Below are 576,716 nucleotides of genomic sequence, written 5' to 3'. Positions count from 1 at the left end.
ACTTCATAGGTGGTGTTGTGTATCCCATATTGCTTTCTATCAAGGGTAGACAGTGACAGATTTTTCTATTACGGATCAGTGGGATAAAATGATGACTGCTTGATCTCTCCTTTGGAAAGGTCCTTCATTAGTGTTGTTCACGCATATTCCAGTTTTCCTCTTCTGAGCACAAGCAGAATTGAACCTCCAAAACTCTCTTGAAATTAGATATAACCATGTGAATTAATTTAGCCAAAGAAACATGGCATTTACAGGTGGAAGCTTTTAAGAGCCAGTCTGCAAATCATCACATAACTTTTTTGCTTCAGAATCAGGGAACAATGTTCTAGATGGATCTCTGAGTGAGTCCGAATGGAGAGGTCCTTTTGTCAGCCAGCATTGGACATGTATCATGAGTGAGAAACCAAAATTATTTGTTTTAAGCTGCTGAAATTTTGGGGTTGTTCATTACTACAGTGCAGCATAGCCCTTCACGATTAGTATACTTATCTGCCAAGTCTCAATTGGTTTCATCCATTATTGATCATTGTCTGAATCAGTTATTTCATTGGGAATTATAAAATGGTGCTCTTTCCCCCTCCCCTAATTCTGGTATTCATTTTACATTAATCAGCGAAAATTCTTTTGCACAGAAGAATTTAATACCATTGATTAATCCTCTTGGATTGGAAAAAAAGAATGAGTGTTTCTATACACTTGTATTTAATATTTTCTAACTTGTTAACAATTACATTTTACTTTAATTCTTGTCTTTAACTCACAGGGTAAGATAATCTAATTTTGGATATTTACTTCTTTGGGGCATAACTTACATGGATTTAATCTTCAGATTTCATTTCTTCTCTGAGAGCTTTATAATGCAAGAAAGTTTACATTAAAATTGGGTATCTAATTGTTAGCACTGAAACATTTTATTATTGCAGTATCTGGTGCTGTCAATTAATCTCAGTGAAGAAATTTAGATGAATTATTTGGCAAGAAAATTTGAAATAAAAATAAAATAGAAACTAGCTTTTAGTCATAAGAAAAGTCTGCACGTTATGCACATGTACCCTAGAACTCAAAGTATAATAATAATTAAAAAAAAAAAAAGTCTTGTCAGATTACTACTAATTCATTTCAGAACATTTGCCAGGGCTAGAGAGATATGGCATCTAAATGATCCATTAATAGACTTGGAGTAACTCAAATAACTAGGCAAATAGTTTTCTGAAGATGGGAGTAGGATTGTGAATCTGTTCCCCCAATTTTCCATAGTTAGCACCTGGATTATCTAAACCCGGCATGTTAAGATACAAGTTGGTGGTGAACTATTATTACTGCTCCTCAATTAATTCCCAACCCTGCAGGCTGACTCTGGAAATTAACACCTGGTCAAAGAGTGGACCAAAATGTTCTCTATATAGAGGCAGCAGATCCCAAAAGCGAAGGGAAGGATTTGCTAAATATTCCCATATTCTTCCAAGCTCATCAATCAGATTCAAGTTTTTTCTGTTTGTTTGTTTGTTTGTTTTGGTGCAAGAGAAGTTAAGGGTGAAGAGACAGCTTAGGATGGTAATTTCTATTCAGAGAAATGTTAGCATGACCATTTTATTGAAGACTTACGCAATGTCCTCTAATTGATCTTTAATTATATTTTAAATTAATAATGAAAAAGACATTTTAATGCCCAAAGTCTAATTCCTAAATCTATCCTTTTATTAATTCTGAGCTTGCGTTTGCTTATTGACTTTTGAAAACCAAAGCAATGTTCTCAGTGAAAGATGATATTCTAGGTATGCTTCTCTTTCTCCTTGATACAATTCTCTACTTTTCTCTCCTTCCTGTCTTAATTTTTCTTTGTCATAAAAACTTTAATAATTATTTAAAAATGTATTTAAAACATCATAAAATGATACTGAGGAAGATGAGGTATTCTGTTTTGCACATATTAATTTGAGATGACCAGGAGGCATCTATCTGGAGGAGATTATGCAGATTTGGGTGACATGAGAAAGGTAGAAGCAGAGATTAGCAATTGGGAAGTCATTCCCATGTAGAGCACAGTTGAAGCTATGGGTACAGAAGAGCCTGCCTTGAGCCAGTGTATTGGTAGATGTCTGGAATACTTCAGAAAACAACACTTAAGATTTGGGAGAAGAGAAACAACCTGATATTCATATTAACTCAGTGTCTCTAAATCATTTATGGCATGTACCCTTCCCTGTAGAGCTGACATCATCAGACTTAATCATTAAAAAGTCAACTGCAAGTCCTGGTAGAAGCTTATGGCAGTTTTCTATCTTTGAGGTCAACGGAGGACTGTAACAGCACTGAATGAGCAAGCCATAGGAATTCAAAGTCAACAATGACATAAATAATAAAGAGATTGAGGTTCAACATGGAATTTACTTGAAAGTTCTTAAAGCTTTCTGCATACAGATAAACATTTCTATCAAAACTGTGGGCTTCCTCTGCAGAATTAGTAGGCTCATCAGATTTTTGGTTTTTGTTTCTCCATATCATGCTATTCCTCTGACTTTCATTGAAACAGAGACAATGGTCTACCTCAACAGCATAGCATTATAGTCTCTGTAAGATGTCATTACCTAGACAGTAGTAGACAAGAAAAACCTACAAAAGGTCCAGGCTGGGATTATGAATGGATGTGGAAAAGTTGCTGGAGCCTACCTGGTGAGAGGGAAGCAAGTTTAGAGGGTGAGGCCTTACTCAGGGCCTTTATACTTCTCCCTGGCTGGAATATCTTTCTCTTTGATATCACTGTGAGTGGATCTGAACAGTGCATGGGGTAGACTGCAGCAGACTCTGCCAGTGCCCCACTTCTATCTCGTCAGCCCTGCTATTACCTTATACACAATGCTTTCTTTCTGTAAGACCCTGCAACTCTGAGGGTTTTGTCTGTGAAAGCAGAGTAGGTAGGAAACACCAGTGAGTTGCTTCTCAGGAAGTACTAAGTTGGTGCAAAATACTTGTGGTTTTTGCTGTTAAAAATATGGCCAAAACCGCCATTAGTTTTGCACCAACCTAATAGCTCTCACAGCCAGTGATGAACAGGAGTGGGAGGATAAACTCCCATCTTCCATACTCCTGGGTGTGACATTTCTGAGGAATAGTTACAAAGACTACACCTACACCCAGCAAGATTGAACCCCTGGTGCCCATAGAGTTCATATGTTCATGACTGAACCCAGTGTTGGCTTTCTTCCCTTTCTTGTTGCACTTCTCCAATCTCTTTCTGGTGCTTCTTGAATCTGCTGCTAAATAAACTTGTATTCACTTTGTCTCGAGGTCTCCTTCTGGGGAAACTAAAGACAGATAACTTGGTTAAACTGAAACAAAATACATCCTTACAAGAAAGCTTGAGCCTTAAAGGGCAAACTTGACAGATATGAAAGGAAAAATGCAAACTTGAAGTCCAATATATTCCTTGAAACATGAAAAAGAGTGATGACTAGAATTGTCATTGTAGATGGAAGAAGAAGGAAATGAAAGGACCAGAGAAGTGGGGATGCCAGAATGGAAATGTTACATAAATCCAGAAAACAAAGCAGGTGATTTTATTTCATGGGAAGGTTCGGAAGATACGCCATTTACTAGGGTTTGAGGGAATGGTCTGGTGAGAGGGGCACTATTGACACTAAGAAATTAAGCTGTGGCTCCCCTCTGTAGGCCATGGCTGATGGTGGGAGGAGCAATTACATTTTAATCTCACTGATCTCAGTTGGGATGATGATGCAGGGACCTTATGTTTGAATTATTCATATTCCTTTACATTTCTACTGCATACTAGCCAATTCTCTCTTGAGCTCATGTCTTTCTTTTTAAAAAATAACACTTTGCCAAATGCAACAAGTCACCACCACCACACCATACTAAGTTATGTTTTTCAATGTTTATGAGTAGAGTTATAAGCTTAGTATTCATGTTGTGTGCCTTCAAAATTCTCTTAGGCAGTCATTTATCAAATGCTATGGTATCACATAACATGGATTTCCAGCCATCCAGCCTGCTTTCTTACCCTAATATAGACAGCATTTTTGAAGATGGGTGCTGTCATAACAAAAAGGCTAAAAAAGGGGGCATCAGGCCATGGATAGTGTAAGAAAACAAAAGTTCAAAATCTCAGTGGCTTACCAGAATCCATGTTTATTTCTCACTTACACCATAATTGTTAGGTCTTTCCTGTGTTTTAGGGATCCAGATTCTTTCCACTTGGTGGCCTCATGATCCTCTAGGAATCCATCACTGGGCTCCTGTTTCCATCAAGGAGATGAAGAAGAAGGGGCATGGAGAGGATCATTGAGAAGTTTCTGATGCCAGACTTGGAAAATAATTTAAATGCTTTTGTCCTCATTTCATTGGCCATTAGTTACTTTATCCCCACTTTGTGGGCTGCAGCTTCAAGGGGGCTGGAAAATACAGACTAGGTACTGTGCCCAAGAAAAGGCAAATCATGGGTATTGACGAGCACTAGTATCCTCCAACACTCTGAATATGGATTGTTTATTTTATTTTTTACTAAATTAATGCTAATTTTCCTTATTCTAAGGAAAACTCCATGAAGGCAGAGACTACTGTTTATCATTATGTCCTCAATATCTACAGCATGATAGGCACACAGTAGGAACTCAGATATTTGTTGAATGAATGCTTTACTGAGTGAATAATGAATGAATGGATGGATATGTGTCTATGAATGCATCAACATGTTAGTACAGTAGGAAAAATCATATCCAAGCAGGGAGGAACAAGTGTTGAAGCCCACAGGGAAATTTAAGGTCAAGTTTAACAAGTTTAACTAGAGACAAAGCAGACATCCTAAAGCTGGTGTTTTGTTGCTCAGGTGGAGGAGGAAGTATTTTGAAGGCCCTCTTAAATGTATTATTTTTGAGGATAAAGTCTTAGGAAATATAGTGAATTTATGCGTTCAATATTATAGCATACAGAATTACTTAAAAGCTGTATTTTTATTGGAATGGGCTATTGGGAAAGTTTTTAGCCTTAAAAGTCATTGTTTTGTTTAGTCATAAACACCATTGTTTCTAAATTTCTAAAAATTATTTAGAAAATGTTTACTTTAAAAACCTTAAAATACATTTGTATAAGACCACCCTTTTGAATTTTGCAGGTTGAATATATAGATGTTTTGAAGATGTGTGCTATTGAAAAATATTTCTTTGAGTTGATTTATAAGTACTTTCTTATCACCTGTTATGATTTAATGGACTTAATATAAAATTCATTACAGCACATTCAAGGGTTAAGTTTGAGAGCAATTCAATTTACTCTAAACTTATAATAGGAGTTAGTATTTGATTGCTAAAGAAATGGGGACGTGGAAAGAGCCAGGATCTGGAGTCAGTAAAACCTGGGCTGAAATCCAGGTCCTGCTACTTCTCAGCTAGAGATCCTTAACTATGTTATGTATCTTCTCTCGGCATTTTATAAAAATCATTAGTAAAATGAGACTAACATTTCTATGCTAACATTATGGTGTGGATCAAATGGGAGTGAAGATGCACAAATCTTAGCAGTGTCTGACATTTTGCAGGTTCTCAGAAAAGAAATAAACCCAAAACCTAGTTTGGCCTCTCTCTCTCCTCCCCAGGTGTAATAGTATTCTCCAAACAGAAAATTCTTTTCCCTACTCCTCCATCAGTACCCATAAACTAAAATTGACTTATCAACCTGAGGCCATGTTACCTAGTAGAGATAGGCTGTCCCTAATTCTCTCCTCCCCATGTGTTAGGGATGGCCTAACATTGCCCTCCAATGGGTAACATGGCCTCACTTATGCTAAATCAATTTCAGCTTATGGGTACTAATTGAGGGGTGGTGAAAAGATTGCCAGCTTCTTCCAGGTTCAGTGGAAAAGAGCACATGGGTTGGCTGACTGGAGTTCTCTCTTCAATGTCTTGTATAAATCCTACCTATAGGCCTGGCATGGTGGCTCATGCCTGTAATCCCAGCACTTTGGGAGGCCGAAACAGGCGGATCACCTGATGTCAGGAGTTTGAAACCAGCCTGGCCAACATGGTGAAACCCTGTCTCCACTAAAAATACAAAAATTAGCTGGGCGTGGTGGCACATGCCTGTAGTCCCAGCTGCTCGGGAGGCTGAGGCAGGAGAATTGCTTGAATCTGGGATATGGAGGTTGAAGTGAGCCGAGATCATGCCACTGCACTCCAGCCTGGGCAACAGAGTGAGACTCCATCTCAAAACAAATCCTACCTATAATACAGCATTTGCCATCTCCTGTTTCTGCTTCCTTATAAGTGAAGTAACTTAAAAGAACTATACTGCAATGCATTTTGAAAGTGAAACTTTCTTAGGTTTTTATTATTTTGTTCCCAAAACATTGGTCATGTTCTGATGACCAACATCAATTTTACATTAAATTTTATTGGTTTTCCGAAGTAGTCAATGAATTTTTCAGAGAAACAGTTTCCCTTTTATACCCCTACTGCTTCAGTTTACATGATATTTAATCAAATTTCATGCTAACTATACAATAAATACAACGGTCATAGGCAGTTCTGGGAAGAAGCACAACTTATTCTTGTTTGGCACACAACTCGGTGGAGCAGAAGAGCAGGCACACATCAGAGATCAGAACCTACGAACACAGCTATTGATAAGTTTTAAAGCAGGAAAGAAAACTTTTGATGAGTCCAGCGAGTCAGTTAAGAAGAAGTAGGTTAAAAGAGCTTATACAAACTGAATTGTAGACTACTACATAGCTTTCTCTTGCAGAAAACACAAAGTGAATATAAATATGAAATGGGGCTACTTCTGTGCAATACTAAACATTCAGAAAAAAATTGTAAGTTAACATCAGCCATCCAGATGTTTTAGTTTGTAAAGACATAATTTTAGTGATTGGATATTTCAGCTTGCATCTGAATGTTCCTATTTTAAACAAAATGTCACTTCATTTTAGGTGCTCAATAAATACTTGTTCAATTTTAAAAGTAAACCCAGTGAATTGAAGCATTATCACCGTTTTCTGATCTTAAATAGCTGTTCAGCTTTGGGATTGTTGAACAAAAATGTCCTGTGTGATGTGCTGCCACATGCTGGCTAGATGAGACTCTCAGATATCCCATGGTTAATAGTTTACAAAGTAAATTTAAAAAAGGAAAAAAAAAAAAATCTAAGGGGCTCAATTGATTGAAAAGTACGTATACCCAAAAGACATGGAGCTGTTTCAGTGAAAGGACTTCAAGAGACCTTGGTGGTATAGACAAGGCAAAGAGAAAGTAGGCTATATTTTGAAAGATAAAGAAAGAGGCTGAATTTGAAAGATGCAAATACAACCTCCTGGGCATAGCATGAATATTTCCCGGTGTTCATTAAAAAAGGCAAAAAAGAAAGAAGGCTGAAGTCTAAGCCAGAGGCAGTGAGAAACAAAACAAAGGTGGAAAGAGTGGAATGCATAGGCAAGTTGTTGCTTAGGCCAGCAGCCAGGGCTACTGACCTGAGACCACATTTCCCTCCTGAAGGGTCTTGGCCATATTTGGGGGTCTTAGTTTTGGAGAGCTGGGTGTTTAGTCTACACATCCTAGTTCTAATATTGTTAGTTGCCCAGGAAAATGCAAACTTTAATGGTTTTGCAGGTTTTGCCTCAGTGTTTTTGTTTGTTTCTCTCTTGCCCATAGAGATTTCACTTACTTCCTGAATATCTCAGTGATATATCTAAAAGCACAATTGTTATAGAGGACAGCAACTCATTTCACAGTAGAGGAGTTTGTCCGAGTATCCTGTCCATAATATTGGGGGAAGCTTGCCTGATAATTTCCTAGGAACATCAAAAATGAGAGTGGAGCAGATGTCTAATTAGAATACATATATAGATCTGAGCTTGCATTAAATGAAAAGAACGGTTTCTGCATTTTGCTTCAGTCTTTTTCTTCCAATGCCACCTAGCATCTTTCTTCTCAGGGCTCTTTTGTGAAGATAATATCAATGTAATATATTTTTTGTGAATATAATATCAACGTAATATATTTTCTTATCAATATTATATTTGATATTAATATCTAGGTATTATCAGACAACAAAATATTTCTAATATTAATGTGATTGTAATTGTTTCTTCTTATAAAATGGCATTTATAGTTGGTAAGAATACAACAAATTGAGTTCAGTGCTGCTAAATTTCAGATAACAGAAATTTTCCAAAGCTCTCAGATAACCTTACCATAATTTCGGAGATATAATAGGATCATGCTTTGTAAATGGTACTTTTTGGATGATTGATAACGTATCATTCAAAATAAATAACTTTTCTTTTGTTTAGAAAGAAAGTAAAATCATGATATATTTAAAATATTTAGGCTTTTTCTTGGGTCATAGTCCCTTGACCCAAAACTTTTTTTACATATTTCAGATGAACAGCTAAATATTAATGTGTGCATAAGGTAATTCAAATAACAGGATAGTGTATATTAATTTGATATGGGATGGAGGAGGCCTCTCTGAGATAATAAGAAAACATTAGAAAACTACTTGGTAGGCTGAAGTGAGGGGATGGCTTAAGCCCAGGAATTTGAGGCTGCAGTGTGTTATGATTGTAATTCTGCATTCCAGACTGGGCAACAGAGTGAGAGCTTGTCAGTAAAAAATACTAAAACAAATAAAACCTAAAAAGATCATATTGACTGTATAAAATTAAAATATTCTGTACATAGAAAGTACTATGTTCAATCAGAATATGAACTACAAATTAGAAATAGAACAAATTGTGACAAAAGCTAAGTTAAATATCTAATGTATTCCTGTAGAATAAAAAATTTAAACACCTCAATATAAGAGTTTTCAAAAATACAATTTTACTTTTCTCAGAGTTGAAGTAACAGAACTTTAAATAATGTTATAATATTTTAGCAGAAAGTTTAAAAAGATTATAATGCCCAATGCTGGAGAGATGAAGTATGGTGGATTTTTTTTTAAAGATACGTACTTTTATGAACTACTTGGGTCAGCTTATACTAGTACATGCATTTTGTAGGACAAAATGGTAACAAGTGTCAGAAATCTTAAAAATAATATTTTTGATACAGTAATTTTACTTTTTGAAAGTTGTGTTTAAGAAATAGAAATATATATGTAAGATTTAGCTAAAATAGTATTTACTTCAGCATTATTTATAATATAATTGAAATAACATCAAATGTTATTTCATAACATCAAATGATACATTTCATAACATCAAAAATGATATTTTTGATACAGTAATTTTACTTTTTGAAAGTTGTGTTTAAGAAATAGATATATACATAAGATTTAGCTAAAATAGTATTTACTTCAGCATTATTTATAATATAATTGAAATAACATCAAATGTTATTTCATAACATCAAATTATAACATCAAATGTATGATATATCGATATTATGGAGTATTATGCCATCTACTTAATTTAATAGGCTAGAACGTTCGTGGTGTATATTTAGAGAATAGAAAGTTTCCAAAAATATATATAACACACTTCAATTTTATATGTGTAAATTATACAAAAGATGAGAGAAACATCACAAAATATTAATAGTGACAGTTTTGGATACTGAGATTATGGGTAGGCTTATTTTTATGTATATTTTTTCCATAGATAACATTAAACATGACATACTTCGCAAATACTCTTTCATATTCACATATTTCTGTATTATCAATCTCTTAATGTGATAGTTTTATAGAGAAGCTTCTCAATTGCACCAGGCAGAAGTTTGCTTTTTCTTACAGGGTGGAAAGGAGGAGGGAAGTACAGCAGGGGTAGATAAGAAAGTATGCAAAGGAGATGTTTTCTTTGCTCTTTAGCTTCAAAAAGTGCCCTGTACCATGTTTCAGTGGCAGGTGTGAGTGAAAAAGAAAATAGAAGAAAAACAGATAAATAGATGGATTTTGTGATCCATTTAAATATATCATTGATATGTGTGATGATCCATTGCATTATCTATTCATGGACAGAAATTATTCTTTTAATAAAAATGCAAACAGCCTTTTATTTTTGCTATACATTTGTACCAAATACAAAATACTACTTTGTTGTCATTTCAATTTCCTCTGGTTGCTGAGGATGTACTCTTTGAATTCAGTATATTTTGACAGTCCTTCAATTTCTCAAAGTTTAAAATGTGAGATATTTTCTAATAGAACGATTTGTTCTCATGCATAACTGTGGTCAGGAAAGAGGAAGTCAGTAACTCAGAGTGTAGTCTTGCCTGAGACAGAGGTCACAGGACAGCACAACACAGCATGTTATTACCCCATGTAGTTGAGTTACATTGTTTTGTCATAAATATACGTGGAATATACATTTTTTCTATGTATCAGCAGCCCTTGAACTATCGCTGTCCTTTTCCTGTCTTCACTAGGATCAGATCACAAATGCAGTCACAATCTCCCTCGTTATAAGAACTTTTGCAAATTTCTATGGAAGACTCACCTTTTCGTTTCGACGTCCTTGTCTCTAATGCAATTTCAGATACGTTGGGTTTTCTGAATTCCAGACTTTAATTAATTGCAGGCATTAATTGCGTTATCTGGGCTCCTGGACTTTCTTTTCTTTTCTTTTTTTTTTTTTTTTTTGAGACGGAGTCTCGCTTTGTCGCCCAGGCTGGAGTGCAGTGGCCGGATCTCAGCTCACTGCAAGCTCCACCTCCCGGGTTTACGCCATTCTCCTGCCTCAGCCTCCCAAGTAGCTGGGACTACAGGCGCCCGCCACCTCGCCCGGCTAGTTTTTTTGTATTTTTTAGTAGAGACGGGGTTTCACCGTGTTAGCCAGGATGGTCTCGATCTCCTGACCTCGTGATCCGCCCGTCTCGGCCTCCCAAAGTGCTGGGATTACAGGCTTGAGCCACCGCGCCTGGCCGGCTCCTAGACTTTCAACATATTTTTGATGATGGTAGACTGTTGACTCCCTCAGTACTGCTTTTGTTTTCATGGCTTCCGGAATTTTAGCTTTACACTGTCCCTGGCCTCACTGAGCTATTTCTAATCCTTCTACTTGCCCCAGGACTCTGTTACTTACTCCAGTGTTATTAAAATGCTTATCTCAAGGGTCTCTTCTTTCTATTTGTTCCATCTTAATGTAGTTTTGGTTTTCTATATAAATGGAAAGGTGTTGTGTAGAAATATATATTTTCCAACTAAAAGTATGATTTGGTGATCTTTCCAGCCTGATGAATATGGATAAATTTCATTTTTTTTGAGTTGCTACAGAGGAGCATCACAGTATTGTATCATAATATTTATTCTTCTACTGATAAATAATGGATTTCTACTTCTTTTGTTATAAACAATGCTGTGATGAAAATACTCACATATTTCTGTGCATGTGTTAAAAATACAAAACTATGTGACAGAGCAAGACTCCGTCGCAAAAAAAAAAAAAAAAACAAAACTATGCAATGGATAAATAAATTTGAATTCTTAGATCAAAGCTTATATACTTTTGAAATTCTGGTAATGAGTTACTTTTAATCAATACTGTCAAATTATCCATTAATATGGCTATATTAGTTTCTACTCTGTCAATCATATTTAAGAGACTGTCTGCACCAGGTGTGGTGGATCACACCCGTAATCCTGGCACTTTGGGAAGCTCATGCAGGAGGATTGCTTGAGGCCAAGATTTTGAGATCAGCCTTGACAATGTAGAGACACCCCATCTCTACAAAAAAATTAAAAAATTAGCTGGATCCAGTGGCACATGGGTATAGTCCCAGCTACTCGAGAGGTTGAGGTAGGAAGAATACTTGAGCCTAGGTGTTCGAGGCTGCAGTGACCTATGATTGGGAGCCTGTGTGTAAAAAAGAAACACAAACAAAAACAGAGGGTCTATTTACTTACATTTTTATCCACTTTGACTGTAATCACCCTCCTTAATTTTTACCAGTTGGATGATGAAAAAAACCTCTTCTTTAAAGTTACATAGTAAAGGGGAGCATATTTTCATCTGTTTATCGGTGATTTGTATTTCATTTTTGTGACATTTATGATTGATGGCTTATTTTTATATTTAAAAATTTATAAAAGTGCTTTATGTATTACAGAAGTATTTTCTTCTTTTGTTATTTTTAGAAGTCCTTTTCTTATTATGAACTATAATACATATGCAGCCCCAGAAAAACGTATATCAACTTACTAGTAGAGCAAACAACCATGTATCCACTCAAGTTAAAAAAAAGCTTTCAAAAAGTTTTAAACAATTCTTCCTGTTTTTTCACTTGTCTGTAGTGGAAGGGTTAACCTAAATCAATTTGTTTGCTGTAACCACAAGCAGAAGCCTTTTATTCCTTTTTAAAAATTTTTTTACATATTTTATGTATTTCTATGGGAATGATAGTAGTTTTATTCACATAGTTTGTTAGACCTATAAAACCTACAGATAAATCTTCTGTCAGTTTAACAAGTGTTGTCTGTGTAGTGAACAGCTCATATTTTGTTTGCCTATCTCCCATTCCTCTGGGAATGGGAAAATCGCTGCCCCCTGACCACAGAGGGTTGAAGTGATGGACTGGGAAATGAAAATATGAGGTCATTCTCTTTCTGGTGGCTGAAAAGGAAGCCAAGAAACGGAAACAAACAAACGTGGGCAGAGGAAGAGAGATTATAGAAGGAATAATATTTGAGTTATTTTTCAAGTTTTATTCTGAGGCCCTGTAACAGTTCTGTACTTAAATTCCATGACAGTATTGTTAGGATGACTTTCTTTTACGTTTAAGCTGGCTCAGGATGGGTCTTTTCTATGGCATGGGACGGAAACATGTAATGCATATAGAATAACTGCCTGATTTTGAGATAGATTAATTTACTTCCTTTCAATAGAGTTTGGATGTAAATTTCTAGGAAGGGCATTAACACACCACAGAAGCTATGTGCAGGTAAGTTTATTGATGAGATGTTGTTATCCTTCTTCCTTTTGTTTCCATATTTAAAAGTTTAGTAAAATTGAGGGAAGATTAGGTGATAGAATTACAGGGAGAAAGAAAGGATAAGAATTTGTTAAAGGTTGCTAAAAACACCAGATAAAATGCATAATAGGGTTGTACATTTCACTTACTGTGTTTTCTGATCTAGAAGTGCTAGTTAGCTCTCTGTCATATCACTTCTGAGACTGGGTGCGTTGACTCATGCCCATAATTGCAACATTTTGGGAGGCCAAGGTGGGAAGATTGCTTGAGCCCAGGAGTTCGAGACCAGGCTGGGCAACTTAGACCCTCGTCTCCACAAAAAATTTAAAAAATTAGCCAGGCGTGGTGGCGCGTGCCTGTAGTTCTACTTACTTGAGGGGCTGAGGTGAGAGGATTGCTTGAATCCAAGAGCTCAAGGTTTCAGCGAACTGTGATCATGCCACTGTACTCCAGCCTGGGTGACAGAGTGAGACTCTGTCTCAAAAAGAATTGTCACATTACTTTTTGTAGTTTTTAGTTTCTTTCAGATATTTTAAAGATTTTAAAAATTTCTTTTATCATAATGATTTCATAATAGGTTTGATAATTCTAATATAGGAAGTCTTTATGACTCCATTTCAGTTGTGTCTGATTTGTCTGGATTTGAGCTCAAAGTATCTTGTTTCCTTGCATGTTGGTGGTCTTATACACCACCTTATCCAAGTCCAAAGATTATCCAAGTCCAAAGATTTGGTTATCCAAATCTTTGCTTATCCAAGTCCAAAGATTAAACTTTTCTGTCAAAGTTTAATTTTAAACTAGTAGTTTATTCCAGTTTACTCTTTTTCAGACAGCCCTAATTAAAGAAGGGGTCGTGGTGCTTGTCAGACTTTCTACTTAGGTAGGTGCTGGCTTTTACTTTAGTTATTCACATTCTAAGAAGCTACTAAAATGTCAGATCTCTTCACAGCCATATCTTCAAATAGACAAATACTCTCTGTACCAAAACAGTTTTGCAAGTTGTTCTTATTTTATTGGGCTCCCCCAATTTTCCTAGATTTTGGTCTGGTAATTTTCATCCAAATTATAATTTATATATATATATATGTATATATATCTCTCTCTGCATATATCTATACACACACATATATGTATATCTAATACATTATGCATATAATATAGAGTTTTTTTTTTTTTTTTTTTTTTTTTTTGAGACGGAGTCTCGCTTTGTCGCCCAGGCTGGAGTGCAGTGGCCAGATCTCAGCTCACTGCAAGCTCCGCCTCCTGGGTTTACGCCATTCTCCTGCCTCAGCCTCCCGAGTAGCTGGGACTACAGGCGCCCACCACCTCGCCCGGCTAGTTTTTTGTATTTTTAGTAGAGACGGGTTTTCACCATATTAGCCAGGATGGTCTCGATCTCCTGACCTCGTGATCTGCCCGTCTCGGCCTCCCAAAGTGCTGGGATTACAGGCTTGAGCCACCGCGCCCGGCCATAATATAGAGTTTTAGCTGCCCTCATTAGGAGAATTGATCTGTCTTACCTGATCCAGCATATGAGAAGTGGAGGTCCTTTCTAGCACTGAAAGTGGAGCCGTGGTTGCTAGAGCCTGAGATAGGAGTGAGGATTAACTTCAGATGGCTGTAAGAAAATGTTTTAGGTTGATGCAAGTGTTCTGAAACTACATCCTGATCATGATTGCACAATAATATAAATTTACTAAAATGCAATCATCTGTATCCTTAATACGAGGAAGTTTTACGGCATGTGAATTATACCACACTAAAGCTGTTTAAAGAAGAAATTCAGAGGTGATGATTAAAAGAGTGACAGAAATCTCAGCTAGACTGAGAGGAAGTATGAAAGTGCAGAGAGCTTATACTCTCATTCCCTGTTGCGTTTCAGGAAGGAGATCTGTGCATAGGGAGCTCCAAGGCCAACATGGTGACCATAGCAGAGGAGAAACGTGATTTGGCATGTTTGGGCTGGGAGAGTGCTGAAGATTGTTCTTCTCTCTTGAATACTGTGTTAGCTGGGTGGCATGGAGAGAGATACAAAATTTCACACTTGCTTCTTGTAGAGGACTTGGAATGTAGCTGAGGAAGAACCAATGGCATCCCTGTGATGAGAACCATGTTGGGGAGGCCATGGCATGGGCAGCTGAGGGAGAGGCCAGATGGAGAAAGTAGAGGAGATCCAGAACATCTCAAGTGCATGCAGGAGTTGAGGCTGGGACGTTCAGGTGAAAGGCAGCAACCACATGATGCTGAAAGAATAGACCACGAGCTACACAAGCTGAACGTTCTAGAAGCAGAGGTGGTAGGGACAGGAACTGACAGATCTGCAAAGATAAAATTGCTTTTCAATAAACCCTACACTGCCTCTCCATCTGGACCTCAACCACAGATGGATGGGAGCCCCTGCCCGTCCAACTCCCTGAGCATGTATGAGCTTTACCTTGTTCCCAGAAACTGTCTTACAGAAAAGGAAGATAGTCCTTTTGAGAGAGGAATGACAGCCTTGATAAATAGTTCGACCTTTGAATTGGCTGAATATTTTTCTAAACGGGACTTTTAAATAAAAAAGACGATTTTGAACCAGAAGAGAATGATTCACCTCTAATTGGCATTTTAACACTCTGCCTCCACCCAACCCCCAGCCATATGCCTGAATGGGTGTTTGGCAGCAAACTCAGTGCATTTGTTTCAAAATGAAGACACTTCACTTTTGTTATACATCTGAGCTATAGTGTGTAAATGTTAGTTCCCACACCACTGCATCAGCTATCATCTATTAATAACCAAACACATTTTCCATGTAGGGAGATGATTGCCAAATAATATGTGTCCATATGAATAAACAAGAGGTAGTTTTCTTCTTGTAGATGAGAAAGCCTCATGGCTCTGTGTGAAAATTTGCAGCCTCTTTGTTTTCTTTGTCAATGCTAGTATATTTCACTCTGCTTAAAAGAGATCATCAAACTGGTTAAGATGGTGCAGATTTTCAATAGTGTGGGTACTGTTTCCATTTCTCCCAGTTTCAACCAAGTTGGTCAACTCTCTGCACTAGAAATAGCATGCTAATTTTTGAAACTCTAAGACCTATTTCTGTTGTTGCTACTGCTTTATATCCTCTTGCTCCTCTCCACTTAGTCCAAATGCTCCCCTTTCTACTAGGCTCAGCTTGTACTCCCTCCCCCACAAATTCTTCTCCAAGCACTTTAAATCATACATATTTCCTAACCCTCTGAATTCACAAAACATCTAAATACAGACATTTGGTTCCCCACCACACACTGCCTAGGATAGTAATGTAACCATCTTTTATGTGTTGATCTAAAATCTCTCTCAAGCTTCATGAGGTTAGAGCCTATAGCCTATATTTCTTTGTATATACTCAGAGTGTTTATTACATTGTTTGGTGTCAATCAAATCTGAGCACCTCTGCTGCTCTTTTACTTTATTAGCTATATGCCTCTGAAGCAAATATCTCAGCTTCTTTTAGCCTCAGTTTCTTTGTGAGGTTGTTGAGAAGGCTAGTGAGATTAGGTATGCAAAGACTTTAGCTTGTGTATGTATAAATGATGGCACACAAATACTCAATAAATGTCAGCTGTCATTGGGAACGATCCTTGAAGGCAGAAATTGCATCTTCTTTCTTCCTTCTTGTTGACTAACCTTCAAAAAGGATTCATGTCCAACCAGTTCTCATGTCCTTCCCAGCTACAAGCCTCCACTGATCCTGGGCCCTGTCATCTCTTGCCTGGATGGTGGCAGTACCTCTTAACAACTCTCCCTGACTCTCCCCTTACCAGCCTGAAGTCTGTCCTCCATACAGAGTCCAGGGTGACTCTACTGAACTGAAGAGTCATGGGATCTCGGATAAAGTTAAAACCTTTTGTAGCTTCTTATTTCCCTTTGTGTAAAATCCCAAGTCATTGTAAGGACTGCTTCCATCACCAACTCCCTGTCTTCATCTTCTACCTCTCTCCTCCTCAGTCACTCAACCCTGGTCAAACTGGTCTCCTTGTGTCTGTGGACTGCAGCAGGGATTTATCAATCTCAGGACCTTCATTCTTACCTTTTCACCTGCATGACTGGCTCCCTCATATTTTATGGGTCTCTGCTCAAATGTCACCTTATCAGAGAGGCCTTCCCTTACTACCCAATGTAAATACCATAACTTACGCCATCCCCCAAAACTCTCTATCTCCCTTACTTGGCTTTATTTTTCTTTGATTCACTTATTCTTGGAGGTATTATATTTCCATCTATTCACTTGTTTTCTGTCTTCTTCCACTGGAAGGTAAGCTTCATGTGGATAAAGTTTTATGTTGTTCTCTGCTCTATTTCCAGTACTTTAAAAAGTACCTGGCATAGTCCATAAAAAGAATGAAGACATTAATGAAAGCATAATTAAGTAATGGCGTATGTTTAACAGCTATATGTTGAAAAGTCATCTGAATGGTGTTAGCAATAGGAATGATGAAATTTTTTAATATACAAGTTTACTCTATAACCTCCAAAGTTTCAGCATTATTTTTTAACTGAATAGGTTCCAACAGTCTATAAATTTTGACTGTGTTAGGATGGCCATATTCACTCTATCACCCTATATCCTATATTGTTTATTGTTGCACTGTATCCTTTTCGTGGTGAGTGTATTGTTATTTACTGTGTGGCGATCATACGATTTCTATTGTGAGCCCAGTCAGACACTGCTGCTATAATTGTTGGAATCCATTACTCACAGAGTTGCCAAATTTAGCAGATATAATACATGATGCCCAGTTACATTTGAATTTCAGATGAACAACAACTAATATTTTAGTGTAAGCGTGACCCAAATATTGTGTGGGTCATACTTATACTAAAAAGTCACTGTTCATCTGAAATTAAAATTTAACTAAACAGCTATATTTTATCTGGCAACTATAATTAGTAGCTGAATTTCCTACCTGTTTATCTTATAGTTCTGGATGTTTTCTACCTTTTCGAAATCCAAATCAAGCAACTTTAGCTTGGCCACCTTGGTCTGTGATCTCTTTTACCACTAGAAGGATTATTTCACTTTTGTTTTTGGCTATTTGTAGAAAGCAACCAAAAGACAAAAAGGATTAGATAAGAATCCTTCTTTTCCCCTGATTCTAGTAAAACAGAATATAGAGCACACACAGTTCAATTAGAGCTTCATTTTGAGAGGGAGCTTTGAATAATGAGTTGCTTTCGCTTGTCTCAACCATCTATTAACTCACCATCATGAAATAACAGATGGCCTGGTGTGAAATGTGCCTACAGGGCTCTCTTTATGGGAGAAACTTATGCCAAGGGCTGCATTTGTTTCTCTTTTCTAATTACCCATTTGGTGGAGATATTTTTGGAATTTCCAGCAGTGAGCATTACTAGGCTGAGGATATGATTGGAACCTGTATCACTTGTATGCGATATCTAGCATCTAAGCTCTTGCTTTTATATGATTTCAGGCTTTGTGTATTATTGTTCACTGAAACCTGAATAAAATATTTTTGGCCATGAATGAAGAATTCATAAATTAATTCAAGTTATTTATTTATTTATTTATTGAGACAGGGTCTTCCTCTATTGCCCAGGCAGGAGTACAGTGGCGCGATCTTGGCTCACCGTGAACTCCACTGCCTGGGTTCAAGCGATTCTCCTGCCTCAGCCTCCCGAATAGCTGGAATTACAGGTGCCCATCACCATGCCTGGCTAATTTTTTTGTAGTTTTAGTAGAAACGGGGCTTCACCATGTTGTCCAGGCTGGTCTTGAACTCCTGACCTCAGGTGATCTGCCTGCTTTGGCCTCCCAAAATTCAGGTTTATCTATACAGTGATGGTAATTATTTCCTGAAGGTTGTACAAAAATATGTAGTTTTTCTGATAAATTTCATTTTGTTTAGCTTTAATACTCCTCAGTTAATAGATTGTTCTTACTTTTTAATCCCAGAACAAAGCATCATCAATTGATGTATGTAGGAGTCACTTTATCTAACAAGCTATTTCACCTTACCCCACTTTAAGAGGTGGGCTAGTGGATTTCAAAGGCCATTTGACTCAATAAACAGAGTTCAAATCTCTTATGTTATAGGTTGCTTTTCAGGTCTTCTTTTTGTCCCATAAACTACTTCTAGTTTTGATTTTCTAAAGATATGTAGAACTCTGTGAGGAAATTGCATTCTTAGAATTATTAGACTAAAGTGTAGGGCAAATATTTATAAAGAGAGTAAATATTGATAGAACAGGCAGTATGGTGTAGAGCTCAGATTAAATAATATTTGGTTTGCTTTGTTCTCTTACCTTTCAAATTTTGCTTACTCAAAGGCGCCGTGTGAAGCAGAAGCATCCATTATTGTGTACCCATTGGGATTTACTTCTTGAAGAACATCGAGTGCTCCGTGTCCATGTCCTCAGGGCTGTTTTATTCCAGCTCAAATAATAATAATAATAGTAATATTAAAAAATATAGGCCGGGCGCGGTGGCTCAAGCCTGTAATCCCTGCACTTTGGGAGGCCGAGACGGGCGGATCACGAGGTCAGGAGATCCAGACCATCCTGGCTAACATGGTGAAACCCCGTCTCTACTAAAAAATACAAAAAAACTAGCCGGGCACAGTGGCGGGCGCCTGTAGTCCCGGCTACTCGGGAGGCTGGGGCAGGAGAATGGTGTAAACGCGGGAGGCGGAGCTTGCAGTGAGCTGAGATCTGGCCACTGCACTCCAGCCTGGGCGACAGAGCGAGACTCCGTCTAAAAAAAATAAATAAATAAATAAATAAATAAATAAATAAATAAAAAATATAGTTAATTTTTAAGCACTCACTATGTGCTGGTGGCTTTTCATGCAATATCTTACTTGCCCTTCCTACTCGTGGAGAACTGTAATCAGTTGTTAAAATTCTTCCACTCATTATGTTTCTCAGTAAGGGGAGAATAAATAATAAATAGGTGAACAAGAAAACTATTACTTAAAATGTTAGAGGAGGAGTATAATTACTGGATCACTCATAGTAGTCAATTTTTTAAATAATATATTTAAAATTATATTTATTTTACCTTTATTTTTAATATATTTGATATATACTAAAGAATATATATATGTGTGTATATATATATATACACACACACAAAATAAAGCATGATATAATGACTAATCATGACCTACCATCCAAATCAGATCCTAGAGTATTACCAATTACCTACCTATGTATTCCTTCCTTTACCCACCCCCACTGCCTTCCCTACTATGGGGTAATGACTGTTCTGAAAAGTTTGTTCATCATTCCACCATTTTTGTTTTTTTAAATATTTGTATGTATGTATGTATGTATGTGTGTGTGTGTCTAGAGATTATATTGTTTAGCTTTGCTAATTCTGTGCCTTATAAAATACGGTGTCATACTATACAAAGTCTGCAGAAACATGCTTCTTTCACATAGCATTATGCTCCTAAAATTCCTCTATATTGTTGCATGTGGCTGTAGTTCATTCATTTTATAAACATATAATATTGAACTGTGTGAATAAACCACAATTTTTAAATTTCTTCTTCTGTAAGTGGGCTTTCGGGGCTTGATTTTTTTTACTTTTTTGCTAGTATAAGTGATACTATCCACATTCTTGGACACATCTTTTAGCACTTGAGCTAGAAACTCCTTCAGGCATATACCTACAATGAATTGCTGGGATGAAGGCTATGTGATTGTTTGACATTACAAGATAATGCCCAATGATTTAAGAAGGCAATCACCTTATTTCCTGGGTGAACCAGAATTGAGAACCCAAAGTTAATCTAATTCAAACTACTTACCTTGTTTTCTATTTAGTTTTATGTCCTAGAGACTGAATATCTGTTAAGGAGCAAATTCCAGTCAAGACAACATTTTACTAGTTATAACTGAGTTCCTGATGAACAGTATATGGTCTACAAAGGTTACTTATTGGGTAAAGTCTTTGAGAGATGATTCTGTAAACTAAAAGTCTAAACTCTGATGGTTGCAAAAATATAGAATGTTATAAGTAGAAGTCCTGAATACTGTAATTCCCAAGAGCTACTTCACTGAAATCCCTGGAAAGCAAAAGTATTATTTTGAGAAAATAAAATGGGAAGCAACCTTTTTATCCCTTCTACTGATATGGAGAATATCTTGATACAGGATGAACTCAATGTGTTTAGTTAATTCTTTCTGGAATATTTTTGTTTTGCATAATTTATCCTTCTCTATGTTATGTGCTGGTCTATTGCAGGAAATACAAAAGAAATCTTAGTTGAGTGTGATTTACTGCTAAAAGTGTATTTTATCCATATATACAGTAAGAAAAAGTATTCACATAGTTAATTATATGTAGTCATATCTTTATTAGACATTTGTATACATCTGCTACAAATTGGAAATTTTTGGCTGGAGAAAAATCTAATACGTTTCCATCTCACCTAAAAGTCTTCTGATCCATTTGCAAGATTACTTCCCAATAGATTCCAATATAATCCAGATTCTTAAATTGCACACACTATTTAAGATTCAGACACAAAGTTACACGTTGTAAATGTTACCAGAAAATAGACCAACTATATAAGAAACTATTGATGTTCTGCTTGCATACAGAGATTAATCCCTCAAATGCTGTGTCCATGCTTTTGAACTGATCAAATTACCAATCTTTTGTTTGAAATCTGAGCTGTTAAATTTCATACTCTTACCATTTGGAAAAGGTAATACAGTTGAATAAATAACAACTACCCAGTCTTCAAAATTATGTTTTTTGAGCACATACCAATATGCGTTGTCCTGCACCAGACAGTATGGGAGCTGGCAGAAGCTCCCATTCTGTACATAGCCCCATTCTGTATTGTGGAGCAAAGGAAGAAATTTATATTGTAATAAATGATGAACTTTATAGGGTAGAACATTAAATGTTGAGTGAAAATTGTCATAACTTTTGGGAGAGAGCTATCTTTGGAGCAACTTATTTCTTGTTGTATTTATAAATTGAAAGTCCAATTTATACTGGATCTTTTTTCACTCTATAATTTTTTTGCTTTGAGTAATTAGAGTTGTTAATATTAAAATTTATTCACTGAAGTCAGATGTAGATTTGTAATTAGTATAAACTTCTTTTTCATTTGTTTCACATCTTTATTCTTGTTGCTTCTAAATGTGTTGAGCACACAGTGCTAATTCTATGAGCTATTGCACACATTTTAAATAATTATAAAAACCAACAGAAAATATATTAAGCCAACACAATGGTGGGTGTTCAATATCTAGTGATCAAATTGAATGGCCAAAGCTCAAATAATGTTTGAAAACATTGCTTATGTGATAACCAGAGTTTAGCCAACAGAGTCTAATTTGTCTATCTTTACTATAGACATGCTCAAGATATTTTATTATAAACTGTAGTCTCTGAAATAATATTGGTGATGAGAATTTGGTGACATGCAGTCTATGAAACACTGAATTGTTTCACTTGAGATGTTTGATTTTCCTTAAAGCAGTTTGCTATGTTTCCACTTGGCAGCAGGGTTATGACTAAATTTTGGCTTGAAATGCATTATTAGATACAGCCATGACTAATGTAGTCTAAATTTCTTACTCACATTTAAGGAGGAAATAGAAGATGGTAAATGATAAACTAAAGATGATAAATAATAAGCTAAAAATGGTAAATGATAAACTAAAATATTATATATATATGTGTGTGTATACACACATACATTAAGTGACACATGACTGTGTGTATATATATGTGTGACACACATATAAGAACATATCCCACATCGTTAAGTCACACACACACACACACACACACACACACACACACACACACAGTCTTGTGTCTTTTAATGATGATGGGGGTATGTTTTGAGAAATGTGGTGTTAGGTGACTTTGTCATTGTATGAAAATCATAGAGTGTTCTTACACAAACTTATGTGGTATAGCCTACTACACACTTAGGCTATAGGGTATAGCCTATTGCTCCTAGGCTACAAACTTGTACATCCTGTTACTATACTAAACACTGTAGGCAACTGTAATACAATGGCAAGTATTTGTTTAAACATATAGAAACATATAAAAGGTACAGTAAAAATTTGGTATAAAAGATGAAAAATGCTACACCTGTAAAGGGCACTTACCATAAATGTAGCTTGCAGGAGTGGAAGTTGCAGGAGTGAGTGGTAAGTGAATTGTGAAGGCCTAGGACGTTACCGTACACTGCTGTAGACTTTATAAACACTGTGCACTTAGGCTACACTAAATTTATTTTTTTAAAAGTAATTGCACTGTGACATTATGATGGCTATGACATCGCTGGACAATAGGAATTTTTCAGCCCTGTTACGATCTTGGACTACCACTGTATGCGTGGTCTGTTGCTGACTGAAGCTCGTTGTATGGCACGTCTCTCTCATGTGTGGGTATAAAATCTTCCTTTCCTTTCTTATAAATGTTCGTTCATATTTTTCCAGGGAAATCATTAAGCCAAAGAGGAAATAGTCACTAATTTACAACATATAAATACCAGTAATCAGGAAAGATCATAATTAGTGGTGAATCATGATAATTCATACTTAACATTTATGAAGGTCTTTGTAATTTGTAAAATGGTTTTATCTTACTTACCTCTCCCTATAAAGTCATATGCATGTAACACATCAGGAAAATTAGGCCTGTTTGGGTTATGACTTCTCCAGCATTTCATGATTAATAATTCACCATCATCCTCTCACAGGTGGACTTATCCTAATACAGTTTCTTCTGCTATTTTTATATGCATATGTATTTTTACTTAGTTTAACCATAATACACATAAAAGCGACATATAATTTATATCCTATTTATTACTGTATATATTCATGTTTTGGCATTCTGTTTTTAGAATTATTATGCTAGATATCTGTGTAATATTTATTAAAAAGATGTGAATCTTCACATCTTTTCATAAGGGACCCTTATTCATTTACTCAAAAATATTCATTAAGCCCTTACAATGTGTCAGGTACTAGACACCGAGAATATAGCCCTGAACTAGGCAGTCAGTTAATGTCAAAAAATTTAAACTTTTTTTGGATATTATTTTCTAATATGTCATAAGTATATAAAAAACAGAACTGCATGCACTGGTCACAATAATTAGTCCGTTCCCTAAGAAAATTAGCAGGATTTTTATATGACCCTTGATGTATAAATTCCTTTTAAATAGACTATAAAAATTTATATAATCACTGAGTCCATAGTAATGTCTAATTTCCCCAAATTCTTACCAGGATATTACACACACACACGTACTCATGCATGTGAAATGTTGTGTATGTGTTTAATTTTGCTAATTTGATGGGGGATAAATGGTATCTTACGTATTCAATTTATAAGTGTTGATAATTTATGAAAATATTAACTATATAATTATTTGTATATATAGAAACATCTGTTCATATCTGTTTTTTCTCATGTGAAACATCTGTTTATATTTTGAGGTACCAAGTTCAAGATGGAGAGGCCCAGCAACATTCATGGAGAATCTGTTTTACCCACTGATTTTACCACCTTTTTCACACATTTAACTTCTCTATATACTTAGGTATAATTCTTAGTTATATATGTAGTCTAGTAATATCTGATTAAATTACATTATACTTAAATGTATTTTAACAGCTGGTAATGCATTTTGCTCATTATTACGCTTTCTATTAGAAAGTTCATTAGCTTTGCTTGATCATTTACCACCTTACTTCTTTTAGTGAAGTGTTATAATTTTCTTCATAAAGGTTTTGTATGTGTCTTGTTAAGACATTTCTAATCATTACATACACAATATTGACTTTTTCATGCATTTCATTTCATTTCATTCATTGACTTTTTCATTGTTTTGGTATTATTAATGGACTTAGTTCCTTTATGATTTCTTACTAGCTAGTGATGATAATTTCTAACTGGCCAATATACTGAATACTCATATTATTTATAATTGTTTTCCAGTTAAATCTATTGACTTTTAAATGTATTAAAACTGTTAGAAATTAAGTGTTTTCTACTAGTTTTCAATATCTACTGGTCTTATTTTACTTTCTTATTTGCTTTGGCTAAAAATTCATGAACAGATTTCCAATTCTGAGTAGGATGCAACAGCTTGTGATATTCCAATGTTTTTGATGAAAACACTTGGAAAAGATGAATAAACTTTAAAAAATTACAACAGTAGATTGCTGCTAAAGCCATGAGGGCTGGAGGGCACAAGTTCAGTGAGGGGAGAGCCATAGAGAGGTAATCTGATGTTTTGTAGGTGTTTTATTCAGTTTTTTTTTTTTTAACTGATTTGTGATATATGGCAAGAAACTAAGAACCTGGACTTTGGGAAGAGAACTGCTACTAGGTGCAGAGAAATCCGTAAATATTTTAAATGAAAATATATTATGGGGTTGAAGACACAAAACTGAGTATCAAGGGGGCTCTAACTACTTTTTGCCTAAAACCTTTTGCTGAATTTTGAAATTGCCTGTGGCAAGAGGAAATATATTTTTCTCTCAAGAGTCATGGTATGTAGTAGCAAATTAAATGCTTTGAGAAGTCTCTCAGAAACAAAGCCATTTAAGTTTGCTATCCTATAATTTTTTCAAGCTTGTTTAAGAGGTTCTTTATTCATAACAAAAACATTCTGTTGAATGCAGTTCGGAAAATGCTGAACTATACTGTCATTGAGTACACCATGTCAAATTTGTATCCATATTGACTGACATGGCTTGTCTGACTGTAACTCCTAAATTAAACTGATTTATTGAATTTGATATCAATTTCAACACTAGAGAAAAATAATTCGGTTATCAGAACAAATGCACACTATGTTAAATAAGAACACAGTGTGTTTTGACAATACAGCAGGTATATATTTAAGTTTTATAATGATATCTAATGTCAAAGAACCGAAATAAACTTTTATGTTTTTTCCACATAATTTCAAGTGAACTTCTTGGAGAAAACAAGGAGAAAGCCACTATGAAGCATACATTTGTCTGAAAAAAGTATAGTACATTAAAATATTGTACAATTGTGTGGAAGTACATTAACTTAGTTCTAATAAAATGAAGTATGGTTACATAACAAAAATCTGTGGCAAAAACTAGCAGTAAAATAAATACAAAACTAATGAGATAAAATATAATTTAATTTAAATAGAACCATGTAATTCATCAAAACAGACTTTGAGGATGCAAGGTAAGTATACAAAGAAAAATTGCACTTCTATACACTGGCAATGAAAAAAATCTCAAAAAGAAATTAAGAAAACAATTTTATGCACAATAGCATCAAAAAGAATAAAATACTTAGGAATAAATAAAACAAAAGAAATGGAAGACCTCTATACTGAAAACTATAAAATACGAGCTGGGAGGAATTAGGGAAGAGTTAAATAGAGACATTTCATGTCCATGGATTGAAAGATATATTTTTAATATGGCAAGTCGTTGAAATTGATCTGTAGATTTAACACAATCCTTATCAAAATCCTAGTAGGATTATTTATGTATTTTTGGTAGAAATTTACAAGTGGATTTTAAAATATATATGAAAATTCAAAGACCTAGATTAGCTAAAACAATATGGAAACAAAGAGTTGGAAGACTTACTGTATACAAGTACAGACATCAAGACATGTGCTATGGGCATTAGGATACACCTTTATGTCAATAGAACGGAATACAAAGTCCAGAAATAAGCATTTACAATTATGGCCAACTGATTTTCAACAAAGTTGTCAAGGAAATTCAATGGAGATAGAATAATCTTTTCAAAAAATTGTACTTAAAGAATTGGGTGTTCATGTGTTAAAAAAATACTTAGCACCTTTCCTCACATCATATACAAAAATAACCCAAAATTGATTATAGACTCAAATGTGAAAGTGAAAACAATAAAACCTCTATAAGAAAACATGGAAGATCTTTGTGATCTTGGAATAAGTAAAGATTTCTTCGATATGACACCAGAAGCATGCTTCATAAGAGAAAGCAATTGATAAGTTGTATCTCATCCAAATGAAAACCTTTTGCTCTTTAAGACATCATTAAGAATATTAAAAACAGAAAAGCCAAAAACTGGGTGAATATATTTGCAAATGATGTAACTGATAAAGAACTTGTACCTATAATATACAAATAACTTTTACAATTGAATAAAAAGACAAACAACCCAATTAAATAAATTTTGTTTTAGTAGGCAAAAAATGTGAACAGACATTTTACAAAGGAGACATGACTAACAAACTCAGGGGAAGATGCTTAACATCATTAGTCATTGGAGAAATGTAAATTAAGGCTACAATGAAGTATATCTTCGTATCAACTACAATGGATACAATTAAAACAGATACAACTGACAACTGGAACCCTTTATACAATACTGGGAAAATGTAATCCTATAGCCATGTTTGAAAACAGTTGGCAGTTTCTTTAAGATGTTAAACATAACTTCACCATATAACCTAGGAATTCCACTCCAAGGTATCTGCACAAAAGAAAGAAAAACATAGGTCCCTCCAAAGACTCATATACTATATTAATAGCAGATGATTCCTCAAAGCTCCAAACTGGAAACACCCAATGTCTATCAACTGGTGAATAGAATATATTATATCTATGCAGAGTGGCATGCAACTTAGAAATAAAAAAAGAACAAACTACTGGTAAATACTACCACATGGAAAAACCTCAAAAATATTGTGCTATGTGAAAAAGCCAGACACAAACGTCTATGTACTGTGATTCTATTTATATGGTATTTCTAAAAAATTCACATCTATAGAGATAGAAAGCAAATCAATGGTTACCTAAGAGTGGCAATGGGGATTAACAGCAAACAGGCACAAGGGAAACTTTATGGTGAAATGTTCTAAAGTGCATTGAGGTACAGATTGCACAATTCTATGAATTTACTAAAAATGATTGAACTCTAAATGTGCAATGAATTGTATGGTATGTAAATTGCATCTTAATAAAGATGTTAAAATAACCTCTGCCACAACAAAATAGACTTTGGAAATCAGATATATTTTTATAGTAAAAATTATGGCAAATATAAAGCACGAATCTCATAAATGGGCATTTCAGTATTTGTATAACCTTGGGCTGATTACTTCATCTGTTGGGAGCTCAGAGATTACCCAGTTGAAACTCTCATTTTATAAATGAAGAAGCTAAAATGTATTTTTACATAGGTCTGCTGTAAGCTCTCTATTCCACTATTGGTCAATTTTGCTCTTCCTGTGCTGTTTTAATTACCATAGCTTTAAAATGAGTCCTATAGCTCTCTGAGCAAGTGTCAGAAGATTGCATGTAGTAGAATATACTTTCATTAAATTAGTAAGCTATTATTTCTCAAAGCATAGTTGTAAAATATATTTTTTTTCAGTTTCAAGAACAGTGATCCAGAATTTATGACTTTGCTACAAACTAAGATAATTTCAGATCTCTTGACTTTCCAAAGGACTCTTGAGTATCATGCTAATCTGCTTCCTATTTATAGTTAGTTGTGATATAATCTTTGTTTTTTTTTTTTTTTATAGATGAAGTCTTGTTCTGTCACCCAGGCTGGAGTGCAGTGGCACGATCTTGGTTCACTGCAAACTCCACTGCCCTGGTTCAAGCAATTCCCCTGCCTCAGCTTCCCGAGTAGCTGGAATTACAGGCGCACACCACCATGCCCGGCTAATTTTTTTGTTATGACCATGTTTTTTTTTTTTTTTTTAAAGAAATTAAAACCAACTTGAACAATATAGTCCTAAGAAATATATACATGATAAAATGATATTAAGAATAAAACAAGCTTGGATGATGAGATGGTGAGATGCTCAGATGAGATGGGGAGGAGGGAGATGGCAGATGCACAGATGAGGTATTGCTTTTTTTTTTTTTTTTTTTTTTTTAAGACAGGATCTTACTCTATTGCTCAGGCTGGAGTGCAGTGGCATGATCCTAGCTCACTGTAACCTCAAACTCCTGGGTTCAAGTGGTCCCTTCAACCTCAGCCTTCCGAGTAGCTCGGATTACAGGTGTGCCTCACCATGCTCAGCTATGCTTTAATTTTTTGTAGAAATGGGGTCTTACTATGTTGCCCAGGCTGGTCTCGAACTTTTGGCTTCAAACAATCCTCCCACCTTGGCCTTCCAAAGTGCTGGGATTATAGTGCAGTAATTGTTGATGCTCCCATTCTTCTCTGGAATAGCAGATTCATAGTATTCATTATATTAATAAATAAGCAAATGAATACCTAAAGAAATGAAGTTTCTTTTCTGAAATCTACTAAGATGTGTAAGATATTGTGAAAGTTATAGTCTTGTAAAGAATATAAGCAATATACATAGTTGAATTCTTATGTTGAAGCACAAAATAATTTATAGAATGTAGAGTTTACAAAGCACACATATTTTTCAAATGATTCCTTGAATCATGGTATAATACAGGAGAAATATGTACTATAATCCCAGTTTTCTTAATAGCAATTGGAATTCTGATAGATTAAGTGACATTCAAAGTAACACATCCAAAAAGTAACAAACTTGGCTCAAATCCTCACTTCAGGTTCCTAGGTCATTTCCCTTGTGGCTGTCATCTCTCAAAATACAGAGTATGAAAGTTGTTATGTGAGAAAAAGTTAAGTGTTAAAATGAAATATATGTCGTTTCTGCCTCTTTATCTTATTTTTATTGTTTTTTTATCTTAAGGTTTTGGATAAGCTGAACTTACTGAAAATGGAACTGATTTTACTTGCAACGTGTTTTTCTTTGCCCTTTCAGTTTTAAGGCTAAACTTAACTCTGAATAGTTACTACTAATCAGCGGGTTGAGTGACTTCCTTTTGATTGGATTTTTTATATAAAACACAACTTGGTTATTGAGATATTTGGGGCATTTTTTCCCCTAGGACATATGAACTAATTTAGGGTGAATGTGTTTTAAATCTTCCGTTTGTGATCTGTTTGTGAATATGCAATTCAGCAGGATGTAGAGGCCTTAAAAACAAACGAGGAATTTTAATTGCAGTTCTCTGGACAATTTGTGGCCAGTGGGCCTGTGAACAGAGAGGTCACTACAGGCACTGCAGTTTCCTTGCCAAGATTATAACTATTAACTGTTAATTTATGGAACATGTTTCTGCCTACTCTTCAATTGTTGAGAATATTACTGGTTTAATTCATGCCCTAGGATAGGGTTGGGTAGGGAGTAAATGACAAAATAGATGTTTTCTTGGCAAGTTATGATGAGGAGACTTTTCCAGACCAGACTTTTACCAGGATAATAGATCTAGACTTGTAGTTCAGTTGCATTAAGTTCTTTAACAATAAAATAGTTTCAGACCAGATTTAGCTTAAAGAAGATAAGTTTCTGTAAATCTTAATGATTTTAAATAATAAATATACAAATTTATACTTATTCAAGTTTATAAGAGTGATTTTCTGCTTATTTTTGGAAAAAAATTTAGATAGAGCTAAATTTATACGCCATTTTTTTCCCTATGTTATCCAAAAAAAGGGCTGTTTTCTACTGTTGTAAATTAGTGGTCACTTTATAAATGTTTATTCACAAATAATAGATTGTTATGAAAAGTACAAATGACTTTTGAGTCAATTTTCTAGCCAAATGTTCTCATTTACAAATAAGGAAATTAAAGTGGAGAGGTTAAGAGACTTGTGCAGAAGTCCTTAGCTAGTTAGCAACTGAGTACTATAACTTAGATCACAAGACCCCATCCTATGTTCTTTCTACTCTGCCACAACGCAGATTAAACCTAAAACTTTAACAATACCACAACATGGTCATAGTCCTATTACTCTTTCAGTATTAGTAGACGATTAAATGAAAAGTTTGATCAGGGGACTCAGAAAAAAAAAAAAAAACTACTCACAGATTTTAAATATTTTGTTTTACATTAAAACCCTAAATAAACATTTTTCACCATCTTTTGGTGTAGGATCCAGGTCGTATCTTTTGGTGTGTGCCCATTGATTAGGTTATCTCTGCTTTTTTTTTTTTTTTCCATAAATCACACTGACAGTACAGCATTTACTATTCTAGCATCAATTTCTTTAGGTTATTAGGGAACTTAAATACACTTGCAAGTAATTTGAGTCCTGAATCTTTCTAGATTTTTATCATTTCTTCCAATTTAAATAATTTTTAGTCCAGCAAACATATAGGCAATCCTTCCTCCCTCCCTCCTTCCCTCTCTTCCTCTGTCCCTTCTTCCCTTATTTTCTTCCTTCTTTTCCTCTCTTTGTCTCTTTCTTTCCCTCCCTCCTTGCTTCCCCCCTTCCTATTTCCCTCCCTTTCCCCTCTCTTCTCTCTCCTCCTCCTCTCCTTCTTTCTCTCCTCTTCCTCCCCTCTCCTCCCTACTTTCTCATTCTTCTCCCTATCTTTGCTTTCTGAGTCCGTCTCCTATCTCTCTCTCTCTTTCTTTTTAACTGACTGGACTTTATGGAGTCTTTTCTAATCTTTAACTTGGTTCTTAGAAACAACATCTGTTTCCCTGCTCCTATTGCATGTATTTTCATGCTAGTTAATTAAATTATAGTATAACAATAATAAGTGTAACTGGCATAAACAGGCTTGGGAAACAATAATAGGCCCTTGATAAACATGATTTAACTGTTGGAGCATTAGTGCTGGAATGTCTTGGAGAGCATCATCCTAACTCCAAGTCCTCAGCACGGATGGGAATCAGAAGAGGTTTAGAGAAGGAAAGGAGGGCGCATTAAGAGAGCTTTTACTCAACATAATTACAGCGCTGAAATAATGATTTAAATGTTTTTTAAAAGCTTTTCTGATGGGAAAAAAAGTATGTTTTCAAAAAGATTAAACAAAGTAAATCTACTTTGAGATTACATTACTATGAATAATTTAATATAGTACCTTCTAGTCTTTTGTGGTCATATATATTTTTATTTATAGATAGGATCATGTTGGACATATAGTTTACTATTTGTACTTTCTATCATTGATTTACACTATGAGTATTTCCCATATTAAATGTTCTTTCAAAGTGTACATTTTCAGTGATTTACTGGATTTCATCTTATACATTTACTAAAATTATTTACGTAATTGCCTATTATTGTATGTTTAATAATTTCTAAGCCTCTTCTCCACTTTTAAAGGAGAAGTTGTATACCAGAGTGAATACAACATGAACTTTATAGTCAGCTGTACTAATTATAGAAAATGGCACATAGTAAGTATCTAAAAATATTAGTGATAAATAGCAGTGCAAATTGTCTTCCTTATTTTTATGTTTTAAAGAAACTTCTGATTCTGTGTGTGTGTGTGTGTATGCGTGTGTGTGATTTTTTTATACAGTTTTCCCAACCATGTACTTTAAGTAGTAATTGGATTTGTACTATTCTTATAAATGAGTTTGACAGGACATAATATATTGTCAGGTATATTTCACTGAGACTTGTCATCAAGGAACACATTTCAAATTTTCATCTCTTCAGGTTTTGTTTTAGATCCCTGCATTAAGTTCCATGGTTTCTGTGATATAGGTGATGCATATTTCTTTTAAAATCTATTTCTTGGTATTTATATTTTTGTCATTATTGTAAAGACAATCTTTCTTTACTATAACATTCTGAATCACTAAATTTTAGAGTTGTTAAACTGTTCTTAGTTCTGAGTTTCTTCATTTGTTGACTTTCAAAGGTCTATTTAACACAATTATTCATTTCAATTAAATGTAGACTAATAAAAATTCCTAGAAGAAATGAATGTCCATACTAGGAATATTTAATAAAGACACCACTACCTAGGTTGTTTTCCCTATAATTGAAAAGGTCTACATTTTCATAATCATCTCAATTTCATAGCCATATTGTACCTGACTAATGAGATCATAACAATGAATGTCAACACTGTCAGATCAATGATGTCTCTTTTATAATGAATAAACCTTTAGCCCCCAAATTAAAATTATATGCATATAATTATACATTAAAATATCTGTTTCAAAAAATATCAATTTCAATATTTAGGCAGATCGAAACTGTAATGAAGTAGTCAGATGCTTTCACCTATTTGTAAAATATAAATGTGAATTTAAGGGAATAAAATGATCAGAAAACATACCAAAGTGGGAAAATTGAAGAGTATAGACACCAAAGAAGGTTAAAAACTGAGTTAATACTTGACCAGATTTATTTATACTTAAGAAAAAAAGATAAAAGGAAAGAGTTGGTAGAAACTAATTACAGATTTTAAAGTGGAAACCGATGGACGTTTGCTAGTCTGGTAAGTGAGCTCAGCCTTCTTTTACTCCTCCCACTTCAGGCCTTGGATGCAAGTTCCCAAGTATTCTCTTCCTCTTGCCTCTTGCCTAAACCTTTACAAATGGTCCCTCTAAATTCTCCTTAAGTCAGCCAATCTGAGGGTGCCGTTTATTTCTCACTGGAGCACTGAGTAATATAGTACTTGGTATTCAAAATGGCTCCATGAAAGACATACTCAAAGTGGGAGTGGATTGCTCATATAATTAAGGAGCAGGGAAAATCTTCCTGATTGATTGGGAGAAATAAGGCACAAGTAAGACATGTCATGTGGTGATACCAACCTTACTTCAGTGGTGCTTGATGTTGGCATGGGGTGGAGGGCAAATCATTGGCTGTCAAATATCTGTAGAATTTAGCAACTAAGTCAACAAATATGACTACAATGATTGTGGAGTTAGTTATCTGGTGCCCTAGTTTTGTTAGTGTCAGTGTATACATCACCATTTGTGGCTTCTCTACTCCTTAATGATGTCTTAGAAAATTATTTATTGAATGTTCCTTATATCACTTAATTTGAATGTGCATATATTTATACTGGCTGGGGCCCTATGTAGTAGGAGAGACTATATCTGTCATTAGGTGACAGAATAAATGATGATCTTTCATAAAAGCATCCATGTGAGAGCTGCCTTAGTCCCTTCAGGATGCTATAATGAAGTACCACAGATTGAGGGGCTTATAAACAATAGAAATGTATTATAATCCTGGAGGGTGGAAGAGATTGGAGGGCCAGCACAGCAGAATTTGGTGAGGGTCTTCTTCTGGACTGCAGACTGCTGGCTTCCCCTCGTGTCCTCACATGGTAGAAAAAGAGTATGAGAACTCTCTGTGGTGCTTCTTATAAGGGTACTAATTCCATTCATGACGGATCCATGCTCATGGTCTAATCACCTCCCAAAGGCTCCACTTCCTAATACTATCACATTGGGAGTTAAGATTTCATATGAGTTGTGGAGGAGCACAAACATGCAGTCCATTGCAAGAGCAATATATTTTCAAATACGTTTCTTTAAATGTATTCTTATCTAGCTGCTGTAAAAATAGAAACTCAAAAATACTCTCTGTCCAAAGTAATAATGTCTATGCTTAAGTCCCATAATAATTCTCATCACTTTTTGATACTGATTTGATCTTTGCATCTTAATAAGACCCTCATTAGCTTTTCAAATATATATGAAAGATGTATATCATGTCATACTATTTCAATTTTTAATATTTAACTTTTCACTGGTTGAATGAAAACTTAGTATCAAATAGTAAACAAAATATTTTTAAACAATTTCCTTTAGAAGCCATCATCTTCTCTGTTTAGGATGAAACATTCAAACTCTCCTTCATTGTTATTGCATAGTTCAGATACAACTCTTAATTGTATTAATAGCATTGAACAGCACTCAGTGATTTGTGGAGCTTTTTCCCAAGATACTTGGTGACCAAATGTGGCCAAAGAACAATATGATGAATTTCTAAAGAACTTAGTGCTACTTTTAAAAAGTTGGCTATACATATACATTGTTAAATATTGATGACATTCCATGTTTTTCCATGTAAAGGCATTAGAAAAAGATTTTTTCCTCTGAAGTAATTATGGTGGTTTCAAGCATCTAATTTTAGATGACACTTTTGTATTCATTTCCAATAATTTTGAAAATAGTATTATCTCAGTTCTTCATTTCACTGGTAAGAACCAAGATATGCGTATAGTAAGACTATTATTCCACAGAACATGTTCATCCTATTGAAATGAAAACTCAGTTGATTGCAACTCATTTTCAGTTGCTTTTGGCAACTTTTATCAAATCGTTTATTCTTCTTGAAATGTCACCATTGTTCAATGACATAGAAAAGATAATTTATTAAAATGTTTCCATCATCGCACTAATCTTTTTTGAAGCTGGTATGACAAATTTTTATACAAAATCATACGGTTTAACACACTTTGTAATCACTTAAACTATTTTTCAGAGACTTCTCACATCCATTGCACCTGATCACTAAAAACCAATAGTGTCTTTCTAACCTTTGTGACATGCAGAAACACTCATACATGTTTCCAAAATGCCCCTCACTAGGAGGAAGCATCATTCCCTTGAAAAATCACTGGGCTACAGTAACATTAAGCCAATACTTTGAAAGTCATTGAGAAAGATTGATTTCGGGTTATTGAAATACATTATACCATGAGGTTGCAAATTTATTCCAATAGAAAACATTTTAAGGTATCTTGCATTCTTACAATCTCACTCTTAATTAGTGAACACAGCACCTTCACAAACCTCTCTGAGAAAAAAATCAATTTCTGACTAATTTTTCTGAGGCCTAAGGGCCCAGTACCTTAAAAGGCAGTCCATCTACTCTCAAAGAATCATACCTTTAGAAAGTCTTTTCATAGAGCGAACACGTGCCTGCCTGGAGTGCCCAGTGTAGAATGAGGGAACTGAATGAATGTGGAGTGCTTCCTAGCACTATTTGTTTTCCTGTCTAGAACATGGCCTGTTCCATTGACCTGATTTGGGCTACTGAGAATCAGACAGGTAAGTGTTTCTATCTAAACAATCAGACAAATAAGTGTTTCTATCCAAACAGCTTCTTTCAGGTCTGATCTGTCTCTTTTTTCTTTAGGTGAAGTTCAAAATCTTATTTCTTCTCCCTCCCTCACGTGTGAACTGCAGAACTATTCTCCAACTGAATAGGTATTACATTTTCCAGGGCAAGAGTCCACAGCGGGGGCCTGTATTTCAAGCTGCTCTTTCTTCTTTTGCCTTCTAAATGTCATATTCCCCAAGCCTCCCTCTTCCCCAGCCCTGCCTCCTCCACATGTAGGACTTCACTAGCCACCAGAGTACTGGTGACTGTTGAGTCAATATCCACGCTTGGGCCCCTCATTTTTGCTCGAGATCTGTTCATCTTCTGTTCACCAATAACCGAGGTATATATGTTCAAAACCTAGCTCTCTTCTACCTTGCTGAATTATCCCACCACTCCTTCCATCACCCAAAACAAAAGCCTACAAATGTATGAGTCATCTTGAACTCACAATCCATATTTATTTAATTGGTAAATGCTATCAGAAATCTCTCACAGTTGTTCAGTGTTCTTGAGCATCAGTCTCAGTGCCTTAATAATAATGGTTCTCCGCAAATGAGAGCTGTGGTTTGCCAGGAACTGTGCTAGACTTCTCACATACATTCTTATTTAGTCTTCTTAAAACACTGAAGGAAAGTAATATCATTCTAATGTTACCTAGGAATAAACTAAGGCTCAATTAGGTAATATAATTCTCCCAAGGTCACGTAGCTGTTATCCGATGAAACCAGGATTAAAACTTATTTCACACTTTCACCAAATCCCATATTTTCAACTTTCTCATCAATTTCTTTCATGAAAATTCTTGAAAGTATTCTCTTGGTTTCCCTGCTTCCACGTGTTTTTCCTCTAATCTCACTTCTATACGGCTGCCAAAGTAAACTTTCTCAAATACAAATTCAGTTGTGTGACTCCTGTCCTTAAAATCCTTCTGTGTCTCTGCCTTCCTTGTATTTCAAGACAAAACCCAGACTCCTTGGCTTAGCCCGCAAGATAATTCATGAGGTGGCCTCTGTCTACCTCTCTAGCTTCATTGTCTGCCATTTCATCCAGGACAGGCACACTTCCCTCTAGTCACAGAAGCAACTTTTAGTTCTCCAAATACATCATGCTGTTTCATCCTTTAATACCTTCTCATGTGCTTTTGGGTCTGCTTGGGTGCCCCCAACCCACCTTCTCTGCCAGGCCAATGTCTTCAAGGCTTGCTCATGTTACCTTCTTTAAGAAGTTTTCCTTGATAATTCTGTCTTTTATTTAGACAATTTCATTTTCGTCTATGATGCCCTGTGCATGCTTCCATTTTAGAGACTTCATTTTTTCACCTGTACTTTCCCAAAAGCAAACCCCTGAGTCAAGGATTCAAGTATAAGTAGTTTATTTGGGATGTGCATGGAACACTGGCAGGGAGAGGGGCAGTGACACAGGGAAGAGAAATCAGAAACAAAAGGGTATGTGATTAACCACTGTGGGACAGTAGATCTTAAATCTGACCAGAAAACTTTTAGGAAGGCAGAGACACAGAAGGATTTTAAGGACAGGAGTCACACAATTGAATTTGTATTTGAGAAAGATCACTTTGGCAGCCGTATAGAAGTGAGATTAGAGGAAAAACACATGGAAGCAGGGGAAACCAAGAGAATACTTTCAAGAATTTTCATGAAAGAAATTGATGAGAAAGTTGAAAATATGGGATTTGGTGAAAGTGTGAAATAAGTTTTAATCCTGGTTTCATCGGATAACAGCTACGTGACCTTGGGAGAATTATGCATGGAACACTGGCAGGGAGAGGGGCAGTGACACAGGGAAGAGAAATCAGAAACAAAAGGGTATGTGATTAACCACAGTGGGACAGTAGATCTTAAATCTGACCAGAAAACTTTTAGGAATTGGCACGAAACACACAACTCAGAATTAAACCACCCAAGGTGGGAGGGGGCTGAAATATTTATACACCAGCACTTGTGTATAAATTAAGAGTGTCTGGAAGGTGCTGCTTCTCAGATTTGGGGGGATTACTGTTCTTTGGGCAGAGCAGACTTCTGTGGTTCAGAGTAAAGCAATCAAGCCCAGAGATGTAGATTACGGCCAGGGGTTAGGGTTAGGCAGCTGTAAGTCATCTGGAGCATGTCCAAAGGGTATGGACTGCATAGTGAGTGGTCTGCATGGTAGCCTTTACTATGGTCCTTTGTTTACTTGTCTGCATTCCCAACTAGGCTATAATGAGACTATAATGAGAGCAAGTATCTTATAGTTACCTCTACTTTCTCCACAGCTAGGAAGGTTGCTGCCACAGGGTAGATTACTCCCTAAAAGATAGTGGGATAAAAGACTGAATAATATGAGGCCTGTCAGAAGTGCAAGTAGGTACAGGAGTCCCAGGTGCAGAGGGGTAGTAGACTGGAGTCTTTCCCTGGAGGTTAGGTTGGGGAACATCTTCAGTATTTGAAGGTGTTTCCTGGTGGCTTAGCTATTGGATTTCCTCCTTAGTTTTGGAGACTCAATAAAATCATATCCTAAAATAGTTGTGACATGAATTCACTTATTCATTTATCCACAAATATTTATTAGCCATTACCATGTGCCAGGTACAGTACAAGAATCTAGCATGAACTCTTTCAAAATTTTGTGTCCACTGAATGGAGTTCTTGTTGTTTGTGGATATCTGTGAAATATGTGAAATTCTGTGTAAAAGTATCTGAGTATGTGCATTTTTATGCATGTCATGTTCTTTCACGATTATGACTCATCTACTGAAGACATTAAATGGAAATTTTGCCTTGAGAATAGCAATACATCACAAGTATTTTGCAAAACCCTTTCATGAGCACAACTACATTAGACTGTTGCAACACTCGTGTGAGATAAAAAGAACAGACAGTATGTCTCTACTATATATGTGAGGAGTGACGTTCAGGGACGGTAAATCACTTGCTCATGGTTATTCATATAGTAACTAGCAACCTTGGCTCCAAATTTTTAGAGTCTAAATTTAGTTCCACTATGCTTTATTATTTTTAGCTTTATACAGAAGCCTTTTATTAGTCACTTAACATTAACTGATGACTAAGAAATGAACATTAACTTATAAATAGATACATACATGACAAAGAAATGAACATTTTTATTGTCTAATTATTACTGGTAATAATCTCCAACCACTTAAAAGATTATAATTTAGCTTATATGCTGAAGTCCACCCTCTGATACAAATTTTTACTGCAGTGGCACAGAACAGTGTCCACATCTATTTGCATGTTCAGGAAACGCTCTTTATTATCTATCTCCTGCCTACCTTTCTGACTTATTTCCTATTATTTTTTCCCAAAAGACATTAGACTTTAAACACATTAGACAGTTTCCCAAACACAGGATACAATTTCATTTCATTCTGTTTTAGCTCATCTTCTTTCCTCAGGCTGGAATGATTTTGGCCTAATTAATGAATCCAAGAATAAACAAACTCCAAAGTCCCCTCCTTTCAGCAGCTTTCCCTGACTGGTCTAGGCAGGATGAATTGCTCTCTTATCTGTATTCCCACAATGCATTTTGTTGGGAATGTGTCACAACTTTTACCACATTGTCTTATAGTGATTCATGTGTTTCTCTTCCTAGTTACACACAATTTCTTGAGGGCAAACACCATGTCCTATTCATCTTTGCATTCTTAGTGTTTTGCTCTGTCCCTAGCATGGCATGGTGCTTCAATAATGTCTGTCAAATTAACTGATTATAAAGAGCATTGATTATAAACTGCACTCATTATAAGTGTTAATGTTCTTAAACTTGCCTTGGTATCTCTTATTTAATCTTGTTTAATGACATTGCTTCTGCCATGTATTTTGCCCTGGAAAACTGTGGTTTTGAGTCTCTACCTTTACAAATAGTGATTCCTAATTTATTATTGAGTTTTATTTGTAGTTAGTTGATTAAAATTTAGATCATAAATTAATTTCAATTTTTGCTTTTATGACTGTGCTTAAAATAGATATCTTAAAGAATTTATTAGCTCACTGCTATTTTTGAGAATCAACTCCATTATCTTTAGAGACAGCTTTCTTAACATCAATGTTTGACATGTTATAGACGTTTAGCATAATGATTTTTAATTCTTCTTCATATATCCCTACCATCTGACTGAATATAGAGTGGAAGGCTGTTTTCCTGTGATTTTAGATTGTGAATTTTCTGAAAATAATTCCAATCATTACTTTCTAAAACACTGTTTTTTTGTTTCATGGTTCAAATTTTATTCATGTTCTTTATATCAGTTCTCTTTTCATATTAAATTGAACAAATTGAAGTAGCTCTGAATGCTACAATGGTGAAATATAATTATCTCATAAAGTACTTTGATTTTGCAGGATAGAAACAGTGGACAGAAAGATAATGAGAGATAAACTGAGCTATTATACCATTATTATACTTGTGAAACAGTGAATCAAGCTTTGTTGGGTTCAACCAGAAAAACACAAATCACCTCTCCACATTTAAATCAAGAGAATGGAATAAAGCATCAGTTACACAGGTGTGTAACAAAGAAGTTATAAAAGATATGTTGAAGCAACTCAGAAATTAGCAAAAGCAGGAAATGCTATCACTCCTTGGCTGGAGAAGGATGTTTTGGAGGCCCAAGGACAGGGTTCTGCAGCAAGCACTGGATCCACTGCAGTCTAACTACTAGGAGCTGGAGCTACAGAGTGGACACAGACTGAGTCAGAGGGAAAAGGCAAAAAAGTACTCTGGTTTCTTCTTTCCTTCCACCCTACAGTCTCCTGACAGTGCCTCCTAGTGCACAAATCCAGTCGGATGTCTGTAAAATAGGGCCTGAAGGGGTGACCTCTATGATGCAGAGTAGAGGAGAAGGGAGAGGAATGAATATGAGATCACATAGGCCAGTACTGGCACCCACATTATTTATTATTTGGTGCCTGAATCGACACGCTCCTAATGTCTTATGGATCATTTAAGCTTGGAATGTTTGGAAGACCTGTGATTGGCTGAGGTATTGGATTAGCTGGTTGCTCAGTCTAGACAAAATATTACTAGACCCTACTGCTTACAATTTTATACTGCTATTATGCACTTTAGCCCCATTTTCTAGTGGCCATTATGAGGTTGTAAATAATGCATCTTAAAAATAGTTTCATTGTGATATAATTCACATATTGTAAAATTCACTCCTTTTTTTTTTTTTTTTTTTTGAGTCAGAGTTTTACTCTTGTTGCCCAGGCTAGAGTCCAGTGGCATGATCTCGGCTCACTGCAACCTCCACCTCCCAGGCTCAAGTGATTCTCCTGTCTCAGTCTCCTGAGCAGCTGGGATTACAGGCATGCACCACTATGCTCAACTAATTTTTTGTATTTTTAATATAGATGGGGTTTCACCATGCTGGCCAGGCTAGTCTTGAACCCCTGACCTCACGTGATCCACCCACCTCGGCCTCCCAAAGTGCTGGGATTATAGGTGTGAGCCACCACGCCCAGCCAAATTTTACTCATTTAAAGTGCACAATTCATTTTTTGCATATTCACAGATATGTGATATTATCACCACAGTCAATGTTTAGAATATTTTTATCACCTCAAAAAGAAACCCCTTACTCTTTAGTTATCGCCCCTATACTCCCCCATTTGCCCTGCCTCCTAGTCCTAAGAAATATCTAATCTCCTTTTGTCACTTTAGATTTCCCTGTTCTGGACTTTCATATGGATAAAATCATATAACATATAGTTTTTCTAACTTTCTTTCGCTTAGTGTAATGTTTTTGAGGTTCATTCATGTTATAGCATGTCTCAGTATTTCATTCCTTTTTATGACTGATTATTATTCCATGTATGAGTGGTTATACCACATTTTATTATTAGTTTGTCAGTTGATTGAGGTTATTTCCATCTTTAGCTATTATGAATAATGTTGCTATAGACGTGTGTAAATGTTTCTCTGCGGATATATGTTTTCATTTCTCTTGGGTATATGCCTAAGATAAAACTGGCAGGTCATGTGGTAAGTCTGTGTTTAACTGTTTTGAGAAACTGACTGTTTGCCTAAGTGTCTGTAACATTTCACATTCTATTAGCGGTGTGTGAGTGTTCAGATTTCACTTCATTTTCACCAACATTTGTTATCTAGCTTTTTGATTCTAGCCATTTTAGAAGGTGGAAATAAAACATTTTTATATTAAAGCACAACTTTATGGCAGAAATTGTTCCTTTGACATGAGACAGGAACATATTTCCCAAGCAGGGAAAAGAGCACTGTAGTGCTCTCTTTTTCAGAGATATAGTTAGTTCAAGATCTGCTATTTAAGAACTGTTATATGAGCAAGGGTTCAATATTAGATGTGTTCTTTTTTGAGTTTTAATTGCATTTCATTACAGTATCTGAGAGTGATATACTTAGAGCGGTGTTAGCAAAACTGTATGTATTTTTACATTTATTATTATGTTTGATACAAATGAATTTATCTAGTATATTTTTACGTTATAAAGCATAACAATAAAGTCAACACTTCTGAAACAATTGCCTACACTGAGAGACAGAACATTGTCTTAATCACTAATGTTACCCCATGTGCATATTCTAGATATCAAGCTATTGACTCACTCCCCAAAATAACTAATTCCCAGTATCTTGTGTTTAAAATGTGTGCTTTCAAAAACGCATTTTACCTCATATGTGTGTGTCCCTAAATAATATATTGTTCAGCTTGTTTTTGAGCTTTGTAAAAGTGGTATCATCTTATATGAAGTGTTTTGTGACTTTCCATTTTTCATTATTTCTTTTATAGGATTCATGTATATTGTGGGATATAGCTAGAGTTCCTTAATTTTTGTTTTCTACAATAATCAAGTGTGTGAATATGCCATATCATTTAGTATCCCGTGTTTAAACACTTAGGTAATTTTGTTTTTGTTTGTTGCTTTTATGACCAGTGCTGATATAAACATTCTTGTGTATCTACTGGGGTGTATGTGCAAGGCTTTCTCTAGAAAGTGGAGTGGAATTGCTGAGTGGTAAGGTAAGTGCATATTCAAATTTATATTATAATGCCAAATTGCTTTCCAAAGAGTTTAAACCAAATTATTAGAGTTGTAGGGCCTTCTACATAAAACCTACTTTAGCTGACAGTAATACTGCTATACTAGCTTTACTTGGTTTAGTGTTTGACAGTATATAATTTTATCATTGTACATTCTATGTTTTGAGCATGCATATTTAAAGAAGATATAGGTGGATTTTTCCTAAATTTTTATTTGAGATACAGGGGGTACGTGTGCAGGTTTATTACCTGGGTATGTTATGTGATACTGAGGTTTTGGGTATAAATCCTGTCACCCAGGTCATGGGCATAGTATCCAATAGGTAGGTTTTCAACCCATGTGATATGGTTTGGCTGTGCCCCTACCCAAATCTCATCTTGAATTGTAACTCCCACACTTCCCACGTGTGGGAGGGACCTGGTGGGAGGTAATTGAATCATGAGGGCAGGTGTTTTCCGTGCTGTTCTCATGATAGTGAATAAGTCCCTTGAGATCTGATGGTTTTAAAAAGGTGAGTTTCCCTCCACAAGTTCTCTTCTCTTGTCTGCCACCCTGTGAGACATGCCTTTCACCTTCCACCATGATTTATGAGGCCTCCCCAGCCACATGGAACTGTAAGTCCATTAAATCACTTTCTTTTGTAAATTGCCCAGTCTTGGGTATGTCTTTATCAGCATCATGAAAATGCACTAATACACCATGCTCCCCTCCCTCACTCCCCCCATTTAGTAGTTTATACTGTCAATTGTTCTCATGTTTATGTCCTTGTGTGCTCAATATTTAGCTCCCACCTATAAGTGAGAACATGCAGTATTTGGTTTTCTATATTATTTCCCATATTATTTTGCTTAAGATTATAGCCTCCAGCTGCATCTAGGTTGCTGCAAAGAACATAATTTCATTCTTTTTTATGGCTGTGTAGTATATCCTGGTGTATATGTACCACATTTTCTTCCAATCCACTGTTGATGGGCACCTAGGCTGATTTCACATCTTTGCTATTGGTAAAAGCACTGTGATGAACATATGAGTGCATGTTTCTTTTTTCATAATTATTTCTCTTCTTTGGGGTATATACCTAGTAATGAGATTGCTGGGTTGAATGGTAGCTCTGTTTTAAGTTCTTTGAGAAATCTCCAGACTGTTTTCCACAGTGGCTGTACTAATTTACATTCCCATCAACAGTGTATAAGCATTCCCTTTTCTCCACAGCCTCACCAGGATCTGTTATTATTTGACTTTTTGATAGTTGTTCTGACTGGCGTGAGATGGTATCTCATTGTGGTTTTGATTTGCATTTCTCTGATGATTGTGATAAGAGCATTTTTTTTCATGTTTGTTGGCTGCTTGTATATCTTATTTCGAGAAGTTCCTGTTCATATCCTGATATGATTTGGCTCTGTTACCACTCAAAATCTCTTCTTGAATTGTAATCTCCATAATCCCTGTAATCCACATGTGTCAAGGGAGAGACAAGGTGGAGGTAACTGAATCAGGGCGGTGGTTTCCCCCATGTTGTTCTTGTGATAGTGAGTGAGTTCTCACAAGATCTGATAATTTTATAAATGTTTGGTAGTTCCTCCTGCATTCATTCTCCTTCCTGTTACCTCTTGAAACAGGTGCCTTGCTTCCGCTTTGCCTTCCGCCATGATTGTAAGTTTCCTGAGGCCTTCCCAGCCATGCTGAACTGTGAGTCAGTTAAATCCTTTTCCTTTATAAATTATCCAGTCTCAGGCAGTTCTTTATAGCAGTGTGAAAATGAACTACTATATGGCCTTTGCCCATTTTTTACAAGGTTATTTGTTTTTGCTTGTTGAAGTGTTTAAGTTCCTTATAGCTTCTGGATATTAGATCTTTATCAGGTGTGTAGTTTGCGAATATTTTCTCCCATTCTGTAGGTTGTCTATTTACTCTGTTGATAGTTTTTTGTTTGTTTTTGTGCTGTGCAGATCTTTAATTAGGTCCCACTTGTCAATTTTTGTCGTTTTTTTGCAAGTGTTCTTGAGGACTTAGTAATAAATTCTTTGCCAAGGCAGATGTCCAGAATGATGTTTCCTAGGTTTTCTTCCATGATTCTTATAGTGAGGTCTTACACCTAAATATTTAACACATTTTGAACTGGATTTTTGTAAGTGGTAAAAGGTAGGGATCCAGTTTCATTTTCTTGCATATGGCTATACAGGTATCCTAGCACTATTTATTGAATAGGGAGTCCTTTCTCTACTACTTGTTTTTGTTGGCTTTGATGAAGATCAGATGGTCACACGTGTGGCTTTATTTCTGGGTTCTCAATTCTGTTCTATTGGTCTATGTGTCTGTTTTTGTACCAGTACTGTGCTGCTTTGGTTAGTGTGGCCTTATGTTGTTGTTTGAAGTCAGGTAGGTAGTGTGGTGCCTCTGGCTTTGTTCTTTTCACTTAGGATTGCTTCGGTGTCTATTTGGCTTTTTTTTTTTTTTTTTGGTTCTTATAAATTTTAGAATATTTTTTCTAGTTCATTGAAAAATGACATGAGTAATCTGATAGAAATATCATTGAATCTGTAGGTCGCTTTGTGTAGTATGGCCATTTTAATGATACTGATTCTTTCCATCCATGAGCATGGAATGTTTTTCCATTTGTGTTGTCTCTGATTTTTTTCTGTAGTGTTTTGAAGTTCTCCTTACAGAAATCTTTCACACCCTTATAGAAATCTTTCACCTTCTTGATTTATGTATTACTAGGTATTTCAACTTTTTGTGGCTATTGTAAATGAGACTGTGTTCTTGATTTGACTCTCAGCTTGAGCATTATTAGTGTATGGAAATGCTACTAATTTTCGTACATTGAGTTTGTATCCTGAAACTTTACTTTGAAGTTGTTTATTAGTTCTAGGAGCCTTTTGGTGGAGTCTTTAGGGTTTTCCAGATATATAATCATATGATCAGTGATGCAGGATACTTTGACTTCTTTTCGTTTTTGGGTGCCTTTTATTTCTTTATCTTCCCTGATTGCTCTGGCTAGAACTTCCAGTACTTCGTTGAATAGGAGTGGTGAAAATGGACATCCTTGTTTTGTTCCAGACAAGGGAATTGTTCCAGCTTTTGCCCATTAAGTATGATGTTGGTCTTGAGTGTGTCATAGATGACTCTCATTATTTTGAGGTATGTTCCTTCAATGCCTAGTATGTATAGGGCTTTTATCATGAAGGTATATTGGATTTTATCAAAAACTTTTTCTGTGTTTATTGAGATGATCTTACATTTTTTGCTTTTAATCGTAAGTGGTAGATCACATTTATGATTTGCTCATGCTGAATCAGTCTTGCATCCCAGGAATAAAGCCTAATTGTGGTGAATTAACTTTTTGGCATGCTGCTGAATTTATTTTTTTTAGTATTTTGTTGAGGATTTTGGCATCTTTAAAATCAGGGACATTGGCCTATAGTTTTCTATTTTATTTTTGTCTCTGCCAGGGTTTGGTATCAGGCTGATGCTGGCTTCATAGAATCAGTTAGTGAGGAGCCCCTCCTCTTTGATTTTTTTGGGCTAGCTTCAGTAGAATTGGTACCAGTTCTTTGGACATATGGTAGATTCCATTTGCCTGTGAATCCATCTGATCCAGGGCTTTTCTCTGCTGGTAGACTTTTTATTACTGATTCAATTTCAAAACTTGTTACTGGTCTGTTCAGGGTTTCATGTTCTTCCTTGTTTAATCTTGGGGGGGTTGTGTGTTTACTGGAACTTATCCATTTCTTCTAGATTTTCTGTTTTGTGCATAGAGGTGTTCATAATAGTCTCTGAAGATCTTTTGTATTTCTGTGGAATCAGTTGTAATGGCATCTTTGTTATTTCTCGTTGCACTTATTTGGATCTTCTATTTTGTTTTCACTGTTAATCTAGCTGTGTCATTCTGTAAAAGTCATAGGTATTTTCTGCTTCAATATTGCCTCTCCTCCATTCTTTCTATTATCTCTTCTAGGGTTCTGATTAAATCTTATTTATTCTTCATTTCTTTTATCTTGTCTTTCATGATTTTATTTTCCTTGTTTTTCTCAGTAATTTCTTTTTCCATTGAATTTGCATTTTAATTACTATGTATTTTTTGTTTCTTAAGTTCTGTTTGGTTCTTTTTTACCCGGTCATTTTTATAGTTTTTTGTCTCTTATTTTCATTTAAGATTTTAATTTGTTAAAATTTCATACTTAGTTTTTAATGTTACTTTTCTAATAATTTTAATTTTCCTTATCTATATCACTGACGATTTTTTTTTTGTAGTTGTTTTGTTTTGTTTTAACTAATTGTGGCTTTTTCTTTGTAGAGTTAATAATTTTTATTGTGATTTTATGTTTGGTTAAACTTAGTCTATGGAAATGAATTTTCTCCAAATTATGGAGATTTATGTTGGTTTCTTCTTGTTTCCAGCAAGTACTACTGAGTTAGTATTCCTTTCTCCCTTTCTGAGGCTGCCAAATTCATGTGCCTCAGGTGTAGCTCCTTGACATTGCATAGAGCGTATGGATATGTCTTCAGTCCCAGTGATTCAGTAATGGTAAGGCGATTGTCCTTGGGATCCTTAGAGCTTACCTTTCTGATTTCAGTTTACCATTTATTATGATCTTTACTGTTGTTATTATTAATCTTACTAGCTCATAGATATTTTCTTTATTTACTTGTCGGTATGATTTGTATTAGAAAGCTTTTCTAAATTTACACTACATCTAATTTTTTTTTGTAGAAGAAAGACCTTTAGATCTAATCTTCCTTATTGCTAGTAGAAATCTCTAGGGTATCTTTAAACAAAATAGCCTTTTATGGCCTCAAAAGACAGGCTCATTTCCTGCCATTTTTTTAAAACCACCTTACACTGCATCAGCTGGTGAAAACAATTGAAAAGTGTTTATTATGGTTGTTTTATGTGTTAAATTGACTGAGCCAAAGGATGTCCAGATAGTTGGTTAAACATTATTTCTGGGTGTGCCTGTGAGGGTGTTTCTGAATGAGAAGAACATTTAACATTTGGATTAATAGACTGAGGAAAGTCGGTTGCCCTCCCCTATGTGGGTGGGCCTCACCCAATCTGCTGATGGCCTGAATAGAATAAGAAACTGAATAAGAAGGAATTCTGTCTTTCTCTCTGACTGTTTTGAGCTGAGACATCAGTCTTCTCCTGCCTTTGGCCTCAAACTGAGACTGGAGTTTACACCATCAGCTCTTCTGCTTCTGAGGCCTTTGGACTCAGACTGCAACTATCCCATCAGTTTTCCTGGTTCTAGATTTAGTCTCTACAATCATGTGAACCAATTTATTATTAATAAATGGTACCTACCTACATGCTTACCTTTTGGCCCTCTTTCTCTAGAGAACCCTGACTGATACAATGTTCTAGAAAATATTGGCAATAGCAGACAATGTAAATCCTGTCCCAGCTTTTACTAGTAAGCACTTGAATATGGTTGTTGTATTAGTTCATTTTTACACTTCTGATAAAGACATACCCAAGACTGGGCAATTTACAAAAGAAAGAGATTTAATGGACTTACATTTGCATGTGTCTGGGGAGGCCTCACAATCATGGTGGAAGGTGAAAGGCACATCTCACATGGTGGCAGACAAGAGAAGAGAGAGCTTGTGTTCTCAAAAGCATGTTTTTAAAAACTCCTGTTTTTAAAACCATCAGATCTCGTGAGACTCACTGTCACGAGAACAGCATGGGAAAGACCTGCCCCCATGATTCAATTACCTCCCACCAGGTCCCTCCCACAACACATGGCAATTCAAGATGAGATTTGGGTGGGGACACAGCCAAACCATATCATTCCATCCCTGGCCCCTCCCAAATCTCATCCTCACATTTCAAAACCAATTGTGCCTTCCCCCAAATTCTTAGCTCATTTCAGCATTAACTCAAAAGTCCACAGTCCAAAATATTATCTGAGACAAGGCAAGTCCCTTCTGCCTATGAGCCAGTAAAATCTAAAGCAAGTTAGTTACGTCCTAGATACAGGGTGTATACAGGCATTGCATAAAGACACCCATTCCAAATGGGAGAAATTGTCCAAAACAAAGGGGCTACAGGCCCCATGCAAATCTGAAATCCAGCAGCATGATCCAATCTTAAAGCTCGAAAATGATCTCAGTTGACTCTGTGTCTCACATCCAGGTCACACTGATGCAAGAGGTGGGTTCCCCTGGTTTTGGGCAGCTCTGACCTTGTGGCTTTGCAGGGTACAGCCACCCTCCTGGCTGCTTTCATGGGCTAGTGTTGAGTGTCTGTGGCTTTTCCAGGCATATGGTGCAAGCTGTTGGTGGATCTACCATTCTGGGATTTGGAGGACAGAGACCCTCTTCTCACTGCTCCAATAAGCGGTGCTCCAGTAAGGATTCTGTGTGGGGGTTCCAACCCCACATTTCCCTTCTGCACTGCCCTAGCAGAGGTTCTCCATGAGGGCCCTACCCCTGCAGCAAAATTCTCCCTGGGCATTCATGTGTTTCCATACATCTTCTGAAACCTAGGCGGAGGTTTCCAAACCCCAATTCTTGATTTCAATGCACTCACAGGCTCAACACCACCTAGAAGCTGCCAAGGCTCCTCTAAAGCCATGGCCTGAGTTGTACCTTGGCCCCTTTTAGTCACGGCTGGAGTGACTGGAAAGCAGGGCACCAAGTCCCTAGGCTGCACACAGCACTGGGACCCTTGGCTGGGCCCATGAAACCATTCTTTCTTCCTAGGCCTCCAGGCTGTGATGGGAGGGGCTGCTGTTAGCTGTTAAGACCTCAGACATGCCCTGGAGACATTTCCCTCATGTTTTGGGAATTAACATTTGGCTCCTCATTACTTATGTAAATTTCTGCAGTGAGCTTGAATTTCTCTTAAGAAAATGAAATTTTCTTTTCCATCACATTGTCAAGCTGCAAATTTTCCAAACTTTTATGCTCTTTTTTCCTTGTAAAACTGAGTGCCTTTGACAGGACCCAAGTCACATGTGAATGCTTTGTTGCTTAGAAATTTCTTCCTCCAGATACCATAAATTATCTCTCTCAAGTTCAAAGTTCCACAAATCTGTAGAACAGGGGCAAAATATCGCCAGTTTCTTTGCGAAAACATAACAAGAGTAAAGACTTGGAATCAAACCAAATGCCCATCAGTGACAGACTGGATTAAGAAAATGTGGCACATATACACCATGGAATACTATGCAGCCATAAAAAAGGATGAGTTTGTGTCCTTTGTAGGGACATGGATGCAGCTGGAAACCATCATTCTCAGCAAACTATCGCAAGAACAGAAAACCAAACACCGCATGTTCTCACTCATAGGTAGGAACTGAACAATGAGATCACTTGGACTCCGGAAGGGGAACATCACACGCTGGGGCCTATCATGGGGAGGGGGGAGGGGGGAGGGATTGCATTGGGAGTTATACCTGATGCAAATGACGAGTTGATGGGTGCTGACGAGTTGATGGGTGCAGCACAGCAACATGGCACAAGTATCCATATGTAACAAACCTGCACGTTATGCACATGTACCCTAGAACTTAAAGTATAGTAATAAAAAAAAAAAAAGAAAATCTACAAAGCTGTGGCCCAAATTTTTATTATTTGGTTTTCTGTGTAGTTAGAAAGAGGCGGCATCCTTAGTAAGGATTATTGGTTTATTTGTGTTATTTTGTAGTAGATTTTCTAATATTATTTTAAATAAAACATTGTATAACTATTATAAGGCCTGCTAAAACAACAACAACAACAACAACAACAACAACAACAAAAAACCATAACAAGAGTCACCTTTGCTCCAGTTCCCACCAAGTTCCTCATCTCCATCTGAGACCACCTCAGCGTGGACTTTATTGTCCATATCACTATCAGCATTTTGGGCAGAGCCACTCAAGTCCCTAGGAAGTTCCAAACTTTCCCACATTTTCCTGTCTTCTTTTGAGCCCTCCCAACTGTTCCAACCTCTGCCTGTAACCCAGTTCCAAAATGGCTTCCACATTTTCGGATATCTTTCCAGTAATGCCCCACTCTACTGATACCAGTTTACTGTATTAGTTTGTTTTCACACTACTGATAAAGACGTACCCCAGACTGGGCAATTTATGAAAGAAAAAGGTCTACTGTGAAACCGGCATATTTTTTTTGTGGTCAGATTCACTGAAGAAAATCCAGGAATGTGGAAGAAGATAAATGGTAATTTAGTGTTCATTAGTTTATGTGATTCTATACTTAAAAGGAGATTACCCTCAATTTTTCCAGGGAAGCGATTTCAGTGCTTTTCTACATGTGGTTCTTTAGGAGGCATTCTATTATTAACAAATAAAATGCAGTGAATCAACAAATGCTGGAGTGTTTCTCTGTTATGCATACTAACAGACAATAAGCAATATGACTAATGACAAGAACTATGACTAAGGTATGCTGTTTCTTAATGTTTTCTCTCTCTTTCCTTTCAATCTCTCCTCCCCTGATAAATACAAATATTGTGTTAAGAATTTAAATAGCTTATATACTTAGAATCTTCACTGAGATATTAGATTTATTAAAATTGCTGCTAATTCAATATGTTTTAAATATTTAACATAAAAACTTTTAACATGTTAAATTTAAATCGCCAAGCCAATGAATTGAGGGTGATTGTGAGGATAATTAGATTTCAAAATTGTCTCTTAAATTAAAAAATAATCACTGTCCAGAAGAAATTCTTAGGAAATGAATTTAATTGACTTGGCTCTTGCCAGGCAACCCCTTTCTACTTTTCTTGTAAATGACCTCAGCTTGATAGAACTTGACCACCTGTTCTGTGTATTGGTTACAGGGCTCAACTTCAGCTTATTACACTAGCCAGGTTGCTTTGATATGAGTCCCAGGTTTCATTCCTGCAAATGTTCCTGCCTCCATAACAGCTGGCCCCTGGTTTCCTAACCCCCCTGCCTTAGAAGTCATAGTGGCAAGTCTCAGCCACTCTGACCCCTTCATCTGCTCTGCTTGGATGAATTTATTTCAGTTTAGGATCTCCTGTTACAACTCCTTTGAAATCTACAAGGAGCGAAGGCAGTCTAGTCTTGCTGCCTGAAGTCTTGGCATCTAGTTATACCATTAGGATGCTTTAGGGTCCAATGAAAGAAACCGGAATTTAAACTGGGGTGAACACAGGCATATGTTATTTTATAAGGGGAATCCCGGGGGGATAGCAAACTCCAGGATTACTTAATTGGTGAATGACACTAAATATTCAAGAGCCAAGTTTCTTTTGTTCCTCCGTTGTGTCCTCTGGGGCAGAGACTTTATCCTCAGGCTGATACCAAATTGCTGGTAGCAGCGCCAGTCATCATTTCCAAATGTAACCATATCCCCAAGATGAAGAGAAGTATTTCTTGCTTTTTTTCTCTGTCATACTGAAACCCTGTAGACTCCAGTGGGGATGGCACCAGGTTCAAGAGGCTGAGGAAGAGACTCAAAACCAGCAAACAACACATGGGGTTTCACTGGGGGCTTACATACGGGGGAGAGAGTCCACTGGTGGCAGGCCAGAGAGAATAATTGCACAGCTCGGTGGGAGCAGACTGGGCAGAAGAACTACAACTAGTTGCAAAAAACATGAGGTTTATATAGTATTTTTCTCAACACTCTTTCCCTAACAACCTCCACCTGGTAACCTTCATGCAACCCAAAATGTGGGCCTTGATCCTGTGTGTGGCCCATATGCCACGGGATGGGCTAAGGACTCAGAGTTTCCCATAGACAAGGAACGAATTTGCTGGGTGGCCACTCCTGGATTCCCTAGCTCAGAACACGTATTCAGGTATGTCTGCTATACAGGGCAATTCTCAGGGTATGCTTAAGTTACTGCTATCAGGTGCATTTACTATATACTCTCTAAAGAGAGAGAAAATAGTTGTTTTTTTTTCCCCCCCGAAGTGCTATCCATCATCTGCCCTTCCATGAGCAGATTTCCCCTTATATGAAATTGGCTAGAATTAAGTTACATTCGAACCCTAAAGCCTTCACGGCAAAGGGAATGGTAATGACCATTCCAACAGGCACCCCTTGAGTAGGGGATGAGGTCTCATCCTCTGAAATACACAGTGATGTGTGGGAGGATGGTTATCTTAACATTTGGATTTTATTAAGATGAAATAAGGGACAAAAGATGCTGGGTAGGCACCTGCCATGTCCCTTTGCACCACTTACTATGTTATGCATGGATGCCTGGGCTGTGGAACCAGGTAGATCTGGATTCAAGCCCTAAAGAAACCTTGGTCTCTCCAGCTGACCTTGATCAAGTTACTTAACTTTTATGGGGCTCAGGATGTTTTTATCCTTAAAGTGGATATCAGTACCTTTCAGGGTTATTGAAATGATTAAATAAGAATAGCAATAACAACTGTAAAACAAAAAGGGTTTATAGCGTTCTGGACTTACTAAGTTTTTTTCCCTTCTACTTCATTAACCTGTCAACTCCCCATCCCTGGCAAAATCACTTAAAATTTTACAAACTGTATTTATTGCTTTTCTGACAACGATTTTGCTGGAGAAACACAATATCAAAGTTCTTCTACATCAAGTATATGTTATCTTATTATGTTTCCTTTCTGAGTATGGAAGTGTTTGTTGAGCCACAATGTTAGCAAAAGTTTTATTTATAAAATGAAATGTTAATGGTTATACAACCTGCCTAGCCCTAAGACAGTGCCATGTTGTTCTAACTGAGGGAACTCTATATTATGCAGAAGGATGAGAGTCAGATACATTAGACATAAAATGTTTGTCGACTTGTCAGAAAACCCCAAAACCCCAAACAGACAGGTGGACAATGACCCGACTGCCGTGAAATCTCATCTGACCTAGTTTCAAACAATGTTTTGAATCAAAGCCAGTTGGAGGCCAGTGATACCCAAGTTGGAATTGAGTGGTAGCCATGCAGTTAAATCCCACACCAATTTACCATTGCAAATGAATTGGATGGTTGTCCCTAAAATATTTGAATTCCCTCTTGATGAGTTCAGTTTCATTAGGTGGAAGGATGTAATGTGTGATGAGTTATGAGAGTTGATTTAGGGGAGAAAATTGACACAAGATTCAGAGCTGCATTCCCTGTGTTGATGATAAGTTCACCAACTGTTGATTTACAATTTGCTAGTAAATATGTCTTGAGAGTATTACTTCCCCTCCTTTCTCAGTCTATAATTTTTACCTTTTTCTCTACGGTAGCCAAACACAGACAAAAAAATCTGACTTTCCCCATTTCCTGCCTTAGGGGGTGTGGGCATCTTGAGGCTATGAGGAGGAATGCATTTCCCCTGCATGGGGAGCCATGGCAGAGAGGGAGCAGCCTATTTGAGCTGTAGCTGATTCTTGACACTATCTCCTCACTGGTGTGGGAAGTAGCTGCCTATAATGAAGTGCCATGTTCTCCAGGCCTAGGATATTCTCTAGATACTTGGCCTCACATTTCCTGCTTGGAACTTCTATTCTTATCTAATTTCTCCAGATTTTGCCCTGCTCCCCGTCTCTGTAGAGCCCTTCCAGACCCACAGCTTGACTGCACGTTCTGCCCAACTTTCAGTCTCTGGTCCTCTTAACAATACCAGCTCTCAGTTGCTGCACTCAGGGCTGGAGTGCACAGCCATGGCAAGACACCCTACCACCAGGCTCCACCTGGCTCCCCAGAGGGCAGCCCTGCAGTCCAGACCCTGCTCCAGTGTTCCTATTGTCTTGATGTGGGGACAGGGCATAGCTAAATTGCAATCGATCATGGATATGGTGTTAGATCTAGTCTTAGTCTCAGTTCTGCTGTTTTCTGTGTGGTCTTCGAGTCACACCTCTTCTATAAGCCTAGGTTTCCTCATCTAAAATGCTAATTTATTTACCTCAAAAAGTCTGCTTTATGCAACTTTATAAATATTTTCTTATTTTCAAAAGTAATATGAAATTAGAATGTATTACTTGACTTATAGAATAAGGACAAAGTAATCCCTAAACACTTTCACTATTATCCTCTTGTTATCTTAGAGTATATGGGTGAATGCTTGGAAATTTGGATATTAAAACTGTACTCTGAGCCAGGCACGGTGGCTTACACTTGTAATTCCATTGCCTTGGGAGGCTGAGGTGGGAGGATTGCTTGAGGCCAGGAGTTTTAGATCAGCCTGGGCAACACAGCAAAATCCCATCTCTACAAATAATAATAATAATTAGCCAGGTGAGGTGGCATGTTCCTGTAGTTTCAGCCAGTTGTGAGGCTGAAGTGGGAGGGCCACTTGAGCCCAGGAGTTCAAGGTTACTGTGACATATGATTGTGCCACTGCACTCCAGCCTGAGTGACAGAGTGAGGACCTCTCTCTAAAAAAGAAAATGGCAACAAAAAAACTGTACTTTATTCTGAGTGTAAGCATCCTTACTGCTTGAAACATCCATGTTTTTATCCATGTCAGCATTTACTGTATACAATTTTTCCTCTGTGTGAATGTACACGGCATAGAAGAAAAAAATCATTCTAATGTATATTATAATTTGTTAATGAATCAGCAAGTTATTACCTGGAGCCAAGACACCTAAAGGCAACAGCTTTCCATTGGTTTGTGTCCCAAAAGCCTGCTTTGTTTTGTCTGTGGAAAGAAATCACTCCTGGTTCCGCAGATAAGGATGACACTGTTGAAAGGTAATAGCAGACATGCAGTATATATAGTAGCATTGGTTATTCTTGGAGGAATTAACTTTTTAAGCCATTTATTTAATCCGTTGACATACGTTTATGAACATCTACGTTACCTCTGGGACTGTGGTTACAAAGACAAGGATCCCACCTTTGAGGATTTGGAGTTCATCCAGAAAGTTAAAGTAGCGTGTTCTAAAATGGGAAGATGCATATAGTAACTAGATTTTTGACAGGTGACAACGATACAGAGGGATAGAAGGCTCAAAAATAGCACAAAGACAAGTATTTGCTGGGGCGTGGAGAATAATAATAATAAGTTGTTGTAGATTTAGGTTTTTGGAAGTCATTTTGAAAAAGTCTGAGATGAAGGGAGCAATCAGGTCATATCGGAGATAGAGCCAAAGTTGTACGGGACAGGGGCTTATCTTTTGATTGGACAAAAGATGACAAATTGATGTCCCAGTAATTCAAAAGCCACTTCTATCTCATACTGTATAATGATTAGGTATATTTCTGAACTCTCTACAAAATTGCATTAATCTATTGATAACTGGTACAAAGAGAGAGTGTAGCTTAATGGTTAAGGATGAGGCCTCTCGGGATGGGCAGCCTGGGTTTCAATCTTGGCTTTGTCTTTAGGACCTGTAAACTGCAGCAAGTAGCTCCGCCTGTCTGAGCCTGAGTTTTTAATGTATTAATACCTTAAACAACATACATTTATTATCCCACAGTTTCTGTGGGTCAGGAATCTGAGCACAGCTTAACTTGATCCTTTACTCAGGATTGCACATGGCTGAAATCAAGGGGCTAGCAAGGCTGCATTCTTATTTGGAGGTTTGATTAGGGAAGGTATGTTTCCAAGCTCATTCAGATTATTGACAGATTTCATTTATATTCTAAGTTCCTTATATTTGTTGCAGTTGTATGACTTAGGTCCTATTGGTCAGTCTTAGTTTGAGCTGCTATAACAAAATACCATAAATTGGGTGTCCAATAAACAGCAGAAATTTATTTCTCACATTTCTGGAAGCCAGGAAGCCCAAGATCAAGTTGCTGGCAGATTCAGTGTCTGGTGAGAGCCAACATTTTGGTTCATAGACAGTATCTTCTCGCTGTGTTCTCACATTGTGGAAATGGTGAGGGGTCTCTCTTTAACTTATTTCATAAGGGAAGTAATCTCATAAATGAGGGCTCCACTGTCATGACCTAATCAGCTTCCGAAGGCCCCATCTCCTAACACCAACACCTTGGGTGTTAGAATTTTAACACAGGAATTTTGGGAGGACATAGACTGTAACAGTCAGGGACCACTCTCAACAACTAGAGTTGCCCTCACATCCTTGCTGTGTCTCATAGGCCCTCTCGCATCATGTGAATTTACATCATCAGGGCCAGCAGGACAGTCCCTCTTACTTCTAGTCTCCTTAAGGGTGGCCTGGGCCTTTTACAAAATGCTAGCCTGATTAGGTCAGTTCTACTAAAGATAATCTTTTTAATTAGTTCAGTCAACCGATTAGAGACCTTAATCAAAGAACAATCTCTTTATCTTTTCCAGGTAGTATAACATAGTCATGAGATTGAAATTCCATCATATTAACAAGTCCTTCCTACACTCAAAGGAAGAGCAACGTACAGCATATGTATGCTAGACGGTAGCTGCCTTGGGAGCCATCTTAGAATCCTTCCTACCACATGGGACTATGAAGAAGACTCACCCTTCTTCCCCACCTGCCACCACCAAAAAGGCAGAAAAAAATCAAAGTAACCAAAGAAGAGATGAGGCAAATAGAAAGCAAATAGCATGATAGTAGATTTAAACCTAATCATATTGATAATCATATTAATTTCAAATGGTACAAATATCACAATTAAATAGAAGAGACTATGAGCTTGGAGAAAGAAAAAAGGCCCAACTATGTACTATCTTTAATAAACCCACTTTTCATATAAAAATGCAAATAACATCAAAAGTAAAAGGATATAAAGAGATAAACCATCCTAACACTAATCAAAGGAAAGCTGGAGTGGCTGTATTTATAACAGACAAAGGAGATGTCAGAATCTTGCCAACAATAGAGAGAGTCCTTTGATAATGATGAAAGTGTGAGTTCATCCAGAAGGCATAAAAATCCTAAATGTTTATATATTAATAACAGAGTTTCAAGATATGGGAAGCAAAAGCAAATAGAACTACAAAAAATAGATCTCTAATTATAATTGAAAAATCCAACACCCATCTTTCAATAGCTGAAAGTGCAGTAAAAAGAAAATCAGTAAGCATATAGAAGCCTGAAGTAACACTGTTGATCAATGTGACGGATATGGTTTAGCTGTGTCCCCACCCAAATCTCATCTTGACTTGTACTCCCATAATTCCCACATGTTGTGGGAGGGACCTGGTGGGAGATAATTTGAATCATGAGGTCGATTCCCTCATACTGTCTTTGTGGTAGTGAATAAGTCTCATGGGTTCTGATGGTTTTATCGGGATTTCTGCTTTTCAATCTTTCTCATTTCTTCTTGCCACTGCCATATAAGAAGTGCCTTTCACCTCCTGCCATGATTCTGAGGCCTTCCCAGGCCATATGGAACTGTAAGTAAAATTAAACCTCTTTTTCTTCTCGGTTTCAGGTATATCTTTAACAGAAGTGTGAAAACAGACTAATACAGTGACCTAATTGACATTTTAAAAACACTCTACCCAACAATAGCAGAATACCCAGTCTTAACTGTTGACATTTTAGGCTGGATAATTATTGGTAGGGGGTGTCTTGTGAATAGTGGGGTGCTTATTAGCATATTTGGTCTCTATCCACTACATGTTAGTAACATCTTTCCTCTGGTTATGACAACCAAAATTGTCTCCAGACGTTGCAAATGTCCTCTTGGAGGCAAAAACATCTCCAGTTGAAAATACCCAGTTTAGAAGATAGTTGTGTCATGAAATGTGTGTTTGGGGGAAAAGGAACACTAGCTGGTTTTCTAATTAAGACAGTTCCTGGGTCACAGTGGTCACACGCTGCCTTTTTTTGATACAAATTTAAGGGGTACAAGTGCAGTTTTTTTACATAGATATCTTGTTTAGTAGTTAAGTCTGGGCTTTTGATGTAACCATCATCAAAATAATGTGCATTGTACCCATTAAATAACTTCTCACCCCTAACTGCCTTGCACCCTCTCACCCTTCTGAGTCTTCAGTGTCTATCATTCGATACTTCATGTCCATGTGTATATATTATTTAGCTCCCACTAATAAGCAAGAATATGCAGTATTTGATATTCTGTTTCTGAGTTGTTTAATGGCCTCCAGTTCCATCCATGTCACTGCAGAAGACATAATTCCATTCTTTTTTTATGGGTGAATAGTATTCCATTGTGTAGATATACCAAATTTGCTTTATCCAATCATCTGTTGATGGACGCTTAGGTTGATTAGTGGGCATTTTGGAATTTACTAATAGTTTTTTAAATTTTCATTTCAAAATGTGGGCTTGGGCTATGGTTTATTCATGGATCTTCATTGATACATTAGTTAGATATTGGCAAATGATGTATCCAGCACTCCTAGTCTTGTGCCATTATTCATTAATTTCATTCAACAGGTATTTATCAAGTGCCTAGTATTACCTAGTTACTGTTCTTGCACTGAGAAGTTATTAGAGAACGAAAACAATGTACTTGCTTAATAGAGCTCACGTTCTAGTAGTAGGAATCAAGCAATAAATAAGAAAACATTTATATGTTTACATTATATGTTACATGGTGATAGAGCTATGGAGGTAAACAAAGCAAGATAAGAAAGACAGGGAGTTGAATGGGAGAAAGTATTCAGGGACCATTCCAATAATAACATAATACTTGAGCTGACAACCTGAAAGAAGTGAAGGAGTAATGTAGATATCTGTGTTTTCATTTAAGGTAGAAGAAAAAACAATTGCAAAGGCCTTGAGGCAAGAGTTTTCTTGAGAATGTTCTAGAAGGAGCAATGAATCTGGTATGGGAACAGAGTGAGTGAGTTAGAGTGGTAGGAGAGGAGGTCATAGAAGTAGCAGAAGAATCAGATTATAAAGAACATCTAGGTCACTGTAAGGGTTATGCCTCTTGAGTGAAATGGAAAGTCATTAAAGGGTTTTAAGAGAAGAGATATGACATTGAAAATATTGAAAGAGAATCACTTTGGCTCCTGGGTTGAACCTAGGTTGTTGGGGGCCAAGGTTAGAAGCTAGGAGAACAGTCTGAGGCTGGTGGAATATTACAGGTGAGCCATAATGGTGGCTCTACCCTGAGTGGTAGTTGGGGAAGTGTTGAGAAGTGCAGGTTTATTATCAGATTGGATTTATTTTGGAGGTTCAGCAAACAGGATTCTCTGACAGATATGATGTGGAGTGTGAGAAAAAGAGAGGCATCAAGGATAACTGAGGTTTTTGGTCCATGAAATGGGAAGAATTGAGCTGGAGCTGCCATTTACTGATACAGGGAAGATAACAGAAGGACTGTGCATTGGAGGATATGTTAAATTAAATTTGAAATGCCTTTTAGACACTTAAAGTGTCAAGTGAGTTGTTGGCTATAGCCAACAGAATCTGGAGTTTAGGGAACCCTGATTCAGAAAAATAAATCTGGGAGTCATCAGTGTTTAGCTGGCATCTTAAAGCCTTGAAACTGGGTGAGGTATCCTAGGTGCTGGCATAAAGAAGGCGAGAGGTCCTAGGGATGAGCCCTGGGGCAGGTCAATGTGTAGAGTTTCTTTGGTGAGGAGTATATTAGTTTACTCTTGCTTCTATAACAAATTACCATACATTTAGTGGCTTAAAACAATACCAGTTTTTTTCTTACAATTCTAGAGGTCAGATGTTTAAAATCAAGATCTCGTCAGGGCTTCAGAATGGTGTTCCTTTTAGAGGTTTCAAGGGATAGTTTAGTTTCTTGGCATTTTCAGTTTGTAAAGGCTGCTTGCATTCTTTGACTCATGGCTCTTTTCTCATGTTACTCCAATCTCTTGTTTCTGTCAACACATCTCTTACTACTGACTTTGATCCACTTTGTGATTCCATTGGGCCCACTTGGATAATCCCTATCCCCAGATCTTAACTGAACCATATATATAAACCCCTTGTTATCACATAATGTAACACAATCACAGGTTTTTGTCCCCTCACGTTTGGGGGACCAATATTCAACCTACCACAAGGAGGAACTGGAAGATAAAACTAAAGGGAGCAGTGTCCATTGAGGTAGATGGAGAACAGAAGTGAGTTCTGGAACTGGTTGAAGACATGCTCCAACAAAAACACAGTGATCACTGCTAAATATCACTCAGGGATTCAGTATGATGATGGGGAGAATTGACTATCAGATTTGTTCTATGGAAAGCAGTGCAGACATCAAGAAAAATCGTTTTTCTTAGTAGAATTGGTGGAGGATGAATGCCTGATTGGCGTGGGCTCAGAAGACAGTGGAACAGGGCCAGCTCCAAGGCCCTATGCTTAGAAGAGGCCACACTGAGATTAATGCTCTGCTCTCACTGTCTTGAAATTAATAATAATTTTCAACAAGGGTCTTACACTTTTATTTTGCACTGGACCCTGTAAATTATGTAACTGGTCCTGCAGTGGAGGAACAGGAACTGGAGACAGTGATTATAGATAATTCTTTTAAGGACTTTTATATAAATAGAATCAGAAAAATGGAGCCAGAGGAGGAAGTGGGGTCAAAGGAGAGTTTTTAAATTTAGGATGGTTACTTTTTAGTCTGGTGCTTACTATGTAATAGTAGAGAGTCATGGCTGACTGGGACCCATTTTCTCTACTGCCAGATGTCCCACATGCAGTCTTCGTTGATATTACAGTATAATTTGACTGGAGCCCTGTGTAGGAAGACATGACTCTGTTTCCTGAGTTCACCTCCATTATTTTTCCTGTGGGTTGGTGGTGTCATGCACAAAGAATCAAAATCCTTATAAAGTCAAATTTTAATGTGTCTTTGTAATCTACTAAGCTCCTGTCACTCTGAACTCAGAATTGGCAGAAGAGATTAGTTTTCCAGGCTTTGTTCTTCAAAAAGCCATATTCCTTTAGAAGAATTTGCAGATTGATTTTATCAGAATTTGTTCAAACATTTTCCCAGGCATGCCAGTTAAACTGACTCAGACCCAGAGTCATTCATTGCTGTCTTAAAGAAAGGCACAATGTTGGCATCTGTCCAAGCTGCAGGCATTTCTCCATCTATCATGATCACTGGAAACAAATTTTACTGCGAAGGGCTCGTAACCACACTTAACAAATAATCATCCAAAGAACTGTAGGGAGCAGCCAAACACACCAACCCACCCTTCCACCAAGAAAGCAAAATGTAACACACACACACACAAACACACAAACACACAAACACACCTCCCATGGCCCCAGGAAGTAAACTATCTTTGACATTATGGGTTAGAAACTTTCAGAAATCCCTGAGATGAGTACTTTTGAAACTATTCACTGCAAAGAAAAACTATCACTCTCAAACCATCTTTAATACTTATCTACAATTGTATAACTTGTCGGAGCAAATTATTCTTTTGTATTATAGCTTCAATTTTGCATCACAGGATAACAAATCTTTAATGCAATCCATATTAACAATTACAATAAAATTCAGATAAAACGCTGTTATCTGATATTGAAAATTTCAAATTTATGCAGGACTTTCCTCTCTCTTAACTGACAGCACTTACCTGCAGTGCCCAGTCCTAGTACTTGCTCAATAAATGTCTGAAGATTGGAAGGCAACAGGTGAAGAAGTATGAAAGGATGGACAGGTGGATGAAAGGACAGGTCTCAAAAAAATTGAAACATACTTTTCTTCACTGATTTACGCAGTTTTTGTTTGCCAATTATATACTGTAATACAAGCTTAGGAAATATAATTCTTGCAATCAAGGTGCTTATATTTTAATCAGGAAGACGCATACATGAACAAGAAACTACAGCATATTGTGAGAGGTGACATGTAATCAAGGTGTAAGTTTATGGGACCCCCCCTTTCCTTTTTTCTTCCCAGGTTTCCTCAATCTTGAGTATTCTCATGGTGCTCAAACTTCTTGCCTTGGTTTAACTTTTATCTTTTTCTTCCTTTTCATTCTTCCATCAACACTCATTCTTTCTGTTTTATTTGTCTAGAATCTCTTTACTCTAAACTGATAAAAAGTCACTCCTAACATGTTAGTAACTGAATAGTTTACCCTATCCAGATAACACGTTAAGAAATATTAGAGATTTTAATTATGAATCTCAAAATACATTTTCCCCTTCTGATTTTATTTGAAAATAAGTTTTAATAGTGACAACTGCAGGCATTTTGGTAGACAAATGCAACACCCTAAAAATTATAATAAAAATTTTTAGAGTATTTTCAGGTACAGCTTATTTAATATTTATGACAAAAATTTGTTCTTTTCATTTTACACGTGAGGAAACAGAGGGCCAGGCCAGAATCACACAGTTGGTAAATGATAGAACTTCAGTTGGTATCTACTTGTGATTTTTAAACCCAGTGCTCTTTTCAAGACATTTTTGCGACCTTTCTAATTGCAAAGTCAAGTTTCTGAAAGTGCTCAGTCATGTATTTGATTTTGAAAGAAAGGAAGGCAGGAGAGAGGAAGGGAAGGAGAGAGATAAGAAGAGAGAAAGAAGGGAAGGATGGAAGGCAGTAAGGAAGGAAGAAATGTAATGTAAGAATAGCAATGGCAGGTGGAAGTTGAGTCAGGGATTGAAGACAGCTATGCTAAGTATAAGACACCTGTGCTAAGTGTGGTACCAAAGAGGAGCTATAAGTTTCTTCCATATACTCCTCTGTTATTGCCCTTCCAAGCAGCAAGTGAAAAGTAAAAAATCCAACATATTAAAAACGTATGCGTCAGTCCAGAAATTCCTTTGTCATATTGAAGTTTGAATTAATAAATAAGTAACAGCTAGAGAGGCATGTTTGTCAGATGATTAACGAGGTATCACCTATACAAAAGATTCACTCTATGCTGTTTGATGATCTTTGATCAGGATACAATAGCTTTAGCTCTGAAAGATAACATTAACTTAAAGTAGGTTTAATATATTATTCGTATCTATAAAAAGAACAGATCAGAGGTAGAATAATTCAGTGACTGAGTACTAACCTAGAAGGAGGGTATTTGCAAGCAAAGTAGCTCAAACTAATTTCTCTTCTTTCTTGTTTTCTGTATTAATTATTGAATGTACATTTTAGATTTCAGTATTTTTTTGTAGTTTCCTATGTTAATCTTACATCCCTAGATATTTGTCTTGATGTCAATGATGTGACATGTTTTTTATGAATGAATGATAATATCTAGCAGGGCTTACATAAAGAAATTCAAAAGTACCTATTTTAATTAAAATGGATTGAAATTTTTTTCAAAAGAACTTCTTTCAGGAAAAAAGATCAAATAAAATCTAGTATTTTATTTCGTTTCTTACATAAAGAGAAAATTTCAAGTGAAACTGTCCACAAGAGTTATCTTCAGCCATCTGCTCGCATTCACAAAACGTTTTACACAGTGAAACCTCTTTATGCTAATATTGCTACCTCAAATAAAAGTAGAAAAGGTGTATTGTTAATTTTTCCTAGTGCTTTTTAATTAAAATATTGATAATTTAAATCTTAAGTCTAAGTATGTCTTTTTTATTCCCTTGAATTTTCATCATTGTATTTGTTGAAATATGTTTTTGAAATGGTCCTTCCCTGAAAATGGCTTATTGCTGTGGAAATAAGCTACAACCTGTGAAATAGATATTGCATTTCATAGTGATAAAGAAAACAAAAATAGAAAGTGACTTGAATAGTCAAATTTCCTCTGAAAATTAGAAAATTTTGTTAGTTATATTTTACCATCTTGCTGAGTGATACCTTAAACATATGGAAAAAGTCTCCTTTAGGAAAATAATACTTCTTTGCTTGAACATTTATATTTTTCATGTATCTGTGTGAAAATAGAAGCTTAAAAGGAGATTTATCAACTTGGACTTAATTCTAAATTTAATTCTAAATCCAAGTTGATAAATACATAAATATTTTAAGTAACAACCTGGAACCACTGAAAGGAACAGTTGGGTTGGTCCAAAAAGCATCCATAAAAATGAATCAGTTATTTATTTATTCAATATTGTCTTGTCAAATAACTATTTATCAATGCTTTGCTTTTAAAATGTTTTTTTGTCCTAAGAGAAAGAAAAATATTGTTCTATAATGTACCTACTAGATTATACAAGCATAAAATGTAAATATTTTTAGCGTTTCTCCATTTTAGGTAACATCTCTTTTTAAGGCTAATTTATCTTGTGAGCTGAAGGGTACATTCATTTTAAACAAGACAGATTTCCATTCTAAGTAGAAAAACTGGGTCATAAATTTAAAAATTATTAGCTACTAGAACATTTTAAAATCAAACTTCTGATTAACATCAGCTTAGCCGGCTAAGAGGGAAGAGCTGTGGGCTCTCGCACCAGTTCTGCACACCCTGTGGTGTGAGATGATGGCAGCACGACTTGGTTCTCTGACTTCACTAAAATGCGAAGCTCTTTCCTGTGCCTGTGGCCACAGCATCACCATTTTCCCCTTCATCTCCCGTTTGTCCTTATTATGCGTAGTCTAAGGTACTTTCAAAACAGCCCTCTAAGTTCAATCCAAACAACCAGACTACATAAAGCATATCTTAAACAACCATGGCTCATAAGTTCTAATAGAAACATAATTTATGCCTCTCACTACCCCCTTTAAAATGTATTCAGCAGGGTGGATTTTGTCTTTGTGTCAGGATGAAATCTTTGTCTCAAGCAGGCCCCATACTGTTCTGGAACCTTGAGGTCGTGTCAGGAGCTCTGGGTGAGGAGTCCCAGAATCAGAAAGCTGTGATCAGCCCATTCACTTGGGCATACAGCTTCTATTGAATCACTGTGTCTTGGTGGAAACCTTGATGTTAACATCTATTACACTGCTTTATTACAGATGTCCGGATTGATAAAGGTGGCAAACTATAGCAGATGGGTAATAAGAGGTAGAGAGTTTCAGCTCCACATGAATCATGAATCTTGAGTTTTACTTAGAGGTGCTCTCAGGTCTTTTCAATTCTGCCTCAAACCCCAGCCTCTTCTCAATTCAGAACTTGCTTCCTATTTTCCTGAATTCCATCCTACTTCTCCACTATGGTACAGGATAGATACCAGCTGTGTTCTCTGGATAGTCAAAACAATCAGCTCAATTTTTATTTGGAAACATTTTTTATTTCAATTTTCAGATTGCATATATTTTATGTTCCTAGCTATTTAGGAAATAAAAAGCTTATTTGACATGGACTATGCCCTTCAGATTTTTACAATGTATTTTGCTTATTCATTAACAAAACTTTACCAGCTACTTTGTTGATGTACATGAGAAAATAGAAAAAAATGAATGCACACAAAATACGATATCGTTAAATAAAATATTTGGTACAAATATCAGTAGCTATGGAAGAGGAGAGGGGAGTGTACTGTAATAGAAAAAGCACTATATCTAGCCTTACACTTTGCTAATCAATCTGTGGTCCATATGAACCAGCCATTTCGGCACCATCTACGAGCTTGTTAGAAGTTCAGACTCTCAGAATCTACCCTATATCTACTACATTACAATCTGCATTTTAACAAATCTCAATTAAACTTTGAGAAGCATTACTCAAGAATATGTGGACTTAGTTCTTTTGGGGCCACTTTTGAGTGTATGTCCATGAACTGCTGTATGATGGGAATGACTAAAATCAACAGGATTACTATGAGACTCAAATTCAAGATGATGGATATGAAAACTAAAAACTACCAAATGATATAGAGATGAAAGTTATCTGTGTTTTTAGAAATTTTTTTTTTCATGGAGAATGTGTAACTTCAGGATGATCTGTGTGATAAAATGCAACCTGAAGATCTCTTACTTCTCAGCTTCTCCTTGGCTGACAACACTTTCTCTCATAAAGATACACTCTTTGATCTCTATTCCTGAATTCTTTTTTGAGGTGTTTTTAATTTTGTTGCTGTTTTTTATTCTACTCTAGAACTCCTGAGTCATTCTACCCCCAAAAGAGTCAGCATTATCATTTTTTCAATCTTTTTCAATTAACAGTGAACTATTCTCAGTAATATGAATACTTACTTAAACAGTCATACCAAAAGGTGATCAAACACCTAAACTTAGGAAATTAGAGTAATATGACATGAAATACTTAGGGATTATATGTATATCATTTGTTTGAAATTCAGAAGCATGTGGAGATTTAATTGTTTAATATTAATCTTATATCCCATTGATATGTGACAAACGGCAACTAATTCAGTCTGTCAAATTCTTTCCCCTTTGCTTTCCAATATACAACTCCCCTGGAAGATATAAAATGTTATCAACTCATACCATTACCAACAACTACGAGTGACAGTCATTCTATTGCCAGAACATGGAGGGATTTCCCCTAACCATAAGGCTTATTGAACAGAATTAAGATTTACAATTGCTGGCCAAAGTAATTTTCCATTTGAATATTTCATTTCCAAAAGTCATATGGAATATCTAAGGATCACAATACAATTTTTTTCTAGTTATTTGTTGGTTTTGGCGGGGTTGGGGAGTGAAGGAAATGTCAAAGACTGCCATGTGTCATACATTTGGGGCAAGCTTATAGTTGATAGGATTCTTAGTTTGAAAAGAACTTTATATCCAGATAATTAAGCCACATATCAAAAGATTTATTTCAGTTGTAGGTATTGGAATGAAAAGCAATACATCACATATTTTGTCTGTAATGGGGACATAGTAGAAGTAATTAACATACTTAGAACTTCCACTTCTGGAAAAAAATTTTAAAAGTATGTTATAAGCTCTCATTATTCTAATCCATGCCCCACCCCCAAAAACAGCACTTAGTGGGAAAACACTGACTCACAACTGCTTTATTAACTGGTGTTGATCTATTGTTTAACACAAAAGAAAGTTAATGAAACTCTTTTATCTCTGACCCTTTCTATGACATTTATGTTATCCAGTTATGACACAGAACAATTATGTTTGATGTAATGCATTTGAGCATGTTGATATTGTTAGAAGCTTTGTATGTTTATTAAGTCATCCATTGTTTTTCAGTACCCCTGACTGAAAGGTGGAAGGCTCTCAAATTGGATTATTCATATTTGGCAGATTGAAGAACGTATCCAATGTTTTGTATTCTTAAGATAAGTGTTTATTTAATCTAAACGTCATACAATGAATTTCATAATTGCTTCCAAGATTTTTTTCTTCTTGGAACCTGAGATTTTACAACTATGTTAATTAATAATAATGTTTTGCAGTTCCGTGGCACTCTTTTGTCTGAAAAAATCTCACTACTTAATCTTCATCATATTTTTGGGCATGTGTGAATCTGCAATATTTACTTTTCTGCTTCTTTTTAAGTATAAAAATGTGTATTAATCTCAATGTTTACTTAATCTTCATCATGTTTTTGGGCAGATAGGAATCTTTTCTGCTTCTTAGGAATCTTTTCTGCTTCTTTCTTTTTATATATAAAAAAGTGTATTAACCCACTTTGTGTGGCTCATTGTACAAGTAAGAGGAGGGTCTCAATCAGTTGTTGTGTTCAAGGAGCCTGAATGAGCCCTAACTAGTCTCCTGCCTGCCTTTGATGAAGGTGCCAGTGAAGGCAGTTAATGAGCATGCAAAAGTACTTAACAGACTTCTTGGAGGTAAAGACTATACCTTTACTTTTTGATAATCATTCAATGTATTTTGCATTATAGGTGAAATCAGGTAACTATGAACTCCACACGTACACACTCCACAGAATAACAGAATGGTAAATTTGTAGCATAAGGTGAACTACAGCCATGGAAAATTTGAGATTAAGTTCAGATTCCTTGTGTTAGCAATCTACCTTGGCATAACAAATTATCACAAATGCTGGAGCTTAATATGGCACACATTTATTATCTCACAGTTTCGGTGGCTCAGAAGTCTGGGCACAGTGTAGTTGATTTCTCTGTTTAGGATCTCAAAAGTTTGCAAGCAAGGTGTTCACTGGGCTGTGTTCACATCTGAAGGCTGACTGGGAAGAACTCACTTCCAAGCCTCTTCAGATTGTTGGCAGAATTCATTGCCTAGTGGTCACAGACCTGAGGACCCTGGTTTGTTGTTGGCTCTTGGATATAGAGACCACTCTCAGCTCCTGAAGGCTGCCCTCAGCTTCTTGTCATGTGGACTTTCAACCTGGCTATTTCTTCAAAGCCAACTAGGAAGACAGAGTCTCTAGAATCTGCTAAGAAGACATAGTCTTACATACATAAACATGGGAGTGACACCTCTTTGCCTTTGCCGTTTCCTGTAGTGAGAAGCAAGTGATGGGTCCTGCCCATGCTGAGGGGAAGGCGATTGCCCAAGGGCATGAGCAGTAGGAGGTGGAATCATGGAGGACTACCCTGGAGTCTGTCCACCTGACTCCTCCACTGTACCAACTGAGATTAAGGGAATCTGTATATAATAGAGATGCCAAGTTGATAGTGACTAAAGCAGAATAGATCTTTATTTCTCTTGTGTAAAAAAAAAAAAAAAAAAAAAAAAAAAAAGATAAATCCAGCCAGCTGCAGTGCCTCATACCTGTAATCCCAGCACTTTGGGAGGCTGAATAAGGAGGATTGCTTGAGTCCAAGAGTTCAAGACCAGTCTGGGAAACATAGGGAAACCCTGTCTTTACAAAAAATAAAAAATTAGCTTATTAAAAATAAAATAAATTAGCCTGGCATGGTGGCACCCACCTGTAATCCCAACTACTCAGGAGGCTAAGGTAGGAGGATTGCTTGAGCCTGCGAAGTTGAGACTGCAGTGAGCCATGGTTGTGCCACTGCACTCCAGCCTGGGTGATAGAACAAGACCCTGCTTAAAAAAAAAAAATCGGCCGGGCGCGGTGGCTCAAGCCTGTAATCCCAGCACTTTGGGAGGCCGAGACGGGCGGATCACGAGGTCAGGAGATCAAGACCATCCTGGCTAACACAGTGAAACCCCGTCTCTACTAAAAAATACAAAAAACTAGCCGGGCGAGGTAGCGGGTGCCTGTAGTCCCAGCTACACGGGAGGCTGAGGCAGGAGAATGGCGTAAACCCGGGAGGCGGAGCTTGCAGTGAGCCAAGATCCAGCCACTGCACTCCAGCCTGGGCGACAGAGCGAGACTCCATCTCAAAAAAAAAAAAAAAAAAAAAAAAAAAAATCCAGAGGAGTGCATGCCATGACTGGTACGGCAGGTTCATTTGTTCATCTGGGACCAATACTCTTTCTATCTATGTGATGTGCAATTTTTAGTTAATCACTTCTAGTCATGGCATCTGGTCTCACTCAAGGTTACCTCATGGTCTAATACGACTGTTAGCATTTATAGTCATCACCGACAGAAAGGAGGAACAATAGACATAAAGAAATTAACACTGGCTGAAGCAGCTCCCTTAGTCTTCCTGGATACCTCACAGAACACTCCATCTCTTTGACCAATTCTTTTTTTTTTTTTTTTTTCTCTTTGACCAATTCTTAGTTACATACAGCTGAAGGTTACATACAACTTAGTTACACATAGCTGAGAGGGAGGCAGAGAGAAACATGATTCTTAACTAAAGGTATTCTTGCCGAAAAGAAAAAATCATGGTTCTTTTACTAGGAAAGGAAAGAATAAATATAGATCATAACTTGCTGTTTCTGCCATGCTGGCATTCAGAGCCCCTTACAATCTTGCCCTGACTAAATGCTGACTCTTATTATCCAATATTGACCTCCTCATGGAAACCATTCACCTGGACCCACCTCTGCCCTAAACAGAAAAACAATATGTTGATCCCTGCCTGTGCTAGGCTAGTGTCTTCACCAGGGAAAGCCCCACACATTGAGTTTTCCATCCTTGCCAGAGTTCCTGCATTGGTAACATGCTGGGAATCAATCAACAGCACTTGGGCTGTGCTTTGTTTTTTTACTAATCCTGCCCTTCATCTCCACTCTTTAGATCCCCAAATTCTTGGGTTAGAGTCCTGGATCAGTCCTCTCTTTCACTTGGTGATTTATTGTCTGTTCTGGAATCCCCATCACTGTTCACTGTCTACATTTCGGGACTTCGGATTATATTTTGCATCTTTGATGCCAGGTCCTTGTTCGGAGCAGATCCTGTTCTCTGTCCTCATGCTCCTGGTTATGAGCTGCTCTATGATCTATGGCTGGAACTAACTTCATGCTTGACATCTCTCACTGTCTGGACCTTGTTCACATTTTATCTACCCTCAGCCTCAGTCTTATGACAGTTATCTAGGCCATGCCAGAGGTAGAACAGCTGGTGATACTAGTTTAAGTGTATAGTAAGTACTTGGTGAATATTTGATTGATTGGTTTGATTGACATATTAATTAAACTGGGCCTAATGAGTATTGTATTTTAGAAAAAGATTATTTGATCTTACTGATGCCAATCTCCCTCACATACTCAGGTCATGCTCTTCTCAGAGAACAATTCGGTGCAGGCCTAAGACCATTTAAGTTGCAGATAGTAGACTTGGGTCCTATCTTTGTCAGTGCCAAAGGCAGTTTGGGTGGGAATCTTAATCAGTGGTGAAATATTTGAAATATTTGGGAGCTTTTTAAATGCTTTGAGCCCCCTGTGACTTGGATGCTAAGTTTAGGATTGTCAGGAGGAAGAGAGAAAGGAAAGGTAGGTTAGAATTTTGCTGAGCTGTCTGGGACTTTTGCTGCCACATTTATATTTGCCACTGTTGCTTAAAACCTCCCTCCTTCCACTTCCACCACTGTTGTTGGAGATCTTACAAATGTTAGTAATGTCGTCTTATAAAAATTATCCTTTTTTGTCAGGTGATTGCCCTAGGTCATCCCACCCACCCTCCAAGCTCATCTTTTTGCCTTAGTGTATGACCTACTTTGAACCCTAGGTTTCTAGTATGAAGTTGCAAGTACAGTGGCCAATATTCTCACCTCTCCAGTAAAAACAACATCACAGTCTCAGTTTTTCATTCCCCTTACTATCTTTTTGAAGCTCTTCTTTGAGCTGTGGTTTCTTTGAACCACTGTTCCTGGTGTTTGGGATACAATGTTTAATAAGAGAATATTCTTACTCTCATGTTGTTTATATTGTAGAGAAATACACAGACAAAGAACAAGCAAACTAAATGAATAAACATGAAAAAATTCAAGGAATGACAAACACATTGTAGGGAATTAAACTATTGTGATAGTAGGTGACTTGGGTTTAAGCGACTAAGAAAGGCCTCTGAAGATCCAAAAACTAAAAAAGAGCTAGTTATGTGTTGATAAAAGTGAGGTTTTTCAACCTTCCCACTGTTGAAATTTTGGACCAGATAATTATTGGTTGTGGGCAGCTATCCTGTGCACTAGAGGATGTTTAACAACATCCCTAGTCTCTAGTATGAGAAGCTAGTAGCACCTCCCCAGTTGTCAAAAAAAAAAATGTCTGGGCATTGCCAAATATCCCCCTGGGGCAAAATTCCCTCTGATTTGAGAACCACTGGATTAAGAGAAGAGCATTCCTAGCTAAGGGAACAGCTCGTGCAAAATTATATCATTGGAGATAAGTTTGATATTTTGAAGTAGCAGAAAGAAAAGTAGTATATCTATAGCATGGTGGTCAGGGGAGAGTGGTACCCAACGCAAAAGAAAGGCAAGATCCATGTAATGAGGGGATTGCAAACTGCGTAAGGATTTGAATTTTATCCTAAATCTGCTGGGAAGTCATTGACAATTTCAAATTATGGTGAGATATAATCAGATTTATATTTTCAAAGATTATTCTTAATGTTATATAGAGAATTGGTTATGGAGAGAGTTGGAGTGGTTGATACATGTGACAGTGGCTTGAGCTAAGGGAGTCATAGTGAAGACAGGGAAAAAAGAATGGATTTGAGATATATCTCGGAGGTACAGTAGATAGAAGCTACTCATAAAATGGATGTAGAGATAAAAGGAAAAAATAAGAAATCATGTGAACTCAGATTTTTGGTCTGAGCAACTTAGTACTAGTGATATCATTTACTGAGATGTGGGAGACAAATGAGGAACAAATTCAGGAAACTATGAATTCTGTTCTGGCCATATTAAATTTGAGGTGCTGATTAGACCCTGCAGTGGTATTGGGAAGGCAGTTAGATATATGAGCCCAAGGAAGGGTCAGGACTGTAAATACAGTATGGGAATCATTGTTTTTTATGTGATCTCTAAAGTGACAAGACTGTGGGAGGTCACCTAAGATATAGTGTAAAAAGAGAAGAGATCAAAGCCCAGGACTGAGCTTTGAGTACTGCACCATTAAGGAATTAGATGGAAGAGGAGCCAGCAAAGGAGTTAGGAAGGAATTGCCCATGAAATAGGATGGATGCCAAGAAAGTGTGGCATTCCAGAGGCAAGAGGGGAAGTTGCAACTTTTCTCACACCAAGGGCTTTATGCCACTTTTTTAGTTATGCCCAGCTGTTTTTCCTGAGACTCCATTAAAAGTTCAGCCTGTGAAATCGGACTACTTGAGATTAAATCTTGGCATTACCTCTATGACATGTTGACCTGACTAGTTGTTTCCTTGTGCTTCAGCTTTTCATCTGTAAAATGAGAATAATAATCACAGCCCCTACATTATAGAATTGTTTTAAATGTAAATAGGACCATGAATTTAAAATGCTTGTGAACAGATGCTGCTCTGTAGCAAATGTTTCAAAAAGTTAGATTTTGCTATAACTTGTACTCAAATTTTTAGTACACATAACATGTGTCTCAGGGTGAAGAAAATTCTCACATGATAGTGGGAGTAGATATTGGTATGTTCTATCTGGAAGGATGCATGTTAATGTCCATGAAAAGCTTTAAAAATGCCTATGCCCTTGATACGACAGTCTTCTGTAAACTTATAGAAATAACGCAAAACAATACATGTATAAGGATACTCATCATATCATTCAAGAACAAAATAAACTAATAAACTGAGCACCCATTAGTAGAAGACTGATAAAATAAAGTTTAAGTTTAAAAGCATGTACATCCACATAATATACTGCAACTAAATGTGCATTTAGGTAAAGAAGTGAATGGTGCTACTTTGTGCAAGTTTATACAGCAAAATGTTTATAATAATTAGAAATATTTTTTACACTATGTAGTGAGGTGAATTGTGAACTAAAAATTTTTCCCTTGTTGTTGTTGTTTTTTTTTTTTTTTTTTTTTTTTTTTTTTTTTTTTTTTTTGAGACAGAGTCTGGCTCTGTTGCCCAAGCTGGAGTGCAGTGGCCGGATCTCAGCTCACTGCAAGCTCTGCCTCTCGGGTTTACGCCATTCTCCTGCCTCAGCCTCCCGAGTAGCTGGGACTACAGGCGCCTGCCACCCCGCCCGGCTAGTTTTTTCGTATTTTTTAGTAGAGACGGGGTTTCACCGTGTTAGCCAGGATGGTCTCTATCTCCTGACCTCGTGATTCGCCCGTCTCGGCCTCCCAAAGTGCTGGGATTACAGGCTTGAGCCACCGCGCCCAGCCAATTTTTCCCTTTTTACTTTCATGTGTTATGTGGATTTTTTTTTTTTTGCAGTGTATAAGATTTTCTCTTATATTAAGAAAAGAAAAGCATAGAAGCACTTAATAAAATAGAAAGAAAGGAGTACAGACAGGCTGCCCCTAAGCATCTCCCCTCTGCAGTCAGAGGTTAGTGACTCTTCATCATTACACCAAGGAGCTGCTCTTCTTATTGTTCCTTACACTTTTTTTTTCTTTTACACAAGGTGAAGTACTACCCAAGACTAGATTTATTTGAGATCCAGCTGAACAAGGATGAAGCCATGTGCAGCTTGTAGTTGCAAAGAAATGAAACTTCAGACAGGTTAATGAGAAAAGAAAGAAACAGGCCACTGAAGATGTCTGCTTGTTACTGAGCTATAAATCCTTTCTCCAATTACTTTTCTTCAGCCAGCTGTGCTATGTGACCTGATGCTTTGCCCAGGAGACCATCCATGTTCAACAGATTGTGCTAGAGCAATAGTTTACCCATCCAGAAACATGAATATATTTTCAAAGAGAAGCAAAGTGAAAGTTCAGGAACAATATAAATTCTATACTGTGCTGATTTCTCTTTTATATATAAACACATTTTATAAGCATGCCCCATTAACTTAAATAAAGTTATTTATTTTGAAGGTGTATAGCTGGTTCTGAAAGAAGAAATCAGATAAATTTTTATACAGCTACATTTGTCCTATTTTTCTGTTTTACTATACCCCAGTATTATTAATATGCTATCTAGAACTATAGTCAGTATGCATTGAATACTGTGCAAATTGTACTAACATGACAACTTATAACTCTTTCAATTAAAATAAACAGATTCATTTCTATGTGTGTTGTGATCTACCTATTGCTCAAAGGTGTATCCAAAGCTCTTAGAGTAAGAATGTCCCTTAGAAATAGTCTTGTCTAGTTTTGCCACTGTAGAGGAGGAGGAGTTTGTTTCAGAAACTTACGAGTACCAAAAAGCAGGCCAGAAACTGTGAAGGATGTGACCCTTAAAGGAGGAAAAACTTCACTGGATAAGGTACACTTTAACATGGCTTTTTCTCTGTGGGAACTATCTAGCCTGAAAGGCACAGAATAGCTACAAATAAGATGAAAGCTGTTGTGTTACTGACTTAAGGTGCCAGAGAACAGAATTGAGGTCTGCCTGAGAAGTTGGAAATCGAGTGGGAAATCCTGGCAAGGAGGAAGCCATAGAAGAAAGAACCTCCAAATCTTTATGTAAGCAGTCCTCGAATCTTGGCTGCCCTCTGATATGCATATAAGGCGGGAGATTCTAAGGAACCCAGCAGAAGGCAACAGTTGAAATCCTGAGAGAGATTTCAATTGCTGCCCTTCATAAGGGAGACAGAATTTGGAATTTGAGTCTGGCTATATTGAAACAGTTTGGTAAACTCAAGCTCTTCATGGAAACCCTATTAATTTCATGTTGCAGGAGTAGAGTATCCCAAAATTTAAACCTTAAGGATTCATACTAGATCTATGTATAAGCCGTGAGACACTCCAAAAAGTGTGAAACCTCCAGAAGTTTGAAGTGATCATCCAATAATTTAACTGCCTGTTAGAATAAAAACCAACATTATCCAGACGATAACAGAATCCAGAATCTCTACAAAATATTATCTACAATGTTCAGTACAGATTAAAAATCAGCAGGCATGCAAAGAAACAGAAAATTGTGACTCATAGTCAAGAGAAAAATGAGTCAAAATAAATCAACCCTAAGATAACATACGTGTTGGAACTAGCAGACAAAAATTTTAAAGCAGCTGTTACAACTATGTTATCAGTTTATTGTCTCTCAGCTCCAAGTCTACCATTTTTTTCCCCTGCCTTATGATCTATAGCTAGAGTGAATACACTTTTCTCTTTTGTCAGCACAATATTAAGATTTTTAAAATGTTATTTGGATACAAGGTCTTGCTCTGTCACCCATGCTGGAGTGCAATGGCATGATCCTAGCCTGCTGGAATCTCACACTGTAGGGCTCAAGCGATCCTCCTGCCTCAGCCTCTCGAGTAGCCAGGACTACAGGCATGTGCCACTATGCCTGGCTAATGCCTTTTTGTAGAGATTGGGTCTCACTATGTTGCCCAGGCTTGGCATGAGCCCTGAAGGCTTGGTAATAGGAGGTGCTGAAGGAACATTACAGGAGAAGGGCTTCTTTCTCTTCCTCATTCTGATACGCTTTTTATTTTTTATTTTTTTGAAAATTCTGGTTGCTGTGTGTGAGGTAGCCTGTAGAATATGACACCCAGAAAGTGGCTTTCCAGTGAATTTCAGCAACACCTGATCAGGCAGCTTCTCAGTAGTACATCACTGGGCTGGGCACTTCAGGAGGTGATTTTGTTTGCCATCCCTAGATTAAACACATCACTAGCTTTCCTACCATCCAGGGAGCCATAGCCACACCCCCTCCAATCACATCTGAATCTCAGCCCTGGGAATAGACGTAACTTATTTTATATTTATTTATTCCTTAGTTACTCTGCTTCAGTCCTAGAAACAGTGGCTGCTCTATCTGTAATTTAAATATGGCTTGGAATTATTTTTATTTCTTAGTAGTTAATAATTATTTTAATTACATTTTCCTACTCAAATTTTTGATGAGTTTTCTACTTCCTGACTGGGCTCTAGAATACAGCAATAAAATATGTTCCAAAAGAATAGAAAATCTGGGGCAGAGCAAGATGGCAGAACAAAAGCCTACACCATTTGTCCTGTCTCCAACCCCACCGCTGGAATGCCGAATTTTCACAACTCTACACAGAAAAGCACCGCCACAAGAACCAAAAATCAAGTGAGCAATTACAATTCCCAGTTTTAGTCTTGAATTGCTGACACACCCCTGACCCCAAGCCCTTAAGCAATGACCATGTGGCACAGAGTCTGTGTGCTTGGCAAAGGGAGAATGTGGTGACTGAAGGATTGACATTGAACTCAGTGCTGCCCTGTCATAGCGGAGAGCAAAGCCATGCTGGGCTCAGCCAGCACCTGTGCAAAGAGGGAGCACTTGAATCAGACCTAGTCAGAAGGGAATCACCCATCCCAGTGGTTGGAACTCGAGTTTCTTGTCAAGCATCACCGCTGCAGGCCAAAGTGCTGTAGGGTCCTAGTAAAGATAGTTTAGGACACAAGGACTGCAATTCCTGGGCAACTCCTAGTGCTGGGCTGGGCTCAGAGGGTGGCATTTTATTTAGGGAGACATCAGGCAGCGTTGCTACTGGAGTGGTTGTGCTATGCCTCCCACAACCACAGGCTACACAGCTCACAGCAATGAAAGTAACTCCTTCCTTCTGTCTAAGAAGAGGAGTAAAAAGGACTTTGTCTTGCATCTTGGATTCTAGGATAGGATAGGGCACTGGGCAGAGTGGTGAGGTCCCCATTTCAGGCCCTAGCTGCTCGATGACATTTCTAGAAACACCCTGGGCCAAAAAAGAACCCACTACCTTGAAGGGAGTGACCCAGACCTGACAGGAGGACTCATCACTTACTTACTAAAGAGCCCTTGGGCCCTAAATAAGCAGCAGTGATATCCAGGGAATACTCCATGGGTTCTGGGCTCTGAGACATGCTGACTACAGGTATGACTTAGCACATTCCCAGATGTGGTGGCTACGGTGAAAACTCCTTTTGTTTGAGAAAAGCAGAGGGAAAAGCAAAAGAGATTTTGTCTTGCACCTTAGGTACCAGCTTGTCCACAGTGGGATAGAGCAATAAGCAGGGATTTGGGGTCTTGAGTCCAGGCGTAGGCTCTTGGACAGCATTTCTGGACCTACCCTGGGTGAGAGGCGAGTGCACTTCCTCGAAGGGTGTGTCCCGGGCCTGGCAGCATTCACCACAAGCTGATGGAAGAGCCCTTGGGCTTTAAGTGAACATCAGTGGTAGACTGGCAGAATTCCCCCATGGGGTGAGGGCAGCAGTGGCCACAGAAAGAGGCCTGTCTGCCTGTGGAAAGGGAAGAGAAGAGTAGGAAAAACTTAGTATTGTGGTTTGAGTGCCAGCTTAGCCACAGTAGAATAAAACATCAAGCAAATTACTAAGGTTTGTGACTCAAATTCTGGATCCCAGATAGCATCTCTGGACCTGCCTCGGGCCTGGAGGAACTCACCACCCTGAAGGGAAGGATGCAAACCCGGCTGGCTTTGCCACCTGCTAATCATAGAGTACTAGGGCCTTCGGTGAGCATAGGAAGTAGCCAGATAGTGGTTACAGCAGGCTTTGCGCAAGACCCAATGCTGTGATGGCTTTAAGTCAGACCCAGCACAGTCCCAGTGCTGGTGGCCACAGAGTTACTTACATCACCACACCTCCAGTTCCAGTTAGCTCAGCATAGAGAGAAGGCGCTGTTTGTTTGGGAGAAAGAAAGGGAAAAGAACAAGAGTTTCTGCATGGTAATCTGGAGAATTATTTCCTATCTTATCCCAAATCCCTAAGATGGTACTTCTTTGAGTCTGCAAAAACAACAGTGATATTGGGCTTGTGGCCCAAGGTTCTTTCAAATACCTGGAAAGTCTTCCCAAGAAGGATGGGCACGAGCAAGCCCAGACTGAACACTACAGTAAATACCTAACTCTCCAATGCCCAGATGCTGATGAACATCTACAACATTAATATCAACGCAAAAAACAGGACCTTACCAAACTAAGGAGCCAGGGACCAATCCTGGAGCAATAGAGTCGTGTGACCTTTTAGAGAATTCAGAATAGCCGAGGAAACTTAAATTTAAGAAAACACTGAGAAAGAATTTAGAATTCTATCACATAAATTTAACATAAAGATTGAAATAACTACAAAGAATCAAGCTGAAATAGTAGTAATAACAGAGAACTTCCCAAACCTAGAGACAGATATCAACATTCAACCACACGAACGTTATAGAACACTAAGACGATTTAACTCAAAAAAGACTACCTCATGGCATCTAATAATTCAACTCCCAAAGGTCAAAGATAAAGAAAGGATCCCAAAAGCAGCAGGGGAAAAGAAACAACATACAATGGAGCTCCAATACATCCGGCAGCAGACTTTTCAGTGAAAACTTTACAGGCCAGGAGAGAGTGACATGACATAATTAAGGTGCCACAGGGGAAGAAATAAAACTTTTGCCCCACAATACTATATCTGGTGAGTATATTCTTCAAGCATAAAGGGAAAATAAAGATCTTCCCAGACAAACAAAAGCTGAGGTATTTCATCAACACCAGACCAGTCATACAAGAAATGCTAAAGGGAGTTCTTTAATCGGAAAGAAAAGGATGTTAATGAGCAAGAAGGAAGCCACCTGAAGGTGCAAAACTCACTGGTAATAGTAAGCACACAGAAAAACATAGAATATTATAACACTGAAATTGTGGCATGCAAACAATCTTTATCTTAAGTATAAAGACTAAATGAACCAATCATAAGTAATATATTACAATAACTTTTCAAGCCATAGGCAGTATAATAAAACATAAAGAGAAAACAAAAAGCTAAGCAGTGGGATGAAGTTAAAGTACAGAGTTTTATTAGTTTTCTTTTTGCATGTTTGTCTGTTTATGCACTTAGTGTTGTCATCAGATCAAAATAATGAGTTATCAAAACTATAAAAACCCTGGAAGATAATCTAGGCAAACCATTCAGGACATAGGCCTGGGCAAAGATTTTATGACAAAGATGCCAAAAGCAATTGCAACAAGAGCAAAAATGACAAATGGGATCTAATTAGAGAGATTCTGCACAGCAACAGATACTATCATCAGAGTGAAAAGGCAACCTGCAGGATGGGAGAAAGTTTTTGCAATCTGTCCATCTGACAGAGGTCTAATATCCTGCATCTGCAAGGAACTTAAACAAATTTACAAGACAAAAAAACCATTAAAAAGTGGGCAAAGGACATGAGTAGACACTTCTGGAAAGAAGATATACATACAGCCAATAAACATGAAAAAAACTCAACATCATTGATCATTAGATAAATGCAAATCAAAACCATAGTGAGAAACCATCTCACAGAACAATGGCTATTATTAAAAAGTCAAAACACAACAGATGCTGGTGAGGTTGTGGAGAAAAAGGAACATTTTTATGCTGTTGTGGGGAGTGTAAATTAGTTCAACCACTGAGGAAGACAGTGTGGCAATTCCTCAAAGACCTAGAGGCAGAAATACCATTTGACCCAGCAATTCCATTACTTGGTATGTGCCTGAAGAAATAGAAGTCCTTCTCTTATAAAGACACATGGACACATATGTTCATTGGAGCACTATTCATATTAGCAAACACATGGAATCAACCTAAATGCCCATCAATGATAGACTAGATAAATAAAATGTGGTACATATATACCATAGAATACTGTGTAACTATAAAAAGGAATGAGATCATGTCCTTCACAGTGACATGGATGGAGCTGGAGGCCATTTTCCTTAGCATACTAACTCAAGAACAGAAAACTGAATACCACATGTTCTCACTTATAAATGAGAGTTGAATGATGAGAACACATGAATACACGGTGGAGGTGGGGATGACACACACTAGGGCCTGTTTGGGGGTTGGTTTGGAGAGGAGGGAAAGCATTAGGAAGAATAGCTAATGGATGCTGGGATTAATACCTAGGTGATGGGTCCCTCTGTACAGCAAACCACAATGGTACACATTTACCTGTGTAACAAACCTGCACATCCTGCACATGTACCCCAAACATAAAATTTTAAAAATTGTCTATATTTGTATTCAGTATTATCAATAAATTTATTTGAGGTTATAAGCTGGTATGGATTATAAGCTAGTATTTGTAAACCTCATGGTAACCTCAAATTAAAAATCATACAGTGCATACACGAAAAACAAAAAGCAAGAAATTAAATCATACCACCAGAGATAATTACCTTCATTAAAAGGATAGTGAAAGTGAAGGAAGGTAAGAAAGAAGATAAGATCACAAACAACCAGAAAACAAATAACAAAATGGCAAGAGTAAGTCTCTAGGTATCAATAATAACATTGAATGTAAATGAATTAAACCTTCCAATTAAAAGACATAAAATGACTGAATGGATGAAAAAACACCCAATGTTCTGTTGCCTACAAGAAATCATTCCACCTATAAAGATACACACAGACTGAAAATAAATGGATGAGAATAGATATTCCATCTCAATGGAAAACAAAAAAAAGCAGGAGTAGCTGTACTTAAATCAGACAAAATAGATTTCAATACAAAACCTGCAAGAAGAGACAAGATCATTATATAATGATAAAGTTTTCAATTGAGCAAGAGGATACAATGATTATAAATATATATGTCTCCAGCATTAGAGTACCCAGCTATATAAAGCAAATATTATTAGAGCTAAAGGGAGAGAGAAATCTTATTATAATAATAGGTGGAGATTTCAACACCCACTTTCAGCATTGGACAGATCTTCCAGACAGAAACTCAACAAAGAAACATTGGGCTTAATCTGCATTATAGAACAAATGGATCTAACAGATATTTACAGAACATTCTATCCAGTGGCTGCAGAATACACATTTTTTTCCTCAGCATATGGATCATTCTCAAGGAGAGACCATATGTTAGGTCACAAAACAAGTCTTAAAACAAACAAATCTGAAATAATACCAAGCATCTTCTCTGACTACAATGGAATAAAACTAGAAATCAACAACAAGAATAATTTTGGAAACTATACAAGCATGTAGAAATTAAATAATATACCCATGAATGACCAGTGGGTTAATGAAGAAATTAAGAAGGAAACTGAAAAATTTCTTGAAACAAATCATAATGGAAACAACATAGCAGAACCTATGGGATACAGTGAAAGCAGTAGAGAAAACCTTACAGCTATAAGGGCCAAAAAAGAAGAAAAACTTCAGCTAGGCACAGTGGCTCATGCCTGTAATCCCAGCACTTTGGGAAACTGAGGCAGGCAAATCACGAGGTCAGGAGTTCGAGACCAGCCTGGCGAAACCCCGTCTTTACTAAAATACTAAAATTTAGTAAAAATTACTTTAAAAATACTAAGAATTAGCTGAGTGTAGTGGTGGGCACCTGGAATTACAATCCCAGCTACTTGGGAGGCTGAGGCAGGTGAATTGCTTGACCCCAGGAGGCAGAGGTTGTAGTGAGCCGAGATTGCACCACTGCACTCCAGCCTGGGTGACAGAGTGAGACTCCATTAAAAAAAAAAAAAAAAAAAAAAAAAAAAAAAAAACCTTCAGGCTGGGTGTTGCTCATGCTGTAATCCTAGCATTTTGGGAGGCTGAGGTAGGTGGATTACCTGAGTTTAGGAGTTTGAGACCAGCTTGGGCAACATGGTGAAACCATGTATCCACTAAAAATACCAAAAATTAGCCAGGCATTGTGGTGTATGCCTGTAATCCCAGCTACTTGGGAGGCTGAAGCATGAGAATTGCTTGCACCTGGGAGGTGGAGGTTGCAGTGAGCCAAGATTGCATCACTGCACTCCTGCCTGGATGACAGAGTGAAACTCTGTCTCAAAAAAAAAAAAAAAAAAGTAAAAAAACGTTTATATAAATAACCTAATGATGCCTCTGAAAGAACTAGAAAAACAAGAGGAAACGAAACCAAAAATTAGTAAAAGAAAAGAAATAATAAAGATCACAGCCAAAATAAGTGAATTTGAAATGAAGAAAACAATACAAAAGATCAATTAAACAAAAAGTTGGGATTTTTGGAAAACATAAACAAAATTAACCTTTAGCCAGACTAATAAAGAAAGAGGGGAGAAGACCCAAATAGGTAAAATCAGAGATGAAAATGGAGACAGTACAATTGATACCACAAAAATTCAAAGGCTCATTAGTGGCTACTATGAGCAAGTATATGCACATAAATTGGAAAATCTAGAGAAAATGGGTAAATTACTACCTACTAAGACTGAACCATGAAGAAATCCAAAGCCTGAACAGAGTAATAACAAGTAATGAGATTGAAGCCATAATAACAAGTCTCTCAGCACAGAAAAGCCCAGGATCTGATGGCTTCACTGCTGAATTTTACCAGAGATTTGAAGAACTAATATCAATCCTGCTCAAACTATTCCCAAAAATAGGATAAATGCTTGGGAGGATAGATACCTCATTTTTTATAATGTACTTATTTCACATTGCATACCTGTATCAAAATATTTCATGTACCCTATAAATATATACGCATACTATGTATGCATAAAAATAAAAAATAAATTTTAAAAATAAAAATTTGCATGGGAAATCTCAGTGGAGATTCTGAAGCTAAAAATAAAAGGACTAAAATATGAAATACATACAATGAAAATAATATAAATAATATATAAAATATCCAAAATAAAAATGCATGGCATGGGCTTACTTAACAGCAGATTAAACAGGACAAAAAACAAGTATGAACTTAAAGATTGGTTAATATCTCTGTATATCTCAGAAGAAAGGAAAGAATAGAAAACGAAAAAAATAAGTTAGCAGGGCTTTACGGACCTGTGGAAGATGGTAACAAAAATATAACAAACATGTAAGTGTAGTTTCACAGAGAAAGGAGAAAGAAAGAGAAAATGGGACCAATTTTTTTTTTTTTAAATAATGGCCAAAAACATATAAATGTACAGGTTCAAGAAGTTCAGTAAACTCCAAAGAAGATAAATATAGAAAATATAATTCTGGCTGGGCACAGTGGCTCACACCTGTAATCCCAGCCTTTGGGAGGTCGAGGCGGGCAGATCATGTGGTCAGGAGTTTGAGACTAACCTGGCCAACAAGGTGAAACCCCGTCTCTACTAAAAATGCAAAAATTAGCCAGGCATGGTGGCGCGTGCCTGTAATCTCAACTACTCGGGAGGCTGAGCCAGGAGAATTGCTTGAATCCAGGAGGCAGAGGTTGCAGTGAGCCGAGATCATGCCACTGCACTCCAGGCTGGGCGACAGAGCAAGACTCTGTCTCAGAAAGAAAAAGAAGAAAATATTATTCTTAGGCACATCATAGTTAAACTGCTGAAATCTAATGATAGAAAATCTTGAAAGCAGGCAAAAATGATTTGTTGTATAAAAGGTAACAGTAATATGAATGGTTGCTGCTTTCCTAGAACTAATGGAGAAGCAGAATATTAGGAACTGCATCTATAAAGTACTGAAAGAAAAGAAAAAGAAAAAAAGGTCAACTAAGAGTTGTATATCCCATGAAAATATACTTAAAAATAAAAATAAAAGTAAAATAAACAATTTTCAGATAAGTAAAAACAGAAAATTCTTCACCAGAAGGTCTGCACTATAAGAAATACTGAAGGGATTTCTTAAGCAGAGAAACAGAGAAAATCACATCTATAGTTGGAAATGAAGAGCACTGGAAATTTAGAAACTTATTTTTCTTTTAATTTGCGTAAAACACATAAAATCAAATGAAACAAAGTTTATAATGTATGAAGATCTATAATATATAAAAACCATAACACAAAGACATGCAGCAAATTGATAATGTTGTAACATTCTTATATTTTACAAAACATGGTACAATATTAATGCTAATTAGCTCAATATTGTGACAGGTTAAAGGTGCATAGTGTTAAGGCAGCAATTTTATTTTATTTTATTTATTTTTTCTTTTTTATTATACTTTAAGTTCTAGGGTACATGTGCACAACTTGCAGGTTTGTTACATATGTATACATGTGCCATGTTCGTGTGCTGCACCCATTAACTCATTTACATTAGGTATATCTCCTAATGCTATCCCTCCCCCCTTCCCCCACCCCACAACAACAGGCCCCGGTGTGTGATGTTCCCCTTCCTGTGTCCAAGTGTTCTCATTGTTCAATTCCCACCTATGAGTGAGAATATGTGGTGTTTGGTTTTCTGTTCTTGCAATAGTTTGCTGAGAATAATGGTTTCCAGCTGCATCCATATCCTTACAAAGGACATGAACTCATCCTTTTTTATGGCTGCATAGTATTCCATGGTGTATATGAGCCACATTTTCTTAATCCAGTCAGGCAGTAATTTTTAAAAAAGAGTTATGCCAAAATAGTCAAAAGGAATACAACTATTCTGTTAATCCTAAATAAAGGGAGATGGAGGGGAGAAAACAGAGTGACAAATAAAAACAAAAAATATAACCCTTTCTCCTACTTTTTTGTTTTGTTTGGGCTCTCAGTGAAAACATGCTCACAGATACACTCCAAAATAATGTTTTGGAGCTCTCTGGGTATCTCTTATCCCTGTCAAGTTGTCACATAATGTTAACCATGACAGTGGGATATTTTTCCATTAATTTATGTCTTCTTCAGTTTCTTTCATCAATGTCTTACAGTTTTCAGTGTACAGATCTTTCATGTCCTTGGTTAAATTTATTCCTAAGTATTTTATTTTTTGATGCTATTGTAAATGAGATCATTTTCTTAGTTATTTTATTGAAATAGTTCATCGTTATTGTATAGAAACATGACTGATTTTTGTATGTTAGTTTTGTATGCTGCAACTTTACTAAATTCATTTATTCACTTAACTGTTTTTTGGTAAAGTCTTTTGAATTTTCAATATATAGATTATGTCATCTGCAAATAAACAATTTAGCTTCTTTCTTTCTAATTTTTAAGACTTTTGCTTCTTTTTCTTTCCTAATTGCTCTACTTAGAACTTCCAGTGCTATGTTTTTTAGAAATTGCAAGAGTGGGCATCTTTGTCCTGTTTCTTACATAGAAGAAAACCTTTCAACTTTTTAGTGTGGAGTATGATGTTAGCTATGAATTTTTCTATATCTAATTTGTTGAGAGGTTTTTTTAAATTATGAAAATGAATAGAAAATGGATTTTGTTTAATGGCTTTTCTGCATCTGTCGATATGACTGCATGGTTTTGTCCTTCATTCTGTGAATGTGTTGTGCCACATTTACATATGTTGAACCGTCCTGCACCCACTTGATCATGGTGCATGATCCTTTTAATGTGCTGTTGAATTTGGTTTGCTTATGTCTTATGGAGGATTTTGCATCTATCTTCATTAGGTAAATTGGTCTGTAATTTTTTTTTCGTGTAATGTCCTTGTCCGGGTAATGCTGCCCTCATAAAAAGAGTTTGGAAGTATTTTTCCTCTTCAATTTTTTGGAAGAGTTTGAAATGAATTGATATTATTTCTCCTTTAAATATTTGGTAGAATTCACCAGTCCCTCTGGTCCTGGACTTCATTTGCTGTGAGATTTCTGATTACTAATCCAATGTCCTTACTTTTTATGGGTATATTCATATTTCAATTTCTTTTTTTTTAAAATTTATTTATTATTATTATACTTTAAGTTGTAGGGTACATGTGCATAACGTGCAGGTTTGTTACATATGTATACTTGTGCCATGTTGGTGTGCTGCACCCATCAACTCGTCACTTACATCAGGTATAACTCCCAATGCAATCCCTCCCCCCTCCCCCCTCCCCATGATAGGCCCCGGTGTGTGATGTTCCCCTTCCTGAGTCCAAGTGATCTCATTGTTCAGTTCCCACCTATGAGTGAGAACATGCGGTGTTTGGTTTTCTGTTCTTGTGATAGTTTGCTAAGAATGATGGTTTCCAGCTGCATCCATGTCCCTACAAAGGACACAAACTCATCCTTTTTGATGGCTGCATAGTATTCCATGGTGTATATGTGCCACATTTTCTTAATCCAATCTGTCACTGATGGACATTTGGGTTGATTCCAAGTCTTTGCTATTGTGAATAGTGCTGCAATGAACATACGTGTGCATGTGTCTTTATAGCAGCATAATTTATAATCCTTTGGGTATATACCCAGTAATGGGATGGCTGGGTCATATGGTACATCTAGTTCTAGATCCTTGAGGAATCGCCATACTGTTTTCCATAATGGTTGAACTAGTTTACAATCCCACCAACAGTGTAAAAGTGTTCCTAATTCTCCACATTCTCTCCAGCACCTGTTGTTTCCTGACTTTTTAATGATCGCCATTCTAACTGGTGTGAGATGGTATCTCATTGTGGTTTTGATTTGCATTTCTCTGATGGCCAGTGATCATGAGCATTTTTTCATGTGTCTGTTGGCTGTATGAATGTCTTCTTTTGAGAAATGTCTGTTCACATCCTTTGCCCACTTTTTGATGGGGTTGTTTGTTTTTTTCTTGTAAATTTGTTTGAGTTCTTTGTAGGTTCTGGATATTAGCCCTTTGTCAGATGAGTAGATTGCAAAAATTTTCTCCCATTCTGTAGGTTGCCTGTTCACTCTGATGGTACTTTCTTTTGCTGTGCAGAAGCTCTTTAGTTTAATGAGATCCCATTTGTCAATTTTGGCTTTTGCTGCCGTTGCTTTTGGTGTTTTAGACATGAAGTCTTTGCCCATGCCTATGTCCTGAATGGTACTACCTAGGGTTTCCTTTAGGGTTTTTATGGTATTAGGTCTAACATTTAAGTCTCTAATCCATCTTGAATTAATTTTCGTATAAGGAGTAAGGAAAGGATCCAGTTTCAGCTTTCTACTTATGGCTAGCCAATTTTCCCAGCACCATTTATTAAATAGGGAATCCTTTCCCCATTTCTTGTTTCTCTCAGGTTTGTCAAAGATCAGATGGCTGTAGATGTGTGGTATTATTTCTGAGGACTCTGTTCTGTTCCATTGGTCTATATCTCTGTTTTGGTACCAGTACCATGCTGTTTTGGTTACTGTAGCCTTGTAGTATAGTTTGAAGTCAGGTAGCGTGAACATACCATGCTCATGGATAGGAAGAATCAATATCGTGAGAATGGCCATACTGCCCAAGGTAATTTATAGATTCAATGCCATCCCCATCAAGCTACCAATGAGTTTCTTCACAGAATTGGAAAAAACTGCTTTAAAGTTCATATGGAACCAAAAAAGAGCCCGCATCTCCAAGACAATCCTAAGGCAAAAGATCATATTTCAATTTCTTCATGATTTAGTTTTGGAAGTTTGTAAGTTTCTAGGAATGTGTCATACAATTTGTTGGCATCTAGCTGTTCACAGTAGTCTCTTATAATCTTTTAATTTTCTGTGGTATCAGATGTAAGGTTTCTTCTTTCTTTCCTGATTTTACTTGAGTCTTCTCTTAGCTAAAGATTTGCTAATTTTATCTTAAAAAACAAAAAACAAAACTAACTTTTAGTTTCATTGATCTTTTTATTGTTTTTGAGTTTTTTAGTCCTTATTTTAATGATTTCTTCATGGATATGTATTATTTTTTCTTTAGGCTGACTTTGGACTTAGTTTGTTCGTTTTAGTACCTTGTGGTTTAATATTAGATTGTTTATTTGAGAGTTTTCTTTTTTCTTAATGTAGGTGTTTATCTTCATAAACTTCCCTTTCACTGCTTTTGCTGCATCCCTTATGTTTTGTTCCATTGTGTTTCTATTTTTATTTCTTTCAAGAACTTTTAAATTTCTCTTTTGATGTCTTCTTTGACTTATTGGTTGTTCAGGAGTGTGCTGTTTAATTTCCATGTATTTGTCAATTTTACGGTTTTCTTCTTCATATTCATTTCTAGCTTAATACTATTATGGTCAGAAAAAATACTTGATACAATTTCAATCTTCTTAAGTTTAAGACTTGTTTTGTGACCTAACCTATGATCTGTCCTGGAAAATTTCCATGTTTGTTTAAGAAGAATGTGTATTCTGCTGCTTAATGGATGGAATGTTCTGTATGTCTTTTAGGTTCATTTGGCCTAAAGTGTAGTTTAAGTCCAATGATTCTTTATTGATTTTCTGTCTGGGTTGTTGAAAGTGCAGTGTTGAAGTCCCTTACTATTATTGTATTGGTATCTGTTTCTCCTTTCAGTTCTGTTAATATTTGCCTTATGTATTTAACTGCTTCTAAATAGATACGTTGGGTGTATATATATTTTCAATTGTATCTTTTTAATGAAATGGCAATTTTATCATTATTTAATGACCTCTTTTGGAAGTCAACAGTACTTTAATGTGAATATGTTTACTCATTATATTAGTTATCATCTATAGATGTGCAACAGAACTTAAGTGGCTTAAAACAATGAACATCTATTATCTCATAGTTTCTGTTGTTCAGAAATCTGGGTGTAACTTAAGTGAGCGTCTCTGGCCTAAATTGTCTCACGAAGTTACAGTCAAGCTGTTGGCCAGGTTTATGGTCATTTTAAGACCTGACTGGAGCTGAAGGATTCACTTATAAGATCACTTATGTGTTTGTTGGCAGACCTCAGTTCCCGGGCTGTTGGCCAATTCTTTACCACATGAACCTCCCATTAGGCAACCCAAGTGTCCTTATAAATGTCAACTAACTCCTCCCAGACTGAGCTGTACAAGAGGGAGCAAGGGCATGTGTGTGCAAGAGCTCCCAAGATGGCAGTCACAGGCTTTGTATAATCAAATGTTGGAATTGATATACTGTCATTTCTGTCATATTCTATTTATTAGAAGACAGTTTCTAAGTCTTGCCCAAACTCCAGGAAAGGGATTACACAAGGGTGTGAATACCAGGAGGTGGGGATCGTTGGAAGCCATTTTAGAGCCTGCCCAGCACATTCATATTTTACTCAATAATAGGCATTATTCATTAGGTAGCCGGGCCCTGAGTACTGGCTGGTAAGGTGAATAATAGACACATATTTGTGTTGTGGTTAGAAATGACAGCCTTGCTGATTAAGTGCCAGCTCTGAAGTGAATCCTATAACGTACCACTATAGAGTCATTATAATTCAAATGATACTATAAATTTGAAAACACATTGAAATCATGGACATAATCAAATTTGACTCCAAAATTAACTCATACAATCTAAATTCTCATACCGATATAGATTTTCAAAGGTTTCAGAATGCATACAGAGATTATTTTTTTAAATTGCCATGACAAAATATTTTATAACTAGAAGTTGCAGAAATACTTCTTAGATTATGAATAGCTTAAAGTAGAATATTTTGAATACATACAGAGCTTACATGACTTACTCTAATATCAAATATTAATAAAAAGAATATTAACTATAAATTTTTCTTAATGCCTTATATTAATATTAAATATTTAACATTAAATATTAATATATGACAGATACTAAAGTAATACTTCTTAATTAATTGACATTAATATTAAATATTAATAAAGAGAACACTAATTCTAATTTTTTTGTTAAATCAACCTTCTAAGGTAGTATCAGCTTAATAGGTACTATCACAGTGTCAGCAGCTTTGGTTCAAAATAATACCACTAAAATAAATAGTCGTGCCTTGTTCATTTCACATTTAATGTCTAAGAACACTTTTAGCAAGGAGCTAGATTACACAAGCAGTAAGTTATGCTGGTAGTTAACTGTGAAGTCATAAAATTTGTCTGTTTTTCCTACAGCTTCAGGGACTAATCTTTCTCAAACTCATTTGCTGGCCCTTTCTCTTTGGCTTGATTGCTGAATGTTGTAGTGCTTCAGGGCTGGGTCATGAGCTTTCTTCCCCTCTTTACTTAAATCCTCTCCAGAGTAAGTCTTAGTAAACTCCCTCACTTCAAATATCCCTATATTATAATGATTTCCAAGGTAAATCCTCACACTGAACTGCTCCTCTACATTTTAGACTTGTGGGCCTAATAGCCTACTAGACATCTGTATTTGTATATCTAGTAGGAGTCTCAAATCTCATTAGGCAATGTAAAATTCTTAATTACTTGTTCCCTAATACCCATTGCTTTCCCATGCTTCCCATCTCAGTGAATGACCTCATTCACCTAATCACTCAAGCCAAAAATCTAGTTTTTTTCACTTCTCACATCCAATACACAAGTAAGTCATGTTAGTTTTGTCTCCAATACTACCCGTAGATAGACTTGAGCAGACACTTGCCCTAGGCTTTTGTCTTTGCAGACCCCACTAGAAGTGATTGCCTGGGGAATTTTATAAGTCTTTCTGCAACATCTGAAATATGTTTGGGTTGGCAGTGCCATTTTAATAGGCTATTCCAATCCCAGAATGGGAGGTATATAGGTCCCAGTTCCTGTTTCTCTCTCTTGTGCTCTTCTCTTATTTTTCCTCCCAAAACACATGGGCTTTATCAGTTGCTCCTGGAATCTCTGGAACTTGCACCTATGAGGTTATTCCATTGGTCCCTGGCCAGGCCTTGATTCCAGTAGACTACCCCTGATTCTAGTCTAGTGAATGGATTTCTCCCATTGGCCCAGAGATTGGGCCACCAGAATCATGTTGAAACATTGATTTGATTCCCAGTCATGTTGGACACAAGACAATTTAAGGGTTTGAGTTGTATTTGTAGGCTTGCGCATGGGATCTTGCTATCTGTGTACCAAGGTACCACTTCTGGTCTATAGTACTTGAATATATCAGGGGTGGCAATAGGTATCATTAACCCTATATGTCCCCACTGCTGGAACCTAGGGTAATCACCCACACCCTCTGCAGACTCTGCAGCACAAGTCAAGTAGTTCTCTAGGGGTGGCTATGCCTGTAACTTCCATTGCAGGACTGTTGTCCTGCAATGCCAATGACTTAATGTTCTTTCTTGCCTTCAGTTAACGCAGAGAATCTGTGCTTTCCTAGGTTGATCTGTAATCAGGCTGGATAAGGGATGATATTTTTTACAAAATTAAGACAACTGTTATATGTGTGTATTTAAGACATCTTTTCACTTTCTTTCTACTGTCTTTTGATAAACTAAACTTGTCTCTTTACTTTCTTAATACTGTTATTTGATAAACAAGTTATTACATTTAATGTATTAGAATATATCAAATTTTTGTTTAAGGTTAATTCTTTTTCTGTCCTTTCTAAGAAGCATTTGCCTGTCCTCAATGCCATGAAGATATTCATGTGTTTTTCTCTAAAAGTTTTATAGTTTTACCTTTAAAATTTAGATTTACAGTCCATTTGGAATTGACTTACATGCTTAGTATAAAGAATAGTCAATATCTGTTCTATTTTTATATGGATATCCACTTAACTCAGCACCACCTATTGCAAAGAGCATTCTTTTTAGAAAATATTTTCAACCTTTATTCTGAGTTCAGGATACATGTGCAAGATGTGCAGGTTTGTTATGTAGGTAAACGTGTGCCATGGTGGTTTGCTGCACAGATCATCTCATCCCCCAGGTATTAAGCCCAGCATCCATTACCTATTCTTCCTGATGCTCTCCCTTCTCCCACCCCGCACTCTCTGACAGGCCCCAGTGTGTGTTTCCCCCCATGTGTCCATGTGGGAAAGAACACTATTTCCCATTGCTTTGCAGTACCATTTGTATCATAAATCAAGTCTATATATATATATGTCTGATATATATGTGTGTCTGATTTTGGACTCTCTATATATGTGTGTATATACATATTATAAATATATGTCTATATATTATAGACATATGCCTACATATACTTATTGTAAATATATGTCTATATATACAGATAAATATATCTATATACATATTATAAATCTATGTCTATATATACATATAAATATGTGTATATACGCATATTATAAATATGCATATATATGCATATTAAAATATGTGTATAGATGCATATTAAAAATATATGTATATTTATATACACATATTATATACACATAAATATATGTATATATACACATAAATATATAATATATATTTATATATTTATTATATATATTTATATTTATATATTTATATTATATATTATATATTATATAATATATTATGTATGTATAATATATATTATGTATATATTATATTTATATATTATATAAATATATATTATGTATATATTTACATCTGATTTTTTATTTGAATCTATAAATATATATATAAATACATAGATACATAATATGTATATTATGTATATATGTAAATATATGTATATACACATATTATATGCCAATATAAATATATGTATATATTTACATCTGGTTTTTGACTCATAATTATATGAGTCACATAAATATAAATATATGTATATTTACATCTGATTTTTGACTCTGATTTATTTCATTGGGCTATTTCTCTATCTTAGCAATAACACTATATCATCTGATTGCAGTAGCTTTCTATTAAGCCGTGACATATGGGAGTTTGAATCCTTTAACTTTGGTATGTTACTTTAAAATCATGACTACCATTGGCCATGGGCATTTTCTTGTAAATTTTTGAATCAGCTTGTTAATTTTTTCAAAATAATCTGTTGGTATTTTTAAAATTTTGAGCTTCCAGCTAATGTATATATTGGTTTGGGGAGAATTACCATCTTAAGAATATTGAATCTGCTACTTCATGACAATGTTATAACTATGAATTCATAAAAGTATTTGTTTTCCTAAGTAATGTTTCTTAGTTTTTGGTGTTGCAGTCTTGAACATCTTTTGTTATTTTATTCATAGGTAATTGTTGTTTTAATGCTGTCTTTAATGGTCTCATTTAATTTTTAAATTGTGCATTGATATTATACGAATTAGAATTAATTGTTTTACATTGGCATCACATCCAGCAACCTTTCTAACTTCCCTTGCTAAGTATAATGGGATTGTCTTTTGGATTTGACTTTTTATTGACAAAAATAATGTTATCTGAAAACAACCACAGTTCATTTCTTTCCAATTTGTATAACTTTCATTTATTTTAATTTTTGTGTATTTTTTTTTCCCTATTGCATTGGTTAGAACCTCCAACACAATGATAAATAGAAGTGTCAATAACAAGTATTCAGTGTCACTCCTGATTGCAATGGGAAGATTTCAGTGTTGCATATTAAGAATGACTGCTCAGATTGTGCCACTGCACTCCAGCCTGGTTGACAGAGGGAGACTCCATCTAAAAAAATAAAAAATAAAAAAAATAATTTTGCTATTGGTTTGTGTGAATTTAAGATGTTCCCCTATGTTCTAAGTTTCCTAAGAGCTTTAAATCATGAACACGTATTAAATTTTATCAAATACTTCTTTGCATCATTTGAGATTGTTGCAGACACTCCTTGACATACTATGGAATTATGTCCTAATAAATGCATCATATGTTGAAAATACTGTAAGTCAAAAACGCACCTAACCTGCTGAATATCATAGATCATCCTACCTACCTTAAGTGTGCTCAGAACACTTATATTAGCCTACAACTGGAAAAACTTACCTAACAAAAAGTCTACTTTATAATAAAGTCCTGAATATATCATGTAATTTATTAAATACTGTACTGAAAGTGAAAAACAGAATGGTTCCATGGATACTTAAAGTATGGTTTCTACTGAATGCATATTGTTTTTGCATCACCCTAAATGTGAACCATCATAAGTTGGGAGCCCTAAGTATGATTTTTCTCCGTTATTATTTTAATGTGATCAAACACATAGATTGCTTGCTGAATGTTAAGCCATCCTTGCATTGATGAAATAAACTTAATTTGGGAATATGAATATTATTTCCTAATATTTATTTATAAGTTTACATCTATGACTTTTAAAAATTATTTTATTTATTAAGTTCTGGTGTACATGCAAGATGTGCAAGTTTGTTACACATATTTATGTGCCGTGGTGGTTTGTTGCACCTATTAGCCTATCACTTGAGTATTAATTCAAGCATTCATGAGCTAGTTTTTCTGATGCTCTCCCTCCCCACCAGTACCCCACAACAGGCCCCAGTGTATGTTGTTCCCCTCCCTGTGTACATGTATTCTCGTTGTTTGGCCTCCACTTATGAGTGGCAATATGTGGTGTTTGGTTTTCTGTTCCTGTGTTAGTTTGCTAAGGATAATGGCTTGCAGCTCTATCCATGTCCCTGCAAAGGACATGATCTCATTCCTTTTTATGGCTGCATAGTATTCCATGGTGTATATATACCACATTGTTCTTTATCCAGTCTATCACTGATGGGCATTTAGGTTGATTCCATGTCTTTGCTATTGTGAATAGCACTGCAATGAACATACATATGCATGTATCTTTATAACAGAAGGATTTATATTCCTTTGGGTATATACCCAGTAATGGGATTGCTGGGTCATATGGTGTTTCTAGTTCTAGGTCTTTGAGTAATCGCCATACTGTCTTCCACAATGGTTGAACTAATTTACATTCCCACCAACAGTGTAAAAGCATTCCTATCTCTTAGAAGCATCTCCAGCATCTGTTATTTTATTTTATTTTCAGACAGAGCCTTACTCTGTTGCTTGGGCTGGAGTGTAGTGACACAATCTTGGCTCTCAGTTCACTTGAACCTCCGCTTCCTGGGTTCAAGCAATTCTCCTGCCTCAGCCTCCTGAGTAGCTGGAACGACAGGTTCATGACCATACCCGGCTAATTTTTATATTTTTAGTAGAGGTGGAGTTTCACTATGTTGGCCAGGCTGGTCTCGAACCCCTGACCTCAGGTGATCCACCCATTTTGGTCTCCAAAAGTGCTGGGATTATATGTGTGAGCCACCATGCCTGGCCTGTTGTTTCTTGACTTTTTAATAATCCCCATGCTGACTGGCATGAGATGGTATCTCCCTGTGGTTTTGATTTGCATTTCTCTAATGATCAGTGCTGTTGAGCTTTTTTTCATATGTTTGTTGGCCACATAAATGTCTTCTTTTGAGAAGTGTCTGTGCATGTCCTTTGCCCACTTTTTAATGAGGTTGTTTTTTTTCTTGTAAATTTGTTTACGTTCCTTGTAGACTCTAGATATTAGACCTTTGTCAGAAGAATAGGTTGCAAAAGTGTTTTCCCATTCTGTAGGTTGTCTGTTCACTCTCAGATAGTTTCTATTGCTGTGCAGAAGCTCTTTAATTTAATTAGATCACATCTGTCAATTTGTGCTTTTGTTCCAATTGCTTTTGACATTTTCATCATGAAATCTTTGCCTGTGCCTATGTCCTGAATGGTATTGCTTAGATTTTCTTCTAGGATTTTTATAGTTTTGGGTTTTATGTTTAACTCTTTAATCCATCTTGAGTCAGTTTTTGTATAAGGTCTAAGGATGGGGTCCAGTTTCAGTTTTCTGCATATGGCTAACCAGTTCTCCCAGCACCATTTATTAGATAGGGAATCCTTTCCCCATTGCTTGTTTTTGTCAGGTTTGTTGAAGATTACATGGTTGTAGATGTGAAGTCTGATTTCTGAGTTCTCTCTTCTGTTCCATTGATTTATGTGTCAGTTCTTGTACAAGTAGCATGCTGTTTTTGTTACTGTAACCTTATACTGTATAGTTTGAAGTCAGGTAGGGTGAGGCCTCCAACTTTGTTCTTTTTGCTTAGGATCATCTTGGCTATATAGCTCATTTTGGCTTCATCTAAGATTTGAAATAGTTTTTCAGTTTCTGTGAAGAATGTCAATCGTAGTTTGAAGGGATAGCATTGAATCTATAAATTACCTTGGGCAGTATGACCATTTTCACGATATTGATTCTTCCTATCAATGAGCATGGAATGTTTTACCATTTGTTTGCACCCTCTCTTACTGTCTTGAGCAGTGGCTTGCAGTTCCCCTTTAAGAGATCCTTCACATCCCTCGTTAGTTGTATCCCTAGGTATTTTATTCTCTTTGTAGCAATTGTGAATGGGAGTTCATTCACGATTTAGTTCTCTGCTTGTCTGTTGTTTGTGTACAGGAATACTTGTAATTTTTGCAATTGATTTTGTATTCTGAGACTTTGCTGAAGTTGCTTATCAGTTTAAGAAGCTTTTGGGCTGAGATGGTGGGGTTTTCTAGATATAGGATCATATCACCTGCAAACAAAGATAATTTTACTTCCTCTCTTCCTATTTGAATCCCCTTTATTTCTTTCTCTTGCCTGGTTGCTCTGGCCAGATCTTCCAACACTATGTTGAATAGGAGTGGTGAAGGAGGTCATCCTTGTCTTGTGCTGGTTTTCAAGGGGAATGCTTCCGGGTTTTGCCCATTCACTATGATATTGGCTGTGGGTTTATCATAAACGGCTCTTATTATTTTGAGGTACATTCCATCAATACCTAGTTTATTGAGAGTTTTTAACATAAAGAGATGTTGAATTTTATTGAACACCTTTTCTGTGTCTATTGAGATAGTCATGTGGTTTTTGTCTTTAGTTCTGTTTATGTGATGAATTATGTTTATTGATTTGCATATGTTGAACCAGCCTTGTATCCTGGGGATGAAGCTGACTTGATTGTGGTGGATAAGCTTTTGATGTGCTGCTGGATTTGGTTTGTCAGTGTTTTATTGAGGATTTTTGCATCGATGTGCATCAGGGATATTGACCTGATGTTTTCTTCTTTTGTTGTATCTCTGCCAGGTTTTGGTATTAGGATGATGCCTCATAAAATAAGTTAGGGAAGAGTCCCTCATTTTCAACTGTTTGGAACAGTTTCATAAGAAAGGTTACCAGCTTCTCTTTGTACCTCTGGTAGAATTCAGCTGTAAATCCATCTGGACCTGGGCTATTTTTGATTGGTAGTCTATTTATTAATGCTTCAATTTCAGAACTCATTATTGGTCTAATCAAGGATTCATCTTCTTACGGGTTCAGTCTTGGGAGGGTGTCTGTGTCCAGGAGTTTATCCATTTTTTTCTATTAATGGATTTTCTAGTTTATTTACATAGAAGTGTTTATAGTATTCACTCATGGTTGTTTGTATTTCCATGGGGTCCGTGATGATATCTTATTTATCATTTTTTATTATCTGCTTGACTTTCTCTCTTTTCTTCTTTATTAATCTAGCTAGTAGTCTATCTATTTTATTAATTTTTTCAAAAAACCACCTCCTGGATTCGTTGATTTTTTTTTGAAGGGTTTTGTTGTATGTCTGTATCTCTTTCAGTTCTGTTCCGATCTTGTTATTTCTTGTCTTCTGCTACCTTTTGGGTTTTTTACTCTTGTTTCTCTAGTTCATTTAGTGTGACTTTAGGATGTTATATATGAGATCTTTTTGATGTGGCCGTTTAGTGCTATAAATTTCCTTGTTTTACTTTTGTTTTTAAATCTTTTTTTTAATTATACTTTAAGGACTAGGGTACATGTGCACAACGTGCAGGTTTGTTACATATGTATACAGGTGCTGTGTTGGTTTGCTGCACCCATTAACTCGCCATTTACATTAAGTATTTCTCCCTTTGCTATCCCTCTCCCATCCCCCCACCCACAACAGGCCCCAGTATGTTATGTTCCCTGCCCTGTGTCCAAGTGTTCTCATTGTTCAATTCCTACCTATGAGTGAGAACATATAGGTTTTGTTCTCTGTCCTTGTGATAGTTTGCTCAGAATGATGGTTTCCACCTTCATCCATGTCCCTACAAAGGACATGAACTCATCCTTTTTTATGCCTGCATAGTATTCCATTATCTATATGTGCCACATTTTCTTAATCCAGTCTATCATTGATGGACATTTGGGTTGGTTCCAAGTCTTTGCTATTGTGAATAGGGCCGCAATCAACATACATGTGCATGTGTCTTTATAGCAGCATGATTTATAATCCTTTGGGTATATACCCAATAATGGGATGGCTGGGTCAAATGGTATTTCTAGTTCTAGATCCTTGAGGAATCGCCACACTGTCTTCCGCAATGGTTGAACTAGTGTACAGTCCCACCAACAGTGTAAAAGTGTTCCTATTTGTCCACATCCTCTCCAGCACCTGTTGTTTCCTGACTTTTTAATGATCGCCATTCTAACTGGTGTGAGATGGTATCTCATTGTGGTTTTGATTTGCATTTCTCTGATGACCAGTGATGATGAGCGTTTTTTCATGTGTCTGTTGGCTGCATAAATATCTTCTTTCGAAAAGTGTCTGTTCATATTATTTGCCTAGTTTTTGATGGAGTTGTTAGTTTTTTTCTTGTAAATTTGTTTAAGTTCCTTGTAGATTCTGGATAATAGCGCTTTGTCAGATGGGTAGATTGCAAAATTTTTCTCCCATTCTGTAGGTTGCCTGTTCACTCAGGTGATAGTTTCTTTTGCTGTGCAGAAGCTCATTAGTTTAATTAGATACCATTTGTCTATTTTGACTTTTATTGCCATTGCTTTTGGTGTTTTAGACATGAAGTCCTTGCCCTTGCCTATGTCCTGAATGGTATTACCTAGGTTTTCTTCTAGAGTTTTCATGGTTTTAGGTCTAACATTTAAGTCTTTAATCCATCTTGAATTAATTTTTGGATAAGGTGTAAGGAAGGGATCCGGTTTCAGCTTTCTACATATGGTTAACCAGTTTTTCCAGCACCATTTTTAAATAGGGAATCCTTTCCCCATTGCTTGTTTTTATCAGGTTTGTCAAAGATCAGATGGCTGTAGATGTGTGGTGTTATTTCTGAGGCCTCTATTCTGTTCCATTGGTCTTTATGTCTGTTTTGATACCAGTACCATACTGTTTTGGTTACTGTAGCCTTGTAGTACAGTTTGAAGTCAGGTAGCTTGATGACTCCAGCTTTGCTCTTTTTGCTTAAAATTGTCTTGACAATGGGGGCTCTTTTTTGGTTCCATATGAATTTTAAAGTAGTTTTTTCCAATTCTGCGAAGAAAGTCATTGGTAGCTTGATGGGAATGGCATTGAATCTATAAATTATGTTGGGCAGTATGGCCATTTTCACAATGTTGATTCTTCCTCTCCATGAGCATGGAATGTTCTTCCATTTGTTTGTGTCCTCTTTTATTTCGATGAGCAGTGGTTTGTAGTTCTCCTTGAAGAGGTCCTTCACATTTCTTCTAAGTTGGATTCCTAGGTATTTTATTCTCTTTGGAGAAATTGTGAATGGGCATTCACTCATGATTTGGATCTCTGTTTGTCTGTTATTGGTGTATAAGAATGCTTGTGATTTTTGCAGATGGATTTTGTATCCTCAGATGTTGCTGAAGTTGCTTATCAGCTTAAGGAGATTTTGGGCTGAGACGATGGGATTTTTGAAATATACAATCATGTCATCTGCAAACATGGACAATTTGACTTCTTCTTTTCCTAATTGAATACCCTTTATTTCTTTCTCCTGCCTGATTGCCCTGGCCAGAAATTCCAACACTATGTTGAATAGGAGTGGTGAGAGAGGGCATCCCTATCATGTGCCAGTTTTCAAAGGGAATGCTTCAATTTTTTGCCCATTCAGTATGATATTGGCTGTGGGTTTGTCATAAATAGCTCTTATTATTTTGAGATACATTACATCAATACCTAGTTTATTGAGAGTTTTTATCATGAAGTGCTGGTGAACTTTGTCAGAGGCCTCTTTTGCATCTATTGAGATAATCATGTGATTTTTGTCTTTGGTTCTGTTTATATGCTGGATTACATTTATTGATTTGCGTGTGTTGAACCAGCCTTGCATCCCAGGGATGAAGCCTACTTGATCATGGTGGATAAGCTTTTTGATGTGCTGCTGGATCCGGTTTGCCAGTATTTTATTGAGGATTTTTGCATGGATGTTCATCAGGGATATTGGTCTAAAATTCTCCTTTTTTGTTGTGTCTCTGCTAGGCTTTGGTATCAGGATGATGTTGGCCTCATAAAATGAGTTAGGGAGGATTCCCTCTTCTTGTATTGATTGGAATAGTTTCAGAAGGAATGGTACCAGCTCCTCCTTGTACCTCTGGTAGAATTCAGCTGTGAATCCATCTGGTCCTGGACTTTTTTTGGTTGGTAGGCTATTATTTATTGCCTCAATTTCAGAGCCTGCTATTGGTCTATTCAGGGATTCAGCTTCTTCCTGGTTTAGTCTTGGGAGAGTGTAAGTGTCCAGGAAATTATCCATTTCTTCTAGATTTTCTAGTTTATTTGCGTAGAGGTGTTTATAGTATTCTCTGATGGTAGTTTGTATTTCTGTGGGGTCAGTGGTGATATCCCCTTTATCATTTTTTATTGTGTCTATTTGATTCTTCTCTCTTTTCTTCTTTATTAGTCTTGCTAGTGGTCTATCAGTTTTGTTGATCTTTTCAAAAAACCAACTACTGGATTCATTGACTTTTTGGAGGATTTTATTGTATCTCTATCTCCTTCAGTTCTGCTCTGATCTTAGTTATGTCTTGCCTTCTGCTAGCTTTTGAATGTGATTGCTCTTGCTTTTCTAGTTCTTTTAATTGTGATATTAGGATGTCAATTTTAGATCTTTCCTGCTTTCTCTTGTGGGCATTTAGTGCTGCAAATTTCCCTCTTCACACTGCTTTAAATGTGTCCCAGAGATTCTGGTATGTTGTATTTCTGTTCTCATTGGTTTCAAAGAACATCTTTATTTCTACCTTCATTTCGTTATATACCCAGTAGTCATTCAGGAGCAGGTTGTTCAGTTTCCATGTAGTTGAGCGGTTTTGCTTGATTTTCTTAGTCCTGAGTTCTAGTTTGATTGCACTGTGGTCTGAGAGACAGTTTGTTATAATTTCTGTTATTTTACATTTGCTGAGGAGTGCTTTACTTCCAAATATGTGGTCAATTTTTGAATAAGTGTGATGTGGTGCTGAGAAGAATGTATATTCTGTTGATTTGGGGTGGAGAGTTCTGTAGATGTCTATTAGGTCCACTTGGTGCAGAGTTGAGTTCAATTCCTGGATATCCTTGTTATCTTTCTGTCTCATTGATCTGTCTAATGTTGACAGTGGGGTGTCAAACTCTCGCATTATTATTGTATGGGAGTCTAAGTCTCTTTGTAAGTCTCTAAGGACTTGCTTTATGAATCTGGGTGCTCCTGTATTGGGCACATACATATTTAGGATAGTTAGCTCTTCCTGTTGAATTGATCCCTTTACCATTATGTAATGGCCTTCTTTGTCTCTTTTGATCTTTGATGGTTTAAAGTCTGTTTTTATCAGAGACTAGGATTGCAACCCCTGCTTTTTTTTCTTCTCCATTTGCTTGGTAAATCTTCCTCCATCCCTTTATTTTGAGCCTGTGTGTATCTCTGCATGTGAGATGGGTCTCCTGAATACAGCAAACTGATGGGTCTTGACTCTTTATCCAGTTTGCCAGTCTGTGTCTTTTAATTGGACCATTTAGTCCATTTACATTTAAGGTTAATATTGTTACGTGTGAACTTGATCCTGTCATTGTGATATTAGCTGGTTATTTTGCTCGTTAGTTGATGCAGTTTCTTCCTAGCATCGATGGTCTTTACATTTTGGCATGTTTTTGCAATGGCTAGTACTGGTTATTCCTTTCGATGTTTAGTGCTCCCTTCAGGATCTCTTGTAGGGCAGGTCTGGTGGTGACAAAATCTCTAAGTGTTTGCTTGTCTGTAAAGGATTTTATTTCTCCTTCACTTATGAAACTTAGTTTGGCTGGATATGAAATTCTGGGTTGAAAATTCTTTTCTTTAAGAATGTTGAATATTGGCCCTCACTCTCTTCTGGCTTGTAGAGTTTCTGCTGAGAGTTCTGCCGTTAGTCTGATGGGCTTCCCTTTGTGGGTAACACAACCTTTCTCTCTAGCTGCCCTTAACATTTTTTCCTTCATTTCAACTTTGGTGAATCTGACAATTATGTGTCTTGGAGTTGCTCTTCTCGAGGAGTATCTTTGTGGCATTCTTTGTATTTCCTGAATTTAAATGTTGGCCTGCCTTACTAGGTTGGGGAAGTTCTCCTGGATGATATCCTGCAGAGTGTTTTCCAACTTGGTTCCATTTTCCCCCTCACTTTCAGGCACCCCAATCAGACATAGATTTGGTCTTTTCACATAATCCCATATTTCTTGGAGGCTTTGTTCATTTCTTTTTCCTTTTATTTCTCTAGACTTCTCTTCTCGCTTCATTTCATTCATTTGATCTTCAATCATTGATACTCTTTCTTCCAGTTGATCGAGTCAGTTACTGAAGCTTGTGCATTTGTCACATATTTCTCGTGTCATGGTTTTCATCTCTGTCAGTTCGTTTATGGCCTTCTCTGCTTTGATTATTCTAGTTATCCATTCTTCCATTCTTTTTTCAAGATTTTTAGTTTCTTTGCACTGAGTATGTAGTTCCTCCTTTAGCTCTGAGAAATTTGATCAACTGTAGCCTTCTTCTCTCAATTCATCAAAGTCATTCTCCGTCCAGCTTTAATCCGTTGCTGGCGATGAGCTGCGTTCCTTTGGAGGGGGAGATGCGCTCTAATTTTTTTAATTTCCAGCTTTTCTGCTCTGCTGTTTCCCCATCTTTTGGTTTTATCTGCCTTTGGTCTTTTATACTGGTGACGTACTGATGGGGTTTTGCTGTGGGTGTCCTTTCTGTTTGTCAGTTTTCCTTCTAACAGTCAGGACCCTCAGCTGTAGGTCTGTTGGAGATTGCTTGAGGTCCACTCCAGACGCTGTTTGTCTGGGTATCAGCAGCAGAAGCTGCAGAAGATAGAATATTGCTGTAGTGCTGCTGTCTGATTCTTGCTCCGGAAACTTCATCTCAGGGGTGTACCCTGCTGTGTGAGGTGTGAGGTGTCAGTCTGCACCTAGTGGGGGATGTCCCCCAGTTAGGCTACTCAGGGATCAGGGACCCACCTGAGCAGGCAGACTGTCCATTTTCAGATCTCAGCCTCCGTGTTGGGAGATCCACTGCTCTCTTCAAAGCTGTCAGACAGGGTCATTAACATCTGCAGAGGTTTCTACTGCTTTTTTTTTTTTCCTATGCCCTGTCCCCAGAGGTGGAATCTACAGAGACAGGCAGGCCTCCTTGAGCTGCGGTGGGCTCCACCCAGTTCGAGCTCCCTGGAGACTTTGTTTACCTTAAGTCTCAGCAATGGCGGGCGCCCCTCCCCCAGCCTCGCTGCTGCCTTGCAGTTAGATCTCAGACTGCTGTGCTAGCAATGAGGTAGGCTCTGTGGGCGTGGGACCCTCCCGGCCAGGTGTGGGATATAATCTCCTGGTGTGCCGTTTGCTAAGACCCTTGGTAAAGCCCAGTATTAGGGTGGGAGTTACCTGATTTTCCAGGTGCTGTATGTCTCAGTTTCTAAAGGGATTCCCTTCCCCCTTGTGCTTCCCAGGTGAGGTAATGCCGTGCCCTGCTTCAGCTCTCACTGGTCGGGCTGCACAAGCTGACCAGCACCGATTGTCTGGCACTCCCCAGGGAGATGAACCTGGTACCTCAGTTGAAAATGCAGAAATCACCCGTCTTCTGTGTCGCTCGCGCTGGGAGCTGTTCCTATTTGGCCATCTTGCTCGCACCCCCCTCTTGAGTCAGTTTCTTAATCTTGAGTTCTAATTTGATTGCACTGTGGTCTGAGAGACTGTTTGTTATGATTCCAGTTCTTTTACATTTGCTTAGGAGTGCTTTATTTCCAACTATGTGATCAAGTTTGGAATAAGTACCATGTGGTGCTGAGAAGAATGTATATTCCGTTGATTTGGGGTGGAGAGTTTTGTAGATGTCTATTAGGTCCGCTTGGTCCAGAGCCAAGTTGAAGTCCTGGATATCCTTGTTAACCTTCTGTCTCATTGATCTGTCTAATATTGGCAATGGAGTGTTAAAGTCTCCTATTATTATTGTGTGGGAGTCTAAGTCTCTTTGTAGGTTTCTGAGGACTCGCTTTATGAATCTGGGTGTTCCTGTATTGGGTGCATATATATTTAGGATAGTTAGCTCTTCTTATTGAATTGATCCCTTTACCATTATGTAATGGCCTTCTTTGTCTCTTTTGATCTTTGTTGGTTGAAAGTCTGTTTTATCAAAGATGAGGATTGCAACTCCTGCTTTTTTTTGCTTTCCATTTGCTTGATAGGTCTTCATCCATCCCTTTATTTATGTGTGTCTCTGCATGTGAGATGGGTCTCCTGAATACAACACACTGATGGATCTTGACTGTTTATCCAATTTACTAGTCTGTGTCTTTTAATTGGGTCATTTAGCCCATTTACTTTTAAGGTTAATATTGTTATGTGTGAATTTGATCCTGTCATTATGATGTTAGCTGGTTATTTTGCCCATTAGTTGATGTAGTTTCTTCCTAGCCTCGATGGTCTTTACTATTTGGCATGTTTTTGCAATGGCTAGTACCAGCTGTTCCTTTCCATGTTTAGTGCTTTCTTCAGGAGCTCTCATAAGGCAAGCCTGGTGGTGACAAAATCTCTCAGCATTTGCTTGTTTGTAATGGATTTTATTTCTCCTTTACTTATGAAGCTTAGTTTGGTTGGATATGAAATTCTGGGTTGAAAATCGTTTTGTTTAAGAATGTTGAATATTGGCCCTCACTGTCTTCTAGTTTCTGGCGAGAGTTCTGCTGTTAGTCTGATGGGCTTCCCTTTGTGGGTAACCCAACCTTTCTCTCTGGTTGCCCTTAACATTTTTTCCTTCATTTCAACTTTGGTGAATCTGACAATTATGTGTCTTGGTGTTGCTCTTCTTGAGGAGCATCTTTGTGTTGTTCTCTGTATTTCCTTAATTTGAATGTTGGCCTGTCTTACTGGGGTGGGGAAGTTCTCCTGGATAATATCCTGCAGAGTGTTTTCCAACTTGTTTCCATTCTCCCTGTCACTTTCAGGTACACCAATCAAATGTAGATTTGGTCTTTTCACATAGTCCCATATTTCTTGGAGGTTTGTGTGTTTCTTTTACTCTTTTTTCTCTACACTTCTCTTCTCACTTCATTTCATTCATTTGGTCTTCAATCACTGATTCTCTTTCTTCCACTTGATTGAATCGGCTACTGAAGCTTGTGCATGCGTCACGTAGTTCTCATGCCATGGTTTTCAGCTCCATCAGGTCATTTAAGGGTTTCTCTACACTGTTTATTCTAGTTAGCCATTTGTCTAATCTTTTTTCAAGGTTGTTAGCTTCCTTGTGATGTGTTCAAACATCCTCCTTTAGCTTGGAGAAGTTTGTTATTACCAACTCTGTGAAGCCTACTTCTGTCAACTTGCCAAAGTCATTTTCCATCCAGCTTTGTTCCGTTGCTAGTGAGGTGCTGTGATCCTTTGAAGGAGAAGGGGCTCTCTGGTTTTTAGAATTTTCAGCTTTTCTGCTCTGGTTTCTCCCCATCTTTGTGGTTTTATCTACCTTTGGTCTTTGATGATGGTGAGTTACAGATGTGGTTTTGGTGTGGATGTCTTTTTTGTTGATGTTGATGCTGTTCCCTTCTGTTTGTTCATTTTCCCTCTAGCAGTCAGTTCCCTCACCTACAGGTCTGTTGGAGTTTGCTGGAGGTCCCCTCCAGACCCTGTTTGCCTGGGTATCACCAGCAGGGGCTGCAGAACAGCAAATATTACGGAATAGCAAATATTGCTGCCTGATCCTTCCTCTGGAATCTTCATCTCAGAGGGGCACCCGGCTGTATGAGGTGTCAGTCAGCCCGTACTGGGAAGGTGTCTCCAAGTTAGGCTACACAGGCGTTAGGAACCCACTTGAGGAGGCAGTCTATTTGTTCTCAGATCTCAAGTACCGTGCTGGGAGAGCCACTGCTCTCTTCAGAGCTGTCAGACAGGGACGTTTAAGTCTGCAGAAGTTTCTGCTGCCTTTTGTTCAGCTATGCCCTGCCCCCAGAGGTGGAGTCTAGAGAGGTATGGGGGCCTTGTTGAGCTGCGTTTGGCTCCACCCAGTTCAAGCTTCCCAGCCACTTTGTTTACCTGCTCAAGCCTTAGCAATGGTGGACACCTCTCCCCCAGCCAGACTTGCTGCCTGGCAGTTCAATCCTGGACTACTGCACTAGCAGTGAGCAAGGTTCCATGGGCATGGGACCCACTGAGCCAGGTGCGGGATATAGTCTTCTGGTGTGCCATTTGCTAAGATGGTTGGAGGAGTGCAGTATTTAGGTGGCAGTGTTCCAGTTCTCCTGGTACAGTCTGTCATGGCTTCCCTTGGCTAGAAAAGGGAAATCCCCTGCCCCCTTGCACTTCCCAGGTGAGGCAATGCCCCGCCCTGCTTCAGCTCACCCTCCATGGGATGCATCCACTGTCTGACCAGTCCCAATGAGATGAACCAGGTACCTCAGTTGGAAATGCAGAAATCACCCATCTTCTGCATCAATCACGCTGGGAGCTGCAGACCAGAGCTGTTCCTATTCAGCCATCATCAGATTTCCTTCTTAACACTTTTTTAGCTGCATCCCAGGGATTCTGGTACATTTCCTCTTTGTTCTCATTAGTTTCAAAGAACTTCTTGATTTCTGCCTTAATTTCATTATTTACCCAGGAGTCATTAAGGATCAGGTTGTTCAATTTCCATGTAGTTTTGTGGTTTTGAGTGAGCTTTTTAATCTTGAGGTCTAATTTAATTGCACCGTGGTCTGAGAGACTGTTTGTTATGATTTCAGTTCTTTTGCATTTGCTGAGGAGTGTTTTACTTCCAATTATGTGATCAATTTTAGAGTAAGTATCATGTGGTACCAAGAAGAATGTATATGCTATTGTTTTCAAGTGGAGTGTTCTGTAGCTATCTATCAGGTCCACTTGACCCAGAGCTGAGTTCAAGTCCTGAATATCTTTGTTTATTTTCTCTTGAAGATCTGTCTAATATTGACAGTGGGGTACTAAAGTCTCCCACTATTATTGTGTGGCAGTCTAAGTTTCTTTGTAGGTATCTAAGAACTTGTTTTATGAATCTGGGTGCTCCTGTATTGGATGCATATGTATTTAGGGTAGTTAGCTCTTCTTGTTGCATAGAACCTTTTACCATTATGTAATGCCCTTCTTTGTCTTCTTTGATCTTTGTTGGTTTAAAGTCTGTTTTGTCAGAAACTAGGATTGCAACCCCTGTTTTTTTTTCTGTTTTCCCTTTGCTTGGTAATTTTCCCTCCATCCCTTTATTTTGAGCCTATGTTTGTCTTCGCATGTGAGATGGGACTCTTGAATACAGCACACCGATGGGTCTTGACTCTATCCAGCTTGCTGGTCTGTGTCTTTTACTTGGGGCATTTAGCCCACTTACATTGAAGGTTAATATTGCTATGTGCGAATTTGATCCTGTCATTATTATGCTGGCTGGTTATTTCACAGACTTGTTAAAGTAATTGTTTTATAGTGTCATTGGCCTATGTACTTCAGTTTGTTTTTGTAGTAGCTTTTAATGGTTTTTCCTTTCCATATTCAGTGCTTCCTTCAGAAACTCTTTCCAGGCAGGCCCAGCAGTGACAAAATCCCTCAGCATTTGCTTGTCTGGAAAGGATTTTATTTCTCCTTTAATTATGAAACTTAGTTTGGTTAGATATGAAAGTCTGGGTTGGAAATTCTTTTCTTTAAGAATGTTGAGTATTTGTCCTCCAGTCTCTTCTGGCTTGTAGGGTTTCCATTGAGAGGTCCACTGTTAATCAGATAGGCTTTGCTGTGTAGGTGACCAGACCTTTCTCTCTGGCTTCCATTAATAGTTTTTCCTTCATTTCAACCTTGGAAAATCTGCTGATTATGTGTCTTGGGGTTGATCTTCTCAGGGAGTATCTTACTGGGGTTCTCTGGATTTCCATAATTTGAATGTTGGCCTGTCTTGCTAGGTTGGGGAAGCTCTGGATGACATACTGAAGTATGTTTTTCAACTTGTTTCTGTTCTCCTCATCTCTTTCAGGTACCCGTCAGTTGTAGGTTCAGTCTTTTTTACAAATTCCATAGTTCCTGGAGGTTTTGTTCATTCCTTTTCATTCTTTTTTCCCTAGTCTTTCCTGCCTGTCTTATTTCAGCAAGATAATCTTCAAGCTCTGAGATTCTCTTCTCTGCCTGGTCTATTCAGCTATTTATATTTGTGGTTACACTGTGAAGTTCTTGTATTGTGTGTTTCAGCTCTATCAGGCCACTTATTTTCCTCCCTAAACGGTTTTTCTGGTTAACAACTCCTCTAATGTTTTGTCATGGTTCTTAGCTTCTCTACATTGGGTTAGAACATACTCCTTTAGCTCAGTGAAGTTCATTATTGCCCACCTTCTGAAGCCTGCTTCTGTCAATTCATCCGTTTCAACCTCAACCTAGTTCTGTGCCCTTGCTGGACAGGTGTTACAGTCATTTGGAGGAGAAGAGCCACTGGCTTTTTAAATTTTCAGCATTTCTGTGTTGATTTTTTCTCATTTTCATGGGTTTATCTCCCTTTAATCTTTGAGACTTTTGACCTTTGGCTGGGGTTTTTGTGGGGTCTTTTTTTGTCGATATTGTTTTTTCTTTCTTTTTCCTTTTTTTTTTTTTTTTTTTTTTTTACATCCAGGTCCCTCTTCTGCATGATTGCTACAGTTTGCTGAGGGTCTATTTCAGACCCTATTTTCCTGGGTCTCTCCTGCACCTGGTAGTATCACCAGTGGAGGGTGCATAACAGCAAAGATGATTGCCTGCACTTTCCTCTGGGGCCTTGGTCCCAGAGGGCTACCAACCTGATGCCTGCCAGAACTCTTCTGTATGAGGTGTCAGGTGACCCCTGTTGGGAGGTCTCACCCAGTCAGAAGGTACAGGATCAGGGACCTGCTTAAAGAAGCAGTCTGGCTGCCCTTGGCAGAGTATGTGTGCTGTGTGTGTGTGTGGGGTGGGGGGGGGGGGAGGCGGAGTTCCACTTGCTTTCCTGACTCCTCAGAGCCAGCAGGCAGGAAAGACTAAGTCCACTTAATCAGAGATAGCAACTGCCCCTCCCTCCAGGTGCTCCATTCCAGGGAGATCAGAGTTCTGTCCATAAACCCCTGGCTGGAGTTGCAGCAATTCCCACAGGGAGGTCCTTCCTGGTGAGGGGGGATGAATCTGGGTTCCACCCAGAAGCAGTCTGGCCACAATCTGCCTCAGTCACTGTGCTGTGCTGTGAGGAATTCTTTCCAGTCCAGACCACCCAGCCTCCCTGGTACTGGCAGGGGAAGATGGCTGGTTGGAGTTGCAGTGATGGCTGCTGCCCCTCACCCCTCTGGAATCAGTGGTCTTGGGCAGTCTCTAGCCTGCTGCCACTGCCCAAAACCCAAGCAGCTGCCAAGAGTCTGTACAGTTTTGTGCTCAGGACCCGAGGCCCAGGTAGTATGGGTTCACCAGCGGATCTCCTGATCCATTGGTTGCACAGATCCGTGGAAAAAGTATGGTTTCCCTGGTTGGGTAGCACAATCACTCACCATCTCCCTCGGTTAGGGGTGGGAGTTCCCCTTACCCTGTGTAGCTCCTGGGTGGGCTGTCACTACACCTTGTTTTTCCTTGCTTTCCATTGGTTGCACCAACCACTTATTTAGTCCCAGTGAGAGAAGTTGGATACCTCAGCTGAAGGTGCAGAATTCACTTGCAATTTTCATTCTTCTTTTTGGGAGCTACAGTTGGCAGCTGCATCTAATTGGCCATCTCAGCCTCTCCCACATCTATGATTTTTGATCTTAGAAAATCACTCTATATTAATTTTCCTTTCTTTTTTGGTTATATTGGTAATATGTATTCCTTTAGTGTTTGGGGAAATTAACTTTTAAAGCCATTAGATCCAGAATTTTCTTTATAGTGTGGTTTTTCAGTGACTTCAACATCTTTAGAACTATCCAGATTTTTCAGTTTCCTCCTAAGGTTTTTCAAAAGGTTTGTCTCTATGAGAATGACTATTTTTTTTTGCACTGTTTATATTGGTTAAATTGTGTTTTGTCTTTTTCTCCTAGGGGTTTATGAATTTTACTAGTCTTTTTAAAGGAACAGGTTTTGGCTTCATTAATGTTCATTTATTTTCTATTTCATTAAGTTCTTATTTTACTATTTTTTCTTTCTAGTATTTTTGAGTTTATTTTACAGTTTTCTTTCTAGCTTCATGAGAAAAATAATTAGGTCATGAATGCTTAGCCTTTCTTTTTATCTAGTATATGGAATTTAAGGCTGGAAAATTTCCTCTAAGCACAGCTTTAGCTGAATTTAATTTTTTCTATTGTCTGTTTTTTTCTTGGTTATCAGTCCAATCTTATCTTTTCAATGCTGGATGTTTTTTTCTTTTATTGAATGATAACCTTTATGTGAAAAAATAAAACAGAGAACATTTGAGGTTCTGATAATAGTATATACAAGTAGAAAGAATTTACTTCTTTAAGTATGCTTTTAGACATTAGTGGCAGATCACTGTAATTCAATTGGGAATTAAACTGATTTGAGCCTGGAATTTAGTGTTAGTGAGAGTGCAGATTATTTCCAGTGCATTCCTATTCCTGGGGTAAATAGTCCTTTATGTGTTCTTACTGAAAGCCAAAGATGTTCACCAACAGTTCTTCACTTTAACAAGCCCTGAGCATCGATGTTTATTTCCCTAGTACAGTGAGATTATTCAAAGCTCTGAAAGGTCTGTTAGTCTCTAGATTGCCATTTGCGGACTGAAAAAATGCCTAGAGGAGAGAATCAACACAGAATGTTTGGTTCACCTTTCCTTACTGTGTTGCTCTTTTGAATCTTGTTCACTCAGTGTTGGTTGCTTTGTGAGTTTTCTTTTGCCCTCAAAAATATATTTAAAAATATTTTATACTCATTTATTAATTGTGATTATTTTCCTTGAACTATATTTAATGACATGTAAACATGCAAAACTATTAAAAGATAAAAATCAGATTACAGTTATTACTCTTTTGAAATCATGTACATTTGTGTGTATGTGAGCACATGCATGGAACATATTCTGGCTGATGGATAACAAGATATTAGTAGTAACTGTCTCAGAGTGATGGAAGTATAAGTCATTTTTAGTTTCTCTGTCTGTCTCTCTCTCACACACACACACACACACACACACACACACACACACACACACTCATACATACCCTCACCCCAGAGATTCTTGTGGTGCTTCTCGGTTCCAAAGGGTCCAGATCCAGAGTTCAGGTTCTCAGATTTCCTACAGTCAGATCATATGTACACGTGTGAAACATGTGAAGGAAAGTTAAATGGTTAAATAGTACCTCTTAGTCTCCATCTGACACCAGAAAAGTCACTGGCAACTTTACCGCTAGGCAAGACCTTGATTCCTCAAAGCCTGTGGTTTCCCTCAGGTTCTGGCACACCAGAAATATGTATATAAGTGATTCTTATTAGATAACAATGAATTTGGTATGGTTAGTTTGGGGCAAGGGGGAGTTAGTGAGCAGAGATACATGAAGTTATCTATGTTCCTATGTACATTTTTATTGATACATAATATTTATATGTATTTGTGGGGTACATGTGATATTTTGATATATGCATACAATCTATAATGATCAAATCAGGATGATTGGGATATTCATCACCTAAAATATTTATCATTTCTTTGTGTTGAGAACATTCCAAATCTTCTAGCTATTTAAAATACACAAAAATTTATAGATACCTATAGTCACCCTTGTAGTCACCTATAGTCATTCTTTTTCCTTTTTTTTGTCTGAGTAAGTTATTTTAAAAGTCCTGTTTTCAAGTTCAGAACGTCTTTCTTCTGCTTAATCTAGTCTATTGTTAATGCTCTTGATTGTATTTTTTATTTTAATGCTTGAATTCTTCAGTTCCAGGATTTTGTTCTGTTCTTTTTTATGATACCTCTTTGTTGATTTTTAAATTCTGGTCATGAATTATTTTCCTTATTTCTTTGTAATGTTTATCTGTGTTGTTTTGCATTGCACTGAGTTTCCTTAAAAGCAATACTTTGAATTCTTATTCAGTTATTTAACAAATTTCCTTTTCTTTGGGGTCAGTTACTAGAGAATTATTGTGTTCCTTTGGAGGTATCATGTTTCCTTGCTTTTTCATGTTTCTGTGTCTTTATATTAATATCTGGTGTAACTGTTGCTTCTTTTAATTTTATTGAGTAGCTTTCATAGGGAAAGACTTTTTCCTATAGATGTATCTATAAGGTCAATTGGGCAAGGTTCTTGGGCTTTGATTTTGAGTGGGCAACATAATGTAGTCTCCATATGATTACTTTGGTTATAATAAGTGTCAGTGGTGTCCTTAGTGGGTTACGCTGTGGTAGGTTGTGGAGGCTTTTCTGAGGATAGAGGTGCCGGGCAGACTGGTCTTCAGGCACCTATCTAGGTGGTTTGTGCAGTCACCAGATGTGGTCGAAATATGCCCTTAGCTGGCTATTCTTCAGGCCTCAGGTGAAGTATGCAGTAACTGGTGGTGGTAGTGTTGGGCACTGAGTGGGGCATGTGGGCATGGGCAGTAGCAAAAATGAGTCAGTCATCAGGCACCTATGTGGGCCTTGTGTATGTCAATGGCATTAATGATGGGTCAGCTGGACTAGTCCCCAGGTCCCTAGGCAGGGCGTGCAGACACTGGAAATGTCCATGTCGGGTCAGTCCCCAGACTCCTAGTGAGCTGTGTCATTCTGCAAGGGCTGCGGCTTTGAATTCAAGTGGGGTCACTGTTGGTAGCTACAGCCTTGGACAGGTGGATCTCAGGCTTTGGGGAGTGCATGCTTTAGTTCCCTATGTCCCAGGGCAGCCTCCCTAATGTACTGGACTGTATATTCCCGAGGGTACAGGGCACTTTGCTGGCTCCGGTGTTGGTGATGTGATCATACCACTAGGTCCAACTGGTACCACAATGCTGTAACCCTCTAAGTAGATGTGGGGGAATGTTGGTGGGGCTCCAGGGATGTGGAAAATGCAGGGGCTACTGGGCTCCCAGGCAGGTTGTAGCTTGGTGTTGGCTCCACACTCAAAATGGTGCTGTGCTTCAGCAGCTTGAGTCCCAGGGGTAGAACCCAACATAAATTCCTTCTCTGGAATAATACCATCATGTGGACTCCAGGCAGCCCCTTATATTAGGCTCAAGGACTATGAGGGCTGAGGGACTTTCCTGCAGTTAGAACTGTCAGAGTCTGCAGTGGAAATGTGGACTGCTGAGGACCTCTTACCTTTTCCCCTCATTGGGGAGTCCCTCTGGGCTCTGAGCCAATCTGGCCAGCTCCCTTACTTCCCTCTCTATGCTGTCATGTCAAGCTTCTGTTCCTCATATAGTACCTGTCACTTCCTGCTGGATTCTAGAATTCCCCTCTAGAACATCTACTTGATGTGCAGTTATCTCTGCTATTTTGGTCCTTGTTATGGAGGAGGATAGTGCTGGGTGCCTCTAGTCAACCATGTTGATGATGTCTCCTCCTTAGGTGAATTTTGATATATTCCCCTGGAGGGATTTATCGCAACGTGACTATTGATCATGGTAGTGTGTGGTATCCCATAGGGATGGTTGGGTATAAATCATAGCTAAGAGTAGTTCATCACTGTTAAAGTGGAGTTGTTCTTATTTTTAAGGTAAGTCTAATACAAGATAATCCTCCATAGACAAAAGCAGAAATCCCTACCAGCCAGCCTTTTTCTACAGAGAATAGCCAAAGGGATCTTTTCAATTCAAGATCAGTTCAGATCACTTTTCTAATTAGCACCCCTGGAAGTTTTTCAGAGCGCTTAGAGTAAAAGCCATACTCTTTACCATAACTAGCAAGGCTTCACATGGTTTGGCTCCTGCTTGCCATCCAATCTCATTTAACATGATCTTCACATTTTGCTATGCCAGCCACCAAGGTCTTCTTCCTGTTCTCAAAGTCGCCAAAACTCCTACCTGCCTTGGGATTTTTGGTTCCTTTTGCCTGAACACTTCTACCTCAGAGAGTTATATGGATGATAACTTTTTATTAACCAGGACTCCACCCAAATGTCATCTCTTCAAAGAGGCCCTTCCCCGAACACTTAGGGCTGCTGTGTAGCACAGTTGAGGGGACATTATTCATATTAGGGACTATGGAAATGGCACTGGAATTGGGCAGTGCACAGCCTGTTGTGGCTCTGTGCTTTCTTCCTGGACCACTCTATTTAAAATTCCTCCCCCATTACTCCCAAGCACAGAACCTTACCATTATCTAAAATTGTGTTATTTATTCATTTACTTTACAGAACACATGCTTGCATGCTGCCACTTACATCCCAAGAAGGCAGGAACTTTGTCTCTGTTGTTCACTCCTATATTCACAGAGTTTAGAGAAGAACCTGGGACAGAATTTGGTACTTCCTATGTATTTATGGCACTTCCAATATATTTCCTATATAAAATGGATTGTAGGGGTATCTCAACACAGACCATAGGAATGGTCCCTGGTTTCATTTGTTCTTTTTCTTTAGGGGTCCAGGGGACCATATTGGCTTCTTGTTCCAGATATGAAGTATTTAATAAATATTTATGAATAAGATTACAATAAAGATACAATAATTAAGATGGCATGATGGTCATACAAGAATAAATGAATAAATCAATGGAACAGAATAGAGACACGAGAAATAGAACACACAAATGTGGACAATTGATTTTTGAAGATCTCGCCATGTAATTAAAAGCAAATTAAATGTTTTATCAATAGTGGTCCTGAAGAAACTGAGCATTCATATGGAAATAAGTGATTATTTACCTCTAGCTTATACCACATATAACAATTAACATAAGATGAATCATAGACTTAAATGTGAAAGCTAGAACTGTGAAGCTTCTAGCAGAAAACATAAGAGAATAGTTTTAAGACCTGGGTCTACAAAGATGTTTTAAATAGGAAGCCAAAAACCCTTGCTATAAGATAAAAATAATAAATCAAACATTATCAAAATTAAAATTTTCTGCTCATCAAAGATACCATTAAGAATGTGAAAATGCAAGCCACAGGCTGGAAGAAAATGATTATAATACATATATCTGTCAAGGGTGTCATATCCAGAACAGATAAAGAAAAATAAAAACAATCCTATTTTATAAACATAAATAAAAGTACTTTAAAAGTACTTCACAAAATAAAACATCCAAACAGCTGATAAACACATAAAAAGGTGTTCAACATTATTAGCCATCAAGGATATACAAATTAAAAACACAATAATATACCAGCACACATCCACCCTAAATGACTGATATTTAAATGGCTGACAACGCAAGTATGTTTTTCTAGAATTTTGAGCAAACAGAAACTTTTTTTCAATAAAAGCCCATCAACTGAAAACAACACTAAATGTTCATCATCAGGATAATGGATAATGATGTGAATGCATTACAAACTGATACAGACAACAATATGAAAGAATCTCAAAGCATGTGGAGTGACAGAAGTTGAAAGAGTAATAGTACGTGATTCCTTTTTTTTTTTTTTTTTTGAGACAGAGTCTCACTGTGTGGCCTAGGCTGAAGTGCAGTGGTGCGATCTCCACCCACTGCAATCTCCGCCTCCTGGTTTCAAGTAATTCTTCTGCCTCAGCCTCCCAAGTAGCTGGGACTACAGGCGTGCATCACCATGCCAGCTAATTTTTTGTATTTTTAGTAGAGGCAGGGTTTCATCATATTGGCCAAGCTGGTGTTGAACTCCTGACCTCTTGATCCACCTGCCTCAGCCTCTCAAAGTGCTGGGATGGTGGCGTGAGCCACTGTGCCTGGCCTATGTGATTTCGTTTATATGTAGGTCAACAGCAGACAAAACTGATCAGTTAAGCTTATTGACTGAGAAGGTGCACAAGTAAGTAATAGAAATATATATATATATATATTTAATGGGGTGGTAGTTACATGGATGTTGTGATGGTTAGTAATGGGTGTCAACTTGGTTGCATTGAAGGATGTAAAGTATTGATCTTGGGTATCTGTGAGGGTGTTGCCTAAGGAGGTTAATATTTGAGTCAGTGGACTGGGAGAGGCAGACCCACCCTTAATCTTTGTGGGCACCATCTAATCAGCTGCCAGCCTGGCCAGAATATAAAGCAGGCAGAAGATCATGGAGAGACTAGACTGACTTAGCCTCCCAGCCTACGTCTTTCTCCCATGCTGGATGCTTCCTGCCCTCGAACATCCGACTCCAAGTTCTTCAGCTCTGGGACTTGGACTGACTTTCTTGATCCTCAGCTTGCAGATGGCCTATTGTGGGACTTTGTGATTGTGTGAGTTAATACTTCTTAATAACCCCCCCTTTATATATAAGTATATATAGCAGCCTCTCTCTAAGGTTGTCATTTTATATATACATATATCTTTAAGGACATCATTATATCATATATATTATATAGTATATATAATATATATAAAATGACATCATATATATATAAAGGGGAGTTTATTAAGGAGTATTAACTCACACAATCACTATATATATATATATATATATATATATATATATCCTATTAGTTGTGTCCCTCTAGAGAACCCTGACTAATACAAATTTATATGTATTGCTTATACAACTGGTTATACAATTAAGATCTGTTCATTTTCCTACATTTAAATTATAATTTATTAACAATTATACTAAGAAAAATGGAAAATATATGTTGAATGAAAAAACGGAAATTCTTTACTATACAAATATAAATGTTCAGAGAAGGTTGTAATACATTTTTCCTTCAGAACTACATTTATCTCCATTTATTTCACTTATTAATATTGCCTATTATTTTAAAATATTATATAGCTAAATAACTAATATAAATTGCTATTCAGAATTTCCAGCCAGAAGTTTAACTTAAGAAAGAAGAAAGCCATGATTTTAGTTTTACAAATAACAGAAATTTCCCTCATGTCAGACTACTGCCAACAGACGATATTATACTCTGGACAGCAGTTATGAACCTATAATTGACAACAAGATGACCTTCCCTGATGGTTTCATGAGACAAACAGTTTAACATCCTAAATAAGTTACAGAATGCTTATCTCAGATAGCAGCAAAAATAGAACATATTTAATAACCATACTTTGTATGTTTCACATTCTTCTCCATGGTTTTCAAATTCTGTGATTTTTCTTCTCACTGTATCTCTCATATTCACCGCCGCCTTCTCAATCCCAGAAACACACCATAATTCAAGATCTTGAGCATTTCTCATAGGGAGTGAAGATGGTACAGTAAAGGTGACATTTTTGCTATATTATTATTTGATTCCAGTTTTAACAATGACATCTACAGGTTGACAGGCTTTTCAACTGACTGAATGAAGCTTATATTATGACCTCTGTTACTAAATATTATCCCCATTTTATTCCCCATCTTTTTCACATGTGTTCTCCTTTATGTGCTCATGATGTTATTTGCCCAACTTTTTTCTCCATCACTTTCTCATGATCCACTCAACCATACTCTATCATTCAAGGCAATGAGGCAAAGACTTCCTGTTGTATTTTCCACTGGTGCCTTTTGCTGGCATTCTTGATCTGTCTTGCTTATGTCCTTCATATGTTCACATCTTCACACATAATATATATAGAATCACCGAATGTTCTGGAAATTTCTGTTTCCTTCTCCAAGTTCACAGTCCACCTTTTCCAGTGGGTTCTGTGCCTTAGGAGCCTGACGTCTTTAACTGCATCACTCACATTCCCTCACTTTCTAGTTTGTGGGTGGATTTTGCAGGCGACTCTTATTGGCTAGATATTGGTGAGTCGGAGCAAAGAAAGATGGAGGTGTTTGCTTTTGAGATTCTGCAGTGGTTGCACCCTGTCTCTACGGTCATCATTATTATTGGGTAACTCCTCTCCCACAACTGTAATTTTGCTGAGTTCTGTTAATATTTACCTTCTCTTACCCCATTAGACTAAAGGAGTGTAAAAGTTTCTAGCCATTTCTAGTCCTAGAATTCTTAATCCTTCCTGTGTGTTCCTACAACTTGCCTACAGCTTTTCAAATGATCTCTTCATAAAATTCTCTTTGCTTTCCTCTTTTGGTATGACTTCTCTCAAGACCTTGATGGATACCCGTGTTTGGCATAAATAAATGAGGCTTGAATATGTGACCACCTCTGAGGACACATATGCTACTTTTCCAGCTAGCCATCAAGATTAAACCCATGAGATTTTCATGCTCAGATTCGTGAAATTATCTCAGGAGTCACACAGATTAGGTGTGGGGAATAATCTTGCTATTACCTAGAAATTCCTGGGATTACCATTAGTATGGAAACTTGCTAGGCCTCCTCCTGGAAGGAACAGTGCGTGCAATGAATTATGTCAGTTAAGGTCCTCTGGACACAAATATTATAAAAATAGTTAACAATAGCTGACATTTATCAAATGCTTAGTGTACATTGGAATAATTTCTTTATATTCATTATGTCATTTAGTTATAACTCTACCACCACTACTCCAATAAAACATAATAAAACTCATCTCAGTCTCTGGGGATTTTACTGCATTTGAGTATATAACTCTACACTGTAATGTTTGGCCCCATTAGTTGACAGCTGTCAAGATGATGAGAGGTTGAAAGAGTGTATACCAAGATATCTCTTTTTCTCATTCATTGAAAACATTTTATTTCTCTAATTACATCTGTCACCTGAAACAGTACAATGAAAACTGATGAATTTTCTTCATGGTGAAATGACTTAGGAGGAAGATTCCTTTAATTAGTATTTACTGCATATCTGCTATGTGTAAGATACTGTGTCAACATAGGAAGATGAACTAGGTACAGCCTGTGCCCACAAAATGCTCATAAACATGAACATAAACAAAGTGACCATACAAATACAAAGTGTGACCTAGGTCGCCAGGTTGTAGCACATGAAACACTCTTTGAAAACATCTAATCCGTCCTCCCCATCTTATACGTGAAACCCAACTATAAACCCAACTAGTGTATGCACTTCCCAGGTCTGAATTCATGGAGTCACTCATTAGTTTAATAATTAAAATTTAAATTGTTACAGGGCTGTATTCCATGTATTGGAGGAGTAGAATGCCTTGTACAATGTTAGCAATTTGGCAAGGATTTAAATTTTAATAGTTCTATCCCACTCCAGTTTCATATTTCTAAGAACACTTGATCCTATTCAGGTCTTCCCCACCATGGCCATTCTGTCCTCTTGTCTCTGAGATGTTTAAGTCATTTATCATAGTCCCTGCCTGTGATGTCTCTGAAGCATCATCCACAGAAGTCAGTCTGTAGTTTGGAGGGGAAGGGAGAGATACATTGTAGCATGCCAAACCCTGTACAATTTAATATTAAATATCCTCGTTCATAAATAGCAACTGGACATCCCCTACCTGAGGAATTACATGGAAGAGATAGCATAAGTTGGGCCCTGAAGAACAATAGAATTTTTTGAAGTTAGAAATTGGGGGTAGGGACACATAGAGAAGAAACATTCTAAGCAAAGGTACAAGTCAAGGATGGGGCATGCACAAAAATTTTTTCACAAAAATGACTTCCCTGCTTGTCCACCACTGCTCTGACATACACACCATTCATCTGGCAACAATAGTACCCTGAACTGTCTTAGGGAACAGTGATTTTGCTAAATGGAAGATGTGTAAGTGAGTACTGTGGATAAAACCTAGAGAGGTGGCTTGGGTGAAATAATGGAGAGTTAGCTAAATGTGATGTGTATGATGGAAGCCTGTGAAGGTTTTTGAGCAATGGAGTTGCATTACCAAACCTGGGTTGTTGGAAGATTAATATGGGAATAATGTATGTGCTAAATTACAATAGGGAGAGGTGAAAAGAGGAAGGCTAGCTGTCACCAATAGAGGGATGTGCTGCCCAAGTGGGGCAGTGCTCCTGGGAGTGTTGATCATAGACAGCCTTCTGTTGTCAGACTTGCGGTGGATTGGCTCACCTACCGAGAGTTCTCTCAGCCAATGGCAGACCCCTTGGAGTAGTGGCTCACTTCTGGTGACTGATGTATGTGTAAGCATAAAGGCCTGGACATACTGGCCCAAATCGGGACGACCCTGTAGTGTCTATCTAGCTTCCGAGCTTCTCCTGGGGTGGGTGGTGGGCTTGGGCTGACCTTAGACCTGATTTTATCTCTATGCACACAGGTTCCTTCCTCTCCCTTCCACAGGTGTTGATCCCAAGGGCACACTTTAATCAATATTTGGCACCTTAAACGACATCTCAATCTCTTTTCCAGATAAGCCAATCTGAGACATTGGTTAGAACATGATTATCCTAGTCTAGGTTAGGGGCAGTAAAGATCCGAATTAGAACTGTGTCATCTGGAATAGAAAGTTCAGATATAAAGGAATCGGTTCCTCCATGGTATAACTTTGCTGCCATGTAGATGTTACTGGGGATTCTGTAATTAGGATTCACTAGGACCAAGTCCATGTGACTACAGAAATGATTCAGCCTAGTCCATTCAAAGCATATGTGAAAACACGAATGAGTGAATAATTCCATGAATGAATTGGTAAGCACAACAGATGTGGTAACTTCATTTATCATCTCATGAATAGAGTGGGTCCAGAAATACTTATTCTACTGTTTGTAGAGTAACAGTAACAAGCCATAGAGAAGCTGACTGGCTGTCTATGTTGTTGCATCTGATTCGGCTGTACTTGTATATACAAAGACTGTGATCAGAAAAGCAGCACAGAGCATTTTCAATGAGATATTTATTGTACTACAATTGCAAGTTCCACACATGCTAATCAGGAATTTGAGATATCCTAAACAGGTATATCTTACCACAGTCCACTGCCAGCTGGGAAACATAAAATGACCTTTTGTTTTGCATTCAAGGTATCAGACTTAGAAAAGGATACACTTGAATTTCACCCAGTATTTGTTAACTGTGAATCAGCCAGGAAATTGTTTTTCAACACTTTCATTTTGTGAGGTAGTAAAAAATAAAATAAGACAAATTTTACGGTAAATGAGCTTGTTCTGTTGTAATTTGTCTCTTTCTCCTAAACATAGAAAGAATAAGACCTGGATAATTTTACATACTATCAGTTAGGTACTTGCTAATTGGGTTTTTATCCCATTAAGAAAAGACAGTTTAGGGGATGGCCTAATGCAGTCAGATTCCTACCCTAAGTATGTCCATAGCTCAGACACACTAATCCTTAGACACTAAAACATACCTACTATCCAGATAACATGTATTGTTGTGTAATGTATTATTCTTATCAAATGTATTTTTATTCCACAAATACTTATTGAGGACTAACAATGTACTAAATAACACACTAAGCAGGGGGATCTAATATTATAAGAAATAAAAGCACTCAAGGAGAAAGGGAGGAGGGGAGGGAGGAATGGAACTCTTGACAGTGTCACTATTCCTGAGGATTAAAATAACATAAAAACCAAAAAACATTCCTTAGATTTAATATCTTGTACATTATAAGCAACTTTTGAAAAGCAGTTTCTACAGCGTAGAGGACAAAATGTGGTAGGTTCATATTTTCACATCGGGAGAAGGAAGTGGACACAGCAGATTCTTTGAGTTTTTTGTTTGTTTGCTTGTCTGTGTGTTTAAGTTCTGTCACCCAGGCTGGATTGCAGTGGCACAGTCATAGCTCATTGCAGCCTCAAACACCTGAGCTCAAGTGGTCCTCCTGCCTCAGCCTCCTGAGCAGCGAGAACTACCAGCATGTGCCACCACGCCGGGGTAACAGCAGGTCTGAGTAGATTTCAGGGAACTCTATGTGAAGAAAAGGAAAAATGCAGGGTAGTGACTTTGGAAGAGGAATAAAAGCAGAGAAAGAAGCTTTTTTACAGATGTGAAATAATTGATCTTATATGCTGAGAGGAAGAAATAAAAACTACTAGAGAGGAAAATGCAGAAAATACAGGAGAGTGAGGAGATAAATGAAATGGGATCCCTCAAGAGGCAGCATGGGATGGAACTGTGAAGACAGGTGTTGAGGATACGTTTCAACAACCACCAGAGTCATAGCAATAATGATAACTAATAAGCATTGATCTCTATGTGCTATGCCTGCCTAAGGATTATATATGTTATTTAACCTCCCCCATAACATTGTTAGATGTATGTAATTATTATCCCATATTTTAATGATAGCTTAGGAAAGTGAGACACAAAGAGGAGTGGTGTAGATGCCAGGCAAGTTTTTAGGTGGAGAAAGAAATTGAAATGTTTGCTTTGGTGGGCCTCACTTTGGTCTGTAAGGCAGAAGGTGAGTCAATCTGCTGAGAATGAGGAGGAAGCTGATACAGCTTGTGAATTGTGAAGGTTGGAAATGGTTGTGAATGAAACTGGAAATCATATGAGACTTCCTTAGCAGGTCTGAGTAAATGAGGTTCAAGATCATGGATTTTCACAATTCCAATCAACTTAATTGTGCAATCTGCTCTAGGAGCAGAGGAGGAGCTCCCAGGAGCAGAGGAGGCAGATGCTTAGTGTTGACACCAGGATCACAGTCTTTCTCTGTAGCTCCAAGAGCTTTTAGCATCTTGAGGACATCAGTGTCCACATGATGGCCATAAAGTATCCCATTATTAAAGTTCCTTGACCCGCTCCATTCCAATGACCTTCCTTCTCACTCCATTTCATCCACTCATTTCATGGACATTTCATGAACTCATTATGAACCTTATTTGCACAATATATATTCGGAGACCTCATTAAAACTAGCAGTGCTTAAGTCCTCCATCTTTTCCTAAGCTATGAGATTCTTCCTATCCAGCCCGGATCCAAACTTTCACGATTTTAATTATTTATTTTTAACTTGCTTTCTTTCTTTTCTTTTCCTTCCTTCCTTCCTTCCTTCCTTCCTTCCTTCCTTCCTTCCTTCCTTCCTTCCTTCCTTCCTTCTTTCCTTCCTTCCTTCTTTCCTTCCTTTTTCTTTTCCTCCTCTCCCTTTTTCTTTTCCTTTCCTTTCTCTTGCTCTTTCTTTCTTTCTTTCTTCCTTTCTTTCTTTCTTTCTTTCTTTCTTTCTTTCTTTCTTTCTTTCTTTCTTTCTTTATCTATCTATCTATCTATCTATCTATCTATCTATCTATCTATCTATCTATCTATCTATCATCTGTCTATCTATTTAGAGACAGAGCCTTGCTCTATCAGCCAGGCTGGAGTGCAGTGGGACAATTATAGTTCACTGTAGCATCGACCTCCTGCTTTGGCTTCCTGAGTAGCTAGGACTGACTACAGGCATGGCATGTGTCACCACACCCAGATAATTTTTTTTTTTTTGGAGGGATGGGGACTTGCTGTGTTGCCCAGGCTGATTTTGAACTCCTGGCCTCAAGCAATCCTACTTTAGCCTCCCAAAGTGCTGGGATTACAGATGTGAGCCACTGCACTCGGCCTTAATCATTTATTGATACTGTCCAAATTACTGCCTCCCTATTTGTTGTCCTTGCACATGCTCCTCTCTTTGTCTAGTACATAGTTTTCTGCTTTCTTTGCCCGGCAAAAGCTGTCCTATATGTCATATGTAGTATATGTCTTATATGTTCTCTAGGAAACCTTCCTTGGCTCCTCTCATCCCTAAGGATTTTTTAGTTATGTGTCTCCCATAGGCTTCCTCTTGGAGCACTCTGCATGACTCCTCCAGTTTATTTTCTGGTCTCTCATACAGTTAAATCATGAGGCTCTTGAAGCCAGAGATACTGTTTTTGTTTAATGTCTATGTGCATATAATTTACTGTAGTGACTTAAATAGAGCAATTGCTTAATAAACCCTTGAAAGATATAATCAATTTCTTTTTATATTAATTCAAGACTGCATAAATGTTCTTCTACTCATCATTTCCCAAGAACATGAAAATAAAATTCTGAATACAGATACATATTCACTGTGTAAGAATTTAATGAGGCTAGACTAATATATACTAATTTTCAGTAATCTACATAAGCATTCAGAAGTCTTGATGCTGTGTTTATCCTTTTATTATTTCTTAGACAGTGATGCATCACATGCTTATTCCTAAGAAAGTATCTCAATAACAACATGAGTGATATTAGCACTGAGGGGCTGACAAAGTTACTATACTTCAAGGAAAATATTTTTTAAAAGGGAATAAATTTTATATTTCTAAGCTTTGTGCTATTTTTACAACCACAGAGAAATTAAATGAGATCTGATAGGGCCTAGCTTTATTACTTGTATTACGCCTCATTACTTGCATTTTGGAGTAGCTCAAATCTGTCCTCACTGGAGATAGAATATTATTTTTATTTTGATATGTAAAAATAGTGATAAACAGTTGATCTTTAAACATTTGAAGAGTTATATATGTTTTTAAAACACTGGAGATTTATGTAGAATTTCTAAGACAAAAGTGACAGAATAGGAGGAATGATTTCATGTAAAAGTGCTGAGAAGGTTATGACGCATCATCCAAATATGGAAGTTTATGATGAAGCCACACAATATTCCTCTGCTTCGCTCCATAACAGGCTCATAAGATGGAGCACCCCTTGCTATTTCAAGCCAAGGGCCTTGGCTAACACTGTTCTCCAACACATACCTCATGGCTTGCCTCCTTCAGGAAGATTTAATTCCCCTTTTCTGTGATCTCGTGGGACCCAGGCATTACTTTATCTAGCCGAGCACTCAGAGCTCTGTATTTTGATTTTAGTATATTTGTTGGTTTCCCTCCTGGACCATGAGCTTCTTTAGGTCATGGATCATGTCTTATCTGATTGTTCATCCCCTCTCTTTCTTAACAGGGAGCTTGGCACAGAGTAACTGCTGAATAACTATTGATTGTTGGATGGATGGATACATGGATGGATGAGATGAATAAGTACAAAATACTAGATCTTTGCCTCTTTCCCTGCTTGTAATGCAGACAGGGGATATGTTAGAGCTAGAGAGTGGAATATGGGAGATTTCTGGTTAAGAGTATCTCTCTTTTCTCTCACCACCAGTTGTTTTTAATGAGATTTATACTTCCCATATATAGTTAACTTCCTAAAACAATTAGCTCTACTGTTGAATTCCATCCTGCGAAGATCACGCATCCATCAATCTATGCACAGAGCTCACAGAGAGATGACCCTTTTGACACACACAAAAAATCCAATTCTAATGTCACTGAGCTGCCTGCAGATGTCACTCAGAGATAAAGCCAGTGTCTCTGTACCTGTCTTTCTTTTCTTCATTCTGGGCCACTGTCTCTTTAGATAAAGAGGAAGAGATGAGGATTCTGTTGTCTGTTATGTGCCAGGCCTTATTCTAAGTGCTTTACTTTGTGTCATCTCATCTCACCTTCACACAGTACTGCAATATAGGTACAGTTTATAGACAAGAAAACTAGGGGCTAGCTACATTCATTAGAAGCAATGGGACCCATCGAAAAATGCACCAGCTTTAGATTCAAACATTGACCCAACCATGTACCAAGATATTACCTTAGGCAAGCCATTTACCTTTTCTAATATTCAGTTTTTTAGTCTGTAAATGGCAATAATAAATGCTTTCTTTAGAGAGTGGTCATAACAGTTAAAGCAACTAGCACAGTGTTAGGCACGTAGTGTTAAGCGGATCTACATTATTATACAAATAGTCTAATATCATTCTACTCAATAGTAAAATTAACTCCAGTTTCAGAAGCCCATGTCCCCAGCCTGTTTAATGTCTATGTACATATAATTTATCATAGTGACTTAAATAGAGCAATTGCTTAATAAACCCTTGAAAGATATAATCAATTTCTATTTAATATTAATTTAAGACTGCATAAATGTTCTTCTACCCAACATTTCCCAAGAAAATGAAAATAAAATTCTGAATACAGATACACATTCACTGTGTGAGAATTTAATGAGGCTAGACTAATATATACTATTTTCAGTAATCTATACCCTGTTAAATGAGATAGTGTATGGAAAACTCGGCATGGTTGTAGAAGTATAGGTACTAAATATAGAAGTAATGATAGCAGTAATAGTAATCTTTGGAGGACACTAAAATATTACAAATATTTTTCATAAATTATCTCGTTGTATTATCGCCATCTTACACATGAGAAAACAGAAACTTATAGAACTTTAATCACCTGCCCAAGACCAGGTTAAGTGCCAGAGACGAGACTCACATGTCCTCAGATTCTAAATTCTCTCTGCTTTCCACTATAACAAGTGGCCCCAATGGGAAATGTGTTCAGCATTGGTCATGGTGTGGTTGATGAGGTCAGCTTATTATTGAAGTCAGCTTATCGCCCCATTTGCAGCCTGGCCCCTCCTCTTCCTGTGTGTGGAACCTGGATTCAAACGGCCAGAGGGAAGCACTCTAACAGGGGACTCTGGCCTTGTGGAGAGTCCCTGTTTCCCCCTTTTCTTCCTTTTCACACAATAAAACCCTGCATTACTCACCCTTCAAACTGTCTATGAGCCTAAATTTTTGTGGCCGTGCAATGGACAAGGAGTAACAAATTTTGCTTCATCTTCATCTTGAGACAGGAATACTGGGTGGTCACAGAAGCGAGAAAATGTCAAGCAGCAATTTCATATGGCAGCAAGAAAGGAGCTGTTAAAATTAGCTACAGGCTGGGCGTGGTGGCTCACGTCTGTCATCCCAGCACTTTGAGAGGCCAAGGTGGGCATTTCATGAGGTCAAGAGATCAAGACCATCCTGGCCAACATGGTGAAACCCTGTCTCTACTAAAAATACAAAAAACAAACAAACAAAAATAGTTGGGCGTGGTAGTGTGCACCTGTAATCCCAGCTACTTGGGAGGTTGAGGCATGAGAATTGCTTGAGCCCGGAGGCAGAGGTTGCAGTAAACTGAGATCACGCCACTGCACTCCAGCCTGAGCAATACAGTGAGACTCCATCTAAAAAAAAAGAAAAAACAATTAGCTACAATGACAAGAATGAGCCTAGGCTGATAAGACCCTAACAGAAAGGCTATGGGATAACCTGGTTGAAACTGGCTAAGTCCAACATGGTGGTGAATTTGACCCATGCCTTCCAGACCTAATTATATGCTCATTACTATACTAAATTACACCCACCAGCACCACGACAGATCCGAGCATGCCCATATTTAATATAAAAATAGATGCCACCCCAATTCTAAGAAATCACCACCTTTTTTTTTCCTAGAAAACGTCATGATTATTCCACCCCCTAATTGAGAGGAGCACATTAAAATAGAAAACCCAAATTCCTTTGTGTGTGACTTGTTCTCTTGAGCATGCCTGCACTTCTCTCTCACGTGCGTACTTTCTCTTCGCAATACAAGCTTCTTGTCTTTCGCATCATTCTGACTCATTCCCAAATTCTTTCTTGTGACAGTGTCAAGAACCTGGATACTGGCTGGGGCTAGGGTTTCACTAGCATCCGGGGACCTTCCTGAACCCTCCAACAATAAGCTGACCTCATCAACCACACCATGACCAATGCTGAACACATTTCCCACTAGGGCCACTTGTTATAGTGGAAAGCAGAGAGAATTTAGAATCTGAGGACATGTGAGTCTTGTCTCTGGCACTTAACCTGGTCTTGGGCAGGTGATTAAAGTTCTATACGTTTCTGTTTTCTCATGTGTAACATGGTGGTAATACAATGATACAATGAGATAATTTATGAAAAATATTTGTAATAATATTTTAGTGTCCTCCAAAGATTACTATTACTGCTATCACTACTTCTATATTTAGTACCTATACTTCTACAACCATGTGAAGTTTTCTATACATTATCTCATTTAAACCTCACAAAACACTTGATGTGCTGATATATATCATACAATAGTTACACCTGGAGAAATTAAAGTTTAGAGAGTTTAAGTCACTTTCTCAAGGTAAAAGAGCCATCAAGTGGCTGAGTTGGGATTTCAACATGTATCTTCGCACTCCATGACCTAAAAATGCTACTCTATGGCTTATAACATGGTAGACAAATGCCCTATTCAAGCTAGTTTACCATATGATATGATGGCAGCAGTTAATTGTATCATGTAACTGAATGCTTAATACTTGTAAGAAGGCATTTGAAAATTTTCTGTAGGATTCATTCTCAAATTACTTCCTTCTGAATTAGCAGGAGCTGTGGGTAGTGCTGCACATCTTGCCACTACTCATCCTGGAAGGTCTATTGCTAAGACAGAAGGAGAGGAAATGTTACACACATTTTCAGAGTATTGAGGGCTCAGGCATTGATGAAGATGAGCCAGTAAGATGGGAGTGGGTCCCTGGCAAACTCCTACTGGCCTGTGCACTGGGAGAAACGCTCACTGAGGTGGGTCCTTGGGAAGTTTGCTCCGTTTGCAGCCTGGCCCCTCCTCTTCCTGTGTGCGGAACCTGGAAATCAAACTGCCGGAGGGAAGCTCTCTAACAGGGGACTCTGGCCTTGTGAAGAGTCCCTGTTTCCCCCTTGTCTTCCTTTTCACCCAATAAAACCCTGCTTTACTCGCCCTTCAAACTGTCTATAAGCCTAAATTTTCATGGCCGTGCGATGGACAGGGACCCTGTCTTTAGCTGAACTAAGAAAAATCCTGCAACAAAGGCAGTGCCAGGTACTGAAGAGAGCTCCTGGTTTGATTCACACACACATGAACTAGAAACCAGCTTTGCCATCTTGCAGTTTTAGCAGGCAAGCATTCTATACCTCATTACCCTCATTCACAAAATGGGAATAACTATACTTCAATTACTTCATTAACCTGAAAGCACAAAAGGTGATTCAAAAGCCAAAGATTTCCAAGAAGATAACTAGAAGGGCAGGGCAAGTCTGCAAGCCTTTGCCAGACAGATAGCATTAAAAATAAATAAATAAATAACTCCTCAGTGTGGGACACCTCGTGATCCAAATATCCAAGTTGAACTGGGATTTGTTTCATGAGAAGCAGAGGAGCCAACATGAAGGGGAAAATACAATAGAATGTATGTTGTAATGTGAAGAATGTGATTACAGAGCAATATTTGTTACTCAAAACCCCCCACAAAGTGTGGCGTACTTGCAAAATGCCCATAAATGAATACGCTCTGTCGGGATGAGACACTATAGGACAAGTTTTAGCTTCGTCAGCATGTCAGTGCTTATAAGCCCAAGTCAGTTTCATTGCATGATGGAGCCACTGCCTTGCAGAGTGCAGGGCAGGGAGAGAGCCTTCTGAGAAGCAGACTTCAGTCTCCTTGCCATAAGTCAAGGTTCACAAAGGAACATCTCAAATCACTCATAGGTCTGCCTACAGGGAAAAGTGTGTGGACATTCAGGCTTTCAGATATTTCTGGGCTCTGAGGCAGGCACTTTTCATGGTTTCTCAACAACTTCCCATGTTGCTTACCACAGGAGAAGAGTGTGCTTGTCCTACATCTTTTATTGCTGTGACAGTTGTTTTTTCTCTGGCTAACACCAGTTCTTTTGTGCATTTTACTAAGCATGAGTCAGGTTCACAGGATCTGACCACCTTGAGGCATTGACCCAATTATGTCTCTGAGCCTTCACAGAAAAGGGCTACATCCAGTTGCATTTTCTTAGAAGGTGCTGCTTCCCCACGCATAAAAGCACAGTCCCACACTCAGAGCATGCACATTTTAGATGAAAGAAATAAACATAGTTAGAGACCTGCTTGGCTGCCATGGAAGGGAATCTTGGACACTAAGGTCAGCATGTGATTTACTATAAAATTACAAGAGAATGTGCTCTTAAAAAGAAATGTAGTCTTCTTCTTCTTCTTCTTTTTTTTTTTTTTGCCTGAGGCAGGTCATGGAAAGTGACTGATGCCAACAATTGCCATCATCCCTTTTTGTGACCTTGCTCCCACTTCCTGATTCCTCAGATCTGCATGAACCAGATTGAAACTCGGTAGTGCAATAAAACTTTATGCCATAAAATTCAAAATTCACCCGAATGTTTTAGCCTTAGTTCGTCATTTTCCAACTCTAGTGTGTGAACATTGAACATGCTCAGTGCACATATGTTAACACCACATCCCAGGACAGGAGATGACCATATGGATGAATGAGTGAAGTGTTCCACTTAGCAGCATTCTGTATCTTCAAATTCAGAAGAGCACAAAGTGCACAATACATACATGGAAACTCAGTTAGACACATTTTTCTCTTAAAAACCATCCCCTCATTTACCAACTTTCTTCTATCAGCCTCTTTGAATTCACTTACATGAAAGCATGAGTCAAATACATAAAATTCTCTAAAGACATCATAGAGGAGACAGAGGAAATTCTCCTCATACATTCCACAGCCAAAATTTTGGAAGAAAATACATGACAATAGATTTTTGTTTGTCCAAGTTCTTTTTTAGCCAGGGATGCTGGGCTACAGAGGAGCATTTTTCTTAAAGTAGAATCACTGGTACCTCAATGATGCTTGCTCCCTTTCCCCCAGATTTTCTTCCAGGAATTTGAAATTGCCCAGTCATTTTTGGAGGACTTATTGTCCATCTCGAGAGTCTTATAAGCAGTTTCTCCACGGAGGATAACCTACTGTGTGAGGAATTCTTATACTAGCTTCTAAGAGACAAATATCACAGTTCCTTATTATGTAATAATATAAAGAATACTCTTATTTTTACATGTGTGTCTGTTAATATGCTACAGAGGTGAGGATATTTCTTTTTGAAACATTTAGAACAATGGAAATAAAAATAAACTACAGACTTCTATATTTATAGATTAGAGAGCTATTTAAAAGTAGTGTTCTATACTCTTCTGTGGAACAACTGGTTAATTATATTTAATGACTGAAAAATAGACACATTGAAACAGTACACTATATCTCATAAATATATACAATTAGTATGTGTCAAAAATAAAACTTTTAAAAAGCTAGGAAAAAAGCTAGTCTACTGTGTTAAAACCATTAGTCATTAATAGTAATTATGAAAAAGGAAATATTATCATAGTGGTCTGTATTTTGGAAAACTTTGGCTGTAGTTGAGTATGTTTCTCAGAAAGAAGACATATGATTGAGGAAAGTCTACTGCAATCACACCTTCCATGTGGTTATATAAATGATTTGGAGGGATAGTTGCTTTATCAGTCAGGTTCCAGCTGGGAAAAGAGAAATCACTCTAGCTCTTTCAAATACAGTTAATTTGATACAAGAAATGGTGGTACTGGGGTAGAAAGGATGAAAAGCTAATGTGAGGTGGTGAGGCAACCTAGAGATTTAGCAGCACCAGTAAGACAATAGGGTGATGCCAGACCTTGGACACCAGGGCTGTGTAGAAGGTGCTAGAAGAAGAGTGGGTACCTGGATGGGAGCTGGGAACCCAGCTTGGTCAGATTGTGAGCCATGGTGAAGGTGTAATTGCTGCCAGACACCATAGGAAGCAGACAGAAAGAGGGAGGGAAAGACACATTATAAGCCCAAGTTAGTTTCATTGCATGATGGAGCTGCTGCCTTGCAGAATGCAGGGTAGAGAAAGAGCTTTCTGAGAAGCAGACTTCAGTCCCCTTGCTGTAAGTCAAGGTTCACAAAGGAACATCTCAAATTACTCATAGGTCTGCCTAAAGGGAGCACTGGTTGCTCCCTTCCTTCTCTCCTCCCATCTTCCACAATTGCCACCAAGTACCCAAACTTACCGCCAGACCAAAAGAAATGGCCTAGGCAATGTAGCTTCTTATAATTCAGGGCATAGGAAAGGAAGAATAAGAAATGGATCTGAGAGGAAATGGAATTTTGACATGCATAAATGCTCTTCTCATAATCTGTGTTTGAACTAATAAGAAACTTACAAGATATAATTTTATTGGACAAGTAGTTAGAGGAAACCTAATCATGCACTTTCTCCACTACCCTTCACCAACCTATTGAGCTCTTCATTGAACCCATCCTTACTCTCTTACCTCCTTTATCAAAGGACTGTTCTTCCTTAAGTATCACAATCTACCTAGGCTCATGTCATCCCGCCATGACTATGTTCCACCAACTAATCCATGTGTCCTCAAATATGTTACATCCCTCTCTATTCTTTCAGCCAAGATTCTTTGCAAAAGAGCATATACATGGTTTTTACACTTTTTATTATTCACTTTAATCTGATTTCTGCTGTTACAGTCTTTACATCTGACAAAGTCTTCCAATAACTCATCTCTCACCAAATTGAATGGGACTACCCCTTATAAAACTTTGAAGCTGACTTTGATTCTATTTATCTCTCCCTCCTTTAAATTGTTTCCTAACTTGTCTCTGTGAGACCAGTTCCTGTAAGTTTTCCCTTTTCTTTCTTAAATAGGGAAGGGTGACATTTCTCCATGGGAAGAAGAAACCGAGGAGAAGGCAATGCTAGGCTGGGAAAGAATAGATGACTCTTGGAAAGAGTCTTGGAAAGAAGTTAGAAGATGAGTTTCAACATCCCCAACAATCTCCCTGGCCTAACCCCCTATTTTGTGGCAATTAAATGGATACCAATAACTGTGGAATCCCTGGTAAAACTACCACCATTTTTCTGAAAAGGAAAGGAAATCTTGTAGTTCAAATAGTTCCCAGCAGAGTGGATTCTTTCAGCTTCCACCCTCAGGCCTAGCTACCAGCCAGTTGCCATATGCAAGCTGTCCTCATAATGCAAGGAGGCTGAGCTGGGCATATCACCCTCACCAGTGGTTGGAAAGGCTCCTGTATAGCTTCATACCCAAGGGCTAAAATATAGAGAAAAATTAAGTTCTTCAGCGTGAGCACAGCAACACTAACAAATGGCCACTCCATGGAGTCCAGTCTATCCAGTGTTTTAGGTTCCAGGATTTCTCTCTCTCTGCTTGGACTCTATCAGGCCTCTCATACTGTATCCAAGCCAGCTGGCTGGGGCCTGCATTCCTCTCTCATTCCTACCCAGCTCTGCTTCTTTGGACTCAGCCCAATTTTGAGTATTCCAGGGTTCATCTCAAAAAGAGATTATCCAGGGCATATCTCTGACATCCAGTTGCCGTGTCTGTCTCTGCTCTGCCCTCCGGAATCAAACTTTTGTTCCTTCCCCAAACCTTGAGGCTCTGCCATTGGATATAAATCTTGTGGCTACACTTTCTTAGGATCAAACATTTCTGCCCCTGGTGGTGCCTTCTTATTCCTGTGAATTACCTTTCCCTTGATGTCTTCCTGTGTCGGATGACAGAAAATGGATGGGAGCAAACAACTGAAATGGTTAAAGCTTGCTCTTAAAAGACAGGTCTCTCATGACTGAATACTTCTTATACAATGAATTAATTAGTTAATCAATATTATTGAGCCTCTACCCATACTGTTCCCAACTGTGCCAAATAGCACGGAGGAGGCAAAAGGATACTCTAAAGAGTGTATGATCTAATCGAGTAGATTAATAAAAAGTGAATACAAGTAGTGAATGATTAGACCCTAGTACCAATCTGGGCTCTCTTACTAGTTGTGTAACTGTGAGGCTTAGAAAGGTAAATCACTTTCCCTTCCTATAGTATAGGAATTTAAAACATATCCTTTTGGATTATTGTGAGGATCAAATAAGAAGATGAAAATAGAACGTGTGGCACACACTGAAAAGCTCCTATTTTTTGAGCACTGCTTCAGTAAGTGTTCAATAGGGTAAACAGAAAAGACTTTGAGTATTTGAAACAGGAAATGCAATGCTCACAGTTAGTTACACAGGTGGTAGAAAATGTACAAAGATCACAGGAGGTGAGGGAGGCAGCCCAGAGATTAGCAGCAGCAGGAAGTCGCTACCATCCTTAGGCTGGGGGGAGTGGGGAAGATCTGGGTTATAAGCAGGGTCACCCATCGAAAGTTGGAACCACAGTGACATGTGGAGTAGGAGCAGGAGCCACAGAGCAGCTGCCCCTACTGCTGGAGAACAAGCCCTTGGCACTGAGAGAGGGAGAGATACTTTGTTTTCCCTTTTCCTCCTTCTTCCTCTACCTGCAGTCTTCAGGAGATAATTTTCATTAGCTGAATCCAGCTTACTCAGAAATAAGGAGAGCAACTGCAAAGATTTATTGCACCCCACCAACTATTCCTTGGCTCCCCTTGCAAAACAGGCACACAAAGGTAAGGACAAGGAAAAGATTTAAGGACCAGCCTGCCCAGCATTGGCACAGCACTTGCCTTGGGTATGCGTGTGTATGGTGGGGTGTAGGGTGGGTGGGGTGGCAGATGGGGTCACAGATGTATGGTGTTTGTGCTGGAGAGATGCCTGACACGACTAGCGTGAGAGATCATGTAGCGGTTCTAGAGAGAGTAGGCCTAGGCCAGCAAGCAGGTGGTCTTCTTCTTCTTCTTTTGTTTTTTGAGATGGAGTCTCACTCTGTCACCCAGGCTGGAGTGCAGTGGCATGATCTTGGCTCACTGCAACCTCCACCTCCTGGGTTCAAGCGATTCTCCTGCCTCAGCCTCCCCAGTAGCTGGGACTATAGGCACATGCCACCATGCCTGGCTAATTTTTTGTATTTTTAGTACAGACGGGATTTCACTGTGGTAGCCAGGATGGTCTCAATCTCCTGAACTCGTAATCTGCCTGCTTCAGCCTCCCAAAGTGGAAAGTGGCAAGTGGCAAGTGGCAAGTGGCAAGTGGCCATATTTAAGAAAACCAGATTGAAGGGGTAGGCAGTAGGGAGTCATTGTGGATTTCTGAGTAAGAGCAATAGCAAGATAAGTATAATATCTAAGCCAGGGCCTTACAAGCAGCGATTGCACTGATAGCAAAACAGATTATTTTTGAAAACATTTTATTTACTCAATTGCTAAATAAAAATTGTATACATTTATTGTATATGATATGTTGTTTTGAAATATGTATACACTGTGAAATGGCTAAATTGAGCTAATTAATATATGGATTTCCTAACACATGTTATTTTCTGGGGTGATGCAAACACTTAAAATCTACTCTTCTAGCAATTTTCAAGAAGTAATTACATTGTTATTAAATATACTCACCATGTTTCACAATAGATCTCCTGAACTTTCCTCCTAACAAAAATTTTGTACCCTTTGACCAACATTTCTGCTTTTAAATACTTTTACATTCAGTGTTTAAAATGTAAATGATGGCTATTCTTAATAATTCTACCTGCTCATGCATATGGATAGTAAGAAACTAAAACTTGTACTTTTCAAGGGAATAGCATATGAATGCAAAGGAGACTCATTTCAAGTGTTCTCATGATTTAGTTGTAATTAAAATATACCTGATTTTATTCAAAACTTATATAACAAGATTAATCATCTTTTTTTTTTCTTTTTTTCTTTTTTGAGATGGAGTCTTGCTCTGTGACCCAGGCTGGAGTACAGTTGCGTGATCTTGGCTCACTGCAACCTCCACCTCCTGGGTTCAAGAAATTCTCCTGCCTCAGCTTCCCGAGTAGCTGGGATTACAGGCATGCACCACGATGACTAGCTAATTTTTGTATTTTTAGTAGAGATGGGGTTTCACTATGTTGTCCAGGCTGGTTTCAAACACCTGACCTCAAGTTATCCACCCACCTCGGCCTCTCAAAGTGCTGGGATTACAGGTGTGAGCCACTGCGCCTGGCCTGATTAATCATCATTTTTAATTCAAAGATTACTTGCAAAATGTTTATACAGCTTCTTTGAAAATTTATAGTCTCATAAAATTCCACTCTCTTAATGAATTTTATTTGAAGCCTTTGTGTAATATAAATCTAGTGATCCATGCAGATTACGATGCAGAAAGATCTCTTTCTTTCCATGGAGGAAATTGACAGTGGTGAGTTCATACCCCAGGAAACTACCCCACAATGTTGTCTCTGCTTATTTGCTGCCAGGCACTGATCTCCTCTGAGGCATTATGTTTCTGAAATATCTTCTTATGCCCTGGACCTAGCACACTGCCTGGCACATGGCAGGAGCCAAGTTCATGTTTGCCAATTTGCTCTCATTAAATTCACTTCAGAATATCCTTACTAAGGAGGCCACAAGAGGATCCCATTTCTATTCTTTCTGTTACTCTAATGTCACGCAAATGAGGCTTGAAGTAGTGCTTCTGAGGAAGGGCAGACTTCTTGGGCCTCCTCTGATGTTCTCTGACCTGTATTCAGATCTTCATTGTACCAGTCTTGGGTCATGGGAAATTAGCTTCTCTGAAAATAAGCTTTTGCATTTGCAAGGTGGACTACCCATACCCACATTTAGTGAGTTCTGAGGGTTAAAGAAAATCATGTAGCTGGGAGTGAATAACAGTTATTAGCCACCTACTATGAGTCTGGAGTGGTTTCACTTAGCTACTAATCTGCTAGGACACTACTTATTCTCAGTGGGGCTGCCCTGAGATAGTTTCCTCATAGTGACGTGAAGTCTCATTGAATTGAAGCTATGAGGTTAATTTCAAGACAACTGACTAGGTGCATTCCAGTTGCTTAGCTAATCATATCATCATTACATGCCTTTAACACCCGTTCTGTTCTGTTTCCTATGGCACAATATCCTTGTGGTTCTTCCTCTGAAATATGCCTTATATCCCAATTCTTCTATCTTCATTGCCACCATACCTATAGGCTCTAGACCCCAAGATAAATTACTGCAATAATTTCTTAACCATTTCTTCAACTCCTGTATTTCTGTCTCTCTATTTCTATATACACCTGCTGGATTTATCTTCCTGAATCCTCCCCTCTCAACCTTGCATCAATTAGAACTGTGATAACAAAACAGAATTTCAAAGAGTATTTCCAACTAGCCTCAAAAAGCAAAACAAAATAAAAGCTAAAACCTAATTTTCCTTTAACATTTTTTAATGCAATCATTTTGAAGATAGTAGAATAGATGTCTTTTAGCATATAGGCTATTACATCAATGTGGTACTTTTAGCTTTATATAGGATTCACTAGATAGTGTTATTATTTTTACTTTTTAACTGAGATCATTAAAAATTTCACATTGGTTGGCAAAAATAAAAAGAAAAATTTCACCACAAGCATTCAGAAACACTAAAATATACATCTCCTCTAATAGGTATTTGGAGCCAAAAGCAATCTCTAAAACCAAGCCCCAATGAGTAGTTGAGGATGTGAGAGTAAAGGGCAGTATAAGGAGTGGAAATAATTTCTTCCATTAACTCTACTGAACTAGACTCTTTGCTGTCTTTCTCCCCTCTCACCTCTCTAACCTAATTAAGTGTCCCATTGCACCATTCACCCATTGCTACTGGGGAGGGTTTCAGTCCTCACAACCCTGATCACACCCATTCTGCATAGTTCATCACTTGGATTGGGGTAACAAAATGCAGAGTGGCCATGTACACCAGATCATGGGTTTCGAACTCAAGAAGCTCTGCATTAGAAGTCTCAGGTCTACTGCTTAACTGTCTGACAAACTCAGACAAGTTTTTAAAAATTTTGGTGTAAAAATGTCTGGTACATTATAGTTCCGGATATATCACAGTTGCTTAATGATTGGTGGTTACATTTTTTTTTTTTTCGAGATGGAGTCTTGCTCTGTTGCCCAGGCTGGAGTGCAGTGGCATGATCTCGGCTCACTGCAACCTCCACCTCCGAGGTTCAAGCGATTCTCTTGCCTCATCCTCCCAAGTAGCTGGGACTACAGGCACATGCCACTACACCCAGCTAATTTTTGTGTTCTTAGTAGAGACAGGGTTTCACCATGTTGGCCAGGCTGGTCTCGAACTCTTGACTTCGTGATCTGCCAGCTTCGGCCTCCCAAAGTGCTTGGATTATGCACCCCACCCCCACCCATAACGGCCTGGTGGTTACATTTTAATTTTATTTTAGGACATGAGAACAAGAATGGAATAGGTTAAAGTGTTTCAGAACTGTTTGTAGGTTCTTAGTCATGAACAAAATGGAATTAAAATTTCTGAGTCATCTACTTCCTTTATCTTAAACCGTTTTAATACTATTCACTTTTTTCTACTATTGTACATAGCAGAAACTACAGTCATGTGCAACATAATGACTTTTCAGTGAGCAAGGGGCTGGCTGCGTCTACAATGATGGTCTCATAAGATTATAATGCCATATTTTTACTGTACCTTTTCTATGTTTAAATATGTTTAGATACACAAACCAGTGTGTTACAGTAGCCTACAATATTCAGTACAGTAACATACCATACCGGTTTGTAGCCTAGGAACCACAGGCTATACCATATAGCCTAGGTGTGTAGTAGGATATACCATCTACATTTGTGTAAGTGTAGTCTGTGATGTTTGCACAAGGACATCACCTAATGATGCTTTTCTCAGAATGTCCTCTTACCAATATGCAGAGAATGAGTTCCTAATTTTTCCTGAGATCTACATTAGTAGTCATCAGAGCTCAACTTATTAATAGAATACGTCACATCCTTTCAGAGAAACAAAAATTAATCAAAATTATTCCCTGAAGTATTAATTCCATGTATATGAAAAGGCAAGCCAAGGAGTATGGGAGCAGGTAAGTACAGGAAATAAGGATCATTGAACCTGTGGTGGAACGTCCAATAAATCCTCAGTGAGAAGCTCAAAGGAAAGAGTAGGTTCTGTTTAAGCAGAATAGTAAAGGTCACCCTTGCTTATTTTTGCTGCTTCAGGGAGAGAAGAGGCAGACCTAAATATATTTAAGAGCTTAAAACAGAATGAAGTTGAGACTGTCTGGGTTATCTGACTGCTGGACTTTTTCAGTTCCATTAGATTCTAAACAGAATCCATCTGTGTTTCCAATGTTCAAAATCCGTACTGAGAAAACAGAGGACATAGAATCACAAAGACTCATTAGAAAGCAAATCATATTGAAAAGAGCTGATGTGCAGTGCTTATGACCTTCCACATGTCAATATCCCCTGTAAATAATTGTAAAACAAGGTACTGATTCATAACCCCAGCACTGTATGGAAATTCACTTAACTTTCTTCCTGAAAAATTTGTAAATATGTGAACTTTGACACAAAATTTAAGAAAGGGAATTTTGATACACAGCACCAAATTTCTATTTAAAATTCTTTTTTTAGAGTGAAGAAACATTAGTATAACCAATCAAGTATTGATTTGTCTAGTATCTACTTATCCAATATTCAACATATTTACATAATTGTATACTTCTTTAAATGTGCGTGTGTCCTATGTGTTATTAAAGTGCCTGATGAGGAAGACTGGATGGCAAGAGAGCAAGATAGTACTGACTTGTTTCCTCACCAGCGGGAAAGCAGCCAGGTGTAAAAAACAAACCAAAGGCCAGTAGTGACAATCACTCAGATCTGATCTGAGCTGAGGTAGTGCATGCCTGGGCCCTTTACTCTCCTGGAACTCTAGGTTCTTTGGATGAAAGATGGGGTTCTAGGTCAAACCTAGGAAGAATGAAGGCAGGGAACAACAACAAGAAGAATACAGAACAATAAACAGTTGAGAACATTGCACTGGAGTCAAGTGATTTTTAAACTCCCAAGGAAGTTGTGGGTGATGCAGAAAGGCCAGATGGGGTTAGAAACATTTGCGATGTTTGAGTTGCCCTGGATAGTTGTCCCTGGTGACTTGAAAGCAGCCTTGCAGCTTCTCCATCACTTTTGGTCATTGATGGAGGACTCTGCTCACCAGACACCCATTCCTGCCCAACAGCCAGTAAAGGCTATCCTTACATCTTTTCCACTTTGGAATGAGAACCTATATTTTCATGCTAAAATTTAGTTATTAAGAGAGAGTAAACAAAACCTGGGATAGGAGACTACAGAATGAAAATTTGATAGAAAGTTTTTGAGAGAGTCCTGTATCAGCAAAATGGGAACTTGTTATCAAGGCAGGTTAGATAGCTAGTTCTCTGCTTGTGGTACACATGTAATAAAAAATACATAAAAATTTTATTGATTAATTATCAATTTCACTTTGCTCAAAAGGGTTTAGTGTAAGGATAGAGCTCTAGAGGGCATTCTTAGCTTAGATCATGCAATTTTAGAGTTTCAGGGATCTTAGACATCAGATAATCTAACATTTTCATTTTGGAAATGGAGATAAAGAAGGCTGAAAAGGTTGGAAGAGAGTCGAAATCACATAACCCATTCATTTATTTTTAAGTATTTTTATGGTCTACAATGTACCAGGCATGTGGACCAGATAGTGACAAAACCAGGACAAGAACCCAGATATTCTCTGCTGTATCCCAGGGGCCTCACCACTGAACCACTGGTGCTGAGTACAGCATGAAACCCCCAAATCTTTCCAGTTACACTGTTTTCTTCAGAGGAAAATAGAGTCAAGTAGTTCTTTTATGCATAAAGAATCAAGTAATTATAATCTTCCCCTCTGGCCATTGGAGAAGGCAAAGAAAACCTGCACCACGTTGCTGCAATGCAATATGAAGTTGCCCTGACCTTATCGTATTTGCTCTTTGGCAATAGTAGATACTAGGAAAAAGTAGGTTTGTTGCCCAGTTTCGATAGCACTGGGCTCAGATTGACTGAATGGTAGGTGAGCCAATTCCTTGGGTTATATGCATTTTTGTTATTCCAGTACTAAATCCAGGGTGAAACAGACTTGATGCAGATAATGCATTACATTGGAGACTAAGGGCTATGAGGGACCTGTATAGATACATTCAGTGGGAAGGGCTACAAATTGAAGGAAGGTGTACAATATGATGTTGAAGAAGTATAAAGAAGCAGGAAGACAGCCAGGCATGGTAGCATACACCTGTACTCCCAGCTACTCAGGAGGCTGAGGCACAGGAAGATAGCTGGAGGCCATAATGTGCTATGCTAGCACTTGTGAATAGCCATGACATGCCAGCCTGAGCAATATAACAAGACCTTGTCTCAAAGCTACAACAACAAAGAAGCCATAAGAGGTAACGTGGAAAGTTTTCGAGCCACAGTAAGGAGTTGGAATTTATATTGCCAAAGAATTCCAAGATTAATTTATAGCTTTGAAAGGTTTCTTAATAAAATCTAACACAATATACAACTTAAATATTTAGCATTAAATTTTTCTAATATATTAAGCAATTATTATTGACTATATATGGGGAAGATGGAATTCCATTAAATGTAAGATCAAGATGAAAAAGCAAAAGTGTTTTTCAAGCAAATGTGAGAAAGGTACAAAGGGAGATTTTGATGTCTCATGACCTCCTCTAACCCAGCAAGGTCCTCTGGGATCCAGCTTCAGCTTTTCAAAATAATGTACCCAAAGTTTTATCAGTAGCAGTTAGAATATAAAAAAAAACATTTATGGGAAAAGCAAAAAGGTTATGGCTTCAGTTCACATATTATCAAATAAGCCTAATTTATGACAAATAGTATGTCTCCTGTCTATAGCACTCGGTGGAGCTGCACTTAGCAAGGTGGGTCAAAGAAGGTGGAGAATAGAGGTTCATGCCACATCCTGTGTTAAAAACTCCTGAGATAACTATACTCTAAGTCTTCACTTAAATTCCCTCTCTGATGAAAAATGCGTATAGTTAATAATGTTGAAGTTTTTCTGCCTTGTTGGAATAGTGAGGAAACAGGTAGACCTTCAGAGACCTAAATATTTCATGATATTTGGGGATTATTTAAGTTCTGCTTGAAACCACAGGCAGATCTGACCCTCTGCAGAGAGTTTTCTGGTAACATGGGAGGAGAAATTGGGAGAAAGGAAATTTATTATTCCTTATCAGATTTCATTTAATTTTCTTTCTGATGGGATTGCCAGTAGATCAGGAATCCTTTAGATTACTGCAATTAGTAAGACCACCATGATAGCTCTGTGAGTTAACAGGGAAATACAGGAAAGAGTTTGGTACACTTAGTTTTAAAACTAAGCAGTTATGTCCAATGAGTGCTGATAAGTGAACTGGTGCCAGCTTGGAAGGTGGTATCTGGTAATATGTCAAACATCAACATGAATTTGAAAGGGCTTGAGTCCGAAGATTCAAGTGAGTATTCCTATTCTTCCTCAGTATGCTTTCAAGTTTTGTTTCCTTCTAGCCCATCCCCATCCCACACTCTTACCACAGAAATAGAGCACTATTTCTAGAACCTCACTCTGTCACTTGCCACTTTAAAACTTTTCAAAGATTCATCCTATACTTCAGGATTATGACTCAACCTCTAGGCATGGTTCAACCGTTTGTATTTTCACAGTCTCATCTTTCTTGTCCCTGTCCTCTCTTTTATACTTTAAGAATAATTAACCAGTTTGGGGGTTTTGGACATAATGGCTTTCTCTGTCTGAAACGTCACTTCCCCTCACTCTTCAACTGGCTAACACCAAATCACCCCTCAAAATTCAACTAAAGCGATTCTTCATCAAGGTTCATCTCTGAACCTTTCTTCCACAAGTAGGGTTAGAGTTAGAGTTAAGAAGGTTAAAATTTCTTCACAATCACATAACTTTGAATCAGAAGACTTATTAAATGTATTGGTCCTTTTTCTCATTAATCCTAAATAATGCCTGGCACCTAGATAAAAATTTTTAAATGTTTACTGAACGAAGAGAGAATACTATAACCAAAATTCAAATATTTAAGCACTCTAAGATAGCTATTGTTCAAACATTTCTGAAAGTTTGAGCTCACGAATAAACAAACAATACAAAATTAATGAAACCATACAATGGAACCCTATACAGACATAAAATGTTATTATAAAAGAATATTTAAAGTATACAGGTAAATATTTACTACTTGTGGTTAGATAAAAGAAGTAGGATACAAAGTCAAATTTATAGATTTTGTAAAAGAGAAAAGTAAAAATAGAAAGAAAATTTTCAGAAGAACCTACATCAAATGTTAACAATGGTTGTTTTGGAATGATAGAAGTGGTATGATTTTTACTTTCAGTGTTTCATCTGTTTATAATTTGTAACATAAATGTTTGGTCTGTAATATAAAAAGGAAAATATTTTAGGAAATAGAATTAACTGGCTGAGAAGCTCATGATGAGGAAGGCTCTTCAGGGACACTCCTGCATTGCTGATTCCCTTGGGTATGAGTCAGTGGAGACATAAATGTGCATCAGGGCACACTTCCTTTTGCTCCCCACATTATCCTCACATGGGGTGAAATGACCAGCTTAACAAAGTAATGATATGGTGTGTGCTTGGTGGAAAGGGGCCACCACAGTTTTTACCATGTATGCTTCATGAGATAATCTCTATCATCCTTGAGAAAACCACACCAAAAGTTAAGGCCCTACACAAGAGTTTCCTTATGGTGAGCTTCTGGAACTTAGCCATGCTAACATATTCTTTGCGCCATGTTTCTCTTGAGAGTGTAAATCTTCCTTCAGACCTCCAGAGTGTGAATTCCCACCCACACAATAGCTGCCTGAGCTCTGAGAAATGCATCATTCATTCCCCAGCCAGAGACTTTGCCAAATAGTGTCAGGGACAGAGCAATCTTTAGGAGATGCACCCTACATTAGAAGAACATTATATAGGAATATCAGCAGAATAATTCAGGACTCCAGTTTGGCCTAATTTCATACCTGACATCCTTTGAGGTCTCCTTGCCATATATACACACACACATTGAAATGCTTCCTTCTTTGCTGCTGAGCCAGGGAAATCTTGAGAACACATTTGCGGGGCATGCTCTGTTATCTTCTGTATATGAGAAGGGAAGGCAGTGTGAGGATCTGTTACCCCCAGGTTACGCTAAATGGCAGGAGATGAGAGGGTGGGATGGAGTGTCTATTTTGTGGAAAACAAATTTTCCTAGGTTTTCAAAGTCTGTTAAGATCTTAGGATAAACAGAGTGAATGGAATCAAACTTCACATAGGAGGGTGTGAGGAAGAAAGAGAGATTTTCAGTATAAACAATATTCAAAAGGAGACAATTGTGTGTGTGTGTGTGTGTGTGTGTGTGTGTGTGTGTGTGTGTGATCATAGTTTTATTATTGCTCAAATCAGTCTACCTGAGCATTCAGGGATCAGAGTTTTCAAAGACAGCTTGGTGGGTGGGGGTAAGCCATTGGGCCAGGAGTGCTGATTGGTCTGGTCAGAGCTGAACTCAGGGAGTTGAAGCTGTCTTCTTACAGAGTCAGTTCCTGGCAGGGGGGCCAAGACCAGATGAGCCAGTTTATCAATCTAAGTGGTGCCAGGTGATCCATCAAGTGTATACTCTGCAAAATATCTAAGCCCAAACCTGGGCTTAGGTTTTACAATAGTGATTTTATCCCCAGGAGCAATTTGGGGAGCATCAGAATCTTGTAGCCTCCAGCTGCATAACTCCTAAACCGTAATTTCTAGTCTTTTGACTAATTTGTTATTTCTGCAAAGGCAGTCTAGTACCCAGACCAGAAGGGGGTTTGTTTTGATAAAGGGCTGTTATCATCTTTGATTTAAACTAGAAATTTCCTCCCAAAGTTAGTTCAGCCTATGCCCAGGAACAAACAAGGACATCTTGGAAGTTAGAAGCAAAGTAGAATTGGTTAGGTCAGTTCTCTTTCACTGAAGAGACAATAATTTTTAGGAAGAGAGGGGAGATACTTTGAAAAGAGAACTTAGATTTCGCTTAGGAGTGAGGTAGCCTCTTCTCACTCCATTTCCTGTTTCAATTTTGTGTTCTAATCATGAAGTCTGCAGCATCCCTGAATCTTCCACGCTGCCTTTCACTTCAGATTATTCCCTCTTCCTGGAACATGACCACCTTCTCCCCTAACTCCTAGGGTTATCAGTCTCCTGATGTCAGATGCTATGATGTCTCTTCCGACGCTCAAAACAAAGTAAGTCTCTGACCCAAGCACCTCCATACCATTGTGTTTATTCTTATTTTAGGTGCTATCACAGTGCATCCATTCTGCCCTCAAGACAAAAAGTAGACAGGGTTTTAGAGTCGGTGCCATATAAATTTTCACCATTGTATTCTTGGTGCCTCCAACAGTGCCAAGCACCAACTGGAACTCAATACATTTTTTAAAGATATTAAAGAAGAAATGTTGGACTGAGAATAATCTAGACTTAGATTTGAGAGGGAGATCAGAAATATTCAGAAAAACAAAATTAACAAAAAGAATTTTTTCCACTACAATCATTGTGTAACTTACACATGTTTAATGTACTCACAGAGTTGATATCCCTCTCTATTTCCATTGCCTGTAGTATTGCAAAGCAATTACCCTGGAGAGGGCCACTGGAGGAAATGTGTTATAAAAATAAACTTTCCACCTATTTTCTCTATGACTGATAGAAGCTGAGTTATCTTTGGAACATAAAGCCTTTTTAAATGTATTTCAGGACTATCTCAGTGTCATTAACCTGGGAAAAAACAAATTTTTTCTATCCATATTTCCCTCCAATTCTCAAGGGCCTACTAGGGCAGAATCACAGACTAAAAATAGATTAGACTAATTTAGGCTCCGTTAGGCAAGCTATTTCTTCTTTTGTACATAGTTGAGTTTTTTTCCTTCTGAAATATCTAGTTTATTCTATTAATGCTATGAAAGCATCTATGTGGTATGAATAAGACTGACAAGACTGCTGTACATATTGAGTCACTTCCCTGAAAGTAATTCTCAGAATTCAACTTTTGTTGAGCATCTGTTATTTCTCTCTTCAATTGCATTTTGTTACAACTTATGTTTCCGTATTATAGCCACAAATTCTTTATTATCTGCCTGATTATTGACAACACATTCAACTATGCAAACAACCACATTCTCAACACCTAAATATTTTGGTTATAAAAGGAGAAAATTAGTTTTATACATTTTCATTTCTTTGACTTCTGGATTTCATAGGTTACTTTATATTGAGTACCTGAGTCCTTGTAGTTTATATATATATACACACACATACATATACATATATATATATATTTTATACAAGTCAAGATATTTCCTTCATTTTCTTCCATGCACACTGTGATCATCATTCATTAATGTTTTATCCATATTTATGTTTCTTACTCATTATATCTTTCAAGTTCTTCCTTTAAAGTTCCTTCATGTTCTCCAAGTATATCTATCATCTTGTTTCCTTCATGTGGCTTTTTATGAAGGTTCAGTTTGTGATTTTCTCAGTGTATGGGATTGCTGGAAAGAACAAGGTCAAAGGCAGTATATTTCTAATATTTCTGTCATGTTAAGAACTCTCAAAGTATTGAGTATTCCATCTTTAGGCAATTTCTAACTTCCACCTCACTTTATCACCTCCACCCCCAGCATGTGTGAGGTTCCAGTGCCTTGCATTTTGCTAAATTAATAAAGATTGATTGAGTCAGTAAGACCCAAGGCATAGTCCTGATATGGCAAATAATTATTGAATACGGATTTGCTATGTACTCTTCTAGGCACTAAGAATTCAATGGTAAAATAGAAAAGGTTCCTGCACTGGTGGATCTCATAATCCAATCATGGAAGATGGCCAATTAATACATGAACATTCTATATGTAATGAGTGCAAAAAAGAAAACCGGAAAACAGGATAGTGATGCCCTGTACTTATTTTGCTAGGATACATTATTTAGTTTGTATATTCTGAGAAGGCTCCTCTGATGGAGTAGCAATAAGCAGAGACAAGAATGAAGGCGAGGAGTCAGCTGTGCTGATAACCACAGGGAGGATCATTCCAGATGGAGGCAGCACACACAACTAAGGCCCTAAAGCAGAAGCACTCTCTGCCTGTTTGAGAAACAGCAAGAAACAAGTGGAAATGTAGAACCACCATGTTTGCAAGTTTCTGCAGGGTCCATATCTGCTAATACCACAGCCAAGCAAGTTATACAGCCAAACTCAGAGTCAAGGGTAAGAAAATCAGCTCCATCTTTAACAGGAAAAACTGCAAAGTCACATGGCAAAGAACACAGAAAGAGAAATGGGTGAAAAACTGGGACTTGGAATATTTTTACCCATATCCCCACTTATTCTAAGGAATAAACGTCAAAAGTAGGAGTTATGAGACAAATGATCTTTTGAGTTTTTTCCTTTATGTAATCAATGTAACAAATAACTTGTTTGATTTTTTAATATTAAATTCCCCGTATGTTCCTAAGATAATATCAACTTGTTCATGATGTGCATAATTTTTAGGTATTTATGTAGTGCATGGTAATGAGTGAAACTGGCTTATAATCTTATTTTCTTACATTTTCTAGTCTGCTTTGATATTAAGACTATGCTGTTCTCATAAAAATAATTGGCAACTATTACCCCTTTTATTATTCTGTGGCTAAGTTGGTGTGAGATTGGATTCATTGCCTCTTGAAATGTTTGGTAGAATTAGGCTAGTGAAGTGATTTAACATTGTTTTCTTTATGAGACAGTTTTAAACACTGATTCACTCTTTTAATCAGGAACTAGAAAGATTTCTTATTTCTTCTTGTGTTAGTTTTGATGAGATGTATTTTTCTAGGAATTTTTCAGCTTTCATTTGGGTATAACTTTGTTTATAATATCTTTCCATTATTAATGGAACTGTGCACCTCTAAGGTGTACAGTGACATTCTATTTTACAATTCTAAAATTGCTTTTTTTTTTTTCTCTTCTTGGTAAGCTTGCAATAGGTTTATCAATTTTACTAATTCAAAATATATCATATTATCTATACTACACTACTATTTTGCATTATACTGGTGGTATTAACCAATGCAGTTAGAGAAAAGAAAACAACTAGGCTCATAAGAATTTGAAAAGAATAGAAAAGCTGTTTCTAGTTGCAAATGGTATGATGGTACTCCTAGAAAACCCTGAATAATCAATGACAGAAGTAACTGAAACAAAGAAGTTGGTAGGGCAACAGGATATAAAATTAGCATATAGAAATCAGTGACCTTAATGTAAATAAAAATAACTATGCGTATAACATAATGGAAAATAAAACTGTATTTAAATAGATTGATACAAATTTTAAAAATTAAAAATGTGCTTAACAAGAAATATACAAAACCTGTGTGAATAAAACTAAAGCAGTTCTGAAAGATGAAGACATAGATTTGAGCAGATAAAAAGGACATCCCTTGTATTTGGATATAATGACTAAACACATAAAGATGTGATCCCAATAAAAATACCACCAGACACTTTTTCCAGTGTCAGGAATTGTGATACTAAAATTCATATGAGAAAATAAGCATACAGGAATAGCTAGGAATATACAGAAAAGAAATGCTAAGAGCCTAGTCTTACCTACATTAAAATATAAACCCTCTACAATTATAACAATGTGGAACTCACAAGTGAATAAACATATAAATGAAATAGAAAACCAAGTCTAGAAGTAGACCCAAGTACATGTGGAAATTTAATATGTGAAAAAGATGCTACCTAAGAACACTGGGACAGAGGTGAAGTTTTTAATAAATGCTGTTGGGGTAAGTAGATAGTCATTTGGAAGAAGACAAAATTGAATCCATAACTCACACCATACACAAGAATAAATTTCAAAATGAATCAGATATATAGATATAAAAACAAAGCCATAAAAGCTCTGGGAATTGTATTGTCTCTTATACCTTGGCTGTAAGGAAAGGAAATTTATGACTCAAAATTCAGATTAGATAAGATTTGAAGAAGTTATATCACTACGTTCTGGTACTTTAGAGAGAAATCATTGGTTAATTGAATTGTTGTTCACCTTTGTATATTTTGTGTCTCTACTGGCTTCTTTCAAGATTATCTCATGGTCTTCAGTTTTGCAGTGGTTAAACTATGTGTCAGCTTCTATATGGTAAATTAAGTCTCTACAAGACTCACACCTGCCATATATAACAACTATTAATTTTGGGGAAAAAAGCAAAAAAAAGAAATAATACACAAAGGCACTTGAGAATGAAAGAAAGCAGAATAATTCTTGAGGGGAGTGAAAACTTGAAAGAAGAGTCTTATTTGGAGTACATTTCTCTTTTTTTGACTTTTATGGGAGGCCAGGCCAAAATTACCACCAAATCTTCAGTAGAAAACTCGTAACCTTTATGGCATGTAGACAAGAGGACAAAATTCAGGGCAGTCTCAGCTGCTGGGAGGTCAGGGAAGATTCCTAAAAGAAGAGAGCCAGAATGGGGGTGATTTTCAAATTATGTAAACAACTCTGGGCAAGTCTGGCTGGAACTAAGCATACATAGGGGCAGATTCAAAGTAGCACATCTAAAAATAAAAGAACTGCCTTGAGTGGCCACCCCAAAGAAATATTTTGCAACTTAAGTTTGATCAAAGGAATTGTTTTCCAGTAAAAACATAAGACTTTTGCAGAGTCTTCAGAACCTTATGTTCACTTTGCTCAGGTTACAGTCTCATATATATGTGTATATATATGTATATTTAAATTTTTATGGGTACATAGTAGGTGTATATATTTATGGTATACATTAAATATTTTTATTCAGACATACAATGCACAGTAATCACATTAGGGTAAATGGAATAACCATCATCTCAAGCATTTACCTTTTCTTTGTGTTACAAACAATCCACTTATACTCTTTTACTTATTTTAAAATGTATAATAAATTACATTTTATTTATTGTTGACTGTAGTCACCCTGTTGTGCTTATTCATTCTATCTATTTTTGTACCCATTAACAATCCCTCCTCCATGCCCACTACCCTTCCCAGCCTCTAGAACCACTATTCTACTTTCTAGCACCATGAATTCAATTGTTTTAAGTTTTGGCTTCCACAAATGAGTGAGAACATGGGAAGTTTGTCTTTCTGTGCCTGGCTTATTTCTCTTAACATAATGACCTCCAGTTTTATGTTGCTGCAGATGATAGGGTCTCATTCTTATTAAATGACAAATAAAGAACTAGGTGGGGAAACCCCATCTCTACTAAAAATACAAAATTAGCCAGGCATGGTGGCACATGCCTGTAATCCCAGCTACTAGGGAGGCTGAGGCAGGAGAATTGCTTGAACTGGGGAGGCAGAGGTTGCAGTGAGCCGAGATGGTGCCATTGTACTCCAGCCTGTGCAACAAGAGCAAAACTCCATCTCAGAAAAAAATAAAAATAAAAATAAAATAGGGAAATGTGACCTTTTTATTTTTTTGAGAAAGTAGTAAGAATTTGTATTGTTAGACAAGAGATTATAACAGAAGATGCAAATAAATTAATTGTTCTGATAATTCTAGATTCCAGGCCTCTCTATGGAAAGGTCAATTTCTTATGCAGATGAGATACTATCCAAAACAAAAGTGGGTGTTTGAGACAGTGTTCAAGACAATGACTGAAGTTGTACACAGTGAGGAGAAATAAAAAGGCAGTTTCCCTATTTCTTTTCCTCAGTAAAGTTATGTGTTGCGTAAAGGAATGAGGCACATTTTGGTGAAAAATGCTTTCGTACAAAAACTTTTGAATTCTTTCACCTCCCGGTGCAGACGTTTCAGGCCCTGACTTGAACAAGGATATCAAAATAAGGTAACACTGGTTTCACATGAGCCTCAAGACTGTAATCTAACTGTACCTACCATCTTACTTTACGTTACTTTAAAAAAGTTTAACATCCATTTACCAATGCCAATTCAGTGGACTGTATTTTCTCTCTTAGGAAGTCTTCGACCAAATTGGAATTAAATTAATCTCACTTTAAAGTGCAAGAAAGCTTTTGACAGACTAGTGTTTGTTCTGTGGCATAGAAAGAGAAGCATGCCTCCCCCAGCACTGGCCTAAGAGGCCCCACATGAAGAACTGGCTGCAGGACAGTGATCCGTTAGGTCTATCAAAAAGAAGGGGGAGTCAAGGTTCAGCCTAGAAAGAGGGGTCCATGCCAAGTGTGGCTTTTTCCTGTACCCAGGTTCTAAACAGATCTTGGGTCCTCTAACTGACAAGGCGGGGAGCACGGCACATGTAGTCAAGAGGGTCACAGTCCTCTCAACGAGTCAGTGAATACCTCTATGCCATGATTTGTCAATGCTCATATGGATAGTGGTAAAGGAATCAGGAAGCCTGGGTTTCAGAACAGCACAAACATTCTTTTCCTAGTAAGCAATGATTAGTAAGCAATGATCGAAGTTCTTATCTAGGGTAAATGATGAAAAAATAGGTAATGAGATCCCCCATACATCACTGCTGAGATTATTTAGTTCAACTTTAAAGCAGTACAAAATGGCTTCTTGCACACAACAAGGGCAAGCTTTGTACTAATGTTTCTCAAACACCAATTATGTCTCCAGCGCTAGCCTCAATTTAACAGGTTTTAAAAAATGTACATTTCCCATGTCACAGCCAAGGTAGAGTCCCTAGAATAGAAAGGGCTCTAGAAGCCAGTGGGTGTGAGCACATTCAAGTGAGGCGGTTTGAGCTTATGGGTCCGTGGTGGCTGTTTCTTCCCTTCCATCACTAGGATGTTCGTCTTGGGCAGCTTCAAGGTTACTGCATCTTCAGCCATTCAGTTGGCCTGGGCATGGATCAATTCCATTGGAGAAGGCTTCTGGGCTCTTGGTAGGCCTGGGTGGCAAAACTTCCAGAATCATACTTCTGAAGGCATCTTGGTCCAAAGAGGCTCCACTTATCTGACAAGTTTCTGTCCTTATCCCCACTTCCAGAATCCATGGTGCTAGGATTTGGGCCAGGTAAGGCTGTGGAAGAACCAGAAGTGAACCAGCCTCTGGGCTTCTGCCTAGGGGAGGAATGAGGAGTGGTGCTTGGGGTGACTGGGCTGATACAGGCTGCCTCTCTTCTTTTGTTATCTGTCCACTCTATAGCTTTAGTTTGTGGAGTGTTTCTGCCACTGGAAGGTAGTTGGTCTCCTTGGTGGTGAGGCCCCTGTGGGGTGTGTAGCCAGCATCTCTCAGCCCTGCCTGTCACCCAAAATGCTGAATGCTTTCCTGGGTCTGTTTTGTTATCAGATAATTCATGATGACATGGGTAGCTTAGCCTTCACCACTGGGACTTTGTCCACACTGTCGATGGCCAGGGTCATGGCTGGGGATGGTAGGCTGGCCTCATCTTGCTCCACCTTGGTGAGGCACCGATATTGTGCTCTGGAATAACTGGCTTCCAGGGGACAGTGCCTATGTCCGATGGAGGAAGAGTCATGGGCGCAGGGTCCTTGAGGGCATCATGATAGCTGGATGCCCAATGGTGTATCCTGATGAGCAGGAACGTCTTGCCTAGAGACCCACTAGCCTCAAGAGCAGGCACTCCTGGTTGTCTTGAAGCCATTGAAAAACTGGGATCCAGGTGCTTTTTCTATCTAGAATTCCGAGCTGCCACCACAGTGAAATGATGTGATGACTAAGCTGACAGATGTTAAGGAGAAACACGATCCAGCTGCTGCAAATTAGCAAAACTTCCCAGGAAGTATCCATCCAGAGGTTCTGTTATCCTGCTGCCACGGGGCCGCCTGCAGCCTGGAATTTGGCACTAAAGAGGTTCCGAGGGCCCAGGTCTCCTGAGAGGATGTGGCGCAGTCTGGACCCAAGCCATGGTGAGAGCAGCAATGACACAGAAGGTCTCCAGTTCCCACCAGACAACACTGCCCCAATGCGACCTATTGTTAAAGGAAAAGATAATGAACAAAGATGATGCAGTTGTTGGAAGTAGAAGATAAGGGCTTTAAAGGAGTTGTTATAACTATGTGCAATGAAGTAAAATAAAATATTAATAGAAAATGTCTAAAATAAAGGAAGATATAGCTCGCATATATATATAAATAAAGAATAGATGTGCTTCTATATTTATTCTTAATATCTTATCCTTTATGTATAAAAAAGTATCCAAATTTTGGAAGTAATATCAAATTTAAAAATTTATTTCATCATATTAGCAGAATCAAGATGGGAGAGGAAAATAACGGAGAATTTAAAGATGACCAATAGAAAATATCTAATACGTAGTGGTGTTTGTAGTATTCTCTGATGGTAGTGTGTATTTCTATGGGATTGGTGGTGATATCCCCTTTATCATTTTTTATTGCATCTATTTGATTCTTCTCTGTTTTCTTCTTGATTAGTCTTGCTAGCGGTCTATCAATTTGTTGATCTTTTCAAAAAACCAGCTCCTGGATTCACTGATTTTTTGAAGGGTTTTTTTTTGTGTGTGTCTCTATCTCCTTCAGTTCTGTCTGATCTTCGTTACTTCTTGCCTTCTGCTAGCTTTTGAATGTGTTTGCTCTTGCTTCTCTAGTTCTTTTAATTGTGATGTTAGGGTGTCAATTTTAAATCTTTCCTGCTTTCTCTTGTGAGCATTTAGTGCTATAAATTTCCCTCTACACATGCTTTAAATGTGTCCCAGAGATTCTGGTATGCTGTGTCTTTGTTCTTATTGGTTTCAAAGAACATCTTTATTTCTGCCTTCATTTCATTATGTACCCAGTAGTCATTCAGGAGCAGGTTGTAAATCTAGAAGAAATGGATAAATTCCTGGACACACACACCCTCCCAAGACTAAACCAGGAAGAAGTTAAATCCCTGAATAGGCCAATAACAGGCTCTGAAATTGATGCAATAATTAATAGCCTACCAAACAAAAAAAGCCAAGGACCAGATGGATTCTCAGCTGAATTCTACCAGAGGTACAAGGAAGAGCTGGTACCATTCCTTCTGAAACTATTCCAATCAACAGAAAAACAGGGAATCCTCCCTAACTCATTTTATGAGGCCAGCATCATCCTGATACAAAAGCCTGGCAGGGACACAACTACAAAAAAGAGAATTTTAGACCAATATCCCTGATGAACATCGATGTAAAAATCCTCAATAAAATACTGGCAAACCAAATCCAGCAGCACATCAAAAATCTTATCCACCGTGATCAAGTGGGTTTCATCCCTGGGGTGCAAGGCTGGTTCAACATACACAAGTCAATAAACATAATCCAGCATATAAACAGAACCAAAGACAAAACCCTCATGATTATCTGAATAGATGCAGAAAAGGCCTTTGAAAAAATTCAACAGCCCTTCATGCTAAAAACCCTCAACAAATTAGGTATTGATGGGAAATATCTCAAAATAATAAGAGCTATTTATGACAAACTCACAGCCAGTATCATACTGAATGGGCAAAAACTAGAAGCCTTCCCTTTGAAAACTGGCACATGTCAGGGATGCCCTCTGTCACCACTCCTATTCAACATAGTGTTGGGAGTTCTGGCCAGGGCACTCAGGCAGGAGAAAGAAATAAAAGGTATGCAATTAAGAAAAGAGGAAGTCAAATTGTCCCTGTTTGCAGATGACATGATTGTATATTTAGAAAACCCCATTGTCTCAGCCCAAAATCTCCTTAAGCTGATAAGAAACTTCAGCAAAGTCTCAGAATACAAAATCCATCTGCAAAAATCACAAGCATTCTTATACACCAAATAACAGACAAACAGAGATCTAAATCATGAGTGAACTCCCATTCACAATTGCTTCAAAGAGAATAAAATACCTAGGAACACAACTTGCAAGGGATGTGAAGGACCTCTTCAAGGAGAACTAGAAACCACTGCTCAATGAAATAAAAGAGGACACAAACAAATGGAAGAACATTCCATGCTCATGGATAGGAAGAATCAATATCATGAAAATGGCCATACTGCCCAAGATAATTTATAGATTCAATGTTATCCCCATCAAGCTACCAATGAGTTTCGTCACAGAATTGGAAAAAACTACTTTAAAGTTCATATGGAACCAAAAAAGAGCCTGCATTGCTGAGACCATCCTAAGCAAAAAGAACAAAGCTGGAGGCATCACACTACCTGACTTCAAACTATACTAGAAGGCTACAGTAACCAAAACAGCATGGTGCTGGTACCAAAACAGAGATACAGACCAATGGAACAGTACAGAGTCCTCAGAAATAATACCACACATCTACAGCCATCTGATCTTTGGCAAACCTGACAAAAACAAGCAATGGGGAAAGGATTCCCTATTTAATAAATGTTGCTGGGAAAACTAGCTAACCATAGGTAGGAAGCTGAAACTGGATCCCTTCCTTACACCTTATATAAAAATTAATTCAAGATGGATTAAAGACTTAAACATTAGACCTAAAACCATAAAAACCCTAGAAGAAAACCTAGGTAGTACCATTTAGGACATAGGCATGGGAAAGGACTTCATGTCTAAAACACCAAAAGCAACGACAATAAAAGCCAAAATTGACAAATGGGATCTAATTAAACTAAAGAGCTTCTGCACAGCAAAAGAAACTACCATCAGAGTGAACAGGCAACCTACAGAATGGGAGAAAATTTTTGCAATCTACTCATCAGACAAAGGGCTAATATCCAGAATCTACAAAGAACTCAAACAAATTTACAAGAAAAAAAAAACCCATCCAAAAGGGGGCAAAGGATATGAACAGACACTTTTTTAAAAAATTATGTTTTATTTTTATTTTTTTTTATTATACTTTAAGTTCTAGGGTACATGTGGATAACGTGCAGGTTTGTTACATATGTATACCTGTGCCATGTTGGCGTGCTGCACCCATCAACTCGTCAGCACCCATCAACTTGTCATTTACATCAGGTATAACTCCCAGTGCAATCCCTTCCCCCTCCCCCCTCCCCGTGATAGGCCCCGGTGTGTGATGTTCCCCTTCCAGAGTCCAAGTGATCTCATTGTTCAGTTCCCACCTATGAGTGAGAACATGCGGTGTTTGGTTTTCTAATCTTGTGACAGTTTGCTGAGAATGAGGGTTTCCAGCTGCATCCATGTCCCTACAAAGGACACAAACTCATCCTTTTTGATGGCTGCATAGTATTCCATGGTGTATATGTGCCACATTTTCTTAATCCAGTCTGTCACTGATGGACATTTGGGTTGATTCCAAGTCGTTGCTATTGTGAATAGTGCCGCAATAAACATACGTGTGCATGTGTCTTTATAGCGGCATGATTTATAATCCTTTGGGTATATACCCAGAAATGGGATGGCTGGGTCATATGGTACTTCTAGTTCTAGATCCTTGAGGGATCGCCATACTGTGTTCCATAATGGTTGAACTAGTTTACAATCCCACCAACAGTGTAAAAGTGTTCCTATTTCTCCACATCCTCTCCAGCACCTGTTGTTTCCTAACTGGTGTGAGATGGTATCTCATTGTGGTTTTGATTTGCATTTCTCTGATGGCCAGTGATGATGAGCGTTTTTTCATGTGTCTGTTGGCTGCATGAATGTCTTCTTTTGAGAACTGTCTTGAACAGACACTTTTCAAAAGAAGTCATTCATACAGCCCACAGATACAAGAAAAAAATGCTCATCATCACTGGCCATCAGAGAAATGCAAATCAAAACCACAATGAGATACCATCTCATACAAGTTAGAATGGCGATCATTAAAAAGTCAGGAAACAACAGGTGCTGGAGAGGATGTGGAGAAATAGGAACATTTTTATGCTGTTGGTGGAACTGTAAACTAGTTCAACCATTGTGGAAGACAGTGTGGCGATTACTCAAGGATCTAGAACTAGAAATACCATTTGACCCAGCCATCCCATTACTGGGTATATACCCAAAGGATTATAAATCATGTTAGTATAAAGGCACATGCACATGTATGTTTATTGTGGCACTATTCACAATAGCAAAGACTTGGAACCAACCCAAATGTCCATCAATGATAGACTCGATTAAGAAAATGTGACACATATACACCATGGAATACTCTGCAGCCATAAAAAATGATGAGTTCGTCTCCTTTGTAGGGACATGGATGCAGCTGGAAACCATCATTCTTAGCAAACTATCACAAGGTCAAAAACCCAAACACCGCTTGTTCTCACTCATAGGTGGGAATCGAACAATGAGAACACCTGGACACAGGAAGGGGAACATCACATACCAGGGCCTGTTGTGGAGTTGGGGGAGGGGGGAGGGATATCATTAGGAGATATAACTAATGTAAATGATGAGTTAATGGGTGCAGCACACCAATATGGCACATGTATACATATGTAACAAACCTGCACGCTGTGCACATGTACCCTAGAACTTAAAGTGTAATTTAAAAAAATATATATAATACGAAGAAGAACCAGAAAAATAAGATCGAAATAAAGTAAACAAATAACATACATGTATTTATTTGGAGTCTGAGAAAGAGACAAAAGAATGGGCCAGAAAAAGATATTTGAACATATCACCCAAATTTTATCCAAATTTAGTTAGGCACAGGTTTTCAGATTCAGGTAACTCTTGCTTGCTTTTGATCCATCAATTCCACTTCTAGGAATTCATCCTAGAGATTTACCTCTGTATTAGTCTGTTCTCCACTGCTAACAAAGACATACTGGGTAATTTATGAAGAAAAGAAGTTTAATGCATTCACAGTTCCACATGTCTGGGAATCACAATCATAGGAGAAGGCAAAAGAGGAGCAAAGCCACATCTTGCATTGAGGCAGCCAAGAGCGAGCATGCGCAGGAGAACTCCCCCTTTATAAAATCATCAGGTCTTGTGAGACCTATTCACTATCATGAAAACAGCACAGGAAAGACCCTCCCCCATGATACAGTTACCTCCAACCAGGTCCCTCCCATGACGTGGGAATTATGGCAGCTACAATTCAAGATAAGATTTGGGTTGGGAGACAGCAAAACCATATCAACCTCCAATAATATGACAACACACATGCACAAGACTATTCATTATAACATGATTAATAGTTAAAAATATTGGGTACAGTTTCAATATCCATGCATTGGATATTGTTTGAACAAATTTTGATTAATTTTCACTAAGGGACAGCAAAATTTTCTTAAAAACCAGGGAGGAATTTTTGGCTCACAGTCTCTCATTTCAATTACTTAATTCTGTGGTAGTAATCCAAAAGCCACCATAAAAAAAAAAAAGAAAAACATATAAACAAATGTGCATGGCACATCAATGAAAGATCACTTACAAAAACAAATGCTGGGTCAGATTTTACCTGTGGGCCTTAATTTGTAAATCCTTGATTTACACAATGGATTTATACAACAATGCATCAATTTAAAAAGATTGAAGAGGATCTCTATAAACTGATATGGAGGGATTTTCAGAGGCTGATCAAAAGTGCCAAATCTAGAACCATTTGAGCAGCAAAATAAATTATGATGATAATGGATTATAACCACTTCAATTAAAGATCTGTCCATGAATCCATGGATAATGAATGAGTGGTAGAAAAAGAAAAAACTTTTCATTCACTAACCATGCATTCATGGATATAAATTTTATGTATTTATACATATTGTTGTATACATATATTTATGTATTCTTCACAGATTACTCATATTTTTATATTATATATATAAAAATAATTATTATGTGCAGGGGAACTCCCCCTTTACAAAACCATCAGATCTTGTGAGACTTATTCACTATCATGAGAACAGCACAGGAAAGAAAATAATAACAGCACAGAAAAAAAAATTATTATTTTTTTTTCTGGGCTCTCTATTCTGTTCCATTGGTCTGGGTGTCTGTTTTTATGTCAGTACCATGCTGTGTTGATTACTATAGTTTTAGAGCAGATTTTGAGATCAGGTAACGTGATGCCTCCAGTTTTGTTCTTTTTCCTCAGGATTGCTTTGACTATTTGGGGTTGTTTTAGTCAGGGTTCTCCAAAGAAACAGAGCTGATGGAATATGTAGAGAGATATATGAAAAAGGATTTATTAGACTTGGCTCACTTGATTTCACAGGTTGAGAAATCTTGCAGACCATCTTTAAGTGGGAGAACCAGGAAAGACAGTAATGTGTCTGAGTCCAAGTCCAAACTGCAGAACCAACAAAGCTGTGGTGTAATTTTCAATCCTGAATGCTGGTGAGCGTGAGGGCTACATGTATGAGTCCTGGAGTTCAAAGACCAGGCAACCTGGAGTTCTGATGTCCAAGGGCAGTAGAAGAAGGGTGTCCTGTCTCAGGGAGAAAAAGTGAGAATTCTACCTTCCTCTGCCTTTGCTCCATGAGGTCCAAAACTGATTGGATGATGCCCACTTACATTGAGGGTGGATCTTCCCCATTCAGACCACCAACTCACGTGCTAATCTCCTCTGGAAACATCCACACAGACACACCTGGGATAGCCTGATCATCTAATCAAAACCACAACTACCTGGGCTTCCCTTTTAGCAAAAGAGGGATCAGTTCCTCCTGAAACATTAAGAATAATGCCTTACCTGCTATCCGAGTATGCCTTAATCAAGTCAACTCCAAAGTTAACCATCACAGGGTTTTTTGTGGTTCCATGAATGTTTTAGAATTCTTTTTCTTTCTGGGAAAATGTCACTGGAATTTTGATGGAGAGAATCTGCAGATAACTTTGGGTAGTGTAAACATTTTAACAATATTAATTCTTCTAATCCATGAACATAAAGTATCTTTCTATTTATCCATGTCTTTACTTTCATTCTTCAGTGTTTCATGGTTTTCAGTGTCAAAGTCTTTTGCCTTCTTGGTTAAATTTATTCCTAAGTATTTTTTTTTAAATTATTGTAAATGGGATTGTTTCCTTGATTTCATTTTTGGATAGCTTTTTTTAAAATATAAATGCAATTGACTATTGTATATTGATTTTGTATCCTGCAGATTTACTGTATTGTTTATTAGGTCTAACAGTTTTTTTTTGGTGGAGTCATTAATATTTTCTAACTATAAGATTATATCATCTACAACAGGGACAATTTAACTTTTATAAGATTTAACTTTTTTGAGATTTGTAAACTGCCTTTTCTTTAACTATTGAGATGGTCATATGGTTTTTGTTCTTTATTCTGTTAATGTGGTGTATGACATTTATGGATTTGTACATGTTGACCCATCCTACATTCTAGGGAAAAATGCCACTTGATCATGGTATACCATCCTTTTACTGTATTGTTGAATTCAGTTTGCTAGCGTGTTGTTGAGGATTTTTACATCAGTGTTCATTGAGGATATTATAATTTCGTTTTCTTGTAATGCCTTTGTCTGGCTTTGGAATCAGGGTAGTGTTGGCCTCATAAAATGAGCTTAGAAGTATTTCCCCTGCTTCAGTTTTTTGAAGTAATTTGAAAAGGATTAGTACTAATTCTTTAAATGTTTGGTAGAATTCACCAGTGAAGACATCAGGTCCTGGGCTTTTCTTTGAAAAAGACTTTGGTTACTGATTCAATCTTCCTAGTTGTGATTGGTTTGTTCAGATACTCTATTTCTTCATAGTTTAGTTTTGGTTGATTGTAAGTTTCTAGGAATTTATTTCTTCTAAGCTATCCAATTTGTCGGTATATAGTTATTTGTAATAGTCTCTTAAGATTCTTTGTATTTCTGTATAAGTTATAATGTTCCCCTTTTCATTTCTGATTTTAGAGTCTTCTTTCATTTTTTTGTTAGCCTAGATAAAGGTTTATCAATTTTATCTTTTCAAAAGACCCACTCTTAATTTTGTTGCTCTTTTATATTGCTTTCTGGGTCTCTGTTTTATTTATTTCTTCTCTGATCTTTGTTATTTCCTTCCTTCTACTAGCTCTGGACTTAGATTGTTCTCTTTGTTTCTAGTTTTTTTGAGAAATGATGTTAGGTTGTTTATTTGAGGTTTTTCTTCTTTTTTAATGTAGGTGTTTATTGCTACAATCTTTTCTCTTAGAATTGCCTTTGCTGCTTCCCATAATTGAGTAAGTTGTGTTTACATGTCATTGTCTCAATATATTCTTTTATTTTCCCTTTGATTTCTTCTGGGATCCATTGGTTGTTCAGAAGCATGTTTTTAAATTTCCAAATACTTGTGACTTTTCCAGTCTTCCTCCTGTTATTTATTTCTAGTTTCAGGCAATTGTGGCCAAAAAAGATGCTTGATATGATTTTAATCTTCTTAAATGTGTTGATTATACGCTTTAAAAGGCTCACCTGTATCTTTCTTTAGTAGGTTTTACAACTTCTTGAATTACATTTGACTTATTAATGCATGCGATTTTTGACAAAAGTATGATATAAATCTCTTATCCAGTTTGATTTATTCCACGTTCCTTCACATCTCCCATTGACTTAAGATGTGCTCTTTATCATACCACAAAATGTTTTGTATCCTTTATTCTATTACATTCTTTATATATTTCTAGTTTGTGAGTACTAATTTATATTATTTATTGTGTTTTTATTAAATCGTTTGATTTTTTTTAGACCCAAGTTTCTTTCATTTATTTTCTTTTTTGAATTTTTCTTTTAGATATTTATTTTCCATTCTGTAGGTTGCCTGTTCACTCTGATGGTAGTTTCTTTTGCTGTGCAGAAACTCTTTAGTTTAATGAGATCCCATTTGTCAATTTTGGCTTTTGCTGCCGTTGCTTTTGGTGTTTTAGACATAGAGTCTTTGCCCATGCCTATGTCCTGAATGGTACTACCTAGGTTTTCCTCTAGGATTTTTATGGTATTACTCATCTGACAAAGGGCTAATATCCAGAATCTACAAAGAACTCAAACAAATTTACAAGAAAAAAACAAACAACCCCATCAAAAAGTGGGCAAAGGATATGAACAGACATTTCTCAAAAGAAGACATTCATACAGCCAACAGACACATGAAAAAATGCTCATCATCACTGGCCATCAGAGAAATGCAAATCAAAACCACAATGAGATACCATCTCACACCAGTTAGAATGGCGATCATTAAAAAGTCAGGAAACAACAGGTGCTGGAGAGGATGTGGAGAAATAGGAACACTTTTACACTGTTGGTGGGATTGTAAACTAGTTCAACCATTATGGAAAACAGTATGGCGATTCCTCAAGGATCTAGAACTAGATGTACCATATGACCCAGCCATCCCATTTCTGGGTATATACCCAAAGGATTATAAATTATGCTGCTATAAAGACACATGCACACGTATGTTCATTGCAGCACTATTCACAATAGCAGAGACTTGGAATCAACCCAAATGTCCAACAGTGACAGATTGGATTAAGAAAATGTGGCACATATACACCATGGAATACTATGCAGCCATCAAAAAGGATGAGTTTGTGTCCTTTGTAGGGACATGGACGCAGCTGGAAACCATCATTCTTAGCAAACTATCACAAGAACAGAAAACCAAACACCGCATGTTCTCATTCATAGGTGGGAACTGAACAATGAGATCACTTGGACTCAGGAAGGGGAACATCACACACCGGGGCCTATCATGGGGAGGGGGAAGGGGGGAGGGATTGCATTGGGAGTTATACCTGATGTAAATGACGAGTTGATGGGTGCAGCACACCAACATGGCACAAGTATACATATGTAACAAACCTGCACGTTGTGCACATGTACCCTACAACTTAAAGTATAATAATAATAAATAAATTAAAAAAAAAGATATTTATTTTTAGAAATGTGAAAAAATAAACAGTAGAGAAAAACCTGTCCTTAGGAAGATATAAGTATTGAAACTACTACATTCTAACTAAATGTATAAATTTAATACAAGTATAATGAAACTATCAATAAAATGTATTATATAATTTGATACAGACCTTTATTTTTCAATTAGGTCTTAGTGAAGATTTAGAATTTTCATAGGTTTTACAATTCTCTGTTAAATATATTTGTACTTTCTATTTTATGGCTTTTATTGTATTTTGGCTAGCTATTGCTAATATAAGAGAAAACTACTGAATTTTTAATATTTACTTTTATTATCTGGTACTGTACCAAACACATTTCTTACTTCTGAATCTAACTATTTTTCATTAAAAATCTTGAATTTTTTATAGTAGACTATTAGATAACCTGTAAAGTAATAGATTTATGTTCTCATTTCAAACTTTTTCATCTCATTTTTTATCACGTTTTATTTTACTTATTGTTGAAGTTCTTAGCTATGTAAAATAGTAATGATAATGACAAACATCTTTGATTTCTTACATTAATGGAAACATCTCTGGGGTTTCTCCATGTTGTTTTTATCTAAAATAGTTTTCTTCACCATGTTAAAAATTTGTCTGTTACTCTTAGTTTACTAAGCTTTTTCTTATTTTCTTTTACAAAATGAAGAATAGATATTAAATATTATCAACTTTTTGGATCCATGGAGATGATGATTAGTTTTTGAATTTTAGACTTTTTCTTAAAGGACCTTAGTGTTCATTTAATTTTCCATAAATATATTAATTTCCTTTGTAGTATATGTGGAAAATTGAGGTCCAGGTTGTATTTGAACATGTTCAGTGAAAAAAAAAACCAAAACAAAACAAGGCAAAAACAAAATAAAACAAAAAACCAAAAGCAGCTCAGTCCATTCTTGATATGTCTTCATTTATTTAACTTGGGTGACATTGATCTATAAAACAATCTTTTCAACGGTCTTCTAAACTATTTATGAATCATTCCTTTGTTACCCAGTTCTTATTTTTCAATCGCGCTGACAAACATATCACACAATTGTTCTCTAAGTGAAACCATATTAATCACAAGTGCTTACAAAATAAGCATATGATAATGTCAGAATTTTGGACAACATCTATGTCAAGCTCAAATTAGAGCAAAAATGAAATTGGCAATCCATAGATTCTTCTATTTGTTTCTGATGATTAATAACATAACATTTTAGCTGCAAGAGAGATACCAAATGTAAATTACTATAACCTCTTTATTTTAAACATTAAGAAATTGAGGTTCAAAGATATAGCAGCACCTGCTCAGATTTTACTCAAACTGGAGTTGGCAGAGCACTTTCATTCATAGAGAATCAGCAGCCCCTCTGAAGCTTCTGAGGTGTTTGTTTTCACCTGGTCAATTCTACACGTGATAGGAATCAGGGCTCAGGGTTTCCATGGTTTAAAATATCCAGATGAAATCGTGACTAAACTTTTATCTGTACTTCTGGCCAACCAGAATTACATTTCCCAGAGAGACTCCTAGGTTAGTGATTTTTCATCAGCAACAGCAACTCACAAACTGCAGGTTTGTGTAACTTTTGAGCTTCTTGAGTCATTAAGCATTTAATGTTTTCTCAACCTTTTGCTCCTGGTGGCAATTTATTTTCCTTTCCCTTTAGGTTCCTTGCCTGAGACTTCCTAGAACAGCGGTCCCCAACCCCCAGCTATGGACTGCTATCCATCTGTGGCCTATTAGGATCGGGGCCACACAGCAGGAGGTGAGCAGTGGGCAGGCCAGCAAAGCTTCACCTGTATTTAGTATTTACAGCTTTTTCCCATCACTTGCATTACCGCCTGAGCTTTGCCTCCTGTGAGATCAGTGGAGGTATTAGATTCTCCTAGGAGCATGAACCCTATTGTGAACCATGCACGTGAGAATCTAGGTTGTGTGCTCCTTACAAGAATCTAATGCCTGATGATCTGTCACTGTCTCTCATCACCACCAGATGGTACCACCTAGTTACAGGAAAACAAGCTCAGGGATCCAATCAAGTCTACATTATGGTGAGTTGTATAATTATTTCATTATATATTACAACGTAATTGTAATAGAAATAAAGTGCACAATAAATTTAATGTACTGAAATAATCTCCAAACCATCCATCCCACCCCACAGGTCTGTGGAAAAATTGTCTTTCACGAAACCAGTCCCTGGTGCCAAAAAATTTGGGGACCACTGTTCTAGAGGACAACGCTTTTCCTTTACTCATTTTTCTTCTATCAGCTTTTCAAAACACTGTGTTACATATATTATATGTATAATATATATACACATAATATATATATCCCACATGTATATATGTAAAGTATCAATTTTTGTAAAATCAAACTATTAATCAAACAGTGCAGATGTATAATGAGGCAAAGGTCCTCTCTCAGTAACATCTCTTCCTCCGCCCACAGAGACACATAACTCACCTTCATCCTCATTTCTCAGAATGAATGAATGTTTTTTTATTTCAATAGCATAAACATACTATATAAACTTACATAACCTATAATTGCATAGCAACTTCCAACTCTGTAAGAACTATCAGTCCTGCATTCACCCAACAATTTTTTTAACTTTAAAAACTATCGTTTCTTTGTTCACTCAGCTTTCTTCATGACTCCAGATCTACTCAATACTTCCATACTTGATTCAAAAATACATTATTTAATCATATTTGGTCTTTTTAAAAAATTGGTTTCACCATGTTTTTAATGTAAAGTGATAAAACTGCATAGGTAACTACAGAATGCAGGAAGTTAGAGATTGAGGTGTAATCGTATACCAGCTTATTGATGAAAAAACTGAGGCAGAGAGAGATTTAATGACCTCTCTGAAATCATGCAACTTCAGTTAGGGAAGTGGCCGAAATAAAAATCCAGGCTTTGAGACTTCTGATCTAATGATTCCACTTCATCATGTCATAAGCTCTTTCAGAATCTTGTAACATTTGTACACCACCTTATTCTTTCTGGGTACTCAATAAATGCCTGGACTTGTTGGTCCGGTACTCACTATACTTCAAAAACAAAACAAAACAAAACAAAACAAAAAACAGAAAAACATGTCTTATCTTCCCACATGATAAATTAATGTCAGAATAAAAGTTTACTGTAGTAATTTTTTCAGTGTGAAGGTTGTTACCTGTGAATGAAAAACAGTGTTATGAGAAAAGGCACAAACAGCTCAACTAACTGTAACAACAGCAAAATAAATTCTGTCTCAATTTTTGTTTTTTTCCTTTTACATGAAAGGTTAACACTTCAACTGACACTACAAGTGTTTACTAATTTGGCTTTAGCTCACAGAATTTGAAATGGGTAGAAAACCTTTGAATATTACTTTTCCCATGAATGTTTTCCCCATACTTGGTGTTGCCAAAGAGATTACCTTGGCACTGTGTAACTTAACATTTATTGACTAATTCATTCAAGCATCAAAGCTTATGAATACTTACAGATAGCAGTTGCCACAAACAAATATTAGGCAGAATATCTTATTGCTAGGTATAAAAGCTAGAAAATTGTAAGAATTTTAAATCATGGCTCCGCATGTTGAGAGATCAAAAAGGAAGACTCTAACTTAAATCAGAAAGAACAGACTTCAGAATGATACGGGGGTTGTTTGTTTCCCCAGGAAAAATGTTCTTTCCAGGGCCAAGAGCATTTTCTTATTGTTTCTATATTCCTTCCACCCACCCATACAGGCATGCACCCTACACACCTGTGTCAAATACAAAGCTGGATCCTCAGGACCCAGTGGCTTCTGCTCTGAGTTTCAGTTTTAAATTTAAAGGCAAACTCAGAAGTTTCTAAATGTGTGGCCTCTTTTCCCCTCTATCAAATCAATTGCTTTTTCCCACACTTCCAACATTCATTTTGTTGTCCACCTGTTCATGGGAAGCAAAGGCACCTTTGCAGACAGATTTCGGTCTGGCTTTCTTTCATCCAATTGCAATGGGCCTCTGATCTTTTCATGGCTGGCTGCTTGCCATGCACGTCTCAAGGAGCACCTCCTTGGAGGGGCCTCTTTTAACCATCTCATCTGAAGTAGTCATTCACCAGCTTCCATCACATCAACCTGTTTTATTTTCATTGCAGCATTTGTCCTTGATATTTTTTCATTTGCTTATTTAATTGGTCCCCCTTTCTGCTATGAAAGCTCTATGAGGGCAGACAGGTGCCTCATCTGCTTGTTTGCCTCCGAATTCTGAAATGATTTGAAACGCAGTTGGCATTCATTAAATATTTGTTAACTGAATGAATGGATTCTTAATTGGCTACTACTGCTTGAAGGTCTACAAATACTGATTCATCCTTGTTGACAAGTTTTTACTTCTCACACGTGTGCATATTAATCAGACTTTAAAACTAAGTCTTAAAAATAAAAACAGCTTGGAAACGTGGGAAACATCTGGCAGAGAAATCATTGTGGCATTCGCAGTGATGGAAGGGAAATTTTTTTCTCTGAAGTAAGCAGGTTGTTGGCCTCTTTATCGGTATCGTTGGAAAATGCTTGCCTATTTTTGTTGATTTTCTCAGGAACTGGGAACATCTGACGTTGGGAACATAAAAAGTTCATTTTTAAAGCAGAGTCATAATAACTTTAGTAGTTGAGAGTAAGAGAGAAAATGCCCAAAGAAAATGAAGGCAGTCTGGAGAAAGAAGAGGCTCATGTCCCTTTTAAGGAACAGGTTTCCCTGGCTTTTCGAGAGTGATACTTAAAGGAAGCTTCCTAGAAAGTCCGCAGTTGGTATCCTTACTAAATAAGCCAACTAAATAGTAGAGGGGAAAAAAATAGTGCGTGCCTGGCTCCTCCTAATTCAGGCTTATACCGCCTCCTGAAAGTTGTGGCTACAGCACAGGCTTTGGCTGTTTTCTAGAACGTCGTTCGGATCCCTTTAAAGGTGGGGATCTTGACGGAGAATGCCGGGGGATGAAGGCGGGAGCTGAGGGCTGGAGAGTCTCTGTTGACATAGTAACTCTTAAGCTCTGTCTCCCTTGCTCTTCGCTCTTACGCTTCGCTACCACCAGCGGCCCCGCCTGTGCCCTCTCTGCCCGGGAGTCCCGGACGCATCCTCGCGGGGTCTCCTTGGCCTGACCCGCTCAGGTCAAGGTCCCCTTTGCACCCCCTTAAGTGGTGATTTCTCCCCGGGCCAGTGGGCGAGCCACTTGCGGCGGGCGGCTGCACCCCCTGCCTCATCGCCGTTCCCTGGGCACCGGTCTGCCCAGGACCAGTTCAGCCGCTGACGCGCGCCCTCGGCACCGGGTGCCCGCTGGGACTGCCCACTCGGCTCCCCCGGGAGCGGGACCCAGGCCAGTCGGGCGTTCCCGCCATGAGCCAGAGCCCGGCGTTCGGTCCCCGGAGGGGCGGTTCTCCCCGGGGCGCTGTCGGAGCCGGTGCGCGGCGCAACGAGAGCCAGGACTATCTGCTCATGGACTCGGAGCTGGGAGACGACGGCTGCCCGCAAGCCCCGCTGCCTTGCTACGGCTACTACCCCTGCTTGTGAGTGCCGGCGATGCGGGGCGGATAGGGCGCGGGCGGCGAGGAGGGAGGCTGTGCACTAGCAGGAGTGGCCGAGCCGGGTCCGCGCGCGTTCTGAACCCGCGTGTGTACCTCCTAGGACGGTGCTGGGAGGTCAGCGAGAGCCAGGGCTGGGACCTGAGTGAGTGGAGGGGCGCGCGGGGAGTTGGGGGAAGGGGGTGTCTAGGTTTGCTCCTCGTAGGTACGCATGGATATGTTTGCCCACGAGAGTGAGACCGCAGAGTACCAACACCATTGCAGGTGATCAGATGGGTGGTCGATTTCTCCAGACCCGTTCATCCTGTGCTCTCCAAGAGACAGGATCGCTGCGTAACAGGCGTGATCTGAACACGGGGCTGATTCAGATGTGCGCTCGGATGACTCTTAGCTTCCGTGGGAGAGATGACTAGAACTCCAAGGGCTGGAGCCGCCTGGGTGCGTGCGGGTAACTCCTGAACTCGTGCGCCCAGCGGCGGTCTCCACGCTTGGCTTAGCGTTTCGGGCTGAGCGCTCAAGTCCTTGGACCGTGGGACAGCCAAAGTTAGACCAGGACCTCTCCCCGCTCCTGGGGCCTTGGGGTGAAGACAGAAGTAGAACCAATAGGCCTCTCCACCGGCGGCGCGAAGCTTTTTACCAGGGGCGTCTGGGGAGACGAGGCTGTTAGGGGTGTGGGCTGGGAGACTCACGGGCTGTAAAAGTGAGGGTGTCGGGGTCGTTTGTGTTGGGCTATGGGTAACTACAAGCTTTTGTTTATGAATCTAGGGTATTTTTTTCTTGTGGCTGGGTGGGTGACGGGAGGGGAGGTAGGGAGTAAGCAGAGTGGACTCCAGAAGAAAAGACTCTGCTTCCCCAACACTGCTGTGACCACATGTGCAGCGGGCAGATAGCATTTCTGTCCCATTGCCCCTTTGGGTGATTGAGTAGTTAAGTTTCCTGACTTGTCACATCCACCCGCAGGCGGTTTCCCGAGGTTCTCAACTCTATAAACAGCTTTAGTTGTAGGGAGGATTCCTCCCCATAGGTGCCTGGCCTACCCTCTTGATAGATGGGTGCTGTGTCAGGGCTGCCCAGTCTCAAGGCCTGCGGTGCCCTTCTGAAGTAAGAGGTGAGCCCCAGTAAAGGGAGCACCTAAAAGAGGTGAGCCCCAGTAAAGGGAGCATCTAACTTTTCTCAAAGATAAAGGAAAATAGTTAGAACTGGTTTCATTCGTCTTTGTGCTGTGCAAGTTAAGACCTTTTACAATTATGTATATATTTTTCTTTTTAAAAGTTCAAGACATAATTCCGTACCATACAATTCCCCCATTAAGCTGTACAATGCACTATTGTTTAATACATCCTTAAAGTTGTACAGCCGTCGCCAATATCTAATTCCAGAACAATTTCATCGTCCTTCAAAGAAATCTTATACTTCATGTGTTAAATTAGAAGATATTTTTATTTCTCATAGTACAGACTCTTCCAACTTTAATGGGTAGCATACAGATCATCTGGAAATCTTGTTAGAATGCAGATTTTGAGAAGGCAGGTCTTAGGTTACAGCCCAAGATTCTCCATTTCTGACATCCCTCAGATGATGACAAGATTGCTAGTCCATGAATCACCTTCTGAATAGCAAGGTGATATATGACAAGAAAAAAGAGTGGAAAAAAATAAATTAATCCTGGATATTCTGAAATGCTATTTTAAAATTTGCTTTGAAGGTGTAAGTTTAAGACATAGATGGAATTTTTATTGGCTTAAACTTGAGATCTCTGATGTCTGAGGGTTATAGGTTTGGCAACATTACCTCCTGGCTAAACTAGGTGACTAAAAATTTATACTGCTTTTTAAAAATTAGACTGGCCCATGAACAAAACCTTTTTTCATTCTGTAATCCCTATAATCACTTGTCACTGTGTCTGTCAAAAAATTATTTGATTAAAAAAACTTGTGGTTATATATCAGTAGTGAGAGAGACTAAATAAAGTAATAATGCCAAGTTGTCCTGAAAACTTTCCCTAGTGCTTTCTTCAAATGTGTCTTACTGCCTAATTTGTCTAATTATTGTCATTACGTTTTTTAGCTATAGGTTCTCACTGTTACCCAGGCTGTCCTCAACATGCAGTATTTAGTGAATATGTATTTTTCTCCCTTAGTTCAAGAATCCTGGACTATTAAAAAATAGAACTGAGCAGCAGAGTGATCAACAGAAATATTTTAAAGTGCTTCAATTCATAACATCCACCCTCTGCATGACGTCAGAGGTACTATAATACATGTAAGAGTGAGCCATGCTCTAGAATTTGAGCTTGGTTTTATGTGAATCTATTATTTCCAAAAGGTTCTATAGCTACATTTCATCCACTGTTTTCTCTGACAAGGTTTTAATTTTTTTCCAGTTGAATAATCAACTAACAGAAACATTTTAACCAATAAACAAAAGTACTTCACACCTATGATGTATAAGAAAGAGCTAAAGAAAATTACTCCCTCTGGTAGAGTAGAAATCAACTTTTCCATATGCTTTTGACTTGTGAGTTACACAATTTCATTTTTTTTTCAGAGTAGGGGGTATACCATTTCTGAAAGTGGCAATCACTAGTACATTTTAGATATGAATATTGCCATTTTCTCAAATCACTGAGATTTTCCCTTATGAGATTCCAAGTCTTTGTAAGTTGTCATTTCTGTGGAATGAATTATATGACTCTTGCCAAAAATTTCTCTTTCAGTTTTCTTATTTAGAAAGATTTTACATATATTTACGGGGCTTTTACTGCTGAAAATTGTGGTAAATTATCTTATTTGTGAGCAATTATGTGTTATAAGGCCTTAATTGTTAAAGTAGTAACAAACTGAAATGGTGTTCAGAAGAAAATGACTCAGATTTTCTCTTTGTTCAATGTTCAATAGCAAATCAATTAATACACTCTATTGTTTTCAATTTGTAATGGCGATTAGCAAGAAAGGCCCATGTCCTGCCAAGGTCCCAGGAGGCATTTCAGATTTCCTTTATTTAGAACTTTAAAGATATGTCTATAGTTCATCACTTCTGAACTTGGGGAAGAATCCCAGACATTAAAAAAAGTTAAGCAGTTCTAAAATCTCAGGATCTGGAAACACAGTCCAACTAAACTTCCTACTTGGGAAGGAGTAATTGATTAATTATGAATAATGAAACAGTAAACTGTAAACTAAAGCACTGGCAATGCAGTTGACTAAGACAATCTGAAAAATTTATGGTTACAGACACCTAGCAGTACTGAATAAAAGATTTTAAATGATTTTAAAACATTTCCCAATTTTGTGAAAAATAAAAGGGTAATCTACCATGTGCTAAGAACAAAGACAAAGATTGTGAAGTGACGATGTGGTTGTCCTATGAGTTATGCATCTCAGTGACCAAGGAGCCTGGAATCTAATGTCCATATGAGACAGAAAGAAGGCAAACTCTTGGTGCCAGATGAGGCAGAGAGCTGGAACTGAGATATCTCTGTCCCCTGCATAAAACCATTAAATAAAAATAGGCTAGAAATATATGCCCACCAGCATAGAGTGAGAACAGGAAATTTTATTAGTAAGAAGAACTCTCCCCCTTGAGAATATTGTTTTTGGGATTTTTGTTTTTATATCCTACCTAACTAGCCTAGAAATTCTCAACCTGGAAAATACTCCTGAGGCTCCTGTAAGAGTAAAACATAAAATCATTATGAAAGACTAGTACCAAGCATCTAGATTGCCTAGGCTTTTCAAGAAGAAAGCAAGTCCTGCTAAAGATATGCTTGCTATAATGAATAACAAAACACACAAGGAAATAGTCAACCAAGAGTGAGAGTCAGTGGACGATACCATCTATGAGTGAGAGGCAATATAAGACATGCAGTAGCGAGTGGATTTTTTAAAAAGTTGAGATAATCAACAACATGAAAAAGAATATTTAAAAGTATGTATAAATATTGACAATATAAAACAAGAAATCAAACCTTAAGAAAAAAATGACATTTTTAAAGAAAAGCACAAATAGAACATCTATAAGTAAAAAATACAATTCTTACAAAAATTCAATGGAAGGGTTAAATGCAGATTAGAGCATAATTGATAATACTCAAAATGCAGAGACATAAAAAATATTTTATATGAACATTGTTAAGAGTAATGGAGCTAGAAGGTAAGAATTCCAGGAAAAGATAACATGTAGAAGTGGGAGAGGCAACACTTGAATAGATAATGGGTGAGGATTTTCCAGAAATAATGAATTTTCATGTTCATGAAGTATACCAATATTACTGTAAAACAGAAAAATAAACCCATTTAAACATACCGTTTGAATTGCAGAACACCAAAGACAGGAGGAAATACTAAAAATTAATCAAAACATAGAGATTTGGATGAGAGTTTTAAAATTCAAAGTATTTACAGTGGAAATGCACTCATAATTATTTTGATATTACCTTGGTTATAGAATATATAGCTTGTAAGAACAATGGATTTGCCATTACATAAAAGGTTTACTTTCTAGTTTTTAATGGAGTCAGTGCTCCACTGCTGATAAGGTCTCTGATGGATATGTACTAAAAATTTTTTAAAGGTGACTTATTGAATCACAGTCTTAGGGGAAACTGAAAGGGATTCTTAATTTTATCCTCTATTTCATATGAAAACACAAAAAATGACTTTTTAAAAATGAGTCACAGATCCTTTAAAACTTTATTGACTTCAAGAGGGTTTTGGATGACTTGAACCCCATTTATGAACCACAAGATCCAGAGTTTGAATTACCAGTTTAAAGTAATGTAATATCAGAGACCACAAATAAATAAAATACCCCACATAGTGCTTTCTTTTCTCCAGGCAAAAAAAGTTAGTATTGAACACATTGATAAATAAATAAGGGAATAAAACATTCAGACTATAGGCTAGAGAATCTTTCCTGATATTACTTGCCAATAGGGTAACTTACTCTTTTAAAGAAGTTTAAGATTGAAGAACATGGACTCAGGCCTATGCATCATATTACATTATCATACCCTTGTTATCTCTCCCTTGTTTTTGGCAACCCTGATCATTGAAACATCTGCTACACATTTCTACACTTATTTGTTCACATGTCCTTTTCCTCTTACTAGAGCGTAGGCCATAAGAAGTGGGTCTGTCCTTCATCCCCCTATGCTTAACACAGTACCTAGCAAAGAGAAGGTGCCATGTAATTTATTCCTCAACAAAGATATTTCCTCCTCGGTATTTATTCTAGTAAGAAATACAATGATGCCAGCTGCTTTAATAAAATAGCATCTGGATCAGCTAAGTTAGGTAGAAGAGTGAATGTCCATATCAAAAGAGATACCTTTATCTTATATTCCAGCTGCCTGTCACAAAGACTCGTCTTTCAGGGAATCTTTCACAAATCACTACATGCTTCTTTTAGCTTTCTAGCCTGAGGCTCTTCCCTTAAAGTTCTCTCTGCACACCTGAGGTGAGGCTATATCTTTACCAGAGAGAATTACTAAAAAGGGAAAAATTCCTGGCTGGCTATAACTGCTCTTCCAGCTCATTTATGGAGTCTCCTAGGGACTGACCCTTGCCTGGACACAAGCATCATCTCTCTACTCTCTGGCAGTGAGTGTTCTTGCTTTCCCTCTGCAGACCGTCCTCAATTAATCTAGTCCTTAGTCCTAGCCTAGACTGAAGAATGACTGCCTTCCCACCTCCCACCACAACCTTTTTCTTTGGTGTAATATCTGCTTTCCAAACTTTGTCTTTTAAAAATTCTCCTTCTTTCCTAGATGATTGACATTAGATATGTCTACTGCTCTGAGCAAAGATACCACCACTGATCCACAGAGGTGTGGCTTTACTCTCTGACCTCAAAGGGGCAGTCACATCAGAACACGATAGCCCAGCAGCAGTATAAGGTATTTCCAAATAAAATTAAAGGGCTGATTTTCTTACAAGACATATTTATTGAATGATACGTGAAATCAATAAAAGAGAACATGCACAACACCATGATTTCTTATACATACGTAGTGGTTTAGAATGCAGAAAGAATCCTATAATCTATTACACCCTTTGAAATAGCATCTATAACCATAAAGCCAAGACCTGGACTTTGGTGAAAGATTTGCAGTGTGGAAGCTTGCTCTTCCAGGGGAAAAGCACGTGTAAAAACACCTTTGAATCTGGCTCACCTTCTATTAGGAGTAATCATCTCCCCCAACCACTTGGATTAATGGTGGGTCTCATAGCTGATGACTTTGAAGCTCTGTGTTCTGCATGGAAACGACCTGTTTTGTGTTGAAACCTCCCTTGGCTTGAAGTAATCAACTCCACTGGTAACACATTATTATCGTGAAACGTTTTTAGGATGCCAGCATTGTAGGTTGTGGAATGATTGCCAGATGTTCTTAAAAGACCACATTTATTCTGTAACAAAATGTTTGCCTCCAGGAAGACATTGCATAATTTTTTTTTCTCTAGACAGTTATGCTCCTTGAGTTGTAAGAAGTAACTTCATAATGCAATTCATCTTAAAGAAGGTAAAAGTCATAAAAGGAAAACATTTTCTTGAGTCCATTCTTATTTTTCTCCCGCTTTCATAAAAAATGCCAAATATAATTGGTTCCAGTTGGATACAATTACCATGTGTGATTGCTCTTTGTTTAGGAATCTTCTGATGGCTTTCAATACATGCAGAAGTGCTCATCCATATGCCAAATTTCAATTAAACTTTGGCATCTAAAATTTGGTATGCTGCTCAAGAGGCTTTAAGCCATTGGAACTGACTGAATCACAGTTCTTATGGAATCTCTGTTTAGAGCAGAATACAGAAATGAGTGTTACACATACTCAAACAACCTATATGATTGCAGCATAACTGTTCTCCACCTAATTCAGCTCTCAGCCATGACAAAGAGGAGAAATGATGTTAACCAGAATTAGATACAGTTTAATGTAAGTTGCTGTTTCTGTGAAGGACTAATCCAAAATATTTATGTATATTTGGGGCAACTAACATTTTTTGAATACCTATTCTGTAGCAGGTTATTTTCTAGTTGTCATACAAATGTAATTAGATCTTCAGAGCATCCACTCAGCTATTTTTAGCATCCATGTTATAAAGAACAATGTTGAAATTTAGAAATGTTAAACAATGTGCAGAAAGTTATACAGCCAGTAAGTCGTTGTAAAGTGGGCAAAACCCAGTATATTTTGGGCTGGAACACGTGGACCGAAGGGCTGGCAGGTTGCATGGAGTCCTCTATTCTCTCAGTATCCCATATCTCAGTCCTCTATTCTCTCAGTATTCAGCCAGGCACAGCTGGATACAGGTGGATTATGCTCTTCAAAAGTGCACTCACCCCCATTCCTTCTCTTCTCCCTTTTCATAGGAATTTGGAGAGCCACACATTGGCTCTGATCTACTGAACTAACATTCCTTGTGCTGTGCTCATTATATCTAAGTTATATCCTGGGTGCAGGCAGAGGACTGGAAGAAAGGGGCATAAATAGCAGTAATAAGTATGTTTAACCCTCACTTTCTCTTTCTGTTGAAATCTTAGCCATCTTTGAAGGTCAAGCTTTATATCTCCCTTATTTCATTAATTGATTAATCTATTTATTCATTCACCTCTGTTGATTTTATATGATTATGTCCAGCAAGCATAGAAATGATAGCTAGATTTGTTAGAGATTTCTGTGTGCTAGGCCATTCTCCAAGTGCTTTGTAGGTATTAACTCATTTAATCCTTATAACCTATGAGATATGCATTTTTATAATCCTCACTTTACTGATAAGGAAAAGGAATCACAGTAAAAAGAAGGTAGGTGACTTGCCAAATGCTACACAGCTAGCAGTTGGCACAAATGGGAAGAAAGAAAGGGAAGAGCAAAGGATTTCGTTTTATCTCTTATTTCAATAAAGAGTGAAACTAGGTTTTGAAAAATTGCCAATCTTTGTCACCAAAGGAAGACTATGAATGTAACAAAATTGTGTGTCGATTGCTAATGTTACCAAAGATCCACAAACTGATCATGACTAAAGATTGTGAAAGGCAAGGCTTTCTTTTACTTTTCAATGCCATCATGTGGATAAAATTGCTTCTGTGCTATAATGCAGGTTGTTTTAGAGACATTGACTCACATGACAGTGTGAAACTGGGGATTTCACCACAAGATTTGCATAATTTTAAAGCATTTACATGGTATTCATCTAAAAATATAAGTTGCTGGGAATCAATTATAGTGTGGATAGTCATGTTAAGATTGACTGCCTATTCAAAGCAGAGTTCATGTTTCAATTGCAGCAGCTTTGGTTTTTGACACAAAAAGCATTTTTTTGTCCTGACTTGCAGTAGCACAAAACCTTAAAAAAAAAAAAAAAAAAAAAAAAAACCAACACAAAACAAACAAACAAACAAAAAAAACTAGGAAGAATTCTTTTCATGGGAATCGCTAACAAAACTATCTTAAGAGTTATGAGTCGTAATAAGAATTATAAATGGCAATTTCTAAAGGTAACTTAAAAATTCTTTTAGGGAGTTAAACTGTTACAGATAAAAATCATTTTTGTTGTTACTGTGTTAGCCTTCTTGAAACAGAATTTTGCATGGAGTAGATTGAAGGGTGGCAGAAGCAGCTATAAAAAGCTGATCCCTGGGCAGTAAGAAAATCCTCACACTTACCTAGAGGAAGGATTTCTGCAGGAACCCTTTTCTTGGAGGGGCATTGAAGGCCAGACACTATATTCCGTCTGGAAAGATGCTTAATTTATTTCAACAAACATTTGTTTAAGTTCCTTTGGTACATTAGGCACCATGTTAGGGTAACCATGAATACCATATAGCATGAAGTCTAAACTTCTATCAGTTGTAACCTGCTCTGACATTTTATGTATCTTTAAGAAGTAAGCAAAAAGAAGGGTTATCAGTTAAATTATATCTTAGATTTTTATTTTATACTTCTTAAAACAGTTCTTCATACTCAATTAGATATAGATTTGGATCATCTATAACTCAAGCACATAATAAAAAAATATATAAACAAAATACATTTGTTATGGTATTCTTAAGTTCCTTCACATTTAGGGATGGAGTCTTCAGAATCGCTTTTCAACTCAGAAGCTTCAGTGCTCATATTTTTTCACAGTGCTGTGCTCTGTGCCAAAAGGATATTGGTGATGAAGGATTTCTTTAAAACAATCTAAAGAATCCATAATAGACCAAAAGCTTTTGGTGCTAGACAATTAAACTGACTTTGCAATTACATATAACTAGCCTATTTCGACTAACAGTTCCAGAATGTTGCTAAACAAATCTGATTCCACACTGTTCCTCATGTATTCTCCACCCTTCTCAACACACACACACACACACACACACACACACACACACACACACACACATATTTGTTTCTCAGGCTTGAAAGGAGCTTCACTACTGTTCCCAGGATTTTTTTCAAGCCATGCCATTCATTCTGAAACTCTGGATGCTATTGTTTTTAATGTTGGCACATGCACTGATGATGAAAACTATGTCACGGTAATGACTGACACTTGACTGACAGTGATTGCAAGAAGGCTTAGATTATAAGACATGTTGTATCTAGAGAAGTTAAAATGGGAGAAATATGTGTCTTAGAATCAATGAAATATGATGTTCAGTGTGCTAGAGTTACTGTAAATGAGGAAGAAGAGGAAACATGGAAGATTACAAAGCAAACAGTATTGTTTATGATCTGTCCAAAAGTTAAGAAGTTTGGATTTTATTCTCTAGCTGACTTTAAAACACAGATAAGACTATGCCAGGCCCTTGCTTTATTTACATTAGCTTATTTGATCCTCACAACAAACCTGGGTGGTTGGTAATATTATTTCTACTTGTAAATGCAGAAAAAGAAGTTCAGAAAGGTAAAATAATTTGCCAAAGAATTAATGGTTCTTAAGTATCTCAGGATTTGGGCTCATATTTGACTGTTTTGTTTATTTGGTTGTTTGCTTTTACTGGTCTACGCTTCCTCTGAAGTAGAATACCAGTTTGATGAGAAAAGGATGTATGTACTCTGCCAAAAATGACTAGCATCTGGTAGGGACTCAAGACATATTTGTGAAATGAATAAATCAATGCCTGCCTTATACAAAATTATTTCAGTGTATTGGCCTTATCTCTACAATTCTTTCTTCTACGGACATCATACGGTATCACCAGACTTTGCCTTTAGGGTATCAAGTTTTCATCTTAACATTTTTAGAAACACATTATTGGAGTTTTATATTCTTGAAGCTTAGGTCATTTGACAAGTTGCATTTTTTAAATTAAACTTTAAATTCTGGGGTACATGTGCAGAGCGTGCAGGTTTGTTACATAGGTATACGCATGACATGGTGGTTTGCTGCACCCATCAATCTGTCATCTGTATTAGGTATTTCTCCTAATGCTATCCCTCTAATAGCCCCTCACCCCCTGACAGGCTCTGGTGTGTGATATTCCCCTCCCTGCGTCCATGTGTTCTTCTTGTTAATCTCCCACTTATGAGTGAGAACATGCGGTGTTTGGTTTTCTGTTCTTGTTTTAGTTTGCTGAGAATGATGGTTTCTGGCTTCATCCATGTCTCTACAAAGGACATGAACTTATGACTGCATAGTATTCCATGGTGTATATGTGCCACATTTTCTTTATCCAGTCTATAATTGATGGGCATTTGGGTTGGTTCCATGTATTTGCTATTGTGAACAGTGCTGCAGTAAACATATGTGTGCATATGTCTTTATAGTAGAATGATTTATAGTGCTTTGGGTATATACCCAGTAATGGGAATGCTGGGTCAAATGGTATTTCTAGTTCTAGACACTTGAAGATTGCCACACTGTCTTCCACAATGGTTGAACTAATTTACACTCCCACCAACAGTGTAAAAGTGTTCCTATTTCTCTACATCCTCTCCAGCATCTGTTGTTTCCAGACTTTTTAATGATCACCATTATAACAGACATGAGATGGTTTTGATTTATGGTTTTGATTTGCATTTCTCTAATGATAAGTGAAAATGAGCATTTTTTCATATGCAGTTTGTTGACTGCATAAATGTCGTCTTTTGAGAAGTGTCTGTTCACATCCTTTGCCCACTTTTTGATGGGGTTATTTTTTTTCTTGTAAATTTGCTTAAGTTCTTTGTAGATTCTGGATATTAGCCCTTTGTCAGATGGATAGATTGCAAAAATTTTCTCCCATTCTGGAGGTTGCTTGTTCAATCTGATGATAGTTTCTTTTGCTGTGCAGAAGCTCTTTAGTTTAATTAGATCCCATTTGTCTATTTTGGCTTTTGTTGCCATTGCTTTTGGTGTTTTAGCCTTGAAGTCTTTGCCCATGCCTATGTCCTGAATGGTATTGCCTAGGTTTTCTTCTAGGCTTTTTATGGTTTTAGGTCTTATGTTTAAGTCTTTAATCCATCTTGAGTTAATTTTTCTATAAGGTGTAAGGAAGGGATCCAGTTTCAGTTTTCTGCATATGGCTAGCCACTTTTCTCAACACCGTTTATTAAATAGGGAATCCTTTCCCCATTGCTTGTTTTTGTCAGGTTTATCAAAGATCAGATGGTTGTAGACGTGTGGTGTTATTTCTGAGGCTTCTGTTCTGTTCCATTGGTCTATATATCTGTTTTGGTACCAGAACCATGCTGTTTTGGTTACTGTAGCCTTGTAGTATAGTTTGAAGTCAGGTAGAGTGATGCCTCCAGCTTTGTTCTTTTTGCTTAAGATTGCCTAGGCTATGTGGACTCTTTTCTGGTTCCATATGAAATTTAAATTAGTTTTTTCCAATTCTGTGAAGAAAGTCATTTGTAGCTTGATGGGGATAGCATTGAATCTATGAATTAACTTTGGGCAGTGTGGCCATTTTCATGATATTGATTCTTTCTATCCATGAGCATGGAGTGTTTTTCCATTTGTTTGTGTCTCTATTATTTCCTTGAGCAGTGGTTTGTAGTTCTCCTTGAAGAGGTCTTTCACATCCCTTGTAAGTTGTATTCCTAGGTATTTTATTCTCTTTGTAGCAGTTGTGAATGGGAGTTCAATCATGATTTGGCTCTCTGTTTGTCTGTTATTGGTGTATAGGAATGCTTGTGATTTTTGCAGATTGATTTTGTATCTGAGACTTTGCTGAAGTTTCTTATCAGCTTAAGGAGATTTTGGGCTGAGACAATGGGATTTTCTAAATATACAATCATGTCCTTTGCAAACAGCGACAATTTGACTTCTTCTTTTCAAAATTGAATACCCTTTATTTCTTTCTCTTGCCTGAATCCCCTAGCCAGAACTTCCAATACTATGTTGAACAGGATTGGTGAGAGAGGGCATCCTTGTCTTGTGCCAGCTTTCAAAGGGAATGTTTTCAGCTTTTGCCCATTCAGTATGATATTGGCTGTGGGTTTGTCATAAATAGCTCATTATTTTGAGACATGTTCCATCAATACCTAGTTTATTGAGAGTTTTTATCATGAAGGGCTGTTGCATTTTGTCAAAAGCCTTTTCTGCATCTATTGAGATAATCACGTGGTTTTTGTCATTGGTTCTGTTTATGTGATGGATTACATTTATTGATTTGTGTATTTTGAACCAGCCTTGCATCCCAGAGATGAAGCCTACTGGATCAGGGTGGATAAGCTTTTTGATGTGCTGCTGGATTTGGTTTGCCAGTAGTTTATCAAGGATTTTTGGATCAATGTTCATCAGAGATATTGGCCTGAAATTTTCTCTTTTGTTGTATCTCTGCCAGATTTTGGTATCAGGATGATGCTGGCCTCATGAAAAAAGTTAGGGAGGATTCTGTCTTTTTCTATTGTTTGGAATAGTTTCAGAAGAAATGGTACTAGCTCCTCTTTGTACTTCTGGTAGAATTTAGCTGTGAATCCGTCCGGTCCTGGACTCTTTTTGGTTGGTAGGCTAATAATTGCGGCCCCATTTTGTTATTGGTCTGTTCTGGGATTTGACCTCTACCTGGGTTAGTCTTGGGAGGGTATATGTGTCCAGGAACTTATCCATTTATTCTAGATTTTCTAGTTTATTTGTGTAGAGGTGTTTATAGTATTCTCTGATGGTAGTTTGTATTTCTGTGAGATGAGTGGTGATATCCCCTTTATCATTTTTTATTGCATCTATTTGATTCTTCTCTCTTTTCTTCTTTATTAGTCTGGCTAGTGGTCTATCTAGTTTGTTGATCTTTGCAAAAAACCAGCTCCTGGATTCATTGATTTTTTGAAGGGTTTTTCATGTCTCTATCTCCTTCAGTTCTGCTCTGATCTTACTTCTTGTCTTCTGCTAGCTTTTGAGTTTGCTTGCTCTTGCTTCTCTAGTTCTTTTAATTATGATGTTAGGGTGTCGATTTTAGATCTTTCCTGCTTTCTCTTGTGGGCATTTAGTGATATAAATTTCCCTCTAAACACTGCTTTAGCTGTGTCCCAGAGATTCTGGTATGTTGTGTCTCTGTTCTCATTGCTTTCAAAGAACATCTTTATTTCTGCCTTAATTTTGTTATTTACCCACTAGTCATTCAGTAGCAAGTTGTTCAGTTTCCGTGTAGTTGTGCAGTTTTGAGTGAGTTTCTTAATCCTGAATTCTAATTTGATTGCACTGTGGTCTGAGAGACTTGTTATGATTTCCGTTCTTTTGCATTTGCTGAGGAGTGTTTTACTTCCAGTTATGTGGTTAATTTTAGAGTAAGTGAGATGTGGTGCTGAGAAGAATGTATATTCTGTTGATTTGGGGTGGAGAGTTCTGTAGATGTCTATTAGGTCTGCTTGGGCCCGAGCCGAGTTCAAGTCCTGGATATCCTTGTTAATTTTTTGTCTTTTTGATCTCTCTAATATTGACAATAGAGTGTTAAAGTCTCTCACTATTATTGTGTGGCAGTCTAAGTCTCTTTGTAAGTCTCTAAGGACTTGCTTTATGAATCTGGGTGCTCCTGTATTGGGTGCATATATATTTAGGATAGTTAGCTCTTCTTGTTGCATTAATCCCTTTACCATTATGTAATGGCCTTCTTTGTTTCTTTTGATCTTTGATGGTTTAAAGTCTGTTTTTTCAGAGACTAGGATTGCAACCCCTGCTTTTTTTTTTTTTGCTTTCGATTTGCTTGGTAAATATTCCTCCATCCCTTTATTTTGAGCCTATGTGTGCCTTTGCATGTGAGATGGGTCTCCTGAATACAGCACACTGATGGGTCTTGACTCTATCCAATTTGCCAGTCTGTGTCTTTTAATTGGGGCATTTAGCATTTAGCCTGTTTACGTTTAAGGTCAATAATCTTATGTGCGAATTTGATCCTGCCATTATGATGCTAGCTGGTTATTTTGCCGGTTAGTTGATGCAGTTTCTTCATAGCGTCGATGGCCTTTACAATTTGGTTTGTTTTTGCAGTGGCTGGTATTTGTTGTTCCTTTCCATGTTTAGTGCTTCCTTCAGAAGCTCTTGTAAGGCAGGCCTGGTGGTAACATAGTCTCTCAGCATTTGGTGGTCTGTAAAGGATTTTATTTGCCCTTCACTTATGAAGCTTAGTTTGGCTGGATATGAAATTCTGGGTTGAAAATCGTTTTGTTTAAGAATGTTGAATATTGGCCCCCGTTCTCTCCTGGCTTGTAGGGTTTCTGCAGAGAGATCTGCCGTTAGTCTGATGGGCTTCCTTTGTGGGTAACCTAGTCTTTTCTGTCTGGCTGCCCATAACATTTTTTCCTTCATTTCAACCTTGGTGAATCTGACAATTACGTGTCTAGGCATTGCTCTTCTCAAGGAATATCTTTGTAGTATTCTCTGTATAACCTGAATTTGAATGTTGGCCAGCCTTGCTAGGTTGGGGAAGCTCTCCTGGATAATATCCTAAAGAATGTTTTCCAACTTGGTTCCTTTCTTCCCATCACTTTCAGGTACACCAATCAAACGTAGATTGGGTCTTTTCACAAAGTGTCATATTTTTTGGAGGCTTTGTTCGTTTATTTTCACTCTTTTTTCTCTAATCTTGTCTTCATGCTTTATTTTGAGTTGATCTTCAATCTCTGATATCCTTTCTTCCAGTTGATCTATTTGGCATGTATGATACTTGTGTATGCTTCATGAAGTTCTCGTGTTGTGTTTTTCAGCTCCATCAGGTCATTTGTGTTCTTCTCTAAGCTGGTTATTCTAGTTAGCAATTCTTCTAGCCTTTTTTCAAGGTTCTTAGCTTCCTTACATTGGCTTAGAACATACTTCCTTTAGCTCTGAGGAGGTTGTTATTACCCAGCTTCTGAAGCCTACTTCTGTCAGTTCATCAAACTCATTCTCCATCTAGTTTTGTTCCCTTGCTGGTGAGGAGTTGTGATCATTTGGAGGAGAAGAGGCATTCTGGTTTTTGGAATTTTTGGTCTTTTTGCGCTGGTTTCTCCCCATCTTTGTGGATTTATCTGCCTTTTGTATTTGAAGTCGGTGAGCTTCAGGAGGGGTCTCTAAGTGGACGTCTTTTTTGTTGATTTTAATACTATTCCTTTCTGTTTGTTAGTTTTGCTTCTAACAGGCCTCTCCACAGCAGGTTTGCTGGAATTTGCTGGAGGTCCACTCCAGACCCTGTTTGCCTGGGTATCACTAGCGGAGGCTGCAGAACAGCCCAGATTGCTGCCTGTTCCTTCCTCCTGGAAGCTTCATTCCAGAGGGGCACCCGCCAGATGCCAGCCAGAGCTCTCCTGTATGAGGTGTCTGTCGACCCCTACTGGGAAGTATCTCCCAGTCAGGATACACGGGGTTCAGGGACCCACTTGCGGAGACAGTCTGTCCTTTATCAGAGCTCAAACACTGTGCTGGGACATCCACTGCTCTCTTCAGAGCTGCCTGGCAGGGACATTTAAGTCTGCTGAAGCTATGCCTACAACCACCCCTTCCCCGAGGTGCTCTGTCCCAGGGAGTGGGGGTTTTGTCTCTAAGTTCCTGACTAGGGCTGCTGCTTTTATTTTTCAGAGATGCCCTGCCCAGGGAGGAGGGACTGTAGAGAGGCCGTCTGGCCTCAGGGGCTTTGCTGAGCTGTGGTGGGCTCTGTGCTGTTAGAACTTCCCCACAGCTTTGTTTATAACTGTAAGGATAAAACCGCCCACTGAAGCCTCAGGAATGGCAGACGCCCCTCTCTGCACCTAAGTAGAGTGTCCCAGGTGATCTCAGACTGCTTTGCTGGCCATGAGAATTTCAAGCCGCCAGATCTTAGCTTGCTGGGCTTCATGGGGTTTGGACTGGCAGAGACAGCCTTCAGCCCCCTTTCCAGGGTGTTTGCTCAAACAGCTGCCCAGTTTTGTGCTGGAAACCCAGGGCCCTGGTGGTGTAAGTACCCAAGGGAATCTCCTGGTCTGCGGGTGGCCAGGATCGTGGGAAAAGCTCAGTATTTGGGCCTGAGTGCACAGTACAGTCCCTAATGGCTTCCCTTGGCTTCGAGAAGGAGTTTCCCGACCCCTTGCGCATCCTGGGTGAGGTGATGCCCCACCCTGCTTCGGCTGGCCCTCCTTGGGCTGCACCCACTGTCCAACCTGTCCCAGTGAGATGAACTGGGTTACCTCAGTTGGAAATGTAGAAATCACCCGCCTTCTGTGTTGATCTGCTGGGAGCTGCAGACCGGAGCTGTTCCTATTCTGCCATCTTGCCAGCAACCTTGATGAGTAATAAGAGTTCTGTGATACATTCTTGATCTCTAAAGTGGTGCTTGTTAAATATTTTTTAACAATCCTACAAACAAGATGTGTATATAAACAATTTTTCTTTTCATCTTGATAGAATGCCTGTGAGGATACATCTTTTTTTTTTGTTGTTTTTGTTTTAATAACAAGAGGAAAGGGGTATAAATTTTTATTTAAGTTGAAAGAATTTATGAAAACTAAACTTCCTGAGACCAGAGCTCAGTATCTCCAGGAAAAAAATCTTAAATACTGAAATGAAGAAATCCAACTTAAAATCAAGAAAGTTAGAAAAGAATGGGTAAGCAAAAAATGGTCTAAAAGTTACACATTATTGATAATATAATTTTGATTTGTACCAGGTTGTGCCTAGGCAAAACTTACAAAGTTATTTAGTTGATTTTTATTGTAATCTGTCTTCTAGAAATTAGGTCGATCATTTTCAAATTAGATTACAATATGCCCCATATACCCAAAGTGGCTTAGAAATTATCCGCATGTCACTTCTTACCTGCAAGAATCTAATATCCTTTTACTAGAAACTTACGGCGGAAGATATCACTGAAGAAAGAGTGTTGTGTGTTAAGTGAACATAGAGAAAATATTAGCAAGCCCTTGTCTAAACATGTACGCCAGATGATGGGGATTAACAAATGTTTTAATTAGTGGTTTTCACATCTGGTTATATTTCTGAATCACTTAAATGATTTTTAAAAATATAGATTCCCTAAGACTGACTCCCAACACTTTGGGAGGCCGAGATGGGCAGATCACGAGGTCAGGAGATTGAGACCATCCTGGCTAACACGGTGAAACCCCGTCTCTACTAAAAAATACAAAAAACTAGCCGGACGAGGTGGCAGGACGCCTGTAGTCCCAGCTACTCGGGAGGCTGAGGCGGGAGAATGGCGTAAACCCGGGAGGCGGAGCTTCCAGTGAGCTGAGATCCGGCCACTGAACTCCAGCCTGGGCGACAGAGCGAGACTCCGTCCCCCCCCTCCCCCAAAAAAAGAGTCCAAATAAATCAGAATTTCAGAAGACAGAGCCTAGCAATGACATATTTTTTTTAAAATTATCCAGATGATTCTAATATGTAGGTAGTTTTGGAACCTATTATTTCAACTATTTTAGATTCACTATGAAAACCAGAGTTGAAAATAAACCTAGTTTCAACCAAGGAAGCTGTTACTGTGTATTTATCCAAGAAAAAACATATGAGATTAAAAATTATGCCATTTAGGATCCAATGATCAGATATTGTCAAATAAATTAGAAAATAATATATTCTAATTTAGAAAATTTTCATCAAATATCTATTATATAAAAGGTGCTATTGTTAATATATTTTAGGAGCAGAAATGATGGGTCTCTATGATATGTTTGATAAGATGTCAGGAGAGTAATGTCAGAGAGTTGTTTTTTGAGAAAGTATATGAAAAAAATTCCCTTTCCAGTTTGTTTCTTAAATAACCGCCTGTTGGAATAATTTTATATTTGAATTAAAGGATAAAAGAATTTCTCAGAATTTTATTTTTATCTTAATATTGACTTTTTTCCTTATTTGGATTCTCAGTGTAAACTTCAAGTTCTGTAATTTCAGAAAGTATTGAGGAAATTTGACCTTTTTCAAATCACTCAAGATTTTTAGGGTAAAATTTCCCAAAGGATGAAAATTTTGCTAGTAACTAACCTCATTATCACTTAGGTGGGTTTCTTCTTTTTCTGAATATTATGTATTTTTGAACACTTCTTTTCATTTGTTGTTTTCTTTGCTGTGCAGAAGCTTTTAGTTTGAAGAAGTCCTACTTGTTTACTTTTGCTTTTGTTGCCTATGCTTTTGGTGTCATATCCAAAGAATTATTGTCAAGACCAATGTCAAGGAGCTTTTTTCCTGTGTGTTCTTCTAGGAAAAGGTCTTATGTTTAGGTCTTCAATCCATTTTGAGCTGATTTTTGTGTATAGTGTAAGAGAAGGATCCAATTTAATTCTTTTGTGTGTAGCTATCCAATTTTACCATTATCATTTATTGAAGAAACCATCTTTTCTTCCATTATGTCCTCTTTGTACCCTTGTTGAAAATTATTTAACTCTATATGCTTGAGTTTATTTATGGACTCTCTGTTCTGTTCCATTGATCTATGTGTCTGTTTTTAAACCAGTACCATATTGTTTTGATTACTATAACTTTCAAATATAATTTGAAATTAGGTTGTGTGATGCCTCCAACTTTTTCTTTCTCAAGATTACTTTGGCTGTTTGGAGTCTTTTGTTGTTCTGTATACATTTTAGAATTGTTTTTCTATTTCTGTGAAATATGCTACTGGAATTTTGATAGAGATTGTTTTGAATCTCTGCATCACTTTGGGTAATATGAAAGGTTTAACAATATCAATTTTTCTAATCCATGAGCATGGAATATCTTTCCATTTGTGCCTTCTTCAATTTCTTTTGTATTGGAAGCATCTCTTTTTAAATTCAGGAGGAAGACAATGATGCCTACACTGCTGGTTCTATAACCATGTACTGGAACCTTAACTAGCACAGTAGAAAGTGAAAGAAATAAAAATGATAAGTTTGTAAAGGAAGAAATAAAAGTGCCACTATTAGCATAAGATTGTATAATAAAGCTCAAAAATTCCATGGAAAAATTATTAGATACAGTAAGAGAGTTTAGCAAATTGTTGTATATATGGTTGATATATAAAATCAATCATACTCATATCAGCAATGAACTGTTAGAAAACATATGGTTCACATAAACAACAAAACTTAAGGTCACTGGGAATAAACCTAGCAAAAAACATGGCTTTAATGGAATAAAATTTAAAATTATATTGAAAGACATTAAAGAGTATTCATGCAATGCAAAAGTATACAGTATACACCATCTTCACAGATAATAAAACTCTGTATTAAAGATGCCAGTCTTTTTCTTTATGAACTGATGTGTCACATTGGATTCTTTATTGGGGAGGTGGGAGTAGGAAGGACAAGTCTGTTAAATACTGCAATGTGTGCAGTAACATTCTCTGTTTCTGTAGCTTTATGCAGTTAAACATATAACCCTGTTTTCCTCTGGCCATCTCTTTCTCACTCTAAATGTACAAATAGAAATGGAACAAAGAAGGGAAATACTTAATATGAAACTAGTTGGGTGATTCTTGGGTAGAGGGATGCAGAGGCCTGTACTGCCCTCACCTTCGCTCTATACCCCCTCTGTGTGTTCACTTCCTCCTTCATGCTCTGCATACCCAGTTGTGCACAAACCCCCAGTGTCTCCTCCCATCCTGCCCCTCTCTTTTCTTCTCCTTCCAGTCCCATTTTCAGATATTCCCATCCTCTCTATCCTCACTCCATTCATACTTGACTTTTAAAATTTATAAATTAAATGAATGTATGGTGAGTACTATTAGGCAGTAATTATTGTACTAGGAACAAGAAATTAAAAAAAAAAGATTTACAGGACATACACAGCCTACAGACAATAAATAGCTTTAACATTTTTTGTGATGTTTTCCTATCTAAAACCTATTCACTCTTCAAGACTCCTTAAGCTTCAGTTTTCCAACATATCAGCCCTGCCCCACTCTTGCAGACACATGGGAAAAGACAGACACGTGCACATATAAGCATCCTCAGCACTTCACGCAGCTTCTGGTCCAGAGTAAACACTCACTCAGTATTTTCACAACTACCTGACTCAACAACACATTCTTATCCTGTTCTAGTCCCTTGGGTCTCTGTTATTCTTGTAATCAATCTCATAATCAGTTTCTAGTACAACACTATGTGGTAGAACTTTTTGAAGTGGTGGACATGTTCATTATCTGCTCTGCCAATGTAGCCACCACTGGTATTGAGCACTCGAAACATGGCTGGTGCAACTGAGGAACTGCATTTTCAGCATTAATTAATTTTAATGAATTTAAATTTTTATATATGGCTAAAGGTTACCATATATACTGGACAACACAATTCTAACCTCTTTACATGGATTGGTTTTCCAGATTACTGGCAGAAGAAACGCTAATAAAGGACATACTATCTGCCAGGCATGATGCTAAGCGTTTTACACATAGGAATCCATTAATACCTCATGACAGCCCCATGAAGTAGGCCTATTATTTTCTTCATTTTTGCAGCTTAGGAAGTGAAAGCCCAGACATAAACTAACTTTCGCAAAGTCATGTAGGTAATTCGGAGAACTGAGATTCAAATCCAAGCAGTCTGACTCCAGAGTTAATTCTTAGGGCCTATTCTTTACCCTCTTGGACAAGGTGTTTTTAATACTTTCAATGTCATATTTCACAGGGGTCAGAAAGAAGGATAAAGGCATTTTACCTATTATGCTTCAACTCACAACAGTAGGTAGCTACTACATATGAGTATGGCTCAGATTATTTTATTATGTATACTAGGATTTTTGGTATGAGGTCTGTAGAGCAAAATTTAAATGACTAGTTCTACAATTTCAGGTGTTACAGAAACAAGCATTTTCATATAATATATAAAAATTATCCAGTGAAAAAGAGAACAGAGACAGAATTTTAAAACATGGGATTTGCAAAGGGATTTACCCTGGAAATATTCTGGAACTCAAGATGAAGCCATAAGCTTTTTGAATTTAGGGACTGTCCCGAATTCATAGGTACTAAATAGTTAACTAAATTATGTACTAAATACATAACCGCTCATTTAAGTCCTTGCAAGTCCCACTGAAATTGGATTATTTCCCCTAGTTTTGTACCTTCCTCTTTGTATTCCTTTCTTCTGTTACCATCTTTATTTTTAAGTCAATTGTGTCTCTTTCTCTTCCATTTTATGACCAGGTTTATCCATTTTCAGGAGTATTAGAAGAGGACAAGAGCTGAGAAATAAGAACCATCCCCAATCAAAGATAGTTTGAATTTTTAGTTTCCCAGGATATTTATTTACCACAGGTTCACTTCACTCACCCAGGCAACCAGCACCATCTTTTTGTGATCCTATGGTATATCTTAGGCATTTGTGAGCTGTGCCCCAGGCAACTTGTTAGTAATCAGAATAAAGAACCAAACTCTTAAAATGATTTACTTTTAAAAGCATTGTAATGTATATTCTTTAATATCCTTGTATTAATAAATATATATGTAAACTAATATGTATAAATACATAAACTAATATATGTATATTTAATATATATTATTTAATGTCTTCCTATCTATATTATATATATTTTTAATGGGGTCATACTATGCTTACTTATATTGCAATTGTTTTGCTTTCCCATTTAACATGATTATGAATTTTAGGAGGTTTAAGTTTAGCCCTGGAACTCTGATATTGGCATGCTCTCTCACATGTTTCCTGAGTAGAAGAGAGAGGAATCAGGCTTTTGAAAGTCCCAGCCTACACTGTCAGTGCCTCTATATAGCACTATAGCCTCTATATAGTAAGGGAGCTCTCTCTCATTAGATATCCACCAGGTCAGATGTAGAGTAGAAGGATATAAAGGATGAAAACCACCGTTCTCAAATGTTCTTGACAGTTTCCATGAAAATTTGAAATAAAAAGTATGGAGAGGCTTCTAAGTAAATAAAAGAGTTGGCATGGAACTCAGGTATACAATTTATAAGGGTGCTTATTCTAACTGAAATAAATGGCTTACTTTGTATACATCTAATGAACTTGCTCTTTTAACTTATAGTATATTAGAACAAATGAGAAGCAGAGGACAGTACTTGAGACTGAGATTTTGTGGTTGTCAATTTGCTTAATGCTTTATATTTAAAAAGATGAGTTACTCAAGTGGAATATTATTAGTGTAGGAGGAAAAGTCCCGTAACCCTCAAACCCACTGATAGCATTGATACATTATCAGCAGCGTGCTATAATGATTGACATTCATAATGTATTCTTGAGTCATCCAAAGAAACTTAATCTGATCATTGTGAATACAATTTAAGAAAAGAGAGATGTATCCAATGTATTTTAGAAAGATTTCAAATCCAATACAACAAAAATGTTCATGCTGTAAGACATCGTATTAAACTGGGATGCTCTTTTATACGGATTAACTCACTGACAACAATCTGAGACCCTATTGTGGGTAGTTCAGGTTGACTTCTACTCTGACTTCTGCATTCCCTCATCAACATTAACTCTCCTTACGTTCTTCCCCATCTTTGTGCTCAAATAATAAATGATCAGTGCTTCTGACTGCTGTGCCATTCCTACACTGTTCTCTGCCTAGATTACCTTTGACTCTGAGTCTTTTTTCTTCAGGAAGAGCCCTTCAGAGAATCCTTCCCTGAATTTTCCTCTGCACCCTGGGTTGCTTCTTAGAGCTCTCATAATGTGCTGGACAGATCTATGCTATTTTTTTTTTTATCACACTGTAGTACAATGATTTATTTCTGTGTCTGCTGTATGGGGCTTTCGGGTATTTGAGGGCAGTGGCTATGGCTTAGTGATATACCTGTTAGTTATAGAACAGTTTGCCACAAACATTATCTAAAAACGTTCAATGCATGGAAGGATGGTTGAATGAATCACTCCTGCCAACTCAAATGCGTAAGTGCAAGAAATGAAAACAAGTAAAGCACATCTGTTGTAAAGGACGGTTGGGGATGTTGTGACCTTGAGAGGAGCCTTACATAAAATTGATAGTGTTCATTCAACTCTGATCAGTTGTTGCCTGGAGACTCTAGAGGCTTGTGTTCCAAAATTCTCTCTCTATTTTTTTTAAAGAGAAGCCAGAATTAAGGTTTTATATATGAAGTGTTCTGATTTTTTCAAATGCTAAATGGTCCAAAAGAAGTATACACCAGGCTCACCCACAGACTAATCATTTTTAAAAGATTTAGAATGAATAATAGGTCAGTTTCCATGAAATTCTAATTGGAAATTGAATACATTTTGCCCACTCTTATGCCACCATAATGAAACCTAAAACTTTGTTGATCCAAAACAAAATTGAAGTTATCTTGTTGTCAAACAGGTTTTATTTTTATTTCGAAACTTGATCTGACAGATGTTACTTTTTCACAAGATGGTCAGCTCTTGCTTTAAAAATGAACTGTAAGAAAAGACATTATAGTAGATGCTTTTAGGTGTAGAGAAAAATAAATTTTGAAAAATCACTGAAATAACAATTCTTTCAAATTGCCAATAAATTCTCTTAGCTCCCTATGAAAAAAAGTTCACTTTTATTTAGAAGTGTATTCACGATATGTCATGATCATTATTTGTTTTGTTAAAATCTATGATGATAACTTCATGGAAAATAACTCCCTGGGGAATAGCTGGGATAGTGCTCCTCAAACTTTTTAAAATTGTAAATGGGCAATTTATAATTGTATAATTTTATGGGGTACAAAGTGTTATGATTTATGAATACGGCGTGAAATTAGGGATTTAGGCTAATCACTAAACAGACTAGCTCAACAGATTAGTGATGTTGAACATTTAAAAATACGTCTGTTGGCCATTTGGATGCCTTCTTTTGAGAAATGTCTATGTAAGTCTGTTGCTCATTTATTAGCTATGTTTTGTTTTGTTTTGAGTTGTTTGAGCCCCTTATATAGTATGGATATTAACCCCTTATATATATGGCTTGCAAATATTTCTCCCAATTCATAGGTTGTCTCTGTACTCTGTTGTTTCTTTTGCTGTGCAGAAGCTTTTTAGCTTGATATAATCCCATTTGTCTGTTTTTGCTTTTGTTGCCTGTGCTTTGGGGCTTAAATCCAAAAAAACATTGCCTAGATCAGTGTTGTATAATTTCTCCCCTATGTTTTCTTCCAGCAGTTTTACAGTTTTTGATTTTATGTTTAAATATCTAATCCATTTTGAGTTGATGTTTGCATATGGCATGGGATAAAGGCCCAATTTCATTCTTCTGCATGTGGATAGCTAGTTTTCTGAACACCATTTATTGAAGAGACTATCCTTTTGACAGTTACCATTGTGTATTCTTGGCACCTTTGTCAAAAAATCAGTTGACCATAGGCTGGGCATGATAACTCATGCCTGTAATCCTAGCACACTTGGAAGCTGAAGAGGTAGAATTGCTTGAGCCTGGAGGTCAAGGCTGCAGTGAGCTGTGATTGCACTGCAGTCTGGGTGACAGAGCAAGACCCTGTCCCAAACACACACACAAAAAATCAATTGACCATACATAAATCAGTCCTGGGCTTTCTATTCTGTTCCACTGGTTGGTGTGTGTGTGCATGTGTGTGTGTGTGTGTATATGTGTGTGTGTGTATATGTGTGTGTGTATATATACTTATATATGTATACACACATACATGTATATACATGTGTGCATACATGTATACACACATACACGTATATGCATGTGTGCATACATGTATACACACATGTATATACATGTACACACATGTATATACATGTATGCACACATACATGCATATACATGTGTGCATACATGTATACACACATACATGTATATACATGTATACACACATACATGTATATACATGTATACACACATACATGTATATACATGTATACACACATACATATGTATGTTTATATATATGTGTGTGTGTGTATTTGCCAGTACTATGCTCTTTTCATTACTATAGTTTTGTGCTAGATTTTGAGGTCAGGTATTATGATAACTTCAGTTTTATTCTTTTTGCTTATGAATTGCCTTGGCTATTTGAGGATTTTTGCAGTTCCATATGAATTTTAGGACTGTTTTTCTCTTTTTATGAAAAACGACATTGGAATTTTCAAAAGAATTCCATTGAAACTGTAGACCACTAATCTGTAGATCACTTTGGCTGGTATAAACCTTTAATAATATTAATTCTTGTAATATATGAACATGGAATATCTTTCCATTTATTTGTGTCTTCCTCAATTTGTTTCATCAACATTTTATAGTTTTCCTTGTAGGAGACAGTCACTTCCTTGGTTAAATTTACTTCTAAATAATTTACCCTTTTTGTAGCGATTGTAAATGAGATTGTTCTCCTGATATGTTTTTTCAGATAGTTCTTTGTTAGTGTATAGAAATGTTACTGATTTTTCTGTTGATTTTGTATCCTACAACTTTACTGTATTCATTTGTTATAACAGGTGTGTGTGTGTGTGTGTGTGTGTGGGTGTGTGTGTGGAATCAGTAGAGTTTTCTGTATGTAAAATTATATTATCTACGAGCAGAGAAAATTTAACTTCTCCCTTTCTAATTTGGATGCCTTTTATTTTTTTCTCTTGCCCAATTGTTCTGGCAAGCTCTTCCGGTACTATGTTGAATGGAAGTGGTAAGAGTGGGCATCCTTGTCTTAAAAAGCTTTCATTTTTTTCACCATTGAGTATAATGTTAGCTGTGGGCTTCTCATATTGGACTTTTATTTTATTTTTTGAGACACAGAGTCTCACTCTGCCACCCAGGCTGGAGTGCAGTGGCACAGCCTCGGATCATTGCAACCCCTGACTCCTAGGTTCAAGCAATTCTCATTCATTAGCCACCCTAGTAGCTGGGATTACAGGCGTGTGCCAACATGCCTGCCTAATTTTTGTATGTTTAGTAGAGACAGGGTTTCACCATGTTGACCAGGCTGGTCTCAAACTCCTGACCTCAAGTGATCCGCCTGCCTCGGCCTCCCAAAGTGCTGGGATTACAGGCATGAGTCACCATGCCCGGCCATCTTTATTTTATTGAGGTACCTTTCTTCTATATGTAATCTGGTAAGAGTTTTTATCATGAAAGAATGTTGAATTTTGTCAAATGCTTTCCTGCATCTGATTAGATGACCATATGGTTTTTTGTCCTTTTGTTTTTCAATGTAGTGGATCACATTTATTAATTTGTATATGTTGAACCATCCTTGCATCTCAGGAATTAATCCCACCTGATCATGGTGGATGATCTTTTTAATGTGTTGTTGAATTTTGTCTGCTTGTATATTTTGTTGAAGATTTTTGGATCTATGTTCATTGAGGATACTGGCCTATAATTTTCTTTTCTTGTAGAGCTCTCTTCTGACTTTGATATCAGGGTAGGGCTGGCTTCTTAAAAAGAGTTTGGAAGTGTTCCCTCCTCTTTAATTTTTTGGAATAGTTTGAAAAGGACTGGTATTATTTCTTCTTTAAATGTCTGGTAGAATTCAGCTGTGAAGCCATCAGGTCCTAGGCTTTTCTTTGATGAAAGACTTTTAATTATTGGTTATTTATTCAATCTCCTTACTTATTATTGGTCGTTCACATATTCTATTTCTTTGTCTTGGCAGGTTCTGTGTGTCTAGGAATTTATTTCTTGTAGGTTATCCCATTTGTTGGCATATAATTATTTCTAGTAATCTCTCTTAGGAGCTTTTGTTTCTATGGCATCAGTTTTAATGTCTCCTTTTTGTTTCTCATTTTATTTGAATCATCTCTCTTTTCTTAGTGAACCCAACTAAAGGTTCGTTGATTTTATCTTTTCAAAAAAATACTCTTCGTTTGTTGATCTTCTCGATTGTTTCCCTAGTCTCTATTTCATTTATTTCTGCTCTAACGTTTATTATTTGCTCCCTTCTGCTAACTATGGGCTTATTTTATTTATCTGTTTCCTTGAGGTATAATAGTAGGTTGTTAATTTGAGATCTTTCTTCTTTTTTGATATAGGTGTTTATTGCTATAAACGTTCCTCTTAGAACTGCTTTTGCTGTATTCTGTAAGTTTTGGTATATTGTGTTTTCACTTTCATTTGCCTCAAAACATTTTTTAAAACCCCCTTTTAATTTTCCTTTCACCCACTGGTTGCTCAGGAGCATGCTATTCAGTATCCATGCATTGGCAAATTTTTCCAAAGTCGTCTTGTTACTGGTTTCTGTAATTTCGGTCTTTTGAAATTTGCTGAGGTATATTTCGTGCCCTAACATGTGATCTATCTTGAAGAATGTTTTGTATTCACTGTTCTTCAAGTTCTATAAATAAATTTTATTTATATAAAATTCTCCACATTTTATGTTCCTGACTACAGAAAAAAAAAAAAAAATGACTGGTTCTCGTAGAAATCTGGTACAGTCCACCATAAACACAGATATTCTTTGACATCTGTTTTACATTAAAAGTTTGCATTCTATTACATAATGTTCCCATGTTCATCTAAAAATAAAATTGTTTTTCCACCATCCCTTCTTCCAAAAAGATGAAATATGTTTATCCATAGCTTTGTGTGTCCTTAGGTCACACCGCATGCTCGGGGGTATTCATACCAGGATGCGGAAAAGCAGATGACTCACATTGATAATTATGAGCAGAATATATCAGCTCAACCACCTACCAAGCTCAGGTCATGAGCAAATATATTGAGTACACAGGACCCTTCCTAGACAGGAAAAGGAAGCCTTTTTGTGGTCGTTGTTAAATAATAGAAGAGAAGTCCATTGCAGGATGGTGAAAGAGTAGGATGCCATGTGACAAAATTGAAAAGAAAGGTACAGCCTTTGGAACGGAAGAAATAACGTGGAGTCCTCATATGTTCCATGACCAGTTGACACCAAGCCTAAAACATCCTGCCTTTGAATAATAGGTGAAGGCTGATTTCATCAAAAAGAGATTTAGGTGTATAGTCATCTAGTGAATGTACACTTCACAAGGATGAGTTCCCAAAGCCTGAAACTCTCCTGCTCATGGCAGTGTCCCTTGGCCTACCACAGAGTGAGGGCTCAGTGACTATCAGACTGCACTGTCGTAGCACTGAACATTATCTAGGTAAGAAGAAAGAGCAAACACGCATGGAACCCGGAAAAACCTTAACCCATGGAGTGGCATCTTTGTGGCCTGTTTTAAGACTCAGGCATAGAGAACAAGACAAACTTAGAGAGGACAGAGAGGGAAGGGAGTCAAACGGGTGGCATGCCTACACCCAGCGGGAGGACAAGGTAGGGCGAGGAAATAGGGCTGGGATTGATTGAGGGTGTTACTCAGCTTTGAACGAAGATCAGCTGCTATCCATCTTAGAATGGAGTTTACAATAACTTTCATTAACTTTTAGTTAATATAGAATTTTGTTGATTGGTTATTTTTCATTTTTGTTTTTTAAATTTTTTCCTCACTTTTTGGGTGATGCAGGGAAAGGAATATAGTGAGGCTGATAACTTGCTTCTTCCCATTGCCTGGCACTGGGCAACCACCACCTGAAACTGGCCAGGACACTGAAGGATACTGTAGAGGTCAGTGTCTCACACTGAAACCAGGAAAACCCACCATATTCCCAATTTATATATATGTTATATATATATATTCATGCAAACATGGGAAACATTAAGGATTCCAACATAATCAGGTTACTGTTTATTCTCTTAACAGGTTATTATTTATTTATTTATTTTTTACTATTGCTCCACTTTGAAATAAGCTTAGATGCCCAGTTAATATTTGTTGTTAGATGCCCAGTTAATGTTTGCTGTTCCAGCTTCTCTGCTACTGGCCTCTTAATGAAAAGCAGAAGTGAAAAGGAATATACACAGTATAGAATATACTGTCTCACACATCCATGTCACTGAATGTGCTGGTCTGTCTGCCTGGAGCGCCGATTTCTCCTTCCTCTTTATTTATGGAACCCTTTTGCATCTGACCACGCGTGCTTTAAAAGTCACCGGCCGGTGAATTCAGTTTCAACTGATGCAGAGTCCATTGTGTCTATATCCGTATTTCCATGTGCATTGTGCATACCTCTAGCATAGCATTTAAACCATGTGTGAAATGTGTTCACATGAACGTTTTCATCACAGAACTATGAACACTTAAAACAGCATCTAGTATAGAGCAGGGACTTAATTTTTTTTTTCAATTGTCTCATTTTCCTTTACATATACCCTATTACTGAGCTTGGTATCTGGAACATGATACATCTTAAGACCCTTTTTGTGGAGAGAATGATGTATGAGTGCACTTGTTCTTCTAAAAGTAACTATGGGAGCCAAAAGAGACGTAAATAAAATAGAGGAGCTTATCCATACATGTGTGCTAGAATATGTCATAATTCTTAGCGAAGGAGATCCACTATGTATGCTAAGTTCTCAGTAGGTGAGCTGGTTGAGAGGGAGGAGAGCTGGAAACTTTTAGAAACACAACCTGGTGGATTCTAAAGTATTGATCAGCAATCTAGAGTATGTTGTCCAAAGGCATGGGACTAACATTACTTGCTTTAAACTAACATTGGTATCCAAGAGGGGCTGATGTGACAGGTGAGGAAGGCAGTAGGAGGTAATAGGCAGGGAGATATTTACATTTAGCCTATGGTTTCATCTCAATTACTCTTTTGTTTATCCAGTTTGAAATAGAATACGAGCTATGATAAAGGTTCAGGGAGAGGGTTACAAAGTCTAGTCAGGAGGAAACAAAAGCAAAATTAAAAAAAAAAATAAGGCTGGTATCAGAGTAGGCAGAGATGGGTTAGGTTACAGGAAAGAGCTTAGAATGGCATTTGGCTTCTGCAGTAAACTTCAGTGTTTCAGTGGTAAACTTCACTGGCTAGAGTTATTACATTTATCAGAGTTGGCTCAGGTTCACAATCTTGAATCAGACAAAGAAAGAGGGGACTGGCACTGACTCTTTGATTACATCACCTATCTTACTTCCCATTAATACTCTACCTCACCCCATCTTACTTCCCGTTAATACTCTACTTCCCAAATTTCTGCAAACCCAGACTTTAAGGAAGCTTCTCTTTTCATATTAGCCAAATGCCACATATTTCTTTGCCATTATCTGATGAAAGAATAAACATTTATTGGTTCTGATATTTTCACTTAATTTCTGCTGCTTGAAACAGAAAAACCACACTGGATAAAGTCTGACAATGTTTGTCACTGTCATTTATATTTATGCCATATCATTTACTCATGTTATTCCAAACACCAGAACCCAGAATTAGACCTGATCCTCAGCTGCTATAAGATGTATATTTTAGTACCAATTGAAAAATAATAATGTAGGAATTATAGAGGAACTTTGTGGAGTTTGAGACATTTATCATCTTAATTAGATGGAGAATTTTTTTTTTTTAATGGGTAATCTAATAGCTAAGACTAAACTTCTTTTAGGATTTGTTGTTGGATCCTAAACCAGTGTTCTCTTTTTGATTTGGGCAACAAATAAACAAGCCTAAATAGAAGAAAGATGTCTGAAGAGCAAAACTTGAACTGTCTGACTCACCTCCTTAGTTTGCCTTGTGTCAGAATGGATTGACTAAAGCTTTATTATTTGGTACAAATACTTTCTGGACCATTTTGTTTCTTGACATACAAACTGCTGAGACAGAAGGTGATGAAAATATTTAGAGCCAAGTAATTTTGGGTGATTAGAAAAGCCAGCCTCAGGTGGCTTTGTTACTATGTTTTCAAATATAGGCCACTGTGTGTTTCAATTGTGGGTTACCTTGATTTCTCCTCTTCGTCATCTTTCTTGTTTCTTACAGCTAGGGGTGACCTGCTGCCCATTGGAAAATGTGCACTGAATGGCCCTGGCTTCACTTAACAAAAGAAAACTATAAGTTTCTAAGTTCTGAAAATAACTTATAAAGGGTAAATAAAGTATATGATCTTATTGGTGTAAAGAACTGTGAGGGGTCTGAGATTTTTATTTGCAAACTGACAAGATGGCCTGACACAGTTTCATGGATGCTGATAAAAGACACAAACCTCCTGGGCAAAGTTGGACAGCCTTTAATCACAGCAATAATTGGAGCTAGTGTATTCTCATTTTTGTATCAGTTCCCCAAGCCGCAATTTCTACAAGGAGACACAACAGGATGGGATGGTACCTGCACTCACAGTGAGTTGCGTTACAGAAAGGATCTCTGAGCTTAGAGAACCTAAATCTTTTGTAATGAGCAATAACCATGATGGCCCTGAGGCTCTGGTGGGAGACATTCTATCTTCCAAGGCTGTTTGTTTGCTTTAGAGATGTCCTTGAAAATATAGTTTGGATCAAAGGGCAAACATTGCCTTGCACACAATATGTGTAGAAACTCTAGACCCATCTGTAAATAATGGAATTTTAGGAAAGTTTTTGAATCATTAATTGGCAGAGACAATTGTTGGTGGGGGAGGGGGAAGTTGATTTAAACCTTGTTTAGAACTACAGAAAAAATGTACAACTTTATGACTGTATGAGAGAGTAAGAAAAGCAATTTCATGGAGCACTGATGAATCAAGATTTTTTTCTAGAGAATGTTATTTCTTAGAAGAATAATTTGTATTAAGTAATTTTTAAAAAGAGAAATTATGCCAACAAATAAAATACTTTCAGTGGTCAAATCTAAGGTATTTTTTGGCCTTCTTTTTGACGAACAGTTTATAAAAATATTTTGTTACTAAGATTGTTACTCCAGATTGGCCATCAATACTGTTTATTCTTTAATACTTTATGGTTGCAGTTAATGACTGCCAGTTCATAATATTGATTTAGTCCTTTGAATTCATTTAGTAGTTTCACTGACTGTATTTAATGATTAAATGTTAAATACTCATTTCCAGGAAGTTTGAAATTGAACTATTTATTTATAGAAGGATGTTGACTTGAAGATATGCTCTTATATGGAGAAACTATTTTCTGATTCCTAAAGTACAGAAGCATTTTCTCTAAGCAAACTAGACTAGGGATACTGACCACTTTGTCCTGTGTACTTATGTATTTGTAATCGTATAGTTGCTCTTAATGAAAAGATTATTTTAATTTTGGTCAATGCAGCACCAAAATTAAATATTTCCTTATTAAATCACATGGTTCAATTTACTTTAAATACTATGATCTAATAAACTATGGGAATCATCTTTTGTATTACAATGATATTAGGTGAGCTCAATGAATGTATGGTTAAGCACATATATTTTTAAAATAAAAATGAAATATAAATATGCAATATTTCAAAGTACTACATTTGATAAGAATACATTTTTTTCAGTACAGTGAGGTCATACCACATACTCTCCATGTTGTGCGTATTTTTTACTTAATCTGTTTGTGTTTTATAATGTATCATCCTACAAAGGCCTTAGGCAACATTTATATATAAAGAATAATACTGTTATTCAATTGCCCTTTATCCTTATTTATTAATGCTTATTACAAATATTACAGATTTTGCTGTTGAAATTATTTTTTCTTTATTTCTGTTGCTTAAAAACACTACTGTGTGTTTTAAGGTTATGAAAATTATCAGTTGAACACATATTTGTATAATAGCATTAGCAGAAATAAAATTGAAATTAAGAAAAAGTATCAATAAATCTGCACTCTAACAAATCAAATTATATTTCTCTCAGTTACCTTACTTTACCTCTCCATATATATGCGTGATTTTACATCCATAGTTTATATACTTGTGTCTTTTTAAATTTAATGTAACATCATACTTGTGTTTTCATATGTGTAATATGTATTCTTCATAATAATTATGATAAAAGGCAGATAAAATTCTGTCAAGGAACTTTTTGTTGAGGAATTAATTATATGATGATTTTGTAACTGTTGGGCATATGTAAGTTGATTCTAAAATTTTATTCTTATACATAATGTTGCAAAAAAATCTTAATTTAAAAAAATTTAGATTCTTTTTAGACTAAATTTCATCAATAATAATCTTCAAAGCAAAAAACCTGAATAGAATTATTTTCATGAGTCTTAGATTATATTATAATTTTCAAAAAGACTGTTCCAATTTCTGTGTCATCAGAAAAATGTGAGGTTATAATTTTGTATCAGTCTTGTATACTTTCGGTATCGTTCTTTAAACTACTAACTCAGCATGGAAAAAATAATACCTCATATTGTTTTTAATTTGTATTTATCTGTCTATTCGTTGAATAAATATTTTTCTAAGTATTGCTTTATTAATTATATTTTTAAAATTATATTTACAGGAAATTTACCTATTTATCTATTAGGGCCATACTAGTTCTTTCTCAATTTTATTTTATTTATTTTTTGGCATTTTTTATTTGTGTTTTATATTTTTATTATTTAAGTTATTTTGTGATTTTCATTTTACATACAAGAGTTTTCTTTTTTATCCCTTTTTTCTTTGTCAATTTTTCTCTCAATTTTAAATATAACTCCTCTTTTCTATCTTATTCAATGTAATGTTTTGCTCTCTGCCACTTTTTATTGAAATGATTTTATCATAAAGATTTAAATATTTCTTTTTATTATAGCCTCTTGTAACATATCAAAGTTTGTAACTACCAATATAAGATCTGATAAATGTTGACTTGCCTTTTTGCTATTTTCTTGGATTTGTTTTTATTTAGCTAGCTAAATAAAACATGTATAAATGTTTTATTCACTTTTTTTTTGCTTTATGGTATAATATGAGGTGTGGATATATAATTATTTTTCCATATAGCTGACCATCCTCACATTGTTTCAGTAATTATTTTTCAATTTTACAGTATCTCCCTTTTTTAAATCAACCTATTGAATACGTTAGATGTATTTCTAGGTTTTGAGTTCTGTTCAACTTACAGAAGTATTTGATTTTGTACTTCACTTGCTCTTAAATCACTTCAGGTGATTAAAGCAGGCATATCTAGTATTCAGCTCCTCCCATTAGTAGGCCTTCGTTCTGATCTGTACATCTCACAATCTTTTCTAGAATTGGATTATCTTTTATTTTAGAAAGTGATATTTGAACATGAAACATCAAAAAATACAGAAGGATACAAAAGGAAAATGTCAGTCTCTCTGCATGAACTCTACCCTTGGTACTACCCCCAGAGTTACCCACTGATATTTCCTTGCACATTCTTTCAGAACTTGTCAATGCATATGCAACCCTATATACTTTTTGACAAAGCTAAATTATATGATATCTTCATACTCTTCTACACCATGATTTTTTTTCACTCAATAGTATATCTATTTTGTAAAATTTTGCATTTTAGCAAATATACATTTATTGTATTCTTTCTAATAGCTGCACTATATTTCATTGTATGGAAATATTCTTAAAAGTTTTAAATAACCATTTTATCTCAGTTTTCTTTTTATAAATAAGCATGATTGTTTATGGATGCAGCATCTCCTCAAGTCAGAGTGGTATGAGCTTTGCTATCACACAGAATTGGTGTGAATAAAAAAAATAGAATTGGATTCTTACTGTGGTTAAAGGGCTTGATGCTTCTTTGGATAAGTTACTTAATCTCTTTCAACCTCACTTTCCTAATCTGTGTGTGTGTGTGTGTGTGTGTGTGAGAGAGAGAGAGAGAGAGAGATCTCAGTATATATAATTATAATATTATATCAGTATATATAATTATATATATAATTATATATTATACATGATATATTTATATAATTATATAATTACATATAAATTATATATATTTTATATATGTGATCTAGTTCTTAGGCTGTTGGGAAGATTAAATGAGATGGTAAATTTTAAATGCCTAGCATACAGTTCAAGAAGTGAAAGGAGAGAATATTTCAGGAAACCTTATTTGTTGAAGTTCTCTTACAGTTGGTTGAATAGAAATCCTATTTTAGCCCCATTACTGAAATAATAGATTCACTGTACGTGGCAAGACTTCCATACTCTCAATAGTCTTAGGGAATCTTAAAGTCATAATTGGCATCTCCTGGAGACAGTTTATATGTGAGAAGTATGTGTGAATATATTTGCAGCATATTTATTGACATAACAGTTACATTTTGGTGTCAGAATTGTCTAGTAGTCTTATTTCAGTGTTCCTTAGTTTGCTATATGATTCTGAATGTTGGGAATTAATGAGTAGGAGGAGACAGGCAGCAGGCTAGGAGCATATAGTACCTACTGGGATTAAAGAAGATACACACCTGTGTGCACCTGTTCCATTCTCCATGTCCATTTGTTAGTGTATGCTGGACCTTCAGGCAGTTTTCTAGGACATAAGTCAGAAAGATTACTACCTGGCTACCTGTTAATATAGTATGTCTTCTACACAAAATTTCTGATAACTTGTTGCTTTCTAAATTACAGACAGGAAGAAATATTCGTAACAGAAATTGATGGTCTCAATTGATATACTGGGGGCATGGTTGACGTAATTGATGAGGCTTGTGCTAAACACACAGGGAATGTAAGTTCTCCTTAGTTTGAACCAAGAAGGTTTTGGGAATTTCTAAATAAGCTATTAGATTCCTACAAAATGTTCTTGGCAGCAGAGCCTTTGTTCCATGCCATGCCATCCTATTTGTGCTTTAGAGTACTTGAGATGCTTTGTTATTCTCATCAAAAAGGAAATATTACATTAATGTTTGTGAGTACATGGGAATCTCAGGGCCCATATATACTTAGATGTCATGTGTTTGTGAAAGAAAAGGAACATTAATTAACTAAAAATAATTAATACTTTGTAATAATAATGACATTTTTGTTCTCATTCTATATTGGGAGACACAATGCACACGTAGAAAAGTAAATACATATAAAGTTTAATAATTATAAAATGAATTTCATGTAGCAATGGTCAAGATCAAGGAACAAAATGCCACCAAACCCAGAAGATTCCCATGGACCTCTTTCTGACCTGACTCTTGTGAAGATCATTTGTTTTTCATTATCACTTAACGTTTATATGTTTATCCTTAAACAATATAATGTGTTTGAACTTTCTATAAGTGGATGATGTCATTTGTTTTTTTTTTATTTCTTGCTTATTTTGTTCACCTGATAATTTTTTTTTTTTTTTGAGACGGAGTCTCGCTCTATTGCCCAGGTTGGAGTGCAGTGGCGCGATCTCGGCTCACTGCAAGCCCTGCCTCCCGGGTTCACACTGTTCTCCTGCCTCAGCCTCCTAAGTAGCTGGGACTACAGGTGCCCGCCACCATGCCTGCCTGATGTTTTGTATTTTTAATAGAGACGGGGTTTCACCGTGTTAGCCAGGATGGTCTCGATCTCCTGACCTTGTGATCCGCCCACCTCGGCCTCCCAAAGTGCTGGGATTACAGGCGTGAGCCACTGGGCCCGGCCCATCTGATAATTTTGACATTCATAAAATGTTAGTGTCTCTCTAGTTCATTCATTTTATTACTGCACAGTATCTCTTGTATAAATATACCATCATTTATTTATCTCTTCTATTATTGATAGATATTTGTGTTACATGTATATAGTCTCTGTTTTGTAAAAGACATCTTTATTAAAAAAATAATGAATAGAAGTAAAATTTCATCAGTTTTCCTGCAGCTGCACTTCACTTTTTTTGAAAGCCACTGCTTCCCAGATGATGTGATAGATGCTTTATATACATCATGCTTAAAACTCAGATCAGAGTTACAAGTCAGTGTTACAATTCCCATCTTGTACATCAAAAAGCCAAAGCTCAGAAAGGCTAAGTAGCTTGCCCAAATTTCTAGGTACTAAGTGGAAGAGCTAAGATTCAAAGTCAGGTTTCTCTGGCCACTTCATTCACTCATTCATTAATTTATGCATGTGTTTATTCACTAACTTGTTACCAAGGAACCTCTATCTTATCTTGAAATCTTTGCAGTGCTTCCTTTATCTCATCACACCGGTCTGACGATAAAGAGTTGTAAATGTGATACTAGATCCATTATTTTTCTGTTTTCCTGTGAACTCAGTTTATCTTCACTCTCTCTTGTTCTTTATAGCCCTATTCACAGAATGAAACAAGTTGAACATCATAGGCAAGCAAATAAATGAAGGGCCTATCTGTGTGAAAACCAGAAAACACCAGGAATGCTACATGTGTAATTAGGTCAGACAAAATCGATGCCTATGTTTAGTAGCTGATATGAAAAATAAAGTCTATCTCAAGCAAGAGGGAAGATGTCTTAATTAAAGGAAGGTAAATGATAAAGGCCTCTCCATAATCTACCTAAAAATTATTTTAAGGAATAGGGGGAAGCTCCTAATGTGTTACTTAGAAGAAATGTATTAAGCCTGAATCCAAATGAGTGCTTTATCCGACTATTCGGTTTTTATCGGAGACTTCATGATGTTAACAGAGTATTGGATTAGCAGTCAAAAGACGCAGACGATCTAATAATTTCAAGAAAGCTATTCTATGGATTACAAAATGAGCCAATGTGCCTTGTAAAACAGAAGTTTATTTCAACTGTTGTGGCAACGTAATGGATATATATACAGTTGTTCCTTAGTATCCATAGGGGATTGGTTTTGGGTTCCCCACTCCCCATGCAGATAGCAAAATTTATGGATGCTCAAGTCCCTGATATAAAATGTTGTAGTATTTTCATATAACCTAGGCACACCCTCCTATGTACTTTAAATAATCTCTAGATAACTTACAAAACCTAAAACAATGTAAATACTGTGTAGTAGTTGTTATATTGTATTGTTTATTTGTAATATTTTTATTGTGTATAGTTATTATTATTTCAAATATTTTGGATCCACAATGGGTTGAATCAGTGGCTGACTGTATATGGTGTGTGTGTGTGTGTGTGTGTGTGTGTGTGTGTAAAGACTAATACAGACCTATTTCTCATTCAGAACAGTAACTCTTATAGGAGTCTCACACTTAAAGGCTAGGTGATCTTCATAAATTGAACGAATTCCTACAATGTTATTTCACAGGGCAGGGTTTCTACATATAGCACTACTGGTGCTCCAAGTACATTCCTAGAAAAGTTAACAAAGTGTCAATTAATTTGAAGACCACTGAACAAACTTTAAAAAAAATTATTATTATACTTTAAGTTCTAGGGTATATGTGCAGAACATGCGGGTTTGTTACATAGGTATACATGTGCCATGGTGGTTTGCTGCATCCATCAACCCGTCATCTACATTAGGTATTTCTCCTAATGCTATCCCTCCCCTAGCCCGCCACCCCCAACAGGCCCCTGTGTGTGATGTTCTCCTCCCTGTGTCCATGTATTCTCATTGTTCATCTACCACTTATGAGTGAGAACATGTGGTGTTTGGTTTTCTGTTCCTGTGTTAGTTTGCTGAGAATGATGGTTTCCAGCTTCATCCATGTCCCTGCAAAGGACATGAACTCATCCTTTTTTATGGCTGCATAGTATTCCATGGTGTATATGAGCCACAATTTCTTTATCAAGTATACCATTGATGGACATTTGGGTTGGTTCCAGGTCTTTGCTATTGTGAACAGTGCCACAATAAACATGTGTGTATGCGTCTTTATAGTAGAATGATTTATAATCCTTTGGGTATATACCCAGTAATGGGATGGCTGGGTAAAATGGTATTTCTACTTCTAGATCCTTGAGGAATCATCACGCTGTCTTCCACAATGGTTGAACTAATTTATACTCCCACCAACAGTGTAAGTGTTCCTATTTCTCCACATCCTCTCCAGCATCTGTTGTTTCCTGACTTTTTCATGATCATCATCCTAACTGGTGTGAGATAGTATCTCATTGTGGTTTTGATTTTCATTTTTCTAATGATGAGTGAGGATAAGCATTTTTTCATATGTTTGTTGGCTACATAAGTGTCTTCTTTTGAGAAGTGTCTGTTCATATCCTCTGCCCACTTTTTGATGGGGTTGTTTTTCTCTTGTAAATTTGTTTAAGTTTTTTTGTAGATTCTGGATATTAGCCCTTTGTCAGATGGATAGATTGCAAAATTTTTCTCCCATTCTGTAGGTTGCCTATTCACTCTGATGATAGTTTCTTTTGCTGTCAGAAGCTCTTTAGTTTAATTAGATCCCATTTGTCTATTTTGGTTTTTGTTGCCATTGCTTTTGGTGTTTTATTCATGAAGACTTTGCCCATGCCTATGTCCCAAATGGTATTACCTAGGTTTTCTTCTAGAGTTTTTATGGTTTTAGGTCTAACATTTAAGTCTTTAATCCATCTTGACTTAATTTTCCTATAAGGTGTAAGGAAGGGATCCAGTTTCAGCTTTCTGCATATGGCTAGCCAGTTTTCCCAACGCCATTTATTACATAGGTAATCCTTTCCCCATTGCTTGTTTGTGTCAGGTTTGTCAAAGATCAGATGGTTGTAGATATGTGGTATTATTTCTGAGGGCTCTGTTCTGTTCCATTGATCTATATCTCTGTTTTGGTATCAGTACCATGTTGTTTTGGTTACTGTAGCCTTCTAGTATAGTTTGAAGTCAGGTAGCATGATGCCTCTAGCTTTGTTCTTTTTGCTTAGGATGGTCTTGGCTATGCTGGCTCTTTTTGGGTTCCATATGAAATTTAAAGTAGTTTTTTCCAATTTATCTTGGAGTGGGACTGCATGGTCATACAATACATGTAAGCTGAACTTTATAAGAAATTGCCAAAGTGCTTTTCAAAATGGCTACACCATTTTGCATTCCCATCAACAATGTATGAATTCTAGGTGTTCCACATCCTTGCCAAACTAGATGTGGTCAGTCTTTCTTATTAGCTCTTTCCTGATTAATTATGTAGCACCTTTTCACATGCTTAAGGACATTTGCATATTTATGTTTTCATTTTTTGCCCTTTGTTTTGGGTTGTTTGTCTTAATTGAGTTGTAATAATTCTTTATATATTCTGGATAGAGGTTCTTTACTGTGCATATATTTTGTAAATATTTTCTGTCTATAATTTGTTTTTAGCATTTTCTTGAATATCTATCAAAGAGCAGAAGCTTATAATTTTAATGAAGAACTGTTTACCAATTTTTAAAATAGTTAATGTTTTTAATATCCTGTCTATGAAACCTTTGTCTAATCTAAGGTCACAAAGATTTTCTCATGTTTTCTTAAGGTTTTTCTCTTGTGTTGAAGTCTGAAGTTCATAGAATTTTAATCTGTTTAGGTGTGTCTTTTATTTTCATTTAAAAATTATATATATATATCACATTCACTAGGCATAATAGATTATATAAATCTAACTATAAAGATAGTCAGAATTTGTTTTATTCACTGGTCTTCATAATGGCAAAGTATGCTTATTTTTTAGTAGACACTATTCTCTCTTTAGTTTTCTTTTGTGTTTTTTTTAAATGTAACTTTTTAGGATTCATAATAAATGGTTTAAACTTTAGACAATTATTTACTCATTCTGAGTAAAATGCAGGATGCAAAACCCAAATATATCATTTGGTTTCCGCATATGAGTTGGGTTTGACTGCTGACTTTAGTGGTGACTATCAGCTAGTTGAAATCAGCATTTACACAATACAAACTTGCAAAACTACCTAACAAAGCTAGATTGATCCCAGAAAGATGTATTTTAGATTTTTACTTAAGGGGACTATCTTTATCAGTGGGTCTGAATAGCGTGGCTAATGTACATTTTTTCAGTCATGAGGAGTTAATTGGCACCCTATTTATAATTGATCCTGGTATTCATTCATTACATATTTAGATAGGCTGCCACAGGCAGGTGCCCAACAGTCCTTGCACTTCTCTTTTACTCTGTGTCTCATCTGATTCCATACTTGAAATTACAATGGTCAAAATTGTAGATTAAGACACAGTAAATATGCTAAGTACAATTATGGCTCTAATTTCAGTTCTTTCAATAATTAAAAAAATTTAGGAATCCTTCTTTTTCTCTTCCAGTAGAGAATGCACCAGCCATTCTACCGATTACATTTTAGACCTGACAATTGCTGATTTCAGCTGAATTATCCAAGAGTTGCCTGATATTTTCCAGATATTCCAAACTTCTAGACATAGCATATATTTCAAGATAATAGGGTGGTTCTTGGTTGGAGGCTCTCTGCTTGACTCCTCCCTGTAAGCCTCTTGAGAACCCATTGTCATTACTAATGCTAAACATGCATATACATTAGCATGCTCTGCGCCTTAGCTCTTGAATTATTAAGAAAATTAATAATGTAATACTTTTTTGCTTTTGCGCTGCATAGCAATTGAAGAAGGCATCCTCCAGCCTGACATCCTCCAAGGTGTTCTTCAGCCCTTGGCAAAAGTAGGCATGAGTGGAGCCCTTAATCAGAAATTGCCCATGGAGAATTCCCTCACCATATCCATCTACTGCCTCTGGCCTAAGCTTTCTGTCTTATATAGACTATAAGAAATGCAGTAAAACGTCATTTCTACTAAAAATACAAAAATTACCCGGGTATGGTGGCAAGTGCCTGTAATCCCAGCTACTTGGGAGGCTGAGGCAGGAGAATCGCTTGAAACCAGAAGGTGGAGGTTGCAGTGAGCTGAGATTGCACCAGGCCACTCCATCCTGGGCGAAAGAGCAAAACTCCGTCTCAAAACAAAATTAAAAACCAAAAAATACAGTCACTTTAAGAAGAAATTTATTTGTTTAAAGCATTATAACTCTTCTACCCCATTTTGTCAAAAACCTCACATAATTGGATGATAGATAACCAGCAAGCTGAATGAGTTTAAAAATTTGAGATATGTTTTCATCATAGAAAATTTGGAATGAAATTCAGTAGACTCCAAGCGTGTAGGATACGACCATTTAACACTACATATGCCTAGGAAATGCAAAGGAAAAAATACTTTATGGTGTGAAGAATATCACATTGTTCTTTTCCTCCATGTCTTTAAGAAAAATTAAAACATCACAAGATAATTTAATTTGCTGTAATTTAATGTCCTGCTCTGAGTACCTAAGTCTGCTTAACTCTCCCAATGTTCCTTAGACCCTGCGTTATTTTGTTTCCTCATCTGCTCTTGTTCTGCCTGTGCCCTTCCCATCACAGCTGAAGAGCAGAGGCCTCAGGCAGTCTTCTATGTGTCTACCCCATTGGTGTTGCCTCATTTCCTCTGCTGATAATTGTTTCAGCATTTCCTAGAGAACAGGAAATTTTACACATATGTGTTGTTCACAGCTAAGAGAAGCTAAAGAACTTTTGAATAGCTTTTTAATCTTATATAACTCGCTCAATTACTTGTTGTATTTTGACATAGCTAGAGGTTTAAAAATGATTTCGTATTTCAAATCTATAATTAATTACATAATAAAAACAAATGCTCCCATTGAAACTTCCATGATTGACTCTGAATGGCTGTTCCTTCACCACCTGCCAATTCTCCAGCATTGGTGTCTAGACAGGTGGGCTTCATTTCACAAACACTCCCAAATTCATAAAACAGATGGCCTAGGACTTAAATAAATTTTAATGTCACTCTCCTTATGCAGAAACTTATTACTAAATTTCTTTATAAAGACAACTGCCATTAGAAGATTGAAATATGGCCTGTTTTAAGAATAATATGAGTAATTTTTCTAAAGTATGTTTAGATTAGGCCCAGGATTCTGGAAAGATGCTTATGGCAGAAGAAGCATAGTTTTAAAAAATGTCTTCAAACTCCCTCCTATAAACAGCCAAGGCAACTCTTTAGTAAAACCAAAAAATGATGGACAATATTTATGACAAAATTGGTGACAAGGTTTCTCCACAACGCCAAAATGTACGTTGATGAGGCAAGTCAGCAATAGCCAAAATGTCTGCTTAGAATAAGTGCCTTCAGAGGAAAACTCAGAGTGGCATCTGAGAAACTGAGAACAGGTTAGCTCCACACAGAAACAGATATTTAATAGAAAGCCCAGGCAGTCTGAGAACAGCAGCTGAAAATGGGAGGGCTTTCCTCACTCTAATAGCAAAGTGCACAAGGCTTACGGTCATTTCTAAACGTAAGAGCAGTCTAGCCTCAGAGGTGGAGCAGTCTAGCTCCAAGGAATCTGAAAACTGAGACTTTAGCGCTGCTTTCTAGGACTAGACCTCACAGTGAGGGTTGGAGTCAAAATTGAGCGTAATAAAGATGATGGAAAGAAACGAAAAATATTCAAATACAAGTGGATATGTTTGTTTTCAAATTACTAGTGTAAAACACTGCCACAAATTTAGTGACTTGAAACAACATAAATGTATTTCTCGCGGCTCTGCAGGTTAGCAGTCTGGATGGGCATGGCTGATTTCTCTGTTCTGAGTTTCACGAAGCACAAACCAAGGTATCAGCTGTCTGGGCTCTTGTTGGGAGACTTTAGAAATCGTTCACTTCCATGTTCATTCAGGCTGGTGGCAGAACGTTGTAGTGTGTAGCTGAAGGACTGAGGTCTCTGTTTCCTTGCTGTCTGTTCTGGGGATCATTCTTAGCTTCTAGAGCCTGCCAGCATTCTCCGGTTCATGGCTCTCTTCATCTTCAAAGCCGACAACAGTGGCCTTCTCACATGGGTCCGGTCTTTATCATGTCTCAAATCTCTCTGATCTCTCATTCTGCCTTATGTCTCCTGCCTTCAGTTGGAGAAAGTTTTCTCTTTTTAAGGGCTCATGTGATTAGATTGAGTTTACATGGATAATCCAGGAAAATCTCTCCAGACTATTTCATAGTCTATAACTTTAATTACATCTGCAGAGTCCCTTTTGCCATGTAACATAACATACTTACAGGTTCCGGGGATTAAGGCATAGACGTCTTTGGGAGACCATCCAACCTCCCACACAGGATTTGGTTGAGGGGATAAGGTAAGGGGCCACAGAGCCAGGAAGTCTTGGGAAGCAAAGCTGCTGTACAAAAATGACAGAAGAGGGAGCTTTGTGACATTAGAAGGTTACCCTGAACTATATACCTCCTAAAAACTCAAACTAATTTCATAGAAAAATAGGCAATAGAAAAGTATAGAAATAGCTTTTTCAAAATAAGCTAAAATACTTTAAAAAGATGATATAAGAGCAATATTCATCAGAATGAGAAAAATTCAGAAAGGAGGTAACAGAACTGAGGTATTAGAAATAACAAAAATCCACACAAGAGAGAAGAAACACACTAGAGAGTGCTAAGTAAAAAATTTTTTAAAAATGAAGAAAGGGATTTTAAAAAGAATTAGAAAGTTAACAATTGTGAATAGGCAAAGAAGAATCAACGTAAAGGTAATTGAGATCTCTGGAAAAAAATTAAAAACAAAGCAAGCGGACAGAAAAATATACTAAGAACTGCAATCCAAGAAAACTGCAAAAAATATGTATACATTTAAAACTATATATTGAGGGTACATGGAGTACCTAATAATATCAACCCAAAATGACCAACATCAGACACATTCTAGTAAAATTATTCATTTTAAAGAAAAAATAATTTGGCATCTAAGCAAAACCAGTAGGTGAATTATAAGGCAAAGAAATGTAAATTATCATCAGACTTTTTTTTTTGACAGCAATTTCTTTTTTGCTAGCAGAAAATGGAATAACATGTTTAAGATACTCCAGGAAAGAAATATTAGACAGTGATTTTTATATTCAGCAAACTGACCTTCAAGTAGAAAGGGTGCAGTTTAACTGTGAACAACATACAAGAACTCAAGGAAATAGTTCCCAAGATCCATTCCTGAAGAAGTTTCTAGAAAATGTGCCCCAGACATCCAAAATGACTAGAGGAACATCAACATAAGGCCGTGTGGCAGCATTAAAGAATTCTATAAGTTACTTATAGAATTCAGACAAGTGTTTTTGAAAGAGAGAGAATGTAGTATATATGGCCAAATGTTCAGACAGAATATGGTGTAACTCCAAAAAAAAAAAAAAAAAATACAGGGAGAAAAAAATAAACCCATTCTCAGTAACTGCATAGGCAACAGTAGCATTAGTGTAACAGTGAGACTTAATGACTGTAATGTGGGATAAAGTAAATGAATATATATGGAATATTCTATCATCCCTTGTGTCCTTGGGAGTCAGGATTCTTGGTGTAGTTGAATAAAAGATATAAAAGAGATTAAGTGAAAAACACTGTAGTCTTGAATTTGGATTTAAACCGGAAGTACTATTTTGAATATTATCTTAAAATTTTCTAAAGGAAGTGAGGTTCAAAGTCTGCATTATCTTATCCCAAAGTGCTCCAAATGTAGATGGCAGCACTGTAACCCAAGATGTTCAGTCCTGACACTTGACACTTGGTAAACGCATTTAACTTTTTACATCCTTAACTCTTTGCTCACAGCCAGTCTGTAAATCCTGTTTATTCTACCTTTCCAAGATTTCTCAAATTCATCAACCCCTTTCCATCCTAATGGTGCCATCTCTCACCTGGAGTACTGCAATAGTCTCCTAACTGGTCTCCTTGCATCTAGTCTTGCCACCCTCCCATCTGTTCCTCAGATTGCAAAGTATCTCTACAAAACAAATCTGATTGCATCACTCCAGGTTTTAAACTCATCAATGACATCCCAAAATCCTAAGAATGGTACAGTGGCCTGAATGCTCTGGCCCCTGACTAATGACTGAGCCCAGAGAGGCATCATTCTCCTTTCAGCTCTCTGATCCCCCAGACCTACTGGACTTTTGGCTCCTCAAACATGCCAGGATCTTAAGGGCCATGATATTTGTTATTTTCCCTCTCTGGAATGCTTTCTTCTCCCCTCTACTATGTCTTACTTTTTCTTTGGTTTTCATCTTAAAAATCATTTTCTCTGGGAAGATTTTCCTGATTCCTACCCTGGACTAGAGAATATACCTGGGAGTGTATTGCATTCTGCAGTTCTTATCACATTCTGAGCACTTGCAGTGGCCTTTTCTTTTCTTCACTTTCTCTTTCTCTTTCTTTCTTTTCTTTTTACAGGGGCGGGGAGGGGTAGGGGGCCGAGTCTCGCTCTGTTGCCCAGGCTGGAGTGCAGTGGTATGATCTCGGCTCGCTGCAACCTCCGCCTCCCGGGTTCAAGCGATTCTGATGCCTCAGCCTCCTGAGTAGCTGGGATTACAGGCACCCACCACCAAGCCTGGTTAATTTTTGTGTTTTAAGTAGAGACAGAGTTTTGCCATGATGGTCAGGCTGGTCTCAAACTCCTGACCTCAGATGATCCGCCCATCTTGGCCTCCCAAAATGTTGGGATTACAGGCATGAGGCACTGAGCTTGGCCTGCAGTTACATTTTCAATGGCAGTTTTTCTCATCCACATGGAAGTTCCATGAAGAAAATCTGTCTGCTTATTTCCCACAGTTTCCCCATTTCCTAGCACATAGCAATGCTGATTAAATAAATATTTATTGAATGGATAAGGGAATTACTGTCTGAATAGACAGTATTGGAGCATTTTAAACAGTCTTCCATTTTGCTTGTTAATCTTTGCATTAATTAAAATCAAGCATGATGTCATCTATTTTATTTATAGGAATATTATTTAAAGGATATTCTCACATTCTATAGCCATTAATCTGGTTACAAACTTTTTTGTTATTAAAATTTTTCCAAGCAGGTCATTTCATTTATCTACAGAGCATTTTATTATTTCCATCCTAACTTCTAACTTCAATAAAAGCTGATTGGCATGCCTAATCAATAATGCTTTTATGCTCTGCTGTGATCACACTAGACAAATCACAAAGGAGAAATAGTCTATTATCAGGGATTTTACTAACAAGTAAACAAAAAATCTATTAAGTCATATCCTAGTCAGCCCAGTTTTCTGTATGTTCTATATTTGAGGTAAACATAAATGTTCAGAATAATGACTCTGTAGTCCTCAGAAGTTCTGTGTCATTAAAAAGATTCAGAAAGTTTCAAACAGAAATAGACAAATATCTTTTATGAATACTTTCAGTAACAAAGGTTTAAAGCAAAAGAAAAAAAAGATTAAGGAATTAGTTGGCGAGTAACTAAGGTATCCATAAAAATAAGTTAACGAGAACATGGTACTTCTGAGCATTCTGGAAAGTGTTTACCTTTACTTTTATGTTATGATACATTTCTTAATCGCGTTGGCTCCTCAAAGACTTTGTGTTTGTGTCCTTCCTTTCTTTTTCTTTTCTTTTCCTTTTCTTTTCCTTTTTTTCTTTTGCTTTTGTGACAGAATCTTGCTCTGTCACCCAGGCTGGAGTGCAGTGGTACGACCTTGCTCACCGCAACCTCTGCCTCCCAGGTTTAAGCGATTCTTAATCCTCAGCCTCCTGAGTAGCTGGGATTAGAGGCATGCACTACCATGCCCGGCTAATTTTTTTTTTAATTTTTTTTAATTTTTTATTTTTAGTAGAGACAAGGTTTCACCATGTTGGCCAGGCTGTTCTCGAACTCTTAACCTCAGGTGATCTGCTCACCTGGGCCTCCCAAAGTGCTGGGATTACAGGCATAAGCTACTACGCCCAGCTTGGTGTGTGTTTATTTTCTCATATAAATCTTACAGGTGTATATGAACCATTTATGTTTCTGGTGTTTAGAAATCTCCTAATAAACCTTTTAAAATTTTTTCTGAGATGCAGATTGGATGGAAACCTCACTCAGCTGTGAAGTAGTTGTGTTAAAAAGATGTGAGCCATCTCTTGCTAAATGAACCACTAATTCTAAATATGTATCAGTTGTTATTTAATCTTTCTTTTAATTAGGAATACATGGAGTTATTAATCTTTTTTCTATAGTATTATTTAGCAACCTGGGTTTTTTTTTTTTAAATAAACATCCTGGACATTTTTCAAAACATAATTCTAGGTGAATTCATTTGTTTTAAGATTATGTTTACACCAAATCCTTACTATCATACCTTGAAATGATACTTTAGTGTGGGCAGTAGTAGTTCAGATTATATAAGAAGTGAAGGGGTGCCAGTCACGGTGGCTCATGCCTATAATCCCAGCACATTGGGAGGCTGAGGTGGGTGGATCATTTAAGGTCAGGAGTTCGAGACCAGCCTGGTCAATATGGTGAAAGTCCACTTCTACTAAAAATACGGAAACTAGCCAGGCATAGTGGCAGGTACCTGTAGTCCCAGCTACTTAGGAGGCTGAAGTAGGAGAATCACTTGAACTTGGGAGGCAGAGGTTGCATGGAGTGAGATGGTGTCACTGCACTCCAGCCTAGGCAACAGAGCGAGACTCCATCAGAAAGAAAAGAGAGAGAAGGAAGGAAAATAAGGAAGGGAGGAAGGAATCGGGGCCCAGTTCAGTATCCATCATTGAGGAAGGATCAGAACAGAGGGACCTTCCTGATGGCAGAGCCTGATTTTGGAAGAGCTGCCTCCTGAGCTAGATGGAATGGGAGCTTCCAGACAGGCATATAGCACACAGCATCAAGGAACCTATTAATAGCTAATGTGGAGTTACAGGAGTGGATGATCATCAGCCATAAGCCAATATATTATGGAGCCCTCAGTTGCCTGAGTGGGGCTGTGAATACATCAAACTGGCCTTTGATATTGGGCTGAGGTTCAGGGTAGGATTAAGTCCCAGAAAGGAATGGAATCCTAAGCAGAAAGTAAGTTAGAATAAAGGAATGGTGAGAAAGATAGAAGTCCCTGTATATAAACTGAAATACCATTTAAAAAAAAATGGCCAAAGCTTAAGCAAAGCCCCAGTTAAATTTAGGAGTGACACCAAGATCCCAATATGGTCAAGCTCTTTCTGCTGTGACTCCCTGAACCTGACACTTGGCACTTCAGACCTACAATTGCTGATATGGTTTGCATATTTGTCCCTGCCCGAACCTCATGTTGAATTGTCATCTCCAATGCTAGAGGTAGGGCCTGGCAGGAGGTGTTTGGGTCATGGTGGCAGATCCCTCATGACTTGGTGCCATCTTTGTGACAGTTCTAGTGAGATCTGGTCATTTAAAAGTGTGTGGCACCACCACCCCCCACCCCTTCCAACCCCTCCCCACAACCAAACTCTCACATTCCCATTCTTGCCATGTGATGTGCTTATTCCCGCTTTGCCTTCCACCATGATTGGAAGCCTCATGAGGCCTCCCCAGAAGTAGATGCCACTATGCTTCCTCTACAGCCTGCAGAACTGTGAACTAATTAAACTTCTTTTCTTTATAAATTGCCCAGTCTCAGGTATGTCTTTATAGCAATGCAAGAACAGCCTAATACAAACTCTTACTCCCATCTTTTTCATCCCTGATCACCTCCCAAAGACTGAAACTTATTCATTGTTCATTTTCTGTATTCTCAAGCCCATTTTTCTAAGTGCTTCCTCTACCCTGACCTTCTTGGTTTGTGGCTCACCATGGCACTGTTGAATGTCTAGCCATGCAGCTCAGCCAGCACTGAGGTTTTGTGATGCTTTTTTTCTGAGGAGCTCAGAGTGGCTGCTGGCTTGGCAATGAATCCTCGGGGAAGCTGGGAGGAAGAAGGATCTGAGGCTGCCACATGGTCTCAAGAACCTTTGTTGTTGGAAATCTGATGTGCCTTCCCATACACTGCCTCACCCTCTTAACTGCCACCCCCAAGTGACATGGAGGGGAACAGCTTCTCCCTTTCTCCCACACTCCTCTGTCATGCTACTGGGTGCTCTTGGCTAATTCTTTCTCCTCCTCAAAGCATCCTTCTTAGCAGCCAAATTTCACCAGCAAAACAATGTTGGCTGAGGGCTGGAGCCACACTTTTCATTAGCCCTCTTCTTTTTTCAGGAGTTGGTTAAATTCACTACATTGTCCTCTCCCAGTTACTTCCACCACTTGGACAGTCCTGATGAACAGGCCATGCATCTTTCAGTTGTTCTCATGCCATGCTATGAGTGACCCTCATGCATACTGACCCTAGGCTAGGACTCAAAATGCTGGCAAATCATTTTTATTCCTGGATGCTTTTAGGAAAAGAACAAGATCTATCTCAAACTCAGGTTAGCTTCAATAATTTATAAAACAAATTAAGAATTCCTCAAAGGTAGGGTGAAGCAGACTGTAGGACACCAGATACACATTTTGTCTGGTTTCCAATTTTCTAAATAGCTGAACCAAATTCCACCTTGACGGTGTGATTAAAGCCATAGCTTCAATGAGAAGATTTAGGTTTTGTGGATTCTTGCACTTATATAATTTTAGGGACCTTTGTTAGAGTCTTTCCCAAGACTTGGAAAGAGACCTGTACCATTGAGATACTCTGAAGACTGAGTTACTTCGTTTCAGGATGCATGTGCCCTTGGGTTCAACTGTATGATGTTGTTGCTTGATCTAAACCCTGGACTTGCTTTTGCTTTAGCACCATGAATGATCTCATTTTGGTCCTTGTCCATCTAACTGTGCGTCTGCCTCAGGACACTTCTTGCAATGCCCAGGAACTGCAGAGCCGACACCTTCCCAAGTCTCCCAAACCTGCAATCTCTGTTATGACTAAAACAGGCAGACAGGAGAGGGAGAGAATGCTTAGGGCAGTTCTGCAATAACCCGGGAATGGGCTTTTGAACCTCAGTGGAGCAGAAAGAATGGGGAGAAGAGACAATGAACTCAACTGATTATAGAAGATGCAAATAAAATGTAATATATAATGTCAATACTAACTGGAAGAGGGGACAATAGATGTGGAAAAGCTGCTGATTTGGGCCTTGTATATTTAGATTGGGTGAAAATACGGTAGGTAGTAAAATAGTATTAAATACAAAAAGTCTCAAATTATGCCTGCTTCATTCATCCTATTCATAAGATTTGGGAAGAGTAATTAGCAAATAATCTTCTTTCAGTAAAATCAGATATTCCCAGAATCAAGATTGTGAGTCAAATTCTTTTTTAGAATAAATGCTATGCATGCTGTTCATACACACTAACACAATCTTTCATATCTAGAAAAAGTAATACTGAATGCCTACCAAGGTAAAAGGCAATGCATTTGAAAGGCTTAGGATGCAGACTTTGGGTGCAGACCTCCTGGAGTCAAGTCTCTGTTCCACCAGTAAGCAGCTGTGCTACCAAGACCAAGTTATTTATACTCTTGTTCTTCAGTCTTCCCACCTGTAAAGTGGTGGTACTAATATTATGTACCTCATAGAGTTCTTACAGGGATTGAATTTTTCCCCAGATGTATTAGGGTGTAATTGACAAATAAAAATTATATGTGTTCAAGGTATACAACATGATGATTTGATATATGTATGCATTGGGTAATGATCACTACAATCAAAGTAACCAACTCATCCACCACCACACATTGTAACTGGTGCGTGTGTATCTGTGTGTATGCGTTAAGCACACATTAGGTTACTCTCTTAGCAAAGTTCAAGTCAACAATACAATATTATTTACTATAGTCACCATGCTGTACATTAGATTCTAAAACTGAAAGTTTATATCCTTTGACCAACACCTCCCCATAGGCCCCAACTCCAGGCCCTGGCAATGCTATGTGTTTGACTTTCTAAGATTCTACATTATAAGTGAGATAATACATATGTCATTCTGTTTGGTTCTTTTTTTGGTTTCTATTTATTTATTAAATATCTTATTTTGTTGATGCATTGGTTTTGTGCTTGTTTGGGTCCCAGGGCTGATGGGATTGCCTCCAGATCACAGTTTGTGGTTGGCAGGCCTGTTACCAGGGGCTCGAGCTGGCATGAATATTGTCTGGTCCCTGGGCAGACTGGACTTCCAGGATCTTGGTCAGTAGGGCTGGTATTGATACAAGGATCCACTTCAGGGTCTGCAGACAATGGGCCTGTTACCAGGTCTGTAGACAGGCGTGGCTTCTTCTGGGTCCTTGGGTGGGTAAGACTGACCCCAGGCTGCAGATAAGAGGAGCTAGAACTGAGTGAGTTCCAGCTGCTTCAGGGTCTACAGCCCAGCCTCATGTCTCAGACCTGCCTCTGGAGGCACAGATGGACGTGTCTCCTGCCAGGTTCCTGGACAGGCAGAACTGACCATGGATCACAATTGAAGGACACTGGAGATAAATTTCTGGGCTGTCTTAGGATCTGCTGTGGGATGGAGTTCCGCAAGCCTGCTTTCCAGGGTACATACAGGTGTGACTCCTGGCAGGTTCCTGGGTAGGCAGGACTACTTTCAGATTGCAGTTTATAGGGGCTACAGCCAAGTTAGAGCTTTTTCAGGGTCTGCTGTGGGACTGAGGGTAGCAAGCCTGCTTTCCGCGGCACAGATGGGTGTGTCTCCCAGCAGGTCTCCGGGCAGGCATGATTGTTCTCAGACTGTAGATGAGGGGCTGGAGCTGAGTTACAGGGGCACTTTAGCATCTGCTGCCAGGCCTGTGGTTGGTGGACCTCTCACCCCAGGCATGAATGAGCACGACTCCTTAGAGGATGGTTCTGGTGGCAGGACCAAGGCTAAACAGGATTGTAGCTGGGTCCACAGGGGATGGGTTCATTTTTGATCAATGGCTTATACCATAGTCAGCAAAATGGCCACCCAAGTGTGGGCCTGCCCTATTAAAACAAGCCCACTTGGTTTTGGCCTGTACCAGAGTTTTAAAATCTCCCGGGATCCCAAAGCTCCCACTGAGGCACTTTTATCAGTGGATGGCTGCCAAATCCTTCCTGCTGTGTGGGTATGTGAGCAGGGGGCCTCCTATTCCATTATCCTGCCAACTGTGATTGACTTATCATTTATAAAATCATGTTGAAAATTGTACCTGGCATGTACATAGGAAGCAGTATCTGTAGCTCATAAATAAGTGCATGTTTTTTAAAGTCCCTCCTAATTCCGAGATTATCAAATTCTGTAGGACGATCTATTCTAGCCAGGCTTTAGCATTGGTTTACTTTGCATTCAGATGATTCTGCATTAAAACAAACAATTTTGAAGTACTACGTATGTCCGAAGTCCTAGTTAAAGGGCAAGAGATGACTCAGTGCATGCTCATGCCTTTATCCAGGCAATTTAATTCCTTTGATGAAGCAGCAGCATCTACTGTTTCCCTTAGGGGAGTGCTCCAAAAGCAGGAGCTTTCATTGCCAAGATGCCGCCCTGATATTTAGCGTAGACCTCTCATTTAGTCTATGTCTCACCATCCCTCCTAATCGACTGTATATGCATTATCCTACTCCCATCCTCAGGAGTAGAGTTCACTGCCCAATCCCTGGTATTGGGCAATGAACTCCCTTCATCCTTTCTGATCTTTCTAGGTTTTTAGTGAAGTCTGAAGCTTTTTTGAACCGTTTGATCTGTGAACCCATGTGTCACAACATGAAGTCTTGTGGATCCAGAAGTCTTTATTTAAAGTATGTGGGAATTCCTTAGAAAACGTACTTATTATTTCTTATTTTCAACTAATGTTCAGTACATGAGTTGTTCAAAGGAGAAAAATGGTGCCTATCCACTGTTCATGTCTCCTGCTTGCTAATGCGGCTGTGTGCTCATTAGTTGGAATTTTCCAGAATATATGGCTTGGGAAGAATCATTAATTTCATGATTCCAGATGCCAATTGGCCTGTAGTATTTTTTACAAATTATTTCTTCATATGCATTCTTAGGTCAACTCAGCCTTCCAGAAATCATTTAAGAATCTTTCAGTCTGTTGAAATTCCGTTTGGCCCAATGAATTTTTATTGATGCAATTAATTCTTACCTCATACTGCTAAGCATGTTTATGTTTTTCAGATATGCACAGACTAAGAAAGTACCATATGGCAAAGGTGATGGTCCTGCATCTGCACAGATTTCTGTAAGAGAAAGCAGACTACACATAATATAAACAATAATACAATAGTAATAAGCTCATTTATTGAGTGCATATTATGTGCAACTCTTTATAACATGTTGCCTCATGTAATATAGATGCCAACAACCCTCTGAAGTAGTATTGATTTAAAGATAATTTTAAGTATTTCATAATAGATCATATAAAAAAATAAGATCATATTGCATATATTAAGCTTTATGCAGTGACAGTGCCTATGAGGTTTGCAATGTGTAGGCAATGAGGTTTATCCAAGGCACAATATTGCTGATTGAAAACTCTTCCCATATTGCATATACCACCTTATGATCTACTTCATTTTTCCAGGTCCCATGTGGTAGACAATTTTCCATGTTAGTAGCTTAAGTTCTAATGATTAGATAATGCTCCAGTAATCTGACTTTTACCTTTCCCATTACACATTCTTTAAGATAATAAAGAATATGTAAATATAATATAGATTTATTTATTCATATTGATAGAAATAAATCTGTTTATAGATATGGATATACAGACATAGACATATATATATATATATATTTTTTTTTTTTTTTTTTTGAGACGGAGTCTGTCACCCAGATTGGAGTGCATTGGCATGATCTCGGCTTATTGCAACCTCCGCCTCCCAGGTTCAAGCGATTCTCCTGCCTCAGCCTCCCGAGTAGCTGGGATGACAGGTGCCCACCACTATGCCTAGCTAATTTTTTAAATTTTTAGTAGAGACAGGGTTTCACCATGTTGGCCAGACTGGTCTCAAACTCCTGACCTCATGATTCGCCCGCCTTGGCCTCCCAAAGTGCTGGGATTACAGGCGTGAGCCACTGTGCCTGGCCGACAAAAATATTTTACACTCTATCACATTCCAAAAAATGTTTATACTATCATGAATTTTATCAGAACTATAAAAAAAACTTAATCAATTATTTAGTTGCTTTATTTTAAAATGTCTTTCTGCAAATAACTTTATAAAGTCAATTAGCCACATTCAAATTTTATACCATTGTTTTTATAAAGGCTTCAAAATGTCCATGAAAAGAATTAAATAAGGTGCATGTGTGCACACCATCCACCAACTACACATACTTCACGAATGCATATAATCTCCTGTTAACCTAGGATACAGTATTGGAATTCTGTCATCAAAAATGTAAATTTTGAAATGCGTATTTCCTTGAATGTTATATAAAAACACGTACTAGCCCAGTCAAATCATGATGGGCATAAAATGATCAAGCAAAAGACTTGCTTCATAAAATTATTAAGTGTCCTAGAGGTTTCTATTATGATTATAGTGCTTTCAAGTATTGTTTTTCAAACTTCAGAGTAATTAGTGAAAACATAAACGTATTTAACCAAGACTTGGAGGCAGTAATTCAACAGAGCCTTGTCAAACCAAGAAACCCTATTTAGTATTTAAGAGGAAGTATAGATTTCAGAGGCAAATAATATATTGCAGTAAATGATTTAAAAAACAAATTTTATTCCTGAATAGTCATAAATAATTAAAACTGTTCATATTTCCAGCATGTTTTTCTTCTCCAGTGTTAGTAGTGTGCTGTATAAAATACTACACAGCCTTGTAGCTATACAATAGTTTTTGAAATTGTAGCCTTGTTCATTCATTTAACATGTATGTAAACAGTGAATAGTATTACTCACCAGAAACATGACCAAATCAGATATACTTTAAAAATACATTTTCTATTGTCCAGGAACTAAGACTATTTAATTTTTTGTTGTTGTTGTTTTGAGACAGAGTCTCCTTCTGTTGCCCAGGCTGGAGTGCAGTGGCGCCATCTCAGCTCACTGGAAGCTCCACCTCCTGGGTTGACGCCATTCTCCTGCCTCAGCCTCCCGAGTAGCTGGGATTACAGGCGCCTGCCACCATGCCCAGCTAATTTTTTGTGTATTTTTAGTAGAGACAGGGTTTCACTATGTTGGCCAGACTGGTCTCAAACTCCTGACCTCATGATCCACCTGCCTCTGCCTCCCAAAGTGCTGGGATTACAGGTGTGAGCCACCACGCCCGGCCAAGACTGTTTAATTAAATCATCTTCTAATCAGAAAATTTTGGAAAGAATTTATGTACAGAAATAAAGAGACAGTTTAGGAATAACACATCTGAAAAGATTCACTCAGTAAGAAAACAACTATACTTACTGATCTTGACTTTAATAAAAGGAAGAGAAACTATGCCAAAATGTATTTTTTTAAGTTCAAAGCAAGTATCTTATATAAAAGTTTCTGAGGTCAGAAAATGTGCCATATTTAACTTAATGTTCAGCATGTAATACCATTTCACATGGATATTAGCACTGAGAGTTTCTGTAAGAATGACAGCGGTCTTCTATCTATTGGAGGAAACAGTTCCATTAATTAGAGGGGTCTGCATCATGCGCATGAGTGGTCATTGTTAAAAAGAGAGGAACAGAGAGAGATTCATATTTACACCCTTTCATTAATGTACATGTATGGAACTCTTCAGGTGCCAGAAATCACATGAGGGACTGGAAACAAGACACATCTCTTGTCTTGTTGGAATCTGTTCTACCATGTAATTAAAATATACTGTGATAAGCACTCTGCAATGAGGGCCATGAGTACAAAGGACTATGGATCACGGAAGAAAAGGAGCTGCCCCGCCCATTCTATGGAATCAGGGAAGGTTGTCCTGATGTGTTCTCTTAGTTCCTGCTGGTCCTCCTTTAGGCCATCACTGCAGCTTATAGCCATAGTCTCTTGCCTGGTCATCCTGCTTCCTGACCCTTCTCCTCTCAACTTCAAATATGATGTAGAAGTTTTCAGTGTCTCCACATTATGCTCGGGATAAAGTACAAACATTGCATCATAACTCAAAAGTTTCTTCATGACTGGCTGCCCTTTCCCTCCATCTTAATCTCTAGCTATGCTGTTGTACTTGACTGTCAAAGTATATCAAATTACTTTTGAGTTCCAAAAATGTGTTATGTTCTCTCTTACCTTCTACCTTTTGTTCATGCACTCCCAAGTTCTACAATAGTCTCTTTCCTTACTGAACGTTTACCTGGCTGATTCATACTCATCCTGTAGGTCTCAGTTTGTATCTGTTCATCCAAGCCAGAACTATGAGTGTTGTCCTAGTCTCTTCCCTTTACTTCCTCCTTTCTGTTCAATTCATCACCATGTCTTGGAAATTCTAAGACTAAGCATCTTTGCTGTGGGTTACTTTTTAAATTTCCCCTACTTATTAAAATAAAACCGCACAGTTGGTTTTCTTGTTCCTCTTTCAAAGGTGGTGAAACTGAAGCTAAGAGATACTAAGTTAGTCACTCAAGATCACACTCTTAATAACTCATAAGCTAAGATTCGAGCCAAAGTCCATTTGACTCCAAAGCCAAAATGCTCTACTACCTTGCCTTTCCATTGCAAGAGATATGCTAATGACCATTACGTGCTTGTTCCAAAATAATAGTACTTTGATACTTTTCATTTTGTTTAATTGTTTCTTCTGTGGTTATGCAAAAATCAGTGGCTAATGTAACTGGCACCAGATTGTTAAACATATTCATCTCTTCAACAGTTCCTTTAAGATTTCTACTTAATTCAAAGGCTATTTCAAGTGAGGCAATGAGACTTGATTGATTGTTGCTTAGGTATTTCTAAGGCATAGAAATGGAGAAATACTTGGAAAGTGAATTGAAGCAGCATTTCATTTTGTATCAAGGAAAAAAGTATTATTTAAAAAGTATTGCAGGCACACCGTGGGAAATTCATAAAATAATGACAAAAAACAAGTGAAAGATAAAATCACCTGTACTTATTCCTTCTATGGATAACACTGCATCAAATTTTGCTGTCTGCTTTTCTTAAATGAAGTCTATGTATCACATTGTATACATACCACCTACTACCTGCTACTCACTATTTTGATAAATGGAGAATATTGACATAGAAAAACAAAAAACAAAGTGCTGAAATCAAAGCTCTTGCAGCATGGTAGAATTATATTTAATGGTAGAATTACATTTATGATTTAAATACATTTAAATTTAAGGGATAAAAATGGCCTGAGGCTGAAGCCCCTACCTCTCCATTTGTTGGTAAATTCACTTAAGGGACCTTGATCAACCTATAATCCCAAATTTGAAAACGGAAGACTGTTGTAAAGTAAAATGCATGAGAGGCTACTTTTAGATTGGAGGAATATGGACTAAACAATGGGATGTAGGCAGCTGAGTATCTATGGGTAATCCTATGTTGACTTTGACAAAGACAATGGCTGTTCCTTTCAGAGGAATGTCTTCTAAATTAACAGCCATTATAATTTTAAAACCACAGAAGAATCAGGGTGGGAGAAATAACGGGACAATATATTTTACTAAAATGTAGGCAGGGAAAAGAGCAGAAAATTTCACATGAATCACCATCCCCATTCTGAATCATTTTATGCAATAATAGAAAAATTTTAAAACAACCTTGTTTCCTACTTGTATGCACATGCCTTAAATCATCACTGTAAGTGGAGCAAAGTGTTTGAGTAGAGATTAGATACATTTCATCTCAAATGTAGAACCACTGAAATGATTTAGTCTTTTTCAGTTTACTCTATTCGGTTTCAGCTAACAATAAGTATCTGTGAAATGAACTCCTTTCTAAACTAAAAGAAAATGTGGAATTTTTGCGTTTTTACTCTCCAGTGAAGTTTGAAATTGGTTTCTTCAAAGATTTAGTCTACAAAATTTAGTGTAATCTATTTTATTTCTGCTATTATTGATTTAAAATGTTTTATGAGAAAGATAAGAGAAAATTACAGATAGTTGAAGACAATGACAACTGTTCAGTTCCATTTTCTAATATATCTTAGAAATGATATAGACTAAGAAAGGAGAAATAAAACTTCACAGATGTCATGCCCATGGCATAACTTGAAGACAGAGAATCACCAATTTCAAAATAACTCTGACCAGTAAAAGAAAAAACTCTACTAAATCCTAATGCAGGTCTCTCATCCTCCTGCTCCCTGCTTTCACTCTGACCTGTTTTGGGACAAGCAAAGACAGCTGGTGAACAGCCACAAGTTGATCTAAAACCACTGCCAGAAAGACTCAGTTGACCTTAAGTCTGAAGAATACTGAAAAAGTGCCTTGGTAGATCAGAGCATGAAGAGTAAGGATTCTTTCTTTTGATGATGCCCAATTTGTCAAATTTTTAAATTCATAGAATCATGCTTTTGGTGTCATATCTAAAAGTCTTTTGCCAATTCAAGCTGTCAAGTTTATAGGCATAAATTAGTCCACAATATACTATAATCCTTCTGACATCTCTAGACTCTGTAATGCTATCATATCTCATTCTTGGTATTGGCTATTTGTATTTTCTAACATTTTTGTTTCTAATTAGTTTGATAGAGCTTTACAAATTTTATGGGTTTTCTCAAATAATTCTATTATAATGCTGGCAGTGAGGCTATGCCTAACATTTCCTTGCAGACATAGATACCTAGGTTATTTCTATGCATGCTTTCATCCATTCAAAGATATGTGCTGAGTACCTACCAGGTGTAGGCCCTGTTTTATGCACTGGGAATACTTTGGGGGAAAATAAATGCTTTCATAGAACCTACATTCTTATGAAAGAGACAAACAATAAACAAGATAAATAAGTAAAATGTATAGATGTTAGTGATAAGATGAAAAAAATAAAGATGGGAATGTAGACCTTGAATGTTAGAGGTTGAGATTTTACTTTTAAATAATAACCAGGGAAGGCCTTAGTGAAAAGGTGACTGTATTAGTCTGTTCTCACATTGCTGTAAAGAACTACCTAAGACTGGGTAATTTATAAAGAAAAGAGATTTAATTGACTCACAATTCTGCAGGCTGTACAGGAGGCATGGCTGGGGAGGCCTCAGGAAACTTACAATCATGATGGAAGGCAAAAGGGAAGCAGGCACATCTTACATGACCAGAGAAGGAGATCTTGTGAGAACTCACTCACTATCATGAGAAGAGTAAGGGGAATATCCACCCCCATGATTTGATCACTTCCTACCGGCCCTTTCTTCAACACTGGGCATTAAAATTCAACATGAGATTTGAGTGAAGACACAAATCTAAACCATATTATTCTGCCCCTAGCCCCTTCTAAATCTCATGTCCTTCTCACATTGCAAAATACAATCATGCCTTCTTAATAGTCCCCAAAGTCTTAACTAATTTCAGCATTAACTCAAAAGTCCACTGTTCAAAGTCTCATCTGAGATAAGGCAAGTCCCTTCAGCCTATGAGCCTGTAAAGTAAACAACAAGTTACTTACTTCCAAGATGTGATGGGTACAGTCATTGGGTAAATACATTTGTTCCAAAGGGGAGAAATCAGCCAAAGGTAGGAGCTATAGGCCCTGAACAAGTCTGAAACCCAGCAGGGCAGTCATTAAATCTTAAAACTCCAAAATCTCATTTAACTCCATGTCTCATATCTAGGCCATACAGATGCATGGGGTGAGCTTCCAAGGCCTTGGTAGCTTTGCCCCTGTGGCTCAGCAAGGTTCAGCTCTGATGGATGCTCTCAAGGGCTGGTATTAAGTACCTGTGGCTTTTCCAGGTGCACAGTGCAAACTGTCAATGGATCTACCATTCTGGGGTCTGGAGGACAGTGACTATCTTCTCACAGCTCCACTAGGCAGTGCTCCAGTGGGGACTTAGTGTGGGGGCTCCAACCTCACATTTCCCCTTACCACTGCCCTAGTAAAAGTTCCTCATGAGGGCTCTTCCCCTGCAGTAGACTTCTGCCTGGACATCGAAGAGTTTCCATACATCCTCTGAAATCTAGACAGAGGCTTCCAAGCCTCAACTCTTGCCTCTTTGTACCTGCAGCCTTACCATGACATGGAAGCCACCAAGGCTTATGGCTTGCACCCTCTGGAGCAGCATCCTAAGACATATCTGGGATCCTTTCAGCCACAGCTGGAGCTGGAGTGGCTGAGAAAGAGGGATCAGTGTTCTGAGGTTGCATAGGGAAGCTGGGCCCTGGGCCTGGCCTACGAAACCATTCTTCCCTCCTAGTCCTCCAGGCCTGTGACAGGAGGGGCTGTCACAAAGGTCTCTGAAATGCCTTTGAGGCATTTTCCCCATTGTCTTGGCTATTAACATTTGGCTCCTCTTTACTTATGCAAATTTCTGCAGCCAGCTTTAATTCCTTTCCTGAAAAATGGATTTTTCTTTTCTACCACAGGGTCAGGCTGCAAATTTTCCAAACTTTTATGCTCTGCCTCCCTTTTAAATATAAGTTCCAGTTTCAGATCATTCCTTTGCTCATGTATATGAGCAAATGCTGTTAGAAGCTGCCAGGCTACATCTTGAATGCTTTGCTGCTTAGAAATTTCTTCCATTAGATACCCTAAATCCATCACTCTGAAGATCAAAGTTCTACAGTCCCCTAAGGGAGGGGCACAGTGACTCCAACCTCTTTGCAAAGGCATAGCAAAAGTAACCTTTACTGCAGTTCTCAATAAGTTCCTCATCTCCATCTGAGACCACCTTAGCCTGGACTTCATTGTCCATATTGCTATCAGCATTTTGGTCACAACAATTTAACAAGTCTCTAGGAGGTTCCAAACCTTTCCTCATCTTCCTATCTTCTTTTGAGCCCTCCAAAACAATTTAACAAGTCTCTAGGAGGTTCCAAACCTTTCCTCATCTTCCTGTCTTCTTCTGAGCCCTCCAAACTGTTCCAACCTCTGTCTGTTACCTGGTTCCAAAGTTGCTTTTACATTTTTAGGTATCTTTATAGCAATGCTCTACTTCTCTGGTACCAATTTCTATATTAGTTCGTTCTCACATTGCTCTAAAGAACTACCTGAAACTCAGTAATTTATAAAGAAAAGAGGTTCTGCAGGCTGTACAGGGAACATGGCTGAGGAGGCCTCAGGAAACTTACAATCATGGTGGAAGGCAAAGGGGAAGCAGGCACTTCTTACATAGCCAGAGAAGGAGGAAGAGTGTGAAAGGGGAGGTGAGACACACTTTTAAACAACCAGATATCATGTGAACTCACTATCATGAGAATGGAAAGGGAAAAATCCACCCCCATGATCTAATCACCTCCCAGTAGGCCCCTTCTTCAACACTGGGGATTACAATTCATCATGAGATTTGGGCAGGGACACAAATCCAAAGTATATCAGTGACTTCTAAGTAAAGAAGTACCCTAATGAATTGAGAGTGTGTGCTCAGGTATCAGGATAAGAGCTTCCAGGCAGATGGTAGAGAAAGTGCAAAAGCACAAGCATGCTTGGTACATTGAGGAAGAGCGAGAAGATCAGTGTGGCTGGAGCAGAGACACTGAGTGAAGGGGTCAGAGAGTTAAGAGAATTAGTACAGGTGAGATTGTACTGATTCTTTTAACTCTCTGACACCCTCGCTCAGTAAAGATCAGATTGTGCCAGGCCTTCAGGTCATCGAATCTAGATCTAGTATCTAGATGCCTGGACTGTGGTGGTAGCAAGAGGTGTTCAGATTCTGGATACATTTTGAGATACAGCTCAGAAGTTTGAAAAATAAGCAGGATTTCCTGATTAAATGGTTTTGGAGTATGAAAGAAAGAAGCCCAGGACACCACCATGATTTTTTTTTCCTGAGTAACTAGAAAATTGGGGTGCCACTAACTTACATAAGGAACAAGATGGGTGAAGCAGATATGGGAGAGAACATTGTTTTGCAGCATGTTTTCACCAAGTTCTCACCTGACTAGGTTATTTAGCTTAGTCTTTGTCCTCAAAGCTGTTGAAAATGAAGGTAAATGTTCCACTTAGTTAAAACAGAGAAATAGAATTCAATGTTGTATTAACTGGAAGGGTCCTTAGAGGTTGCTTTATTTATCTTACTTTATTTTTTAAAATTATTTTTAAAAATTTTTGTGGGTACATAGTAAGTATATATATTTATGGGGTACAAGAGATGTTTTGATAGACATGCAGTGTGAAATAAGCACATCATGGAGAATGGGGTATCCATCCCCTCAAGCATTTATCCTTTGAGTTACAAACAATCCAATTACATTCTTCACATTATTTTTAAATACACAATTAAGTCATTATTGACTATTGTTAACCTATTGTGCTATCAAATAGAAGGTCTTACTCGTTCTTTCATCCTTTTTGTACCCTTAACCATCCCCAACTTCTCCCAAACCTCCACTACCTTTCCCAGCTTGTGGTAACAATTCTTCTACTCTCTATGTCCAGGAATTCAATTGTTTTAATTTTTAGCTCCCACAGATGAGTGAGAACATGCAAAGCTTGTCTTTCCTTGCCTGGCTTATATCACTTAACATAATATCTCCATTTCCATCCATGTTGTTGCAAATGACTGGATCTCATTCTTTTTTATGGCTAACTAGTCCTCTACTGTGTATAAGTACCACATTTTCTTCATCCATTCATTTGTTGATGGACACTTAGGTTATTTCCAAATCTTAGCTATTGTAAACAGTGCTGCAACAAACATGGGAGCGTAGATATCTCTTTGATATACTGATTTCCTTTCTTTTGGGTACATACCCAGCAGTGGGATTGCTGGATCATATGGCAGCTCAATTTTTAGTTTTTTGAGGGGAACCTCCAAACTATTCTTCGTAGTACTGATTTACATTCCCATCAACACTGTACAAGGGTTTCCTTTTCTTCACATCCTCAACAACATTTGTTATTACCTGTCTTTTGGATGTAATCCATTTTAACTTGGGTGAGATGACATCTCATTGTAATATTGATTGGCATTTCTCTGATGATCAGTGATGTTAAGTATCTTTTCATATTCCTATTTGTAATTTGTATGTCTTTTGAGAAATGTCTATTCAAATATTTTGCCTATTTTTTGATTAGATTATTAATTTTTTTCCTATATGATTGTTTGAGCACTTTATATATTCTGGCTATTGATCCCTTGTCAGAGGGGCAGTTTGCAAATATTTTCTTTGATTCTGTGGATTGTCTCTTTACTTTACTGATTGTATCCTTTGCTGTGCAGAAGAGAGATTACTTTAGAAGCAAGGAAACAGAAGACCAAAGAAGGCAAATGATGCTTTTCTTTCAACTGAAATGGTGGCAAAAATCTGGCTGATTCTATTGATTAAGTTCCACAATAACATCTCATGAGCAGATATACTGGTATATCACAACTCGGGGCTCCAGCTAAGATCTGAGAAATATTGACTCAAACAAATTCTTAATCTAGGCCAATTCTTCTGCTTTTATTTGGCCACAGTATAAATGGGAACAAATTTAACACCAGCTATTGGAATATGTAAGGAAGAATATGTTGTTTATTGAATTGGATCTTCATCATAAGAAAATTCTCCTTAACAGGACCAGAAACTAATTTCCTTTCAATAACATTTGTTTTTAGGTAATAGCATTTTGGAATAAAAATGAATTAACAGCTCAGGGGTCTAAGCAGCTGTTTAACATTGGGCAAGTTAGTTTGTATCTTGGTTTCCTCAGGTAGAAATTAACTATATAATTAATAATTTTTATATACTCCCTCCTCTAGGAAAACTTAAAGAGGTACTTGAAAAGTGACAAGGTTGAAACAGACAATTTTAAGTACCCTTCTGGTACTTACAATTTGTAGGTTTATCATTATTACTTTGGTGGGTAAAGTGGAAGTAATGTAGAAATGTATTCCATGCATGCAAACACTTAAATAACTAGCATTCAGTCAGTGACTAATGGCAGTAATAAAGAATCACCGAGTAGGATGCATAGAGGAAATATAAGCCTTCGGCAGAGTTCTCAAATTTAAATTTACTAGCATAGGAATAAAAATACAATTAGTAAAAATGGTTTGAGTTATATCTGTAAAGACTGAAAACGGGAGTTCTTACCATAAGAGAAAAAGGGTAAGATAAGAATCACTTGTCCATGGAAAATCAAACTTTTTTTTCATGTTGTACCAAAACACCAAGGCTTTAGTCACTATATTTGCTTTATGGTGTACCAAAGCAATGGCTTCACTAGTTTCACTGAATTTGTTTCCCGTTTCACCTTCCTTTAGGGAAGTCATATAACTTTTATAGCTTGAACACACTATTCTAAGTAGAGGCACATTGATCACATCCCTGAAAGTTGAATACAGCTGCAAATGGATATAGACAAATTCCATTATTGGCTCAACATAATGGGTAGCTTTCCAGCTACTGGCTGCTCATATTATGTAGCTTTCAGTGTTTTGCTTTTGTAAAATTGATTTTTTAAAATGTGGGCAAAAGGGGAAACATGGCAAAAAACCTTGATTGACAACCTTACTCTTAAAGGCAATGTGGAAGAGTTCAATGAGGGTGAGCCCTCTCTCGCCTCTGAGGTAATGTGTTCTGACCTGCTCTTTTATAGCGGAGTAGGGAGTAGAGAGCAGCAGATGCATGGCCAGATGCCCTGCTGGCTACCCTGCCAGCTGCTGCAGCTCTGAGGAGCCCTGTGTTCCAGGATGAAATTCATGGTCAGCCTTTGACCAACCTACAGGGGCTCTTACAAACTCTCAGGGAAGCTGGAGCCAGATAATGAACCACAGACTCTGCTCTGCTTATCTTATTTTAAGAGCCTTCCTCTAAGAGTGTAGCAGTCCCTTCCTTATTCTACCAAGTTTGTGCTAAGTACTTACTTTTTTTGAGTTAATTTGTGTTGTTTAAGGCATGCAAAGCTGGAAAAGCTATAAAAAAATAAGAGAATTCTTAACATAAAAACCAGATAATGGTTGGTTGTTGGGGTTCAGGGGAAGATAATAATTTAAACAGGCACACAGAGGTCTTCAAAGTGATCAGTGATCATGTTCTTAAGTGGAGATGGGTAGGAAAATGATGTTAATTTTGTTATTAATCTTAAAACTGTAGTTCTTTTCAGCATGTGTGCTTCACAATAATAAAAAATAAGATTAAAAAAATGAAATAGGACATCTGCAAACCTAGGTTTACAGTCTTGCCTTACCACTCATTGCCAGCATGAACTTAAGAGGGAAGTTTCTAGATATCAACCAGTTTATAACCAATTCTAGGTATTGTTGAAATCCACAAATGTTCACAGTTTTGGGGGAGGGGATATTGAAACTCTGCTTTTTTTTGTTTTCTTCAGCTGCATTATGAAAGAAATTCAGAAAACAAAGCCCCCAAACGTTTTTCCTTATATTGCCATGCCTGTTCAGGAGTGATCTCCAGACATTTCTTCATGTAGCGAAATAACAAAGCCAGCCTCACCAAATGCTGTGAAAATTAAATAAAATAACACCTATAAAGTTAATTGGTCATAGTAAAAACTTTCAATAAATACCAGGTTCCATCCTCCTAGCCTTAGTCAAATTAATTTAATATATGTGTACTTACAAGTTTATATAATATTTTTATTGATAAAGCTAGAGAAACGGGTAAATATATAGTAAGCTTATAATTTACTTGACACAATTAGTATGCTCAAAAATCAAACTCCATCGAATTGCTGTATTTCATTTTTACTTAGGGTGGATAAGTACATTTCACTTTATGACAAGTAAAAATTAGTTTAAAATACTGTGAAAAAATACAATTATGACTACTGAGAAATTACTTGGTAAATACAGGATACACTTCCTTGCAAAATTTAACTCTGACAGTAGAGGTAGTTTGTGTAGTAGTATGTTGTTATGCATTTGATTATTGATCGATAAGCGAAATTCTATCTAATTTTTAAAAACGTTTTTGATAGGGAGTAAAATAGTTTGAGAAACTCCTAAAACTGTGACAAACTAGGGTGCTCTCCACTCATTTTTCTTTTCATATTCTTTTTTCTATTGCTTTTTTATTCATTTGTAGATGCATAAAACATTTTGTGCCTGGCTCTGTGCTTGGCACTGGAATTCAAAGATAAGTTCAGGTTTAAAGAATACAAGTTAGAAGGGAAAGGGAAATATATAGTCAGAGATGAAGGTATAAGAATAGAACACACTTTAAGAACAGTGGTAGCAAAACAAAACACAGAGTATTCTGAAGATTAAAAACATAATGCCCTTTTGGCCATGTTGACATCACAGCAAGGGAAAATACAAAAACAAAAAAGAGGGATCAAACTGTGTTCTTTGGACACATGGTGCAGATTTAACAGCTGGCATTAAAGGAAGAGAAGCCATTTAATGATTTCTTAGTTTCTATCTCATTTATAAGCAGAGCATCTTCAAACTGGAAAGTCTTGAATAATTATGATTAAGAAGGATTTGAGGTCCATGACAGATGAGGCATTGAATTACCTTAAGCAGAATTCCACAAATCACCAATTTCATAGTAACGCTAACAGGTAACTGCCATCCTTGATGCTGTTCTCTTTCCAGTTTTACAGTTAAGGAATCCGAGGCTGAGAGGGATGACACAGGTAGTACCTGACAGAGTAAGGATTCCCAACTCAGTTTATCTTTCTTTAAAGCTTTGTTCTTCCAAATATTTTGCAAGGTTCCCCAAAGTTTTCTCAAGTTTAGGTCCCCAAGGACTCAGTTCTCGGTTTCCCTCAATTTGTCCACAATTATTCTCAACTTGAGATCTTGAATTATAAAAGCTCCAAACCCCTCAGAACAAAACCTTGTGGGGTGGCAATCCAGTCTCCGAGTTTTGAAGCTTGAATCTCCTAAATCGGAATCCTGAGCTGTTAAGGAATTACCTAAATGTTTACCTTTCTGCCCTATGGTGGAAGTGCTAAGTGCTAAACTGTGAATATCAATGGATGTTTCGCTTCTAAACCTGAGTGCTAGACCTTTAGTTAAACTGAGCCCGGAACCCGAAAGCATGTTGGGGATGGGAACTCTCATGTGTTCCAGCCATAATAAACATTTTTCAGGGTTTTTTCTGGGCTGCTGACTTATACAACTGTGATTTTCTCTGCCTGCAGGCTGAGTCTCCTCTTCCCTCCTCTCAACTAACTCTCCTTCATTCCTTAGGCTAAGTGACATGTCCTCAGAAGGCTTTCCCTGACCTTCCGATTGGGTTGAAAAATGTTTGCTAATCATTTATATGCCACACTACTTCCTTTTTGGTAACATTCATCACCCTGTAATCTTTTGCTTATTCTCTTTTTTTCTGCCATACTCTATTTTTTTCTGGCTGTACCCCCATGTGCCTAACACAGTACCTAGAACATGTTGAAGCTGAGGTTCAGTAAATATTTGAATTGACGAATGAATGAATGAATGAACTGTCACGATCCCAGTGGTGGTGGGTATGAGGGTTGATAAAGATGTCTGAAATCATACCACATCAGCAAAGAAAAGCATTTCACAATTTTGGTTTCAATAAATGAAAGCTATGTGCTGCATGGTCCTGCCAATTTCTCTGTCCATGTACTCTATTACACATAGCAGTCTCATACAGACTGAAACCTGTCCTGTGAGCATTTGGAGCTGTCCCCCATTGTGGAGATTTAGAGCATGTTCCAGACCTATTATTTAAAATCTTTCTTCAGCACCATTATCTCTGGTAATCAGCAGCTTCAGCGTGTGCTCTTCACATTTTGAATGTTTCTATGACATCAGATTATCCTTCTTCTCACCCTCCACATCAGAGTTGTTCATCCTAAGCCTCATATGAACATCAACTTAGAATTTCTATGGATGAATCTTAGTTACAGATTAATTTTTTAAGATAATGGACTGCATGAACTTGAATGTGGGTGTCTTTCCTGACAGCTTAAAGAAGGGGAAAATAAGCTCAGAAAGGTGTGAACTGATGATGCCATAATTACTCATCATCAAAAATACACTTACCATTTTTTTGGTGCATATGTTTTCATCAGTAATTTCTTTTCCTCTCTCTCTCTCTCTCTCTAGTAGTTTAAAATCTTTTTAAAAATTATTTCAATAGGTTTTTTGGGGAACAGGTTGTGTTTTACATAGATAAGTTCTTTAGTGATGATTTCCGAGATTTCAGTGCAGTCATCACCGGAGCAAGGAGTTAATTATGGCAAAGTCAAATTATCATATATACAGCACATGCTGAGTGTTGTTGACTTGGTCCTCTTGGCCTACTCTTCATGCTTTGCATACTGTTCTCTGACTGTGGCAATATCACCAATGCAGACCTGTGTGAACTGCATCAATGGGCTTCTTTGTCCCCCAGCACTGGGCTGAGTTCAGCCCATCAGAGGCACTTGTGAGATATCAGAGGGCAGGAGAGTGAGGTCAGAGTATCAGTTCCCTTGGCTCTCTCCTTGATGGTGGGCTGTCAGCCTTTATAGAAGGTCAGGGGCCACTGTCAAGTGTCCCTTGTCTTATAGTTATCCTGTTCTGGTAACTGTTCCCTCCTTATGCCCCTTCAGACTTAAGCCTACATTGTCCTAGATGTGAGCACTGCATGGTGCCATGTTGGATTTCCCTAACTTCAGAACACATACTCCTAGAGTTCCTTCATTAACTTTTTTAGATTGTCTTACAATTGAAGTATGTTTTTTCCTCCCCGGAATCTATCTTATGCACAGGATATTTGTGGAATTGGAAAATGCTTGTGTAATACACATGATTATGGCAGTCATTGATAATAGAAGCAAAGAATTTAAACCTCTTCTTTGATGAGATAATTTGGATATAGTTTGCTAGTATTACACAGAAACTTTTTAATATTCCCAAGAGTACTCTATTTTGTTCTTAAAGCTTTGTTCTTCCAAATGTTTTGCAAGGTTCCCCAAAGTTTTCTCAAGTTCAGATCCCTAAGGACTCAGTTCTCAGTTTCCCTCAACTTGTCCTTAATTATTCTCACCATAAATGTCTGGTCCCCAGAACTCTTCCAAAGAGCATTTCAAAGTAGGAAGACATGACACATGAAATAAATTAAACCACCAAGGAGAAGCTAAAAGGGAACAATGACATTTCAGACGTTGTTTTATAAAAAGGCAAGTTCCTATAACTTCCATTATTTACTCACAATTTCATTCTGTCACACAGTTTGAGTTCTAATTTATACAAAAAAGATGTCAATTGATGATACAGACAAACCAAAAATTTGTTACATGCACCTGACATTTTTCAGTCATACTTTAGCTGGCTCCTGACTGAAAGTGACAAGCAGCTCAGGCTCTTATCATTTCATTCATAGAATACTAAGGCAGGGTGTGATGTAGTGTGACTGATCAAACAGGAAGTTCGTATTTGAAGAAATGAGAAGTGTTCATGGGGAAAATTGAAACTAATTGAATCAAAACGAAGAATTGCTATCTAGAAGACTATTTGGAAGTTCAAGGGATTTGGTAGTGCATTGTGAAGATGGATGCTCACACTCTATGTACAGTGTAAACAAGAGGGAGAGAGAACAGGGTAAGAAAATATTAGTTCTGGCTTTATTTTTGTTTTTTTTTTGTTTTGTTTTGTTTTGTTCTTTGAGACTGAGTCTTGCTCTATCACCCAGGCTGGAGTGTGCAGTGGTGTGATCTCAGCTCACTGCAACCTCTGCCTCCTGGATTCAAGCGATTCTCTCACCTCAGCCTCCCAAGTAGCTGGGATTACAGGCGCCCACCACCATGCCTGGCTAATTTTTGTATTTTTTAGTAGAGACAGGGTTTCACCATGTTGGCCAGGCCGATCTCAAACTCCTGACCTCAGGTGATCCACCCACCTAGGCCTCCCAGAGTGCTGGGATTACAGGCGTGAGCCACCGTGACTGGCCCTAGTTCTGCCTTTAAAGTCAAGAAAATCTCTGCTTCTGGATCATGAACAAGTCACAAGGATGCCATTAAAAACATGGCTTTCAACTTCCTTTCTCCCCTGTTGAGCTCACTACTTATTTGAAATGAATATAAAATATTATATATACACTAGAACACACTGTGGCTCAACCTTTGTATTTTGTTCCTTTTTTTCTGTGTAGGGTTGTACTTTGTCGTCATTTGCAGTCAGGTTAATAGGGAACAAACAGGCTTTAAACTTGACTCCTTTGACAGGAGGGATTAATGTATTCCGCAGTTATGTTCTGAGAGTTTACAGTGTGTCCCTCTGCAAAGAGGGGTGGATTCAGTGTGAATAAGGCAAAGTCATCATTGCTCTCATAGGACTAAGGAAAACCACTTTAATTGTTTATTGCTTCCTCAACCTCAGAGGAAGGGCCTAGGGTATGTGCCCAGAGATTAAGTAGTCAGGGCAAAAACAGTGTCAGTGTTGTAAAATGAGAACCAATGACTTATTTCATTCCTCTCCCTAAAGTGGTTTGCAAACTTGCTAGTTGTGTATAATGTTAATCTCTAAATATCTGAGTCTAATTATTCCCATTGATAATTGCGCGTGTAATAAAATGCAAATTCTGGAATTTCTTTTATTTTTACTTTCCTAGGATGAATCTATATTACTCTTGTGGCTGACCACACTGCCTGGAATAGTTACATTCCATTTACAATTTTAAAACTTCTGCTGTAATAGAATTGTGCTTTAAAATATTTGTAAGGATTTTTAAAGCACAAAGTCAAAGTTAAGCTGAGTACTTAATATGGAGCTTAGTTTGTATAAAAGCAGTTCCATGTGATAAAAGTGTATCGTAGTTGAACAGGAAGTAGAGAAAATTACTACACATGCTCTGGACTCAAGCATGCAATCCACTCTACTCAGAAGCTAATTTACATTGCTGGCATTTTCAATAGAGATGGATTATTCCATCTCTCACTATGTGGGGCAACAAGCACTAAAGGGATCAGGAAAATGAGGTATGTAAAAACACGGTTTTCATGACCTAATCTATATTTGAGTGCCATAGGGGTGGTGGCTAGTTATATTCTTTCTTAGAACCAATATTTATATGTTGTGATAAACACCTTATAAAAATACAGACATGAAAATGTAGGTTACTAAGCTTTTAACCATGCTAAATGTGGCTAAATGGGTGAAGAAAATTTCTTAATAAATATTTTCATAAGTAGAAGAGCTGTATTTGAAAAGTGCGCCCTTGAGCTGAAATGAACAGGTCTTTTGTTGAAGTAGTGCTATGGAGCTATGGGCTGAGTTGTTCCTCTTTTTAATAGATGATTTTGCTGGGTTTCATTCGCTATTAATGTAAAATTCTACAACATAGTTTTATAAAAACCATTTGCAGAGAGGTTTGTAATATAATCTGGTAACATCTAGTATCTTTCTTGAATTGCTTTCAAATACCTATTACTTAAAAAGTTGTTTTACACATTTTGCTTTTGCATAGGAGAGGCAGGGATTAAGCGACACCACTTGTGACATAAAAATACAAATAGAATCTTGTATTGCTTCTGCAGGCTGCAGTTAAGAAAGCTAAGGAGAGCAGCAAGGCATGCGTTTTGTTCTGTCAACAACATTCGAGCAGCTTTTACTGTGTTCACTGCTCATGCAAGGGGTGCTGAATCCATTGTGCCTGCATTTGTAATATGCCTAAAACAATAAAAATTCATTGTGCCTGCAGTTGTAATATTCCTAAAATCAGCAAAAACAAACAAAAATGTATCAGATACATTCTGGCTTTTCAGATACAGAATGACAGAGTTGTAATTCTGTCACAGACTCATATATAGTTGACAGAGTGCTAAAGAGATTATGATAATCCAGGACTTTTTATAAAAATGTATCTGAAAATTATATGATTGCATATGATTAATATGTGTGGTCACAACAACTAAGAAGATGCTTTAAAACTGAAAAAGAAAATTCTACTGAAATATCTTTGCTGTTCCTTCAAGAAGTTATAAGTAAAAAAGCGATAGTAATTTAGAAGGAAATAGGACACATCATTAGGATTAGTGGCTTGCCAAGATAGCACTTGTCATTTTTCAAATAAATGGGAAGGAAAATCATAGATTGTTATTTTTAAATTTTAGAATAAAAGATGTCATAACTCAGATATTCTATTTAGCTCAATGTAAACTTAGTATTGGATGAAAAAATAAAGTTTTGTAAACCAGATTAAAAATTGAGATATAAGTAAAGTTGCTAATTATTATTTTTCTTTCTTTAAAAAGACAGACAAAGGGCAGGTGTGGTGGCTAACACCTGTAATCCCAGTATGTTTGGAGGCTGAGGTGGGAGGATCACTTGAGCCCACGAGTTTGAGACTAGCCTGGGCAATATGGCGAGACCCCGTCTCTACAAAAAAATACAAAAATTAGCTGGGTGAGGTAGCATGTGCCTTTAGCCCAGCTTCACAGGAGGCATAGTCTGTTGAGATAGGTCAGAATAATTGTTTCTCCCATTTTAATGGATGAACAAAATGGAGGCTTGTTCTTGATGTTTTAGTATGTTACTATTTTGTGTCAGTTTTGTGTCATTTTTTTAGTTACATGAGAACTTATCTTGCAAGTTCTCAGTCCCAGTTCTTTCATCTTACTTTTATAGATCCCTGATCCTATTTTTTTCTCCCTTAATTTTACAGTTTTTCCTTTTCAAAGCATTCTTCATGTTTGGAATATATTGTCTCTCCCCCTAATTTTTGAACTTCCTCTTGTCTACAATAGAAACTATGCAAAGCAATAAATACAGAAGATAAGAGAGAGGAAGTGAAAACCTAAAGAGGTTAGTAGAAGCCAGAAAAGTGACAGAGAGAAGGGAAGAGGGTTAAGAATTTCAGCAGGAAGATGATGGATGGTTCCTCATGTAACAAACCTTGATGATCTCCTGTCTCTTCTACCTCATCCATCTTGTTAACTCAGAAATAATGTGATTCTTCTAGAAACTCACCCCTTACTCAGGAATCACCTTTTGCCAAAACCAACATTAGGCTCAGTCTAGTTTTTATAAGGGGAAATTATACTCTCTTAGAAAAGACATTATAAGGAATATTTCTTTAAAAAGAAGCAAAGAATAGCTACTAAGAATCACTAGCTATATGAGGAAAAATTCTATGAAATACAGAGACCAAACCAAACAAACACAAAAAAGCAACTCAGGAGTAAGTTCTCTGAATTGTGATCTGTGCAGTCTTTATCATTAACATCCCCAGAGAGAGAAGAGAAAATTTTTGTGCCTTTAAAAGCAGAAAAGTCTTATAAAAAGTAACATTTGAAAATAAGGTTTTTTGAAAATCAAAAATATAATTTTCATAGATATAATCTAAAGTTGAAGAAATTTCCCAGAATATAATAAATAATATTGAACATAAATAATTGGAAAGAGAAAAGATAAGAAAATTAAAGGACAATTCCAAGATGTCCAATCCAAAAAGGAGGAGTTCCAGAAATGGTACATTGGAAACAGGAAACAAAATGATCAGATAAATAGGGCAAGAATATTTCTCAGAAAAGGACACATTTTTTTTCCAGATTAAATGGTCAGCACTGTGGAGAAGAAGAGACTCCTTTCAATAAACAACCATGTAATTTTAGAACACCAGAGACAAAGAAAATATCCAGAATCAAAATTGCATCATGCTTCTCAGTAGTAGCCATAAAACTATAATTTATTAGAGCAAGCCCTCCAAAATTATCCTCAACTTGAATTCTCTACCCAGCCAAACTATCAGTTAAGTTTAGAGGTAGGACAAAGTCAGTTTTAGATGTACACCTTCTTTAAAAATTCACCTATGCATGCTTTATTAGGCAGCTGTCAGAAGATTCGCTGTACTAGAACAAAGAAGTCAACTCATAAGAAGATCTGGGATACAGAAAACAAGGACTACAATACACAGCAGCAAAGTAAAGAGAATCCTGAGAGTGATACTGTAGGAAGATTCAAAGACAACATACATGCATAAAGTCTAAACAGCAACTGGTCCAGATTTTCCAAAATTGAAAAAAAAAAATCCACATAATATGTCAAATGTATTAAAATAAGACTTACACTGATGGAGAAGAGAGTTTGATTGAATTAGTCATATGTATATAGAGCACTGAGAAAATGAAGAGAATTTTTATCTACTAGGTTTGAGGTTTTAAGGAAGCTGTACCTGAAAAGACACTATAGTTTACCACTTAGCTGTGATTAGCACTTGCATTGTCATATTTTAAACAGTAAATAGTTATCTAAAAAAAGTCATGATATAATGATTCTGGAATGATACGGCATCATGAAGGGGGTCTGTGTGTGTGTGTGTGTGTGTGTGTGTGTGTGTGTGTGTGTGTGTAAGAGAGAGAAGTGTGAAGATATGGTGTAATGGGAAGTCCATAGGTAATGCCAAACCTGAAAAATCAAGAAGTAACAATATAACCAAAGCTATGTGGTTATAACATTTAAAATTATAAAATAGCCAGCGAAAATAGTTAAATTGAAATGTATTACCTCTGGAGATCAAGACATGGAGAGAATAAACTAAAATATGCACATGTATAACTTTACTAAAATTAAAAATGGAATTAAAAATAAAGTAATAGCTACAGGACAAAATAGTCACAGATGCTATCCCTTTATAATAAAAGTTGCATATATATTATCTACTGACCCATTTTGGAAATTATTATATTGTATAATTTGATATTGGTCCTTCATGTCATTTTTGAAACTTACAAATTATCTCTTTAAAAAAACATCAGTTTGGTTGATTTTAAATGGGCCTTGGGTAGCTAAAGGAATCACTGTTGAATGAAAATCTATGAAAAATATTTGTGAATATCGCAGCATACTCTTCAAGCTCCTCCAAGAAGTAAAATTTGTTTGTGAGTTGCTGAAACTTTACTGTCTTCCTTTCTATTCCTGGCCATTACACTGCCACAGACAGCATTGTCTGGAGACGTGGAATCAAGATTGATAAAGGCCAGTAGGGAAAGCAACTAAGATTCTCCAGACCTGAACATATTGGAGGGAAAGATGGCTTATGAGGTCCTTGGATCTTTTTATTGTCCTCTTTATACTGGGAAGTTTGTGACAGTTTTTAAAGAGGGATGAATCTTGGAACATTCATAAAGAGAAGAAACAATACTCATTTATCACACCTTTTACTTTCTCTTTAGCCTCCCCTATAACCTGGCCCTGTCCCAGTTCTGCAAAAGCATGCCTTCTTTGGGTTCAGTTAGTGATTCCAGTAAGAGTTGAACCTCTAATTGTAATGAGATCCCTTCAAGCTCAGAAGACCTTAAGACACAAAGTTATGAATTAATAACAAAAAAGTCTTCATTATAGCATTTTGATCAGAGGAAGAATCACATCCCCTCCCCCCCGCTTTGATACAGGATTTTGTTCTATCATCCAGGCTCGAGTGCAGAGACAGAATCATGGCTCTCTATAGCCTTGACCTCCTGGGTTCAACTGATACTCTGCCTCAGCCTCCTGAGTAGCTGGGACTACAGGCATGTGCCGCCATGCGCCGCCATGCACCGCTAATTTTTCTATTATTTGCAGAGATGGGGTTTTGCCATGTTGTCCAAGCTGGTCTTGACCTTGTGGGCTCAAGTGATTTGCCCACCTTGGCCCTGCAAAGTCCTGGGATAATAGGCATGAGCCATAGCACCCGGCTCACTTTCCCTTCTTATAACAGATTGAAGGACTACATTGAAGGCTGGCCACTGCTCTGACCACTGCCTGCACCACAAAAGTGTTTTTTCCTACCTGACACCTTGATCGCAATTTTCTCCAGTTTGCAGTGATTTTTAGGACAACAGAGTTCAAGCATTTATTGCCCTTATTAATGAAACCTATACTCTAACATCTAGCTGATATCTCTGCTAGAGAAAACTTTCTACCTATACTCAACCCCTGTCTCACCCTCCCGAAAAACACTCTCACCTGACTTCTACTCATACTTCCATTTTCAGCTTGTCATTTTCCCTCAGAATCTGGGATAGATGCCCCGCTATAGGCTTATCATTATAATTAAGCAACTGATAACAAATCAATATGCTGATTGCCCATCTTTCCCTTTAGTCTATAAGACTTGTAGAGGCAGGAAACCCATCTGTTGTTTTTTTTTGTTTTGTTTTGTTTTGTTTTTTGTTTTTTTTTTACAATTATCTTTCTTGGACCTAATATAGTTCCTGGACCTGGCATCAGAGGGACTCAATAAATATTTGTTAGCTTGGCTGGATTTGTTATTGTCTCTACTTCTTAAAATGTAGTCTTATATTCTCTATCACATTGTGACTGATTATGGATAAGAGAGTCCATCTTTCCTAAGTCTATACCATCTATAGTACATTAGTTTCTATTTGAATGGCACAGAGTAATTATAGCAATTGCTAGGCTCCATCCCAAATTGGAATGTTAAAATCTGTAAAGTGCTTGGCTTTCTTAGACGTGAAGTTCTTGGAATCCATTAACAAATAAATGCGTCTTCATTTTATAATATAGTAGGTCTAGAGATGATGAGACAACATCTAATATACTTGAGGATTGTATTAGATAAATGGCAAGTCATTTGGCACACTAAAATCCTCTTAATATGATTTGTTTACAATCTTTCTGTTTTATTGCAGCCGGGGATCTGACAACAGACTGGCTCACCGGCGGCAGACAGTTCTCCGTGAGAAAGGGAGAAGGTTAGCTAATCGAGGACCAGCATACATGTTTAGTGATCGCTCAACAAGCCTATCGATAGAGGAGGAACGCTTTTTAGATGCAGCTGAATATGGTAACGTCCCAGTGGTGCGGAAGATGTTAGAAGAATGCCATTCACTCAACGTTAACTGTGTGGATTACATGGGCCAGAATGCCCTACAGTTGGCAGTGGCCAATGAGCATCTGGAAATTACAGAACTTCTTCTCAAGAAAGAAAACCTCTCTCGAGTTGGGGATGCTTTGCTTCTAGCTATTAGTAAAGGTTATGTTCGGATTGTGGAAGCAATTCTCAGTCATCCAGCTTTTGCTGAAGGCAAGAGGTTAGCAACCAGCCCTAGCCAGTCTGAACTCCAGCAAGATGATTTTTATGCCTATGATGAAGATGGGACACGGTTCTCCCATGATGTGACTCCAATCATTCTGGCTGCCCACTGCCAGGAATATGAAATTGTGCACACCCTCCTGCGGAAGGGTGCTAGGATTGAACGGCCTCATGATTATTTCTGCAAGTGCAATGACTGCAACCAGAAACAGAAGCATGACTCGTTTAGCCACTCCAGATCTAGGATTAATGCCTATAAAGGCCTGGCAAGTCCCGCTTACCTGTCATTGTCTAGTGAAGATCCAGTCATGACGGCTTTAGAACTCAGCAATGAACTGGCAGTGCTGGCCAATATTGAGAAAGAGTTCAAGGTAGGTCATTAACAACAGAGACTTCACCCTCCACAAGCCACAGTCAAGGTGTATTTACCAGCTTCCACCATGTGCTCAGCACTGTGCTAGTTACTGTGGACACTAGGTAATTTTATAAGTTTATTCAACAAGCTTTTTATTATAATCATTGTAGCAAAAAGTTGTGATCGCTACCATTTAGTGATGCTCTACTGTCTGCCAGACATTTTACATTTATTATGTCTAATCTTTATCCCTCCCCCTTGAGGAGACATTATTAGTTCCTGTCTAGATGGGTAAATGAAAGCATAGAAAGTTTTGGTAATGCCCAAGATCAACAAATGGGAAATGACACAGCTAGGTTCAGAATCCAGGTATAGTGCTCTCTGAAAAGTCCAGGCATTTTCCTCCCAGAAAACACTATTTCTATGTTCAGAGCACAGTGATAGATGCTGTTGAGGTCAGAAAGAAGAATAAGCTTAAGGAAGTCACAGTTGACTTGAGAGACAAATAGACACATGAATAAACAATAAAACTACCAGGTAGAGGTAAAAGCAACATACTGTAGAAATTCAGAGAAAACAATATTTAATTCCTATTAGGCTGCAGGGAAGTTATGTGGAAGATGGCATTTCAGCTGTATGTGGTGGAACAAGTAGGATTTTGGAAGGCAGAGAACGACAGAAAAGATATTTTAGGCCAAGGTACCAGCAAAAGCAAAAGATTGGAGATATAAAATAGTAGGAAATTAGAACTTTGACCAGTCAATCTCTTAATAAGAGGTATATGGAGAGATAAATGGTGTCAGATGCTGCCATTGTCCACATGGGCTGTACTACATGTGGAGAGGATGAAAGCTTGCATCCCTAGCCAAGATCTTCCCCACGGGTATCTCTAAACTCCCTCTACCTGTTTGAGGTAGTTCTGATCTGTCTTCTAGTGCCCATCACCTTTTACCATGAATTATTGTTATTTATGATGTGCTTATCTCCTTTACTAAATAATGCAGGTTGGAAACAGGTTTGATTCATCAAGTACAATGTTTTACAAAAGTGAATATTGGTTTCATTTTTTTCTATTCTATATGCTGTGAGAAGGCTTGTTTTTCTATACTCTGTTCTTGAGGTATTGCAGCCCAGGCTTTCCTGGGCAGCTTCTTGGTGCCACTGTCACCGATGTTTCATCCCAGTATCGGATGTCATGTGTCCATCTATCCTCAGGTCCAGTCTATCCAGAAAGGATAGAAGGAGGAAATGGCTACGGAAACACTCAGTATGTGCTTGGCTCTCAAGGTAGAGGAAGGTGTTTTCCTGCAGCTACCTGGCAGCTAACAGGGCAAGACAAGCAAATGGTCCTTTTCAACCCTGTCTCAGAGTCTTACCTACTTTTTGCTTGCCTCCTAGGACACAGAGAAATTCACCTGATTCAAATTAAAGCATTTTGAACTCTGATGAATATTAATTATTTTCAAAATCTATATTACTAAATTTGCCTAATTTCAACATTTCTGTTTGCTTTACTGTATCCCTGTTTACATGCTTTCTCTAAACCACTGAAGGCTATTATATTCTCTATTTGTTCATTAATTCACTTGCCTACATCTTTTGAGTCCCTGCTCTTTTTTATTGGGGATAGTTGAGGATGAGGATGGCGAGGCGGTACAAAATACAAAGATAATTCAGTCAGCAATCCTGTCCTCAATTAGTTTATAATCCAATGTGATAGAAAAGATCTGTGTGTAGTAACTATCATATTAGGCATGACCTTATGAAGTGAGGAAGGGGCTAGTGGCTCAAAGGTGGGAAGAATCACATTTAACCAGGATGTAAACTCTTCATGGTCCCTAAATGCATTGCAAAATGTTGAGGTCTCCACATGATGATGAAGACGTAAAGATCTGGACATTCTTCTCTTTGTTCATCACATCCTTCTTTCTGCTCTCATCAGTGTGAAGTGTATGGATTAGCCACTTTCTTCCCATTTATGCTTCTCTATTTGCTCCATTGTCTTCAGCAGTTACCCAGAACCTCTGAACATGCATACCTTTCTCTAATGCCCTGCCTCTGTGAAGGTTTCAAGGCAAAGAAAAGATAAATCTAACCAAAAACATGAATGTATTTAGGAGTATGTTATTAATGTCTTTTAAAAATCACTTTCAAAAATTTGATTACTGTTAAACAAGAGTAGCAGTTTAAAAAAATGCTTTTATAAAGTATATCCTAGAACTTGACAATTTTTATAATTAGAAACCTGACTCAAAATTATTGCACAAGGAGAAAGGGCAGTTGTTGGCTTGATTTTTAAGGCCTTTTTACAAAAACAAACAAGAAAAGATTTCTTCCCTGCCAGGTATCACGCATTAAAACAAATACTCTTTTTCTCTGAGATTAGTTTGGACAGCCTTGCCGCATACAGGGCTGAGCCTCCCTTGCCTTCACGTGTAAACTAACAGAGAAATCACATTCCCCCACCACCCATGGCTACTGCGACACTCACTCTTGTCCCAGCATCCCAGCCTCAGTTTACAGCAGGGTGGGACCTTACAGGAGTAGAGAAGTTGATGTCTCAGAGGTGAGCTTTGCTGCTGAGTCTGCTGCTTCTGCCCTTAAAAATAACTTCTTTTTTCTTACTTTAAATAATATATCGCCATGTTAGAAAATAATAATATCAAAATGAAGGACGCTTTAAAAATCATTCCTAATTTTGGCCCTCAAGAAATAAACACTGATATACTACAAACATGCCAGCACATACCCTTTTGGTCTTTTTTTTTTTTTTTCTTTTTAATAGTCAACTCCCTTAGAGTCTCAGGAAATAAATGTCACTGAGGCTGGATAGCTTAGGCCTGGTCAGCCTCACAGGGACCTGAGAGATTGTATTGGCCACAGGAGATCCTCCCTGTTCATGGTTGGTAGGTAGGTAGGTAGGTATGTATGTATGTATGTATGTATGTATGTATGTATTTTTCTCCCTTTCCATCTGAAAGATGTTTGAAAAACTCTGTGTTCATGTGTTCATTTGCACAGTTTAAAATTAATATCTATTTTTTTGTCTTCTGTAAGTATAAATGTTTTTAAGGGATATGATTTCTGCATGGCATACATATTGCCATTTAAGAATAGAACTCTTCAATTCTCCTTCAGATACATGCAAAGGACTCTAAATGTTATAATGATTTCATGCCCACCATCAGCTAAGCGAACAACATCTTTAACGTTCAGAATAGCTGCATCTTTCCTTTTACTCCTGAGGTTATATTTTCAGTCCAGTTTCCTTCACAACTGTGATTCCTCATATTATAGCTTTTTATTATTGTAAAGTCTCTTAAAATTGCTTTATATAGATATCAACATATATATCATATATAAATAAAATACATATAACACACATATATATGAAATTGTAGAATTTGTTTCATTTCCTCTTGCTAAAAGGCTCTGGATATTGAAAATACTCTGGAAAGAGTTGTCATTATATCTATTATTAGCATATTAGATCAAAAACTACAAAAATAAACCCAGTTGTTAAAATTAATTAATATGGGTCAAGCGCAGTGGCTCATGCCTGTAATCCCTGCACTTTGGGAGGCTGAGGCGGGCGGATCACGAGGTCAGGAGTTTGAGACCAGCCTGACCAACATGGTGAAACCCGTCTCTACTAAAAATACGAAAAAATTAGCTGGGCATGGTGGTGGGCACCTGTAATCCCAGCTACACAGGAGGCTGAGGCAGGATAATCGCTTGAACCTGGGAGGCGGAGGTTGCAGTGAACTGATATCGTGCCACCACACTCCAGTCTGGGTAACAGAATGAGACTCTGTCTCAAAAAAAAAAAAATTTTTTTTTGAAAGATAAATTTTAACTATGTGACACAATTCTTATTGGATGTATTTTTTAGTGGTATTAATCATGTTCACGCTTTTGCTATATATTTAAGGAAAGAAAAATGTGTGTGTATATATACAATATAAAATACGTATATATACACAATTTATATATATTTATGTATATGTAGCTAAAAATTAGTTGGTATGGCAGCCGGTATGTTATTTTAGTCTTTGTTAATAGGATATATAAATTATTAAAGATTTTATGGAATAAAATTAAAAGAGGATAAATAGTAGGAATAAATATTTCTAGATATGATTAGATAACAATCTTACTGGATTAAAATTCTAAATCAGAAAGAAATCACATAAAATTTCATCCATGGATTTTGACCATTTTCCTGTAAAAATTTTGAGTTCTGTAAACCATTCCAAGTCACATTTAAAAGAATCACTCTCACTAAGATTTTCTGCCTTACCTGTTTGAGATACTTTTCTTTTCTAGCCAATGATACATCTGAAAGATATTAAGAATAATATAAGGAATCATTTACATTTCAATACTTGACAAAGCATTGTTTGGTATTCGGTATTCCCTACTGATGCTGTCTTTGCCTAACTCTTTCTGGACTCTCACTCAAGAAGTGTTCATTCTTTGACAATTGTTGGCAAATGAAGGGGAAAAGTCATTAAAAATGGCCTTTGTTTCTGTCTCCACCCTGCACTCGCCATCTGAAATCAGAACATCCTAACATGAGCCACGGTGCTGCATTTCTATCACTAAGCGTCATCTTCAGCAGAAGTGTGTATTTATTCAGGGAAATACAGGAAGCCCTTCAGGGTTTATGGTACCTGGATATTATGCAAGGGGGACTGTCTGTTGTTTAAAGGGGGACTCTCTCTTGTTTGCTACATGGGTGGGTGGGTGAGCAAAAGATGCATTTTCAAGGAAATCCATTTTAGGAAAGCGGAAGATCTGCAAATTGATTCCCTAAAATTTGTCCATATTCTACAGCTCCTTGGAAAGTATTCATGTACCTCTGTTTGAAGACGATTCATCTATTTTATGACAGTCAGAGAATGAGACTTTTCATAAAGATTTTATAAGCTCCAATATATAGCTTGCTTTTCTAAGCACCTTCCAAACTGTCCCCTACTACAATAACCCATAGTCCATTAACAAAAGAGACCATGGGAGATGTTACTGGGTTTCCGAGGCAGTTTTATCCTGTGCCTTGAACCTTCCAAGCCTCAGTTTTTTTGTTACTCATATCACCACATGTATAGCTGGTTCCAAGCAGACGTGACACCAGACCTCAGCAGAGAAATCTAACAATTAGATGGAGCCACAGAAACAAGAAGAAAACCAAGAGATGTTGGGGAGTTGCAGGTTTTAAAAGAAACTGGGGGAAATATAATAAATATTTTTACCTATTCAAATTCAATTTTTATACTGAATCTTTATAAATAGTTTTAGGTTTTGGTAGCGTTTTAGGTTTTGGAGACCTTAGTCATCTTAAGCTTAAAATTGGATTAAGACAATTTTGGCAACACACACAAAGTCAGTAAAAAACAGAAAACCCAAAACTTTGACTGGTTTTGATACCAAAGAAGGACAGCAAAAACTCTCGGTTTCTCTCGTTGACTTGAGTTTTCATTCAAATAAGGGACAACAGACTTAAAGAGATCAATACCAGGGATGGTCTTGTCCACAAATACATTCCCCAGCATTCTTAATTTCTTTTTAGTTCTCAGTATGTGTCTATGACTTACATCTCTAATTCTCTCTTTTTTTGAATCTATTTACCTTTTAGGTTTGTGTCTTTGTAGTGACACACAATGTTTCCTTTTATTCCCCTTAAAAATCCTCTCTTTTGGGGAACATCACACACTGGGGCTTGTCAGAGTATGGGGGACAATGGGAGGGAGAGAAATAGGACAAATACCTAATGCATGCAGGGCTTAAAACCTAGATGACAGGTGGGTAGGTGCAGCAAACCACCATGGCACATATATACCTATGTAACAAACCTGTACGTTCTGCACCTGTATCCCAGAACTTAAAATAAAAATTAAAAAGGGGAAAAAAATCCCCTCTTTTATACAGCAGGAATCGTCCTCTTCTCTGTCATTCTGGATAGAGAGCTTTTCTGGAGGTCTCCCAGCTCCTTTACATCTTCCTAGAGGTCTGCGCACGGATGTGCACATGGCCCTCCAGATGCCTCTGCTGCTGACTCTGAGAAAGAGGAAGGGTAGAGAAGCTCCCGCCGTATCTGTTTTTAAACCGTTGCTATGTGTATAATATTCAAAAAATGCCTGGCATTGTTTCAAAGATAACTATCCTCCAAGAAAATGGCTGCTTTCAAAAATACTTTTTGTTGGGACAAAGGTTATGTGACTGTTATCAGGCCTTAACAGGCTGACAAAGGGTGTCACATGCAAAATAGTCTGTGAGGCAGAATCACAGCTCCAGAAAAACAGGGCTTGGATCCTGACCAAAGAGGAAGAAGAAAGTGTACCTTAGCTGAGCTTTATGAATTATTCTGTTATTTACACTCTATGCTATAGCAAAATTTAAGTTGTGCATAATGACGTGAAATTAGGAGAAGGCCAGCAAATGAAATAATCTTTTCAAGGTCATATAGTTATTTAAGTGGCAGGGCAGAAATTCAAATCCAGGTATGCTTTCTACTCAGCTATGTTCCTTTAGTTACATCAGTTAGCAAAATGTGTTGATTACCTACTATGTACCTCACACCATGCTAGGTTGGGAGGATTCAAAGATGAGTAAGATATAATTCTTGTCTTGAAGGATACTGAGTCTATTCAAGAGAGGCAGAAACATAAACAAATAAATGCAGTAAAGTGATATGGGGGTGTGTGTGTATGTGTGTTCTTGTCTTTGAATGTCCTATTGTTGTTTGAAACAGATGGGCAGAGAAAATCTCATTCTCATAGGACTGTAGGTCTGTGACAAGTCAACAGTTAGGGAGGGAGTTAAGTGCAACAGTTTGCTTGATGAGCAACCCCAGCCCCTGAAACTGTTTACCTTCATCACTGCTCTCCAAGCTTCGTAGCTTCAATGGGACCTGAAAATTCTTATGCAAAGGGAAGAGTGAAAGCTAATCAGACATTATACTAAGTGTATATAACCAGACACTATATTAAGTTAACTAAGCAGCCACTGCTGATGGCAACAATCAATAGAAAAAACCTGACATATCTAGGAAAATGTTTTTTTCCAATTCTTGTTTTGAAATTGTATTCCATTTCTTTTTATTTTCTATAGAATAGTGCCTGATTAACTTTTATATCCTCAGAATCCCACGTAGTAGATGCTTTATAAATGCTTGTTAATCATCACCACAGAGCTCCATGATCAGTGTGCCATCTGGTGACATTTATCCTGAGGAACAAGAGAGCCCCAGAGTTACACTTGGTCCCAAGAAGCATGGCTGGCCAATGCAACACTGTATATATCAGTATTATACACTCATCTTACTGATATGGTTTGGATTTGTGTCCCTGCCCAAATCTCATGTCTAATTGGAGGACGGGCCTGGTGGGAGATGACTGCATCATGGGGATGGATTTTCCTCTTGCTATTCTCATGCTAGTGAGTGAGTTCTCATGAAATTTGATGTGTGTGAAGTGTGTGGCACTTCCCCCTTCACTCTGTCTCTCTCCTGCTTCCACGTGGAGAAGCTGCTTGCTTCCCCTTTGCCTTCTGCCATGATTGTCAGTTTCCTGAGGCCTCTCCAGAAGCAGAAGCCTGTATAGCCCATAGAACCATGAGCCAATTAAACCTCTCTCTTTTTTTTTTTTAAATTTATTTATTATTATTATACTTTAAGTTGTAGGGTACATGTGCATAACGTGCAGGTTTGTTACATATGTATACTTGTGCCATGTTGGTGTGCTGCACCCATCAACTTGTCATTTACATCAGGTATAACTCCCAATGCAATCCCTCCCCCCTCCCCCCTCCCCATGACAGACCCCTGTGTGTGATGTTCCCCTTCCTGAGTCCAAGTGATCTCATTGTTCAGTTCCCACCTATGAGTGAGAACATGTGGTGTTTGTAAACCTCTCTTTTTTATAAATCACCTAGTCTCAGGTAGTTCTTGAGTGTCAGTGCCTCTGTTGCTGACTGAGAAAGAGGAAGGGACTAATATGCTTACTCTTCACATATATAATCTCATTTTACAAACTCCCATCTTAGTAAGAGAGTGGTATCTATCACAGTGCTGTGCATAAACTATTTGTTGTGAAAATACATGAATAATTGTTTTATTTCCAACATTTGCAGATGATATCCAGGAATTCCAACATGACTTGATATTTGATAGCATAGCTTTGTGATGGGGACTGCAAAGAGCTAGATACTGTTTGTGAAATAATGAAGACAGTAATAATTATAATTACCATTGATCTGCACTACCCTGTGCCAGGAAGTTGGCATTCATTGTCTTGTAAAATCTTCACAGCAACCCTAATTCATGGGTACTAATATTATTCCCTTTTTAAACATGAGGGTTAGAAGCTTTAAGAGATTAAATCATTTATCTAAAGTCACATAGCTAGTAAGTTTCAAACCCAGGTCTGCCATCTCCAAAGCCCACATAGTAGATTACTGAGAATCAAGGCATACATTTTTCTCTACCCTGTTAATTTCTATGAAGTAAACTTCATTCTTTATATAGAAAGAAGAGCCAGAGATTAAAATCACACATCATAACATTTATTATTTAAAATCCAGCTAAGAGAAACTTTCGAAACGATCATTTTAACAGGGGTATTTTTTTGTAGTTTCTAAACTGTGTTTCATTAGCCCACTATGAGTTATCTCTTTTCAACTTTTCAAAGGTTAATAGGCAAGCACCCATATCTGATTAATGAACGTACGGTGTAGGTGTGTGATCCAAAGACATGACCCAGAATTAAGTTAACCCACCAACTTCACTTTTCCTCTCACGGAACCAACATCATAGTGCTGCATTCTAGCTAATGAACTACCACCAACGTTGTATTTGAGGAGCTTACATGTCAGTTACTGAAAATATGAATTAATAGTAATGTCAATAACTTAAAATAGGAAAATATTTGTAAATGATTTCCCAAGTAGAAAAAGTACATATTTCTGAAATCATAGTCTTATTCTTTCTTTCTCTCTCTTTTTCAATAGGTATTTTTGCTTAAGAAAATGTCTTAGGAATTAGTGATGAATTGGACAGAAATTTATAGATTAAGGTATTAAATACCACAAAACTCTTGCACTTTACTTTTTCAGTCCATGTGGTTTCTGCTTTAAAAAAGTGTTACCTACATTTGTAAGATCATACCTTCTTTTCCAATATCTAAATATATCTGAGCTTTCTTAGAATTCTAGAGAGCACTGATTTTGACAATTACTTTGTTGCTTTTAAAAGGACTAAGAATTCACTATACTTGAACTCTACATTCCAGAGAAGCCAGGTGCATTAAATTTTGTCTTAGCTCCATGGTATGTTTTGAATGTCAAGTGATGGCCTGTTTTCAGATCTTCTCTTTGATGATGTAAAATAAAGTAGTTACCCTTTATCGAATGCTTGCTAAATGCTCACAACCATGCTAAGTCCTTGGCATGCATAATCTCTTTAATACTTATTTAATCTCACTAAACCTCACTGTTCTTATCTGTAAAATGAGAGTAATAAGAACCCCTACCTGATAGACTGCTTCTGACTTATTAAAGGTTACATAGCTCATAAGTAAAAGAGTTGGGATTTGATTACATGTATCCAGCTCTAAGCTACCAAGTCGTAACTACTATAGTATAGTGGACACGGACAAATATGTACCTCCGTGTCTAAGAGTTTGTCCCCAGGGCCCTAACAGACTATTTTATAAAATGGGCAAAGCCATTTCCTTGTAACACTCTATACACTATCTGCCTAGATGTCTGTTTATAAGTAGTTTGAGCCATTTTCAGCTAGACATTCTCAAGTAAGACACAATTTGCTTTATTAATTTGCTTTTCTGGAATCTTTTTGGACCTGCATTTTAGCGAATTGTAGCCTGTTTAGCAGTTACTAAACTGCACTGATACTCACTTTTGGCATGATTTACAGAAAGGAGCCCAAGCAGGTACCTTACACATACCTAGTATTAAGCTGTTCTCCATGCTGACACCCCCTAAATATGGCCTTATTGACTGACATCCAGAATCACATATATTTCTCTGGATCTTTCCAAAGAAATCTTTTCATCCTACAACACACTGGTTTCAGGAAGAGGAGACAATTAACTTTAAATCTGCAGCGCTGGGTTTAAGAGAAAAGTCTGTCATTGAAGCTGTGTAAGAACCTTAGTTTTTTCATGTGCAAAATGGTAACAGTATTTGCTCTGCTTGCCCCCTCTGTTGTTTCAAAAATCAAAGTAGAAAAGCACTCTGCAAATAAGAGAGAGAAAGTGGCATTATCCCAAAGGCAAAAGGCTTGGGGCCAAGAAGATTTAGGGTTAAAGCTTGATTTTGGTGCTTACTAGCTGCATGATTTTGGACACACAATTCAACCTGAGCAATTGTAAAGATTAAATGAGATAATACCATCCACCTGCAATACAATAAGCTCTAGCTCAAGCTTGTCCAACCCACACCCCAGGGACATGTGGGTTGAACATGAGGCCCAGGATGGTTTTGAATGCAGCTCAACACAAATTTGTAAATTTTCTAAAAACATTGTGAGATTTCTTTGTGAAAATGTTTTAAGTTCATCAGCTATCATTAGTGTTAGTGTGTTTTATGTGTGGCCCAAGACAATTCTTCTTCCAATGTAGCCCAGGGAAGCCAAAAGATTGAACACCCCTGCTAATAGGCTTTCTTGATTAGCATTTAGTTATAGGTGGTCTTAGTGTAAGAAAATAGAGGGAGGAAATGTTAGAAAGGCATGAATGAAGATGTAAAATGATGCCATATAGAAGCATGACATGAGTTTATGGTAATCTGAATGTGACCTGCACAATTTAAGTCTTCCCAATTGAGTATTAGGTCATCAGCAGCAAACTACAAAACTACAACAGTGTTTCATTAAACTTTCTTTTCTCTAAAGAGATGAGTCTCAAATTGCAGACTCTGTGTCTAGATTTCATCTTTTGAGGCTGTGCCTGCCATACAAAGTTCTTCAATTAAAATCTGTTAAATAGACATGTACTTGCTCTTCTCTGGAAACTTTCCAAATGTTCTATGCTTCTCAAGTTTACTAACACAGTTTACAAGGTCTTCCAAAGACCTATTAAATGTATATTGCATGCCTAACTGATGAAGTTGTGCCCATGAAGGAGATGATATGTGCAGAGGTCCTATGATCATGCTGTGGAAAAAGTTGGTTATTTTTTATTTCTTCTGAATCAATAGGTGAGTTTGGTACACCATACTCTTTTTTTTTTTTTTTTTTTTGGAGACAGGGTCTCGCTTTATTGCCCAGGCTGGAGTGGCAGTGGCACAATCATGGATCACTGCAGCCTCAACCTGCCCGGGTGATCCTCCCATCTCAGCCTCCTGAGTAGCTGGGACTACAGGAACACACCACCACTCATGGCTAATTTTTTCTGTATTTTTTAAAAATTATACTTTAAGTTCTAGGGTACATGTGCACAACGTGCAGGTTTGTTACATATGTATACATGTGCCATGTTGGTGTGCTGCACCGATTAACTCATCATTTACATTAGGTATATCTCCTAATGCTTAGAGACAGGGTTTTGCCCTGTTGCTCAGGCTGGTCTCCAACTTCTGGGCTCAAGTGATCTGCCCACTTCAGCCTCCCAAAGTGAGGGGATTACAGGCGGGAGCCACCACACCTGGCCAGCATACTCCTTTTTAAATAACTTTGATTATGCTTTAGATAAATTTCCTTTTTGAGGGTATGAAGAAAATCTTCATGTGCTAAAATATTTTAGAGGTCAGCAGAAACTGCAATTGAAATATGATAAATGAACAGTAAAACTAAAGATGGAATGTTTCTCGGGTGCGGTGGCTCACGCCTGTAATCCTAGCACTTTTGGGAGGCCAAGGCGGGCGGATCATGAGGTCAGGAGATCGAGACCATCCTGGCTAACACGGTGAAACCCCGTCTCCACTAAAAATACAAAAATTAGCCAGACGTGGTGGCAGGCGCCTGTAGTCCCAGCTACTCTGGAGGCTGAGGCAGGAGAATGGCGTGAACCCGGGAGGCGGAGCTTGCAGTAAGCCGAGATCGCGCCATTGCACTCCAGCCTGGGCGATAGAGTGAGACTCCGTCTCAAAAAAAAAAAAAAAAAAAAAAAAAAAAAAAAAAAGTAGAATGTTTCCCCTGAAGTGTAAAATCCTTCAAGTCTCTGAAGCATAGTAAAACGAGCTATTCTCCATTATTGCTTTTGTTTTGCTTTGTCTTTCTTAGAATGACTACAAAAAACTGTCAATGCAGTGCAAAGACTTTGTTGTCGGACTCCTTGATCTGTGCAGAAACACTGAAGAAGTCGAGGCCATTCTGAATGGGGATGTTGAAACTCTCCAGAGTGGTGATCACGGTCGCCCAAATCTCAGCCGTTTAAAACTTGCCATTAAATATGAAGTAAAAAAAGTAAGGTCAGGCATGAAGCCTATTTACATTATTTTGGTTCTTGTTAGTGCTAAATAAGGATAAAGGGTTGATATTTTTAGATTAAGCTGGGATTTACTTTTTTCTTTCTTTTCTTTTCTTTTTTTTTTTTTTGTTTTGTTTTGTTTTTTGAGACGGAGTCTCGCTCTGTTGCCCAGGCTGGAGTACAGTAGTGCGATCTCGGCTCACTTCAAGCTCCGCCTTCTGAGTTCACGCCATTCTCCTGCCTCGGCCTCCCGAGTAGCTGGGACTACAGGCGCCCACCACAGTGCCCAGCTGATTTTTTGTATTTTTAGTAAAGACGGGGTTTCACTACGTTGCCTAGGCTGGTCTCCAATTCCTGACCTCCTGATCCGCCCACCTCAGCCTCCCAAAGTGCTGGGATTACAGGCGTGAGGCACAGTGCCCGGCCGGGATTTTCTAACAGTTGCACTAGGCAGATTCTCTAACAAATCATAAGCATCTATACTAGTTGTGAGGTACTTTACCTACACTAAATGCCAGTCGTCTTTAAAATCTGGACGTATTTATGTAGAACCTTACAGGGATTGCCACTTTCTTTGACTGGGCTAATGATATAACAATGACTTTATGAATCCAAATTCTAAAACATTTGTTATAAGACAGGAACATCATTATTTGAGACTCAATTCCATTTTCCCATTTCTTCCTGTTTTCCAATAATGCCTTCAATTCCTTCTTTGCCACATTAGACTTTCCACCAGCTGCATTTTTATTTGTGAAATATTTTTAGTCTCCGTCTTCAAGCATTGGTCCCATTCTCTTCTTTCTTAGATTATGTGAGGTATCTTTTAAAAAGCTGGCCGGGCACAATGGCTCATGCCTGTAATCCCAGCTCTTTGGGAGGCAGAGGCGAGTGGATCACTTGAAGTCAGGAGTTGGAGACCAGCCTAGGCAACGTAGTGAAACCCCGTCTCTACTAAAACTACAAAAATTAGCTGGGTGTGGTGGCATGCACCTACAGTCTCAGCTACTAGGGAGGCTGAGGTGGGAGGATCACTTGAACTCTGGAGGCAGAGGTTGCAGTGAGCCAAGATCATGTCACTGTACTCCAGGCTGGGTGACAGAGCGAGACTCTCTCTCAAAATAGATAGATAGATAGATAGATAGATAGATAGATAGATAGATAGATAGATAGATAGATAGATAGATAGCTTTTAAAGGTAGGTTTTTCTAATAAAAGTAACATATGCTTATGGTAAGTTTTCAAATAGTATAAACATGTTTCCTCCCAATTTTTCCAGTTCTGAAGGGAGAATAATGAACCATTGTTATGTTTCTATACACAAATTTCTTTCTTGGATAACTTTACATTACAGTCAATAAATGTCCACTTTATCTTTTTAAAGGTTGTATTGTTATCTCATTATATTCACATCTGTTTACTATTTAGGGATGTTTATTATAATTTTCAGATTTTTGTTATTAGATTTTTATTTATTTTTTATACAGTAAACATTTGTTCATATAGCTTGCTTACTTGCATGACTTTTACTTGTAAACAAAAATTCTTAGATGTGGAATTAATATGTCAATTTTTATTTTTAGGTTTCCAAACATTTGCTAGGTTTCCCTTCAAAAATGATGTACCAGTTTCCATAAACACCAAGAGTGTGTGACAGGGCCTATTTCTTCCACCCACAGTGGGTTTTATCTAACTTTACCATTCTGAGTAGATAAACATTCTATCTTGTTTTAGACTTAACTCCGTTTTCTACCTACCTCTCAAACTGTCTTTGAGGTTAATCACCCTTAAGAGTCACTTGTAGTTCTTTTATATAACCTGCCCTTTGTCATATTTTATATTAATATTAAATATTGTAACTTTTTAATATCTTTACCAATTTTTATTTTGGGATATTGCTTTTTGTATATTAAATAACTCTGCCATATGTATGTTTCAGTTGTAAAAATAAATACATGAGAATTTAAAGATTCCCTCAAAAAATAAATATTGAAAATTTAAGTCTTCTTAATTGAAAGAGTTCTTGGCACAAGAATAAAAGGAGAGATCAATAGAATAAAATAGGCAGTCCAGAAACAGACCCATATACAAATGGGAATTTAGTATTAACTGTGTGACATTGTAGGTCAATGCAGGAAAGGTGATATTTTTAAAAAAGTATTTAGGCACCTGAGTTAATATGATCTCTTTCTAGATGAAAAACTATATAATCATAAGAGCTCTACATAAAATGTAGATTAATCTTTTTATAATCCATTAAAAATTTTTCTGTGCTTTGAAAGAAAGCTTGTTTGTTATAAAGGAAAAGCTTGATAAATTGGAATCTTCAAATTTATGTAAAACATATTAGAACCTTTTCCCATTTGCTTGTTGCCTGTTAATTTGATGTTTTATGTTTGCTCTTTAATTCTAACAATATATTTCATTGGAAAGCATGGAACTATTAGAACACATGAAAATCATTTATGCTGAACCTTTCTTTAATCAAACTTAAATGTTTTGTCACTTCCCTGCTAGTTTGTAGCTCATCCAAACTGCCAACAGCAACTTCTCTCCATTTGGTATGAGAATCTTTCTGGTTTACGACAGCAGACAATGGCGGTCAAGTTCCTTGTGGTCCTTGCTGTTGCCATTGGACTGCCCTTCTTGGCTCTCATTTACTGGTTTGCTCCATGCAGCAAGGTATGTATGTGAAGCCTACACCTCTATTATCTACTAGAAGAATGTCTTAAGTGGGGAAAAAAACTTACCTTCAGAGTGAAAATTTAAGGAATTATAGTTGAGTTTCAGTAGTCTTTATTGTTTTTAATATTATAAAATAACTCCTGTTTGGGCTTAAATAATTTTCTTGCTTTTATTGTCATAAAATAATACATGTTTGCTATAGGAAACAAAAAAATGGAAAAGATAAAATTCACCTGTAATATCACCACTGTTAATGTATGAAAGGAAACTCAGTAACTATATTAGTTTATTTCCTTTTACTCTTTTCTCTATGTACATCCATGCATATACTTTTATATTTCTTAATGAGGTCATAGTACCATTGAGCATATATTTCAAATGACATCCTAAAAGATGAAAACTTTTTCTGTTTCTCCTCTGGAAAAAATTGAGATGAAAGTTTTGTCTTGTATTTATTTTAGCTAATATGACCAGATAAATCTTAAATCAAAGGCAGTCATGTAAATACTAGTGTAATACTTGTTTCAGTAAAGAATATATATATATATATATATTAGGGACTAAGTACACCAGAGCCTGAGAGCAAAAATAGCCTATTTTCTTAGCAAAAGCTATCTACCCATGCTTTGGTAAAAATGCTATGCTCAGATGGATCTAGCCTTTCATTAGCGTGACAGGACAGGTTTGAGAAATATTGACCTATTATTCTGTTAACAAGTGGAGAAATTTGTGTCCTGCTAACAAGCCTATTCTTTATGTTTTTGAAGCCACATTTCTGGATCTGTTGAACTCGGAGAGGCAGATTGAAATAAATCTGAAGCTTAGTGGCTAAATGTCTGCTGGACCATCTATTAATGTGCTATGTAGAAAGAACTATCAGTTGGGTTACTTCCAGTGCTTACACATGGGCATGATTCATTTTCAAACATCTGTAATATGTGGGCGCAAACACAAACATCACCATTACTAACATATTGTTTTCTAATTACTTTGTCATATTTTTGGTGTTTTAGCCATATAAGGACCGTTCAAAATGACTCATGCTAGAAAGCTTGTGCAAAGCCTTTTAGACAGTGGAAACATCCTAATTATTTCTAGTGATGATGATAGGAACTACAGGAAACTGGACGTTTTTCTCATGAGAGTAAAATCCATCATCATAGACATTTGCCCCTTAAAATATATAAGGCCAAAATTTGGTATCTTAGATACGTAAAATATAAATGAAGAACATAAAATGAAAATAGTGCAATTTACTAGAAATGACATCTATAGTACAGATTTTCATCTAGAAAGTTGAAATTTTTCCCCTTTTTACTAGAAATGACAGATTTTGCCTGGAAAAATAATGTGTGTACATGGACATGGAGTGTGGAATGATAGACATCAGAGACTTAGAAAAGTGGGGGCTCAGAACAGGGACAGGTGGCGACACATTATTTAATGGGTACAGTGCATATTATTTGAGTGACTGGTACACTAAAAGCCAGGACTTCACCACTATGCAGTATATTCGTGTAACAAAATTGCACTGGTACCCCTTAAATTTAGACAAATACATTTCTAAATGTATTTCCCTAGAACATGAGTTATATCTATGTAGGTAGTCTCTTTCTTCTTCTTCTCCTTATATTTCCTGAGTCATCCGAGATTTAAACTGAATTAAAATAGGGGGAGTTTTTGAATTATCCCTGTTCTCATTCTGTGACCAGTTAAATTATAATCTCTTTCCTAAACTGAATAATTTTCCTTTTCTATAACCAGTGTGTTCGAAAGCATAATGTATTCCAGAGTGTCTGGTGCTTTGACACAGACTATTTTTGGCAGTCCTTAGAGTTACATATTTCTTAAATTTTGATTGAATTCTAATTAAACTGATTTCCTTTACTATTTCTTCTTCCCTGGCCATATTTCTTTCTGGCATCTGTTTTCCATCCTCGTTTATGAACATTGAGGCAAATAATCAAATTAAAAGGACATTGTCAAGGTATTTTTTTCTCCTATCCAATACCTATTTTACTGTTTTTATCCTTTGAGTCATGATGATAAAATCTATTTTACAGTTTTCCATTTGTAATGAACATAAATATGCTTTACAGGCCACAGGATTTTTTTGTGGGAGGAGATTGCTTCAGCTAAATTGGTGCTTTTATTCCAAATTTATTTTAAAAATTTTGGATTTTCCAATATATCCGTGAACATCAATAAGATCAAATTGCAGGCCTATGCACTGTGACTGAGTCCCCATTTCTGTTTAAAGTTGATTTTGCTATAGGAAACAAAAGTTGATGTTCTTTTTTCCCCTTTCTGAAATCCCTTTTGTTTTTACTTGCCCTCTTTCTTCTACTGTAATCCAAACATCACTTGTTTTTGTTCATTATAATAAGAATAGTCACACTGCAATTACAAATCATTTTAGTTTAAGGAGGTCTCAACCTTTTTCATTTCTATGTGGTGTTGAGTAGCTAGGTATTTAGTCATCAATAAACACCTAAAAAGAGTCTGACATATAATATTTAAAGACAAGTATTTATTTCAATGCTTACCCTCAGTAATTTTCCAGGTACATCAGTTGTTCAATTTCTTCATCTAGCTCTCCTCCTTTACGATTATTTTTTGGAAATTTGTCTATATCCCAGAGTATATAGATGGCAAATCTTACTAAAAAGGATAACTCACTTCAATTCCTAAAGTCTAGTGAGAGATGCCAAAATCTCCCTCAGTTTAAAGAGAAATATAATTCTCAACCTTTGTAAGAAAAATAAAGGCTATGAGGTTTCAAACATGCCCATTTTAGTTTCTAGGCAACCAGCTTTTTGTTTGATTGTTAAAACAAAACAAAACAAGAAAACACCAACAAACAAACCTAAAAATACCCTAAGACTTTTAGTAAGCAGAAGAAGATGCCTGGATTGACACTCCCTTTAGAATAAAATAAAGGAAGAGTAATATTATGTAAAGGTCAGTAGGCCAGTGGAGGAAGAAGGGAAGCCAGGTAGGGGCCAGGCACACAGATCAGACACCTTGCCCTGAAAACTGAAGATTGACTTTAGAGGTGTTCGGGACAGTTAAACTAAGGTTCCAGAGTTTTCAGATATCAATAATGTAGATAGCTTTATTTCAACTCCATTTTATGTCCCCAACCTCATGTTTTCTATTTGTTATTTATTTGGTTCTATTTTAACTTATGCTCTACTGTATGATGTCCTTGAAAGCTGCTTCTCATTCTTCCTGTAACCAGGCAGGTGATAAATAACATTTTCATGAATTTCACTAACAGTCATTGCCTCTAATCCCAGTTTTCCCCAAACAGTCAAATAAATTGAGAATTTAAAAAGAAATAGTTTAGGATTTATAATGGATTTTCCCATGAGATAGATATGGATTCCTGCAATAACTTTAATACACAGTTAAAACAAATCATACATAAAACATTATAGAATTAAAATTTTATGTATAACACATCATGGAAATATAACATTGATGTTTATTTTTAACTGTTTATATTTAAAAAGAAAAATAGCAAAGGACAATAGAAGAAAATCAAACTTACTTTTTCTACCATTTGTTTTAATTTTGCCATCATTTGATTACTTGAGAGTTAGATTTTAAAAGGATCTTAAAAAAAAAAAAAAAATTTAAATCAATTCCATAGGTGATAGTATCTAAGCATTTTTTTTACAGCAAATTTTTACAAAGTAACTTTGGATTGGCTCTGCAATCCTAGAATCTATTGGCTTAAAACTGTGTGTGTGTGTGTGTGTGTGTGTGTGTCTATGTGTCTATGTCTATTCTTTGGCCCTCTGTAACTGTGGGTTCTGCATCTGTAGATTTAACAAACCACAGATTGAAAACATTTGAAAACAATTGTGTCTGTGCTGAACAGGTAGAGACTTCTTTTGGCATTATTCTATGAACAGGATATTGAATATTCTCAACACAAAGAAATGATAGATGTTTGAGATGATGGCTACGCTAATTACCCTGATCTAATCACTATATGTTGTATGTATTGACACATCACTGCGTACCCTCCATAAATATGTACAAATATATGTCAATTTAAAAATGTATAACAAAAATTTACATAGCATTTACACGATAAATTATAAGTAATCTCAGTATTAAAGTATATGGGAAGATATGCCTAGGTTATTTGTAAATATTATGATTTTATATCAGGAACGTGAGTAGCCTCAGAGTTTAGTATCCATGGAAGGACCTGGAACCAATCCCTCATGGATACCTAGGGACAACTGCACACACACACACACACACACACACACACACACACACACACACAGCATGAGAGAGAGAGAGAGAGATACAATACAATATCTCCTGTTTCTGGCCTAACATTCAGAATGTCAAGATAAGTTAATTGGTTCCAGCTCTAAGTTTTATTATTTTGAAAACCATATAGACAAATAAAGTTATGGAAATAGAGAACACCAATTGTTTTCCTTCCATGATAGCATTTATCTTTTCCGAGTCTTAAAAGATAATTCCTAATAATTTACATATGTAGGCCCATTGATGAGAAAGTATGAAATTATTCTGTAAACCAAATAGAAGTATTAAGTTAGGGACAAGAATGCCTGGGTCCAAGTTCCAGCTCTACCACTTATGAGATATGTGACCTTGAACAACTTTCTTGACCTCACTTCCTCAGTTTCTTCATCCAAAGTGGGCATTTGAGGGCATCTACCCTTTTGAATTGTTGTAATGATTACAAGTTAACAGTGTAAAGCACTTAAAAGAGTGCCAACTAAGTGTTGGTTGCATTTTATTAGTTTGTAAAGTTTTCTGTGGTAATAAACTCATTTGAAAAGCTGTTGAAAGCTATGGACCATCTTCTAAAGGGCGGGGGAAACTGTGCACACAGTTTGAGTTTTGTTCATTTCAGAGGATGTCCAGACCCCTTAGTCATATCCTAGATCCTCACTCTGCCAAAGTGAAGATCTGTACATCTTAGACAGAAATTAATCTTATACTATAAAAGGCACACTAGCTTTTATTGTCCCCATATTTCATATAAGAATCTGGTTTTCACATAATTTAGGAAATGTGCTCATTGTCACTCAGCTAATGAGGGAATGAAACTGGAACCTGAACTTAAAATGTTAGACATTAAATCCAGTGTCCTTCCAGGACATTGTTCCAGTACATTATAGGAACTGCCCTGCTGCCCTGTCCTCACTTGGGAGTTCTCTTCTTGGTACTCATGACTTTTACTGCATTTACAAGATCACCAAAATAGCAACATCCACTCAGGCCTCAATTGCATGCCTGTCAATGGAGTATATGTGAGGACACCCACCAAGGTTCTATACCTTGCAAAGTAGACTCAGTTTCATATTTTCATTGCCACTTCCTCAATACCTCAGGCCCACTAAATTAGTTGCTTTATATGAATAATGCTGACATTATTATGCTCCATATTTTGTCAACAATATTATATATTTTAAGAATTTAAATATCGTTTATTAGAAAAACACATGTATTTCGTTATTAATCAAGAACATCAGCACATGTAGGTAAGGAATGTGAACAAAATTTTATAACAACATAAAGATATTACTCTATCAGGAATTGCATAAATATAGACAATTAGGAGATGGTTGGAATATGCAGATGTTTATTCTTGCATGTATGTATGTGTGCTTTGCAAAGCGTACAAAACAAAGTTAAGATTTTCTTTTGGTGTGTGTTGTGGCAGATGGGGAAGATAATGCGTGGACCATTCATGAAGTTTGTAGCACACGCAGCCTCCTTCACCATTTTTCTGGGACTGCTTGTCATGAATGCAGCTGACAGATTTGAAGGCACAAAACTCCTTCCTAATGAAACCAGCACAGATAATGCAAAACAGCTGTTCAGGATGAAAACATCCTGCTTCTCATGGATGGAGATGCTCATTATATCCTGGGTAATAGGTAAAGACTGATTTTCTGTCATGTTTTTTCTTTGCAGTCTTAGCAGTTGGACTGAATGACACTGATTCTTTCACACATCAGTTATACAAATGTATGCAGCATGATACAATGCACCGCACATCATAATTTTCTTTGTGTTCTTAAAGTACAGTTCCTTGGGTTCATTATCGGTGCCATAGTCTTCTCACATGCTGTGCGTTTTTTTGCATTTCCAAGGAAAACCCAGGAAGAAAACCAACAGGATATTATCAATCACACCCCACCAGTGACACAAAGCTATTATGCCATTCATATTTCGAGAGATAGCTGTGATTTCAAGCTTCAACACAACCACAATTTTACATTGAGATTTGACAGGAATTGAAGCTAATAGACACTTGCATTTATTGAACATTTATTATGTGCCAAGAATTATTCCAAGCACTTTATAGACATCAAATCACATCATTTCTCTGCACCTCAGTTTTCTAATCTATAATGTGTAATCACATCTGTTTTATAGGATTTATCTAAGGATCCAGTAACTTTCTTTAGGACTCCTGGGTGGTAAGTGGAAGAGAAGGAATATGGTCGTAGTTGCTATACTATTTGTCTTAAGAATCAATCGTACATGTAGCATTAAATATAATACAAACAAGAAAGATATTTCAATTCGACATTTATGAATAAATAAATCCAGTGACTGTTAAGTGCCTTTGTTAAGTAATGAGGATACTAAAGTGAATGAGACATAGTGCCTGTGCTCAAGGAAGTTAAGTCTGGGAGGCAGGTCAGTAAGTAAATCAATAATTAAAATTCAAGGTGACAAATGCTATAATTGAGGAGTTATTGGGGTATTATGAACATACACAGATTGGGAGTATCTAAATCTGAGGTGGGCTGTGAAGTGGAGGGGGCAAGAAGAACTTCCTGGACAGTACCTTCAATTTGATACTTTGAGGATAAGAGAATGTTAACTAGACCTGTTTGGGGGACAAGGATACTACAAGGCATGGGAACATTAGAGATGTGAGACTACGGCAACACCTGGCACACTTGGAATATGATGAGTTAGGCAGAGAAGGAGTCAAGGTGCATTTATGGATGTGAGTGATGGGAGATAAGGGTGGAGAAATGGCTAGAGGATGCTTTTCAGCAATTGGTGATCTGATCTGATCATGTTTTAGAAAGGTCACAGTGGTTGTGAAATAGAGGGTGGCTTAAAAGAGTCCAGAGGCTGAGACTCAGTGGAAGTGCTCCCTGCTAGGAGGATGAGGCCTGGAACTCAGGAGCTAGGGGAAAGGACTTGAGAGCACCCTAATAGGTAAACCCCAAACAACTTGGTGATTATTGCACCTCAGAAGGGAGAGCTGTGGATTCTGCCTTGGATCAGTAGGTAGTGACTACAGTCTCTAAGAGGGAGAATACAGAAGGAAGACCATGCCTGGGACTGGAGGAATGAAAAGCTGATAAAGTTTAGGTTATGATTGACTTTGAAGTGCCCACGGAATTTCAAAGTGGAAATGTCCATTCAGTAATATAAAGTATGATCCCTGGGAGTATTTGGGTTTTGAGTAAAGTTCTAGCAATCCTCAATCCAGATGGTACTTAAGGCCCTGACTATGCATAAAACTACCTCGGGTTAACATATGTAAGATGTAAAGAAAATTAGGCTCAGGGGTTTTCATATAAATCCTTTAATAATCCATAGACTTCTCCATTCCCCCCATAACATCCCATCTCCCTCTTTAGGGACCTGGAGAAGCATTGTCAGTTTTGTATCACTTCTAAGGCAGGACATGTCTTCTTGGTTTCATGCTGGAGCTTGATGAGATGATCAATCAAAATATTAAGAAGCATTTTTCAAATTACCATAGGAATATTTTAAATGTAATTCAATAGCATTTGAGTTATTCAAAACTTTCAAATCACTTCATTTCCTGGATATGTTTTACGGAAAAATATGGATAGTGGCATAAAATGTGAATTGTATCACCAAAGTAATGATAAATCTTGGACACAGAAGATGGCTTTGATTTTATTCTAATTCTTTTCTAATTTAATTGATGAGGCTATAAAAAGAAATTATATTTCACTTCTAATGTCTGATTTAAAATAAGAATAAACAATCACTTTTGCATGGCCTTTATCTTATTAAACTAAAAGTCCATGTCTCATAGTTTATTTTTTACGTGTTAGCATATGTAAGGTAAATAATACAGCACTTGGCACGATGGACATGTTCAAGAAATTTCAGAAAATTATAATTATTATTCAACTTTTCACTAAGCGTTTATATGTCACTTTTACATAGGAGTGCTATTTCCTATTAGGCAAAACATGACTGTTTTAGGACAAGATGAAACTTTGAAAAATTAAATTTTCCATAAGGGGTAAATAATTTTAAAAATTAAATTTTATATAGAGGGGTATGAGGAGAATGATTTATGGCAAATAATAAATTGAACATATTATATTTTACATATAAAAATACATATAAACTTGAGAGCACCCTAAAAGGTAAACCCCAAACAACTTGGTGATTACTGCACATCAGAAGGGAGGAGCTGCTAGTTCTGCCTTGGATCAGTAGGTAGTGACTACAGTCTCTAAGAGGGAGGATACAGAAGGAAGACCATGCCTGGGGCTGGAGGAATGAAAAGCTTTGAAAACAACTAGACTGCACGAGTTCAGTGAGTTATGTTTTATATAACATGTTCATTTTATTCTTTACCATAAATTATCCTCCTCATACTAGTCTTAGTTTTATTTATTTTTTATTTTATTTATTTTGAAACGGAGTTTCATACTAGCTGCCCAGGTTGGAGTGCAATGGCGCGATCTTGGCTCACCGCAGACTCCACCTCCCGGGTTCAAGCAATTCTCCTGTCTCAGCCTCCCGAGTAGCTGGGACTACAGGCATGCACCACCACACCCGGCTAATTTTGTATTTTTAATAAAGACGTGGTTTCTCCATGTTGGTCCAGCTGCTCTGGAACTCCCAAACTCAGGTGATCCACTCACCTCAGCCTCCCAAAATGCTGGGATTACTGGCGTGAGCCACCGTGCCCGGCCGTCTGAGTTTTATTTTAAACTTTATATATATTTTTTCCTTTTTCACTTAGAAACCTAATGCGGGAATATTAAATGAGGCTTTAATCAAAAGCAATTTCCTTGTAACTTTTGTCCCACCAGTCTTTGTATTTGACTTCAGAGACTAGCTAACAGTGTTTATTTAAAGGGAAAATAATGAACAACTCAGGACAGCTGATGCTTTTGTAGCATATGTTAGATTCCTGGTTCCGTTTCTGACACTGGTATTTTTTTTAAAGTTATTCTTGAAAGAAAGTTGTTGTACTTTCTGGAAATGTTAGTAAGAAGTGGCCTACTTAGATGAGGTGTTGGGTGTGTTACGTGGGCTTGAGGGAGAGGACAACACTGTTAGTCACAAAGCAGATTTATCTAATGTTTAGTTGACAGAAAGTTGAAAGGCTAAACGACAAAACTGATGTGTCAGGAGATGTTGACAAGGCAGAACAGTGAGCTCAAATCAATGAGAGGACGTATAGCAAGAACACAGGGAGGCGGACATGCTTGAAGACACTTGTGAAAAGGGCCTTAGGAGCACTTGTCACTTACTTAATGGTCAGTCTGAGCTGCTGAGAAAGCAGATGCAGTCCTGGGCTGACTCTTCAACAGAAGGAGAGGATGGCAGTTGAGGGCAGTAATTACCCAATGGCCAGACCACATCTGCAGGCCCCGGGTGCCCCGTGCAGCCAGTTGGCAAACTAAGGAGCATTTCAAGCACCACAGCAGTTTGGAGAGTGAGTCATTCTCAGAACAGCACTTGAGGCGCTGGGGAAGCTTACCCTAGAGGGTGAGGCATGGGGTAAGACCCAGTGGAATCTGAGGCTTGTTTATTCAGAGGGCCCCGTTTAGAGAAAAAGACGACAAAGGGAGGACTTAGAAGAAGCCTGGGCACGTAAAGACATCTTGAAGCTTCAGTTTCATGTTTAACCTGCCTCTGCTAGAGAAAAACAGATTTAATGAGCACACAGGTAGGTTTTTTGGTTGTTTTTTTGTAAAAATAAATTTGAAGGCAGAGGGAGCTGACTCATTTGCTACCTCTCTAGAGGGCAAAAATAGAACCACTGCATCCACGTTGAAGGAATATTCTGAAAATTCAACAGTGGGATGAGCAGCCTTCAGAATTAGCGAAGCACCTTATCGCAAGATCTGTATGAGCAGAGGCTTGATCCCTGTGAAGTCTCCTGCTTGCCGTGAGCTTGGACTTGATGCGGGATTTCAAACTCTCCTTGGCAGCTCTCAGGGGTCCTCAGGACAAATGAGACAGGAACTTTTCCTTTGAGCAGAATAGCTCACTTACTTGTTTTAGTTTTTAAGCTTCAGGAAGACATCATTTGTGCCACGAATTCTACTTCTTAGAGAAAGAGAAAAGAAGATGGAGAAGTGGGAGGAACAAGAGGAAGGGAAGTTTTGAAAACTAGGCTGCATGAGTTCAAATGTCCCTTTAGTCCCCAAGCTTGTTACTCTGCACCATCCTCATCTCCTAGTGAGGCTGACAGGAACCTGGTGACCACAATGGGGGGAAAAAACTGCCGTATTTCCTGTCACAAATTTGATCCCCCAGATTTTATATTAAATCAATCCTAGTCCCCTCTTAACTTGAAACAACTCAAAATAAGTAATGAAGTCTTCTCTTAAATCCGTGTCTTCTATGTTGCATTGAATACTGGCTTTAAGAAAAGGCACATGATGTGCTCTTGGAGATTAGAGATGGGGTGTTTCCTTAATCCCCACAGGGCTCTGCAGCTATTCGTATAGCAGGTTCTGTGATTGACATTTAGGACCAGTGTGAGAATTTGAGGCAGGTGGTTGCTGAGAGTAAAAGATTAATTTCAACTCGAGGCTGTGAAGGACTTCTTGATGGAGACAAGTTTTGATCCGTTGTTGGAGTTTGGGTTGTATTTCTCCAGATGGCTGCAGAAGGAGACAGGATGTCAGAGTAGAGTATCTTAATAGGGATAAAGCAACTTCTTTTTAATTAAAAAAGCGGGATTCTTCAAATTAAGAAAAACATACATGTGCCAATCGTGGAAAATTTTAAATAGTAAGCACTCAGTAAACGTTAGTCATAATTTTTTCCAAGTGCCAGACACTGAGCTGTGTATTTCACATGAACTATTTTGTTTAAGGCTCATAACAATCCAGTGAAGCGGGAATGAACCAATATCATTTCCATTTTACAACCTGAGTTTTAGATAGTTTAAATACCTTATCAAAGACTTCATAACTGACAAATGGAAGAACAAATTCTCAAATCCATGGTAGCCTGTGTACCTAAATTCCTCAAATCCAGTGTTCCTAAATACTACACTAAAATTTTGAAGAAATAGGCAGTACTATTAATAATTCCACCAGAAAAAGGCAACTACTATTAATAAGTTCGTGTCATCCCATCTAGGCTTTCACTGTGCTGGTTTTAAATATAAACCATACATCATAACATAACATTTGAAACATTTTTACTTAGCATTACAATATAAAGGTTTTTGCAATGTATGTTAGTCCAGGTCCTCCAAGAAGCAGGCACAAAGATGAAATGTTCAACAGGTTTATTAAGGGAAATGGAAATTTTATTAAGGAACATTTCTTGTGAGAGGAAATGGTGAGAAAGCTGAGAAAGGTCTCAAAGGCTCTCAGGCAGGGATATAAGTCAAACCCCAAGGGACAGAGAGAAGGCAGGAAGGTTGAGTAGAAGCATCCTAGATATTTACACAGTCTAAGGAAAGCTTGGCAAGACTGTCATGAAATCCTTGAGCCAAAGTCAGCCATCAGAAGAGTCCCATGTCTCCCAAGAAGAGGTAACCTCAGTAATTGGCTGAGATCAGTCTGGGGGAGACATGGCCTTGGACAAAAATGGCAATGGTTTTCAGAAGACAGTAGGTGAGGCCTGTGACCAATCAAATTCCTATAGTTGGATGTCACTGAGGCACATTCTCATGGTCACTGTCCCATGGTAATTAATAAAATATCACATTAAATGGCTTCATAATACTCCATCTGTGGAAGTCCCACTTCCATTTTACTTCTATTGAGTGTGTGGGTGTGTTTGGGTTATTATAAAGTATCCTACAATAATCATCTTTTAAATATATTTTTATGTGTGGAATTAATTGATCAGCAGGACATTTGTTATTTTAAGGTGTTCAATGAACTTTGTCAAATTGCTTTCAGGTATGCACTGATATTTCTGGACTATGATATTTGTGAGGATATGGGAATTATGGTGGGACGGCAGGCTGGGGCCAAATTTTGAAGGGTTTTGTAATGTCAGGCTGAGACCTTTCAAACATATTTTGTTTTAAAGAACAGCTAAGACTGAATGCAAGTGAATTGATATTTTAACCCCTTTCTGACACAGGCATGATATGGGCTGAATGTAAAGAAATTTGGACTCAAGGCCCCAAGGAATATTTGTTTGAGTTGTGGAATATGCTTGATTTTGGTATGTTAGCAATTTTTGCAGCATCATTCATTGCGAGATTCATGGCATTTTGGCATGCTTCCAAAGCCCAGAGCATCATTGACGCAAATGACACTTTGAAGGACTTGACGAAAGTAACATTGGGAGACAATGTGAAATACTACAATTTGGGTGAGTTTACAGTAGAGTCAATATAATTAAAAGTGTAGAATTTTCTTGTAAAACAGGCGTCAGTAGTAGTTTGGTTACTGCCCAATTCTCATAAAATTGTTCGTTTCCAACATCTGTATCTGAAGAATGAGCATCTATATGTGAGGAAGCATGCTTTCCGCTTCTTCCTTTGATTTTTCTACTCCCTGGAAAACTCTCTTAATCACAAGAGCCATCTCCCTTTATCTCTTGGATCAATTGGCTAGTTACCAAACTTCATTGAGAATACATGTCTTATGTCCTGGATTTATTTTTCCCTCTTTTTTTTTTTTTAATTAAAAATAGTTCACATTTGATCTAGCTAGCTAGCTATCTGTATCTCTCTCTCTGTATACATATATATGTGTGTATATATGTATATGGATATATACGTGTGTATATATGTATATGGATATATACATATGTGTATATATATGTATACGGATATACACACATATATGTGTGTGTGTGTATATATATATGTGCAATGGAATACTATTCTACCTTTTTTTTAAAATTTATTTATTATTATTATACTTTAAGTTGTAGGGTACATGTGCATAACGTGCAGGTTTGTTACATATGTATACTTGTGCCATGTTGGTGTGCTGCACCCATCAACTCGTCATTTACATCTATTCTACCTTTTAAAAGAAGAAAATCCTGTTATTTGTAACAACATGAATGAATTTGGAAGACATTATGCTGAGTGAAATAAGGCAGGCACAGAAAGACAAATGGTATATGATCTTACTTATTTGTAGAATCTAAAAAAAGTCAAACTCAAAGAGATAGAAGGTAATGGTGGTTGTCAGGGGCTGGGTTAAGGGGCACAAAATGGGGAGATGTTGGTCAGAGGTACAAAGTTTACAAAGGGTACACGGTTAGGGTGAATAAGTTCTGGAGATATACAGTATGGTGGCTAGAGTTAATCATCATGTACTGTATACTTGAAAATTCCTAAGAGAGTAAATTTTAAATGTTCTTACCACAAAAATGTATGCGAGGTGATGAATATGTTAATTAGCTTCATTTAATCTTTGCACAGTGTAGACGGACACATATGAAAACATCAAGTGGTGCCCCATAAATACATATAATAAAGTTCACATTTGAGTGCCATTTGCATTTAAGATATATAAAAAGTATTTGAAAACAAAGGAATTGTTGGGATCTCTGAGAGGTTCCCCAGTCAATAACACCACTGCTTCCCAACCAGTCTTAGAATTAGTTGAGAAATAAAACAAGACATTAATATGGAGGCCAGATCATCACCTCTAACACTGATAAAATCCGGGGTGGATGACATAGGTCTGAGTCTATTAGCTAATGGGTTCAGTAATACTGAACCCCAGAATTAGGCAGACATATCCTCCAATTTCTAGATAGCAATGGACCAGGGCAGTCCTCCCCACTAAAAGAGGATGACAGCTCCATGGAGGACCAGAGGAGAATTCCCAGGACAGAGAAGGCAATGCTGAGCCAGCTATGCCCAGTTATTCATCCCAATTGAGCAATCAGATAAGTCGTTCCAGCTTTCCAAGAAGAAACTGACTAAGGGATGGAAACTGGTTCAGTTATTTACTTAAGGAGACTACCACCTCGTAGAAACCTGGATGGGGAAAATATATTCCCTTTGAATACTCATTTCAAACCCTCTGATAAGAAATTAGTTAACATTCACTTGTGAGTTTATTGGCAATATCACATAAGGGCTCCATTATTATTAATGTTTATTTTAATGAAAGATTTTTAAAAATGCACTTAATTAAAAAAATTCAAAGCTATTTGTAGATAATACTTATATTCAAAGCACTATAAAAAAGGAAACTGCTTTTATTAGTTTCTTGTTGTCCTTTCCTAATTCCACTTCTCAACAAATAAGCAAATTCAAATTTGTAATTATGTTTTTCCCCTTTCTTACACATTGTTTTGTGTTTTTCTTCATAATGGTTTCTTAATTGCATTTTTGATGACCTGATGTAATAATGCCAGAAAAATTCATAAGTGAATAATTGCTACATTTTATGGTAAAAATAGACTTGAGTGTCCAATAAAAGTTACTCCTAATAAATTTAAATGACTACAAATATGCTACAAGCCTAAAATTATAGTGTAATTATAGTTTAAGACTGAATAATAAACACTACCATTTATTAAGTGCCAGGCACTTGCTAAACATGGAACATATGCTGACTTATTGAATTCTCACAAAGACAAGAGAGTTAGAGGGGACATTGTCTCATTTTCAAAAATCGGGAAACAAAACTAAGAGAAGTAGTTTTGTAAGTTCTTTGATATATGTGTATGTGCATACATATATATACATGAACTTTTACAGATACTGAGTCTATAGTCTGAACTCTTAACTATTATGCTATCCCCTTATGGGAAATTGCTAGCAAACCAGGAGAGTCATGTTCTCAATAAACTAAGAAGCTCAACTATAGCAGATACTTAAGAAGCCCTTTAAGATAGGAGACTTCCATTCAAAAACTGGATTCTAACGTAACTATATTTCTTTTGCAGAAAAAGAAGTTACCTAAATAAACAATTTGAAGAAACTCACACAACCCTTTATCTTTGCTTTTTCCTAGCCAGGATCAAGTGGGACCCCTCTGATCCTCAAATAATATCTGAAGGTCTTTATGCAATTGCTGTAGTTTTAAGTTTCTCTAGGATAGCTTATATTTTGCCAGCAAATGAAAGCTTTGGACCTCTGCAGATATCACTTGGAAGAACAGTCAAAGACATCTTCAAGTTCATGGTCATATTCATTATGGTGTTTGTGGCCTTTATGATTGGAATGTTCAACCTCTACTCCTACTACATTGGTGCAAAACAAAATGAAGCCTTCACAACGTATGTGATCTCAGATGTTCTGATGATAGTTACTGCAAATTAAATAAATATTAGTTTAACAGTGTTTATGTAAGTCCATGGGATAAATAATGTTTTGGTAAAGATTTCATCTCTAGTTCCTCTTTTGCAAAATGAGGGGATTTTAAAAATGAGTTAGAGGGACTCTAAAATGTAGGAACCTTTCTAATATTAAATAATAACTAACATTTTTAGAGCCAGGTAAATACCTTGCATGCCTCCCTTTATTATCTCTATTTCACCAAGAGGAAACTGAAATTCGCAAAAATTAAGTAATTTGCTGAATATTCCATAGCTGTATGTGGAACAGCCAGGGTGTAACCCTTGCTTGCTGACTCTAGGATCTGTTGCTCTGAACTCCCTTACCCTCCTGCTTACAGGGGACTCCTGGGGACACTAACTATGAAAACAGCTGCTTTCCTAATTGAATTGCTCAGATCTTATTACTGAGTAGATCTGACTTATCAATAGTGACAAGAGTTTTGACTTATGTTCACCATGGACACTTTTTTTTTTTTAATAAAGAGTGTTTGGAATAGATTATTTAAATATTAGGTCTGCAGTGTTACAATGAGAAGCAACAACTGAAACATAAGCCTACTGTTTTCCATATTTCTCTGAAATACAGTTTGTCAGGGAAATGTAACCACCTAAGTTAAGCAAATTGCCTTAGCTTTGGTCAATAATTAGACCTACAGCATTGAAATTCCTACCTAAGACATGTCAGTGATTTTGGTAACATTGTCTGTTTATATTGTTGTATTTTCCATTAAGATGTATATGATTATTATCTATTTATTGGGTATGAGTAGAAGTATAGATCAGCAGGAAAACTAAAAGGATTCTAACAAATTATGTTATTTTTAAGTAGTACATTTAACAATTCCATTGCCAAAGCTATGGATTATTTAAGTGTTCATATCTGTGGTTAGAAATTATGTTAATAGCATTTATTGAGTGCTTTTTATGTGTTTATTGAGTTATGATTATGTACTTCATATGCACAATATTACCCCATCCTTGCAGCAATCCTATTGTAACCATTTTACAGAAAAGAAAAGTGAGCTTCCGAGAAGTGAAGATTTTTTTTTAAATAAATAGTAATTTGCAAAGACACTAAATCAACTCACTTTTATTATGGTAATATTGTTATTTACTTATACACTTTATTTCTTTTCTTCTTTTATTTTTCCCCAGAGTTGAAGAGAGTTTTAAGACACTGTTCTGGGCTATATTTGGACTTTCTGAAGTGAAATCAGTGGTCATCAACTATAACCACAAATTCATTGAAAACATTGGTTACGTTCTTTATGGAGTCTATAATGTTACAATGGTCATTGTTTTGCTAAATATGTTAATTGCCATGATCAACAGTTCATTCCAGGAAATTGAGGTATAATCTTCAATACATTTTTATCATTTGTGCCTACATGTTTTAATTATTCCAAGGACTAACTCAGCAATGAGGATGAAAGTATGAATTGCTCTTCCCCCTTTGTTCATTCCCTGTTTTATACACTCGTTTGACCAGTAAACTGGAAAATTTTAACTCTTTGCTTCTACATGCAACATCAATAAGGTGTCATGGGGCAGTAAGGCATAAGAAGCAGAAATGCTGATTTGATATCGATTTAATAAAAAAACTTTAGAAATACTATATCAGCATGAATTTATATTTTATTCAAAAAATTACTACTTATGAATACTATTATTCTCCAAGTCTTTTTTGAGTGATTTTCAAAATTGACCTTTTCTCAAGTTGAGATTAATAGTGTAAATTTTTATTCCAGAAATCTTTCTCTGTGTCCCAAATAAATGAGTGGTATATTGTGGGATAAAAGAATAATTTTTCATAGCGTTTTTCAGAACGTAGGAAAATACATTTATATCTATCAGGTATTTATAAACACATGGGAACTTGGAGATTCACAGTCTTGTACAACTGTCAAAATTTTAGACAAATTTAAGAAAGAGTGTGTGAATAGAATGTTAACGTTTTGAAAAAATCTTGGAATGATCATTGGGGTCTGGGAGTGTTTATAGGCATTGTCCTCCATCTAGCCACACAATGGTAAAAGCATCCCAGTAATTCTGTTTATGCATTTCCTTGCTGACCTGTCATGTGTATTTGTATAGGATGACGCCGACGTGGAGTGGAAATTTGCAAGAGCCAAACTCTGGTTCTCCTACTTTGAGGAGGGGAGAACACTTCCCGTACCTTTCAATCTGGTGCCAAGTCCAAAGTCCCTGTTTTATCTCTTACTGAAGCTTAAAAAATGGATTTCTGAGCTGTTCCAGGGTCATAAAAAAGGTTTCCAGGAAGATGCAGAGATGAACAAGGTAACTTAGCTTGATAATGTATAATTGTATTCTTTAATGCTGAGACTACTGTAACCATTGTGCCACATCCCTTTTTTTTTTTTTTTTTTAACTATTATTATACTTTATGTTCTAGGGTACATGTGCACAACGTGCAGGTTTGTTACATGTGCCATATCCCTTTAAAGAGAATCGGTTCCTGATGACTTGTCCATTCATTCCCACATGCAGTCACTTCACACAGCACAGTCCTTTGGCTTGTGTCTGTTCAACATGAGCACACTGGACATTTCCTACTTAAAAGAATGTAAGAAAAATTCATGAAATATAACTAAAATAATATGTTATCTGGAGCGAGTACTGAAAGAAGAGCTATTCTGGGCTGCTTTTTTGCTGTTGTGGCTACATGTCCCTCACTTCTCCTTCAATTTATAGAGCCGGGTAAATCAGCAGCAGCTCGTTATGACTGGGGGGCAGCTTGATTAACTCTTAGATAACTTCTATGTTGAAAAGTTCAGAAATCAGTTGCTCACATGTAATTTAGGGGACCAGACTTGGCAATAAGTAGTTCAAGAAAGAAAGAGCTAAGGATATTGATTGCATCGCCTTGTGGGATTATTGTTTTCAATCTTTAAAAAGAATAAAAAGATTTAGTGCTTAGATGAGGCAGTAGGGCGATCACAGCATGTTCAGATATGTTTAGAGAACATGTGGAATTTTGTCTAACTGGAGGTGGAAGGTGAGGGGTTATGCTGTGCAAAGATCTCTGCTGAGCACAGACCACTATACTCAGAAGGAACACTGAGATACCAGGTGCCTCCAGAGGAGGAAGACCAGAATGGGACACATAGGGATACGGTGTCATATGAGGGAGAACTGAAGGAGCTGGCTGTTTCTTCTGAAAAAGGAAGATTGAAATTGACTAAAAATATCTTTGTAATTTCCATCTTTAGGAAGTATACTTGTTTTTCAAAAATGGGAAGAAAAGCAACGAGCAAAAAATTTAAATAGTTAATTTTTTTTTTTCAGACGGAGTCTTGCTCTGTCATGGTTCACGCCATTCTCCTGCCTCAGCCTCCCCAGCAGCTGGGACTACAGGTGCCTGCCACCACACCTGGTTAATTTTTTGTATTTTTTAGTAGAGACGGGGTTTCACCGTATTAGCCAGGATGGTCTCTTATCTCTTGACCTCATGATCCGCCCGCCTCAGCCTCCCAAAGTGCTGGGATTACAGGCGTGAGCCACTGTGCCCGGCCTCAAATAGTTAAATTTTAATTCGATATAAGAACAAACTTTTAACAAGAAAATCTGCCCAACAGAAGGGTGGGCTGCCTTTCAAAGTAGTGAGCTTCCCACCATTGTAAGCAGTCAATAAATTCCAGATGGCTGACAGTGGGAATTTATTGAAGATCTTTCCTTTTTACACTGCGTGGGCAATTGGACCAAATGATTATAAGTTTCCTTGCAATAAGATTCTATCATTAAATAAAAGGAAAATGTTGTAATTCCTGCACTGTTTACCATTTACTATTTAGGGTTCTCAAGTATGTAACACATTCTCTGAGTTCTAGTTTCCTCAACTGTAATATGTGAAAAAAATTATATCTACATCCTGAAGATCAACTCAAATAAGTATATAAAAGTACTTTGAGAATTTTAAAGCTTTCTTTAAATGTAGTTATGATTAATTTGTATAGTAATTTTTGGGAAAAATACCATCTATGACATTCTTCCAGAAGTATAACTTGTAGAATTCAGTGGATTGAGTGGCAAAAATTTCCTTTCCTTTTTTTTATGTAATTAAATGAGTGGTTTACAGGTCTGGTTAGAACTGCAACCTGAGGGAATTCAAAGTCCAAAGGAAATGTCCAAGCACTTGCAAAGGGAAGAACCCCGTATGAATATGTTTCTCTCATTAAAACTTGTGGGGAATTAGACGAAATGGCTTTTAAAATACAGAATGAAGAGTGAAATTGGTTATGCAGTTATACTCATTTTACTATCTATCTTTAAAAGATAAATGAAGAAAAGAAACTTGGAATTTTAGGAAGTCATGAAGACCTTTCAAAATTATCACTTGACAAAAAACAGGTAAGCTCATATTTGAAAATATGAAGTCATGCACATGATCGGGCTCATCTTTTCAAAGAAAGGGACAGATGTTCAGAAGCAATTTTAGGAAGTAGAGAGCAGACACATTAAATAATTCAACTACTTTAACAGTTCTCAATTCTGTTATTGAGAGGTAGAAATAAGCTATATTTCATAAGCAAAAAAGAATAGCATGTATATTTAAGACATATACTAAGCAAATACTTACATATACTTATGGTGATGGAATATAAGATTAGTGATATACAGAAGGGAATATTAAGAGATGAATCTGTCAGGAACCTGATGGAGGTTATGATTAACTTCACTCTTTGCAGCTCAGGTAAAGAGCAGGCATAGTCCCCAGTGCCTCCCAATTTGTCAATAATCAAGAAGTGATGGAAAAAGGCACTGTGGGACCTTAATGGCTATTGTGGTTGACACTGTGTATAATGAACAATGTGCGCTAGAGATCTATCAGCTCCATAACTGAGAGTAGCAAAATCCTCAACGATGAGGACATGTTTCCTTTTTTGTGGCATGTACATAGTAGGGGTACAATAAATGCTTGTTGCTAAAAGGAAATGATAAAGGAATGAATCAGGAAAAGGGCAATATATCAGGTAGGACCTGCATTCAATTACGCACAGTAATATAAAATCCACATCATGGTGGTTTAAACAAGACACGTGTTTGTTCCCCGCCTCATTTAACTCTCCAGATTTAGGCAGTATGGGGCTGTTACCAGGCATGAGTTTCTGTGATTCTTCTGGATTTTTGTCATAGTCAGATGCAAGAGGACAGCTTTACCTTTAGCTATTATACCTACTTTTCAGGCATGTAGGAGTAAGGGCAATGGAAAAGTAGGGGATGCTAGCTAAATCTGCCACCACCTTCAGAAGAATCTCCCAACAATTTCTGTTGTTATAGCTCATTGACCAGAACTGTGATACATGGCCATCCCATGGAATACAAATGACAAGGAGGGAGACCATTTTTTTTCTGTTTTTTAAGCTGGTTATGTTACCTCCCCCAACAACACAGGAATCCTGTTAAGGCCTATCTGATATCCAACCTCCCAGCTTCCTTTCTAACCATCCCTTCCACTAGCATGTCAACCATTACCCGGTACATATCAGAAAACAGGAGAGCTTTAGGTAAGGGGAACCCTAAGCCATTAGCCCTAGTAAGATTGGGAAGAACTTCCAAAGAACAATATCACAGGTGAGAAGGGCTTCAATGGGAGGTAACATGTGGGTGAGAGACCTGTGCATGAATTCTGCGAGCCCTGCCACAGTCTGGGGCTCGGTCACAGCAATGGGGCTGCATGAGCTGAGAGCAAGACAGCAAGAAGGCAAGTGGAAATTGTCCCTGGTCATCCAAGAGAGTCAGCAGATTAGGGTCATTGCAAATTGGCACATTCTTGCTGTTCAGCCAAGTTTTGTTTGGGTTGCCTATCCAGGTGAATCTAGATTGCGTTTAAAAATGATGCCAATAAAGGAAATTTAAGAAATGGAAAATAAGGAATGTAACAGAGCTACAAAGTCATTTCACTCTAGAAAGGATAGTTTAGTGGTTAGGAGGCTAGTGTATGGGGGTCAACAAATCATAGCCCTCAGACCACATTTAGTCTTTAGCCTGTTTTCAGACTGAGAGTTAGAGATTTTTTTAAAATTACATTTCTAAATAGTTGTGAAAAAAATAAGGATATGTGAGAGAGACCATATATGGCCCACAAATCCTAAAATATTTATTATCTGGCTCTTTACAGAAGAAGCCTACCACCCCTGTTCTCATGATGATGGTTATGATGAAGAGAATACATAGGAAACACAGAATTAAGTTCAAATATTTTGTGAGCAATTTCTATGATTCTAACGCATGCCTGTGTGTATTCTACTTAGAATGTTGTCTCATTAAGACTCTACTTGTTCACAGGTTGTAGGCAGTAATCACACCAACACCCAAATGTTCTTTTGAATATTAAATTACTTAATACTGTAAAGTTCTGACAACAGGGCCTGGCACATAGTGGGTATGTAATAGCTACTTATTATTTTTATTGCTATTACTAGAGAGCAGGAACAGTAAGTATACCACATAATTTGGTAGTGATATTAATCCAGTGAGGACAGAGAAATAATACTAAGCCTAAAAGCCCTATAAAAAGAATGCAAAAAAATGAAATAAATGAAGCAGTGAGTGGAAGAAACAAAAACAGGATTTCTGGCAAGATGGCTGAATAGGAACAGCTGTGGTCTGCAGCGCCCAGGGAGATCGACGCTGAAGGCAGGTGATTTCTGCATTTCTAACTGAGGTACCCAGTTCATCTCATAGGGGCTGGTTGGACAGTGGGTGCAGCCCACAGAAGGTGAGCCAAAGAAGGGTGGGGCACCACCTCACCTGGGCAGCACAATGGTTTGGGGAATTTTCTCCCCTTCCCAAGGGAAGCCATGAGGGACTGAGCCTGAGGAACCATGCACTCCGGCCCAGATACTGCGCTTTTCCCATGGTCTTCACAACCTGCAGACCAGGAGATTCCCTCTGGTGCCTACCCCACCAGGGCCCTGGGTTTCAAGCACGAAACTGGGCGGCTGCTTGGGCAGACACTGAACTAACTGCAGGAGTTTGTTTGTTTGTTTGTTTTCCATACCCCAGTGGTGCCTGGAATGCCAGTGAGACAGAACCATTCACTCCCCTGGAAAGGGGGCTGATGCCAGGGAGACAAGTGGTCTGGCTCGGCGGGTCCCACCCCCATGGAGTACAGCAAACTAAGAACCACTGGCTTGAAATTATCATTGCCAGCACAGCAGCAGTCTGAGATCGACCTGGGATACTCAAGTTTGGTAGTGGCAGGGGCATCCGCCATTGCTGAGGCTTGAGTAGGCAGTTTGGCCAGGAAGTTCAAACTAGGCAGAGCCCACTGCAGCTCAGCAAGGCCACCGTGGCCAGACTGCCAGATTTCTCCTCTCTGGGCAGGGCATCTCTGAAAGAAAGGCAGCAGCCCCAGTCAGGGACTTATAGATAAAACCCTCGTGTCCCTGGGACAGAGCACCTGGGGGAAGGGGCGGCTGTGGGCACAGCTTCAGCAGACATAAACATCCCTGCCTGGCGGCTCTGAAGAGAGCAGCGGATCTCCCAGCACAGTGTTTGAGCTCTGCTAAGGATCAGACTGCCTCCTCAAGTGGGTCCCTGACCCCCATGTATCCTGGAAGGTGCCCCTCTGGAACAAAGCTTCCAGAGGAAAGAACAGGCAGCAATCTTTGCTGTTCTGCAGCCTCTGCTGGTGATACCCAGGCAAACACGGTCTGGAGTGGACCTCCAGCAAACTCCAGCAGACCTGCAGCAGAGGGGCCTATTAGAAGGAAAACTAACAAACCAAAGACCAAAGGTAGATAAATCCACAAAGATGGTGAGAAACCAGTGCAAAAAGGCTGAAAATTCCTAAAACCAGAATGCCTCTTCGCCTCCAAAGGATCACAACTCCTCGGCACCAAGGGAACAAAACTGGACGGAGAATAAGTTTGACAAACTGACAGAAGTAGGCTTCAGAAGGTGGGTAATAACAAACTTCTCTGAGCTAAAAGAACATATTCTAACCCAGTGCAAAAAAGCTAAGAACCTTGAAAAAAGGTTAGAGAAATTGAATAACCAGTTTAAAGAAGAACATGAATGACCTGACGGAGCTGAAAAACACAGCACAAAAACTTTGTGAAGCATACACAAGTATCAATAGCCAAATTGAACAAGCAGAAGAAAGGATATCAGAGATCGAAGATCAACTTAATGAAATAAGATTAGAGAAAAAAGAATGAAAAGGAATGAACAAAGCCTCCAAGAAATATGGGACTATGTGGAAAGACCAAGCCTACGTTAGATTAGTGTACCTGAAAGTGAAGAGGGAGAATGGAACCAAATAGGAAAACACTCTTCAGGATATTATCCAGGAAAACTTCCCCAATCCAGTAAGTCAGGCCAACATTCAAATTCAGGAAATACAGAGAACAGCACAAAGATATTCCTTGTGAAGAGCAACCCCAAGACACATAACTGTCAAATTCACCAAGGTTGAAATGAAGCAAAAAATGTTAAGGACAGCCAGAGAGAAAGGTCAGGGTACCCACAAAGGGAAGCCCATCAGACTAAGAGCAGATCTCTCTGCAGAAACCCTACAAGCCAGAAGAGAGTGGGGGCCAATATTCAACATTCTTTTTTTTTTTTTTTTTTTTTTTTGAGACGGAGTCTCGCTCTGTCACCCAGGCTGGAGTGCAGTGGCCAGATCTCAGCTCACTGCAAGCTCTGTCTCCTGGGTTCACGCCATTCTCCTGCCTCAGCCTCCCGAGTAGCTGGGACTACAGGCGCCCACCACCTCGCCCGGCTAGTTTTTTGTATTTTTTAGTAGAGACGGGGTTTCACCGTGTTAGCCAGGATGGTCTCGATCTCCTGACCTCGTGATCCGCCCATCTCGGCCTCCCAGAGTGCTGGGATTACAGGCTTGAGCCACTGCGCCCGGCCTCAACATTCTTAATGAAAAGAATTTTCAACCCAGAATTTCACATCCCAACTAAGCTTCACAAATGAAAGAGAAATAAAATCCTTTACAGACAAGCAAATGCTAAGAGATGTTGTCACCACCAGGCCTGCCTTACAAGAGCTCCTTAAGGAAGCACTAAATATGGAAAGGGACAGCTGATACCAGCCACGCAAAAACATGCCAAATTGTAAAGACCATCAACACCATGAAGAAACTACATCAACTAATGGGCACAGTAACCAGCTAGTAAAATGACAGGATCAAGTTCACGTATAACAATATTAACCTTAAGTGTAAACAGGATAAATGCCCCAATTAAAAGACATAGACTGACATATTGGCTGAAGAGTCAAGACCCATCTCACATGCAGAGACACACATATGCTTAAAATAAAGGTATGGAGGAATATTTACCAAGCAAAAACAAAACAAAACAAAACAAAAAACAAAAACATACACAAAAAAACCAGAGTTATAATCCTAATCTCTGATAAAACAGACTTTAAATTAACGAAGAACAAAAGACAATGAAGGGCACTACATAATGGTAAAGGGATCAATGCAACAAGAAGAGCTAACTATCCTAAATATATATGCACCCAATACAGGAGCACCCAGATTCATAAAGAAAGTTCTTAGAGACCTACAAAGAGACTTCGACTCCCATAAAATAATAGTGAGAGACTCTAACACCCCACTCTCAATATTTGACAGATGAACAAGACAGAAAATTAACAAGGATATTCAGGACTTGAACCCAGCTCTGGACCAAGCAGACCTAATAGACATCTACAGAACTGTCCACCCCAAATCAACAGAATATACCTTCTTCTCAGCACCACATCACACTTATTCTAAAATTGACCACATAATTGGAAGTAAAACACTCCTCAGCAAATGGAAAAGAACAGAAGTCATAACAACCGCACAACTACATGGAAACTGAACAACCTGCTCCTGAATGACTACTGGGTAAGAAATGAAATGAAGGCAGAAATAAAGATGCTCTTTGAAACCAATGAGAACAAAGACACAACATACCAGAATCTATGAGACACATTTCAAACAGTGTTTAGAGGGAAATTTATAGCGCTAAATGTCCACAAGAGAATGCAGGAATGATCTAAAATTGACATCCTACATCAAAAATTAGAAGAACTAGAGAAGCAAGAGAAAACAACTAAGATCAGAGCAGAACTGAAGGAGATAGAGATGTTTAAAAATGCTTCAAAAAAATCAATGAATCCAGGAGCTGGTTTTTTGAAATTATCAACAAAATAGATAGACTACCAGCCAGACTAATACAGAAGAAAAGAGAGAAGAATCAAATAGATATAATAAAAAAATGATATAGGGGATATCACCACTGATCTCACAGAAATACAAACTATCATCAGAGAATACTATAAACACCTCTACGCAAATAAAACAGAAAATCTAGAAGAAATAGATAAGTTATGGACACATACACCCTCCCAAGACTAAACCAGGAAGAAGTGGAATCCCTGAATAGACCAATAACAAGTTCTAGAATTGAGACAGTAATTAATAGCCTACCAACTAAAAAAAAGTCCAGGACCAGATGGATTCATAGCCAAATTCTACTAGAGGTACAAAGAGGAGCTGGTACCATTCCTTCTGAAACTATTCCAAACAATAGAAAAAGAAGGAATGCTCCCTAACTCATTTTATGAGGTCAGCATCATCCTGTTACTAAAAACTGGCAGAGACACAACAGAAAAAGAAAATTTCAGGCCAATATCCCTGATGAACATTGATGTGAAAATCTTCATTAAAATGCTGGCAAACCGAATCCAGCAGCACATCAGAAAGCTTATCTACCATGATCAAGTCGGCTTCAACCCTGAGATGCAAGGCTGGTTCAACATACCCAAATCAATAAATGTAATCCATCACATAAACAGAACCAATGACAAAAACCACATGATTATCTCAATAGATGCAGAAAAGGTCTTTGACAAAATTCAAATTCAATAGTGCTTCATGCTAAAAACTCTCAATTAACTAGGTATCGATGAGATGTATCTCAAAATAATAAGAGCTATTTATGACAAACCCACAGCTAATATCATACTGAATGGGCAAAAACTGGAAGCATTTCCTTTGAAAATCAGCACAAGACAAGGATGCCCTCTCTCACCATTCCTACTTAACACAGTATTGGAAGTTTTGGCCAGGGCAATCAGGCAGGAGAAAGAAATAAAGGGTATTCAATTAGGAAAGGAGGAAGTCAAATTATCTCTGTTTGCAGATGATATGATTGTGTATTTAGAAAACCCCATCGTCTCAGCCCAAAATCTCCTTAAGCAGATAAGCAACTTCAGCAAAGTCTCAGGATACAAAATCAATGTGCAAAAATCACAAGCATTCCTATACACCCATAACAGACAGAGAGCCAAATCATGAGTGAACTCCCATTCACAGTTGCTTCAAAGAGAATAAAATACCTAGGAATCCAACTTACAAGGGATGTGAAAGACCTCTTCAAGGACAACTACAAACCACTGATCAACGAAATAAGACAGGACATAAACACATGGAAAATCATTCCATGCTTATGGATCGGAAGAATCAATATCATGAAAATGGCCATACTGCCCCAAGTACTTTACAAATTCAATGCTATCCCCATCAAGCTACCACTGACTTTCTTGACAAAATTGGAAAAAACTACTTTTTTTTTTTTTTTTTTGGTAAGAGCAGATTTTAATCAGTAATAAACTGTTGCAATAGGGAATAAGACGCTTTTGAACTGAATTCAACTTCTATGTGCACAGAGGGAATTGGGTACTTCTAAGGTAAGAGGGCATTGGAAGCAGGATCTGTGGAGGCCTTAGCAGAGCCAGGGAAGTAGACATTTACAAAAATCAAGAACAGGGTATGAGTCCTAGTGAAACCCATCTGAACTGGGCCTATGTGAAATTAGGCTACTACCCTCCACAGAGGGCAGGAGATTGGGGCCCTTTCTCTAGATGTCGATGGAACAAAATAGCAAATTCTTCTAGCAGCCTTGAGATTTCTGAGGCAGGAACTTACAGAAGTTGCAGTCGTCATCCTAGGGATGCAGTACTGAGCTGTTAGAAAATTGTTCATGCTTTTTAATGGGAGAGAGGGAGCTAAATTATTTGTACGAACAGCCTACAGTTGCCACAGGTCAAGGTTGAGGCCTAGTGGAGAAGAAGGCTGAGAGGAACCAGCCTCAGGTCTAGTCAGAGAGTCTCTGTAACTGTATTTTGTCTTTTTATTTCAGAAGAGAAGTCTCATGTGTTAGAAACGCAGCATATGGCTATCCACACGGCTGTGAATTGGCATTTTTCTCATCTATAGAGATATAAACTTTATGAATATTTATTGGACATTGAGTGTTTTTTAACTGTTGTATTGTTTGTTACTGTTTTTACTAAATGTCTTCACATCCAGAATGAGGGTAAATATTTTCAACACATAAAAACTGTAATCTAGATCACACATAGAGAACACACTTATATGATCTAAAATGTTGTATTGTAAAAAAGGAAACCTGGCCAGGCGCGGTGGCTCATGCCTATGATCCCAGCACTTTGGGAGGCTGAGGTGGGTGGATTGCTGTAGGTCGGGACTTCAAGACCAGCCTGGCTAACATGGTGAAACCCCGTCTCTACTAAAAATATAAAAATTAGCTGGATGTGGTTGCGTGCACCTGTAATCCCAGCTACTCGGGAGGCTGAGGCAGGAGAATCGCTTGAACCTGAGAGGTGGAGGTTGCAGCAAGCCGAGATGCACTCCAGCCTGGGCAACAGAGCAAGACTCTGTCTCAAAGGAAAAAGAAAAAAAAAGAAAAAAAGAAAACCCAACAGAAAAACATGTGCAAAGGAAAAAACTACTTTAAACATCAAATGGAACCAAAAGAGTCCACATAACCAAGATAATCCTAAGTAAAAAGAACAAAGCTGGAGGCATCACACTATCTGACTTCAAACTATACTACAAGGCTACAGTAACCAAAACAGCATGGTACTGGTACCAAAACAGAGAGATAGACCAATGGAACAGAACAGAGGCCTCAGAAATAACACCACACATCTACAACCATCTGATCTTTGATAAACCTGACAAAAACAAGCAATGGGGAAAGGATTGCCTATTTAATAAATGGTGTTGGGAAAACTGGCTAGCCATATGCAGAAAACTGAAACTGGACCCCTTCTTTACACCTTATACAAAAATCAACTCAAGATGGATTAAAGACTTAAATGTAAGACCTAAAACCATAAAATTTCTAGAAGAAAACCTAGGCAATACCATTCAGGAAAATATGCATGGGCAAAGACTTCAAAAGCAATGGCAACAAAAGCCAAAATAGACAAATGGGATCTAATTAAACTAAAGATCTTCTGCACAGCAAAAGAAACTACCATCAGAGTGAACAAGCAACCTACGGAATGGGAGAAAATTTTAGCAATCTGTCCATCTGACAAAGGACTGATATCCAGAATCTACAAAGAACTTAAACAAATTTACAACAAAAAAACAACCCCATCAAAGTCGGCGAATGTCTCAAAAGAAGACATTTATGCAGCCAACAAACATATGAAAAATGCTCATCATCACTGGTCATTAGAGAAATGCAAATCAAAACCACAGTGAGATACCATCTCATGCCAATTAGAATGGTGATCATTAAAAAGTCAGGAAACAACAGATGCTGGAGAGGATGTGGAGAAACAGGAACACGCTTCACACTCTTGGGGGGAATGTAAAATAGTTCAACCATTGTGGAAGACAGTGTGGCAATTCCTCAAGTATCTCAAACCAGACATAACATTTGACACAGCAATCCCATTACTGTGTATCTACCCAAAGGATTATAAATCATTCTACTATAAAGACTCATGCACACGTATGTTTATTGCGGCCATATTCACAATAGTAAAGACTTGGAACCAACCCAAATGTCCATCAATGATAGACTGGCTAAAGAAAATGTGGCACATTTACACCATGGAATACTGTGCAGCCATAAAAAAGGATTAGTTCATGTCCTTTGCAGGCACATGGATTAAGCTGGATCAGCAAACTAACACAAGAACAGAAAACCAAACACTGCATGTTCTCACTCATAAGTGGGAGTTGAACAATGAGAACACATGGACATAGGGAAGAGAACATCACACACTGGGGCCTGTCAGGGGGTAGGGGACTAGAGGAGGAATAGCATTAGGATAAATACCTAATGTAGATGTTGGGTTGATGGGTGCAGCAAACCACCATGGCACATGTATATCTATTTAACAAACCTGCACCTTCTGCACATGTACTGCAGAACTTAAAGTATAAAAAAAAAGGAAACAAAAACAATAATGGAGAATTGTAATATCAGAATGCATTTGAATGTCAGTAGACATTATTTGCAAAATGGCAACAAAATTAGCATTTGTCAGGTATGTTTGGCAGCAACACACACTTACATAGTACACACACACAGGGTCATGTTGGTTTCCCACCACTTTCCAGCAATGGATGTAGATACACTTTATGGTCTTCACAGGCCTGAGTTTCCTCACTTGTCATTACTACAGCCTTGAAGGGTCATTAAATTAATGAAATAACATACCTAGTAAGGAACATGGTAGGAAGTATATTTTACTACTCACATGCCCGTTTCTTCCTCCCATTCCTCTTCCTTGGTGAAATCATATAGGTCATGGTGTGTTAACCAATCCCCCAGACCAGGAAGAGGCAAACGAACTGATGAAGGTGTGGGTTCTCGAAGATAGAGCCCATGTCTTAGTTTAACTCTGATCCTTAATACTTCTTTAGTTTTGGTACCTGCAAGTGTCTGTGGAAAGAAAGAATGCATGAATGTACAGAGGGAAAGGTATATGGACAGAAAGATGAAGGGAAAAAGTTACTGAAAGAATATGAAATAGCTTATCTCCAAAACGTGTTCAACTCAAAACATTTTATTTTTTTTTTCATTTTATTTTTTGAGACAGGATCTCCATCACCCAAAGTGCTGGGATTACAGGCATCAGTCACCGTGCCTGGCCCAAACAATTTTATAATTTGCTAGGACATTTTAGTAAATTATTTTGTGTGAATTAAATTATCTGCACATATCACATAAGAAAACTGGAGTAAGGTGAAATGATTTAATTTCTCGAAGCCTTCCCTAGTTAGTGGATATATTCAGAAAAGAATTCAGTTATTCCTGGTGACATATTGTTTGGTCTCAATCATTTGTAACATGTGTACCAAGCATTATATAATCAAGTCTATCTTACAAGTTTAACTTCACTGTATGTATTTTAAATATTGAAATGCTTAAATATTTAAGCATTTCATGGCACCCCTTAATGGCATTAAGGGGTGTCATTTCAGCTAGTCATATTATTTAGTCTTTCTTATGAGAGTTGTGTTATAATTGACAATGTGGCCCATTATGTTTTCTTACCGATAAGAGGTTATGGATTATTAATCTCAAGAATAACAGTATCCCTCTCTAAAACCTAAATATTCATAGCAATCCTTGGAGTTGGCATATACAGGCAACTGACTTCTTTTTTATATTTATTTTCATTGTTATAAAATATATATAGCATAAAATTTACCATTTTAACCATTTTTAAGCGTATGGTTCAGGCGCATTAAGTACATTCACAATGCAGACAACTAATTCTTAATTGAATATTCCAAGGAGATGGTTCTGGCTCTTTTCCACCTACCTCCCATTTATGAGCTATAAAATGTGTGATATGACAAAATTGTTTTACAATTTTGCAAAGGGCATTTCAATTAAATATCACACACGCACACGCAGTCCACTCTCCATGTCCATATGTTCTGCATTCGCAGATTCAACCAACTATGGGTCAAAAATATTAAAAACATCAAAAATAATATGATCATAAGAATAATAATTTTAAAAACAGTACAGTATAACAATATTTGTATTATAGTTACATAACATTATATTGGGCATTGTAAGTACTAGAGATGATTTAAGGTATACCAGTGGCTATGAATAAGTTATATGCAAATAGTACACCATTTTTTATAAGGGGTCTGGGTGTCAGTGGATTTTGGTGTGCTCAGAAGGGTCTTGGAACAAATCCCCCGTGGATACCAAGGGGTACATGTACTGACTTTATATAATATGCAATTGACTGCATATAACATATATTATGGATCAATATGAATATATAAAATTCAGCTTGTTTGATCAATATTTTATATTCACTACTTTTCCTTCCTTATCAAAACTGCACTTTGGAAATTGATATAATAAGAGTACTGAACCAAGTACTCAGAAGATTGAGATCTTATAATAAGTGTACATCTCTGCCCCTTCAGCAATTCATTTAACTTCTCTGAACCTTAGTTTCCTCATCTATAAAACAGAAATAATCAAGTTGTACAACCCATCACACAAGCATATTGGAAAGATTATATTGGTACTTTGACAATCACAGACACTATGCAAATGTAATATACTCGTATTATAAAGAAATGGCTCTTTTTGTTATTTGGTTGTAAAAAACTCAATAAATTTTTTGCAAAGATAGGTCAGTGTAATTGGATCTTATATTTTTATGATCTTATATTTTTATCTTATATTTTATTATGAGTAAGAAAATACTCATCCTGAAAGCGTGAAGGATGTATAAGTCACTGGACAGATAAGAGAAAAATTCAAATAGATTCAAAATGCCTTTTCTTTATGATAGAAACTATGGTATCTATCAAATGAAATAATTTTATTTTCCCTGTAGCTTCTCTAAAAATGTGGAAAATTAAAATTTATTTTAATCATCAGCAAAATATATATGATATATTGTAAACGAGTTACAGTTTTCAATAACACATATTTTAATCATAGCTTAAAACCAATTGTAGAAGAAATACTAACCCTGTGATGTCCGACCTCAATTGTAAAGTTTGGAATAAAACGTTGATTCCACTGTCCATTTAAGAATCTAGAGAGCCTTTTGTGTAATTGTGTATTGTGGTAGCCATGGAGATGTGCCGCTCCCCCGTGGGCTGACTGACTTTCCCAGACAATCTTCTTACCTCTCTCCCTTTCACAGGTGAGCAGAGCCTCACAGTGGAGAGGCTTTCTCTGCCTTCTCCCGCTCCCACATATTATACCACAGTGGTTAATATATAATATACCATATGTATAATCCTGGGTACATCTCATACTTCCAACTCAGTCTTGGCATTTGATTCTTGAAGGCTTAAATCAACAAAAGTATCTCTTTTCCCTTGCCATATGAGCCTGTGGTGAGCAAAACTTGAGATACATTTCACATGGTTTGGTTTTACTACATACATTACACTGTATTCCTGAGAAAAAATTTTAAGGCAATCATTTATATTTCAAATAATTTTTGCCCATTGCTAATGAGATGGTTTGGCCCTAGTGTATACATACTAAGAAAAACTCTCATGGTTCATTCTTTCCTACCCAACTCATATGGCTTATGCTTAATCTTATTTTCATAACATCTATATCTAAGATGGTAAGTGAATTTCTGATTCACTCAAGTCTTCTCTCTCTGACCTCTTGAATTTTAAAGTATTTAGTTAGCTGCACAAACACTGCTCCAGGTGCACCACAGATATAAGTAGGATGAACCATATATAAAAATACATTTTGAAACAAGGTAAGCAGACCTATTCATTATCTCTGACTGTATCCTTTAACTCTAAAGGTCACTGACTTTGGTGGTTGCTAGCATTAGCTTTTCATATAATAAGCAGACCTATTCGTTATCTTCAATCATATCCTTTAATTCTAAAGGTCATTGAGTGTGGTGGTTGCTAGCATTAGCTTTTCAGATATACAGTCTGAAAGGATAGCATAAATTAAAAGTTGATCTCTTCCATAGTCTATTACGTGTGTAAACCTGAAAATGCCAGATAACTTCTTGAATAACTGCCCTGTTCCAACTTCTGAACAGATCACATTCCAGTTGTCGTCTTAGGGTAGGTGTTTAAACCATGTAGGGTAGAGCTTAGGAGATTTTAATGCTCATCTGAATGTGGGAATCACTGTTCATTCCCTGAAGGACTTAGTCATGGACTTGGGCACATCAGTAAAAAGTAATATTTGGCAAAATATCTCTAGGATGAATTAACTACAGACAGTCCCAGACTTACCATAGTTCAACTTAATGATTTTTCAACTTTATGATGGTGTGAAAGCAATATGTGTTCAGTAGAAACTGTACTTCAAAGTTTGACTGTTGATTCAAATTTTGTGTAATAACTTTAATATAAAATAGGTGTTGTGCTAGATGCTTTTGTCCAACTGTAAGCTAAGGAAAGTGCTCTGAGTATGGTTAAGGTCAGCTAGGCTAAGTTATGATTTTCAGTAGTTAGGTGTATTCAGTGCATTTTCACCTTACTTACAATGGATTTATCAGGACATAACCCCATCATAAGTAAAGGGGTATGTGTAGATTAAAGTTAACCATGAAATAGACCTAAAGCCACATAGTAGATATTTATCTTTCTTCAAAATAATAGCTATTGACAGTTATAGAATGTCCAGTGTATTTCAAGCTATATATTCTCTATACCTCATCTCTTTAATTGTAATAGCTCTGGGAGGTGGGTAATACTATTTTCCCTGTTCTATATCTGAGGATCCTAAGGATATAGAGGTGAAATGATTTGCCTACAGTCCCATTTCAAACAAGTGACAGAGCCTGAAGTTGAAACAACATCCACTTGATTCAGAGCAGTATGTTTATAAGCCCTGTATAACACAGCTTCATTTCATATCTACATTCACTGCTGACTGAATATATTGTCCATACCTTTTCAGTTCATTGCTCTGTTCCTGGCTGCAGGACATTTAATGCTTGTGGGAAATAGGTGACTCCATGAACTCTTCCTATATCCAGCAATATAAGAAACTTTAAAGACTTAAGATTACTTGTTCTTTTTAATGAATTAGAAACAAATTATTAGTGTCGCTCACTCTAATCCTACAATGAACCTACAAGATGAGAAATGTTAATATCAAACTAATTATTAGGAAATGAAAAAGAAAATGAATAAAGAATGCATAAAATGTGGTAGAAGGTATTAACAAAGGGGGCAGGCAATGGTTCATTCAGAATTGGAGAGAGTATTTATTTGCATATTAGGAACAAAACGTGCATCCAGTCCTTCCTGCTTATAGTCAACAAGCTTCCCACTTCCAACCTCTGTGGCAGTATACATGTTGGCACCATCTATAAATACCCAAATCCTTAAGCTTTAAATACTATTCAATTTTCAAATTGAATTTTCTTTTATGTATAAAAGTGTTGCAGACTTGGATTTCCAGACATTAAATAATTGTCTATTAGGATTTTCTGCCACCAAGTGGTAATAATACTTCCTTGCACCATTGGATAGGTTTACTCTTCTCTGTATCATTCCGTTTTTTAAGAAACATTTACTGAATTTCTATGATGTATTAGAAACTGACTAGAATTTTTTTCTGAAAATAAAATATGTTATATATGCATCCAAAACTTGGTATTTCATACTTAGAAAAAAAACTAGTCACATAAAAATGCTCCATGTGAATTTATAGATATTTAGTTTCATACCATTTAACTGTGCCATGGGTGATTGTGCCCTCCACCCCAATCTAGTGCATTTGATAATACCTGCAGATATTTTTGGTTGTCACAATGGGGTGTGGTGGGAGCTGTGATTGGCATCTAATCCGTAGATGAGAGGCCAGGGATGCTGCTAAGCATTCCATAATGCACAGGAGACCACCCACACTGAAGAATTATCTAGCCAAAAATGTCAATGATGAGTTGATGAATAGATAGTAAATAAATCAGAGACATGATGGTTATGAGCCTGTCCTCACCTGCACACTTTATCATAATGGGCTTAATGGGAGCTTCACACTGGTCCTCACCTTTTATGATATTCTTAAGGCATAAATCATAGTTTCAAACCAGGGTTCCCATTATATTATTTAAAATGTTATGTGGAAGTTTTTATGCATTTCACAAATTTATAAATTGGTGGGGCTTGAATGATAGAAGCTAGCTAGACCACTTCCTTCATTGTCAGACAAGGTGATAGAACATTGAAGCATCTTGCCTACTGTTCCATGGCTAGCTTGTGGCAAAGCCGGATGGCATTTATCTTTCAGGTTCCCATCAAGTGCTCTTTTTGAGAACCTAAACTGCCTCTCTTTGGTTAATTTGATGAATTATATAATTCATCAGAGTGATTTTAAAATTCAGTATAAGTAAAAATATATGGACACAGACATTTTTAGAGTGAAGGAAAAAGGAAATAGATACATGAAAAATGATGCTATCTAAATTATTTTCAAATTTATATATTGTTTATTATTAATCTTATCAATCTTGTCATATTTTTCATAATTGAGCTATTACCATAACTCAGCTACACCATAATTGCTTATGTTCATTTATACACAGAGCCTAGCACAGCAGCTTACATTCTGAGGACCCTCGATATATACTTGTTCAATAGATGAATGTCTGAGTAGCTGTTTTAATTCAGTATGTGGCTATTTAAGGTATCAAAGCAAAGCACTGAAGTTAATGCAAGGATTTTAATTCAGTCTCACTGAGCTTTACTTACAACAACATAGATATTACCAGGAAATATGAATCACTGTGTATCTTTGAAGACAATCTCGAGGTGTCTCTTCCCCTAGGAAACAGTTGTGTATCATAAACATGCAAATTTAGAGCTGCTTGTTTTGCTTCAGTTCTTCTACCTATTTCTTTGTAAAACCAGTGGTTTTTTTTTCCTTTAGAAAATGCATTAAAGAGGTTTTAAATCATCCTCTTAGCATGTTAATATGATATGCTACCACCTTTATTGCAGATTGCTTTAATTTTTTGTTATTTGCCTATTTGGGTAAATGTATTTTAATTTGAAAAGTGCTGCCCAAATGGGATAGTATTCAGTATCTAAAATTCAAACATTAATTAGAGCTTTTTTCGCAACTGAATTCTGTTCCACCACAGTCTTACCCTGGTGTTTCTGCAGGATCCACATCAGACCCTGCTGCAGGTGTGGATGTCTTAGTTAATCAGGTGACACTGTTGATCCCTCATCAATGGACTTCTGAGGTCACCACCATTATTTCCTCAATTTGTTTGGCTCTTTGACTACCATGGATGTCTCTGTGAGAAGGCTGAAGCGTGATTCTCATGACAGCGTGATTGGCAGCCACAAAGTCTAAGAGACTCCTCAGACAACCTCTAATAGCCATTAACCTAACACACCTAAAATGTCACTGATTTGTCTTGGAAGACAGAATATTAAGCACAATAAATGGCACTATACATACAGATAATTTGTGTGTATGAGACTCTTAGTTCATTAGATAACTAATTTCATATTATTATTTGAAAGAAAATTTAGGAATCCATTTCTAAATCTTTTCAAATTACAGGTTGGGTACAATAAGCAACCAAGTGTAAGGAGCTCAGAAGATTTCCGTTTCAATAGTTTCAATAATCCTCCAAGACAGTATCAGGTAAGCATGGATTTTTTTAAAGGAACAAGACTAGTTATTTGCAATATTTAGATTCTTGAACTATGTGATTCTTTAAAGTATTAGGATATTTTTCTCAATATCAAATAATGCATTAATTCAACAAATATTTATTAATTACCAGTACCAGGCATTTTGTAAGTGATAGAGATATATAAGTTAAAAAAATAAAGTCTTGGAATCACAGATCTGAGAGTCTCCGTGTTCACTGAAAAAGGCAAACTTTACAAAAAACCTAAGAGAGTAAAATTCATTTCAGATTCCACCAGTGAGAAACAAAGACTGCTTGTTTTTGGTGAAAATTCTGCCAGCTGATTATATGTCTAGATGTGCATAATTTTACATATATTTTATTATAAAATGCATATATATAATACTATATGAGTTAATTGTACTTATATAATGAGTAATCATTTTTAGCTTGTGATTTTCTCTCCACAAAATATATATTCCTATTAATTTCAGTGAATTATCATATTCCCTTATACAAATATATAATTTACTAAAAATAATTCCTTATTGATGGACATTTAAAGTTTCATTTTTGTCTGTTATATAACTAGTTCTATGAACATACTTGTTAATGTACTAAACCATATCTTTAGAATAGCTTCTTGAAGGTAGAGTTTTACTATCTATCATTTAACCTTGGCTTAGGTGTAAAATTTTGTTTAGTTCTAAAACCATCCGGACTTTCTGAGCACCCACTAAGACGCCTTCTTTTTATGAAAATTATATAGTAAAAGCAATGTTTGTATGATAGAAGCCCAGGTACTTGAAAAATGTATTACATTGAAACTAGCCATTCCCAAATTAATAGAAAGTTTAAAATAAAAAGTGGTTCCATTTTTTGGTGGGTCAGACGTGGGGCTCCAATGAGTAGACCTTAGCTTAATCCCCCATTTCCATGAGCGGTAGTGTATATCTTTTACCTACCCTACTGAAAGACTGTCTTGCTCCAATACTTTTCAAATCAAATACAGACAATGGACATAAAGGCTTACATACTTGCTCTAAACATTCTTTTCTAAGAACTCACTTTTGAGTCATTAGCCCAGGTGACGTGAAGGCTGTTTTAAAAAGGAAAGCAAAATGTGGCGATCGCATGCATCCCGCCTGAATCATCTTAGTCTTTGACAGCCATCACTTCCAAAGGGCTCACTACAGGGACGAGGACTCTGAAACTTGTTCCAAATGAGAGATTTATCATGAATCTGAAGCTGACATAGATTTCTCCTTTCTCTGTCTTCTAGAAAATAATGAAAAGGCTCATTAAAAGATATGTACTGCAGGCCCAGATAGATAAGGAGAGTGACGAAGTGAACGAAGGTGAGTTGAACGCAGAAGCAAATCAGCCCCTGAATGTGAGTCAGGATGGCAGCCTAATGCAGAGTGGCAGGAAAGCTGCAGAGATGGGCATGGGGAGAGTGAACTTCAAGGAAGCGGCAAAGTAGAACAGGATCTCACCAGCCACCATTCTGTTAAAGGTGGGGAATAGGCTATTTCTCCACAGGCGGGGACAGGTACCCCTGGCTAGATAAAAAGCTCTCATTCTTATGGTGGACTTGGAGGGAGGAGGAAGTGGGTGGGAAAGGCAAGGAAGGGGCTGCTGCCTCAACCCCTGAATGATTCACCACCGTTTCGTTTTAACCTACTTGAGGGCTTTTGTTATCATTCTTCTATAATCTCTTCATTCACCAAAACACTGAGCTTAGAAAACAAAAACTTGGTTCATTAGGAAGTTATTTCCTTTCAAAGAATTCAAAATAAAATTGTGTGTGAAACTAGAGCTGATTTCCTCCTGTCCCACAGTCACTAGTGGGTCACTGCAGTGAGTATTTATAGTTGACTTCTTATCACTCTTGCTTTCAAAGGGGAACTGAAGGAAATTAAGCAGGACATCTCAAGTCTCCGCTATGAACTCCTTGAAGAAAAATCCCAGAATACAGAAGACCTAGCAGAACTTATTAGAGAACTTGGAGAGAAATTATCCATGGAACCAAATCAAGAGGAAACCAATAGATAATGTGAAGACTTCCTTAGAAATTCATATTTATTTGTCCACTTGAAGCCATATTATTTTCTGATTTATTTTCTTAAGTGCCAATGTGCCCACCTTTTAAACAAGAAGAAGTTAAAGGATACCTTGGGCCATCCTATCTTCTGGAACCCTAGTATCTAATTTTTTTGGTGATTAAACTCCACTGTTCAGGGTAAAGGCTGTAGATTATGATGAAAATTATGTCCAGTTGTTTGGTGCTTGTTTTATAAACTGCTTTCTTGGATATAACTGTTGTGATGATGTCATTGCCATGTAGTGTCTGCCTGAAAATGGGTCCCAGCAGACAGGGGCTGACCTACGTTATTCCCCATGCAGTTTTTCCTCTGAAGGTTATTTCAGGTTTCTTTTTCCCTGCTCTGTGGATCCCCTGCTGGGGTCTCCCAGCTCTGAAATTTTGGAGAGAGTCGTCCATGGGCCTTTAGAATGCTTTAGTCCTTTCTTTAGAATGCTGTTTAACCACCATTTACCCTACTTACCCCTCAAAGCACATGACTGATACTGTTCATACAAAATGGGCTTATATCTATGTAAAATTTCCTGATTCATCTATTTGAAAACATTACACTTAACAATGAAAAAAGTTTTTCCTCCACTGAACCCTGGAAACATGATCCAGTTGTGTGTGTGTGTGTGTGTGTGTGTACACACACACACACACATAAATATGTGTGTATACATATAAATGTGTACACACATACATAAAGTAATTGCCCTATTTATTTTGTGGCTAATGTGGGCACACGAAAGCTCTTTATGTTATAAATTTTTATTGTGACTAAAAAATTACTGTCTAAATAAGTATGTTTTATTGGAGAAAAATCAAAACCCCAAACATTGTGGTTATTTGGTTCCATTATAGCACAATTTTGTGCCATTTCTGGGGGCATTTACAGATGAATTCCCACACTTAGCCATTGAATGTAAAGGGGAAAAATAAAGTGGGAATTTGTAAATACTTATCTGTTATTTTCAATATGTTCTATCCTACCCAAATATATAAAACAGGAATTTGCATTCATGTGCATTTATCAAGAGGTGGTGGTTGTTATTTACTGATCATGTGAAGTGGTGTCTTAAACAACTAAAAGAGATGAAGGTTCGTATGTTTACTCAGAGACCATTGGCATTCAGAGGATGATGGACATCAACTGGAAATGCTACTACCAATTCAATAACAGGAGATTTCAAATGCAGATCTTTAACTTCATCTTAAAGATGAAATGGTCGCAGAAAATCTGTTTTAGCTCCGACTTTGGCTTAATTTAAATCAAAGAATAGTTATGTAAGCAGATCAGAAAATACAGCTGAAAATTTATATCCAGTGATTTTGTATTTGTGGATGTTACTTATGGAAAAGTTACTTGGTGATACATAAAGATCAATTTTTAAATATTTTGTGACAATATTTGAATCAGTAGTTGTAAAAAGTCAACCTCATACTAAATGCACTACCAGCAAATTAAAATAGTCTAACATCCACAAAAAGTGTGTGTTGTGCCATGCAAGAGATGGACCTTCATCCCAAGGATGCTCTATGACAGCACATGGGCTTGACTCCAGAAGACTCAAGAAAAGATATTCAGATTCCTCAGTGTCTTCTAAGTTGGATTGACTTGACAAGATATAAGTTTTGGGAAACTCAACAGGCATGACTGTGGGTTCCTCAGCAAAAGGCACTACCCTCCTGGTGGCTCCTATGGTTCAAATTAATGTCCTAAAGTCAGATTTTCATCAAAGGGCAACTTAATTGACATATCTTCAAATTTCATCTTCCAACTTAGAATAATTGGCATTTCTTCTAAGTTGGAAGATGAAAAAGGAAATTAAACGTATTTTAAGAAATCTTTTAAAATTCTGACAAGAGCTTAATTACAGGCACATTGCCAAAAGGTGGTCATAAGCCTGGGAAAAGTCTCAAGACCACTGGTTTTAAATCCTACCTTCACGTCGCAGTCGTCTTCATCTTTGAAACTAAGATGATAAGTTGAAACGTTTTTATCCCAGTTGCTCTCTCCATCCTATTTCTCCCCTCCGAGTGGATGCTTTCTGGAGGCTCATGCACCCATGAGGAGGATGAAGCAGTGCTGCTTTTCTCTGTGACCACACAGCTGCTCCCCATGCCCACTCTTCACCGTCTCACCACAGATTCACCACCAACGAATAGAACAAAGTCCTCGTTTTTGTCCATCAATGCCTGGGTTTCCTCTCTGCTGCTCTTATTACTCTGAAACTGAGAAATAGCACAAACTCAGTATGATTTTATGAGGCATATCAAAGAAATTAACAGAAACTGCTGTCTGCTTAAAACTACCAGGGATTGAAAGGAGAAGAAAATGAACTCAAGGTACTTGCAACCAAATGGGGTAATGGGCCTTGATACAAGTATGAGAAATGTTAAATATTTTCTATGAATTATCAAATGTAATCTAACTTAATGCTTACAATGACTGTATGAGGTAAATGCTATCACATTTCTCATTTTGGAAAGGAGACAACTGAGGGAGTTAGAGGCTAGGTAACTTACACATGGAGTGTCAAAGCCAGAAATGAACACTATGCCTGCCTCGCATTCATTGTAGGTCTTGATGAGCCCTATGGAAGAGCGGTCGTCTCATTGTGTAGCTTATATTTAAGTTTCTAGGTGAGGAAGAATACGTGGTACCTGAACACCCTAGCTTCTGTTATATGTCCAGTCTAGGGAAAAATGAGCATTAGGCAAAGAAGGCTGTGGGTTAAGAGAGGATTTGGTTTCAAAAGGATTGTAGATATAGGGGAGGAGAAATATCTCTCACTCATCCTATGTTCATGACTGAGGCCTCTATAACCAAAGACACGTTAACCAAAGAAAAGCGTACAAATTTATTTACTGTGTTTTATGTGACACGAGAGCCTTCAGAAATGAGGACTCAAAGAAACCCTTAAACTTATGTATTTTTATGTTAAGTTTGACGAAGAGTAGAATTGGACGGGGGGGTATTATGTAATGGTACTGAAGTGGTGGGAACTTAGCAAGGCCTGTTCAAATTCTTCTCTTATTCTTTGTTTCTATAACAAGAGTCTTTTATTCTTTTAATCATTTATGATCTATGTATAACATTCTCTTTAGGGGTCTGGGTAAAGTTGAGTATCTTTGAAAAACCACTGATGTGATTAAGTATGTGATTAAATAGAGGGTACAGAAATCTATTTACAGTCAATAAGCCAATAAGGCCTGGGGCTTTGAGAGATGTGAAGCCTGTGTGTGTGTGTGTGTGTGTGTGTGTGTGTGTGTCTTATCTGTGACCCCATGTCTTCAGAGATAAGGAGTTTCCTGTCTTCCATGTATAGGAAGGACACTTCTGGAATGAGGGTCTCGTGACCTGCTTCAGTGGAAGATCATTAAGTTTTCCCTGGAAAGAATTTTCCCTAGAAAGGGAAACCTGCTTCAGGAGAGAAGGATGAGGGGAAGGTGAGAATAACCTTCCTGCTTCTGCTGTTTCTTGAATTCCTTCAGCTCAAAATATTCGATATGCTAGGGTGCCATATTTTCGAGTAGCATGTCCTGAACCCTGTCATAGTTATAAAAAAAGAATAAAAGATGGAGATGTATATTTCTTGGCAGGGACAGTATGAGCAAAACCAAGAGCTGGCCATGAGTGTGGGACACTTAGGGAGTTCTTTGGCAAGCAATAGTAAATGCAATGGCTATGAGTCAGTGAGGAGAATGGATTGACTCAGGAGCAAATGTTTTCACTTTATTTGGACGGTCTTTCCCACCCTTCCAGGACTGTTTCGGTATGAAAGAATTTTACTGCCATGTGAATAGTGAAAACAAACTGAACTTTCAATTAAAATGGAGAGACTATATGTCAGTATTTGCCTGCCAGCCAGTCCCCTACTGAAATCACTGTCAGGATTGATTACCAGCTTCAGACCAAGGAAGAGCCCCAGACACAGATGATGTTCCTCCAGGTGGTACGTTCTAAGCATGCCCCGCATCAGTTCTGATTTGAACACATAAATCTCATCTCCCTCTTGGCTCTGAAACCCTCCTTCATCACTGTGTGCCAAGTAGGGTTTGTGAGCGTCATGCCAGTCATCCTGGTAGATCTGATGAATGGTGCTGAATATGAATTCCTACACTTTAAAGTCTCTACCCTTTGATGTAGACAGCACATGCTTCCAAGTTAAACCAAGGTTGTGCAGTAGTGCAGCCCAGAACCCTAAAATGATGGAAGCTGAAACTTCAGCTGTTATCTGTTATTGTACAAAACACGGAATGCTAGTCCAAGTCTTTACTTCTATATGTGGTTAGCTGAGGTGAGAGACACAGCAGAGACTCTCTCAAAGACCTGGTAATTAAAGCAAATTCATTTTTTCTTTTCATGAATCTTGGAATGATTGCTTGAATTTTCTTCCTTACTCTGTGTTCATAGCTACAGCTATCAAAGTTACCAGAAGTGCTTTTCAAAAACGCTTTCCTGGGATGGATTTAATGATAAGACCTATGAAAAATATTTCATTTTAAATTAGAGATTTTTGTGTAGCTGAGTAAATAGCTAGAGACATTGACCAACTGTATGATCATTTCTTTTTTTAATACTAGTGCCATTTGATGGATAATCAATTTATCCAATATAAGTGGATCACAGACATAGTGGCTCATATTTTTCAAAATCTCATGAAAATTACGTATCAAAAGGCACTTTATTCAATGGCAAAGGTAATTGTATCTACTAAGAAGATCATATATTCATAATGACTATAATACTTCGTAAGTATAATGTTACCTGGAACACTGAAGAAAAAACAGAAGAAAAATGGATATTCTAGTCTATTTGGGCTGCTAAAATAAAATACCATACTGGATAGTGTATAAACAGCAGAAATTTATTTCTCACTCTTCTGCAGGCTGAGAAATCCAAGATCAAGGTGCTGGCAGATTCATTGTCTGGTAAGGGCTCACTTTCTGGTTTTTGATAGTGTCCACTTGCCGTGTCTCACATGAAGGAAGGGGCAAGTGAGTCCTCTAGGGCCTCTTTCATAAAGGCACTAATCCCATTCATGAGAGCTGTGGCCCCATCTTCAAATGCCATCACATTGGGGGTTAGGATTTCCACATATAAACTCGGGGAGGACGCAAGTATTCAGATCATAACAACTGGTTTGTATAGAATTGAATGAATTTTTAACCTTTCTTCTTTTTCTAATGTCCACCCTGGAAGCCACAAGGCTTTCATCATTGTACATTGATAAACTGTAGGGGCAGTGTATCAAAAGTTGACAGAGAGGTACATCCTCTCGCAAATGCATCGAAAGCACACTTTTTTCCCCCTAAATAATGAAAGAAAACCTTGATGCTGACATTCAGGAAGTGAGTTTGGAATTTCACGTCCCTGCATTTTTGTCCTAATTATTGTCTATGAAAAGATACTCTTATACCACCATAGGAACAATTTTTTCAAAATAAAGTAAGTTTACTTATTATTATGTCTCAGGCTAAAAGAACTGTGGCAATGCTTTAACCTTTTTAGTAGTCTGTGATTCAGCCGTGTGACATTTACCCTTCACTCTTCTTCAGAAAATGGACTTTCACCAGAATCATTGGAAAAGGTCAAATTGTAAAGTGTCTTCTTATATTTTGAAAAATGTTAACATGTCCTGTTGTTGCTACTCTTTGTTAACATTGGGAAAAATGTATACATACACACACACACAAATATATATATATAAAGTCTGCCATGATATACAATGGATAGCCAAAGAACACATATATATGTAATTGTATATATATGCTCAAAGACATTTTTCAAAACACAGCTATCTATAATTCTATCAAAAATTATAAATATGGATCTTTTTCTTTTCCCACATACCCTTTTATATTCTTTTTTTCTTCATTTCAATGATTTTATTCTCTCTCTAGTCTCTCTATATTATTTATCTCAGTTCTTTTCATGCCGATGGTTCAGAGTATAGCATCTATAGCCAGAAGTATTGGGTAAATCCCAGCTCTGACAATAGCTGTATACTCTTCACCAAGTTTCTTAACCTTTTTGGACCTCATTATCCCAATTCTACGGGTGAAAAACAAAACACTAATATCTTCTACATTGAGTTTTTGTGAGGATTAAATGAGTCAATACATTTTAGGCTGATGATAAGCATTCAGTTAATACTAGCAATCATAGAGAAAGCATGTGGCTTCAAAATTTCTTTTTCCACTCTGTCTTAAACATCTCTCCCTTAAACCTCACAAATCTATTGAAACTGAGGTTCTAACTCATGTTTCTCTGATCACTTGGTGCATCATGTCTAGTGCATTGTGCTAAGGATTCTGAGGCCCAGTCAGAATTGGTAGGAAAGAATGACATAGAGACATTGAATAATGCTTGCCATGGCCATGGGAAGTTGGCCCTCATGCCACATATTTGCCATTTTTGAAAACGATGAGTCAGTCACATTTGAGCAATATGTGGGAAAAATTCAAATCACTTTTATTACTTTTGAGCATGATAATTTGTATCATTTTATAATAGTATCATTCATAAGATGGCTTAGGGCAACTCCCATACTAGGTCCAGCTTACAAAACTTTTATTTGAAACCTGTGAAATTCATTGCAGTGTTCTGGGTGCTACTGCCAGTAACAGTACTAGGAACAGAATACAAGTAGTCTATTTATAAGCAAAAGACCTGATTAATACAATCTACTTCCATGAGGCCCATCTTAATTTATTCATCCTAGATAGCTATACAACCCTTGAGAATGAAGCCTGGACTAATTTGTGTTGGGTTAATTCACCTGCCACAGCTTGTGGTTTCATCCTATTTTGTAGAGGGCATACCAAATCCATGTAAGAAAGCCTTGACATTATCCAGTCACTGCGTGGCTCCTGAGTGATTTGCATCTCCGTCTTGGAAGGTGATGACTTTTGACTCATTCACTCATACTTTTGTTTAATAAGAAAGCTATCTTTTGGCTGAAGAAGTGGAAGTAAACAATCAACGAATCACATGCCAGCTTTTTCTGCTAGTCCATTTATGGGTCTAGTCTATCAGGCCGCCTCGGAGCCATGATCCAGTTGTCTTTCATGATCTACTAATAGGATAGAATTAATCCATACCTTGTGTCATTAGTTCATTTGACATTTAGCCTCACTGACAAGCAGGACACAAAGAACCTATCTCAATTTCATCACTTCTGCCTGATACTGTCCACTCTGAGACCTAATTACTTTTTCTTGTAAATCCCCAAAACATTTAGGTTTGAACTTAGGGTAGGTGTTTCTCTCCTAAACCACTGACATCTCACTAATGATTTAAGAGCCCCGGGGGAGTTTATAAAGAAAACCTGTGTGAGGAACAGTTATGGCCCCTTATAGCCTTTGAATTACTATCAATCAGGACAAGCCAGAAATCTTCCAATATTGTGGTTGGTAAAAGACATTTAATATGTCACAGGATCAGCAGTTATTTTTTAAAATAAACTTTTTCCAATAAGAAGTCTGGCCTGAGGCTGACATCATGAGGACATAACTTTTCCAGCAATTCATTTATTCTTAGTGTTACAATCTAGACATTAATTGTAACCTACCTGCTGCTGACTGCATCCAATTAGATAATCTAAATCATCCCCAATTCCTTCCTCTCGAAGTAGGCACCAGGCCTACAGCCTTCTAGTCTTTTCCAGTATTTCATGAGAATTGCAAAAATAGCCATAAGAAATGCATTATCAGAAAATCAAAATAACGCAGTACTCCATGTGTCTTGACCTGTGCTTTGCAAGAGAAGTATCTAATGCCATTTTCATTCCAATGACTTTTATGTGTCTCCATGCTTGGAAGAGCTCCTCGGACTTTGTGGCTGCCCAGCAACATGTGATTTATTCACTCTCTAAACCAAAAATAAATTCTAAGCTCCGCCCAACTATCTGAATGGGCCCCTCCTCTCAGCCAAGGACATTCCAAAGTTATCCTAAAAAACTCATTAAGGCCATGATGTGAACGGGGAGCTAGAATGCTTTATTATACCCTCCTGTGTTTTGGAATTACTGGTAGAAAAGACTCTTTAAGTCTGATAAGAAATATTCACAATCTACTCTGTCTGAAGCCTGCTACCTGGAGGCCTCGTCTATATAAAATCTTGGTTTCCACAACCCCTTATAACCCAGACGTTCCTTTCTACTGGTAATAGCTCAACCAGTTGCCAATCAGACAATGTTTAAATCTGCTGATGACCTGGAAGCTCCTGATTCGAGTTGTCCTGCCTTTCCGGACAGAACCAAAGTACATCTTACATACATTGATTGATGTCTCATGTGTCCCTAAAACGGACAAAACCAAGCTGTGTCCCGACTGTCAGCGGCGGTAAATCCTTACGAATCTGCAGTAACCTCAATTCTTGCTACTTCAGAAGAAAGAATTCAACCAAGGGGGCATAAAGCAGAGTGAGAGACCAAGGCAAGTTTTAGAGCAGGAGTGAAAGTTTATCAAAAATCTTTAGCGCAGAAATGAAAGGAAGTAAAGTACACTTACTTGGAAGAGGGCCAAGTGGGTGACTTGAGAGATGAAGTGCACAATTCTGCCTTCCGACTCACTGGCATGCATCCAGGATCTTGTGCTACTTCTGCCCTGATTCTTCCCTTGGGGTGGGTTGTCCACATGCATAGCGGCCTGCTAGCACTTGGGAGTGGACACATGCGCAGTGTGTTTACTGGAGCTGTATGCATGCTCACTTGAGGCGTTCTTCCCTTACCAGGCAAACGTCCCCAGAAGGTCCGATACCAGTTAAATTCTGCGATTTTTTTTTTTTTTTTTTTTTTTTTTTGCCTCTTAATGTGCACGCTTGAGCCCATTCCCCCAACTCCTGAGATCTTGTCAGGAAGCTGCTGATTACCAGTTTCAGGTGTTTCTGTTTATAGGGAGACTGCCTTTCCCTGGTGCTGGCTGCAACCAATTATTTTAGAGATAGTTTCATAACTGTCCATCACCTGATGGTTGCCTGACATTCCCGATTGAGGGGGACCTTCTCCTGCCTGTTCATGTCTGTCTGACTACCAGCTATAACACAATCACCTTGGGCACATGTTGTCAGGATCTCCTGAGGCTGTGTCATGGGCATGTCCTCAACCTTAGCAAAATAAACTTTCTAAATTGATTCAGACTGGTTCACAGTCATTTCACAAATCATTCTGGGATCACAAATCATTTCACTTAAAATTCAAACAATAACTAAGACACTTTATGCTCTCAAAGAGTTCTGAGCCAGACATACAGCCTACGAAATTAGCTGTGAAAGCCCCCAGGAGAAGCATCTAGGTATGTATTTGGAAGGGGGTGGGTGGGCTGGAATTTCAGGTCAAAGATGCTTCTGTTTGGAAGTAGCATACATTTTGGGGAACCCTGCACTGAGACTGAAGCATCGTTACTTCCATTCCTTGGGACAACGATGTCAGAAGGAGACCCTAGAACAAGGATTCATGTGCAATCGATTTATGAAGAGATGCTCCCAAGAAAGAACTGAAAGTGGTAGGGAAGGCAGGACAAGGAAGGAGAAAGCCAAGCAATTGTGCAATTCAGGCAAAATCCTGCTAAGGGTAATTTCAAACAGATCTTGCACAGGAATTCTCTGAGCTGGACTTTCATTTTCCATTTTCTATCAGTCATTGGCTAAGGGCTGCCTCAGGCGGATGTAAACTCTTGGGCACTTTCAGCAAAGGCTCCAGTAGCACAAGGGTAGGCTTCCAGAGAAAGCAGCAGGTGTAGGCATTTAGAAGCAAAACCACACAGTCTTCATGGACAGACACATTGATAAGAGATGATGGAGGAACGCTAACAGCATCCACTCCACACCCAACGCACAGCGCCAGAAACAGTACTCTTTGTAGTCATAGATTGCATCAGAATTATAAAATGTTACTTGGTGGCAGATTTTTTGGTACTTTGTAATTTTGGAATTTTGTTTTGGAACTTTGAGATTTTGAGAAATTGTTTTTTTTTCTCTTTGTTTTTGAGTCTGTAGAGGAAATGCATTGTATCCTCTTGAAATCAAGGAATGTCGGGGTTACATGGGGTTAAACCAGGTGACATCTTTGTCCCCTGGGGACACGGCTGTTTTTATAGGTGGCTGCTTACTCCATTAAGTTATATCATTTGGTTACAGTGATATCCCAGGCCCACCTCCCCACCTTATGAGGCAGCTAGGCCCTTCAAATTGCACACTTATTGTCCTTCCTTTAAGTGAAGATATGCTTCTTTGAAATGAAATTTTAATGAGGGTTATATATGAACCAGTTATCATGAGAGAATTTATCTGGACCTCTAAAGGAGACCCAGAATCGATAACTTTAAATGAGGGTCTAAGAAAATATCCAGAATATGGGGTCATTTTGTTAGGCTGCGTTGTAACCAAGAATACCATAGCAATGTCCTTGGCCTGAGGAGCAGCAGTAATGTATCAGATAACTATGGGAAATGTAAGGGCCAAGGGCGGCCTTGAGAATAGGCAGCCGGCAGCACGAATGACTAATTTCCCTTAGGTGGCCATGTTCACAGTACTCACATTCCTATTGCCACAAAAAAAACAACCCTGCACAAATTTTAGAGACTCATAACCCAAGGAATTAGTTCACAGTCACTTTCAGGCATTCTAGCACATATTGGGTACTCAAAAATATTGACTGAATGAATACATTTGTTGAATGAATCCTTTGTTTGGTGCGACTTGCAACCCCAAAGGGGCTGGTAGCCGCAGCCTGGGAGGGAAAAGGTGGAACGGGCCTTAGGTAGAGAAAAACTCCCAAGGGACCATTTCAAGACTTTCTGGCTGAGCCTTGTGACATAGATGCCTCAGTAACCTTCTCCAGGCTTAGTCAGCTTTGAGACTTGGTGGAGGACACGTTGTACGGTAATAGGGGAGCTATCTCTGGCTGGCTGGCACAGGGATCTCCTTCCAGACTGCCAGAAAGAACACACAAACCTGGCTTGACTTGGGCTCTCTTTGTTTCCTGTACACCTGACTGCTGGTCAAAACACACAGTACTCTAGATTGAGAGGTCACACTGACACAGTTCAGGCAGGCTGGTGACAAGGCCTGTGAAGAAGTAGGTGGGAAGCACCCACCCCCTGCCGCTGGTGATGTCATGTGGCAAAGTGGTTCAAGGAAACTTACACAGCTCCAGAGTCATAGCTGGAGCAAAGCCTACCAGCCTCCACTCATCACCTCCCAGGTGAACTTGGGCAAATGTTGAGCCTTTCTGAGACCCAATGTCCTCAGCTGCTTAAAAATAACCTATTTGATGAGGCTGAGTGATGGTTAAACAAGAAAATGTATATGAAGGGCTTTTTCTTTGAGGGTCTTAAAATTGAGCATCCCTCTGAGGAACTGGGCTAATACCATGCCTTATACATCTGCATCAGGTCTGCCCTACAGGCCTAACTCAACCCTGAGATGATATTTGTGCCTGTAAAATAATCCCAGGACAAGACCCGGGGTATGCATCTGGGCTAATAAAGACAAGGCTGAGACAGGAACAGACCAGTCTTGGGGAGATGGGGAGCAGACAGGTAGCAGAGTGGGAAATGGGGAGCTCTGGCCCAGAGCCGCAACAAGACAAACACACCTGCTCTTGTCTATAACTCTTGGTTAATCTAGGTGCTAAATTTCACCTCCACACTTCACACTGGTCTTCTCTTCTATATGTGGCTGCTGTCTCTGGGGCGGGGACATGGCTTCAACCGGGCTTTATTTTCTGACACTTCCCTGATCTTGATGATAGGGGCTTAGTCATTGGTACCCCAGTCTTATGCCTGTTCTCAAAGTCGGCTGGGTTATGATCCCATAAACTGCCGGGGATCTATTGCTGAATCTTAAACACTCTGTAAGCATTCCTAGGCACCACTGGACTACAGCCCCTTCCTTGATACTTCTGTGACAGCCCCATCTGCTTAGGACTTAAGACTCCCTGGAGCATGTGTGCCCCATCAGAGATACGGTGCTGAGAATTGCAAGTCCAAGATACATTTGTTGACAAACCAACACGCTGAGTGCCTAACATGTGCCAGCAGCTGTGCTGAATGATGAAGACAACAGGGAAAACCTCTGCGTCCCCATGGAATTTGTATTCAAGGAGGTAAAAACAGACTAGAAGCAAAATAATTAGAGGTAAAGGAGTTGCAGTTTTAAATAGGGTGGTCAGGAAAGGCCACCCGAGCAAAGATCTAAAGGAGCTAGAGGAGGGAACAAGTAGATATGTAGGAAGAACATTCCAGGCTGGGTGAACCTGAGTACAAAGACTCGGATGCGTGAGCATGTCTGGCAGGGGGTTGCGGAACGGCAAGGAGGAGAAGGGGGTTGGAGGGAGGGAGGGGGACAGCAGGAGGAGATGAGGTCAGAGAGGCCACAAGAGGGGCCAGAGCATGGACAGCTGTAAGAGCCACAGGGAGACTGTGGCTTTTACACTGAGTGGAAAAGGAAGGCCTAGCAGAATTTTGAAGACAGTGAAAGTAACATTGTTCTCTGGCTGGCTGTCTGTGGGGCCTGTTCCCACCCTCTGAGACCTTCCTTTCCTCATCTTACTTGGCCATCATCTCCTGAACGGCAGTTTCTTGTGATATTGGGAGCATCAGAACCGGCTAGGTCGGGTCAAAGACCCACATTGTGACATTCTGTGCAGACTTTCGCTCTGACAAACGGCCGGAGCTGAACTGGAACACACTATCCAGTTCACACTATCTCCAACACCAGCCTACCCTCCCCACAAGCCTTCCTCCTTCCTGCTAGCTTCTAGCTGAATCTCTCTGCCCCTCCTTTCTCCCACCCTTTCCCCATAATTTCCTTCACATGGGCTCTTTTGCCCTAGAAAACCTGATGCTAACCTCAGGGTTTTCTAAATACCTATTAGAAGCCAGTGCTGACAGTGTACCAGGCTACCTGGTCTTTCCCTGGAAGCTTCCACTCCTTCATCTTCCCACCTACTTATGTAAAGAAATGGCAATAAAATTAGCATAGGGCTTGCCTCAGGAAATTATAGGCCCAAATGAACACTGATTTCAAAAAGAGTTTCTAAAATCTCTTCATTTTTCTTTTTGAAATTGACTAACTTGAGCCGGCATTTCAGCACAAACCAACTATGGTTTGTGACTAAATCAAACCACAGCCACGTTGAGCCATAGTGCCCACATCACTCTCTAGCACTACCCTGTGGTGGAGAAGGGGTGATGCGTGAAGTTGGTTTTTTTTTTTTTTTTTTAACTCTTGAGTTCAGGGGTACCTCTCTCTAGCACTACCCTGTGGTGGAGAAGGGGTGATGCATGAAGTTGTTTGTTTTTGTTTTTGTTTTTGTTTTTTTTTTTTAAACTCTTGAGTTCAGGGGTACATGTGCTGGTTTGTTTTATAGGTAAACTTCTGTGTTGGAGGTTGTTGTACAGATTATTTCATCACCCAGGTATTAAGCCTAGTACCCATTGATTATTTTTACTGACCCTCTCCCTCTTCCCACCCTCCACCCTCAAATCAGCCCCAGTATGTGTTGCTCCCCTCTATGTATCCCTGTGTTCTCATCACTTAGCTCACACTTATAAGTGAGAACATGCGGTATCTGGTGTTTTGTTTTCTGCATTAGTTTGCTAAGGATAATGGCTTCCAGCTCCATCTATGTCCCTGCAAAAGACATGATCTCAATCTTTTTTTATGGCTCCACAGTATTCCATGGTGTATATGTACTACATTTTCTTTATCCAGTCTATCATTGACTGGCATTTGGGTTGATTCTATGTCTCTGCTATTGTGAATAGAGCTGCAATGAACATATGCGTGCATGTGTCTTTATAACAGAAAAATTTATATTCTTCTGGGTATACACCCAATAATTGAGAAATGGCCACATTACCTTCCACAATGGTCAAACTAATTTATACTCCCACCAACAGAAGGTAAGTGTTCCCTTTTCTCCACAACCTCACCAGCATATGTTATTTTTGACTTTTTAATAATAGCCATTCTGACTGGTATGAGATGGTATCTCATTGTGGTTTTGATTTGCATTTCCCTAACAATCAGTAACACTGAGCTTTTTTTCATATGTTTGTTGGTCACATGCATGTCTTCCTTCGAGAGGGGTCCTGTTTATGTCCTTTGCCCACTTTTTAGTAGGGTTTTTTTTTTTCTTGTAAATTTAAGTTCCTTATAAATGCTGGATATTAGACTTTTGTCAGATGCAGTTTGTAAAACTTTTCCCCCAATCTGTAGGTTGTCTGCTTACTCTGTTGATAGTTTATTTTGGTGTGCCAAAGCTCTTTAGTTTAATTAGATCCCATTTGTCAACTTTTGCTTTTGTTGCAATTGCTTTTGGCATCTTCATCGTGAAATCTTTGCCCATGCCTACACCCAGAATGGTATTGCCTAGGTTGTCTTCCTGGGTTTTTTTTATAGGTTTGGGTTTTACATTTAAGTCTTTAATGCATCTTGAGTTGATTTTCATGTACGATATAAGGAAGGGGTCCAGTTTCAGGCTTCTTCATATGACGAGCCGGTTGGCCGTCTCCAAGGCAAGGAGCAGCCAGCAGGGAGCAGCTTGTGCTCCAGCTCTGGAGCAGCCTGCCAGGAGGCCTGGAGCACTGTGACATGGACTGGTTTTATGAGTAACTGGTAGGTTCTAATAACCCTGCTCATAACAATGGCATTGGAGATGGGGCCCTGAAGATCATTCATAGAGTCAAAGCAACTATGGCCTTGACTTGTACATGGGCCATCTACAAGTCATTCCTTCATGTCATCTTCCCCAGCAGTGAGTGAGATGCTGCAATATTTGAGTTTTGCAAATAAATATATTCAAATATAACATAAATATATCTGAAAAAATAAAGATTTTTAATAAATAACTTATTTTTAATTTTTACTATGTAAAAGTCCTAATTCTTATAGAAGATTTAGTAATATTAATCAATAACTGTCATGTATTAAACAGACATAAATGGCAGATTCTGTGCTAGGTCTTCTAACTACTTCACCTCATTGAATATGACAACCCTACGATGTAGATATTGTTTTTTCAGAGATGAGAACATTCGAGTTCAGTCAGATCAAATAACTGGCTCAAAGTTATATAGCTAATACGTGATAGACTCAGGATTTAAGTAAGATCTGTTTGGAAATAACAGTAAAACGCAAGAAGTACAGCTATTGGAGTTAAAATGCCTTAATTCACCTGACTGTGTTTGACTTTTGTGGATGGAGGATGATTTACACACATTTAATGGTGTTGCATCGGTATGTTATAGCATTGCAAAAATGGAAGGATATAGTTTCAGCTCCCACTTTATTTCCCACTCTGAGAAGAAAAGCAACTCACTCCACACACTATCACAGGCCACCAGGAAAGCCAGTCACTCAGAGGAGCTGTGACGGGCAGAGCACTGTAGAAGCTCAGGTCATGGAGAGAGAGCCCATTTTGCACTGCCATGTCCAGAGTTCACACACACACAAAAGACTTATTTTTGTGGGTTATAAAGACACAAAAACATAAAGCTAGCATACAAAGAATGATCTGTTTTGGTGACACTCTTGATTTTGTTGCTGGTTTATTCTGAATTCTATTTCCTCATCACATAGGTTAAAACAAACGCTAGCTCTTTAGTAAGAAACCCTTGGAGTCTAAGCTCTGCAACTGATCACAGATGGGTACAGAAGGTTCTGATAAATGTATGGCATTTCTTTATTTTTCCTTGCAGAGCATTTGACTCAGTACCTTGTGGAGAAGACAAAGAGATCTGCTAATCATCACTGCACCCCTTTTTTCATATATATATATGGATCCCATCTGACTATTAAAGTTGTACTTCATAGTGAGAAAAAAGTAGATGGATGCTTACATAATGCTTCTTTAATATATCTTATTTTTCTCTGGGTGCACTTCATGTTCTAGGTTAACACATTTGCTAATTTAATTTTCACAGTAGTCCCCATCTTGCATCTTAGAGAAGAGAAGTAGCAATCATTGTTCTTGCTGAAGACCAGGATTCTAAACTGAACACTTTGAAGACCAAGGCCAGTACTTTATGTATGCAAGCATGTAGAGTAATTGCAGAAGAAGAGGCTCTCTCAAGAGGAAGAGTGTTGAAGCAATTTTCAAACTCAGGTCAAGTTGCTCCTGTCTATCAGCAGTGAAGTTAAAGAACAATTCGTCTTTCCATTTGCCAATGAAAGATAGAAGCAAAAAGCATCTTGACCTAGGTAAGCCAGCAGAGGGTGCCGTTGCCCCTTCCTGTAGATGTAATCATGCACGCCCACGGGGCTCACCTTTCTTGCCTAAAGGAAAAGGTCCAGGCGAGAGGTCCCAAACTTCTCAGGTCATAATGCTCCTGCATCTTCTTTCCACAAAATTGAGAACATCAGTAAAAAATTTTCCAATAAGCAAACAGGGAGTTGAGCTTTATGGATACAGGTAACTTAGTATCTTTGAAACTGGCTTTAAATAATTTTTTTGAACTCACTAGAAAATGTTTTTTTCAATGACTAAATGAGACCTGAGAGGACAAACAATAGTCCCTGCTGTCTGACTTCGAATAACTTTAATTTTCTCTTTTAGGAAGAGAGGATTAGCCTGTGAAGCAGCAGCTTTTCCCAGCCCTACCAGAAGAATCAGAGTTTAAACTGTCCTAGAATGATTTCTAACCCCATCCCCAAACCACCACCACCACCACTAATCCTAAATTCTCATCCAGCCACCTTCCCGGATCTATTCAACAGTGGACAACACGAGGACTTCTGTCCACAGGAAGCACGTAATAAACAGTGGTTGAATGTGCGAGTGCCGCCCCTGCTTCAATACTTAAATACCCCCAACAGCAACAAAGTGATCTGCACATTCCCCAGCTATGCATCCTGCCGCGGTTTTGAGCTGCCCTGCTTGTATGCGTCAGGAGTGAGCATGCTGAATATCAAGCATAGAAGATGTTTACAAGTGTCTTGTCCCTGCCAGTGGTTACAGACACAGCCTTAGTCTCACCATATATGCTTCAAAAGTATCTGGTGAACTGAGTAAGTAGGAGCTGGCTCTAATTATGAGTAATAAATGGAACTGGAAAATTGAGTATGAAACAGTTTAAGGGGGAGCCATTCATGATAAAATCTGCTCGTGTGTGTAATTGCCTCCCACCAGCAGCAATGGCTGTCCCCTGCCTTAATTAACTTAGTAAAAGAAATAGTTCAGCCTAGAGCTCTTCATGTAGGGATGCAATGACAGGATGAAGGAGGAAGGGGAAAGCACAGCAAAGGTGCCCTAATGGGTTTTCCACATCTAGGTTGATTGACTGTTGAGAAAAGAACAGCTTGTACTATTCTGGGTAGCATGAGCACTGTAATTTGTGACAGCTATAGGTCATGTATCTATTTTTCTGTCTGACAAGGACAAGGAGCAGCTGGTGGCTGGTACAAACTCAGACTGGCTTGGTCAGGCTGTGAACTATGAGGATAGAGCCTCGGTTTTCAGCCTGAGCTACAATGGAGGAAGGGTTTGTGGTTAATGCTTGCATGTCTGTGCAAATTTAACTGTAGTTAACAGATTTGTTGCTGCAGGTGGAAAATGAAGCTTAATGATTCCAAGAACTCTGTCCTTAATTTCCTTCTGATTCTGAAAACAAGGTAGATTTTATACCTTTCGTATCTCTCCCCACTTCCACTGTGGCCACCTTCAATTGAGTCCAAAAACATTGTTTTAGTTCTTGTTAAATACTTGGCACCATGCTGGGCATTGAGGAAGTGAGAAGAGTGTGGCATACTCCCTGTCCTTTGAAGATTCATTTAATACAGAAGACAGATAAGTAATCAAATAGGGTGGTAATTGTGATAACAGATCTATGCACAAAAGCTACAAAGATGCACTACAGATAAGGGAGCACTTTCCTCTATTGCTGTAGCATAAGGAGAATGTAGAAAACATCTCAATTCATAGAAATGAGAAGACCATATTAAAGAATGCAACTTTCCAATGCATAATTCAAATTCTTCCCTCCTGTAAGGTGACTTAAAAAGTGTTGAAGGGTAAAAAGACAGCCTCATCCTTATAGAGAGACTTTCTTCTCTGCTTATCCAAACCTCCCATGCCAAGTGATGGACCTCTGCTACTGTGACCAGACCCCTAGCAGGTTCCCTGCTCATGACCCCCACCCCTTCCTAGGTCGCAGTGTCATGGCCTCCAACTACATTAATATCATATATTCTTTTGTCTTGCAAAATATTCTGTGATTTTTATTTTATTTCCTTTGGACATTAAAAAAAAATCTTGGAAAATGCGTTCAACTGGAGCAGGAGTGTCCAACTTCTGGCTTCCCTGGGCCACATTGGAAGAAGAAATGTCTTGGGCCCCACATAAAATACACTAACAGTAGCTGATGAGCTAAAAAAAATTGCAAAAAAAAAAGTCTCATGTTTTAGGAAAGTTTACATAATTGCACTGCAAAGCCATCCTGGGACACATGTGGCCAGTGGGCTGTGGGTGGATAAGCTTGAGCTAGACTGCTTTTGTCTCTGCAAGCCTGAAGTGTCAGTGTTTCCCTTAGGAAAAGAGCATTATATCAAAGCTCCATGTAGTTAAACCACAAGACAAATGCATGTATTGAAACTGTGAACTTCAGAAAGTCAAATACACAGTTTCCTGACATCTTCTTGTTCCTAACGTGCTCATTAATTCTGTCCTCATTTCCCCTTATCCCTTCTTAACCACACCTTCCATCACTCCTCCCTTTATGGACCTTCTCCCTGTTATGCCACATGCCAAAACAAACAGGTCTCCCTCGTAGACACTGTCATCCTTCACGAGGAAAAAAATTACCAAGTGGAAAGAGGGAGTTGCAATGTCCTATCACTATAGGAATAGCAATGTGGTTCGCTTTTGGAGGACCAGAGTGAACAACAAATTAATAGAAACCAAGTCTTGTGTATTTGGAAAGATCTCAGATTCTTGGAATAAATCCATGCCCTCAGATCTTCAGTGGAAGGAAGTGAGTAATAAATATATAAATAAAAATAAATATTGAAGTAAATCCTCAGTGGTGTATAAAGAAAATGTGTGGAAACTTTTAAAGAAATTGCAAGTAATAACTGAATATTCCACAGTGTGACAGCAGTCCTCTTTATATTCCCAGGCTCATTGAGTTATTCCTGGAGTACTTAAACATTGAATTCTGTCCAACCATCAGACTGAGCCTCAAGATTGTAAGAAAACTACCAATAAGGGAATGTCCCCTGAATTCTAGATCCCTAGGATTTGCTGTATTAGCCAAGCACTTAAATCTTTTCAATTTGACTTAGGCTGTATTCCCCGCCTGGGTTTGTCAGGTGATCTACATGGAAAGGTGTCCCTAATTCCAGAGAATAATTGACAAAGATGTTCATTCTAAAGCAATTCAGGTTATGTTTAGACCATAGCACATATCAGGAAGTCTCTGAATGTATATGTATCCTGGAGTTTGCTAAACTTTGGGTTTTGATGCGCAATAGATTGGAATATAAACTGCAATTTAGGAGGCCTTCGAACAGAAGTACAGTCTGGACCCGTGGCTTATGGTGTGTCACATAAACAGGAACAGTTTGTTTAGCAAAAGCTTGGAAGTTTTAGTGTTTCCAAAGCAGATATTTAGGGACATAATCCAATATCCTCTATTGCCAAATGAATTCCAACTGTGACCTGTTTTTCTCAGCCACGATGAACTTTGTGTTTTTGATGGGACCCAATTGAATCCAGGAAGAAAAGGAACTAAAATAATTAACTGCACATCTCAAAGTCTGTGTCTGGCAGTGTTTAAAGTTGAAGGCAGGGACTAGCATTAAACCCTTTTATGTTGCCATAGAAGCACCCAGGACGTTAGAATCAAATCATTCGCAGTCTCGATGTCTCTCGCTGCAGGAAGCTCCTTGGAGGGGCAACAGGGATCAGACTTATTTCAGTAGAGACTCCTTATCAGGGTAAGGCACCCCACACCCTTCTCAGCACGCAGCCCTGAATTTTGTGCATGCCAGCCCCTGAGGCATCAGCTGTGAAGTTACTGCAAAAATCAAAATGGACTCCATGAATTTTGTGGTAAGTAATTTTGGAAGTTATTACATACTTTATCTTCCTCCTGAATATTCACCACACTCTTGATCACCTTAAAGACCCTGAGAAGTCTTAAAGCCAAAATGTTTTATGTGTTCCTATACATAATGTATTTTTTAACACAGACTTTTCTAATTTATTTGACTCTGAAGCCATTTTTGCAGAACAATTATTAACATCTCAAGGAATCGATGTTCTATGATACACATTTTGGGAAAGGCATATCAAAGTAACACACACTTCACACAGCAAATGAACACTGGCAAGTAGGTGCACAAACTACTCACAGGTGAGGAGGGATGCAGAAGAATATTTATAAAAATTCAAAATATAGGAGCCTCGGGGAAGGCAGCCAATATCAACCAGGTGATTCTTGCTCAAAAGTGAGGGTGTGTTTGATGAAAGTGAAAGTGGCAAAGTAAAAGTAACTTCCCTCAAATGGAAGGAAATTGGCACAAGGTGGGCTCTCACTTCTACATATTTTCATTAAACCCCAAGGCAGATCTTCTGGTCAAATTACAAAAGCCCTGGGCAGGGTGGAGCCTGAAACCTAATCAGAACCACACAAGGATTTGTCTGCGGTGGGTTCTACGTGGGAACAGATCTTATGGCTCCCTAATGGGTCACTGACAACATTATTAAGTATGAAAGTAAAGGGAGGGATGGAGACACATTGCACACAGAGAGACCACACAGGACTGCGATCAGCAAGCTTCCTTTTGTTTCCATAATTATCAGCTTAAAACTGACTTGGAATGGGAACTCTGAGGATAGAATCAGAGCCCTTTGGCCTCAGAAGTCTAAATTGGAGCTCAAGCTCTTCAATCTCTGCTGTGTGAGTGTTATAATTTATATTCGCCTGTGAAGGGGAGTAGCCTTGGGAAATAGAATTCTAAGTCTGAGGGTATAAGGATAGCTTGGGGACAAACAACTCATTGCTTGTTTACTGGAGATTTGGGGAAAAATCCAGGGAAAATAATTCCTCAAGAAAAACAAGTTCTTATGGAGTTTCTACCTCTTCCTGGCTTTTCCTCTCATAGACTAATACCAGAATATTCCTGTATGTTAATTTGAATTCCTCTTAAAAGCAGACACCACGATGAGATATGTTGCATATAAGAGATTCATTGGGGGAAATACCTATAAGGATAAAGGAGAGGGAAATTCAAAGAGTGGGCAGAGACAGACAGCTGTGAAAGAGGGGAAAAGAAGAGTGGGTGGAAGGCAATTCAGCCTGCAGCAAACTGCAGTGTAGTTCTAAGAAAGTGTCAGCCAGGCCAATGGCAAACACATCAGCTGAGGGTGCCTGTTGAAGTACTCCAGGCAAAACTGCATTTCTCACAGGAAGGAGCCTGCAATTTACCTCCACAGTGCTCCAGGCTTCTAATAGCCACCCTAGCAGTGAGTTTGCCCTATCTCCAGGGGTCCTCACGAGAATGGAAAATTCAGTGTCAAGAAAGTTCCCCCAAGTCAATGAATTCTTGCTTGTCCACTCTTACATTCCAGTACCCTCCATCAAATATCCCTAAAATTCCAATACAAGCATAAGCTAGCTAAAATTCATAGTTTCTCTAGTATATAATTTCTTCCTTCCCTTATCTGGCCCAGCACATCTTCAGCTGGAATCATAGTTATCAGCGTGGAATCTAGGAGAGGAAGTAGGGGCAGCTCTTGAGTGGGATTCTTCTTGACTCACTGCTTTATCTTCTAGCAAGAGGGTTGTGTTAGTTCTTGCTAGGGAAGGGTTGCTAACTGCTGAAAGCTCTGAGAATCGTCAGGATGGGGAGAAGTGTGCAGAGTCAATATCCTCAGGAAATCCACCCAGTTGCCCCCATCTCATTTTTTGGGGTCCCAAGTTTTCTCAACCATTTTCAACCTTTCTCAGCATTTAAACATCTTTGGGGCTTAGAAAGGAGAAAGTAAGAGGGATTAAGTAATAAGACTTCCAAGCTGTAGCACAGTTCTAAGAAGGCTTTAGCCATATGCAAATTCTCAAGTAAAGTCACCAAAAAAAGGAGTCCTGTGTTTTACAGGAATAGGCCTGCATCTATTAGGCCAGTATCCCCACTATGCTCATTTGTTATCTGGGAGGAATTCATGGGAGACATGATCTTGTCGCAAACAAATGAGCAGGGAAGAGCCAGAAGAAGAGCAGCTAAGGCTACCAATCAGTTATGCTCCCCGAAGCAAGAGATCTGATTGGCACATTTTTATGGCCATCCCATCCTTCCAGGTACTGTGTGGCTGCCCTGAAGACCTGTCTGACATTGAAATGACCTTCTGGGGAAGTCTGTCTATAGCTTGAAGAGGCCAATTCTATAGACAGCAAACTATCCCTCTGGCTGATTCCTGTTGATACTCTCCAAATGAAAGATGGGTGAAAGCCAAGAGGCAGAAGAAGAATATGGAATAAAGTGGAGAAAAAAGATAACACAGACTGAAGGGTGGAGCAGTGCCTCTTTTATGTCAAAATGAAAACTCAAAAATGAAGTAGCAGCCAGAAGATGAAAAAGAATAACAACAACCACACAATTCAAGAAATACGAGGGGAAGAAAGGTTGCTTCTCTGTAAGGCTGTGTGCTGGACTCAGAAAAAGAAACCTTAAGAGACTGTTCTTGCCCTCCTTCTTCCCTTGCAATTGCTGCTGATTTTTGACTCTGCCATGTGACGTTTGCAACCACTTAGCTGCCTTTTGTTAACATGTCAAACGAAGTTTCTTCTCTAATTACCTCCAGCAGACAATTTAGCGAAAATTTAAAATGGATTCACTGATAGCCATCAAAATGGCAAAGTAGGAGCAATCTGGCTTCACTCATAGGAAAGCAAAAATAACTATCCAGTGCCAAGGTTATCACCCAGAATATCCCAAAACTTACAACTGAGGCTATGACAATCCCTAAAGCCTCAGAGAAGTGAAAAACCAGGAGCAGAAGGTAGGGGAAATGAATTTCTTTAACCTTGATGCCCCTCCAGCAAGCTGCCAGGCAGCACATGGAAAACTGCCCCTGGACTTCTACACTGGAAAAGTGTTGCCTCTACACTTGGAAAAACTGAGATCAGTGATCAAGGCAGATGTCTGGCTTCCCCACCATCCTGGGTTCCTTAGAAGGAAAAACATTCCTGCCTTAACCTGTGGGAATCATTGCAAGTATCTGTAGGGTAAAAACTCCTTAGGTCAGCCAGAGACAAGAAGTGGAGGTGAGGCTAGCAGCAGTCAGCATGCAAAACTGGTGGCTGCTCTTCATTTCTGCTTTGGGAGGCAGAAATCAGAAAGGCTACTCAGAAGCATCATGCTATAGGAGGCATTATCCACGAGTGCTTTGGGCACAAACCTTCAGCCAGCCTTCCCAGACAGCCATGTATCCACTTTTCATCCCACCTCCAGGCCCATCCAAAATGGGCACTATGCAAAACTCCGAACCTGTGAAAGAGCTACAGCAAACATTAGCTTAGGGAACCATCTAGTGCTGAAAAGGAGTCAGCAATCTTGAGATAAGGGACCTTAACAGTCTGCCTAGGACCTTTAGACATATATACTCTAGAAAGATCAACACAAACCCAGACAGACAGAAAGCCTGGAATAAATACCTAATACTTCAGTGCAAAGACACAGACACATACATCCAAAATAAACAAGTGCAAACAGGAAACTGTGGCCTCAAAAATGAACAAAATAAGAAGCCAATGACTGTAATAAGATGGCAATGTGTAACCTCTCAGATCAAGAATTTAAAATAGCAGTTTTGGGGAAACTCAGTGAATTCCACAATAACACAAAAAAGCAATTCAGATATTTAATCAGATAGCTTTAACAAAGATATTGAAAAAAAATTTAAAAATCAAACAGAAAGTCTGAAGCTGAAAAGTGTGATGAATGAACTCAAACATACAATAGAAGGTCTCGACAACACAATTGATCAAGCAGAAGGAAGAATCAGCAAGCTAAAAGATACACTAGTTGCAAATAAACAGAGGAGAAAAGATTTTAAAAATGAAAAGAAACAAAGCTTACAGGTTCTAAGGGACAACATCCAAATAGTAAATATAAGGGTCACTGAAGTTTAATGACAAAGAGAATGCAAGAAATGCTAAAGGGGGTTTTTCAAACTGAAAGAAGAGTTGTAACAAGAAAACACCTGAAAGTTTAAAACTCACTGGTAAAATTAAGCATACAGACAAATTCAGAATACAATAATATGGAAATTGTGGTATATAAACCACATATATCCTTAATATGAAGAATAAAAGACAAAAGTTTAAAAATAATTGTAACTACAAAAGTTTGTTAAGGTATAGGCAATATAAAAATACGCAAATAGTGACATCAAAAATTCAAAATTTTGGAGGGGGCAGAAATAAATTTAAAGAGTGGAGTTTTAATTTGATTATTTCTTTTTGACAGGACTAAAGTTGCTATCAGGTAAAAAATAACTGGTTATAACTATAAGATGTCTTTTGTAAGCCTCATGGTAAGCACAAAGCACAAACCTATAATGGATACACAAAAACTAAAAACCAAGGAATCAAAACACATTGCTGAAGAAAATCACTTAACCACAAAAGAAAACAGCAAGAGAGGAAAAAAAGGAGAAATAATCTACCAAATGACTAGAATATGAGTAACAAATTAGCAGTAGTCCTTACCTATCAAGAATTATCTTGAATGTAATGGATTGAATTCTCCAATTAAAAGATAGAGTCACTGAATGGATTTTTGAAACATCAGAAAAACAAAACAAAAAAAGACCTGATGATATGTTATATACAGAAAACTCATTTCATTGTCAAAGAAAAATATACACTGAAAGTAAAAGAATAAAAACAAAATCCATGCAAACAGAAACCAAAAGCAAGCAGAAGCAGCCATACTTACATATGAATTAGACTTTATATCAAAAATGGCAAAAAGAGGTCAAGAAGGTCATTATATGATGACAAAGAGATCAACACAACAAGAAGATATAACAACTTTAAATATTTATGCACTCAACACTAGAGTATGCAAATATATAAAGCAAATATTATTAGATCTAAGGTGAGAGATAGACTGCAATATAATAATAATAGGGAACTACAATGCCCCTCTTTCAACAGTAGATAGATCATTTAGACAAAAAATCAACAAAGAAACATCAATCTTCTGGCCAGGCATGGTGGCTCATGCCTGTAATCCCAGCAGTTTGGGAGGTCGAGGGGAGTGGATCACCTAAGGTCAGGAGTTCAAGACCAGCCTGACGAATATGGTGAAACACTGTCTCCACTAAAAATACAAAAATTAGCTGAGTGTGGTGGTGTCCACCTGTAGTCCAAGCTACTCAGGAGGCTGAGAGAGGAGAATTGCTTGAACCTGGGAGGCGGAGGTCGCAGTGAGCCAAGATCGTGCCACTGCACTCCCGCCTGGGTGACAGAGTGAGACTCCGTCTCAAAAAAAAAAAAAAAAAGAAAAGAAAAGAAAAGAAAAGAAACATCAATTTTCAATTACACCGTAGACCAAATGGTCCTCACAGACATTTACAGAACAGTCTAAGCAACAGCTGCAGAATATACATTGTTCTCAACTGCACATAGAACATTGTCCAGGAATGATTACATGTTAGGCCACAAAACAAGTATAACAACTTTAAAAAGATAAATGTCATATCAAGTATCTCTTTGGAACACAATGGTATAAAACTAGAAATTAAAGAGAAACCTCAGAAACCACAAAAATCCACGGAAATTAAACAACTTGCCTCTAAGTAACCAATCCATCAATGAAGAAATTAAAAGGGAAATATAAAAATGGTGTGAGACAAACAAGAATGAAAACAAATTATACCAAAACCATGGAACACAACAAAAGCAGTTATAAGTGGAAAGTTCACAGCAAAAAATCCATACATAATAAATGAAAAAGATATCTAATAAACAACCTAACAATGCACCTCAAGGAACTAAAAAAAACAAGAATAAATTAATTTCAAAATTGCTAGAAGGAAATAATAAAGCTCAGTGAAGAAAGAAACAAATTAGACACCAAAAAATGCAAAGTATCAACAAAACTAAGAGTTGGTTATTTGAAAAGATTAGCAAAATTGACAAACCTTCAACTAGAGTAACCAAGAAATAAAGGAAAAACGACCCAAATAAATAAAATTACAGATGAAAAAGGAGGGAGACATTACAACTGATATCAAAGAAATACCAAAAAACATGAGACTCTAACGAAAAATCAAACGCCAACAAATTTGAGAATATAGAAGAAATGGATAAATTGCTGAACACATACAACCTACAAAGATTAAATTATGAAGAAATAGAAACTCTAAACAGTCTGATAGCTAGTGAGGAAATTGAACTAGTGATTAAAAGTATTTTATCAAAACACAAAACATGGCATGATGGCTTTACTGATGAATTCTATCAAACTTTCAAAAGTAAAGAGGAAGAAATCCTTCCAAACTCATTTTATGAGGCCAGCATTACCCTGATTCCAAAGCCAAACCATAACACAACAACAACAAAAAAGTACAAAGCAATATCCCTGATGAACATAGATGCAAACATTCTTAAAAAGATATTTGCCGGTGGGCTCTATCCCAAGTATACAAGAATGATCCTACATATGCAAATCAATAAATGTGATACACCACATTAACAAAAAGAGAGGAAAAAAACTCACATGATCATTTCAATAGATGCAGAAAAAGCATTTGACAAAATTCAACATTCCTTCATGACAAGATGCTCCACAAATTAAATATAGAAAGTATGTGCCTTGATAGAATAAAGGTCATATGTGACAAACTCACAGCTAACATATTAAACAGGGAAAAGCTAACATATTAAACAGGGAAAAGCAAGACAGGGTGCCCACTTTCACTATTCTGTTCAATATAGTACTGGAAGTCCTAACCAGAACAATTAGGGAAGAAAAAGAAATAAGGGAATCCAAATTGAAAAGGAGAATGTCAAATTGTCCCTGTTTTTAGATGACATTATCTTATATATAGAAAACCTTAAAACTCCACCAAAAACAAAACAAAACAAAACAAAAAAACCCAACTGTTAGAAATATTAAATTAATTCACTGAAGTTGCAGGATACAAAACTCAGTAGGGTTTTTATTTGTGAATAGCAAACTATCTGAAAAAAATAAAACAATTTCATTTACAGTAACTACAAAATTAAAGGTACCTAGGAATAAACTAAATCAAGAAATTGAAACAACTCCACATGGAAAACTATAAAACACTGATAAAAGTAATTGAAGAAGACACAAATAAGTAAAAAGACATCTTGTGTTCATGAATTGGAAGAATTAATTTTGTTAAAATGGCCTTACTACCCAATGGTATCTACAGATTTAATGCAATACCTACAGAAATTCCAATGACATTGTTCACAGAAATAAAAAAAAAATTCTAAAATTCATATGGAAATACAAAAACCTAAAACAGCCAAAACAATCAAGAGCAAAATGAACAAAGCTGAAGGAATCACAGTATGTAATTTCAACATATACTACAACGCTACAGTTAACAAAAGAGCATGGTACTTGTAAAAAAAAATAGACACATTGATCAATGAAACAAAATGGAGAGCCCAGAAATAAATTATTGCACCTACAGCCAACAGATTTTTGACAAAGAACACACACTGGGGAAAGAACACACATTAGACTTAAAGTCAGGGTTCTGGAAATAATTCAGTTAGACAAAAAAAAAAAAAAAAAATCAAGAGAAGAAAAAAGAATGAAGTAAGCCTTCTTGACATATGGGATAACATTAATTAAACAAATGTTTGAATTTTAGGATTTCCAGAAGGAGAGGAGATAAGGCATATAAAATTTATTTAGTGAAATTATAGCTGAAAATATCCAAAGCCTTAGGAGAGCTATAGACATCCAGATCCAGTAAGCTCAAATACCCTGACTTAGATTCAATCAAAAAAATGTCCTGTCTCTCAAAAGTCAAAGGCAAAGAGAGAATTCAACAAATAGCAAGGAACTGTTCCACACACAGTCAAGCCACACATAAGGGAATCCCTATCAGACTAACAGCAGATTTATCAGCAGAAACTTTATAGGTCAGGGGAGAATGAAATTATATATTCAAAGTGCTGAAAAAATTCTTTAAAAACGCTTCTAGCCTAGAATAGTCTATATATTCAGCCAAGTTATATTTCAAAAATGAAGAAACAATAAATTCTTTCTCAGACAAGCAAAAACTGAGATGAGATAATTCATCACCACTAGACCAGCCCTCCAAGAAATACTTAAGGGAGTTTTACATATGGGAAAAAAAGACAATTATCTGACATTATGAAAACACATGAAGGTATAAAACTCACCAATATAGCAGATACACAAATGAGAAAGAGAAAACAATTAAGCATCATTACTGCAGAAAATCATCAAACCACAAAGACAAACAACAAAAGAGGAAGCAATAACAAAGGGTACATAAAACAACCAGAAAACAATAAATGAAATGACAGGAGAAAGTCTTCATCTATCAGTAACAACTTTGATTGTAAATGGCTTAAATTCCCATTTACAAGATACAGTCTGGCAGAAGGGAGTAAAAAACAACTATACCCAACTATATGCTGCCTACAAAAAACTCATTTCACCTGTAAAGACACACATAGACTGAAAGTGAAGGGATGTAAAAAGAGATTACATTCCAATGGAAAAAAAAAGTACAGTAATACTTATAATTATATCAGACAAAATAGAATTGAAATAAAAAACATAAAAATATTCAAAGAAAGTCATTATATAATGATAAAGGGGTCAATTCAGCAAGAGGAGATGACGATTGTAATATATATATGCACCCAACGCTGAAGCACCCAGATATAAAAAGCAAATATTTTCAGAGTTAAAGAGAGAGGTAGACCCCAATACAAAAATAGTTGGAGACTTCCACACTGAACTTTCAGCATTGGACAGGCTATCTTGACAGGAAATCAACTAAGAAACATTGGACTTAAACTGGACTTTAGACCAAATGGACCTACCAGACATTTGCAGAACATTTTTTTTCCAACAGCTGTAAAATACACATTCTTCTCATTAGCACATGAAACATTTTCCAGAATAAATGATATGTTAGCCCATAAAACAGATATCAATAACTTTTCAAGAATCAAAATCATATCAAGTATCTTCTTATACCACAATGGAATAAAACTAGAAATCAGTAAGAGAAACTTGGAAAACTGTAAAAATACATAAAAATTAAACAACATACTTTTGAATGACCAATGGGTCTTTTAAAAAATTAAGAGAGAAATCAAAATAGCTTCTTAAAACAAGTGAAAATAAAAACAGAGTCAATATGGTTTGGATTTGTGTCCCTGCCCAAATCTCACGTTAAATTTTAATCCCCAATTTTGGAGGGATTGGGGGCCTAGTGGGAAGTGATTGGATCAGGGGGATGGTTTCTCAAGGTTTAGCACCATCCCTCTAGTGCTGTTCTCATGATAGAGTTCTTACAAGATCCAGTTGTTTAAAAGTGTGTTGCACCTCCCACCTCTCTTCCATTCCTCCTGCTCCAGCCATGTAAAATGTGCCTGCTTTCCTTTTGCTTCCACCATGATTTTAAGTTTTCTGAGACCTCCCCAGAAGCAGAAGCCAGTGCAGCCTGAATAACCATGAGTCAATTAAAACTCTCTTCTTTATAAATTATCCAGTTTCGGGTATTTCTTTATAGCAATGCAAGAATGGACTAATACAACAATGTACCAAAATCTATGGGAAACAGTAAAAGCAGTACTAAGAGGAAAGTTTATAGCAATAATGTCTATATCAAAAAAGTAAAAAGATTTTAAATAAACAACCTAACAATGTACCTCAAGAAAGTAGAAAAACAGAACTAAGACCAAAATTAGTAAAAGGAATCAGAAAGATCACAGCAGAACTAAATGAAATAGACATAAAAATAATACAAACAAAAAATTGTTTTTTTAAAAAAAGATAAATAAAATGGAGAAATCATTAGGAAGACTAAGAAAAGAAGGAAGAAGACCCAATAAATAAAATCATAAACAACAAAGGGGATATTATAACTGATACCACAGAAATACAAAGAATTATTACAGACTATTATGAACAACTATACGTCAACAAATGGGAAGACCTAGAAGAAACAGATGAATTCCTGAACACGTATAAGCAACCAAGATTGAACCAAGTAGAAATAGAAAACCTGAACAGACTAATAATGGTAACAAAATTATATAAATAATAAAAAGTCTCCCAACAAAAAGCCCAAGATAGATGGCTTTACTGCTAAATTCTATGAAACATTGAAAGAAGAATTACCACCAATTCTTTTTTAACTATTCTGAATAATTGAAGAGGAGGAAATTCTAATTTATTCTACATGACCAGTATTACCCCACTACTAAAACCAGACAATGATACAACAATAAAAGAAAACTAAAGACCATTATCCCTGCTGAAAATAGATGCAAAAATCCCCAATAAAATACTAGCAAACTAAATTGAAAAGCACAATGAAAAGATAATACAATACAATCTAGTGGGATTCATTCAAGGGATCAAAGGATGCTTCAGTATATGTAAATTGATAGAGGTGATACATCACATCAACAGAATGAAAGATAAAAACCATATGATCATTTCAATAGATGCAGAAAAAGCATTTGATAACATTCAACATCCCGTCATGATAAAAATTCTCAATAAATTAGGTATAAAAAGAACATACCTCATCACCACAAAGTCCCTATATGACAAACCCACAGCTAACATCATACTGAATGAGGAAAAGCTGAAAGTTTTGCCTCTAACAACTAGAGCAAGACAAGGATGTCTACTTTCACCACTCTTATTCAATGTGGTACTGAAAGTCTTAGGCAGAACAATTAGGCAAGGGAAAGAAAGAAAGGGCATCCACACTGGAAAAGGGAAAGTCAAATTGTCCCTCTTTGCAAATGACAGATGATCTGCTATAGAGAAAAATCTAACAACTTCACCAAAAGACTCCTAGAACCAATAAGCAATTTCAGTAAAGCTGCAAGATATGAAGTTAACATTAAAAAACAGTAGCGTTTTTCTACTAGCAATCAATTAGCTGAAAAAGTTTTTTAAAAAAACACTTAAAATAGCTACAAAAATACAATACTTGGGAATACATTTAACCAAGGAGGTTAAAAATCTCTACAATGAAAACTATAAAATATTAGTGAAAAGAACTCAATAGAACACAAAAATAAAAGGACATCACGTTAATGGATTAGAATATTACAAAAATGACCACACTACTCAAAGCAATCTACAGATTTAATGTAATCCCTATCAAAATACCAATGACATTCTTCACAGAAATAGAAAAATAAAACCTAAAATTCACATGGAACCACAAAATACTTCAAATAGCAAAAGTAATACTGAGGAAAACAAACAAACAAACAAACAAACAAACAAAACAAAGCTGAAGGCATCATACTACCTTACTTCAAAGTGTATATTCCAAAGCCACAGTAACCTAATCAGTATGATACTGGCATAAAACCAGACACACAGACCCACAGAAAAGAGTATAGAACTCAGAAATAAATCCAAATATTTACAGCCAACTGATTTTTTCCACAAAGGCATTACCAACATGTAATGGGGAAAGGACTCTTCAATAAATGTTCACCAAGAACATGCACTGGGGGAAACTCTCTTCAATAAATGGTGCTAGGAAAACTTGCTATCCATATGCAGAAGACTGAATCTAGACCATCTATCTCTCAACATACACGAAAATTAACTCAAAAAGAATTAAAGACTTAAATGTAAGACCCAAAACTCTAAAACCATTAGAAGACAACACAGAATAAACTCTTCAGGACATTTTCTATACTTTGGATTTTCGACCCTCCAAACCTCATGTTGAAATTTGATCCCCAATGTTGGAAGTGGCGCCTAATGGGAGGCATTTGGGTCAGGAAAGAGGATTCCTCATGAATGACTTGGTACTGTCCTTGAAATGAGTGAGTTCTTGCTGTAATAATTTCTGAGAGCTGCTTGTTAAAAAGAGCCTGGAACCTGGCGGAAGGCGGTGGCTCACCCCTGTAATCCCAGCACTTTGGGAGGCCGAGGCAGGTGGATCACAAGGTCAGGAGATCGAGACCATCCTGGCTAACACGGTGAAACCCCATCTCTACCGAAATAAAATACAAAAACAAAAAAAAAAAAAATTAGCCGGGCGTGGAAAATTAGCGGGGCGTGGCAGCGGGTGCCTGTAGTCCCAGCTACTCGGGAGGCTGAGGCAGAATGGCGTGAACCCAGGAGGCGGAGCTTGCAGTGAGCCAAGATCGCGCCACGGCACTCCAGCCTGGGCGACAGAGCCAGACTCCGTCTTAAAAAAAAAAAAAAAAATGCTGGAACCTCTGTCTGTCTCTCTCTTGCTTCTTGTCTTGCCATCTGACCTTTACGCACCAGCTTTCTTTCACCTTCTGCCATGAGTGGAAGGAGACTTAATCCTTCACCAGAAGCAGATGCTGGTGCCATGCTTGTACAGCCTGCAGAACTGTAGACAAACAAACCTCTTTTCTTTTTAAATTACCCAACTTCAGGTATTCCTTTATAGCAACACGAAAAGACTAAGACAATGTTGGTCTTGGTAAAGATTTTATGGGTAAGACCTTGAAGTACAGGCAACAAAAACAAAAATAGAAAAATGAGACTGTATTATACTAAAAAAGCTTCCGTACAGCAAAGGAAACAATCAACAGAGTGAAGAGACAATCTGTAGAATATAAGAAAACATTTGCAAACTATTTATTTGGCAAGGGACTAATATACAGAGTATAAAAAGAAACAACTGAATAGAAAAAAAAAAAAACAAACCAATAATCCAATTAAAGAATGGGCAAAGGATCTGAATAGACATTTTTTTAAAAAGATATGCAAATGGTCAACAAGTACATGAAAAAATGCTCAGCATCATTAATCATCAGGGAAATACAAATCAAAACCACAATGAAATTTCATCTCACCCCAGTTAGAATGGCTATTACTAAAAAGATAAAAAGTAAATGCTGGTGAGAACATAAAAGGAACTCTCATACACTGTGGATGGGAATATACAATAGTCTAGGCATTACAGAAAACAGTATGAAGTTTTCTCATAAAACTAAAAATAGAACTAACATACAATCCAGCAATCCCACTACTGGGTGTATATCCAAGGAAAAGACATCAGTATATTGAAGAGATATCTGCACCCCTATGTCTACTGCAGCACTATTCACAATAGCCAAGATATGAAATCAACTTAAATATCTATCAGTGGATGAACAGATAAGGAAAATGTAGTGTATCTCTCTCTCTCTCTCTGTGTGTGTGTGTGTGCATCCCCACAATGGAATCTTACTCAGCCATTAAAAAGAATAAAATCCTGTCATTCAAGGCAACATGGATGAGCCTGGAGGATATTATGTGAAGTGAAATTAGGCACAGAAAGATGAGTATTGCATGTTCTCAGTCACATGTGGCAGCTAAAAAAAGGTGGGCTCATGGAAGTAGAAAGTAGAATTGTCATGATTAGTAGCTGGGAAGGGTAGGAGGGAGAGGAAGTTAGGGAGAGTTAGTTAACAGATAGAAAATTACAGTTAAGTAGAAGGACAAAGTTCTAGTGCTCTGTAGCACTGTAGGGTGAATATGTTTGTTTGTTTGTTTGTTTTTTAAAGAAACTTTCATTTTAGGTTCAGGGGTACATGGAGAAGTTTATTATATAGGTAAACTTGTGTCATGGGTGTTTGTTGTACAGATTATTTCATTGCCGAGGTATTACCCAGTACCCAGTAGTTATATTTTCTGCTCCACTCCCTCCTCCCATTCTCCAGCTTTAAGTAGACTCCAGTATTTGTTGTTCTCTTCTTTGTGTTGTTCATGAGTTCTCACCATATAGTTCCCACTCATAAGTGAGAACATGTGGTATTTGGTTTTCTGTTCCTACTTTAGTTTGCTAAGGATAATGGCCTCCATCTCCATCCATGTTCCTGAAAAAGACATAATCTCATTCTTTTTTATGGTTGCATAGTATTCCATGGTATGCATGTGCCACGTTTTATTTATCCAATCTGTCATTCATGGGCATTTAGGTTGATTTCATGTCTTTGCTATTGTGAATGGTGCTACAATGAACATTCACGTGCATGTGTCTTTATGGTAGAATCATTTATATTCCTCTGGGTATATACTCAGTAATGGGATTGCTGGGTCAAATGGTAGTTCTGTTTTTAGTTCACTGAGGAATTTCCAGACTGCTTTCCACAATGACTGAACTAATTTACACTCCTACCAACAATGAATAAGTGTTCCTTTTTCTCCACAGCTAAGCAGCATCTATTATTTTTTGACTTTTTAATAATAAAGATTTTGATTAGTATTAGATGGCATCTCATTGTGGTTTTGATTTGCATTTCTCTAGTGATCAGTGGTATTGAGCTTTTTTATAGGCTTGTTGACCACATGTATGTCTTCATTTGAAAAGTGTTGTTCATGTCCTTTCCCTACTTTTTAATGAGGTTGTTTTTCTCTTGTATTTATTTATTCAGCCCGCAGCTCTCAACACCTCACAGGAAGGGGAACACGCAGGTGAGCAGGTACAGGGGCTTGGATAGGTGCTTCTGGACACCAGCAGGAATAGAACCCTGTGAGGCCTGTGGCAGCATCTAGGGGAGTACTCGTGACCCCTGGAGCCCAAGAGGGCATATGTTACCGTGTGCTCTTTTAGCTTTGCTTAAATGTTTAACAGCTCAGTGAAGGGTCAGGGTAACAACCTTTTGCACCCACCCTCTTGGTACCCGAGTTGTTGTCTGGCATCCAGGAACAATTAGATTGCATGAATGAATCGAAGGGTGGTGAATGTGGAGGAATTTATTGAGCAATGGAAGTGGCTCTCAGTGGGATGGGGAGCTGGAAAGGGGATAGAGCAGGAGGGTGGTCTTCCCCTGGAGTTTGGGCATCCCTGGCCTAGGTCTTCTCCAAAGTCCTGCCATTAAGCCATCCCTCTGAAGTCAAGCTGCTTCTCTCTGACATCTGGCGGCTGCTTCTTTTCTCTCTTTCTCTGCTGCTCCACTCTGCCACTCAGCCACTTTGCTGTCCCTCTGCCAGTGGAGCCTCAGGTTTTTTGGGGTACATGATGGAGGGTGGGGCAAGCCAAAAAGCAACATTTGAGCAGGAAAACAGGAATGCATGTTCTCACTTTGGGCCGTGGATCCAGGCTTGAGGGTGGAACTTCGCCAGGAACCCCACCCTTTTCTACCTAGTATTTCCCCGCCTCCTGTCCACATCAGTTTCAGGATGGGGGAAGAGGTGGTAGCACTTAAAGTCAAGGAAATATTTGCACGGAAAAGTGACTTTGAACATCATTGGTGAACTTGAAAACCAGTCTCAATGAAGTTGAGGAGCTGAGGCCAGCTTATAGAGGCTTTAAGCATGAATGAAAGATGAAGAAGTGATAATAGATATAAGAAACCACATTATAGCAGCTGGAAGTTTATTATTTTGGAGAGAATTTATTATTCTTAGGAGAGACATTTAAGCATAATTAAATCCTGATGGGCCATAAATTGAAAGAGGCAAGGGACTGGTAAAGCAGGAAAGTCAGTCACCTATGGAAATGAAAGGATGTGCAGGAATACAGACAGAGAGTTTATTTTTAGGCAGGAAGACAATATGTCTTATTTAACAGACAAATAATAAAGAATACTGTGTGGACTCCATAACTATGTGAGTTTGGTGGGAGAGTATATCAGGAGTTACCATTAGCTGGCTTTAATTTTCTCTTTAAAGTCAGAGACAAGGGAAATTCTTGTTTCTAAACCATTCAGTGCCTTGTTATCCCTTGATCATTACTTCTATCTCTTTTCTCTTCCCAACATTTTCTATCTCTTTTCTCTTCCCAACATTTACATGAAGCTCTTTACAATTTTGCATGGATTTCAAAAACATTATCTCTTTTTTATCTAGGGTGACCATATAATTTGTCTTCCAAACTAAGACATTTTAGTGAGTGAAGGTAATACTAACGCTTAAGCCAGGCAACAGACTATAAACTGGTTCTGTTCTGACCAAACAGGGATATAGGGCCAATCCTATTATATGTATATTTCCTCTTTTCAAAGAACTTTCCCTAGACCTAACTAAATCATAGCTGTTCTAGAAGATACAACTTCTTCTGAAGGTACTTCTATGAGAACTGCTTATTCTGTTGCATTTTACATAAGAGAAGGTCAGAAGGTGAAGCCCCATCCTTCTAATTCTCAACGATGCTTTCATGGCTTAATTCCATTACTGCTTGAGGCTTATACATTTGGCTTCTCATCATTTTGTCTGTCACTAACCACTGCCATGGTTATACATTAGAACTTGATCTTGTCTGAAATTGTTCTACTTAGGGATTTTAAGCCCTGAATCTTTTTCTAAGATATCAATTATTTTTACGATCCTCTCATAACCTTACAATGACTACAGATCCTCTGAATCAGCATGATTTAAAGTATTTTAGCAGAATAGACCTTCTTTTAATCAGGTTGATGGTTAAATGCTCATGGAACAGTTTATAAAAACCGACCAAAGTTTAAGTCACCAAAAATTCTATAAATTTACCAAATTAGAAATTATCTGACCAACATGCAATATAATCAGAAAATAATTCCAATGAAAAGAACAAAAACAAGAAAACCCATTACTTCAAATTTTTCAAAAATCTCCTAAATTCAGATACCTTCAAAGATAAAAAACAAAATTTCAGAATGTCTAAAAGATACTAATATTGAATTTACTATATATAAAAATATTTAAAAATATAAATATGACTAAATCTATGACGAAAGAAATTCATAGCTTGAATTTGAGTGTTTGTATAATTTTTAGTAAGTATTCAACTCAAGAAGTCAGAAAAGGACCACAAAATGAATCTAAGCTATAAAAAGAAAGGAAATAATGATAAGTTAGAAATTGTTACAAAAGAAAGAAACAGTGGGATCACTAATATATGTGTGATATGCTTTAAAGGTACACAAAATAGATAAGATACTAGCCAATCTAATTAAGAAAAAAGGGAAAAGGCCCAAGGACAAAAAATGAACAGTAAAAAATAAAGTGGGTTTTATCAGGAATTAGTAAGAGTAGCTTACAAAATATGCCAAAAGATCTGAATAGCTTACTGAGATGAATGAACTCCTAAAGAAATACAAACTACCTATTGCTTGTTAGGTCATTTTGATAACTTCTATATTTCCTGTAAGGCCATAGATCTGTTTCAGTTTTCTAAGAGTTAATTCCTCATAAAAGACCAACAAAGCAACTAAAATATTTAAACAGAGGAGGGAAGAGATCAAAACTGAATTGTAAGAGATCACTCCTATCCTCCAGCCATGACATTCCTTACTCTGTAGCCAAACAGAATGTCGGGAGACCAGTTAAGAGGCTATTACAAGATGCCAAAGAAGGATGTTGGTGGCTTTGACTGGTGACTGTAACTGAGACATATGCACAGATTCAAAATGTAGTGAGCAGAATGAACAGGATGGATGATTAAGTAGATAGAAGTGACGGGAACCGCACACAGCAAAATGATCGTATTCATTTCCTCACTTGTCTCTCCCCTTTAATTGTCTCTGTAGCCCCAGGACCTGGCATAGTATCTGCCCAAGTTACAGGTATTCTGTGAACTGTCCATCAGTTTACTCAACACATCTTTATTTCCAAATGACACTGAGGAAATATTGATTTACCTTTTGAGTGTTGCTATTTAGACAGTAAAGGTTACAAAAAAAATTGTCTACATGGGAAATTGCTTAGGAAATAAAGAGATTTGAATAAACTCACCATGACTCTTGATTTGCAATCAAAAGGACTATGGTGGATGCATTAGTAACACTCTAAGAACTTACATTATGTGAATGACATTTGGGTGGCCATTTTCCTCAGAAAAAGTCTATTAACTCAGATGTGTGACTCCATTCCCAACGACTGTAGAAAATATCTTTTACTTTGTTCATGCTTGGTAAAAGCATAAGCCCATATAAATGAATTTGAAACTAATTCTGGGATTTTTAAAAGCATACCAGAAGTACGTAATGACAAAGCATATTAAAAACCCAGTAGACTGAGATTCTACAAGCATACCAGCATACCATAAATCTCAAACTGTAGTCAAACTTCCTATTCAAACAAAATTTCTAATTTTCATAATTGAAAGTCTCTCTGACCCAGACAGAGTTCCTCGACCGTTCCATTACATGACTATCAGAGCACTTACACATTACATAAAAATGATTGGATTTTCGGTCAGCCTCCCCTCAGTTCAGTTTGAACTTCCTAAGGACAGCAGCCATGCCTTATTTATTTTTATGTCTTCATGGGTAATATTTGGCACACACCAATGTATAATAAATAATGAATAAATGAAAATCTGTGTTAACTGCTACTAAAAAATAAAAGCCTTTGGAATGCCAAAAAGTAGATGAGTTAAAATTAATATCCAGTTTTAAAATGCTTCTGTTCATTCAACTTACTTGAATTCATGTTTACTGCTAATCTAAGACTCATCTTTTGTGATGTAGTTACCCAATTCAATTTTTTTTGTCCAAGGTTTCTCAACCTCAGCACTGTTAACATTTTCGAATGAGTAATTCACCATCGTGTTTCACTGTGCATCATGGGATGTTTAGCAGCATCGACTCTACCCATTAGACACTAGTAGTACCCTCCTTGTTGTGACAATAAAAATGTCTGCAGACAATGCCAAATGTCCCCTGTGGTGTAAAAATCACTGAAAGTTGAGAACTACTGCTCATGTCTGCTTTGGATTTTATCCACAGAGGGATAAGAAAAACAAAACCAAATCCTTGTCTAAGACAGGCTAATTGGCATGTACCAAGTTATGTGACTCAAAAGTTACAATGGGAATGAAGGCAATTCTAAACGTTCATGGTGGGAATTACATGTGATAAAATAGGTAAGCATCCTTGACAAATTTCCTAGCACATACTGGGTCTTAGAAACACTTGTTGATTCTGAATGCTGGTGTGTGATGACTCTGGAAAAATGTGTAATTTAGCAAAAACTAACTGACAAACTGAGACATTTGGGGTTTGCTGTCAACATGTTCAGCTGCAATGATATGGCTTTATTAATATGAGATTTTTTAAAATTTTGTTCTTTATCTTGCATTACTGTTTATAAAAAGTAGAATGATAGCCTTATTTTTAATTGAATTATTCACTTTCACCAAATTTTTAATCTGGCATTGTTCTTCTAAAATTTATTTTGACATAAATAGAGCCTCACTATCACCAAAGTCAGCATTTGACATGAAACCATTCCGTAAACTTAAATACATTAAATCTTCTAGAATGCTTTAGCTATCTTTAGTTTTGACTTTGAATACAAATGGAATTATGAATAGGAATTAAACCCGATTCTCCATATATTTCTTGACAAGTCATTGAAGAAAATATTAAATAATTAAACAAAGGAACACTGTCCTCTAAATTTTGTCTTTCAAAATCATTTTTTCCTCATATTCAAACATTTGCATTAATCAAATCTTAAATGAGAAGCTTTTAAAAAAATACAAGTATACTACATGGTATTTTCTAGGAACTTGAATACAAAACAATTTCACAAACTAGATATATGGCTTAAGGGGCAGAATCTGCCACTTAAGCCTAAAATGGAATGGGAAAGGTCAGGGTGTCCTAGAGAACAGGTCTCCATGGCTTTGGGTATGCTTTCATTTTGCTGTGGGAGAAAGAAAGAATAAGGAACTGTTCTTTCCTCCTTAGGGGAAAGGCAGCTCATCCCTTGGCAAGCCTGCTACATTCCTCCTGGTTTCCAAACAGCCCACATAAGGTCCTGGAAGTCTTACCAACCTTGGACTTCTCTGTGAGCCTGAGACACTTTTGAGATTGTTTTAGAGACAGGAGCCATACACAGGCTAAGAGGCAGCTACCCACTCCTATACAACTATTATTTGGGTGTTCAGATCTTGACAGTCCATACTATACAGTCAATGTCTGTGTCCTTTCAAAATTCACATGGGGAAATCCTAACTCTGAAGGTGATGGTATTAGGAGGTGGGATTTTGGAGAAATGATTATGGCATGAGGGAAGAACTTTCATGAACGGGATTAGATCCCTTATAAAAGGGACCCCAGACAGATCCCTCACCCCTTTTGCCATATAAGGATGCAGGGAGAGGGCATTATCTAAGAACCAGAAAGTGAGCCCTCACCTGACACCAAATCTGCCAGTGTCTTGAGTTTGGACTTTCCAGCCTCCATTTAGTTCTCCGTGAGAAATAAATTTCTGTTGTTTCTAAGCCAGCCAGTTTATGGTATTTTGTTACAGCAGCCTGAACAACTAAAACACTTCACCACCACCCCATCCCCCTTCCCCTTTCAAGCCCTCAAACCCCATCCCACCCCCCATCTTGATGCAGGTGTTTTAAAAATGGTTTCCTCAGGGCTGCCTTAGGGATCTTCCACAAGCCCCACTCTTCCCAGTCCCACCACTGCTCTAGATGCTGCTACAGATCTGGTCCCTGCTGTCTGCCAGCTCCATGATCATGACTTCTTGCTTCTCATGGCTACCGTTATCAAGGAGCCTCATTTCTTTTTTTGCAAGCACAGAGACCACAATTGCCTGTGGTTGAAGATTTACTCCTTTGGAAGGTGATACGTACAAGAATTTGGAAAAGAACTATACGGAAGGACTTGCATACTTATGGAATATACCTTCCTTAGCAGGCAGTGAGAATCTAATACTCGCTTTTGCAATCATCAGTACTGGATGTTGTGTCTACACTGATCTAAGCTTAAGGCAGAACGAGTACCATTCTCACTTTGAGATGTAGTTTCTGAGGAAAACAGCACTGTTTCTTGTGCTCTACAGTAACCATAAAAATACCTGCATGAGGCACCCTGGGAGCTGGAGAGATACTCTCTGGCCAGCAGCTGGACTGAAGCTACATTCTGCAGCAGGACTGTTCGTTTGCAGATCAAATGAACTGGAAAGAATTATGAAAGGGGGACTAATAACTATAATTAATAATATCTGTAGATAACGTTTTAGTGAATCCTCCTATAATCCTTTAAATAGGTACAGTGATTATCCCTATTTCAACCAAAGCATAGAGTTGTTAAGAAACTTGCCAGTTTTCTGACAGCTAATAAATAATGGAGGCATGATTTAAAAGTAACCCTGTTGGTTTCCAGTGTCAGTGTTCTCCACCACCAGGCTCTTTTGCTGTAGACTACTTAAGTTAATTTAAGTCCTAGTTCTTAGTTGTCACTTCAGCTTGCTTTGCCGTGGCTACTTCACTCATTTACAGCATTTGAAATTTGCTAAGAGAGTAGATCTTAAGTGTCTTCACTGCACACATACACAGACACACACACACACACACACAAAATGGTAAGTATGGGTATTGATAAATGTATTAATTTGACTGTGATAATCACTTCACAGTATATATATATATATATTCTATATATATTTATAACATAAAATATATTTATATCTATAGTACAAGTCTAATTATATGTATATAAATATGTATTTTATACATATATTTATATAAATATATAAATTATATATATTAAATTATATCTAAATATTATATATTAGATATATAAAGATATATTTATATATAATTTATAATATGTTGTATGTAAATATATAATATATGAATAAAATATATAAAATAATTAAAATTTTATATAAATATATAATATAAAAATTATATAAATATATTTCTATAAAAATATATATTTATAAAAAAATTTTATATTTATATAAAAATATATTAAATGTGTATTTATATATCAATATATTTATACTGTACATATATACTATGAAATGATTATCATAGTCAAATATTTATATATTTAAATTGCAAATATTTCTATATTTCTATATATAATTATATATATATACTGTGAAATGATTATCACAGTCAAATGAACACATTTATCACCACCCAGTTACCATTTTGTGTGTGTGTCTGTGTGCATGTGCAGTGAAGACACTTAAGATCCACTCTCTTAGCAAATTTCATACGTTGTAAATTAGTGAACATGTATATATATAATCATCACATTATACACCTTAAATACATACAATTTGTATTTGTAAATTATATCTCAATACAGCTGGAAAACATAAATTTTAAAATAAATAAAGGTTAGGCAACATCTTCCTCAGAAGACCGTTGTGGAAATGAGAGAGATAATGGATGTGGGAGTGAAATATTTCAATTTTAGGCTATCTCGTTGTTATGGCAAGATGTAGTGCATTGTTGAGCTTATGGTAATACAATGGAGTGGCTTCCAAGAGATGCTTTTCACAGCTGAATTTAAAAGAATATGTCTCTATCTCTGTGACCTGATCTTTTAGAAATTCAATTCAGGCAACATATTATTTTGTGACAGAGTTGAGTTTCAAATAGAACAACTTGACACGGGTGTTGCCAGCCTGGATTTATAGTCAGTTTGTCACTGTGATCTTAAAAGAGGAAACAGTGTAGGTTGGAACAACATCTGACATGTTTATCATGGGAAGTCATATGTTAACAAAGAACTTGGGGCTTCAGTCAAGGTTTGTATTTGTAGAAAGAACCAAACTAATGCTATTTAATAACCTTTCAGGAAATTGGATACTAATGTTTTATTAATGCTGCAATTATTCTGAAAAAACTACCAGGCACTGGAAACATAAAATGACCAACTCCCGGAAATAAGATGTAGAATAAGAGTGGTTGAAAAGAAATAATGAGGCTTGAGGACTGGTCTACGTGAAGGTCAGGTAAGTGCCATTTGTACAGGCACACAGGTATTTTCCTTCCAGAAATTTGCTGCAGTTATTACAATTGTAATAACTTCTAAGTTTCTAATATTAGAAAGCCCTTTTTTTTTGGTCTAAGTGTCCAACTCTTCCTGCCCCTTCCATTGTAAAAGGAAAGTCCTTATGAAAGAGAGCACGGGAGTCTGTGAGCGATTTATTTAGTTTCCCAGATTATTTTCTGGAAAAGAATCTTATAATGGAAATGGAACTTGTTTTCAAGTCAGACATAGCAACTTCATTTCAAATTTCAGCCTTGCCACTTTCTAGCTTTGCGAGTGCAAGCAAGTTTCTAGCTTTGAAAATGTAAGCAAGTTGCAAAAGCATTCTGAATCTCAATATTCTTCAGTATAACAGTAAAAATAGTTAACTACATTGTATACCATTTCACATAATCTCACAAGGTATTCTGGGGGCTGCATGTAGATCTGGGTCTGCCATATAGAAAGGCCTAGACAAATCATCGCTTCTCCACCCATCTTCACCATGATCATTCAAGTTTGATGTCAGGGGATGAAAGAAAAAAAAAGTAGTGAGCTAGAAATGGAAATCACCTTAGGAATAGTCATATTAGTTAAACTTAACCAACATCCTCTCCCTTGGGTTATTACTCTAGCTTTGGGAGTATTCTTGACTGCCAAGGAGAGATAAAGATCCTCCCCTAGGAAAATGCTGGCATCTACTTCTGATACCACCATTCTCTGTCCCTTACTCCTTAGGCTGCAATGAGTGTCCATTTGTCAAAGCAAGTCTGCCAATCTTGCTTTCAACCTTAAACAGCACAGTGGTAGCCTGACTCTTTTGAGAGCTGAGAGCGACACTATTTAGCTCCCACCAAAACCAGAATTGTATTTGTGCTCTTTAAAAGTCAGTCATGTGGTAGGTGCTACAGAAACAGTAGTAAACAGGACAGCCTGTCATTTAAATAGCTCACATTCTGGTGAGAGAGAGGGGACGAAGAATAAACAGGAACATGTTAGAAACTGGAATTATTTCTTTTAAGGTGATTAAATAATTTGGGCACTGAGACGGAGAATAACAGAAAAGTCATTTTCTAAATGGGGCAGTCAAGAAAAATGGTATTTCAACCTAAAAGGAGCAAGTCATTCAAAGGGCTGGAGAAAGAGCAGTGCAGGTGGAGCTTGGTGGGAAGAGCCTAGTGCATTTAGAGGAAACTCTAAGGGATTGTAGGTCGTCTGGGGCAACAACCGTTGGGGAAGTAGGCTGAGAGATGGTTTAGAAATGGAAGCCAGGGGAGAGAGGAGCATTCCTCATAGTCCTCTTGTCTTCATTCAACAGGGTAGATGGGAACATCTTCACAGGAACCTCAGGTCAGGATATTTGGTTCTTGTCTTGAAGTTGGGTTCCAGAGGAGAAAGGTCCCAGTATCGCCTGCTGTGTCTGTTTTTCCTTAAGATGCCACAGTGAAGGTAGAATGAGATGGGTTTCCTTGTCCCCTTCTCAACTTCTTCATTGAGCGCACTTTAGCGAGAGAGCCTGTCCTTCCCCTCATCTCCAAGACTGAGGTTTAAGGACCCATTCAGTAAAGTCATCAAGGAGATCAGGCTGACCCTCTAATCTTCCTGAAGTTTTTACTTTCCTTCCGTCCATGTGCCCCAAATTCCTCCATTTACTCTGAACAACTGTCCTCAGCTACTATCCTAAATCTGCGATCACAGGGCAATTTTCAATAACCTACAATCACCCACGCCTACTGACCACATTCCTATCAAATCTCTTTCCCCTAAAGAAAAATATTTTCTTGGCTATGGTTGTTGCTGGGGGTGGGAGTGGAGAGATGGCTTATTAAAATAAATAGCACTGAGGAGGTATGAATAACTAAGTTTCCTCTTAATACCTCCCAAAGATACTTACATTCTTGAAGAATAGCTTAATGCACACAAGATAACAATTTTCTATGATAGAATTCTAGAAAAGATAAGCTTTCTGTCTTATGAATCCATGAAATATATAAAATTTTTAAAATGCACTGAGTCAAATTGGCTTCTTTTGATACATACTCATGCAATAAATACTTGGGTCAATCATGGCATACTTTTTATAGTCGATGGAAAGTGTTATTGATCTAAAATTTATGAGTGTTCTATTAAAGAATGCTGACGAGAAGAAGAATGTTTGTAAAAGAATAGCAGTAAAAATACTCCACAATAATAAAATTCTGTTTTTAAATGTTATGTTCAGGGGTACATGTGCAGGTTTATTACACAGGTAACCTTACATTGCTGGGGTTTGTTGTACACAATTTTTTGTCACCCTAGTGTCCAGTAGTTATTTTTCCTGATCCTTTCCCTCCTCCCACCTTGCAGCCTCGAGAAGTCCCCAGTGCCTGTTGTTCCCCTCTTTGTGTCCATAAGTTCTCATCATTTAGCTCCCACTTATATAAGTAAAAACATGTGGTATTTGTTTTTCTGTTCCTGTATTCATTTGCTAAGGATGATGGCCTCCAGTTCCATGCCATGTTCCCATAAAAGACATTAGCTCATTCTTTTTTATGGGTGCATAGTATTCCATGGTGTATATATACCACATTTTCTTTATCCAATTTGTCATTGATGGATATTTAGTCTTTAATATTGTGAATAGTGCTGCAGTGAACATTTGTGTGCATGTATATTTATGGCAGAATGATTTATATTTCTTTGGGTATAAACCCAGTAATGGGATTGCTAGGTCAAATGGTATTTTTGTGTTTAGCTTTCTGAGGAATTGCCACACTATCTTCCGTAATCGCTGAACTAATTTACACTCCCGCCAATGGCGTATAAGCATTTCCTTTCTCCACAGATTACCAGCATTCGTTATTTTTTGACTTTTAATAACAGCCATTCTGACTTGTGCGAGTGCCATCTCATTGTGGTTTTGATTTGCATTTCTCTAATGATCAGTGATATTGAGCTTTTTTCATATGCTTATTGACTGCATGCATGCCTTCTTTTGAAAAGTGTCTGTCAATGTCCTTTGCCCACTAATCAATGGCGTTGCTTGGTTTTTGCTTGTAAATTTGTTTAAGTTTCATATAGATGCTGGATATTAGAGCTTTGTCAGATGCACAGATTGCAAATGTTTCTTTTGCTGTGCAGAAGCTGTTAGGTTTTATTGATCTCATTTATTGCTTTTGTTGCAATTGCTTTTGTCATTTTCATCATAAAATCTTTGCCAGTTTCTATGTCCAGAATAGTGTTGCCTAAGTTGTCTTAAAATCCATCTTTAGTTGATTTTTGTATATGGTGTAATGAAGTTTCGATCTTCTGTATATGGCTAGCCAGTTATCCCAGCACCATTTATTGAACAGACAGTCCTTTCCCCATTGCTTGGTTTTGTCAGCTTTGTTGAAGATCAGATGGTTGCAGGTGTGTGGATGTTGTAAAAATGGAAGAAACAGATCTGGTGTTTTGTTTTCCGAATAGCAAACAGAATACAAAAATTTTAAAGTATATATTTGGCAAAGAATTATTTATGAGAAATTATATATATTTGGTGAAGAATTCAGATTGTTTATGCTGTAGAGCACAGTTACAACACATCCAGCAGAATGAGAACCAAGTTTATGTAGTACCATTCACACAGTGAGATGGTAGTAGGACTCAGAGGACAACTCTAAACCTAATTTGAAGGTTTTTATAGAGTCGGCTGAGTAGCATGACCCAGAGATTAAATTGAGGCAGGATTTTGACCAGATTTGATTTCTGATGACAATGTAAGAGAAGATTGGGAACAATGCTGAAAGGAAGAAGCTCATTCCTTAAATAAGCTAGTTTTACCTTTTTCCTCTAACAGCTCATCTTACCCTTCATTCTGGGCTTTTCTGTTCATGAAATTTTGCCTCATTTTGATTTGTAGCATAATTGCATCCATTCTTGAAAGATTTATCATCCAGCATAGTTCCTAAGTACTTGGATTTAAACATCTTTTCTTGTGCCATGGTGTTCTTGCTTTATATGTCTTTTAATTCTCTGCCCTAATATCCCTCCAAATTTTACATTTTGTCATTTTATTCTAAAGAAAATTGTCTTCCATTTTCCCAAGGAAATCTCATCTCTCTGTCTCTGAATGCTCAGGTTCTGGGCATCCCTTCATTATAAGGGACATTAGTCACTATGAGGTATCTCATTTCCTGAAATTCAAGCTGTTGATCTAAGGGAAATGGCCAAAAATCAAGTTGTAAGTGAATCACTCATACATTTTAAGGATGCATCACAGTTTTCTTGTATCAAGTTATTATGCTACTTACTACAATTTCTGTTTTTTATATTAACAGTGGAATTTCCAGTGTTCTATGGAAATTCCACACTGAATAAAGAGATGTTCCTATGTTTAAATTACTTATAGTTTTTTTTTAGAAAGACAGCTTATGTTCCCTATCATATTTTCTAGGGGCCAAGTCTATTTAGACATAGCTCTAGGCACAAGAATTAGTCCAGATCAACTCTAGTGGGGTCATCACTGCCAGACATGGTTCCTCTCTCTCCATCTACATGGTTAGTCCTTAACAAATGGATATTATTGTAATAATAACAATTATTATTTACCACGCACTGTGTTAAATGCTTTATCGTATCCCATTTAATATTTACAACAGATGCGTTTGCTACCATTAGGGAAAACGAAGCCCACAGAAGTTAAGTAAGCTGCCAGAGGTCACGCAGTTTGAAAGTGATAGAATTACACTAATTTAGTGATCCCTCAAGCTTGTACTTGATCCTGTGATCTCTCTGAAGGCTGGTATTCCAGATACCAAAGTCAAAGTCATATTGGTTTCAGGAACTTAGTATTACATGAATTTCGGTTTCCTCCTGTAACTTCTCATATGCAACAGGAATCAATTTTCCATTCTTTGTCAGTTTAAATCAGACCTAAGGCAGATGCCTTAGGTCTGTTTTCATTCAGTCCAATTTGTTCATGCTCAAGATAAAACTGCCTCATTCAACAAGGTTGATTATTTGCTCCATGCATCCTCTTATTTTTTATTCATAGTTTGCCCATCAATTAAGACACATTTTGCTACAGGAAGCCATATCCAAACTGGCATTAAAGAAATGTATTCTCACACATAACAAGAAACCTAGACATCGTGTGGACTCCAAGCTTGGTTGTTTGATCCCCAACACTGTCTTCAAGGACATAGGCTCTTCACATTTCTTCTTCTCTAATAAAATGGCAGGAGCAGTTCCAAGAGTTACCTCCGGAAACAACAGGGTCCCGGAAAAGAAGAGAAATCATCCCTCCATATAGACCTCTTTATAAAGCTTATCGATAATAAAACATGTAGAAAGTGGGCAGAAATATTACTGTTGACTGGAATGTAATGGATGTTGGACAATCCAGAACAATGTCTGCTTCAACTTGTGAACCACTTCTACCTAGGAAAGAACTTACACTTAACAAAGTGTTTCTGCATATGTGATTGTAAAACAGTGCTGTTGGGTGGATATTACCAGGTTTCTAGTTTTACAGTTGCAGGAACCGAGGCTCAGAGAGGCAAGTGTCTGTCCATGATGAAAATGCTAACACAGTGAACTAGACCTGAAGTCTGTGCTCTTTCCACTCAAAAGAAGAACATATGTGATTGTGTATTTTCATACTCTTTACTGACTACCCAATTTCTGAAGCAATGGTTCTCAACCCTGACTTTGCATTAAAACCAAAACAACAGACAAAGAAACAAATAAGTAAATAAAAACTGAGGAGCTTAAAAAAAAATCCTGATGCTATGCCCTGTTTAATACAAATTAAATAAAAATCTTCAGAAATGGAATCTAATTTTTTTGCAAAACACCCCCAGGGGATTCATATGTGGCCAAGATTTGAATCATAGTTTTAAAAATAAAAGCCAAGCTGTTTTACTTAAAACTTATCATGATCTGACCTCTCTTTCTTGTCTCACCAATGAGCCTAGTGTGTCAACCAGCTGGTCCCCTCAAGGATCTATATTCCAACAGTACAAGATTGTTCCTGAACTCCTGCCTATACTAGGCTGTTTCATGATTCTGAGCCTCTGCATGCATCTACCTACCTACCTACCTACCTGTGTACCTATCTTTTTATGTGAAATGTTTGTTCTATCACTACCTATTCCCTATCACAGCCACCTAATAAACTCCAATTAGCCTTTCAGTTGCAGCTCATATATAACATCTTCTGGAACATCTTTCTAGACCGTTCCTCAGTAAATAAAGATTATCACTCTCTCTGCTTCTTCCTCATTTTTGATTTACATGTCCAAGGGCAATACTAAAATCATGTGTCAAAAAAGTGAAATTGCCATGTCCTAATGGGCCATAAGTTTTTTAAGGACAGGGACAGCATTTTATTTATCTTGGTGTCCTAAGAACTTAGCATGATGACTAGTACTTGGGCAACACTTAATAAATGTGTGGTGAATTAATTTCTTTTACTTTTTTTTCTCACTTTCAGGAAAATTTTTCTATTTCAATTATTATTTTATTTTCACAAAGCTTCTTCTTATCCAGGCATTCCTCTTTAAAAAATAAAACAGGCTAGAGAAGTAAGAGCAAACAAATTCAAAAGCTAGCAGAAGGCAAGAAATGACTAAGATCAGAGCAGAACTGAAGGAGAGAGAGACACAAAAAACCCTTCAAAAAAATCAAAGAAGCCAGGAGTTGGTTTTTTGAAAAGATTAACAAAATAGATAGACTGCTAGCCAGACTATAAAAAAGAAAAGAGAGAAGGATCAAATAGACACAATAAAAAACGATAAGGGGGATATCACCACTGATCCCACAGAAATACAAACTACCATCAGAGAATACTATAAACACCTCTATGCAAATAAACTAGAAAATCTAGAAGAAATGGATAAATTCCTGGACACATACACCTTCCCAAGACTAAACCGGAAGAAGTCAAATCCCTGAATAGACCAATAACAAGTTCTGAAATTGAGGCAGTAATTAATAGTCTACCAACCATAAAAAGCCGAGGAACAGATGAACTCACAGCCAAATTCTACAAGAGGTACAAAGAGGAGCTTGTACCATTCCTTCTGAAACTATTCCAAACAACAGAAAAAGAAGTACTCCTCCCTAACTCATTTTATGAGACCAGCATCATCCTGATACTAAAGCCTGGCAGAGACACAACAAAAAAAGAAAATTTTAGACCAATATCCCTGATGAACATCGATGCAAAAATCCTCAATAAAATACTGGCAAACCAAATCCAGCAGCACATCAAAAAGCTTATCTATCACGATCAAGTCTGCTTCATCCCTGGGATGCAAGGCTGGTCCAACATACAAAAATCAATAAATGTAATCCACCACATAAACGGAACCAGTGACAAAAACCACATCATCACTGGTCATTAGAAAAATGCAAATCAAAACCACAATGAGATACCATCTTATGCCAGATAGAATGGTGATCATTACAAAGTAAGGAAACATCAGATGCTGGAGAGGATGTGGAGAAATAGGAGTGCTTTTACATCTCAATAGATGCAGAAAAGGCCTTCAATAAACTTCAACACCCCTTCAAGCTAAAAACTCAATAAACTAGGTATTGATGGAACATATCTCAAAATAATAAGAGCTATTTATGACAAACCCACAGCCAATATCATACTGAGTGGGCAAAAGCTGGAAGCATTCTCTTTGAAAACCGGCATAAGACAAGGATGCCCTCTGTCACCACTCCTATTCAACATAGTATCGGAAGTTCTGGCCAGGGTAATCAGACAAGAGAAAGAAATAAAGGGTATTCAACAGGAAGAGAGGAAGTAAAATTGTCTCTGTTTGCAGATGACATGACTGTAAATTTAGAAAACCCCATTGTCTCAAGCCCCAAATCTCCTTAAGCTGATAAGCAACTTCAACAAAGTCACAGGATACAAAATCAATCTGCAAAAATCACAAGCATTCCTATACACCAATACCAGACAAATGGAGAGCCAAATCATGAGTAAACTTCCATTCACAATTGCTACAAAGAGAACAAAATACTAGGAATACAACTTACAAGGGATGTGAAAGACCTCTTCAGGGAGAACAACAAACCACTGCTCAAGGAAATAAGAGAGGACACAAATGGAAAAACATTTCATGCTCATAGTTAGGAAGAATCAATATTGTGAAAGTGGCCATACTGACCAAACTTATTTGTAGATTCAATGTTATCTTGATCAACCTACCATTGACTTTCTTTACAGAATTGGAAAAACCTACTTTAAAGTTCATATGGAACCAAAAAAGAGCCCGTATAGCCAAGACAATCCTAAGCAAGAAGAACAAAGCTGGAGGCATCACGCTACCTGACTTCAAACTATACTACAAGGCTACAGTAACCAAAACAGTGTGGTATTGATACCAAAATAGACCAATGTAACAGAATAGAAACCTCAGAAATAATGCCACACATCTACAACCATCTGATCTTTGACAAACCTGACAAAAACAAGCAATAGGGAAAGGATTCCCTATTTAATAAATGGTGTTGGAAAAACTGGCCAGCCATATGCAGAAAACTGAAACTGGACCCCTTCCTTATACCTTATACAAAAATCAACTCAAGATGAATTAAAGACCTAAACCTAAGACCTGAAACCATAAAAGCCCTAGAAGACAACCTAGGCAATACCATTTAGGACACAGGCACGGGCAAAGTCTTCATGACTAAAACAACAAAAGCAATGGCAACAAAAGACAAAATTGACAAATGGGATCTAATTAAACTAAAGAGCTTCTGCACAGAAAAACAAACTATCATCAGAGTGAACAGGCAACCTACAGAATGGGAGAAAATTTTTGAAATCTATCTGACAAAGGGCTAATATCCAGAATCTACAAGGAACTTAAACAATTTTACAAGAAAAAACAACCCCGTCAAAAAGTGGGTGAAGGATATGAACAGACACTTCTCAAAAGAAGACACTTATGTGGCCAACGAACATATGAAAAAAAGCTCATCATCACTGGTCATTAGAGAAATGCAAATCAAAACCACAATGAGATACCATCTTATGCCAGTTAAAATGGCAATCATTACAAAGTCAGGAAACAACAGATGCTGGAGAAAATGTGGAGAAATAGGAACACTTTTACACTGTTGGTGGAAGTGTAAATTAGTTCAACCATTGTGGAAGACAGTGTGGCAATTCCTCAAGGATCTAGAACTAGAAATACCATTTGACCAGCAATCCCATTACTGGGTAAATACCCAAAGGATTATAAATCATTCTACAATAAAGACACATGCACATGTATGTTTATCGTGGCACTGTTCACAATAGCAAAGACTTGAAACCAATTCAAATGTCCATCAATGATAGACTGGATAAAGAAAATGTGGCATGAGTTCATGTCCTCTGTAGGGGCATGGATGAAGCTGGAAACCATTATTCTCAGCAAACTAACACAGGAACAGAAAACCAAACACCACATGTTTTCACCCATAAGTGAGAGTTGAACAATGAGAACACAAGGACACAGGGAGGGGAACATCACACACCAGGGCCTGTTGGGGTTGGGGGCTAGGGGAGGGATAGCATTAGGATAAATACCTAATGTAGATCACAGGTTGATGGGTGCAGCAAACCACCATGGCATGTGTATACCTATGTAACAAATCTACATTCTGCACATGTATCCCAAAACTTAAAGTATAATAATAAAAAGAAAAAAAATTACATATAAAAAACAGAGCAGGGATTTATTATTTTATAATATATCTGTGTATAATTGGAATGTTTTTCTTATCACTTATCACTCAACCTTAGCAGAAAAATGCTGTGCTGACTCTCTGACAGCTGTACTAAAGCAAATGAGAAAAAGCAGCACCTTTTCACTCTGGAGAAAAATTAGGCTGTGGCTAATATAGCAATTTGATAAAAATTCACTGTGTTCTTGTGTGTAGCATTTCAAGTTTGGGACAGGCTAGAAAATCTGACAGTCATTTTGTATTTAATCAGAGCAAGAAGAAAACAAGACTGTTGGAATACTGTGCTATATCATTCAAAGTAGCCATCCGCATCGTGGCTAGTCTGGAAAAACAAGTGAATATTCTACAGGTACATTTAGATTCAAAGTGTATGTAGAAAGCTAAGTGAATTTTTCACATTCTTCTAGCCTAGCTTGGGCAAGGAGACTGCACAAAACAAGAAAAGAACTCAGTATCCAATCCAAAATTAAAAGTACTTGTAAAGCTGTGAATCCAAAGGGAAGAAAAATTACTCAGAATGGCAACAGGATTAATGACAGGGAATGCATTTCTATAAAACATAGAATTAATTATTTATGAAGGAAGATGGAAGAATTATGTTTTACATAATCCCTGACTTGGATGTTCACTTAAGTACTTATACTCTTAGAATAACACATATGGAAACAAAGAAGGAGATGCCCACGGCAGTGACAGAGGAGCTCTGAGAGCTGCTCCAGGTAGGGAGGGTCCAAATGCCCCTGCACAAGTGTGGGGGCCAGTTACCCACATATAACAATTCTTGATCAGTCTTCTTATTTTAGCAATATATTCACAGCTGCCTATTGAGATCACCACAATCCTTCATTCTGGTCGCTGAGAAAGCAACCTGACCATCTAAAATAACAATTCTCATCTTGCTGTCTCTTTTCTTTTTCTTTTTTGAGACAGAGTTTCACTCTTGTTGCCCAGGCTGGAGTGCAATGGTGTGATCCCAGCTCACTGCAACCTCCGCCTCCCATGTTCAAGTGATTCTCCTGCCTCAGCCCCCTGAGTAGCTGGGACTACAGGCACACACCACCATGCCCAGCTAATTTTCTTATTTTTAGTAGAGACAGGGTTTCACCAGATTGGCCAGGCTAAGTTAAATGCCTGACCTCTAGTGATCCATCCACCTTGGCCTCCCAAAGTGCTGGGATTAGAGTGCATTTTCTTTATAGTACTTATCACAACCTGAAACTACTTTTTAAAAATTATATATTGTCTCTAATCTCCACTAGCATAAGAGAATATATTTTATCTAGTTTATTTACCATTTTTTATCAACTAGAATGTTGCATGATGCATCACATGTGCTCAGTAAATACATATGTGTTTATATATGTGTAAGTGTGTATATGCATATATATGTATACACACATATTTTAAAATGCATCAATTACTTTAATGAGATTTTCTCTTCTGTGGCGAATATTTTGGTGTAGTTGCTAGTGAATCTAAAGCATACAAAATGCAGGTATTTGGCAAAAAATATATATGTATACACACATATATTTGTATACACACACGTGCACACACATACTCACATATATATCTACACTTATGTAGTCTCCTCACAACTGAAGTAAAATTGTCAGTGAAAAGAAAGAACGAAATAGGTTGAGAATGTCTCTGTTCCAGTCAGGAGTTGAGGAGAAGTGATCCAGAGGGCCTAAGAAATTTGGTATCCTCAAGGCTAAGTGATTGTAAGAAAGTTTCCCAATATAATGCAGACCTGGAAGGAAGTAGATATTCTTATAAACTTTTATGTTTATAAAACAAAAATTATGCTGACAGAGAGGACACGCACCTTGCAGGAGGACCCTGAAAGGGCTGCTGGCAGAAGATGAATCCTTATGCTATGAGATAACTTCTTTCATTTAAAAAAATTGCTTGAGTTCAACAGAAACCAGTAAGAGGCAGTAAAACAATAAACTACCATCTGGATTTAAAATTACTCTTAAATTCTCCCTGTTTCTCCTAGCTCAGGGGCAGAAGTTTTCCCTTTCCCTAGCCAGCAGCACAGGGTGTAATGAAACCTATGAACTCGTACTACCAAGCTAACAAGACACAAGAAGGGGCCAAGGAAGGGTCACAGCCCGGAAATGCAGGGCAGATGGGGCCTCCAGGGGAAGCTTGTGCATTAAGAAGGTGAGATTATCTCCATGAGGATATGCCTGGAAGCTCTGCACAGTGATAACGGGTTTTATTTGATTCTTGGGGACATTTTAGATAGTTTAAAATTTCTATACTCAGATTTCTGTCCTACACCTTACTTGGTTTGGAGTCTACCATTATTGAAGTGTGGTAAGAACCTTTGAGACAATTTTTGAGGTCCTTGGCACAAAGGGAGAATAAATCATTTTCTGAAGCCCCACCACAGCCCCTGCAATCACTAGTAAGCAAAAGACATCATTAGTGAAGGCACAGGACTGAAAAGAGACAGTCAAGCTTATCGCCAGGTAAAGGTGAGGCTAACTTCCCTTACTGCAGTTCTTACTTGGGAAGAGGTAAAAGGCCAAAAGCACCAAAAACCAAAAATCTAAGGCTTGTGGCACACAAAGAAAGAGAAGCCTACCCTGATTCCACAATTTTAATATTGACATGTAATGCAGTGAAAGAAAAACGTATTGGCATGTCTTAAGCAGTTACCTCAGTACAAAATGTAAATGAAATTATTGAGTTATACAAAATACTAAAAATAGAATCTGGTAGTATATTAACATACAATGATAAAGTAAGGTTTATTTCAGAAAAGCAATACTTAATCATTATTAAGACATAGACTTGGGGAAGAATTTCCATAGATCCTATTCTCTTACTGTCTTACGATATCAACTTGAGTTTCTTTACAAGTGAGTCCATCTCTTTTTCATTCCCTTATCCCTATCCCTACTGATAGTTTTTAGAGGCTGTATTGATAAGAGGTAGTTTGGGTGTAAAGGTAAAAAATTACAAGGTAACACCACTGACAGAGTAAACAATCAGGATGTACTGTATAAATGTTAAATCTATTCTTAATAAATTATAAAGAAAAATGTGTCATCAAAATTGACTCAAGAATTACTTATAAATCTAAATGACTGAAAAGTTTTTCAAATTCTTCTATAGCTAGTGAATGATTTTCTCAAAGAAAGATTCTAGATTTTTTAAATCAAGATGGTATATTGAACACATAAGTCCACCAAAATATCCATGAAATAGAAAAATAGAAAGGAGTATAAGAATAAAAGCATAACAAATGTGTAAAACAGGAAAGAGTGCCACCAAGTGGAATGATGTATTATTTAGGGTTCTTCTGAGAAACAGGACCAGTAGGAGACTGGTTCTCCTATTCTCACTAATAAAGCTATTATATATGTAATATGACATATTATTTAATTATATATTTATATATATTATTATATAATATATATTATTTAATGATATATATGTATATATGGGCTCATGTGGTTGTGGAAGCAGGCAAGTGTAAAATCTGCAGAGTAGGCTGACTGGCTGAACACCTAGGGAAGAGTTGATGCTGCACTTCAAGTTCAAAGGCAATCTGCTGGCAGAGTTTCCTCTTCAGGGATGTCAGCCTTTTTCTATTGAGGCCTTCAACTAATTGTATGAGGCCTACCCATATTATGGAGGGTAACCTACTTTACGCAAGTCTACTAATTTAAATGTTAATCTCATCTAAAAAACACCTTCACGAAACATATAGAATTATGTTTGATCAAATGTCTGAGTACCATGGCCTAGCCCTATTGACATATAAAATTGATTATCACAGATGATACTTGAGGAATTCCTAAAAGAAACTGAAAGCAATCATATTTGCTGAAAAAAAAAAGAATCACTGTCAACCCATATGAGGAAAAGAGTGAGTTTAAGGTTTTTCCAGAATCCATTTTCTTCTCCACAAAGTCACCAACAGGTAACAATGAGCAGAAGAGAGCCATTGGACAATTGTTGGGATAATTGACTTCATCTCTATATTCAGAGCAGGTAAACCCTTGGCTCCTTGCCCTTCCTGACTTGAGCTGAGCAATGGGCAGCAGCAATGTTAGCTGAGAGGTTTCAGCTCTGTATGGATAATGGGGTAGAAGGGGCAACACAGAACCAGGGGATAGGTTCTGACTCTCAGAGAGAAAGAGATCACACACTGCTAGAAGCCAGGATGAGGAACACCACATTTAGTGGCACATGCCACACTTTACCATGATCACATAATCAGCACTTACTAAAGGGAAAACAGAAACTCTTAAATTCAGAAATAAAATCAAAATCACCACTCATTTGAATAAGGAATGCAAAGAACTGTAAAAAGAGCAGTATGACCAAAGCACAGAAGGTCAAGAAGTAATGTGGCATGAGAAGTCACTGGAGCATTAGGAAAAGGGGATCATGCAGGGTTCTGTAAGCCAATTCATGTTTTAGCTTTATCCTAAGAGAAACAGAAATCCATAAAAGGAGTTTCAGCCTTGATGTAATATGACAAATTAAAACAAAAACAAAACAGATAATGTGGTTGTCAGAAGAAAATAGTTTGGACAGGCTTTCCATTTCCAGTTATGATAGACTTAGTAACCAAGCCAAATTTCCCTCTGAAAAAAAATTCTAGATAAAACACACACACAAAAACCCCATCAACCGCATGGAAGAAATATACAGAATATTGACTTTAAAATCCACATGCAGATAGAAACTCATATGAATGAAGGTAACACAGAAACCACTTTTGGCCTAAATTCGGCTAAAGATATTGAACTCAAGTTTTGTTCTTCGTGCTTTTTGGGTACAGGCAAAATGAGGCACAGTGCAAGGCCAACCAAAGTATGGAAGATAACAACAGCCTTTATTTTTATAAAGCTGGTACCCTAAAAGGCACATCCTCAGTACTTGAGTGAATTAGAAATAAACACAAGATTTCCTAATCCTGCTCTTGCCATGGAATGTTTCCTGTTCCAATGATGTTACTGAGAAAAAGGGGGAAATAGCTCTGAGAAATGTGACATAAGGTAGCTTTCTTATGGATCTGTAGCTCAAATTCACAGTGACTGGGTAAAGCAAAATACCTTAAGTAGTGATTTTAACTAAAATGGTCCCACACAGGTAGTAGCTGTCAGAGACGTGAAACAAATCTACATGAAGGGAAATTACCTTTATCCTAAGCATCGAATAATTCTCACAAATAAACCCACAAGGAAAATGAGCAGCTTACAGTAAAAATATAGTAAAAATAAATCACCAAACACTAAATAAAACAAGTCTTCATGAGCAAAAACCAGCAGAAACAATGAACAACTGAAACATACCTGTAGAAAATACATAATAGTAATGTTTATTATATAAAAGGAAATAAAAAACAAGCTTGAATATCAGTTCAGGATACAGAAAACTAAAGTAACCTAGAAAGAAACATTAAAGCATCAAATAAATATTCAAAAAAATTAACAATTAATATTTAAAATAATCAATGGATGATTTTAATAGGCTATACAAAATTAAATAATTTGTGAACTGGAAAATATATCAGGAAAATAAATCTACAATGAAGAAAAAGCACCAAAATATATGAAAATATGATGGAGAAAATAACATACAGAGATCATAGAGTAAGAAAGTCCAATATATATCGATCCAGATATCCCAAAAATAAATAGGACACCGGCAGTATTTGAAGCAATAAATACTAAGCACTTGCTCAAATCTAATGAAAGACATCAATTCACAAATCTAAAAAGTTTAATAATTCCCAAGCTGGATAAAAAGAAATCTATATTTGAGCACTCATAATGAAAATATTGAACACCAAGCATAGAGATAATATACAAAAACAATAGTTTTTCAAGGAGAGTAGTTAGATTGGGAATTGACTTATCAATAGCAACATAATGCAAGTGGAGATTTAGTGGAATAAAATCTTCAGTGTGCTGAAAAAAAAACAATCAAAATATTTTACCAGATGATTCTGGTAATTGCAAATAAGATTGCTGTCGATAATTACTTCTTTCAAAAACAAGTAGAAAGTCTGAACAAAATACAAAGCAAAAGAAAAAAAAAGTATTTGAAGATGTCAGAGAACCACCTAGGAAGCAAAAACTTGATGGGACAACAGAGAGAAGCAAACCTGACATTCATTGTTACTTTTATAACTGGAGCATTTGCTGTCTTGGAAGCAGGTATTGAGGGACTGAAAATGTGCCCAAACTTTTCAGTAGGTTTTTAAGGCTAGGGGGAAAATGAATGTGGGTCTAGAAAGAGTTGGGGACCCAATTAACACTGTAGGCTATCAGCTGGAACTCCCAAAGGGATACACTCTAGGCATAGCAGTGAATTAAAAATAAACACAAACCCTGAAAGCTAGCTTTGAAACAATTATAATCTCTAATTAAATTGAAATGATCTGTCCCAATTTTAACTGCCTAACACAAAGTAAATCCTCTCTCAGGGAAGATTTATCTTCAAAAAACAAAAAAAGGGATTAGTCATCAGGAAAGTTAATGTAAATAAAAATCATAATGAGATACCACTGGATACACAACAGAATATCAAAAATTAAAGAGACTGACAATTCCACATTTCTAAGTGTTAGCAAGGATAAGAAATGGTTAAATGTTGTTGTTGAAAGCACAATTAGGTACAAACACTTTGGCAGAATAACTGTGGAACATGCATATAATCATCCCCAAGCAATTCTTCTCCTAGGCATATAACCAGTAGAAATTAATATATGTGCACAGGACAAGTACAAGCAGGTCACACTGTTTTATTGTAATTGCCCTGAACAAGAACAATCCAAATGTCCATCATCCATAGAAAGGATAAATAATTTGTAGTATGTTTATACAAAATAGAAAGGATAAATAATTTGTAGTATGTTGATACAAAGGGAGCACTATAAACAATGAAAATAGCCAAACAAATGCTGCACAGAGCATGAATGAATTTTGCCAATGTGATATTGTACAAAATAAGAAGTCAAATAATACATACTATATGTAAAGTTTGAAAATAGGCAACGTGTATCTATGATGTTAGATACCAGGATAGAAGTTACCTCTGGAAAGAAGAGAGAAGGGAAGGTCACTAGGGCCTCGGAGATGTTCTCTGTCTTGATCTAGGTAATGGTTACACAGGATGTTCAGTTTATAATTCATGAAATTGAATACTCAAGAATTATTAATCATTTGCAAATGATGCAGTGTAAAAAATGAGGGCAAAATAAAGACATTTCTAAACATAAACAAATAGAACTTGTTACAGCAAACTCTCCATAAAGGAAGTTCTAAAGCATGTACCTCACTTAGAAGGAAAGTGATAACTGAAGGAAACATCTGAGGTGCAAGAAGAAATAATGAACAAATAAATAGTTAAATATATAAATAAATGTAAACAAATATTAACTCTAAATAATAATAATAACAATATCTTGTCCAGTTTTAAAGAGAGATGAAAATAAAACATATTAAACAGTAGTATATAATTGGGGAGTGGGTTTAAATGGAATTCAACTGTTTTGAGTTCTTGTATTGCTTAGGAAGCAAGCAGGTCACTGATTAAATTTAGGTTTTGAAAAGTTAATGTGCATGTAATAATTTCTAGCCTATCTTCTTGTAGTGAAAAAAGGTGTAAAACTTTCAAGCTAGTAGAGAATAGAGCAGAACAAAAATTTGTCAGTCCAAAGCTAGTGAGCAGAGGGAAATAAAACACAGAAGAGATAGAACAACTAAAAAGCAAAAAATAATATCATACATACAAGCCAAAATCTATCAGTAATCACAAATATAACTTAAATTCTCCAGTTTACAAACATTACAGATTAAAACTATAAAAACAGACAAAATAACCTCTACAACAAACCCCTATGACACAAGTTTACCTATGTAACAAACCTGCACATGTACCCCTGAACTTAGCAGTTAAAAAAGAAAAAGAAAAAAATAATAATTTTATATATATATATATATATATATATATATATATATATATAATGTAGGTAAAGGATGAAAATTATATTTTAGTCAAATATGAATGAAAAGAAAACTCAAAAATTATGTAAATATCAGATTAAATAAACTTTGAGGCAAATATATTCGCAGAAATGAAATTGAAAGTTCAATTCACCAAGAAAAATTTACTATTAAAAAAATGTAGTTATTTAAAACAGTAGGAGATTTTTCCTGGGTATGTTGATTTCTCCTTGTTCTGTGATTTTTTGCTATATAATTGCTGAGTATAGAAATACATTTGCATAAGTAACTAATAAGCAGATAAATCAGTAAATTATAGAATATTTGAATGAAACAATAAGCCATATTTAATGGACGTAACATACAGAACACTGAACATATTACAACAGGGTAGATTTCTTTTGTTTAGCCCACATAGAATATTTATAAAACTGAACTGCAGACTGGACAATAAAACAAGACATATTTCAAAGAAAATGAATCACAGAGATTTTTTTCTACGATCAGCAACATTAAAATGGAAATAATGACAAAAGATAGCAAAATAAATTCTGTATGTTGGAAGTTAAGAAACATTGAAAAAATTTAAAATATATAGAATCAATAATCACTACCTATCAAATCTTGTGGGGTGCAGTTAAAACAATACCTATCATTTTATAGCCTTAAAAGATTACATTAGAATATAAAAGTGGCTAGTATTTATTGAGCTAAGCATCTGTCTTTAGAAGCTGGAAAAATAACAGCAAAATAAGCTCAGAAAATGGATAGGCAGAAGACAGTAACAAAAGTAGATATAGGGAACCAGTTAAAGACTAGTGAAATGTCCTGTTGGAAGAGGCTCTTTAGTGATATGAGAGATGGAGAAAAGATCAACTCTAGAAATAATATGAGGCAGGGAAGCAAATCTCTGTGAATTAATTGATATAGGAGAATGAGGGAAGGGAAGTTGTAGGATTATTCCCCAACTCTGGAATTGATTCAAATTATGTTTCATTGGAAATTGATGAACAACTTGGCCAAGTGTAGAAAATGGAAGTGAAAGGAGATATCATTTATTGAATGCAAATGCACATACCATTTTTGAACAGCCAGCACTGTACCATTCTGCTCATTGGTCTTATTAATCCTCACAATAGCTTTTTGAGGTGAATCCATTAATATACTCCTTTGAGCTAAGGCTTCAGATGTATTAACTAGCCAAAAGCCATACAGCTTATGTATGAGTAAACAGAGACTTAATTTAGGTGTTGCATTTAAAGTCCATATCCATTCTTGATTTTGATTCAGACATGTTACATTTGAGTTGTCAGAAAAAAACTAAGAACATTGGGCAAAATACATATGAGCTGGCCAACAAAATAAAAGTAGCCAAATATAGGATGAAGATATATTCCAAACTGAGAAATTTCATTAGCATATTACTAAATTGCATCTATTAAATTTTCTTGTGGTTCACTTTATTTTCCATGATGATATAGGGGTACTTCTTTGTCCAATAATAACTATAATGCAGGTTTAAAAAGAAGCAGGAACTTGATAAATGTTGTTCTTACAAACGACAAATCATTTCAATGTGTTCTGCTTGTTGACTTATGAATCACTTACAGAATTGATTGCAACTCTGTGGAAGTGGAAATAAATGAATCAAACTCAATTCAGTGTCCTTAGAAGTCTCCCAAACCAAAATTTGCTGCAGTCTTTTGGCCAACAAATTAGAGTGCTTCATCAGAGGTAACACAAGGCTTGATGGTAAGCAGTCTCTATCTACTTAGTGAAATAATCTTGAAAAATAATCTTATCAGAAGAGGAAAACAGGAATTGTTTAGGGGAATTTTCTATGGATAATAACTTTACATGAATAATTGGTTTTTCCACAAATTCTTTCATGCCTGTATAATCATTCACAATAAGGAAATAAGTCAATTGAATGCATTATTCTGCCATGTTAATTTTGGACAGCAAAATTGCTTACTATATTCTAAAGAACATTTACCCACACATGGCTGCTTCTTACTGGTGAAACCACAAAGATTATTACAGTAAAATGAAAGTGCAATAGGACTCAGAAGGAAGAATATTTTTTTTTTTCCAAGATGGATTAGAGACTTAAATGTTAGACCTAATACCATAAAAATCCTAGAGGAAAACCTAGGTAGTACCGTTCAGGACATAGGCATGGGCAAAGACTTCATGTCTAAAACATCAAAAGCAATGGCAGCAAAAGCCAAAATTGACAAATGGGATCTCATTAAATTAAAGAGCTTCTGCACAGCAAAAGAAACTACCATCAGAGTGAACAGGCAACCTACAGAATGGGAGAAAATCTTTGCAATCTACTCATCTGACAAAGGGCTAATATCCAGAACCTACAAAGAACTCCAACAAATTTACAAGAAAAAAACAAACAACCCCATCAAAAAGTGGGCAAAGGATATGAACAGACATTTCTCAAAAGAAGACATTCATACAGCCAACAGACACATGAAAAAATGCTCATCATCACTGGCCATCAGACAAATGCAAATCAAAACCACAATGAGATACCATCTCACACCAGTTAGAATGGCGATCATTAAAAAGTCAGGAAACAACAGGTGCTGGAGAGGATGTGGAGAAATAGGAACACTTTTACACTGTTGGTGGGATTGTAAACTAGTTCAACCATTATGGAAAACAGTATGGCGATTCCTCAAGGATCTAGAACTAGATGTACCATATGACCCAGCCATCCCATTACTGGGTATATACCCAAAGGATTATAAATTATGCTGCTATAAAGACACATGCACACGTATGTTTATTGCAGCACTATTCACAATAGCAAAGACTTGGAATCAACCCAAAGGTCCATCAGTGACAGATTGGATTAAGAAAATGTGACACATATACACCATGGAATACTATGCAGCCATCAAAAAGGATGAGTTTGCGTCCTTTGTAGGGACATGGATGCAGCTGGAAACCATCATTCTTAGCAAACTATCACAAGAACAGAAAACCAAACACTGCATTTTCTCACTCATAGGTGGGAACTGAACAATGAGATCACTTGGACTCAGGAAGGGGAACATCACACACAGGGGCCTATCATGGGGAGGGGGGAGGGGGGAGGGATTGCATTGGGAGTTATACCTGATGTAAATGATGAGTTGATGGGTGCAGCACACCAACATGGCACAAGTATACATATGTAACAAACCTGCACGTTATGCACATGTACCCTACAACTTAAAGTATAATAATAAATAAATAAATTAAAAAAAAAAAGGAAGAATATTTTTTAAAAGTTATTTCTAGAACATGGAGTCAATTTTCAGAATATAGCAGGTAAAGTTAAAGGAACAGAAACTTCACTTTTTCCAGGCAACTCTCAAATATTCAAGGATCAAAAAACAAAGCTGTATTCTATTACAAGAAAATGTAATATCTCTCCACTAAAAACAGCGGGCATTTGAGCTCAGTAATGAGGAGGCAGAAAACATTTTAATCTTGTTTTACAAATGAAGGTAAGTGAAGTAAAGTCTTTCATGTATGACAACTATATAGCAAAAATTATAAGAAAAACATCATAAGGGAGAATGAACACATGTTAAAACAATGAATATATGAAGTGTTAATATTTTCCATATATATTATTCTATTTTTTTATTGTTCTTATTTCTCTGCAGGATTTATTTATCCCTTAAGCAAATTTCTATACCAACAAAATGTAATCTTTTAAGTGCTCTCTTACAAATGATATCAGGATTATCAGCAGCCATATATTAAGCCAAGAGGGAGAAAGGAGGGAGAAATGGACCACGAGTTAGGACACTTTGGTAAAAGTTGTAGTTTCACCAATGAGGCCAGTACTATACACTACTTATCAATAGCCATTTTGCCCCCCTCTGTGCTTCCACACCCTGTTTTAGTCAATATTTATCTAAATGTACAATGAAATATAACTTTACAGTGTGAATTTAATAGCTAGGCTTATTAATTTATTTGCTAAATATTTATTAAGTATCTGTTACAGACCAGGTGAGAAGCTTTGCAATATAATACTAAACATGTCTATCCCCTCAAGTAGTTGTATATTATAGGTAACATTTCTATCATTGTATATTTTTCATGTTCCTTTTTATGAACAACATGGACTTTCATTTTTCATTCTGTCAAATCTAAAAATATCTTTTAATTGGGAAGTTTAGATCATTTACATTTATTATGATATATTTGGTTTTCTGTTGCTGTAATAGAATATATTCGAGATTGGGTAATTTGTCAAGGAAAGATAAAAGTTTTCTTTGACTCACAGTTCAGGAGGTTGGGAAGTCCAAGACTGGCGGCCAAATCTAGTTAGCTTCTGATGAGGGCCTCTTGCTGTGTCATAACATAGCAGAGAAGTGAAAGGGAAGCAGGCATCTGTGAGATCACAAAAGCACACAGGGAAAACTCACTGTAACAACCTGCTCTCCCAGTAACTAACCCACTTCTGCTATAATAATATGAACACATTCATGAGGGCTCCACTACTGTGACCCAAACACTTCCCAGTAGGCTTCACCTCCAAACACTGCTGCCGTGATAAGGAATCTTCCAACACATGAATTCTGGGGAGCACACACACAAACCACAGCAATATATAAACACACTTGCACATACATAAAACTTTCTATCTACTCTCTATATTTCTTATCTTCTATTTTATATTTGTCATCTTCTTATTTCTCTATGTGGTTGTCTGAGAATTTATTCAGGCTTATATTCTAAAGATTATCTCTTCAGCTTTGACTAATATTCTGTATAACCAGGTATGAAGTTTTTAATTTAAAAATTTAATTTCTATCTAAAATTTCTATTTTGTTCTTTTACAGATCTGCCTAGTAATTTTGGTGTTCTCTTAATTCTTGATCATTATTTATTTACCATTTATAGAATTTTATGAGATACAAGTACAATTTTGTTACATGGAATTATTGTGTAGTGGTGTAGTCAAGGTTTTTAGTGTATTCATTATCTGAATAACAAACATTGTACCCTTTAACTAAGTTTACATCACCTACCTCCCTCCTACCCACCCCCAACCTTCCAAATTTCCATTGCCAGCATCGTCACCATTATTCAATACTGTATGCCCACGTGCACAGATTTAGCTCTCACTTTTAAGTGAGAACATGTGGTATTTGTATTTTCGTATCTGAGTTGTTTCACTTAAAATAATGGTCTCCAGTTCCATCATGTTACTGCAAAAGACAAGATTTCATTCTTTTTATGGCTAAATAGTATTCCATTGTGTATATATGCATCATATTTTCTTTATCCAATCGTCTGATTGTTGATGGACACTTAGGTGGATTTCATATCCTTGCTATACAGTGAATCGCGCTGCGATAAACATACAAGTGCAGGTATCTTTCGATATAACTTATTTTATTTTCTTTTGGGTGGATACTCAGTAGCAGAATTTCTGGATCAAATAATGGGTCTATTTTTTATTTTCTATTTTACTTCTTGAAAATTTTATACATGTTTATTTTATATAGAGAACCTGAAAACACTAATATCTGAAGCTCTTAGATGTCTTGTTTACTAATTTTGCTGGTTCTCTACAGTGATTTCTCATCTTGTGGGTTTGAAAATGCATTCATGTTCAAGTTCATATTTTATTGAACTTAATCCAGAATTATAGGCAACTACAGTGGAAATGGTTTCTTCCAAGAAAATTTAGTTATTACTTTACAGGGCATCAAAATATGCTACTAATTGTCTATGGCTTCATTTCCTTATTGCATCACTAATCATCAGGACTCCATTGCCTTTCATATTCACAATTTTATCTTGGGGAGGCTGGGGGCTAGAGGTAAGCTTGTAGGTTTCATTACTTTCAAGGAATACAGGGAAAAAATTTATTTTTGTAACATGTAGGATCTTGTATTTTAGCAGACAGGCTTTTCATAAAATCTAGTCTATCACAGTACCACCAAAAATAGTCCCCTTTATTTTTCCAACTGAGGTAGTGGAAATATAACATTTATTTACCCAGTAATAAATAGATTAAATCCCATGTGCTCAATTAGTTACATAATTAAGACTGTAGTAATAGGCAAGGAGCTTCAGTAATACAGAATTAAAGCTGGTATTGGTAGACATCTGTATACATCTATGTAACATCTAGGTGAGTTATTTTAATTGAGTACACAAACATTTTAATTAGGATGATATCTACAGAGAGAGTTTTGTTTTAAATGAGGATGAGAAGGTAGAAAAAATAGGATGAGGAACAAACTTTTGAACAAAAATTATATAAATTACATAGTAGTTATATGTAGTATAATTACAAAAATATTTTCATTTGCATATGTTTCTAAATCTGGTAAGTCACTTTCTTTCTAAAAACCCTTAAATGATGCCCCATTTTTAAAGGATAAATCCGAACTCCTTAGCATAAATACTAGGAATGTTATGACCTGTTTCCTCATCAGATCTTATAGTTCACCACTCTCCACTTCATAGTTTACACTCCATCTATATTGAATTACTGAATGCAGCAGGCATCTACCTAACCAAAAGCTAGTTGTTTTCCTCTGTTTTGCAAACAGAATCTTGAGTTTGTTGCAATATTGAGAAGAGATCTTTTTCTGTCAGAGAATTCTGGCCTATTATGTAATATGGAAATGGGCATATTCCTGAGTTCTGGGTAAGAAGAAGTCTTCTAAAAAATATTGGGAAAAGATCTCTTATGAATAAAAGAAAATATCCATTTTCCCTGTATTTATTTTGCTTGTGAAAAACCAAGATGCCTAGCGCTACAGTAGCTATCTTACAACCATGAGACAATAAGACTGGAGCCCAGATCTATCAGACTGTAGTGTCCACATTCTTCTCACTACCTCTTTGACTCTTGAACAACCTTGAGGTCATTTGGCTAAGATTGCCATCTCATCTGTGAATAAAATGAACAGAAATTTCAGGTTTAATATGCCAAAGCTGAATTTCAGATCAATCCCACTGCTACCCGACACATGAAAGAACAATCTTGATTCACCTACAATGTTCCCATTGTAGCTGCTGTGACTCTATACAATTTTAGTTGCTGAGGCCATAAACCTTGAAATTGTCTTTGACTTCTCTTTTTGCACATGTCCCACAGACAATCTGACAAGATAAATCTAGTTGACTCCACCTTCAAAATGTATCTGGAATTTGATCACTTCTTATCACAGATCCTGCCACCATCCATGTGTGAGGCACTGTCCCTTCTCACCTGGATATTTGCAACAGCCCGCAAACATAGCAGACAGAGTGAGCCTTTACAAAAGTAATCCAGATAATGACATGCCTATGCTTAAAACCTTCCAAAATCCCTTCAACGATTTCTATGTTCTGTCCATTAGTCCCCCATGGACCTCACATCACAGACCCTGGAATGTTAGAAGTTAAATGACTTACCCAAAGTCACAGAGCCTATAGTAATAGGGCTAAGGCTAGAACCCAACTTAAGGCAACAAGATGAAGATGGCAAGTTTCAGGTTCTTATGTTATATTTAAACATGAGTAATTTATCTAATTTAATTCATAATAAAGAAAATTTGGGAAAGGACTGTCTTCCCTACCAAAATGAAAGTTGATCAAAGGCAATGATAGCCCTTATGATTCTGGAATATTCTCAGGTTATTTCTTAAATTACTTCTCATAATGACCAAGTGAGCACAATGACTTTCTAAATGTATACTGTGTTCTATGTAATGGATATCATCCATTAATAATCATCAAAGTCAGGATTCTCCTACTATTCTCCATTGTGCAATACCCAGCAAGTCATTAAGAAAGTCTTCTGATAGTGTATATATTTGTAACCAAGTGCCTAAAAATTACATGTATAGTGAATGAAGAAAGTATTAGTTCAATAATATCTTTATACCTCTCAAACTCAAACACCTTCTTCACTAAAGTCTCCTTGGCTAAAAACGTCCCCTTCCTCTCATCTTCCCTTCTATTCCTACACACATGTGAAATAAACTCTGTTAACCTGAACTCCTTCCTTTGGAAAACAAACATTAATTATCCAGTTTGCACTAGGGCTGGTTGAAAATGTTATTAATCTATGGTGGATACTGAAAATGGAAGTCCCTTTGCTAGCACTGCGTAACATGAGGCTCTCTTTCAAGGGGAAGCAGGCCCCAAATTACAGATTCTCCCACCCTGAATTAATGCAAGTTGAGTAGATAAAGTTATAAGGCAAATGCCCATTGCCCTTTGGCATGATTCCAATCCTACTTGATTCTAGGGAAGAGGGTTGTTGATTTCTGATAGGTAATATTTTTACTAGCAGCCCTCACCAACACAGTATCTTGGTAGTGGTAAGAGATAGATATGTATAGACCACCAAAATAAATATTGTGTTCTATGTTTACATATCTATAACCCCAAAACTCTGCATCAAAAATGACACTCCTTTCTTGAAGTTAGCCGATATCACGCCACTGCACTCCAGCCTGGCTACAGAGCAATATTCCATCTTAAAAAAAAAAAAAAAAAAGGAACATAACTGGTACAATTTTTAGTTTAATTCTCTGAGTTTAAAGTCTCTTGAATACTTTGTGCCAGGTCACACTAGACAGCAATCTTTATAGGTCACTCATTCTTTCTCATTTCATTGATGAGGATCAAATCATTTTCCCAAAGGCACAGAACAGAGAATGCCAGCACCAGACCCCATGATCCCATCACCCAATGTAGAGTCAGACAAGGCCATTTGTGATATTCTGATAACAACGCATCCGTGGAGAGAAGAGGAACCAGAGGCCCTAAAAGCTTTGCTCCAATTTCCTTGATTGAAAGTAACATCAAAATTGCTCCTTATTTTTCACAGTGAAAAAATGCTGCTCTTGAAGAAGTTTTTAAAAGGTTATATTAAGGGACGTTATCTGCGAAACAAACATTTCCCAGGTTGTCTACCATCATAACAGTCACTTGCATTCAAGAGCGTAGTTTGTTTTTTATTTCACTTAAAGGATTTTGTTCAGAAATTGGAAAATAGATAGAATATCCTCAACGAAGAGCTCCTTTAATCTTTTGAAATATAAGCTAGAAAACAGAATCAACAAAAATCTTTTAATAACAAGATGATAGTGCCTGGGGAGGTTACCGAAATGCAGGACACAGTGTTTCCTGATGGTTTGAATGAGACTTGCTGTAGAGAAAAGGGCCAAAGAATGCACTTTAGACATTGTTGACTCACTCCTCTCAAGGCCCTTTAAGAACATGAAGGAAGAACAACAACAACAACCAAAAACTACGTACTAAAATCCAAAGGACCTGGTACTCATACCAAATCTGCCACCACTACTGTGGTACTTTGAGTAAGTCGTTTAACCTCTGGAAGGTTTGATAAATGAGAGGGTTAAACCTAAGTGATCATATAAGGTTTTATTCAGTGTAGAAATTTAAAACTCTACACTTTAGCTTCAACAAAATGTTTACTCTAAACTCCATTGCATCCCTTGCCCACAACGAACATCTATATCCAAATATTCCCCACAGTGAAAAATCTCACAATGTTGGATAAACTGCAGTTCTGAGAAGTCATTCCACTCTCTGAAATCAGAGTCATCATTTTATAACACATGTCTAATCATGTCATTCCCTAGATTAAAACACATTATAATTCAATAGCTAACATTTATGGAGTGCTTACTATGTTCCAGGTTAAGTACTTCAGCTATTCTATGTACTTTATGGGGTTTAAATTTTTCCACTGTTTCAACAACCCTATGAGGGAGGTTTTGTTATTGTCATCCCCATTTTACAGATAGGAAAAATAAGGAATGGAGTCCATAATCCTAAACATTCTATTTTGCTGTGTCTTCTTATAGGACTGTTGAGAATGCATTGTCTCCATTGCCCTTCCGATAAAGCTCAATTCCTAATTAAGGTGGGTTGAGTCCATATTCAACAGCCTCGTTTTGGTCAGATCCTCTCCCAGTACTCTGAACTCATTGCAGTTCTTCTGAAATGCAGTCTTCAAGAGATAAATAGGGAGAGACTGATGTTTCCTCTGCCCCTACCATTGCTCTCTTAGATCATAAAAATGTCGTAGTTCAGAATTCACTTCTTCTAAGAAAAGGTTAGTTGGTTGGGTTGGTAGGCACCCCTTTCTCATGCTCCTATATCTTTCTGTATTACTTTTACTGTAGCATGTCTTGCAGGATATTGAAATTAACTGTTTACCTTTATGTTCCTCAGTACTGTAAGCTTCTTGGCTTTTTTCTCTTTTTTCTTTTTTAGAAACAGGGTCTTACTCTGTCATGCAGGCTGGGATGCAGTGGTGCAGTCATGGCTCACCGCAGCATTGAACTCCTAGGCCAATAAATTTTCCCATCTCAGCTTCCTGAGTAGCTGGAATTACCATGATAAACCAACATGCCCAGGTCATTTTTTTAATTTTTATTTTTGTAAAGATGGAGTCTTGCTGTGTTTCTCAGGCTGGTCTCAAACTACTGACCTCAAGCAGTCCTCACACCTCAGCTTCTCAAAGTGCTGGAATTACAGGTATGAGCCACTGCACCTGGTCCTGTAAATTTTTTGAACATGGAAACTATGTATTCTCATGTTTATGATCTTAAATATTTGTTGAATTCATGTAGAGAAGGAAGCATATTTGCCTTTTTCCTGTTTACATTATACATCCTCAAGACCATTATGTGACTTTTGAGAAACCTAGTGGATTCCATAGTGCTCCAAATCCATTTTTCTTCTTTCCCATTAAAAGTTATCCATTCTATGAACTTCTCCATCAGAGTCTTGATCTACTTGCCCATTTGTCTAATACTGCTTACATTTCCCCACAAGTTTTCCAAAGGAGTTATTACAGGCAATCGAAGCACTGAGGTAGATGAGATACTTCTGACCAAGTCATACCGCCAAAGGGCCTGTCTGCTCTATCAACACATCAGGGGCCTTCCCTGCTGCAACATTATGACGCTCTCGATTTTCAGAGGCCTTCCCTGCTACAGCATTATGACACTCTCAATTTTCAGAAATTTTTGATGTTCTGCAAATTAGGATGATCACTTTTATTCCTGGAAATAACGTAGAAAAAAAATTGCTAATTCAGAGAAAAGTTATTTACTATTTATAAATATTTGCCTGACATTTTCAGATTTTGAAAAAACACTTCAATTATTTTTATTTCTTTAATCCTCAAATTGATACATGGATTTATTTATAAAGATATCACTTTGACAATTCCATCCAGAGAAAACAACATGAAAAAGATTTGGTATCAGAAAGTTAAATTGTATCTTCCCATGAGAGAAAGTATAAAAAGTGTTGGGAAGAAAATTCTTCATTTCACGGTTGGTCCCATGCCTGTTTAAAAGCAAGGGTTTCTCAACATTTGCACTTCTACTGTTAACTGCCTCACACAGTTTTTTGGATGTAAGGTTTGAGGTTTCTAGATTGTAAACACAGAAACATGACAGAATGTGACTAAAGCAGCCAATAATGTCTGTTGCCAGTTCGAATCACTGTAAGAATCCTAAGCATTTTTTTTTTTTTTTTTTTTTGAGACTGTCTCATACTGTTACCCAGGCTGGAGTACAGTGGTATGATCTCAGCTCACTGCAACCTCTGCCTTCGAGGTTCAAGTTATTCTCCTGCCTCAGCCTCCCAAATAGCTGGGATCACAGGCACATGCCACTACACTGGGCTAGTTATTCTATTTTTAGTAGAGACAGGGTTTCGCTATGTTGGCCAGGTTGGTCTTGAACTCCTGACCTCAGGTGTTCCACCACCTTTACCTCCCGAAGTGCTGGGATTACAGGCTTGAGCCACCATGCATGGCCAACCTCCTAAGCTTTTAAGTACCGTTTAAAAGAAACCAAAGAACACAGATTGCCCATAAGAGAACAGGAAATAGCATATTGCTAGTCTGGAGAATTCTAAGTCAGGCAAGCACAAATTGACTGGAGGTTTGTGGTGTGGAGCAATAACATTAGCAAATCCAGCAGAATTTGGTGGCATTAAATCAGCTTCTGAGATATCCAGATTTGGGCTTGGAATCTAAAGTTTAGTCATGCACGGAATGGTAATTTATTTGGCAGCATCAGGACTATAAGAATCATTGCAGAAACTATCACTTAAACAAAACTCTTTGCCCATTTCACATTAGTATTGACATGTTTAACCTTTAAATTCTATGAAAATGTCCCCTTTGGAATTTAGATGATTTTGACTTCTGGGACTTTTCAAATAACAGAACTCTAAAAGCAAGGAGGGGGGAAATCTGCATACCAGTCTTCTCCCAGCCCATTTCTCACCTGAACATTCTCAATTTTTAGTGCACCCAAGAACTCTGTACCTTCTGTCCCTTCAGCCAGGGGAATAGAAGCGAACTGTTACAGTAATATTTGGCAGAGTACATAGCACATGGACATGTATTACCTTGGTCCTGTCAACACCCCTGAAGTTAGGCTGGGGGCAGTTGCTACTATCACCATTTAGGAGACAAACTGACGACCAAAATATTAAATGACTTAACCAAATTTGCAAAGCTAAAGAATAGAGAAACCAAGATAATAATTCCAGCCTATGTTTCCTAGGACCAGTGATTGCTGTATGTCTTCTTCTCCTTATAAGATCCTGATATATAATGGGGGGCTGGCAAGATGGCCAAACAGGAACGGCTCCAGTCTGCAGCTCCCAGAGACATGAATGCAGAAGGCAGGTGATTTCTGCATTTCCAACTGAGGCCCCTGGCTCATCTCACTGGGTCTGGTTAGCCAGCGGGTACAGCCCACAGAGGTCAAACCGAAGCCGGGTGGTCAGGGAACTCCCTCCCCTGGCCAAGGGAAGCCATGAGGGACTCTGCCAGGAGGAATGGTGCATTCCAGCCCAGATACTGCACTCTTCCCATAGTCTTCGCAACCCACAGACCAGGAGATTCCCTCAGATGCCTACACCACTAGGGCCCTGGGTTTCAAGCACAAAAATGTGTGGCTGTTTGGACAGACACCAAGCTAGCTGCAGGAGTTTTTCATAACCCAGTGGCACTTGGAATGCCAGCAAGACAGAAATGTTGACTCCCCTGGAAAGGGGGCTGAAGCCAGGGAGCCAAGTGGTCTAGCCCAGCAGATCCCACCATGACGGAGCCCAGCGAGCTAAGATCCATTGGTCTGAAATTCTCACTGCCAGCACAGTAGTCTGAAGTTGACCTGGGACACTTGAGCTTGGTGAGGGGAGGGGCGTCCACTATTACTGAGGCTTGAGTAGGTGGTTTTCCCCTCACGGTGTAAACAAAGCCACCAGGAAGTATGAATCGGCCAGAGACCACCGCAGCTCAGCAAAGCCTATGTTGCCAGACTGCCTCTCTAGATTCCTCCTCTCTGGGCAGGACATCTCTGAAAGAAAGGCAGCAGCCCCAGTCAGGGGCTTATAGATAAAACCCCCATCTCCATGGGACAGAACACCTGGGGGAAGGGACGGTTGTCGGCACAACTTTAGCAGACTTAAACATTCCTGCTTGCTGGCTCTGAAGAAAGCAGTGGATCTCCCAGCACAGTGCTCAAGCTCTGCTAAGGGACAGATTGCCTCCTCAAGTGGCTCCCTGACCCCCATGCCTCCTGATTGGAAGACACATCCCAGAGGGGTTGAGAGACACCTCATACAGGAGAGTTCCAGCTGGCAACTGGCAGGTGACCCTCCGGGATGAAGCTTCCAGAGGAAGGAACAGGCAGCAATCTGTGCTGTTCTGCAGCCTCTGCTGGTGATACCCAGGCAAACAGGGTCTGGAGTGGACCTTCAGCAAATTCCAGCAAATCTGCACTGGAGAGGCCTGTTAGAACTAAAACTAGCAAACAGAAAGGAATAGTATTAAAATCAACAAAAAAGACATCCACTCAGAGACCCCTTCCAAAGGTCACCACCTTCAAATACAAAAGGTAGATAAATCCACAAAGACGGGGAGAAACAGCGCAAAAAGGCTGAAAATTCCAAAAACCAGAATGCCTCTTCTCCTCCAAATGATCACAACTCCTCACCAGCAAGGGAACAAAACTAGATGGAGAATGAGTTTGACAAATTGACAGAAGTAGGCTTCAGAAGGTGGGTAATAACAACCTCCTCAGAGCTTCACAGAATTAAGAAAAAAACTACTTTAAATTTCATATGGAAACAGAAAAGAGCCCATATTGCCAAGACAATACTAAGCCAAAAGAACAAAGTTGGAGGCATCATGCTACCTGACTTCAAACTATACTACAAGGGTACAGTAACCAAAACAGCATGTTATTGGTACCAAAACAGATATATAGATGAACGGAACAGAACAGAGGCCTCAGAAATAATGCCACACATCTACAACCATCTGTTCTTTGACAAACCTGACACAAGCAATGGGGATAGGATTACCTATTTAATAAATGGTGTTGGGAAAACTGGCTAGCCATATGTAGAAAATTAAAACTGGACCCCTTCTTTACATCTTATACAAAAATTAACTCAAGATGAATTAAAGACTTAAACATAAGACCTAAAACCGGAAAAACCCTAGAGGAAAACCTAGGCAATACCATTCAGGACATAGGCATGGACAAAGACTTCATGACTAAAACACCAAAAGCAATGACAACAAAAGACAAAACTGACAAATAAGATCTAATTAAACTAAAGAACTTCTGCACAGCAAAAGAAACTATCATCAGAGTGAACAAGCAACCTATAAAATGGGAGAACATTTTTGTAATCTATCTATCTGACAAAGGGTTAATATCCAGAATCTACAAGGAACTTAAATTTATAAGAAAGAAAAAACCCCATTACAATTGAGTGAAGGATATGAACAGATACTTCTCAAAAGAAGACATTTATGCGGCCAACAAACACATGAAAAAAAGCTCATCATCACTGGTCATTAGAGAAATGCAAATCAAAATCACAATGAGATACCATCTCACACCAGTTAGAATGGCGATCATTACAATCAGGAAACAACAAATGCTGGAAAGGATGTGGAGAAATAGGAGACTTCTACATTGTTGTTGGGAGTGTAAATTAATTCAACCATTCTGGAAGACAGGGTGGTGATTCTTCAAGGATCTAGAACCAGAAATACCATTTGACCCAGCAAATGTGAGAACATTTGAAGTTTGTTTTTCTGTGCCTGGCTTATTTAACATAATAACCTCCAGTTCCACCCATGTTGTTGCAAATGACTGGACCTCATTCTTTTTTATGTCTGAATGGTGCTACATTGTGCATATGTACCATATTTTCTTTATCCACTCTTCTGTGGATAGGTTGCTTTCCAATCTTGACTATTGTGAATAGTGCTGAGAGTACAGATATCTCTTTCATATACTGATTTTCTTCCTTTTTTTGTATATAGCAATGAGATTGCTGGATGATATGGTAGCTCTGTTCTTAGTTTTTTGAATTTTCCATAGTGGTTGTACTACTTTACATTTCCACCAACAGTGTATGAGGGTTCCCTTTTCTCCATATCCTTGCCAGCATTTTTATTGCCTGTCTTTTGGATAAAAGTCATTTTAACTGGGGTAAAATGAAATCCCATTGTAGTTTTGATTTGCACTTCATTGATAATCAATGATATTGAGCATCTTTTTATATAATTGTTTGTTGTTTGTCTTCTTTTGAGAAATGTTTCTCCAGATCATTGGTCAATTTTTATAATTGTATTATTAGATCTTTTCCTATAGCTTTGTTTGAACTCCTTATATATTCTGGTTATTAATCCCTGGTCAGATGGATAGTTTGCGAATATTTTCTCCCATTCAGTGGGTTATTACTTCACTTTGTTGACTATTTCCTTTGCTATGCAGATGCTTTTTAACTTGATGTGATTCCATTTGTCCATTTTGGCTTTGGTTGCCTGTGCTTGTGGTGTATTACTCAAGAAATCTTTGCCCTGCACAATGTCCTGGAGAGTTTCCCTAATGTTTTCTTTTAGCAGTTTCATAGATTGAGGTTATATATTTAAGACTTTAATCAATTTTGAATTTTTTATATGGCAAGAGATAGGGGTCTAGTTTTATTCTTCTGCATATTGATATCCAATTTCTCAGCATCATTTATTGAAGATACTGTCTTTTCTCCAGTGTATGTTGCTGGCACCTTTGTCAAAAATGAGTTCACTGTAGGTGTTTAGATTTGTTTCTGGGTTGTCTATTCTGTTCCATAGGTCTATGTGTCTGTTGTTATGCCACTACCATGTAGTTTTGGTTACGATAGCTCAGTAGTATAATTTGAGGTCAGGTAATCTCATTCTTCCAGTTTTGTTCTTTTTGCTCAAGACAGCTTAGGCAATTCTGAGTCCTTTATGGTTTCATAAAAATTTTAGGATTGTTTTTCTATATCTGTGAAGAATGTCATTGGTAGGGATTGCACTGACTCTGTAAATTGCTTTTGTTGGTATGGACATTTTAACAATATTGATTCTCCCAATCTATAAGCATCTTTCCATTCCAAGAATATTTTTACATGATCATTTCACAAATATGAAAATGAAATACACAAAACAAGTTTCCTGTTGTTACAAAAGCTATTAGAATTAGATGTACGAAAGAAAAGTCATTGATCTCTATGTCTAGAAATCATCTTGAAAGGAAATCAAATCTGCTGGTAACAACCAACACTTGTTAAGCTTTATGTCAATTATTTAATACTTAATTTCAATTTTTCATGTTTTACATAAGAAAAAAAGTTGTTGGCTTTCATCTCAACACCTGCTTCCTTTTAGCCAAAAGAAGCAGGTAAGGGAAGTCAAAAACTTCCCTGGCTTTGGACCAATTAACAAATATGACATTTAATTCCTCATTATGGAGAGGAGGTAAACATTGGGTCAGTACTGAAGCCTGTTCCTGCAGCTGGGGGGCATCGGTCCAAGACTGACTAGCATCTCTGGGCAATGGACAAGCAGGCAAGAGACAAGTAATAGGGATTCTCAGTGCAAGAACAATAAGAAGTCTGTCTGCCCATAGCAGCGTCATGCTGACCACTCCCTGGAGGAAGGCTTGTATCTTCCTCAGGACAGTTTATTGTTACCTTGGGGTTGGATCCCTGAATGATCACTCACAAGGGCCCTGTGAATCAGGAAAGATTTTAGGTCCATCCCCTTTGGCTTATCTTCTGAACAAACCAGGAAAATGCTTATTATGCAGATCAACTCAGCAGTCTGCATGATTTGAAATTTAATCCTTATATATTCTGAATGCTGGCACACATCCATTATTTTACAGGATGAAGAATTTATAGCCACTACATAGTAGCTTTTGGAGGGGGTGGTGCGAGCTAAGTACACAAATTCAAAGATTTTTGCCTCCAGTTTTCCGTGATACTTTTATAGAGCCAGTGATTTGTCTATGATCAAAAAACTAGTCACTAGTGAATCTTAGATCCAATCTAGAAATCTCTGATTCCCTGTTGGTATTCAGTTTATGAGTCTGGTGGATGGGGTGAATAACCTCACTACACCTCATAATACTGGGGGAGTTTCCCTCTACAAATTAAAATGAACATATTTCCCATCTAGATCCCAGAAAAAAAAAAAAAAAAGATGTATCAGCAATCTCTAAAGTACTGTTTCAGATCCTCTAGTCTTTTCCTGTCTCTTGGTCTAGTTGCTGTCATAGTACTCTTTGTTTTTGTTTTGTTTTGTTTTTGAGACAGAGTCTTGCTCTGCTGTGCAGGCTGGAGTGCAGTGGCACGATCTCAGCTCACTGCAGCCTCCACCTCCTAGGTTCAAGCAATTCTCATGCCTCAGCCTCCCGTGTAATTGTAGCTGCAATTACCGGCACGTGCCACCATGCCCAGCTAATGTTTTTTTGTATTTTTAGTAGAGATGGGGTTTCGCCATGTTGGTCGGGCTGGTTTCAAACTTCTAGCCTCAAGTGTTCCTCCCGCTTCGCCCTCCCAAAGTGCTGGGATTACAGGTGTGAGCCACCTCATCCAGTCTGTCATAGTACTCTTTATGGGATCTGAGGCAACCTGAAAACACCGTATCTCATGCAGGTGGAGATGCATTGTACCACTTACCTCCTCCCCAGAGTGACATGGACTGAGACCCCATATTATGTTTACACATGCCTAACCTAGAAAAACAAGCGTGTCAATATCCTGTAGAACACACTCTTAACCAGTGGAATAAAAGGAGATTTTGGGCAATTCTTTACCCTTCTTCGTCACTAATGGATTATTCTGAAAAACAGTTTGTATGACTTCTTAAGGACCATCTTTTAGGATCAAGCATTCTTATCTTGGCTCTTTCTCCTTTCCTGCTTCACTGCCTACAGTGTAAGGGAGGAATATGTCATCATTGAGACTGAAGTCCTTTCTATGTATCATTGAGAAGTCACTATTGTAAGGTATAGTTTGCATAAATCATGCTGTCACATGCCATAAACCCTATTAAATTTGAGAAAGCATAGTATTGCAATGACAAAGTGATGACAAGAGGGTACATGGAATAAAAAAGGGTAAAAATCCAGACTATTATGCTAAAGCCATCTTTATGGATGGTTTGTTCAACCCCTGCATTTTAGAAAAAAGGAAACTATAGCCAGAGAAGTTAGGTGACCTCTCTCAAGTCACACAGCCAATTGATGGAGCAGTCTGGGTGACATCCAGATCCCCCGTACATCTCGACAGTCTGCGTCTCCCACTGAATCCTGACCAGCGACATCAAAATTCTGTCCCCTTGGCAGTTTTGGCACACAGAACAAATAATGTGTCATCAGGCCCCCAGAGTTTAATGAAAAATATTCACTAAAGGCTCCAAATCATCATTCTTGGTTCTCCCACATCTTTTGGGTTATCACTTTTCACAGCTGATTCCAAAAAGTGATAGCCATGATTGTTGGACATAAATATTAACTCTACCTAATAGCTGCATACCCAAATGCAAATTATTTTGAATCAGTTCTTCAGAGCCCAATGTCTCTAAGTAAATGAATAGTTAAAATTTTGTTTCCTGAATTGGAGAGCCAGAGGACAAGACTTCAGAGCATGAGACTACATTTGAGCATCTGCCCAACGCAGAAGCCAGACTCCAATCCATATGACTTTTTCCTCCTCTTTAGTCCCAATCTGTGAACAAAAAGTTTGCTCCAAACATCACGTCAGTTTAACTCAACAAACATCTGATGAGGGCCCACTTATGTACAATGAGCTGAGTGAATGAAAAGCCAGGCATCCTTTTGAGAATCTGCTCAAGTCCTTTCTAGTTCACAAAAACTTTCTACAGAGAGAGAGGCTCTCTCTCCCCAAGGGTCAAAAGTGCTTAACCAATGTACATAAAACCATGTGGCATAATCAGTATCACACTTTTCTCCTTTCAAGAAGAGACTTTATGAGGGCAGGAACTGTTTATGTGTGTGTCTTGCTCACTACTGTAATCTCTAGTTTATAACATAGTGTACACCACATGTACTGGCTGGGCATTTAATAAATATTTGTTGCATTAACTCGTCTTCTCCTTGCCTGTAGGATAACTGACTGGTCTCAATTTGCTAATGACTTTCTTGGTTTTGCATAAAAGTCCTGCATCCCAGGAAACTCCTCGGTCCTAGGCAGATGGAGAATGTTGGTCATCCTCCTGTAGGAGTTTACAAGTTGATCAAGTTGGGAAAACCATGTATTTTTAAAGTATGTAACCCAAGACTCTGCTGGATACATAATAAATAGCAAATATTCACTTATCCTGGACACTAACTGGAATGCTTTCAAAAGAGACTGTTTTCCCAGACAATTCCCAAACTCTACTAATACTACCCTCACATGATTAGAATTATCTCAGAAAATCTCTTCACTGGCAAAAAACAAAATTCCTTATCGTTAAAATCTGACTCACAGCGATACTTAAGTGACTGATGATTAGGGCAGTTCAGAAGGAAGAGGAGAGCATAGTGACCCAGAAAGTCTCTGTGAAGGGCCATGAAAGTCACAAAACATCAAAGTGAGGAGAGGCAATTTCCCTTAGTTATTAGTAAGTGACTGCATCTTGTAACCCTTCTTTGAAGCCGCAGAACTGGCAGTCCTTTTTTTTTTTTTTTTTTTTTTTTTTGTCCCACATCCTGGAGGTGTGGTATTAAAAACTGTAGAAAGCATTCTGCAGTAGTTTAAGATTTTATATTAGCATTTTTGATCCAATTTCCCCTTTGTCTTATGTCTCAGATAATGCAATGCATACATTCTAGTTGTATTAAAAATAAGAAAGTATGTAAAATAAATAATTTCAAGTGCAGTCCCCACTCCATGCCCAACCCTACCAAAATATTTCCCTCCCCATAGGGAACTGCCTTAAATAGTTTATTGTGGCTCACTCTTGTGTTTCTCTTGCGGAATTCATGCATACATTATATAGAAACATAATTTTTTCAAAAGTAGATTCATTCGTTTCTATATGTATATGACAGATATTATGTGTGTGTGTATATCTCAGAACTTTTTATTATTACTATAATATAGATTTACCTCATTATTTTTCTAGATTGATGCTGTACCATATGGGTGTAACAATGTAACTATTTTCTCATTGATGTCCATTTAGTTTGCTTCTAAGTGTTTGCTGTCACTATTAGTGCCACAAAAACATACATGCTTGCTTTATTGCAGTATTGAAAGGTAGGTGGATTTTAAATTTGATATATTCAATTAGTGTGTTTATAAGTGGTGTATTTTTTTGGCAGGCAACTTGGGCAGTATCTGGGAGTACCTAAAAAGTTGCCAACCTGGCAGGGAAAAGAAATATAGTATCATGTTATTTTCCTTCATTATTAGATAAGTTTTATTCATTAAATCAACAACTCTTTTTTGACAATATGGAAGCCTTCTTTTAGATCCTGGTGATATGGAGCAAAGCATCCTCATTCTCATGGAATTTATCTTTTACTCCACGGAAATGGGTAGTATACAATTTAAAAAACTGTCAGATGTTTATAAATTGTATGAGTCAAAATAAGGTACTGAGACAGAAGATAGTAACGTGGGGGCATGATATTTTATATAGAGTGAGTATGAAGGCATCTCTGATAAGAAGATATTAAAGCAGAGACTCAAAGGAAGTGAGAAGATGAGTCATGAGGATATCTGTAGGCAGTAGGGTTTCAAGCAGAGGGATCAGCAGTTGAAAAACAATTAGGCAGAAACATACTTGGCATAATCATTATGTTGGCCATTTGTATTTTCTTCTGTGAACTACTTGTTTATATGCTTTTTCTATGTTTCCACTGGGTTATTATTTTCTTGTTAATAAATAGAAGCTCAATATATTATAGACATGTAATAGGATAGTCATTCTTCACCTTTATTTATGCTACAAATATTTTCTTTCAGTTTTTCTACCAGACTTCCATTTATTGTGTTTCTTTTATTGTTCTTGTGAACACGAGTTTTAAAGTTTTGTGTCTTGTGTCAAGAAGGTTTTCCTCGACAAACCACTTTAATTTTTCCCGTGAAAATAGGGGTCATGATCCTTCCAGATCAATTACCCTCAACTGCCTTAGTTCTGGCTGCTTCCCCCAGCCCTGCTGGTATTCCTGAAGAAGCTCTTGGACTTGCAGACATGTCCTAGGAAAGCTGCTGGACCCAGGAACCACCACAAGCAGCTGTCAGCATCTCTAAGACATGAGTCTGCTCCATGAAATACATAGCTCTATAGTGAATATAAGAGAGAAACTTAGAGTGGATGTATTTCTAGGCTATCCTCTGGGACATTCTGAAAATGGTTTAGTAAATTGGTTAGCCATAAATTCTTCCCCATCCCCAGATTCCATGAAACTATATGACAGAGGAATGCAGAGCATATTGAGGAACTGAACCCTCAAAGCTTTGGAGGACAGACAGTTGAAGCCTGGGTTGGAATACTCACTTCTGGATATATTCCAGATCTGGCATATATCAGCTTTGAAATAAACCCCTAGGGCACAGTTCTCAGTTCTGGTCAAGCATTAGAACCATCTGCATAGCTTTCTGAAAATGCAAACCTGGAACTAAAAAACATTCGAATTCACTAGTCTGAGATGAGCCCTGGAAACAGCAGTTTTAAAGCCTATGGGCAATTCTGGTGCTCATTCATGGTCAGGAAGCCTGAATACAAACATCAAGTTCACACCTGAATCGTTTTGCCAATTATCTGTACACATCCACCACATCTGTTCTTACTTACAAAACAACTACAGAGCATTTGAATACTATGAGCCATTTACTCTTCTTTTACAGGAACTTTGAGTGACAAATGTCATGTAAACCCAAGTGTATGTGCATTTAATTATTCAGTTTTGTAATAACGAAACACTAAATTTCCCCCCCTCCCAGAGTTAAGGGCCCCCGTGACAACATAGCTGTTAATTGCCTCATATATATAAGTTTTATTGTTTCTGAATATGAATTTTAACTAGCTTTTGTTCTATTTCTTCCCACTAGTTTTTTTCTCATAAATAGGAATAATTTCTACTATTTGTTCCATCATAGCATCCAACAAGGTCAAGAACAATACTGGAAGCAGAATGGTGGTTTATAAACATATGCCATCTGACCACATGCTCCAGAAATGAGAAAACTGAATAAATCACTATCACTTTTTAAGTGCTAGTTGTCTAAACAGCATGATTAGGTTCTCTATGTACTATCCATAAAAGAAGATGTCTTATTAATTAACAATCATCATAAAAAGGACATCAACTCTAAAAACAAAAACAAAGAGCATCTTTGAGTACAGTCCTAACTAGGAAAAGAATATCCAACTAGTGTGTTTGGTAAATAAAACACATGGAAATTCAAATATCAGAACGTATAAATAAAGTGATTTTTTTTTCCTGGAAGATCAAATTTGAGGAGGTTGGGGTAAACACAGGAAACATGTGGAGGACGTCGTTTCTGGCAGCTTTATCTACTTTTATGACCCTACAAAATCATTGCAGGAGTATGTCATTCCAACCCCAATCACAAGACAGAAAAAAAATACTCTCTGTTGCTCTAACCACCAGACAACTGCAAACCAAGTTTATGGTTTTTTCAGGAATCCATGATTCACTTTGAACAAATCAGAGACCAACACAAACTAGCAAGTCTTCTAAGCCACATTGAGACAGAAGCCCACATTTTCAGGCCTCCGTTTGAGAAACTGTCTTCCTAAATTCATTGTGAGTACAGTTGGATGCTTTTCTATATTTCCCATCACACAGCTTCCTACTTACCTCTCCAGGCTTGGTTTCTCCGCAGCCGACTCCCTGCCTCCACACGCACTCTCCACTCTAGCAGTACTGAAAAAAGCATCACAGCATCAACACCTGTTTCCTTCCCTCCTCAATTTTCTCAGGAGTCTGTAATTGTATTACTTAGCTCTAGAAAACACTGTGTGGTCAAAATAATGAAAACAAAATAAGATGGAAGGGCTAAAATATATGTGTCAGAACCAGGAAAGTAGGTTCCCAATGTTATGCCTTCTGCCAATGACTGGCTTTACGGGTACAAAAAGCAGGCCCTTTTTCTGAAGTGCGGAGGACAGCTGTCTGGTGTGGTTTTTGTTACAGAGCCCTTCCCCCTTGGATCAGCAAGGCTAGATCTCACCTGAAACAGCACGCTTGCTCAGCTCAATTTCCTAATTATCCCGCTTCCTTTACAGGTTCTTCCTGACGTTCCTGAGTGAATCACCTGCACCCTGATTACTGCCTCGGGCTCTGCTTCTAAGGAACTTCAGCCATAAAGTCAAAGACACTTAGAAATCTTTCTATGTGTTGTGTGACTGGCTACAATTCCAAGCTTTTTTGATACTAGCATTTTGTGTATTTTGAAAATATCCCTACATGGAAATGGCCTTTATTGATAAAGCAATAAGGCCTGGACTATTCATATTAAAATGAACTTCTGTGAGTGCCATCAAATGTATCTTACCTTCTCTCCTCTTCTCACACGCTGTTTCCCATGGTTAGAACAATTTTCAGCTTATTTTTTGTCTAGAAAATTGTAACTTATCCTCAGTTTAGATGCCTTTAAGGAGCCCTCCCAGATCTCTCCCCACCTTTCCAAAATTTATGTTAGGTGTTTCTCATGTAGTCCCGTAATACAGTACATTCTCTAGCCATGATAGATTATACACCCTGGAAGGAGGTGGAATGAGACTATTTTGGTCATTTCTGAATTCCCGGAATCTAACATCATACCTGACACATGATAGGCATCCAATTTTAAATTTTAAATTAAAAATGAGTGAACGTGTAAATGCTAACAAAATGGAAGATACCTTGGGTGGTATTATTTATTCTGTGATACCTAGAAAGGGCTTGGGCATGATATGGGCTTGGGGAAGTTTTTCTTAACAGCTGGATAACTATTCTACTCTATCTGTGCTCTCTCTATTTTACTCTGTCATCTTTCCAAAATGGTGCTGGAGTTGGGTGTGGTGCTCCTTGTTGCATTTGGAGAGATCTTGAATTATCATCATTAGACTGTATGCTGCTCAATAGGACGAACTGTGTCTTGTTCACCTCTTTATTCTAAAACTCTAGCACAGTGCTTGGCACACAGAAGATATGCAAGAAATGTTGAATAGGCAAAGGAATTTCCTTTCTGGAGCCAGATAAATTTGTTATGAATAAACTTCTGGTGGAATAATAGACGCTGGAGACTGGAAGAGGTGGAAGGTGGGAGGGAGGCGAGGAATAAGAAATTACCTAATGGGTACAATATATACTAATTGGGTGATGGTTACACTAAATTCCCAGATTTCATCACTATGAAACATATCAATGTAACAAAACTGCACTTTACCCCCAAAATCTATAAAGATAAAATGAATTTTAAAAAGAATAAACTTTTGAACCTGACTTTCTCACCTACACTTTTCATTGTTAATACTGTGCTGACCTTCCTCTAGAATCCACTGACTCTCCTCTTCTATTGCCAGTCACGTCTCCATGCCTGCAGATATGCTGCTTCCTTGATGGAGAACACCTTTCCTATCTCTTCCGGGCACCCAAATCCCACAGAGTCCACTGAAGTCTTCAGTTGATTCATGAGGCTTTCCCAGACTCCTCCAGCTCTTGTTGACATTCTTCTCCATTGGATTTCATAAAACTGAAAACCACAGAAATGCTGTCATCTCCTCTAGGGCAAAAGTTCTGCCTTAGACACTGGGAATGCAGAGATAAATAACACAGTGCCCAGAGCATAACTGGTATTCAATAAATGTTTTTGGAGTTTTTAATAAGTTAGGATAGGGGAGTAGATGTGAGCCAAAAATTCTTTCATCACTTCCTGCAGTCGAGACCTAACTTTTAGAGGAGAGAAGTTTGGGCCTGGACAAACTGCTCTTCGCTAATTCAAATGGCAGTTCTATTCAGTGACAGTTAGTGTCAAGAAGTTTACAAATATAACTAATGTAATGAGAAACAGAATACACTATTAACATTCAAAGGCCAGGGTTTTTTTTTTTTTTTTTGGCAAGAAGAGTTGTCAACGTTATGTTAACTTGAAAAACATGAGTTTCTGACTTAGAATTGATGGGAATTTCAGAAGAGAAATAATTCATATTGCGGTGAAGTGTGTCTGACTTTGGATACTATAAGAAAAGGACAATTGTAACCCGCAGATGAAGCTTTCCCACTCTTTCCTGTCCTTCTCCATTAGCCATAGTTCTCCCCATTCCTCCTCAAAATAGAAAGCACTGAGACCAGAAGCCACCCTTCTCCTCAAAAGCATTTACAGTTGGCAGTTGGCAGAAGCCATGATGTGTTCAGAAACCAATAAGGAAAGAAAGTAGCAAGTAGTGTGAAGAGGATTGTTGCTTCCTGGGAAGAGGGAGGGGCTGAGGAAAACTGACAGGGAAAAGCCTAACAACAAGAAATGGGGCTGTGATAGAAAGTGTCTGGCGTTGAAGGCACATCCATGTGGAACACTTCTGGAGTTCTGTGTCAGGATCACAACTTACTCTCCTTCAAGAGGCAGAAAGGTGCTGGAGTCTCCAGCAAATGAGAGGAGGCTTGCATTGCCTACAGGCATTTAAATTTAAAAAAATTCGGAAGGCAAGTTTGCAATTCACAGACCAGACAGTGAAGCTTGTTCTTCATGTTACTCAGAGAGATACACTCAATCTGTTCCAAATCTTAGGCTCCTGTGTGGCTTCAAGAATATTATCTAAACCCCTCAGTGAATACCACTGGAGACGAAGTGGGCAAAGCAGTGCCTGGAGTAAGAACAGGTAACTTAATTACCTGTACCATGAAGGTCAGCCAATGGGTACTAACAGCACCTTGGGCCGGGTGCGGTGGCTTATGCCTGTAATCCCAGCACTTTGGGAGGCTGAGGTGGGTGGATCACCTGAGGTCAGGAGTTCGAGACCAGCCTGGTCAACATGGTGAAACCTCATCTCTGCTAAACATACAAAAATTAGCCACGTGTGGTGGCAGGCGCCTGTAATCCCTGCTACTTGGGAGGCAGAGGCAGGAGAATCGTTTGGACCTAGGAGGCAGAAGTTGCAGTGAGCCGAGATCATGCCATTGTACTCCAGCCTGGGCGACAGAGGGAGAATCCATCCAAAAAAAAAAAAAAAAAATCAACAACAAAAAAACAAAATAGCACCTTAATGTTGTATTACTGCAGTGAAGAAATAGCCACCTATAAACAGTACCCAAAGAGAGAAACAAATATGATCTATACTGTGACTTTCTGCCTAACTGAGCTTAGCTTCAAACACATTTAGTACCCCAAAACTGTGGGTTCAAGTCTTGGCTAGGCTACAAACTAGCTGTGTGGCTTCAGGAAAATCACTGGATCTCTCTTAGCCTCGGATGTTCACCTATAATATGAATGTTTGGACTGGAAGGTCCCTCAAACTCCCTTCAACTCTAAAAGTTAATGATTTTGGATCAACTTTAATTATTATAAAGTTGTGTTTAACAAGCAAAAATCTAGACTGTAACTTCTCCCAGTATTCTGTATAGCTTTTAAGAGCAAAAAGTATACTAAATTATTTGCCCTATTACAATATTTCCTAGTCAACTACCTCTCACACAAGGAAACCATTGTTACGCTCATGAGAAAAGTAGTAAAGACTCTGTCAAGGGACTTTCCTATCATCCAAACACGTGTAGGAAATACCCTCGAATAAGCAACCAAAAAGTTTTTTTAAAAAAGCGCAACATGTTTATTTAAAGTATGGTTCATTCTTAGTTGAGATATCTTCTATTGATCATAGCTTCATTTTTAAGTGTTAGTAACAGTAACCATAATAAAAATACAATACCCAATCTTATAGAGCACTTATTATGTGGCTAGAATCTTCTACATGTCTTAACATAATTTAATGTTTATAACATCCTTGTAAGACTGATATTAAGAGTATTCTAATTTTACAGCTGAGGAAACTGAGGCATAGAGAGGTTACATAACCTGCCAAAAGCCATATAGCTGGTAAGTGGTAGAGCCGGCAATCAACCAAGTCAGTCTGGCATTGCCTGATCATCTATTCTAGAATTTTGCTGAAAATCATCAGCTTTGGTATCTAGACTATAATGTCTGTAATTTATTTTTCCAAGTAATTATTTAGTGTTCCACAGCTCCAGAAGTTTGACACTTCTGTTTTCTGCAATTCTTCAAATACTTCTACATCTGTATCTTTCTCCAAGACCTTTAAATGAGTGAAGTGTTGTCTTCTGGGGTCTCCATTTGCATGTGGCTCTTTTACCCTTTCCAATTATAAGGTCCTTGTTGGACATCAATTTTCATAGAATTAGAAAAAGAAATCCTAAAATTCATATGGAACCAAAAAGAGCCCAAATAGCCAAAGCAATCCTAAGCAAAAAGAACAAAGCTGGAGGCATCATAATACCTGACTTCAAAGCATGCTGCAAGGCCACAGTAACCAAAACAGCATGACACCGGTATACAAATAGACACATAGATCAATAGAACAGAAGAGAAAACCCCAAAATAAAGCCACATGTCTACAACCAACTGATTTTCCACAAAGTTGACAAAAATATACAATTGGGAAAGGACTCCCTATCTAATAAATAGTGCTGGGAAAATTGGATAGCAATATGTAGAAGAATGAAACTAGCCCCATATCTCTCACCATATACAAAAATTAAGTCAAGATGGATTAAAGACTTAAATGTAAACCTGAACCTATAAAAATCCTAGGAGAAAACCTAGAAGAAACTCTTCAGGACCTTGGCCTAGGCAGGGAATTTATGACTATGACTTCAAAAGGAAATGCAACAAAAACAAAAATAGACAAACAGGACTTAACTAAACTAAAGAGCTTCTGCACAGCAAAAGAAATAATCAACAGTGTAAACAACCTACAGAATGAGAGAAAATATTTGCAAACTATGCATCCAACAAAGGACTAATATTCAGAATAAGGAACTCAACAACTCAACATGAAAAAACCGCTTAAAAACTGGGTAAAGGACATGTATAGACATTTCTCAGAAGAAGACATACAAGCAACCAACAAATACATGAAAAAATGCTCAACATCACTAGTCATCAGAGAAATGCAAATTAAAACCACAATGAGATATGATCTCACACCAGTCAGAATGACGATTATGGTGAGAATGTGGAGAAAAGGGAATGCTTATACACTGCTGGCGGGAATGTAAATTAGTACAACCTATATGGAAAACAGTATGGAGATTCTCTAAAAACTAGAAATAGAGCAACCATTTCACCCAGCAATCATTATATAAAAAAGACACCTGCACTTTCATGTTTGTCACAACACTATTCACAATAGTAAAGATATGGAACTAATCTCAGTGTCCTATAGAGGATGATTAGATTAAAAATATGGTATATATACACCATGGAATATTACATGTCCATAAAAAGAATGAAATCCTGTATTTTGCAGCAACATGGAAAATGGAGCTTGAGACCAATATCCTAAGAAATAGCTCATAAACAGAAAATCAAATATTTCATCTTTTCACTCATAAGAGAGAGCTAAAGAATGGGTACACATGGACACAAACAGGGAAACAATAGACATTGGAGACTCCAAAAGTGGGGAGAATGGGATGGGGGGAGAGTTGAAAAATTACCTGTTTGGGCACAATATGCACTATTCTGGTGATGGGTACAATAGAAGCCCAAAGCCAACCACTACATTGTCATATATCCATATAACAAACTTCCACTCTACCCTCTGAATCTATAACAATATATTTTTAAAGAAGTATGGTTAATACTTCTTAAATAAGAAAATGATCCCTGTTGGAGATTAATGAATTACAAGGGAGAAGTAACATCAAGCTGTCTATGTTATTTGCAACCCCAGGCTTGGGTCAAACCCTCTTTATCTTTTCCTAATTCCCAAGGACTTTTGCAAGTCTTTTGCACTTTCATTAAATATTCTACTAAACTCTAGTTCCTTCTGGTATTTGCTTTGTTATGTTTTTGTATTTATTATGTCTTACTTGCCTCTGATTATTCAACAAGTATTTATTGAGAGTCTGCTGAGCCATTATAATAGTCTTTGGAGGATCAAAGACTAAAATGGCACAGCTCCTGCCCTTGAGGAGCTTACAGTTTAGTAATAGGAAAATAAAAAAACCTCACTTGGAAAATAATGGTGAGACTGAAAATATCTTTTTTGCTATTTTACAGGGGAACAGAAGTTATTGTTGCCCTATCTTGAAATCTCACTTCCAGATTCATCCTAACTTTCTTCCCTCCTCTCACCTGAAGAATTGTTAGTCCTCTTCCCCATTAAGGTTCATTCTTTCATCACTGGAAAGTAATATACCAAAATGTTCAGATGCAATACTACAAAGATTTTTACTTTCTTCCTTTTAATTTTATATATATTAAGCATTTTTTTTTTTTTTTTACAATGAGTAGAGGCTTTTTAGAAATGTTTAGAGCCTATCCCGTCTAGAGTGTGTCCTGGACTAGTTAACATTCTCTTCATGCCAAATTCAATGTCTATAAGCAATGCTGAGGGAGCTGCCTCTCTTGGGGGTACATATTTCTGCTCAAGGCCAAATCCATGCTATTCAAGTTCTCCTTGCACTTAAATCATGTCATATTGAGGAAATTGTCCAATTTTCTTAGAACTTGTTCTGCCACTTTCTGACATCTTTCCATTAGGTCATTTTCTTTCACTAGCTCATATTTGTCCACATGTTTTGTGAGCTTAGCTCATAGCTTTTTATAGCATAGATTGTGTTCATATTATCACTGCTATTTAGGACATAACATATCTTTTTCCCCTTATCTGATCTTTTTTGTTTCTTATTACAGTCCATCAAAAATTCTAAATTGTGGAGATAGTAACCAAATATTTCTAGAGTTGATTCTACAGAAATAGCAAAAGTAAATCAATGAAAATATGTAAATTGTGCTTTGAAGCTGAGCAATGTGACATCAGAAGTCCAGTATGAATCTGACCCTTCTCAGGCTAAATTTACACCTGGATTGTTCCCTATGGGTCCTGCAATTTGAAAGTATGATTCTTGCATCTACTGGCTTACTTTTAGGCAACTTATATGAAGTCGCCTAAAATTCCTAGGTAAGGAAATGTACTCCGACCCACCTCACAGTCTCAATTATTATTTTTTAATGTGAGAAAGTAACATAATATTTCAAAAATTTTAATTATTGCTCTTGGCTTCCATGTATTTTTGTTCTGAAAAGTCCAACAATTTTGCTCTACAATCTGCTTTATTTCACAATTCATATTGGCAGTCTTTTCTGGAAAAATCTTTGAAGAAGTTGCACCTTTTAAAAGCTGATTTTCTGTTTTAAATTTTGTCATAAATCCATCTTTTTACTCAGAAAAAGAATCATGGAACATTAGTTAGAAGGAACTTTGCGGATCCTCTTGTCCAAACTCCTGAGAAAACTGAAGCCTAAGATGGTACCTGATGGTCAAAAGTAGGGCTGGCTTCTTAATAGCCTTCCTGCTGTCTACAGAGCACATATTCAAAACCCTGAAAATATGCCCCCACACTCTACATTGAACAGAAGGATACAGCTTACTCAATGAAAGGAAAACTAGTTTTATCTATTGTCATTTTTAAAGTGAAAATTAAAACATGTATATTTATCATGCACAACATTCTGTTTTGAAATATGCATACATTGGCAGGGCGAGGTGGCTCATGCCTGTAATCCCATCACTTTGGAAGGCCGAGGCAGGTCGATCACCTAAGGTCAGGAGTTCGAGACCAGCCTGACCAACATGGTGACACCCCATCTCTACTAAAAATACAAAAAATTAGCCAGGTGTGATGGTGGGTGCCTGTAATCCCTGCTACTTGCGAGGCTGAGGCAAGAGAATCGCTTGAACCCGGGGGGCGGAGGTTGTAGTGAGCTGAGATCCATCATGCCACTGCACTCCAGCCTGGGCAACAAGAGCGAAACTCCATCTCAAAAGAAAAAAAAAAGAAAAGAAAAAAGAAATATGCATACATTTTGGAATGACTAAATCAAGCTAATTAATCTATTATCTTTTTAATAAATAAATTTGTGATAAAGTCATCTTTACATACATATTCACTTACACAAATATATGTACACATATATAAATATATGCACACACATATATGTATATATAGACTTTTTTTCACAGATTTCTTCAGCTCCAATGCCAATAAAATATCCCAAGCCCAATGAGCTAGGAGGAAAAAATAAAAAGAAAGCTTGTTGCAAGATTTAGGAACAGCCAAAATTGTTGGATGATAAACAAGAAAAGGAGGGAGTAAACTGAAGAGAAAGTTAATAAAGCAAGCAGGCTATGGGATTGAAGGGACCATGACTTCCAAAACTTTTTCTATCTTCTTGGAAAATCCTATTAATGCCACAAGTTGCATCAGAAGAGCTTATCAAAAAGGAGAGTTAGGCCAGGCACAGTGGCTCACGCCTGTAATCCCAGCAATTTGGGAGGCTGAGATGGGTGGATCACATGAGGTCAGGAGTTCAAGACCCATCTAGCCAACATGATGAAACCCCGTCTCTACTGAAAATACAAAAAATTAGCCGGGCATAGTGGCACGGGCCTGTAGTCCCAGCTACTAGGGAGGCTAAGGCAGGAGAATCGCTTGAGCCCGGGAGGCAGAGGTTGGAGTGAGCCAAGATGGTACCACTGTACTCCAGTCTGGTCAACAGAACAAGATGCTGTACTCCACAGTCTGGCACGTCAGAAAAAAAAAGACCTACATTACTCATCAGTGCAGGATATGACCCAGCTAAAGCATGCCTTACATACATACATGTGAAGTATATAACTTGAGTAACACCTCATTCTTCTCTGGATCTTGATTTTAGGAGAAGGCTCTTTGTGGGGGATTTAGTGAAGTGCGTTAGAGATTGACACCCCCAAAATTCAATGTAAGGGTAAAGGGAAAGTCTTTTAAAAATTGGTTAAAATATTTGGAAACTCAAAATATTTGCTAGCAACAATTCAGTTACCAGAAGACTACAAACTGAGGACTTGGAATCTTTTGCTCATCACCTTGCCTGCCTGCAGTCTCATTTCATCTTACAGATTTTCCTCTGAACCAATTATGCAGAGATGGAATAAATATTCACAATGCCTTTATTAGTATAGAGCCTTTATGGTCTCAAAACTCTAACTACTTTTATGGTTTGTATCATTGCATTTTTACTTCTTAAATATTGTCTTGTACTTCACATCTGCATTAGAGTCTTGAGAAGAAACACGCAAGTGAAAAGTGTAATAAATAAATGCCAAATAATTTCTAGATGTATATATTTTTTTCTCAGAGTTTGATTCCGCATTTCATTTTCCCAAATCCAAATATTTTTCCATCTTTTCCACATGAATACATCTTAGAAACTTCAAATGCATTATGGCTGAAATTCAATTTACAGTTCCCTTCTGTCCTGCTGCCAAATATTCTTCTTTGCCTGTGTTCCCTAACCTAGAAAAGTGTTCCCTATATATTTATTTATGACACAGACCTTAGAAATCATCCCTGAGTTTCCCTTCCTCCTACCCTGGACCTATCAATTCCATCTTATAGTCCTGCCTGTTCAATTTATAGAACACTTCTTACATCCATCCCAGTCTGCATTGCCTAGTATTGTCATCTTTCTCCTGTAGTACTGCGGTAGCCTCCTAACTGATTTTCTCATGCATTCTTATTTCACCCCTTACTTCCCAGGCTCCTTCTTCAGGCATTGATTAGAGATATCTAGCTGAAATATAAATGTGATGAAGGCATTCACCACTTCAAATCATTCTACAAATTCCTATTGCTCTTATGACAAGATTTTAAATATTTCACATGACTTTTTAGTCTCTTTATATGTTCCCTGCTCTCATTATAAAACTTCCTGTTCTTTAGTTTCCATATCTATAAAATAGGGCTAATAATATTATATACCTTCCAAGATCATTATAAGGATTCAATATTTGTAAAGAATTTAAAACTCTTCTTGGAAGACAGTAAATACTATATGCATGTGCATTAAATGAATAAATTAATACATTGCATCTTGAGCTATCCTTCCCTTATTTAATTTTCTCTACTGTTTTGATTCCCTTCTAATTTCAAGCTTAGTCTCCCCTTAGCACCTCTACCCAAGTTTATTTCTCTACTGGGAATTCTTCTCCCACCTCATCCTTGTTATCTCCACCCATTCTTTCTTTGGCACCCGGTTTAAAAAGGAAAGCTTTTCTTGATGCCTCACTCTCCAGACTAAATTATTTCCCCCAGTATACATTCTTATGGCACCCTTTACTTTTTCTGCAGAAGATTTATCACAATTCTAATTATTCGTGTGATTTCCCGCCTAATGCCTAATGTACCTAGACAGACTAGACGCCCCAAGATGCAAGCACTAGGACTGTTTTTTTGTTACTTATGTTCTAACCCCAGCATCAAGTACAATATCTAGCATGTGGTAGGTTCCCCCAAAATATTTAGTAAATAAATGAATGAAAGAATAATGAATGATGTCACAACTCTCCACCCATGCACACTATACTGTTCCCTTTGAGTTTCATAGATAACGTGGTGAAAAAAGACAGTGTAATCTTATCAGTTTAGGAAAGACAGGTGTACTAAAGTGGAGTTGTAGACACTCTGTTGAGTGGCTCTGTACAGTTTGACTATCTGGTTAAAGTTGCCTAAGCATGAATATTGACACTCAGGGAGTATTATTCTCCCTCAAGTTTTGTCTCAAAAGAGATAGCAAAAGTAATGAATTCCCAGACCAGTGATAAATTTTCTTGCCATAAAGGAGTCCCAATAAGGGCATTTTGCTTATAACGCTCTCTTGTTACCAGTCACTTTACAATGAATTGAAAAACTTCCTAAAGAGGCAGGTGCATCTTTCAGGATCTCCAACTGACCAAAGCCCTTTTTCCAGATGTGGGACCTCAAAATAGCAAACAGAGGAAATCATTCCCACAGCACTTAACTGCTAGACAAGTATATGACTAAATTGTTGTCCTATTGATCAGTGAGAAATGTTTACTTTCAACTATTTTAGATTTTAATAACCCTCTGTCTCTAAGGGAAAAGTGCAGTTAAATAACAACCAATGAAGAAGCTAAAAAAAAAATACTTGTGACCACCCCCTTAAAAAAAAAAGCATCTATTCATTTGTGCACTTGCTTGTATGTCCTGAAACATCTCAGCATTGGATTGCGTGATTTATGAAGGGATCAGCTCGACTGTGAGCCAAACGCTCTTCTTGTTGTAAGTCAGGATTATCACCACTTTCACGGCAGCAGGGTATCTTGACATTATGAGGCAAATTACCTCCTCGTGGATACGAAGTGGTACCGGGAAAATGTAATTTACCCTCTTCAGGTTACACACACACAGAGGATAAAGCACTCACCAAGATCAGCAAATTGCTTTTTTTTTTTAATCATTATGCAATGCCATCCTGACACTGTGTTCTCTGCCCTGGTCCATCAGAGGGCCGGCTTTTATCGTTCATTTTTATATTCTTCTTTCCTTTCAGTGGGGAGCTAGGAAAAGAACTCAGTGACAAAATGAAGTAGGCTGCTTCTATTGAAAATCAAAGGCCACGACTCAATGGAGTAATACTCGTTCTGTTATTCCTCTGATTTGTGTCCCTAAAACACAGACTATATCTGTACTAAAGAAAAAAGTGCATTTCCAAAGGTGAAGCAGATCAGCAAGATGCAAACACGTTCAAATGGCTGATGTGCAGTCACGAGGAACAGCCTGAAAATAAACATTTTGAATGGCATTTCTTACAACTTGTTTACTAAACTCCACGGCATTAACTTGAGAGCTGAATTTCGCAATGGCTCTGCATCCCCTTGTGAGATCGAGGGGTGACCTTTTCCAGGAGATCTATGAGTTCTTTTCCGTCATGAGGGCATCATGTTATGTCCTCAAAAACTCAATTTCATAAGTCATCTTTTGTATCTTCCAAGAGTTACTGTGACCGCCCTCCTCACAAATGACTCACTCTCTTTTCATCCACAGAGACAGGTGTGCCACAGATTTGATTGCATCAAAAATAAGCACTCACTAAGGATAGAATGTTTACAGAATTAAAGACAGGAGAAAATATTAGACACATATCAAGATGGGCAGGTATAAAAATACACAAGGGTGTCCTGACCCATAATGGTTTTCATGGAAGAATTAAAAGGCAGTGAGTTTTGTGGTTTGTTTTCTTTTCTTTTCTGGGAATGCTGCTATATTAATTGAAAGAAACAAGACATAGACCAGGAGCCTTTAGATATACAATTATTACTTTCATAATATTATTTTGCCCGTAAACTTTATTTGTTTTTAAATAAGGCCTGAGTTTTTAGCCATGAAAAATTAAGATTTAAAAAGTAAAAAATACAAATAAAAACTAACAAATACAACATTTAAAATGTGAAATGTTTCCAAATTCATAACATGTTAAAGTAATCCTTTGAAGGAACAGGAAGCTAAGGGAAAAATAATGTGACATTATGCTGTTGTAAGTACATGAGACACAGCACCTTCAATGTAATCTGGAGGGACTGCTCCTTTCCCCTTGGATCCCACAGACAAAGAGAAACCCAGAAATAGAAGGGGTCTTAGAGTAATCTTATACAGTTTTGCAACTACAGATTGCACCTCTGCTCTTGTTAGAGTCACACAATCTATCTAGTCCCCGCCAAACTCTATCAACACAATTATTTGGCTAGTGAATTTTAGACTCCTTAAACATAGTACATGTAACATCAGACATGGAAGGGAGAGAGAAAGAGGGGAGGGGGGCAGAGAGAGAGAGACAGAGAGAGAGATAACCAAGGCAGAAATGAAAAAAGAGGTGGATTTGAAAGTATGTACACTCCCTTTCTCCTTGGGAGTCTGACCCACCACATGCTCCATTTCTTTTTGGAAGGCTAAGGTTCCCTCTTCACTTCTAAGCAAGTGTTAATAACATTTGCAAGTCTTTTTTGCATTTCTTTTCTGCGTTCCTTTTTTTTTTTTCATTTCTATTTCAATTTTATTGTATGAAATACATGTTAAAACTAGTATGCATTATACAACCATCATATTTGCATCTCCTTCCCCCAGGAAGACTTGGGTTTTATATATTTGTTAATTTATTCATTTGCACACTCAAACATTTATAGAAAGAATATTATCTACTGGAAATTGTATTATGTAGTGGGGTTGCACGTTGGATAAGATATAGTTATTTTAGTTTCAACATATAGTAAGTCTACAGACAGAAAGTTATGTCGTGAACATACAAGTTAGCACGGAACAAAAAAGGAGAGCACAATTCTATGTTTGCAAAGATATTCTGTGTTGACATAGATGAACAACAAAAGGATAAGAGACTTCTGCTTCTGGTCAAGATGGAGGAAAAACGACTGCATTTACCTCTTTGTCTAAAAAAACCCAAATGCTTGACAGACTATATAAAACAATGGTCCCAATCATTGAATATCAGGCAGTGAAGGACAGAAACTGGGAACAAATAAGGTGAGCCCTACAAATTCCTCTGATTAACTGCTTTGAGATAATTTCTAAGATACAACAGAGGGAGGTAAGAACCTAGGCAGAGCCTGGTAGACTCTCAGAGTTGAGAAGTTGGCATGAGAGTCCAGAAATACCAAGGTAGTGGGAATTGTCAAGACAGAGTACTGAGGAGGAGAAGGTTGCACAGAGAACATTAGAGACCACTGTAGGGTCTCCTTGAGCATTCAGCAGAGTATTAATAAATTTACGTATGTTTGAAAACTACTCAAAGCAGTGGGGAAAAGAAAAATATAACATCCAAAGGGTTTAGAAGCAACAGTGCTGAGTACTCACACAAGGACAAGAGATAGTGTCTTTTCCTGCCATCCAGACCGGAAAACCTCATTCATGGAGCACTGGGTAGAGTAAGAGAAGTGTCTCGCCCAGGCAGGGGCATGAGTAGTGCTACATAAATCACTGTTCTGAGCCCACCTAACAAATTGTAAAAGCAAGACCAAAAAAGATCAAACTATTTCCACGAAACTTAACGGCACCCAGAGCAAAGCTCGAGAACATTTGTAGCAATACAAAAATATCTAGCATCTAAAAAGGTAAAATTCACAATGTCAGGTAGCTAATTAAAATTGGCTGGAATGCAAAGAAATAAACGAATACAAATCATAAAAAAATTCAATCAATCAAAACAACAAGAGCTGGCACAGATGTTTAAAGCAGTAGACAAAGACATTAAATAAGTACTTTAAGTATTCCACATGTTTAAGATGCTAAGTAGCAACATGGAAAATATAAAAAATTAAAAACTTACCCTCTAGGAATGAAAACTAGTGTCTGAAATGAAAAATACACCAGATGGGAATAATGGCAGATCAGGCATTGCAGAGGAATGGATTAGTAAACTTGAAATAGAAATAGAAATTATTAAAAATTAAACACAGAAAGAAAAACAAAAACAAAAAAAGCAGTGATCTATAGAAAACTTCTAGCAGCCTAACATTATATAATTGCTAGTCTGTGAAGGAGAGGAATGAGCTGAAAAAGTATTCAAGTATATGAGGGCCAAATTTTCCTATATCTAATGAAAACGATAAGAAGCTTGATGAACCGCAAGAAGACAAAACACAATGCAAACTACACCAAAGCATAAGATAATGAAACGTCTCAAAACTAATGATAAAGAGAAAATTTGAAAAGCACCCAGAGATTAATTTTTTAAGACCTCATATATAGAGGAATAAAAATAGAAATAACAGCAAATTTCTTGAGATTTATGCAGGTTTTCTGGTTCTCCATTATTTCTCAATAAAATTGTAAAAAGAATTTGTTAATAAAATAAATAGAAAGATGAGTCATGTCAGTGTTGAAAACTGTTGGGGCTGGATGTTGACAGACCTAGATTTGAATCCTAGCTCCCTTACTTAATAACAGGAAGTTGGGAATTGCCTGAAATATTTTTTCTTAATTATAAAAATGATAATAATACTAACCCACTTATGAGGTTGACATTGGATTAAATGAGATAATATATGACGAAAGCACTTGTGAATCATAAACCATTATAAAACAAAACACACCATAGATATATTAGTAGATAGATGATAACGATACACAGATAGATAGATGTATAGTTCATCGTTACTCTGGTGACATTACAAATCCTAACCCATTTTAATTAATAATCTTGCCCAAATGTTATTGCTCCTAATAATTTAACAAAAAATAGTTTATCCTTTGAGTGTAATATATTTACAACTTTCATAATCAATAAGTCAATTTGTATAAGATTATTATTAACTTTTTTGGAAAATAGGGTGAAAAGCTATGATTTTCTTCCCAGAAAATCGCAACTATGCATGTATAAATTTTATTTTTTATTTATTTTCTTTCCAACTTTTATTTTAGGTTCAGGGGGTACATGTGCAGGTTTATTACATGGGTAAATTGTGTGTCACAGGGGTTTGATGTACAGATGATTTTATCACCTAGGTAATCGGCATACTACTGATAAGTAGTATTTCAATCCTTGCCCTCCTTCCCACCTTCCGCCCTGGAACAGGCTACAGTGTCTACTGTTTCCTTTGTTGTGTCCATGGGTACTCAATGTTTAGCTCCCACTTATAAGTAAGAACATGTGATATTTTGTTTTCTGTTCCAGTTAATTTGTTTAGGATAATGGTTTCCAGCTCCATCCATATTGCTACAAAGGCCATGATCTCATCTTTTATACCTATGTAGTATTCCATGATGTGTATGTATCACATTTTCTTTATCCAGTTAATCGCTGATGGGCATTTAGGTTGACTCCATATCTTCGCTATTGTGAAAAGTGCTGCAGTGAACATACACCTTCATGTGTCCTTATGGTAGAACAGTTTATAATCCTTTGGTTATATACCCAGTAATGGGATTGCTGAGTTGAAATGTAGTTGTATTTTATGTTTTTTGAGAAATTTCCAAACTGCTTTCAACAGTGGCTGAACTAATTTAGATTCCCACCAACAGTATATAATCATTGCCTTTCCTTTGTGACTTAGCCAGCATCTGTTGCCTTTTGAAATTTTAACAATAGCCATTCTGACTGGTGTAAGATGGTATCTCATTATGGTTTTAATTTGCGTTTCCCTAATAATCAGCGATATTGAGAAATTTTTCATATGCTTGTTGGCTGTGTGTATGTCTTCTTTTGAGAAGTATCTGTTCATGTCCTTTGCCCATTTTTAATGGGGTTGTTTTCTGCTTGTTCATTTGTTTGAGTTCCTTATAGATCCTGGATGTTAGACTTTTGTTAGATGCATAGTTCGTAAATTTCTCCCATTCTGTATGTTGTCTCTTTACTCTGTTGTAGTTCCTTTGCTGTGCAGAAGCTCTTTATTTTAATTAGGTCCCACTAGTCAATTTCTGGTTTTGTTGCAATTGCTTTTAAAGTCTTTGTCCTTTAGTCATTGTCTGAGCTGAGTCCAGAATGGTATTTCCCAGATTTTATCCCAGGGTTTTTATATTTTTACATTTTACATTTTGCTCTTTAATCCATCCTGAGTTGCTTTTTGTATATGGTGAAACGTAGGGGTCCAGTTTCATTCTTCTGCATATGTTTACCCAGTTATCTCAGCAGCATTTATTGAACAAAGAGTACTTTCCCCATTGCTTGTTTTTGTTGGCTTTGTCAAAGATCAGATGGTTGTAGGCGAGCAGCTTCATTTCTGGGTTCTTTAACCTGTTCCATTGGTCTATGTGTGTGTTTTTGAACCAGTACCATGCTCTTTTAATTACTGTAGCTTTACAGTATAGTTTGAAGTCAGGTAGTGTGATGCCTTCAGGTTTGTTCTTTCTGCTTAGGATTTCTTTGGCTATTCTAGCTCTTTTTTGGTTCCAAATGAATTTTAGAATTTTTTTTTTTCTAATTCTGTGAAAAATATCATTGGTAGTTTGATAGAAATAGCATTGAACCTGTAAATTGCTTTAGGCAGTATGGCCATTTTAACAATGTCAATTCTTCTTATTCATGAGCATGAAATGTTTATCCATTTGTTTGTGTCATCTCTGATTTCTTTCAGCAGTGTTTTACAGTTCTCACTGTAGAAGTCTTTCACCACACTAGTTAGCTGTTTTCCTAGATATTTTGTTCTTTTTGTGGCTATTGTGAATGGGATTACATTCATGATTTGGCTCTCAGCTTAGATGTTATTGGTGTATGGAAATGTTACTGAGTTTTGCACATTGATTTTGTATTCTAAAATTTTGCTGAAGTTATCAGATTTACAAGCCTTTGGGAAGAGACTACGGGGTTTTCTAGGCATAGTATCATATTGTGTCTGAAGAAAGATAGTTTGACTTTTTCTTTTACTCTATGGGTGTCTTCTATTTCTTTCTCTCACCTGGCTAGGACTTCCAGTAGTATGTTGAATAGGAGTGGTGAGAGTGAGCATCCTTGTCTTGTTCCAGAAGGGGAATGCTTCTAGCTTTGCCTGTTTGTTATGATGTTGACTCTGAGTTTGTAGTAGATGGCTCTTATTATTTTGAGGTATCTACCATCAATACCTAGTTTGATGAAGGTTGTTAGAAGGGATGTTGGATTGTACTGAAAGCCTTTTCTGTATCTATTGAGATAATCATGGGATTTTTGTTTTTATTTCTGTTTATGTGATGAGTCATTTATTGATTTGCATACATTGAACCAGACTTCCATCCCGGGAATAAAGTCTACTTGATTGTGGCAGATTAGTTTTTTGATGATGTACACATTTTACATACTGTTTGGGGGGTTTATGGACTCCTTGTAGCCCATCCAATTTAGAGATTTTAATATGGTAATGTAGTGAATTTTTATAATTATATGTTGGCTCAGTATGCATTTTGAATATAAATTAGAATTTCTCACAACAGAGTCAAGATTTACTAACCCTTGACACAGTTTCCAGTTCTCCAACTCTCCCAGTTCTTCAATGTGATTGATCCAGATTATATGCCTTATACTAATACCTTCTGGTGACCACATCCCTGTGGACAGATAGATACAACCTGCTTGACTTGTCCAACTGACCCTCACACCCCACGTGGGCTGCACAGAGGTGCCACAGCGACCACATTTCACTCACAGCATGATTCCAAGGAACTCATGCCTACTTGTTGTAAACCCACCAATTAGAACTACCCTCGGGATTCCTGCTTAAATAACACCCTAGAAAGGCCTGGCCCACTGATTTCTCACTCTTTCTCTCTTGCTCTCCATGCACTGGTTGGGTGTGCATATCCCCAGTGACTCCCCACTTGCTGTTAACCCTGTGAGGCTTGCTACCCTCTTTCCTCTTGGATCTGTAAGTAACATGCTGCTTCTGTTACTTCATGTGTTTTGTGGAGTTGCCTCTTCTGTGTCTCACCTGATGGATGCCGCTGAATCTAACTCTCCTCCCAATCATATCTGTCTCAGAGAGTGGTTACCTTGGTAGGAATAAACTGAACACAGGTCAGACAAGAGCCACAAGGGCATCTGCCAGTACAAGCAAATTTTCTGTGAGAGGAACCCCTGGTCACAGGTGAGACACTAAGGCATGAGAATACCTACCAGGATAATGAAGCAACATCCATGACTACCTTATCTAGAGCCCATCAGGGCACAGCTAGAGTTTATTGCCAATCTCATGAGAAAAACTTCAAGATCAAATCTGAGTAAACTATTACATGTAAGGACCCCAGTTTTAAAACATTGCATTAGAATTATATCTAAAGACCTGACCAATAAAGAAATCTTGCAACATTTCAGCTGGTGGTCTCCCAGCCTCTTCATGGACACCTACAAAGCCGGGAAATCTGGATGATATTTAATAGTTCTAAGAGCTGGTAATTCTTAAAAAATGAATGCTTTTGGGAATACTATACTTACCACCATGGAAAACAATTGAGCATAGTGGCTAAGAAGGCAAGCTATGGAATCCAACTGCCTGGTTTCAAATCTTGACCTCTACCCCACGAAACTCTCCTGGTCCCTGAATCACCATCACTGCAGCACACTCTAAAGCCTACAAAGATTACTGAGACCATCTTACATTTTGTTCTGAAAGCATTTGAGGCAGGAAGGATGAAAACAGGCACAGAATTATTATTTACTAGATGCCAGTGCTTTCAGATTTAAACAATAATTTCTCCTATACTTATTCACCTTCTCATTCTCCATCAGTGATGTAAAGTTCCTTTCCTCTTCCTCTGAAAACTCGAAGCCAGCCCAGCCAGATGTAGGAGAAGCTGTGTTTCTATTGATCAGAGATGTTTAAGACATTCCTTCAAATGAAAGGATACTACATTCTCTCAGAAAAAGGAGTGTCATGAATAAATATTCTCTATATTCTTAAATTTATAAATACTAAAGGATTGTTTTTCATAAACAAAGGATAAACAACAAATCATAGACCGTGTGTCCAGTGAACACAGGCTCCCATTCTGCCAGGGCATGGGCTGTACCAACAACCAACACTGTAGTCCTGGGGCTCTGCATGACTGTGAGTTTCAGGGACACAAAGACCCAGGTTTGAATCTCTATCTTGAAATTAGGAATTTATTTGAAACAATTTATATAATCTTCTCTTCCTATGTAGATTGGGAATAATAACCACAACTATCTTGCTGTGTTTTTATGAGGGTCAATTGAGAATATAAATATAAAAGAGTTACAACAGAGGTAGTTATTATTTATCATGATAACTTCATGGTATCTTTATGGGCATAACATAGACCTACCAAAGACGATTGAAGCTGGCTTTTCTTTCAAAAGACTGTTTTTAATTTAATAACATGAAACAAGTAACACTGAATATTTTATGCAATTGGTTTTGAAGTGACTCTAGGTATAACTTGTCTCCAAAGATGTTGTAGAAAAATTATTTTCAATATTTGATACCAATTCTAAACTAAATATCTCTTTATTATATTATGAAACTATAATAAACATTTCCACGAAAGTTATACAATGCCACCAATATGTTAATTTATGAGACCAGATTAACCGGTTCATATGCGGATCTTAGACTTGCTTTTCCAGCTTTTTAACTATTTGCAGAGTATCTGTGATTGCAAAAGGCATGGCTTTATAGTAAACTAAATATGATTTTGAATTATATGAACAAATTTGACTTTAGAAAAATATAATTGTATTTAGCATTTATCTGTGGGCAAAAAGGGGGTTTTATTCCTGAAACAAAGTTTAAAAATCACTGTTCTAAGTCATAGAAATTGACATTACCTACTAAAGTCTTACCCCTTAAGGCGGGAGTCCTCAACCCCTGGGCTGTGGACAAGTACCAGTCCACAGCCTGTTAGGAACCAGGTTGCAGAGCATGAGGTAAGTGAGTGATCATTAGTGCATGAGGTCTACCTCCTGTCAGATCAGTGGCGTCATTAGATTCTCATAGGAGCGCAAACCCTATTGTGAACTGCACATGCAAGGGATCTAGGTTGCACATTCCTTAGGAGAATCTAATGCCTGAAGATCTGAGGTAGAACAATTTCATCCTGAAACCATCCACCCACTTCCACGCCCCCAGACCCTTGTTTGTGGGAAAATTGTTTTTCACCAAACCAGGTATCGGTTCCAAAAAGGTTGGGGACCACTACCTTAAGGAATGAAGCTGTTATAAATGAAATACATACATAAAAATTGTAAGCCACATATAATGATATTTACAAAGTGGCATTCTTTGGGAGGGTTTTTTAAAACTGAGTAACTCTGAAGAACTATAAAAAGAAAAACTTTGAGGAAAAAAAATCAAATGATTTAGATGGACGACAGATTAGAATCACGAATGGGAAAACAGTCAAGTTTTATTAAAGAACAGAATTCCCTTCTTCAAAAGAGAGAAAGAAGCAGTTAATTTTCCTGGGTAAGTGGCAGTGATGTATCAGGCGGATGGAGATGTAGTGGAGGAGACAGGGGTTGCTTTTACTCTAACGCTGTTGAAAACATAACCAGCCTAATGTCTCACAGATTAGACATTCAACTCCTATTTATGCTGCAAGTGTTGATAATGACGATGACTATTTATGAGTTAATCAATAGAGAGACGCTATGCCTACTAGGAACAAAAATGCCAATTATGGACAGTCACTAGGTAGTGAAATATAGGAGGAAATGTAGGAGAAAAGACAAAGGGGAGAGGGGAAAAGGAAGGAAGAAATAATTGTCTAACGAATGCCTGCCCTTTAGGGGTTTGCCAGGCTTATTTACATGTGGAACCTTACTAAATCTTCCCAGGAGCGGCTGCTATTATCACTTCCCATCAATAAGAAAACTGAAGTTGTGAAGTGTTGAACTATGTACATGCATTCCACATATATTTACTGCATGCCAAGTATGTTTCATCAGTGTGCTCATCTCTGAGGACATAAAGATGAAAAAAACAAAACGAAATATCCGCCTACTTCAAGAAAGCTACTGTCCAAATTGTGACAACCATCAATAAGTGACTTACTCAAAATCAGATAACCAGTAAGTGGAAAAGGATGTGAATGCAGGTTTTTCTAATTGTAGAACCTGTGCTCTTTGTACCATCATACCAGGGAAAAGCAAGGAGCTGCTTCTCCCCACTGCCTTCCTTGACAGTGTCCACACCAAGAGTGTGGGCAGGTCTGCTAGCCTCTTTATACTTTCTGAGCCCTGGCTTCACAGGCTGTGCCTAGCCTCCCATCAAGCTACTAAATACAACCGAAATAACTGCTTAGTAACCTGTCATAACAAAAAATCACACAGGCCAAAAATTTGCAACTGTAACATATTTTGAGATATTGGCTTACATGTTATTTTTGTCTCTCTGGATATTCCCTTTTCCCTTTACCATATTTAAGCTTGTGGCTTGCTCTGTGTTTGTTACCTTAGGGAATGTATGTGTCAGGAAGAAAACAAAAACATCTGTAAGATTTTGTTTGTCTAAAGAGAAAAGACAGGTAAACACATGGACAGAATATTTTGGAAGAAGTGTTGTTTCCCAATCTTCCCTCATTTGTTGACTAGAATGAGACTCCTCTAATCTAGCAGAGGTAGGGAGAGAGAACGGAGCCTGCAGTAGGTTCACCCTCTACTTGGCTTTCTAGCAGCATTACTGGGAGAAGGTAACCCCCTCCCCACCCCCCAAAAAAAGAGTCATATGGTGCATTTGGATGCATACGAAATAGGAAGCATTTTGTAAGATTACAATTCCCTAATTGTAGCACAAAATGATTGAGATTGAAGCTCCTCATGGACCAGGACAATGAAACAAGGACCAGAGGGTTTCATGACATTACCACTGCTGCCCTCCCACCCCAATGATGTAGTCGGGAAAACTGTAGCACAGTCTTGCGGGGAGGCAGAGAGCAAGCTGTATCCCACAAGCTCAACAGGATACAGAACTCAGAGACAAATCAGTTGAGCTATAAATATGGAGTTATGTTTCCTACACTCTTTGTTTGTACACTAATATTTATAACTCCTTCAGGGAGAGAGGAAGAATGTAGGGGAGTGAACAAGGTTAGGGAAAGGGTACTCCATTCCTCATGGCTTCAGAAAGCATACTCAGTTTCTTTCATTGATGGGGGAAAGGTATCACTTGCATCCTCCCATCTCTGCCCCACATCCCCAATAAGGTAAAATCCTTCTAAGCAACATCTAGTCTGCCCAGTGTAAACACCAAATCTTCACTTCGATAAAGGATGTCTTTCAGGCCCAACTATCTAGCTAAAATAAAACTTGGAGGGGTTGCTCTCTTATATATAGCCTACTATTTTAATTTTAGCATAATACACCACATAGAGCAGGACTCTAAATCTCATACTATCTTTCTGAGATCTGGTGAGAATCCTTTTGCCTGATGTAGCTAAAAAAAAAATAGTCTCTTTCTTCCTATGTCACTCCTGTTACTAGTCATCTTTCTGTTCTCCAAAGCAGGACTTCCCAGGGATGTTGATTCCTTATATTTGTAGACTTACAGCTATTGAATAAAAGGCCTTAGTCTGCAGTTGTTCTACAAGAAAGATGAATTCCTTCAACCTTAGCTGCCAAATGTCAAATGTCTTATGTAAACTACTACTTAAGAATCATTGCCTGTCTGAGTGAGAGATGTGATTGCTCTTGTTATCCGTCTGCTTTGAGTGGTCTGTGCTCAGGCGGTTTTCCTGCCTCGATGAAAAGTGTATTCCACTATCTACACATCTTGGAACACAGTGAGGCCTTTACATTGGGTAAAAACCGAAATGGATTGCAAGTCACATAAAAAATAGGAATGCCATTGTTTTAGCGTAATCTTGATAAACATCCTTACTACCTGTAGCATTCAACTACGAGGCTTCAAAACTTAACCATGTAATACTCAATACATGGACTGCAGAAACATTACATAGATCATTGTGTACCATTATTAATTAGATATTCATGATTGATGAATCAAATAGAAAATGTGCTTAAAAATCATTTACAGAACCAAGGGCAATGAAAAAGATGTATTGTATACACACACACACACACACACACACACATATATATTTCAGATATCATATGAAGTAAGAAAAAAACCTTGAATTCTAGCTTGCTTATAAGAAAATTGATGTGATTCAAAGCATTTCCCAAAGGGGAACATAATTCAGCTGATCAGCTAGTTTCCACATTCACACAACTTATTCTACATTCTACTCCTCTGACAGCTCCAATGTGTCTACTTGCAAATACTTCTTGCAAACCACTTGGGGGTACACAACTGCCACTGCCTGTCAGAACAATACCAACATCCACACTCAGGGTACTGCCTGCAGATGCATTCATTACTTCCTACCTCATGCCATAGCTACATTGCTGGGGTCTGGGGTGTAGAGTGGCTGCCTGCTTCAGTGGAGAGCTTTCTTGACCTAGTCTCAAAAATACAAAGATATTCCAAAGTCACATGAAGTTTCCCTGGCTTACTTGCATCAGATTTTGCCATGAGCAATAGCATCAATGTCATCCAGTCTATCCTTCAGTCTTCTTTCTCCAGCCTTCCCAGATCAAGCCTTCCTCTTTCCCTATCAACAAAAATAACAGAGAATAGGGCAGTGATAGAGATATTGGTAGGCAAGTGCTTTATTACGTGTATAGGTTTGCCTTAGATATTAAATTTTAAAAATTCACATTTTATAAGGAGCTTCTTGTTTCTGTTCATGTCTATTTGTATCACTGGATTTCCCAGGTAAATGACTTGATATTTCATTACTTGGAAATTCCTTACTATATTGAAACCTTGGGAGAACAAAACACTGGTTGTATCTCAGGGTCATGGGATTATTGTGACTTCTATTTTCTACTTCAGATTTTTTTCGGCTTCTTTGTAGCAAGCAAGTATTAACTTAATGATCAGAAAATGCCACAAGTAAGAAGAAACGGAACCTTCTCAAGCATTTCTTGGAACTCTGTCTGTAATGTGTGCAAAGATGATGATACCTGCCCTTCTGATGCAAGGCCCCATGGAGCTCTAGACCATGTGTACTCCCGGAAAATTTATTTACAGGTTGAGTTCATGAGATCTTTCTTAAAAGAAATGCTCCTATTCTGGGCTCCATTTTTTTCTCTCTTACTTACCCTATTCTTCCCCCTCCCCACTTTTTCTTTGTTGTAGAACACTCTTTTCTTCTTTCCTCTTCTTCCTGTTGAATAAATTTCTAGACTGAGTCCTTTCTATTATTCTTCCCTGAAATTTCATACATTCTTCTATCATAGCACCTGCTTTACTTTAATGTTTATATATGTCCAAACATTTAACCAGGTTTTTACATAGATTAGGACTTTAGAAAATAAAGTGTCACCTGGTATTTAAGTTCTTACAAAATTTTTGTTGCTGGGCAACACTCATTTATGTTAATTGACAAAGTATTCTTTAGTGGGGACATCTGAGTCTGAAACACCTCCATTGATGCTAACTTGGGATCTTTATATATCACCTGATTGGAGGAAATAAGGAAAATAAATTTAACTCAGAACTAGTCATTATTCCTGAGAGTAAAACTTTGCAATTCCAAATATTGGAAGTTACAAAAAAACTAAATTTATTATTTAACAACACTAGAATAGTTGGTTGCATGAAGGTCCCAAATATGTATCTACACAATGAATGGGAAGAAATTATCCTTGTCTCATACAAAAGATTAAAATTTCTACCCCATACATACATCCCCCTTTCCCCACAATGATATCTCTCAACTAATTTATATATAAGTAAACATGATATGCTCTAAAAATTTGTTAGATATCTGGGTAAAAACACTCTACAGAAGTCAAAAATACAAATGTAAATGTTAAATATACATGTAGAGAGTTTAAATGAAATTTGATTAATAAAATGTGAAAAGGGAAAAGCTAAGTACATTATTTGTGTCTATATAAAATCTTAAACATAAATTTATCGTTAAATTGATAAACTCAAATATAAACATTTCTTTTACATTGTTCAAACTTCATATATTCAAGTTTCATTTAGAAAATTAAGTTCATATATTATATATAGGTAACTCTATATAATTTCTTGTCTAAACAAGGGTAATTTTAAGAGTATTAGAAGTATAAATAAGCGAATGAGGAAATAGGTATAAACTGTTAGTGATTCAAGCAAGCCAATACATGTGGTCATCCATAGTATATATAGTATTATTTATGAATTTTGCTTCTTGAGGGTCAAGTCTGTTTATGTGTATTAGGCATTTGTTTTAGCCCTTGCCTAGTAAGATATCTGGCATTTGGGAGATAGTTAAATGCTTAAGCTAATGAATGAATAAAATAATTAATTAATAAACTGTATTTTATAGATTTGAGTTATGAGCCAGAAAAGAAAGACCAGAATTTTACACACTCATACCAGTTATATACAAATATCCAAAAATATAAGCATTTTTCATCTTTTGATGCCATTTTCATCTTTTGATGAATAAAAATATATACATTTGAATAAATAGTTATTTAGAAAAGGTTGATTAACAACAAATGGGGAAAGGAGTTGGAGCAAGATGGCCAAAGGGAAGCCTCCACTGATTGTCCTCCCCAAAGAAACACCAAATTTGACAACTACCTACACAAAAAAAGCACCTTTATAAGAATGAAAAATCAGGTGAGTGATCACAGTTCCTGACATTAACTTCATATCATTGAAAGAGGCATTGAGGAAGGTAAGAAAGACGGTCTTGGATTGCCAACACCACCCTCTCTGGCGCCCAAGAAGTGATCACAGGGCAACGTGGAGAGAGAATCTGTATTCTTGGAGAAGAAAGAGTTAAGTGACTGTGGGACTTTGCATTCGAACTCAGTGCTGCCAATTACAGGCAGAACTCAGCCAACACCCACGGATGGAGTATTTAGACTATCCCTAGCCAGAGAGGAATTGCTGATTCCAGTGAGTGGAACTTGAGTTCTTGCAAGCCTTGCCACCACAGGCTAAAGTGCTCTGGGACTCCAAATAAACTTGAAAGGCAGTCTTGGCCACAAAGATTGCAACACCTAGGTGAGTCCTAGGGCTGAACTGGGACCAGAGACAGTGGACTGGGAGTACACATGACCCACTGAAATACCAGCTGGGGTGGCTAATGAATGCTGACATCACCCCTCCACTAACCCCAGGCTGCACAGCTCATGGCTCCAAAGAAAACCCCCTTTTCTGCTTGAGGAGACAGAAAAGTGGAGATTATTATGTCTTGCATATTGGGTACCAGCTCAGTCACAGCAGAATAGGGCACCAGTCCTAGTCATGAGGTCCCTTTTCCATGCCATAGTTTCCGGACATTTCTAGACACACCCTGGGCCAGAAAAGAACTGCAGCCTTGAAGGGAAGGACCTAGTCCCCTGGCAGGATTCATCATCTGCTGATTGAAGAAGTACTATTGAGATCTGAATAATCAGCAGTGGTAACCACGTAGTACATACCGTGGACCTTGGGTGAGATTCTGAGATTTGCTGGCTTCAGGTATGACCCAGCATATTCACAATCATCATGGATACGAGAAGAGACTCCTTCTGCTTGAGGACTATGTAGAAAGCATTCCCAGGAAGGATGGACACAAACAAGCCCAGACTGTGAAGACTATGATAACTGCATAACTCTTCAATGATCAGACACAAATGAACAGCCACGGGCATCAAGTCCATACAGAAAAACATGACCTTATCAAATGAAATAAGGCACCAGGGGCCAATCCTGGAGACAGAGACACATGTGACTTTTCATACAGAGAATTCAAAATAGCTGTGTTGAGGAAACTCAAAGAAATTCAGGATAACACAGAGAAGAAATTCAAAAATCTATCAGATAAATTTAACAAAGACATTGAAATAATTAAAAAGAATGAAGCAGAAAATCTGGAGGTGAATATGCAATTCATATGCTGAAAAATGCATCAGAGTTTCTTAATAGCGTAACTAATCAAGTGGACAAAAGAATTACTGAGTTTGGAGAAAGGCTATTTGAAGATATACAGTTAGAGAAGACAAAATAAAAATGAATTTTAAAAATGAAGCATGCCTCCAGGATCAAGAAAATATCCTCAAAGGGGCAAATATAAGTTACTGACCAGAAAGAAGAGGTAGAGAAAAAGATAGGGGTAGAAAGTTTATTGAAAGGGATAATAACAGAGAACTTCCCACACCTAGAGAAAGATATCAATATCCAAGTGCAAGAGGCTATAATAAACAGCAGGCAGATTTAACCCAAAGAAGACAACTTCAAGGCATTTAATAATCAAACTCCCAAAGGTCAAGGATGAAGAAAGGATTATAAAAGCAGCAAGAGAAAAGAACAAATAACATACAATGGAGCTCTGATATGTCTGGCAGTAGACTTTTCTGTGGAAACATTACAGGCCAGGAGAGAGTGGAATGACATATTGAAAGTGATGAAGGAAAAAAAAAAAAAAAAACAAAACATTTACCTTAGGATAGTATATCTATTGAAAATATCATTCAGGCATGAAGAAGAAATAAAGAACTCAGACAAGCAAAGTTGAAGGATTACATCAACACCAGTCCTGTCAACCAAGAAATGTTACAGGGAGTACTTCAATCTCAGAGAAAAGGATATTAGTGAGCAAGAAGAAATCATCTGAAGGTACAAAACTCACTGGTAATGGTAAGCACACAGAAAAACACAGAATATTATAACTCTGTAATTGTGGTATATAAACTACACGTATGTTAAGCAGAAAGCCTAAATAATGAACCAATCAATAATAATAATTATTAATATGGTTTGGTTGTGTCCCCACCTAAATCTCATCTTGAATTGTAGCTCCCACAATTCCCATGTGTTGTGCAAAAGACTGGGTGGGAGGTAATTGAATCATGGGGGTGGGTATTTCTTATGCTGTTCTTGTGATAGTGAATAAGTCTCGTGAGAGCTGATGGTTTCATAAGGGGGAGTTTCCCTGAACAAGTTCTCTCATTTTCCTTTTGCCTGCTGCAATATAAGATGTGCCTTTCACCTTCCACCATGATTGTGAGGCCTCCCCAACCACGTGGAACTATGAGTCAATTAAACCTCTTTTTCTTTGTAAATTACCCTGTCCCAGGTGTGTCTTTATTAGCAGCATGAAAATGGACTAATACAGTAAATTGGTACTGGTAGAGTGGGGTGCTGCTGTAAAGACACCCAAAAATGTGGAAGTAACTTTGAAACTGGGTAATAGGCAGAGGTTGGAACAGTTTGGAGGGCTCAGAAGAAGATAGGAAGTTGTGGAAAAGTTTGGAACTTCCTAGAGTCATGTTGAATGACTTTGGTCAAAATGCTGACAATGATATAGACAATAAAATCCAGGCTGAGGTGGTCTCAGATGGAGATAAGGAACTTGCTGGGAACTGGAGTAAAGGTGACTCTTACTATGTTTTAGCAAAGAGACTGGGGGCATTTGACCCTGCCCAAGAGATTTGTGGAACTTTGAACATGAGGGAGATGATTTAGGGTATCTGCCAGAAGAAATTCTAAGCAGCAAAGCATTCAAGACGTGACTTGGGTGCTGTTAAAAGCAATCAGTTTTAAAACGGAAATATAGCATAAAAATTCAGAAAATTTGCAGCCTGACAATGCAATAGGAAAGAAAACCCCATTTTCTGAGGAGAAATCCAAGCAGACTGCAGAAATTTGAAGAAATAACAAGGAGCCAAATGTTGCCAAAATCATGGGGAAAATGTCTCCAGGGCATGTCAGAGGTCTTCATGGCAGCCCCTCCCATCACAAGCCTCAAGGCCTAGAAGGGAAATATGGTTTCATGGGCCAGGGCCAGGGTGACCGTGCTATGTGCAGCCTAGTGACTTGGTGCCCTGCATCCCAGCAACTTCAGCTACAGCTAAACGGGGCCCAGGTTCAACTCTGGTCATGGCTTCAGAGGGTGCAAGCACAAAGCCTTAGCAGTTTCCATGTGGTGTTGAGCCTGCAGGTACATAGAAGGCAAGAATTGAGGTTTGGGGACCTCTGCCTAGATTTCAGATGATGTATGGAAATGCCTGGATGTCCAGGCAGAAGTTTGCTGCAGGGGCTGGACCTTCATGGAGAACCTCTCCTAGGGCAGTGCAAAAGGGAAATGTTGAGTTGGAGTCCTCACACGAAGTCCCCATTGGGACACTGCCTAGTGGAGCTGTGAGAAGAGGGCCACTGTCCTCCAGCCCCTAGAATGGTAGATCCACTGACAGCTTGCCCTGTGCTCCTGGAAAAGCCACAGACACTCAATGCCAGCCCATGAAAGCAGCCAGGGAGGAGGCTGTACCTTGCAAAGCCAAAGGGGCAGAGCTGCCCAAGGCCATGGGAACACACCTCTTGCATCAGTGTGACCTGGATATGAGACATGGAGTCAAAGGAGATCATTTTGGAGCTTTAAGATTTGACTGCCCCACTGGATATCAGGCTTGCATGGGGCCTTTAGCCCCTCTGTTTTGGCCAATTTCTCCCATTTGGAATGAGTGTATTTATCCAGTGTCTGTACCCCCATTGTATCTAGGAAGTTACTAACTTGCTTTTGATTTTACAGGCTCATAGGCAGAAGAGACTTACCTTGTCTCAGATGAGACGTTGGACTGCGGACTTTTGAATTAATGCCGAAATGAGTTAAGACTTTCGGGGACTGTTTGAAAGGCATGACTAGTTTTGAAATGTGAGGACATGAGATTTGGGAGGGGTCGGGGTCAGAATGATATGGTTTTGCTGTGTCCCCACCCAAATCTCATCTTGAATTGTGGCTCCCACAATTGTCATGTGTCATGGGAGGGACCTGTTGGGAGGTAGTTAAATCCTAGGGCTGGGTCTTTCACATGCTTTTCTCATGAGATTGAATAAGTCTCCCAAGATCTGATGGTTTTATAAGAACATGTTGTGTGCAGCCTAGTGATGTGGTGCCCTGAATCCCAGCAACCTCTTTACATGTTCTCTCATTTTCCTTTTGCCTGCCACCATGTAAGATGTGTCTTTCACCTTCTGCCATATTGTGAGGCCTCCCCAGTCATGTGGTGTGAGTCAGTTAAACCTTTTTTTTTTTTTTTTTTTGAGACAGAGTCCTGCTCTGTCACCCAGGCTAGAGTGCAGTGGTATGATCTTGGCTCACTGCAACCTCCACCTCCTAGGTTCAAGTGATTCTCCTGCCTCAGTCCCAAGTAGCTGGGACTACAGGTGCATGCCACCACACCCGGCTAATTTTTGTATTTTTAGTAGAGATGGGATTTTACTGTGTTAGCTGGGATGGTCTTGATCTCCTGACCAAATCTCTTTTTCTTTGTAAATTACCCAGTCTCGGGTATGTCTTTATCAGCAGCCTGAAAATGACCTAATAAAATTACAATAACTTTTCAAGACATAGTACAAGAAGATATAAAGAGAAAAAACAAAAAGTTAAAAAAAATTGGGCAATGAAGTTAAAGAATATAATCTTTGTTAGTTTTCTTTTGGGGTGTTTGCTTGCTTGTTTATGCAATCAGTGCTAAGTTGTCATTAGTTTAAAATAATGGGCTATAAGATAGTATTTGCAAGCTTTATGGTACCCTGAAATCAAAAAACACACAACGAATATACAAAATATAACAATCAAGAAATTTAAAAAAATACCAAAAATTCATCTTCACTGAAAAGATGACAAGAAGGAAGAAAAATAGGAAGAGAAGACCACAAAACAGTTAGAAAATAAATTACAAAATGACAGGAGTAAGTCCTTACATATGAATAATAATATTGACTGCAAGTGGACTAAACTTGCCAATAAAAAGACATACAGTGGCTTAATAAATGAAAAAAGAGAACCGATGTTCTGTTACCTACAAGAAACACACTTCACCTATAAAGAACACATACAGACTGAAAATAAAGGGATGGAAAAAGATATTCCATGCCAAAGAAAACCAAAAAAGAGCTGGAGTAGCTATACTTATATCAGACAAAATGGATTTCGAGACAAAAACTGTAAGTAGAGACAAAGGAGGTCAGTATGTAATGATAAAGGGATCAATTCAGCATGAAGATGTAATGATTGTAAATATGTATGACCCCAACACTGGAGCACCCAGCTATAAAAAGCAAATATTATTGGAGCCAAAGATAGACTTCAACACAATAATAGCCATAGATCTCAGCACCCTTCTTCAGCATTGGACAGATCTCCCAGAGAGAAAATCAACAAAGAAACTTCAGACTTAATATGCACTATGAATAAAACTGGTAGATATAATATTTCAGAACATTTCACCCAGTGGCTGTAGAATACACATTCTTCTCCTCAGTACATGGATCATTCTCAAGGATAGACCATATGTTACATCACAGAACAATTCTTAAAGCATTCAAAAAATTGGGATAATATCAATCATCTTCTCTGACCACAATGGAATACAACTAGAAATTAATAACAAGAGGAGTTTTTGGGAACTATACAAACACATGGAAATTAAACAACATGTTTCTGAATAATCAATGGGTAAATAAAGAAATTAAGAAGAAAATTGAAAAATTTCTTGAAACAAAAAATAATGAAAACGCAACATACCAAAACCTATGGGATACAGTGAAAGCAGTACTAAAAGGAAAATTTATAGCTAAAAGCACCATATCAAGAAGTAGAAAAAGACGTTTGTAAATAACCTATTTATGCATCTTAAAGAACTAGAAATTCTAGAGCAAACCAAACCCAACATTAGTAGAAGAAAAGAAATAATATGGATCAGAGAAAAAAAAATTAGAAATGAAGAAAGCAATACAAAAGATCAATGAAACAAAAAGTTCATCTTTTGAAGTGATAAACAAAATTGACAAACCTTTGGCCAGACTAATGAAGGAAAAAAAGGGAGAAGACCCAGGCTGGGCACAGTGACTTATGCCTGTAATCCCAGCACTTTGGGAGGCCAAGGTGGGCAGATCACTTGAGGTCAGGAGTTCATGACCAGCCTGGCCAACATGGTGAAACCCCGTCTCTACTAAAAATACAAAGGTGGTGGGCACCTATAATCCCAGCTACTAGGGAGACTGAGGCATGAGAATCACTTGAACCCAGGAGGCGGAGGTTTCAGTGAGCCAAGACCATGCCACTGTACTCCAGCCTGGGAGACAAGAGCGAAACACCGTCTCAAAAACAATCAAACACATACAAAAAAAAAACCCAAAAAACAAAAAACAAAAGGGAGAAGACCCCAAAAAGTAAAATCAGAGGTGAAAAAGGAGACATAATTGGTACCACAGAAATTCAAAAAACCATCAGTTGCTACTATGAGTGATTATATGCCAATAAATTGGAAAATGTAGAGGAAATTAATTAATTCCTGAATACATACAATCTACCCAGATTAAACCATGAAGAAATTCAAAACCTAAACAGAACAATAAAAAGTAATGAAGTTGTAGTAGAAAGTCTCCTAGCAATGAAAACTCCAGAATCCGATGGCTTCACTGCTGAATTCTACCAAACATTTAAAGAAGAACTAATACTAATCCTACTCAAACTATTCCAAAATATAGAAGAGGAGTGAATACTTCTAAACTCATTATATGAGGTCAGTATTACCATGATACAAAAAACAGACAAAGATATATCAAAAAAAAAAAGAAAGAAAGAAAACTACTGGCCGATGTCTGTGATGAATATTGAGGAAAAATTCTGAACAAAATACTAGCAAAATTAATGCAACAATACATTAAAAAGATCATTCATCATGACCAAGTGATACAAGGGATGCAAGGATGGTTCAACATACACAAATCAATCAATGTGATACATCCTATCAACACAACGAAGTATAAAAACCATATTATTTCAATTAATTCTGAAAAAGTATTTGATAAAATTCATACCCCTTCATGATTAAAAACCCTCAAAAACCTGAATATAGAAGGAATATACCTCAACATAATAAAAACCATACATATCAGACCCACAGCTAGTGTTATACTGAATGGGGGAAAACTGAAAGCCTTTAAATTCTAAAACATGACAATAATGCCCACTTTCACCACTGTTATTCAACATAGTACTAGAAGTCCTAGTTAGAGCGGTGAGACAAGAGAGAGAAATAAAGGGCACCCAAATTGGAAAGGAAGAAGTCAAATTATCTTCTTTTTTTGCAGATGATATGATCTTATATTTGAAAAAAATCTAACCACTACACCAAAAAACTATTCAAACTGATAAATAAATTCAGTAAAGTTGCAAGAAACAAAATCAACATAGAGACATCAGTACCATTTCTATATGCCAATAGTGAGCAATATGAAAAAGAATAAAAAATGCAATCCCATTTACAATAGCCACAAATAAATTTAAATACCGAGGAATTAATCAAATAAGTGAACAATCTCTATAGTGAAAATTATAAAATGCTGATGAAAGAAATTGAAGAGGACATTAAAATTGGAAAGATATTCCATGCTTGTGGATTGGAAGAATTAATATTGTTAAAATGTCCATACTACCCAAAGCAATCTACAGATTTAATGCAATCCATATAAAAAACCAATGACATTCTCACAGAAATGGAAAAAAACAATTCTAAAATCTATATACAACCACAAAGACCCTGAATAACCAAAGCTACCCTAAGCAAAAAGAGCAAAACTGGAAGAATCAGATTACCTGACTTCAAATCATACTACAGAGCTATAGTAACCAAAACTACATGGTACTGGCAGAGAAACATACACATAGACCAATGGAACAGAACAGAGAACCCAGAAACAAATCTATACACTTACAGTGGACTCATTTTTGTCAAAGGTGCCAAGATCATACCATGAAAAAAAAGACAGTCTTTTCAATAAATGGTTCTGAGAAAACTGGATATTTATATGCAGAAGAATGAAAGTAGACTCCTATTTCTCACCATATAAAAAAATAAACTCATAATGGATTAAAGACTTAAATCTAAGACCTTACACTATGAAACTACTACAAGAAAACATTGGGGACACTCTCCAGGACATTGGTCTGGACAGAAATTTCTTAAGCAATACCTCAGAAGCACAGGCAACTTAAACAAAAATGGATAAATGGGATCGAGTTAAGAAGCCTCTGCACAGTAAATGACACAATCAATAAAGTGAACAGACAACCCACAGAATGGGAGAAAATATTTGCAAACTATCCATCTGATAAAGTATTAATAACCAGAATATATAAAAGGAACTCAAACAAGTCTATAAAAATCTAATAATCCAAATTTAAAATGGGCAAAAGACTTGAACAGACATTTCTCAAAAGAAGACATACAAATGGCAAACAGGCATATGAAAAGGTGCTCAATATCACGGATCATTAGAGAAATGTAAATAAAAACTACAGTGAGGTATCATCTCACCCCAGTTAAAATAGCTTATTTCCAAAAGACAGGCAATAACAAATGCTGGCAAGGATTTTGGTAGGAATGTAAATCAGCACAATCACCATGGAGAACAGTTTGGAGGTTTATCAGAAAACTAAATACAGAGCAACCATAAGATCCAGCAATCCCACCCTAGGGATATACCCAAAATAAAGAAAATCAGTATATTGTAGTGATAGCTGCACTCCTATGTTTGTTGCAGCACTATTCACAATAGCCAATATTTGGAAGCAACTTAAAGTGTCTGTTGACTGATAAATGGATAAAGAAACATGATACTTAAACACAATAGAGTACTATTCAGGCATACAAAAAAAATGAGCACCTGTTATTTGCAACAACATAGATGGAACTGGACATCATTATGCTATCTGAAATAAACCAGGCACGCATTTGTTCTTACTTATTGGTGGAATCTGAAAATCAAAACAATTGAACTCATGGAGATAGAGAGTAGAAAGATGGTGACCAGAGGTGAGAGGATTTTGGGGTTGTCAGAGGGGAATTGGGGATGGTTACAGTGTACAAAAAATAGTTAGAAAGGATACGACCTAGTATTTGATAGCACAACAGGGTGACTACAGTCAATAATAATTTAATTGTACATTTTAAAATAACTAAAAGAGTATAATTGGATTGTTTGTACCACAAAACATAAATGCTTGAGGTGACAGATACATCATTTGACATGGTGTGCTTATTATGCATTGCACGCTTGTATCAAAAGATTTCATACATTCCATAAATACATACACGTGCTGTATACTCAGAAAATTTTTTCTAAAAGAAACCAAAGAAAATCACAAGGGAAAATTCAACATTCATATATATATATATATATATATATATATATGCACACACATGTAATTATATCTATGTGTGTATATATATAATATATGTAATGTATATGTACAATATATAAGATGCAAGAGACATAATATATAATATATTATATGTAGGATATATATTTATATTTTATGTATAATATATGTAAGTATATATTTATATTTTACTTATACATATATGTATAATACATGGGCAATCATATATTATATACATATGTAAGTATATATCTATTTCATTACATATACTTATATGTATCTATATTATATACATTATACATATCTAGTACATATATAGAATACATTATGTCAGTATAATAAAAATACATCACATTATGTCATGCTGAATCTAAAAGTTAAAGAAGTGATAATAAGGGGGATAATTATAGCTTAAAATATTTATAGTATAAAAGAAAAAACACATATTTATATTCAGCTTCTAAATTATCAACATAAAATAACTAGAAAATATGAAAAAAATTAAACACAAACTAAATATGAGGAAGGATGGGAGTAGAAATTGGTGATTCAATAATCGAGAAAATTGACAAAAGCAAATTTGCTTCTTTTAAAAAATTGGTAAAATTGACAAATTACTAGCAAAGCTGACCAAGAAAATAGAATAGAAAACAAAAATTACCAATCTCAAGAATAAAAACTTGGCTCTCACTATAGGCCATACAGGCATTTAAAAAATAATGAAGAAACATTATTAACAGCTTTATGCTAACAAATTCACTTTTGTGTCAGATTTCTTCAAAAACGAAACTTACTAAAAATTTGCATAGCCCTATATATATCTATTAAAGAAATTCAATCTCTATCAAGAAGATTCACTACTAATAAATTCACAGGCCTTGATGGTTTCATTGGAAATCCAATCAAATATTAGGGAAGAAATAATGCAAATATTACACAAAATTTTGCAAAAAAATAGAGGAGGAAGCAGTTCCTAATCTGTATGAGGCCAGCATAATCCTGATACCAAACAAATAATGACAAAGACATCGAAAGGCACAAAATTATTGTCCAACATATCTCATTCATGAATATAGACGGAAAAAAATCTGTAAAAAAATTATCAAATTTAGGAATCCAATAACATAAAAAAGAAATATATCATAACCAGGAAGATAATGTTGTCTTAACATTCAAAAATTAATCAGTTGAATTCACCATGTTAATAGACTAAATAAAATAACTGCATGATCATCTCAAATAATGTGCAAAAACTGTTGGCAAAATTTTAAAAACATAATAAAAACTTCCAGAAAACTAGGAATGGGAAATAAGTTCCTTGAATTTACTAAAAAAGGGAAACTTTGGAAATACCTTCAGATATTATTATATTTAATTATGAAATATTTTATGTGGTCTCCCTCATATCAGGATCAATGTACAAATGCCTCCTCACATGTTTCATTCAATATTTTTCGGGAAGGTTTTTTTTTTGTTTCTTTTTGTTTGTTTGATTTTTGAGACAGAGTCTCACTGTATCACTCAGTCTGGAGTCCACTGGCAGGATCTTGGCTCACTGCAAGCTCCGCCTCCCAGGTTTGCCCCATTCTCCTGCCTCAGCTTCCCAAGTAGCTGGGACTACAGGCACCTGCGACCACGCCTGGCTAAATTTTGTATTTTTAGTAGAGACGGGGTTTCACCTTGTCAGCTAGGATGGTCTTGATCTCCTGACCTTATGATTCTCTTGCCTCAGCCTCCCAAAGTGCTGGGATTACAGGCGTGAGCCACCGCGTCCAGCCAGAAGTTTTAAGCATTGCAGTAAAAATAAATAAAGAATATAAAACCCAGAAAGGGCATAGTATATTAATAAAGTGAATAAATCTATAATAGTGTCAATATAGAATACTTAGGAATAAATTTGACAGAAGACATTCAAAACTTCCTCATTGAATACTACAAAAATTTGCTGAGATAAATTTTGAAAGACTAAAAAATATAGCTATATATCACAGTTATGGATTGAAAGCAATATTTTACAACGTTAATTCTTCCCAAATTCATTTATAGATTCAATTCAATACTAGTCAAAACTCAAGCAGGTTTTTGTCAAAATTTACAAGCTAATTTTAATATTTTATAGCATTTCAAAGGACCTGTGCTATCCCAAACAATTTTGAAAATGTTAGATGACTTACACTGACTCTCGGACTTATTGTACAGCTACAATAATCAAAACAGTGTGATAAGTGGCATAAGAATCAACAAAAACAGATCAGTGGAACAAAATAGCCCAAAAGTAGACCTGCACTTATACAATTATTGGATTCCTGAAAATTGCATCAAAGCCATCAACAGGGGAGAAAAGTCTTTTCAACAAAAGGTGTCAGTAAAATTGGTTAGCCATATGGAAAAAGATAAACCATAACCTCCTACCACACAATATATAAGGATTAATTTGAGATGGAACTCAGATCCACACACAAATGCTAAAATCAAAAAGCTCTCAGAAATAATCATAGGAGAATATCTTTGTGACTTGGGAGTGGACAAAGGTTTGTTAGAGTGGACATGGCTATTAAAAAATATTAATTAAATAGGCTTCATCAAAATTTGAAACATCTGTTCATCAAAAGATACTGTAAGAATACAGACCCTGGGGGAGGATAAAAATAATGGATAGGAGGCAGGACTAGCTTGCAGATCCAGCTTGGATGGACAGAAGAGTGTGTGGAGACTCACATCATGAACTTTTGCTCCAAGAACTACCTCAGGAGTATACTAGGAAAGCTGAGAGAATCCACAGACCCTTTGAAGGAATGAGATCACTGATGCAGTTTCCCTGAGATGCTGAAAAACTGAGCCGGCTTGCCTCCTCAGCAGGGAGGCTGGTGGTCTGGGGAAAGTTCTCACGCCAGGTCACCTGCTGACTGGAAATAGAGTCGGTTCTGTTCAGGGGGCACAGTGAGAGTGAGACGGGCCTTTAGGACTGCAGGCTGCAGGAGAGCTGGATGAGGTCTGTGATTGCTGCTTTCCCCCACTTCCCTGGTGACCTGTATGACTAAGCAGAGGCAGCCATAGTCCCCTTGGGAACATAACTCCACTGGCTTGGGAACCACACCCCGAGTTCCCACAGCAGCTGCAGCAAGCCCGGCCCAAGGAGAGTCTGAGTTCCAACACACAAATCCCTGTCCCCCACCTGGTGGTCTTTCTCTACCTGCCCTGGTAGCAGAAGACAAAGGTCATATCTCTTGGTAGCTCTCTGGCCCTGCCCACTGCCTGAATACTTAACCAGAAATCCTTAGGGCAAGTTTGCATCTTCCCTATAGTACCAGAGCTGATGCGCTCTCAAAAACACCACCTCCTGGCTGGAGGCCAACCAAAATAAAACCATTGCACTAACAAGAATACAACCAGGGACCCTCAAACAGTCCACTTCACTCCCCTGCTGCCCCTACCACAGCAGGTGCTGGTATCCACAGCTGAAAGACCTGAAGACACATCACATCACAGGACTCTGCATGCATTCCCCAGTACCAACCTGGAGCCCAGTAACTCCACTGGTTGGCTAGACCCAGAATAGCAAAAACAATCTCTGCAATTTGGCTCACAGGAAGTCCCATTCCTAGGGGAAGGGGGAGAATACCACGTAACAGAAGCACCTCATGGAACAAAAGAATACAAACAGCAGCTCTTGAGTCCCAGATTGTCCCTCTGACATAGTCTATCCAATGAGAAGGAACCAAAAAAACAATTCTGGTAATATAACAAAACAAAGCTCTTTAACACCACCAGAATATCAGACTAGCTTACTGGCAATGACTCCAAACCAAAATGAAATCTCTGAATTGTCAGAAAAAGAATTCAGAAGGTCAATTTTTAAGCTAATCTAGGAGGCACCAGAGAAAGGTGAAGTCCAACTTAAAGAAATCAAAATCATGACAAAGGATATGAAAGAAAAATATTTTCAGTGAAATAGATAGAATATAAACAATCATAACATCTGGAAATAAAGGTCACACTTAGAGAAATGCAAAATGCACTGGAAAGTCTCAGCAATATAATCAAACAAGCAGAAGAAAGAACTTCAGAGCTCAGAGACAAGGTTTTTGAGTAAACCCAATGCAACAAAGAAAAGGAAAAAAGAATTTTAGGCCAGGCGAGGTGGCTCAAGCCTGTAATCCCAGCACTTTGGGGGGCCAAGGCAGGCAGATCACAAGGTCAGGAGATCGAGACCATCCTAGCTAACATGGCGAAACCTCGTCTCTATTAAAAATACAAAAAATCAGCCGGGCATGATTGTGGGTGCCTGTGTCCTAGCAACTCAGGAGTTTGAGGCAGGAGAATGACGTGAACCCAGGAGGCGGAGCTTGCAGTGAACCGAGATAGTGCCACTGCACTCCAGCCTGGGTGACACAGAGAGACTCCATCTCAAAAAAAAAAAAAAAAAAAAGAAAAGAAAAGAAAAGAAAAAGGAAAAGAAAGAAAGAAAAAAGAATTTAAAAAATGAACAAAGCCTCCAAGAGGGCTTGGACTATGTTAAATGTCCAAACCTAAGAAGAATTGGTATTCCCAAGGAAGAAGAGAAATCTAAAAGTTTGGAAAACACACTTGGTGGAATAACTGAGGAAAACTTCCCAACCTCACTAGAGAGCTAGACATTCAAATAAAAGAAGCTCAAAGAACACCTGGGAAATTCATCCCCAAAATATCATCATGTAGGTATATAGTCATCAGGTTATCCAAAGTCAAGACAAAGAAAGAATTTTAAGAGCTGTGAGGCAAAAGCATCAGGTAACCTATAAAAGAAAACCTATCAGAGTTTTTTGCTGTGCAGAAGCTCTTTAGTTTAATTAGATCCCGTCTGTCTATTTTGGCTTTTGTTGCCATTGCTTTTGGTGTTTTAGTCATGAAGTCCTTGCCCATGCCTGTGTCCTGAACGGTATTGCCTAGGTTTTCTTCTAGGGTTTTTGTGGTTTTGGGTCTAACATTTAAGTCTTTAATCCATCTTGAATTAATTTTTGCGTAAGGTGTAAGGAAGGGATCCAGTTTCAGCTTTCTACATATGGCTAGCCAGTTTGCCCAGCACCATTTATTAAATAGAGCATCCTTTCCCTATTTCTTGTTTTTGTCAGGTTTGTCAAAGATCAGATGGTTGTAGATGTGTGGTGTTATTTCTGAGGTTTCTGTTCTGTTGCATTGGTCTATATCTCTGTTTTGGTACCAGTACCATGCTGTTTTGGTTACTGTAGGCTTGTAGTATAATTTGAAGTCAGGTAGCATGATGCCTCCAGCTTTGTTCTTTTGGCTTAGGAGTGTCTTGGCAATGTGGGCTCTTTTTAGGTTCCATATGAACTTTAAAGAAGTTTTTTCCAATTCTGTGAAGAAACTCATTGGTTGCTTGATGGGGATGGCATTGAATCTATAAATTACCTTGGGCCGTAGGGCCACTTTCACAATATTGATTCTTCCTATCCATGAGCATGGAATGTTCTTCCATTTGCTTGTGTCCTCTTTTATTTTGTTGAGCAGTGATTTGTAGTTCTCCTTGAAGAGGTCTTTCACATCCCTTGTAAATTGGATTCCTAGGTATTTAATTATCTTTGAAGCATTGTGAATGGGAGTTCACTCATGATTTAGCTCTCTGTTTGTCTGTTATTGGTGTATAGGAATGTTTGTGATTTTTGCACATTGATTTTGTATCCTGAGACTTTGCTGAAGTTGCTTATCAGCTTAAGGAGATTTTGGGCTGAGACTATGGGGTTTTCTAAATACACAATCATGTCATCTGCAAACAGGGACAATTTGACTTCCTCTTTTCCTAATTGAATACCCTTTATTTGTTTCTCCTGCCTGATTGCCCCAGCCAGAACTTCCAACACTATGTTGAATAGGAGTGGTGAGAGAGGGTATCCCTGTCTTGTGCCAGTTTCCAAAGGCATCAGAATTAACAGGCAACCTACAGAATAGGAGAAAATTTTTACAATCTACCCATCTGACAAAAGGCTAATATCCAGAATCTATAAAGAACTTAAACAAATTTTCAAGAAAAAATCAAACAATCCCATCAAAAAGTGGGCAAAGAATATGAATAGACACTTCTCAAAAAGAGACATTTATGCAGCCAACAGACACATGAAAAAATGCTCATCATCACTGGCCATCAGAGAAATGCAAATCAAAACCACAATGAGATACCATCTCACACCAGTTAGAATGGCGATCCTTAAAATGTCGGGAAACAAGAGGTGCTGAAGAGGATGTGGAGAAATAGGAAGACTTTTACACTCTTGGTGGGACTGTTAACTAGTTCAACTATTGTGGAAAACAATGTGGTGATTCCTCAAGGATCTAGAATTAAAATTACCTTTTGGCCCAGACATCCCATTATTGGATATATACCCAAAGGGTTATAAATCATTGCTACTATAAAGACACATGCACACGTATGTTCATTGCAGCACTATTCACAATAGCAGAGACTTGGAACCAACCGAAATGTCCACCAATGGTAGACTGGATTAAGAAAATGTGGCACATATACACCATGGAATACTATGCAGCCATACAAAAGGATGAGTTCATGTCCTTTGTAGGGACATGGATGAAGCTGGAAACCATCATTCCGAGCAAACTATCACAAGGAAAGAAAATCAAACACCACAGGTTCTCACTCACAGGTGGTAATTGAACAATGAGAACACTTGGACACTGGGTGGGGAACATCACACACTGTGGCCTGTCATGGGGTGGGGAAAGCGGGGAGGGATAGCAGCATTAGGCTATATACCTAATGACAAGTTAATGGGTGCAGCACACCAACATGGCACATGTATACATATGTAACAAACCTGCACGTTGTGCACATGTACCCTAGAACTTAAAGCATAATAAAAAAAAAATGAAACAAGCAAACAAAAAGACTTAAAAAATCAAGAAAAAAAAAAAAGAAAGAAAACCTATCATATTAACAGCAGATTTCTCAGCAGAAACTCTCCAAACTGAAGGGATTGGAGTCCTATTTTCAGCCTCCTGAAACAAAAGAATTATCAGCCAAGAATTTTGTATCCAGTGAAACTAAACTTCATAAGTGAAAGAAAGATACAGTCTTTTTCAGACAAATACTGAGACAGTTTGCCACTACCAAGCCAGCACTACAAGAACTGCTAAAAGGAGCTCTAAATCTTGAAACAAATTCTCAAAATACACCAAAATAGAATCTCCTAAAAGCATAAATCCCACGACCTATATAACAATAACACAATGTAAAAAAGAAGGTATTCAGGCAACAAAGAGTGCAATAAATAGAAAAGTACCATATATCTCAATATTAACATTGAATGTAAACGGCCTAAATGCTCCACTTAAAAGATGCAGAATGGATAAAAACTCAACAACCAGTTTGTGCTGTCTTCAGGAGACTCACCTAATACATCAGGACTCACATAAACTTAAGGTAAAGTAGTGGAAATAGATACTCTATGCAAATGGACACCAAAAGCTAGCAGGAATAGCTAGTCTTACATCAGACAAAACAACCTTTAAAGCAACCACAGTTTAAAAAGACAAAGAGGGACATTATAAAATGATAAAAGTACTAATCCAACAGGAAATTATCGCAATCCTAAATATATATGCACTTAATGATGGAGCTCCCAAATTTATAAAACAATTACTACTACACCTAAGAAATGAGATAGACAGTAACACAATAATAGTGGGGAACGTTAATACTCCACTGACAGCACTAGAAAGGTCATCAAGACAGAAAGTCAACAAACAGTGGACTTAAACTATACAACAAATGGACTTAACAAATATTTAAAGACCATTCTACCCGATAACTGGAGAATGAACATTCTATTCATCAGCACATTCTCCAAGATAGACCATATGATAGGCCACAAAACAAGTCACCGTAAATCAAAGAAAGTCAAAATTATGTTAAGCACTCTCTCAAACCGCAGTGGAATAAAATTAGAAATCAACTTCAAAAGGAACACACAAACCAGCAAATACTTGGAAATTAAGTAAACCGCTACTGAATGATCACGGGATGAAAATTAAAACATTCTTTGAACTGAATGATAATACTGACAAAACTTATCAAAACCTCTGGTATACAGCAAAAGTGGTGCTAAGAGGAACATTCATAGCATTAAGTACGTACATCAAAAAGTCTGAAAGAGCACAATAGACAATCTAAGGTCATACCTTACAGAACTGGAGAAACAAGAACGATCCAAATCCAAACCCAGCAGAAGAAAATAAATAACAAAAATCAGAGCAGAACTAAATAAAATTAAAACAAAAAAGTATAAAAGACAAATGAAACAAAAAGCTAGTTCTTTTAAAAGGTAAATAAAGTAAATAGGCCATTAGCAAGATTAATCAAGAAAAGAAGAGAGAAGATCAAAATAAACTCAATTAGAAATAAAACAGGAGATATTACTACTGATAACACAGATATACAAAAGATTATTAAACATTAATATGAACACCTTTATGTACATAAACTAGAAAACCTAGAGGAGATGGATTAAGTTCCTATAACCCTCCTAGATTAAACCAGGAAGATATAATAACTCTGAACAGACTAATAACAAGCAGCAAGATTGAAATGGTGATTTAAAAACTGTCAACAAAAAAGAAGTCCAGGATCAGATGGATTCACAGCTGAATTCTATCAGACTTTCAAAGAAGAATTGGTGCCAATCCTATTGATACTCTCCCACAAGATAAAGAGGGAATCCTCCCTGAATCATTCTGTGAAGCCAGTATCACCCTAATAACAAAACCAGGAAAGAACGTAACAAAAAAAGAAAACTACAGACCAATATCGCTGATGAACATATAATACATGCAAAAATCCCCAACAAAATACTCGCGAAATGAATCCAACAGCATATCAAAAAGATAATCCATCATGATCAAGTGGGTTTCATACTAGGGATGCAGGGATGGTTTAACATACATAAGCCAATAAATGTGATACTCCATATAAACAGAATTAAAAACAAAAAATCATATGATCATCTCAATTGATGCAGAAAAAGCATTTGACAAAATCCAGCATCTCTTTATGATTAAAACCCTTGGCAAAATCGGCATACAAGGGACATATGTGAATGTAATAAAAGCCATCTATGACAAACCCACAGGCAACATTATACTCACTGGGGAAAAGTTGAAAGCATTCCCTCTGAGAACTGGAACAAGACAAGGATGCCCACTTTCACCACTTCTGTTCAACATAGTACTGAAAATCCTAGTCAGAAAAATCGGACAAGAGAAAGAAAGAAAGGACATCCAAATCAGTAAAGAGCAAGTCAAATTGTCACTTTTTTGCTGATGATATGATTGCATACCTAGAAAACCCTAAAGACTCATCCAAGAAGCTCCTAGAACTGGTAAATGGATTCAGCAAAGTTTAAGGATACAAAATTAATGCACACAAATCAGTAGCTCTCCTATACACTAACAGTGACCAAGTGGAGAATCAAATCAAGAACTCAACTTCTTTTATAATAGCTGCAAAACATAAAATAAAATATGTAGGAATATACCTAATCAAGGAAGTAAAAGACCTCTACAAGGAAAACTACAAAACACTACTGAAAGAAATCACAGATGACACAAACAAATGGAAACACATCCCATGCTCATAAGTAGAATCAATATTGTGAAAACGATCATACTACCAAAAGCAACCTACAAATTCAGTGCAATTCCCATCAAAATACCACCATCATTCTTCACAGAACTAGAAAGAAAAACAACCCTGAAATTCATATGGAATCATAAAACAGCATGTAAAGCAAGACTAAGCAAAAAGAACAAATCTAGAGGCATCACATTACCCAACTGCAAACTATACTATAAGGTCACAGTCACCAAAACAGCATGGTACTGGTATAAAAATAGGCATATAGACCAATGGAACAAAACAGAGAACCCAGCAATAAAACCAAATACCTACAGCCGACTGATCTTCAACAAAGCAAGCAAAAACATAAAGTGGGGAAAGGACATCGTATTTCACAAATGGTCCTGGGATAAGCTGCGAGCCACATGTAGAAGAATGAAACTGTATATAAATATATGAAATGAAATGAAACTATATATATGTGAAACTATATATATATGATGGAATTGGAGACTATTATTCTAAGTGCGGTAACTCAGGAATGGAAAACCAAACATTGTATGTTCTCACTCATAAGTGGGAGCTAAGCTATGAGGACGTGAAGGCATAAAAGAATGACATACTGGACTTCGAGGACGTGGGGGAAAGGATGGGAAGGGATGAGGGACAAAAGACTATACACTAGGTACAGTGTACATGGCTCAGGTGATGGGTGCACTAAAAACTCAGAAATCACCACTGAAGAATTTGTTCATGTAACCAAACACCACTTGCTCCCTAAAAATCTATTGAAAAATAAATTTTTAAAAAGAGTAAACCAAATAAGAAAATGAAAAAGCAAACCACAGACTCACATTTACAATAATGGTGACAAACGGGACTGGTGCCCAGAATATATAAAAAACTCCAACCTATACTAAAAATACAAACAATATCCCAAAAATAATTAAAAAAAAAACTCTTCAGAAAAGGAGATATACAGATGGCCACACACACACACACACACACACACACACGGACATACACAGACATAAACACACAAAAAAGTGCTCAAAATGATTTGTCACTAGGAAACCGCAAATTAAAATGATGAGAAACCACAATACAGTCTCCTGAGTGGTTAAAATTAAAATGAATAAAAGCATCAAGTATTGACAAGAATGTAGAGAAATTGGAGTTTTCTTACATAGTTAGTGGAAATGCAAAAGGATCTTGTAGATTTTGATAAAACTAAACCTACCTTATGACCTATTCCATGGTATTTATCTCAGAGAAATAAAATCATATGCCCAAAAAATTATATAAGAATGTCCATGGCAATTTATTAATAAGAGCTAAAATTTGTAAGTAGGTCAAGAGTCCATCAATAGGAAGATGAAAAAACACACTACTGTATATTTATACAAAGAAATAACACTATGCAACTGAAAAGAGCAACAAACTGTGGGTACATGCAACAGCGTAGATGAATCTCAAAATCATCCAGAGTCAATGAAGCCTTACACAGAAGAGTATATAAAATATTATTCCACTTATACAAAGTTCTAAACAAGCAAACTAATCTATAGTGGTTGCTTCAGGAGGTTGAGGACAGTAATTAACTGAGAAGGGGCTTGAGGGAACTTTCTGGGGTGATAATTTTCTATATCTAGAAAGGTGTTTGTGTTTGTCAAAACTCAGCTAATGTTCACTTAAAATTTGTGACATTTAATTGTATATAAATTTTACCTCAAAAGAAAAAAAACCTGTAAACAAACATATACAAAGTTATAGGGTAGTTCCCCAATAGCAATTTACTTTGAAATGCACCCAATAAAAAGAAAGACTAATGGATGGTGAGAGGGATGAGAGATGAATATATATGCTATAGGACAAGTATAGTAAAATATTGATGGTAGAATTTGTGTGGTGGGTACATGGGACTGTAAATTTTTTTTAAGAAAATTGTATACTGGCAAATTTCCATAGTAAAATGTCAAGAAAGTACTTATACATCTGTATAACTAAAACGTGTGCATTTAAAGACGCCGTGCCACTTATGCCTTGCACATTTGATTCTGTGTATAACGTTGCGTGCCTGTCTCCTGTCTCTTCCCTTCTTCCTCATCCTTCTTTCCTCTCTCCTCCTCTTCTCTTCCTCTCCCTCCCTCTCACTTTCCTTCCTCACTGTTCTTTCTCCTCATTGCCACAACACTACATGGCTACATTTCTCTCTAACTCCCCACCTACCCACATCATTTTTGAAGCATCTTCATTATGATGAAAACTATGAGAACTCAATGGCCATTCTTCTTAATAAATGTATGACCTGAATGTGAACCATGAATATATTTATATGTAATTAATTTCAAATTAAAATAACAAAGCCATCAGCCAGTCTACAGACCATATATTGGGCTTCACTGGTCCAGAGAGGAAAAACTGTGGAGGATTTTTTTTCTCCTTTGTTAACTGATAGCTAGAAGAGTGCTCAACATATTGTATGTACTCAAAAGATATTTACTGAACTGCATATATGTACATTCATATATACATATATGTGTGTGTGTATATATATATATATATATATGCACAGACACAAACAAGGTGGAAGACCCCTAAATAATGTTCTTCATGATTTTGTTCCAAGTCAGTTCTAGCATTAAGAACTAAACAGTGTTGGGCTGGGAAAAATAAAAATTATTCTACTCACAGCCCTGAGCATGAAGCCAATTCTACAACTGTGGAGGCCTCTGCTCAGCTCAATTGCTCTGTGCCTTCTCCTACTTCAAAAAGTTTACTCACAAGACCGTGTTATGCGTTTGGTGGACTTTAGGCACCTTTGCCTTTATGACACCTTCCTTCATCGAAAAAATATTTAAAGTTACATTTTATGACTTTCTGGGCATACAGACAGGTATATCCCAGCCTGGGTTTATTATTTTTTATTTCCCTTTTTTAGATTTTCAAAGATATTAAAATTGTTTTCATTGTCAACAGCTGCTGTAAGTATCATGGTTTCTAGGCACTGTTCTTTCTGTGCCTAGTGAATGAAGTGGTTCTGACTGTAAGACTTCCTTTTTGAATTTGTGTTGCTTTTTAATATTTTCTTTCCTCTTACCAACTTTCTAACCATCTCAAGACATCTTCATTGTTGACAAAGTGTACTTTGGGCCCTACACCCAGATTTGAAATCTTTAAAAAATAATTTTTCAATAGAAAAATTCATTTCTTTGTCAGACAACCTTTCAATTTCTCTCCTTGAGAGTAGAGAAGTCAGCCTGTTATACATTTATCCTCTTCCCAAGTAGAGCTCAGCTTGACCAGAGAGCTTCTACTGCATTGAGAGAGTGAGGTTGAATATGCACTGAGCTTTTAAATGGAGTAGTTCTAACGTCTCCTAATGCTTATGATGTCGCCTAATACAAATGAAAAGCCAGTTCTTTCTCCAGTAGTCTTGAAGTGGATTTTAAAATAAATAGGAGTAGGAATCTTTTCATTTAAAAAAATGCATTAAAAAGGCACATTAGAGTGTCTACTAATTTTAGAAAACATTAACTTGTATTACCTTTTTCTAGTTCTAAGACCAAAGAATGCTGAAGATGATAATTTTTCCAGAAGTGGAGACTAAAACCATTTACTTAATATACGTATTTTGAGAATGTATACATGCTCTGTGGTGTTGTTGACACTAGGGATACACAGAAGTGAATAAATCACTATTTCTGCTCTGGAGGAACTTGAAGTTTATAAGAGGAGATAAACTTAGCAATAAATAATGTCAATAAAATGTGTTAAATTCTATGATAGGAAAATCCACAGAGAACAAGTACCATGTAAATAAAGAAAGCTTCAGGGATTATTCCCAACTGAATCTTCTCACCTCCCATGAGGATTATCATACAGACACATCCACACCTATGCAACTTGAGGCACATCTCTGTAGGCAGAGTATATTCCCCATCAGGCTTGGCCATGTAACCTGCCTGGGCCTATGGATTATGAGCAGAAGTGACACCGTGCCAACCCTAAACAGAAGCTTTAACATGAACTGTTTGTCTTGGCTTGGTCTCAAGTAGTTCTTCCCTTTGCCATGAAAATTGCACATCCTAGATAGAGACATTCCCTTCATCCTGGATCCTAGAATAAGAATATATGTTTACCCAAACAGAAGATAACCAGTCTAAGCTGCATTAAAACTGCTCCACGCACCTATGAGTAAGAAAAAAAAATTGCTATTGTTTAAGCTATTGAGCTTTTTTGTTTGTTTTACTATAGCAAAGACTGACTGATACAAATTAGTCTGGCCATCTTAGTGGATCCCAGCTTTTCTGCCTGACGAAGCTACACATTTGTACCTTAGAAACAGAAAGGATACTACTTGACTGGCATTAATACGATTACTGGGAAAATAGAACATAAAACAAAATAAAACATGAGGGTTTACCAAGGTTTCTTGAAAAGATCCAGATTATATTATAAAAAGATATAGTTAATACCTGGTTTGATAAACTTCTTGTGAAACGTGTACATCATACTTTTCTGATGGTATTATAATTGGGTCCCAAGCCCTTAGAAAAGTAATTATAAGAACTGAGAAGTCTGGGCATGGTGGCTCATGCATGTAATCCCAGCACTTTGGGAGGCCGAGGCAGGCAGATCACTTGAGGTTAGGAGTTCAAGACCAGCCTGGACAACATGGTGAAACCCCGTCTCTACTAGAAATACAGAAATTATCTGGGTGTGGTGGTGCACACCAGTAATCCCTGCTACTTGGGAGGCTGAGGCAGGAGAATCACCTGAACCCAGGAGATGGAGGTTACAGTGAGCCAAGATCATGTCACTGGACTCCAGCCTGGGTGACAGAGTGAGACTCTGACTCAAAAAAAAAAAAAAAAAAAAAAAAAAAGAACTGGAAAAGTGTTTCTGTTTTGGTGCAGTAATACTATTCCTGGAAATATGTTCTAGGGAAATAATTTTTAAAATGAGAAAAAGTATCTTATTCAGAAGCTTTTATTTTTCACAATTATCTATAATGATAAAAATTATAAAATTATACACAAAGAGTCATATTGGCTTATTAGCTAACTTATAAAAAAACAGTTTTATGGAATGTTTTGAAATATTAAACTTGTACTTATGAACACCAGGTAGCCATGGGGCAAAGGTTTATGAGATAGTGTTAATTGAAAACAGTAGACCAAGTTGAAATGCACACTGTAATTATAATTATATAAAATGTGTAAGCATATGGGCTAAAATGAAGATTGGAAGAAGTCCATGATATCTCATCTCCCTAATCCAAACTATTTTCAATATTTTCTTTCATGTGTTTTGAGATGGAACTGAAAATGACAAAAACAACATGTTATAGCAAAGAGGCAACACTCTCATGCCAGCAATCCTTTTATAATCGTGTTTAGTCTCTCATTGCTGAAAATTCTCTGTATTTTTGGTTGTAAATCTGTGTCTAGTCTAAAAAGATGTCTGCTTATTCTAATAAGAAGTCTAGTCTAGAGTTTACCTACTTGCTCACTACAAGTAAATTGCTTTTTGTTTGGTATTCGTCCCCAAACATAGTTATCTGAAGTCCAACGTGGATGCCCATCAGAGGGATCTTTTGAAAAATATGGATTATTAACTTCCATCCAAAGCTACTCCAACAGAATGTTGGAGGGTGGATTTCAGGACTCTGCTATATTTAAAAATCTTTCCCAGATAATTCTTATGTTACCATGCTTGGAAACCACTTACGTTCTGCTTGAATTTTTTCATATACCTGAATAGTGGAAGTACAAGAATAGGATGTTTTAGAAAATATAATCTTGAAAAAAAAATGTAGGAAGAGAGCCAGCAAGAAAATTAGAAGATTACATTTTCTATTCAACTTCTATTATCTAACATTGACAACCCAACCTTCCTGTTTTTCACTTACTTTATATTACAAAAGAGTGTTTTTGAGAAAATGAAGTAATGAGGTAAGATAACGACTGAACTTACAAAAAGCACCTCGTTTAAAGTACATGCCACTTAGATCCCTAGAATACAAGGAAAGCGTCCTGGAATCACAAAAACAAAAATTGGCTCATGTCAACATCGTGATACATTCTCTAGCTGTGTGCCCAGCTCTGATTCATTTAAGTTCCCGTCAATAATTTGGATAAGAACAGGTACAAGAATAGGTGATGGCATATCAGATTTACAGATGAGACGTTGAAATAGTGATTCATCTGATGTCAAAATCTGCCAAGATTATTTCTAGGCTAAAACAAAGAATAAATATGGGGAAGTAAAACTTACAAAAGATAATTGTATCTTACACTTGAGTCCAAAAATTTACTGATATAAAATATGGGTGACATGATTAGACAGTGATAAATACATAAAAAATTTAAAGGGTAGATGGATTACAAGCTCAATATAAAAATGAATTGGAGGTGGGGAATAGAAGGAGCCTGATTATTAATCGATTCCAAGATGTGGCTGCTGAAAAATTTTTAAAAAATATATAAACTAATTTATTTTTAGGCTGCGTTTATACCTATGCTATCTGGAATAAAGGGAGTGATCATTATGCTTCATAATTTACTAGAGTCTAGCAGATACTAAATAATGAGCACTGAATTTTTGAGCAACTGAACTATATATTTTAAAATATAGGGAATCAAACTAGAAATTGTGATACATTAGAAATAATTGAAACAAATAAGAATATTTAATATGGAAATTTAAGGAAGTGGAATTTTTCTATCAGTAAATATTTATTTTCCTTAGACATAAAAAGTTTAGTTTATTTCGTATTCTCTTTCCCAGCAGTAGTTTACTTTTTAAAAATTATTTTATTTTTGGTTGACAAGTAATAATTGTATACATTCATTGGGTGCAATGCATTGTATATTTCAAAATTGCTAAAAGAGTACATTTTAAATGTTCTTACCACAAAGGAATGATAAGTAAGTGAAGTAATAAATATTTTAATTAGCCTTATTTAATCATTATATAATATATACATGTATCATAATACACATTGTACTCTACCAGCACATGAATGTTTTCTTTTTTTTTTTTTTTCTTTTTTTTTTGAGACAGTATGGCTCTTATCACCCAGGCTGGAGTGCAACAGCACAATCTCGGCTCACTGCAACCTCTGCCTTCCAGGTTCAAGCAATTCTTGTGACTCAGCCTCCAGAGTAGCTGGGATTACAGGCATATGCCACCATGTCTGGCTATTTTCTGTATTTTTAGTAGATACGGGGTTTCACCATGTTGGCCAGGCTCCTCTTGAACTCCTGACCTCAAATGATCCGCCCACCTTGGCCTCCCAAAGTGCTGCAATTACAGGCATGAGCCACCGCACCTGGCCCAGAATATTTTAATTATCATAGGTGGAAGAATAGATAGATTCAATTTATCTCCCACCGAGTCCCTCCCACAGCATGTGGAAATTATGGAAGTACAATTCAAGATGAGATTTCAGTGGGGACACAGCCAAACCATTATCAGAATGTATTACTCAATTGTTGGTAGAATAACTAAGAGAAAAAACAGGTAACTAGAAAATAGATTTTTAAAAAGTTATTTGTCAGAATGCAGCCCAGAAATATAAAAAGATAAAGGAATATAAAACAGTGGTTAAGCAGTCTAAAATTTAGAACAAGATCTAACACTCCAATTGCAATTCCAGAAGAGATAAAAACAAAACGTTGGGAGAGACAATGTTGAAAGAGATAATAACTGAGTATAACCTCACCAGTGCAAAATCAAGAAAGGGTAAATATAAATAAAACCATAACCTAGACATACCAAAATCAAATTTCAGGGCAATGAAGACAAGAGAAGATCATAAAAGCATATAGAGAAAAAAAAATAAATCCTCTCAAAGAAAAGGTAATTAGGCTGCTATTCTCAACAGCAATAATAGAAGCCAAAAATCCTAAGCCAAAAGAACAAAGCTGGAGGCATCATGCTACCTGACTTCAAACTATACTACAAGGCTACAGTAACCAAAATAGCATGGTACTAGTACCAAAACAGAGATATAGACCAATGGAACAGAACAGAGTCCTCAGATATAATACCACACATCTACAGCCATCTGATCTTTGACAAACCTGAGAGAAACAAGAAATGGGGAAAGGATTTCCTATTTAATAAATGGTGCTGGGAAAATTGGCTAGCCATAAGTAGAAAGCTGAAACTGGATCCTTTCCTTACTCCTTATACGAAAATTAATTCAAGATGGATTAGAGACTTAAATGTTAGACCTAATACTATAAAAACTCTAGAAGTAAACCTAGGTAGTACCATTCAGGACATAGGCATGGGCAAAGACTTCATGTCTAAAACACCAAAAGCAACGGCAGCAAAAGCCAAAATTGACAAATGGGATCTCATTAAACTAAAGAGCTTCTGCACAGCAAAAGAAACTACCATCAGAGTGAACAGGCAACCTACAGAATGGTAGAAAATTTTTGCAATCTACTCATCTGACAAAGGGCTAATATCCAGAACCTACAAAGAACTCCAACAAATTTACAAGAAAAAAACAAACAACCCCATCAAAAAGTGGGCAAAGGATATGAACAGACATTTCTCAAAAGAAGACATTCATACAGCCAACAGACACATGAAAAAATGCTCATCATCACTGGCCATCAGAGAAATGCAAATCAAAACCACAATGAGATACCATCTCACACCAGTTAGAATGGCAATCATTAAAAAGTCAAGATTTTCTTAATTTAGTTTTTATTTTTTGAGATTAAGAAGCCAATCCCAAACAATAATCCCATGAATGCAAGAACTGTGGGCTTCCTCTATTCTCCTTCATTTCTGTTTGTAAATTGGTAAATTTTTCTCTAGGTATATATGTTTCTCTTCATAACTGACCAAAGACAGACATAGCAACCAACACAAATCACAACATAATTTTTTCTCACCCTCTCTTCTATAGCAAGAAGTTTGTTAGGTACAAAGATCTTCTTCTCCAAAAACCCATGGGCACTAATTTCATTGAATGTTTTGCCATTACATAAATGGATTGCCACGTTTCCAGCGTTTGATAGCAATTTCCTCACTAGCCATACCCTGACCATTAAGTCAATGCCAACTGCTTTGTATATTTTAGGTTGTTGTTAGGCATCCTACTTTGAGTCACAATTTCTGTATAGGTCAAGATGGCATAGGTAATCACCAACTCAAATACCCCACATCTCAGGGATTTAAAATAAAGGTTTGTTTCTCACTCTGAGGCTGGCTAGGGGCTCTGTTTCACAAACCTTTTCAAGGATGCAGGCTAAGAAAGAATCCACCATTAGAATGTCACTTCCTGTAGTAGAAACCAAGATGCACTGTCCAAAACCCTCTTGGAAGACGTACTTTCTGCCTGGCTGCAGGCAGTAGAGTCATTAGACAGCCTCCTATATGTCAGAAGTGAGGTCCTTGCCTCAGTGTGTATATAAGTGCAAACTTTAAAGGGCAACCAAAAAAAATCAGTAATCAAGATAAGTCACACTTTAATGAAATGTTTTTAAAAATCAAAATTAATGCAAAAATTTATTATAAAGAAAATATCAAATTTTAAATAAAGATTGGCTATCAGCTCCTCTGAGGTCAGTGTCAGCTCTAGAAAGCTCCTTTGCCCAAGGTCATATGCTTCCTGGGGCAGCCAACATCTTGTGACTGAGTGAGGTTGGGGTTTATAGGCCTGACTGTTAAATCCCAAAGTATAATGTTGAGTGAAAAAAGCAAGTTGCAGTGAAATATAAACAGTATAATTTAAATTATTTAAAGTTTATAATATTCAAACATGTATCCTAAAATTCTAACAAAATGTATGTATAGAACATAAAATTTTTCAGCATTAGAAAAAGAACATGATTTGGAGTGGGACGCACATAGGCTTAAAATATATTAATGATTTTTTAGTTCTAATTTGGGGTGTGTGTTTATTTTAGGGCTCCTTATGTCTTAAAAACATATATAGAGAGATCTTAAACTATGATAGATAAATAAAAGGTTAGCATTATCAATGACTTTATAACTAAACGTCTAAAGCAATATGCATGATATAATCTTATATATATATAGTTTACAGATGCAATACTAGAAAAATGCACACACACAAATATACAAAAACACACAAAAAGTCCTTTTCCTTGAGCATTTTAAGGCTTCTACCCTCCAATTTTTAAAAAAAGTCATAAAAAATTTTAAATTATAATTGTTTTTCATAATTGTGAACATAATGCCATATCTCTGTAATTCTGTAACTAAAGGTATACTTCCATTGGTTAGACATATCTTGAGGAATATTTAACTAGAACTCTTAAGTCCATATGGAAACGGAAGAACAACACATTCCCTTTGTTTTCTCAGGCTTGAAGTTAAATATCAAAATCTTAACATTGTTAATAGTTTATGTGCTTCAAACAGATGAGTAAGGAAAGCCAAAACACTCCTTTCTCTCCAACTAGTCAATGTGCTCTTGGCATAATAAGGTTTTGGTCTCTACAGTCTACAACGTAATTGATGAGACACTTCTCCGGTCATAATAGCTTTTTGATTCACTCACATTTAGACATCTTGACCTGAATTGTGGTAACTAAAGTGAGTCTTGACAATCTGTTCAGCCTTAAATCAAACATGAGAATGAGAAGAAAACATTTCTTTGAGATTTCTATTACATCATGTTCTAACGCTCCTTTTATTGTACTCAAACTGTGTTCAGGGTTACACAGGCAGGACGACTTCTCAGACCTACTTGATATAAAGGCTTCTGTGAAAACCTCTGGGAAGGAGAGGGAGGTGGGAGCGGGCCAGGTATCATATTTACAGCCAAAGCAGGTATTATGAGTGCTATTCATATGGCATTGAAGCAACAGGTCAGGCTAGTCAAAGCTGAAATAAGTCTGTTTGCAGGTTAATGTCATGATGACCTAGTCCGTACTTGGAGCAGGCAAATATAACAATACTGTAGAAAAGGCCAAAAGAGAAACACCTCTGCAACAGTCACAGCTTTTCTTAAGGATCTTCTAACTTCTCCTTCTGGCATCTTTTCTACTTCGTGTGGTCTCTGTCAAAACTAAGATTCTTAGTTCCACTGTGCTCTCCCTCCTCTCCTCCTAATATTCAAAACTTTTGTTCAGACAGTTGTCCCTTTGGGAAGAATAAGAGAAGTGAATTCACACTGATGTATGTGACTGCAGTAATGCATGGCTATTCCTAATAAGAGTCTACCACTACTTCTATCACATTACATAATAACTCATCTTGTTGTTATTTTCTATTTTTTTTTTTGAGACGGAGTCTCGCTCTGTCGTCCAGGCTGTAGTGCAGTGGCCGGATCTCGGCTCACTGCAAGCTCTGCCTCCCGGGTTCACGCCATTCTCCTGCCTCAGCCTCCCGAGTAGCTGGGACTACAGGCGCCCGCCACCTCGCCCGGCTAGTTTTTTGTATTTTTTAGTAGAGATGGGGTTTCACCGTGTTAGCCAGGATGGTCTCGATCTCCTGACCTCGTGATTCGCCCGTCTCAGCCTCCCAAAGTGCTGGGATTACAGGCTTGAGCCAGTTGTTATTTTCTGTTTCCCTCTAGTAGACTGTAAGCTTCCTGAGAGCAGGGACCTTGTTTTTCTCTGCTGAATATCCAGTCAACCTAAAATAAAACATGATGTAACTCACCCATTTTTTTAAGCCACATTTCTAATTACCCTCCAATGTACCAGTCACAAAACATAGATAGCCATGTCCTGCTAGAAGCCAGGGGACTGTTCTTGATACACATTCCCAGGGTAGAGTATGGAACACAGAGCAACCAGAGTGAACCTCAGTCTCAGGTCATAGAATGGCATGACAGTCACTGAGTAAACTTTTCTCTTAGGTAAAGGGCTGCTGAGTGATTACTTGCAGGAGGCAAGTGGTAGAAGGGGGGACAGACTATGTCCACACAGTAGCTAAGAATGTTCTCTGAAGATCACCAGGACCAGATCAATAGACACTAAAATTAACTCCTGGTGCTTATGGAGGTGAAGCCATTGATGTACTGTAGAAAAGCCAGCCCAAGGAGGTAGTTGTCACCCACAAAAATAAATATTATCTTTCCTTAACTGCCCACCCACTGCCCTGTGATTTCTTCCCTTTTGACTTTTCGTATCCCTTCTCTCTGGGTTTTCATTAGCCAAAGAAGATCATTTCTTCTTATTTGAGTCAATAGAACAAGATCAGGAAAACTTGGCTATATTATAGCAGATAGGAGGCAAGACTAGATTGCAGCTCACACTTGGATGGACAGAGCAGAGTGTAGAGAATCTCATCGTGAACTTTTGCTCCAGACCTACTGCAGGAATAATCCAGGAAAGCTGAGAGAACCCACAGACCCTCTAAAGGAAGCAGATTGCTCCTATAGGACCCAGGAGACACCCCAAATGCTGTGAGTGTCCAAGCTGTAGAAGTGGGAAAGGGGGACTGTCCACCCCCAAACACATACCCTCATTGGGGAACCTGAAAGTCTAGATCACGGGAGAAGATTCTGAACTTACCTGGAGCTGAGTAAATTCAGAGAGCTGAGCAAAATACAGGGGTAGAGAAAGCTATGGGAAAAACTCTGTGGGCTCTCTGGGTCCCCTGGGAAGCCATTTCTGCTTTGTCTCACAGGGGTCTTTGGGGAAGGCTGCCAGAGGTACTAGGAAAAGACCACAGGGAGAAGGAAACCTCCAGCTGAACTTTGAACAATTCCAACCAAATACGAAGTCTCTTGGCCAGAACTTGGGGAGGGTGTGAATCCAGTGTGCAGACTCCACAGGCCCAAAAGCCCTGCTTGCTTTTGCAGCTGGGAGGCTGGTAGCCTGGGGCAAGTCCTCAACCCTGTTCACCCACTGCCTGGAAACAGACTCGGTACTATTGAAGCGGGGCACAGTGGGAGTGAGATCAGCCTTTTGGATTGCATGGGAGCTGGGTGAGGCCTGTGACTACTGGCTTTCCCTCACTTCCCTTACAACCTGCATGACATACCAGAGGCAGCCATAATTCTCCTGGGAACATAACTCTATTGTCTTAGGAACCACACCCCAATCCCCCACAGCAGCCACAGCAAGACCTGCCCAAGGAGGACCTGAGTTCAGTCACACCTAGCCCTGCCCCCACCTGATGGTTCTTTTATACCCACCCTGGTAGCTGAAGGCAAAGGACAAATACTTAGGAGTTCTAGGGCCCATCTCACCACCTGAGCCTCCCTATACTACCAGAGCTGATACTCTCCTAAAAGTGCCACTTCCTGGCAGGAGGCCAACCAGCACAAAAATAGTGCATTAAACGACCAAAATTAAGGACCATCAAAGAGTCCATTTCACCCCCTCTACCACCTCCACCAGAGCAAGTGTTAGTATCTATGGCTGAGAGATCTGCAGATGATTCACCTCACGGGACTTTGTGCAGACAATCCCCAGTACGAGCTCAGAGCCTGGTAGACCTGCTGGGTGGCTAGATTCAGAAGATAGATAACAATCACTACAGCTCAGTCCTCAGGAAGCCACATCCCTAGGAAAACAGGGAGAGTTCTACATCAGGGGAACACCCCATGGGACAAAAAAATCTGAACAGCAGCCTTGACCCCTAGAGTTTTCCTTTGGCATAACTTACCCAAATGAGAAGGAACCAGAAAAATAATTCTGGTAATATGACAGAACAAGGTTCTTTAACACCCTGACATAATCACACTAGCTCACCAAACCAAGAAGAAATCCCTAATTTACCTGAAAAATAAATTTGTTATTAAGTTAATCAAGGAGGCACCAGAGAAAAGTGAGGTCCAACATAAGGAAATAATTAAAAAAAAAAAATGATACAAGAAATGAGGGGAGAAATCCTCAGTAAAATAGATAGCATAAATAAAAATCAATCAAAACTTCAGGAAATAAAGAACACACTTAGGGAAATGGCAAAATATTCTGGAAAGCCTCAGCAATCGAATCGAACAAGCAGAGGAAAGAACTACAGAGCTCAAAGACAAGATTTTTGAGTTAAGCCAATCCAACAAAGACAAAGAAAAAATAATTTTAAAAAATGAACAAAATCTCCAAGAAGTTTGGGATTATGTTAAATGACCCAACCTAAGAATAATTGGCATTCCTGAGGAAGAAGAGACATCTAAAAGTTTGGAAAACATATTTGGGGAAATACTTGACATAAACTTCCCCAGCCTTGCTGGAGATGTAGATATCCAAATACAAGAATCTCAAAGAATATCTGGGAAATTCATCACAAAAATATCATCACCTAGGCACACTGTCATCAAGTTATCTAAAGTCAAGATGAAGGAAAGAATCTTAAGAACTGTGAGGCAAAAGCACCAAGCAACTTATAAATGAAAATCTATCAGATTAACAGCAGATTTCTCAGCAGAAACCCTGCAAGCTAGAAGAAATTGGGGCCCTATATTCAGCCTCCTTAAAAAAAAAAAAAAATTATCAGCCAAGAATTTGGTATCCAGTAAAACTAAGCTTCAGAAAGGAAGGAAAGATTCAGTCTTTTTCAGAAAAATAAATGGTGAGAGAATTTACCACTACTAAGCCAGAACTACAAGAATGGCTAAAAGGAGCTCTAAGTCTTGAAACAAACCCTGGAAACACATCAAAACAGAACCTCTTTAAAGCATAAATCTCACAGGATCTATAAAACAAAGATACAAAAAAAAAAAAAAAAAGGTATATAGGCAACAAATAGCACAATAAAAGGAATAGTACCTCACATCTCAATACTAACCTTGAATGACCTAAATGCTCCACTTAAACGATACAGAATTGCAGATTGGATAAAAATTCACCAACCAACCACCTGCTGCCTTCAAGAGACTCACCTAACACACCAGGACTCACATAAACTTAAGGTAAAGGGGTAAAAAAAAGGCATTCCATGTAAATGGACACCAAAAGCAAACAGGAGTGACTGTTCTTATATCAGACAAAACAAACTTTAAAGCAACAGCAGTTCAAAAAGACAAAGGGGAACATTATATAATGATAAAAGACCTTGTCCAACAGGAAATTATCACAATACTAAATATATATGCACCTAACACTGGAGCTACCAAATTTATAAAACAATTACTAGTACACCTAAGGAATGAGACAGACAGCAACACAATAATAGTGAGTGACTTCAATACTCCACTAACAGCACTACAGAGATCATCAAGACAGAAAGTCAATAAAGAAACAACGGACTTAAACTATTCTCCATGACAAATGGACTTAACAGATATTTGCAGAACATTCTACCCAACAACCACAAAATATACATTTATTCATCAACACATTGAACATTCTCCAGGATAGACCATGTGGTAGGCCACAAAACAAGTACCAAAAAAGTTAAGAAAACTGAAATATCACGTACTCTCTCAGATCACAGTGGAACAAAACTGGTAATCAACTCCAACAGAAACCTTCAATACCATGCAAATACATGGAAATTAAACAATCTGCTCTTGAATGATCATTGGGTCAACAAGGAAATCAAGATGGAAATTTTAAAAATTATTTGAACTGCATGATATTAGTGATACAACCTGTTGAAACTTCTGGGATACAGCAAAGGCAGTGATAAGAGGGAAGTTCATAGCCCTAAGTGCCTACATCCAAAAGTCTGAAAGAGCACAAATAGACAATCTAAGGTCACACCTCAAGAAACTAGAGAAACAAGAACAAACCAAACCCAGCAGAAGAAAGGAAATAACCAAGATCAGAGCAGAACTAAATGAAATTGAAACAAACAAAATACAATACAAAGGATAAATGAAACAAAATGCTGGTTCTTTGAAAAGGTTTTTTAAAAGTTGATAGAGCATTAGCAAGATTAACCAAGAAGAGAGAAAATCTAAATAAGTTCAATTAGAAACAAAATGGGAGATATTACAACTGACACCACAGAAATATAAAAGATCATTCAAGGCTGCTATGAACACTTTTATGCACATATACTAGAAAGCCTTGAGGTGATGGATAAATTCCTGGAAAGATAAAATCCTCCTACCATAAATCAGGAAGAATTAGATACCCTGAACAGACCAAAAATAACAAGCAGTGAGGCTGAAATAGTAATTTTAAAAAATTACCAACAAAGAAAGTCCAGGATCAGACAGATTCACAGCTGAATTCTACCAGACATTCAAACAAGCATTGGTACCAATCGTATTGACACTATTCCACAAGATAGAGAAAGAGGGAATCCTCCCTAAATCATTCTATGAAACCAGTATCACTCTAATGCTAAAACCAGGAAAGGACATAACTGAAAAATAAAACTACGGACCAATATCCTTGATGAAAATACATTAAAAAATTTTAACAAAATTCTATCTAACCAAAACCAGCAACCTATCAAAAAGATAATCCTCCATGATCAAGTGGGTTTCTTACTAGGGATACAGGAATGGTTTTACTTATGCAAATCAATAAATGTGATACACCACAAACAAAATTAAAAAACAAAAATCACATGATCATCTCAATAGATGCAGAAAAAGTACTGGACAAAATTCAGCATCCCTTTATGATTAAAACCCTCAGCAGCAAAACTTGCATGCAAGGGACATACCTCAATGTAATAAAAGCCATCTATGACAAACCCACAGCCAACATAATGCTGAATGGGGAAAAGTTGAAAGCATTCCCTCTGAGAACTGGAATAAGACCGGGATGCCCACTCTTACCACTTCTATTCAACATAGTACTAGAAGTTCTATTTAGAGCAATCAGACAAGAGAAATAAATAAAGGGCATTCAAACTGGTAAAGAGGAAGTCAAACTGTTGCTGCTTGCTGATGATAAGATTGTATACCTAGAAAACCCTAAAGACCCAAAAAGCTCCTATAACTGGTAAATAAATTCAGCAAATTTTAAGGATACAAAATTAATGTATATAAATCAGTAGCTCTTTTCCACACCAACAGCAACCTAGCTGAGAATCAAATCAAGAGCTCAACCCCTTCTAGAATAGATACAAAAAATAAAATAAAATACTTAGGAATATACCTAACCAAGGAGGTGAAAGACCTCTACAAGGAAAACTAGAACACACTGCTGAAAGAAACAAATAGCACCAAACAAATAGCACCAAAATCTCACAAATCACAACTAAAGAACTTACACATGTAACCAAATACACCTGTTCCCCCAAAACCTTTGGAAACACATAGACACAAGCAAATGGAAACACATTTCATGCTCATAAATGGGTGGGTAGAATCAATATTGAGAAAAAGGCCATACTGCCAAAAGCAACCTACAAATTCAATGCAATTACCATCAAAACACCACCATCATTCTTCACAGAACTAGAAAAAACAATCCTAAAATTCATATGGAGCCAAAAAAGAGCCCACATAGTCAAAGCAAGACTAAGCAAAAAGAATAAATCTGGAGGCATCACATTACCTGATTTCAAACTATACTATAAGGTCATAGTCACCAAAACATCGTGGAACTGGTATAAAATAGGCACATAGACCAATGGAACATAATGGAGAACCAAGCAATAAAGCCAAATACTTAGAGCCAGCTGTTATTTGACAAAGCAAATAAAAACCTAAAGTGGGGAAAGGACACCATATTCAAAAAATGGTGCTGGGATAATTGGCTAGCCACATGTAGGAGAATGAAACTAGATCCTCATCTCTCACATTATACAAAAATCAACCTAAGATGGATTAAGGACTTTAAGATCTAAAACTATAAAAATTCTAGAAGATAACATCAGAAAAACCCTTCTTGACATTGGCTTAGGCAAGAATTTCATGACTAAGAACCCAAAAGCAAATGCAATGAAAACAAAGATAAATAGGTAGGACTTAATTAAACTAAAGAGCTTTTGCACAGCAAATGGAACATTCAGCAGAGTAAACAGACGACCTGCAAAGTGGGAGAAAATTTTCACAATCTATACATATGATAAGTGATTAATATTCAGAACTGACAATGAACTCAAACAAATCAGCAAGGAAAAAACAAATAATCCCATCAAAAAGTGGGCTAAGGATGTGAATAGACAATTCTCAAAGGAAGGTATACAAATGTCCAACAATCATAAGAAAAATGCCAAATATCTCTAGTAATTAGGAAAATGCAAATCAAAACCGCAATGTGATACCTCCTTACTCCTACAACAATGGCCATAACAAAAAACAAAACAAAACAAAACAAAACAAAACAAAACAAAAACAGATGTTGGCCTGCATGCAGTGAGGAGAGAACACTTCTATACTGCTGGTGGGTATGCAGACTAGTAAAACTACTATGGAAAACAGTATAGAGATTCCTTCAAGGACCAAAAGTAGAACTATCATTTGATCCAACAATCTCACTACTGGGTATCTACCCAGAGGGAAAGAATTCATTATATGAAAAAGATACTTACACAGTCATGTTTATTTCAGCACAATTCGCAATTGCAAAAATGTGGAACCAACCCAAATACCAAATGCCCGTCAATCAACAAGTGGATAAAGAAACTGTGATACACACACACACACACACACACACACACACACACACAATGGATACTACTCAGTCATAAAAAGGAATGAATTAATAGCCTTTGCAGCAACCTGGGTGGGATTGGAGACTATTATTTTAAGTGAAGTAACTCAGAAATGGCAGTCCAAACATCGTATGTTCTCACTCATAAGTGAGAGATAAGCTGTGAGGATGCAGAGGCGTAAGAATGACACAATGGACTTTAGGGAATCAAGAGGAAAGGGTGGGAAGGGGGTGAGGGATAAAAGACTACAAATTGGGTTCAATGTATACTGCTCAGGTGTTGGGTGCACCAAAATCTCACAAATCACAACTAAAGAACTTACACATGTAATCAAATACACCTGTTCCCCCCAAACCTTTGGAAATAAAAAATGCAAAAAAGAAAAAAAAATCAAAAACTTTCAGTTATTTTATTATATTAATTAACTCTGATTTGATGAATTTATTTTCTTATGCAAGACCTGGGGCTTGTTATTTCAACTCTCTATATTTCATTTTTTTCATGAGAATATGTAGATAATACTGTATTTGTTATTAATATTAGGATTTCCATATTTAAAATACCTAACACAGGACAGCTAGATTATGCTTCCTTCACTTTGAAGTAGAATATAAATGAGTTCTGCTTTGAATGTTGAGTTTGCAGTGAAGCACTGTGGTCCAGAAAGATGTTTGCCCTGTAGGTTTACGGGTTGAGTAGCCCTCGTCTGAAATGCCTGAGACCAGAAGTATTTCAGATTGTTGATTTTTTGAAATTTGGAATATTTGCATATACATAATGAGATAACTTGGGGATAGAACCCAAGCCTAAACACAAAATTCATTTATATTCCAGAAATAAGGAAGTAGAAAAAAAGGATGTTATCTGAAGAGAATGTGAGATCAAGGGAGGAGATACTAGATCATCTCCGTATCATGAGAGGATTGCTTAGAGAGAGAAGCAGAGGGAAACAGTGGCTGCAATAAAGACCCTGAGAAGAACAGAGGAGACAGAATCCAGAGTAGAAGTGAAAACGGACCTTTGATAGGAACAGCAACACTCCATATACTGTAACAAAAGGGAATGTAAACAGTATGGTTTATACGTAGGGAAATTGGACGTGGGAAGATGGAATTCGGTTGTGTTGCTTCTATTTCTCCATGAGATATGATGGAAGATCTTCAGCTGAGAGTAATGGGGAAGAGGAGGTGTGGGAAGTCTGAAGTGAGAAAAGAAACTGTAATACTCACAATTTTTGACCTGTGGGAGTTCAAACCACATGTGGGAATTCTCACTCTTGCCTTACCCTCTAACCACCAGAAAAACCCTGTTTTGGTCAAGGTTCCCCGAGAGAGACAGAACTGATAGAATGTAGATAAAGAGAGAAGTATGAGAAAAAAATGTATTAGGGTAATTGGCTCACTTAATTATGAAGGCTAAGAAGTACCACAATAGGCTGTCTATAAGCTGAGAACCAGGGAAGCCAGTAGCATGACTCAGTTCAAGTCAGAATACCTCAGAACCTCGTAAGCTGGTAGTGTGGCTCCATCTAAGGCTAAAGGCCTCAGAACGAAGGAAGCATATGGTGTAACTCTCAGTCCAAGGTCAAAAGTCCAAGAACCCCAGGGGCCACTGGTGTGAGTCTTGGGGTCCAAAGGCCATAGAACTGGAGCTCTGACATCCAAGGGCAGGAGAAGAGCGCCTGACTCCAGCAGAAAGAACAATAATTCACTCTTTCTCCCCTATCTGTTACATCAAAATCCCCAGCTGACTGGATGGTACCTACCCACATGGAGGGCAGATCTCCCTTACTCAGTCCAGCTACTCACATGCCGATTCTCTCAGGAAACACTTTCACGGGCACATTTGGGGCATCCCAACCTGGGTTTTTCTTTCTGCAGAAGAGGGATGGGCTCACTGCCTCCTAAAACATTGAGAATTAATGCTTTACCAGCTATCTGGGTATCCCTCGATGCAGTCAAGTTGACACCCAAAATCAACCTTCATAAACCCCAAGCTAGTCTCTCCTTTCCCTGTTCTTATCACATTTTTTGATTTGCTTGGCAGTCCCTTGATCTTCCCAGGAAGGATCATTATGTGAGTAATTAATTTTTTCATATCCTTTTAGTGTGTGTGTAGTGTCATCAGTTTTGACATAAAAACCAACAGAGTCCACCTTGTTTCTACAGCATGTCAATAATACCATAAAAGCAATATCCAAAATACAGTTAGAGTAGCTAAACTAATAGTAGACAAAATAGATAGATTTTTAAGACATTTTACTTTTACTGGAGATTAAGAAGGTCATTTTATAATGATAAAAGATTTAATTCAATAGGAAAATACAGCAATTATAAATAAATATATATAATGTATTATGTATGTATACCTAACAACAGAGTCCTGAAATACGTAAACCAAGACAGAAGAAAAAAAGGAGATAATTCAACAAGGATATTTTAATATCCCACTTTCAATAATGGATGGAACAACTGAGGTATAAGATCAACAAGGGAATAGATAACTTCAAGAAATATATACATCAAATACATCTAACAGACAACTAAAGAACACTTACCCCAACAACAACAAACACACATTCTTCTCAAGTGCACACGAACTTCTCCAGAATATGCTAAGCTATACACAATACTGAATAAAATTAATAGGATTAAAATCATGCAAAGAATGTTCTGCAACTTCATTAAAGAAAAATTAAAATTCAACAACAAAAGAAAATTTGGGACATTCATAAGTATATGGAATTAAACAGTATACTCCTGGGCAAGGCACGGTGGCTCATGCCTGCAATCCTAGCACTTTGGGAGGCTGAGGTGAGCGGATCACTTGAGGTCAGGAATTTGAAACCAGCCTGGCCAATATGGTGAAACCCTGTGTCTACTAAAAATACAAAAAAAAAAAAAAAAAAAGGAGCCAGGCATGATGGCATGTGTGGGTAATCCCAGCTACTCAGGAGGCTGAGGCAGGAGAATTACTTGAACCCAGGAGACAGAGGTTGCAGTGAGCCGAGATCATGGCACTCCACCCCAGCCTGGGTGACAGAGCTGGACTCCCTCTCAAAAAGAAAGAAAAAAAAAAAAGCATACTCCTAAATAACAAATGTGTTAATGAAGAAATCATAAGGTAAATTAGAAAATACTTGAAAATGAATGAAAATAAAAATACAAACAAACACTTATGGGATGCAGCTAATGCAATGTTTAGAGGTAAATTTATAACTAATGATGCCTATATTAAAAGAAGAAAGTTCTCAAAGCACTTTAAGAAACCAGAAAAAGCAGAGCAAATAAAACCCAAAGAAAGCAGACGGAATTGTAATGGAAACTACCATCCCTTCTTGAAAAACAATTGTTTTTCTTCTTTTTCCCCCTTCTTTCTATGCTGGGCTTTTAGTAATGTTTAATTCGTTTTCTTTGCTTAAAGAACTCCAGGAAGTAGTCTTGAAAACTAAGCACAGAATCAAGGTTGCGGAACATTTCTCCCCAAAAAGAATGCTGAGCAGTTAATCTATATTTCTGCTGGAATCAAGCTGTTGCCAGCCAGACCACCAGATGGCCCATTGCTCAAGAGAGTCATCAAGATCATACGTGCTTACCTGCATATAGTCAACCCCTCTGCATAGTTTCTGCATATTCCCCCCACCCCACCATAAAAACCCTCCAGCCACCTCGAAGAACTGAGATAGTCTTTGCAACACTAGTCTGCCATCTCTTAAGTTACGGCTCTTGAATAAGCCTGCTTTTTCTCCTACCAACTCTTAACTCTGGAGTTTGGCTTTTGAGCAACAACCAGACAAAGCTAGGCTCAGTCACAAAAGAAAATTTTAAAGATTATAGTAACAATAAGAGAAACAATATAGAAAAACAATAGAGAAACTCAACAAACCGAAAAGTTGATTTTCTGAAAAGATTAACAAAATTGCCAAACTTTGGCTATACTGACCAATAAAGAAAGGGAGAAGACACAAATCGCTAAAAATAAAAAATGAAAGAGGAGATTATCTGTCAAAAAGACAGCCAACAAGTGCTGATGGGGATGTGGAAAAATTAGAGTACCCATACATTGCTGGTGGGAATGTACAACAGTACAGCCTCTTTGAAAAATAGGCCTTGAAATGCTAGGCATAGAGTTATAATATGATCCAGCAATTCCACTTCAAAGTTTACATCCCACCCCCAAATGAAAATATCTGTCCACAAAAAATTTGTGCATGAATATTTGTAGCAGCATAAGTATAATAGAAAAAATGGAAAAAGCCGGGCATAGTGGCTCATGCCTGTAATCCCAGCACTTTGGGAGGCTGAGGCAGGAAGATCACCTGAAGTCAGGAGTTCAAGACCAGTCTGGCTAATATGGCGAAACCCCATCTCTACTAAAAAAACAAAAATTAGCGGGGCATGGTGGTGCACACCTGTAGTCCCAGCTACTGGGGAGACTGAGGCAGGAGAATCGCTTTAACATGGGAGGCGGAGGTTGCAGTGAGCCGAGATTGCGCCACTGTACTCCAGTCTGGGAGACAGAGCAAGACTCTGTCTCATAAAAAAGAGAAAATGGAAAACAACACAACTGTCTATCAACTGATATCCATACAATGGAATGTTACTGGACAATAAGAAACAGCAAAAAAGTAATACATGCTACAACATGGATAAACCCTGAAGTCATGTTAAATTAAAGAAGTCAGATACAAAGTTACACACTGCATGATTTTATTTATGTGAAATGTCCAAAACAGGCGACAGAAAGCAGCTTAGTGGTTTCCTGGGGCTGGAACAGGGGGACAGGGAGCAGAAATGGAGAATGACAGCTAATTTGTATGGGGTCTCTTTCTGGAGTGTTGAAAGTGTTCTAAAATTATATCGTGGTGATGGTTGCACAACTTCAAGAACCACTCAAGTGTACAATTCAATGGATGAATTTTAAAGTGTGTGAAATGTATCTTAATAAAGATATAAAAAATAAATACTAGTATAATGAATGTTAATAAAGGAAAAGAGCAGTTGACAAAGGAGCACAGAACAAAGGTCCTAATCCAGACTGGTGTATATGAGGGGGTGGGGGGCAGTGAGATGAGGAGGTCTCAAAGAAAACATTCCCAAGCACATAACCTGTGAAAGGGGACTTGAGGATAAGAGGCAGTTAGTCTTGTAGGCGAAAAGGGGCGAGGAGGATGGTAGCTGCTAAAGACTGTCTCACACTAATAGATGAGCATATTTGAAGATCTGAGAACAAAACACAGAACATGGCATACTCCACTTGAAGCAGCTAGACTGAAGGAGGGAGTGGTTGGAGAGGAGGCAAAAGGCAAGTAGGAGCCAGGACATGCAGAGTCTCATACACCACGTTAATAATCTTGAACATGATCCTAGTGGAAAACAAGAAGTAACTGAAACATTTTAAACAGAAAAGTTACATGATCAAATCTGTACTTTAGGGAGATCACTCTGACTCTGAGTGGAACATAAATGTAGTTGGTCATGAAAAAACCAAACGAGATCACTTGTGAGGTTATCTGAGCAGCCCAGATAAAGAGAAAAAGGTGATGAAGAGAGGTTGGGTGGCTATAAACAAATTTGTCAAAATTTGGTGATAGTTACCAAGATTCTAGCTTGAGTTGTAAGTACATAGTGGTTTTATTTATTGAGACAGGAAAGATGGTGAAAAGGGAAGTTTAAAAGGTTAGATGAGGGCCAGGCACAATGACTCACACCTGTATTTCCAGCACTTTGGGAGGCTGAAGCAGGAGGATTACTTGAGCCCAGGAATTAGAGACCAACCTAGGCAACATAACAAGATCTCATCTCTACCAAAAAAATTGCTAAATTAGCCAGGTGTGGTTGAGTCCACCTGTGGTCCCAGCTACTCGAGAAGGTAAGGTGAGAGGATCGCCTGAGCATGGGAGTTCAAGGCTGCAGTGAGCCATGATTACATCACTGCACTCCAGCCTGGGTGACAGAGTGAGACCATGTCCTCCTCCAAAATAATAATAATAATAATAATAATAATAATAATAATAAATAATAATAATAATAAGGAGTGGATTAAACGAGAATTTTAAAATTTAGGACAGTCTGAGTTGGTCTTTCTAGGTAATTCAGGAGTGACATATGAGAAGACAGAAGAACATAGAGAAGATGGCTGGGGAGAATCTACATGCTTAAGGGATGACCAGAGGAGGTGGAGAGGAAAAGTAGAACTGAGAAAGAATGTTTAGGAAGGAGAGAAGAATACTAGGGGAGTAGGTGTTGTAGAAACTCGAGGAATTTCAAAAAGGGGGAAATGATCAACAATGTCAAATGCAGTTGAGGTCAAGTGAGAGGAAAACAAAAAAAGACATTCTTTCAATTAGGGCACAAGAAAATTGCTGCAAACTCAGGAGACAACTGCCCATGAAACTGGAGGTGCGTCAAATTGGAGGAGATTGATTGATGAGGCAGTTGGAAAGAAAGTGAACTGAAATGGTGTAGTTGAAAAAAATCTTTCCAAGGTTTGAACTACTGGAGAGGAATTAGGGAATTAAGAGAAAGAGTTTCTTTGTTTTTGAAATAAGAATAACTGATGCATATTTAAATGTTTATGCAAAAGACCAGTATAGAGAGAAGTTGGCTAGACAGAAAAAAATAATTAGCAGAGCAATTTCCTTGAGAGGGCAGGTATACGTCTGACTAAAAACAAAGGTAAAGGTAAAGAAATTGGTCTTAGATAAATTAATATTACCTCCTTTCTTCTTATTAGAATGGAAGTGAAGAAAGTTGGATAAGGTCTGTGTATTAGTCTTTTCTCACGCTGCTATAGAGATATACCTGAGACTGGATAATTTATAAAGAAAGGTTTAATTGACCCACAGTTACACATGGCTGATGAGGCCTCAGGAAATTTACACTTATGGCAGAAGGGGAAGCAGGCACATCTTACATGGTAGCAGGCAAGAGAGCATGTGTAGGAGGAACTTGTCAAACACATAAAACCATCAGATCTCGCGAGAACTCAATCACTATCCCAAGAACAGCATGGGGGAAATTGCTCCCATAATCCAGTCACCTCCTACCAGGTTCCTCCCTCAACACCTGGGGATTACAATTCAAGATTAAATTTGTGTGGCGATGCAAAGCCAAACCATGTAAGTTTGTACAGACTTGGTACTGTTAAATTGAGGGACCTCCTGAATGAAATTTTCTCTTTTACATACAAGATGGAAGATGGAGACTTTTTTTGGAAAATGAGAAGTATTGGTGAAGAGTGGTGGAAACCTGAGGAAGATGAAAAATATTTGAAATAGTAAGTTTGAAAATGAAAGAATGTGGTAACTTGAGTAACTGCTTGGCAGCCTTGAGGGCCTAGATAGGACTAGGGAGCTGTGTCTGATGATGTGACATTGGTCGGCCTGGTGGTGTGATTTTCCCCAGCAGTGTCCAGCTGCCCACATCCTTGCAGAGGGGTGGACAGTTGGCTTAATCAGAGGTTGTGATTTTGCCACATGGCGATTTGTAGAAGCACAACATGGGAAGTAAGTGATGGAATTGATGTGTAAAGGATCTAAGTTAGAGAGGAAAATAGGACCATGAATGGGCTAATGAATAGTAGAAAATAGAATGATCAAAGGACTATAGAAACATGTAAATTTGGAGAGCAGATGTCCTGTGAATATGTGAGAGTGGGCTATCTAAATTAATGGTATCAGTGGTAGAGGGGGTAAGCAAAGCTGAATTTTGGCTTGTGTAAAGAGGGAATCAAAGCAGTCTTAGTCTATTCAGGATACTGCAACAGAATACCATAGACTGGGTTGCTTATAAGCAATAAAAATTTATTTCTCACTATTCTGGAGACTGAAAGTTTGAGATCAAGGTGCTGACAGATTTGGTGTTTCATGATGGCTTGCTGCATGGTTCACAGTCAGCTGTCTTTTTGTTGTGTTCTCACATGGCAGAAAGGACAAGGAAGCTCTCTAGAGTTTCTTTTATAAGGGCACTAATCCCATTCATGAGGGCTCCAGCCCCATGACCTAATCACCTCCCAAAGACCCCACCTCCTGAGACCAGTACATTGACGATTAGGTTTAATCATACAGCCTTTGGGAGGACATAAACATAAAGTTCAGCCTATAGCGAAAGGCTATAGTTTTGCTCCTGATTTTGACATCAAGTAAATAAAGCTATGTTCAGATACCTTTTTTCACTTCAGGGAAGCCAAGATTAAAATGTTTAAAACTACTATGTTGGCAACAATGTGAAGCAACAGACAACCTTATTTATATATTGCTAGTAACAGCTTAGATTAATATAATCTTTAAGAAGGGCAATTTGACAATATCAGTTAAGATTAAAATGTGCTGGCCGGGTGCGGTGGCTCAAGCCTGTAATCCCAGCACTTTGGGAGGCCGAGACGGGCGGATCACTAGGTCAGAAGATGGAGACCATCCTGGCGAACACGGTGAAACCCCGTCTCTACTAAAAAATACAAAAAACTAGCCGGGCGAGGCCGCGGGCGCCTGTAGTTCCAGCTACTCGGGAGGCTGAGGCAGGAGAATGGCATAAATCCGGGGGGCGGAGCTTGCAGTGAGCTGAGATCCGGCCACTGCACTCCAGCCCGGGCGACAGAGCCAGACTCCGTCTCAAAAAAAAAAAAAAAAAAAAAAAAAAGAAAAGATTAAAATGTGCACACCCTTTGACACAGCAGTTTCACTTGTAGAAATTTTACTTAAAAATAAGTTTGCATAAGTAAAACTTGTCAGATGTGCAAAGTTATTTTTTGGAACAGTTTGTGCAAGCAAAAAATTGGAATAAATCTAAATACCCTTATACAATATAAGCAAATAGTTAAACAAATTATGATACATTCATATGATGGAATTCAAAGGATTCATACAAAATAAGGATGTTACTTCATGTTAATGTTGAACAAATTCTAACATAGTTATTAAATGAAGGAGGAGAATGTGTGCAGTATGTGATTAATTGTGTAAAAGGAGGAAAAGAAGGAAAAATATATTTACATATATATAATTGAAAATGCATAAAATAATATATTTACAGACACTCTAGAAATGAAAACATTATTCACCTTTAGAAAGAGGAATTCGGTTGACCAGAACACAAAGGTAGAAAATTGGTTGCTCTAACTATTGTTATACATTTTGATTTTATAATCATATTATTAAATTTCTAATTCAATTAATTGGTTAACTAATATGTATGGTTAATTACATATTTTATACATGTAAACCATTGGTAGACTTTAATTCAGAATTTTGTCCTGTAAATCACTGTGTGTGTGTATATGAAAGAAAAGATAGAAAACAAAGAAAATATCCAAAAATATTTTTTAAAGTACAAAAAAATTTGCCAAAGTAAAGGAAAACATATCAGTTACAACAGTAAGTGTAAGTGGGTTAGGTTAATCTTGTTTATAATTAATAAAAATGATAACAATAATAATATACTATATATTAAGATTTCAAATACTGTGGTTAAGAGGTTTAAATAAACTATTTTGTCTAATCCTCAAAGCAATCCTATGAAGAAAATACTTTTATTATACCTTTTAGTGACAAGAAGTAAATGAGAGTGAAGGGGGTTAATTAATTGCATAAGAATACATATCTAAGAAATGTGTCTGCCTCCGAAATCAGCAAAGGCTGATTCTACTGTTAAGTATAGAATTATAAACCTATTAAAGGAAAATATACCCATACTGAGTTAAAGAATAATATACCATATGCTACTTAAAACTGCAAACAAAATCACAAAAGCATTAAAAATAAAAGAAATTATAAAGATATATGTTAGATAAATATAATAAACATAAGTAATGACTGGCAATAGTAGGCACTCAACCAAATTTTTTTTGAAAATGGGAAAGGAAGAAAATGAAAAAGGAGGAGGTGGAGGAAAAGAGGAAAGGGAGGAAGAAGCGAGGAAGGGAAGAAAAAGAAGGATTCATAATAAAGAAGAATTACTTTATCATTTGATAAAGGTCGTCTAGGTAATTTGGACCAACCATCTCTCTGAAGACTACTGAAAAAACAATGAACTAATCTTAAAAGCATCAAAGAGCTAACAATATAGTGAGGAATGGTTTTGCCCATGTTTGGAAGGTCAAAGGAGGAAACCCAATTCTCTAAAACACTTTTGCCTGGAGGATATTTGCATATCCGGAAGCAAAGGATTTTGACAGATTTGTAGGGAAGGAATACAATAGCTAAAGTTAGCCCAGGTGGGAAATCCACATCTGATAAGACTTCCAAAAGGCTACAGCTTCAGAGTTAGTGGGAACTGAATGCAAACAGCTGTCAGGCAGACTTATGGCCTGGATACGCATCACCTGAATGAACCAGAAAACCTTAAACCTTAGTGACCCCAAATCTGTAGAACCTACTAGAAATCAATGATATGAATAACGTATTTATCAGTACATATATACCTCATTATATATTATGATGTACATATTATGATGTAATACATATGTAACTGTGCTTTTAAAAATATATTTGTTTAAAATAAATAATTATATTCTAAAATATACCTGCATAATATAATCTAATATAATTATACTATATATTGTCTTATATAATTATATAATAAGGCACATAAGGAACAAGAACAGAAGAAACAAGTAAAATAAATCCACAAAGACTTGAGATAGTAGAATCATCAAAATTTATATCTTATAAAATAACTAGGCTTACTATGTTTAAGATTAGGGAAAACATGCTTGGAAATATCTGCAGGGAGACAGAGGAAAAATAAAAGCAACTCTACAAACAAATTGATCCTAAGCAAATTAATGCAGGAACATAAAACCAGATACCACATGTTCTCACTTATAAGTGGGAGCTAAACATTGAATATACATGGACACAAAAAAGGGAACAATAGCCACTGGGGCCTACTTGAAGGAGAAAGGTGGAAGGAGGGTGAGGATGGAAAAACTTACCTATCAGATACTATGCTTATTACCTGGGTGAAAAAATAATCTGTACACCAAACCCCCATGACACACAATTTACACGTGTAACAAACCTGCATATGTACCCTCTGAAAATAAAATAAAAGTTGGAAAGAAAAAAAAAATGACCAAAAGGGACTTAAATGAGAAATAAGAACTCACATTAAAACATAGCCCCATAAATGAGGTTTAAAATGCTCTACTCTGTTTAGATCAAAGAGAGAATAAAAATACTAAATTAAAACCTAAGAAATCATTAAATGTTGGTTTAAGATGCCATCTAGTTAGTGTCTCTTAGTGTAGCTTTTCCAAACTTTTTGAAAATATAGCTTTGAAGGCCCAGAACAAGACACAACAAAATACAAAAGTGAGTTAATGGGCAATGTAATGTCAGAATCTGGAAGGTATATCCACAACCTATTCAGTTGATGGAACTAGAGAAAACCCCACTCAGACATCCCTTCACTTGCTTACTCAGATGTTACCCAGAAAACAGAAACAATTTTTCCAAGATACTAAGAAAATATTTTATATCTTCAAGATGGCCTCTGGATCCAAATATCCAATGAGACCAGGCACTCATACATGTCTAGTTTTCTCTTCCCTACAAATTTCCAACTTTGCTTGCAGTAGCAATTTGTCCAGCTAAGATTGTTGCTTTGCAGCCATCTTGAAATTAGGATGGGCCTTCTGACCTCATTCTTGCAAACTAATGTGAGCAAGAATTAAATAGGTAGGATGTCTAGGAAAATGTTTGTTTAAGTGGCAGATTCTTATTGCATATGCTTTTGCTTATTGCATTTGCCTTTTCCTCTTCTTCCTGCTTGTCTGGAGATGTGGCCACCATCTTATAGCCATAAGGACCAAAGCATCATGGTAAGAATGGTGGAACAGGAAGACAGAAGAGCCACCATTGCTTCTTCATGACAGATCTGAATGCTGATTTCGTGACTTTTATATTACATGAAAAGTAAACAAAAGTAAACAAGTAAAAACACTTGCCTGTGTGTTTAAAGCCACTGTTTGTTGTTTTCTGATACTTACAGGTAAATTCTTTCATAACTGAAGGTTAAGACCTCAGAGAAAACTCAAGAGTTATCCTTCTACCATGTGAAGGCTGCCTTCTGAGTGGACAGAAGACCTCTGTTCTTTCCTACTACTGCCATTTCAACATCCACTGCCCATGTAATGCACTTAAATTCCTCAACCTACATTCAAAGTTCTCTATAATTGAACATTGCTCCCCCTGTTCAGTTATTTGACCGAATAGTGCTCATAGTTCAGCATGTTTCTGCGAAAAGAACTTCTTCATAAGTTCTCGAAAGCCTGACACTCCTGACCCCCAGGCTTCTTTCTCACTCCTGTAAAATTCCCTCATTGTCTTGTTCACTCACATCTATGAACTGTCTTTGCATTTACCAGCTATATCACTCATTTTCTCAGTTAATGATATACCCTTCTAAAATGTTATTTGTTATTTACTTCATTTGTATATATCCTTTTTGTTTTGTTTTGTTTTTTTGAGATGGAGTCTCGCTTTGTCGCCCAGGCTGGAGTGCAGTGGTGCAAGCTAGGCTCATTGCAGCCTGTGCCTCCCGGGTTCCAGCGATTCTCCTGCCTCAGCCTGATGGGTAGCTGGGATTACAGGCACATGCCACCACACCTGGCTAATTTTTGTATTTTTAGTAGAGACCGGGTTTTACCATGTTGGCCAGACTGGTCTCGAACTCCTGACCTTAGGTGATCTGCCTGCCACAGCTTCCCATAGCGCTGGGATTACAGGCGTGAGCCACCGCCCCCGGCCCATTTGTATATATCCTGTATTTTCAACCAGACTGAATATTTCTAGGTACACTTACTTCAACATCTAGTACAGTTCCATAGACAGGACATGTCTAACATTACTGGATAAATGAATTAAAAAGTGATGCATAAATAAATCTTTTCACATTCTCGATTATAGTGATGATGACGCAAGTTTCTTATCAGAAGTCTTAACTTCTATGTCTCACATCTGGCCCATTTTTACTTACTCCAAAAGAATATGAGGCATAAAGTGATAATGCATCCTGGTGAGTAACCTAGGCAACCCCAGAATGCCATCCTTCAGAATATTGGATACCTGTTGTTTCTCATCCTCTCATGAAACTTCCTGTAAAAATGAAGAAAGAGGCATTACTGTGTGCCATCATTCTTTGCTTTCATCCACATGAATTTTATAATATTAAAATGGTTCTAGAAATGTGGATGTTAAAGAAATTTTGAAATTGATTATATGTTACACGCTGAAGTGCAACAAAGTAATTTGGTGCATTTTCCAAGTGGAATGGAGAGAACAGTCACTGTAATTGCTATTTCAGTTTTAATCTCTTCAATATATAATTAGGCTCATTTACTAATGGCACCTAATACTTGTTAGGCAATTACATTTACAGGGGGCTTGCATGAATTTTTCCTCATTTATACCTATCAATGAGATAAGATTACAATTGCCACTATTTATATATAAAGAGCTCAGAGGTGTTAAGTGATTTATAATAAGTGCTGAAACAGAAAACTGTTCACAGGTTTTATGATTCCAAATCTAAAATGCATTTTATTATTCTCTTTGTACTTCAAAGGAAGATCTTCCATTAAATGTTAAATTTAAGATCAGGAATAATAAGGTCATTCTATGTGTATCAGGTCCTTAGATAATCTAACCCCTTCCTTCTTTTTTTGCGAAAGAAGGCATTACTATCTGGCACAATATTTAATAGCACAGTACTGGAGGTAAATAACTGGGTTTGAAGCCTTAGTAGTTATAACATGCCAGGGAAGTTCCCTGACCTCTCTATGCCCCAAGTTCCTAATCATGAAATTGATGCAATAAGAGCACTTATCTCCTGAGATTTATGTGAATTATAAAGTTCTTACCACACTATCTCATTAATCATTTTACAAAATATTATTTATTACAATGATTTTCCTTAATATGACTCCCCTTGAATTTTTAGTTTTCATTGGTTATCTATAACCAATATTTATTGGTTATAATATGCTTGGCATATTATCTATATGTCTCATTTACTTCTCCAACTATTCAGTCCTGCAAGGCAAATACTATTTATTCCCATTTTACAAGTAAGGATAAAGATACAGAAGTTGAGAGTACATTCAGTAGCACATCTAAGGTTTTATGCCTAAACTTGCTTAGCTTCAATTCTTGTTCTTTCCATCTCTCTCCACTGCCTCTTTGGTTGGACAACTGAATAGAATTTCAAATGGGCCTTAGTTTAATAAAGGCTTGGAGATGGTGTCTACCGCGTTCCCCAAGGACAGAGAGCTGTACTCCCCCAGCGTGGGATCAGAGCACATTTGTGCTCAGACAATGCACAGACTGAATCAGGACTACATGTGCTGCCCAAGTATGGTCCCAGGAGGAAGTTTTCTGTTCATCTCAGTTTCTCTGATCATTTTATGGAACTCCAATGAGCCACTGCTTTGGGACAGTGATTCTCTTACTCTTAACTGAAGATTAATGTGGGAGATAAATTTATGCCAAAGGAGAATAATGAGCTTCTTATCTCCTTTCCTCCACTCTGCCTTCATCCAACACACACAATTCTAGAAAATCTACTGGATTAAGAATATAACCTAATAAATTTAGGTGTCTTATCTTTTGTTTAATAATAAAATTCTGAACTACTTGAGAAGGGTTCTGAAGGGGATAGGGAAAATTTAACCCACACAACTGTAGAACTAAGAGCAGATATTTTTCAGAGTATGAGAACAGATTGGAGGTAATAGGAGGTTTTCTTTGGATAGGTTTAGGGATTAAGATTACAGTGGGTAGGCCGGGCACAGTGACTCATGCCTATAATCCTAACACTTTGGGAAGCTGAGGCAGGAGGACTGCTTGAGCCCAGGGGTTTGCGACCAGCCTGGGCAACATGGCAGAACCCTGTTTCTACAAAAAGTAGAAAAATCAGCTGGACTTTGTGGCATGCACCTGTAGTCCCATCTACTTGGAAGGCTGAGGCTGGGGAAGTCGAAGCTACAGTGAGCCATGATTGCACCACTGCACTCTAGCCTGGGTGACAAAGTGAAACGTTGTCTCAAAAAACAAAAAATTATAGTGGGTATAAATCCTGGTCTCTAAATGTAGGTGTTTAACATAGGTGCCTTCCTACATTTTCTTTTAATTAAATTAAATCTGACCTTGAGTTCCTATCTCATACATTTGACATGAAACTGAATTTCAGTCTTCTCTGTATCTCCCAAGGAAGTGGCAGAGTCTAAGAAGCACCTGGTCTACAGTGTCCAGAAGATAGAGAAAATACCTCTAGCCTCTCCTCTATTAAGGATACCATGAACACTCTCATTATCAAAGCCCATGCATCTTTTCTCTGGACTACCGTGTGTTTGACACAGGAATCTTTGCCAAGGCCAAGAAAGACAAAAGATTCAGTCCAGTATCCTTAGGTACATCATATGGTCATCCTCTTCAAGGTCTTATCTCCTCAGGGCACCAACACTAAGTGGCAGGATATCCCTGCTTGTTCCATTCCAATCCTCTTATCCTCTAACTTGTTTTGTAGTCTTAAAATGCCCTTCCTTCTCCCTTCCAACTTCCCTTGTTCCTTTCAAAGTTGCTCCCTTCTCCTTTGGTTGCCCTCAAAAGCAATAACCAGAGCTTCACTAAGTTTAAAAAAATTTTGAAAACAACACTAAACAGCAAAATTTTACTCTCTGTCTCTATATAGACACATATATACTATAGGATAGCATCCTTTCAAGTATTCCCATTAAGCTGGCACATATATGTGCATATATATATTTTATATATACATATATTTAAAAAATTTTCTATTCACTATAATTTTCTATTCACTATGTATATAGTGAATATAAAATTCCACTATATATATATATAAAATTATTGTCAGACCTCTGAGCCCAAGTTAAGCCATCATATCCCCTGTGACCTGCACGTATACATCCAGATGGCCTGAAGCAACTTGGCAATCTTAGTGATGTATCCAAAGTCCATCCTTTGCATTGTAAAGACCCACACCTCCATACACTCAGGAGCAACTCCTTCATAGTTTTTGTGGACCTTTCTACCTGAGGGGACATTTAGAAGAGGGAAGTTAATGAGATGAACTCCAGTACCCATTGTTGCAGTCAGGCTCAGGATCACAACAGGTAATTATATTCCCCCTCCTCCACTATGCTCAATCCCATTTACAATAGCTGCAAATATCTGTCTATATCTATGTCTATATCTATATCTACATCTATATCTATATCTATATATCTATATCTATGTCTATATCATCTATATCATCTCAGAGTATGTTTAACCAAGGAGGTGAAAGGCCTCCACAGGATAATTACAAAACACTGGTAAAAGAAATCATAGATGACACAAACAAATGGAAAAATATCCCATGCTCCTGGATTGGAAGAATCAATATTGTGAAAACGACCATTGTGTCCAAAGCAAACTGCAGATTCAATGCAATTCCTCTCAAATTACCAGTATCAGTTTTCACAGAATTAGAAAAAAAAATCCTAAAATTCATATGGATCCAAAAAAGAGCCAAAGCAATCCTAAGCAAAAAGAACAAAGCTGGTGGCATCACATTTGCTGACTTCAAATCATGCTATAAGGCTACAGAAATCAAAACAGCATGGTGCTATTATGAAGGTACACACATAACCAATGGAACAGCATAGAGAACCCAGAAATAATGCTAAATACCTACAACCAACTGATCTTTGACAAAGCAGACAAAAACATGCACTGGGGAAAAACACCCTACTCTACAAATGGTGCTGGGAAAATTGGATAGCCACATGCTATCCAATGAATAAAACTGGATTCTTATATTTGATCATATACAAAAAGTAACTCAAGATGAATTAAAGACTGAAATGTAAGATCTGAAACCCGAGAAGTTCTAGGAGAAAATCTAGGAAAAACTCTTTCAGACATTGGATTAGGCCAAAAAAAAAAAAAAAAAAAAAAATAGGACTAAGGTTCCAAAAGCAAATGCATCAAAAATAAATAAATTGGACTTAATTAAACTAAAATTCTTTTGCACAGCAAAAGAAATAACCACAAGAGTAAATAGACAACCTACAGAATGGGAAAAAATATTCACCAACTATACACCCAATGAAGGGCTCATATCCAGAATCTACAAGAAACTCAAACAAATCAGCAAGAAAAAAAAATAATTCTATTAAAAAGTAGGCAAATAACATGAGTAGACATTTCTTACAAGAAGATATACAAATGGCCAAGAAACAGGCAAAAAATGCCCAACATCACTAATCATCAGGGAAATGCAAATTAAAAACCACCGTAAGATACCAACTTACTCTGCCAGGATGGCCATTTTTTAAAAGTCAAAAAACAATAGATGTTGGTACAGATGCAGTGAAAAAGGAACACTTACACACTGCTGGTGGGAATGTAAATTAGTATGAGCTCTATGGAAAACAGTTTGGTGATTTCTCAAAGAATTAAAAGTAGATCTAACATTTCATCCAGTAATCTCACTACTAGGTATCTATCCAAAGGAACCGAAGTCATTATGTAAAAAACATACCTGCACTTATATGCTTATCATAGCACAACTCACAATTGAAAAGATATGGAATCAACCTACGGGCCCATTAACAGATGACTAGATAAAGAAAATGTTGTATACACACAACATGGAATACTACTCAGCCATAAAAAGGAATGAAATAATGTCTTTTACAGCAACTTGGATGGAACTGGAGGCCAATATCTTAAGTGAAGTAACTCAAAAATGGAAAACCAAATACCATATTTCTCACTTATAAGAGGGAGCTAAGTTATGGCATGCAAATTATAATTGGTGTATATATATGTGTGGTATGATTGACATTGGAGACTATTATCTTCAGAAGGGAAAGAGTGGCAGGGGGGCGAGGGATTAAAAAATTCACTTATGGGGTATACTGCGCAATAATCTGGTGACAGGTATACTAAAAACCCAGACTTCACCACTATACAATATATCCATGTAACCAAAACCACTGTACTCCTAAAGCTATTGAAATAAAAATAAAAAATAATGCGTAATAAATAATACATTCCTCTTGATATTAACGATTGTCTCTTCAGATCTTGTCTATTTACCAAGTGGTATGACCCAAACTCTTGTTCTTGAGTAGTCTGAGCCCATAGTAAAATACCCTTCCTAGGCCAGGGTAGCTGCATATGTTATACATAGTTTACAATTGTTATGGAAGAATAAAGAGATATCCAATTGAATCATGCAGGTTCCAAATGTATTAATCCATGCCCCTGTTATGTAAATGTAGCCCTACCTCCTCCTGTTGATTGGAGGTAATTACTTCTCCCAAAATGGTGACTCTTCTTATCTGGTGTTCCCTGAACACAAGGAACCCAAAGTGCAAACATACCTTGTACAATAATGGGATCTTTGTTTTTTCCCTGGCAAGAATGTGCTCCCCTTTGGGAGTCAGGATCACTAAATTTGCATACCCTACAATTGTGGGGACAAGAAACACAAAGTGCTTCTATGGGTCACTGAAAGTGATAATCAGTAAGGTCACTCCTGTTTCCATTTGTAAGTTTCCAGACCCACATATTCTTTCTACTGGAGATAACACCATATAGAGGTCTATGATTAATGTATATGCTAAATACTACAGGATAGCATCCTTTCAAGTATTGCCATTAAACTGGTACTTCAACTGTGTATTCAGTAGTCCATTGCCAATGCCCATTCAGCTGGCTGTATGGGATATAGAATGCATGGTATATAACACAAATAGTAGGTCCCTCCATGAAATGGCCCTATCTCATATCTCTGCTGAAAAGTGGATTCCCTTGTTGAATGCAATGGTTTTTGTTGTTTTTGTTTGTTTGTGGCTTTTTTTTTTTTTTTTTTTTTTTGGAGAGGGTCTCACTCTGTCACCCAGGCTGGAGTGCGATGATAAAATCATGGTTCACTGCAGCCTTAACCTCCCTGGCTCAAGCAATCCTAAGGTGGGATTCCCACAAGTAACTGGGACTACAGGCACATGCCACTGCACCTGGCTAATTTTTATATTTTTTGTAGAGACAAGGTTTCACTATGTTGCCCAGGCTGGTCTCAAATTCTTAGACTCAACAGAACCACCCATCTCAGCCTCCCAAAGTGCTGGGATTATAGGCATGAGCCACCAAGCCCAGCTGAATACAATGTTATATGGAATGTTGAACCTGACAATTTGACATGCTGTAAGTGCCTGACATGGGTGCTGGTTGAGGCTCTATGGCAGAAAAGGTTAACCCACACTTGAAAGATCCATCCATATAAGAATGAACTGCAGGCCCTTCCAGGCTGCAAGGGGTGCAAAGAAGTTGACTTGCCATTAAGTAAGGGCTTAGTTGTCCTAAGGAATAATGCCAACTTGGTAGTTCAGTATTGGTCTCTGTAGGATATTTGGAAGTGGCAGTAAGTAGGTAACCTTGATAAGTAGGAATCCAAGCTGTTAGGCCTATATGTTGCCTCTATCACCGCCACCACAGCCACTCAATTCATGCCCATTGTGACAACTCTAGGGTAACAAATGACCAAGTGATATTACTTGGATGTTTTATCCACTGCAAATCCCATGTTGAAATATAACTTCTGATGTTGAAGGTAGGTCTAGTGGGAGGTTTTTGAATCATGCGGGCGATCCCTTATGAATGGTTTGGTGTCATCCCACAGTAATGTGTGAGTCCTCACTCTATGAGTTCACATAAGATCTGATTGTTTTTGAGTCTGGCATCTCCTCCCTCTCTCTCCTAATCCCTCTCTCACCATATGATATGCCAGCTCCTCCTTTGCCTTCCACCATGATTGTAAGTTTTCTGATGCTACATCAGAAATGAATGCCAGTGCCATGCTGCTTGTACAGCCTATAGAACTGTAAGACAAATAAACCTCTTTTATTTACACAGCCTTGGGCATTTCTTTATAGCAATGTCAGGTGGACTAACATACCAAAGTTGGCTAATATCAGCTGATTAAGTCATTTTGTCAACTTGCTCAGTGCAGTGCGCCTTCTGTGATTGATTCTATCTGGTGGGTGTTAGCATATGATACATAGATCTGTATATTTTCTGGCCACTCCCATATATCTACCCACATTTCTCTACCTCGGACCTCTTTGTTTCTGATATTCCTGTCCTTTTCCTTCAAGGCCCCTGACCAGATAGCCAGATGATTGACCACTGCCCAGGAATCTATTCATAGTCTCACCTCAGCCCATTTCCACACAAAGTGAATGACTGGGTATCCTATTCACAGATATGTGCTTTGGGAAGACTTTTCCTCTCTGCTGTCTTTTGAGGGCTGTCCCTGAGGTTGACAGAAATGCAATCACTGTCTATTTTTAACTTTCACCCACATATTAAGGTGACCCATTCATAAGTCAATCTAGAGCTTTTGCTTCCTGCTCAGCTGGTTATACACGACCATCCATATGGCATAGGTGTGAAATAAAGGAGAGCACAGCAGCAAATGTGCTGGGTAACATGGAGGTCTGGGCTGCTTACTCATGAAGCTAAATCTGAACTCTGGATCTATCCAGGCTCAATACCGGGTATGCCATTTCATTTCTATGATGGACTGTACTGGGCCCAAATGACTCATATAACTTAATTCCAACAAAATTCAGCTAATAATCAGCAGTTCTGGACATGGCCACATGGTGTCCCAGGGCCAAGCATTCTGTTTCCACAGGGCCCAGGAATATACCAGGAGTTATTTTTCATAAAATGTGCAATTCTGCACTGAAGATGGTATGGTCCTACTCTGGAATTCCAGGAGTCTGCATTATTGTTCTCCAATGGGGGCTTTCCATTAATTCCACCCTCCATCTTGATTCCACCACTGAAACCTTAACATTGAATGGTCTTTTGGACCGTATTTGCACTTAAACCTGCCACAGAGTCCTTACCTATTCTGGGCCCCATTCAATGCTGGCTGGCAGTCAGTATATGGACCACAGAAGTATTCTCAGGCTTGAAGTGTATTGTCTTCACAACTCAAAGAAGCCTATCAGGTGCTATGTTTACTTTTTTTGTAAGAAGGAATGCAAGATGCAGTGATTAGTCTTTTATTTCAGAGAGGATGTCCTAGCACATGCCTGACCATGCCCCTAGAATCTTTACTGAAGTGGCAGGTTTTTAAATCTCCATAGGGTTCTCTTCTCACCCTCAGGAGTACATGTGTGTTATCACCAAGGCCTCCAGTATACTAACCAGTTCTTGCTCATTCTGCCCTTTCAGCTTGAGGTCATCAATTTAATAAATCAATGTAATGCCTTGCAGGGTGTCTAAATGATTTCTTCAAACTATATTATGGCAGAGAGTGGGAGAACCATGCTCCCCCCAGGGCAAAATGGAACGGAAATGTAAACTTTTTCTTATTTTTTTTCAGAAGAAGAAACAACACATGTGCAAATCAAAAGCTACATACCATGTATTACAGAGCTTCTTCATGGGTGCTAGAAGTGATTCTACATTCAATAGGGAAGCTACAATTTGGGCTATGACTTGGCTGAGCATGCACTCTACAGTCATTTTCCAGGGTGCATATGGTTTCTGTAGGGACGAGACTAGTTAATTAAAAAGAGATACTGCAGCCTTTAGGGCTTTACTGGTGGCAACCTCAGCCAACACCAGGAACAAAATTGTTTTTGATTTACTATCTTGGCCAGGAGGGTAAGGAGGGGTCAGTTTCAGAGACTTCCCTACTATGACAACTCTTAACCTCACAAGCCAAGAAGCCATTGTGGTAGTTGCTCAAATAGCCAAGTATTTTGTCCTTTACTATTAATCTGATAACTAGGAAATGTCTACAAACCCAGTGTACACTAAACTTCAGCCAGGTCTCCATTTATCACCTGTCTTTCATAAGCTTCCATTCTAAGAGGAGAATTGTTATCATGCTTTGGGTCTCTAGGTACAAATATCAACTCAGAATCTGCGTCCAATTGTTCTCAAAATATCTGGTTATCCTCCATTTCCCAGTGTACCTGAGTAAATGACTGTAGGCAGTGGTGTGCTGGTAAGTATTTTAACAACTAGCTCAGGGGGTAAGGAATGTAAGAGGAGAATATCCTCTTTCATAGTTTTTGCCAATTTCCATGGTGTAAATACTCCTACCTTGATAAATTTCAAGCTCCTATCAAGTAACTGGAAAAGATGTAGTTAACTCTCTGAACCAGGTAAGAGTCAGCTCCAGCACACCACTCACTAGGATCCTTTGGGGCAGAACTTCAGTGTTGCAGAGTCCTTCCCCCACAACCCAACCATCTCTTTATTCACTGAGTTCTGAATATGAAAATTGGCTCACGTTCAGGAACTGAGCCAAGCCCTCAACATGCTTTTCCTCCATTCTCCCATTCTTCTGATTTTAGATATCACGTAGCATACTTGTTGGTTGCCCATCTCTTTTGCCCCTAGGGACACCATGTTCAGTTAAGCATCTCCACAACTCTCTGTGGGTCAAGCTCCCTTGGCTGCCTCTTTTATATTACCAGTTGTTACAGTAATTACAGCTGCCTGGTCTCTACTGAGTAAGCAACTCTTCTATTATTTGGGGGCTCTATCATCCCATTGCCATTAATGAACCTAGCTCTGTGACTGCTTCTTCTCCCATAATCTCTAGTCTGTAGGGAAACCCACAGCTGCATTTATTATTGATGCTGTGACTTCACACAGCACATCCCTGATGGCCTTGGTGGAGATGGTGTCCTCTGGGCCCTTCTATGGAGTCTAATCCTATGGTGATTCTATTAGCCTCACAAAACGTTTCTATGCCAGAATGTCAACTCCTTGAGCCTCTTGATTCCTGCCTCTATTATCTGCCAGGACAACTCAGGCATTTCTATTTCACTCAGAATGAACCATCACTTTCTTCAAGCACTAAGAGTCACCCTAGAAGTAAATTTGCCTTATCCTCTAGCATCTTTGCCAGAGTTCAATACTGTGTCTTGAGAAAGTGCCTCCAAGTCATTTAATTCTTTCTTATTCAGTCTTATGTTGTTGATCTCTTAATTAGGCACCCTCAAAACCCAATATCATGCATATTGTCTTGTATTCTGCTAGGCATAACAGCTAACACTGAAGCTCCCTTGTGAATGTAATCTCTTCCTTATGACTCTCCAGCTCATCTCTTTCCAGATTATGTTGATATTCAGTCCTCAGTATATTGCTGGCAGCCAGCAGAAGAGGTGGGGGGAATCTTCTGAGGGGTCACCTCGTGACAGGGTAAGGCTGCATTGTTTTCTCACACTGGGGAAGTTCTAGCTCTTGCCTGGGAGAGGCCAGCTACCCCATCATGCTCTGGGTTCAGAGGAGCCTGTACAGACAATTTTTAGGGTACAGGCCCCACATGTTCCTATCCTGTAGTTCAGTGGTCCCAGGTTTTCTCAATCAAAGCCTTGACCTTAGCATAAGGTCAAGCTCCAACCCTTCTGGGCTGAGCAGTTAAAATTCACAGGAGCTCTGCAGTTCTAACTATTGAGGCCTGAGCACACACCTCAGCGGTGTGTACTCTTTCTCGCATGAACGAAGGGCCAAAGAGGCCTGCTCGCTCTCACACATAGACTTTACAATTTATTGACTACTCTCATTTTTCGTTCTCTATTAAGTATCAAGGCAACTTATTAATTACCAGCCCACCTCACTGTTCCTATAGACATTTTTCTATTATACCTTTCGAATATCTGAATTATCCTACCATTAAGGGCAGTCCTAGCCACCAGGGCTTTCTTCTAAATGGGTGTTGGTGAAAGCTTAGTGATTGGCCTTCCACCTGGTGCCAGGGGTTATCCATGCCCCACAATCTAAATGAGATGGAGTTCCCCTCGCAGCTAGACAATGAGTCAGTCCTTAAGCCCATCTTAAAACCTGTTTTGTTGGACCACTGCTGATACCATTAATATAGTTCTCCAAGAAGTAGATGCCCAGATGTAATAAGGTAGGCAAGAGATTTATTGAGGGTGTGGGAGATTCCAGTGAAAAACAAAAGGAGAGGTAGCAGGAATAGGTGTATGCAGTGAAAGCAATAATGAACTCATCCTTGGGCAGGCAGGTGAGGATGCCTGCCTGACTGTGAAGGAATTGCTTTTTCTTTTTCTTTTCCTTTTTTTTTTTTTTTTGAGACAGAGTCTTGCTCTGTTGCCCAGGCTGGAGTGCGATGGCACAATCTCGGGTTACTGCAACCTCCACCTCCCAAGTTCAAGCAATTCTCCTGCCTCAGCCTCCCAAGAAGCTGGGATTACAGGAACCCGCCATTATGCCCAACTAATTTTTGTATTTTTAGTAGAGATGGGGTTTTACCATGTTGTCCAGGCTGGTCTCGAACTCCTGACCTCCTGTGATCCACCTGCCTTCGCCTCCCAAAGTGCTGGGATTACAGGCATGAGCCACCGTGCCTGGACTACTGCAAAGGAATTTCTTTAAGTAAACCCTAGTTGTGCTTTCTGGGAAGAATTATCTCACCCATTGTTTTCCGTGGACCTTCACTTGGCTCTCTGATAGAGATAAGTACTTCTTTGTCTACTACCTCCCATCTTGCATCTAAAATGACCACTAAGGGACTATGCCTTTCCTGAGGGATATTCATCTTTGGGACAAATTTGAAAACCCAAAGTTTGTTTAAACAGTCAAAAGCTTTTTCAGACTAGGCTCAGGCTTTCTTTAGTAATATAATTCACTCAAAAATGTTTGGGTTTTGCCAGCTGCATGTACTAACAGCCTCGCCTTCTGTTATTTCCTTGCTCTCTTGCCCCTGTATCTCTCTCTCTCTTACCTTAATTGGCTTCCATTAAGGCCCTCTGAATAGACGGTTGACTGGCATCTCCATATTTCAATTTGCTTTTCTTGCAGGTAGGTCCCTTTCTTTGACTGGGAAGTCTTCACAGGAGGCACTTCAGCTACAAATGTATTATCTCCTGCTATGTGAGATGCAGAAGCATTTCCAAACCAGAAACGAGTAGGTAGACATGGTCCTAAATGTCTGTACTTTCTTTCCTTCCATCTCTGCTGGCAAACCTATTAATTCTTGACTAGGTTCTTTGTGTTTTTTATACCTTGATAAAAGCGACAAGGAGCAGCCAACACAGGACATTTTCACTTGTTTCCAAATACTTTCCTTAGAGCTTTAGGTTGGGTAAGCACTTGTTCTTGCCTTCCGATTTATTACAAGTAATTGACTTGCAAAACATTTGACCACAGCATCCAAGAATTCCAGATTTCAAGTTTAATTGCTAATGTAATGTCCCATAGTTTGGGTTTCTCTTATGACAATCTGACTGCAAGGCACCAATTGCTGAAATAGTAATGGTGGTCTGCACTGTTAAGAATAAAAAAATCAAAAAAATTCTTAAGGACTATAGATGTTCATTTCTTAAGGACTATAGATGTTTATTTATTATGGAACATTCATGAAACATTCTAGGGAGGGTGTTGCAGTGGGTTAGCAATTAGTAGCTTTATAACCTTCAGCATGTGACTTCCAAGGTGGCTCTGATCATCAATATTTAAGCCTAAAGAGCACAGAGGCGCACACGTAGAAGTCTAAAGGAGACAGGTATGACTTCTGTTCACACAACATTTGTGAGAATTTAGTCATGTTAGATAAATCTAAGGGGTCTGGGGAATATATTGCCATATAGCTTAGCTACAATTCTATTAGTATGAAAGAAGGTAAGAACATATTCTAATCGACAGCTTACTGTCAACCATTTTTATGAGTGTCAGGCATTTCAAATAGTTTTGTCCTCAAACCTAACACGTCAAAAACAGAACTCATTCTTTTTCCTTCAATCTAGCTCTTCTTTCTGTCCTTTCTACATTTATTAATGGCACTACCATTTTTGTAGTTATCCCTGCACAATATTGGACTGAGTCTTGGCTCTTTCCTTTCTCTAGTTACCCTATCCAACAGGTTGCCAGGAAATTGTTTGTTCTGCCTGGCTTGTGTCCTCCACAATCTGTCTCTTCCTTTCTGTTTCCACATCACCAATTTAGGTCAGCCCTCATTACCACTCCGATTATTGTGATGACTTCTTGAGTTGTCTGCAAAGTTCCAAATGTTTCCCTATCTTCCATATAACCTGATGAATTAATCTTTCCAAAGTGCATCTCTGAACTACCTATTTTTTTTTTCAGTGGTTCTTCAGAGCCTGCTCAAAATTAAACACAAATTAGCCTGTTGTGCAATCTGAGTGGCCTTGTCTTCCATGCCTTTGGCTTTTACACCAAACTTTCCCAACAGGGTTAGCTGCCAATGCCAAAATATATCCCATATTTTCCCACTTTCAAGCTTTTGCTTTTCTGCACCTTGAAATGTACTTTTCCCCTATTTCTTGAGTTAGCATAGGATGAAACATAGCCTCTGGGTAACTGATTTTGAACCTCAGCCCCACCACTAACTTTTTGACCCCAACAAGTTATTTCATATCTCTAAGCCTCTGTTTCTTCATTTATAATAGAAGATAAAGACAACCACTTCACACAGGGTTGTTGTCAGAAATAAATACAATGGGCTGGGCGCGGTGGCTCACGCTTGTAATCCCAGCACTTTGGGAGGCCAAGGCGGGTGGATCACAAGGTCAGGAGATCGAGACCATCCTGGCTAACACAGTGAAACCCCGTCTCTACTAAAAAATATATATAAAAAAAAATTAACTGGGCGTGGTGGCGGGCGCCTGTAGTCCCAGCTACTTGGGAGGCTGAGGCAGAATGGCGTGAACCTGGGAGGCGGAGCTTGCAGTGAGGCAAGATCATACCACTGCATGCCAGCCTGGGTGACAGAGCGAGGCTCCATCTCAAAAATAAATAAATAAATAAATAAAATAAACAAAATAAAAGTAAGAAATAAATACAATGACTTATATAAAGTGCCTGATATACAATAAGTGCTTGACTAAGGTTAATTTGCTTTCTCCTTCTATCTATTGAAATTGTGCCTGCTTGAAGTACCATATTACTTCCTCCACTAAGCCTGTACATCACTAGTGATATCACAGATAAGTCATCAAATGCCAATGTGCTGTGGCTGGGCCTGCTTTCTGCACCTCTGCTATTGCTTTAAGAAAAGCATGTCATGAGTAGCTCATTAGTCCACGGAGAATAAAAAGCATATATAGTAGATCTGATCACAGCCTGTAGTTTGGAACCAAGCCAAGCTGAGACCAGTCTCGTATGGCCAGAGCTTAGTCAATATATAAATGTGGGTCTGAGAATAAATGATTTGTTATCAAAACCACAATGAGATACCATCTCACATCAGTTAGAATGGTGATCATTAAAAAGTCAGGAAACAACAGATGCTGGAGAGGATGTGGAGAAATAGGAACACTTTTGTATCGTGATTCCTCAAGGATCTAGAACCAGAAATACCATTTGACCCAGCAATCCCATTACTGAATATATACTCAAAGGATTATAAATCATTCTACTATAAAGACACATGCACACATATGTTTATGGCAGCACTATTTACAATAGCAAAGACTTGGAACCAACCCAAATGCTCATCAATGATAAGACTGGATAAAGAAAACATGGCATATATATGCCATGGAATACTATGCAGCCATAAAAAAAGAATGAGTTCATGTCCTTTGCAGGGACATGGATGAAGCTGGAAACCATCACTTTCAGCAAACACACACAGGAACAGAAAACGAAACACCACATGTTCTCACTTATAAGTGGGAGTTGAACAATGAGGACACAGGGAGGGGAACATCACACACCAGGGCCTGTCAGGGGGTGGGGGACAAGGGGAGGGATAGCATTAGGACAAATACCTAATGCATGTGGGGCTTAATAGCTAGATGACGGGTTGATGGATGCAGAAAACCACCATGGCACATATATACCTGTGTAACAAACCTGTACATTCTGCACATGTATCCTAGAACTTAAAGTATAATAATAAATATTCAAAAAAATAAAATAATAAATAATTTTAAAAAGAATAAATGATTTTTTGTCATAGGCCATTGAATTTAGAGCGATTTCTCAGGAAGCATCTTTGCAACAAAACTGATGGATACACGTTGTTATACTAAACATAATACACTCAACACACACTTATTAAATTATTTAAAATTTGACTTAAATAAGTCACTAGTACAATCATAATAATGCTAAATATGCTCCCTTAAAGTTCTTCTTTATTTTTTGGTTTTTAATGATGGTATCAGCAAAAAAAAAAAAATATATATATATATATATAAAAATGTATATATACATATATGATCCTCAGATTGTTTTTATGTCAGAAACTTGTGATTTAAAACACATCAATGAAGTTGTTTAGCATCAATAAGTCAGTCATCCTGGAAATGGCAAAAATCAATTAATGGCATTGCAGAGCACATAGAATATGTAGTATACTTCTCTTGAAGATAACTCATGTTGAATAGAATGGAAATTAAATTCAAATTGTACTGTGAAATTTTATGAAATTGTTGCAACAAAAACGGTAACAGTTACCATTTACTGATCACGTAATATATCACATACCAAACACAATACACTGCTATGTTCAAATACAGTTTATAAATTAGCTCTGTGAAATAGGTATTATTTTCCCCCAGACTCTAAATGACTTGCATCAGGTCACAAATGTAGTACAGGTCAGAGCCATGATGCAAAAACAGACATGCTTGACTCTGAAAATCATCCTCTTTTCCCTGTGCCACACACTGAGAAGAAAATTGAATTTATTGAGACTTAGGCAGAGGAGTTTTCAAAAGTAACCTTACTTACAACTTTTTAAAAGTAAATTGTGTCAATCCTCTATATTTAGCTTTGGTTAAACCTGGATTTGAAATATACAGCCCACTTCTGTTTAACTAGAGGCCACTTTTTCAGCAATCTCTGGGATTCTGATGAGTTCTTTCATCTACTCACTTAGTAAATAGAAAGTTATTGATCTTGAGCATGTTCCACATACTGTTTTGGAAACTAGGCAAATGAAAATGAGAACCCCTGGTGTCTACCTGCAGGGAATTTACAGTCTAATTGAGAGATGGACATGCAAACAAATAATTACTCAAACTCAATAGCAATTAGAAAAATGCTAATTAAACAAGATTTATACCTATCATATTGGCAAATATTAGAATGTTGTACAATGCTAAGTGTTGGCAGGGATGCGAAAACTCCAGATGTGGGGGTCATGGTACTATAGTACAGTGTTGAGGTTTATTTTGATTATGTTAAACTGTAAACATCTGGGTGAAACCCAAGTGGAGATCTCTAGTAGGAAATTGAATATAACAAGTTTAGAGCTCAAAGAGGTCTCTCAAATGAAAGTTTAACTGTAGGGGTTTTCCATGCTTAAGGCCATGGAACCAAAAACAAAACAAAAGGAAAAAAGCTGAAAGGTCTCTGAGCAGAGAAGTTTCAAAGTCTGGGCACAAAATCTCAAGCCTGCAGTCAAAACTGGAGACATGTTTACTATGAGTTATTACAATGCCAAACTAAAGAAGAGGATTTGACTAAATGAGGTAAAGTGTTGGATGCAAATCTGCAAATGAAAGATTGAGCTTTGAGTCAGATGACCCAGGGGCTGAGTCCATCTTCAGATTGAACAGCTTTTCCTTTCTTTGGATTTTGAGTGTCTCTGAGAGTTTTATGAAAACTACACGTCCTTCCCCAGAGCAAAGAAGAAATATATTTTCGAGAGTCATTTTAGAGTGTTATGTATCCTCTGATGAACCCCAGATTCAAAATACCTAGCAAAGATTAATTGTTATTATGTGACTCATTTCTCTTTCAAACTTTTTTTTCCTCTTTACCTGATCAAGTTTTTCCATATCTATAAATTGGTGGCAATGGAGTTCACTGCAGATGGTGGGAAAGGTGATCTTGACATCCAGGTTTATTTCACTGTGGGATAGACTCGTGGCTATACTCGACTGTCTCATTAAGTTTTGAGTAAAAAGGGAGAACTAACCAATCTTGTACTTGTTCCTAGAGATCTATATAAAAAGAGCCCAAAGTTCTCTTTTTTCATTTTCTTGTCTTTGTGTTCATATGATGTGTTAGGCTCCTGTTTATAAAGCTGTCTTCCAGACTCCATTTCTGAGGCCAGGTGGCATATTAATAGTGACAAAGAAACTGATCTTGTGCCTCCTGAATGAGGGTATTAAATGCCTATTTGAGAAATGTTACATAGCAGATTTAATTTCTTGGGCTAGGTGACTGCCATTTCAAGTAATGATACAGTAAAAGTCTAAAACTGTGATAATAAATGGTGAAAACTCTCTAGATAAAGAGTACCTTCCTCTCTCAAAAAATTATGAAAATTGATGATGGAAAAGGATGTTTAATACAATAAACTTGTTGATTGTCAGCTTCATACTATGCTTGAAAATATTTTTTCCAGTTCAGTTTTAAGTCTAAAATAATGGCTTTTTTATTTTTCTTTTCTCTCTTGGAGTGGAGGCATTTACTTCTGATATTAATTATTTTAACAAATATCTAGGACCTACTTTTACTTTCCTCTATCTATGCATAAGGTAACACAATAGAGTAAAAAGGGTACTAGATTGAAATGAGCATATCAGGAATCAAATCTCACTGTACACAACAGCTGTGTGTCTTTTTATTTTTTATTTTTTTATTTTTTTTGATACAGAGTTTCGCTCTTGTTGCCCAGGCTGGAGTACAATGGCGCGATCTTGGCTTACTGGAGCCTCTGCCTCCCAGGTTCAAGCAATTCTCCTGCCTCAGCCTCCCGAGTAGCTGGGATTACAGGCATGCACCTCCACGTCCAGCTACTTTTTTGTATTTTTAGTAGAGACAGAGTTTTGCCATGTTGGCCAGGCTGGTCTTGAACTCCTGGCCTCAGGTATCCGCCTGCCTTGGCCTCCCAAAGTGCTGGGATTACAGGCATAAACCACCATTCCCGGCCACGGCTGTGTGTCTTGGAGTAAGTTCTTATACCTCCCTGATGTTCTGATTTGGAAACTGAGGACAATACTTTCCCTTACTTTCTGCTAAGAAAGAAACTATTTCCCAATACTTTCTGCTAAGAGTGTTGCAAGGATAAAATGAAGTAAAGTATATATAAAGCAATTTTGTCAAGCTTAAGGTTTTATATTTCTATTTTATGATCAATGTTTAAATAAAAATCTGATCCTCAAATAAGTCTTGAATAAATATTCAACCTTGTTAAGAGCTAGGACCCAAAATGCTGATTCTCAATTCCCTCCTCTTCCTCTGTGCTGGAATATCTAAGCTCACTTGGTACAGTGATGGGAACTTGGATAAACGGCTTGAAAAGTGTGTGTGCAAGGTTGAAATGGGACATACTGCCTGTACCCCCCAAAGGCCAGCTAGATGAAGGTTTGATGATTTTTTAGCCATTTAATAAAAATGGAGAACCCCATTAACTATAGGGCTTTTTGTTTTGAAAGCATTATTTACAAATTTGGGGCCACAGCTGGGTTGATTCATTTGATTAGCTTGTTAGTAATGTTGGATGTGGATCTTGGCATATTTGGTTGCCCCCATAAGTGAACCAGCATCATAAGTCATAGTGGAGCTATGAAAGGCGGGAGTAAGAGAGAGAGAAAACCTAATGTCTGGTCATTAAAGAAGGGATTTCAGATGAAAAGAAAAAACATCCAATGGAGAATGGCATTAAGTTGTTTGCTCTGCTCTGTTCTATGAGATGTGAACTATCTGCTCAGTCCCCCGTGAAATCTTTATTACATTCTCTTGCTCAGTGTTTCATGGAGGAGGGTTTGCTCTAGGGCAGAATGCTGCAAATCCCAGAGTTCTGCATCGAGGCTGCGGTGGAACCAAACTAGAGGCTGCTCCCTGGAGGGCAGCCAGACAAGAGTTACATGAAGATTAACAGAGACAAAGAGTACAACATTGAGTTCCATAAGTATCAGTAATCATTTCATTACTGTAACCTGCCATCTCCTGAGTCTGACCGGGAACAACTGACAACCCAGAGAAGGAAGGAGTGGTAGTGTTATGTATGACATATGGCCTTTCGCCTCCTTACCATGGTTACAACATCTGTTCAGCTCTTTAAAGCAACGTAGTTAAGAAAGGGACACACTGAATGTGTTCCGTTTCTATTATTAGGCTTTATTTTTCTGGTATTTTTATTTTCCTGTATTATTAAGCGGTGTTTTTCCTTCCTTTCTCAATTAAGATGTAACTCACCATACTTTAGAATTATCCTTGTAGCACATCATTCTCTCTTCTCTTATTAAGCTTTATTTTTCCTGTATTTTTATTTTCCTGTATTATTAAGCTGTATTTTTCCTTCCTTTTTCAATCAAGATGTATCTCACCATACTTTAGAATTATCCTTGTAGAACATAATTCTCTCTTATCATTATAGTTATTAATTCTAATACACCACAGAAGTAACCATCTTTCTTTGATGAGAAAACAGTGTGAACCTGTGGAGTTTAAAAACAAACAAGAAAACAAGCTTAGGCATGTGAAAGATTCATTTATCAAAGCCCTTAATTTTTGTGGATTTTATTTAAAAATAAATTTGAATTCATCTTTGGCTATTGCTTTATCTGTAGAATATACACCTTTATCCACCATGTATCCAAGGCTAGATGTTTGCTTTTACCTCAGTATTCCTGATAAAAATCTTTGGCTAGATGTAATGGCTGGTTTGTGAGGCATCTAATAAACAAACAAACAAACATATATATACACACATGCATCATATATATACATAAGATATATGCATCATATATATACATAAGACACGTGTATATATATATATCTTTAAGAGCATAGTAATTAACATAACACAATACTTTTTTACTATAGAAATGAAAAAAGGTGGATTTTTTGTTTTCACAGACACTGAAATGTAGAGGGGCTGAACTTAAGGAATAGTAGCTGGGAGAACCTAAACATCCTTCAGTGTGAGGGAGAGTCCTGCACAACAAGGAACTGTCCTCTGCAAATGCCAACATGCCTTCACTGGGACACACCTCTGTTCTCTATGATATGATAGAGACTCACAGATATATAGAAAGAGAATTCCAACTTCCTAACTTTTAAATCACCTACATGTAAGCCTGCAGGTGAGTCAAAAGTTAGGAAGCTGGAATTCTCTTTCTATATATCTGCAAGTCCCTATCATATCACAGATATATAGAAAAAGAATTCCAACTTCCTAACTTTGAAATTCTCTTCTATAACTTGTAATTCTCTTTCTATACATCTGCAAGTCCCTATCATATCACAGATATATAGAAAGTGAATTCCAACTTCCTAACTTTGGAATTCTCTTCTATAACTTGTAATTCTCTTTCTATACATCTGTGAGTCCCTATCATATCACAGATATATAGAAAGTGAATTCCAACTTCCTAACTTTTGACTCACCTGCACTCTCCAGCCTGGGTGACAGAGAGAGACTCCGTTTCAAAAAAAAAAAAAAAAAAGACTGCAAAGATTAAATTACTGTGGTTATTATGCAACCTTCTTCACTCTATAGGTGACGGGTTGTGAGTAATGTAGGGCATTATCCACTCTATTGCAGCTAATCATACCATCATAGACTTATGACGCAGGTTCACCTCTCAGGGCAATGAAATATACCAAGACCTATAACCACCACTACTTCCAAACTAATCAGAAACTGAGGGTTGTTTTAAAGTGTTGATTGGATTTCTACTTTATACTATTATGCCACTCAATAAAAGATAAAGAAAATAATCATTTTATGTTGAAAGATTAAAGACAATATTTTAGATTTCTTGATTGTTAAGGAAAGGACACTAAATGCAGGTAGGTTTTGACAAAGATTCTTATAACTGGGTCAGCAGGAAAGAGTTTTATAACCAATTATCAACGGCCACTGTGAATGTAGGAAAGGTGCTCATACCACATATTTTTCACCTGTTAAAATTTAAAAATTTACATTTCTATAGTTATTCATTAAAATTTTAATTATAGTGAATCAATAAATATGATGTCTATAATACTGTCAGATATCATTGTATATTTTTCTGATAATAGGTGATGAATCATCCATTATTAGAGCAATTTTAATTGCTCATTAAACATATGCCTTGATAGTGAAAAGAGAACCATGAAGGAATAACTAGGATCTAAAGAAAGAGGGTGAGAGTGAAAGAAAGTGAAAGATTTATATTCTTGGTGAATTTAATTACTGTGATTTGGGGAGCACAATGCCCCAGAAACAAAGAGTATTCTTCTTAGTCTATGACCCATGACTTCTCTTCCAGAAAAAACAAAAACAAAAAACTTTGTCCACAGTGTACATTTTCATTGATTCTTATCTTCCTACTGTTGTAGCTAAGGTTTTAAAAGTGATCACTTTTATGTTTTCTAAAGACTTGTTTAAAAATCCAGGATGTGTTGAAGATTTCTCATGTCCTGAATTATTTTTGATTTCCAGGATCTGGAAATCTGATATTTCTGATTTTACCAGAAATACTTCTCAGACTCTTCAAAGCCTGAAATTACATTAACTTTTCTTGCAGTTTAAGTAAATGCTAATTAGACCCAAGATCTTGATGTTCAATATTCAATATATAAAGTTTCTCAGTGGATCTTCTCTAATACCCAGTGAATTTATATCTTCATTGGTTAACAAACTACTACTACTCGAACTCATTTTTATAATGCCTTCCAATTTAGAAAGTACTTCCTCTTTGGTAATAGTGAAGCAACAGATACAAAAGCTAATAAACAATGCATATGGGTAGTTACACTATGAAAATATGGAATCAGTTGGCAGTTCTACATTGAGATCTAGAAGTAAATTAAGTAGCTAGAATTAAAAGATGAATATTCTGAAGTTAAATATATTTTCACCTCAACATTGTGGCTAAGCTTACTATGTCTTATTTAGGAATAGTTATTATTCACTGTGAAACGGGTGAACCAAAAACATCAATTAACTAGCTAGTGAGATGAAAATGTCATTACTCTTATTTATTATTATTTGAGTTTTGGCCACATTCTTACCATATCTCTGAACCACTTCTGATCTCTCCCCTCCCTCCTTATAATTTATAATCTGCTTTAATCAATTCGGTGTGGTTTATTGAAGATAAGAACGTTAGATCTTTTAAAGACCAAAGAGATTTTATTAGGAGATGATTACAGTATAAATAATAAGTCAAGAGTCTTACTAAAAATACCTATCTAGAGATGAGAAATTTTTTCAAAACTTATAAAAAATGTAATATATCTCAAGAAATATTTTAGAGTATTAAAAAAATATAATGAGGTTTCCAGAGATTCTAATTTTAAAAATTATGAAAATTTGAAGATCACATTGGGAGATTTTTAACTGAAAGAATATTTTTAAAATGCATCTTGAAAAAGTCTAATCATAAACCCAAATCCAGAAGAAACTGCACTATTTTTTGAAACTTTCAACCTTTGTTTTTACTGTAAAATTAATTGGATTTATCAGGGAGATAAAAAATATATTAACCAAAATATTAGTAAATTGAACTGAATCCAAATGATAGGTGTTTATAAGAATATTCTTCAAATCAAATGATGACCTTTAATCTTGGCCCCTACATTGTTCTTTTAGGACAATAATCGTACCTACTAGATAGGGCTGGTCATCACATAGTTTTTCCAGTATATAATCACTAAGTCTTTGCTAAGTAGTATTAGCAAAATACTTCTGCTAGAAAGCATTTTTTTATAATGCCTTCCAATTTACAAAATACTTCCTCTTACCTCCCTTCCTTATTCCTAGTAATATCTGTGTGAGATTGTAGGCAAGGTACTTCAATTTCTGCACTTAGAAACTGGGAATCAAGGTATTAGGTGATTCGACCAAGACTACAAATGTACTACGGATCCGCAGATGGAAAAGAAACATAGATAACCTGCCTTGGGTTTCCATGCTCTCTCCATCTTAATGCTTGCATCTTTGGTATCTCCTATTAGCTAAAGGTGCCCTGATGAGAATGTGACAGCTTTTCAGCATAATGAAACATAGTACTGAATGGAAAGTATTCTAATTCTAATTTATCTTCTAAAAATTGTCTACGAAAAAATATTCCCTTGTATATTACAGTCTTCTCTATTTGCTTCATGTTCTTCCACCCACAAGGTGTGTAACTATGGACAACTCTAGATATTATTCATTCATTCAGCAACTACTTAATGAGTGCCTACTGTTTGCCTGGTACTGTTCTTGATATTGAGGATGTAGCATCAGCAGTGAGAAAAAACAGACACAAATCCAGCTCCTATTTTAGTGTGGGGAGTAAATATCTAATAAAGATTAAAGTATAAGTATGAATTAAATTAAAATTTTAATTTATAGTAATTACTTTATAGTAAAGCAATTTTAATTGTAGTAATTTTTAAATTATGGTAAATTTCCTAATTATAGTAATTGCTATAGAAAGAAAAAAAAAAAAACAAGAGACATAGGGAGTAATAAAAAGCTGGGGAGTTGGGAGACATGAACGAAAATGGAGATAAGGGCCTGGAGGAGATCTTGGGAATGGAGTTCCTAGTAAAGCAGAGTTCTAATACTCCAAGGTAAAAATGTACATGGAGGGGTGAAGGAATGGCAAAAACTCTGGCTCAATAATAAATGAATGTCAGAAATAATGGAGAACCAGATGAAATGAGGCATTATGGGTCATTTGAAGAACTTTAGTGTTTAAGCGTAAAACAGAAGAAAAAAATTCATTTCCCAATCAATAGCTAGATAGACATATTTTTATACTGATTCAAAACTCTCAGGTAATGTTCCTCTATTCTTCCTCATTTCCTAAACTTTAAATAAGAAGGATAGGCAAGACGGCACAAACATAGTCCCAGTAAATGCTGAAATATAATTTAGTAGTGGCTTTAAATATGATAATTTAGAAACTGTGAAGTGTAAAAAGAATCTTGTTTCAGCTAAATGCATATTCCTTGGAGAATGAGCAGATGCCTAGCACCCATGATGAATTACACACTGTGGTAAACAATAAATAGAATGTCTTCATAGGAAAAGGTTCATATAGCGATGAAAGAGTACTAAAATTGAAGTCAAATAAGATGGCTTGACTACACATTCGAACACATGTGATTCTGGGCAAATCACCTTTTCTGAATCTCCATTCCTCCTATCTGTTTTGCCTCCCTTCGAAGACTGTCATGAAGATCAAATGAGACTATATGTTTATTTGTCTAAAAGCACTACAAATCACTGTAGCTCTAGAATAAATTATTATAAAGAATAGTAGTGATATAATTCAGAAATACTCAAATGACAAGAAAGTGAACTTATATGAGTAACTTAGAGTAATTGGTATTGTTTACTGCAGAGGATTTTTCCTATCTTCTAAATGAAGATATTGCCCAGAATTAGAATTCCATCCAATCTTGTTCTCCTCTTGTCTTACTCAGCTTACATATTTTCCCTGAGCTCCAGACCCATATTTAAACAAGAGTATTGAATATGTCCATAAGTGTATACACCTCAAAATTAATAATTTACCAAATAAAGTTTATCTTTCTACCACACTGCCACCCACCACGTGGTCCCTCTCTCAGTGAATAGAATTATCATCTAACCAATTTCTCAAGTTAAAAATTTAACAGTGTTCATGTACTCCTCCCTATCCCTCATAGTCATCATCCATTTTAAAGCATTGATTCTAGGGTCAATGCTGAATGACTGTAACCTTGGTAGAGCCAAGATTAATTTCATGGCTAGATTACTAGTCATGAGAGCCCAGCAATATCATTTAAGCTCTCTCTACTTCAGTTTTCTTATCTGTAAAATGGGTATTGGATGTACTGCTCCACAGGGTGCTTGTGAGGATTAAATACATAGGCGCACACACAGACACACACACACACACACACACATCTTAGTTGTGTACTAAGTGCTATATAATTGTATTATGTGTATTATTATCAAAACTTACAGAATGACCCACTGGCTCTGACTTTACTCTCATCACCCATTACCATTATCTCACTGCAGGCTTTCCTCATCTCCTACTTGATGACATTTTTCCCATCTTCTTCATAACTTTCACCACATCACAGTGGCAGATTGACTTGTCTGTCTCCCTTTCTGGACAATGTGCTTCTTAGTGCAGAGGCCATCTTTTACTCACTGTGGTATCCTTAAAGCCTAGTAATGAGTCTAGCACATGGTGACTACTTAATAGGTATTTGCTGGAAGGAAGAAGATGGGGGAAAAGGGAGGGAGAAAGAGAGGGGAAGGAAATAGAAAGGAAGGAGAGAGAAGGAAAGGAGGGAGGGAGGGAGAGAATGAACGAAAGGTAGATGAAAGGAAGAACGGAGACAGAAAAGAAAACAAAAGCAAGAGAGACAGTGACAGAGCAACGAGAAGGACTAGCCAGCTCTCTTTTCAACAGTTTCTTGCTCTTATGAAATCCCACACTTAAGAAACTCCTTCTATACTGCTAGGAGAGTTATTCTTAAAAGCAAAATGTTCACATTAAAATATCCACTAAGAAGCTTGGTTGACTCCTGAATAAAGAATAAAAAATAAAATTCAAAGCATGGAACTTCTGATTTTGAATTAGCTTTCCAAATTCAACCTCTGCTACCACTTCCCTACCCATATGTCCTATACTCTAGCCACCCTGTCTTGCCCTTCTCTAAGTCCATCAGAAATTTCATCCACTCATTGCTTTTTTCAGTCCCTGGATTGCTCACCCTCTTCTTTGCCTGGCAAACTTTTATTCATTCTGTACGTCCCAGCTCAGATATCTTTTACATGGTGAACTTTTTTTAGATTCCCATAAATTTAGGTTTTCTACAGAATTTCCTCCATGCTTCTGTCGTAACACATCTGGTTAAGTAGTTTATTTTTAAATATAATGATATAATAATATAGTCTGATGTTCCTTAAGATCAAGGATTGTGTCTTGTTTATTTCCATAACTTCTGACACACAGGGGCTCTCCATGGCTATTTCTTGAATGAATGAATGAATGAATGAATGAATGAAGGAATGAATGAAGGTACTGACCTTCTCCATTTTGTTTCTATGAAAAGCAGTGGTTCCCAAAACTCAGTCTTTAGACAAGGGTCATGTGATTCCAAAAGAATCACTGGACACGTGAATTTAAAAATCTTATCAGAGATTATGAATCAATAGATATTAAATGTAGCCCAGTAATCTGTATGTTAACAAGATCCTCAGGTAAGATCACTTGTGCCAGTTTTTCCCTGCACAAATACGTCTAGCTAAAGGGATGGGAGCAGAAATAGAGTTCAGGCACCTTTCTACATGCCAATTTTGTGTCTTGTAAGAGGAAGGAGAATAGATTCTAATATACAATAAATCACTGTGGACAACAGTGGGGACTTTTTAGGAGGATTCTGAATTTAATTAGAAATAAAGAATGTATTGGTCATATAAGCAATTAACCTGTAACAGTATACAAAAGCAATTTGTGGAGATCTTTTTCAAATATGTAGTTGGTCATCATTTTAGGATATTTTAAAACAACTGCTGGAAGATAGGATTTGAACAAGATGTCCTTATACATCCTTGCTTCCAATATACAACTAAATATTAATTCCAAGAAGTAATTGCATGTAATCTTTTGCTTAACACAATTCAGCTAAAATTCAGCTGTATCAGAACCCCAGAACTTGAATCATCACAAGGATTTTGAGTTTCAAAATGAAGGTAGTATGGGAATCTGTTTAAACATTAAGATCAATTAGTCTTTAAGGCTTCAAGTCAATTTCTCACAATAGGGTTTTCCTGTATACACATTTTAAATGGTTTATCAAATTACCACTCAGAATCTATAACAGAAAATCTGAGAAATCTTTGAAAATCTTCATGTATTTAGATACTTTTCATCTCTTTGATTGCATCAAGTGCTTCCATGCACCAATGCCTTTATACTTGTTACTCCTTCTATCTTCCCAGTTCACCCCTTCTCCCTTCTCCTGGCAACATTTCACTCATCCTTCAAACTCAGATGAAATATGCAGTCATTTAAAAACTATATTTAGCATTGCCTCATTGCTGTAATTTAACAAAATAAAAGCCGAGCTTTCAGAGAGAGAGAGAGAGAGAGAGAGAAAGCTGCTTAAAAAATTTAAGAGCTTAAATCCCCAGATCAATGACTTCTAAATTAATAAAATGTATTTTGCTAAAAAGGAAACACAGTGCCATAGAAATGAACACAAAGGCATTGTATGTAAACAATTACATCATCAATGTACAATAGTCAGTATAACTGCAAGTTCAATGTAAAAGCTAGAGTTTTGGAGCCCAGCAAGCTGTAGGATTAGCATCTAGGGCCTGACATTTATCAGTTGTGGGAGCTTAAACAACTCATATAATATCTCTCTGTTTTAGGTCTCTTGAAGTGAAAACAGTACTAATTTGACCTCATTTTGTATGGTATGAGGACTAAATTAAACAATGAATGTGAAAGGGTAGCCCTGGATGCAAAAATGGCTGAGAAATAGCCAATGGGAGATAGTTAACGTTATCCAGGAAGTGTCATGGTATCCAGACTTTTCCCGAACTAGAGGCAATCCATTTTCAGCTCATACTTCAATAATGAAGTTATTTCTCCCACCAAAAACAGTAATTTCCCAGTTAGAATGCAGAATAAAGAATGTTGATCAAGTGGAATACAGAGAGCACTAATGTCAGAGGTGCTATGAGGAAAACACAGAAGGCCATTTCTGAGTAACTAATGCTAGATCCTTATGCAGCATGGAGTGAAGAAAGCAAATTGTTCCTAATAATAAAATAAATAATGTTTCTAAAATGAACTTTCAGGAAATGCAGAGCCTAGCATTGCTTTGTAAATACATTTTAAAACAAAACCTGACTGGGCAGGGTGGCTTATACCTGTAATCTCAACACTTTGGGAGCCCAAGGAGGGCAGATCACCTGAGCTCACAAGTTCAAGACCAGTCAGGCCAACACGGTGAAACCATGTCTCTACTAAAACTACAAAAATTAGCCAGGCAAGGTGGCTGGCACCTGTAATCCCAGCTACTCAGGAGGCTGAGGCACAAGAATTCCTTGAACCCTAGAGGTGGAGGTTGCAGTGAGCCGAGATTGTGTCACTGCACTTCAGTCTGGGTGACAGAGTAAGACTCTGTCTCGAGAAAAACAACAACAGCAACAACAACCACAAAAAACAGCAACAACAACAACAATAACAATAACAATAAAACATGACTATCCCAGCACATGCACTCAACCAGTTAGTCAACATGCATTTACTTAACTCCCCACTTGGTATAGGGCTCTGTGACTACAATGGGAAAGATGCCCAGAGCCTGTGGCCGAGACCAGCCCAGGATGCACAGAAAAGGACTGGCAGAACCTGAGTAACAAGAGTAAAATACAAATATAAGCCTGATTATCTCTATCTTCTTTGTTTAACCAAATAAAACCACTTTAGTTAAGCATAGTTAGCCCTGTGGTGATGAAAGGGAACTTGAAATTAACATCAGGACAGTTTGATTATACATCATTTGCCTTTTAATTGTCTAGCAAGTTCTCACTAGTGTTGGTATAGTCTTTCTCAATACCTTTTTTCCGTTTTCACAAAATTCAAAAGTTTCCCCAATTATTGTTTTATATTCTCTCTGAATTAAATGCTCCTTACCTTTCCATTGCAGTAACATTTCTCGTATTCACAATAATTATATCAGCTAATCAATATACCGTTACAGAATATAGTCTGGGAAAGAAATGTTCATACCAGCCCATCTGTTAGGTTCTCAAAGCAATTTGTGAAAAAATAAAAAATAAAAAATTACCAAGGAATATCAATCAGGCTCATTCATTCATATCCTTCTACTCCTTTATTATTGTAGATCATATATTTTACCTGAATTCCCAGGTTTCTTAAGGTCAGATAAGTAATGTTTTAGCACTAAGCTTAAACATAGACTGTGTGTGATTGACTAAAGATTGAAAATATTTCTGCTAGAATCTAAGTCTGAAAAAAAGGGGAAATAAAACAATTTGGAAGTTGCCTGTACTGTGCCTGAACTCAGTAGAACACCATGACCCAGGGCACTGAAAGACAGAAATGTTTTAGGCAATTCCTGTTTTCGAAAAATCACAAGCCTATTTGGTTTGAAGCCATTGCTCCTCCAACCTTACTTCATACAAATAAATAACACAGAAAAATTGAAGATTGTAAAGTAGGTTTAGAAGAAGCCTCAAATGACTTTTGGTGGAATATTATGTACCCAAAACACAAGGGGTTTAAATTAGTACCTTAAAATGTTCCATTTACCACATATCACAGGAAGCAAGAGTCTGTTTTTGGGATTCTGTTCAGCTTCATTCCTCCAAATCTTCGACCTGCTGAACTGCTTGTTCCAGGTCATCAAACTCCTTAATAATTTAAACTCCCAAATTCAGACTGAGATAGGAAATGGCTGGCTACAGATTGCTGGCAGCTCATGTAGAAGAAAATATACTGCTCCACATAGAGTCACACGTACATGCATATATACCAACCATGCACAGACACAATTTCTTCTGAAACACAGAGGAAATCTATATTATCACAAAGATAAATATAAAGAGGAATTTTAATTGGTAAGCCAACATATGGTAACTATGCCAAAGCCTGAGTTAACTTTCAAATTTTAAATTCTTCACAGTGTTTCCCATATGAACCCAAGTCATTTTACCTCGCCTAGGATCTCTGGTTCACATATGGTCCTACAATTCTACTAGCTGTAGATAAAATGAAGTAGTCCTGACTTTCTCAATATGAACTCTAAAGAAAAGTCAGTTCCATAAGCTATTGTTATACAGAGAGAAAAGAGTCTCATGGTCAAACTGGGCACTACTTAGTTAAATAAAGCTGAATGAGTTTTTGTTTTTTGTTTGCTAACTAGCAGGTTTTCTCACAAATATTAATGTGCATTGTTCCTAAGATGTTAAATTGTGAATTGAGAAGTGGGTGCAGAGTCAACACTAAATGTGGCAACACTAAATGTGGCTTTTCCCAAAGGTGTTTGAACATCTCGTGGAGGTGTTACAAGCCACATATAATGAGAAACTGCTAAATATTTGCATTTATCAGCCCCCACCACACCAGTTTTTCCCTTCCAGTACCCTTTAACTAACTCCTCCCCACTCTCCTGGTTATTATTCCTCCCATAGCCCAATAAGCTCCAGGTGCCCTCACGCTGCCCGGGACCTCTTTAGTGACCGGAGGCTAATTTTCCTCCAAATGTAGGCAATTGTTCAATTTGATTCTCTCAATACTTTTTCTTTATTTATAACAATAACAAAAGCTAGGATTTTTTTGTAGTTTGCTATACATTAGGCATGGGATATGCCTTATATTGTTTCATATTTTTAAATTAAAAATGTTCATAATACAACATCTGACTCATCTGAGAGACTATATGTAACATGTATGTTAATTAAAATAATTCACCAAACAGATTAAGAATAATAGTATAATAAATACATTAGTGTCTACCTATGTTCCTCTCCTCTCCACTCCTCCTGCTACCACAGGTAACTGCTATAATAATTTTAAGATATATTTTTCCTTGATTTTTAAATTTTTCAAATATGTATTTGTCACTAAACAATATTTGTTTACTTTTGCTTATTTCTGAGATATATAAAAGTAGAATTGTACTCTATATAATCTTTAATGACTTGAATTTTTCCCTAATATTTTCTAAGATAGAGCCAAATTGTGTGTACAGCTGGAATTCATTCTTTTTTGTTGCTCTATAACATTCTATTTCATGAATATACCACAATTTATCTATTTTCCTGTTGGTGGACATTTAAAGTGTTTCTAACCATTTTACTATTACAAATAGTAACACTATGAATATTCTTGCATATGTACAACTCTAAGGGGGTCCATGTGAGAGGGTCGTGATCGATTGAGCAAGCAGGGGGTACGTGACAGAAGGCTGCATGCACCAGTAATCAGAACAGAACAGAACAGGACAGGGATTTTCACAGTACTTTTCCATACAATGTCTGTAATCTATAGATAACATAACCGGTTAGGTCAGGGGTCGATGTTTAACTACCAGGCCCAGGGTGCGGCACTAGGCTGTCTGCCTGTGGATTTCATCATAAAACAATATGAGGGGTGGTCTTCTCCCTTATTCCCCCTCTTGGAGACTCTCACTCATTTTATTAGTAGGAGTTCTCACCTTCATCCTCACTACCTATGTCTTCCTGCATGACAGATTGATAGTGATTCATGTGGTACACTTGTGCTGAAGTATTCTGGTGAACTAGAGTAGCAAGGAAACCTTTTACCATTTGAACGAGTACAGGTAGTAAACAAGGGATCAGTAAGCAGGTTCCTATTACTACTATAATTTCTATTACAAGAGTATTAAATCCTCCTAGCACTGGGAACCATTTTCAAACATGGCCTCAGGATCAAATCCGTGCCAAACTTGTATAGGCACATGTGCCAGTTTCATCATGTCTTTGACTATATCTTCGACCTGCCTCTGATCATTTATGTGCAGCAGCAGTCGGTAAGGTTAAATTTTCTACAGACCTTTTCTTCAGCTTCTAGCAAGTAGTTGAGAACCAATCTATTTTGATAGATAGCATTTATCATCTGAGTTTCTTGCCGGGCCAGAATAGTCAAGGCTCTGCCGGTCTTATTAGTGATTATTTCTAAGACAGCTTGTAACCATATGATTAGGTTGAGCATGTTAATGGGGGTTGGGTATCATCACAAGCCGTCTTGTGCCTAAGTAGCAGGCCTATAATATTGTATGATTCTCTCAGAGGGCTATTTATTATCTTTTCTATTACCTATGTCCATGTTTAGCTTTTCATGGGAAGCATAGACAGGGAAGCCAAGGAGTTCACCAGTAGGAAGAAAGACGGTTTAATAGTGCCAATAACACAACTACCTGCCCACTGGTCAGGTAATTTGGTGTAAGCTCTATGCCTACATATCCAGTATAATCCAGTGGGGGCTGTCCAGTCCCAGTGGGACTCCAGGTAGGTCCACATGGTTTGCAACTTTGGGAATTTACTAAATGGATTTTTCCTTAGTGTGGTTTGAACTCCACTAGGTGGTTGTTTTTGTAGTACTACTATACAGTTTTTGCCTAAGGCAGCTGAGTCTTCCCACAGGCAGGGTGAAGTCCTTCCCCACTCTTGCTATACAGTATTGTCTAATGATTAAGGTTTTTAGGACCTAGAAGTCATCAGGGTGATTTTTTGAGCCGGGAATTAATCAAGAACTGGGTCTGTAGGTACTAATTCTTGGGTTTCCCATGGCCATTGATCTCCTATTACAGTTCCTCTACATACATAACATGAAATGACATTGAGAGACTGGGCTACATGCTCACCTAATTGCAAAACCAAATTTATTTTTCTTCCTGGAATTTCTGGTACTGGCACGTTCAGTTTATCATAGAAGGTTTGAAATACTGGCTCAGGAGAGTGTTTATAAACTTCTCCTCAAACCACGGTATTTACTCGAGGATCCAGTCTGGCCCTATCGATTCCTAGGGTTACACGCTCCTCTTTATTCCAGTGAGGATCAAGGGGGTTGGTTATTACTAGTTCTAAGGGGTTACACTGACAACTAGTACAGGGAGGGCCACTTTTCCTTTTCTGAAGGTGGACAGGATCCTTTTTATTTTTTATCCAAGTAGCCTAAATGACACAAGACCAGTATTCACATACATTTTTAACGCAGTTCTAATTCATGACAAATGTACTTATTTTCTGCCATATGGCCTCTTTCCTGATTAAGAGAACCACATCCTATTCCTAACTTATTACTATTAATGACAGCACAGGTATCAAACTTCAAGGTGACTTGTTTGGGCACCTTTTGTTTGTTTGTTTGTTTTGGCTAACACTTTACTTGTATTATTTATGAGCCCTTAACCGTCCTCAGTCCTTAATCTTATTTTAAAAACTGTGGTCATGGGAGGCTCAGATGGGTCACAACACACATCAGGTTGGTCATTTTCTGGGTTACATACCTTGTAGAGAATAACATTATACAAACAAGCTCTTTTTAGAGTTCTAGTACACTTATAATAACCATAAAATAATAGGACCATAGCAACCTTTTTTCCTACCTCAGTGACTTGATGTATATAATGGGAACAGTTCTCAGTCTGAGGGAGGTCAGTAGAAGTCCTTACTGTAAAAGTCCAAATTTCAAGGAAAATGAGTTCCACGATGAGTTTTCTCATGCTTCAGCTGTGGGTGGACCAGTCAGCTTCTGGAGCAGGGCTTGTTGTCTACTTCAGAGTCACTTTGCAGGGGTTAATGAGGCTGCTGCTATCCACGTACAGCTCACAGTCTAGTGATATTTAAGGATGGTCTCCGAGGTTGGGCCCACTAGAATAAACTGAGTCCAATACCTCTACACAGTTATGTTCAACTGGGCTCTCTGATACTGGGAGCAAGGTGGTGGAGTTTAGCGTGTTGCAAACTTTAATGGTTATGCGGGGATGTTCACAGAGCAAGCTTTGGTATCTAGTTAGTCTAGCATTCATCAGCTATTGATGTCCTTTGGTATTTATTAAAGTCACCACAGCATGGGGGGAATTTATGTTTAGGTTTTGCCCAAGAGTTAGCTTATCTGCTCCTTGTGCTAACAGGGCTGTTGCTGCCAGGGCCCTTGGACATGGGGGCAAGCCTTTGGAAACCCTGTCTAGTTGTTTTCAGAGATAGGCCACTGGCCTTGGCCAGAGCCCCACAGTCTGGGTTAAAACTCCAACTGCCATTTTTTCTCTTTCTGACATATAGAGTGTAAAGTGTTTCATCAGGTCAGGTAGCCTCAGGGCTGGTGCCAACCTGAGTTTTTCTTTTAACTCATGAAAACTTCATTGCTGTTGGTTGTAATAGATGTAGTTTATCTAATCTACATTTTTATTAACTGTCATCTACTAAAATGTTGACTTAAATTCTGTAGCTATTTGATTTCAAGCTTTAAATTGATCTGGTATTCCTTGCAGGGCTCCAGTTGCATCTAAATAGATGTGAGAGTCAAAAGACCCATAAGGGGCTTCTCTCTGTTTACAATGTCTTATTTTTCCTTCCTCTGGTTGATGAAATGCCAGGGTGAAAGGGATAGCCAAATGGACTAAAGTACAAGTGCCACTCCTGTTATTTGGCAGAGTGCCTAGTAAAAGTCCACCACCATACCACCACACATCTGCTTGGGGATGAACAAGGGCTGACTGATTGATAAGCTCTTGAAAATTCTTAAGCTCATTGCATTCCTTCAGGTCTCCAAGGAATGCTAAGTTTCCTCCCTGTTGTGAGAGACATGAAGTGAACTTAGTGTTGGGAGACAGAACCTGGATGGCCCACCGCAGGGTGCCGGAGTTCGGGATATATCAGAGAGAGCTTGGCATGACTTATTACTCCAGGCTGTAGAATCCTGGAAAAGAGCTACCATGCAGCCTACGCCTGGTCAACTGGAGGACCACCTTAGTGGAAGGGGGACAATCTGGGCCTCTGGCCTGCCATGTGCACAAGCTTAACAATTGCTTTTGTTTAATGTGCAGATGGAATATTTGATCCATTTTAATCAGGCATTTGCATCTTGATATCCTGTCTTAATTGCTAAAGTTTGTTTTAAGTATTTAACTTCTATAATTCTCTAGTAAAATGAATGTATGTTTTTTAGGAAATTACAAAAACCAGTTGGGGCAGTCCATCCTTGCTCTTTAGTGGTCCACAGAATGTTGGACCAACTATGGCATGAAAGCTCTACATCAGGGGGCAAGACTCCTGGTTGGCACTGGGGTCTGTATTGAAATCTCCCCAGATTAAATGGTCCTAGTTTACTAATGCCCAGTCTGAGGAGAGTCAGGAGGGACAGAAGTACTTTTTTGAAGTAGAAAGTTGTCTTTGACTTGGCAAGTCCCTACAGGGTAGAACAAGGCAACCATTAAATGCAATAGTTTGAGGCAAAATTTACTTGGTTATGTTAATAACTAGATGGTCAGCAAGAGAACGAGGAAAGAAGAAATAGTAATAGAATAGATGAAAAGAGTTAAATTTTTCTTAGCTTTAGTTTGGTAGGGTTTTTCCCTTGGACTCTGGCCCACGACTCTGGAGGGGGTGGTGCTTTTTTGACTTGGGTGTGATGAGTCCATCATTTTTTGCTGTACCAACAGCAGTCTTGGTGGTTAGCAGCACAAGGTAGGGTCCCTCCCAGGCTGGCTCGAGTTTTTCTTCTTTCCAACCTTTGATGAGAATGTGATCTTCAGGCTGGTGCTGGTTTACCAGAAATTCTAGGGGTGGTACATGTGCTAAAAGACTTTTAGTTTTTGAGAGAAAGGAAAGTGGAAGATAAACCAAGTATATCATTTTTAAGAAACTGACATTTTGTTTTAAATGTGCGGCTTTGGCAGTGGACTTTATATTCCTTAGTGCCTTTTTACTGAGAAATTTCCTTTAGCATCTATTTTTATTAGTTTTTTAAACCAAAGAAAGCCAAATACCATTTCACATTTAACAATGCTTCCTGTATGATTTTTATACCAGATAAGCTAAATTTTACCCTTATATTAGTGTGTTATTAATGTTAAACCTAATTTTAATAAAACCTTGTAGACATATTTATCCAATTTTTAATGTCTCACCATAAGGTAAGATTTTATAGACTCTTTTTTAACATTTTATAATTTTTGCTAAAGAGCAGGTTGGTGCTTTAAGAAAAACCTGTTATGCGTTTATTTTAACGTCTAGTTTACAGAAAAATTGGATGATACCTCTTTAACTTTAGCCAACGCTTACACACAGAATTTTCTTTCCAATTAACATTTTAAAACTTGATTAAACTTGATTAAACCTTTAAAACAAAATATACATATTTTTAACCTTTTAATATAGGTAAAACTTTACATTCTTATGCCTCCTTATGATTCTTCTACCAAAAGCATATTTTACTTTCCTTATATACCTTGCACATAAACTGTTTCTTTAATAGCTTTATGTTTATGAGACCTAATTACTTTTAAATTATACAACATTTCTTGCATGAATTTCCTTTTATAACCTTTTTTTCTTAAAAAAAAACAGTTTAATTTACTTTAGACAAATAATTTACCATATAACATTCCTTTTCATATAAATTCTCCCTTTCTTTTCTAACAGCATAACCCCATACTTTAATATTTTTGAGTTAGTAAGCTACTTTTTGCGTTTTTGATTTAGGATAGTTCTGAATTGAACTAGTGAGGTGTGCTCAAAATGGGTTTCCTCTAAAAGTTATTTTTCTACTTTCTTCTGTTAGCAAAGCAGTTGCCGCTACAGGTTGAATGTATTTGGGTCATCCGTGGATTACTAAGTTAAGGATTTTTGATAGAAGGCTACAGGTTGTCAGTGGCCTCATTTGGCCCCTCTCTGCCCCAATTTCTCCATGACTCTCTCTCTCTTCTCTCTGCCTCTGTCTCTCTCTTTCCTCTCTCTCTCTCCTCTCTGTCTCTCTCTCTCTCTCCTCTCTGCCTCCCTCTCTCTTCTCTCTTTCTTTCTGCCTCTGCCAGCCGCTTATGCTGCAGTTCTCTCAGCCACTGTGGAGGGATATAAAACCAGCTGTAACCAAGCGTCTATGTACAGGAACTGGTCTGGGTGCCCTGGCTTTACAGGTTACCTTGTGCCATACCTTTGAAACAAGGGACCTGTCCAGGCTTCCTTCTGATGGCCAACCCACCTCTAATGCTGGCCAGTCTATTTTACATAAAGTTCTAAGTTTTCCTGGTGTCATAGTAACTGCATAGTCTCCTTTAAATCCCTTTTTGAAATTTTTCAACATAGTTCCTAGTGGGGTGGGCTTACTTTGTGCCTCACCCATGTTCCTTCGAGACAAAACACCATGCTCACACACCACACACACACACACACACCCCACAAAACAAAGAACAGTGAAAAGGGCACACACACACTTTTACAGTTTATGCCAAACCAGAATCAAAACCAAAATCGGAGTATCAAGAAATCCAAGCAAGGTCAAAACCAAAGTATCAAGCAATCCAAGTCAAGTCCAAAACAGAAACCAAAGTGCTGGTACAGGCACGTCATGGATGATCAGGCCAAGCTTCCACTCAAATGGAGTAGGCAAGTTCCCAAGACCAGTCTTACCAAGTTTCAGATGTCGGGACTCCAAGCGCCAGTTCCTTCCTGGTGTTCAGCCACTGCGTTGATCCTCCATGGGGGCCTGCTACACACTGCTCTGGCAAGGCTTCCAACCGGGGCAAATGCCTACCTGGGAGTGCTCTCAGGATCTGCCTGCTCAGGCTAGTCAAAGTGCCCCACAGGGATGTTCCATAAGGCAGGCTTAAGCTGCCTAAAGAGCTGCCTCCACCTTCCACCAATCACCTCGCTTCCCGGTCAGGGAACCAGAAATGTAGCAGGAAGAGCCGCAGACAACACCCCTCAGACACCAAGTTAAAGAAAGAAGGGTTTTATTTAGCTGGGAGCATCGGCAAGACTCTTTTCTCAAGAGCTGAACTGCCCGAGTGAGCAATTCCTGTCCCTTTTAAGGGTTCACAACTCTAAGGGGGTCGGCTTGACAGGGTCGTGATCAATTGAGCAAGCAGGCAGTACCTGACTGGAGGCTGCATGCACCGGTAATCAGAATGGAACAGAACAGGACAAGGATTTTTTACAATGCTTTTCCATACAATGTCTGGAATATATAGATAACATAACTGGTTAGGTCGAAGGTCGATCTTTAACTACCAGGCCCAGGGTGCGGCACTGAGCTGTCTGCCTGTGGATTTCATTTCTGCCTTTTAGTTTTTACTTCTTCTTTCTTTGGAGGCAGAAATAGGGCATAAGACAATATGAGGGGTGGTCTCCTCCCTTATTATCATTATATATTGATCCTCTCTTTGCCATTTAATTCTTTTTATCAGAGACGCAGTTTCATTTCATTTATGTTTACTATGGTCACTGATATATTTGGATTTGTTATACAGGTATTTGGATATATTTGTCACATCTTTTTTTATGTTTTTTTGCTCCTCAATTTCATTTTCATTGAATGCTTTTGGCTGTTATACACTTTTTCTTTTGTGGTTAATTATTCAGCATGTTTTTAAAATTATACTTTAAGTTCTAGGGTACATGTGCACAACATGCAGGTTGGTTACATAGGTATACATGTGCCAAGTTGGTTTGCTGTACCCATTAACTCATCATTTACATTAGGTATTAATTATTCAGTATCTTAAGACCTCAAGCAATAAAGGAACTCTAGAATCTTGTTATCCAAAGTGTAGTCTCACCTGGGAGCTCATTCGAAAGTACATTCTCAGCCCCACTAGACCAGCTGCCGAACCATCCAGCTGAAAAAGTATGGACTCTATCCAAAATTTGGTTTGGGTTGAGTCTGATGATGCCACAGGAACATGACCCCCAACCCCCCCACCACCACACACACACACATACAAAGAGGGCCTAAAAACGTTTACTCCTCACATAATAAAGCTTACTGGGGAAAGTAGAGTGTAATGAATTAAGTCCAAAAATGGTTACAAAGATAAAGGAAAGGCAACTGGCTTGGTGTTTTGTGTGGTGAGCAGGGGGCACTATGCTTGGTGCTGTGAGCAGAGTGTATAGACCACAATTACCACCACCGGAAGTCTTTTTTCATTTGATTTGGCTTTTTTAATGGAATTTCATGTGTGTTGGTGAGCTTTCTCTTTGAGTTGTGCCAGTTTATACTGCATTTGCTGAGTCCTGCCAAGCCTGTGTTATAGATTTAATGGATCTAAGTCAGATGTTATAACTGACATTTAGAGCCAGATGATGGTATTAGAGCCCTTGTTAAAGTGACCCTGGCTCTTGTGCTTTATCCTAGACCTGTGTATGTCTCAGAAAAAATCATATGTCTTGATTCTAGCATAAGCTCAGGACGACTTTTACTCTGGGCCCCATGGTCATATGCCTCAACCAAGTGTTATCTGCATTCTATAGCACACTCAAAGGAAACACTGATATCCACTGGGTGGTCACTTGCATGGAAAAGTAGTTACTATGTGGCATGCTGAAGTCACACTCCTAAATGCAAATACCTCCTACCTTTGCTGCTGCTGCTGCCGCCTATGCCTCTGTCACCAGAAAATATCCTGATCCTCAAGGTTGTAAGGAAAATACCCATTGCACCCCTGTGGCACAGCCAAAGGCTAATTTTACCACTGCCATGAGAGAGGCCCCTAATGCTGATGGTGCTGGTTTGAGATTCTCTTGAAGAATCTCTTATTTGAAAATATGAGCAGAGTAGAGAGTAGCTCCTCACCTCCAAAGTAATCCCATAACCACCGACATGGCCAGTGAGCAGGCAAGCAAGAAGGAAAGAAGAAATAAAGGAAGTACCAAAAAAAGAAAGAAAAGAAAGAAACCTGAATACAAGAGGAAGAAACAAACAAACAAAAGTGAAACAGAGGTCCAAAATTTGACCCAACTGGAAATCCAAAATTTACTTAAAGAATTTACATACAAAAAATAAGAATGCTGATCAGTTTTTGCACATCTAAAATACAAGTTCTAAATGAACCTTAAAAGCTGCTGAAATATACCAGTTGGCAAATCTTACAGCCTTCATCCATACTGTGGCCTAAATTAATCGTACCTGAGGATCCCACTAAATTTAAACAAGGTACTCCCTATAATCTTAAGTGAGTTACTGAACATAAAATAGAGCACAAAGAGTTATGTGTCACCTTAATTACCAGAACTATTGCCTTGCCTAAATTCCCATGATCATAGCATCCATTGCTTTAAAATATCCCATAGTAGGCATGTGTACTTTAAGCCAATAGCTAATAAACTAAAATTAAATTAAATTTTTATCCCTTATAAACTGGATTTACAAAATGGGACCCTATGGACTATCCCTCCCTACTTAAATAGTTAATACTGCCTAATGTAAATTAAACGGAAACTTCAAAAATTAAAATCATTATATAAGACCTGTTTCAAAAAGAGTGATTATCTCCACTGTGTCTCTATTTAACAGCCCTGTTTGACCTGTTCTTAAAGTTGGAAAAAATAAATGGTGCCTCACAGTGCTTAACCACAGTCTTAAAACTGATCTCCCTCATTAAGGCATTCATACCCAATATTATTGAAATTACTGACTCCATCTACTCAGCAAATGGTACTTTTTTTTTTTTTTTTTTTTTTTGAGATGGAGTCTCGCTCTGTCACCCAGGCTGGAGTGCAGTGGTGCCATCTCAGCTCACTGCAGCCTCCATCTCCCGGGTTACAGTGATTCTCCTGCCTCAGCCTCTTGGGTAGCTGAGATTACAGGCACATGCCACCACACCCAGCTAATTTTTTGTATTTTTACTAGAGACAGGGTATCACTATGTTAGCCAGGATGGTCTCGAACTCCTGAGCTCAGGTGATCCGCCCACCTTGGCCTCTCAAAGTGCTAGGATTACAGGTGTGAGGCACTGCACCCAGCCCGGATTTTTGTATTAGAGATTTGGTTAGTGTTAGGGCCTATTTGAATAACCTTTCACCACAATTTGCCTTTACCTTCAAAGGGACACAGTATACCTGTTATGGGCTGAATTTTATCTCTCTAAAATTCATATGCTGAAGTCTTACCCCTCAGGAAGTGGCATGTGTCTATATTTGGAAATAGGGCTTCTAAAGATGTAATTAAGGTAAAATGATGTCACATGGGTGGGCCCATATCCAATATGATTGGTGTTCTCATAAGAAGAGTTTAAGACACAGACAACACACAAGTGGAGGATGAGAGTTAAAGAGAGATGCCTCCTAAGAAACCAAACCTGCTGACACCTTGATCTTGCACTTCTAGCCTCAAAGACACTCAACAACAATATTTATATATATTGTCTCTATGAGACAAAAGGTTCCCAGAATTCTTTACCCAGAAAGTTCCAACCTTGTTCAAGGAATTGTTTCTGCCAACACTGATCAGTCCAGGCAGCCAGACCATTGAATGGCACAAGAATCCATAAAAATGTGCAGATAGAGCTGGATATTGCATAATGACTATCTTAGTCTGTTTATGCTGCCCTAACAAAATACCTTATACTGGGTAATTGATAAAGAACATAAATTTATTTCTTACAGTTCTAGAGGCTGGGAAGTCTAAGATCAAGGTACCAGCATTGGTGTCTGATGAGGGCTGCTCTCTGTTTCCAAGATGGCACCTTGTTGCTGTTTCCTCAAGAGGGGAGGAACACTGTGTTCTCACGTGGAGGAGGAGCAGAAGAGCAAGAAAGCACTCCTTTCAACCTTGAACCCTTTTATAAGTGTGCTAATACGATTCATGAGAGCAGAGCCCTCATGACTTAATCACCTCCCAAAGGCTACATCTCTTAATACTGTTGCAGTAGGGATTACACTTCAACACGAATTTTGGAGAAGACAGAAACACTGAAACCAAAGCAATGAGTGACCAAGGCACTTATTTCACTTCTTAGCCTACACAATGTTGGACTTTTTAATAATGCTTCCAATGGAACTTTCACCTTCCTTACTGGCTTCAGGCTACAGGCCTTACAGGGTACCATAATGGCTTATTTAAGTTCAAAATCCATTAAATTAAACATGGTGCATTTCAGTCATCAGTCATATATCAGGAATGAATTGTAATAAAGAATCTGACTCCATTTATTTTTAACATTTTGCTGCTGACAACTTTTAAGCCTCACCCTCCCTTTTCCCCTTCTGCCACATATCTGAGCGAGCTGAACAAGAAAGCTCAGGTTTTTCTTATTTTTATCAGGTGATTTATTTGGACTTATCCTCCAGTTCACTACATATTTCTTCAGCTGTGTCTGATCTGCTATTTAATTTAATATTGATTTTTTAAAACAATTTTATTTTTTATACCTAAATTTTTTTTTTTTTTCAAAATAATCGTAGGAATTTCTTGAGGCCTCTGCTTTTGCATTTTAGATTCCTTTTTTATATTTTTAGATACTTCATTTTTAGTTATATTGTGTTCTCTGTTAGTTTCAATAACCATAGCCCTTGGGGAAATCTCTCTTGTTTTTGCTAAATTTCAGTCATAAAGTCATCTTTTTGGTGGTTTTGTTGATATTTATTATGAGCTAAATTTGCTTGAGCTTAATCTATGAAAATCTTACAGTCTAAATAGAAGTTGCTATTTTCCAGAGAGGACTTGTACCACTTCTACTAACAGCCAGGAGTTGCTGTCAATATAGAATCACTTGAGTTCAGTTAAAGGATTCCATATTGCAACCAACCAATGACACTGTTTTTTCTTTCTTCACTAATCTCAGCACTTTTTTTTTTTTTTTTTTTTTGAGGCAACTTCACTTTTCCAGCTTCTTCTCCAGTTACCGCTCAGTGGTCCTACTCCAGCCTAAACTCACATATCAATTTGCATAATATGTGCTTATTTAGGAGGTGATTCTTGGAGATTTTCTTAACTCCCTTGAGTCTGGCAAAGCATTAGAAAAATGCATGTTTTATTTAAGATCTAGTTAATTTGTAGCACGAATGCCTTCAGAATTAACCTTACTTCTAGAAGCAGAAATTTAAAGATCAGAATTTCAGCTCATTGAACCAGAGATATTCAGGAGTAGGAGTAAGATGAGCCTCTTAATTTATGCCCCAGAAGCAATTGCCTTCTCAGTCTATACGTCACAGGGACAGCCCTCTCATACATTTAAGCGGAAATAGAAGATTCATCATTATATGACTTTTCTAGATTGTATTTCTTGCAGTGCTCTTGATTTACATTTTTATTTAAAATATTTCATTTGTAAAGTGATTTTGATTATCTCTTTTGTTTGTTCATTTTATTTTATTTTGCTTTTTGTTTCATTTTAGGACATTTAGCACTAGTTTTCAAAAAGTCTTGTTATACTGGTAATAATTGCTAAAATGAGATACCTCCCCAAACTGTTTTTGTTCTCATTATAATAAACTAAAAAGAAAAGTTAAACTCTTTGGTTTTGTCAATCTGAAGAGTTAATTTATACTTTGAAGAAGATTAGTTTTGGCTCAGCATTTAGTAACTACTAAATTTTCATTTAACAGTACATCTTTCCTGAGCTACAATTTCCAACTGGTATAATTATTGTACAGAATTTTGAGTAGCTGTATGCCACCTTGGTTGCTTATCATATAACTAATAAGTTATAATTATAGCAACAAAACACTTTGGAAAAGCAAAATTAGTTTAGTGGCAATTAAATTCAAAAATCCATTCAAAGAAAGCTAAGTAATAACTGTAATTAAGTCATACATAAAATGAAAAAGCTTTAAAACATAATGTTTTCAAACATCTCATAAAAAAGTGACACAGCATCTTTGATTTTCTTGTTATGTAACTCTTTAGCTGTAAAGATAAACAATTGGAGCAAGATGATTGTCTAGAGATGCTTAGCACTCATCTCAGTGACAAGAAAGGACCAAGGCACCAACAAATAAACAGCTAAGATTTGCCTGGAGTGTCAAAGGGAGATGACCGGAGTGCATTAGAGGAGTGGAGACACACTTGCAGTGATTGGAAGTCCAGGAGTGCATCACCTCTGCTGTCTTGTCTCCACTACTTGGACCAGATTGGCCCAGAGTTAGGAGAGACTTTCAATTGCAGGAAACAGGTAAGCAGATGATCGCACCAGTCTCCAGTGCCACTGAAAACACCTACCATTCTTACTACAGAAGAAGCTCCATAGTACTCTACAAGCCTTGGGCCCAGTTTGGAAGGCCACTGGGAATTCATGCAGATGCATTGCCTCAGACTAGGCACACAAGGTGTACACCATCTTCCCTTCACAAACCCCTGTGAGATAAGCTGCTGAAGCATGGTGCCATCTTGAGACCAGAGCCACCTCTAGAATGTACCCTCCTCTGGGAGCCGGTAGCCACTATACCTCTTCAGTACTGTAACTTCATCTTCATTATGCCAAGCCCATGCTGATGGCTCAATGTCACAACGAGCTGTGAGAAGCCTGGGTCCAGGATCAGCTATGATTTGGCTGAGTTGATGTCTGTTCCCCAACCTAACAGCTATGCACCCACATGGACTTAAGAAATAACCCTGTAGGCCATACCCAGCAGAAATGTCCCTAGACCAGTCAAAAAGCCATATGACCACATCCTGAGCCTGAGAAACACCTGTGTGGGCCACCCCAAGCAAACATACCCACAGGTCAACTGGGCAGCCATGCAGCTGTGTTCTGGGCCTGAGAAACAGTCCCATGGGTTACCCCAAGCAGATATGCTTCCAGGCCAGCCCAGTAGCTATGAGACCACATAGCAGGACTAAAAAACAGCCTGTCAAGATGCCTCTGGTAAGCGTATCCCAAAGCCAGCCAAGTAGCCTTGTACCCCCATCCCAGGCCTGAGAAACAATCTTGTGGGCTGCCTCTGACAAACACATTCCCAAACCAATCAAGCAACCACATGCCCACTCTCCTGGCCAGAGTAACAGCCCCATGACCCCAACCCCAGTGAGCCAGATACAAAGTCAGCCAAACCACCATGTACATAAAAATGACCCTGACCTGAGAAATAGCCTGGCAAGCCCATTCCTGGGAGAGCCACACCACAAATTCTCTCAGTCTAAGTTGATGATAAACTTGCAAATGCTACCAGTATGGATTACAGCTAAAGAAACTACATGGAGAGTTACACTACTGCATCTAGAACCAAGGTCAATATACTCCATCAAACCAACACCCCAAGGCCCATTTGTACAAATAGCTCTTTCTACCTGAAACCTATTCAATAAAAGAGAAAAGGCAACTTTTCCAGTACATGCATAGTAGTCAATATAGGGACACATCAACCATGAATAAGCAAGAAAACATGTCATCGCCAAAGGAAAACAGTAATTCTCCAGAAATAGATCTCAATCATAAAGAATTATATGAAACGCAAGAAAAATAAATCAAAAGAATATTCGTAAGGAAACTCAGTGAGATACAAGAGAATATAATAGATCAGAAACAACAAAATCAGAAAAGCAATTCATGATTTCAATGATAAATTCAATGGAGTTAGATATAAAAAAGAACCAAATAGAAATCCTAGAGCTGAAGAATTCAATTAATGAAATAAAAAAAACAAACTTAAGAGCTTCAACAAAGGCTAGACCAAACAGAAGAACTTATGAACTTGAAGACAAGTCTTTTAAAATAGCAAAGACAGACAAGTAAAGAAAGAGAAAAAGCCTACAGGATTTATGAGACACAATTAAGCAAACACATTTTTGTATTATGGACATTCTAGGAGAAGAGAAAAGAAAAAGCAAGGAAAACATATTTAATAAAATAATAGCAGAAAATTTCCCAAATATTGGGAAAGAGATCGACATCCAGGTCTGGGAAGCTCAGATAACCCCATATAGATTCAACTCAAACAGGTTCTCTCCAAGGTGCATTATAATCAAATTGTCAAAAGGCAAAGACAAAGGAATAATTATAAAAGCAGCAAGAGAAAAATAGTAAGTCAATATAAGTGAATCCCCATTAGTTGAACAGCAGAGTTCTCATCCAAAACCTCACAGGTAAGGAAATAATAAGATGATATATTCAAAGCACCGGAAAAAAAGAAACCTGCCTGCCAAGAATATTATACTCAGCCAAGCTATCATTCAGAATGAAGAATAAACAAAATCTGTTACAGACAAGCAAAAACTAAGAAAATTTATCACCACTAGGCCAGCCTTGCAAGAAGTGCTCAAGGAAGCTTTACATCTGGAAGTGAAAAAATAGCAATCACCATCATAAAGACCTGCAAAACTATAAAGCTCACAGGTAGAAGAAGGAATCAAAGGTTATCACTACAGACAACCACCCAACCACCAAAATAAATAATAAGAGACGAAGTAAGGAACAAAGGACATGTTAAAAAAAAAAAAACACAGAAATCAGTCAATAAAATGGCAGGAGTAAGTCCTCACCTATTAATAACCTTGAATGTAAATTAATTAAATTCCCTATTTAAAACATTAGCTTGACTGAATAAGAAAAAAAAGACCCAACTATATACTACCTACAAGAAACTCAAATCACCTGTAAAGCCATGCATAGGCTAAAAGTGAAGGGATGGCAAAAGATATGCACACAAATGGAAACCAAAAGTAGCCAAGAGTTCTATACTTATAACAGACAAAAGGGTCTTGAAATTAAAATCTGTAAAAAGAGAAAAAGAAGGACATTATATAATAATAAAGGGCTCAATTCAGCAAGAAAATATAACAATGGCAAATATATATGCACTGAACACCAAAGTACCCAGACATATGCAGGAAATATTAGATTAAAATGAAGAGATAGACCCCAATAGAATAACAGTTAAGGACTTCAACACAGTACTGTCAGCATTAGACAGATCATCTAGACAGAAAATCAACAAAGAAACAAATTTAAACTGCACCATTTAATTTAAACTGCACCAAACTAGACCAAACGGACCTAACAGATATTTACAGAATATTTTACTCAACTAAAGAATACACATTCTTTTTTTTTTTTTTGCTTGTAAATTGTGCTTTAATTTCTGCAATCAGATATGATGCAGTGAGAGAACAAGTATAAACTTTCATTATGCATCCAGAAAATAAAAAGCACATGTATACAGGTTTAGCTCAACAGCTTATTCCCTTATAAAGAAAAAAAAGTTTTGAATATAATTAAAGCTAGTTTATCCTCAGTGTAAAAACTTGGAGGTATAAACAAACTCAAGATATTATATACAGTAAATTAATGTGTATTTCCAAACTCACACAGTACAGCATTTTAAATAAAGTAAATAGTCTCATTTCAGCTTTCACTGTTAAGCATAATCCACATCCCAATCTCCAATAAAAATTTCACAATATTTAAACCCATTGAGAATTCTGTACACAAATAGAAGTTATGGAAATCTGATTTCAAATATAAATACAATAATTGTCATGAACTTATATGTTAGAACAGCTTATTTTTCTATTGTAATTTAAAAAAGAAAAGAAAAGTGTTTCAATGAACATTCAACTGCTATGGCAAAGGCCATGACTTTGTGCTTTTAAACCATACTTCGTAGAATGTAAAACATCACACCAGGCATTTTTGGAATGAAAATTATGAAGACTGAAGAGGCTATTGTATACATATTCATGTTACAATGTGGTAACAAAAATAGCTCCATAGCATATTTGGGAGGCAATGGGGCAAAGAAGGAAGTGGAGGTTAGTGCTAATTTAAGAAGGCCTATAGAATGTATGTGAAGGTAGCTAAGGAACTAGTGTATTTTAAAATCCCTATTGCAAGCCTAACACTGACCTCGCTAGTAACTCTTAAGGCAATCAAGGCAGAGCATGTGTTTGGCCGCCAGATGCACGAATCCTGCCCTCCACTCAACCTCTGTTGTTACGGGAAGTCAGGGACCCCGAACGGAGGGACTGGCTGGAGCGGCAGCAGAGAAACATAAATTGTGAAGATTTCATCTTAATATGGACATTTATCAGTTCTCAAATAATACTTTTATAATTTCTTATGCCTGTCTTTAATCTCTTAATCCTGTTATCTTCATAAGCTGAGGATGTACATCATCTCAGGGCCACTGTGATAATTGTTAACTGTACAAATTGATGGTAAAACATGTGTGTTTGAACAATATGAAATCAGTACACCTTGAAAAAGAACAGAATAATAGCAAATTTTATGGAACAAAGGAAGACAACCATAAGGTCTGACTGCCTGCAGGGCCAGGCAAAAAGAGCCATATTTTTCTTCTTGCAGAGAGCCTATAAACAGACGTGCAAGTAGGAAACACATTTCTAAATTCTTTTCCTACCAAGGAATATTAACATTAATACCCTGGGAAAAGAATGCGTTCCTAGGGGGAGGTCTATAAACGGCTGCTCTGGGAATGTCTGTCTTGTGCAGTTGAGATAAGGACTGAGATAAGCCCTGGTCTCTGGCAGAACCCTCAGGTTTACTAGGGTTAGGAAAACTAAACCCTGGTAAATTTGTGGTCAGACCAGTTCTCTGCTTTCAAACCCTATTTTCTGTTGTTTAAGATGTTTATCAAGACTATACATGCACCGTTGAACATAGACCCTTATCAGTGGTTCTGCTTTTGCCCTTTGCCCTGTGATCTTTGTTGGACTCTTATCAGTGGTTCTGCTTTTGCCCTTTGCCCTGTTCCCTCAGAAGCATGTGATCTTTGTTAGACCCTTATCAATGATTCTGCTTTTTGCTCTTTGAAGCATGTAATCTTTGTACCTACTCTCTCTTCTTACACCCCCTCTCCTTTTAAAACCCTTAATAAAAACTTGCTGGTCTGAGACTCAAGTGGGCATCCCAGCCTTACCGATATGTGATGTCACCCCTGGTGGCCCAGCTGTAAAATTCCTCTCTTTGCGCTGTCTCTCTTTATTTCTCAGCCAGCTGACACTTATGGAAAATAGAAAGAGCCTATGTTGAAATATTGGGGGCAGGTTCTCCCAATATCTAGCGTGCCAACGTGGTTTTCTTTTTCCTAAGTGCATGTGGGAAACCAATTCCCTCTGGTAGGTGTGTAGAAATGTTCATCAGTCTAGTTCACAGAAATGCTTGTTCAGCTCCCTGACAATTGGTGAGTTGTCTGTGTATTGTCTGGGGTAACTATGGGTCACATGGAGTCTAAACATTATGCTTATCTCTGCTATATTAAACTCCTGTTAAAACAGGAGGGAGTTCAGGTATCTATGGAAAATATGGTCACCCTATTCAGGGCGGTGGAAGAACACTGACCTTGGTTTCTTGAAAAGGGAACATTAGATGTGGAACTATGGGACCATGTTGGTGCAAAATTCTGGGAACTGGTCCCAACAGGAAATTATGTTCCCATCACTGTTTGGGGTGATTGGGCCTTGTATGTGCTGTCCTAATGACATGCCAATCCTGTGGCCCCCTGCAGTTACCACAGTTTTCTGAATCTGGTGACCCTCAACCTCTCCTCTTCCTCAGCTTTTCTCTCCCATTTGGCCTTCAATATCTGCTCAGCCTCTCCCTTTGCCTACTCCTCCCCCACCTGAGGATATTGAGAATTCAATATCTAACTCCTGTGATTTTGGCTTAACGTCACCCCCTGATGATCTTATTTCTTTTCACAAAGAGCCAGTACTTGTAGCTCCCAGGGCCCTGATTTGGACAGCCCAGGACAATATCTATGCTAACTCTTCCTCTTCAAACCTTTGCAGCCTTTGCCTCCAGAGCCATCTAATGGCTCCGGGACCAAACTACAATTTACCTGTAATTCTGCAGGCCCTCCCCCATCCACTGCAGCCCCTCACCCTCCTGTCATTTTGGTCCCTTAACCGGTCACTTTGCCATCCACTCAACCTGCTTCTCTGTACCCTTCTTCATGCATGGACGCCCCTGCCACTCTGGTTGCACAGGATTGGTACAATAATCACCAGTATGCTTCTGCCTCTTCTGCTCCTCCAATGCCCCTTTCTCATGCTGTCATACAGGTCTAACAACCTCAACTTCAGTTTCCCTTATCTACATATACTTTTCCTGTCACTTCTATGCTGACTCCATCTCATGTGCCTGTTCTTGAAACTTCCATGCAATGCTTATTATGCCAGAACAAAGAAACATATGGATTAGAGGCATAGGCTTATGCAGTCATGCTGGAACCTCCCAATGCTCAAGGGGTACAAGTGCATCGATATGCACCACTCAATCTTACCTTTTTAAAAGAATTCAAGGATGCTTGTACTCAGTATGGTCCCACTTCTCCATATGTTCAAATGGTATTACAGACTCTTCGTACTGAAGTCATTTTGCTTCCTTTAGACTGGGACCTTTCGGCAAAAGCTGTTCTAACTCCATCTCAGCATTTACAATTCCATACCTGGTGGTCAGAGGAGGCCTGTCTGCAGGCTCAGCTAAATCGGGCTGATGGCATTCCAATTACTCAGGCTCAGCTCACAGGCTCCGATAATTACTCTGACACTACCACCCAATTAGGCTTTGATGCTCTCACCATGGAACAAGTAACAAAGGTGTGTATGAGAGCTTGGGATAAATTACGCATCCCAGGCCAAGCTCCTGTTTCTTTTACTACTGTTAAACAGGGTCACAATGAATTATATCCTGATTTCTTGGCTAAATTACAAGATGCTGTTGAAAAATCTGTCTCTGATGAGCATGCTCAAGGTATTCTCCTGCATATGTTAGCTTTTGAGAATGCGAACCATCAGTGTAAAATGGTCATGCATTCTGTTCAATGACAAAATTTACCTGATCACGAGGAGTTGCCTGCATATATTAAAGCTTGTGAAGGCACTGGATTGGAGACCCACAAAGCTATTCTGTGGGCATGGGCCATGAAGGACAGCAATCAAACTGGCTCGACTTACTCTTTTCTTGTAGCCTGCTAGAATTGTGGTCAACTTGGTCATACTAAAAAAAAATTGCACTGTTAAAAACTTAAAAGCGGCCAAGCCAGCTCAACAAACACAGCCAAATGCTCCTGCTACTGTTTGCCCTCGTTGCCATAAAGGTAAACATTGGGCGAGTACTTGCCACTTTAAGTCTGATATAGATGGAAATCCCTTGCCACAGAACCAGGGAAATGGGAAGCGGGGCCAGTCCCAGGCCCCAATATCAAATGGGACACCTCAGACTCAGACTAATTTTGCGTTTCCACTTCAGACAGTCCCAACGCCGCCCCCAGCACAAACAAATTTACCTAAAGCCAACCCAGATGGGTCCCAGCCTCTTCTGTCCCAGTACAATGCTTGTCCACTTCCACAGTAGGGGGTGGGGCGATCGATCTCTCTAGTTCCATTCCTCTAAATTTACTACCCAATTCTTTGCCTTTAATTGTCCCCATGGGGATCACTGGCACTTTACCTCAAGGTTCAGTGGGCCTGGTGTTAGGTAGGGCATCCACTACTACTAAAGGTATCACAGTTCATACTGGTCTCATTAATTCTGATTCCTCTGATGAGATAAACTTATAGTGTCTGCCCAGGTTCCTGTTTCCATTCCAGTCAGTGAGTCAATTGCTCAATTACTTTTACTACCTAATATTGTTTTAAACAAAGGAGATAAGACATGGGGCCCTGGGATAGGTCTTTTTCCGGCAGTGAAAAAGCCATTTATTGGATTAATGTAATTTCTAAACAATGGCCCACATGCACCATACACATTCAAGAAAAAAGTTTGAGGACCTAGTATATACTGGGGCTGATATTTCTATTATTTCCTCTAATTGATGGCCTTCCTCCTGGCTTAAACATCCCCCTAACATGGGACTAGTAGGGGTCAGAAAACCTGATGAAGTTCACCAGAGCACATTTATCTTGCCTTGCACTGGCCCTGATGGTCAAAAGGGTATAATTCAGCCTTATATCACCCCATTGATCTTTGGGGTAGAGATTTGCTGGCACAATGGGGGGCTGAAATTAATATTCCATATAACTCTTATAGTGCTCCCAGTCAGCATATGATGGAAAACATGGGGTTTGTTCCCGGACTCGGTCTCTATCCAAAACATGAAGGGATTACTAAAGCCCTCCCAATTACTGTAAAAGAAGACAGGGCTGGTTTAGGTTATCCTTTTTAATGACAGCCACTGCTATGCCTCCTAATCCTGTTCCCCTACAATGGAAATCTGAAACACCTGTTTGGATTGAGCAGTGGCCACTCTCTAAAGAAAAACTGGAGGCTTTAACTCAATTAGTTTCTGAACAGTTACAACTTGGAAAGGTGGAACCTTCTCTTTCCCCCTGGAATTCTCCTGTGTTTCTCGTAAAAAAGAAATCAGGCAAGTGGAGGATGGTAACTGATTTAAGGGCCATTAATGCTGTAATTAAACCTATGGGAGCCATCCAACCCTGCATGCCTGCCCCTGTTTTAATACCTAAGAATTGGCCTCTCATAGTTATTGATCTTAAAGACTGTTTCTTTCATATTGCTTTACATAAATCAGATTGTGAAAAATTTGCTTTTACTGTACCATCTATCAATAATCAAGAGCCTGCAGCTTGTTAAGAATGGAAAGCACTTCCTCAGGGAATGCTGAATAACCCTACCATCTGCTGCTTTGTGTTGGACAGGTGCTTTCACCAGTTCAAGCTCAATTTCCCCATATTCTTCATTATGTTGATGATATATTAATTGCTGTCCCCACTGATATATTAATTGCTGCCTCCACTGATAAAGAATATATGTATATATAATGATATATTAATTGCTGTCCCCACTGATAAAGAATTAATTGACTGTTATCAATTTCTGAGCCACCGTGTTACAGAGGCTGGATTACACATCACTCAGGATAAAATTCAAAAGACCACTCCTGTTCACTATTTAGGAATGGTGGTCGATAAAGAATGTATTCAGCCTCAAAAGGTTCAGATTAGGAGAGATTCTTTAAAAACCTTAAATGATTTCCAAAAACTTTTAGGTAACATTAATTATTTAAGACGTACTTTAGGCATTCCAACATATGCGCTGTCTAACTTGTTTTCTACACTGCACAGAGATTCCAATCTCCACAGTCCCAGGACTTTGACCCCTGAGGCTTCACTGGAACTGAAATCCATGGAGGAAAGAATCCAAACTGCCTAGTTGTCTAGGGTACAGCTTTCTCAGCCTTTTCAGCTTCTAGTTTTCACTTCATTGCACTCCCCTACTGGGCTAATAGTTCAACATAATGATTTAGTGGAGTGGTGTTTTCTTCCTCATTCTGTGTCAAAAACTCTGTCTGTTTATCTGGACCAAATGGCCACCCTAATTGGACAAGTTCAGTGTAGAATACTTAAAATTTTTGGATTTGATCCAAATTTAATTGTAGTTTACTTAAATCAGCTCAAAGTCCAGGCCGCTTTTCAACATTCTGTATTGTGGCAAATTCACTTGACCGATTTTATCGGTATTATTGACAATCATTATCCAAAAATCAAATTGTTTGATTTTATAAAAATGACTTCTTGGGTGGTCCCTCGACTGATCAAAGATCAGCCCATTCCTGAGGCTGTTACAGTGTGCACTGATGGCTCCAGTAACAGAAATGCTGGTTATGTGGGTCCTACAGACAAAGCTTATTTCTACCCCTTTATACCTCTACTCAAAAGGTTGAGTTAATTGCTGTAATTACTGCCACACAGGATTTCCCCAAACCTTTAAATATTGTCTCTGATTCTGCTTATATTGTACATGCCACTAAAAATATAGAAACCGCTACTATCAAACATATTGATAATTCTGAATTGGCTTCTTTATTTTCAAGGTTACAAGAGGCGGTTCACCAATGTAGACACCCTTTCTATATTACACATATTAGATCTCATACCACTCTACTGAGACCCATGTCTGCTGGTAACCATAAGGTCGACTATTTGGTCTCTTTTGCAATTCAAGAGGCTCAGGAGTTCCATAATCTCACTCATGTCAATGCTGCTGGATTAAAAGATAAATTTGCTCTCACCTGGAAGGAGGCTAAGCTTATTGTCCACTACTGCTCTCAGTGCCAAGTTTTTGTACCTCCAAATCAGGAGCCTGGCGTTAATCCCAGAGGCCTAACTCCTAATGATTTATGGCAAATGGATGTGACTCATGTTATCTCCTTTGGCAGACTTTCATATGTACATGTTTCTGTAGACACCTTTTCAGGTATTATTTGGGCTACTTGCCAAGCAGGGGAAGGCACAGCCCACGTTAAAAGACATCTGTGTTCTTGCTTTGCAGTTATGGGGCTTCCATATCAGATAAAGACAGACAATGACCCTGGATATGTTAGTAAGGCTTTTGATTCATTTATGCAACAATGAGGAATTTCCCGTATTTACTGGAATCCCTTACAATTCTCAGGGACAGGCTGTGGTGGAATGGGCCAATCGCACTTTAAAAACTCAATTGTCCAAACAGTCTGAGCAACAAAAGCATAATTTAACCACTCCCCACTCCCAATTACATTTAGCATTGTTTCCTTTACACTTTCTAGATGTTCCTAAAGACAATACTCTGACTACTGGTTGAACGCCATTACACAGGCAAAAAATTCTCCCTAAATGAAGGCAAGCCAGCGTTACGGAAAAACTCAGACCAATACCTGGGATCCTGGAACAATTATAACGTGGGGAAGAGGGTATGCTTGTGTTTTACCAGGAGATCATCAATTCCCTGTCTGGGTGCCCACTAGGAGACTTAAACTTCGTGTGAATACTGACAATGAAAACTGCAGGGAAGAGACGTCCATGTCAGAGACCACCATGGTGAGATCTGTGCCAACTCCTTAGAAGCTGGCATGCCAAATCAAAATGGGTCTGGTTCAATCCTCCCTAATGGCAACGGACACCCCTCTAACTAATTCCACTTCTCCTAATTCCCTTTCTTTTTCTCCTTATGAACCTAAAAATCTCACTATTTCTATTAGCCTGAAAATAACATCCCCCTGTTCTTCTCTTCCTCCTTCAGCACTGGATCTCGCTTACAATAGGCTTTATTTAATAATTCTCCTCCTTATACTTTCTGTCTCACCAGTTTCCCCTCAAACTGATTTACCTGCTACACAAAATTATTCTTATTCGACTTATGTGCCTTTCCCTCCATTTATTCGACCTCTCACCTGGATGGATGCTCTCGTGGAAATCTATACTAATGATAGTGTCTGGATGCCTGGGGCTACAGATGACCATTGCCCCACTCAACCAGGAGAAGAAGGCACTGCATTTAATGTTACTATGGGTTATAAATACCCTCCTCTGTGACTTGGACATGCACCTGGTTGTATGCATCTAGAAACTCAAGTCTGGGCTACTTACCTTCCAGAGAGATCAGTCACAGGGGAAAGGGGACATTTGGTCTCTGGCCTCTCCCTTTCTCCTTTAAGACAAATGAAAGGGAGAGTAATAGGAGATACCCCATACTTTCAATATAAACCTGTAGGAAAACCATGTCCTAAAAATTTTGAGGCCCCATCTAAAACTTTAATTTGGGAAGATTGTGTTAACTCACATGCAGTAGTATTAAAAAAAAGACTCAAATGGTTTAGTAATAGACTGGGTACCAAAGGGCTATTCAAAAAACAATTGCTCCTCTGGTGGAAGGGAATACCTGGAGGCTACTTATTTTATTTCTTACTGGGAGGACAAGGATCATCATCCTACTTTGCATAGGAGGTTCATCTCATTCTTTCCCTTAAAATGGGAAGATAAGGGCATTACCCTGCTGAGGTCTCATACAATATTCCCCATTCTGAGCCCAGAACACCCAGAAGTTTGGAAATTGGCTATTGCCATGTACAGACTGTGAGTATGGGAAGGGGAAACGTTTTTGTCTGTTGTCCCCACTACTACCCCTTGCATCCGTGACTCTGAACCCCATGATATATCCCCTTTGAACTCTCTTCCTCTTTTTGATGCCAGTCCTCCTTTATGGGACTTTGATTGGCATTATGATAATTATTCTCAACCCAGTTATACCCCTCTACCTCTTCGGCATCCCCAGACACCTCGGATTACTTCTTTATGGTGTAGAACACTGGGCGTTGCCACCGCCGCTCCTCTCCCTCAGTATCAACATAGATCCAAACATTCTGCTTTGTTTACCTCCAGCCTGACTATTCTTATACAGAGTTGTGTTAAGCCTCCTTACATGCTCTTAGTGGGAAATATAAAAATTTGGACAAACAATCAAACTGTCCAATGCATTAATTGTCATTTATACACTTGTGTTAACTCTTTTTTGACTTCAGGAAAAGTGTAATGCTGGTTTGAACTCAAGAAGGAATCTGGATACCAGTAACTTTACCCAGACCTTGAGAATCTTCCCTCTCAGTACATTTAATTAATGAAGTGTTACAACGAATTCTCAAAAGATCTAAGAGATTTGTTTTCACTTTAATCGCTATGATCATGGGCCTAATTAGAGTCACTGCACTGGCCACCAGTGCTGAAGTGGCATTACACCAATCTATTCAAACAGCTCAATGTGTTAATGATTAGCAAGCCAATTCCACCCAAATACGGAATTCTTAACAGGGCACTGATCAAAAATTAGCTAATCAAATTAATGATTTAAGAGAGTCTTATTTGGCATGGAGATCGGCTAATGAGTCTCAAATCGCATGCAAATGCAGTGTGACTGGAATACTTCTGATTTCTGCATCACATCATATTCCTACAACGAGACTGATCATTCATGGGAAATGGTGAAAGGACACCTTATGGGTAGGGAAGATAATTTATCCTTGGACATAACTAAATTAAAGAAACAAATTTTTTAAGCTTCTCAAGCTCATTTATCCATTGTGCCTGGATCCAAGGTGTTAGATCAGGTAGCAGAAAGTCTTTCTGGACTAAACCCCATATTTTTCTCTGTTTAATCAGGTTGTTTTTAGTGTGCTGGACCAGTCAAAGAATCCTGCACCAAAACCAAGAGAATGAACAAGCTTTCATCACCACAGCATTTTTATATAAAAAGAAAGGGAGACATGTTATGGGCAATCAGGGACCCCAAATGGAAGAATTGGCTGGAGTCATGGCAGAAGAACATAAATTGTGAAGATTTCATCTTAATATGGACATTTATCTGTTCTCAAGTAATACTTTTATAATTTCTTATGCCTGTCTTTAATCTCTTAATCCTGTTATCTTTGTAAGCTGAGAATGTACGTCACCTCAGGGCCACTGTGATAATTGTGTTAACTGTACAAATTGATGGTAAAACATGTGTGTTTGAACAATATGAAATTAGTACACCCTGAAAAAGAACAGAATAATAGCAATTTTTATGGAACAAGGGAAGACAACCATAAGGTCTGACTGCCTGCGGGGTTGAGAAAAAAGAGCCATATTTTTCTTCTTGCAGAGAGCCTATAAACGGACATGCAAGTAGGAAACATATCGCTAAATTCTTTTCCTGGCAAGGAATATTAATATTAATATCCTGGGAAAAGAATGCGTTCCTAGGGGGAGGTCTATAAACGGCTGCTCTGGGAATGTCTGTCTTGTGCAGTTGAGATAAGGACTGAGATAAGCCCTGGTCTCCTGCAGAACCTTCAGGCTTACTTGGGTTGGGAAAACTCAGCCCTGGTAAATTTGTGGTCAGACCAGTTCTCTGCTCTCAAACCCTATTTTGTGTTGTTTAAGATGTTTATCAAGACAATATGTGCACCATTTAACATAGATCCTTATCAGTGATTCTGCTTTTGCCCTTTGCCCTGTTATATTTGTTGGACTCTTATCAGTGGTTCTGCTTTTGCCCTTTGGCCTGTTCCCTCAGAAGCATATGATCTTTGTTAGACCCTTAGTGGTTCTGTTTTTTGCTCTTTGAAGCATGTGATCTTTGTGTCTACTCTCTGTTCTTATACCCCCTCCTCTTTTGAAACCCTTAATAAAAACTTGCTGTTCTGACACTCAGGCAGGCATCACGGTCCTACTGATATATGATGTCACCCCTGGTGGCCCAGCTGTAAAATTCCTCTGTTTGTACTGTCTGTTTATTTCTCAGCCAGCCAACACTTACAGAAAATAGAAAGTACCTACTGTTTGGGTGAGGGAAAGGGGACAAGATGGAGGAAGATGAACAAGATGGAGCAGTTCCTGTTGTTTCCGGGTTCTTCATCACAGATTTTCCCGCGCCCGGGAAAAATTCCCACGCCCAGGAAAAGAACCAAATCAACTGAGCCTGCACAGAATGACGTCAAGCCGGGGACACCGAAATTCAAGCAGCCACTCCTACACACACGCCCCAAACTCCTCCCCCTCTAGCTCCCAGGCATAAAAGTCCGCCGCCAGCAGGAGCCAGCGTGACTTCTTCGGCCCCCCACATTTGTGAACAGGAGAACATCACCTGAGAGCACCGGCGTGACTTCCCTGGCCCCCGCCCCCACCTGAGGACCAGAGAACCTCGTCCGAGAGTGTATGCATATTTGCAAATAAAAGGCTGCCACTTTCTTCGCTCATTTTGGCCTTTATTGATTGAGAAACAAAACAGCTGGTGCCGAAACCCGACCTGGGAAGAGACCCTTCCTCAACATCCCCTAGGGGTCTGAGGAACCTCCTCCCCAGCGAACCGGCTCCCAACCCAACCAGCCACAAACACCGAACAAGTGTTCCAGCTTTCCACTGGTGCCGCTCTGAGAATTTCTTCTTCGGTGAGTACTCCCCTTTGTTAACCATCTCCGTCCGTTTCCGTGTCCTTGGCCTGGAGTTGTACGTACGCCCAAGGACATAGCCACCCTGTGGCACAGTGAGGCCTTCAACCCGGAGACGTCTGTCTTGAAGTTCCTTAATTCTCCATTAGTGGCTCCAGCCCCCGGTCTCCAGCAGCGGCAAAGGATGCTTTGCCACTGCGTGAGGTCGGTTTCCATTTCTGGTGGTTAAACAATGGGAACCTCACAATTGAAAATCCCTAGGAACACCCCCTTAGGGTGTCTCCTCCAAAACTTAGAAGCCTTACATCTAGCTCAAGATTTAAAATGAAAGCGGCTAATTTTCCTCTCCACTGTGGCATGGCCGCAGTATAAATTAGACAACCAATCTCAATGGCCACCAGACGGCACACTTGACTATAACATTCTATTACATCTCTCTAATTTCTGCCAAAGGCTTGGAAAGTGGTCAGAAATTATCTATGTCCAAGGCTTTTCGGACTTGTGCTCTCTCCCAGACCTGTGCGCCCAGTGTTCAATGGCCCAGGTCTTGTTAGTTAAAACCCAGCCCTCGGCCCCCACACCACAAGCAGAGGAAGATTCTACTTCCCTCTCAGATGGGGCCGACGGTGGGGTATCTCCCTCCCGACCTACCAACCCCCCTCTCTATGCTCCTCCTACCGCCCCTCCCTCAGCCACTCCTCTTATCTCTCCCATTTCCGCCCACACTCACTCCAAGACCACGGTAGCGGCCCCCACTAGTCAGCCCTCTACCAGTCAGCCTGCCCCAACCCCCTCTACCAGTCAGCCTGCCTCAACCCCCTCTACTGGTCAGCCGGTCTCAACCTACCCGACTAGTCAGTCTGTTTCAACCTCCCCTGTTATTTTGTTGGCCCCCCTCCGAGAGGTTGCCGGAGCCGAAGGACTAGTTAGAGTCCATGTCCCTTTTTCCTTGGCAGATCTTTCCAAGATTGAAAAACGGCTCGGCGATTTCTCTGCTAACCCCACCCTATATTCCAAGGAGTTTCAATACCTATGCCAGGCATATGATCTAACCTGGCATGACTTACAGGTCATTTTGTCCTCCTCCCTTAACCCAGAGGAAAGAGAGTGTATTCTTGCAGCCGCCAGGCAACATGCAGATCAATGGCATTTAACTGATGCCACTGTCCCGTTAGGAGAGATGGCTGTCCCGTCCATAGAACCAGATTGGGACTACCAACCACAGCAGCCCGGCTGCCATAGGAGAGACATTATGGTTCAATGTCTCTTGGCCGGTATGCAGGCAGCCTCTAACAAAGTGGTCAATTTTGATAAACTAGAGGAAATCATCCAGCACTCAGATGAGAACCCGGCTTCCTTCCTAAATCGCCTTACAGAGGCACTAGCCCAATTTACTCGGCTAGACCCCACCTCCCCAGCTGGAGCAGCTGTCCTAGCCTCCGATTTGATTTCCCAGTCAGCCTCAGACATTCAAAAAAAGCTAAAAAATGTTGAAGATGGGCCTCAAACCCCCATACAGGACTTAGTAAAATTGGCCTTTAAAGTTTTTAACTCCAGAGAAGAAGCAGCTGAGGCTGCAGAGCTAGACAACGAGAAAAGAAGGGCTGTGCTTCAGGCACAAGCTCTAGTGGCTGCCCTCCAACCAGCGTTGCCCACTCTGCCGGCAGGGAAGACACAGGGCAAGTCTCCTAAGGGCGCTTGCTTCAGATGCGGAGACCCCAAGCATTGGGCTGATAAGTGCCCTCAGGCAAAGGGGAATCTACCATCCAATCCTTGTTTCAAGTGTGGCACAACTAGGCATTGGGCCAGTAAGTGCCCAAATCCTCGCTCGCCTACCACGCCATGTCCGGTATGCCATCAGGAAGGGCATTGGAAGTCTGATTGCCCCACTGTCAGGACAGGCCCTGCGCCTCAACGTGGTGCCTCTCCTCAAAGGTCAGAAGGCTCCTGCGTGAAAGAAGGGTATAGGGGTTAGGGACTACTGGGTGTGCTACTTTATCTTTGCTTTCACTTGGGAAGATCCCGAAACCCATGTCTCTACTCAACTCACTTGGACGGTTCTTCCCCAAGGTTTCCGAGACAGCCCCCACTTCTTTGGGAAGGCATTGGCTAAAGACCTAGCCCAGTGCCTATTCCACTCCAGCACCATTATCCAGTATGTTGATGATTTACTTCTATGTAGCCCCTCACATGACATTTCCTTACAGGATACTGCCACCCTACTTAACTTCTTAGGTAGGCTGGGCTATAGGATTACCAAACAAAAGGCCCAACTTTGCCTTCCCAAGGTTATATACCTAGGCATAGAACTTACCCCAGTGTCCAAATCGCTGACTACAGATAGATTAAGTCTCATTCAGAGTCTCACCCCCCATCTAACGGAGAAGAAATCCTATCTTTCTTAGGTCTTGTAGGATTCTTCCGACATTGGATCCCAAATTTTGGGGTCTTGGCCAAACCCCTCTACCAAGCTGCCAAGGAATCCCCAACAGGACCCCTATCAGACCCAAAACTAATAGCCACACACTTCACATGCCTTAAAACATGTCTCCTGTCTGCCCCTACTCTCTCCTTACCCAACCCCCTGTACCCATTCTACCTCTTCACTGATGAACGTCACAAGATAGCTACAGGTCTCCTGGCCCAGCCAATAGGCACAACCTTCAGACCGGTCGCTTATCTCTCCAAACAACTAGACACCACAGTACAGGGATGGCAGCCCTGCCTACGCGCTCTTGCTGCAGCGGCAGAACTAACCAAAGAAGCTTTAAAACTTACGTTAGGAGGCCCCCTTACGGTCCATTCCACACATCGTCTTCAAGACTTAATTTCCCACAAATGCATCAGTCATCTCACTCCTTCCCGCATACAGTTATTCCATGTCCTATTTTTAGAAAATCCTGACATCAAAATAGCCACCTGTTCTTCTCTCAATCCTGCTACTCTCCTGCCTACTCCAAATACCTCACACACCCCAGAACATTCATGCCCAGAGATTATCCAGTTAGCTCTCCCAACCCATCTCCACTTGCGGGATCTACCCCTCTCAGACCCACAACTGACATTCTTTGTGGACGGGAGTTCATTCGTTGACCCCCATGGAAACAGACACACGGGATATGCAGTAGTCACTAACACACAGGTGATAGAAGCTAAGCCTCTACCATTAGGCACAACCTCACAAAAGGCAGAACTCACTGCCTTAACCCGGGCACTCCATCTCTCTGAGGGAAAAACAGTTAATATATATATATACTGATTCCAAGTATGCATACATGATAGCACACACACACTCTGTCCTCTGGCAAGAACGTAGGTTTTTAACCACCAAAGGAACCCCTATCATAAATGGGAAACATATCCAACTGTTGCTAGAAGCTCTAACCTCCCTTAAAGAGGTAGCTATAGTTCATTGTAGAGGACATCAAAAACCTACCAACCCCATTGCCCAAGGCAACAACTTGGCCGATACCACTGCAAAATCCATAGCACTATCTACAGAAAACCCTCGATCCCTATGTTTCTTAACTCCTCAATACACCCCTTCTTATTCCTCAGAAGAAAAAAAACAAGCTTTTACAGAACCCACATGCAACTATTACCCCCGACCAATGGATCTTTATCCATAACCGTGTCGTCCTCCCTGAAGCTCAAACACAACACATCTTAAGAGATATTCACAACTCTTTACACATCGGACACCAGGCCCTATACAACTTTTTAAACCCCATCATTGAGTGTCCATCCCTTCTTTCTCACCTCAAGAGAATTAGCCAACAGTGTTTAATCTGCCTAAAGGCAAATGCTCAAGGGGGAATACACAATGCCCATCCAAGTCATCAGCTTAGAGGACATCAACCCCGAGAGGATTGGCAGATTGATTTCACCCACATGCCTAGGCACAAAAAGCTTTGTTTCCTACTCACCCTGGTAGATACCTTTTCAGGATGGATAGAAGCCTACCCCACCACAGGAGAAAGTGCATCCATTGTAGCCTCCATTCTCATAGAACAAATCATTCCTCGTTTTGGGCTTCCCCGGTCAATCCAATCTGATAACGGCCCGGCTTTTATTTCCAGAGTGATCCAGCTAGTGACAGATTCTCTCAACATTACTTGGGAGCTACATATTCCATACCATCCCCAGTCATCTGGAAAGGTTGAACGGGCACATGGACTCATCAAACAACAACTAACCAAACTTTCCATAGAGACACGTCAATCGTGGGTAACCTTGCTTCCCCTTGTACTTACCCAGCTACGAGCTACACCTAGAGGCCCCACAGGCCTCAGTCCTTTTGAATTAGTATACGGGCGCCCCCTCGCACTACAAGAACTCCCTAGCCTCCCCATGCCGTTAGCACCCTACCTTCCATACCTTTCTCTCTTAAGACAATTACTTAGAGAACACGCTGAGAGGTCACTTCCCCACCCTACACAAGGAAATTCGGAAGCCCCCTCAGCCCTTTCACCAGGCGACCAGGTTTTACTCAAGGACCTGCACGCAAAAGGCCTTACCCCTAAGTGGAAAGGCCCATACACAGTAATTCTTACCACTTCCACAGCAGCCAAACTCTTAGGCCACAGTTCTTGGGTCCACCTTACTCAACTGAAAAGAGCCCCGCCCCCTCAGACTCAGTGGCAGTCCACTGAACTGTCACCCACCCGTCTGAGAATAACCAGACTTAATACAAACTAAATGAGCTACGTTCTTCTGAAATTCTCCCGCTTTCTCACTATTCTCCATCTCAACTTAACTGAATTTCTCCTCATAGACCCTCTAGAAACCTTCCTTCCTGACCCTTCCCCCGACCAGTAGGTTTCCCAACTTTTTACTCTCATAGAAGACCTAGCTTGGTAAGGTGCCCTTTATGATTTCAGCAATGTTGAACTTACCCTCTACACCTTTGTTACCACTATTATGGTTCACTCTAATTATTCCTGCTAGCCTTACTAATCCTAAATTTGTATGGAGATTTTCTATAACTGAAACCTGGTCTACTGACAACCAGGCTCACTCACAAATGCAAGGTACTGCAGATTGCTCCCCCCAGGGCTGTCAAGCTGCCCTCCTCCTTAACTTTCACCTGAGTTCTGTCGGCAACTACGACCACCCAGTCATATGTTTCTTGTACGACCAAACGGAATATAATTGTAAGAACTACTGGCAAGAAACCAACCTGGGGTGTCCATACAACTATTGCAACATGCATGAGATAGGTTTAATGTGTGCAAATGGCATTTGCACCCCTAATGATAGATCTTTTGTAAGAAATAGAACATCAGGAGGATATATTCTTACTATTAAGGATCCCTGGGACCCCCACCCCTGGTGGGCTCAGGGAGTTAAAGGTGGACTATATGCAACATCTTGGTCCTCATATCCCACCGCAACCCTCCAAATAAAGAGAGTATATGTGCAACAAGTACCCCTCCCTAAGAGTAAACAAGTATATCCTCCTAAGAGTGTACAGGCCCTACAAAATTTAACCTCAGTTGTAAAATCTCATGAACAGAAAATACAGAAGCTGTTAAGCCCCCCAGACCCCCTTATCAATGAGGACCCATTCTCATGGCTAACACTTATTCGCCAGGGACTTAACTTAACCCAGGCTGCTGGAGTAAGGAACCTCTCCCACTGCTTCTTTTGCGCTGCACTCGGAAAAGCTCCCTTAGTGGCAGTCCCACTACCAACCGCTTTCAATATCACCACCGACTCTAACAGCTCCTCTCAAGCAACATCCTTGCCTCAAGTCCCACTATACTGTAATCCACGGAATCAAACCCTTCCTTTTTGCTACTCTACTCCAAACTCTTCATGGTGTGATCACACACAAGCTCCCAGCAGGACCCAGACGGCCCCCGTTGGAGGCTACTTTTGGTGTAACCAAACTCTATCTAAAACTCTTAACCATACCTCCATCACCCAGTCCCTTTGCGTTCCGGTATCTTTAGTGCCTAGCTTAACCCTATATAGCAAAGGAGAATTGTCTGAACTAGCTTCCCAGCTCAGCTCCAGCAATAACATCCAAAAGCGGGCTGTTTTTCTTCCCTTAATTATCGGGGTTTCCCTAGCATCGTCCCTAGTAGCCTCAGGACTTGGAACAGGGGCCCTCACCCACTCAATTCAATCCACACAGACCCTCTCCACTCAGGTTCAGGCAGCCATAGAGGCTTCAGCTGAAAGCTTAGCCTCTTTACAATGTCAAATCACCTCAGTGGCCCAGGTAGCAGCACAAAATAGACAGGCATTAGATCTTCTTACTGCTGAAAGAGGGGGAACATGCCTCTTCCTAGGAGAGGAGTGTTGCTACTACGTAAATGAATCAGGCCTGGTTGACACCAATGTCCAAACATTAAACAAAATCAAAAAGGAGCTTCAACAATTTAATGCCCCCTTAACCCCTGGACCACCAGTATGGCTGCTGCCTGTAGTACAGCAGATGCTTCCATTCCTAATTCCCATACTAATCCTTTGTCTTATGTTATGTCTTGCTCCCATTCTAATAAAATTTCTCCGAGCCAGGGTCCAAGAGATCACCCGAGTCACCTTCAACCAAATGCTCCTGCATCCCTACACCCAACTGCCAACCTCAGACCCTAACTACGCCCCTTAACAGCAGGAAGCAGCCAGACAGACCACGTGCCCTAAATTCTTATAATCAATAAGAGGTTGGACTGTTTGGGTGAGGGAAAAGGGACAAGATGGAGGAAGGTGAACAAGATGGAGCAGTTCCTGTTGTTTCCGGGTTCTTCATCACAGATTTTCCCACGCCCGGGAAAAATTCCCACGCCCGGGAAAAGAACCAAATCAACTGAGCCTGCACAGAATGACGTCAAGCCGGGGACACCGAAATTCAAGCAGCCACTCCTACACACATGCCTCAAACTCCTCCCCCTCCAGCTCCCAGGCATAAAAGTCCGCCACCAGCAGGAGCCAGCATGACTTCTTCGGCCCCCCACATTTGTGGACCGGAGAACATCACCGGAGAGCACGGCGAGACTTCCCTGGCCCCCCCCCCCCCCACCTGAGGACCAGAGAACCTCATCCGAGAGTGTATGCATATTTGCAAATAAAAGGCTGCCACTTTCTTCGCTCATTTTGGCCTTTATTGATTGCGAAACAAAACACCTATGTTGAAATATTGGGGTGGGTTCCCCCAATACTTTGTTCCTATTAACAGACCAACATGGCTCCTGCATTAATAGGGAGTGGGTAGAACAGCAAAACAATTCATTGTATGTACAAAAGCCAATTCAGTGCCAACATAGAAACTCCTTTTAGTCAACAGTTTCAAATTCTCTTTCTTTCTTTTTTTTTTTTTTTTTTTTTGAGACGAGGTCTTGCTCCATCACCCAGGCTGGAGTGTAGTGGCACGATGTTGGCTCACTGCAACCTCTGCCTCCCAGGCTCAAGGGATCCTCCCACCCCAGCCTCCTGAGTAGCTGGGCCTACAGGCATGTGTCACCACACCCAGCTAATTTTTGTATTTTTAGTAGAGAAAGGGTTTTACCATGTTGCAGAGGCTGGTCTTGAACTCCTGGACTCAAGCAATTCGCTTGCCTCAGCATCCCAAAGTGCTGGGATTATAGGCGTGAGCCACCTCACCCGGCCTCAAATTTTCTTATTGCCTTTGAGCAATTGAAAGTTTTTCTAAATATGTAACATTCAAATCGGGATCCATGCTGAAGAGCAAATAAATGTAAAAGGCAAACAATTTAAAATATTGTAAAGAGTTTCGTTTTTTCCTCTTTTGTGGGATTTGACAGGGTTTCAATGAGAACAAAAAAATAAATAAAAACTGCTCCTTACAAAGTATACTTTCCTGCAGTAAAATATATATACATATATATTTTTATATACATATATTTTATATGTATATATATTTTATATGCATATATTTATATACATATATATAAATTTATATATATATTTATATATATATATATATAAAATTTAGACAGCAGATCCAAGAAGGTGACCAGGCATAGTCAAGTTTTTTCTATGGCTTTGTTTTTTCCTCTTTTATGGGATTTGACAGAGTTTCAATGAGAACAAAAAAATAAATAGAAACTGTTCCTTACAAAGTATACTTTCCTGCAGTAAAATATATATACATATATTTTATATGTATACATATTTATATACATATATTTTATATGTATACATATTTATATACATATATTTTATATGTATACATATTTATATACATATATTTTATATGTATACATATTTATATACATATATATAAATTTAAATATATATTTATGTATATATATTTATATATATATATAAAATTTAGACAGCAGATCCAAGAAGGTGACCAGGCATAGTCAAGTTTTTTCTATGGCTTTTAAAATCAATGAAGTATCATATAATAATCATCATTTCTGACATTTATGTTTAAACTGCTTTCCTATGAAAGCCACATTCAAAAGTGACCCAATCCCATCAGTCCATAAAGGTAAAAGAATGCCAGAAAGTAGGCTCAGGGGCTGCTGCAGAAAATCGCAATCACAAGAGCTCCAAAGCCTCAGCAGGCGAGTAGAAAAAGGCAAAGCAATTTGATCCAAACACCAAGAGACTTCAGAGGAACAGAAGCTCCTCAGGCAAAGAAAGAGATGCCCCCAGTGTAACCAACAGGTTTAGCAGCGAGATACTGGGACTACACATACAGAGGCAGGGAGTGCAGACGGACAGCAGCGAGTGGCATGGAGCAGTCGGAGGAAGACCTGGGGCTGGCAACACAGAAAAGAGGGCGGTGGGTGACTAGCCCCCACCCACAGGCAAAGTGACACAGTCTATGAAGGAGGAAAGGCAGCCTGAAGCTTCAGGATGGAATTTCCTAGCTGTTTTACAGGCAAGAGGGCATAGAAAGGAAAAATGTGATGGTTTAAGTAAATGCCACACATCTTAATACCTCTATCTGAATTTTCAACTCACCATACAAATATGTAAAGCTGAACTTGCCTCTGTAATTGAGATGGGTTACACAGAAACTTACTATTCCCAATGAGTGGATAAATTATCTTGGCACAAAGTAGATCTGAAGAAAGTATCACAACCCAGAATATCTTACTGAAGCCCTTTCTAGTAGTAAACTGGCCATTGTGGGCTCTGTATAATACTTAGGCATCAGAAAACAGCCACAACCCTATTATGGGTCAGGTAATAATTCCTTCCAATTAATAATACTACAGATGTGGTTTTGAATGGATAGTCTTTTAGAATCATGAAAAATAATGAGAGCCACCTCTTTTCCCGAAGACCCAGGTTTATTCCAACGGAGCACCAGGCTAAGGACCTGGCCAGCATTAGCTGCAGCATGACACAAATCCGGGATTCAGCTGTCCTAATCTCCCACATTCCTCTTTCACAATTACTCAATAAACAGGACACATGTCCCCTAGGTCCACGAACTCATCTTTTCTTTTGGCCAAATTGTCTTCATCTTCCAAGGCTTTCCAGCCACTGGTGGGTAAGACCGGCTTAGAGGGATGTCACTAGAGCAGTGAAAGGAAACAAAGAGGACAGATGTGCAGAGGTCCTCAGCAGGCAGGAGGCCTCAGCCTCGGGGGCCACCACCTAGGATTTGGACTTCTGGAATCCAATGCAGATAGTGCTAGGCCCAGACTTTTATTTCCCGCCCCTTGATATGTGGTAACAACAAACCATGGTAGTCTGCAGGCTTGCTATGCCAGCTGTCACAGAACTTTTGAAAGTTGTCTTGGAGCTCATCAAAAGAATTAATAAGTTTGCTAATTCTCTTGAAAACTTTTAATTAAGAAGGTTTTTAATTAAATGATCTGTTTCTTCCCTGAAAAATCCTCTTTTGGAAGATGACTTAAATTGAGAATATACATTATTTTTGTCAGCACATGGAATATTCTTCAGGATTGAGCATCTCTTAAGAAACAATGCAAGCTTCAAAAAATGCATAAAAATCAAATCATATCAGGTACTTTATATGACCACAATGGAATAAATCCAGACATCAATAGTAAAAGGAACATTTCAAACTATACAAATATACTGAAATTAAATAACATGCTCCTAAATGACCATTGGGTGAAGGAAGAAATTAAAAATAAAATTTTTAAATTATTGCAACAAATGAAAGTAGAAGCACAACATAACAAAACCTATGGTATATAGCAAAAACAGTATTTTAGGAGGCAAAGTTTATAGCAATAAATGTCTACATCAAAAAACTGGAAAGACTTCAAATAAGTAATATAATGATGCACCTCAAGGGAGCAGAAAAGCAAGAACAAGCCAAACCCAAAATTAGTAGAAGGAAATAAATGAGAAAGATCACAGCAGAAATTAATGAAATTGAGAATAGAATAAACAATACAAAAGATCAACATAAAAGCTGATTAAAAAAAGCAAACAACATTGACAAACCATTAGCCAGATTAACTAAGTAAAAGAGAGATGACCCAAATAAATAAAATCAGACAAGAGATATGTCACAGCAGATACTATAGAAATACAAAGAATCATTATAGACCACTATAAACAATTATTTGCCAATGAATTTGAAAACCTAGAGAAAATGGATAAATTCCTGGACACAGACAACCTATCAAGATTGAACCAAAAAGAAATAGAAAACCTGAATAGACCAATAGCAAATAATGAGATTGAATCAATAATAAAAAGTCTTCCAACAAAGTAAACTCCAGAACTGGATGGCTTCACTGCTAAACTGTTCTTAACCTTTAAAGAAAAATTAATACCAACTCTCAAATTATATTAAAAAATTGAAACAGAGGAGATTATTCCTAACTCATTCTATGAGGACCACATAACCCTGACATCAAAACCAGACAAAGACAAAACAAAAAACTACAGTCTAATATCTCTGATGAAAATAGATGCAAGAATCCTCAACAAAATACTAATAAACTGAATCTGACTACATATCAAAAAGATAATACACTGTCATTGAGTGGGATTTATCCCAGGATTGGAAGGATGGTTCAACATACACAAATAAATAAATGTCATATATCACATTAATAGAATGAAGAAGAAAAACCATATGATCATCTCAACAGACACAAAAAAAAGCTTATAAAAATATTCAACATCTTTTTATAAGAAGTCTTAATAAATTTGGTATAGAAGGAAAGTATATCAACATTATAAAGGCCATGTATTACAAACCCACAGCTACCATCTAACTTAATTGGGAAGAGCTTCAAACTTTTCTTCTAAAACCTGGAACAAAAAAAGATACCCAATCTCATCACTGTTGTTCAACACAGAGGTCCTAGCCAGAGCAATCAGGCAAGAGAAATAAATAAAGGCATCCAAAATGAAAAGCAGGAAGTAAAATTGTCCTTGTTTGCAGATGACATGATCTTATATACAGAAAAACCTAAAGACTCATCCAAAAAACTGTTAGAACTGGTATACAAACTCATTGAATTTGCAGAATACAAAATTAATATACAAAATTGGTAGCATTTCTATACATGAACAACAAACTAGCTAAGAAGTAAATCAAGATGGCAATTCAATTTATAATAGCTACAAAAATAACACTTAGAAATCAATTTAACCAAGGAAATGAAAGACCTCTACAAGGAAAACTACAGAGCACTGAGAAGGAAATTAAAGAGGACACAAACAAATGGAAAAATACCAAATACTCATGAATCAGAAGAATTAATATTGTTCAAATGACAAATAACCCAAAGCAATCTACATATTCAGTGCAATCCCTATCAAAAATATCAATAACATTCTTCACAGAAATAGAAAAATGTCCTAAAATTTGCATGCAACCACAAAATACCCTGAATAGCCAAAGCAATCTGGAGCAAAAAGAACAAAGATGAAGGTTTCACACTACCAAACCTCAAAGTATACTACAAAATTGTAGTAACTAAAACAGCATGGTATAAAAACAGACACATAGACCAATAGAATAGAATAGAGAACCCAGAAATTAATCCGTATATCTTCAGCCTATTGATTTTTAACAAAGACACCAAGAACACTCACTGCAGGGAAATGACAGTCAATAAATGGTGCTGGGAAAACTGCATGTCCATATGCAGAGGAATGAAACTAGACTCTAGCCTCTCGCTCTACACAAAAATCGACTCAAAATGGATCACAAACCTAAATGGAAGACCTGAAATGATAAAACTACTGGAAGAAAGCAGAGGACATGCTTCAGGACATTTGTCTGGGCAAAGATTTTATAAGACTGCAAAAGTACAGGCAGCAAAAGCAAAAATAAACAAACAGGATTATACATTTTTAAAAAATGTTTCTACATAGCAAAGGAAACAATCAACAAAATGAGAAGACAACATACACAACGGGAGAAGATATTTGCAAACTACTCATCCACAAGGGGGTTAATATTCAGAATATACCAAGAATACAAACATGTCAACAGGAAAAAAATCCAATTAATAAATAGGAAAATAATCTGAAAATACATTTTTGAAAAGAAGACATATAAGTGCCCAATAAACATATGAAAACAGCATCACTTATCATCAGGGAAATGCAAATCAAAACCACAGTGAGGGATCCTCTCACTCCAGTTAGGATGGCTATTATTAAAAATACAAAAAATAATACATGCTGGTGAGAATACAGAGAAAAGGGAACTCATACACTGTTGGTGGGAATGTAAGATATTAAATGGGTGGGAATTCAAGTATGGAACTAGGTGTCTAATGACAGATAAATAGATAAAGAAAATGGAACATATATACAAAATGGAATACTATTCAATCACAAAAACAATGAATCTTGTCATTCTCAGGAACATGGATGGAATTGGAGGAAATTATGTTGATGAAATAAACCAAGAACAGAAAGTTAAATACTGCATGTTCTCAATCATACATGAAAGCTAAAATAAAAGAATTAAAAATAAAAGTTTATCTCATAGAAATAAAAAGTAGGACAGAAGATGAGACTAGGAAGGGCAAGGCAAAGGGAGGAATGTACAGACATTTGTTAAAGGATACAAAATTACAGCTAAATAGGAAGAATAAAGTCTAGTGTTAAAGCACTGTAGGATGAATATAGTTACAATAATATATAGTTTCAAATTGATAGAAGGTGTATATTGAACAAAGAAATGAAAAACAAAGGAATGAAAAATGATTGAGATATTGGATATGCTAATTACCATGATCCGATCCCAATATATTATATGTATCAAACCATTACTATGTACCCTATGAATATGTACAATTTTGTCAATTTAAAAATATGGAATTAAGAACATTGTACATTAAAGTTTTACATAAATGATTATAAAATGTTAAGAGTATATAAAAATGCCAAAGTGACCTTCATATTTTAGTAAACTCTAACATATGGTTTTTCATATCTCTTTGGGAGAAAAATAAATTTCCACATCTTATTTATTACCACTTTTCAGGGGTGAAAACAAAAAGTAAATAATTTTATGTGATTAAAATTACTAAGAACTCTTTCTGCCATCCCCTATAATAATGAAAGGTTTAAATGTAACCCCAAAACTATAAAAACTCTGGAAGACACCCTAGGCAATACCATCCTAGACATAGCAACACATAAAGATTTCATGACAGAGACACCAAAAGCAATCAAAACCAAAGCAAAAAAAAAAATGATGTATGGTTGGGAGACCAAGGCAGGCAGATCACAAGGTCAAGAGATCGAGACCATCCTGGCTAACACGGTGAAACTCCATCCCTACTAAAAGTACAAAAAAAAAATTAGCCGGGCATGGTGGCGGGTGCCTGTAGTCCCAGTTACTCGGGAGGCTGAGGCAAGAGAATGGCATGAACCTGGGAGACGGAGCTTGCAGTGAGCTGAGATCGTGCCACTGCACTCCAGCCTGGGTGACAGAGTGAGACTCCATCTCAAAAAAAAAAAAAAGAAAGAAAGACATATGGGATTTAATTAAACTTAAGAGCTTGTGCAGAGCAAAAGACATTATCAACAGAGTAAACAGACGACCTACAGAAGGGGAAAAAATATTTGCAAACTATGTTTCTGACAAAGGTCTACTATCCAGCATCCATAAGGAACTTAAATTTACAAGACAAAAATAACCCCATTAAAAAGTGGGCAAAAGACATGAACAGGCAGTTTTCAAAAGAAGACATACAGGAGGCCAAGAAGCATATGAAAAAAAGCTCCATATCACTGTTCATTAGTGAAATGCAAATCAAAACCACAACGAAAATGCAAATCAAAACCCTAATGAGATATCATCTTACACCCGTTAGAATGGCAATTATTAAAAGATCAAAAAATAACAGATGCTGGTGAGGTGGCAGACAAAAGGGAATGCTTATACACTGTTGGTGGGAGTGTAAATTAGTTCAACCATTTTTGAAAGCAGTATGGAAATTCCTGAGAGAGCTAAAAACAGAACTACCATTCTACCCTGCAATCCCATTACTGGGTATATACACAGAGGAATAGAAATCATTCTGCCAAAGACACATGCACGTGAATGTTCACTGCAGCATTATTCACAACAACAAAGACAAGGAATCAACCTAAATGCCCATCAGTGACAGATTGGATAAAGAAAATGTGGTACATATGTACCATGGGATATCATGCAGTCAGAAAAAAGAATGGTATCATGTCGTTTGCAGGAACACAGATGAAGCTAGAAGCTATTATCCTTAGCAAACTAACACAGGAACAGAAAACCAATTACTGCATGTTCTCACTTACAACTGGGAGCTAAATGATAAGAACACATGAACACAAAGAGGGAAACGACAAACACTGGGGTCTACTTGAAGGTGGAGGGTGGGAAGAGGGAGAGGAGCAGAAGAAAAAAAAACTGGGTACTAGACTTAATACCTGGATGATGAAATAATCTGTACAACAAACCTCATGACACAAGTTTACCTATATAGCAAACCTGCACATGTACCCCAGAACTAATATAAAAGTTAAAAAAATTTTTTTTAAAGACTCCATGGTATATCTTCTTCCTGCCCAGCAGATTTCTGGTTTTGAATTTTATCTCTGTCAAAGTAAATGAACATTCAGCCAGTCATGGTGGCTCATGCCTGTAATCCCAACCCTTTGGGAGGCCAATGCAGGTGGATCACTTGAGGTCAGGAGTTCACGACCAGCCTGGCCAACATGGTGAAACCCCATCTCTACTAAAAAACACAAAAATTAGCTGGTCATGGTGGTGCATGTCTGCAGTCCCAGGTACTTGGGAGGCTGAAGCAGGAGAATCACTTGAACCCAGGAAGTGGAGGTTGTGGTGAGCTGAGATCATGCCACTGCACTCCAGCCTGCGTGACAGAATGAGACTCGCTCAAAAAAACAAAACAAAACAAAAGTAAATGAACACTTTATAAATTTTCTTTAATAAAGTCTCCACTTCTGGTTACCATGTTGTAACTGGTAGTGAACTCACCTTTTTGCCATAAGCAACAACACAAAAGTGCAGGGTTGTGATTGGCACACATGATTATCATGTTTGCCTGGATATTCTCCATAGAGGCACATTTCAATTATGGTACTGGGAGGTCAAGACCAGCAGGGTAATCTCTCTGAGCTGAGAAGTCAGTGACTGTAGCTCATGGTAACTAAAACAGTGGGAATATACAAGGTATATTACTTTGCTCACAGATATGCAATCTGGGCAGGACTCATAAGGGACACCTAATTTCTGTCCCACTCAGTCATCTGGGGCAGCTTGAAAACTGGGCTGAAATCATCTAAAGTTGTTGTTCCCTTGTGTCTGGCAGTTGACACTGGGATGACTCAAACTGTTGGAGGCTGGGATAGCTGGTGTTCCTTGGGTCTTTGAATCTCTATATGGCCTCTATACATGGTCTCTCCAGTGCAAAACTTGAGGATAGACAGATTTCTCATGTGTCAACTCAGGGCTCCCAAGACATGTATCTCAACAAAGGGAAACAGGCAGAAGCTGAATTGCCTTTCCTAACCTAACCTTTAAGGCCATTCTGCTTCTCATCCAACACACTAGAAGTGAGTCACTAAGACTGGCCAAAGATTCAAAAGGAGGGAATCCAACTCGGCTAACTCTTGTGGAGGAATGTCCAAAATTTTGCCAACATATCTTAAAGCCATCTGAAGATCCAGAAGTACATCCAGTAGCCTTAGATGGAGATGGAAATCTAGATTCACACAGAGATAAATTGATATGCTGGGATGAGAAGAGGGAGCAGGACAATATGATGGTTCTCAGAAGTATATAATTGCTGAATTATAAAAGTATACGGAACACAAAATGTAGATGAAATTTCATACTGTCAGCTTTAAAGAAAGGCAGATTTAGCCAAACTTCTTGAAGAATTTGAATTATTAATATGTCTTAAAGAAAAACGATGTGGGGCATATTAAGGATGAATTAGGAAGATGATTAAGAACATCAAATTGGACTGGAGTCTAGCTGGAATGGGAGTGGAGGCAGAAGGAGCCAGGGACTGGTGTGAAATTAAAGCTCAGGGGGTAACTGTAGAAACATAGAGGTACAAACAAATTATGAAAATGGAAATATCTTGTCTTGGGTTATTTCAGTCTAGAAGAACTAAATAGTGACAATACATTTATATTACACATTTTTTTAATTCCAAGGAAAATCTTCAAGGAAAGTAATTCAGTGCCGAAAAGAGGAAACCAATTAAGTATGAAAGGTCTTTAAAAGGTCAGTCTTAATATGGAAACAAAAGAGAACAAGATAGAAAATTAAGCATGAATGCGTACAAGGAAGAGATAGAATAGGGACTCAACAACAAATGGGAAGAGAATAAAGAAACAGAGTTATGAACAAAGTATAATTTTCATTATCCATAAAAATTGTGAGTCCTCAGAGAAAAGAAGGGAAAAGGGGAAATTTCATTAGCAAAATATTTCATCTAAAGGAGTATAAAAGGAATTATTTGGCAGCAGAAAAAGGCCAAGACAAGAAGTTTTTGTTAATAAACAGGATTTTTAATGTATCAAATTTATTAAATATATTTAATATGAATGCTAAATATTATATATTGTATTAATACAATAACAATATTCCAGCACATTGATAATATTCTAGGACTTCAGCACACCTATTGGCTAATAACACTTGCTTAGTACCTTTTTATAAATTGTACTAAAATCACATAAGCCATGGATTTTAAACCTAAATGTAAGAGACCATAAACTGGTACGCAAAAGATTATAAGTTGAAAAGATTTTTTGAAGCACATTTCAAAGTAAGTTTTAAACATCTTTGTTATATGTTTATTTTATATCTAGTACTCTCAAAAGAGTGAATAACCAATTCAGTAAGAAAGTCTGTTGATGTATAAGGTGAATGACAGTTTATTATTGAATGTGCAAAAATCAACATTTTGTTTATTTGCTGTAGCTTATCTTGCTTTCAAGAGACCATTCCCACCAGCTTCTAGTGGTTTGAAGTAGTCTTTTTGTGAAAAATATTCAGTTAATTCAGAATCCTTTGTCCAAAAGCACAGCTGGTCATCAAGTTATAATGCCAGCACCCACTGTTTAAGTTTGTGCTGGCTCTCCTTACTTCTGAGGACCTGAGAGGTCTTTTCACTCTGTAGCCTCCTTGATGGAAGTCACAGCCCTATTCTGATTCACTAGTTATTTCCTCCAAGCCATCTGAGGAGGCTGGGAACTCCAGCCCCTTTCTTCATACCACGTAGAGCCTGTGAATCTATCTCCAGCACATGCCATAGCCATTGCTGCTCCACTGCTTTGGCACCTTGTTGGATATGGTACCAGGCAAATTGTGGAACTTCTTTTCGGGGCTAGCAATTTTCAGGACTGTACTCTCAGAGTCAAAAAGAACGATCTGCTATAATAGAGTGTTCTTAGGAAAGAAAATTATCCTTTACTTGATTGCTTCTCCCCATTTTCCAGGTACTCCCACCATGAAGGGGAAATGCAAGGTCATTTGTGTGTCTCTCTGTCTCTCTCCTCTTCTCTCAGGACTGGAAGGGCTGTGCACTCAGCCCTTCTCCCTCCTGTCTCTGAGGGACTTCTATACATTCGCCATACCTTGGCTTTTAATAAAATTCTATCTTCAGACCAGTATGCTTTTCACTACATAAGCAAAGAGAAGTTTTTCTACTTAGAAATTCTCTCAATGAAAAAAGCCTAATTTTTAATACTATTGTCTTTCTAGAGACATAAGAAAGTCAGCTTTGAGACTCAAAGTTAAGCTATAATTTCTTTGTTCTAGACCAGTCTTTTCAAACTTGAGTGTGTGTCAGAATCACCTGGAAGGTTTGTTAAAACAGAGATTGCTGGGCCCCACCAGCAGAGTTTTCTATTCAGTAGGTGAGGGGTGGGGCTTCAGAATTTGCATTTCTAGCAAATTCCCAGGAAAAAGACACTTTAAAATTACTTGTTATTACTTGATATGAATTTACAAGAAGATTCAGGGACTATAGGAGGCCATTTGCATAAACATTTCTAGCCAATATGATAACCTTACAAGTAGGCATTACTATTATCTCTACTTTCTCAAGGACATACAATGAGTCTTGTAGAGATTACCTGACTTCCAAGATGGCACAGTTTATAAGTGGCAGGGCCAGCATTTGAACCCAGCTCTAGCTCCAAGGATGTACTTCATTACACACTGACTAAGGATCCAAGGAAAATATGAAGGTGATGGTAAATTTAAAACTGTATCTAATGGACTACTCCAATAATGCTTGCACACACACATATACACATGCACATACATGTACACGGAAAGTATCCTGGCACCTCAGAGGGTTAATGTTGGAGCCAAGAATACCCACTTAGGGGAATAAACTTACTGAAGCACGATATTTCTCTGATCCCTTCCCAGGAGGGAACTGGAGTGTACAAGTGCTGGAAATAGCCAGCCGCTTCAGTGCCAGCAGACGTGAACTCTACTCACTGGGACCAACTGTACTCCATCCCTCGCCGGAGGGAGCACACAGGTGAGCCAGTGCAGGAGCCAGGGCAAGCACTTTTGAGCTCTGGCAGCTTTACTTTAAACTCAATTATTAAAAATAATTTCATTTTGTACTTTACAACATTTTCAAAATGAGCTAATAAATGTGCAACTAATATCTGAACTCATGGTGATATACAACTTTGGCATGCAATTTGTTTTACTTCACACAGCAGGAAAAGATTTCTCTCCGAGTGTCCCAAGACACATGTAGTCCAAGAACCTGGCAGATGTTATGGACTGTGAATTTGCATTCTGGGTGGGTCCCTGGTTGGAGACAGTTGGGACCCTATTTTAGGACTATTACTTTACAATGTTTCTTCGTGCATCCCCTACTGTCATAATACGGCTGACACAAATGCAAAGCAGTGGTTTCCCCTTTTTCATTCTATTTTTTTGAAGGTTGGTAAATTGTAAGGTGATTTTCACATTCAGTAAGAGCTAGCAATGCTTACTGAATGCCCCTAATGTTAAAGATTAAGTTTTGTTTTGCAGAAGCTGAAGCCTAGTATTTAAAACTGACAATGGTGTTTTAGAGATGAGAAAGCTGTGTTAAAGATAGATGTGTATGTTATTGGCTCATTAGACATATATATGTCCTGTAATTATAAAACCAAATTCATAATGTGTCTTTCTGATGCAACAATGGAGTATAGATATCAATATGAAGTTTGGAGTCTGACCAGGAAAATTTATCTTTAGAAGTGGCAGGATTATTTCGGCATGGTTATCTATGGTGCTACCTAATCACAACCAAAGCTGTTCAATCCAGAAATTTATTGAATTCTCATTCAATGCACATGATAGTATAAGGCCAATCAATATGTTACAATCTGATGTTAGAGCAAGACTCTACAGCTCTTTGAATTTGTAATTGTTAATTTTTCTATGTACTAGAAATTAGAAATGTTGCACTTAAGCAGGATTACAACTCCATAATGCCAAACATTTTGAAAAGGAAAATAAAGTTTTATTACTCTAATATATGTACTATAATAAAGACACAGGATGACAACTTTTCCAGTGAAAAAGACTGAAAACAGTTTTTCCAATGAAATAGACAGAAAACAGTTTTTCCAATGAAATAGACAGACATAATCCCAGATTCCTCACTTGGTATCTATAAGACTTTGGTTATTGTCTCTGATGCTCTCATCTGTAAAATGTAATAATATATAAGCCGTTAAGGAACTGATCAAAGAATCAGAACTTACTCAGAAGTTTCTTTTTTTTTTAAATTTATTTATTATTATTATACTTTAAGTTGTAGGGTACATGTGCATAACGTGCAGGTTTGTTACATATGTATACTTGTGCCATGTTGGTGTGCTGCACCCATCAACTCGTCATTTACATCAGGTATAACTCCCAATGCAATCCCTCCCCCCTCCCCCCTCCCCATGATAGGCCCCGGTGTGTGATGTTCTCCTTCCTGAGTCCAAGTAATCTCATTGTTCAGTTCCCACCTATGAGTGAGAACATGCGGTGTTTGGTTTTCTGTTCTTGTGATAGTTTGCTAAGAATGATGGTTTCCAGCTGCATCCATGTACCTACAAAGGACACAAACTCATCCTTTTTTATGGCTGCATAGTATTCCATGGTGTATATGTGCCACATTTTCTTAATCCAATCTGTCACTGATGGACATTTGGGTTGATTCCAAGTCTTTGCTATTGTGAATAGTGCTGCAATAAACATACGTTACTCAGAAGTTTCTAAGAAGCAATGGGTGATTTAGAGAATTACAGCTACTTATATGAGATAAAATAAAGCTTTAATTGAATTTGCATTTTGAAACAACATTTAATCAGCAAACATACTGTCTCTGGACATATATGTATGTATATAAATAATTATAGAATCTTTGGATTGCATGTGATTTATATGTCATCCTGCTCAAATCTCTACTTAATGCAAAATCTGATATACAACTTTCATAAAATAAATTCATTCAGCTTTGCTTGAACCTTTCCAATGACCAAACTTCAAAAGGCTTCATTCGTTTTCAAGGCAGGGATACTAGTGAATTAAGAGCATCTGAGACCTAGTGGTGTTTCTATGGGTTCATCACTTTTCTCCTTCCTTGGGTGATGTCTGAAGTCACTTTTTATGCATGACTTGCCTACTTGCCATCTAGCAGACTTGCTAATCAGTCCTGCTCTGAACTCCCAGAAATAATCACAATAGAGATGCAGGTTGGATATCACAGTTTAAGAAAATTATTAGTTTTCTCTCTTTCTTCAAACTTATTCTTTAAAAAAAAAAAACCATAAAACCAAAAGGGGCACTAGCATTTTGTGACACCCCTTCATACTTTTGGTTCATGTAAAGTTTCATTGACTACAATTTGTCAGTCTGTCTTAATGGGGTCTTTACTTAAATATCTGATCATTGCTGGGAGCAGAGAGCCATAAGAGTAATTTGAGATTCCTCATTCTCATAGTGCTTGGTATTCCTGATGCAATTCCTGTTAATTCTACCTCCTTGAAAACAAAACTATAAAACTCTCCAGGCACAATTTGTAACAGAATGTAGTTAAATCTGCACCATAAACTATTCTTTATGTCAGCGTAACTTACTCACATTGTCTCTATTTCAGTCTTAAGGCCATTAAAATCTAAATGATGATTCAAATGCTTGTTTTGGTTTAATTCATTATTCACTTATGTTTTTAAAGATGAAGATGGTTATGTTATCTCCAAATGAAATTAACACATTCAATAAAGAATACAATATTAAATATCTAAAGTTTTGGCATTATGGCAAGGTCAAATGTGGTATTTTTTTACTCTATTGATTCACATTTATGACCCAAATGAGGTTAATGCTTATGTACAGAGTACAATTAAATCAAGGTTAGACAAGAAGTCTTCTCTAATACAAGATAGAGAACCAACAAATTTCACAGTATTGTTAAAATTTGCATTAGTGTTCATTCTTAATGATACATTATCTACTTTTCCTAAATGTTAACACAGTAAGTCTTTACCCCATTATTGAGTCTAATTTTCTAAACTATTTATATTGATAATATGATAATTGTTTCAGTAATACTTAGCTGTGACTATGTAATGATTCACTTATTAAAACAAAAATTTTCTTCTTTCTATAGTACATTAAAATCAGATATGTAAAAAAAATTTTCCTGAGAAAACTTTCAAATTTTTCTCTTATAGGTAGGAAGGCATAATTCTGTTTAAGAAAACACTCTCACATTAAAGTTTTCAATTCTTGAATTATTTAAGTAAATACAGTTTAATACTGCTAACATTTGCTTTAAGAAAGAATTAAACTGTTTAGAGTTATCAGGTATTTCAACTGATTTATATCTTGAGAAGAATATGTATCATACTATTTCTAAGTTAAAATAGAGTGCAAAAATATATCAAGTAGGGCAATTTGGAAACTGTGTCATAGTGAACTGAGGGGTTTATGTTGTCTCCTATTTGGTACATTAAGGAACAATGTTTCCTATTGTTTTCCCATTATTTTGAGGCATAACTATAAATATTACACAACTGAACTTAGTGTTTTAATGAATAAGAGTAGTTGATATTCCTGAATCTATATTTTGTGTTACAATGAGATAAGCATACTGAAGTGAGTTAATCTAATTACACTCACACTGACCTCATTTGTAAAAAACAGCCATGAAAACATACAACACACATTGAACAAATTCATTATTGTTTCCAAATCCTGGTTTTTCTGGACAGATATGTGTCAGGAGAACTGCTATGATGCATGGTGCATGCAACTGCTTATCTTAGTCTCAGCTTTCACATGAAAACTATTACACAACTTCTATCATTATCAGAATGACTTTGTGTGCCAATTCAAACACCAACTGAATAATTTTGCTACACATTCTTGAAAGGTAAGGAGCATTTCCTGCAAGCTATCCCTTTTTAAAACTCTCTATACTCTCAGGAAACTCACCTGCCTCTGTACAAATGATTCCCTAATCTGCATAACCATGTTCATCTCCCTGAGCTCAAGGTCTGTTGCTTGGCTATTGCTACTTTGATGTCTACTGCCAAACCAAATTTGATATATTGAAAGATAAAATAGTAATTCTATGAAATGCTTACCTTTCCTCCGTTTCCTCCCACTTTCTTTTTCATTTTAGAGTCAATGTAATTCTCCTAATACCAAGTTCAAAAGCAACCATTGCTTTTCTGTATTTTCTAAAATCCACTTAGTCCAGAGGCATAGTCAAAGTTTCCTCTCAAATGTATCATTTCCTCTCCATTTCCATTGCCACATTCCTAAGCAAGGCCTTCACTAACTCCCAAGTAGGCATAAATGTTAAGTTACATGGGACATTCCAAATCTTACTTTTAAAAATTATCCTATTCCAGTTCAAATTCTCACTTGGTCTAAAAATCTTAATCTCAAACTTTTAAACTGAAGTATACGATGAATGGTCCTTCAAAATCACATTTAGCTCAAATTGAAAAAAGAGTTAAGCAAATAAACTCAAATTAACAATTTTCCAAAGACAATATTAATCGATCTTTCTACCTGTTTTGTTTTTTATTAAAATGTCAAAATGCCAAACACTGGGGAGAAAACTATAATATGAAAGTTAGGTGACAAGGTATTATCAATTTCAATTCTTTCTGGAGCTATAGTAAGAATGAAAGAAAGGAGGAGGGAAGTTAGTGATAACTTTGAAGGGTTTATATATGTTATATATAATATTAAAACATATGCAACATATGTACCATATAGTTTTGCAATGGACTCATAATTGGCCTTTCTTTCTGTTAATACTTCCTTCCTCCAATCTACTTGCACATGAATTTGTGGTGAATCTTCCAAAACAATGGCCCATATACATCATTCTCTTGCTCAGAGTCCTTTATTGCTTCCTCATTGCCCACAAAATAGAACACACGAGCCTTGATTTGGAATTTATGACTCTCATAAACCTACCCTTAAGCCACCACCATTCCAATTTATTTATACTCTGTGCTGGGGACCTGTGGCTGATCAAGTTTTGTTTTTGAAAATTACAATTCTCTTGGCCTTATCTCTATCCTGAAACAAGGAATCCCAATGACAGGGTAACTCATTAAAAAATACAAAAGACATAGAAGAATAGACAATGGCTAAACATCTCCTATGCCACCTAGATCCCTTGAGGAAACCAGAGAAGTTTGTTGGATTTATTTTCTACGTATGGACATTCTTCCAGATTTATACTATGTAAAAATAATAAACACATATATCTCTGTTGCATCTCCTATATTTAAACAAAGGATAATGCACTATATACCCCTTGTTTTTTCCCTTGGAGATTGTTCCTTATGGGTACTTACACAGCTTCCTTATACTTCTTTTCTGTAATGATTAAAAAGTTTGCCATTTTACCACAATTTGTTTCTACAATTCCAAATTTGCATTGGTTCCATTTAGACTGTTTACAGTATTTTATAATTACGAACAATGCTTCATTGAATAACTTGTCATATGTCATTTGGCATATGTGCAACTATACCTATGGGATAAATTACTAGAAGTCAAGTTGCTGGGTCAAAGTGTGTGGTGCATTACTAACTTTAAATATATGCCAAATACACAATATATACTTTCACCAATAGTGTATGAAAGTATGTGTTTTCTTATACCTTTGCCGACATAGTAACTTATCAACTATTTTATCTTGGTTAAGCTGATAAGAAAAAAATGGTAGCTGGTTATGGTTTTACTCAACATATTTCTTGTGGTTGAGATTGAACATCTTCTTTATGTATAAAACCATTTCTATTTTGTTTTCTGTGAACATCAATATATCTTTTGGCCATTATTTTATTTATCTAATTACCTTTTACTGAGTTATGGAAATTCTTAACATATCAGAAAATGTATTTATGATAAAAAATATTGCCAATATTTTCTGAGTTTATCTTTTGACTTTGCTCAATGTTTCTTTTTTCTATTTTGAAATCATTTTCAATTTAATTTAATTTAAAAATCTTTTAAGAATTCTAAGTTTTTGTCATAAAGGACTTCTTCATTCAAATAATTTTCTGAATTATCTTAGTTTTTTATAGTTTAATTTTAACATGAATCTCCCAAGGCTGGGAGTACCACTTTTAAAGCTTTCTTAGGACCTAATTTCTAGGGCCAGAGTTTTGGAGATGCTCCTACCACCATAATAACATTATATTTGGAACCTGGACAAAAAGTATTTTTCTATCTATTCAACACCCCCTTTAAACATATCCCTATAGACATGTAAGCCCTTACACAGTGTCTCTTGACCTCTTGTCCCTTCTGTCCTGAGGTACATAATCACTTAACTTACTACCCTTTCTTCACGAGTGTTGTCTCATGATCTCATCCCTTTCAGCACAGCTCTAACCTTCTGCCAACCTGTTGGTATTTTCTGCAAGCCTAATCACTATGGCCCCCAAAGCAAATTCTTTTTTAATATTTGATCATTTTATCCTCTTCATCTCAATTGAATCATTTGTTTTCCTTAAGATTCCTACTTCCTTCCCAACTGAGTCATATCAGGGCCATTCACTCCGAAAGAAGGGAAAAGTCTACATACCCTTCTTCTCCACTAGTACTTCTAGACTCATTCCATAGATAGCTGGTCCAACTGCTCTGTTCCTTAGAGTCCACTCCCTTCTGTTGTAAGAATCCTTCCTCATCACCATGTCACCTTCTACTGGCATCTCTGGCTTATTCCCACATTTTCTCAAGAACATTAACACCTAATTCAAATGCAACCTAATTCAAATCAGCCTCCATTAAAAGTCTTGGTTCTAGAGCTAGACTGTGAGGATTAAATCATGGCTTCTCCATTAGTGTCATATGCTTGAGTAAGTAACCCAACGTCTTTGTGCTTTAGTTATTTCATGTATAAAATGAGATTAGTATTAGTACCTACCTCCTAAACTTCTTCATGTCGTCATGAAGATTAAATAAGATATTATACAAAAAGTTCTTAAAATAATAACCACCATGTAGAGGGTACTCAATGGACATTACTTATTATTATTTCCACTTTCCCTAAGTCCCCAGTGTCTTTTTAATTACCAAATTCACCATTCTTGTTTCCTCTACAGCACTTGATGAAATTAAGCATTTCGCACCTTCACACATTTCTCCTCTTTTTAATAGCTACTATCTTGGCATTGGTAAGACTGTATTCTTTAAGTTCTCTCCTACTCATTTATCAGCCCTTCTTTATCTCCTTCACTGTGCTTTCTCCCTTCCCTGTGTCCTAACCATAGATATTCTCTGTGTTTCTGCCATTCTCCCTTCCATCTCAGTATATATTGAAATTTTCTGTGTCATGTGAATTTTACTTCATCCTAACTATTGTAAAAGAATAAAAAAAATAGCACTTTAAAGGATTCTGAATGCTAAGAAAATACTGAGACAGCTTTACTAGTTTATAGTGGCAGGTATCTGGGCCCGATGAGTGCTTTTGACATCTAAACAGGCACACCGAGTACCTTTATCAAAACGTAGGCATTTCACTGGGTATATTGCAGTAAACATGCATCTTCATAATGGTTAAAGGAATGGTCATAGGAGTGGTAGTGGTGCTAATGGTATAATATTTATTTTCCTGTGATATCAGGTCTCTTATTTTCTGACCTATAATTCTATTACTCTCCAAACAGGTGAAATACTTTTTAATTGATTTGTATGCCATGCAATCCTAGTTGTGACTGGATTCCTGATGCCTTCCATTTTCTTGGTTAAAGTAACAGACAGTAACCATTGTAACCATAGTTACACACCTGCCTCTGGATTTGATTCTACAGTTTCTGGATCTCTTTTCTTTCTCTGACATTCGGTAAACAATTACCCTGTCTCTTTGCCTATGTTTGGCCACTAATGCCTACCTGAGAATATGTATGGGTTCTCTTTCGCCTTTCCCTCCCATTTTCACATCTCATTCTTACTGCTGGTTTCTTCATTCATTTAACTTGTTTTGGAGTGATATGACCAGATATGTGTAATTTTTTAAAATTCAAAATATTTTCCAGATGAATGAGTTAAAAGTATAAAACTAGTTAAATAAAAGCACAATTTAGGAAATACTGAATTGAAAATAAAACACTAAAAGATTTTAGTAAAGAACTCTTTTTGAATGTTGCAAATAGAGAATTGAAACAATAAGTTAAACTGGTCATATTAGATATTAAAAAACATTCTTACAGAAGAGCAGCAAATATACCATTTGGATATGTTCTTGGCATTGATACATCAGCTAGTAAGATTAAAAACTATGTTGAGTAATTAGCTACATAGGAGACCTCTGTGTTACTTACACAGATGACACCTAAGTTATCCAAAACCCTGATAAATAAAACCAAGGATTTATTTGCAGTGCTAGATTTGTGTTTCATGCTACCTTAAAGAACCTTTCTGCACTGAAACCACAGCAACTTGAAAACATGTATCCAGCAGTGCTTCTAGGATGGTAAGAGACGTTGTTAAAAATGTGTTAAGCCTCTTACAGTGCAATATTATTGCTTTAAGGGTATAGTAAACATCAATTCCACCTAAAAAAAATATATATATATATATACTCCTGTGATGACATTGATGTGAATTAAAAAAGCTTCTAAGATTTTCTTAGACTGATTCCATGCTTGAAGGCAAAACTGTCCACTAACCATTATTAGAATAATGCCTAAATAAGCTGATCTCTTGTGATTCATCTGTACGATAGTATCATTGTCAAAGAGTTAAAAGTATCAGTTGTTCTCACCACCATGTACTAAGGAGGTGAATTGTTATTCATTCCTGATTGAATTAACACAACATTCACATAGAAAAGGGGCTAAAGAGACATCTTTGGCAGTTCTGGTCTCCTCTTGTTGTCCAATCAGGTCTTTAGGTCTCAGGCTTTGAAGGGTAACTGAGTAATGACTGTGTCTGTCTTCCATGAGGTCAGGGTGCATACCTCATTTGCCCACCTCTAAACCATCAGTGTGTAACACAATGCTTGGTGCATAAAGAGAATTCAATGAATAATTGTCGAGTGAGTAAATGAATGAAAGATCCTGCCACCAACCACATGACTTAACTGAAAAAAGGCTTGATGCAGCATCTTGCTTATACTTCAAGCAATACATTTTCAAGGTTTAAACAATTATAATTTAGAACCAAACAGGGGCAAAAAGAGGTAAGGTTATATTTTTTTCAAAGTCTCTGCCTTCTTCCCCCTAACGCTTACTAATTTTTCTGGTCTCTCTAACGTGTCTTCCTCTCTAGGAATCATTCTCTGGCTTTTTTGCCAACCCAGGCTAAAAGCCCATCTGCTATATATGTCATGGTTTATAAAACTGATTTGGTACTATTTGAAAAGAAGAGTGACAGAGTAACACAACCTGAGACTGGAAAGGTTGAAGGACTCACAAAGGGCCTTGTCTTATGCTACGGGGCTTATAAAACATCTTGTGGATGCTATAAAGCCATTGAAAAGATTCTACCAGTAGTGGCAATATCATATTTTAATTCAAAATGAATCATTTTGAGAAATGGTAATAGAGGGTTGGGGGAAAAATTGGATAAACAGATTATTTTGACAGTCTAGATAAGAGATAATGAGAACAGAGGTGACAGATCAGATTAAATAACCATTTAGGGGGTAAAATCAGAAGGAATGAACAGAGGTGAGAAGAGAGATCAGATTAAATAACTATTTAGGGGATAAAATCAAAAGAGCTTGATAATGGTTTAGATAAAGGGAAAAGAGAAGGATAAGTTTCATTTACTAATGTAAGAATTTATTGATTACCTCCTGTATTCTAAGTACTGTGCTCGGTAGGAGAGATAGGATGTCTAACAAGCACTATCCTGCTCTCAAGGGATCACAGTCTAGTTAAAGAGATTATGGTGTAGAGTTGAGCAAAGGAGCGAGGTCTTGATGACTTCTAGGTTCCTAACTCAAGCCTCTGAATTGATGAAAGTGCCAATAACTAGGAAAGAAAATACAGGAGGAGCAAGTAGGAAAACAAGATATGAAACATTAAGAAATCAGCTTCAAAGTGTCTTAGTTCATTTGGCCTGGTATAACAATATATTGTAAACAAAGTAGTTTATAAACAACAGGAACTTATTTCTCACAGTTCTGGAGGCTGAGAAGTCCAAGATCAAGGCACCAGCAGATTTGGTGTCTGGCGAGAGCCTGCTTTCTCACGACACTTTTTACTGTGTCCTCACATGGTGGAAGAGGCAAGGCAACTCTCGGGGGCTTCTTTTCTAAGGGAATTAATCTCATTCACAAGGCTCTGTCCTTATGATCTAATCACTTCCCAAAAGGACCACCTCCTAATACCATTGCATTAGTGATTAGGTTTCAATATATGCATTTTGGGGGCATGCAAACATTCAGACCATAGCACAAGGCAACATATAAGTAACATGTAATATAACACAGACTACAATGATATAGTTTTATTGCTTTAAAATTAGGGTTTAGGGTTGGGTGCAGTGGCTCACACCTGTAATCCCAGCACTTTGGGAGGCTGAAGTGGGTGGATCACCTGAGGTCAGGAGTTCAAAACCAGCCTGGCCAACATGGTGAAATCCCGTCCATACTAAAAATACAAAATTAGCTGGGCATGGTGGTGTGTGCCTGTAATCCCAGTTACTCAGGAGCCTGAGGCAGGGGAATGGCTTGAACTTGGGAGGAAGAGGTTACAGTGAGCTAAGATCACGCCATTGCACCCCAGCCTGGGCAAAAAGGGCGAAACTCTGACTCAAAAAAAAAATAGTGTTTAGGATTAAGTGATCTCCTTAGACTAAGCTTCTATTATTCTGTGATTCTAAATTACTCTTTTAAAGAGGAATTTTTGCTCTTTAAAAGAACTCCTTTAATTTCTTAGAGTAATTTCTAGGAAGGTTATTTTAGGTATTTAAATTCACTCCCTCTAGTGAATTGAAAATGCAACTTGCCTTACTAATTTTAGAGCCCCACAAATATTTTCAGAAATTCAACTCTCCCTTAGCTATGTCTAAATATAATTGTTGAAGGAGTACAGAACAAGGAGGTGATTAAAATGGAACGCACTGAACATGACAGAAGGAATGAAATGTGAGAATAAGTTCAGAAACTTAAAGAAGAATAGAATGGCTAGGACCCAAGAGCTCATCATGCTGGACAACAACAAATGATGATGTGGGATGGCCTTGAGGTAGCTTAGTGACAAGAGGACTCACTGTAGACTGAGAAATTCAAAGTTGATTTAATATGAAAGAAGGCATTTCTGCAGACTTTGCAAAAGAATGACCTAAGTATGATGTTTGAAGATCTTATCATGGCTCTTATATAGAGAATGAGGTAGAATTAGGAAGAATGGAGGTAGGGACACTAATGTTGTGACACAGGCAATTGGATGACAGAATTGTGATGTGACTGGAGAGTGCAGCAGGAACAGGTTCAGTGACTCAACCCACCCAGTAAATATCATCTCAAAAAATGGGTAAAAATGAATTAACTTGTTCCAGAAGTGTGCTTACATTTGACAGGGCTCCTGCGAGGTTATTTGGAAAATACCACTCTTGAGAGATGCTCTTCCCCAAGGAAGGTATGGCAAAATATTGGGATGTTGAAATTATCATGAACTCCTTCAGAGATCTCAGCCCTAGGAAGCAGCATACTTGCAGAAGGAAGGACAAGTGATAAATCTTAGATCTGAAAGTATGGTGAGAGTATAAAAGACTTAGTAAGATAATCTGGAATGATGTCACATTAACTAAAGTGTTGAGAAATAATCCAAAAAGTATGACTACATTATTGACGCAGAGATATTTACTGAATCAAGAAATTCCGGGTTTTCTTGATTGCTAACAGAGAAAATGGGAACAAAAAAACATAAAACATGCCCTGTCAATGATAATGTACTTCCACGGCAAAATGTTAAGACATTGAAGTTTATGAGGTTAAGTCAAGCCAAGTCACTCATTTAATTCAGCCAAGGTTCTTGAAAAAAATGGGGATCTGGACATGGCATTTTAGAAAAATGAATAATGCCATCCTAAAAATGATTTTGGTGCTCAATGTTAGAATTACTGTAGTCTGAAAAAAAAGCCTTCCTTTAAAAAATGTCAACACTTTCTTAATGGTGCAGAAGAAAATCTAAATGATTTATAAGGTATCTACATGGATTCTGGTCAGCTTTTTTGGAGCAAGAGCAAATAAAGCCATGTTGACATTAGCTGTGTTGTTAATACGCAAACAAGGCAAAAGTGAAAGAGTTCTGCTGGCCTTAGCCCAGATGGATTCTGTGTTGGCAAAATTTATAAAGTGCACAACAGATAGCAAGATAAAAAAATGTTTTCTGTATTTTCTAAAACAGTAATATGATCATACAAAATATGTTTTACCAAGAAGTAGAAAAAATACCTGTTTCATGTGTATGTTTATATATATTTTACTTAATATACAAAGTGTGACATGCAACTCTCTTAAAATGAAAGGACTGTAAGTAACTAAATAAATTTAAGATGTGAGACATAGGAGAATACTCTGTGGACAAGCATGTATTATCACCATTATCAGCCTGCTGAGTTTCTGGTGTTATATTAAATAGTTTAGATATATGTAATTATCTCAAAATTCCTTAATAATGATATAACAAATTTATTACATAAACACCATATAAAATATAACAACTATAAGCACACATTGGTAGAAGAGTTTTATCAGACTGTTCTCGGGGCTAAAACAGTGGCTCCTAAATGGCTGGTTGGACTGTATAGTCATGTGGGAAACATTTTCTAAGTCCAGATAACTTGGGCCTGGCTCAGATTCAGTAGGTCTGGAGTAAGCCCTGTAAATCTATGCTTTTAAAAAAATTCCTAGTTCATTTTTATGTCCACTCGTGTCTGGGTATCATAGGACTAGGTGATAGCATGGGTAAATCAATGAAGTCTTATTAGAAGAGGTGTGCTTTGAGAAGTGGTTCACCCACACAGTGTTCTATCGAACGCTCTTTACTGAATAGTAACTATGTGCCAGGTACTAGGAATATAAAACTAAAAGTAAACCAACTATTAGGGTAATGTGATAATTCAAGTGAAAGTATACACAAGATGCCCAGGAAGCTCATGAGAGGAATATTTCTATCAAGTAGGATGTTTGGAATCTTTTCTTGGAGGAAGTCGGAGCTTGAATAACAGAGAAGAGAAAGGGCTTTTTTTTAAAAAAAAAAAAAAAAAAAAGAGAAAATCAATAGAACAGCAAGAGGGAAGAGAGGAAAAGTGAAAACAAAGCTTAGAGGCAAAAACATTTCTTGAAATTAAGTTTCTGGGTATTCAGAAGTGAAATATACAAATGACTTAACAATTTTTCAGGTACATTTCCCAAATAAAATCACATCTATTTTCACAATGTAGTTCCCATACTATGGTAATTGACACCTTAAGATGGTAATTGACTTCTGTCTTTCTTATTTTTTAGGAATTATAGGAAAAAATATAGTATCAAGATCTGAATCCTAGTTTTACCATTTACTAACTATATGTCCTCAAGAAAAACACTAACCTCTCTACGACTCAATTCTTCTTACAAAATGGGCTTAATATTACTTCATAAGTTTTTACTGATACATGATATTTGTACATTTTTATAGTGTACATATGACACTTTGCTACATGCAGAATGTGCAAGTCATGGTATTTAGGGTATCCATCACCTCAAGTATGTGTTATTTCTGTGCTGGGAACATTTCAAATCCTCTCTTTTAGGTTTTTTTTTTAAAGATACAATATACTGTTGTTAACTGTAGTCACCCTACCCTATTTATTGAACAATAGAACTTATTTCTTCTATCTAGCTATATATTTGTATCAATTAACCAACCTCTCTACACACACACACACATACACACAGACACACACACACACCTTTCCCAGCCTGTGGTGCAAACTGCGTTCATGACTTTCTTCCCCACCACCACTTCTGTTCCCAGTCTCAGCAAATGGTGCTACCAGTAATCCAACTGTCCAAACTAGAAACGTTGGGATTATACTTAACATCCTCCACGGTCACCAGTAGCCCATATGGCATCTTTGTGCAACTTAGAAAAGATCTTCTTTTCCCCTGACGGACACAGGCCATGCCAGAGCACACAATCAGGTAAGCTGGGCTCACAGAAGAATCAGCACCTGCTCACTTCCTGAGCAGCCATCTTTTGTTCAAGGCAACATCTGCAGGACTAAGTGCAGTGTTCCTATTCTTCCTTGGCCTCAGTACCACATCCCAAAACATTCCCTGATAACTAGTATTACTGTTTCCTAAACACGCTTTGAACCTCTAAGCGTCTTGCTAACCCCCAAGTTCTCATCCAAACTCCTAACCTCTAACACAGAGATGATTTGAACAGCCACCTTGCTGCCTCTGGTTTTGCTTACCTCTGTAACCTATGATGCAGCCAGAATGAAACTTTTCAACTGCAAATACAAAAAGTCATCTGTCTCCTTACTAAAATCCTGGTAATGGCTTCCCATTGCCCTAGGAAAAAGTAGAGGATACATCCATAGGTACCGCTTTATAGGTATGCAAGGTCTGTTATGATTGGCTGGTCCTCTGCTCCCTTCTCTTGATGCATTTATCACTGTTTCCCAGTAACCACATTGCTTTCCAGCTTGATGAAAATTGTCTGGTTCCTCTGCTCTTTGTGCATGCTATTCCTCCTCCAAAGCTTTCAATCTCTTAGCCAATGCCTGCTTATGTTCCAGGTCTCAGCTTAGATATCACTTTTTCTGAAAAACTTTTCCTGACCATGCAAAAGTAGTTTGAGACTTGCTTCTATGTTATTCTTTGTCCAATACTACCCTTTTCTTTCCATAGTATAGCATTTTTTATATTGTAGGTTTGTCTTCCCAACAAGGCAATCAGTGACGTAAGGACAGGCAATGTGCCTGATGCATAGACCATCGTGCTAGTGTTCACTATGTGCCTGGTACACAAAGGCTGTTCCGTAAATATTTATTAAGTTGGCTTAAACATTAATAAAACTATTAGCATGATGTCTGCCACACAGTAAGTGCTTCACAGATGGCAGTTATTATATTATTATTAAATTAAAAGACTCCTTTTTTAGTTGACTCCTCAATGACCACATTAGTAGGAATTACCAGGAAATTAGAAAACATAAAAATAGATATCTACAAATTTCTAAAGAGTAAGATTTTGGGGATCACTTATTTATATCCCTCATTCCCAGATTGGGACCAGGAATGTAATGGGTGTTAAAAGGAACATAATGGGTGTTAAAATTATTAGCTGAATTGGTGAAACAAAGTTATTTTTCTTTTAGAGTCAAAAAAGAAGCTAACACTGTATTATTGTTTAATATTTACATTGTTTGTTGCACTGACATTTCAAGAGTGAAAACTCTTTTGTCATAGAACCTCTGTTGAGTGTCTATGATTTGAATACACACAAACACATACACACACAGAGAGACACACAGTTGTGATTAGAAGATTGGTTACATCATCCCATTCATTTCGCAGGGCTTAATGTGTGAAAGAAATCAGTTTCTCCAGGTAACTGTAACCATGGGAAACACAAGAGTAGAGGCAAGAGAGGAAAATAAAATATTTCTAACGGCTTAAAATTACTTCTACTTTTTGCAACAGGCAAAAAAGATTTTAACGTAGGAAACCTGTTTATATGAACACTGATCATTAAAATAGTTTCACAATAGTCTCACCTCTTTTTTCTTACTCTATCCTTAAAATAATCCTGTTTGTCAATTAACAATAGCTAGCGTTTACTGAATGCAAATGCTGAAGCTGAGCTCTGATGCAGACCTGATCATAGCTTTATCAATCATTTGAAGAGTTCAAGAGATGAAACAGTTCATAAGAACGGTTCTACATTGGGCCAAAAAGGGCCAGAACTTGGTAACCTGGTCTCAATCAGGGGCCCATTCAGAAGGGTGGGACCATAAGCAAAGTGGCTCATTAGAGCTGAAGCAATTCTTAAGACATAAAAGTTGTTTGTCAACAGCACTTATAGAGAGTGGGCAACAGGCCCTTCATTAAAAAGAGAGATCTTGGGGGCACATCACAGTGTCCAACACATTCTACTACTCATGTCGCTTGAATCCTCTCTTTCATTTATATGAAGGGGGCAGCATGTCCAAAATCTAGTAACCTATCTTCCTGGGGGAAATTTACAAAAAGATTGGTCTACAGCTGGTCTCAACTAATACTGATACTCTCCCCCTTCTATTATCTATTCCAGATTCCTCTCACCCTTGGCTGGCACTTCTGCTGGTTTCAGTTGCTTAACTGTTGGCCTGAACAATCATTCCTGAAGGGTCTGAGCCCCTGAGCCTCACAGTAGGGTGGCTGCATTGTACATTTACTGTCACAATTGGTTGAGAAAGCACCAAGAGGCACCCAGTACCTGAACTGGGTGCCAAACATATTTCTGCCTTTCCCCATTTTGTAACTGCATTTCCTACTCTTGATCATCAGAGTTAATTACCAAAGATCTGACTTCACTTCTTGTCTAATGTTCCCTATGAACAATAAGCTTGAATTACCCAGATGTTAACCACAGCATATAGTTCAATGATAATTTTTATGTAACCTTGGTGAAAGTGTCCCCTCTTTGGGCCATGAGAACTGCAAATCCCAAAGTTGATGTGAAGATCATACTGCAGATACAAAAGTTGTAGGGACAAGAAGCACAAGTTTCCCAAGGGGATTTGTGGGAGTGATTACAAGCACAGCCACTCCTCTTTCCACCCCCTAGTTCCTGGACTCATGAATTCTTCCTATTGAGAACACAGTGCCGTATAACGATATGACTCAAGATATACACTAAATCCTGGAGGACAGTATTTCATCTTCATAATATACACCTCCAAACTGGTGCTTCAGCTGGGACTTCAGCAGTCTGTGACAGCATCTTAGAATTCTCACTATCCAGTGCATATTTGGTGCATATATTAAATGGTTGATGTTATTGATACAACAGTTCATATGTCTTCAAACCATATCATGACAGAATGGCAGTTATACCACTGAGGCAAAACTGTTAAATGTATGCTCTTGTCCTTTTCACAACTAAAACTCTTTCTGTTTTTCTTTTCTGACAGGAAAAAGAGAATAAATTTGCCAGATCAAGGTCTGCATACCATGTGCCTGAGGGCATGTCATCTGCTTGAGCAAAGATGTCACATGTGGTGTGGTGGCTACAATTAGCACTACTACTTGGTTTCAGTTTATGATAGCATACGTCATCCTCCAGGATCCATCTAGTTTCTTTAGGGTCCAAATGAAGATATGATGTGAAACATCACTCCAGTGTCATTTAGAATCTTTAGGACAGGCCGGGCATGGTGGCTCACGCCTGTAATCCCAGCACTCTGGGAGGCTGAGGCACGCGGATCACGAGGTCAGGAGATTGAGACCATCCTGGCTAACAAGGTGAAACCCCGTCTCTACAAAAAATACAAAAATTAGCTGGGTGTGGTGGTGGGTGCCTGTAGTCCCAGCTACTCGGGAGGCTAAGGCAGGAGAATGGCGTGAACCTGGGAGGCGGAGTTTGCAGTGAGCCGAGATCACGCCACTGCACTGCAGCCTGGGCAACAGAGCGAGACTCCATCTCAAAAAAAAAAAAAAAAAAAAAAAAGAACCTTTAGGACAGTATTCATTTCCACCACTCCCAGTACCCCAGGATGTAATATTGTTTTGATTCATTAATTTGGATGAGGCAGGGGAGAGCATTCGAAAGTTTTCACCTGGCCTTCCCTCACTATGATAGCTCTTATCCCACAGGTTAAAGGTCCAATGTAATAGTTGTACTGAATATCAAATATACCTATTTAAATTGTGCCTTCAGTGACCAAAAAACTGACCACCTGGTGAGCTTAACGACCCAAAAGTCCCTCTTTGAGATGTACTTTGGCTAGAACTCCATTTATTGAGTGGATTCCATGTATACTGATTAGAAGAGGAAAAGAGGGAGTGTAGGAGGACATGTGATGCTTCAGGTTTCTAGGTATCAGTGTCAACTCAGGCCTTGTGTCTAACAATCTTCCAAACATTTGTGTATTTCTCTTTCCCTATGTTCAGTTACCCTGGAACATGGTTGTTGCTTCCAATGGGGAAGGATGGAGAATCATTACTGCCATTGCTTACTGAGATACTGCCAGCTCTCTTAGGAGCTTCTTCCTAAGGTTCTTCCATCATTGGGTTCTAGGTCCAAATGCAGGCTCTAGTTCAAACATTTGGCTAGTGATTATGACTTTTTGTTGGGGAAACTACACTCAGTCTCCTTGACCATCCATACGTGATTTCTTCTGATGGTGCTAGTTGAGCACTGTCTTTTTGGATTGCCTCTTATCTTGCCCTAGCAACGTGTGCTTTATTCAGCACCTTCAGAATGATCTGCGGATCACTCCCCCTTCACTGCTTCTCTGACCTTAACCGTCTTAATGATAATTGCATTCACCTGGATCTTAAAAGTTCAGTGCTACCACCTGGTTTCAATGGGTTTGCTCCTATTATCCCCATTGCTATCAATGAGACCAGTTCTGGATTGGTCTCTCCTATCACCAGCTCTGGCCTAGAGAGAAGAGTCTTGACGGAACTTCTTAGTGATGCTGGTGCAATTTTTATAGCCTTCGTAAATGGTGTATTCTCTGTCCCTTTTCCTAAAACCTAATCATCCTGTGGGTTTTCCAGCCTTACATAGAATGTTTACGCTACATGCCCAGTTCCCTGAATTTTTAAATCCCTTCTTTCACCATCTTCAATAGCAAATCTGGCATTTCAACCCCACTGAGCATGGGCCATTGCTTTTCCCATGCTTCTAGCCCACTGTAATAACAATTCCTCACCATTTCCTGGGGTCTTTATCAGGGTATAAATTCTATATCTTGGGAGTGTACTCCCAGAATTATCAAACTCTCCTTCTTCATTCTTATGTTCCTGCCCCTTTGATAAGCACCCTTCAGAATCCAGTCCCACATGTCTCCCCTGGCTCCTGTCCACAGTCTAGCTGGGTCATGGAGCTCCTTTGGGGTATAGTTCCTTTCCTCCATTTCCAAGCTCAGTACTTTCCAGATTGATGACACTGTTATTTAATCCTAATTAGTTTTATTCGTGGTGGTGGCAGGGATATGAGGAGACATTCTGAGGGGTCACATGTTGACTTGCAAAGAAGAGACCGCTCTGTACTGTCTGCAAATACAAGGGATTTGGTGGTAGCTATTAAGAGAGAGAGCTGGCCAGTTCTGAAGGATCAGAAGTTTCAGAGGAGTCTAGGGGTTTAAAAGTTCTGGAGTAACAACCCAGATGTTGCTGTTGCATGTGCCAGTGTCCTATTCCTTCATGGCAGACTTACCTTGACTGGGAGTTTAATCTTCTGTGGGGCTCAGCCACTCTGATGATTAAGTACTATGCCTGATCCAGCTTTCTCTGACCTCCCTCTGCAGGAAACAAGGGCCTGTTTGTATGACAGGAAGGAAGCCCACTGGCTTGCACACTGGCTTTCAATTGGCTATTAATCAGTCTGTCTTTTGTTCTCTTTTTCTGGAGGGTCAAATGAGCTTAGCAACAGCCATCCAATTTCACTTCCCTTAACATTACTTTCTCCCCATACTTGTGGATGCTTGATATATAGAATCAACTACTGCATCCCCTTTTACCCATTTACTAGCCCAATTTACCACCAGTAAAAATTTTAACTATAGGATCACCACCACATGTCCAGGGTTGTCTGTGCTCCAAAAACCTCAGAGATGGGGCTAACACTGCCAGTCAGGCAGCAAGCAATCTCACCACCAAACCCTATCTTATTACCTGCTTTCTCAGATCATTCTAGGCATCAATTGTGGCAGACTGAGTTATCTGGGAATCAGACTCTGATATGAGGTTTGCTATGTAGAACTGTTTATTAGAGATTACCCTTGGGATCAATATCTGTGAGAGAGAGAGGAGAAGGTATAGAGAGTTCACAGGCAGAGATGTTCATCTGTGATATAATTTCAACAACAAACCCCACAGGGCTAGAGCAAAAATGGCCCATTGGTGTTGTCCTTCATTAGGCAAAAATGGCCAGGTCTTTACACCACTGGCTCAATCAGTAAATGCATGTGGGCTACCACTGGGTGGTGGTGGGCGGCGTAGAGGGGCAGTATAAACTTGGGCACGGGGGCTCTCTACAGCTTCGTCAATCCAGAGGGGCTAACAAATCCTTCCTTGAATGGAGATATAGGCACTGCAGCAAGAGGTCACCACCAGGGAGAGCCATTTTCCAAATCTAGGCAGTTTGATTAAAGAGTTTTCCCTCTTAACCACTATACCACACACTCTCTCCTTACAAGGTGCTAGACATTTTTAACACCTAGAAATACAAGAAAAAAAATAATAAAGCACAGCAGAGTTAATCTACTAACTTAATAAAATGTGGTATTCTGAAGCTGAACCCTGCTATAGTTCAAATGCTTCTCCCCTCTAAAACTCACGTTGAAATTTGGTTGCAGTTGTGGCAGTGTTCGGAGATGGGACCTTTGTGGGGTGATGGGGAGTGAGGGCTCCACCCTCAGAGGCGGGATTCATATGCCATTATAAAGTGTGAGTTTGGCCCCCTCCTTGTTCTCTTGTCCTTGTACCTTGTGCCATAGAAGGACACAGCAAGAAGGCCCTCATCAGACCGATGCCAGTGATTTTCCAACTTCCAGAACTGTGAGCCAATATATTTCTGTAATTATAAATTACCCACTTTCAGATATTCTCTTATAGTGGCACAAAAGGACTAAGACAAACCCCAATTTTCCTGCAACCAAAAACTTATTGATCATTTGATTGCTTCCACAGAATTGAAATATACTTTATCCTACTGTGAAAGTTTAATATGTGTTCATGGGATCATTGCTGTAAGTTTCAGTGAATAATCTGTATTTTAAAATAATCAATCACTTAGGTCTAATGCCAAATGTTAGATAATAACAATAAAAATAAAAATGGCTATGAAATAACTTTCATGCTATACCACTCTTTACAGACTACAAATAAGCACAGCTCACCATAATTTATGTGTAATTCATGAACAATATGACTCTGCAACACTCTATTAAAAAACGGAAATTATGTCTCTGAGCTTGGCTTATCTGGCTTGATAGCAACACAAGTAAGCATTCATTAAATATATTTACCAAGATAAAACCTGGGAAATCTAACAGTATTTGCAATTTGAATTTAAAAACTCCTCTTCTTTGCATTTAAGATGTATAGGAAGAAACCCTAAATCACCTTTCTAAACCTTAATCCTTTCTTGTACTTATCATATCCCACACTTAATGCAATGTGAGCTACATTAGTCAATCCCTAGAAGATGCCCCACAATTTTTCTTTTCCTGTGTTTTGGGTCATCCTGTTCTCTTTGTCCTATTCCCTATCTCTATCCCTCTTTGCCAGTTAAGCATTTTCTTGCCCTATATCAAATAAGCTTTCATTATTCTTTCAAAGTCTAAGTCAAACCCTACCACTTCCATCAAGTCTTCCTTTGACCCCATCAATCAAATAACAAATACCACATATTTACTGCCTCCAATGTGCCATTTGTCTTACGTATTTTATATACAATCCTTAAGTCAACCACACAAGATTGGATTTATTCTTAATTGTGGGGATTCAGGCCCAGAGTCACACAAACCAACCAAACTAGATTGCCAGGAACTGAAGTGGGGACTTTCAATGGTAAAAATGGACTGAGACGCTTCTCATGTTGGGCTTTCAGTGCTAAAATTGAGAATGAGTGGTTTCTCAGGATGTAGAACTTTCAGTGTTAAAACCAGACTGACCTGGGCAATCCAGGATCATTGTTCATCCAATTGACAGCAGGTAAGATGATAGCTGGGATGCAAATCTAGGTCTATGTAACTTCAAAGCCCATGTTCTTTCTTCTACCACATTGCCTTCTTTAGGAATCTTCTTTTCAATTCCTGTGGTATCTTTTGCAAATTCTTTCATGACAATTGTTATATTTAGCATTGCATCATAATTATCAATATATTTGTTACGTTGCTCCCGATAGATTCCCTTAAGAATGGGGCTTTGTCTGACTCATCTTTGAATCTCAGACAGCACCTAGCCTAGAGTTCTGACTTGACCCCAGTAACCTCTGTGATCTCATCACCTACTTCTTCATCTTCCATTTATGTTCTATTATCTTCTATATTTCTTCTTTCTATATTTCTTCTATTATCTTCTATATTATTATCTTGTATATTTTGTGTTCTATTTAAAGCTGCAACTCACTTCCCCATCCCAGACTATCAACCCACTTAGGCTTCCCTAATTTTCCTTTTTTACATACCACTATCACATTCAAACATTCATGTTATATAATTATTTATTATTAGTGATCTATTACCTGCTTCTTCCTGGTATGATGTAAACTCCACAATGGCAAAATATTTCTCTCTTTTGTTACTGATGTATTCCAAGAAGCTAGAACAGTGCCAGGAACAACTGGAACATTCCCAATAAATATTTGGCAAATAAATCAATGAATGAATAAATGAGGTTATTTAATTACATGCATAAATGCATACTGTAACAAGAATTATAGTGGCCAGGAATGTAGTTGTCAGAGTTGTAAATAATGCAAGAGACATATAGAGATATGTCAGGATGTGGATTTCCTCTTAGTTGAAATTCAGTGTATCAGAGATGAGCTTTTCTTCTCTGCCTGTGAATGACAGATGCTCCCATCCATTTCTGGAACAACACTATTCAGTACAGTAGCCACCACCTATGAAGTACGCTAAATGTGAATTACATTCCAGCAGTTCTACTCTGAATTGAGATATGACAAAGTATAAAATACACACCAGATCTCAAAGTCTTGGCATGAAAAAATATCTTACCTTTATTTTTACATTTGTTGCATATTTAAATGGTATTTTTGTATATATTCAGTTAGATAAATAATATAAAACAAACAAAACGTTGGAGTAAATTAAAATTAATGTCAGCTGCTTCTTTGTATGTTTTAAAATGTGGCTAATACAAACTTTAAAATTTTATGGGTCCAAAGGCAGAATTGCTTTACAGAGTTCCTTATCTCATGATGCAAAGGCCATGAGAAGGACAAGGACGGCAGAACCTGGGATTGGCTGGAAGCAGAACAGAGCAGACTTGGTTTGGCTAGGATCCAATCACCACAAAGTCTCATGAGGGGAAACCAGGTAATTTGCAAAGCTATAACCCTAGACAATGATGTGATGCATAGGCAGGTAAGTACTCAACATCAGAGAGGTCTGAAGTGGCAATAGACACAGATCCTAGCAGGCAGATGAATTCTTTCAGGGTGGAGCCTGATAGTATAGAATCAGTGGAGATCCAGGAAAGGAAGCAATCAGAATCAAAAGTCACTGAGGGCAACAGAAAAGACCCAATCTTAGGAAGACTTCAGCTCTGGAATTGAGGAGAATGAACCTAGTTCTAGGTAAGAGTGGAGGGCAAGACCTTAGTCATACAGGACATTAGTAAAGAACAACACAGTAAGTGCTCAGTTATTAACACTGCAGTACATATACAGTGTCCAAAGTCCCGACAGCTGAGTCACTGAGCTACTGATGGGGCAACTTTCATATTTTCCCATCCCTATGAAGAATATTGGTCCCAAAGTCATGAGTGAGCCAATGGCAATGATGGAGGAGTCGTGGGGCAGAATGCCCAACAGATAATTACATTGGCTCCTGTCAACTAACTAGATGAAGAAAACCCTAGTAGTAAGACTTCAGCCAATCCCAGTTCTCCCATACCCTCAAAATCATGAATCTAATAATCTCCTTCTCAGTCACTGCCATGAACTGAGCTCTGAGAAGGCACAAATGTCCTGAGACCTACTTTATTCAAATGACAAACTATTTTCTAGTAAATTTTAAAATAATTTATCACTATATTCATTTTATAAAGACTGTTAAAGGGGACTTAGCTACTAGAAATAGAACAATAACAACAAAACTGACAGTTTTTCAAAGTGTTATTTTAACAAATGTTATCGTAAATTAGTATAGCCATTTTGGAAAACAGTATAAAGGCTCTGAAATGGGAGGAGTTTTCCCTTATCCCCCCTCAGGGCATGTGACAGGGGGTGGCTCACTTCTTTGGCACCCCACTGCTCAAACCTCTAGGGGAAGCATGCAGATGGGTAAGTCATAGGGCTCCAACACCACCGCAGTGTCTAGGATTGTTTACAGATCCTGAAGTCCCAGTGGGCATGTGTTACTGTGTGCTCTTTCTGCTTGGCCATCTGCAGGCGGCTTGTGTTAATCTGCTCAATTAGACGCTCTGTCATATTGCAAGGACAGAGGGCTTTCTGTATCCTGGGGTTCTTGCCCTAGTATACTGGAAAAATTGGATTACATGTGAGCTTGCAGAATGAGTGCAATGTTTTATTGAGTGGTGGAAGTAGCTCTCAGTGGATGGGTGGGGAGCCAGACAGGGGATGGAGTGGGAAGATGGTCTTCCCCTGGAGTCCGGACGCTTAGCAACCGGGCTCTCCTCCAACCACCATTGGCTGAATTTCATTCGGCATCCGCGTCATTCTGCTGTGGATGGCCTGCCGACTTCTGTCAGTGTGTTTTCCTGCCAGTGTGTTCCTCTCAACATCCAGCCACTTGTATGTGCCCACTAGGGTCTTGGGGTTTTTATAGGCACAGGATGCGGGGAGGGCATGGCAGGCCAGAGTGGTCTTGGAAAGGGCAACACTTGGGTTTGAAAACAGTAGTGCTTGTCCTCACTTAAGTCCGTGGGTACAGGTCCAAGGGTGGAGCCCTCGCCAGGGACCCCACACTCTTCACTACCCAGCATTTCCCTGCCCCACTCCCATATCAGTTCCTCAAAAAAATAAAAATAAAAAAATAAACTAAAAATAGAATTACCATCTCATCCAGCACTCAATGTCCAAGAACTGAAATCAGTATGTTGAAGAGATGTCCACACTCCCGTACTCATTGTAGGATTATTCACAATAGTCAAGATATGGGGGGGAAAACTACTATTTTTAACTGAGGCACTACCCTATGCCAGATTCACAGAAAATTTTATTTAGTCCCTTCAAAAATGCTACAAGGGAGATACCATTAATAGCTCCATTTTACCTCTGAGGAAGCTGTGGTTCAGCATGTTTATATAATACTCATGGTCAAATCAGTCAGCAAGTTCTGAGGCCAGGATTCAAACTCAATCTACTTTGACTCAAGAGTCTAAGCTCTTCTCTACTGTGCTATAAAGCAGAATTATAGGAGTATCATGGAATACAATAAACAATGAGACAAATCCATTACTTGCTGGGAAGTCAGAACAAGACCTGACCATGGAGGATGTAAACTGAGGAACAGAATTGTAAACCCAACCTGGGGAAAAACCAGTAGCTATCAATCATGACTTTAACCAATATAAAACAATACTATCTCTACTTCCTTATCTCCCATTTAACCCCTCCACCCCCAACCAATTCAATGCCTGCCTACATTAAGGACATCAATGCACCAATGACCAGTTTTTTATTCAAGGCCCTTTTTCAGTTCTCATCTTACCTGGCACACAATAGGAGCTTGATAGATACCTGTTGAGAAAAATCCATACATCTCATTCTATCAGGCTTCAGTTCACATACTCTCTGCCTAGAATAAGTCTTTTTCCCTCTTCCCTCCCTCGTTATCTGCTGCTCATTCTTTTAACTTAGCTTTCAACTTTTGATTTCCACTCAAGCTTTCAACTTAAACATCTTCTTCAGGGAGGCATTTCCTGACTACCCAAATCAAGTTGAGTCCTCCCTTTATATACGCTAATAAAAGTCTTGTACTTTTCTAACTACACTTATCAACATAGGAATTAATTTCTATTTGGGTAATCATTCATAGTTTATATCAATTTCAACTCCACCACTAAGACTATGAACTCTATATAGGTTTAGGTTTTGTTGCTGTTTGTTCTTAAGTGTTTTCACCACAAGGCCTGGCACACAGTAGAGGCTTGATACCTATCTGATGAATGAATAAATAATGAATAAATAATCACATAAATAATAAGATGGGTCATGATAGGGTTTTCTTTTTTTTACCTGTAGCTAAAAAGTATTATAAAACTTGATTAGCATCATAAAATTAATAATTTTATCAAGTGGAATAAAACCCATTATAATCCAATTGGAATAAAACCCAAAGAATCACAAGTATCATATCACAGAATCATAAACTCTTTGATCCAGAAGGCATATCTGGTCTACCACCTCCATTTTCTTCATACATTCATTAATCCACTCAGCAAACATTTCCAGAGTCTACAGTAGTATAGAAATTAGGAGCATGAGCATTGAAGTCAGTCCTGAGTTTAAATACTGACTGCCACTTGTTAGGTATGTAACTCTATATGTCTCAGTGTCCCCACCATAAATTAGAGATAATGATAGTATCTACATTATAGAGTTGTGCATGTAAAATGCTTCAGCACTATCTGGTACATAGGAGCATACAAGAAACACTAGCTATAATCTTTACTGCTGCTATTCAGCACTATGATAAGTACTGAGAGCACATAAATAAGATTGAATGCCTAAGTTCAAGAAGCTCAGAGCCTAGCAAGAAGTTTAAAAATCTTATAATCTCAGGTCTAGAGAATTTTACCTACCAAAGTCTTCTAATAAGTACATCTCTTTTTCTTTTCTGATATATGGAGAAAATAAGCTTTATTTATATTAATGAGTCATTAATAGTAACTGTAAAGATTATCAATATGTCTGTATTGTACATGATTTACATATAAAAATATATTCTTTTCTGGGTGGGCATGTCAAGTAGAAGCTATTAAGCACATTTTAAATTAAAATTACATAATGTTAGACATACCTTTTCCGTAAGTATGCTGTAACCTTACTTTTCATATTCAACTACTCCCAAGCTGTGTGTCGTTTTTAGAATGTAAAAGACAGTATGTATTTAACCAAATGCATTAAAGAACCAGCAGTAGCTTTTGGCCAAGAATGCACAACCTGAATCTAATCATGAAAAAAAAATCAGACAAACTCTAAATGAGAAATGTTCACTGATACATCCCAAGTGCCTAGAATAGTATGTACCCACCATGTAGTACACATTCATTAAGCATCTGTTGAATGAATGAATGATTAAATTCAACAAAAAGAAAATCAGTATTATTTTAAGAGAAAAAAAGAAGGATAAGAAAAAAACATGATGTGGCTGAAATTTAGAAAACACAAGGTCTTCTTCCTGGGCACCTAACTAGACCACATTTCCCAGTCTGCCCTACAGTTAGGTGTGGTCTTCTAAGTTCTGAACAATGGAATGTGAGCACAAATGATAAGCACTATTTATAAGCCTGGTCATTAAAACCCCAAGGTAAAATTCTCCATTTTGTTTTCTCATCTGAAGGTTAAATACAGAGGCCTCAGAGACCCTAGAGGATGGTCGTGAGTCACAAGTTATAAGGAGCCTCTGCACCTGAAAGACCATGATAAATGCTGTCCACATCAGAAATACCACCACTGCACTTTCAGTGAGGGAGAAATGAACTTCTACTGTGGAAAGCCACTAAGATGTGGTGGTTTGTTTATGCCAACAGGTAACATTTTCCTGACAGTCTGAAGGTCACATACACCAAGGAGATTCTTCTTTGGTGGAACCTTACATATAAATATACAACAGAGAAGAATAAGATCCTATAAGAAAAACAAAAGACACAGTAACCTGAAGATAACAATGAATCATGTCTAAGTCAGTTTGTTTAAAATAGGCAAGGAAAGATTCTTTAAGTAAAATGAATCCATTGAAATTGATTTAAGGTGATTAAAGGTTTTAATAAAATACATTAAGCAGAGCCAATCGTGATCAATTTGGCAAAACTTGTTTTCAAAGGTACATTTACCAAGGAAAAGGAATGAAAATAGGGAGTCTAATGAATTAATCCCTAAATAAATTGTACCAGTGAATAACTATAGACATTTTATTTAACCCTGAGACTAATGTACTTTAAAACATATTACACAGTCAACATACTTATTGAACTTTTCTGTATTGTGAAGGATTCTCATAATGCCTGTCTATATTAATTTTTCATGTATATAAATATCCACATATTATTAATGTTGAGAAACAGAATGTACCCATATTAGTAGCAAATTATAAGATAAATACAAAATACAATATCAGGTTGATCAATTAAAATTAATTGCAAAATCTTCCAACTTCATTACCAAGCAAATTATTGACAAAGATGCTTTATGTTTGCTTTTTCCTTTTTTTTTTTTTTGTAATACTAGCTCATTTTTAAATAAGGCAGTATCTGAGTTTAGAAGAAGTCATTATCTTCTCACCTTACCAATTATTATGAAAGTTCAATTTAATCAATACAACAAATCTTTAAAAATAGGAAACATAGTAGTATTCCTCATTCTAAACTGCTATCTACATATAACAATTTCTACAGGCAGAAATAAAAGTCACTGAAAAAGAAAGAGCTCCAGGTGATTGAGATTTATTGCTATGAAGGAGTCCATGAAAGCCTACTTCCTTCTCTTGTTCTCTTCCTTTCCCTTTCCCACTTGCTGCTTTTCAATGTGGTTTCTGCATTTTTGTTTTTCCATATTAAAACAGGTTTTATACTCTAGTCTTTCAGGCAGGTTCCTCCAATTGACTGCTTCACTTTGAGTCCTCACTTCGAGTTATCATTCTACCCAAATACTTGTTCATTTCAAAGTCTTGCACTTTATTGGTAAAGATGAAAACTAGTTTAATAAAGAAATGGAAGGAATGAAGATATATGGGGAAAAAGTTGATTAGCACGTACTGCAATTATTAAAGAGGTCTATATATACCTACTATATAACCACAAAGTTTAAAAATAAACAAACGATTAAAAAATAAAAATAAAAAAGTCTGACATCAGGGTACCAAGGAAAAATAATTTCTGAGGTTAAAGTCTTTAATGAATTCTGAAATAACTCTGAATATAGCTCAAATTTGACTGTCTTTTTTGTATGTATATGAGATGGTGATCATTACAACTGTTCATAAAGATTATGTTTAAGTTTGAAATTCAAATTTAAAATGAAAATGCAAAAACGCTTATTAAGGTCAGGCAAATTAATTAGTTGGGACATATACTATAGCAGAATATACTATTTCTAAGGCATTGTAAAACCTAAATCCTGGCATGTTATACAAAAGTAAAAGTGAGGACAAGATTTAGTATAATATCTCATATTTGCATTATTTGTCTTATAACGGTGCAAAACAAGGTATGTTGGGGGAGTGACAAAGGAACAACTATTTATGAGAATAATCTTGAACTAGCTGCCCTGATTGCCCAGCAAGATTGTCCTTCCTTTCTCTGCCATCACAGAGATGATCTTCCTGGATAATGAAGAATTTCTCTTTAGCCTCAGTTATACTGATCGTTATCCACCTTTCCTAAATATTAATTTCAGTAGTCCATTCAGAGAGAAAGGGAAGCAGAGTACATAATGTTAGAATACTTTTAAAAATGTTTAAACAGTCGATTATTTTTCCTAGGTGCTAAATATTTTTTTTAAATTTTCCGAGTCATACCAATATCCTCCATTATTTTCATACATGATTTATTATACCCATAGGTGAAAAACATCTACCCACAAGGGAAAAGTTTTCCACATAAGGTTATGCAACACACGTAATTTAGATGATGTTATTTCAGACTAGTATAAAATAATTCTTTTGACTTTGTTTTGGCAGTAATTCATTTTTACTTCAAAATTTGATAGGAGAAGAAAACAGATGTCTAGTGAGATTGTACTTTATATGGGAAAAAATAATTTAATATATGATGCTTAGGAAGTTACCAGAAGTCAAGTTCAAAAGGAAAGGAAAAGCTCTCCTTTGGTTCCCCTCCTAAATTTATCCTTTGTTTCTAGTGATCCCTAGCATAGAGTTTTCTGCTAACAAATATGATCTCCAGGGAAGCTGCCTGAGAATCATGATATCTAAAGCTAAAAAAGATCATGCAGATTTTCTAGTCCAATTGTTTAATGTTTTAAGAGGCCAGGCAGAAAACTGAAGTGGAGTGTGTGTACCATAGCAGAGAGCGAAGGTCCCTCTTCAAATGTGTTCAAAACAAACAGAACGTGCTTTAGCACAATGTGAGAGTCTAACAAAACAAGGATACAGAGTGGATATCCATTTATATTCTCTGATTACAATTTTTAAACTCAGTGCTATTAAGCTTATATTTGTTAGCCTTTTATACTTTCAAGATTGTCTTTCTCTTTCTCCTGAGGCACTAAGAAGCTGGAACTTAATCGTACCTTATAACAGCAAAAGTGTGCATGTGCAGCAGACCAGGTAATTAAAATCTCAAGTCTTTGGCCAGAGGATCAGAACAAGGAAGGTTGGGACCTGCAAAGTACTATAGCAAGGAGATCTCAGAGAGAGAAGAACTCATGAAAAAGACCGCATAGAGTTGTTTATGAACTCTGGAGCTTACCCCTAGGCCGTATATTTATGAATCAGACACAACATCTCAAAGGCTACAAGAAGAGAACTATGGATAGGCCACCTCCCTAATCGCAGACTGGCCCCCTATAGGACAGATCCAAACAACACACACAAACTTTATATATGGAACTGACATGAAACAGACATGACAACAGAAAATAGGTCAGTCATGACTTGTGCCTAAAATGAACCAGGTGGATTATCTACTAAACTAAAAATATCAATATTTTACAAAAGATTTATATGTAATATAATATATATGATTTATATCATAATATAATATTCAAAATGTTTAGGATATAATTCATATTTACTCCACATTCAAAAATATACAAAAATGTCAATTTTCATAGGAAAATATAATTAACATATGCCAAAACCAAGATAGTACAGATGTTGGAATTATCAAAGACTTCAAAGCAGGTATTACAAAAATGCTAAAAGAAGTAAAGCCACACACTTCTGAAATGAACAGATGGTATAAACTATCAGCAAAGAAATATAAGATCCAGATTAAAATTTTAGAACTACAGCATACAATAACTCATTATATATACATATATATATAAATTTGAATGAACTCAAAAGTAAAATAAAGAAGACAGAATACATCATTGAATTTGAAAATAGATCAAAATAAATTATCCAAATTGAACAACAAAAAATTTAAAGAAATTAACAGAGCTTCAGAGACTTGTGAGAAAATAATAAAAGGTCTAATATTTATGTCAATGGAATACTTAAGAGAATAAAAAGTATGAAGCAGAAAAAAAATTACAGTAAATAATACCTGAAACTCTTGAAATTTAGTGAAAAATATAAACTTACATATTTGAGAATATCAGGGAACACTAAATAGAATAAACCCACCCACAGAAATCAAAATTAAGAGACATAATCAAACTGCTGAAGACTAAAGACAAGGAAAAAAAATTGAAAGCAAGAAGAGATAAACAATGACTAGTTATGATTCAAATAATTGTGAATTTCTTATCAGAAACCATGGAGGCCTGAAGGAAAAAGAACAGGTTTAAAGTGTTGAAACAAAAGAACTGTCAACCTAGAATTTTATATTTAGTGAAAATACCTTCAGAAATAAAGACAAATGAAATAAAGACATTCTCTGCAGGAAAAAATAAAATAAAATAAGAGAATTCACACCAGCAGATCTGGTCTAAAAGAACTGCTGAAGGAAGTTCTTCAGAGAGAAGGGAAATGATGTGAGCACGAAACCTTGAATGTAGGGAGTGAAAGAACAGAAATGGTAAATATCTGGTTAAATCTACTCGAGTTCTTTATCCTCAAGCTCTTTAAAATACATTTGATGGTTGAAAACAAAAATTGTTACATTTTTCTGATGGGATTTTTAATGTATGGATATGTAGTACATAAGACAACTACCAATTAAGGAGAGATGGTAAAGGACTTATATACTGGTAAGGTTTCTACATCTCACTTGAAGTGGTAAGACATTGATTATAAGTAAACTGTCAAAGTTAAGTGATTTCATTTTAATTCCTAGAGCATCCATTTAAAATGTTAGATTAAGGGACATAATCAAAAACATGCTAGGTTAACAAAACTGGAATGCTGAGAAGGTTCAAATGAGTAAAAAGAAGGCAGAAAAGAGAAACAGGAATAAAAAATAGTTAACAATTGAAATCAAATAATAAAACAATTGATGGAAACCCAAATATAAGTACAAATTCTCTAAAAACACCAATTCAAATACAGAAAATTTCAGAATGAAACCAAAACCAAAAAATAAAAGACCAAAATATATGTTTTTGTACAAGAAACTCACTTCAAATATAGAGGCATAGGTATGTTAAAAGCACAAAGACGGTGGTTTCAAAATGGCAGCATAGAAGCAAGCTAGCTTCACTCTCTACAACCTCCTGAAGACAAAAAACAAATACACCACACCAAACTTTTCATCAGAAATATCCCAGAATTTAAATATGAAAATAAGACAGTTCACAGAGCAAAAGAGAAGTGAAAAATCTCTGAGAACACTGTAAGAGAATTAGATATCCACATCCATGATACCTCTCCCCCATTCTGCCCAACACTAAGCATGTGGAAAATTTCCCCCAAATTCACTATTTCTACACTGGAAAAAGTGAGCTCACGGTGAAAACTGGTTTCCCCACCATTGTGGGTTCCCTGGCAGGAGACCTGTCCCTGCCTTAACCCATGTGAAGCATTGCGAGTGTATGAACGGAGGTATTACCCTGAAGACAGGCATAAACAAAGCAGGGAGGTGGAACTACCATACCCAGTTCTGGAAAATGCTCTGTAACTTGGACAAAGAAGACACCAAATCAGAGTGACTGTTCAACATCACCATGCTGTAGGGGGTTCATCTAATAGGTACCTTGGGCATGAACTCCTAACCAGCCTTCCCATTCCACACTGCTGGAACATCCCTTTTAGGATCACCCCTGTTGGCTTAAGGTACCACCTAGAGCCAAAAAGGAGGCAGCAACCTAGCAGTAAAGAAACTCTCTACAAATATATCCAATAAAAACCAAAACAAACCAGACAGAGAAGGCTGGTATAAATAACTAATTCTTCAATGCAAAAGCATAGACATCTACAAGAAATAACAGCAAACAGGGAACCATCCATGATCTCTCGAAATAGACAAATCAGGAAACCAGGAATTGACCCTAATGAGACAGCAATGCTTGAGCTCTCTGGCCAAGAATTCAAGATAGTAGTTTTAAGGAAACTCAGTGATCTCCAAGCTAACGCAGAAAAGCAATTCACAAATTTATTGAAGAAACTTAACAAAGAGGTTGAAAGAATAATTTTTAAAAATAAAATGCAAATCTTGAAACTGAGAAATACATTTGTGTAACTGAAAAATTCATTAGAGGTTATCAACAATAGAATGGATGAAATAGAGGAAAGACATCAGTGACCTTGAAGATAGGCTATTTTGAAAATACAGTCAGAGGAGAAAAATGAAGAAAAAAAGGCACTGAAGACCACCTATAAGATGGAAAATTACCTGAAAAGACCAAATCTAAGAATTATTAATGTTCGTGAGAGAAAGAGAGAGAGACGACCAACAAGGGGTAGCAAGTTTATTCATAGAAGAAACAACAGAAAATGTCCTAAAACATGAGAAAGATATAAGTTTATCCAGGTACAGAAAGGTCAGAGAACACCAAGTAGATTTGACCCAAGTAAGACTACCCCAGAGTCAGCTGTAGTGGCTAACGCCTGTAATCCCAGCACCTTGGAAGGCCAAAGTGGGAGGATTCCTTGAGGCCAGGAGATCAAGACCAGCCTGGGCAACACAGTGGGACCCAAGCTCTACAAAAAACCAAAAAAATAAAAATAGCTGGCCATAGTGGTGTATACCTATAGTCCCAGTTACTCAGAAGGCTGAGGCGGGAGGATTGCTTGAGCCTGGAAGGTTTAAGTTACAGTGAGCCATGATCATGCCACTGCACTACAGCCTGCATGACAGAGCAAAACCTTGTCTCAAAGACAAAAACAAAACAAACAAACAAAAACAACTACCTCTCAAATGTCAAGGACAAAGAACAAAGAGAGAGAAAAGAAGCCAAAATGAATAAGGACATTCCAATTTATCTGTTAAAAGACTTCATTCAATGAAAACCATATGGGCACAGAGTAAGAAGAAGGACATTTTCAAAGTGCCGAAAGAAAACAAAAATCTACTGCCATCCAAGAATATTGCAGCTAGCAAAGTTATCCTTCTAATATGAAGGAGAAATAAAGTCTTTCCCAGACAAAGGCTGAGCAAATTCACCACTACCAGACATGTCTTACAAGAAATGCTAAAGGGAGTTCCTCAAATCTGAAAGAAAAAAAGAAACAGTAATATGCAACAAAAAAAGCCACCATCAATGAAAACAACAAATATTTGAAGATATATAGTCCACTGGTAAAATTACAAAGAAAAACCCAAAATAATACTGTAATTGTGGTATGGAGTCCACCCATAACTCTAGTATGAAACCCAAAACACAAATCTATCAAAAACAGTAATAGCTATAGCAACCTGTTAAAAGATAGGTAATATAAAAACATATAAATTAAGACAATTAAAAGTTAAAATGTGGCAGCGATAAAGTCTAAGGAGCTTTTTGTTGTTTTTCCTTTGTTTCTATGCATTTATTTATGATCAAAGATAAGTTGTCATCTCTTTAAAATAGCTTGTTGTATCTATAAGATGTTTTTCATAAGCCTCATGGTAACCACAATACAAAAACTGATATAGATTCACTAAAAATAAAAAGCAGCCAGGCACGGTGGCTCACGCCTGTAATCCTAGCACTTTGGGAGGCCAAGTTGGGTGGATCACAAGGTCAGGAGTTCGAGACAAGGCTCACCAACATGGTGAAACCCCGTCTCTGCTAAAAATACAAAAATTAGCTTGGTGTGGTGGCATGTGCCTATAATCCCAGCTACTTGGGAGGCTGAGGCAGGAGAATCACTTGAACCTGGGAGGTGGAGGTTGCTGTGAACCAAGATTGCGCCACTGCACTCCAGCCTGAGTGACGGAGCAAGACTCCATCTCAAAAAATTAATTAATTAATTAATTAATTAAAAAGCAACAAATTAAAATATACTACCAGAGAGAATCCCCTAATCACAAAGAAAGGCAATAAGAAAGAAAGAAAGGAGTTACAAAACAACCAGAAAACAAACAACAAATTGGCAGTAGTAAGTCCTTATCTATAAGAACACTGAATGTAAACTGACTCAATTAAAAAGCACAGAGTGGCTGAATAGATAAAGAATCAAGATGCAACTATATACTGCCAATAAGAAACCCATTTCACCTATAGACTGAAAGTAAAAGGGTAGAAAAAGATATTCCATGCAACTAGAAACCAAAAAAGAACAGGAGTAGCTATACTTATATCAGATAAAATAGACTACAAATCGGCCAGGCCCCGTGGCTCACGCCTGTAATCCTAGCACTTTGGGAGGCCGAGGCAGGTGGATCACAAGGTCAGGAGTTCAAGACCAGCGTGGCCAAGATGGTGAAACCCCATCTCTACTAAAAGTACAAAAAAACAAAACAAAACAAAATTAGTTGGGCATGGTGGTGGGCGCCTGTAATCCCAGCTACTTGAGAAGCTGAGGCAGAGAATTGCTTGAACCCAGAAGGTGGGGGCTTCAGTGAGCCGAGATCGTGCCACTGCACTCCAGCCTGGGCGAGAGAGCAAGATTCCATCTTGGAAAAAAAAATAGACTACAAATCAAAGACTATAAAAAGAGACAAAGAAAGTAATTACATAATGATTAAGGGGCCAAGTCAACAAATGGATATAAAAATTATAAATATCTATGTACCCAACACCAGAGATCCCAAGCATATAAACCAAACATCAGTAGATTAGAAGGGAGAGACAGACTGCAGTACAGTACTAGTAAGGAACATTAACACTCCACTCTCAGTATGGACAGATCATCTAAAACAAAACAAAACAAAAATCAGAGTTAAACTACACATTAGACCTAGTAGGTCTAACTGACAATTATAGAAATTTCACCCAACTTTGCAGAATATAAACTCCTTTAACTAGAACATAAACATTTTCCAGATTAGACCATATCTTAGACTACAAAACAAGTCTGAAAGAATTCAGAAAAGTAGAAATCACATCAAGTATCACTGTGACCACAATGAAGTAAGACTAGAAATTAATAACAAAGCGAATCTCAGAAGCTTCACAAACACATGGAAATTAAACAACATGCTCTTGAACATATTGAGTCAATAAAAAAAATTATGAAGGAAATTTTAAAATTTCTTAAAACAAATTTATATGGAAATACAACATAGTAAAATCTATGGAATACAGCATAAGCGTACTAAGAGGAACATTTATAGCAACACATACCTATATCAAAAACATAGAGAGATTTCAAATAACCTAATGGTGCACCTCAAGGAAATAGAAAAGTAAGAATAAACCAAATCCAAAATTAGTGGAAGGAAAGAAATAAGAAAGATCAAAGCAGAAATAAATTGAGACTAAAAAGGTACAGAAGATCAATAAAATGAAAAATTATTTTTTAAAAGATAAACAAAATCAACAAACTAAAAGCTGGACTAAGAAAAGCAAGAGACCCAAATCAACAAACTAAAATCAACAAACTAAGTCAACAAACTGAAAAACAAACTAAAAGCTAGACTAAGAAAAACAAAAGACCTAAATAAATAACATCAGAAATGAAAAAGGAGACAAAACAACTGAGATCTCATAAATATAATGAATCATTAGAAACTATTATGAATAACCATATACCAACAAGTTGGAAAAGCTAGAAGAAAAGAATGAATTCTCAGACACATATAACTTATCAAGATTGAACCAGGAATAGAAAACTTTACTAAACCAATAATGAGTAATGAGATTGAAGCAGTGGTAAAAAGTCTCCCATCAAAGAAAAGCCCAGGACCTGATGGCTTCACTGCTAAATTCTACCAAACATTTAAAGAACTAATACCAATGCTACTCTGACTCTCCAAACAAATTGAAGAGGGTATACATCTAAACTCAACCTATGAGTCCAGCATCACCCTGATACCAAAACAAGACACAATGAAAGAAGAAAAATACTGGCCAATATCACTGATTAACATAGGCCAAAATCCTCAACAAAATACTAGCAAACAGAATTCAGTATCACAATAAAAAAATCATATACCATGATCAAATGAAATTTATCCCAGGGATGCAAGGATGGTTCAACATATACAAATGAATAAATGTAATACATCATATTAATAGAACTAAGAACAAAAACTAAATAATTATTTCAATAGATGCAAAAATATATATTTGGTAAAAATTCAACATCCTTTATAAAAATTCTTATCAAACTTGATACAGAAGGAACATAACTCAAAATAATAAAGACCATATGTCAAACCCACAGCTAACATTATACTGAATAGGGAAAAATAAAAGGCCTTTCCCCTAAGATCAGAAACAAGACAAGGATACTCACTTTCACAACTTTTATTCAAAATTGCACTGAAAGTCTTGGCCAGAGTAATTGGAAAGAGAAAGGAATGAAGGCAATGTAAGTTGAAAAGGAAAAAGTCAAATTAGCCTTGTTCACAGATGACATAATCCTATGTTTAGAAATACCTAAAGAACGCACGCTGCAACTGCTGGAACTGACAAATGAATTCAGTAAAATTACAGGATATAAAATCAACAATAAAATGAGTAGCACTTATATATGCCAACAGCAAACAATCTGAAAAAAGTAAAGTAAGCAATCTTATTTACAATAGCTGCAAAGAATTAAAATACCTAGGTATCAATTTCACCAAAAAAGTGAATGACAAATACAAGAAAAGCTATACAACACTAATGGAATAAATTATAAAGCACAAAAATACATGGAAAAATATTCCATGCTCATGGATTAAAATAATTAATATGGTTAAAATGATACTACTATCCAAAGCAATTTACAGATTCAATGCAACCCCTATCAAAATACCGATGACATTATTCACAGAAATAGAAAAAATAATCCTAAAATTTATATGGAACCACAAAAGGCCTAGAATACTTGTAGCAATCCCAAAAAAGAACAACAGTGGATGCACCACACTACCTGACTTCAAAATTTATTGCAAAGCTGTAGTAACCAATTCAGCATGTACTGGCATAAAAATAGACACATAGACAAATGGAACAGAATAGACAACCCAGATATAAATCTATGTATTTACAGTCAATTCATCTTGGACACAGCTACCAATAACATACAATGGGGAAAGGACAGTTTCTAACATAAATGATACTAGAAAAACTGGATAACTATATGAAGAAGAATAAAGCTAGACCCCTATCTCTCACCATATACAAAAATCTGATCAAGATGGATTAAAGAATTAAATCTGAAACCTCAAACTATGAAACTATTAGAAGAAAACATTGGAGAAATACTCCATGACATTGGTCTGGGCAAAGATTTTTTGTAAGACCTCAAAAGCACAGACAACCAAAGAAAGAATAGACAAATGAGATTACATCAAGCTAAAAAGCTCCTGCACAGTAAAGGAAACAATCAACAAGTGACAAGACAACCCACAGAATGGGAGAAAATATTTGCAGACTATCTATCCAACAAAGGATTAACAACCAGATTATGTAAGGAGCTCAACAACTCAATAGCAAAAAAAT

At 37.6% G+C, this 576,716-nt stretch overlaps 1 protein-coding gene, 2 long non-coding RNA genes and 1 pseudogene across 4 annotated transcripts; 1 reads left to right on the top strand and 3 right to left on the bottom strand.

Annotated features, from left to right (window-relative positions):
- Window positions 1-151,495: 151,495 nt before the first annotated feature.
- LOC100429366 (putative monooxygenase p33MONOX pseudogene) lies at window positions 151,496-152,403 on the bottom strand (annotated as a pseudogene).
- A 14,927-nt stretch (window positions 152,404-167,330) lies between these two features.
- TRPC6 (transient receptor potential cation channel subfamily C member 6) lies at window positions 167,331-301,583 on the top strand. 2 transcript variants are annotated; one of them, XM_077964912.1, is made up of 14 exons: window positions 167,331-168,055; window positions 245,271-246,045; window positions 258,268-258,450; window positions 260,972-261,136; window positions 266,859-267,075; window positions 273,500-273,733; window positions 276,349-276,613; window positions 277,829-278,024; window positions 278,768-278,971; window positions 279,980-280,048; window positions 280,967-281,041; window positions 298,030-298,113; window positions 299,385-299,460; window positions 300,006-301,583. In XM_077964912.1, the coding sequence occupies exons 1-14, from the start codon at window positions 167,886-167,888 to the stop codon at window positions 300,155-300,157; spliced, it is 2,865 nt and encodes a 954-aa protein (XP_077821038.1). In that variant the 5' UTR covers window positions 167,331-167,885; the 3' UTR covers window positions 300,158-301,583. The 2 variants fall into 2 exon arrangements, with proteins under 2 accessions (XP_077821038.1, XP_014971021.2); XM_015115535.3 differs by lacking the exon at window positions 279,980-280,048.
- LOC144334598 (uncharacterized) lies at window positions 268,742-498,726 on the bottom strand. Its single transcript, XR_013404560.1, has 5 exons — window positions 498,079-498,726; window positions 365,098-365,206; window positions 302,134-302,423; window positions 291,230-291,414; window positions 268,742-272,055 (listed from the first exon to the last, which is right to left on the bottom strand). It is a non-coding gene; the product is annotated as an uncharacterized LOC144334598 (long non-coding RNA).
- Window positions 408,142-408,874, bottom strand: LOC114672384 (uncharacterized). The gene is made up of 2 exons (XR_003722733.2): window positions 408,794-408,874; window positions 408,142-408,240 (listed from the first exon to the last, which is right to left on the bottom strand). It is a non-coding gene; the product is annotated as an uncharacterized LOC114672384 (long non-coding RNA).
- Window positions 498,727-576,716: the final 77,990 nt, after the last annotated feature.

This window comes from Macaca mulatta, chromosome 14, assembly GCF_049350105.2.
Source record: "Macaca mulatta isolate MMU2019108-1 chromosome 14, T2T-MMU8v2.0, whole genome shotgun sequence".
Lineage (NCBI taxonomy): Eukaryota > Metazoa > Chordata > Mammalia > Primates > Cercopithecidae > Macaca > Macaca mulatta.
This window is presented reverse-complemented; position numbering and strand designations above follow the sequence as displayed.

Bases quoted from the DNA above. Each gene is read 5' to 3' on its own strand.
- TRPC6 (XM_077964912.1), top strand. From the start codon at position 167,886: ATGAGCCAGAGCCCGGCGTTCGGTCCCCGGAGGGGCGGTTCTCCCCGG. The intron at 261,137-266,858 runs GTATGTATGTGA...GTGTTGTGGCAG, and splicing joins GGTTTGCTCCATGCAGCAAG to ATGGGGAAGATAATGCGTGG. The intron at 298,114-299,384 runs GTAAGCATGGAT...TCTGTCTTCTAG, and splicing joins ATCCTCCAAGACAGTATCAG to AAAATAATGAAAAGGCTCAT.